A 451,848-nucleotide genomic window follows, 5' to 3' on the forward strand; every position below is an offset into this window, starting at 1 on the left:
TCACAGAAGGGGTCCATTCAATTGAACTGTTTGTAACTTGGACAGTTTGTATGCTAGGAACCGAGTATCCAGGCAGCAGAAGATCTCGGTAGCCTTGCAGCAACAAGCACATCCATTCAGCTGGTCTCCCAAGCAAGTGTATGGATTGTGCATGTTGTAGGTCAGGCATTTGAAAGCTGGGAAGGACCTACCTGTAAGTTGTGCTCACTTTTATGTGGAAATACCTGATAACCTCATGGATTTGAGGCTGGAATTCTGATATTTATGAACATAGAAGCATGAATTCGCTTAAATGTGTAGGTTTTTTAAAAAAAATTCTCAAGTAATGTTGCTTTAGAAGGTATAGGAATTAGATTTTCAGTTACATCTAAGTTTTTAGAAACTGTACAAAACACTTTGAATTCAAATCCTGGAGGAACTCAGCAGGCCAGGCAGCATCTATGGAAAAGAGATTCGGGCTGAGACCCTTCACCAGAACTGGACAAAAAAAAAATTGAAGAGTCAAATTTAAAAAGTGGCAGGAAAGGAGGAATAAGTGCAAGGTGATGGGTGAAACATGAAAGTGGGTGGGGTGAAGTAAAAAGCTGGGAAGTTGAATGGTGAAAGTGATAAAGGGATGGAGAAGGGGGAGTCTGATAGGAGAGGACAGAATGACATAGATGAAAGAAAAGGGGGAGGGGGGTGAGGGGCAGGTAAGGAGATAAGGCAAGAGGAGGAAAAGGGAATGTGGAATAGAGAGGGGGGGTATTACTAGAAGTCTGAGAAATCAATGTTAATGCCATCAGGTTGGAAGCTACTTAGATAGAATACAAGGTGGTGGTGCTCCAGCCTGAGTGTGGCCTCATCATGACAGCAGAGGAGGTTATTAACTGACATGTCGGAATGGGCATGGGAAGTGGAATTAAATGGATGGCCACTGGGAGATCCCGCTTTTTCTGGTGAAAGGAGTATAGGTGCTCAGCGAAGCAGTCTCCCAATCTACGTCGGATCTCATTGATATACTGGACGCCTTGGTGTTCTAGGGCTCCCAGAGCGGCCGCCTCTATATCTGCAGATCTTATCTTGTTTGCATCTTCATCTGTCCACTGGTTATGAGTAGACAAATTTAAAAAATTCAAGCAAAGCACCTCACATCGTGGAGAGGGGAGGATTTTTGTCATGATTTAACTGAATATAAAACAGTTATGAAACTTGGATGTCACTTGTATCTCAATATTCAAGATCTATTGGTTTTGAGAATTGGTATTACATAGCGCTTAAAATATTCTATAGTTTATCAGAGCCTTTGTTTTAAACAGTTTATGCAATTATTTATGGCATTATTGAAATTACATTGTAGCTAAGGTGCAGATTTGTTAACAGTAGTGAAAGTAACTAATGTATTTTAAATCATTATAACAATGATTGACATTGGATTAAATGTAGACAGAAACGTACTAAAAACATTTAATTACATCTAAGCTTGAATGCTTGATAACAAAATGAGATGAGATGAAGTTTATAACCCTAGACGTCATAGGACATTGTAAGAGAATGCACTATACCTGTCCCTGCCCTGGATCCTAGATTTATTGTTACAGGGACAACTCACTGTACCTTTCCATTTCAGAATTTGTACACGAAGTTATGTATGCAGACATACATAACTCCACACAAGGTATGGAATTTTAAATAATGCAAGAATGTTTTTATTTATAAATTATACTCAGATGAATTTATTACCATAGTTCATTGCACTTCATTTCCTTTCCCCCACAGTGCAACTTGTTTTGAACATCACAATACTTACCTACAGTATATTGCCTTTATCTTCACTTCATCCAGGAATTGTCAAATTTCACACAGCATCACCATACAAAGTTAATGCAGTACGTTTCCTTGGGGCAAAGATTAATTTTTCAACAGTTGTATCAGATTAATTGTACATCTTCCAGCCCTTCTACTCTCTACCTCTATATTTGAGCTTTTTCATCTCCTTTGACTTGTTTATAGCCTTTATATTTTCAGCCATGCCTTAAACTCTGAAATACACTCAAACAGGGGTTCCCAACCTTTATTATACCATGGATCCTTAACATTAATTGAGGGGTTCCTGGAAACTCCTGCTCCAGAAGAGCCTCTACCTTTTCCCCTTCTTTAGCTGCACTTCCTTTTAAATCTACCCATTTAGTTCTTTTTTAAACAAAACTGCATGTCAAGGATCATCAATGGTTTGTAGTCCTACCTAGACTAAGTGAGATATGAATAGTAATGAACAATTAAATCCATAATACAAAGTAGGGTACGAGTGCTTCCTGTTTTTATTGATGCTGACTGCCCAAAGAAAAATCTGGTATTCACAATCCCATTTAGTCCTACATGCTGAAGAGATTATCCATTTTAGCTTCCTCCTGAGATTCCCACCATCTCAGAAGATCAACTTTGCTCAAATTAATTCATTCTGCATGATGTCAAGAAACTTTTGTATCCAGTGCTCTTAGCTAAGTGTACAGGACAAGAAAATGTCTCAGCTGAAGACCTGCACTCTAGGACCAGCTCCATTTCCAAGCCATTTGTTGTAGTGCAGATACAATTTTGGAAACCACTCAACAAGGTGGAAAATGTTCCAAGTATGCCAGTAGGTCCAGTAAATCCAATGTGGCTAATTATGGCCAATCATTCTTCTCACAATGGTCAACAGTGGGCTAAAGCTGTTGTTGACATGGTATCAAATGGCACTTAATAACCTTCTCATTGATGCCCAGTTTGAATTTCATGCAGTCACTTTGTTCCAGATTTCAACATGGTGTTGGTCCAAATGTGGACTGAAGAGCTGATTCCCCAGGTGCATTCAGAGTGACACTCCTTAAGATAAAGGTAACATTTCAGAGTGTGGCACCAAGGCACTCCAGCAAAATTAAAGACAATGGACAACAAAAAGAGAAGACTAGTGGGTAATCATACCATGCAAAAAGGAAGATTTTTGCAGTTATTGGAAGGCAATTATTCCCATGCTAGGACTTCCCTACATGAGTTCCTCAGGAAGTGTGTTTGCCCAACCATCTTCATCGATGGCCTTCCTTCTGTCACTTGGTCAGAAATGGGGATGTTCCCTGATGCTGGTTCAATTTTATTAGCAACTCCTCAGAAAATGAAGGAGCACTTGACTGAAGGAGCAGGACTTGCACAACGTTCAGACATGAGGAAGTAAGTGACAAGTTCTATTTAGGCCATAAAGTGCCAGATAATGGCCATCTCCAACAAAAGACAATCCTATCATCTATATGTGACACTCAATAGCATCATAATCACTAATTCCCTCCATGTTAATATTCCTAGGAGTCCCTATTGATCAGAAACTTAAATCAATGAGGCATATACTGATCTTCCCCAGATTACCAACCCAATTTATGGATAGCCCCTCTTGTAAGGACCAATGGGATGGATGGGTATAGATTTGCCAGTTGTTGCAGAGCAACGGGCATCTTCTGTTGGGTGGACTGGAGCATTTCTGTATACCCTACCTTTCTCTTTTCCTACCAACTCCACCCACCACCAAGCCACAACAATTGTGCAGGATCGAGCCCAGCGGATCTGGGAGCACTAAGCAGACTCATTCAGAAAGGTTGGTTGGTAGCTGCTGTCCTGCCACAACTGTTTCTGTGATCCCCTCCCACATGGTTTTTGATGGTGACTCGGAACTAGACACTGGAAGCAGAATCAGTTGCTGCTGAGGAATCATAGAGGAAAAGGATGTGTGGAGTGATGTCATTGTTCAGATTTTAGAGTTAAATCAAAATTGAGGTGGGGATGAACACCTGATTAGAGTTTTTGGTTAGGAATTTCTGGGGAATTAATACAGATTAAAGGTGTAAGGATTGAAAGGAGAGTGATAGTGGCATTAAAATGGAGAAGACCAGTAAGGATTAGAAGGAACTATTTATGCCATTAGCTTTCATGCAGCTTGAAATATATTGGATGATTAGCAGTTTAACAGTAAAGCGATCATGTTGGTTGAAAAGGGTGCTTTACATGAAATAAACCAGAAAAGCCTAAAGAAATGATCAAGATGCTGGAGAAATGGAAATTGAATCAAATTCACGGCCAAGAGAGAGGGAAAATGGGGAATGTTGAGGGATCTTTCTAGTCTATAGTTCTTTGAAAGTGGCAATGGGTAGTGTAGTGCAGAAGGCATATGGCATGCTCTATAGTTCAGGTCTTAGAATATAAAAGTTTGGAAGTTATATTTCAGTTTTGCAAAGCTCTGCAGTTGGATCATGGTGTGCAGTTCTGGTTGCTGCACTGTAGGAAGAATGTAACAGTGCTGCAGAGGGCAGAGTGGAGGTTCGCCAAGATGTTGCCTGGTTTGAAAGACTTTAGTTAGGGGGAGAGATTGGATGAAGGAGGCTGCGGAATGACTCGATAATATAAAATTATAAGAGACAGAGATAGGAAATCTTTTTCCCATGGTGGGAGTAGCAAAAATAAGAACACATGGTTTTAGGGTGAGGAGAAGGAGTTTTAAAAGGGATTAAGGACTAAGTTTCTTTTTATCCAGAGTGTGGTTGATTTCTGGATGTCATTGCCACAGCACTGGTGAAGTTAAATGCAATTACTATGTTTAAGAGACAGATATGCACATAAATAGACAAAGCATACCAAGTTACAGACCTAGTGTGGTCAAGTAGATTTAGTGTAGATGGAAAAATGATCTGAATATTCATGATGGGCTGTTAGCTCTTTTTTTATACAACTATGATTTTATAATAAGAGATTTAAAGCATTTGTAGTTTTTTCCTCTTCATATAGTAATAATTCTATCTCCTTTGCACATAACTTTCATTATGATATTCATTGGTTCTTACAGCATGTTTTCTAGGAATATGTTGAGCAAAACAGGAGAAAGAATATTAGTGATGAACTCATTGCTGAAAAGATGCAGTCATTTTCAATCATGAAAATTGCACTCTTTGGCATGAATTATTTCTTAATTTCATCAATAATATGATCACTTTTGATTTTCCATTATCCATCATTCCATATCCTGTCTAAATTTTTCCCAAAGGCCTTCTAGTGCAGTAAGCTTTTTGGTATTGTAGCTGGTTTTCCCATATGTCCCATTTGTTAAAGATCTGCTTTTTTTCATTCTAAATCCTGCTGGATTAGCTGCCAAAAGCTCCTCAGTTTGAACATCATCTCTTCTATGTGAACTATAACTGCAGTTTATACACAGATGACTGATGAGGTTAATAGGCAACATTTGAATAAGAGCATAAGAATTAAACATAAGAGTAGCCTATACTGCCCATTGTGTCTGTTCTACCATTCAACAAGATCATGGCTTTTATTTCAGTGCCACTTTCCTGCCGAACCATCTAATTCCTGTATTTGAAATCTCCAAAAACCTAATTATCTGTCTTGAGTATATTCAATAGCTGAATCCGCATAACCACCAGAGATGCAGAATGTTATTGATTCTCAACCCCTCTCATCTCAAGGATTAACTCCTGTCTTTAGAGGCATTATTAGTGAACAGATCTAGCCACGTATTCAAATTTTCAATGTCCACATCTTCCGGCAAATTGCTGATGACTTCATTGCTACACATTCCCTCTTTAAGAGTTTGTAGGTGAATTTTGAACTGTAGGTGATCTTTCAACTTGGAATATTTAAGTGCTTTCCTCTACTTTATGCAGGGCTGTGATGGATATGTGAAGTTTTATTTGTGGCTCCTGTCCTTCAAGGTACTGACATTCAGATTATTTTTGACCAGTGCACATTTCTCTAAAGTATTCTCTTAGAACAACAATACTGTGCTGACTGTCAAAACATATATTATTGAAGTTTTTTATTACATAACTTGTCCTCACTCTCAATAACTTCTCCTTCAGCTCCTCCGACTTCCTTCAAACAAAAGGTGTAGTCATGTCGCTCGCATGTGTCCCAGCTAGGCCTGCCTTTTTGTCGGCTACATGGAACAGTCTATGTTCCAAGCCTACACCAGTATCATTCTCGAACTTTACCTACACATCAATAACTGGATTGGTGCTGCTTCCTGCACCCATGCGGAGCTTGTCCACTTCATCACCTTTGCCTCTAACTTCCACCCTGCCCTCAAGTATACTTGGTCCATTTCTGACTCCTCCCTCCCTTTTCATGATCTCTCTGTCTCTGGAGACAGTTTATCTGCTGATGTCTTTTATAAACCCACTGATTCTCACAGCACCCTGAACTATAACTCTTCCCACCTTGTTACTTGTAAAAATGCCATCCCATTCTCTCATTTCCTTCAGCTCTGCTGTACCTGCTTTCAGGATAAAGCTTTTCATTCCAGAACTAATGAGGCATCCTCCTCCTTCAAAGAAAGGGGCTTTCCGTCCTCCACTGTCAACACAGCCCTCACCCTCATCTCTTCCATTTCACGCTCGTCTGACTTACTCCATCCACCCACCACCCCACCAGGGATAGGGTTCGTCTTGTCCTGACCTCCCACCTGACCAGCCTCCACATGTAGTATATAATTCTCTATAACTTCCACCAGTGCCACCAAGCACGTCTTCTCCTTTCCCAACCACCCCCCCCCCCCCCCCCCGCAGCTTCAGCAGAGAATCACTCCCTACGTGATTCCCTTCTAAGTTTGTGCCTCCTGGCAAGTGGAACAAGTACCATACCTACCCCAACACCCCCTCCCTCACTACCATTCAGGGGCCCAAACAGTCCATCCAGGTGAGGCAACACTTCACCTATCAGTCTTTTGGGCTTATCTGCAGTATCCAGCGGACTTGCAGTGTCCTCCACTACATAAGTGCGAGCCGCCATAGATTGGGAGTGTCTACACTCCCAACTACCAAAAAAAGGTGGGATCACTCGGTGGCCACCTGCTTTAATTTCACGTCCCATTCCCATTCCGACATGTCAGAACATGGCCTTCTCTGCTGCCACAATGAGGCCACACTCAGGTTGGAGGAGCAACACCTTATATTCCGTCTGGGTAGCTTCCAACCTGATGGCATGAACATCGTTTTCTCAAACTTCTGGTAACTGCCACATCCCCTATTTCCATTTCCCTCTCTCTCACATCTCCTTATCTGTGTATCACCTTCCTCTAGTGCTCCTCCCCCTTCCCTTTTTATCCATGGCTTTGCTATCAGATTCAGCCTTCTCCAGCCCTTTTTCACTAATCAACTTCCCAGCATTTTACTTCACTCCTCTCCCTTTCCCAGTCTCACCTATCACCAGCCACCTTGTACTTCCTCCTCCCCTCTCCCACCTTCTTACTCTGACTTCTCATCTTTTCTCCAGTCCTGATGAAGGGTCTCAGCCCAAAACATCGACTGTTTACTTTTTTCTATAGATGCTGCCTGGTCTGCTGACTTCCTCCAGCATTTTGTGTGTGTTGCTTGGATCTCCAGCATCTGCAGATTTTCTCTTGTTTGAGGCTTCTTATTGTTGGATTTTTGTTCGAGCTTTCAGTGTTGTAAAGGGTTTTTATTGTTATGTGCCTTTCTCTTTTCTCAGTTTCCTCTAACCTATAGACAAAAAGGCAAAAAGAGAATTTTTTTTAAGTCTTGAAGCTTTAAGAACTTTTGTCTCCTTTAATTCACATCTTCCATTGCATAAATCAATCTCCTTGTTGAGTGACAAAGCTTACCTTTTCTTTCATTAATGCTCATGGGTTGCCCCTAATAGCCCTTGTAAAAGTGCCTAAACTTATTGATATTGTCCAGAATGATATTAAGTTTTAGGGGTGGAGCCTATGAGGACGATGGCACCTAACGGCAACTCCTTTGCTTGCATCTTCAGAAACAGCTGTATTTCCATCTTTAATATCTCTATTTTCCATTTCAGGGTTCTTTTGAAGACCTTGACCTGTTACACGCTAACTTTGGTTCTTTGCGGGAATGGGACCTGCTCTCGGGGTCTCACTACTGGCTGATATTCAATATACCAAGGACACAGCCTAGAAGACTAGTGCGCCTTCAGGGTTTAGGGCAGGGGTCGGCAACGTTTACCACTGAAAGAGCCAATATGGACCCATTTCCCGCAGAAAAGAAAACACTGGGAGCCACAAAACCCATTTGACATTTAAAATGAAATAACACTGCATACAACGTTTTTTTTGCCTTTATGCTATGTATAAACAAACCATAATGTGTTGCATTTATGAAATTGATGAACTCCTGCAGAGAAAACGAAATTACATTTCTGCATGCAACAAAAACATTTTGAACTCCGAAAAAAAGACGTTGGGTTGAAGGTTACTCCATAGTTAGCCTACCTTGGATGGAAGAATTAAAAGAAAGCGCGCACTGGCGGGTGTCAGGCATTGGCAGTGGTGATGTATATTAATAGCGATAAAAAACACGTTGTAGCGGTGTGCTACACGCAGCGCTAAAATAAAGACACTGCAGTCAAAGGTAACTTTATTCGAACTAAACAGCCTTGCTTTAAAGCCTCCCTCAACCCGTCCCCGTGGGCGCGGATGATCCAAAAGACACGTACTCACAAACCCCCGTAGGCTATCTCCCTTAGCCGGAACGGTGGCTAATTGTGAGCCGGTTCGGATGTGCCAGGAAATGGGGTCTCCACAACGTTTTTAGATCGTACAAGATCACCATAATCTTCAAATTTCGAATTACATTTCAAAAACTAACAAACCACGGGGAGCCGCAGCACAGAGATCAAAGAGTCGCATGCGGCTCTGGAGCCGCGGGTTGCCGACCCCTGGTTTAGGGAAATTGTGGGTCTGGAGGTGGACGGACTCGAGGTCAGTGCTGCCACCTGGTGTGTTGTGGGAGACGGAAGATCGAAAGCAGTGAGCTGGCTGCGGGCACAGAGCTCGGAAGAAGTGACCCAACAGACTTTTAACATTGTAAATCAGCAAGTTGCTTTGTTATGTCTCCCCTCCTGCTGTGAAATGGGGATACCTCTTCTTCCCTTATGGAGAGAGTGAGTCTGTGGTATGTCGAATTATTGTGTGAACGAGTAGTCTTTGGGGTACTGCAAGTCTGTGTCTTTATTGATGCTTTGTTCCACGCTTGAGTGCTCAGTGGGGGGTGCCGATGTTATTTTCACTGGTGGGTGTGGGGGGTGGTTGTTGCTTTACTACTGCTTATGTGTGGGGGGGGAGAACTGGGGGGTGCTTTGGGGTTCTAACATTTAACTATCATTCATTCTTTGGGAGCACTCCTGTGTTTTCGTGGATGGTTGTGAAGAAAAAGTATATTGTATACATTTCTCTGACATTAAATGTACCTTTGAAATGCTGTATTCTTGCCACTGATTATGGATGAAAAATCAAGACTAATTCTTCAAGTGCTTTTGTTTTCTAATACAATATTTGAGACATGCAAACTGATAACATGAGCTCTTTTACAGTTTCATGTTCACGGTCATAACACCATGTCTTGGTCACTTCCAGTGTCTGTGATGGGGTAAGCTTGTGCTTGATCCTTGTTCATGTTACTGCTGTCTTTGCTGACTTCTCCTGGTTTTCCAATACTTTCTATTTGAACTTGTCACCCTGTACTTAAATTACATTGTGTCCTCATCCTTTCTCATGGTCTGTCGATACTCCAGTCTATGACTTCCCATCACCCCATTCTCCCTTCAAAAAAAAATCATCTCATTTCCAAATGCAGCTCGCTGTGCATCCATCCTTCTACCCCACTAATAGTAACCATGCTCCGACATTTGCTTTTTAAACCTCTCTATTTCCGTCTCCTGCTCCCTTAAGATGTTTTATATTATCCAAATGTTAAATGCCTCTTTGATGCTGCATCAGTATAATGGGATGTAACAAGTGGAACACAAGACTCGGAAAATTGCAACAGGACATACAAGATTCAAGAAGCTATGATTTAAAAGCCAGAATGCTTACTATTAAAGTTATTCCAAGTCACATCATCAAACATTCAATATTCAAAGTGACAAATGGAGAATGCTGAAAAAAATAGTGTGTGGATTTAACTGTATTTCCAACCGTACCATAGTCAGGAATATGAAAAAGCTGTAAAGAAGTGCAGAGCACTTTGAAACAGTAGGTAGGATACAAAATTAAATTAATATGTGAGATAGTGCGCAAGACTATATGGATAAGTTGAAGATTAGAACAAAAGGTTACTATTTAAACATATGTTTAAAATGTTGCAGATGTTCAGAGCATCAATTGGCATTGATGCACACAGAAGTGGATTGCCAATCTTTCATCTTTACTGGAAATGTCCATCAAAGGTTTGAAGAGGTGAAGACAAATGAAGGATGTTAATATTTGAAGTCCTGTCAACAACTTGTGGCAAAGAAGTCACACTTCCCAACAAGTGTTTTTATGAAGATTGCCATCTGCCCTCATCACCTGTTGTTTCATGAAGCTGCTGCAATTAGTTTTGATAAGCCAAACGTGAGTATAAACCTGGTGAATCAGTAGCAAAAGGACACAGAATTAAACAAACATTCAAGAATCCTGAGATTAAGGAATCTGGAATCGCCCACCATAAAATGGTGAGTAGATTAAAACATTGTTTTAAGTTATGCACACAAAATGCTGGGGAAACTCGGCTGCTCAGGCAGCACCTATAGATGGATTTCCTGCATCGGCAGACTTTCTCACGTTTATTGTTTTAAGTGGCCCGCATCTTTCCTCACACTGACTGAAACCTCCGCAGTGAGTAGAGGCTACATCACCATTCACATCATTTGGCAGCCAACATTCTGCAATTTGCTGAAGCTGGGCTGGTGAGAGGGCTCTGTGGATTGGAGGACACAAAGCAGAGTATGCTTCCAGATGGATGATAAAATGCACTAACCTTATCCTTGCAGCCTTTCTTGAATCCTCTCACTGTGAAGGTCAGCATATCATTTACCACCTTAAACAAATGCTGCACCTGCATGCCCACCTTCAACGACCAGTGCACAAAGGTACTCAGTTCTCCTTGCACAATAGCCTGAAGTCCCACACTGTCTGGTTCAAGGACTGCTACTCCCTTTTCATCTGGCTCTTGAACCAACATAAATGCCTTATAATGCATTGTATCTTCCCACTGACGCAACCTGCCAAAATCAAACTGGTGTCTCTCTGCCTCTTTCTCAGGTCTTACATCCCCAGCTTTGTGTTTGCATTCACACTCTGAGATATTATGTTTGTTTCTTTCATTTAAATCATTAAATCCATATCATGAGTATCTGGGGCCCCAGCATTGATCGTTAGGAATAAGGAACCTTATTCAATATCACAAACTAAAACTTCTGTGCTTCTTCTGATGTCTGACCCTTTCAGAAGAGTTTGCCTCATTTTTGCTGCTTGTTCATTTCTAAAACATTCTTCTTTCATGCATCCATAACTACCTGTTTGGGCTCATTATGGGCAACATGGTAGTGCAGTGTTTATTGTAATACCATTACAGCACCATTGACTCGAGTTCAATTCCATCACTGTCTGTAAGGAGATTGATCATTTTCCCAAACCATGGTGATTTCCTGAAGGGGTTCTGGTTTCCACCCACATTCCAAAGATGTACAGGTTAGTAGGTTAATTGGTCGCATTGGTATAATTGGGCTGTGCAGGCTCCTTGAGCTGGAAAAATCTGATACCGTGATATATCTCTAAATCTAAATCTAAACCAGGATTTAACAATTCTCAAAGTGCAAGATTGCATCCAGTTTTTAAATCTATTTTTCTTCAGAGCTCTAAAGTCAAATTTAATCAATTTCTTTCTGGATGTTCCAACAGGGAATATTCATCACACATGTAAGCTCAAAAAATGCAATTAACCTTGTCAGGAAAAGCCTTTAACAAATTCATGCTGACCCTACTTGATTAGGTTCTTGGTTCTTGGTCCTCCAAAATATTCCGCATGGAATTTAAACAGGCGGTGGCGGAGGATGGACTTAGGAAGGAGGTTTTTGAAGAAGAAGAGCTGTCTTAAATTTAATTGGGTTTGATTTTGTGACTATGGTTGGATGAAGATTATTCCATGCTTTAATTGTGCGGGGGAAGAATGAATTGCCGTACACATCTGACTTGGTAGTTAGTATTTCAAATTGAAAAGAGTACCCTCGTCTGCTTAGGTTTGGGGTAGGATTAGTAGTCTTTGTCAAGCTGACCATTTAACATTTTGTAAAAACAGGTCAGACAGTGTGCTTCACATCTATCTTGGAGAGAGTTCCACTTTTAATGAATTCAAAAGTTGGGTAGCACTCATTTCTCTCTCTCAGGATTTGTGACAAATTGGGCTGCCTGTCTTTGGACTCGCTCAATGGAAGTAGTGTTTCTGTTTGTGTATGCAGCTGCTGCATACTCCAGCTGTGGCCCAACAAGGGTGAGGTACAACTTCTCCTTGACAGAAGTTGAACAATGATGAAAATTGCATCTCAGAAAATCTAGGACCCCTGTTGCATTCACTGTTACATGGTGCACCTGACCATTCCAACGCAGATCATTCTGGATTTTGATACCAAGGTACTTAATCTGGTTGGTTTCTTCAAGGGTGACACCCAGGATTTTATATGATGTTTTACCTGATTTTCTCCTCTTGGTGACACGCATGGTTTCAGATTTGGAAGGATTGAACTGCATGCCCCATTGTTGTGACCACTCAACCATACTATCAAGATCTTTTTGGAGAGCGCTTCATTATCAGCTGACTTAATTGGACGGTATATCAAACAGTCATCAGCAAAAAGTCTAGTGGTGCTTGTGATATTTTTGTGGATGTCATTAATGTAAAGTAAAAACAAATTTAAGATCAAGGTTAAGATTATCAATATGTTTAATCTTTATTGCTAGATTCCATTCCTATCCTCCGGTTTGGAGAAGCTGCTCAGAGCTCAGGTTCCCTGATTTCAATATCCTTCCGAAGTAGTGGATCATTATCTACAGTTTTATACTTACCTTTAAAGTGAGCTGTTGTTTATGTGTTGGTCATCAACATGGTCATTTAAACTGGTAACCATGTCCCTCCTTGACATATCTTCCACCATGGTCTGCTATCAGGTGAGATACAAAGCTGCACCTACACAAGTATAAAGCAGGCAGCAATCTGCATTGTACATCTGCTGAGCACTTCATCATGAAGGCCGTGGTTGTGAAAAGTGAACACCATTTAAAACCAACAATTATTGCTTAACAGGGAGTTACAGTGTGGCTGAAGCAGCAGCTGGCAGACATTGAACAATTAGAGATTTTCGTAGCATAGTGAGCATATCCCAATGTTTTTACATGCTGCACTTGGTGGAGGAGCTGGACAGCAGAAGAGCAGGAGATCCAGGTGCCAGGATGCCTGTGGTCCAATGACCACACCCTGTGATAGTGGAATCCTGTGTGTTATCTCTCCCATTGGTCTCCAGCTAGAGTTAATTGAATGGGATCCTATTAGTTTGAATTGAGAGTGTCAATATCTTCTCTAATGCAACAAATGAATGGAGAATGTTGAGGTTTTAGCCTCAGAACCAAATGGTTCTGGATTCATGTCCCTTTCTGGCTCTGAGGTTGAGGTAGGGCTGTGGCAGTTGGTTAATTTTGGAGAAATCATGTTGAATGAAGTGCAAATATTTGAATTGGTAAGCATCACAGAGGTTCAGGTGAATTAAGTATTTCATGAACATCTCACCAAATCTGACTTCCAGTTGAAAATCCTTGATCCTGCTTCCTCCCAGCTGTGTCCCCTGTCCTGCTTTCCACCGTTCCTATATCTGACTCCCTGTCTGGGTGTTCTGCTTGCCACTTTGTGTTGCAAGAGCGATGATGTGTGGTAATGTATGTTCCTCAGCATCTGCCTTCTAGTTCTAGAATTACAGCAACAGCAGGAATAAAATGACAAGCTTGTGGGTTGTTAATGACTAGAGAAATGTCATTGCTGCAGATTGAAGTTTTTTCACTCATGTCTGTTAAAAAGACATTAGCAGGGACATTGTTTTCCAAAATGGCTGTACTATCATCAAATCAATAATGAGGCCGATTGGCAACAGAAACTGCCAATTTCACCTTAATAATAAAAAAACTTTAAATTACAATAAGAATTGTATATATAAATTACATTAAATTCACAGTACAAAATGAAACAAAAAAAGGGGAAAAATAGCAAGGTAGTGTACATGGGTTTGTTGTCCATCCCGAAATCTGACGGTGAAGGGAAAGAAGCTGTTCCTGAAACATTGAGTGTATATTTTCTTCTTGATAGCAGCAATGAGAAGAGAGCATGTCCTGGGTGACTGGGGTCCTTAATGATCGATGCCACCTCTTTGAGCCATTGCCTTTAGAAGGTGTCTTTGATGCTAGAGAAGTTAGTGTCCATGATGGAGCTGGCTGAGTTTGTAACTTTATGCAGTTTTTCTGATCCTGTGCAGTAGCTCCACCATACCAGATAGTGATGCAACCAGTTAGAAAGCTCTCCACAGTACATCTTTAGAAATTAATGAGAATCTTTGGTGACCTACTAAGCCTCCTCAAACTCCTAATAAAATATAGCCAATGTCATGCCTTTTTTGTAATTGCATCAACATGTTCAAAGATTCAAGGACTCAAATGTTTAGTTTATTGTCAAAGTATGCATGTATAATACAAATCCAATATTTGTTTTCTCCAGATGGTCATGAAATACAGAAAAAAACATGGGTCTTGTTGAAAGAAAAGACAACAACTCCCCGCCTCCCAACCCCACATGGAAAACGGCAGCTGGAACATCAAAAACCCCAAACCCTCAACCCCTCTCTTTCACACACAAACTAATAGATCACCCACACAGAAAACCACCAACAAGAACATTAGACTTCAAATCCCCTCTGATAAAAAGTAACATATTAGAGATGTTGACACCAGGAATTTGAAACTGCTCAACCTTTCCGCTGCAGACCCCTCGATGAAGACTGGGGTGTGCGTACCCTTGACTTTCTCTTCCTGAAGAAAACAACAATTCCATAGTCTTACTGACATTGAGTACAAGGTTGATGTTGCAACACCACTCAAACATCTGATCTGTCTCACGCCTCGTCGTCACCATCTGCAATTCTGCCAACAATAGTTCTGTCATTGACAAATTTATCAATGCCTTTTGATCTCTTCATAGCCACTCAGTCATGTGTGTAGACAGAGTAGAGCACTGAATTAAGCATGCATTGCTGAGGTGTGCCAGTGTTGATTGTTAGCAAGGAGGGGAGGTTATTTCCGATCTGCAGACTGTGCTCTTCCGATGAGGAAGTCAAGAATTCAGTTTTAGAGGGAGGTTCAGAGGCCCAGGTTTTGGAGTTTGTTGATCAGAACTGAGGGTATGATTGTGTTGAATCCAGCCTCATAGTAGATAATAGTATTGTCTTGTATTAATTTGCTTGAAGACCTCAATTAGTTTCTCATTCATTCTAGACTTAGCTGCACTAGTGCCAGTCTATTGGGTCAAGTTGTGATACCTATGACCGAATTCCCATTGGAATCCCTGCATATACAAGTATGTGCCTTCTCCTTCCTCAAATAATGTTCACCTTTTTAAAAGGATGTGACTCCAGTGAAACTAGACTCATCTATGACACTTACCTTCCTCATCAAGGACTCTCGTCACAATGAGCCAATTTGGACCCAGCAGGGTATCAGTCTCACATCCATTGTGACTAGCCACAGTGAGAAGATTTCCAGGCAGAGCCTGCAGTTCCCATGTAGCCATTTGTCAACTTTCACAAGAAGGAAACTAGAGTCACTTGGGAGTGCCAGTCAATTGCTCTGCAGAGCCTGTACATCTTCTAGCCCCAGAGGCATTCAATGGTGACCCAGTCTCTTGTCATGATTTCATTATTCAATGCTCATTAATGATCAAACTCCAGCTGTTCCAGTTCCCCTTGGAGCATGGAAAGTTGGCCATCATTATCTCTCTTCTGACTGAAAGAGCCCTGGATTGGGCCACCACACATTGGGAATGATGGTCGGAGGTTTGTTTGGATTCAGAGAAATTCATGGCTGCCGTGAGGAATGTGTTCTATCACCCTGCTGGAGACAGCTGAACCTCGGACCATCTGATGAAGATTTGAAAGAGGAAACAGTCAGCAGCCAACTACACTACTGCATTTCAGACCTTAGCCCAAGAGAATGGCTGGAACAGGGAGGCCTTGGCCACTCTATACCGGCACAGACTTCGAGATAAACTGACCTCACTTTCAGAGGGCCATAGTAGGACGTAAAGGTTCTGATTGACTAATCCATTCATCTCAATAATCATCTGGCAGAGCATATGTGGAACTACATCAACAGGCTGAAGAGTGCTGGCCCAGGCTGAGCCTCAATGCATTGTAGTTTCACCCCGCCAATCTCAGACCATCACCAGCCCATCTCCCACTCAGTGTCCTGAAGAGTCCTGCAAATCGGCTGCAGAAAAATCTCCGCCGGTAAGAGCTTCTGGCAATAGGGTTGAGGTCGCTGCTATTACTGCGAGGAAGCAGATCACGTGTGGTCGAATGTCTAAAACTGCAGCCATTGGGAGAATTGTTAAGATGGTCTGGTGTTAGGAAGACTGTAATGGTAGCAGCCACTACCCCAACCTCACAAATTCTGGTGTCATGCAGAGGGTGGAGATCTCCTGGGGAACGAACTAATGAGGTGAATGTTTGTTTGGACTCTGGGCCAGCTGGAATTTTCCTGGACTTGTGGACAATCATTGACTCAACATACCACTGCAGGAGTTGAACCTCTCCTGCCCACAACTGTTTTAGTCGGCCGTCTGCTGGTTTCCCAGCAGATCCGGCAGCAGACATTGGTCTTGCAGTTGAGGATGACGGATCGCGCGAAGGACATTAGTTTGTATATCATAGAGTCTCCTCACATACCCCTGATCCACGGGCACCCATGGCTGTCCGAGCATAACCTTTCCATGAATTGGAAGCAAGAGAAGATGATTGTATGGTCCAGCAGTCACTACAAGAAGGTACATTTTCAGCTTTGTGTTCTAGCCCCCCCACCAGACTCTACCGAGACCAACGAAGCCAACAAGGGGCAGACTTCTGTTCAGGGTAACCTGGAGCTTTCAGGAAACCCAGTCCTGCCTTCAAGGGCAGAAAAGCTGGCTCCAGCCCACAGGTTGGTGCAAGTCCCAACCCTGTCCAGTCAGGGGTGTGCTGGAACTAGATCCCTAGTTCAAGAGCGACTCAAGCAGTCCGGAACTCTAGCAGCTAAGCCAAAGGGCTCCGGTTGCCAGGTCCTGTCCAAGGAAAAGGCTTCAAAACGGAGACCCTTGGAGTCTAGTCCCAGGAGAACAAGGGCCATTTGTCATGCCTTGCTGCTGAAGTCTGAGGAGACAGACAAGGATTTAGACTGTGATTTGGCGTCTGTTTTCACTAAAGACTCCTGTGAACCTATGGAAGAGAACCGCCTATGGGGTCTGCTGAATCACGCTCACTACTTAAGGAGCCTCAGGAGTCATTCTCAGAGGAATGTTTGGGGTGATTGCAGTTCCCAAGCTGGTAGAAATCCCTCTGTCTACAAGGATTTGGAAGAGATCTCAGGAAAATAAAGACCTTGACCCTACAACTGTGCAGTAGATCTACTGCCTGGTACTTGTCCTCCACAGGGTTGATTTTACACCATCTCAGGCCCGGAAAGAAGCACTATGGAGGAGTATATAAAGAATGCTCTTGCCCTGGGATTCATTTGGCCCTCCACCTCTCTAGCCGGTGCTGGCTTCTTTTTCATACAGAAAAAGGACAGGAGTCTGTGGTCATGCATTGAATATAGAGGATTGAATTGCATAATGGCCAAAAATCATTACCCACATCTGCTCATGAGCAATGCTTTTGAATTTCTCCATGGAGCAAGAGTATTCTCAAAGCTCGACTTGCAGAGTGCAAATAACTTGGTTTGCATAGAGGAGGGTGACAAGTGGAAGACGGCATTCAACACACTGACTGGACACTATGAGTATCTGGTCATGCCTTTTGGTCTTGTGAACACACCAGCCTTTTTCCAGGCCTTTATTAACTACATGCTCTGGGATGCTCTCCATAAGCACACCTTCAGCTACTTGGATGACATCCTAATTTTCTTGAAGTCCATGGAGAAACATGTTGCTCACGTTATCCTAAAGATATCCTAAGGAGGCTTCTTGATCATGGACTTTACGTCAAGCAGGAAAAGTCCAAATCTCACATAAACACTATCTCATTTTTGGCTTTCATCTTCTCTAATGGCAATCCCAAGATGTACTCTAGTAGGACGCAGGCAGGCGGAGATTAGGCACAAACATCCTGTGTGAAACAAGTCCGACTATGCCTGGGATTTAAAAATTTCAGCTCAGTGGCAGCCACACTGACAGCACCCGCCAGAGGTGAATTATGACATTGAAAATAGAGAGCTGCTTGTGGTAATGTTTGCTCCAGAGGAATGGCGTCGCCAGCTTGAGGGGGGCAAGAACCCTTTTATCAAATGGACAGACCATATTGTAAGACCAGATCTCAGCAGACATCCTCAAAACAGAAGACCCCAATGAATGAATGACAGAAAAACACTTAAGAACCCCAAAGCCCCTGCCCCTCCCACACACAAACAGCAGCAAGCAGCATCAACAATACCCCTTCCCCCTCCCCCCACTTACTCTAGCAGAAGCCATCACCATTCACACCACCCACCATTTCAAGCAATAGCAAAGCTTCAAAGAGAGACCATGATCTACAGTCCATCAGAAACTACTGTCCACCCTAACAGTTCGACATCCCTCAGGCTCTCCCTCTCACTAACAAGGGAGACAGAGAGGTATCACTCTTTCCACAGTGAGAGAGGAGAAAAACAGTTGCTGTTTCAATGTTACACCACTTTACAGATGCAAGTGAAGAGTGGCCTACCTATCGTTGTACAACGAGTGTGTCCGGTGCAGAGTGCTTTCATCATGGGAAAATCTGTCTAAGTGTGGTGTTTGTTGATGGTTACACACAGCTCCAGGATGCCAGCACATTGTAGATCTACCTCTGGACAGGGTCTCTCCAGATGAACCTCCACGTGTAGGAGTGGACTAAATTGCACCTTTTGAACTGAAGAGCAGAACGATTACAGTGAAGAGGTATTGGGTCATATTTACCTGTCTAGCTATACAATTTGTTCTTTAGATGCAGTTTCCTTTGTTAATGCTCTTCAACACTTTGTAGCAAGATGAGGACAGATTTGTGCACTGTGCTCTGAAAATGTGACAAATTTTGTTAGAGCTCTTTGAGAAGCCATTGAGAAGTCTAACCAATCACAGATCAGTGATGTCCTACTTCAGAAAGGAATTCAGTGGATTTTTAACCCCCAGGCTAATGAAAGGTCTCAGCCCGAGACGTCATTTTACTCTTTTCCATAGATTTGGCCTGGCCTGCTGAGTTCCTCCAGCATTTTTTGTGTGTTGCTTGCATTTAAATCTTGCCTGTTTTCCCCTTTGTACATTATACCAATAGAGTTCAGAAAAACATTTCCTCTTGTAATGCAATTCCCTTCCATAAGAAGTCAACAAATACTTTGACCTTGCCATTTACTTACTACCTCCATATGAACTTTCTGCGTTTTATGCAATGGGGCATGCAAATCCCTCTGAACATGAAAACTTAATGTTTCCTTAACCTTTTCAGTTTGTGGATAACTCATTTTCCTGTGGAGTTCTTGTATTTCAGTGGAATGGATTTTTTTGATAATTCTGAAATTTTTTTTCACTAAAATCAAACTATTGTTATTGTTTAAATGTTACTTCTTATATCTTTCTGATTTAGAAACTTACACAGCCTGTCATACAATTAAATAGGCTGCTCAATTCCAGTTGTTTATATATTGAGACCATGAGCAAATTACCTATTTGGCCTCAAAGGATAAGTTAGGCTTTGGGAGTTATGAATCAGGTCTGATCCAGGTCTTTTGGTACAATTAGTGGTGTAGGAGACTGTAAAATATAATGTGCTATAAAGATGAAATAATGTTAAATTATCTTTGTTCAGAAGAGAGATTTCAATAAATCACTAAGTTTATACAGAAAATTATTTCGCTATACCAAAATGGGTTTGAATATCAAGGATGAACAATTAAGAAGCTAACAGTTGGAAAGGAAATTTAATAGAGTTACTTGCAATAATAGGATTATATAGTTGTGGAAAAATTGTGTAGGATAAACTATGATGGTTACCTACATTAGAAATGTATGTTAACAAATAAAGTGGGCTGTTTATCTGGAAAAAGTCAGCAGATAAGCATTTTCCTGATCCAAAATAAAATTAATTTAAAATGCCAATTGAAGGAATCATTTCATTAGGGAAAAAAAGGTGCAGAAAGTATGAATTGGATTATTTTATGGTACCAATGATGCAACACGTCAGAATATGCAGCGTATATTGCAACCAATTACAATACTTAAACATGAAACTGTGTTCTTTCTTATCCATTAAAAATAGCTTGTTGTTTTTTTTAACATGGATGAAGTATTCAATTCAGTTGAACACGCATCTCCATACCTAGCAGAATTAAATCAGGAGGTAAATATTCTATGAACACTGCAATTTTAAACAAGGATAACTAGATGCACAGTATGTGCAGTCATGAGGGAATTTCCTAACGTGTTGTTTCTCTCTTTATTGATGTGTGCCTTTTAAACCATAACAATTACAATTGCAGCCAATTTCATTTTTAAAAACTGGGGAATTTTGGAATATTTTCTAATAGTTATTGTCTCTTAGGTGATTACAAAGGTGCCTTTGTGCCATATATCAGATTTAAAAAAGTTAATACACTTCACATCTGGATGACATTAAGACTAGGCAGCCCAAGCCAGGAAATCCTTAATGGAGGTTAAGGGTATTCTCACACAGAAGTGAGGCCAGCCGTCTATGGAACAAATTATAATTTCTAACTGTGCCTCACAGTGCATCATAATTCTGTTTATTGGTATTCACTGCTGTATGTATTCATTCCACATCCTCTACAAACCATAGGAATTTAGCTCAGATTGCTAAAAGAAACCATATGCAAAGCAGACACATGAAAATGTCATCACTGAATTGCTTATAACTCACCCTGCATTTCGGCATCTCCTTCCATGTTTTATATAACCATTGGGCCTATATCAGAGAATTAGTTTCAGGCCCCCAGTTCTTTCCAATCAGACTGAAGTTTGAGCAAAATCCTGTGGCAGCTTCAAGTTAGCTTACACAGAGCATTAAATATTTTGCTATTTAAACATCTCCGACCTGGTTGAATTTCATATTTCCAAGAACCAATGATATTAGCACTAAAAGTTCAAAGAAGCACTAAAATAAATTTATTATCAGGGTATTATTTTGAGGCCCTCCCTTGGTCATGGTCATCAATGGTTGTTGCGTTCCAGGTGCCTACTTGATGCACAAGCCAGTATGTAATCCAGGCAGTACAATATGGAGAGCAAGCTGGTGCCCTTGTAGCAGTCTTTCCCTCTCCATACGGCTGATGAATCAAAGGAATGGCAGAGAATGATACAGTTTGGCATCAGCAGTGTCGCAGGAGTTTTCAGTCAACATTGACCTCAATGTAGGACTGCATTAGGGACTCCAGCTTGGGATTTTTCCTCAGATTGTTCCCAAAGCCTTCCCCATGGAGGTTTGAGATTAGAGTCTTCCTTCTAGATGAGCTGCCAACCATGGCTGACAAGCCTCATCTGCCCAAAGCATCTGGCTTAAGGTGCCAATTACCCACCTTTGCCCCTTGTTCTGTAAGTAGAAACAGTTCCACTGGGCATAGTAGCTAAGACACGCATGGAGGCCAGGAGCTGGACGTGCTTGTCAGAAATTATTTGAGGTGTACGCCACTCGAGCATTTAATAGGTAGTAGGAGCTTATCCCCACTACTCCCCCAGCTATAACAATATTAAGGAACTCTGGGTAGAATACGTCATCATGGTCACAGGCATTCACAGTAGAACAGGGAAATACAACAGAATCAGCGATTAAGAAAGCAATGAACCTCCAGTAAAATAAACTAACCTGTTTATTTCCTCAGGTAAATATGTTAAATTTTTAACATATGTCATATATATATGCTAAAACTATTAAAGCTATGCTCTTTAAGTTAGACTGCTGACTTATAGAGTTGGCAAATAAACAAAGATATTAAGATAGAAGAAACTGATGACAAGTTGTATTTTATACCTAGCACATTGTGTTTTTCAACTAATCCACAAATTTTAGTTCTTTCATGTAAACAAATAAATGCTTCTATAAATTGAACCTTATCTAACCAGCTTTTTTTTTCCCTCTACAGGTCTCCTTCTGAACAGTAAAACATTGTCACAAAGCAGTACATACAGACTGGTAAATCACATGCTGATGTTCAATTGAAATTCCATGAAAACTACATAAATACCTCTGAATCTCAGAGCATAACGTCAACGAGATGTAAACTTCAGCTTCAAAGCAGGACTTAATATTACCAAAGGTAATGTTAAAAACACTAGAAAACTTAATGTTTAGAAGGAAAAAATATACCAGTGGCTTAAGACCCATTAGTCATAAAGGCAATAGATGTTGCAGGTGAATCATCAGCACTCTAGAACATTACTGATGAGGTTCCTCCTGGTAGCATTTCTGTGGCTTCAGCAATGACATGATATCCAGCAAAAGGTCAAGTGTACAGTAGTTTGTTGACGATTCCTCAATGGGGAATAGATGCAGTCATTCAGAATTTTGGTGCCCATGTTGTTCTGCAAGATAAAGTGGATTCTATTGAAGTTGCTAAGCATGAGAACCTTGTGTTTGGACTGGCTGTGGAAGGCAGAGGACCCCTAATGGCAAGTGTCTGTAATGAGCAGAACCGATGCTATTTCAATGATAGTTCTCAAGCTGGGAGATGCATCAGCCTTGGTCATCTTCATGCAGATCATGAATAAAGGGAGCGACATTCCATTTCTACCAAAGGGCACAAATGTTTTAAGAATCAACTCCACTAATACTGGGAAGAGAGTACGTAGTTTTTGAATATGGTGAGACCACAACCAGAGCTTGACAAGAATAAAATGATAAGATGGGGCTTCCTTCATTTGCTCTCCTTCACTGGAGTGCAACCACTTGACCATTAAAGTTCCTTTGATATTCACATTTCTATTACAACTTTCATTTACCCAGAATTCACATCAACAGGCAATACACTCGGTACACTGGTTTGAGATCTGTCTGCAGCAATGATTATCTCTGTTGTGGTGAACTACATATACCTGTCTGGACACGCCCCTCTGCTGACTGCTCCTGTGGCTCCTCCCACAGACCCCTGTATAAAGGCGATTGGAGGCACTGCTCCTCCCTCAGTCTCCAGGATGTTGTGTGGTGGGCTCTTGCAGCTAATAAAAGCCTATCGTTTGCCTCCCGTCTCCGAGAGTTATTGATGGTGCATCAAGCGTCCCTAGTAAAGAGAAAACATAAGAAAGATTCCACTCTGTACTAAGTTAATATAGGAAATGTGCTCCCTCAGTACATCTTATTAATGCCTACTCTTTGGTGTCTTCTTTGCAACTTGTCCTCAGTCTTTCAGTTCTAAAGATATGGTAACAATAAAAAGAAAAGAGCAACTTTGGTGCAGCCTTAAAGCTGATTTATACTTGTGCATACGGGCTACACAGCAGACTATGCCATAGCCCTTATTTTCACTTCTGCGTTGCTCTATGCAACGTTCTATACCGTAGTGTGTACCGAAACGCTGGTTGGCGGTGGGGTTTCTATGCCGCTGTGTTGAGTTTCTTCGTGAAGAGACATGGACGAGGAAATGCATTTCAAACATTTTCGCATGTCAGCAGGTAGATTTGACAATTTGGTTCATCTATTTCGCATCGGTGTACAGACATGGCGGAGAAGAAGCAACCAGAAATGCGTAGGAGGAAACGGTACCTATGGCGTCGAAGCAACACACAAGTATAAATCAGCCTTTAGAGATAGCATTTCAGACCTTGTTTCCTCACTGCTTGCTTTAGTCATGTCTTTACCTTGGAAAGTACTTATATGCTTATGAAGAAAGAATGTAGCTCTTCTCCACCCTAGTGCTAACTACCATGAAGGGGCATTATAATGATTCAGTCAATGTATTTTCCATTTTCTAATGATAAAACCCCCAAATAAAAATTATTGATTGTTTGGATGAATACTGAAAGCTGTATTTTTTTAAAATAACAATTCATCTAATGGGATTTTAACTGAGTTATATAAAATTATAAACAACCCTTAGTGAGTGAACAGAAAGAAACTTATTTCCCGCAGCAGGAAGGCCAGTAACTGGGAACATAAATTTAACCTCATTGGATAAGGGGAATCAAGACGCTAAGATGAGCCTAAAATTTGCTGTTTGGAAAGCTAATGGAGAAAATACCCTCAGCAAATTTATTTGGTCCCTGGGTTGACACAAGGATACTGAGAAACAGCCGGAACTCAATTGGCTACATATCCTTAACTGTGTGTTCCTAAGATTGTATCTGGGCCAATCAAAAATGTAGTCTAGGGTCTGCAAAAAGTTCAGAATCCTTAACTAAAATAGTTGTTATATAATAATAGCATGACCCATATTCTAACGTGTTCTCTTTATCCATTATTATGCACTGTGGCAGCAACTGGGATTCCTAGGACCATTTGGGATTTTAAGAATTGCTCAGAATGTTGGCTCTGCATGGTCAGATTTCTTAGCTGTGATCTTCATAGTTTTGTAATGTTTTCTTCAGTTTTAAATTTATCAATAATAACTGGATAAAGATCATAAATGTTTATGTTTGTTTTCACATACTAAGAATTAGTAAGCTCATTTGTCAGTAATTAACTTCATGTACTCATTATAAACTGGCTTATTGTCTCAATGTGAAACTTACCAAAATTATGATTAATTACACATAAACAAGACTGATATTGCTTTCCATTATATTTTACACAAAAGGCAGAACAAAAGCATTGTGGAAGTAATGTATTAAAGTTATAGAGTTCTGCCATACAAACTTCTTTTCAACCTTCCCATTTACACTAATCTTATTTGCCTGCATAAAATCTGTGCCTTACTACACCTTATCTACTTAAGGCCTGTTGAAACATAAAAACCATTTTTGACTGCAGCTCCTCCTCTAGCTGTGAGTTCTAGAATATCAACCACTTCCTCAGTAAAAAAAAATCTTGTCTTCAGACCTCCTCCTTTCTGTCATCTTAAACCTATGCCCTTTCTTTATTAATGCTCCTAATATGGGAAAACACTCTGACCATCAACTCTATCTGAGCCTCTTACAATTTTTATATACTTCCATTAGGTCACTCTTTGGCTTCCTTCACCTGACCTGTCCCATGACTAAAGTTCTCTGATCCAGGCAACATCCTGGTGTTTCTCCTGTACATTCTCTCCAATGTGACCACATCCCTCCTACAGTGTGGTGAATAGATCTACACACTACAATAATCTTAGCACAGTATAATTGGTGTTTCATAAAGTTACAAATGACTCAACCCACGAAGGCTTTCTTGATCCCTCCACTTTTCAGGGAACTACAGCCTTGAATCCTAAGACCCCTCTATTATCCTAACATTTACAGGTTTCCCCCGCTATCTGAAGGTAGAGCGTTCCTATGAAATGGTTTGTAAGCCAGAATGTCATAAAGTGAATAAGCAATTACCATTTATTAATATGGGAAAAATTTGAGAGCATTCCCAGACCCAAAAAATAACCTACCAAATCATGCCAAATAACACATAAAACCTAAAATAACAATAGCATGTAGTAAAAGCAGGAATGATATGATAAATACACAGCCTATATAAAGTAGAAATACTTATCTGCAATTATTGCAGCACTGTCTAGCTTAGCGAAAATCTCACTACGTAGCACTACTAGCATAGCGGAAGCACTCTCTCCAGTAACCTTTAAGCTATGAAGCTGCCAAATCATACCAAATAACATATAAAAATACACAGCCTATATAAAGTAGAAATAATGTATGTACTGTGTAGTTTCACTTACCGGAATTGGGAAGATAGTGAACACACCGATGATGGTGTGTTAGGTTGAGTCGTCGAAGATTGGGGTGCTCGGCAATTTTTTCCAATAAATTGTAGTTTCGTCACAGTTAAACACTTGCTTATACGAATAGCCACCTTCTGTAATTATTTTCTTCAGTTGTGCTGGGAACTTTTCAACAGCTTCAATATCAGCCGAAGCACTCTCTCCAGTAAACATTAAACTATGAAGCTGCTGAAAAGTTCCCAGCAGACTAAGAGACCACTTTGCTACGAGCAGAACCAATAGTAACATCAGCAGCTTTCACGATTCTTTCTCTCTGTGTGTAAATAGTGCGAATGGTGGATGCAGGCAAGTTCAATGCGCGGACAATGTCCTTACTTCGTTGACCATAATCAAAATGATAAATTACGTCCAGTTTTACAGTAAGCATAACACCCTTATGAGCTCTCGTAGGCTTTTCCGATAACTTAGGACACATCGTGCTAACGGATGCACAAAATAAATCGAGATAAAGCTCAGATGCTCACAGACACACGTTTAAGCTATGGCAGCTTGATGCTGATGCAGTTCCAGGGGAGGAGCTTGGCTGCTCGGGGAGCACGCTGCCTTTTCTTGTAAAAGCGAAAATTCTTTGGTTAGCAAAAACAGGTAACTAATGTAACTTTACGAGGTGTCGTAAAGTGAACATTCAGAAAATGGGAGCCACTTGTACTGTATATATCCTACCTTTCTATATCTCTCCAAAATGCACCACTTCTCACTTGTCAGGATTAAATTCCATCTACATCACCTTCTAGGCTTCGATGATCTTATTCAGTAACTAAGACCCCACCAACTTGGAGTATCATCTGCAAACTTAATTATCATACAGTCCTACGTCAGTCACACCCAAGATTCCAGTACAAATTTCTGTGGTGCACCACTATTCAGAGACTTCTGCTTAGAAAAAAATAGCATCCTTTCACCAATGTCCCCTACCTCCTATCTCAATGTTAACTTTGGATTCAATTTACCAGCTTGTCTGGATCTTGTGTGCCTTAACCTCTGGGACCAACCTACAATATGGGCCTTGTCAAGTGCTTTATTGAAGTCTATATAGATAACATCTATTGCTCTACCTTCATTGACTTCCTTTGTTACCTCCTCAAAAACTCAAATGAGTGAGACAGTATTCCCCTCTCATAAAGCCATTCTGGCTACCCCTGTCTTTTCATATCGATGCTTTAGAATTTTCTCTAGTAATTTTCCAACTGCTCACCAGTCTGTAGTTACCCGATTTCTTCCTGTTTAGATAAAAAAAAAAATCAGATATATAAAGAGTAAAAGAGAGGCGAGAGTCAATACCGGACAACTGAAAAATGACACTGGAGAGATAGTAGTGGGAGGGCAAAGAAATGGCAGATGAACTTGATAAGTATTTTGCCTCAGTCTTCACTGTGGAAGACACCAACAGAATGCCATAAAATCGAGAGTGTCAGAGGACAGAAGTGAGTGCAGGAGATCTTTGGGAAGCTGGAAGTTCTGATAAGTCACATAGACCAGTGTTCTGAAAGAGGTAGTAGTGACTTCTCAAGAGTCATTAGATTCTGGAATATTTCCACTTGAAATAAATATAAAAATTTAGGTAATATAATCATTTTGATAGTATTAATCCAACCTATCAATGACAAAGACATTGGTGACCAATTGGTAAATAAATGTTTAATCTGATCAATTAAGGGTAAAAAGTTAGCCTTAAATAAATCCTTATGTTTTTTTTGTAATTTTAACCCCTAAATATATAAAATAGTCAGTAACCAATTTAAAGGGTAGACATCCAAAAATTGCAACCTGCATATTTAGAGGAAACTGTTCGCTCTTATTAAGGTTCAGTATATAACCCAAAAAATTACTAAACTGAGCCAACAAAGATAAAACTGCGGGAATGGATTCCTCAGGATTAGAAATATACAATAATAAATCATCTGCGTATAATGATAGTTTATGTATCTCGTTCCTGCAGGTAATGCCAAAAATATTAGTTGATTCTTGAATAGCAATTGCTAAAGGTTCCAAAGCAGTATCAAATAATAATGGACTAAGAGGACAACCTTGCCTGGTGCCCCAAACTAAACAAAAAAAGGAAGATCTTTGATTATTTGTGCTAACCAAAGCTACTGGAGTATTATATATCAATTTAATCCAAGATATAAATGTCAAACTAAAATTAAATTTCTCAAGTACAGTAAATAAATATGGCCATTCAACTCTGTCAAATGCTTTCTCAGCATCTAATGAAATGACACATTCTGGAGTTCTATATGAGGGAGTGTAAACAATATTCATTAATCTCCTAATGTTAAAAGAAGAGTAATGGTTTTTAATAAATCCAGTTTGGTCCACAGATATAATTTGAGGTAATATCTTCTCCAACCTAGTCGCCAATATCTTAGAAAAAATCTTAGAATCTACATTCAACAAAGATATCGGTCAATAGGATGCACAATCAGTAGGATTGTTATTCTTTTTTAAAATTAAAGAAATAGAAGCCCTATAAAATGATTGTGGTAATTTTTATTCTGAAATCTTTTTTTGATAGTGTTGATTCTAAAATTTCTTCTTATATTTGGCAGAATAAAAATCCAAGGCTAGGGAAAAGATATTTACAGAAGTCTAAAAAGGAGGGTAGTCTGGCACTGCCAAATTTTAGATTTTATTATTGGGCAAATAATATTGGCTATTTGTAATTTATTTTTTTATTGAAGTTCATCATCAAACATTTCCATAAGATGTATTTCAGACATTGTACATATATATCATATAATCATATATATCACAAATCAAATACTTTATGAAGTATTTATCTGAGCTATACACTTATAGAAAAGAGCGGAAAGAAAAAACAAGCAAAAGAAAGAACTATGTACAAGTAGGGAGTGATTTTTTTTTTTACAACAGATTCATTGATATGTGAGAATAAAATCAGGCCTATGAGGCATTATGTAGTTAAATAATTTTTCCCAGTATGAATCAAATTGTTCCAGCTTATGGCTAACAGATGCTGTTATCTTTTCCATTTTGTAAATGTCCTTTGTAATTTCCATCCATGTATTTAAAGTTGGGCTCTCCTGTGATAACCATTTCCTAGTAAGAGTCCTTTTACCAGCCACCAAAAGTATATTCATTAAATATTTATCTTTTTTCAACCTTTCTTGAGGTATATATCCAAAATATATGGTCTTACTCTCTAAGGGTATTTCACCTTTAAAGATGTCTTGTAGGGCATTGTGTATCCCCCTCCAATAGTTTTTGATAACAGGGCAGTCCCAAAAAATATGATAATGATTTGCATTTTGATTTCCACAATTTCTCCAGCAAACAGGGAGGTTACTATCATAATGGGATTTCTGAGAGGATGTAATAAAATATCTTATCAAGTTTTTCCCACCCAAACTCCCTCCATTTCTGTGAACTGGTACACTTTCATTGATATCTCCATATTGTTGTCCATTCTTCCTCAGATATAATTATCCCTCCTTCCTTCTCCCATTTTGTTTTAATGTATGAAGTCGAATGTGTTTTAAGATTTGACAACCCCTTATATATGCTTGAAATGATTCTACTACCATTATCTGAATTATATGCTTTTCTAAAGAGCTCTATCAAGCATGTATTTGCCTTGGTTACGTTTTTAAGTGTCTTATTAACATACTGTCGCATCTGTAAATACCGATAAAAAACTTGTTTTTCTAATGAGTTTCTCTTTAAGCATTTCAAAACTGAACAGTGTTCCTTCTTTCATTATGTTGCAAAGAACTGTTATTTCTTTAGCTGTCCAGTCCTTAAATCTAACATCCAATTTATTTTGTATAAAATCCGAGTCATATGCACACCATTTAAGAATTGCAACATCTCCCTCTAGATTATATTCTTTTATAGTAGTTTTCAATATTTTAAGAGTCAATTTCACCCATGGATTATCAATAGTATTTATATACCTTTGCAGGTTGTTATCAGCCAAAATTGCTTGTATGGGGATGGGAAGTACTCGGTCCTCAATGTTTTTCCATTGAACGTCATATGATGGGTTGCACCAACATATCACAGCTCTCAACTGCGCTGCAAAGTAATAATCCCTAAGAGAAGGTAGGCCCCATCCCCCCTTTTCCTTTGTTAACTGCCAAGTTTTGAGACAAACTCTAGACCTTTTACCCTGCCAAATATACCTTGATAGCATCTTGTTCCATTCATTGAATTGATTTTGATTAATCTCTACTGGTAGGGTCTGAAAGATATATAACAGTCTGGGCAGTATATTCATTTTAATAGACTCAATCCTTGAACTGAGACTGAAAAAAGGAATCAGGTTCCATCTTGCCACATCTTCCTTAATTTTTTTTTTATATAAAGGGTGATAATTACATTCTGATAATTTTGCCAAATCTTTTTGCATAATGATGCCCAGATATTTGAAAGACTCTGTGTGCCATGCCCAGGGGTATCAACTTTCAATTTCTCTTGGTGGGCTATAGTAATATGAAAGTAATTGGGTTTTATCTATGTTGATCTTGTATCCTGATAATTGACCATATTCAAAGGATTGCATCAATTTAGGTAAAGAGTACGTTGGTTGCCCTAGGTAGATCAAAATGTCATCCGGATTACAAGCCAATTTATGCTCTGTCCCTTTAATAGTAATTCCCTGATATCTTTATTTTGTCTGATGTATTGAGCTAATGGTTCCAGATATAACGTGAAGAGTGGTGGTGACCATGCACAACCCTGTCTCGTGCCTCTTTCTAGGGTAAGACTATTTGATAAATATCCATTGATTTTAACCCTAGCAGTAGGATTGTCATACAGTGTCTGTATAGTTTTAATAATTGTGTCTTGGAAACCAAATCTATGTAAAACTCTGTAAAGAAAATTCCAATTAACCAAATCAAATGCTTTTTCAGCGTCCACGTTTATCACTATTGCTTCGATTTTATTTTTTTGTATATGATCCATAATGTGAAGTGTCCTTCGTATATTATCTTGTGTCTGGCGTTGTCATATAAAACCTTTCTGATCATTACGTATCAGTATGGGTAGAAACTCCTCTAATCATATTTTCTGCTATCTGTTTTTTCAGTTTCCATGCCAGTATTTTCCATAGATTTTGATCCACTTTCATAATGACTCTGTTTCAGAAACATTGTTTTTCCTGATTTCTTGCATAGCCAAATTATTTATTTCATTCCTAATTCTTTTAATTTCCCCTAATGTATCCTGTGCCAAATTCAATCTGTGAATTTTCTAATTCCTTCAGCCTATTTTGTAATTCCTCTGATGTTTTATTCCTTATTTTTTCTTATATGAAGATATCGCTATAATTTTCCCTCTTAAGACTGCCTTCAGAGTATCCCATAAAATGGGAGGTGAAACCTCTCCATTATCATTAAATTCTAAGTGGAAAACAATTTCTTTTTTAATTTGTTCCTTACAGATCATTGAGTAGACTTAAATTTAGTTTCCAAATAGTATTCTTTCATTGTAGGTCAAAATCAACAGATAAATATATAGGTGCATGGTCACTTACATTTATTGTCCCAATTCCACAGCTGTTTATTTTGTCTTTGTCTTTTCCAAATGTTATGAAATTGTCTATTCTTGTATATACAGAATGGGGAGCAGAATAATGAGTGTAATCCCTTCTGTCGGGGAAAAAGTCCCTCCATATACCAATTAAACCAACATCCTCAAAAAGTGTATTAACTTTCTTACGTAAAGATTTTGTTTCATAGGTTTTTCTATTGGAAGAGTCTAAGTTTGGTTGTAATTGTAAATTTAAGTCTCCCCCACATATCAGAAGACCTTCTGTTTCCATTACCATAATATCAGTAATTTTCTGAAAGAAACCAATATCACTTCCCGGGGTGCATATATATTCAATAGAGTAACTGAATTGCCATCTATATTCCCCCTTACCAGAATATATCTGCCCTCTTTATCTCCCATTTTGAATACTTTTTCAAAATTTAGTTACCTGAGATAAGAATAGCAACTCCTCTCCTATGTCCTGATTTATATGAGGAGAAAAACTGATTAGTGAAGCCCATTCTCTTTAGTTTTTTATGCTCATTATCACTTAAAAGTGTTTCCTGTAAATATACTACATAGGCTTGTTCTTTTTTCATTTTGGATAAAATTCTCTTATGTTTGATTGGATTTAATAGTCCATTTACATTAAATGAAATGAATTTTACCTTGTCCTTAGCCATCTGTATTTATCTGTCAATGTATCATTGAAATTAGAATAAAACTTAATCAATCTACTCCCTGGAAACCAAGAAGTGAAAATAATAACAAAAATGGCAATGAACATGTGATTCCAAGGCTGAGGTCTCTAGTAAATGACCCTCCGTTAAGCTAAAGGAAATGTCTAGCTGTGGGGGATAACCCCTCCTATTTGTGAGTTGAGGGCCCCCATTGCAGTATTTATAGAAGTCAGTGAACAAATCCATTACACAGAAAAGATTTCCCTGTGTACTCCTATATATATATATACACACACCTATATACATATATATATATTCTCATTTTGGTGGAGAAAAAGAAGTAAGTGAGCGAATAAAGAATAATAACTAAGTAATATAAAATTCACATTATAATAAGTATTTCTCGAGATAGGTATATCACCATGTACTTTTGCTTCCATTTAGCTTCTCAACATTTTTAAAGTTAGTCAAACCTTATGGCTCTTCTGAAGGGGGTGAGGACTGTCTTTGGGAAATTCCCGGTCTCTTCCTGATATATTTCTCTCAGCCTCCTCCCGTCTCCTGCCTTCTTGATTCTCGCATTATTTCCCAAATGGAGCAGGATAATTCCTCAGTCAGGCTTTCCCTCGTTTTGGTCATGCTGACAGGCAACCCTTTGGCCTTCATGTCTGTAGTCGCCTCTTCCACTGTCTGGTACAACGGCGTCCCGTTGTCAGAAAACACTCAAAGTTTAGCAGGGTATGGAGTTTGAAATCTAATCTTATTTTGTTTTAGTACTCGCTTTACTTCAGAGAATTCTTTGCGTTTCTGGAGGACCATGGGGGGGGGTAATCTTGGTCAAAATATATTAATTTATGCTCTAAAAACACTCTCTTCTTACCGGAGGCCCTTCGTAGAATCTCCACCTTGGTGATGTATGAAAGGAATTTTATTATTATTGAGCGTGGCTTTCTATCCTGGGTAGGTTTTGGGACCAACGCGTGGTGGGCTCTTTCGACTTCCAGCTTCATAGCTGGGGGAAGATCCAGCGCGTCCCGTAGTAACTTTCTGACAAACTCCATCATAGACAAGCCCTCTGCTCCTTCGGGAACGTTGTAGATTCTGATATTTTTCCGCCATGATCTTTCCTCCAGGTCAAGCAGTTTACCTTCTTGGTGATATATAATTTTTATTGTCTTGCTCAGTATCCGTTCCACATTTTGAAAACGATCTTCCACCTTCTCAATTTGAGTCTCTGCCACCGCTATTTTTTGATTAACGCTGGCAAGCTCTGCATTAATATCACGGAGCTGCTGCTCTATTTCTTTCCAGAACTCCCTTATCTCTTTCAGGATTTCAAACATATTTGCCGTTTCATTTGAACTAGGCCTGGCGGCCGCCTCACTCACACGCGATCGGGTCGGAGAGCCGCTCGCTGCACTCCTCTCAGATGCAGACTCCGCAGAGTTGCTTTTTTTATTTCCATTTCTTTTCCCCATTCTTGCCCCTCTTTTCAGTTCAAATATTTTTCAAAAAAATTATATTTGACAGGTTAACGGGGCTTAATACGCATTTTTCTGGAGGAGCTAGTGACTTAAGCTGCCATTCTCGACGATGACGTCACTGGAAATCCAATATCCGCTATTTGAAATTTTGGCTATTGAACTTGGATATAACTTCAAGCCCTCATTGGGTAAATGTCGAATGTAAATCTGTACAAGGGTTTTCACTGGGTTCTATTTTAGGGACTTTGCTTCCCTTTGCTCTTTCTAAATTGTATAAACAATTAGATAATCCAATAGTTAAATACACTTTACGAATATGGTTTCAATTTCAGAAATTTTTTGTGTTGAATCAATTTATTTTAGCAAATCCTATTATATCTAACTTTTTTTTCTATCCCTCTATTATGGACCAAGCCTATGTGACTTGGAAAACTAAAGGTATATTACGATTTTTGGTTTATTTTTGGATAATTGTTTCATGTCATTTGAACAATTATCTAACGAATATAATTTACCTAGATCCCATTTCTTTAGATATTTACAGGTTAGAAACTTTTTAAATACTGTCCTTCCTACTTTCCCTAATCTATACTCTATGGATAGTTTGGAAAAAATTTAGATTTAAATCCTTTTCAGAAAGGTGCAATAGGAACTATCTACAATATAATTATGACAATTCGTTTAGATGCACTTAATAAAATTAAAAATGATTGGGAAAGGGAACTTAAGCTTACTTTATCTAATGAAAAATGGGAAAAATTTCTTCAATTAGTTAACTTATCCTCTATATGTGCTAAACATTTGTTGATACAGTTCAAAGTAGTGCACAGGGCCCGTATGTCTAAGGATAAGTTAGCTCGTTATTATTCTCATGTTAGTCCAGTGAATGACGGATGTCACTCTGAGACAGCCTCTTTAACCCATATGTTTTGGTCATGTTCCTCTTTGAAAAAATATTGGGAAGATACCTTTGACATGGTTTCAACTGTTTTGAATATTGATTTACAACCTCCTCCTATTACTGCAATTTTTTGGTTTACCAATGATAGAACCACGCCACTTAACCTCTTCAGCGCGTCGGATTATTGCACTTCTTACATTAATGGCTAAAAGATCTATTTTGCTGAATTGGAAAGAGATTAATCCTCCCACCACATTTCATTGGTTCTCTCAATGTTTATGCTTAAACTTAGAAAAAATCAGAAGAGTTATATATGATCCATCCACTAAATTTGAAATGACTTGGAGGTCTTTTATTCAACACTTTCATATGATGTGATTTGATCTCTTTCCAAACCTATTCTCTTGTGTTAATATATGCAGGGAGGTTCGAAGTTGATGATGCTAATGTTCCTTTCTTTTTTTTCATGTTATAAACAGCCCATGTTCTTTTCTTTTTTTAGATTTTTGTTTATTATTGTTTATATTAGTTTTTTGGGAGGTATATTTTCTTTTATTTTCTTTTTGGATATGTTAATCCTTTTTCTTATGTATTCTACATTTGTACTTGAACATTTTTGGGAGGTTTATTACCTTTGTATTAACTGAATTTATAATTATACATGTTATTCATTAACAATGTATCCCAATAATTGTGTAGCAATATTATGTTATATCTACTATGTTGATATTAATAAAAAGATTGGAAAACAAAGATTCTTGAGTATTTCAGAGAACTGGAAAATCACAAATACGACCCCTCTCTTTAAGAAGGATGAGAGGCAAAAGATAGAAAGTTATAGGCCAGTTGGCCTAGCTTTAGTGTTGGGAAGATGTTGGAGTCCATTACTAAGGATGAGGTTTCAGCGTACTTGGAGACATATGATAAAATAAGCTGAAGTCAGCATGGTTTTCTTAAGGCGATATCTTACCTGACAAATCTGCTGGAATTCATTGAAGATATAACTGACAAGATAGACAAAGGAGAGTTTGTGGATGTTGTTCACTTGGATTTTCAGAAGGCCTTTGACATGAGGCTGCTTAACAAGATAAGAGCCCATAGTATTGCAGGAAGGATCCTAGTACGAACAGAAGATTGGCTAGAGAATATGAAGATAGGTGAAGAGACAGGTAGTCTACAGAAGGATTTAGATAGATTAGAAGAATGGGCAAAGAAGAGGTAGAGGGAGTATAGTAAAGGGAAGTGTATGATCATGCATTTTGGTAGGAGGAATAAAGGCATAGACTGTTTTCTAAGCAAAGAGAAAATTCAAAAATCTGAGCTGCAAACAAACTCATGCAGGATACCCTAAAGATTAACTTGCAGGTTGAGTCAGCGGTAAGGAGTGCAAACATAATGTTAGCATTTATTTTGAGAGAACTAGGATATAAAAATAAGGATGGAACACCTAGATATTCTTTATAAGGCATTGGTCAAACCACACTTAGAGTATCGTGAGCAGTTTTGGGCCCTGCTATCTAAGAAAGGATGTGCTGGCATTGGTGAGGGTCTGGAGGGTGGTTTATGGGAGTTAAAGGCTTAACATATGAGGAGCATTCGGTGGCTCTGGGCTAGTTCTCACTGGAATTTAGAAGAATGGGGAGGGGGGAATCTCTTTAAAGGTCTAGATAATGTGAATGTGGAGAGGATGTTTCCTGTACTAGTGCACTCTTTGTGAAAGCAGTATTAACTTTATGACTAAGAGTATCCAATCAGCTGGCTTTGTTTTGGTGGAAGAGTGGAATGTTTTGAGATTTGTTAGGACTGTATTGGGACTACAGGATTCCATCACATTATATTGTTGGAACCACTGGTATATCATTGAGGAGTCTTGGTCTAGAGAACTTGGTTTTGCTTCATTTATGAGGGAAATGATTAGTCATGAATCATCTTCACCAAAGCTGACATATCTGAGAGTCTGGCTTACAATTACAAACATCACCATTGCCCTAGACCTATCTATTTTTGCCTTCCTTTCTGACTCACTCCCTTTTCTTTGTCAATTACTTCACTCGCTCATTCATAAAATGTAAAAAAAAATTAGAATTATTACTTTTTCCACCTGTCAACATAATTCAGTGATAATTAGATATCTTGTTTGTTTACCCAAATTTAATTTGTGTCCTGATTTTATACTTCACAAGTTGTTGAGGTGGGAGAGGGGAGTGATGGGGGTGATAATTGCCAACCCTGTTTAAGATTAAAGATAAGATTAGCTTTATTTGTCACATGTGCTCTGAAACATCAAAGTATACAGGGAATTTCATCATTTGTGTTGAGAATATGCCAGAAGCAGACCACAAGTGTCACCAAAGTGCCAGCACAGCATGCTGACAACTTACTAAACGTAACTCATACGCTTGGAATTTGTGAGGAAACCAGAGCACCCGAAGGAAATCCAAGTGGTCATGGGGTGAACGTGCAAATTTCTTGCAGACAGTGGTGGGAATTGAACCCCAAGCTTACAGCTAGCACTGTAATGAATTATGCTAATTGCTATGCGATCATACCACCCCAGAATTTTAACATGTTACTTACCCTCCTGCTCCATGCTAATCTCCATACTGAGGTATGCTCCAGGGTATATGGCCAGAACTTATCCTTTGCCTTGGAGAGATAAAACTCCACCTTGATGCAACAAATGAATCAGGACATCGAATACATTATTCAGTATTTGAAGTTTACTGCCTGACAGATCAATGTTAATGAAGATGTGTGACCTGATGGGAGCAGTGGTGGTGAATTGGGTGATGTTTGTGTTGCCTTGCTAAAGGATGCCAGCCAACTACCCCAACCACCTTCATCCACCCCCAGGAACCATTCAACAAATGCCATCACTTGTGGTCTTTGGTGCTGGAATGACAACTGGACCAACATGAGATCCCCAAATAAACAACAGCAATGCTTCATCAGATGGTTTGAAGCCAATAGAGAGAATCTATACAAATTTTAGGGCAGAAGAATATGTCAGTCATGGCAACTTTTAAACAATTAATTCATTGCTCCCCTTTCTGTACAAGCCAATGAGGAGGAGATTTAATATTATCTGTTTCCTGCCGCAGCCATTCCAGACAATTTTCAAAAGTATTAAGTCAAATCAATATTATCAAGGCAATATATTGTGGCAGCTTCATGATATTTTTCACAAACATGGAAACCTTAATAATTCAAAGGTCAAAGTAAATTTGTTATCAAAGAATATATAAGATTCACTTTCTTGAAAAAAAACGCTATGTAACAAAGACTGATAAATAACCAATATGCAAAAAGAAGACAAACCATGCCCATCATAAATTTAAAAAGTAAACTGAGAGAATGAATTGTAGAGTCCTTGAAGCTGAGTCTAGAGGTTGTGTAGTCAGTTCAGTGTTGAGGTGAGTGAAGTTATCTACATTGAGTCTGGAGCCTGATGGTTGTGGGGTACTAACCATTCCTGTACCCAATAGTGTGGGATCTAAGGCTCCTGACCAATGGTAGTAACAAGAAGTGAGCATGACCTAGATGTTGGGGGGGTCCTTGATAATGGATAATGATTTCTTGTGACAGCGTTTCTTGTAAATGTGCTCAGTGATAGGGAGGGCTTTGCTGGTGATAGACTGGCATGTATCCCCCATTTTTCATAGATTTTTCTGTTCCTGGGCATTAATGTTTCCATACCAGGCTGTGATGCAACCAGTCAGGATACTCTCCACTGTACATCTATAGAGGTTTATCAAAGTTAGAGATGACATGACCAATCTACGTAAACTTCTAAAAAACATAGAGGAGCTGTCAACCCTGATATAACCATATAACAATCACAGCACGGAAACAGGCAATTTTGGCCCTCCTAGTCCGTGCCGAACCCTTAATCTCACCTAGTCCCACCTACCCGCACTCAGCCCATAACCCTCCACTCCTTTCCTGTCCATATACCTATCCAATTTTACCTTAAATGACACAACTGAACTGGCCTCTACTACTTCTACAGGAAGCTCATTCCACACAGCTATCACTCTTTGAGTAAAGAAATACCCCCTCGTGTTTCCCTTAAACTTCTGCCCCCTAACTCTCAAATCATGTCCTCTAGTTTATTTGTGATGACAATTTTGTGTTGGCCCCAGGACAGACCTTCTGATGTGGTAATACCAAGGAATTTAAAGTTAAGTTCAAACTGCACAAAAGCACACACGTGATGTTTATCCATTACCCTTCAGTAGATACCCTTCAATGTGTGAGTATCCCTTTAAGTACAATCTCATGGCTTTGAATTAACTGATTTCACTAGGCTTTACTGAAATGCAGGGAGAAATTAATATTTTTTTACAATGAGTATAGTTTTCTAAAACTTTTTATGTGGCATTTCTTGTACATTTGAGCACATCAAAGCTTCAATTGGCTACTGAAAGAAACCAAAAAATTTGGTGAGATCGGATTAACTTCCTGACCCTAAGAACTCTTACCATCTGTTAATAATTTGTTTTCTTTAGGGAAGAAAAGGATGCATTACAGACTGAAGTAAGTATTAGATGTTTTTAGGAACTACATATTGAATTAATACAAGAAACCATTACTGGTACTGCTAGGATGAATCAGTCCAATCAGTCAAAGGGCAGAAATTCAAATATTTGAAGCCTGCTATTTTAACTCTAGTTCTTCCCAACTATTTTAATTCAGATACCTTGGAATGAAAAATAATGTTCTACTATGTTGTCCCAAAGTATTCTTTTCCTTCTGCCTTGCCAAGCACTTGTTCTCTGTCTGCAATGGCCAGTTTAATTCCACTCCCCATTCCTACTTTGGCCTGCCTGCTCTTGGCCTACTCCACTGCCACAATGAGGCCGAACTCAGTCTAGAAGAACAGCACCTCATATTCTCCCTGGGCAGTCTAAACCCAACATCATGAACATCAGATTCTCCCATTTCAGGTAAGCTGCTTTATCCACCTCACTTTATCTTCTTCTGATCCACCTCCTCCCACTCTTCCCTTCTGCTCGTTGTTCCTCCCTTATTTGCTCCCAGCTTTTTCTTATTAAATTCTACAATCTACAACATTTGTTGCCTCTACCTATCAACTCCCAGCTTTTGTCACTGTAACCACCCTTCCCTCCCCAACTGATGTCTTCTGTCAATTAACCACGCCTCATCTACATCCACCTATCACTTGCCCATTTTTATTGTGTACCCTGCTTTATCCTCTTTATAATAGCTACCTCCCCTCTACTTTTTATATTCTCTACTTTTTACATTACAATCTGTAATGTTCTATGGTTCTATTTACATGAAGGACCTTGACCTAAAAGGTTGACAGTCCATTTCCCTCTACAGATGCTGCTTGTTCTGCTGAGTTCTTCCACATTTTGCTCATTGCCTTTGAATAGTTGGAACTATCAGTTTCTGATTTTCTAAACTGTCCACCTCACCTTTGCTATTTCAGTACAATGTATGGAGTACTAATGCAGTTTATTTAAAGCACAGCAAATTATTGGATCGGGATATTTAAAGTTACAAAGGAATGATTAGACTTCCAGTAGCTGAAGCAAGCTGAGTAGAACCAGAAGACATGGATATTATAGTATATGTCAGTATTGGATCAGGAGGTTGTAGATTCAAGCAACAGTTAAAGTGAGTACATACGTACACAAAGCTGGAAGAACTCAGCAGGTCAGGCAGCATCCGTGAGAAAAGAGTAGCCAACGTTTTGGGCCTTCATCAGGAATGGGGGGAAAGAGAGGGGCGAAGCCCAGTAATAGAGATAGGGGAGGGGGTAGGGCCTAGAGGCGCCAGGTGGAAAACCAATCAGAGGAAAGTTAAAGGGGGGAGGAGGAGGGGATAAGCATGAAAGAACTGTAGTGATAAAGAAGTAGAAAGTTGAAAGGGTAGAGAGGCAGAGAGGGACCTGGGATAGGGGAAGGGGGAGGAGGAGGGAATTACCAAAAATTGGAGAATTCAATGTTCATAGCACCAGGCTGGAGGCTACCCAGACGGTAGATGAGGTGTTGCTCCTCCAGCCTGAGTTTGGCCTCATCATGGCAGTAGAGGAGGCCATGTATGGACATATCTAGATGGGAATGAGAGGCAGAGTTGAAGTGGGTGAGTACATAACCTGGGCTGACACATAATGGTGTTGTTCTGAAGGAATACTGCAAAATATTTCATGGCATTTCAGACCCACCCTTTGACTTCCCTCTCAAAAGCACATATTTCTTACCTCCAACATTAGTTTGGGCTAGTATATAATTTTATTTACACATACAACCATGTTTATTAAGTTTCTCTTTATTGCTCCTGAGCTATCTCCTAAATAGGATTCTGCTCTGCATTCACTGAGCCCTCAGCATTGTCAAAGGCCTCTCCTATCCATCCACAATCTCTTTGACCTCGAACCGCCAGCAGAGGTACCACAGTATAAGAACAAGGATTGTTAGGCTGGGTAACAGCTTCTTCCCCCAGGCTGTGAGACTTCTGAACACCTTGCTACCACCCAGTACACAATACTTACAACACTGCAGGTAGCAGTATACTGTTGTATATCTAACTAAATGTCATCTATACTCTTTGTCATATTGTACATCTACAAAATACCTTTTTATCTGTAAATAATACTCAGTTATTATTTTATGTTTTCTTTCTGATATGCGTACTGTATTTTGCACCTTGGTTCCTGAGGAACATTGTTTCATTTAGCTGTATACATGCGTATGATGGAATTGCAACAAACTTAAACTTGAACTTGCATGAACTTCACTTCTTGTCTGTCATAACTCATACAACAATGAAGGCTTGGAAAAGAGCTTCTCCTCCATCCACTCTGACCCATGCACTTGTGATTTTTTATGTTTTTCTCTCAGTCCTGAGAAATGAATATTCAAGGATATACATCTTATCAAAAAGGCAGACTGACTGGCAGAGGGGGTGGGGTGGCTCTGTTGGTGAGGAATGATAGTCAGTCCCTTGAGAGGGGGGACATAGAAACAGGGGATGTAGAGTTAGTATGGATAGAACTGAGAAATTCTAAGTGTAGAAAGACCCTAATGGGAGTTATCTACAGGCTCCCAAACAGCAGTTTGGATGTAGGGAGTAAGTTGAATGAAGAGTTAAAATTGGCATGAAGCAAAGGTAATGATACAATTGTCATGGGGGATTTCAACATACAGGTAGACTGGGAGAATCAGAATGGTACTGGACCCCAAGAAAGGGAATTTGTGGAGTGCCTCTGAGATGGATTCTTAGAACAGCTTGTACTGGAAGCTACCAGGGAGAAGGCAATTCTAGATTTAGTGTTGTGCAATGAACCGGATTTGATCAGGGACCTCGAGGTAAAGGAACCATTAGGAGGTAGTGACCATAATATGATATGTTTTAACCTACAATTTGAGAAGGAGAAGGGAAAATTGGATGTGTCAGTATTACAGTTGAACAAAGGGAACTATGGAGCTATGAGGGAGGAGCTAGCCAAAGTTCAATGGAATAATGCCCTAGCAGGGAAGACAGTGGAACAACAATGGCAGGTATTTCTGGGAATAATGCTGAAGGTCCAAAGAGGAAGAAAGATCCTAAGGGGAGTAAGGGGCAGCCGTGGCTAACAAGGGAAGTAAAGGGCAGTATAAAAATAAAAGAGAAGAAGTATAACATAGCAAAGATGAGCGGAAAACCGGAGGACTGGGAAGCTTTTAAAGAGCAACAGAGGATAACAAAAAAGGCAATACGCCAAGAAAAAATGAGGTACGAAGGTAAACTAGCCAAGAATATAAAGGAGGATAGTAAAAGCTTCTTTAGGTAAGTGAATAGCAAAAAAAAATAGTTAAGACCAAAATTGGGCCATTGAAGACAGAAATGGGTGAATTTATTATCGGGAACAAGGAAATGGAAGATGAGTTGAACAGGTTCTTTGGATCTGTCTTCACTAGGGAAGACATGAACAATCTCGCAGATGTAATAGTGGCCAAAGCAACTAGGGTAAAGGATGAACTGAAGGAAATTTATATTAGGCAAGAAACGGTGTTGGATAGACTGTTGAATCTGAAGGCTGATAAGTCCCTGGGACCTGATGGTCTGCATCCCAGGGTACTTAAAGAGGTGGCTCTAGAAATCGTGGATGCATTGGTAATCATTTTCCAATGTTGTATAAATTCAGGAACAGTTCCTGCTGATTGGAGGGTGGCTAATGTTGTCCCACTTTTCAAGTAAGGAGGGAGAGAGAAAACAGGGAATTATAGACCGGTTAGCCTGATGTCAGTGGTGGGAAAGATGCTGGAGTCAATTATAAAACAGGAAATTATGACACATTTGGATAGCAGTAGAAGGATCAGTCCGAGTCAGTATGGATTTCTGAAGGGAAAATCAGGCTTGACTAATCTTCTGGAGTTTTTTGAGGATGTAACTATGAAAATAGATGAGGGAGAGCCAGTGGATGCAGTGTACCTGGACTTCCAGAAAGCTTTTGATAAGGTCCCACATAGGAGATTAGTGGGCAAAATTAGGGCACATGGTATTGGGGGCAGAGTACTGGCATGGACTGAAAATTGGCTGGCTGACAGGAAACAAAGAGTAGCGGTTAACGGGTCCCTTTCGGAATGGCAGGCTGTGACCAGTGGGGTACCGCAAGGTTTGGTGCTGGGACCGCAGCTGTTTACAATATAAATTAATGATTTAGATGAAGGGATTAAAAGTAAAAATAGCAAATTTGCCGATGACACAAAGCTGGGTGGCAGTGTGAAATGTCAGGAGGATGTTATGAGAATGCAGGGTGACTTGGACAGGTTGGGTGAGTGGGCAAATGTATGGCAGATGCAGTTTAATGTGGATAAATATGTGGTTATCCACTTTGGTGGCAAGAACAGGAAGGCAGATTACTATCTAAATGGAGTCAAGTTAGGAAAAGGGAAAGTACAACGAGATCTAGGTGTCCTTGTACATCAGTCAATAAAAGCAAGCATGCAGGTACAGCAGGCAGTGAGGAAAGCTAATGGCATGCTGGCTTTTATAACAAGAGGAATTGAGTATAGGCGTAAAGAGGTCCTTCTGCAGCTGTACAGGGTCTTGGTGAGACCCCACATGGAGTATTGTGTGCAGTTTTGGTCTCCAAATTTGAGGAAGGACATTCTTGCTATTGAGGGAGTGCAGCGTAGGTTCACAAGGTTAATTCCCGGAATGGCGGGACTGTCATATGTTGAAAGATTGGAGCGACTGGGCTTGTATACACTGGAATTTAGAAGGATGAGAGGGGATCTGATTGAAACATATAAGATTATTAAGGGATTGGACACGCTGGAGGCAGGAAGCATGTTCCTGCTGATGGGTGAGTCCAGAACTAGAGGCCACAGTTTAAGAATAAGGGGTAGGCCAATTAGAACAGAGATGCGGAAAAACTTTTTCACCCAGAGAGTGGTGGATATGTGGAATGCTCTGCCCCAGAAGGCAGTGGAGGCCAAGTCTCTGGATGCATTCAAGAGAGAGTTAGATAGAGCTCTTATAGATAGCGGGGTCAAGGGATATGGGGAGAGGGCAGGAACGGGGTACTGATTGTGTATGATCAGCCATGATCACAGTGAATGGTGGTGCTGGCTAGAAGGGCCGAATGGCCTACTCCTGCACCTACTGTCTGTTGTCTATTGTCTATTGTCCTTCATAAGTTACGTACTGCCAGGTCAAACTTATATTTATGGCATATTCATAATTGTCCTGAAATGAATGTCTTGCAAAGCCACTTCAGGAGGACAGTGGAGAGAGGAAGGGGAGACAGTTAGGAGTCAATCTCTTTATTCTGGGTCTGAAGCCATACATAGGCCATAATGTTAAAATGCCTCAAATTTCATTCCTTAACAAGAATGGTAAATTGGACAGGCTTTTACAACAAACTGCTGTTTTTTTTTTGTTTGTTCATCATTGCATTACAGATATTAGCATTCCCTCAACCCCACCATTCAAATAACCCCTTTGCTCTTCTTTGACATTTACTTGAGAGACCATAAAGGATATGTTGTATCCACATGAGGGCTCCCTCTTGTAATATATTGTCAAATAAAATTTGCACAGAGATATCTGTGTGGATTACTTGTCCAGACTCAGGGGAGCTTGAACCTCCGGTATTATGACTCAGAGATGAGAAAGCGATAGGACAAAAAAACCTGACATTTACATCTCACCCATATCTTCTGTTGGATCCTTGTGATTTGTGATCGAAAGATTCTTCAGAAGACAAGAATGAGGCATAAAATTTGTTGGGTACTGTATGGATCTATTTCTTTTAGAGCAATGACCCCCCCTCCCACCCGCGGTCATGCTACATATTGATTTGTTGTCTGCACATTTGCTGTCGTCTAAGCACGTGCATTGTCCTCGCTCTGTCATTGCAATGTGGATACACCAGTTAAAGCCATCTCCCACATACGTGTTTTTACTTAATCAATATGTAGTTGTGCACAGGCTCTACAGATTGGTGATGAGTACAAACCTGAATGTCAGAACAAGTATCAAAAACTGCATTGGAAGTTACGGGACTAAACAGCAGGGGTTAAACAACACAAGAAAGCTGTCATGGACACTAACAACTTGTGAGTACAGCAAAGTACACAATGAAAGATACGCTGAATTTAAAGTGAAAATAATGTGGTGATGGCTTCAGTCAGGAATGTTGACAAACTTGATAGTGCTAATAAAGGCTGGGAGTCATATATCAAGAGGGTGGAACTGTATTGTAACGTGAACAACATGGAGGAGTAAAAGAAAGACCCTACACTTCTTAGCTTAATGGGCCCAGAAACGTACAGTTTCTTACGTGACTTAGTAACCACTGCAAAGCCAGCATACAAGGCGTTCAATAAAATTGTCACAATTTTATAAAATCACTTGAGCCCTAAACCACTGGTAATAGCTAAGAGATTTAGATTTTACAAAAGGAACTTGTCAAAAGGATGAAAGCATTTCTGAATACATTGCAGAACTGCACAAACTTTCCCAGTACTGTGACTTTAGAGATGGACTTTCTGATGCATTAAGGCTTGTATGTGGCATGCACAGTCAAAGCACTCAAATGAAGCTACTGGCAGAATGAGACTGAACCGTAGAACAGGCACTAACCATTGCAATATCATTAGAGACTGCAGCAAAGGATACAGCAGAACTGCAGAAAAGGAGGTTAGAATATGAAATGCACTTAAACACAATTAAGAATTTGGTTTCAGTTTCATAGATATTTTGAGTTTAATAATTTTGTTCTTTCTAGTAAAATCCATCTTAATTTTTTTTAAACCATCAATTTCTGATCAGACCTTTTTAATTTGGAAAACCAAAGGAATAACAACCTTTTTAGACATCTTTATACGTGTTTAATGTCTTTCACTCAGTTAGTGGACAAATAAGGTTTATCTAATGCACATCTTTTTAGGTATTTACAAATTAGGAATTTTTTACATAGTTTACTTCCAAATTTTCTCTCTGCTTATTCACCCAATATGATAGATACTCTTTTTTTCAGGTTAAACCATTTCAAAAAGGACTGATAGCTATAATTTATAAATAGTTATTGAATTTGCGAAAGGTATCTAATGATAAAATTAAGGGTGTATGGGAATTGGAATTTCGAGACTCACTTTCAGGTAATCAATGGGATAAAATTTTTCATTTGGTAAATATTTCATCTATTTGTGCCCATCATTCCTTGATACAGTTCAAGCTAGTACATTTGACACATATGTCAAAGGATAAATTAGCCCATATCTTTCCCAGTATTAATCCTATTTGCGACAGATGTAATATTGAGGTGGCTACTTTAACTCATATGTTTTAGTCTTGTATCAAGATAGATCATTTTTGGAAAGATGACTTTAAAACTTTATCAAAAGTCTTGAATTTGGACCTACAACTGAATTTATTTACAGCAATTTTTGGGATCATTCCACTGGAAGCAGGATATATTCCTGTTTCTGCTTAATGGATGATAGCTTTTACAACTTTATAGGATAGGAGGGCCATTTTGCTTAAATGGAAGGACTCTAATCCACCTACTGTTTTTTTATTTTTTATCCATTATGTCCTGTCTAAATTTAGAGAAAATAAGAAGTCGGACATTTGATACATACTTTAAATTTGAAGAAACCTGATGACCTTTTATCCAATATTTTCATATGGTTTGATTTATTGCTCTTCCAGTTACTTTCTCAAAATTTTGGATTTGTTCAGAAAGTTTCTCCTTTTTCTTGCTTTTACTCTCAGTATGGGCTGCCTAGTCCCTTTTTTCCTCTTTTTCATTTTTTTTTTGTTTAGTGGGGTTTTTTATGTATATAAAATTATAAAAGCTTCTTTATCTTTTTTCTTCTTTCCAGGGAATGATAAGAGGAGAATTGATTATCTTATTTTTATTATATACTATTAGATTAATGCTATGTATGATCTTGATAATGCTTATTTTACCTTTCATATGAATTGCTAACGATATAGATATTTGAGATAATTCTCTTCTTGTTTATATATATATATATATGCACTTTTTGTAATTAATAAAAAGATTGATAAAGAAAGAAAGAACGTGAAATGCACAAAATGGTTCAAAAAGTTTAAAATATTGATGTGGCAAATTCTCTCATGATGCAAATAACTGTCAGTTTAAAAAAAGTCTGCAGAAAGTGTCACAGACATGGTCACATGCAGAGAATATGCAAGGCAGACAAAAAACACAACTGAGTGAAGAGTCTCAAATATAAAACTAAGCATAAAGTCAACAGATGTAAAATGGAATCAGACAACAGAGTCTGACAAAGATGAGTTGTCATGCCGAGAACTGCACAGTATATCTGAAGCATATCAAAAAATCATTGGATCACAATAGGTGTGTCTGGTGTAAAACTGAAAATGGAGCTGGATACAGGGTCAGCTTTGTCTATAAGTCCAGAGGCTGATTACAACAGACTGTTTTCTAAGATACCATTATAGAAGACCACATTGATGCTGAAGACTTACACAGGTGAAAAAGTGTCCCCCAAAGGCAAACTGAAAGTAAATGTGACGTGTGGTGGCCAAACACAACAGTTAGAGCTTTATGTATTGAAAAATGGAGGGCCAGCACTTTTCAGATGTGAATGGTTGAGAAAAATCCAACTAAACTGGCACTCTATCAAAGCTCTCAGTGTAACATCAACAGGCCACAGCAGCCCAAATGGTAGCACTAACCAAAGACTGCCACAGCTGCTTAATGCTAATCAGCAGGTGTTTGAGAAGGAAATAGATAAACACATTGAAGACTTGGCTAAAAGCTGTTCAGGATGCTTAATAGTTCAAAATGCACCTCCACAGGCACTGTTATACCTGTGGGAGTGGCCATCATCACCATGGCAAAGAGTACATATTGACTTTGCTGGGCCATTCATGGACTCCATGTTCCTGATTGTTGTGGAAGCCCATATGAAGTGGCCGGAAGTCATACCAATGAAGTCAACCACCTCAGCAAAGACTGTCTCTGCTCTGATGACTATCTTCACCAGAGATGGATCACCTGAACAAATTGTGAGTAACAATGGACTAAATATATGTCGGAAGAATTCCAATTGTTCATGAAGAAAAACAGCATCAGACATTTCAAGTCAGCATCTCACCACCCAGCAATGAATGGGTTAGCTGAAAGGTTTATCCACACCTTCAAGAAGTCCATTAAAGCTATAGACAAGGAGGACATTTCTCTACAACACAAGGCAGACAACTTAATTTTTGTTGTCGGAACTCTGATCATGCAACAACAAATCAAACTCCTGCAATGCTATTCATGAGCAGGAATCTGAGATCTTGCATAGACCTCGTGAAACCAAATCTACAGAGGGAAGTACAGAATGAGCAGTTCTGCCAGTTGCCAGGTGAATCAGCAAAGAGCTTCAAGAATTGACAGGAAGTCCTTGCGGTTGATTACCGAGAAGGCAAGCAGACACCTGGTAGGATAGCTACAAGAACTGGACCACTGATATACACAGTGGATGATGGAGATCAGACATGGAGACATCATGTGGACCAGATACTGGATGCTCAACCAAAGAATACACCTGACTCAACTTCATCCAACAGGACCGATACATTATAGCCACTAGACTTACCTCTCAGTGATGATCATGTCAATGACAGCAACATGACGCAGGAAACCAAGAACATTGTCGTAGACAAGACACCTGCCAAACCTGATGCCAGAGCACCACCCAAAAGACTGAATCTTTAGAACTATGAAATTGTTATGTACTGTTATTGTGAAAGCATGTTTATTTGGAATATGGATTCATGAAAGCAAAATTGAATGTTTTGTAAATATACAGTTTGATGTTGCATTATTCTGAAGTTGGAGGAAGTGGACTGTATGGATCTATGTATGTATGGAAAGCACGGATGCTCAAGTCCCTTATATAAAATGGTGTAGTATTTGCATATAACCTATGCACATCTTCCTGTATACTTTAAATCATCTGTAGATTGCTTATAGAACATAGAACAGTAAAGCACATTACAGGCCCTTTGGCCCACAATGTTGTGCCGACCCTCAAACCCTGCCTCCCATATAACCCCCCCATCTTAAATTCCTCCATATACCTGTCTAGTAGTCTCTTAAACTTCACTAGTATATCTGCCTCCACCACTGACTCAGGCAGTGCATTCCACACACCAACCACTCTCTGAGTGAAAAACCTTCCTCTAATATCCCCCTTGAACTTCCCTCCCTTTACCTTAAAGCCATGTCCTCTTGTATTGAGCAGTGGTACCCTGGGGAAGAGGTCTGGCTGTCCACTCTGTCTATTCCTCTTAATATCTTGTACACCTCTATCATGTCTCCACTCATCCTCCTTCTCTCCAAAGAGTAAAGCCCTAGCTCCCTTAATCTCTGATCATAATCCATACTCTCTAAACCAGGCAGCATCCTGGTAAATCTCCTCTGTACCCTTTCCAATCCTTCCACATCCTTCCTATAGTGAGGCAACCGGAACTGGACACAGTACTCCAAGTGAGGCCTAACTAGAGTTTTATAGAGCTGCATCATTACATCGCATCTCTTAAACTCTATCCCTTGACTTATGAAAGCTAACACCCCATAAGCTTTCTTAACTACCCTATCTACCTGTGAGGCAATTTTCAGGGATCTGTGGACATGTACCCCCAGATCCCTCTGCTCCTCCACACTACCAAGTATCCTGCCATTTACTTTGTACTCTGCCTTGGAGTTTGTCCTTCCAAAGTGTACCACCTCACACTTCTCCAGGTTGAACTCCATCTGCCTCTTCTCAGCCCAATATATTACATTTTACTATATATTTTATATTATATTTAATCATTATAATATCTAATACAACATAAGTGCTATGCAAATAGTTGTTATACTGTAATGTTTAGGGAATATTGACAAGAAAAATAACTGTACATGTTCCTCTCACTCACAACACAAGCAGCGAACGAATGCGACGCGAGGCAAACAATAATCAAATAATGAGTAAAACTTGTAATACCTATACAGTAGTTGTTACACTGTCTTGTTTAGGGAATAAGGAGGCTTTGGAGGAGGCTCAATAATACTAAAGTCAGGAACTGTGGAGGTTGAGGGCTGAGAATCTTCAAGCATTGAACGTCAAGACTTCAGAATTGCAGATGCTTTAGTAAAAACATTGTTATAGGAAGCCATCTCTTTTTTTTCTTTACATCATCAAATAAGTCTTGCATTGGTTATAGGCATGTTGTTATCCCTCGGGTGACACGGAGGCTTTGTTCCATCAGAGGATTGAACAACAACTGCTGGAAGAGCACTTCTGGGTTTTCTGGATTCGCGGTTGGTTGAATTCGCCCATGCGGAATTTGCGGATAAGGAGGGCCGACTGTATTTCTTTTAGACCCCCGCCCCCCCCCCCCCTTAGCACTGCCTATTGATCTGTTGTCTGTGCATACACTGTTGTCTACATGTGCACGATGCTCTTTCTCTTGTTGCAATGTGAATATACCAGTTAAAGTCATCTCCTGCATGTGTGCTTTTATTTAATCGATATGTAGTTGTGCACAGCCACAACAATTACAGCCATTTATTAAGTGTCATAAGCATAAAGAAGGAGCAAAGAAAAAAGATTGAACAAAAAAGTTGTGTTGATCTTATACTAAAACTAGTTCAGACTAGACAAATAATTTGCAAGATTGTTTAATATCATTTTCAGTACACAAGTGTCAAGGAGAACAAAATAAATGTTACTCCGGCTCAATGGAGCCCCAAAAAAACAAACACAATAAGATAAAGAACACAATAATAATTAAGAAAGCACAAGAAATATAAAGACAGTACTGTGCAAGATTCTTAGGAACATATATTAATATTCAGGGAGACTAAGATTTTTGCACAGTACTGTAGTAATTTTATGTATTGCATTGTACTGCTGCAAAAAAAAAACGAATTTCATGACATATGTTTCTGATGATAAGTCCGAATCTAATATGGGTCTCTATTAGAAACATAGAAACATAGAAAATAGGTGCAGGAGTAGGCCATTCGGCCCTTCAGCCTGCACCGCCATTCAGTATGATCATGGCTGATCATCCAACACAGAACCCTGTGTCTGCTTTCTCTCCATACCCCCGATCCCTTTAGCCACAAGGGCCATATCTAACTTCCTCTTAAATATAGCCGATGAACCGGCCTCAACTGTTTCCTGTGGCAGAGAATTCCACAGATTCACCACTCTCTGTGTGAAGAAGTTTTTCCTCATCTCGGTCCTAAAAGGCTTCCCCTTTATCCTTAAACTGTGACCCCTCATTCTGGACTTCCCCAACATCGGAAATAATCTTCCTGCATCTAGCCTGTCCAATCCCTTCAGAATTTTATACTTTTCAATAAGATCCCCCCTCAATCTTCTAAATTCCAGTGAGTATAAGCCTAGTCGATCCAGTCTTTCTTCATATGAAAGTCCTGCTATCCCAGGAATCAATCTGGTGAACCTTCTCTGTACTCCCTCTATGGCAAGAATGTCTTTCCTCAGATTAGGGGACCAAAACTGCACACAATATTCTAGGTGCGGTCTCACCAAGGCCTTGTACAAATGCAGTAGAACCTCCCTGCTCCTGTACTCAAATCCTTTTGCTAGGAATACCAATATACCATTTGCCTTTTTCACCGTCTGCTGTATCTGCATGCCCACCTTCAATAACTGGTGTACAATGACACCCAGGACTTGTTGCATCTCCCCTTTTCCTAATCGGCCACCATTCAGATAATAATCCGTTTTCCTGTTCTTGCAACCAAAGTGGATAACTTCACATTTATCCACATTAAATTGCATCCACCATGAAATTGCTCACTCACCTAACCTATCCAAGTCACCCTGCATCCTGTTAGCATCCTCCTCACAGCTAACACTGCTGCCCAGCTTCGTGTCATCCGCAAAATTGGAGATGCTGCATTTAATTCCCTCATCTAAATCATTAATATATATTATAAACAACTGGGGTCCCAGCACTGAGCCTTGCGGTACCCCACTAGTCACTGCCTGCCATTCTGAAAAGGTCCCGGTTACTCCCACTCTTTGTTTCCTGTCTGCCAACCAATTCTCTATCCACATTAATACCATACCCCCAATACCATGTGATTTAAGTTTGCACACTAATCTCCTGTGTGGGACCCTGTCAAAAGCCTTTTGAAAATCTAAATATACCACATCCACTGGCTCTCCCCTATCCACTCTACTAGTTACATCTTCAAAAAATTCTATAAGATTTGTCAGACATAATTTTCCTTTCATAAATCCATGCTGACTTTGTCCGATGATTTCACCTCTTTCCAAATGTGCTGTTATCACATCTTTGATAACCAACTCTAGCATTTTCCCCACCACTGATGTCAGACTAACCAGTCTATAATTCCCTGGTTTCTTTCTCCCTCCTTTCTTAAAAAGTGGGGTTACATTAGCCACCCTCTAATCCTCAGGAACTAATCCAGAATCTAAGGAGTTTTGAAAAATTATCACTATTGCATCCACTATTTCTTGGGCTATTTCCTTAAGCACTCTGGGATGCAGGCCATCTGGCCCTGGGGATTTATCTGCCTTTAATCCCTTCAATTAACCTAACACCACTTCCCTACTAACATGTATTTCCCTCAGTTCCTCCATCTCACTAGACCCTCAGTCCCTTACTATTTCTGGAAGATTATTTATGTGCTCCTTAGCGAAGACAGAACCAAAGTAGTTATTCAATTGGTCTGCCACATCTTTGTTTTCTATGATCAATTCACCTGTTTCTGACTGTAAAGGACCTACATTTGTCTTAACCAATCTTTTTCTTTTCACATATCTATAAAAGCTTTTACAGTCAGTTTTTATGTTCCCTGCCAGCTTTCTCTCATAATCTTTTTTCCCTTTCCTAATTAAGCCCTTTGTCCTCCTCTGCTGGTCTCTGAATTTCTCCCAGTCCTCAGGTGTGTTGGTTTTTTTTGCTAATTTATACATTTCTTCTTTGGACTTGATACTATCCCTAATTTCCCTTGTCAGCCATGGGTGCACTACCTTCCCTGGTTTATTCTTTTGCTAGACTGGGATGAACAATTGTTGTAGTAAAGATCCATGTGATCTTTAAATGCTTGCCATTGCATATCCACCGTCAACCCTTTAAGTATCATTTGCCAGTCTATCTTAGCTAATTCACGTCTCATACCTTCAAAGTTATCAGAACCTTTGTTTCTGAATTAACTATGTCACTCTCCATCTTAATGAAGAATTCCACCATATTATGGTCACTCTTACCCAAGGGGCCTCGCACGACAAGATTGCTAACTAACCCTTCCTCATTGCTCAATACCCAATCTAGAATGGCCTGCTCTCTAGTTGGTTCCTCAACATGTTGGTTCAGAAAACCATCCCGCATACATTCCAAGAAATCCTCTTCCTCAGCACCCTTACCAATTTGGTTCACCCAATCTATATGTGGATTGAAGTCACCCATTATAACTACTATTCTTTTATTGCACACATTTCTAATTTTCTGTTTAATGCCATCCCCAACCTCACTACTACTGTTAGGTGGCCTGTACACAACTTCCACCAGCGTTTTCTGCCCCTTAGTATTATGCAGCTCTCCCCATATCAATTCCACATTCTCCAGGCTAATGTCCTTCCTTTCCATTGTGTTAATCTCCTCCCTAACCAGCAATGCTACCCCACCTCCTTTTCTGTCCTGTCTATCCCTCCTGAATATTGAATATTCCTGGATGTTGAGCTCCCATTCTTGGTCACCCTGGAGCCATGTCTCTGTGATCCCAACTATATCATATTCATTAATAACTATCTGCACATTCAATTCATCCACCTTGTTACGAATGCTCCTCAAATTGACACACAAAGCCTTCAGGCTTGTTTTTAGAACACTCTCAGCCCTTATACAATTATGTTGAAAAGTATTGTGAACTGAGAGTGGGAAGGTGGACAGGGAAAAGGATGTTTGGGAAAAGGAGAAGGGAGAGGGGAGTGCGCAGAAAGCACCTAAGAGACATTCTGTAATGATCAATAAACCAGCTTGTTTGGAATCAAATGTCTGCCTGGTGTCTCAGGGCCAGATGTGTCTGCACCAACCATAGAACATTACAGCACAGAAACAGGCCTTTTGGCCCTTCTTGGCTGTGCTGAACCATTTGTCTGCCTGGTCCCACTGGCCTGCACCCGGCCCATATCCCTCCATACACCTATTATCCATGTTCCTTCTCTACCACCTATTCCACATCCCTCCTGCAGTGCTCCATCCTCACCATTCTCACCATTCTTTTGTAATGATCCCAGCCCCCTCCTTTGTGAAAATTGCAAGAGCACCCGTCGGGGGGGGGGTCAGTAGATCCAGGAAGAGAGAGAGAGAGAGCAAGAAATGTGCCGAATTGCACGCTCCACCCGGGATGCAAAATAAGACGACAGTGACTACTGTCTCATGGAGACCACGTGAAAAGCCCTCGGGCAAGGTGGGCTGGTTGAAAGAGAGATTGCATCATCCCAACCTGATTGACACCTGCGACCCCGTGAGGAAGTATAAAGGAGAGTCTCAGGGGGACGGCCCCTTCAGACACACCAAGAAGACACGAGAGTGAATCCGCAGCAGCGGGAAGCCATTCTGAAGGAAGCCACGTGCGTTAGATTCCGGGATTGGAATTTGTGGCTGGAATCACGGAAAACTGCTTTTAACTAACATCGGGGAGAGGGAACCAACGCTCCCCCAATTTCATGGAAGCTTCATCAAGACCCGGCAAGTTTTTTCTCTTCTCCCCAATCTCTCTCTCTCCGTCGCCCCACATGAAACCCAGCAATTCCCAAAAGGCTGAGGCCTGCAGACTTCTGAGTGACTTCTATATTTCCAACGGACAATCTATTAACCCCTAGACAACAGTAGAGCTCACTTCTTAATGATGATTATTACTATACCCACGCTTTAGATTGAGTATTGACGATGTGCACTATCTGAATGTTTGTATTAACCTTACTTTTGTGCCCCTTTATCAATAAAAATGTTTGAAAATAGTGACGTCAGACTTCAACGGACCTCTCTATCTTTGCTGGTAAGTTATCCAGTTACGGGATACGTAACACTTTGCTCCCGCTAGATTTAAAAATTCACTCTCCACTCCATGTTGACAAATACAGTATTGTGTAAAAGTCTTAGGCACCCTAGCTAGATATAGACTCAGAGATGGCATTACATAGTAACCTACATAAGAGATCTTATATACATGGATTGATTGTGTGTCCATTAAGTGATGCTAGATACAGGATTGTCTGTGAATAAGGTGACTCTGACAAGAAATGTCCTGGTTAGTGGCTGTAGGTGTTAATTAGCCTTACTGCTCGGGAAAAATGAAATCATTGCCACAGACAGCTGTAGAGGCCAAGTCATTGGATATATTTAAAGAGGAGGTTGATAGGTTCTTGATTTGTAAGGCTGTCGAAGGTTATGGGGAAAAGGCAGAAGAATGGGGTTGAGAGGGATAATAAATAAAAAAACAATATTAGGGAAAGTTAATCTATGAAAAGATAATAAATTTACCCTCTTATCCAATACATCTCAATTTGGAAATAGCCTAGTTATATCTACGCATTCCTTCAGTTGTTTAAATGTCACTATAAGCTCTAGCGATCTTAGAAAGTGACTGTATCTTTCCAATTATGTTATTATACTTTAGTTCACTCTACCACTTCACCTGAACCCTGCCAATTTTTGTAATGTCTCTCTTTAAGCATGGAGCAAAGTCAGTGTACAGTACCCCAACTTTCTCTGGTGTTGTAGAAACTTCAAAGCATTTTTAGTCGTTTAAAACCTATTGTTCCCTTGGGCTCATCTTGACAAGTCATGAATACACTTTGGTCTCTCAGACTGGTGGCCAGTATTCATGTTGGAGCTCTGAGAGTGGGTGTTAGTATGCCACAAGGATAAAGGTGTCTGAGAGAGCAGGTCAATTATTGTCCTTATATTTCAAACATTTTCTATTTGTGGGATTGAAGATGTGACCTTATCTGCTTGAAATTCAGATCTTTTCACAGCACAGCCTCTTTGCATATGCACATCTCCAATTCCACAAGTGGATGATCTGGCATTTACCAACATTGTATTCCATCTGCCAGACCTTGGCCCACTCACTTAACCTATCTACTGTATATCACTCTGCAGCCTCTCCACATCCTCCGTACAATTTACTTTACCACTCAATTCAGTGTCATGTGCAAATTTTGATACGCTACACTCAGTCCCCTCTTCCAAATCATTAATGTAAACAGTAAACAAATGCGGGCCCAGCACTGACCCCTGCGGCATCCCACTCATCACTGACTGCATAAGAGAAGAATTAGGCCATTTGGCCCATTGAGTCTACTCCGTCATTCCATCATGGCTGATTTATTATCCCTCTCAACTCCATTCTCCTGCCCTTTCCCATAACTTTTGATAGCCTTACTAATCAAGAACTATCAACCTCCTCTTTAAATATACCCAATGACTTGGCCTCCACAGCTGTCCATGGCAATGAATCCACTTTCACCAACAGCGCAAGAGTCTTGTTTCCTGGTTTTGTTGGTTTTATAAAGGTTTTATAACTGGTACATCTTGGTACACACAGATGGATTTCCTCCCTTCTGGAATTACACTGGCACTGAAGAAACAAATTATTCCCTCCTAGTTCATTACTTGATACCATTTTTAAAAATATCTAAAGTATTAATTGTGACTATTTTCACCTGGTACCAAGACTTAATTTGGTTATTAGGTCATGTTTTGGGCTAAAACCTTAACATAATCACTACAATACCTTTTCTCAAGTTCTGCTTTACAATAACCGTGACAAAGCTGTAAATCTCCCCAAAAATATCTCCTGAAAGAAATATTGTGCTTAACCTTCATCGCCAATTAATGTAACAGCACCATTCAGTTGGTATAGATATATCAACAAGCCAAGCCACCATCTTTTATTATTATTATCATTGTGTAGACATTTAAAAACTTTCATGGTGATATTTCAAATAAAAAGTATCATATTCCATGTTGGTGCAACAGTGTGCAAAGATTTCAGTGTCCTGAGTTTCATTGGCCGTTGTTGAGTTTGCAACAACATCTTAATTGCATTCCCAGTGTAAAAATAGTGTCAGTTAGAATTAGCAAATAATGTTTACTGTCTGGCTGGTTCCCAAAGTTTATAAATGAAACCCATATGACAATATGTTCACTCCATAATAGAGCTAATCTATTCATTAACAAGAAGCTTAAGCTTAAGGGGTCTTGAAAACAGAACATAGAACACTCCAGTGCTGGAACAAGCCCTTCAGCCCACAATGCTGTGCTGTATCTAATTAAGCTAATATCACCTGATCCTTTCTGCCTGCATCCATATCTCTGCATTCTCTACACACTTACGTGTCTATCAGAGAGCCTCTTAAACGCCTCTACGATATCTGCCTCCACCATCACTCTCAACTCACATTCCTAACACAAATCACTCTGCGTTATATTTTAAAAACTGCCTCAAACACCTTCACCACAAATGATAGTGAAAGTGTTAATTCAGCTTTTAAGAATATGTCTACTGGTTAATTTAACTAGTCCTTTAAAATTACCTCACCAGCAGCAAATTATAATTGCCATCAAGAAATTAAGTATGGTGCTGCTCTGTTTGTCAGAATTTAATCAGAATTGTCTCAAATGCTACTGAACCCTATGAAATAAAAAAATTAAACATTCTGATGCTCTTGACAGAATGGGTGCTGAGATAGCCTCCTCTGGTTAGATTTTGTCTAACGATAAAGGACGGGCATTTAAAATGAAGTTGAGGAAGGATCCCTTCTCTCAATGTGATGTGACCTTGTAGAATTCTCCACAGCAATGGAAACTTATTCAAAAGGGACATTCAGATATAGATTTTTTGGATTCAAAAGAATATGTAAATTAGTTGGCATGCAGATGATTTAGGGGATCATATATGATTTTCTGAATGCTTGGACAGATATAATGAATCTTATGGTCTTGTCTTCTCTCAGCTTTTAAAGTTCTTATGAGCAGTTAAAGTCAAGGATGAGCAAATAGCCCATTAGGAAGCTGATGTACATCCACAAAAATAGAAAATTAGCGCAATGCTATTACAGTGCCAGTGACCTGTGTTCAACTCCCACCACTGTCTATAAAGTGTTTGGACATTCCCCATAACTATATGGGATTCCTCTAGGTGCCTCATTTTCCCTCCAAATTCCAAAGACATAGAAATTGGTAGGGTCAATTGGTCACATAGTGTAATTGTAGAGCTAGAAGAGCCCGCAGAAGCAGGTATCATGTTAGCAAAAAGAGAAGCTGAATAAGAACAAACTGTAAAGCCCTGGACTGAAAGCTACGAATTAGCATTAATCTGATAAGCTCTTCATTTTTGCTGGCGAAGACATGATAGACCAAATGGTCTCTTACTGTGAGGTTATTGGCTTTGAATCAATGATTCCATGATTCATTCTTCTGTGAAGCATTCACCATTGCACCCAATGTCGGACACACCTTCATTTTTACTCACAATGTTAAGTGACCAGATGAGTATCTTAAAAGCAGAGAATCAACAAACAGCAGATACAAGAAGTCCAAATAAAAACAGAAAATGCTGGTTCTGCTTATCAGGTCCAGAGACATGGTGGAAAGAGAAACCATCTTAACAGGAAAAAATTCAAAAGGTGCGTAGCTCAGGTGGTTATGGGCAGGTTGAGTTGTTCTCTGATCTTGGCAATTTATTTGTGTAACCCTCAGGCTCGGCCAGCACATGTTCGTCGAGGGGAAAACAACTTCTGGCCCTGCCAAACTGAGAAATCTGGTTTGTGTGGCTGCATGTGATGTGTTGCCCGGTTACAAATCTGCAAGGCAAAATATCCAACAGGACACCATATGCAATTAAATGACTGAACTTTAAAAATCTTAGTCTGGATAGAGGGTTAGTAAAGAAAATAAAAAGTAGAAGGGCCCATTTTAAGGGAAAAATTTATTGCGCATCGTTGGAGCTCATTGTTCATTTGTTCCCGTCGACCTCCAAGCGTAGCAGGCCCTCGGACCCTCACTCCTCAGTCCACTCCGTCCAGTGGTCTTTCGACTCTCTCCATCCGCATCCTCTCTTTCCATCGCTTCCCGATGAAAAACCGCAAAAATCTCTCTTCCAGTCTCACAAGAAAGAACAACTTTTCTCCCATTGGATAACATACATTCCAAAGCCCCGTTATCTCTAGTCATAACCCAAACATCGCTGCTACAGAGAAGCCATTACATTAGCAGTGAAACCTTACATTAGCCTTAACAGTGAAACTTTACAGTGTGTTATATTTGCATATGTTTCATCACTATGCGAGGAAATAGTGTCAGCGTGCTATTCATCAGGGTGTGTCCTCCAAATGCTTGGCCTTTATATACTTTTCAATCAGCTGATTGGATGTCATTTTGAAAACTTAGCTGTCATGTGAGGAGTTAATTTTTTAAGTTGACAATCAAAACTGAAGAAGTGAAAAAACTATTTAGTTTAGAATGCAGAGAGTAGGGGGAAGATATGGGCAGGAGAAAAGTAAAATTACTGACATGGGGAAGACAAGGTTGCTGAGGCAGTACCAATGGGTAGAGAGTTGGCTGTTTAGTAAATTAATCAGGGTGGCAAAAGAAGGAAATAAAGAGAAGGACCATGTAAAGCAGTGTAATGTGGGATGGAGCAGTTGCTGAACATTATTAACTCTTGTTATGTTTCTCACTCCAATGAGTAGTTGGGGACTTCCAACATTCTTTTGGTTTCAGGTATCAGCAACAGCTCTGACCAGCATTTCACAGCTTTTTCATGTCCTTTTCTTTATATTTGATCTCTCTAATCAGTCTTAATCAAGCATCTCTATAAACATTGGAATCACTTTGACTAATTCAGCCTCAACTGATCAAAAAATTTCTAATGTCCTCCCCAGCCTTTCTGCATCTTAAAACTACCTTGTTTTCTCATCTTACCAGTTTTGGTGATAATTTTCAAACTAACTCACTAACATGTTTATCTTTGCCCAGATGGTGCCTGACCTTCTCCGTGTTTCTGTTATTTCAATATGTATCTTGATAGTGATATACTCTTCTGCCTTGCATTCAACATGAACTTAATTTGGTGTACACTTCAATGCAAGTTAAAATGTGTGCATACAGTAGTTATTTGCCAACCTGTCCCAATGATTTGTAGGCAATTACACAAGGCAACTATTACAATTCACTGTTATTCATAAAATATAGAAGATAGTCACAGAACAAAACAATATGACCTCTTCAGCCCATTTTCAATCTAACTCCTCTATCCTATATAGCCAAAACCCTCCATTTTTCTTAAATCTATGTGTCTCTCCAAGTGTCTCTTAAATGTCTGATTGTATCAGCCTCTACCATCACTCCTGGCAGTGCATTCCAGAAACTTATCACTCTCTGCTTAAAAGAAAACCACCTCTGCCATCTCCCCTAAACTCTCTTCTACTCAAGTGGATGTCCCCTGACTATTGTCACCCTGGGAAAATGTGCTGGCTGTCCACTCCATCTATGCCTCTCATAATCTTATACACCTCTATCAAGTCACTATAATTCCTTCTTCACTACAAAGAGGAAAGCCTGTCTTCCTCAACCTTTCCTCATAAGCCATATTCTCAAATCTAGGCAGCATCCTGGTAAGTCTTCCCTGCACCCTCGAGAAAACTTCCTCATCTTTCCTAATAAAGAGGCAACCAGAACTGACCACAATACTCCATGTAAGATCCTACCAGAGTTTTGGAGAGCAGCAACATTATCTTGTTGCTCTTAAACTCAGTCCCCCAATGAATGAAGGCCAACTCACCACAGGCCTCTTTAAACACTCTCCCAACTTGAGCAGAATTTTTGAGGGATCAATGGTCTAAGACACCAAGATCCCTCTGTTCCTCCACGCTGCCAAGAATCCTGTCACTAACGTTCTGGGCCTTCAAGTTTGATCTTCCAAAGTGTATCCTTCACATTTGCTTCAATCATTTCAGAATGAGATCCAGCTACCATTTGTCACACCAGCTCTGTATCCTGTCTATATCCCATAGTAACCTACCACACCCTTCTAAACTATCCACAACATCACCAACTTTCATATCATCTTCAAACTTATTAATACATCCTTCCACTTTATCATCCAAGTCATTTATAAAACTCACAATGAACAGGAGTCCCAGAACAGATCCTTGAGGAACACCACTAGTCACTGACCTCCAGGCAGAATATGCTCCAATTAATACCACCCTCTGTGTTCAAAGAGTGTGAATCAATGAATCAATGCAGCCAAGTTACCATGGATCTCATGCCCCATGAGTTTTTGGATGAGCCAACCACAGGGAACACTAATTTAAGAAGTAATGTGTGTGTTCAAGTGCCTTGCCGTTCGGCAAAGTTATTAAGAAGTAGTAACAAGAATTATTGCATTATCACACTTTCCTAATTAATTCCAGTGCATCCATAGCAAATCAACTGCTGCCTTGACAAACTCTTCCCATTTTATTCAATCATTATTGCTCTTTCAAAGCATAATCTGTAATTCATCTTCAAAGGTCATCTGTCTTCCTTCAGTGCTCATATCATTTATTCTGTCTAAATTCAGTAAAGGTATTGAATGTTATAACAATTGAGATACTTTTTTGGAATGTTAAATGATTTTTTACTACTTAATCCTACATTAATTATAATTAATTATCATTTATTAAGAGGTCACAGAAAGCACAAATCTCATTTGCAGCTCTCTTGTTGCTTTGTTGTTTCAAATTGACAGATTTATCAATCTGTGGTACCAGAAATTTAATACTCACTTGGAGAAAGAAAGGTTTAGATTGAGTAAGCAGAGAAAAATCGCTTCCACAGGCAACTGGCAATAATCAGAGACAAGGTACCGTATGTAAAAGCAATAGTAGGGAAATGAGAGTATTTTTCAGGCGAAGAGTTCTTGAACTCTAGGACAGAATACTTGAGAGGGTGGTGGAAGCAAAATTTCATTGGGATTTTCAAAGAAAAGACTATTTTATATAAACAAAAAGAACCAGTTTGCAAATTTATGGAAAAAAGAAGCTGGACTCTCACGCCAAATTTAGAAAGGGCCTTCAATTAATTTTCAGGAACAAAGGACCAAATGACCTCTAATGTTGCACAATTCCATAATTTAATATGCAGTCATCTAATTTGTATTATAATTCTAATGAGTTTTAGCCCCAGTAATAGTGAAGTTGCTTCATCTTCCCTCTTGAAGAAACTAAATTAGGAAGATCAATTTAATTTCTCAGGATCTGAGCAAAGTGAAATTTAGTTTTGCAAATGAAACATTTTCCATGGAAAACTTCCTGTGTAGAGGCTTCCTATTTAAGTTATTAGATGTATTTTTCCATTGTTAATGAAGTTTGGAAAAGGTTCAACTGGTGCTGAAGTCACAGAAGATACTATTGGACCATCAGTTAAGATTGGAGAGTAATGCTGCTTCATTTGGCTGTATTAATGGATATTCATATATGGTTGAATGAGAATTAAACTTGACCCTGAGTGCACAACACATAGCTGAAACTGAGAAAACAACTTCAGGAGATACATGAGGCAGAAAAGCTACATCTAAATGCAGCTTTGGAAGCATTGGTATGAGTAAGAGAGAACTTGAGTTTCAGTTTAATTATTCTGTCTCAGAGTGGTTTCCTCTGTAGTATTACTCAAGTGCAGAAATAGAAGACAGAGACTGATTGCTCTGGTTATTCACTCCATCTACAATGCTTGGTAGTTGCCAATGTCTGCACAACCTGAAATTCTGAAACATGAGACAATTTGTTTTTAAAATGCCAGAACTTAAGTTGCAGTCATACATAATTTCCATTTTTTGGGTTCAAGGTTCCTGACATTTGCACAGTTTGATGCCTTACAAGAGTTTGAGGACAACTGGGCATTTGTAAGCTTTTTATAAAACATAATGAGACTTCTCCGTGGCACAATATAAGTATATTCACAAAGTGGTTTCTGAAGGAAGTTATAATAAGTAAATGTTCTTTAGACTTCAAGTAGTTACAGTATATTGGGAGATGGATGGAGTAGAGCTCTTTTTCAAGACATCTTATGGTCTCTTAGGAACTTCCTCAATAGTTCTCCCCATGGATACAAAAAAACAAGCTGCTAGAGGAACTTAGTGGGTGAAAGATCAGTTCAAAGTAAATTTATTATCAAAGTATGTATATTTCACCATATGCTACCCTAAGATTCATTTTCTTGTGGGCATCAATAGTAAATACAAAGAAACACAATTAAATCAATGAAAAACCATACACAACAAAGACAGATAAACAACCAATGTGCAAAACAACAAATTGTGTAAATACAAAAAGAGAAAAAAATAATAAAACATAAACAGACAATGAATATTGACAACATGAGCTGCAGAGTGCTTGGAAGTAAATCTATATATTGTGAAACTACTCCAGTGTTGGGGTGAGTGAAGTTGAGTGAAGTTATTCCCTCTGGTTCATGAGTTTGATGGTTGAGAAGAAATAATTTTTCTGAAACCTGGTGGTATGGACGAGACCTGGGGCTCCTGTACCTCCTTCCTGATGGCAGCAGCAAGAAGTGAGCATGCCCTGGATTGTGGGGGTCCTTGATAATGGATGTTGCTTTCCTGTGATAGCTCAGTGTGCTCAGTGGTGGTGAGGGCTTTGTTCATAACAGACCGGGCTGTATCCATTACCTTATGTTGTTTTTTTTTCCATTCAAGGGCATTGGTGTTTCCATACCAGGCCTAATGCAACCAGTCACTATACTCTCCGCCATGCATCCATAGAAGTTTGTCAAAGTTTTAAAATCTTAGCTGAATTCTCAGGAAGTGGAGGTGTTTCCATGCCTTCTTTGTAACGGCACTTTGTCAAGCACTTTGTCACAAAGTATGATGTGGTGGATGTGAAGGCTGTAGGTGAAAGAGAAGGACAAAGAGAACTCTATATCTGCTCTGTCTGGGTGGAGAGAGGGTAAAAGCATAAGTCCAGGGAACTGAAGAAATATGAATGAGACCTCCATGGACCACAGCGGAGAGGAAATGGCCTCCTTTTTCCTGAAAAAAATGAGGATGTTTTGAATGTCTTGAAGGCGAAAGCCTCAGCTTGAGGACAGATGGAGTAGAGGTGAGAAACTGAGAAAAGGGAATGGTGCCTTTTCAGGTGAATGGGTGGGAGGAGATGTAGTGAAGCTAAACTGTTGGATTCAGTGGGTTTATAGTAAGCATTAGTGGATGGCTTGTCTCCTGTGATGGAGACAGGGAGATCCAGAAAGGGGAAAAAGACTTGTTTGAAATGTTTTGTAATCTGAAGGCAAGGCTGCAATACATTATGAAAGAGATAAAATTGATGAGTTTTACATCTTCTAAAATGGAATAGAAACATAGAAAACCTACAGCACAATACAGGCCCTTCGGTCCACAAGGCTGTGCTGAACATGTCCTTACCTTAGAACTACCTAGGCTTTACCCATAGATCTTGATAATTTTTCTAACTTTTCTAAGCTCTCAGCTCCTTCCACCTTAGGCCATGAACTTATCAATCACCCCACGCTGTGGACCACTTCTGGAGGTCCAAGACGCGGACTTCTACAAAGAAGGGATCCGTATGCTCCACGATCGCAGGACTAAGTGTGTAAATATAGGAAAAATAAATGTGCTAATTTTTCTAAAATTGACTCCTTCTACCTTGGGCCATGAACTTATCAATCACCCCTCATATATACCAATTCAGGAGTCTCTTAAAAGACCCTATCATTTCTGCCTTCACTGCTGCTTCTGGCAGCCCATTCCATGCACTCACCACTCAGTGTCAAAAAAACTTACCCCTGACATCTCCTCTGTAACTACCACCTTAAAACTATGCCCTCTCGTGCTAGTCATTTCAGCCCTGGGAAAAAGCCTCTGGCTGTCCACACGATCAAGGCCTCTCATTATCTTGTACACCTCTATCAGGTCACCTCTCATCCTCCGTTGCTCCAAGGAGAAAAGGCCGAGTTCACTCAGCCTATTCTCATAAGGCATGCTCCCCAATCCAGGCAACGTCCTTGTAAATCTCCTCTGCACCCTTTCTATGGCTTCCACATCCTTCCTGTAGTGAGGTGACCAGAACTGAGCACAGTACTCTGAGTGGGGTCTGACCAGGGTCCTCTATAGCTGCAATACTTGTCTAAATTTCAAGATAGTTTGATATTAATGCATCTATAAGTTCCCACTTTAAGATTTGTAAAGCCAACCCTAAAGAAACTGATTTCTCAATGATATGCAGTAAGTTTTAGAATAGTTTATTTTGTCATTTCATTTCCTTTTTATCTTTATTGCTTTAACTTCAGTCATGTTTTAGTCAACCTGCACTTTGTAATTTTTGTGATATTAGTTACTGGGTGGCTTTGATAATGAAATTTCAAAAGACTGAAAGTTTCTAGTAACACTATTTATTTTATATGAAAATGAGTGAACAAGAGGCCAGCAAACACAGAGACAAGAGACGTTGCCTCTTTGCTTCATATTTCGTTGCCAAGGCCTTAGACATGACTACATAAGAGGAATTCTGCCTTTGTTACCCCTAGTTCCAAAGACTGGCTGCCACAGTGCTCTGCTCGTAAACTGTACGCAGCATCTGGATACAGCAGGAAGATTTTGTGAAACTGTAAGTTTCCAAGCCACTCCAGAAGGCATCTTCCTCAGTAAGCTATCCACATTGCACGTGTACCAAAGGAAGAGACAACCTCTGTGTTTGTCAGGGATGTAACAATTATTTTTTCTGCTCAAAGGAAACAGCATTGGGACATGACTTACAGCTTTCACCAAACTGCAACCCTCCCTTAAGTGCAGAGGCACACATGGTGTACATGTGGGCACCAGTATTTAGAAATTAACCCAAAGGTCTTTCAGAGGAGAAAGGCTTGTAATGGATTAGTGCTCATGCTTATCCAGAGAACAATCACGATGATTTCATTTAATAGCAATCCAGGGTGCTGACACCATTTCAAGGCACAGCTATGTTATAGAAGATTGCTCAGAACAGAGTTTCCCTTTGTATTCATGGCTTTGTGGCTGCCCAACAAACTGTTAAAGCCTCTCAAAGGCTGCCAGCTAGTTCCAGTAACATTACAGTCGCAGTAACCAACCAGCAAGAAAATACAGTGATTGTGAAGATTGAAGTAATGCATCCAAGGGATTGCAGATGCCCATCAGTCAGGGTTGATAATGGAACATATGAAGTTTAGAAGCTCATTACTTTTGCAATTGATGTACACACACTTTCCTCATTTGCAACCATACATAAAACAGTCAGCACTAACGTCTCCACTTCAGAATGAACCTTATTGCCAATTAAGGCCACGCTCTTTTGCTGTTCCTTTTTCTCAATGTGATCCCCAGATCTTGAGCATCTGGAGAGCTGCTAGTGATTGCATGCAAATATTCATCATCACTTACAATTCATCTTTTTTTTCTCTAATATAGGCACAATATTCCCTTTATTCAGCAACTTAACAGATTACTTTATGTTTTCTATGCTTTCTGTATTTGACGTCGAATTCTGGTCTCTATGGCGCCACTAGGTGGAGCAAATGCAGTGGCATACTTCTCTGAACTGCAGTCATTATTGCCTTATGATGAAAGATCTGCCATTCAAATCGTTTGTGTAAGCATAATACCTGCATTCAAACTCAGTGAGTGTGGTAAACGTGTTATAAATATAGGCTACAAGTTTACATACATTTCACAATTAAGCATTTAAAATTGTACTAGGTATAAAATCAGTTTTGTACCTTGAGAATGTTTGTAACAGTTATTTCTTTACAATATTTGTCCATAATTATTAAGTGAATTCATCAGTATGATAATGTCTATATAGTCAGCCTGTACTGTGCTCTAATTTTCCATGTTCTATGTTCTATATTATGGAAGCAAAGGAAATAGTATTAAACATGAGGAAGAAATTAGATTTTCAATTCATTTCTTAAACATATTTTAAGAACAAAGTATGAAAAAAAGGCTTGTCGCATTTACTCAACATTTCCAGTTCAATTTAAGAAAACGATAAACTGGAGCCTTTGCAAAAAGGGCAAAATTAGCTAAAACGTATGGGAATGAATGTGGTGTGGTAGTGCATTTCGTCAATTATGCACACTCCCTTTATCAAGATGCACTTATAGGCAACAATTCTGATGTATGTTGAGATACAAGTAATGTTAGCTGGATTCAGGCCTTATAGAAGTATGTTTGTTATTGCTCACAGCAACAGATACTGTAATTAATTTTCATTTCAAATTATCAACATTTTTTACTCTAAAACCAATTTACCAAGCCATGAACATATTGAGTTGGATGCTTAGGGGCTTCTTGTGCCACACATTTGCTATTACCCCAGATCATAAGGAAAAAGTTAATTATAAAGTGCTAGTATTACGTAGTTGTGTATCATAGAGTCATAATGTCATACAGCCTGAAAGCAGGCCCTTTGGCCCATCTGGTCCATGCTGACTAAGATTTCCATCTACACTAGTGCCATTTGCCCACACTTAGTCCATATATCTCTACACCTCTCCTATCTATGTACTTGTCAATATATCTGCTTCAACCACCTCCTCTGGCAACTCATTCCATATGGAGACCACACTCCAGATGTAATAGCTGCCCCTCAAGTTCAACACTAATTTCTTCCCTCTCACCTTAAACCTATGTCATCTAGTCCTTGATTCTCCGACCCTGGAGAAAAGACAGTGCACATTCACCTCATCTATGTCCCTCATAATTTTAAACACTTTTATAAGATCACCCCTCATTCTCTATGTTCCAATGAAGAAGTCCCAAACTGCTCAATCTCTCTTATTCTGTCCCCTTGCTTTCCATCAACATTTTTATAAACCTCCTCTGCACCCTCTCCAATTCAATGGCACCTTTCCTAAAAAAGAGTGATCAAAATGGAGCACAGTTTTCAAAATGCAATCTCACTAAGGTCTTGTACAATTGCAGCATAACATCCATCTTCTGTACTCAGTCCTCTGACCAATGATAGTCAGCACGGCAAAAGCTGCCTTCACTACCCTGTTTATCTGTGACACCAATTTCAGGGATCTACAGTACTGTGCAAAAGTCTTAGGCACACATATATCACTAGAGTGCCTGAGATTTTGCACAGTACTGTATTTGTCAATATGGAGCAGAAAGCAAGTTTGTAAATCTGGCCAGAGCAAAGCATGTTGAGAAAGCTGAGGGTGGAGCACTGTGCGTACTGGAGGGGTGTGACAGGTGGCAGGGTTGGGGGTGACATCGGTGCAGACACACCCAAGCCTGAGCTATCAGGCAAGGTCGCTTGATTTCAAACAATTAGTTTACTGGCCATTACAGAATGCCTCTCTGATGCTTCCTGCTCCCTCCCTTCCCCTTTTCCCTTCACCTTCTCCCAACTAGCGATTCCCTTCTCCCTGCTCCCTTCCCACTCTCAGTCTACAACAGAGACCCATATCAGAACCAATTTCATTAGCACTCACCTATGTTTCTTTTTGCGGCAGTAGTAGAGTGCAAAATGTAAAATTACTACAATACTATGCAAAATACTAGCACACTTTTGCACAGTATTGTATGAACTATAATCATAGGACTCTCTGTTCTGCAAAACTCCTCAGGACCCTACAATTTGCTGCAAAAGTCCTACCCTCATTTGCTTCCCAAACCATTACACTTTGCACTTATCTGAATTAAAATCCATTTACCATTCTTTGACTCACTTATCCATTTTATGAAGAGTCCTCTTAAATTCCTGCCAACTGGCTTTACTGTGAGCAACACCACCTATTGTAGTGTCATCTCTAAACTTACTAACTAGGCCTTGTATACTCCCACGCCTGCGTGTAAGTGAGGTGTGTGTGTGTGTTTTGAACCTTAAGAGATGTGAAGATAGACTTGGGCAGTAGGAGAGATACAGCTGGGTGTGTTTCTAAACAGAATTAGTGAGGTCCAACTGAAAATGTTAAAGCTCTTGTCATATTTTGCAAAACTGCCCCGAGATCTGGAGGTAAACATTTCCTTGAGGTTAAATCATTCCTCACTTCCTGACACTTGCAGAATATCCCAGCTCCAGTGTGCTTCCTGGCCCACTTGGCACAGAGACCCTGGCAACCAGGCTCCTCCTCATCTATCAGGTTGTTGAGATCAGGGTTTAAAAAGTGGGGGCCACTGGAGGGCTTTCCTGTATAATACTCAGTAATGAGGTAGTTTGAAGAGTGCTGCCTTTAAGAATGAAACTGAAGAAAAGGTCTGCAACAACCCAGTTTTACACTGCTAATGAATGGGGCTACATATTTAGAGCTTAAAGGTGTGTACTACATTCAGATAGTGCTTAAACACATTCTTCAGGATCATAAACCAGTACTATATCTGATCTACACCAGCATGACTTATCTCTTCATTGCTGGCTTAGCATTTCAATTTAGGAGCAATATAAATTCAAGCAGAGTTCAGATGCAAAAAATGCAGGGTTCTGTCTCGCTGCTGGCTGCTTTCCTTGAAGAGAGAAATAAAGACAATCAGTCAGCCCTGGCAACAGGGCAGTTGTCACCTGCATCTGCACTGCTACTTGACTGAATTTAATAGAGTTCCATCTGTTCATGGAAGCAAGTCCATTTTATAGAATTTAAAGGGATTTGTCATGCTGATGGCTGTTGTAGAGCTGTTCTTTTCCTGGAAAGTTTCTGAAAGTCTGGACTCTGGGGGAGGCATATTGGTGTGACTGTGTCTGACACTGAATTATAGACAGCCAAGGAAAATTTGCACAGAACTGTCCAGGTTTTGTACGCATTGCTTTTATGTTCATGGAAGTTAGTGTTACGGCAGCTGTCACAAGGCCACCTGAAATATAAAGGCATAAACTTCTCAAGTCGTTAAAAACTAAGCAGTGAGCTCTCATAAGGTTGAAATTGCTGCCAGTAACCAACGATGAGAAATGCAACAACTAATATGAAATTAAAATTAAGTAAATGTTAGAAGATTGCTGGCAATATAGCAATGAAACTTGTAAAAAGATTAATTAAACTCTGTACAACACAAAGCAATTACAAGTGAATACTAAACAACTTGATAATATCCTGGTGAATGAAAAAGAGTTAGGAGTGTTGTAACACTAACAACCTTTTAATGCCTAAAAGGCAGTGCAGGTACAGTGACGTTAAATGAAAGGCAATGTAGGTGGAGAATTGTGTATTCTGTAAATTAGGTGAACAAGCTCAACAATATCCACGTTTCTCTGGCTGTACTGTGCTGCCCACATCTGAAATGATCAATTCCACACCATTCAAAATAATTTTTGATAAATATTCCATTGATGTTCTTGTCTTCCAAATTTCTGTACAGATGTATGGGGAGATTAGCAATTTTCCTGTATTCTCAAAGCATGTGAATTCCATACCATTTCTCCAGAGGTGCGTTCCTCATTGAATGGTAGTGCTTCCATTTCTGACCATTTCAGTTTTCCAGCATCCATGATATTTTGTATGGATAGGTATTCCTGTCCTTGGGAATGCTGTTGAGAACATATAGTCTAGTGTTCAGTACGGGGTAAACAAGTGCATGTTGATGTGCTGAAAATAGAAGCAGGATGTGGTTAGTGGAGCAATTGCCCTTTTGCTCATATTTTTAATATATTAATGTTGTACATTTTCTCTGTATCTTCCTCAATTCAGTTTGCAGCAATTAAGTTCCTTGATTAGTAGCTAAAATACTTGACTATTCATGTAGAAATCATACCATGGTAGCTGGAAAATATTATGTCTGAATAATAAGAAAAATCTGCAATTTAACAATAAAGTCTTGCTCACTGGTATTTTCAGGGAAGGAAACCTACCATTCTTACCAGCTCTGACCTGTGTGTAACACCAGACCTATCAACATGGGAGCTCCTGTCTCCTAAGCTTTAAGCAATTGTGGATGACAACAAAAGCTGACCATACCAGTGATGTCCACATTCTTGAATGAATAAATAAAAATATGGAAATGGTCAGTCATTAAATGATCCACAAAGATTTATTATTCATGTAAGAGTTTACAGCTTCCAATTCATTTATGATATGTACATGAAAACATAAAGTGAACTATGTTGTTTGCATTAACCTAAGAATATGCTGGGGGCAGCCTGCAAGAGCCAGAAACATGTTTACCATTGCTTTCATTCAGATAATATCCACATTATTTCCCTCATTGAGCCTCTTTAATGAGGTCCCCACTTTCAAGTTATGTGGTTTATTTCCATTTTAAGCCCACCCTGAAATTTGTGAATGGGTACAAATGTGATGTAATTCTGAACTACTATTTTCTTAACAATGATAAGGCAATGTAATAAAATTATTAATAGGAGGAATGTCATATGTGATAATGCAACACACCATACAAGGCAATGTGTGTGTTTTCTAACTGCATTGCTGATGATGGCACTTATATAGAATTAAAAATATATGCAGACATTCTTTTACAGATATCAGGTTATGTTTTGATACTCTGCCAAGGCAGAATACATTAATGAGGTGAGGTTTGTGAGCTCAGTAATGAAGATAATACATTGTTTTCATTAAAATGCAATCTGCATGGACTATATCTACCAACACTAGAAACTCTTCAGTTGTCATGTTTATCTAAGGAAGGGGAGCAGGCCCCTACATTTTAATCACTGGAGTTTGTCAGGAACGAAAAACAGCTAGCTTCCCACAAATCAACAGACGTGTACCCTGATAAGGAGACTGAGTTTGAAAAGCACGGCAATCACTCTATTGCAGTGCCTATTCTAGTCTGATCAAAGAGCTTTAATTTGAAGTAGATAAATGCAGTACATTAAGACTCTAAATGTCAGTAGATACTCCTAAAATTTAGAAACTCGCAAATCTGCATCAGACGTGATACATAATGTTTATGCAGAGCTGACCCATATCTAAAGTGGTTCATAAACTATCGTTATGAAAACCATGTATAGTTGTGTATTATATGCTGTTAAGCAAGAATAATTCTGTTATTAAGCAAAAACAATTACACTGTATCATGCTTATTGGCAGAATACATAGTATTTTACAATTTCAGTATTTAATTTCATCAGTTAGATATAAATTGCAGCATTAAAACGCTTGCTCATGTTTGTACTTTCAGCAACCACATTTTATCCCAATTTTATTAACTATTCTTGCAAATTTCTATGGTTCTTATAACGTAATCTACCTTTCAAGCAACACAAGAATACTTTGTCACTTTCATACTTTCACAGTAGCATTTTATTCTCACGTCTCAGAACACCCCATTTAGTTCCAACGAGAAATGTCTCTACTTCAAACAAATCTACAATCAAATTATATTTGTTATAATTAAAGTAATAATAAAATAATATATAACTATTAGGAGATTAAATTGAGAAAGGCTACACACAGATGCAGTCTATATGATCTAACGCACAGTAGCACCCAACCATCTGGGACACATTCTGTTCTCAGGCAGACTGATGATATCCTTATTTGGGTAGCCAATGGAAAAGCTGTCCAATAAATGTGTAGGACAGCAGTTTGGTTTAATTTTACTGAGTGAACCCCTTTGATTTCTTTTTTCTGAATTCAAGCATTAAATTTTGCTCATTCCCATGGCACTTTTGTGAGAAAGTGCAACTTCGCTGATGTTTTGGTTTAGATTGGTGAAAGCAGGGAATATGTAAGACTTTAGTCTCATGTGCTTTCTTCAATAGTGTGTTGGGAAGTTCTGCGAATAGTGGGAGGGCAATGGCAATACAGATTGAAGGCAGAGCAGACTTGATGGGCTGAATGGCCTAATTCTTGTCCTATGTCTTATGGTGACCTGTTGCTTTGAAGGAAACATACATATTGGAGGGTTGTAGTTAGAATTACAATTGTCAAAGTAATGACACAGTTTGTAACAAACAAAACATGCTCATCACAGCACAGGTCATTGAAATGTGCATAAATAAAATCTGCATTGAAGTGACTCAGCACACGGGACTTTAGTCGGTTTGTTTCATGATTCCAGCAGCAATTTTCTACTTTGCGAGACACCATAAGTCTAGGGTTTTTGTAGAACACACCACACACATTAAAACATGTAAACACTCCTTTTGTCCATGATGGAGGATGCAGATCAAGAGGGTGTTCACCATTTTATTAGATATGCCCTGTACCCAATAAAGTGGCCACTGAGTGCAATATCATGGTCTTCTCCTGCTGTAGCCCATCCATTTTAAAGTTTGACATGTTGTGCGTTCAGAGATGCTCTTCTGCACACCACTGTTGTAACACGTGGTTACTGTTTACGATTTACGTCAACGATTTAGATGAAGGCATTGAGAATAACATCAGCAAGTTTGCTGATGATACTAAGCTGGGTGGCAGTGTGACGTGATGAGGATGTTAGGAGAATTCAGGGTGACTTGGATAGGCTGAGTGAGTGGGCAGATACTTGGCAGATGACGTTTAATGTGAATAAGTGTGAGGTTATCCACTTTGGGAGTAAGAACAGGAAGGCAGATTATTATCTGAACGGTGTAGAGTTAGGTAAGGGAGAAATACAAAGAGATCTAGGAGTCCTGGTTCATCAGTCACTGAAGGTGAACGAGCAAGTGCTGCAGGCAGTGAAGAAGGCTAATGGAATGTTGGCTTTTATTACAAAGGGAATTGCGTACAAGAGCAAGGAAATCCTCTTGCATTTGTACAGGGCCCTGGTGAGACCACACCTGGAGTACTGTGTACAGTTTTGGTCTCCAGGGTTAAGGAAGGACATCCTGGCTGTAGAGGAAGCGCAGTGTAGATTCACAAGGTTAATTCCTGGGATGTCAGGACTGTCTGACGCAGAGAGGTTAGAGAGACTGGGCTTGTGCACGCTGGAATTAAGGAGATTGAGAGGGGATCTGATTGCAACATATAAGATTATTAAGGGATTGGACAAGATAGAGGCAGGAAATATGATCCAGATGCTGGGAGAGTCCAGTACCAGAGGGCATGGTTTGAGAATAAGGGGTAGGTCATTTAGGACAGAGTTAAGGAAAAACTTCTTCTCCCAGAGAGTTGTGGGGGTCTGGAATGCACTGCCTCGGAAGGCAGTGAAGGCCAATTCTCTGGATGCTTTCAAGAAGGAGCTAGATAGGTATCTTATGGATAGGGGAATCAAGGGATATGGGGACAAAGCAGGAACTGGGTATTGATAGTAGATGATCAGCCATGATCTCAAAATGGCGGTGCAGGCTCGAAGGGCCGAATGGTCTACTTCTACACCTATTGTCTACCTGATTTGCCATCACCTTCCTAGCAGCTTGAACTAATCTGATCATTCTCCTCGAAACTCTCTCATTAACAACGCATTTTCACCCACACAACTGTCACTCACTGAATGTTTTCTGTTTGTTTCTCACACCATTCTCTTTAAACTCTAGAGACTGTTGTGTGTTTCTGAGAAATTCAAACCATGTAGACTGGAACTAAAACTCATTCCACAGTCAAAGTCACTTAGGTCACCTATCTTGCCAATTCAGAAGTTTGGTCGAACAACAACTACTGTATGTCTTGAGTTGCTGTCACATGATTGGCTGATTGGATAACAAGCAAGTGTACAAGTGGGGTTAATAATGTGGTTCCTGAGTGTATGTTGGGCAGCAGATAGGTAGAGGTGTGACAATCATCAGTCAGGATGACTGAATGTGGGAGACGGGGATGGGATTGTAAATGGGGTGAGATAAAAAGTCAGGGTGAGGAATTAGTGGAAGGTTGACAATCAAGGGACAGTCATTGTGGAGGAGATGAGTGGGTTCTCCAAAGATGACTGGGAGTGGGATCAGAAACATGACAGAGCTGTGAAGTAGAGGTGGAAGAGTGGCAAGCTGATGATCATACCTAAGGAGGGGTTAGGAGGACAATCAAAGTGTGGGGGGTGTGGGTGAGATGATCATCTGACAGGAAATATGGATCAGTGGTTTGAGTTTCTCAGAAACGCACAACAGTCTCTACAGTGTACAGAGAATTGACATTAAAGGTGATATAGAGGGGTCCCACTGGAATGGTAAATTAAAGAAGGGTCCTAATTTGAAAAAGGATTGGCATCCCAGATTACCGAGTAATTGCCAAGGCAGCACAGGATCCTTTTACCTAATTCAGAAAATTTTGTCCATCTGGTTAAGAGTTGCTTCAGTGTTCAAGCTCACTTGTGCAGTTGAATTCCAATCCAAGAGATGTCAAGCATGCATTGTATACGGATGTCATTAAGCATGTTCTACAATGAATCTACAGTTTGTATGAATCTATGGGTGAATCTATGGTAGGCGTGCCCAAAGTGGCATGCAACATGTGCTGCTGCCCTTTAAACCCCAATCATAATAAAAAGATACATCATGATTACTCTTACTGCTAAATGATGCAGCAAATGGTTGCTTTTTACGACCTAAGAGCAGTGAGACATCTTCACAAGAAGTATTTCACACAGCTCAGCACTAGCTACATAGTTGTGAGAACACATGACACTGGATGATATGTTTTGAAATCCTTACATGTCTTCCTAGTTTTTAGAAGTAATGTTGGATTTCTTCAGACTAATTTTGATGCTGTCTTTGAAATATTTGCTTTGCCCGCCAGGGGCTCGCTGACCTTCCTTCAACTGGGAGCGAAGGATCTGTTTGAGGAGATGTTAAGCATCTCCATCTATCAGAGTTAGTGTTGCTTAGTCATGGTGGAGATACTGTTCATGTCGACCTCTTCCAGTACGCTGGTGTTAGTGCATCTGTCCTTCCAGCAGATTCACCACAGACTTCAAAGCTAAACACAATGGTGCTGCCAACATCGCTGCCTCTCTCCCAGACGAGCTAAATCTTTTTTATGCTCGGTTTGATATCATCAACACTGAGCCCCCGAGGAGAACCACTGAAGCAACCTGCCCCTTAGTCATCTTTGAGGTTGAAGTACGCAGATGTTTCCAAGGCGTGGACAGTCGCAAGGCTGCGGGACCGGATGACATCCCAGGGCGGGTACTCAGGATGTGTGTGGCACAGCTGGCAGGTGTGTTTACAGACATTTTTAATCTCTCCCTCTCGCAGTGCAGAGTGCCCTCCTGCTTCAAAACATTCACCATTGTCCCTGTACCCAAAAAGACCAAGGTAACATGTCTGAACAACTGGCATCCTGTCGCACTCACCTCAATAATATGCAAATGCTTTGAGAGACTGGTCAAGGACAACATCTGCAGCTTGCTACCTCCCAAACTGGACCTCCTACAATTCGCCTACCAACACAACCAATTGACAGATGATGCAATAGCCACACCTGGAGAAGGAGGATGCTTATCTGAGAATGCTGTTCTTAGAATACAGTTCAGCATTCAACACCATGTCTCTTCAGGCTTGACAAGTAGCATACAGACCTTGGCCTTCACTCTGTCTTGTGTACCTGGATCCTGGACTTCCTGTTAGATCGCCGACAGGTGGGAAGAGTGGGCTCCCTCACCTCTGCCCCTCTGACCCTCAACACAGGTGCCCCCCAGGGCTGTGTATTAAGCCCCTTCCTTTACTCTCTGTATACCCATGACTGTATCACCACCCACAGCTCCAATCTGCTAATTAAATTTGCCGATGATACTACATTGATTGGCCTAATCTCAAATAATAACGAGGCAGCCTGCAGAGAAGTCATCGCCCTGACACAGTGATGTCAGGAAAACAACCTCTCCTTCAATGTTGCAAAAACAAAGGAGCTGGTTGTGGACTACAGGAGGAATGGAGACAGGCTAACCCCTATTGACATCAATAGATCTGAGGTTGAGAGCGTGAACAACTTTAAGTTCCTTGGCATTCACATCACCGAGGATCTCACATGGTCTGTACATACCAGCTATGTGGTGAAAAAAGAAAAACAGTGCCTCGTTCAACTCAGATAGTTGAAGAAGTTTGGCATGAGTCCCTAAATCCTAAGGACTTTCTACAGGGACACAATTGAGAGCACTGCACCACCGAAGCCAGGACCAATAGGCTCCAGGACAGCTTCTTCCACCAGGCCATCAGACTGATTAATTCACATTGTAATTGTATTTGTATTTAATTGTATTTCTATGTTATTTTGACTGTCCTGTTGTACATACTATTTATTACAAATGACTATAAATTGCACATTGCACATTTAGATGGAAACATAACATTAAGATTTTTACTCCTCATGTTTGCGAAGGATATAAGTAATAAAGTCAATTCAATTCAATTCCTCAAAATCTTCCATCAGGGTCTTCGGAGATACCATTCCAAGGCTTTCAGGTCTCTGCTGTAGGTGGTCCATGATTCAGCTCCGTACAGTAATGTAGGAAGGACAGCTGCTCTATTAACCAAAAGAATTGGTTGGTAGATTGCAATCTTCAAAGGCTCTTTTCCTGAGGCTCCACCAGCAGTACTAAGGCAGTGTTTTATCACTGAGTCAATGCCTGCTTATAAGGAGAGCTTTCTGTGAAGGTAGGGAAAGTGGTCTATATTTCTAAAACCTTCTACAGGCAATCCCAACTGTCTGTAGAATGGAGAACAGGTTTTTCAGCCTCAACCAGTTCAAGGCCAAGAACACAGTCAGCATTGCTGCTATCATTCAGCTTCAGAATGTGGATAATAATTCCAATTCAGCATACTCTGAAGAAGATCAGCAATGTATCTTGAATGCCTTTTCCAAGGCATATAGAGCCCTGGGTCTTGTTTAGAATATTAAAAAAGCATGGGTCCCACCCACTGTCCAATCAGCCATTTTTCCGGCCCTCCGGCAAAGTTGACGATTTGCCCTTGAAAAGCTTCCCAAATCCTACTTGGTAGTAGAGATCAAAGGTTAGATAGATGGTATTGATGAATAACTGGAGTGCATTTTGGAGCCATGGTGTGCCATCGGAGGAGACAATGAATGTTTAGGTTGGTAGATAGAATGCCAATCAAGCAAGCCGTTTTGTTGACTCATTGGGCGGAATTGTCTAATACCGCTCTTATACCTGATGGCCTTATGGTCCTCGAGATTGTGTCAGACTTTTTGATGACTGTCAGCAGTGCACATCTCCAAAATTGTGGAGAGCAGGTTGATCATGCTTCTGACTTTTGTCTTGTAGATTGTAGAAAAGCTTTGGATCAAGATAGTGAGGCAACAGCATTTTTAAGAAGAAACAGAATGGGATCTTTTGAAGGAAGTGAGGTGGGTCAAGAGATGCCTCATAAATTGCAGAATCCCCAGCCACTGGCCCCTCCTGTAGCCATCATGTTTATGTGGCTGTTCCAAGTGAGTTTCTGGTCAATGGTGAATAAGATGGATCATCAACTTGGTTCTTCTGACTGAATATATCCAAAAGCTTCAGTTCTTCCTCTGACAATCACGCCTGCTAGTGCTGGTGATGGGACTATCCTTGGAGTAAGTAACCTTCTCCCATCATCTTTTTAAATAACCCTCTCCTTTTACAACTAGATACAGCAGGACTGCAGAGGTGTGAGATGACTCTGTCCCACCTAATTCTTTTGTTGCTCATGTGTTTAATCCTGTGCTGTGTCTTTGCCAGGTTGACCCCTCAAGTTCTGGTGCACCTTCGGCTGCTCCCAGTATGCCCTTCTGCACTTTTCATTTAAGTGGACAATTCCTAGCTTCATAGTAAAGGTAGTGAGAGGGATATGCCAGGCTATAAGTTAACATATTACAAGGGTTTACATTTCTACTGCTGCTGGCCCACGCATCTTATGAATGTCTCATTTTAAGCTTCTAATTTTCTTCTGAGTCAGTCTTGTTCAGCACATTTGTGGTGACACAGTCCTCAGTATAAAGGACTTTTTCTCAGAAGAACTGTGTGGTAGCAACTTCTACCAATGCCACTTTAGATGAGCGTCCATTCTACATATAGAGTGGTGAGGACAAGTTCAATTAGATCCATCTTGTTTCTTGTTAGTGGTGAGAATATTACAAAAATACTTCATTGGCAATAAAGTGCTTTGGGACATCTCAATGCCAGGAATATAGTTATTTAAATGCAAACACTTTCTTTGATAGCAGACATGCATTCAAAGAAAGACACAGCAGGGATATAAGTATAATAAAAGCATTTTGCTATTCTCCCTTATTTCATAAAGAAACAGCACTGAAGGAAGAGTAAGGAATCCATTATTTTTGGTAATTTTCATAAAAATTAGAGGTGAAGTGAGTCTCGTGCTGTTTCCCAATATAGTCCCTGGAGTGTGTTTTCTCAAATTTACGTACTTATCATCTTGTGGGACCACTCTACTTTATCCCTAATAAACCTCCTTGGGATTTGCACACGTTAATGTCACGTTCTTTGTTTTGTCCCGGTTTTTTTCATGTAGATTCTCTGCATAAAGCATGCCTAATTTTTTTCATATTGCTTCTTCACAATAACTGCTCACATGGGGGTGTCAAGGTGTTTTCTTCCCCTCAAAGCAGTGATTCGTTATTATCCAGGATTATGGCTTTTTATTGGTTCCCTTTGGGCCTGTGCTTCTTGCGAGTAAACAAATCAACTGAAAAGCTAGAGATAGTTCAAATCATGTTGAGGACAGGTACTGTAGCAGCATTTCTTTAAGTGCTTCAGGTTTTTGTTAATGGTGTATTTGTTGAAATGATTGAAATGGAAACCATTGTTGTGTGCTTAAAATTCCCCAAGTAAGTTTGTAGAAAGTAAGAATCAAAGGCAAAAGTATGTTTTTGTAAAGTTTTCCTCATATTGTTTCTGTGTGTGCTCTCTTCTGTGACATTGCTTGCAGCTGAAGACAGTCAGAGTGAAAAGTTCAATACTGTATCTAAAAGGGCATTGTAAGCAGTTCAAAATTCTGGTGCTTTCACAGTAGGAGGTGATCTATTTGTTTTAATGTGAGTTTATTGGAAATGGTCAGCCTAAATGATTCTCTGAAGCATATAATTTCACACGAGAGTAAAGCACTATTATTGGCACTTGGTCACTTTTTTCCTCTCTTTCATCGACAAATTGAAGTGATGAGCAAGAAATGATACTGGAGTTGTTTTGTTGTTTAGTTTTGATTAAGTGCAGCAAAAAAACACAGAAAAAATGAAAAAAGAGAGGCTTAACTCCTTTTTTAATAAAGACATATATTTGTAATAAGTGTTGAAGTGTAACTATAAATCTCGACATAAACACTGCATTGACAGTTCAATGTTCCAAGCTTCCAACTTGTAATAAAAATACAGCCAATAAATCAGTCAGAAACACTTTCATAAAAAACACAAATGACTTGACACTTTAATGACATTTTCAGTTGTTTCCTTCTTTTATACTTTTCAACACTGAAACTAAGTATTTCATTTTGATCACTTGATTGGCTGCAGTGGGACTCTTAGAAAATCCAGAAATATCAATAGTCTAGTAGAAATCATGTTTATCCTGTCATTTACAGTGTCTTCTGGGAATTATCTGTAGCTTTACAGAGAGAAATACTATTAAAAGTTTCAAAACTAATTGTTGCTTTTGAAGGTAATGGTTGGATATGAACTATCCGTTCATCTGTAAAGAGAGAAATATTGAGGGGTAAAATTCCACGTAGAATTTCTAAAGATGCTGGTGGCGTTTTATTACTGCTATTTATTTTTTCTATGATGTTATTAGCTCATTCGGTATTGTCTTTTTAGAACATAAGATAGCTAATATTTTCCATCTGAGATGAAACCATACTTAGAAGACTTAAATCCTAAGGAGGCAAAATTGGAACAGTGTAAGGTGGAACACATAACTCATTTTTCAGGAAGACTGGTTTAGTAATCGTACTTTCTAATAAACATGAATTGCGTGTAGCTGCAACAAAAGATTTTTACATTTGATACATATTAGAATTTTAATTTGTAATATTGTTCAGGCTGTCACTTCACAAAAAATTGAATTGTTATCTTTAGGAAATTAGATTATTAGACATAAAATTGTGACAATGGAGGTAAATTGATACAAAATAAATCTCACTCTGGATCACTGACTGAAGCATTAACACTTGATACTATAGAGTGTAAACTTTTTCTCCCAATGGGCTTCCATGGATAAATACAGTGATATTCAAAACATGAAATTACTGTGCATGTACTCCACACATAATAATTGCTTATATTTAGGACATCTACACTTGCTGTTCTTGGAAAATATCTTTGCAAATATCTGAAACCAGAAAAAACAATTCAAACCACATGTAAGATATTAACAGATACTAAGTTGGAGATTTTTTGCATAATTTTTGGGTCTTCCAACTTAGTTGCTAAAATCAGCAATAATTTAGTGACTTTGTATATTTAGGTAGTTTAGACAGAAACCAGTAACAGAAATACAATTAATTTTTAACTTTTTATCTGTTAAGAAATAGGAATGTTATGAGAATAGAACTTAGCAGAAGCTAGATATTCTTGCATGGGAAGGGAGGGAAAACTAAATTGCAAGACATTGGCAGATGACTGGGAGCAGGTCACCTACCCACCCTGAGGATTGGTACGTTGTGTGGGAGGAATTTAGCAAGGGAGTAAAATAGTTTGAGATAGTTATTTTGAATTATTAACAAGAAACTCCCTACTAGGCTCTCACAGTCATCCATCTATGTCTTATAATTGTGTCAAACTACTTTACTACTAAGAGCAGCTTGGAAAAATTGTTCATTTTTGTGAAACAAATGTGGTGCTTTGAGGAATCACAGTCATTTTTAAGTAGAATATCTTTTGAAATTCACATGACATTTAGGTAATAAAGTTGTGACTGAAGAGCAGAAATGCAGTTACAGCACAATCGACATTGCACATATATCTGTCAATGCTAAAATTCTGAAGCAAGCAATATAGAATGGATTAAATACACACAATTCCTTTTAGCTGAGGACATTGTTTTAAAAACAAAAAGAGCAAAACTTAACTCAACTAAAAAAGGAAGTTAGACATTTTTTAAAAACTATGCATATTGTAGGATATGGAAGACCATATCCCAAATGCAGGAAAAACACAGTGTATAACAGAAGCAGGAGAACATCCTTCAACCTCATGAGCTTGTTCCAGCATTCAATTAGGATCTATATCCCTTGATACATTTACCCAACAACAACCAATCAATTTCAGACTTGTAAATATTAATTGACCTAGCAACCACAGCATTTCAGAGCAGAGGTTTCCAGATTTGTACTACCCCTTGAATGGAATCATTTATCAGACAGATGTTTAATTAAAGTGGCTGGGGAAGGGGACAAATCAACAGAGTAAATAGTTCCTCACTGTGCTCTGATGGTCTATGACTTAACAAATCACCAATATAGGATGTATTATTAGGAGACTGAATCCCAGCATAGTTGGCACTATTTCTTCCAGTATTCCACTTAATACTAAGTACATGAGACGTTTATAATGTTTGCTTATTAGAACAATATTAGAATGCCTTTTATTATGATGCATTTATCGCAGTGTGCAATTATGCTTTATTAAAGCAAGTCATGCTTTGCTGCAAAATATTCCCAGGATATCTTCGGTAAAGAGCCATTGAAATGCAAAGAAATAGATTCATTAAATATCTCAAAGAAAAAAAAATAATATTTTTAAGTTAACTTCTTTTACAATTTGAAATGATTTTTTTGTCTTAGTCTACTTTTGAAGCTGTGGGGAATTGAAAGGTTGTGAACAACATCCCCTCTATTGTTTTTTACAGCTGCATGGACCAGTCATTGCTCTGAGCAGGAAATTTTTGCACAGCATGTAAAGAGTCTGACTCTTTAAATATAACATCAACATTATATAAAAGAAAATTCTAGTTGCACGGCAACGAAGGCTATGTGAGTGGGAGCATTTCAGTTACTGCATGGCAACATATCCGCGCAGCTGAGAGGGAAGACTGTTTGTGAATCCAAAATAAGTGCAGTTGCTGCACTCAACCATGTTGAGTCTGATAGTTAGTGATCAAAACAAGGCCTATCCTTGAAGGGCTGGGAGTATCCTACATGGCCTCTTGGCTGACGGTAATGTTTACTAAAAGATCCTACAAGAGTACTAGGAGAAGAACAGGGTAAATATTAAGTAAGATATTAATAAATTTACATGGGATTTGGAAATTAAATTAATGTTAAAAGATGCATTATTTTTGGTTACTCCTGCTGAAAATTGAAAATTGATAAGACATTTTGGTCCAGTTCTCTTTAGGCAGCAGCAGGTTGACAGATGTGATGCACCATCAAAAACTCTCCGAACGTGAGGCGAGATATAGGCTTTTATTGGCTGGAAGAAAGAACAAGTAGCAATTGACCACCACACTACATCCTGGAGTCTGAGGCCAGGGCTCAGGCCCCAATCGCCTTTATACCGGGGTCCGTGGGAGGAGCCACAGGAGCAGTCAGCGGGGGGGAGTGTCCAGACAGGTATATGTAGTTCACCACAAGATGCTAGATAGAAATTTCTGTTTTCATTCTTAACATGCGCTTGGAAGTTCCAACTTCAAAGTAAAATTATTATCAAAGGTACAGTATACTACCTTGAGATTCATTTTCTTGCAGGCATTTGTCGGGGAAAAAAGAAATATGATAGAATTTACAAAAAACTGTGACATAAAAAAAGACTGACAAATAAGCGATACACAAAAAAGACAAACTGTGCAAATAAAAAGAAATACTGAGAACGACTTGTAAAGAGACTGTAGGTCGTAGGCTCAGTTCAGAACAGTGGTGATTGAAGTTATTCACTCTGGTTCCGGAGCCTGATGGTCGAACTGTTCGTGAACCTGCTGATCTGGATCTAAGGCTTCTGTATCTCCTGTTTAATGATAGTAGCGAGAGGACAGCATGGCCTGGAGGGTGGGGGGGGGGGGGGGCTTTATTGATGAGTGCTGCTTTCTTGTGGTTGTGCTCCATATAAATGTAGTCAACGGCTGGGATTATCATACTAATATTAATACCCACTTTGCATTTAAATTCAGGAGCAACTTCCTCATGGAAAGACAAGCTCTGCAGTGATGACTTTATGACATCAAAGCTACATTACCTGAGATAAATATATTCAATTTTGTATTTGGTGCTAGACTCATCATGGATTCCAGCAGGGAAGCACTGGTGTGGTGGGATTGGGAGACACAGCTGTCAAATGGCATTCTGGGAATGGGCCCTCATGATTTAACACCTAAAGCCTGTTCACACTATGAAACCGACTTTGTCTTATTGACACCCGCCAGGTACAGGGGACAGCTTACCCAGGAACTCTTTAGCATGGGCCACATCTAGGATGATCTGACCTAGCCACATGCAATGTGAAATTGAAGGGCACACCTTATTATTATAACTTTTGATTATAAGTTAATGATAGGGCAGAAATTGGAGTTGGAGGATATCATGTGGTACTGCTTCAAGCACTTGTGATACATCTCTCTGATTTTACACAATTTTCACCAGTTCACTAAATATTAGTCCAGGTCTATAAGGTCATCCATTTAATGTTACCCCTTCGTGCTTCCATCTAAGGCCAATTTCTACTCTGTTATTAAGAAATGAATGAGTCGGTAACTTCTGATTCACATTATTTGCTTGTGAATAAGCAATTCCTCTGTCAGATTTTAAACTATTTAAAAACTGTGTAACCGTAGTACATACTGTGTATACATTTAAGAATATTAGTCATTCAGGTGAGCTCTTACTCAAATTCTGCTCTTTGGGCTCAGCTTGGAAACATCTGTTGTATTAGGAGTAAGCCTGAATTCAGTGCTGGCAATTAAAAAACTAGAAAATAATGCAAATACTTTTGAACACCTGGCTGTTGTGAGAAGCAGAGTGTATTTTGACATCTTTTTAATGGCATTTATATGTTATCATTCTGAAATGTTAATAGTTTTATTGATATTTATGATTTTATTCATGTCAATCATATAAAATGCAGATATACCACCTAACGTAATTAATAGACAGATTTTCTGGTGTTAAACCAGGCAAAAGTACTAGAGTACTTTCAGTGCACAAGACTCTTGTCTTAATTCTCTTTGTTCTCAGAATTACTAGAAGTGTAGTTAGATATGCTGTCAGATGATTTTATGACCTCAGTGTGATATTGTGTAAGCATGAAATACTCAGTGCTCTCACTGTTAAAGTTAAACAAGTATTCTCTTTGAAGTTCCTATGCTCTGAAATCATTATTGTAAACAGAACTATCCAGCAGTATTGGGGGTCCACCTTAGGATCCACAACAAGGTAAAAGTGGAATAGCTAAACAAAATTGTAATGAAGAAAGCTTCTAACATGGAGATTTGAAAGCTTTGGTGTTAAGTTGTTGGGGCCCCTAAACTAAAAATAAACAGAAAATCCTCATGATAATTTTTTAATGTTCTCACAGGATGCATACATTTGTATCACATGACTGGCTGTCTTTCTTTATTCATCACTCAAGTGTTGCCATTTCCTTTCCCGTCAACCTGGGAATCCGAGCTTCCCTTTTCTTTTTCCATTTAGGTTGTTTCCTCTGCATTATCCTGGGCTCAGTGGCAGTACCTGTGAATCGGAGAGTTTGCAGTCCAATCACAACTCCAAAAGCATGAGCGCATAAAAGAAGCTGTCTCAACAATGATAACCTTATCAATGTCCTTCAGAGTGAAATCTGTCATTATTGTCTGGTCTAGTTATTACGGCTGACACAAATGCCCTTTGATACAGCCTAGCAAGCCACACATAACTGCAAAGTGGAAGCAAAAATAAATAAAACCAAACAGACAACCTACCATCGACTGAGATACAAAATTTTGACACCCAGTCTGGTCGATCTTCCAGAGTTCTACACATCAACATCTAGGAACTGTTACCTAAACTGGGAGAGCTGTGCCTGATGTAGCTGTATTCACAGTATTATATTGTACAGACAGTATGTCAGATTCATTCATCACTGTCACGACCTACCAGTGAGAATATTCCAGTGATATAGAGGTAGGAAGGAACAGTCCTGGGAGTTCTCATCATTGACTCAAAGTTCCATGAAGGCTCACAGTAACAGCTCAAACATAAGACAAGGACCTCCACCTGATTATCACCTGCCATCCTCCCTCAGCTGAAAAATTCAGTGCTTCTCCATGAGAAATAACATTGAAAGAAGCACTGAAAATAACAAGTACACCTTGGGTTGGGGACTTCAGTTTAAATCAACAAGAAAGTCTTGCCCAGAAGGACGCAGCTTCCAAATGGGGTCTACTTTATCTTATTGTCACCAGTCTACCTGTAGCAGATATGCCTATCATGAATGATGATGGACAGTTAAACAATTGCTCCAAAGACATTCCCAATCACAATGGTGGTAGGCTCAGTAAGTACTGAAGATATATCTGAACATTCATATCTCTCTCTTTTCAACCAGAAACATAGAAAATAGGTGCAGGAGTAGGCCACTCGGCCCTTCAAGCCTGCACCACCATTCCGTATGATCATGGCTGATCATCCAACTCAGAACCCTGTACCTGCCTTCTCTCCATACCCCCGATCCCTTTAGCCACAAGGGCCATATCTAACTCCCTCTTAAATATAGCCAATGAACTGGCCTCAACTGTTTCCTGTGGCAGAGAATTCCACAGATTCACCACTCTCTGTGTGAAGAAGTTTCTCCTCATCTCGGTCCTAAAAGGCTTCCCCTTTATCCTTAAACTGTGACCCCCTCGTTCTGGACTTCTCCAACATCGGAAACAATCTTCCTGCATCTAGCCTTTAGAATAGGGCATGTCTTGGCTGCTATTAATGATAAATACAGCCTTTCTGAGACTTCACCAGCTTTTGAAGGTGTCCTCAGTGCTAAAAAGGCTAGTGCCCATGAGGGATCTGGCAAAGCTTACAACTTTCCGTAGCTTTTTCCAATCCTGTGCAGTAGCCCCTCCATACCAGACAATGTTGCAACCAGTTAAAATGCTCTCTACAGTATATACTTGGACCCCAGTTGACACCCAGGAATATTGTAAGTGACCCAGCACTACTCCTGTTTTACTTTGAAATGCACTAGCATATTAATTGTCTCAGCACTGATCTCCCTATCCCCCCCACTCCCCGTCCTTGTCCTTTCAAAATACTGATCTAAAGTACTCATTAAGGACCTCATCCACATCCTCTGCTTCCAAGCAAATGTTCCCCCTTGAATAATCCTACCCTCTCCCTAGTTATCCTTTTGCTCCTGATGTTCAGAATGTATAGAATGCCTTGAGATTCTCTTTAATTTTAGTTGCCAATGACTTTTCATGGTCTCTCATACCTTCCCTAATTCCCTTCTGGAATTATTCTTTATAATTTGTACATATATATATATATAAAGAGGCTTCTTTATAATCCTCCAAGGCTCCATGTGATTCTTGTCCACACTGCACCAACCGCCGCCACTGGGCTGTAAACATGCAGGAGCAGTGTGTGGTTAAGGGCCTTGCTCAAGGACACACACGTTGCCTTGGCTGAGGCTCAAACTAACAAACTTCAGCTCGCTAGCCCAAAGCCTTAACCACTTGGTCATGCACCAACACCATACTTTTTCCTTTTTCTTCTTGACTAAATTCATTATTTCCCTTGATATCCAAGGTTCTCATACCTTGCTATCCTTGTCTGTCCCTCTGACTGGAATGTACCTGCCCTGTACTCTGTGCTGTTGATCTTTAAACACTCTACATATGTCAGAAGTGGACTTGCCTAAAAGCAGCTGTTCCCAATTAACGCTCTCTACTTCCTGCTTAATGCTCTTATAATTTGCCCTGTTCCAGTTTAATACTCTCCTGCAAGTCCCATGTTTATCCATATCTATAAATATCAATAGTGTGGAGGATCAGAGGGATCTTGGAGTCCCAGTCCATAGGACACTCAAAGCTGCTGTGCAGGTTGACTCTGTGGTTAAGAAGCCATAAGGTGCATTGGCCTTCATCAATCGTGGGATTGAGTTTAGAAGGCGAGAGGTAATGTTGCAGCTATATAGGAGCCTAGCCAGACCCCACTTGGAGTACTGTGCTTAGTTCTGGTTGCCTCACTACAGGAAGGATGTGGAAACCATAGAAACCATGCAGAGGAGATTTACAAGGATGTTGCCTGGATTGGGGAGCATGCCTTATGAAAACAGGTTGAGTGAACTCGGCCTTTTCTCCTTGGAGCGACGGAGGATGAGAGGTGACCTGATACAGACCTATAAGATGATGAGTGGCATTGATCATGTGGATTGTCAGTGGGTTTTTCCCAGGGCTGAAATGGGTAGCATGAGAGGGCACAGTTTTAAAGTGCTTGGAAGTAGGTACAGTGGAGAAGTCAGGGATAAGGTTTTTACACAGAGAGAGGTGAGTGTGTGGAATGGGCTGCCGGTGGCAGTGGTGGAGGTGAAACGATAGGTGAAGACTCCTGGATAGGTACATGGAGCTTAGAAAAATAGAGGGCTATGGGTAACCCTAGGTAATTGCTGAGGTAAGGACATGTTCAGCACAGCTTTGTGGGCAGAAGGGCCTGTATTGTACCATAGCCTTTCTATGTTTCTATATTTCTATCTCAAATCGAAAGGCATTGTGTTCACTGTTCCCTAACTGCCTACCCACTGAAAGGTTGATCACCTACCCAAGCATATTACTCAACATCAAATCCTGTACAGCCCTTCCTCTTGTAGGATTATCTACCTGTGCCGCTTAAAGCTGGAGTCCGGATGAGCAAGTAAAGGGGCTCCCATCTTCATCCTCTAAGCAATGTGGAAGAAGTACTGTCTGGGGAAGCAAGAAAGAGAGACTATTGATGGGGAAGGGTCATTCTTGAAGTCCTCTCCTGCTAAGGGTTATGCCTGACCTTCACCAGCAGTGGGAATCGGGTGTGGTTAGCACCTTCCTGCCTCATTGTTTTAGGGGGAGGGTTTCATTCAATCTGTATCCCTTTTCCCTGTGAATAGAGTGTAAATGATTTGAATGCAGAGAAATATGTGAGGTGTGACCACGTGTGTGTGTGTGTGTGCGTGCGTGCGTGCGTGTGTGGACTTCCCTTTAAGAGATTAGGTGAATGTGCTTGGCCCTACCCAATTGATTTTTTTTTCTCTCTCAGGTCTTCTCTGATAAGTGTGCTATATCTCTGTCAGAAATTAACTGTTTTGAGTTTTTGCAGTTACATGCGAAGTTTTAAAAAAGCAGAGTGCAACCTTGGTGTTGACTTGTATTTATAATCTGTCACTTTGTGTTTTATGTTCTAATATGTTACTTTGTTCCCTGTTTTTAAAGTCAGTTAATTTCATTTTTTTAACTGTTATGTGTTTATTGTGTCTTAATCTGGTACCTGTTTTTCATGCAATTCGTTCTAGGGTAAAATATTTCATACTGGCCATGTGAAATTTGAGTTGATGGGGTAGAAATTTGGACAATTTTATTCTGGATATGAGATGACCATATTTGGAGCATTTGGAGAGCTATTCCAGTAGGGCTGTTGCTATTTGTTCTCTAAATACCCGGTGACTAATCAGGAGTGATGCATTACAGAATTAAAGTGGTGGATTGTGGTGGGAGATTCTGTGATACATTCCTGGAGATGCATTCAAAGTTGCACTCCAGATGAGCAGATCAGATTGCTGAATTTGATTGAGGATGTCTTACTACATCACAGAAGGGATGACACTGATGTCAATCCCTTTGAAGACAAAGAAAGACTGTTGTGACAAATTATCTGGCTTCTCAAGTTTTATCGTTCTGATTTGGGGAAGCTGGAAAGGTCTAATCCAGCCTATCTCAACCCAGAGAACGGTAACAGCCTTAAGGGACGAGCCTTAATAGCCCCTGTGCAGTAAATGCTTTAAAGGCTGGTATATCCCTACGTACCATTTGTTTAATTGGAAGGTCCAGACACTTAAAGTGATTTCCCCCCTCACAGCACATTTTGGAGTAGGTGGTATATTGAGCACAGATAGAAAGTGGCAAGGTGGATGGCAAGTGTGAGCAGGAACTGGTTCCTGGGATGGCTGTGAGTATGCCAAATGGTAAAGGTGGCCACTTGCTGGACGTGGAGTAGCACTCACTTGATATGTAATTACCATGGTGCAGCTAATGTGCTGTATGTATACACTATGACCCCTGGATGAGCACCTTGCCCATGCTGGTGTGTATAGTAAGGGTTACTAGAAAGGAAGGAAGATTTTTGAATGACAGACTTTCTCAGCATGATATGGCCAAACTGTCCCAGTATCTGATTTTGATGACCTTGGATTACCTGCTCACAAAGGAATGTGGCACTTGTACTGTTACTGATTAAGAACGCAGCACTTACATTCCGGTTGGGTTGGTGAACGTCACTCATCTGGTTGATCGCATCTGAGACTCAGTGTATAAGATTGATGCACCATCAATAACTCACTCTGAGACGTAAAAGCGAGGTATCGGCTATTATTGACTGGAAGAAGGAACAAGCAGTGAGTGACCACTATACTACATCCTGGAGACAGAGAGGCCGGGCTCAGACCTCCATCACCTTTATACAGGCATTTGTGTGAGGAGCCACAGGAGCAGTCAGCAGGGGGCATGTCCAGACAGGTATATGTAGTTCACCACAAAGATCAAGTAGGGGACCAGCTATTACAGTCTGGTTTGGCGCTCATGGCCGTTTGGGGCACAGGGAGGCTGATAAACTATTATGGTATACTAGCAGAGACTATTGGGTTCACAGTATTCAGTATTGTACTCTTGTATTTTGTATGTAACTTAGTAGGGGAGTTTGCGAGGTTCATGCTCGTCCATGGGTTGGATCATCACAGTGTCAGAGAACTTTCGAGGGGTGATGTGTCTTGTGGGAGGTATGGCTTATTATGATTGTTGAAAGTCTCTTCGGTTGTGATTAGTCAGTCTAGAAACTGCAGCTGCTTTTCTCATTGGTTACCTGCCTGGAGTCCAGTTTCAAATAGCACGTGGAAGGGGCTTGCTTTCTTTTTCTTTGTTTAAGGCAAGCGGTGCATATAACCATTGGGGGGGTGTGCTCGGCACCTGGATACCTTGTTGAATATTCAGCTTTGTAGTTTCTGTAATTTGGGGAAGATGAATGTTCAGTCAGATTTTTACTGTTTGTAAGCAAATGATTAATATACTTATTCACAGTCAGTGTCTCCTGCATCATTCGCCAGACCTGCGAACCTGACTCAAAGTTACAATACATTATACAAAATAATTCACTGCATACAGTCATGAACTTCAGTTTCTAACACTTTAATCGTGAACCAAAATCAATGCCATCAATTAATTAAAAACTTCCACCAGATCTATGAGACTAGCATGTTGAAAGCAATTCCCAGCAGCCTCTATAGCTTTTATTATTCTATTGTTTCCAAAAAGAGGGTATACAGCAAAAGTTTAAATACAGCATCTAATAGATTGACTAATAATGCACCACTTATAGTACATGAAGAGAAATAAGTGGTTAATTATAATTGAATCACACCCCAATGTTGGATTATTTCTAAGTATTGTTTTCTTGCTTCTGATTGCACTCAAAAATGTATCAAAGTAAATATTAAGTGTGGCTAATAAATGAACTTCTCAAGATCTGTTAATTGATTCCAAACTATTCAAATCTAAGTTTTCCAAGAAATATTTCATCTCTGTTCTGATAAATTATTGGTATTGCTTGTCCCTTCATTGAATGTTGTCATTTATTCAAAAAGGCACCTCCTGCTTTTGTAAGTGTCCAGTCCATGGTGATATTATTCATACTTCAATAATAAATTTACTTTGACTTTAACTTAGTTAGGCTGTGGGCATTTCCAACCAGTTTAATGAAATAAAGAGTCAAAAATTTTAAACATGAAGAAAATTCTGAATAAATCCTAAAACAATAACACATACACCACTTTTGATTGATTTTTGAAATAAATTGATACTCTTTAATATTTTGTAAGTGTTTTTCATAAATTGTTTTTAATAAGGAAGTATAAAGGTCAATATTTTTAATATACCAAATATTGTTTGAAGGTTCTCCCAAGCTCTTCAGTTTTTAATGAAAGATATCACTTTTGTGGTTGACTAGTATATTGGACAAAAATGTTGCATCCCAAGTGGTCCATTATATTGTCGTCTCACTGTGATAGATTTTTAAGGGTGCTATCTACAAGTATAAACCATTGGTTAGTGCTACTGAGATTACTATTGAAGCTTTTAAGCCTCATACAGTGAACTTCATTTTCAGAGATTTATCCAAATATAATTGTCTACCAACAACAGTAGATAAGATTAGGCAGGCAGAAGCCAGGTACAGAAACATCTGCACTTTGTCGTATGGTTATGCCAAATATATCAAACTATTCCTAAAGAAAGCCGAATGACCATTCTCTTGTTTAGTGATTGGTGTTGAATATTACTACAGACCTAAGCGCTCTAATCTATCACTTTGATCTTTGTCTCAGATGATTCAATTATACAGCATGTGTCTTTCATACTGGAATAGCATGGGAGTTATGTTTCCATGTGAAACTATTGACTGAAGTAGTTAAGAGCAGCTCAGCTAAATTATATCATCTGTCAGCTTTTCCAAAAATAAGCTCATAACGTTCATCAAACAGCAACTTTGTGTATGTATTTTTGAGTAAAATAGTGAACATCCTAAAGCCTTTCAAACTTGTTATTGATCAGTGCTTATTAGCTGGATTTATTGCATGGTAGGAAAGCATTAAAATAATGGACAGAACTTCTGTTTCAAAATAGGTAAAAGAACAAACAATCCTCTAATTATGTAGTGAGAAAAGGCAGCAATTTTATATGGTATAAATCCATAACAGCATTTTTTTGAATGTACATTTTCTATTACATTATTATTGGCAATTCTGTCACTTTAGCTGAGAAATATAAATGCAATGAACACCCGCACTGTAATGGAACTGAAATATGTTCAGGCTGGTAATGTGATTGGATCAACACAAAGTAGTTCACAAGGTTCAGTAAGGGAGTGAACTTAAATATAGGTGAGTGTGATCCATATAATCTGATCTAGAAAACAAAAGCAGTAAAGGTCTGGTCTCTTAAGTAAAAGAGCACCACGAACAGGTCCTGTTCTATCTGAATGAGTCCTTATCATAAAACAGAGAATGCATAGAATTATTGAATGTTACAGGACTCTAATAGTAGCCTCTCTCTCATTTTACATTTACTGAACTAATCACTATTTCATTCACTTAGCGGCAACAGAAAAGAATATGATGATGAGACTAACCATGAGGCAAATGGCGGATTTATACATGAGCAACTTGCTCTGTACTGTTCATTACATGATTCTAATAAACTCTAGAGTCAATTAAGGGCATGCTGATGTCCACTGTAAATCATGCATTCCCATTCATGACCAGTACCCTTAGCCATTTTTAAATTTCACCCAGTTTATGTCAAAACCCACGTCTGTTGCTCGCATTATTTCTCAAATTTTCTGACCAGTGTTAGTCAAGTAACATTTCCTATATTTTACAATGTGTGATGCAGATATGTTAACCTAATGGAGTACACGGTCATCATTCTGCAGGGCAAGTAATCTGGAGTCATGGGTTCAAATTCTTCCATGGCAGTTATGCATTAAAAATCAAGTATGGAATGAAGTGGTTAGTTCATTTGTAGTATTGTGGTTTGGACTCTGCAGTACGAGTTATGATATATTTCTAGTTTCTGGTCGCTCTTTTTTTTACTATTTTTGGTGATTTTGATTGGCGCAGTCTGCAGATAATGAACGACACAGAGCTGGATTGAAATGAACTGAGTTGAACTGAATATACCCAGACTCTTTCAATCTTGTGCTTTATGTTTTGTGCTTTTCATTTGGTTTTTTTCTTATTTTTTTTGCCATCTGCACTATTTATTTTCTGTGTGTGGGGTGTGGGGGTTTGATGTTTTACTTTGAACAAGTTCCAGGGTTTTCTTTGTTTCGTGGCTGACTGAGAGAAGATGGATCTCAGGGTTAAATACTGCATACATACTTTGATAATAAATGTACTTTGAATCTTTGAATATACATGGAATAAGCTACAAAATACCAATAAATACCCTTTTTTTCCACCAATGCCAAGTTTAGAAGGAAACCTTTTTTCAATCTGACACACACAAAATGCTGGAAGAACTCGGCAGGTCAAGCACTATTTATGGAGGGGTTATCTATTTTCCAGTCTGACCTTTGTGACGACAAAGCCAGAGCGATATGATTGACTCTTACCACGGCAACAACTTTTATGCATCAATCTGCCTCGAGAAACATGCATTGCTATTCATCTTGGCAATGGATTCAGGTCAAACAAAGTCACACCTAGCTGGAGAATTGTGCCAAAATGAGGCGAGCCTGGCATAGTCATCCTCATAACAACAGGCCATTCAGGAAGCATCCCGTATTCTACTTCCAACCCAGGGTATGTCTGTTTCCACGCCCAGAATGGAGTGCTACCTGGGAGGGGTGTACTCTTCGGAGTCTTGAACATATCTGACAACTTGGTCTTGTCGCACATGATTAGACCACCAATATAATTAAATGGCCTCATGCCCACTGACCTATTTATTCTACTTTGTAGACGCATCTGTTTATGATACCATTAATATGTGACTAATGCATAGTGATTCGATCTTACCCAATGTAGGGCACAAACTTACATAAGGCTGAATCGGAATAGATCTAGAAGCTCAGAACTGCACATCATGATCCACTTTGAGTCATCGGCAACATCAGAACTGTATGTTGTCACAATTTGCATCCTTATATCCTGGTTTATCCCTCACATCACCATCAATGTCAAGTCAGATAATCAGACTTGGTTCTACAAAAAACCATGACAGGAGCAACTTCAGTTGTACATGGAAAAAAAAGCTGCCAATGTTGTAAAACTAAACATTGAGCCTTGTGTGGGATTTCAATGGACGCTAATCGCTAAGAGATCACAAACCAAAGAATCAGACAAATGAACACCATTCATAGTACATCCACTTATGAATGGTGATCGGCAATAATACTAATAATGGCCTAATAATGGCAGATGATGGCTTTATGAACATCACCATCTTCAACACTAGCAGGGTACAGCACTCAAATGCCAAAATATAAGACTGAAGTAATCACAAAGAATCTTCACCCGAGAAATGTGTAGATGATGCATTTTAACCTCCATCTGAAGCCTCCACCAGCCACTCAGATTCATCCTGCATTATATAAGTGTACAGGATCAAGTCAAGAAATTAAAAGCTACAGGATCTAAGAACTTAGCATTTGTGACATTGAAGTCTTGTGTTCTATGTTGGCTGCAACTATACCCAAGCTGTTCCAATACAGTTACAACACTTGCATCTACAAAGTGGAAACTGATCAGATATGGATCTACCCACAAGAGGCAGTACAAATTCAATTTGGGTATTTATTTCCTATTGGTCCATCCTCAGTCACCAACAAAGATGTGATAGTGATGTCAACAATGCATCTAAAATAGCTTCCTCATTGCTATTGGTTTGGATACACCATGACCTCCTTATGGTCTTGATGCAAAGAACAAGAGTCCTAAATGCTTATGACATCTATCCTTGTAATCATAGAAGCTTTTGTCCACATGTGGTTACAGGAAGGAATGATAAAATTAAAGTTAATGAAAATCAAGGGAAATTTTCCCTATTGATTTGAATCGTATTTCATACAAAAGAAAAAGATAATAAGAGGTTTTCGCAGTCTCGTCCCTCAGACGTCATTGCCTCTGAACCAAAACTGACATAACTGACTATGGTTTTTAGTTCAACTATTAGGAATAAATTTGAAGATGTTCTGTGCAATATTATACCATAAAGAGAATTTGTACCATTTTCAAGGGGAAATCTTAATGAATTCAAAAGAAAACATTAAAATGGATAGGAAATTGGCTGTTAATAGGAAAGAATTGGTTAAAGTGGAAAGCTTGTAGCATGGGGAGATATGGGCAAGATTTTGATTGACTGAGTGAGGGAAAGGATACCAAACAAGATGGAACAGAACTTACTAAATGACCTAAGCAAGATTTGAGTAACTAAAGAATGGTGGGTAACATGCAAAATATATTCAACCAACGTAAGAAGTAATCATTAAAACAATCAGAATTTCATAACCATAATAGTATAATATTCATCGACTACTAATCAGTTATGGTTAGCTGTATGGTAATGTGATAAATTTGCATTTTAATATGGTATGTTGTTTGGCTTGCTTGAAAAATAGAGAAGGTATTCGAGTGCAAGTTGGTAGAACATTGATGTCCCATGATCATAAAGCATGAATTATGAGTATACAGAGGAGCTACCTAGATATTTCAGCCTATATAGATCAGAAAGTTTATAATGATGCATATGCATATGTAATTGGTAAAAGGTCAATTTAAAACACTGGTCTTTACTGAAATATAGGAACCAATTGGATAAAGAGCAAGGCAAACCTGTTCTTCATGCTGATTATACTTTATTGTATTATATGTAGTGGAAAGACAGGAACAGGACTTAGCCATTCATACACTTGAGCCCTTTGTCTTTTTACATGGTCATAGCTGATCTTCAATTGACCTGCTTTCATTCTATATCTTCTTATACCCTTGTCTGTCAAAAATAGCTTGATCTCAATTTAAATCACTGAGCTTTGCAGCTTTATGTAGGAAAGTACTTACCTCCAACATCTGCTGAATGGCCTTGATCCGATTTTAAACTTTTGACTTTCAAATTTCCAACGAATACAAAACTGGTTTATGTGAACTCTACTCATAATGCAGAGAGGAGTTGAGAACTGGACCTGGAGTAGATCAGCCGTGATCATATTGAATGCTGGAGCATGTTTGAGGTGCTAGGTTGCCTAATACTGCTCTCAATTCCTTGTCCTCTTGTATAAAATTCTCTATATCAGGAGAACTCACTGTTGAACACTCTGGGAAATATTGAAGAAACATTGCTACCTGATATGGAAAGAGTGAAATACAGGTAGAATTGTATGTATAGTGATCATAATTTATTTATTTATTTTTATTTATTTAAATCCTGATCAGAATTCCAGTCCCTGCTGCTTAAAAGCATCCCCACAGCATGATGCTACCTCTGTCATTCTTTGCAGTAGATATAGTGTTACCTGGCTGATGCACAGTATGAGATTTATGGCACACATAGTGTTGAAGCCAAAAAGTTCCACTTTAGTCTCATCCGATTGCAGGGCCTCCTTTCACATCTTTACAGTATCTTCTAAGTGATGCATTGCAAAGTCTTCAAGGGCGAGAATATGCTTTCTTTTTTAGCCAGGGATTCTTCTTTACCATTCTTCAATAAATTCCTTTTTGTGCAAGTTTTTAGAGATTGTGGAGCCATGAACTTCATCTCCAGTTGCAGCCACTGACTTCTGCGGCTCACTGAGAGTGACTGTTAGCATCACAGTAGTCTCTCTTACAAGTGTCATTCTCCTCTGACAACTACGTTTAGAGTGGCTGCCTGACCTAGGCAGTGTGGCTGTCGTGTCTTACTTTTTTCTACTTTTTCATGATGGACGGCACTGAGCTCTGAGGTATGTTCAATACCTTTGAGATGGTCTTGTACCCTTCCCCAGATTTGTGTTTCTCTGTGACTTCTCTCGAATGCTCTTTTGCCTTCATTTTGGTTTAGTCTGTCGGAAAACTGTCATACTGTTGGACCTTACAGAGAGCAGGTATTTATTCAAGTGATCCTCTAATTTTCTATATCAGCAAATTGGGAAGTTGGTAAGGTAATATATAGTGTTGTATCTGAGGAAAGTTAGGTACCAATTACAAAGGGGATGAATACATTTTCACCCTCACAACTTTGGCATTCAATTTTTACTAAATTGTTGACAGGTTTTGGGATTTTTCTTTTTATTTGTCATGAAGCACTATGTTTTGTAGATTAGCTCAAGAAATCCTACTTCAATAAATTTTAAATTCCGAAAATGAGACAGTAGAATGTGAAAATAGTTGAGGCGGATGAATACATTTTCAAGGCACTGTGTATGAATAACATGTCATCCAAAAATGGCACAAACACAATATTGTCTGAGTACAGCAATGACGTCTTAAATGCTTAAATGCTAGAGTTCTCAGATCCAAAACTAATAGATGAAATAGTGGCACAAATAAATAATTATGTTTTTACCATTAAGAATAGAGTTATCCTTTTAAAGCAAGTAAACTATATTTATGAATTTAGGAAGGTGGGATAGAGATATAGCTCTACCAGAGGAGGTGTAAGGTGCTCCTTCCCTCTGCTAGCCTGCAGGTCATCCTTGGGCAACTGCTTACCACCTGTCAGGGTCATATGAAGCCACGGGAGCAGGTGGTGGATGGTTGTATGAACAGCTAGTGTATATTACAAGTCCTGGTTATGCAACCACTGATGCAAAGCAGACAATCTCTGAAGAATATTGATAATGGCTGGGGTCACCAATCTTGTAAAGACACTACCCAGAAGAAGGCAAACTACTTCTGTAGAAAAATTTGCCAAGAATAACCATGATCAAGACCATGATCGCCTGCGTCATATGCCTCGTATGCTGACGATGAGGATGATATGTAGTTCAATTGTCTATTGTGCCATTCTCCAGGTTCCTATGAAGACTTCACTTGATATTCATCCCAACTGTATAATTCCACAGTTATTACCTTTCAATAGTTCTAATATTGAAAGGAAGTTTCATTTTGGGAAATGTTGTTGCATTGAAAACTTCCTAGTTTCATGGATATATTTGGAGTATATTAGATTATGAGGAGAATTTGCTATTTGATGATAACAAGCTGGATCTCAGAGTTGTGTGGACATTGAAGATAAGCATCCAAATACAGAATGGGAATGGACAAGCATATGACAGGTGGAATATGTTGTGGAAAACTGTGAACTTGTCCAATCAATTATCTTGTGTATTATACTTGTTATCAATTTAGATCACTTTGTCAAGATGTGTTTTCACTTTGATATGAATCTTTTTCTGTTGATCAGTATCAAGAAAAAGCCAAATTGAATCCACTCTGATTCAATGTTGTAAAGCAATAAAACATGAAAACTTCCAAGGAAGGTGAATACTTTTTCTAGACACTGTAAGTCAAGCTCAAAGTTACATTCAATGTATAGTAATACTCATAAGACCACAAGACATAGGACAGAATTAGGCTATTTGGCCCATCTGCTCTGCCCTGGCATTCCATCATGGCTGATTTATTATCCCTCTCAACCCCATTCTTCTGCATCTCCCTATTACCTTTGACACATGGATTAATCAAGAACCTATCAACCTGAGCTTTAAACATACCCAATGACTTTGCCTCCACTGTCATCTGTAACAATGTATTCCACAGATTCACCACCCTCTGACTAAAGAAATTCCTGCTCTTCTTTGTTTTAAATGGACATCCCTCTATTCTGAGGCTATGCCCTCTGGTCCTCAACTCACCCACTATTGAAAGCGTCCTCCCCACATCCACTTTATCTAGGCTTTTCAATTTTCAAAAGTTTTCAATGAGGCACCCCCCTCATTCTTCTAAACTCCAGCAGGTATTGGCCCAGAGCCATCAATGCTCCTTATATGTTAACCCTTTCACTCCTGGGATCATTCTTGTAAACTTCCTCTGGACTCGCTCCGATCCCAGCATACCTTTTCATAGAAAGGGACCCAGAACTGCTCACAATACTCCAAGAGTGGTCAGAACAATGCCTTATAAAGCCTCAGCATTATACCTTTGCTCTTATATTATATCTTCACAGAGACATGGCTCACTGATGGGATTTCGGACCCTGCCATCCAGCTAGACGGGCTAGCTTTGCTTCGTTCGGACAGAGATGCAGCTCTCTCCAGTAAGGTCCGCGGTGGCGGTGTCTGTGTTTATATCGACACGGAATGGTGTAAGAACTCTGTGCTGGTTTCCAGACACTGCTCATCGCTAGTGGAGTTTGTGGCAGTTCGATGCAGACCATTTTATTTGCCACGGGAATTCACCTCTGTCCTTATATTCGGTGTCTACATTCCCCCCCAGCGCTAATGCTAAGGAGGCGCTCTGTGAACTGTACAGGGCTATTAGCGAACTGCAGAACACACACCCTGATGGTCTGTTTATTGTCGCTGGTGATTTTAACCAGGCGAACCTTGAGTCAGTGCTCCCCAAATTCCATCAGTATGTGTACTTTGCAATGAGGGGGGGAGAACGCATTGGACCTGGTTTACACAAACATTCCCGACGTGTACCGGGCAGAACCCTGCCCCCACCTCGCTTACTCAGACCACATTTCTGTTATGCTAATCCTAGTGATGCACCATCAATAACTCTCTCTGTGACGTGAAGTCGAGATATCGGCTTTTATTGACTGGAAGAAAGAACAAGCAGTAGTTAACCACCATACTACATCCTGGAGAATGAGGGCCGGGCTCAGACCTCAATCGCCTTTATACAGAGGTCTGTGGGAGGAGCCACAGGAGCAGTCAGCGGGGGGCGTGTCCAGACAGGTATATGTAGTTCACCACACCCAGCATACAGACTGCTCGCCAGGCGCTCCAGACCAGTTCAGAAGCAGGTGAAAACCCGGCCAGCAGAAGCCATCTCTGCTCTTCAAGACTGCTTTGAGCACACTGACTGGCACATGTTCAGGGAGGCTGCAACCAATGGCGACTCTACCAACTTAGAGGAGTACACAGCATCAGTGACCAGCTACATCAGCAAGTGCATTGATGATATTACTCTGTCCAAGACCATCACTATACGTGCCAACCGGAAGCCATGGATGACCGCAGAGGTGCGTGCGCTACTGAGGTCCCACAATTCCACCTTCAGAGCAGGCGACAAGGCAGCCCTAACAACAACAAGGGCCAAACTGTCCTGAGCCATCAGAGGGGCAAAGCGTGCACACGCCCAGCTAATCCACAGTTACTTCCAGGACAGTGACGACATGCGGCGCATGTGGAAGGGCATCCAGGACATCACAAATTACAAGACAACATCACCTGACTGTGCAGCTGATGCCTCCCTCCCAAATGCGCTGAATAGCTCCTATACCCGGTTTGAGGTGGAAAATGACATGGCGGCAAGGAAATCCACCCCTCCTGCGAATGACCAGGTGCTGTGTCTCACCGGGGCCGACGTGAGAAGAACCCTGTGCAGAGTCAACCCATGGAAGGCTGCTGGACCAGACAACATCCCTGGTAGAGTGCTCAGAGGATGTGCAGACCAGCTAGCAGATGTTCTCACTGACATCTTCAACATCTCCCTGAGCAGCGCCACCATTCCAATGTGCTTCAAGGCTGCCACCATCGTCCCCATGCCGAAGAAGTCTTCAGTGTCCTGCCTAAATGGCTATGGTCCCATTGCACACACATCCATCATCGTGAAGTGTTTTGAGAGGCTCGTCGTGAGGCATATCAAGACCCTGCTGCCTCCCTCACTGGACCCCCTGCAGTTTGTGTACCGTCCCAACCGCTCAACAGACGATGCCATTGCCAGCACCCTTCACCTGGCCCTAACCCACCTGGACAAAAAAGACACATACATTTGGATACTGTTCATAGACTTTAGTTCAGCGTTCTACACAATCATCCCTCAGAAACTGATTGAAAAGCTGAGCCTGCTGGGCCTGAACACCTCCCTCTGCAACTAGATCCTAGACTTCCTGATTAGGAGATCTCAATCAGTCAGGATCGGGAGCAGCACCTCCAACACCATCACACTGAGCACAGGGGCTCCCCAGGGTTGCGTGCTCAGTCCACTGCTGTTCACTCTGCTGACCCACGACTGTGCTGCAACACACAGCTCGAATCACATCATCAAGTTCACCGATAACACGACCATGGTGGGTCTCATCAGCAAGAACGACAAGTCAGCTCACAGAGAGGAGGTGTAGCAGCTAACGGACTGGTGCAGAGTCAACAACCTGTATCTTAATGTGAAAAAAAACAAAAGAGACGGTTGTTGACTTCAGGAGGGCACGGAACGACCGCTCCCCGCTGAACATCGATGGCTCCTCGGTAGAGATTGTAAAGAGCACCAAATTTCTTGGTGTTCACCTGATGGAGAATCTCACCTGGTCCCTCAACACCAGCTCCATAGCAAAGAAAGCCCAGCAGCGTCTCTACTTTCTACGAAGGCTGAGAAAAGTCCATCTCCTACCCCCCCCCACCCATCCTCATCACATTCTACAGGGGTTGTATTGAGAGCATCCTGAGCAACTGCATCACTGCCTGGTTCAGAAATTGCACCATCTGGGATTGCAAGACCCTGCAGCGGATTGTGAGGTCAGCTGAGAAGATCATCGGGGTCTCTCTTCCTGCCATCATGGACATTTACACTACACGCTACATCCGCAAAGGAAACAGCATTATGAAGGAACCATGCATCCCTCATAAAATCTCTTCTCCATCCTGCCATCTGGGAAAAGCCTCCGAAGCATTTGGGCTCTTACGACCAGACTATGTAGCAGTTTCTTCCCCCCAAGCTATCAGATTCCTCAATACCCGAAGCCTGGACTGACACCTTGCCCTACTGTCCTGTTTATTATTTATTGTAAAGCTGGTACTGTTTTTGTGCACTTTATGCAGTCCAGTGTAGGTCTGTAGTCTAGTATAGCTTTCTTCGTGTTTTTTTTTATTACATAGTTCAGTCTAGTTTTTGTACTGTGTCATGTAAACCATGGTCCTGAAAAACGTTGTCTCATTTTTACTATGCACTATACCAGCAGTTATGGTCAAAATGACATTAAAAGTTGACTTGACTTGACTTGATATTCTAGACCTCTTGAAATGAATGCCAACATTGCATTTAATTTCCTTGCCACCAACTCAGCCTTCAGGGAGTCTTGTACGAGGACTCCCAAGTCCCTTTGCACCTCTGAAATTGAATCTCCTGCCAATTTAGAAAATAGTCTACTTCTTTATTCCTTCTGCCAAAGTGCATGACCATGCACTTTCCCACACTATATTCCATCTGACAGTTCTTTGCTCATTCCCCCGATCTCCCTAAGTCCTTTTGCCTACACCCTGCCTCCTCAGCACTACTTGCCCCTCCACCTATGTATTGTCCGTAAATGTGGCCTCAAAGCCAACAATTTCTTCATCCAAATTATTGACATACAAGGTGAAAAGAAGCAGTCATAACACCAACCCCTGTGGTGCACCATGAGCTACCTGTAGCCTACTAGAAAAGGCCCCCTTTATTTCTACTCGTTGCCTCCTGCCAGTCAATCTTCTATCCATGCAGGCATCTTTCCTACAAAAATATGGGTTTTTATCTTGTTTAGCAGCCTCATATGCAACACCTTGTCAAGGGCCTTCTGAAAATCCAAATAAACAACATCCACTGACTCTCCTTTGTCTATTCTGCCTGTTTATTTCCTCAAAGAAATCTCCAACAGACTTGTCAGATAAGATTTCCTCTTGAAAAAATCATGCTGCTTAAGATGGGAAAACACCTTCCTTCTTTTAACAGGATGGTTCAATCCCTTTACATTCCAGCTTATAAATTTCAGCGAACTAACCATTATCAATTATTAAAACATAAAAGGTAGTACAGGTTCAAACATTCAAATAACAGTTCTGGAGCAAAGGTATCAATCAATAAGATCAGGACAAAGAAAGTGTCCTGAATAACAAAGAACAGCAAAAAAAGCACTAAATAGTGTTGGCACTAGGGAGCCCACCCCACCCTCCAATCCCAAAGCTAGATGGCTACCCAAAAAAGCAGCTAGCTCTACAAAAAAAAGACACCCCAAAAAACAATTTCCAGTTTCTTAACATTGACATAAGCTCTTTAATTCCCTTTACTCAAATGTAATACTGATACATCTGACTTTAACTTCCCCTTCTCAAATTAAAGGGTGAATTCTATCATCTTATGATCACTGACTCCAAGGTTTCCTCTACCTTAAGGTTCCTAATCAAATCTGGGTCACTACATAACACCCGATCCAGAATTGTCATTTTCCTAGTGTGCTCAACCACGAGCTGCTCTGAAAAGCCATCTCGTGGACATTCTACAAATTCTAAATTTGACAAAGCCTGCAGATGCTGGAAATCCAAAACAACACACACAAAATACTGGTGGAACTGGTCTGACAGCATCTATGGAAATGAATAATCAGTCAGCTGGCATCCTGAAAAGGAAGGGAGAAAATGCCAGAACAAAACGGTGGGGGCAGGGGAAGGAGGCTAGCTGGAAGGTGATAGGTAAAGCCAGGTGGGTAGGAAAGGTAAAGCGCTGGAGAAGAAGGAATCTAATAGGAGAGGAGAACAGACGTAGGAGAAAGGGAAGGAGGATGGGATCCTGGGAGAAGTGATAAACAGGTGCAAAAAGGTAAGAGGCCAGAGAGGTATAAAAGTGGGGAGGGGGAGGGTTTTTTTACTGGAATGAGAGATCGATATTCATGCCATCAGATTCCCTCTATTGTGAATCCAGCACCTTCCTGATTTTCCCAATCTACCAGCATATTAAAATTCCCCATGATTATCCCAACATTGACATGTCTTTTCTATAATCCATTTTAATTTGTAGCCCACATGCTGACAGGAGGCTTGTATATAACTCCCATCAAGGTCTTTTTATCCTTATAGTTACTTAAATCTACCCACAAGGATTCTACATCTTCTGATTCTATGTCACCTCTTTCTAAGGATTTGATTTCATTTTTACCAACACAACCACTCTATCCCCTCTGCTTACCTGCTTGTCCTTTCGTTACAATGTGTATCAGAAACATAGAAAGCCTACAGCACAATACAGACCGTTCGGCCCACAAAGTCATGCCAAACATGTCCCTACCTTAGAAATTTCTAGGCTTGCCCACAGCCCTCTATTTCTCTAGGCTCCATGTACCTACGAAAGTTTCTTAAAAGACCCTATTGTATCCGCCTCCAACACCATTTCCGGCAGCCCATTCCACGCACTCACCACTCTCTGTGTAAAAAACTTACCCCTGACATCTCCTCTGTACTTATTCTCCAGCACCTTAAACCTGTGTCCTCTTGTAGCAACCATTTCAGCCCTGGGAAAAAGCCTCTGACTACACACGATCAATGCCTCTCATAATTTTTGATGTATCTTTGAATGTTAAGCTCCCAATTATGATCTTCTTTGAGCCATGACTCAGAGATGTCCGCAGTATTATATCTACCAATCTCTAACTGTGCTATGAAATAATCTACCTTATCTGTATACTGCGTGTATTCAACACTAACACCTTCAATCCTGTGTCCATCATCTTTTTTGATTTTGGTCCCCTGTTAACTTTAACTCATTCCATTGACTGCAATACTGTCTTATCATCTGCCTGTCCTTCCTCACGGTCTCATCACACACTGTATCTAATTGTATTCCAACTGCCCATCTTCTGACCTGTCTCTGGTTCAGCTGTTAATTGTTATCTGCAATTAGCAATTAGCAGTATTGCTTATATATTATTAACCACTCAGTGTAAACTTCCTGGGAACCTTAACATTTTGATGAGACATGAAAGGGCATCAAGATCCTCAGCTACTGGTTGTAGTCCAGCCCATGGAGAAGCTCCAAACATTCCTTGAAACAACCTATTATATTGTTCAGGGTGTCCTTTATCTCTCTTACAAATCAGTCACAACTCTATATAAGGCAAGATCTCTAATGTGCAATTTACTGGAAATTAGCACAGGATTCCTCAAATGGGCCTATCTGTGTAAACAAGGCCTAAAACGGACATTGAGTCAGCCATCTTGTTAATATTTTCTGCTTTTTTTTTTAAAAATTGCAATTGCAATTGTTTCACATATAACACAAACTTCCGAAGAGGAAGTGCAACAAAGATTCATCATATTGATTTCTGAGATGAGGAGATTGTCTGATGAAGAGAGATGAAGCAAACTATCTCTGCAGTCAAGTTTCAGAAAAATGAAAGGTGATCTCATTGATACATTTAACAGACTTACAAGGCTAACAGAGTGGATGAAGGCATAATGCTTCTTTTTGAAACAGATTTCACAGTCTCAAAGAAAAGTTTGTCCATTGAAATCTAAGATGAGAAGAAATGTATTCGCCCAGAGGGTAATGGATCATTAGAATTCTCTACTAAAGTAGAATATGAAAGTTCAGTCAGTAGGAATTATCAGAGTAGAGAACTCCCCAGCACGTCCTTAGGTTGTGTTGGTTGTGGATGTCAAATTATGCATTTCAAGATAAATAAATGAATCCAAATTGGAGTCTGAAGAGTTTGCTAGATCTTTTGGCTATTTAAAGAATCAAAAGATAAGGAGATATAGAATTAGAAAGTTCCACTGAAGTAAAATATTAACTCTGATTTTATTGAATATTTAAGAAACCGCAAAGACCTTAAAGGGCAGGCTCTGCTTCTATTTCTAATATCTTGTGCCTGCTTGTCAATCAAACAGTGGAATAGGCCGGAATCATTTTTGTCACTCTATGATGCAGTTGCTAAGTTCATGGGGCACACCCATTAAAGGGATATTTGACAAATTAGTCACTGCTGCAAGGTTAGGGCAGATTGTTCGCCAGGGTTTTATAAGGAACACCTTATAACTCCTTCAATTCGACTGGGTTCAGAAATGAAATCAAACCCTTATTCCTCTCTGAACACCTCCTCCTTCCTCCCCCATCACACAAACTTGTACTCCTTTGCCAGCACAGTTGATGGTCTCTACTGGGCAAGTTGTCTCAGAAGGCATGGTTGCCTTTAGTAGTTTGTGCCAATAATTCAGATAGAGCAGAGGATGTGTATTTTTATCCATCATTTGGCTTCAAGTAGTGTCACAGTATCCATAAACTAATATCAATTAGTTTTATTTATAAGTAAACTAGTATGGCTGGTTTCTTTTATTTTACGTGAGTTTTTCCCTCAAATATTATTTTTAACAGAGCTATTGCTGGCTATAACCATGTGTCATTTTGACATATCTACAAGAAACTCATTTCTCGAGAGAATATATCACAATTTAATGAGACAAATTTAGCTAAACTTTGTGTTTTTATTCTTCAACGTCCACTGATTCAACTAGTGTCCCTTCCAAACATTGCCTCCGAAGATAAATGAATAGTGGGAGCAATTAAAGTAAGAAAAAACCTACAGATTGGCTGACATGATTTAAGTTTTCTGCTGAGGCACTTTGTCATTTTGTCCACTATAGTCTCTATCAGAATTGACTACAAGAGTAAACATAAATCATTATCCTAATTTATTTCACCACAGAGTAACCCAGGAGTCAGGAAATTGGTTTTCACTGACTTCAGGGACTGAGGTAGTCACTATGAACTTTTTTCTAGTAAGGATCAATGTAATTAGTAACACTGTCTAAAAAAATATTTTGCTCTGGTGAGCAAATTGGCTGTTGAAAGTGACTTATGTCCACATTAGTTATAAGTGATCACTGGGCACAAAAAATAACAAACTCCTACTAAGAATGCTACTAGCTTATTTTGGATCGTTATTAGTACCTACACATTTTCATACTTCTATACCTTTACATCTAAAAACAATTTATTATTATCATTCAATGTTTACATTTACATTGTGCTGAACAGGTAAAATGATAGTAAAAAGAAGAATAAAATATTGCTTATTATCATTGCTGTTTATTTAGAGTAACTATTTTTATAAAGTATGAATAAGATGTAAGTTGTCCCAGAGGAACCCTAAAGACTATTTTGCTTTATTTTCTCACAGAGCATATTACAGTGTAGAGATATTAGTTTTTTTTAAAGTGAAGTTAAACTGATAAATTATACTTCATTCATTGAACAACAGTTAGAACAATTGTCCAGGGAGTCATTTGACACCTTTGAACACCCTGCTAACTTAATTGGTGATAGTTTGGGCGAGATGGAAACATTTAAGCATGTAGCAGCTCTGTGCAACGTGAAAATGGAAAAAGCATGCTTTTGCTCTCTGACAAGGGAAGTCATATATAGATTTTTGTGTCCATTGTTTTGGCTTATTTGTGTGTGCTTTACTCAGTCAATCAAATATAATTGACACCACTGGGTTCTTGTGCTTTTGTGGATGACAGGAGCTAATACAGGGAAAAATCTGCAAGTAAACTTCTCTGTGGATGCACTGAAAAGGTTCTTGCCAAGCCTGTGACATTTTTTCTCAATTGTATTAATTGACTAACTTGTATGCTCTCAATGCTATGATTGATAGTGGTCAGCTCGTCCTTTTAAGGCAATAAAAATACCTCAGCAAAATCATGATATGAATCCACAGGTAGTTGTAACAGCAAAACAAATTGATATATTACAAAATATCTCGGGGAACAACAGGGCAAATCACCAGCACCAACTGTGAACAATCTCTGCACCAAAGAAGGGAGGTCTCATTTGGGCTTCTTAAGGTTGTGGGACATCCAAGCACATTTCAAGAAACAGCATGCTTCACCTATTCTCCCATCTGCAATAGAACTATATTGCAGATAGCGACCAAACATTTTAATTCTGATTCCCACTCCTATTCTGAAATGTCGGTCCATGGCCTCTTCTTGTGCCAAGATGAGGCCACCCTCAGGGTGGAGGAGCAATACCAATACCTTATATATTGTCTGGGTAGGCTCCTACCTGATGGTGTGAATATCAATTTCTCCTTCTGCTAAAATATTTCCTTCTGCACTCCCGCCCCGACTCCCAACTCTGACCTTTTACCTCTTCTCATGTGCTTATCACTTCCTCCTGGGCCCTCACCTCCTTCCCTTTTTACCGAGGGTCCACTCCCTTTCTTATCAGATTCCTTCACCTTCAATCCTTGACTTTTCCCAACCACCTAGCTTCACCTATCCCCTTCCAGCTAGCCTCCTTCCTCTGCCCCACCTTTATACTCCAGCATCTTCCCCCTTCCTTCTCAGTCTCGACGAAGGGTCTGGGCCCAGAACATTTCCACAGATGTGGCCTGACCTGCTGAATTCCTCCAGCATTTTGTGTGTGTTGCAATATAACTAGTTGCCTTTCAGGAAGATTCATTATCATCAAGAGAGACCAGCATAACATTCCAAACCAGTGGCAGTGGAGTCATGACGTAGGACTAGGCGGACAGAGAATCACAGATACTGTCATTTTAGAAGAATCAGATTTTCAGGGTGCCTAAATATCTGGTAGGATCTATCAAATAAGTTTCACTGAGTAAGAGCTTCCCTGTTCCCCTCTTCAGCATACGGTTTTAGCTTTTGCTAAACAGTTGATGGTAGGACATAAAAAAGCAATAATACTTAACATCAATGGACCCAGCAGTTATAAGGAACCCACATGCCATCTGACTTCATATGGATCATATAGTATGTCTTGTGTATAGATATTATCTGATCAGAATGTCACATGATCAAAGTTCCAAGCAAATTTTAAAAATCCAATTAATTTTAGCAGATAAGCAACAATTTTGAATCACTACAACATCAGGACTACTTGCCAAAACAACGGCCTCCTCCCAATGACGTAGTTCTCACTAGCTCAGGAAAAGAGTCAACATGGCGAAGGTCAGCTCCCAGCCTGATCATTCTCTCTTCTCTCCTCTCTATTGTGCAGAAGATACAAAAGCTTCAGAGTGCATTCCATCAGGTTCAGTGTCAGCTTCTAACCTACTATCATCAGACTCCTGAATGGACCTCCCATACAGTTAAAGGTGACATGCCTGACGACTGGCATCCTGTCGCACTCACCTCACTAATAAGCAAATGCTTTGAGAGGCTGGTCAAGGATTACATCTGCAACTTGCTACCACCCAAACTGGATCCCCTACAATTTGCCTACCGACACAACCGATAAACAGACGACGCAATAGCCACTGCTCTACATACCATCCTTACACATCTGGAGAAGAGGATGCTTATGTGAGAATGCTGTTCTTGGACTACAGTTCAGCATTCAACACCATCATTCCATCCAGGAAGCTCAGAGACCTCGGCCTTCACCCAGCCTTGTGTAGCTGGATCCTGGACACAGATCGTCGGCAGGTGGTAAGAGTGGGCTCCCTCACCCCCACCTCTCTGACTTTCAACACAGGAGCCCCTCAGGGCTGTGTACTAAGTCCCCTCCTTTACTCCCTGTATACCCATGACTGTGTCACCACCCACAGCTCTAATCTGCTAATTAAATTTGCCAATGACACTACATTGATTGGCCTAATTTCAAACAATAACAAGGTGGCCTACAGGGAAGAATTCATCTCTCTGACACAGTGGTGTCAAGAAAACAACCTTTCCCACAATGTTGCAAAAACAAAGGAGCTGGTTGTGGATTATGGGAGAAATAGAGATGGGCTAACCCCTATTGACATCAATAGATCTGGGGTTGAGAGGCTAAACAGCTGTAAGTTCCTTGGCATCCACATCACCAAGGACCTCACGCGGTCTGTACACACCAGCTGTGTGGTGGAAAAGGCACAACAGTGTCTCCTTCACCTCAGACAGTTGAGGAAGATTGGTATGGGCCCCCAAATCCTAAGAACTTTCTACAGGGGCACAACTGAGAGCATCCTGACTGGCTGCATCACTATGGGTATGGGAACTGTACCTCTCATGATTGTAGGATTCTGCAGAGAGTGGTGCGGACAGCCAAGCGCACCTGCAGATGTGAATTCCCCATGATTCAAGACATTTACAAAGACAGGTGTGTAAGAAGGGCCCAAAGGATCACTGGGAACCTGAGTCACCCCAACCACAAACTGTTCCAATTACTATCATCCAGGAAATGGTACCGCAGCATAAAAGCCAGGACTAACAGGCTCCGGGACAGCTTCTTCCACCAGGCCATCAGTCTGATTAACTTACGATGATTTGAGTGTATTTCTATGTTACATCGACTGTTCTATTTATTATAAATTACTATGATTGCATATTGCACATTTAGACAGAGACGTAACATAAAGATTTTTACTCCTCATGTATGTGAAGTATGTAAGAAATAAAGTCAATTCAATTCAAAAAGATAAACTCTTGATCATTGCAGTTACTTAGCATCATGCTTTATCTGCAACTATGACACGATATACCTCATTTTGCTTTCCTTTTTACAACCGTGATATACTCATGTATGGAATGATTTGTCTCAGAGAATGCAAACAAAAACTTTTTAATGTATCTTGATACAGTGCGTGTTGCCAATTGACAATAATAAACCAATTCTAGTTCCCATTTAAAAATGAAATGAGGAGGAATTTCATCTCACTGGACGTTGTAGATCTTTAGAAATCTCTAACCTGAAGCGCTGTATTGGTTAAATAGCTGAACATATTCATATCCATGATTGAGAGACATTTGGATTGCAGGAAATCATAATCAAGATTACAATCACTGATATATCCCAGCTAATTTGTTGTTTTGGACAGCAGTAGAGTGCAAGCCATAAAATTAGCATAAATTACAAAATAAATAATTAGTGTGTAAAAGGTATGATTAAGAAGTAGCGTTCATGGGTTTATGAACTATTCAGAAACATGATGGTGGAAGTAAAGATGCTGTTCCTAAGTCACTGAATGTCGGTCTTCGGGTTCCTGGACCACCTACCCAATGGTAGTAATGAAAAGAAGGCGAATCCTAGATGATAAGGATCCTTAAATATGGTTGCCATCTTCTTAAGCCACTGCTTCTTGAAGATGTCCTTAACAGTGGGGTGGGCTGTGCTACTGATGAAGCTAGCTGAGTCTACAATGCTCTGCAGCTTCATTTGATCCAGTGCATGGGAGCATTCTTATCAGGCTGTGATACAACCAGTTCACTGTATCATAGAAACAGAAAACATACAGCACAATACAGGCCCTTCGGCCCACAAAGCTGTGCTGAACATGTCCCTACCTTAGAACTACCTAGGCTTTACCCATAGCCCTCAATTTTTCTAAGCTCCATGTATCCATCCAGGAGTCTCTTAAAAGACCCTATCGTTTCTGCCTCCACCACCGCCATCAGCAGCCCATTCCACACACTCACCACTCTCTGCGTAAAAAACTTACTCCTGCATCTCCTCTGTACCTTCTTCCAAGCACCTTAAAACTGTGCCCTCTCGTGCTAGCCATTTCAGCCCTGGGGAAAAGCCTCTGACTATCCATATGATCAATGTCTCTCATCATCTTATACACCTCTATCAGGTCACTTCTCATCCTCTGTCTCTCCAAGGAGAAAAGACAGAGTTCACTCAGCCTATTCTCATAAGGCATGCTCCCCAATCCAGGCAATATCCTTGTAAATCTCCTCTGCACCCTTTCTATGGTTTCCACGTCCTTCCTGTAGTGAGGTGACCAGAACTGAGCACAGTACTCCAAGTGGGGTCAGACCAGGGTCCTATACAGCTGCAACATTAACTCTCAGCTCTTAAGCTCAGTCCCATGATTGATGAAGGCCAGTACACCATATGCCTTCTTAACCACAGAGTCAACCTGCGTAGCAGCTTTGCGTGTCCTGTGGACTCAGACCCGAAGATCCTTCTGATCCTCCACACTGCCAAGAGTCTTACCATTAATGCTATATTCTGCCATTGAGAGTTATAGGATTCAGGCAGGAAAGCGAGACAGAGAGTAACTATCATGTCTGCCATTGTCTCATCGACTGGTCAGAGCAGGCTTAAGGTGCGCATTGCTTTCTCTTGCTCCTATACTTCATGTTCTTATGAAGTAGAACGTGAAGACATGAAATAATGAAATGTTATGCAGAGAAGGACAAAATGATACAATTGGATCGGAAGAAAGAGGACAGATAATATTAGCTAAGTTGTACAATTCTAGAGGTGATACTAGAACTGGCTACATATATTCATGAATCTTCAATGTTGACGGGTCTTGGTAACAGAGTGATTAATAAAGAATATAAGATTCTGAGATCATAAAAAAAGTGATCATGTCCAAACTTTAAAAAAACAATAGACTGGGTCACAACTGAAGTATAGTGCTCTGGTCAACACATTTTATAAAGCGATGGAGACCCTCAATAACATGCAGTAAATGTTTGCTAATGTTCTGTGGATAATGGATTTCAGTTTCAAACTAAAGAAGCTAGTGTTGTTCACCTTTGAGTAAGGAAGAACACGAGCAGGTACACTCACTTCTATATAGTAAATACATAGTTCTGTTTTAGAATGGGCTGCCAGAAAGCACAGTAGACAAAAATCAAATGTGGCTTTCAAAAAGGAGTTGGAGAAACATTTGAAGTTAAATGTTTGCTTGGCTATGGGAAAGGTGGAGAAAGATGGGATTGACTAGATTGCTTCACAAAACACCAGTACAGACTCGTTGAGCAAAACGGCATCACATCACATTTCTAAAATCTGTTCCACAACAGTTGACAGACTTTTAATAAATAACTTTTTATATTGACTTGGTATCAAATATTTTGATGCTTAATTTAGATGTCTATCCAAGATGCCTGAAGTTTTGGTTCCATAAATTACCAAGAGATGCAACAGTTACCTTGCATTACAAACAACATACCAGCAAAGGCTCTTCAAGGCAGCACTTCATCTTCATCTTTCTAAAGACTATTACAGAAGATCAAATGACTGTATTCATTCACAAACTGTAGGTATGAAGTGGAAAATGTCAGTAGCTTCATAACCATAAGATTTCACTAGAATAGTGAATTCAGGGTAACTTTTTAGTCCACAGACTACTTATCATGTGAAATTGTTGAGGCAACAAGCATTTGATTAAAAGGATGCTTAATAAGCACATGATGGAAGAAGGATTAGATTGTTGGTTGATGGGATTAGTTAAAATAAGATGGGGGAAAAGACTTGCTAAAATATAAATGTCGACAAGAACACAATGAACAGCCTGTTTCTGTGAGGTCAGTACAATGAGAAATAGTTAGTTTTTTGATTTTTCCTAATACTTCTTAGGAAGATGATGAAGTGCTGCCTTCAATTGCCTTTGCCGGTATGTTAAATTTGTAATGCTCTGTAACTACCACATGTCTTGATAATTCTTTTCTTATAAATTAGCCATTTTTGATAAACTCTGTAATGTTATCCAACTTGTACAAAAAGAAAAGCTATTTCAGGTTCCAATTTCAATCAGAACAATTAAACAAACCAATTTTGTTAGACCAAGCTCGTATAATGAATATAAAGTCATGATCCATTAAATTGAGCTTGATCAGAGTTTCAAAAAATAGAAATAGTTACAGTAAAAGCCCTTTCAATGTTTTAAATTTTTTTCAATTTCCTTGTTATCTCTTACTATTTAAAATAAAGAATCAACAGAATAAAAATTGAAACAATGAAAAACAAGTATAAAAGTTTTTTTGTAAACAGGGCACTTGCTGTATTAGTCTTCTTCAGTGAAAATTATGATGAGCTGAGGTTATATAGATAATTTTGGATACATGTTTTGCTTCAATTTTCTGGATTTCAAGCTTTTGCAAAACCCTGTCTCATCTGAAAACTACTGGAACTCCTTCATTATTAAGTTATTTTCATTACACCTATTTTAAAAAGTATTGGCAGTAACAAATAGTTCTTCTTATCCATTTGTCTTCAGTATGGATTAAGACTGAAACTCCTTTGGGTAAAAATACATGATTTTATTGTGCTAACTTTTTGGTAAGCTATTTTATGGAATTGTAAGAACTATAAAATAGTTTTACATATTTGTAGTCTGATTGGATTAAGTCGATGCATGGACAGAAAATGGAATGCAAATGAAACTCCAAAATAATTTCTCTAAACTATTGACCAAACTTGGTAGCTTTTTCTCCTTTTGTTTAATTGTCATCTTTCTTTTGCCTTGCAACTTATTTTATTGATCTGCGTGTGGCTCATGACTGCATATTCCTAAAGGGATTGAAATTGCTTGTTCCAGCAAGCCTCAGAGGCCTTAAGATTGACTGGCTCATTTGCACCTCAGTGGAATCCTCCTTACACCAAAGCATCATTTAGGTCTGTGTTCTTCCATCTACCTTGTTTGCTGTAAATAGCTGCTCATTATGTCAGGTCAGGCAAGCGCTGTGGCGTCATGGCTCAGCGATCGTGAGCAGCTTGCAGAATACTGCAGGGTAGCCTCTAGGGGATGATGCATGTGTCAAGCTTTGTAGTTGTCAAGGTTATAAGCGACAGTTTAGCTTGAAGGTTTAAAATGTCCTAGCAAAACCTTAACTTCGTTGGCAAATGACTTTACAAAGAGTTGACACTTGGTTTGAAATAAGACAGATGTTGGTGCAGTTTTCTTCAAGTTTGCTCTAATTCTAGAAGGTGCAATTCACCAAACTTAATCCTTTACATTGACTGAAAACTGACAGTATGAGACAGACCCATTTATTTTCTGAACACTGTGACCAAGTACTATTTACTGTAATTTGAATTCACTACTTTAATTCCAGGAAAAATAAACAAAATGTATGCATTAGTCTATTTATTTACCGGATATGGAAAACAATATGGATTTGAAAGCTAATTTGACAGTATACTATTCCACACAAGTTAGCAACAGTGCAACTACAATGAAATCAAAGGCTACTGTGTGTTATGATCTAACTCATTTACATTGCTCCTGCGATCCTGCATTAAAACTGGTGTTATCCTGAATTACACTTGAGTAATCTGGTGTATAGTGATTTGAAGTCTTCTGGAACAGAGAAAGGCAGGGCAGCCAGTAATATTGTCAGAAGATTTTGCAGTTTGATTAATTTTATGATTTTTTTTCTACATTGTTCCTTTCCTGCTGTTTGATTTGAAGTTGTTTAAAAGTCTCAACTGTGCTGTAAGTTCATTCACTATTCAATGCCAATTAAGTTTAGTTATATTTTGATATTCACCAGACATCAAGTGGAAAAGTGAATTCAGTAAGAAATGTTTTAAAGATCTTTTCCCCACAATTGTTAGCTTTTTTCTGCAAACTTCTAGTTCAATATAGTTTAACAGTCAAGATGATTGAAACTGTATATACGTAGATGACAAATAATCCCCTTGAGACATGCAGCTAGTATAGACTTTGTTTATCATTAATTATACTTCTCAAGACTTGTATGGGCATCTGATTACTGCTGTATCATATTTCTGTCTATTCTTCAGAGTTAGCTTGTAGGTTCTAAAGACTAAGTCATCTAATAATATTTTTACTAAGTCATTTCCTTACTGTAAATTCAGAAAGTATTAAAACATATGGCTAGTACTGAATTCTAATTTAGTAACAGCAACTTGCACTCTCATAATTTCAGGAAAGTGCTACTCTTTTCAGACACTGAAGGGAAAGATTAATCCTTGTGCACCACCAGCATCAAATTACAATAAACAAGTCTACAAAATTGTATGTTTGACTTGCTGCTATGGAAACAACTAAACTTTAGTTTCTAAAGCTGGTATTTCAGTCACGTTAAGTGTAAGTAATGGTGACAAGAACTGCTATGTGTTTGATCCAAATTATGTTATTGTATCAGTCTTACAAGATTACCAATTATAATGGCAAGATTGATTCAAGTCTGCAGTCTTTGGAAGTTGCACTTTGATTTATTCCTGTTGCTGTACAGCTATACTTTGAAAACCAGAATTTTACAAAATTGTTTTGGTGAGAACTACTATTAGGACATTGTTTTTTTTTCTGTAACACCCCGTCCCTTGTGGAATATGTTGACTTAAAGGATATGTCTCAGTAGGTAAGTAAATGTGTTTCATGTTGTTCTCCTATTGATTGTTTTTTCACTTGCTTACTCCCGATGACAGCATCTGTGATGTTTGTTCTTTGACGCCCACAGAAATCGTCTTTTTTGATGCAATGCATTGTTCAACTGCAATTAAGTAGGTTTTCCAAACATCTTGCTGTTGATCTACAATTTTTAAAATTCTGAAATATCTACAAAGGCTTTGTTTCCAAATCATACATCATAATGTTAAATGACTTATTATTTTGATAAGTTAAATTTTATAATATAATAATTTAAGTTATATTTTCAATTCAAATTTTACTGACTTTAGATTTAATATTATACAGTATGCACTATTTGCTGAAAGTGTCTTATATTTGATTTAATAAGTACTAAGCAAAGCTAAACAAAGTTCATATCTATTGGAAAAAGACAATAGTATATAAAAGGGTGAATCAAAAGATGATAACTTGTTAAGAAACCTTAGTGAGTGTCAATTACTCAATAATTTAGAAAACATAGCTATTTAACTTTGTCTTAAATATACTTCACTACTAAATTTCAGTTTTGCAATAATAGGAAAAAATCTCAGATTTTTTTTCATTAGAAATAAACTGAATGACAAATACAATGGAAGCATAATTAGTGTGCATTTATTAAATGCCAATTGCCTCTCCATGTTGCCTCAAGTGCAAACTATTTTTCAATGTGTAAAGTAATTGGCCTCTGTTGTTTATTTACACTGTTGCCAAGAAGTTTTTTTTCTAGTTTTCAGTGCAAGCTCTCTTTTTGCTCTGTGATATTCTGACAATTGTTGGGAATTCATAATACGAAGAACTGAATGCATAAGGTTAAGATCTCACTACTCTGCTACAATGGATTTTCCAAAAATATTCAACAGATGTAAAATCTTACGCAAAACCAAAAATTGTAGTAAACACAACATAGGCAGAAAAATATGGAAACCCCAAAACCAGGATGCTACTAAAATTGGAGTAAATAATACAAAGAAGAAAGATGATATTCAGAGTGATGGTGATAAAATTGAATATTGCTGAAGAAAGTAGTTGATGAAATTAGTGTCCATGATTTTGAGGAAGTATATTTGATTATAACTTCTAATTACTGTACTTTGTATAGGAGAAAACAGGGTGGAGTGAACAGCAATGGGACTCGCTTTCAGCTTCAAATTAAGTAGAATATAATTAGTCAAATTTTAATGCTAAGTTTCTGAAAATATCAGGAGTGCCATATGAAATTCGAAGTTCTAGAACATTGTATATGATGTATGTATTAGGGTAGGAACAACATGGATTTATTTTAGATGCTAAGTGCAGGATAAAAGAAACTGCCGATGCTGGAAATCTAAAACAGAATCAAAACTGTTGGAAATACTCAGCAGTTCAGGGAACATTTATGAGAGAGAAACCAGGTCAAAACATCAGGTGAAGGCCCTTCATTTTAAATTTCCTGTTTTTTTTTCTTCTTTTTTGTCTCTGTCACTTTCTAAAGTGTTTGTTAGACTGGTTTTTCTCCACTACTTTTTCCACCAAACTCTCAACCCTCCCCCTCCCCCAAAACTTAATTCACTTGTTTGCTTTCACTTCCAATTTTTCAGTCCTGTAATATCGACTTAATGCTTCCCAACTGAAGTTGCTTGATTTGCTGATTGATTCATCATTTTCCATTTTTGTTTCGTTAACGTTAGATTAACAGCACAAAAATAATGAGAAATAAGACCCATTTGCAGTACAAAAGATAATGAGACAATGAAACCCTATTTGGGTTCAATGCCATTTATAAGGCATTGAATAGAAACATGCTCAATATTTGTCCCTTGAATGATTAAAAATTAAATGGAGAACTGACACAGAGTATGTAGAGACAAGCTCTTAAATACACAAGAGTGACTGCAGATGCTGGAAATCTGGAGCAACATGCTGGAGAAATTCAGCAGGTTGGGCAACACATTGGGAGGGAACTGGACCTTCACCTGGGCTAGAAAGAAAGAGGGGACAGTGCAAAATGATGTAGGGGTGGTCAGGTGATAGGCAGATCCAGGTGAGGGGGATGATAGGCAGATGAGGGAAGGGAAGAGTGGGATGTTATAAGAAACTGGAAGGTGATAGGTGGAAAGGCTGAAGAAGATGGATTCTGATAGGAGAACATAATGGAGCAGGAATGAAAGAAATGAGGTGAGGAGGGGAACCAGGGGAGGAATATGTGAGTGATGAACAGATCAAGAGGGCAAGGGAGGGGAAAGAGAAGGTTCAATGGGACTCGTGTGATAAGGAACAAAAAGGGAAGATGAAGGGGAGTGGTTACCAAAAGTTAGAGAAATCAATGTTCATGCCAAGACTGCCAAGGTGGAATATTAAGTTGCTATTACTCTAATCTGGGTTTAGCCTTATTTTGGCAATAGAGATGGCTGTGAAAAGAGATGTTGGTGTGAGAATGAGAATTGGAGTTGAAATGGGTGGCCACTGGGAGATCCTGGCTGTTTTGGCAAATGGAGGGAAGGTGCTCGATGAAGTGATCCCTTGATCTGCATCAAGTCTCATGGATGTAGAGGAGGCTGCAGCAAGGGAGCTGGATGCAGTAAATGACACTGATGGATTCTCATGTGGAAGAACTGGAGAAGGAGGAGGAATAGGGACCAGTGTGAGGAGGAATAGGGACCAGTGTAACAATTAGCTCAGTTGCAGAATAAGTGTTTTGAGGGGGATTTGTCAGGAGGGACGGGGAAACAAGTGAGTCATGGCGAGCAGTCCCTACAGAAAGTGGAGAAACTAAGGGAGGGGAAGATCTGCCTAGTGGTGTGATCATATTGGAGATGGCAGAAGTTGCATAGAATGATATGCTGGAACACTTCCCTGGGATTGGGTGCTCTAGAATGTAGGAATACGTTATACACAGCATATTGACATAGATTTAAACGTAATTGATAGTGAATAAGAAGAACAGGAATTTGTATAATTAGAGGTGTATTATTATGGAAACATATTAAAAATTACTTGTAATCAGAAATATGTCAATAATCAACCAGAATGTCTATGTAAAAATTGTACAGAAGGCATTCAGGGTGCTCTGTGAGTGGGGAGCTTACCTTCACAACCTTTAGCCACCACTATGGGTTGCCCACTGATGCTGCCTGATCAGCTGAGTTCCTCCAGCGTTTTGCATGTGTTGATCAAGATTTCTGACATCTGCTGTCTCTCTTGTGTCTCCTTAATATCTTACGGATGTTATAAGGTAGGTTAAAATAAAGTATGTTGATTGAGTCCAACTTCATATAATGGAAGAATTCCATTCATAGAATAAGTATTCATAAACAAAAAGGCACCATGAGTGACTATAGTGATTAGAAAATCCTGAGAAATAATAAATACTCCAAAAATATTGCCATTCTGGAAAGTAAATGACAAAGCCTCCACATCCCATTTTCCAATAGTACCAACATCATTTACCCTGGTATTAAAAACAAAAGATTCTGAAAAGATTCAGAAGGTCAGTTAGCATCTGTAGCAAGAGAAACTGAGTGAATATTTCAGGTTGAAGATCTTCATCTTGTATATTCCAGCCTGCTGAGTGTTTCTACAATTTAATGACTTATGCATATTAATACTTAAGAGAATATCCAGATAAGTTTATGAATTAATACAAGTATGATTTCAAAGTTTAAAGTAAATTTATTATCAAAGTACATATATGTCACAATATACAACCCTGAGATTCATTTGCTTGCAGGCAGACTCTATTAATCTGATATCCATACCAGTGCAACCCTCTCACCCAGACTCGTGTACTAAATTGGCTGGTTAGCTAACTCTGCTGACAGCGATGTGACCCAGCGACTGAAAGGCCACCTTACATAAGCAAAATACATCTGGGGTTGGTATGATTTCTGGTTCAGCCAAACCAGAAGGTTGGGATGTTCCAATTAAGGAACATTAACTATAATGAATGCTGTGGAAGTACTGCCCATACACAATTATTGGTTGCCATGAGTGACAGATCATACACCAGCATAAAATTACAAAGGAATTATATTTACCAATTTTCAACTTAACCAACGATAAATAGGAAAAGGGAAAATAATTACAGTTAACCAAACTAAATGTGCATGTAAACACTGGAGGTCATTTCTGTAGTCACTGGGTGTATCACTTTGCTCAAGGTGCTGAATATCTATCATCAACCACAGGTAGAACTTCCCTTCTTGCAATCCTTTGTCTTCAAAGCACTCCTTGCATTAGGATTTCCCCTTTAGTTGGGATGCTCCAGCTGTCTTCCCTGGTGCTCTTCTCTCCACAGCTCCCACCAAAAGACCCCAAAAAGACTACTGTCTTTTTGAAATCTCATCTCACTCAGCTCTCTAGAATCTTCTCCAGGGTCCCACTGGGCAAAAGTTATAACACGTACCCAGACTGTCCTGATTGGACAACATTCCTAAGTTGGGCAACGTGGCTCCTTATGTTTAGCCGAAGCCAAAGCATTCTTACTAGCAGGACACACAGCTTTTACAGAAAACGGCTAAAATAAAAATACTTCACAGCATTGCAGTAAAAATCATACCCAGGGGATTACAATAGAATTGATAAAAGATCACATGAACAGGGAAGACAGCCAATGTGCAAAATACACTGGTAAATTTACAAGGAGGAATAAGAACTGAAATGACAAATTTTAAAAAACAGTTTGTACACTCAAATGCACTTAGATTAACGCTACCTGGCACAAAAGGAGTAAGCGGAATAACGGACATAAAAAAATTACACAACAGTCAGATAAAACTTCTAAGAATACATTTTCATCAACAAAAAAAGAATTCAGCAATCCACACAAGTATATGCAATATTGAAAAGAAGCACACATCACTAAACTTAAATGAAAGCACAGTCCAGAAAAGGAAGTAATTATCACTATTAAAGAAAAAGTTAACCAACAGAAGAGCATGCCCCTCCACGGAAGACAATCCCACGATCTGAACAGACTAGATGTCAACAAGGAAGCATCAAGTACCTAGCAAGGCATCTTCTCAGAAACTCCTTGTGGGAACTCCTTGTGGGAATACAGAATCAGGTAGTTAACACAAAAAATTATCAAAGTGCATCATAAAGTACCAACAAATTCAAGGCGATAAATGCTAAGAGAAACCAAACACAATTCAACACATATCAAGGTCCTGCAGCAGTTTACCTGAATCTGATTACTTTCAAAGGCACAATTAATAAATCAATAAGCAATAAATATTCAATAATAAACATGAGATAAAGAGTCCTGGAAAGTGATTTCATAGGTTGTGAAAACAGTTCAGTGATGGGGCAAGTGAAGTTGAATTAAGTTATCCTCTCTGGTTCAGGAGCCTGCTGGATGAGGGTTAATAATTGTCCCTGAACCTGGTGGTGTGAGTCCTGAATTTCCTGTGTATTACTCCAAATGGAAGCAGTGAGAAGAAAGAATGACCTCGTTGGTGGGGTCCCTTATTGTGAATGCTGCTTTCCTGTGACAATGCTCCTTGTCAATGTCCTCAATGGTGGGGAAGGCTTTATCTGTGGTGGACTGGACCTTATCCAATACATATTGCAGAATTTTCCATTCAAGGACATTGGTGTTTCCTCAGCAGGTTGTGTTGCAGCCAGTCAATATACTCTCAGAATCAGAATCAGGTTTATTATCACTGACATGTGTCATGAAATTTGTTAACTTAGCAGCAGCCCTACAATGCAATACATGATAATATAGAAAGAAAACAGAGTAATAAATAAATAAGTAAATCAATTACAGTAAGTATATGTATATTGAATGCATTAAAAATAGTGCAAAAACAGAAATAATATATATTTTTTAAAAGTGAGGTGGTGTTCATGGGTTCAATGTCCATTTAGGAATCGTATGGCAGAAGGGAAGTAACTGTTCCTGAATTGCTGAATGTGTGTCTTCAGGCTTCTGTACCTCCTTCCTGATGTTAACAATGAGAAGAGGGCATGCCCTGGGTGATGGGGGGCCTTAATAAAGGACGTCATGTTTCTGAGGCACCGCTCCTTGAAGATGTCTTGGATACTACAGAGGCTAGATCTTTCAGTCTTGAGCAGTAGCCAAGATCCTCAGAGATCTTGACATCCTGGGCCTTGAAATCGCTCACTCTCTCCACTTCTGATCCCTCCATGAGGATTGTGTTCCCTTGCCTTACCCTTCCTGAAGTTCCAATGAGCTCTTTCCTCTTATTGACCTTGAGTGCAAGGTTGCTGCTGTGAAACCACTCAACTAGCTGGAATATCTTCCTCCTGTACACCCTCTTATCTCCATCTGAGATTCTATCAACACTGGTTGCATCATAAGCAAATTTATAGATGGTATTTGAGCTATACCTAGCCACCCGGTCATGGGTATAGAGGGATTAGCGTGATGGGCGAAGCACACACCCTTGAGGTGTGTCAGTGAAGAAGAGATATTCTCACCAATCTGAAGCAGATCATGGTCTTCTGGTTAGGATGTTGAGAATCCAATCTCAGAAGGAGGTACAGAGTCCCAGGTTCTGTAACTTATTGATCAGGACTATGGAAATGATAGTATTAAACACTGAGCAATAGTCAACGAACAGCATCCTAACATAGGTGTTTGCATTGTCTAAGGCCATTTGAAGAGCCATTGCGATTACAACTGAGGCAGACCTGTTGTGATGATAGGCAAATTGTAGTGGGTCCGGGTCTATGCTGAGGCAGGAGTTCTTTCTAGCCATGACCAACCTCTCAAAGATTTCATCATTGTAGATGTGAGTGCTACTGGACAATAGTCATTAAGGCAGCTCACAATATTCTTCTTGGGCAATAGTATAATTATTCCCTTTTGAAGCAGGTAGGAACTTCCAACTGTAGCAGTGAGAGATTGAAAATGTCCTTGAATACTCCCACCAGTTGGTTGGCACAGGTTTTCAGAGCCTTACCAGGTACTTCATCAGGACCTTCCACCTTGCAAAGGTTCACTCTCTTTAAAGACAGCCTAATATCAGCCTCTGAGACAGAGATCACAGAGTCGTCAGGTGCAGCGAGGATATTCCCAGCTTTAGTTTTATTCTCCCTTTCAAAGCGGGCATAGAAGGCGTTAAGCTTGTCTGGTAGTGAAGCATCACTGCCATCCATGCTATTGGGTTTCGCTTTGTAGGAAGTAATATCTTGCAAACCCTGCCAGAGATGATGTGCATCTGATGTCACCTCCAACCCCACTCAGAATGTTTCCTTTGCTCTTGTACAGACCTGGGTTGCCAGAGTTGAATGCCACAGATCTAACTCTCAGCAGACTTGAAACTTCTGGTTCATTTATGGCTTTTGAGTTGGGTATGTACAGTATGTTCTTGTAGGTACACGCTCATCCACCATACCAGTCAGTAACAACTGCGACATACTCATCCAGGTTGGAAGATGAATCTCTGAATTCAGTCCAGTCCACTGATTCAAAGCAGTCCTATAAATGCTCTGTGCCTCCCTTGTCCATACCTTCCTGGTCCTCACTACTGGTGGTGCTTCAGTCTCTGCCTGTACTCTGGGAATAGAAGTTCAGCCAGATGATCAGATTTTCCAAAGTGTTGGCATAGAAAAGCACGGAAGGCATTCTTGGTGATGTTGTTTCCTCTGGTACTGCAAGTGATTTGTTGATGATAATTATTCTACCACCCATCTATAGAAGTTTGTCAAAGTTTTAGACATCATGCTGAATCTTTCATTTAATGTCAGAGAAATGAATACAATATACATCCTTAAATAATTCTTCTTCGCAAACATCCACAAAAACAGAGGATGAATGACAGTTAAATGTTAGAACCCTAAAGCACCCCCCAACTCCCCCTCCCACACACAAGCATCAGCAAGGCAACAAACCCCTCTTCCCCACCAGCAAAAAAGTTATGGCGCCCTCCAACAAGCACTCAGGTGTGCAGCAAAGCATCTATAAAGACCCAGACTTGCAGCACCCCAAAGACTACTCATTCACCTGGTATTCGACATACCACAGGCTCTCTCTCTCTCTCTCTCTCTCTCTCTCTCTCTCTCTCTCTCTGTCATAAGGGGTGCATTGGGAATGGACCCAAATGCAGGGCACAGACACTGAAGTACTAGGAACAGGACGGGACAAAACTAAAGGACGGAACGGGTCGCAGACTAGGCTAGGGAAGCAGGACCGGGATGAGGGACTGGGAACTGGGAGCCTGGACAAGGACTCCAAGCCTGAGACTGGACGAGGACCCAAAACCTGGGTCTTGACTCGGGCTCAGACCCCAAACCAGGTGAAGACGTGACTTGGAGCTTGAGGCTTGGGGTCTTGGAGCTCGAAGCTTGAGGCTTGGGGTCTTGGAGCTCAAAGCTTGTGACTTCAGGCTGAGGTCTTGGAGGCAGACTAGGAACTGTACATCAACATAGAGCCGGGACTTATCCTTCAATAAGCCAGGACTCATCTTTGACAAGACACTAACATGAGACTGGACAGTACATGGACATAGAGCCGGGACTTATCCTTCGACAAGCTGGGATTCAACTTTCACTCCACACCAAAGTGGGGCAGGACCATCCGTCAGGTAACAACAGAACGGCCTGACTTACCTGACGAAGGCAAAGACAAGACGAGACAGATTCCCCCCGCAGGGCAATGGCAGAATGGCCTGACTTACCCCACGGGGCAAGGACAGGAAGAGACAAACATCAAAGAACAACAGACAGTTCCATCTCTGCATCGGGGCTGCTCTGAGTCACGGTTACAGCCAGCAGCCTTGGCTGGCTACAGAAACAACCGGATCCCTACCTAGCTCTGGGTGGCTAATGGCCACCCAGCTGGCCCGGGAAACGGCCAAATCCATACCGCAATGGCAGCTCCGACTAATGACAGCAAGGCTCCAAGAAGCAATGGTTCTCCATCCCAGCCTAAAGATGGCAAGTGGCCATTCCGGCCTTTCGCCAGCCGTTTGCTCCCAGGGAAGTTTCACAAGATGACCCCACCACACTCAATCCCAGGGCCACTTATATTCCCAGCCCCAGGATGAGCATCAGGTGCTTATGGTTAAGTCCAACTGGAACAAGGGAAAGCCGGAGGATCCGGAGTCCACGGACCGGACCGTGAACTGAGATACAGACTTCGGACCGGACCATGACACTCTTTCCCTAATAAGGGAAAAAGAGGTGTCCCTAAATCACAGAAAGAGGGACAACACAATAAATCAACTCGCTGATTTATGGTGTTAGCCATATAATATATAACCATTTAACAATTACAGCTCGGAAATAGGTCATCTGGGCCCTTCTAGTCCATGCCAAACGCTTACTCTCACCTAGTCCCAACTACCTGCATTCAGCCTATAACCCTCCATTCCTTTCCATATACCTATCCAATTTTTTTTTAAATGACAAAATCAAACCTGCTTCTACCACTTCTACCGGAAGCTCATTCCACACAACTACCACTCTGAGTAAAGAAGTTCCCTTTCGTGTTACCCCTAAACTTTTGCCCTTTAACTCTCAACTTATGTCCTCTTGTTTGAATCTCCCCTACTCTCAATGGAAAACGTCTATCCACGTCAACTCTATCTATCCCCCTCATAATATTAAATACCTCTATCAAGTCCCCCCTCAACCTTCTACGCTCAAAAGAATAAAGATCTAACTTGTTCAACCTTTCTCTGTAACTTAGGTGCTGAAACCCAGGTAACATTCTAGTAAATCTCCTCTGTACTCCCTATTTTGTTGACATCTTTCCTAAAATTCGGTGACCAGAACTGTACACAATATTCCAAATTTGGCCTCACCAGTGCATTGTACAATTTTAACATTACATCTCAACTCCTATACTCAATGCTCTGATTTATAAAGGTCAGCATACCAAAAGCTTTCTTCACCACCCTATCCACATGAGATTCCAGCTTCAGGGAACTATGCACCATTATTTCTAGATCACTCTGTTCTACTGCATTCCTCAATGCCTTACCATTTACCATGTATGTCCTATTCAGATTAGTCCTACCAAAATGCAGCACCTCACACTTATCAGCATTAAACTCCATCTGCCAGCTTTCAGCCCACTGTTCCAACTGGCCTAAATTTCTCTGCAAGCTTTGAAAACCTACTTCATTATCCACAATGCCACCTATCTTAGTATCATACTTACTAATCCAATTTACCACCCCGTCATCCAGATCATTAATGTATATATTAAAACTCTGTTGTGTCCCTTTTTCCGAGCTCCATACCGTTGGCACACATTCGACAGCAAGCCTGCTGCTTCCGATGTTCCTTGTTCTCCCGCGACTCATCCGTCATCGGTGGCAGCACCAGCCTTGAATCAGCCCACCTCCAGAGCCACAAAAATCTGGCACCCTTAAGGTGCACTACTCTTCTAGTCCTTGGCAATATCAAAAAGCAGCCGGTCGTGAAGCCCTGAGAGCAGGTGCCACTCTCACAAAAAACCAAAGTCAGAGTGTAACTCCAGGTCAGGATCTTCAAAAAAAGCCTTGTAAGGGAAAAAAAAGATATTAAAGATAGTAATAAAGCTGTTTCCAAAGATGCAAGCAAAGGATTCACCGTTTAGCACCATCATCAGTGGGTTCCACCTTTGTGTTACCTTTGCAAATTTCTAAGGAAGTAGTACACTGCCATGCTTTCTTCATATTTGTACTTAGCGCTGTGCCCAAGACAGATCTGATAGCACTGAGAAATTTAAAGTCACTGACCCTCTTCGCCTCGGATTTCCCAATGAGGACTGGTTCACGGAACTCCGATTTCCTCCTCCTGAAGTCAATAATCAGCTTGTTGGGCTTGTTGATGTTGAGTGAGAAGTTTTTGTTGTGGCACCACTCAGCCAGGTTTTCAGTCTCCCTCTTATATGCTGATTCTTCACTAACTTTGATTTGGCCTATAGCCTAGTGTTGTCAGCAGATTTAATATGGCATTGGAGTTCTGCTTAGCCACATGGTCATAGATGTAAAACAAGCAGAGCAGGGGGCTAAACATTCAGCCTTGTGGTGCATTTGCGCAGATGGAGATCATGGAGGAGATGTTGTTTCCAATCTGAACTGACTGGGGTCTGGAATTGAGGAAATCGATGCTCCAATTGCACAAGCAGCTATTGAGGCCAAGGTCTTGAAACATTGATTAGTTTTGAGGGGATGATAGTATTGAATGCCAAGCTGTAGTCAGTAAAGAGCATCCTGATGTATGCATCTTTGCTGTATAGATATTCTAAGGTCGAGTGAAGAGCCAATGAAATGGCATCTGCTGTGGACCTGTTGTAACGGTAGGCAAATGATGACTTCTCTGACAAGAGGTGAAGTGTTTCATCACCAACCTCTCAAAGCACTTCATTACCGTGGATGTAAGTACTACTGGATGATAGTCATTGAGACAGGTTACCACATTCTTCTCAGGTACCAGTATAATTGAAGACTGCTTGAAGTATATGGGTACCTCAAACTGCCAAAGTGAGAGGTTAAAGATCTCAGTGAACACTCCAGCCAGTTGATCAGCCCAGATCTTCAGTACACAGTCAGCTACCCCATCTGGGCCAGATGCTTTCCGTGGCTTCACTCTCCTGAAGGAAACCATCACATATGCCTTAGACACTGAACTCACAAGGTCACTCAGAGGCTATAGGAGTTTGTGATGGTTCCTTCATGATATGACGGTCAAAGTGAGTATAGAAAGCTTTGTGGTCCTCTAGAACTAAAGCCCTGTTGCCACCTATGTCACTTGATTTTATTTTTTAAGAGGTAATAGAATTCAAGCCCGGCAACAACAGTTGAGCATCCTTCATTGATTTTAGTTTTGACCCAAATTACCACTTCACCCATGAGATGGATTTCCAGATATTATTCCTGGACTTCTTGTAACCTTCTTGGTCACCAGACTTCAATGCCTCTGATCTGGCCTTCTGCAGATGGTGTATCTTATGGTTCATCCAGGGCTTCTGTTTGGGGAAGATGATTCTCTGGGAAGATTCTCATCCGAGACTGTTTTAATAAAGCCCGCGACATCCGTTGTGTATTCATTCAGATTCATAGATGAGTCCCAGTTCACCTCCTCAAAGCAGTCCTGTAGCAAATCCTTCACCTCCCACGACCAACTCTTTGTTGTCCTAATCTCTGGAGCTTTGGTCTTTAGCCTCAGTTTGTGTGCAGGTAGGAGGAGGGCAGCCAAGAGATCAGATCTCCTAAAATGTAATCTGGGCATGGAATAGTAGGCATTCCTTATTTGAGTATAGCAATGTTCACGTGAGGTCCTCTGGTGCTACAGGTTATATGCTGATTGTAATTGGGCAAGGATTTCCTGATAGTAATCTCTCACTATGATATGAAATGTGTCAGGGTGATGAGGATATTGAGTCATACATAGGACAAAAACAGTCCCTTCAGTCCATCTAATCTATGCTGAACTATTATGCTGTTTAGTCCCATTGACCTGCAACCAGAGCATAGCTCTTCATGCCCCTCCCATCCATGTATTTATCCATATTGAACGTTGAAATCAAACCCTCATTCACCACTTCTGCTGTCAAATTGTTCTACACCCTCTCCCTAGAAGATCCCCCTGATGTTCCCTTAAACACTTTATCCTTCATCCTTAACTCATGAGCTTTAGTTCTAGTCACATCCACCCTCGGAGGAAAAGCCCACTTGCATTTACTCTACCTATACCCCTCATAATTTTTTATACCTCTATCAAATCTCCCTTCATTTTCTTGTGCTCCAGGCAATAAAGTCCTAACATATTCAACCTCTTCCTATAACCCAGGTTCTCAGGCCCCAGCTTACAGGGAGTTTGTCTGGATGTAGTTCTGACTAGGCTTTGCAGATGTACTGGGGCTTACTTCCAGCAAAAGACTGCTAAAGAGACTCCTAGAGGGTGATAAGCCTCCTCGGTAGTCAGTGGAAGGTATGGCTTATTCCTTAGAGGACCTCAAGACTGCACCTACTGTCAACTGCAAGCATTGGCTTCACCTAGAAGTAGCTGCTGGTTTACTTGTTCACTCTTTTCAACTGTACTAGTAGCCACATTATGGTGCTTTTCACTAAACAGAAGCATGCTCACCATTTGCCCGTTTTCCAATTACAAAATTTAGATGGGAGAATAAGCAAATTAGTGAACAGTAATTAGAGAGTTAAATTCAAGTTCAGCATAAAGTGTTGTACAGCAATTTGTAGCACAGTCTAAAGTTCATAGAGCAAATCCTCAACAACCTTCTGCGCATGTTTACATGAGAACAAATTGATATCAGCAGCATGTTTGAGGGAGTTCATAAGGTCCCTTATGCCTTTTTCTGAAACATTTTCAGACAGCTGTATAAACGACTGTCTTCAGAGTGACAGCAAGTTTTAGTCTTTCTCTCCCCAGAGTGCTCCAATATCTCAGCAAGTCAAAAACCCTTGACAAAAGCAAACAGGGGAATTTTTCTCTCTGACCTTTTAGTTGCCTGTTTCAGCAGAGGTAATGCTTCCTGATGAATCAAGAAATTTTATCTGAAGGATTTTTTTGTAATGCTTGAGTTTGCATAATGCATTCAATGGATTGTTGTTTTGTGGCTCAAGACTGCAATTTCCAATTATGTGTGACTAGTCAGTAGTTTACACCAAGCCAGATTGTTTAAGAGTCTACAGTTGAATGAGAATCTTTGAAATTTGCTCTGTGGCACAATCCCATGGGATATCATCATGTGATTATGTTACGTGTATACTTTTCAAAAGTCATGCACATATTTTGAAATTCTGCTGTCAGATCAAGTCAGTTATTTTTCTGTAGTGCTAAATAAATCAGACAGTAGATGTTGTGTTTGCCCTTTTCTGGCAGTGCTTAAGTGCACATTGCTTAACCTATCCAAGTATCACGTTATCCTCTATTGAGACCGAACAGTTATCCTGATATCAGGAAACAAAAAACAAAATAAATCCTTCCATGTTTTCCTCTTCACGTCCGGTGAAAGGCTTAAGAATATTTGGTTCCTGAAGTCTCCTTGACGTCCTTCTAATGGTTAATGTAGACTACTAATAAATGATCAGAGGTGTGAATGTGCATAGATGGTACACTAGCCTAAACCATCAGAACCATGTTTATATTTGTAATACATCACTGAGCTTCTACTATCCAGCATGGAAATTGAAGATTGAAGTTATTTTTCTGCATGTTGGTGGTTCATGGCGAATAGAGAAAAGGTTAATGCTTTTCTGAATTTTGCCACTACTTTCATTACTTGAATCTGTCAAGTATCAATCAGCACTTAATAGTAAAATCACAACTGCAACAGTCTCTTAATCAAAACAAGGTACTGAAAGGGATCAACTCCTGATACTGCTATGCCTTTATTTTGTATTTTGCTGCAGTCCTACTGAAAATGTTCCAGAAAAAAAGCATAAGGGACCTTGTGAACTCCCCCAAAAATCTTCATTTTGTAGACCTTAAATTTTAATCTGCTCATGAATTGTGACACGTTTGATGTGCTAAATGACAAAATCAGTCTGGGCTGCAAGCTTCTTGGAACTCAGTCATAATGGAGCAAATAACTTCACCACTGTTGTCTGGTTTGACACAGACCAATTAGCATAACCCCATTATCTTACGTTAATTAAACATTGACCTACAAGGCTTCACTAATTACTGGTTTGCAACAAAAAGCCAAGAAAAGAATATTGGTTAGAGGTTTAACTTTGTCACAAACAGCTCTGACTCTCTGGAAAGGTCGTACTCCTGTGCTAGAAAGCTATGGTTTACAAAAAGCTTCTCGGCCCTTGGAAAGTGAATATCCATCACAAATGCATATGCAAAGTTTCTTGCTATTAATATTAATTTGAAGAAAATTATGCATACATCCAACAGTTGTCTAATTCTTCCTGTCAGTCTCTTCTGAGTTCCCCTCAGATGATACTTTTGTGACACAGGCACAAAAGCCAAACCTTTTCCATTTTGAAACAGAGATTCTCATTCTCCAGAACTCCAATAGGCATGGTGAGATCCTGAGTACAGAGTAGACTTCAAAGGTTAAGGACAAGTGGAGTTAAAACATGGAAGATTGAATACAGTGTGGAAAAATTGTGAGTTTATTGATCTTGGTGGTCGGAACAGCAAAATAAGTATTTGATAAATGGTGAGAGAATGATACTGTTCAAAATGACATACAGCAGGAAGGAAAAGGATGAACTGCTGAAAGAACTCAGTAAGCTGACCAACATTCAGTGGAGGTAAAGGGATAGTCAATATTTCAAGGTTGAGACCTTGCTTTATTTTTGCTCCAGATTCCAGCATCTGTGGTCTATTGTGACTCCATAGGGTGTAGCAGATAATTAGGAGAGAAAAGGTATGCTAGTTGTTATTACAACAGAGGTGGATTGCAAGAGTAAGGAAATCTTTAGTATTTGTATAGGCATTCCTTGTGACTGCACAGGAGTACTGTATACAATTTTGGTCTTCTTACCTCAGGGAGAACGTATTTGCCGCAGAAGGATTGCAGCAAAGTTCCAATAGATTGGAATTGAAATTGGTTTATTATTGTCATATTTACTTGCCTTGTATACTGTTCGTACAGATCAATTCTTTACACAGTGTAGTGAGGTAGCACAAGGTAAAACAATAATAAAATGCAGAATAAAATGTAACAGCTCAAGAGAAAGTGCAGTACAGGTGGATAATGTACAAGATCATAATAAGGTAGATTGTGAGGTCAAGAGTTCATTTCATTGTACTAGGGATCTATTCACTAATCCTATAACAGTAGAGTAGAAGTTATTGGTTTCAGAGGTGTGAAGTGTGCAGACTGTGACTGTATTGTTTAGAACTTAAGGATGAGGAAGGGTCTCATTAAAACTTGCAAAATTCTTGCAGGGCTTGGCAGGTCACATGAGGACGGTGCATGTCGGACCGAGCAACAAACTTGGGATAATAAGGTGAAGGATGTCTAAGGTGAGGAGAAAGTTGTTTGTACAGAGGGTGGTAAACCTTTGGAATTATCCACCCTGAAGAGCTGTGGAGTCTTAGTCATTGTAGTTCATTGAAAAGAAACTTTATTAGAATTCTGGATACTAAGGAAATCAGTGGATCGGGGACAGTGCAGGAAAAAGGTTCTGAGATAGGAGATCAACCATGATCCTGATGAACAGTGGAGCAGGTTCAAAGGATGGTATAGCCAACTCTTGCTTCTACTTCTTACATTTTTTTTGCAAATAAGTTAAAATAATTTTTTTGGTGTTCACCTGGCAGAGAATCTCACCTGGTCCCTCAACACCAGCTCCATAGCAAAGAAAGCCCAGCAGCGTCTCCACTTTCTGCGAAGACTGAGGAAGGTCCATCTCCCACCCCCCATCCTCATCACATTCTACAGGGGTTGTATTGAGAGCACCCTGAGCAGCTGCATCACTGCCTGGTTCAGAAATTGCACCATCTCGGATCGCAAGGCCCTGCAGCGGATAGTGAGGTTAGCTGAGAAGATCATCAGGGTCTCTCTTCCCGCCATTATGGACATTTACACTACACGCTGCATCCGCAAAGCAAACAGCATTATGAAGGACCCCACGAACCCCTCATACAAACTCTTCTCCCTGCTGGCAAAAGACACCAAAGCATTAGGGCTCTCACAACCAGTCTATGCAACAGTTTCTTCCCCGAAGCTATCAGACTCCTCAATACCTAGAGCCTGGACTGACACCTTACTTCCCTATTGTCCTCTTAATTATTTATTGTAATGCCTGCACTGTTTTGTGCACTTTATGCAGTCCTGGGTAGGTCTATAGTCTAGTGTAATGGGTTTTTTTCTCCTGTTTTTTTTTACGTAATTCAGTTTAGTTTTTGTACTGTGTCATGTAACACCATGGTCTTGAAAAACGTCTCATTTTTACTATGTACTGTACCAGCAGTTATGGTCAAAATGACAATAAAAGTGACTTGACCTGACAAATGAAAATTTCTACCTCAGTCATAGTTCAAAGTACATTTATTATCGAAGTATGTATGCAGTATACAACTCTGAGATTTGTCTTCCCACAGACAGCCACGAAACAAAGAAAAGCAGTACAAAGAAAAACATCAAAAAAACAACATGCAAAAATAAAAAACTAATCATGGAAATGACAGAAGAATTAGCGAAAAGCACAAAATATAAAATATTAAACTACAAAGTTATTGAAGCAGTCCAGGAATGTTGCTCAGTATTGCTTTTAACAGAGACAGAAATGAATTTTCTAGTCTTAACTCTTAACGCAGTCATGTTTATTTAGCGGAACTGAATTTCACTTAGTGTGTAAGTTGGCAACAAATATTTTCTAACAATCTTCATGTTGTTGCAATGGTTTTTTGAGTGTACTGTTTTCAAGATTTCATCTTTTTAACCTTAAGCTGTCACAAACTTTGCAAGCATATTACTGTACTGAGGATAAAAAAAGCAAGTAGTAAAATTAGTTTCATGAATGCATAAGCAGTGAATAGATAAATTATTGTCCATGCCTCTTTAATTATTAAAGGATAATCCTGGAGGATCAGTTGTGTGTGAGGATCCAGAGATTGGAGCAGTGAACCATTGAGATCAGATGAACAGGGAGAGATGAATTCAAATTGTGACAATTCAAGAAGATTATTAGTGAATGGAGGTAATAATCATTTAAAAATAAATAGGCAACTTAATATGGTTTGTATCTAGATAATATTTATAAAAATGCTGAAAATAAAGTAACTTTGTCTGAAATAGTACTGTAAAATTTCAAAATATCTGGTAATGAAACATTTATAAGGAAATCAGTATCTTCTTAAAGACCGACTGAAATACAAAATTGTTAATATTTGATTATACTGGATCAATACTTTGGTATAGGCTTGGGCTTATGATTTTACTTGGAGTTTAGATTATTGGATTGACTTACTTTTATTAATGTTCAGTGGACGCTTTATTTGGTACCTTCTGTAAGTACGTTCGTGGTCTTCTGCTGCTATTGCCCATCCACTGCAGCGATGCACTTCTGTACATCACTGTTGTAATGCACAGTTATTTGAGTTGCTGTTGTCCTCCTGTCAACTTCAACCAGTCTGCCCATTCTCATCTGATGATTCTCATTAACAAGGCATTTTTGCCCACAGAATTGCCACTCACTGGATGATTTTTTTTTGTTGTTTTTGCACCATGCTCTGTAAACTCCAGTGAAAGTTATGAGCAAAAACCACAGGAGACCAGCCCTTTCTGAGATACTCAAACTACCCCATCTGGCACCAACAATCATTCATGGTCAAAGTCACTTAGATCATATTTCTTACGCATTCTGAAGTTTGGTCTGAGCAACTGAACCTCTTGAACATGTCTGCGTGTGTTTACGCATTGAGTTATTGCCCATTATAGGCTCATCAGATATTTGCATTAATGAGCATGTGTACTTAATAAAGTAGACACTGAGTATAAATGTGAATGAGAGAAAACACTAAATTGGTGCCAGTCATTCAATTCAGAATCTGAAATACTTTTTATAATGTTGCAATGCCAGATTGATATGTGATTTTATTACTATTGCATGTTAAAACTACCTAATGTTTATTTATTCTCTAGAACAGGGGCTCCCAGACATTTTTTATGCTATGGACCCCTACCATTAAACAGTGGGGTCTGTGGACCCAAGCTGGGAACCCCTAGTAAAAGTTTTAGTTTTTGAAATATGGTATATTAAGCATGCATTTACGTGTTTATGTCTGGCTCCATAGATTCTCTTTACAAAATAAAGGATTCCATATTCACGTGCAGTTATTTATCTGATGGATATATAGGGAAGGGATGGTAATGCTGACAATTTGTTTAATTTAAATTGTCATTATATTATGTTCTGCTATTAATTTATTGTAAGTTATAAACTACCTGATATTTAAATAATTCTCATTAAGGTCCTTGAGCTATTAAATTTTATTAATACAGATTACCACACACTTATGAAAATAAAAATATATTAGAAATTGACAATTCATAGCCTCTAGGATAATTGTCGACATCAAATGGCAGAAAGTTTAAAAAATTGCAAGTTTGAGAACATGAATGATATGCTTATTAACAGAATAGTAATATTTGCCTTGTAAGTACCTGTTCTGGGCTTTATCTTTTACCAAACATTGTTATTCAAGTGCACCTAACCAATATGGTTTCAACTCTCGCCAAGTGTATATAAATATTTAAATAAGCATATTTGCAATATATCCGTTTTTAAATGGTTGGCTGCATGATCAGAGATAAGCTACTGTCACAGTCAGGGTACTTCATCATGAGACTCATGGAATATTATGCTGACAGGGATTGCATAAAACTGCACAGGAGAAGTGTTCTTTGCAATGCCTAGACTTGCAGGTTAATAAGCAAGAAAATGGTTAGTGAATGTGGTTATGTTTCTGGGTTTAACTTTGTTTAGAAAGACACAGATTAATCAGAGACAGTCAACATGGATTTGTAAAGAGCATGTTGTGTCTGACTAACTTGATGAATTGCTGGAGTAGGTAACGAGTCAATAAGACCAGTAAATCTGATGTACTCTACAAGGCTTTTGACAAAGTCCCACATGGCAGCCTGGTAAAACAAAAGTAATAGTACATAGAATCTAAAGGAGTGTGGCAAACTGAATCCAAAATTGATTCAGAGGCAGGAAGCAAACATTAATGGCTGGATGGTTATTTGTGACTGGAGAAGTCTACCTGGTGGATAGCCACAGTCTTAAGTACCCTTTTTGCAGCATAGACTGGTGCACCATTGCAGAGTGTCAATTTCTTATTGTCCTTCTGGTCCACCAGTCCAGCCTACCACCCTGTACTTTTTAAAAGCTTCCTGCTGTGCTGGGAATCTTTTCATGGGTGCTTACCCCAGCATTGAATTAGAGAGGCTTATGAGGGTGGTTTGTGTAGACTAGGGCAAATGATGCACTTAAGTCCGTAAGTACGCAGTATAGGATCAATTCTCAGTGTGAATCATTGCTATAAATAACAATGGCTCCTTATGTTGCTAATTTCATGCATATTTTTGTTCCTGACAATGTATCCTAAGCAGCAAGTGAGATACCATGTGTATTAATATATGTTAATATTCATTTAGATGCAAGATAAAAATGTTTGCACAATATTCATCTTAACCCCGTTCTTCTGCCTTCTCACTGCAACCTTTGACACTCTGAATAAGAACCTATCAAACTACAGAGCATTTTAAATATGCCCAATGGCTAGGCCTCTACAACAGTCTGTGACAATGAATTCCACAGATTCACTATCCTGCTAAAAAAATTCCTCCTCATCTCTGTTGTAAGTGGGAGTCCCTCTATTCTGAGGCATGCCCTCTGGTCCTAGACACACCCACTACTCAAAACATCCTTTCCACATCTACTTTATCTAGACCTTTCAAAATTCAGTAGGTTTCAATGAGATCCCCCCCCTTATTTTTCTAAACCCCAGTGAGTACAAGCCCAGAGCCATCAAATGTTCTTCATACATTAGCCCTTTCATTCCTGGAATCATTCCCATGAACCACCTCTGGATCTTCTCCAGTGCCAGCACATCTCTCCTGAGATAACGGACCCAAAACTGCTCACAATACTCCAAGTGGAGACGCGCCAATGCCTCATAAAGCTTCAGAATTACACCTTTATGCTTGTATTCCTGTTGTTTCAAAATTAATTCTAATATTGCTCTTGCCTTTTCGCTACCAACTCAACCAACAAGTTGAACTTCAGGGAATCTTTCATGAGGAATCCCAAGTCCATTTGCACCTCTGATTTTTGAATTTTCTCCCCATTTCGAAAATATTCTGCCTTTATTCCTTAAGTGAACGATGATAAGCTTCTCTACTCTATGTTTCATTTGGCACTTCTTTGTCCAATCTCCCAGTTTAAGTCCTTCCACAGACTCCTCGCTTCTTTAACACCACCTGCCCCTCCACCTATCTTCATTTTGTTTGCAATCTTGACCATAAAGCCATCAATTTGGTCATCTAAATTATTGATAAGAAGCAGTCTTGACACTAACCCCTGTGGAGCAACACTAGTCACCGGCAGCATAGCAGAAAAGACCCCCTTTATTCCCACTCTTTGCCTCCTTCCTGCCAGTCAGCCAATCTTCTATCCATGCTAGGATCTTTCCTGTAATACCATGAGTTCTTAGCTTGTTAAGCAGCCTCATGTGTGGCACTTTGACAAAGGCTCTCTGAAAATCCGAGTGAACACCATGCACTGCTCCTGCTTATTATTTCCTCAAAGAATTCTAACAGATTTCTCAGGTAAGATTTCCCCTTAAGGAAGCAATGCTAACATTGGCCTATTTTGTCATGTATTTCCAAGTATTCCAAAACCTCATCCTTAATAATGGACTCCAACACCTTTTCAGCCACCAAAATCAGGCTAACTGGCCTACTATTTCCTTTCTTCTGCCCTTCTTACAGAATGGAGTGACAGTTGCAATTTTCCAGTCCTCCAGAACCAAGGAGAATCTAGTGATTCTTAAAAGATTATTTCTAATGCCTCCACCATCTCCTCAGCTATCTCTTTCAGAACCCTGGGGGTGGGAGGGGGAGTTACTCCATCTGGTCCAAGTGACTTACAATATCTACCTTTTAAAAAGTTCAGCTTCCTAAACACCTTCTCCTTAGTAATAGAAACTATTCTCACTTCTGCCCCTTGACACTCTCAAATTTCTGGTATACAGTTAGTGTCTTCCACAATGACCACTGACAGAAAATACTTCATAAACTCGTCTGCCATTTTTTGTCCTCCATTATTACCTCCAGTGTAATTTTCCAGTGGTCTGGTATCCACTTTCACCTCTCTTTTACTCTTTATATATCTGAAAAAACTTTTGGTATCCACTTTTATGCTATTGGCTAGCTTACCTTCATCTTTCATCTTTTCTCTCCTTATGACTTTTTAGTTGCCCCCTGTTGGTTTTTTAAAAACTTCCAAATCCTCTAACTTCCCACAATTCTTTGCTCTATTGTATGCCCTCTCTTTTACTTTTGTGCTCTCTTTGACTTCCTTTGTCAGCCACAGTTGCATCATCTTCCCTTTTGTATACTTCTTCATCTTTAGGATCTATCTGTCCTGTACCTGCCAATCTGTCCCCAGAAACTCCAGCCATTGCTGTTCTTCTCTCATCCCTGCTGATATCCTCTTCCAATCAGCATACGTCAGTGATAAGAACCCATTTCTGATTCAATATTTAGGTTAACTGCCTAACAGGCAAGGGTTAACACAAAACTGCACTAGGAGATACTATAATATACTTTGCACCTGGAAGTACTCCTAAAAGGTGACTGTCAGCACTGTAAACAACTGCTTTGGGTGATGCTACCACAAACAAACCCAGAAGAATGACATCAACAATTGCAGGGGAGCCAAATGTGTGTTTGAACATAACAGTGCATGTTGAAGCCTAAAGTCACTCTTCAATACTTAGCAACAATCACCTGTCGGATAATTCTTTTATGTTATCTGCCGCACAATCCAGGACTCCAACCAAAAACAGAAATGGAGAAAGAGAAACCACTCATCACTCTTCACCTGAAGTGGATTCCAAGATGAAATTTGGGCACCAGACCAGACACTTACAATGCAGCTCAGGATGCTTGAATTTACCTAATAGATCTGAAACTCAGTTTCTCAGTCACTATCTAGCAAAATAACTATCACAATCTTCTGCCCCATCAACTTAATCTTCCCAAATATATCTCCATCTCTGCAACACAGACAGAAGATGAAGATCTATTCAAACACATTCTCAGAAGTGCACGTTCTTGGTGAACTATAGTATTTTTCTTACTCTTGGCCATGTTCATACTTTGATTCTGAAGAGTAATTATCATAACCAAATAATTTCTCCCCAGCCTCTGCACATCCTCCAAATTCACTAGAAAACTAAGTGAACCAGCATTAGTGCCCTCTCCCAGGTCAACACTTCCTGCACTGATGAAGCCCAAAGAATCAACCTTTCTTTACCTCCATAGATGCTGCCTAATCTACTGAGTTCCTCCAGCATTTCCTGTGTGTTGATGTAGATTCACTTACGTTTACAGCATCGAGGCCCTAATTACTATCAATCAACTCAGTTTCACTCACGTGCCCAGCACCTGAATCCCAGAACAGAAACACTGATCCAAGCTCCAACACAGGAAATGTTTACATGTGGACAGAAGGAAACTTCTGAGTATTTTCTCAACCTTCCCTTGAATCATCACCATTGACTCTTAGAAGTCGTTGGTCAAGGGCCACTCAATGAGGGGAAGGAGCATTTGGGATGATGCTGGGAATTTCAAGTCAAGACTGTAGAATGAACACCTGTAGAGCTTGTTAGGCATTCATTTACTTCACCAGTCACCTCAGAACCACAAACACAAGAGGGAAAACAAGCTTTTCAGATTTTCATGCCATGATGCTTTTGACTGCCATCGTCTGGGCATTATCTCATTGAGGCCTGTCGAGTAACGAAGGTTAGGATTGGCCAAATAGGGACAAGGCTGCACAAGTTTGTGGAGGCAATCAATGAGGCATGGAACTGCTGGGGGGTGGGGGGGGGGCTCTCGTATTCATGGACGTTCTAACATTAACTCTTTCCTGTGAATTAGTGTGCCCACCCAATTGCTCTGGGTGGAGTAGGTTGGGGGATCTCAATGTTCATATCTGTAAACCTGTTTAAAGGAGCAGATAGGTTGACATTCACTGACCAGAAACTTTGCAATACCTTGGACGATTTGATTTTTTTTCTGTGAAGACACTTCATGGTGCTCCTGGAAGTAAAGCTCCAGGAATACGACCCAGCGATACTGAAAGACAAGTGAGTAACTGTAGTGCCTTTTAAAGTTGGTGTACACTGCAGCCTTGGCACATCAATGGTGGAGGAAAATTAATATTTAGTGCCAATAAAAGAAGCTGCTGCATTCTGAACGGAACTGAGCTTCTTGAGATTTCTAGGAATTACATTCATAAAGCAAGTGAAGAGTATTCTATTACTCTCCGAACTTGTACCTTCTAGACAGTGGGCTGTCAGGAAGTGAGACATTAACCAATGGATATCTCTCTCTGATCTGTTCCTGTGATCACATTATTTATGTGGCTGGACCAGATTCGTTTCTGGTCAGTTGTTGTTGATAATATAATCCTGATAAGCAACCAAGTTGTTGATGATGGAGTCCTGATAATGGTGAGGCCTTTGCGTATCAAGGGCAGATGATCGGACTTCCTTGAGTTGGAGATGATCATTGACTGGGACTCTTGTGGTACGTCTGTTACTTACCACGGGTGAGCCCCTGCTTCAATGTTGCTGTGTGCAGACATGGATGTCTTCATTCACTGAAGAATCATAAATGAAATTGAACTTTACACTGTCCTCAGCAAACCCCCCACTTCTGATGATATGATGGAAAGTAGGTCCATGCTGAAGAATCTGCCTACAGCACATCCGAAGGGAAGTCCAGTTGTAGTGATAGCTTATGACTCAGCTGACTAAGCTCCATCAGCTACAACCATTTACTTTTGTGTGAGGAATAACTTCAGCCATTGGAATGATTTCCCTTTGAGGCCCTCTGCCTTCAGTTTTAATAAACTCCCAGTGCTACATCCATTCAAATTCTGTCTTTGGACAGTCGCTTTCACTTCACCACTGGAATTTTAGCTCTTCGGTCAACAATCAGCCAAAGTCTATAATGAGGTCTGGAGTCGAATGATCCTGGTAAAACCCAACCAGAACACAAGCAAAAGAACATGTACATGCTGTGATAGGCAGAAGCCTGAAGATGTGCCCCAAAAGTCAGACCATTCTAGCAGAGAGATATGAGCTGAGCCAATTTTATTGATCGATAACATAAAGCAGAACTGGCCAGCTCTGATCCAAAAAGAGAAAACCAATGACCTAAAACTGTAAATTTTAACATAGCATCTGTAAGTCTACGACATGTACACAGGAAAGACAAGGTTCTGTTCAAAAGGACAGAGGAAGAAATTGTGTGTCTGGTGCAGAATCATATTGAAAGTGGCAGGAATTGTGAAGAATGTTTACTTCAATGTGGAGACTGACGCCTGGAAAGCGGCAACCAGTGGACCTCTATCCAGGAGGTGAGTGAGTGAAAGCAGAAATGTAGGAATTTGAAGAGATGTGACTAAGAATTCTGTTTTGGTGGGTGGCGAGGCCAAATCTGGGAAGAAAGAAGGCATCTCAAAGGCACTTGGCAGGAAATTTTGTCACTAGAACAGATGCAACTGAGAGAGAGGAACTGCGAGAATGGAACTGTGTCCTTACAGGAGGCAGGGTGGAAAGAAGTATAATCAAGTATCAGTAAATTACCTATTCTAATTAATTACATTTTCTGTAATATTCTAATTGTTTTTGTATTAGCAGGTTCAATTATTTAGTTTTATTAGTGTTTAATTTTATTTTTTAAACATTTTTGATCATGTGGCTTTCCTGTTGGTCAAATTTGTTCTCAGCAGTTTTGTGATTGGGTATTTTCCATATGATTTTACTATCCCTTAAAGACTCACTCAGCGGTTTTGTAGATACTATATTTTCTGACCCACCCAGATGTTCTAGTCCATTACACAGAACTCCTGACAACTGTTCAAATCCAGATTGCTGGAAAACTATAAATGTATTCAATCAAATCCAATTGAGTGAGGTCACATTTGCTTCTCGTAAAATGCTGCACCCTAACTAGTGACAAATGTTCAAGCTCAAAAATTCAAAGTCCAGAGTATATTTATTATCAAAGTACAAATACAATATGTCACCATTTACTACGTTGAAATTCAAGGTAAGTGCAGTATGTCACCGGAAAGTTGAATTGAATGCTCCCTGACTCTGGATGCAAGGCACAATTTTCCAGGGTTTAAAAGTCAAAGAATATAAAGGCAGGCAAATAACGTATTAGTGAATAGCTGTGCCTCCTAACAGAACTAGACTTTAAAAATAGTAACTCTCCCAAACGTTCTATTTTTATATAGAATCAGTGCAATGTGGTAGTGTGTGAGGGAGCATCTAATATAGTTTGAGGTAATTTAAAAAATGTTTTTCAGAATTACCTGAAATTTAAATGATTAACTCTTGTAAAGTTGAATCTTTCTCACAAGTTTTCCTCACAAATCCATACATGATGCAAATTCACTGGCTTGAAAAACAATTTGATCTGGTTTAATATACTCCTGAGGAGCTCTGAAGGGCACATCCTGTGTTTTTTTTTCAATTCTTGGAATTAATTCTTGTGCTAAATGTTCAATGTACATAATATTTCAACGTACACCTTATTAGTTCAGTTTCCTTTTGCTTTGTTTCAAAGGCAGAAAAGATTCCATTCCATTTTCGCAAACGAGGGCTGAGAAAGGAGGCCTGACTGAACTGCCTACACCAGTAAGGCCTGCAGTGCCTCACTGCAGCAGAGCTAATACCCCTGAGAGAGTTGGAGAGGTCTTTTTGGACTACTGTATTGATCTAAAGGATGAACAGACAATGGTATCAACAAGCTATCCATTTTCTGAAATCAACTGTTAAAAATCCTTTTAATCAAGTGTTTAAGGCATTACCTGATAACAGATAGGGTGGCCGTACTTTTACTGACTCGTGCGTAAAATCAGTTAAAATATCGATAACTTAAACAGCACATGCACAACTAAATGCTGGTCTAGTGGATGCACTTTTCTTCATGTCAATAATCAGTATACAGTACAAATCGTATACTTTTGTAAATTTAGTTTTATTTGATATTTTACTTAAACCTAGCAACTCAAACACATTAAAAAAATAAGACTCTTGTAAAGTTATTAATCTTATTCTGTCATTTCTTCAGACTTAATATAACAGTAATTCATATTAGGAATCTGATTGCAAGGTGTAAATTTATTTTTATTATTGTTTTAAGTAAAACTTATACTTCAGAAAACAGAACTAGATAAAGTATTATACCAAAAGTTTTACAACAACCTAGAGTAAAAAAACATCCTAACTGGAATATTTGCTATTATTTTCTGATCATCTACGTGCTTGTGAAGTAATATAATATTGTGTGGCATACAAACTGATTGAGGGCTACAAATAATTTAAATGATGGTAGGATTTTGCTTTTGATACAAATGAAATACTATTCAGCTAGATAAATAGTAGTGAATTATTTCATTAGTGAAACTATTGGATATACAGACTGGCAGACAGTGAAAAATAGCTGCTGGTTTGAATTAATGAAACCTTTTTATTGGAAAAGCCCTTTGCAGGAATGGGTTAAGTAAAGAAGAAATGTGTCAGGATTCATCATCTGTTACCCAGTGGCCTCAGTGTATTTTACTTAATTTGGATTTATCGCTGGGACTGAGAAAGGAATACCTCTGTAATTTGTAATTTCTTTTGGATTTAGTAATTCTTGTATCTGTAGACCTGACATTGTTCAATAAATACTTCTCTTATTTTACAGAATAATAATAATTCTGAAACTATAGCAGCACAGTTCGCAATATATAGAAAGGAGGTAAATTTTTACATTTTGTTACAACTGAATTAGAAGCATGCCTTTACTAATTGCAGTAACAATCAAGTGTGACTGCTAATGAAAATAGAAAGAAGCAGAATGTCTTCTACTGTCATAGTTCAGTTTATAAGGTGAAATTTACACAATTAATTCAATGATGTTTTTATGCCTATAAATTATAGACAATGCAGTTGGTCACAATAACCTTTGTTGTTTGAATGAATCTTTGCACGCTGAAAATTTTAAAAACAACCTGATGAAGGAGGTGCTGGATAGTACTCGAAGAATCTTTGTTCACCACATTTCCTCTGTGACTGATAAGCTAAACTGCAATCCACTTTGGAGGTTTTTCATTACACCCACTGGCAGCAAAAGCTTCACTAACAGAAATCCAAAGACAGCTAGATGTGCTAGAGTGGGTATATTTGACCTCTATCATGCAGTATTAAGACATTTTTTTTATGATTCCTCATATCTCACCGCACTGTAATGTGAGTTAAGTAAAGAGTGGCAGCTTCATCAGGAAAAGGAAAATCACAAGGAGAGCACTTGTATTACAAGTTATAGAGCGATTATGGCAAAGAGCAGAAATGATTTGTCTAGACCCCTCAGAAGATGCCAAACAGCATGAGAATGCCAAAAAGTTGAATGAAGAAAATAATAAATCTGCAGAAATATAATCAGAATTTTGGCATTTTACAATAAATCTTCCTGAATAGTGACCAGGTCTCCCAACTCTAGCACAATCATCTGTTTCAGTTCTAATCAGCTTACTGTCCCACAAGTGTACTATATAGGTGCTTCTCAATCTGTATGGCCTAGTTACTCATTTAAAGAACTTTCAGAGTAACCAACGATGTCAGTTCTAAAACTCTTATCTTCCACTGCACCATCACCAAGACTGCTGTGGAAGCATTATTCTTAAACTCTACTCCATTATGTGGGATGAATTAGCATAAGACAAGCACTCACATCATTTTCACTATTTAAAACTAAACTTCAAAAACTCTATTTAAGATTACAATGCCATAAGACCTATTCCATAAAATTTGCTACAAAAAATTCAAAAAATGTATATGTTCTTCATAGAACATAGAATAGTACAGCACATTACAGGCCCTTTGGCCCACTAAGTTGTGCTGACCCTCAAACCCTGCCTCCCATATAACCCCCCCCCCCCCCAGCTTAAATTCCTCCATCTACGTGTCACATATGAACATTGGCAACGCTGGCATTTATTGTCCATCTCTAATTGTCCTGGACTGAAAAAACCAACTAAGAGTCAACCAAGTTGATGGACTTAGAATGCATTATAGACCAGAATGGGTTAAATTGCCAGATCTTCTCCTGAATGCCACAAGTGAAACACTTGAGTTCTTCATGGCAATGTAGTAGTTTCCTAGCTACCAATCCTTCAATAACTCTTTTCCATTAATTTCAGATCAACTTAATTATTTGAATTTAAATTCCCAGCCGCATTTATGGGGTTTAATCCTTATATCTACATCAAAGCTGTAGTATATCCAGCAACTTAACCATTATGCAAACATAGGGTGCTTGACATTGATGTAAACTTACTACAAAATGCAGCCAAAGAGTTTACACTGGACAATTCATAATGATACATTATTTTTGAATTCATATGAATGTGTGTTCATATAGGAATACATACACATTTATTTGAATACATGGTTATAGGGAATCACAAAGCAATCAAAAACATAATGCAAATAATTTACACTAATAATAAAATATGGAATTACTAGTTATCCCCTTGTTACGTGGTGCTTTATAAAAAATCAAATTTCAGATCTCATCCCTTGTAACCATTTAACAGTTGTTTGTTTATTTACATGAGTTGTGTACTTCAAAATGTTACATTTCTTTTTATTGGTGTTAATGCTATGTAGAGATTCCAGTGCAGACAGCTGAGTTAATGTAATAGATCTGAGAGTAAGGCAGCTATGACCAAATAACATACTTTGCATTTTTTGCCATCTTTTATATTGGTTCACTATTGAATGCATCCAGTTCAAGATGTGCACAAAACTAGAAATATTCTTGTTGAAACTCCCTTAACTTCACTAATTCTGTTATATTATTCAAATTACCCTTATTTTCTTACATATACAATTCCAGGTATATTTTAAACATTTTCACATGTAAAGAACTATCAACTGACATCATAGAGCAACTATATATTTATTATATAATTCAACGTAATTTTCAAACCCATTTTTGCTTATTTTAAATCAGGTATGCCCCAAGGCTTACTTTAAATGATAAACCATTTTCAGTCAAATTCATGAAGGAAGCAAACAAGAATGGATCTCCTAATGTAATTGCACCGTTATTTACTCTGCAGCTCATGGAGGGTTTTATGTTTATGATTATGCCAATGCATTTTAGCAGAAACAATCAGCAAAATTTCAGATGCATTTTGGTACAATTTCTAAGTGCACCAAAGTTGAGATTTTCACCTCATACATGAAAGAACAATTTGACTAAAACATATTTACAGGAACTCTAGCACAGTACATTCGGACAGGTCCACTACATAGCTGTTGATTCACTTCACGAATGAACATTAGGAAGGTATGGTTGTGGTGCAGTGGTTAGGTAGCGCAACTAGTAATCCAGAACCCAAAGACATGAGTTCAAATCCCATTTCCATGGTAGAATTGAAATTCAGTTAATAGTCTAGGGAATTGTTGATCACAAGGTTGGGACCTTGGAAAATTGGAGGGACACAAACTGGACTTAGCAAGGTTAGAGGACAGAACGTCAGAAGAATACAAGCCAGTGTATGTGCACTGTTGGAGATGGGGGAGTTCTCATAGATCGAAGAACATGTGTCCCAGTCCAGGGCAGCAATATTAAAATCTCGCTGTTTCAGGAACGTCCAGTGGTTGGTGGTCCTTGAGAAATATGGTGTAATTTACCTCGTGATGTCTGGAGGAGTTTTATTCTGAGGATGATGTGAGGCACACAGGAGTGAATCATTCAGACAAATGGCCAGTCAAATTTCCAGAGCAACTTGAATAACCAAGAAGTCTTATCACATTTCTCTTTGGATAAATTCATTCTTCAATTTTATAGCGAGTTTTTAGGATTAATTTTCTTATGGTAGTGCTAGAATGTTTCTGTGTTTTTTGCACTGCTTAATATCTTTTAATTTTGTGTTTAACATGTCCCAATGTTTCTACTTAACAAAGTATTGGGTAAAAAAAAACATTTAAATAGCATTTTCCACAATCATCTTATGTCCCAAAGCACTTTGCACCGAATGACATAGTTTTGGAGTAAATGCAGAAAATGCTGGAAATACTCAGCAGGTCAGGTAGCATCAATGGAAAGAGAAACGGTTAACATTTCTTCAGAACTAGCAAAGAAAAAAAGAAACAATTTAGTGCTTAGTAACAGCAATGTTGGGGAATGGATGGGTAAAACTAAGATAAGAGGGCCAATAACATTATGCCTGGAGATAACAGGAGAACACACGCCAGTCCTCAATGAGGGGATGGTGGTGGTGGAAAGAGTGAGCAGCCTCACATCCCTGGGCATCAGCACCTCAGGCAGTTCATCCTGGGCCAACACATTAATGCAATCAGTAGGATGGGTAAACTTCCATTAGGAGCTTGACAAGATCTGGTATTTCACCAAAGACTCTAGCAAATTTCTACGGCTGTGCCGTGGAGAACACTCTGACTGGTTTCATGGCTGCCTGGTAATGGAGGCTCCAATGCACGGGATTGAAAGAGGCTGCAGAGGCTTGTAGACTCATCAACTGCATTGTTGGCACACCACTCCCCTCCCTCGAGTGCATCTTGGAAATGCGGTACCTCAGGAAGGCAACATCCAACACTAAGGACAGTCAGCATCCAGGGCATGCCCTTTTCTTATTACGGCCATCAGGAGGAAAGCACAGAAGCCAGAGTGTTTACGTTTTAGGAACAGTTTCTTACGCTCTTCCATCAGATTTCTCAACGATCCATGAAAACCTCCTCACTATTCATTTTTTAACTATTTATATTTTTATTATAACTTATAGTAATTTTTTTAATGTCTCGCAGAGGACTGCTGTTACAACACAATAGATTTCACAACATGTATCAGTAATAACAAACCTGCTTGTGATTCTGTTTCTGATAGGGTGATGTGACCATTAAATAGCGGATCATGCTCCTTTTTGTAATGTGCTGCTAATAGTAAACTGTGAGGCATGCCCAGTGAGCCCAATTATACAAATAGAAAGAAAAAGAAAAGCCTTTTGGCCTCTTTGTCCTTATGAAGGTTGCTCATCTCCAAATGAAAGAGCAGATTTCGTTCCTTGTGTTTGTGTTGGGCTTCATTTTAACAACACAGGCGGCCTCAGACAGAGAGGTCAGAGTGGGATTGAGATGCTGATTTGAAGTGGCAGCCCCCAGAAGCTCAGGGAATCTCCTCCCGACACAGTGCTCCACAAAGCAATCTCCCAGTTTGTGTTTGTGGAAGAGACCATGTTCGCAACACCGAATGCATTACGCTTGAATGGAAGGAGTGCAGGCGAATGAATCATTGTTTCAACTGGGAAGAAAGTCCGCGTCCCTAGCTAGTTGGAATGGAAGAGATGAAAGGACAGATGGTAGCTCTCCTGTGGTTGCATGGGAAATGCCTTAGGATATGGAGTGGGGATGGAAGAGCAGAGAAAGGAGTCAGAAAGGGTCCGAGACATGGTGTACATTGGAATTTGTTTCCCTTCCACAGGTGCTGTGTGACTGAACAATTTCAGCACTTTCTGCTTTAGTTTTATATTTCTTACAGCTACATTTGTTTTTTTTTAATTTCCTAGTAGATAGAAGTACAGTGTCCCTGATACTGTAGGATATGTGCAATATGTACACAACATGCATTTCAGGTGATGGGGACAAGGTTCAAAGGAAATGTGCAAGGCAACTTTTTAAACACAGAATTGAGGGTGTCTGGAATGCACTGCCTGAAGTGAAGATGGAGATAAATATGACAGAGGCATTCAGGAGGCTCTTAGATAGAATGTGCAGAAAGTGGAGGGATATGGATGTTACATAGACTGAAGGGATTAGTTTATATGGGCATTTGATTCAAAGATTCAAGATTCAAAAACTTTATTGTCATTCTAACTGTACATCAGCTCTACAGGGCAGAATGAGACAATGTTTCCCAGGAGCAGTGCAATCATACCATTAGTGCCATTACCATTTATCATACCATTACCATTTTAATTAAAGAAAGCATTCCTATTCTGTACTGTACTGTTCCATGTTCTACATTAAGATTCTAGTAACAGTAAGTAGATATTGACTAGATTATTTGTTAATTGATGGAAAGTTTAGGCTGGAGCTCATATAAAATCGTGGAATTTCTTGCATTCACCTGAGAGAGAACTAAACCTTTAATACTTTATTCAAAAATGGCTTCACCAATTATATCCAGTTATTTAATATGGCCCTAAAATTTCGGCCTGGTTATGTGCTCAAGTCTGAGCACATAACCCACACTGTCCATGATGAAATTTCAGTCGTTAAGCTGTGACTATCAGTCTTCCTCTTCCAGCCAGGTACAGGTATCGATTTTAACCAACCTTTCAATGATAAACTCAGTTAACATCAATTAAAATCGACTGTAACCGTCAGTTAAAATAGATACCTGTACCCGACTGGAAGCCCGAGAAGTATTTCTTTGTAATATAATGCACGAAAGCACTAAATACTTTTTCAGTCCTCCTCCAGCTATTACAAACCTGCTGGCTAGTTAGACTCATAATAAAATCGAGTAAATTCCTCTCAGCCGCACGAATAAGCATTTTATAATCTGTATTCTTACTTTCCTTATTGTTATTTGTTACTATTTGCACTGTTTTAGTATAGAATAGAATTTCATTTAATGCAGGTTTTGATTGGCTAATACAAAGTGCACTGAATACTCATTTGATGCACACTTTGACTGTCAGTTAATTATTATATTTCTCGGTCACAGGCTGCTGCCAAGATAGAGGAACTGCAAAGTGAAATTTCCATTATGAGAGGAAATTACAATCAAAAATTAAGATTTCTACAAGACCAGTTCAATAGGAAGATGTCAGATTGGGAAATGGTTTGTACACTCTAACCAAAGGCAAATTTAGAGTACTGATTTTCAAATGCCAAAAAGTCCATTTACAGGAATGGAAATCTAATGTTGCAAGTTAAAAGTTAAGTGTAGTTTAAACTATTTTCTTTACCCATTATTCTAAAGTGAATCTATATTTGTCATTAAATCAAGCCACTCTACTCGGTATGAATCCAGTTTATATTCATGAAATGTCGTTATTGTGTGTGTGTCAGATTTTGCACCTACCACAAAGATTATCTTGAATTTACCACATGGCTTGTTTTGGAAGTGAGTACAATTGGGCTATGGCCTTCCAGCTGATAAATAGGACAAATAGGCCATTGACTCTGCAGCTTATACTATTGTTGAGTAATGTTCCATGTTAAGAATTAATATTTGCAAATTTTAAATTTCAGTACAGCATGCAGTAGAACTTTGAACAGAACTTCAGACCTGAATTTTGAACTGAAATCAATCAGTTCTCTCAGGCTGAGTGGCCACGGAGTGGATGTTCATTGTCTTCTGCTGCTATAGCCCATCCATTTTGTATTTTGATGTGCTGTGTGTTCAGAGATGCTGTTCTGCACACCACGGTTATATGGTTATTCAAGTTACTATTGCCTTTCTATCCACTTGGACAAGGCTGGAAATTCTCCTCAAACCTCTCATATTAACAAGGAGGTTTGGCACACAGAACCGCTGCTCGCTGGATGTTTTTTTGTTTCTGCACCATTCTTTGAGAACTCCAGACTGCTGTGCATGAAAATCCCAGGAGATCAGCCATTTCTGCGATACAGTACTTGAACAACCTCAGCTGGTACCAACAAACATTCCACCAACAAAGTGTCTTAGATCACATTTCCTCCTCATTCTGATGTTTGGTCTAAACCACAACTGAACCTCTTGACCATGTCTGCAGGCTTTTATGCATTGTATTGCTGCCGCATGATTGGCTGATCAGATATTTACGTTACCGAGCAAGTATATAGGTGTACCTAATATAATGGCCACTGAGTGTGCATGACCTGGTTTCATAGTGCACTGTATATCCAAAGCAAATGCGTCAGATCGATTCTCTGTTCTCCACATAGTACGTTTCTGGATTTTGGCCGAGCCGTCTCAGGGTGCTAGTCACTCCCCTGCGAGAAGGGAAAGACTGATTGAGAAACCACCCTACTGATACTGTTCTCATTAACACCTTGAGCAAATGGTTACAGGGCAATACTCTCCAGGCCCAGTGGGAACAGCGTGACAGCCAGCACTATTGTCCAGGTAATGAACCATAGCACAAGGGAACTTAATGAGTGGGAGAAAAATGAATTGAAAATGGGAATAGGGGTTGTTTTTTCCAGATTAGTGCGGAATAATAAATAACTGAATACTTTAAAATAATCATTGCTTGAAAGGAGCTCGTGAGATCATACAAAAGGTAATTAAAAGCAGCTGCCATTAAATTATTAGTTATTGATAATACACAGCAAAGTAGGTGTAAAAGAAAAATGGCATTCCTGGGAAAATACTGAAATGTACTGTATCTTGAAACAAAATATTCTTTTGCCGGTGAGGCATAAATTGTGAGTCCTGATATAAATTACATTTTCACATTTAACAAGCTGTTCCCCTTTAACCCAAAATCTAATCGTATTTATTGTAAATAAATTAGTGGTCTGTTAATAATAGCAAAAATGCCATTTATAAAGCAAAGCTCCAATTACCCAAAATTTTCTAACTGGCTGTATCAGTGAACTAAAGGGAGAATGACTATTTAGTTATCTTTTTGATTTAGTGTAAAACCATAAGACACAGGAGCAGAATTAGAGCATTCAGCCCATCAAGTCTGCTCTGACATTCAATGATGACTGATTAATTTTCGCTCTCAGCTGAATTCTCCCGCCTTCTCCGCATGACCTTTGACACCCATAACTTAACAAAAATCTATCAGCCACCACTTTAAATATACCCAATGACTTGGCCTCCACAGCCGACTGGAGCAATGAATTCCACAGAGTCACCACCCTTGGCTACAGAAATTCTAACCTGATGGCACAAACATCAATCTCCCAAACTTCTGATATCTTCCGCACACCCCCACCCCCAATTTCCCTCTTCTTCAATTCCCTATTCTGGCTTCTTACCTATTCTCCTCACTTGCCTACCATTCCCACCCCCCCCCTCGGTGCCCTTCCTCCTTTTCCATGGTCCACTCTCCTCTCCTACCAGATTCTGTCTTTTCCAGAAGTTCCCAGCTTCTCACTTCATCCCCGCTCCTCCACCCACCACTTTCTAGCATTCTCTTTCCCCTCCCACACTTTCTTATTGTGGCATCTCCCCCCTTCATTTCCAGTCCAGACGAGGGGTCTCAGCTCAAAGTACCAACCATTTCCTTTGCAGCTGCCTGACCTGCTGAGTTCTTCCAGCATTTTCTGTTTGTCCTTCTTCATTTCTGAGATGCCATACCCTCTTGGTCCTAAACTCTCCCACTATTGAAAACTTCCCTTCAAGTCCACTCTGTCTAGGTCATTCAATATTTGCTACGTTTCAATGAGATCCTCCTTAATCTTCTAGAACTCTATTCAAATACTCATCATATGTTAACCCTTTCATTCCCAGAATAATTTTCATGGACCCTCTCCAACGCCAGCATATCCATCCTTAGATATAGGGTTCAAACTGCTCAAAATACTCCAGATGTGGTCTGACCAACAGGTTATAAAGCCTCAGTATGACATTCTTGCTTTTATATTCCAGGCCTCTCAAAATCAATGATAAAATTACATTTGCCTTCCTTAAAACTGATGCAACCTGCAAATTAACCTTTAGGGAATCCTGCACTAGAAATCCAAAGTCCCTTTGCATCTCTGATTTCAGAATTCATTCCACTTAGAAAATAATCTACATCTTTATTTCTTCTGTCAAAATGCATGACCATACATATCCCTACACTGCATTCCATCTGCCACTCCTTTGCCCATTCTCCTGATCTGTCTAGGTCCTTCTGCAGACTTGCTGCTTCCTCAAAACTACCTGACACTCCACCTATTTTTGTGTCATCTGCAAACTTGGCCACAGAGCCATAGATTCTGCCATCCAGGTCATTAACATATAACGTGAAAAATAACGGACCCAACACCAACCATTGTATGATCTCCCATCTAATTTTATTTATTTAAGTTGAAGACCTTAAATGCTGATGATTTCATTTATTGAATGATTTTTATTTAAACAGAAAATAATAAGGAAAAGCAGTTGAAATAATGGTGTCATTTGAAAAACAAAATGCTACGAGATAAAGAAAAGCACATTCCTTCCAGAAAAACAAACTCACTTTGGCAAACACTAGTGTGCACGTATCGGCATAATTTATTTTTCAACAGTGCACTTATGGCAAAACACCTCATCCCATAAGAGTGCCTATCAGAGATTTGAGCAGATACAGTATATGATTTTCCAACCTCAAAATGTTAGAAATTCAGGTACTGCTCACACTCAAATTCCCAATATGTATTCTCAATAGGCGGAGCATGTCAGAAAACACAGCCTGAAATTTCTTTAAAAAGAAATGAATTCCTTCCAGAATCGCAAGTATTTACCTCTGTAACTGTTAAGGAATCCTGTGTGCAATTGCAGTCGTCTGGAAAATCCCAAAAGCTATTCAAAGCTGTCACCTTGAAATATTGGAATGTGCTTCAAAAGTTTCCCAGCTACTTTGTAGGTAAATTGACCTGGTATCCAGTGCTAGGTTCAGACAAGCAAATGTTTGACAACTCCATTCATTGCAATGGAGAGGAATGATTGAGAGGGAGAGAGGTAAGTTTCAGATGGTTTATGGTCTAATTTTGTTGAGTAAACTTCTATACGTTTCTAAGTCTCTAAGTATTTCCCAGCTATTAGTACCTTGGTTATAATTTTAATTGTCTTAATATTTTAATTGTGTAATTAATTTTTAATATTTTGCTAGTGTTTGAATGCATTGGATGTTAAAAACATTTAAATATATACAAGCTGTTTGATTTCTATTTCTCCTTGGGGCCACAGCAGTCAGATGTTTCTATAGTTCTTAGGATCAGAAGACCATGGTAAAGGGGGTGCCAAAGGGTAGTAACTCTTTGTCTGCAACTCCAAAGGGAGTCTTGAAATATTCCCTTTTAGGACCACCGATTCTGCCTTATGATGGACATTGCCAAATAAGATCAGAGATAACTTCAATGAAGAAGTTCCCGCTTGGTAAGAACAGATTTAGCAGGTAGCCAAATGGCATGTTGCTCCAAGGAAATTCTGACAGTCCATTATATTATATTAAGCAAAAGTTTCAGTTAAAGTTTCGATCAGTATCAAAATATTTTAAAATGCAGAGGTAAAGCAATTAAATGAAATAGAAGTAAAAACAGTGGTGTTTGGTTAAAGTTTGGTTCTAAAGGGCTGGCTATGTATTAAGAACATCGAAATACGGAATAAACTCTTAACAACATAAATGAGCAACGTATGAGCAAAATCTCTTACGCATGTAGTATGTCTAGAAATCCAGGAGGTGGCAGTGTTTCCAGTGTATTTCTTTAAAGACATTGCAATTGTATTTGGAACAAGGGAAAAGATGTTTTCGGTTACTGTCATACTCTTGCAATCAAATACCACAATACAGAGAACAACGCATGGATTTATCAAGAGGGGGATGGAATATATCACTTGTAGGCAAGTTAGTAACTTGCCTTGAAATGATATTTTTCAATTGATTGAAAGTTAGGGTAACTGCCTTGGTCTAGTTATGAATAATAGACTAGACTAGATAATAGTTAAGCGTTGTGAGCACCTAGAGAACGATGACCTTAAATTGTAAGCAGAAAACTAAAGATGGTGCAGAACTAAACCTGTTGAGTCCAGACATACAGTCAGGAGAAAGGGATCGTAGGAGGGAGTTGGCAAAATGAAGGTGAAACAGCAATTGGCATGTAATGAGGAGGAAAAAATGGGAAATATCTTTAAAGAACAGTGAAGTACAAGATAAATGTGCAACTTTGCTTCATTTTGGAATGCTGTGGTTTTAAAATCTAACTGAGGTTAAGAAATAAGGGAACGGGGCCAGCAGTAATGGTAAAAATAAGGAAAACTGTAAGAGAATAAAGCCAGGCTATGTTGGATCTCTTAAGAAGAAAGGTTTCTAGATTCAAACATTCAAAGCACATTTTATAGCAGAGTATGTATGCAGTATACAATCCCGAGATTTGTCTTCCTCCCAGACAGCTATGGAACAAAGAAAACCATGTTCTGTTCATTGAAAAATATCCAACACCACCCTCCCCCCTGCAAAAAAAATTACACAAACAGCAGCAGAAAGATTGAGCAAGAAGTACAGAATATAAAATACAAAACTGACGGAGTCCAAGTATATTCAGTTCATTATCTACAGGCCACCCATATTCAAAATTACCCAAAATAGCAACAGGAAAAGGAATGACCAGAAACCAGGAACACATCACTAGAGAATACATGGAAATTGACAATAATACTTGCCCAATATATTGTCTTAGTATTGTTACATACCCCATGGGTATCTTGTGACTGTCTTATGACAATGATGTAATTGAGTATCTGGTGAGCATGATGTAATGGTCTTGTGATGGTGGGGTGATGTAATTTCCCGCCAGTGTGAGGTCACGTGATGACCTGTTCTCAACAGGTATAAAATGGGAAAGCCTGCTGTGACGCAGGAGTTTTTGAGTTGAGTCAATGTTTAGTTCATCAGATACTCCATTATGCTGTGTATTTGTCTCATGACGCAGTTTCGTTTTAAAGTGGAGTTTTACTTTCTGCTGTAAGGTACAGAATTGTTGTGGGGGCAGTTTCGCTAATCGTTACCAGTTATGCTTTATATACCTTTGATTTAATTTTAAAGTCTAAGTCTAATTTTAAAGTGAAGAATTCACCAAAGTACGGGAACCCAAAGGAGCAAGTGAAATTGGTGTCGTCGGCAATTTACTACAGGATCAACCTTATTGGACCTTTGTTCAGGAAATAGTGACCTACATCTGAGATAACCCCTGCCTGGAAGAGCAGAAAGGGTTGTGCAGTGTTCATTCACCAAGAAAAAGGTCAGTTCCTTTAAGCTGTTTTTATTTCCTTCATCGTGAATCCTTTGGACAAGGCTTACTTCAGCTGGGATCAGCAGTAACATCATGTTGTCAAGGAATTTGTTATTTCAGGAAAGTCTTGCCTAATTGACTGTATAAATCACTTGGACTTTTGTATCTACCACGCTTAAGAATGTATTCGCATTTACCACTTTAAGAACTTCCAGAGTTGCCGTATAGCAATTAACTTGCGGTAATTAGTCTTTGTTTACTTTTCATTTTTGTTGAGCAGAGCTTAAATAAATGTTCATGTGTTTATAAAAAACCTGACTCAATTCTATATTCATTGTTGCCGGTCACGTATCGTAACAGTATTTACAAAAGACTAAGTTATTCTGAAGAAGGTAAACCATACAGTAAATGAAGTGGGCTATTACAGTTTCAAAAATGCGAACTTGGTTAAAAATTGATGCAGAACTAGCCGACAAACACAAATTATTTCTTAGGTTCCAAAAGAAACTGGCAAAGAATTAAGAATGTATTTCAATATAGTAATGAAATGTGATATATGTGATATAAATAAATATAAAATTGAAAAGTTCAATAATTAATTTGTGAAAAAAGTAGACAGCTAATCTGACTAAATATTTTAGTGGCGTTGAAGGAATCTGAAATTTTTCGGTAAATCTGAACTTTTGAAGGCAGGATATCTTCTGCAAGAAGTCTGTTTATTGGACGAGATGACAAATGAGAAGGAGAGTGGAAAATACAACAGGGATAATGCACATGAGCTTTTCAAACTTCTGTGACCAGGTATCACTGTTTGAGAATTCTCAGAAAGATAAGCAGATTCGAACTGAAAATGAAGATATAAGCAAAGGAAGTGCATGAAATCAGGGCTTGATTTGGATTCTTTGACCAGCATGAACAACGAAGGCCAAATGATCTACATATGCACCCTAAATTGCTGCAATTTAATTATTTTTTATCTGCTCTCTGCTTCATGCAAACAAAAGTAACAAACTGTGGCACAACTAATCAAAAACTATGATGAGCAGAAACCTTGGTCTAAAAGAACAGATCTTAAGAGCAACACACATAAAATGCTGGAGGTACCAGCAAGTCAGGCAGTATCTACAGAGCACAATAGACCGTCAATGTCTCGGGTGAGAGCCTTCATCTATTTTCATAGATATCCAATATCTGTAGTATTTTATGAGTATTTCATCATTACTTAATAGATTTAATTTCATCATTACTTAAGTGCCTTAGCTAGGAAGTTTCAAAATGTGGATCACCTTACAGGAAATTATAGTAAATTACTGGAAATTATGTGGAATTTAACAGGAATTTGTAATGAATAATTTACCCCAGTGTCTGTAAGAGGGAAGAATAAAGTTTCACAGTATGGATGCTGATTATGAAATGAAGGGAGAAAATTGAGAAATTCTGTGCATTATCTGGAGTTGAAAGGGATTGTAGATTTTGAGAAAGATATGTAAGTGCATATAAATATGAAGAAGACAACTTTAAATGCAAGCAATGATAGAGAGGCAGTATAAATGAGAACTGACTAGATAGTGGGCAAATGAAACAAAAGGTGACTGGGATAAATGCAGCGTCGACAGCTGAAATTCAAGAGGGCCTGCGGATGCTGGAAATCTGCGGCAACATGGGAAATGCTCAGCAGGTTAGGCAGCATCTAGGGAGGGAAATGGACCATCAACATTTCAGGTTCAGATCCTTCATCGGGGCTAGAAAGAAAAAGAATGGAGATCACTCTCAGGGCAGCTCTGCGATATTCAATATTTTTATCCCATTTGAAATCAGAAATGCAGGTCCACATCATCTTAAACAATGTTTCATAAAAAAGAACACAAAAATATGTTTGCTTCCATTTATGTAGTCACGCCAAAAAGCAGTAGAATGTAGGATAAAGCAAGTTCATTGATATAAAAAACTGATATAAACTTGAGTAATGGGAATTTATCTGTTATATATTTTCCTTTCCAATGTTTGTGTCAGATATGGGTTTGCTGCTAATTTATCAAACACAAAGTTCACAGGAAGAATGTGACAGTTGCAATGTCTAACATAAATTATTAACTGTATAGATATACAAAGCAATGTGGCTTTTGATTCCACACATATCCTCATTTGACATACTTTTGAAGGAATTTGATTAAAATTATATTGCTCTTCATTTGCAGAAACCATGAGAATCTTATTTCTACCTTCATAAATTTACTTTGGGAAACAAAAATTTAAAAATAGGGTCAAATGACTGTTGTTATTTTCATGAAACTTACTGACTCCTCCCGCATAACACTATTTAATTTTGAATTCTGCATTTTACGAAGGTGCAAGCTTGGAAATATTTGGGTTTAAAATTAAGGATTGGCAGAAGTTTTCATCTTTATGTACAAGGGGTGATTGATAAGTTCATGGCCTAAGGTAGGCGGAGTCAATTTTAGAAAACCTAGCACATTTATTTTTCAACATAGTCCCCTCCTACATGTACACACTTAGTCCAGCAGTCGTGGAGCATACGGATCCCTTCTTTGTAGAAGTCGGCGTTGGAACTCCAGAAAGTGGTCCACAGCAGGGGTGATTGATAAGTTTGTGGCCTAAGGTAAAAGGAGATGAGTTATACAGCTCTCATTACATGCATATGCAGTTCAAATCTTTGAGGGATAATGCAAAAAGATTGAAGTTAATAACTCATCACCCCTCGTATCTCGTTGACTGATAAAGTTGTATGATTCAACTTTACCAAGAAGGTCAGGAATCTGCTGATTTCAGTGTTCCGGATTAAAAAAAGACAAATGATCTTCTATAAGATTACTTGTGGATCTGCAAACACTGAAAATGGATTTCATGTCAGATCTGCAGGGACTGGTGCTGAGCCCCTCGAATGGCCACTCCCGAAATGAATAATTTGGATGAGGGAATCAAGACATGATGCGTGGGGTCACGGAAACCCTTCAGCCCATTGGGTCAACAACAAACATGAAGCACCCTTTTTCACAGACCCCATTCTTATCCTTCGCTCAGTAGTGTCAATTTCTCTGCAGCTTCCACCACTCACCCGTATGCTAGGGGCAGTTTACTATGGCTTATCAACTTTACATTAGCTTCCGTGGGAAGAAATCCAAGATGGTGTAAAAACATCAAACTGGAGTTAAGAAAGCCAGATCTCTGGAGCTGTGACGCAGCAGCTCCGTTAGGATTGCCACTCTGAATTTGGATGGCAGTCACACTACAGGTGGTCAGAGATAAGTTAAATGAATGGCCGGTGAAATATTATGTAGAAAAATGTGAGGTAAAAGATCTTAGCTGAAAGAAATAGTTACAGCAAGCGGTTGTAATGTGAAACGTAGCTGGTGTCCAGCTGGGCCTGTGAATCCATGTGTATAACCTATTAAAGATAACATGCACATTCAGGAAGCAATTAGAAATTAAATGGTATACCAATCTTTATTAGAAGAGGACTTGTAAACATCATATGTCATGCTTCATACTTGTGGGGTCCTGGTGAGCTATTGTACTGTGGTGGACAATACACAGTACATGTGTATTGTGTACAATCTGTTCTTCCTGCTGGAAAAAAGGATACACTCACAACACAGGGAGTCTAGCACATTTACTGCATGGTTTCCTGGGACTGTGAGCTTCCTATGAGAGAAGAAGTAAGTTGGGTGTATGTTTGCTTGAGTTTAGAAGAACGAGAGGAGACCTCATTGACATGTATAAAATTATTATGGGGATTAACAAGGTAGAGGTGGAAAAGTCACAGTCTCTCTGGCTGGGGATTCATAGGTTCAGTGGCCATTCAGAACTCAGATCAGAATTACATCACCAGATGGTGTCAAATCTTTGGAATTCTCTCCCCAAGAGAGAACTGAAGGCCTGGTGCTGAATATTTTCAGTAGAAAAAGTTGACAGGTTTTTGGCTTTTGAGGGACTTGAGTGATGAGTGGTTGGTTCAGGAGAGGAGTGCTGAGGTAAAAGATTGACAAGCCCATTGAATAGGGAAAACGACACAAGTGTACAAATACTTTTCACCTCCTTTTGGTTTAGTGATGGTTAGGTGAGGTAGTGACTCAAAACTGGCCCAATCCTAAACTATTACCTCCCACAGTTCCTACATAGATGAAATTATCAGTGTGTTAAAATAACATTTACTGAGAAGGTCATATTGAACTACAGCTCATGCAAATTTGAAGAATGTTTGAAAAATGAAAAGCATGTGTAGTATTGTCTTTTGATAGTCACTGTAGTGAAAGCAGATGTTAAATATGAAGAGAGTTCACATACAGTCTATGAATAAGCTGCTCCCACAACACACTGATTAGTGAAATTGAGTGAAAAGACAAAGGAATTTTAGAATGTTTGGCCAACGTGAATGTACCTCATACCCACAAAGGAAACACAAACAGTCCTCATATATTTATCTAACATTTTGAATATTTGAACTGAAATGCTTCAGTTGTTTCTCAGCCTTTTTCAATATGCTGAGTAGTCCCTGAAAATGGATGTAGGCATTGCGATGGTCGATTAATCTAAACCAGTTGCTGCCTGCCTGGCAGGAAACCAAGACTTCACTCCCAGATGAGTTCAATGCCTTTTATGCTCAGTTTGACTGTCAAAACATGGGGGGCACTTTTATGAACTCCCACAGCTTCCAATAACCCAGTGATTTTGGTCTTTGAAGCTGACATGAGAGCTTCCTTCAGGAGGGCAAATCCAAGGAAATGATCTGGGCCAGATGGGGTACCTTCCCAAGTGCTAAAGACCTGTGCTAAAGAACTGGCTGGAGTGTTCACTGATATCTTTAACCTCTCGCTTATGAGGTACCCACCTGCTTCAAGCAGGCTTCAATTATACCAGTGTCTAAGAAGAATGTGGTAGCCTGGCTCAATGATTATCATGCAGTAGCACTTACATCCACAGTGATGAAGTTTGTTGAGAGGTTGGTGATGAAACACATCAATTCCTGCCTGAGAAGTGTCTTGGATCCACTCCAGTTCACATACGTGCATAACAGGTCCACAGCAGATGCCATTTCATCGGCTCTTCATTCAACCCTGGAACTGCTGGACAGCAAAGCTGCTACATGAGGATGCTATTTATTGACTACAACTCAGCTTTTACTACTATCATCCCCTTAAAACGGATCAATAATCTTCCAGACCTTTGCTTGAATACCTCCTTGTGCAATTGAATCCTGGATTTACTCACTTGCAGACCCCAGTCAGTTCAGATTGGCAACAACGTCTCCTTCAAAATCTCTATCAGCATAAGTGCACCACAAGGATGTGTGCTTAGCCCCCTGCTCTACTCGCTTTACACTTATGAGAGTGTGGCTATGCACAACTCCAATGCCATATTTAAGTTTGCTGACTGCAACACTGTCATAGGCTGAATCGAAGGTGGTAACAGCACACAGGAGGGAGATTGAAAAGCTGGCTGAGTGGTGCCACGACAACATCTCACTCAACATCCTGAAGGCAAAGGAGATGATTATTGACTTCAGGAGAAGAAAATCAGAGGTCCCTGAATTAATTCTCATTAGGGGATCAGAGATGGAAAGGGTCAGCAACTTCAAATTCCTCAGTGTTATCATTTCAGAGGACCTAGATCCAGCACTTTAACCAAGTTCTATAGAAGTGTGGTCGAAAGTGAACCGCATCACAGCCTTCGAATGGAAAAGCTTACAAAAAGAAGTAATCACGAGTGAAGCTCACCCCTTCATTTAGCACATCTACACAGAGCACTTCCACAGGAAAGCAGTGTCCATCTTCAAGCACCCCCACCATCCAGGCCATGTTCTCTTCTCGCTACTGCCAGCAGGAATAAGGTACAGGAACCTCTGGACTCACGCCACCAGGTTCGAGAACAGCTATAACCCTTCATCCAAAAGGCTATTGAACCAGAATGGATAACTTCATTTAACTTCACTCACCCCATCACTGAAATGTTTCAGCAACCTATGGAATCACTTTAAAGGACACTTCATCAATATTTATTTCTTGCTTACTTATTTTATTTTTCCAGTTTCTTTATTTATCTATCTATCTATCTATTTGTTTGTTTGTTTGTTTATTTATTTATTGATTGATTGCTCTTTTTTTTCTTCTTGTATTTACACTGTTGGTTGTTTTTTGCACATTGGTTGTTTGTCCATCCTGTTGGGGTTGGTCTTTCATTGATTCTATTGTGTTTCTTATATTTACAGTGACTGCCCACAAGAAAATGAATCTCAAGGTCATTTATGTACCTGGGCAATAAATTTACTTTTAACTTTAAACTTTGCCCTGCTTAATCTTTTACAAGAATACCACAATTAACCAGTACGAATTCTGCTGTTGATTGGTTTGTCAATGCAGCAGGTAAGCCCACAAGGTGATTGCCCAACATCAATGAATACACTATTTACAGTCAGCTAATAGTTTGAAACTGGAGTGTGTTGGTGTTGCAGCAGGAACTTTAAAACCTACTTTGACACTAGAGGCTTCTAACAACAGTGACTTGGTTTTCTAGAGCTGTACTACAATCTCTGATGAAGGAGGCAAAAAGGCAGAGAATTCTCTTGCTTCACATTTGATCACGAGGCTCTCTGGGCATGAATTGAAGAGACAGTCAATAAGAGTACAGGAAGTAGTGGATACCCTTTCACTAATTGATAGAGATTAATGATTAATCTGTGTTGGCTGTGTGCTCCCATTGGCCAATGTCTAAGATCAGATGTAAAATTAGTGAGATGCTGTACTTGAAAATATTTTGAAATTAGTGGGAAACCACTGAACATCTTGCAGTATTGTACCCAGTCCCAAAGACTCTTGACGTTGGTGATCGTGTACTGTGGGGAATTATATCCCAGCATATCCTGTCATTGTTTAGAAGTATTGCAGTGTCAATTCATTGTGGTTTTCTGCCCTTTTCCAACAATAGGCTAGTACTTGTGGATTCCATTTCAATCCTGTTTTAACAATTCCTGTATCATGCCATTAGATCAAGATTTTTGCTGTAAAGTGACCAGTAAAAGCCACCTCCATCACATGCACAGTTACATAGGACCAATGTAGTACTTACAGAAACCAAGACCCTTGCACTCTGTTTCTTTCACGGACAGGAACTTGATTTAAATTTGCCTAATGAAAATAATATCAAGGTACAAAAGGAGATGATATAACAATCTTTGAAAAGCAAAATTTGAAATACGGAACTGGCAGATTACTGAAAAGCTCTGATTATTTTTATGTTTAGATAGCATTATTGTGAAAAAAATTTCAGATTTATCAGCATTTTCAAATTTGCCAGCGTTTACTTTGTTTTACACAGAAAGGCATCAAGTAGTACAAAATGCTGTTGATGCATTTTGAAAAAAATGTGCAATAATCAGTTACCCCATCACATCTTTATTGCAAAGAACATCTTTAGCAGGATGTACCTAATGAGTTGTCCCTACCCTGCCACTGTTACGTTGCTAAAGATACAGGCAAAGCTCATTTACATGAGTAAACAGCTGTATTTTTCAAAGCATAATCCTGGGAGAGCAGAAGAGATCTAACGTATTTGCCATTTGTACAGTAAATAATGGTATATTATAGCAGTTTTTTAAAGCTCATATATAATTGAAACATTGCATTCTGTTAAAATTGAACAGAGTGGATATATTACTATAATGGATTTTTGTTTTTGCAGGACAGACAACAACTCAGTGAACTACTTGACAAAGCCTTGAAACTTCAGATATCTCCTGATCACAGCAGAATCATTCTGGATATTCAGCATTATCTGAGCCAAGGACATCATAACGTACATGGTTTAATAATTTATTTTTCTTAAGCACAACAGAGATACTGCAAAAATTATCATTCTTTTATTAATCCTTCTATAATGATACTCAGTTATGCAAAATGCTATTATTAGTATTTTGAGTGTGCTGTGTGTTAATATTCTGAATGACAAGCTTTCACAAAGGGTTAAGGTGTTTTATGCAGTTTTTGACAAGCATAGCAAAATAATAATGACAGCCAGCTTGAAACAAATCTAAACCTTAATGGCATTTGTTATTTATGATAACATAAAGTTGTGGAAATGTACATCAGGACTGAAAATGTGTTTCATTAATAGTGCCTTCTAATGCTTTTTAAATTGACTTTCTTTTTGACTTAACACAAATCAATGGTTATTCAAAATATTTATGATCATATGCTGGCACATCAGATTGTCTATGCCATCAATGATGCTACATAGAGTAATAAGTTATAGAAAATATTTCGGCACTGTCTCTCCCGGGGGGGGGGGGGGGGTGTAGCAAACCATAATTGAGTACCAGTTTGCATGATGGGCGCAGATCTCCAAAAAGGTCAAATTCTGTTCAGACTCTGTTAGTTTTTAATGAGAGTTTTAATATGTCAAGCATTTCTCTCAGAACAGTGATATCTATACTGAACTACTAAGCTATCCCAGTTAAATGATCTTTGGGGGATGGATATTTGAGCTAATTTGATCAATTACTTTGTGTTACAGAGGTTCCCAGATGAGACAGAAGCCAGTGTACACAGTTTGGCAGATGACGAATCAGTGCAGTCAACACATACTGTCAAAGTAATGAACAATCTTCTTCTTGTCATTTTTCTTCTGTCTTTTAAAGCAGAGTAGTATCCCTTTGGCCCTAGAGAGAACTTACGATGTGTTTTGATTATATGTTATGAAGTTAAATGCTGAATGGAACTGTTACATTCCCAGCAAGCTGGATAGTTAATGTTTCAGTTGCATTTGCATTGTGTTGATTGAGGCAGAATCTGGTAGTAGGATCATTGTAGTGAATAAGCACTTGCAATCCCTCCGAAGCAAAATTAGTAACACTTCTCTCTTAAAATAGGCTAATTTATTCTATAACAAAGTATTCATTGATATGCAAATCAGCAACACTTATGCCATGCAACAAAAACTACATAAACTGTCTTCTCTATGACTGCAACAAAAACCTGCTCCTTTATGCCGCCTCCCCCAACCCAATACACATTTTGTAAGATGTCATATACTCAGAGATCTTCTGCATGACATAGTTCCCATTAACAGATGGATCTGGACCGTCTAGGTTTCTTTCACCTTGTTCTGTATTTCCCCATTCTGCAAAGATTAAACATTTATCATGGGTATCCTGTCATTTAGTGTATTGTTACATCTGTTGAACTCAGTAAAAAATAGTTACAAACATTTATGGCATATGAAAACGAATACTTCAGACTACTTAAGAGGACAAGAGGAAATGGAGATGGGGAGAGATTGAAGAAGCAATCAGAGAAATGGATTTCTTGGAGACTTTTGAAGGGAGGGAGGTAGGAAGACAAAACAGTTGAATGAGAGAATTCCCAGAGGCCAAGTGAGTGATGTGGTGAAATGCAAGGTGCATTGAACTGTTACTAATCTGCAGCCAGAGGAACGTAAAGTGCAGTTAGGACTTACAGCATATGGTGACTCCTCCGGTAGAACCTGAGAATTTTTAAGTCAGTGTCAGGAGAAGGATCTTTGGCTGAAAGATATGTGTAGAATGTAAACAGCTGTGCCTTGATCTAGATTTGAGAATGTGTCTACCACATAGTCTGAGGTAAGTGCAAGACTATGATCTCTTTGATACTTCAAGTCCATATAACATGAACTGAAGAAGCAAGCAAATGACACTAAGTTGCATGACCTTTGAAGGGGAGGTTTCCTGGCTTTCAGCACACCAGTGCAGTGAAGGACCTCCCCTAGAATGAATGGCCAGCCAGGGAGGTGGAAGAGTTTCTGTAATTAGTGTAGTCCTGCCCACAGACTAATTGATCATTAAAGCCAAGTACCTTTACAATCCAATTGCTCAGGGCCAGTTCTAAATACAGAAACAATGCTAAACAACTAAAATTCTGAAAAAGGATCTAGTGCTTTTCCGGCATATATTATAAATAAACTCTTTTCGGGCTTCCGGCCTGGTACAGGTATCAATTTAACCAAGGTTTCGATGACAAATTGCCACCTTCATCGGGGATGATGCCTAGGCATGTCTAATCCAGTGGCATATATACCCCCATAGAATGTCCCTCATGGTTAGTTAGTCCTCAAGGCAGCATTCTGCTTTCCCACCTTGTTTACAATCAAATTCCAGTTCTTAGAGCGACACCTTATCTTTGCTAAAATTCTTTTCCTCTAGTTTTATTTCAATGGTTTCCTTCACCAGGTGGTCCCAAAACCTACTGGTGCAGCACAATAGTCTTATGCTGTTGAAGTCAATCCTATGGCCATTGCAAATGCTATGTCCTAGCCATGGGATTGACTTTGACAGCACAAAAACTACTGTACCACGTCAATAGGCTTTGGGATCTCCTGGTGAAAGAATCTATTGAAATAAAACTAGAAGAAAAGAATTTTAGCAATGACAAAGATCTCACTCTAAGTAAGAACTGGAATTTGATTGTAAACAAGGTGGAACAATGGAGGACTAACCAATCAGGAGGGATGGCAACGGGGGTATAAATAGTACTGGACGAGGCATGCCCAGGCATCATCCCTGATGAAGATGGCAGAGTTTATCATTGAAACATTGGTTAAAATCAATACCTATAACTAGCTTGGAGCCAAATAAGAGTTTATTTGTAATTAAAATTATATTCTGAACATTAGAAGTTAAAAGACTAAAATGCACAAATATGCGTAAAACTTAATGAAGTCAAATAAAAAGCTACACAAGACTTGCTGCCAGAAGCCAGTTGCTCCCATTACTTCCACAGGGCTCTTGTCTTTCAGCGAGTCAACATCTGGACTTGTTGAAGATGAAATTTCCAGCCAAAGAGTTGGGGAAAAGCAGAAGGTAATGCAGCTTTCAGCAAGTGCTCTGTTGTAAAGTGCCCTACTTGCCACATTTCAGGAATTGTCTGCTGATAGTCCTGCTAGCTTCAGTACATTAAAAATGTAAAGACTGTTTCTCAACTTTAAGGGTGTATGGGCACTGCCACAAAATAACAGAGTTTTATGATTGGGACATTTGTACAACGTAAGGCAAGGATTCAGGGACATTGATTTACACTGAATCAATCTTTTGTATAAATTTCCAGAGATATAATGACTGTTCACATGTTTAGATATATAGAAAGCATTCTCACCACATGTATATTTCTGTGAGCACACATTTTGTGGGTCCAGAACATTTTTGCCTCACAATTGGCCCATTCTCACCTTCTGAAGCTGGACATAGAATATCAAACATTGGAGGGTATAGCACAGGAAAAGGCCCCTTGTCCTTTGATGTTGTATGGAAATAATAAAGCTAGCAACACCCAATCCCTGTGTGCAGTACTGGTCACCAAACCATCAGAAGAACATGGTTAAATATCCAGCATCTGAAGATTTTCTCTTGTTTATGATTAAATTGTAGAGGGTTCAGTGGAGATTCATCAGAACTTGCCTCGGATGGAGATCTTTTAATTATGAAAAGAGTTGGAATTTAGAGTAGAAATTTTCAAGAGGGCTCTATTCCAAGTAAAAGTGGGAAATATTTATTAAAACATTAGGCAAATCAAAATACCAACCGAATTTACTATAACAAGACTACATTGTAAGCACAGGAGATCCTGCAGATTCTTGATCATGTAGTATTCTAATCATACCTGATTTCTTAGAGTTGCAGGTTTTTTTTCAAACGTGGGTTTGCCTTTCATTCTATTTTTAGTTTGTTCTCCCAGTTCAAGTTCAAGCTCAAGTTTATTGTCACTGGACCGTACCTTTATACGACCAAATGAAACAATGTTCTTGCCGAGTACACCCATAAAACATCTCTTTGGCCTCTGAAAATAGTTTTGAGTGGAAAACATAAATTCACCTCATTGGTCAACTGAAAGTAACTCTTCCAAAAATAGTTTTATAGTACACATATTGACCTTCATGTATAGCTTATATTTTATTTTTTCCAATGCTGAAGTCTAATGCTGTGCTGAACCCAATTGCTGAAGAACAAGCAGGATCAGTATTCGCTAATCCACGTTTGACTTTTGATAAGCAGAGAGACCCTCTACAAATAACCAATCAGAGTAAGTACTGTCTATTACCAACAGTTCCCACGGGGAATATCATATTTTGTATCTGAAAGGGGCTAATTCTGAAAACTGACTTTTGATGTGATTAATTTTGCTTCTGTATGATTTTAGATAGAAAATTTAATGTGGCGGCAAATCTAATTGTGGATTTAAGTTCTGTATAACTGCCCACAATTTGTGTGATTGCATTTCTGTTATAACATGTGGCTCTTGTAGTACATGGGAATAGGAATATAAAATAGGAAAATAGGAATTAAAGTAAATGGTAAAGAAAAAAATCTATTCATTTCATCAACTTCTTACTCTTTTTTCCTTTACAGATTTTAACATTTCAGATTAAGTTCCATCCGCATTGACTGTCATCACCATTAGTTCTTTAAAAACACACCCTGGTCCTTCTGCTCATGTTAACAGTTACTCTAACAGTAATCTTCCTTTCTTAGCCAAGAAATCTATCACATATGATTTTAGAAACTGTTGTTCCTTCAATTCCTTGATCAAACATTCCAATCACCTGTCTGCCCCTTCCAAACACCAAAAAACCTTTCACTCAGGTCTGAGTAATATTCCTTGCAATTAATTCACTATTCCTCCTTATCCACCTTTTACAAATCAGTTGACAAGCAGCACCATCCCCCCCCCCCCCGCCCCCCGTACTTCCCTCCACAGTGCAAATGCCATTTCTTAGAACAACTTTTTCTTGTTTTCATTCAGCTAGTACACCTTTAACTGTGACCTCACATTACCTCCATTCCAATATTTCTGCAGGCTCACAATGGCTGATTCATATCTGGTTCCATTTCCTCATTATTGTATATTAGATCCATAAAAAACTCTGTCCACAAGTATTTAGTCTGCGTTCAGAATGAGAATCAGGCTTAACATCACTGGCATATGTTGTGAAATTGTTGTCTCTGCAGCAGTAGTACAATGCATACATAATAATTGAAAGAAAAAATGTGATTTACAGTGGGGATAAGCTCCCACTACCTATAAATTGCTCCAAATGGCATGTGTCACTAATAGCCTCTGACAACCAAGACCAACTTTTGGCCTTCATGTGTGGCTTAGCTACTAGGCCTGGCAGAACTGTTTCTACTGACAAGAGATGGGGCAAAGGCGGACCACTGGAGCCTCATGATCAGTTGCTTCAGGCAGGTGGGGCTCGTCAGCCTTGGACAGCAGTCTGCCTAGGAGAAGGAAAACTCTGATTTTAAACCTCCACTGCCTTGCAGCCATACCCACCCATGGAAAAGGCTTCGGGAGTAAACCCAGAGGAAGAAATCCGGAACCGGGGTCCCCAAGGCGGTTTGATGTTGTTTACAACTTCACTCTGGCAACCTCTGCGACGACACTGGTGCCAAGCTGTATCGGCACTTGCCCTTCCCTTGGACTGCATCAGTGACGTGGAGAGGGGGAACCCGCTGCATGGGCAACAGCCAATTCTTCAAATCTTCCCACCCAGGCTTGCACCCTGGAGATGACACAGACCACCAGAGGCACAAACCCATGATCTCTGGGATTGACGGCTGTCTACTATATAAAATAGTTAAATAAGTAGTGCAGAAATAGAAATTAAAAAAGTAGTGAGGTAGTGTTCATGGGTTCACTATCTATTCAGAAATTGGATGGCAGAGGGAAAGCACTTATCAACAACTCACCACACTAACAGAAAAGATATATTGCATCCAACATTAAGTTTGTTCCATGTAGACAGTGGGAGACCTGAAGCTGTCTTCTTCAGTTCCCATTCTAGACGAGTCTCCATTGCTTCTGATTCCACCACCTTCTTTAGACACCTTCGAAATTTAACTGAACTATTTGCTGTCTCCAGGTTTTAATTGACTCTTGCTCAGCAGACTTTCTTTTAGAGCCTCCATGACAAAACCTTCTACCTTTGTTATATTAACTTCTTCTGCCTTAATTTCAACTTACCACCACTTTCTGGAAAACCAGGTAAGTCCAATATAAAAGTAGAATTACTAGGAAGAGAGTTAACTTTATAAAAATCAGTAATTTAGAAGTCTTTTGTCTCAACCACCCTTGCATTCATTGTTAATTTCTCTAACTTTATCAATGTTTTTGCTGTCTATCTTTCGGACTAAAATTTCTGCACGTCTCCCTTTTTAGTCACCTTTGATATCTAAGTCTTCAACCATCAAAATCCTACTGCAGCCTCCCCTGGAAGGACTGTTTGGGGACCTGAATGGAGGTGAGGGAGGAGGTGAATAGACAGGTGTTGTACTTGGGCCACTTTCAGAGATAAGTGCCAGGAGGGAGATTAGTGGGAGGGTCAAACAGACAAGGGAATCACAGAGGAAGCGATCCCTCCAGATACTGGGGTAGGAATACATTTTTCAGATTCTAAATGATATTTGAATTGGTCATTAGTACATAACAGAAATAATCTGTGTCTTATTTTAAGGATGTTGGCTACCTTTAACTGGCATTAAAGATAAGTAATTTCTGAATCTCTAATGAGTTTTTAATCTGTTAGTAGAATGGATTGCAATGTTTAATAAGCATGCCACACAAATATTACGTGTTGATTTGATTAAATTCTAGTTATTGTAAATACCAGCACACAAATGTTTGCCTTCTCCTCTTCACCAAAAATGTTGATAGCATTTTGCATTCAAGCTTTTGTTAGCATCATGCCTCATCAGAGAGATTTTTCACTTCATCAAATCTTTAGTGACAAACATCTTGAAAAGATGATTATTCTCAATACTCCAGCAATGACAGATTTATTGATTGGATCTGGCTGCAGCCTTCAAACCCAGGATCAAGGCATCTTATTAGCAATACCCTTCAACCGTGGTACAGATGTTACTCCCACTCAGTGTCACAAATTAACTCACTATAGACAATAGCACTAACTGAATTTTTGTACTTAATGACTTAAACAGTATAAGGCAGTGAATAAATGTTATTTTCTACTGTGCTCTGATATTTGGGGCTCTTTTGCTAAAGTTTATGATAGACCAACAGGAGAACACTTATAGAGATTCAATCAAAATCAGGTTTTTAATCACCAGAATGTGCAGCAAAAATTTGTTAATTTATCTAACTTCTCTAATCTATCTTCAGTTAACTGACTGCCTACTTATACTTGAAAACTATAATTTTCTTTCATGATTATGAATCTTTTCATCCATGAATTTAGTTTGTACATTTTAAATTTAGAAGCAAGAATGCTCACTCCAAGCAATTATTTGAGGTTTAGAGGGAGCTTATTGAAACATATTCTGAGGTGGCAATGCAATGTAGTAGTTAGTACAGCACTTTACAGTACAGGTGACCTGGGTTCAATTCCTGCTGCTGCTGGCTGTAAGATGTTTGTTCCTCTTCCCCGTGACCGTTGGTTTCCTCTGGGTGCTCCAGTTTCCTCCCACAGTCCAAAAACATACCGACTGATAGGTTAATTGGTAATCTTAAAGTGTCCCGTGATTAGGCTTAGATTGAATCGGGGATTGTTTGGTGGAGCTGTTTGACGAGCCAGAAGGGGTATCTCAATAAATAAAATAAATAATTTTTAAGGGATAGTGTTCCTAATGAAACATATTTTTTAAGTGAGCAAGAGAGGATAAATTTTGAACTGTTTCCAGTAGTGAAAAGGTCTGGTCTGAAACATAGCTGAAAAAAGGGTTGAAGGCATTATTGAATACTGAGGTGTGTCAGGATTTCTTGCAGAGACAGTAAATCTCTGGAATTTCCTACTTGAAGTGATATCATCACAAGTATTTAAGGTGAATGTGAATAAATTTTTCATAGATCAGGAGATTGAGGGCCTTGGGGAACTGACACAGATGAGGAATTAAGGCCTGGGACAGATCAAACACAAAAAGTGAGGAAGGATAGAAACAAGGTGGCCTAATCCTGCTTCTGTTTTCTTGTCTCAGAGACGTACAGCACTTTGGCCCATCTAGCCTATCCCAAACGATTATTCTGCCGAGTCCCATTGACCCACACCTGGACTATTGCCCTCCATGCACCTTATATCTGTGTACATATCCAAAGCTCTTAAATGCTGAAATCAAATCTGCACCAACTGGTGAATATCATAAAGAATATTGCCATGTTTTTAAGAATTCAACTAGTATGCATGGAAAGAGGCATTATGGGCTTTTGGTCCCACTCTGGTAAAGTACCAAGATTGGCTGTATTGTGAGTTAACCTTGTGTCATGGTGGTTACTGAGATGCACAGCTCAGCAGTGGGCTGTTCAGCCCATTGTGCCCATACTGATCTTCTCGTCCATCTATTTTGATTACATTGGTCCACATTAGGTTTATGTCCTTGCAGGCCAAGCCTAGTCGAGTGCCTATCTAATTGTCTCTTAAATGTATTAATGTATCAGATTCCATCACCTCCTGTCAAAGGGTTCCAGATATTAATGACCCTCTTGGTAATACCCTCACCTGTTAGCATATTAATGTTGGAGAAAACATTTATTCTTAATCTGAGTGCACTCCAATGGACTTCAGGAATCATCTGAGAAAACAGCTGTCATTTTTCCCCATGTGAGTGGAGTCCCTATGAAAAGTCACATGCTAGCTCCTAGCTCGAGTGAAACTGTTCCCAATCTTCATAATTTGGAGATTTCAGTTCTAGCTACATGGATAATGACACTCTAGGTGCATACTTGTCTTCACAAAAATGTCGGGCACGTGAATGTCAAATAAGCGTGGAAGTACTTGATTCAAATTGTTGATCATCAAGATTTCTCCTGGAAGCTATCTATTCTGTATAAAGCAAATCTTACACAACTAGTACCTAGAGCAAAAGCCGTTAGATAATCCTCCTGATTTCTATCCTTTTGATTCTTCTTCTCTCCCGATGTCGAGAATGATTGCCTCTGGACTCACTTCTCCTCTAACCTTAGCTTCTAATTTTAAAATATCAAAGTACCCCTGTGCTTCTGTGCTGACATTGATGGTGGAGGAGTTTGGGTTTTCATCACCCAAAACTTTATCATTCAGATACTGAATCATGGAAGCAGAAGGACCAGGGATTACAGACATGAACTCCAATCCCTTGAGGACCTCCTTGTGCTCCACAAATCTAATTTTCACTTCTAACTCCAAATAATCCAGGAAATAAATTCACCTGTATCTTACATTGTAAAAGATATCTGGGTAATTTTGTGTTTACTGCAGCCCTTCTCAGCATAGGTCCTACCAGCCACTAAAGTCTAAACTAAAAAAAACTTTCATCACTTGTGAGCCCCTCTTTCAATATGACAAATAATTTCCACCTTGCCCTTGGTATTTCAGTAGCTTTTTTTTCAAAATCCATGTTGTAAAAAAATGCACCCACACAGTCCTAATCTTAAGTAGTGAAAATTGTTTTGATAATTCTCAGGTTGACTCCCACTCTATGAAACGTGCAGGAATGTTGATGATATAATTGCAAAACCAGTGGAAGATTATACGCAGATTGAAGTCAGAAGAAACTTTTGTCTTGTCAACTCAATTAATTTTAGATGCAAAGTCTCAAAAGGTGTACAGTAATGTACAAGACATAATTATTTTCATTATCCAGAAGCTGATGTAGAATTCCATTTACAGATAAAATGTAAGGAGATGATAGAAATGGAAATTACAGTTTGCCAGAGTAGATCTGTGTAGTTTGTACAGCATGTGTACTCTACAGCACTGCCGCTTTTAATTCTGCTTTCTGCTTTCCTTTGTTTCATCTTTTATGTTTTTCTCTCTCAACCATCCACACCAACTCTACTCTCATTAGCCACTTTATTAGATACCTCCTGTACCTAATAAAATAGTCATTGAATGTATATTTGTGGTCTTCTGCTGCTGTAAACAATCCATTTCAAAGTTCACAAATACGAGAAAACCTGAAGATGCTGAAAATCCAAAGCAACACACACAAGATGCTGGAGAAACTCAGAAGGCTAGGTAGCATCTATGGAAAAGAATAAACAATGGACATTTTGGGCCAAGACCCTTCACCATGTGCATGAAAGTCAGTAGTTTCTCACATACTCAAACCCCACCCCCTGTCTGGCACCAACAATCATTTCACAGTCAAAATCACTTAGATCACATTTCTTCCCCACTTTGATGTTTGGTCTGATCAACAAATCAATCCCTTGACATTGTCTGAATGCTGTTGGGTATTGAGTTGCTACCACATGATTGGCTGATTAAATATTTGCGTTAACAAGCAGATGCTCAGGTCATAGACTCATAGAACACAACAACACATAAGCAAGCCCTTTGGCCCATCTAGTCCATTAATCTGCCTAGTCCCATTGACTTGTAACTGGACCATAGCCCTCCGTACCCCTCCCATCCGTGTGCCTATCCAAATTTCTCTTAATTGTTGAAATCGACCTTGCATCCACCACTTGTGCTGACAGCTTGTTCCACACTCTCACCAGTGAAGAAGCTTGTTCCAGACTCACACTACTCTCTGAGTGAAGAAGTCCCTCCTCATGTTTCCCTTAAACTTTTCATCTTCATCCTTAATCCTCTAGTTGTGGTCTCACCCAACCTCATTGGAAAAAGCCTGCTTGCATTTACCCTATCAATACTCCACATAATTTTATATACCTCTATAAAATTTCCACTCAGTCTTCTAGGTTCTAGGGAATAAAGTCCTAACCTATTAGCTCAGGTCCTCAAGAGTCTGCACTCTTTCAATCTTATTTACATCTTTCCTGTAGGTAGATGACCAAAACTGCACAAAATACTTCCAATTAGGCCTCACCAATGTCTTATATAACTTCAAGATAATCAAGTTAACAACCTAGCTCCTGTACTCAGTACATTGAATTATGAAAGCCAATGTGCCAACAGCTTTCTTTATGATAATATCTATGTGTCATACCACTTTCAAAGAATTATAGATCTGTATTCCCACATCCATCTGTTCTACCACGGTGCCCTACCACTCACCATGTGAGATCTACGCAGGTTGATCCTCCCAAAGTGCAACACCTCACACTTGTCTTCATTGTCTGTATTAGGTGTACCTGACAAAGTGGCCACTGAGTGTATACAACTTTGCACTTCTGTCAAAGTTATTCGCCAGCTTTCCAGTTAAAATTTTAATAAAAAAACTAAATGTTCTGGGGAACGAGTACCAGTCAGAGATCATCATTGATGTTTCAGTAAAAGGGCATTGGCCAAGACGCTGCTCTCCCACCTCTCTGCCCAACCCCCCAATACCAACACATATTAACTAGAAGGTTGCAATGCAGATCATGCTGTTAATCTACTAGTCAACAGAAGGCAGGAAATCATAGTTGGGTTTAATGCTGACACTTTGGATAGGTGAAGAAGTTTGCGATCATTAGCTTACTGACATCCTTCCTGGACTCAGGTTCCAGAACTGTTCACAGTATTCCAGTACAGTCTCACTAACCTCTCGTACAGCTGTAACATAATACTCCAACTCCTGTGAATGCAATGAATGCAAGCATACCAAATGACTTCTTCACCTCCCTGTCAACCTGTGTCTCTGCTTTCAGGGAACTATATATCTGTACCCAAGGTCCCTCTGTTCTACAACACTTTCTGGTACCTTATCATTTATTGCTTCAGTCGTGCCTTAACTTAGCTTACCAACGTGAAGCACATCACACTTGCCTGAGTTAAATTCCATTTGCTGTTTCCTGGTCCACTTCCTAAATTTGTCAAGATCCTTTTGTAAACTTAGATAATGCACTATCCATTGCACCACCAACTTTGGTGTTGTCCCTAAACTTACTTAGCATGTATGTAATGTCACCGAGATCTTCAATTCAGATACCAAACAACAGTGTACCCAGTACCAATCCTTGCGGTACACCAGTCCATTTTGTATCCAGTTGGCTAGCTCACATTGTATTCCATGTTTTTTAAACTTCCTGACCAAGCTGCCATGCAAGCCCTTGTCAAAAGCCTTCTTTAGTCCATGTAGGTTACATCTACCAAACTTCCCTTGTCAGTCCTCTTGGTTACCTCTTCAAAAACAATATCAAATTTCTGGGAAACAATTTACAATAAACAAAGCCATGCTGACAATTCCTAATCAGTCCTTGACTTTCCAAATGCTGTCCCTCAGAATCTTCTGCAGTAACTTTCCCACCTGGTACCTGCAATCTTATATTAAAGTTATTCAACTAATTTTGTAATGTTGCTTAGAATATTTCATAATTGGACTTCTCCTGAAAAGAATTGAAAACTCGTATTACTAGTAAACAACTGGTGATAATAGGTCACTGGCCTGTGCAGTTCCCCAATTTGTCGTTGCAGTCTTTCTTTAATAAATGTACAACTTCAGCTACCCTCTCTTCAAGTACCTCCCCTATGGATAAGAAAGATACAAATATCCCAGCTCAAGCCCCTGCACTTTCTCCCCTAGCTTCCCACAAGATCCCAGTATACATTTGTACAGGTCCCAGGAAACTGTCCACCTTAATATGTTTAAGACCATTTGCACCTTCTCTTTTGTAATGTGGATTAATTCCATCACTATTCATATCCCTTAATCCCCTAGTTTGCATGACCTTCTCTGCAGTAAATATAGAGGAGCGGTACTTATTTAAGATCTCACCCATCCTTTGTTCAGCAGTTAGTGGGATGCTTTACAGCACCAGTGATAGGGGGTGCAATTCCTGCCACTCTCCGTAGGGAGCTTCTATGTTCTCCGTGTGATCACTTGAGGTTTCCTCCATGTGCTCTGGTTTCCTCCCACATTTCAAAGACATGTGGGTTTGGGTTAGTGAGTTACAGGCATGCTACACTGGTGTTGGAAACATGATGACAATTGTGTGATGCTTCCAGCACATCCATGGATTGGGTCAGGTGTTGACGCAGAAGCTAATCTTATAACTTTGTACTCGTAAATAAATACATTCCTCCTTAAGGGGACCTATTCTCTTCTTTTGCCTTTATAGTACTTGTAGAATGTTTTAATATTCTTTCTTGCTATTTGCCTGAGCCACTTCATGGTATCTTTATGCTCTCCTGATTTCCCTCTTATGTGAACTGCTGGATCTCTTATATGCCTCAAGGGGTTATACTGGTTGTACACCTCATGGTTCCTGACTGGAGTCTCAATATTCTTCATCACCCAGGGTACAATAACCCTCTCAATTTTGCCTTTCATTCTATCAAGACCATGTTTCCTTGAAATTTCCATATCTCACTTTTAAAGGTCTCCCATGTGCAAACCATCCCTATATCTGCAAGCAACCTCTGGCAGCCAACCTTTGTAAGAGCCTGTCTAATTTCTTCAAAATCACTAAGGCATTAGATAGAGACTTGCCCCACTCTAAGACTTTAACTTGTGGATTAGTACTGTATTTTTCCATAACCAATTTAAAAACTAATAGAATCATGGTCAGTGATCCCAAAGTGCTCCTCCACTAACAGTTCAGTCACTTTGAACTTTGAAACATGTCAGAAATTGAAATAGATGCAATAGCAATGTACGTGGACAGAAGTGAACTGGCAAACTCCCAAACTCCCAAAATTTAATGAAACTTCACAGATATCTACAGGTAGGTGTGTGTGTGTGTGTGTGTGTGTGTGTGTGTGTGTGTGTGTGTGTGTGTGTGTGTGTGTGTGTGTGTGTGTGTGTGTGTGTGTGTGTGTGTGTGTGTGTGTGTGTTGTAGAATGGGGTGTACGGGCCAAATCAAAGAGATGAGGCCCAGACCCAAGAGTGAGGAACAAGCCAAGATTTGACCAATTGAAGTGCCAGGCTGAAATGGAGAGGTCGGGTATGGGCCAAGTCAAAGTAGCAGGACCCAGGTCCGAGAGCAAGAAACAGGCCAATTTAAGTGCTTGGCCAGATTGAAAAGATGAGGGTGTTGGGGCCAGAGCTGGTGTTCAGCTTGTTGCTCGGCAAGGTTTACTTGTCACTACACTGAACTGAGGCAGTGGCCTGAAACTAACAGGCTCCTGGATTGCTGCAGTGATGACTGACTTCGTGGCTATGGAATCACTTTCATGAATTTCAGATCTGAATGTTATTTGCCTACTGGTATTGCTTGCATGATTTAGTTTTTTTCCTGCACACGGGGAGTTGGATGATCTTCTTTAATGGGTTCCATTGGGTTTCTTTGTTTTTGTGGCTATCTTTAAGGAGATGAGTCTCAAGGTTGTATATACTATACATATTTTAGTAATAAATGTACTTCGAACTTTGATTACATGTCACTGTCACAAAATACAAGCTCAAAACTACGCAAGGCCATGCTGTTCATTACAGAGTCAATATTTACCCATTCGGCTCTTTCACTTTAATTTAATCGGTCAGTGTTTTAACTGAATGAATGAGAGTGAATGAATGTGTGGAAGTCGGGAATAAATAGTTCCTGTGAAAGCTCCAAACACCATTTTCATCTGTTGAGATTAATGCCAGCAGATCTCAACTCCGCCTCAAAGCATGAACAGAACAATTCAGAAGGCAGACAAGTTAAACAGTTTTTAAAATTATTCTTCTGTAAGGTAAAATAATGAAAAGATAGCAAGAAACTATTCTTGCCAAATGTTTTCAAAGCGCTGTGCTGCCATAACTCCTCTAAATGTTTAAATGTCTTCTGGTAACATATATTGCTGATTCCACTGCTAAATCCATTCTATCTTCCATAGTTCACCCCCACCTCCCCCAGCCCAACTCATGCTCAACATCTATTTTCAACCATGGCCTGTTGCACCTATTGCTACTGTTCCAGGGCCCTTTGTTTGTATACATATCTCATGACTCCTCTCAGGAAATCTCGCTCAATAGTCAAATTGTGCTATAATTTGGTCTATGGCCTAGCCCGAGCCTTCATCATTAGGATCTTGAAACAATTGCTTTAGTCGATGGGCAAATTTGGCAGTGGCTGTCCACATGGGTCACAAATAGTAAGGAGCCTTGGAAAACAGCTGAATCTTTATTATAAACACAAGAGATTCTGCAGATGCTGGAAATCCAAGATAATGGAGCAACTCAGCAGGTCAAGCACCATCTGTGGAAAGGAATAAAGAGTTAACGTTTCAAACCAAGACTCCTATTCTACCTTTTTTCCCCTTCTTTTCCAGTCCTGATGAAAGGTCTCGACCCAAGACGTCGACTCTTTATCTCTTTCTATAGATGCTGCCTGACCTGCTGTAAACCGTAACTATATGAGTTTTTATTGGAATTCGTAATGATATGTGGGCAAAGTAGACCCAAGCCACTGAGCTCTGTCTTGGCATTGTTCGGATTGCTTCAAGACCACCAATCTAACATTTCAGTAAAAGACCTAACACTTAGATGTGATAGCAAAGGGTCAATTGTGTGCAATATGACACTATGCATGCAGTAAAGTGTTTGAGTTACTGCCCTGCAAGGGTTGATTGAAGGTATAAATTATCACTTTGGCCAACAGTTCTCTTGAATAGTCTTTTTCTCTATCATGGGATACTTCATTAAGTTCTTATTGTTCAACATACTTGGGAATCCAGGTCCATGATTCATTGAAAGGGGCATTACTGGTAAATAGGGTCATAAAGAAAGCTTTTGGCACATTGGCCTTCATTGGTCAAAGTATTGAGTACAGTAGATGGGATGTTATGTTGAAGTTATATAGGACATAGGTGAGGTCTAATTTGGAGTACTGTCTGCAGTTTTTGGTCACTTACCTATAGGAAATGTGTAAATAAAGCTGAAGAAGTAATGAGAAAATTTTTAAGGATGTTGCCAAGTCTGATGGACCATGGACCTAAAAAAAAATTGAATAGATTAGGACTTTATTCCTTGGAACATGAAAGGTTGAGGGGATATTTGATAGTGGTATACAAAATTATGAGAAGTTTAGATAGTGTAAATGCAAGCTGGCTTTTTCCACTAAGGTTGGTTGAGACCACAACCAGAGGTCATGGGTTAAACATAGAACATAGCTCTACGTACAGCTCATTACAGGCCCTTCGGCCCACATTGTTGTGCTGAGCCTCAAACCCTGCTTCACATATAATCCCCCAGGTTAAGGGTGAAAGGTGAAAATTTTAAGGGGAACATGAGAGGGAAACTTCTTTACTCAGAGAGTGTGGAACAAACTGCCAGCACAAGGGGTGCATACGAGCTCGATTTCAACATCTAAGAGAAGTTTGGATAGGTACATGGATAGTAAGGGTATGGAGGGCTATGGTTCCACATGGACTAGATGGGCCGAAAAGCCTGTTTCTGTGCTGTACTTTTCTATGATTCTATACTTGGTTTCTCATTAGAAGTTGCTTTGACATGCTTGTCTGCGAAGTGGGGAATGCAAGTTGTTGCAAGCCACTCTCAGTCTCCACATGTTTCTTGATTTGCTAACTTTCTATGATTCTAAAGTTGGTAAAGAGTTAAATGTTATTTTCAATATAGCAATTTACTCATCCTTTACCTTTTAAAACAGTAATTATTATATGCATACAGGTTGCAGTGAACATAGCAGAGCAGCAAACGCTCTTGTAGAAATGGATACATCACAAACTTTGAGACCAACAAATCTTTTCACATTTAATCTATTAAAAGAAGAATACATCAAAATGTACACCATGGTCATTGAGCTTAAAGATTCCCTTATCAATTTTTTTCTTGGAAAAAGTAAGTACTGGATAATGTTTGACATTTTCCAATCAGTAGATGCACTGTCATTTATATCTAAGGGATTAAGAAGAAAAAGACTGCCGGGTGTCCCAAACCATGGCAGGAAATGAGTGCACTATAAAAAGCTGTGGTGCTGCCTATTGAGCAATGCATCATGAGAAGCTACGTGCAAGAAAATGAGATTGCCTATGCTTAGTTGTTGGATGTTTCATGTGCTCTTGTACAATCAACATGGCATCTGCACAGTGGGATACCACTTTGCTGATTAGTATGCCTAGCAAGCAGATCTAGATTAGAAGCCAGAATTGCCCATTTTGACATAGATTCTTTCTATCTTGCTCTCTCTTAATCTGACATAATAGAATACATATTCACCAACAGAAAGAAACATCCATCAGTCACGATGACTGATGAGCTGGCCAAATGGAAGCTGTGATAATGCCTTCTTTCTCCTATGGCTTACTGTGGCAGGTTGAAGACCTCTATTCATGACCTGTGCACAAGAGCAATACATTCATACTGAAACAGTACAGCTTTCTCATGAGCTGCTTTGGGCAAGCCCTATAGAAATGAGCAGAAAGATTGTCAAAATTTGTGGAAGTCTGGAGAACATCTTAAAGGCATGGTAGCCAATTGTGTAACAAGCATATGGAAGGTTTAGCTTAGACAGGCTCGCTCTGTCCATAATTTCAATAAATAGACAATAGACAATAGACAATAGGTGCAGAAGTAGACCATTTGGCCCCTCGAGTCTGCACCGCCATTCTGAGATCATGGCTGATCATTCACTATCAATACCCAGTCCCTGCCTTGTCCCCATATCCCTTGATTTGATAAAGAGCAAATCTGATTGATACACCAATAAATACCTCATTCATCAGCATGCCCATAGTCTGTTACTGAAACTCATTCACTTGGTCACAATTCTGATACAGAAGCCATCACAAACTAAACTTTCTAATCAAATGTATACATGAAATCATGCCTTATTGCTTATAAACATTCATTGCTCATCTTGTACATTCAATGCCAGACTTCCATATCCCCTTAATTTAGAAAGACTACTGCTCCCATTAGAGATCATGAAATTGGGTTAATTGTGATGAGTCAATGACCTTCTGGGACAAAGGAAAAGGAGAAGAGAATTTTATGTTAGTCCCCAGGGTGATGCATTACCAATCTGTCAGAGACACATGCATGCAAATGGGAGCAAAATGTACTGACTTTCCTACTCATTTCTTTTAAATTCTCTCTCCCTCTATGCAACCCACTGTCTCCTTGGAACTGTGATGTGCAGTAATTGTTGACTGCCCCTGCTAACTCTGAGCTCTGCACAGAACCTAAGTCTTTGTGTTGGGCTGTTCCATGGTGCTTAATGTTCAGTGCAAACTTTCTTAAAGGCTTCCTGTACATGAATCGCTTCATTGTTGATGCTAATCAAACTTCTGTAAGTTGCCCATTGAATTGCAAATGATTGAAGAAGTCCACTACAGCAATGCTCAAAAATAACCTTGGCCTCCGGTGTACCAATTGTGCAGTTTAAGTTATCCTCTTCTTGCAGGTTCCCTACTACTGGCCTGACTGTGGTTTTCAATCGTTTGCAATTTTAAAATGTTTCTGTTTCTCACCACAGATACCACTTAACTGTTGAGTGTCTCCAGCATTTTCAGTCTTCATTTTTTTGTACAGGTTTTATTTTGCTTTTTTGACTTCACATTCTGATGTACATCTGTACATTGCTGTTTTATCTTCAGGCTTTAAGTCATTTGTTGTGGCAAATCCTTAAACCAAACCTGGAGGTATATAATAGCAAATGTTATGAAAATTATACCTTTGTAAGACATCCAAACACACTGCATAAAATAATAAATATTTGGATTGATCTAAAATTTATTCTTCAAATTGAACTTCTATTACATTTCATGTATTTCTTGACTGAATTACAGACATATACTTCACTTTCTGGTATTTATCATTCTGTATTTCACTCCAAAGTGAATCTAAGTATGTTAATCCCTGAGGTATGAAATTCATTATAAATTTGATGCTTACTTTATCTGTATTGAAACATTTTTTTCTGATAAAGCTCTCAGTTAATATGTCAGTGAAAGGAGGTTGTGTAGGAGATGCTCTACTCCTGCCATGATTACAGAAAACATCAAACAAAACAATTTATAACATATCCTTTAATCATTGCAGAAATGATCCCTGCTGCTCAGGCATTTCAGGAGATTGCAGCTGTGAGATACTGCCCAGACGTGGATATCTTGGCCCAGGTTCTCCTCATGGCCAGTAGCAGTCAGTGTATCCTAAATGAAGTCCTGACAGGTAGGAGTATAGTGTGGCACAAAGCCATAGGAGCAGTGCCTAGGGGAAGAATCTGCCAAGGATACCTCCCTCTGTGCTGCTTACTGTAATCACACATCATTTATTGTCAATGAAAGCTGCTAAGATACAAGCTCAAGGGTTTGGCTTTGCAATTTGTTATATCTATGTCATTACATTCCAATAGATCAAAAAGCCAGCTTTAATTGATTTCTAACACTACAATATACCTATCCATTGAAAATAATTGCTTTTAATTGGGATGTTCAATCACTGTGGATAAAGTCATGGTTTTCAATATATCAATGAAGCTTTGAAAAATGAGCAGGTCTTTTCTGGAATTACAGTTTGAAGCATTGTTCACAACTTCTTTGAGGCAATTCGGTTTTTGACCACTTGGCAAAGCGATAATGGTGACAGAAAATTAGAAATAGATACTAAGATGTCAAAAGTCAAAATATTCCTTACCTCTGTCAAAGAGTAATTATGTTTCAACAGTCAGATATCACCTGAACAATAATTGCATGTAAACCCTTATATCCAGGATAATAATGGGGTTGACATGAACAATCTTGATGCTACGGGTTTGCAATAACTTTGCACTAAGGGGAGTCCTGACAATTGGATGTTATGTACAGATGGAAACTCATTCTACTGTGTTATGAGAACTACAGACTATTTAATGTGTTAGATATTCTCTGGGATGGTTTGTAATGAAGAGATTTTCTCACTGCAGATCTCTTCTCATTCAGATGCAGTAGCATGTGTTTTGAAATGGAGACCACAATGGCAGGTTTCTTCTGATAATCAAAGCATGTGTAGGGGGATCTCAAACGTGAGTTCAACGTGTAACGATCGTAGACATAGCTGGTCAGATTTCTGTATGCTCCTTCCACCACAGCCCCCAACCAACTTTCACTCAGACAACTTCCTTTTCCTTGTACAAGAGTGATGGAAAACTCATGATTTTCCCTTTGTGAAAGAAGATGAAGAAATATGCTGGTAGAAAAATACAAAAACTATAGCCTACTAAGTAAACCAAACAACCAAGCAACTTGCATCTCTATCTAGTCCCACTAAAATGCATAATAATAAAAAAAACCAGGAAGATATTAATTTTTGAGATCCCAAGTTCTACACACAATATTTATCTTGCCACCTCACGTGTACCCTCTTTGAGACCATACAATTCCTAGTTGGGTAATTTATTGTTGTATTTAAACATTTATATGATTGTCACATATTGCATTAACTTATTAACAGCATTGAATTATTCACGGACAACCGACCAGTCTGTAAACTAGTCAAAAGTTAGGTGTCAGATTTTCTAACATTTAGTTGATTCCTGCAAAAAAAATCCATGAATATGGCTTTCCCACACTGGGTCCATGATTTAATACTGACCTGGACAGAATCATTGTTATTTTTTGTTTACCACTTAAGAGAATGATGAGACTTAGTAGAGGACAATAGCTATTTCACATTAGGCTTTCTTTGGGAAATTAATCTTACATTTCTTTGGCTGCGGCCATTCAGATATCACCCTGCTGGACCGCTGGTTGACTGGAATTTGTGGTGGATTATTTTTTTGGCCTTCTCCAACAAGGCCAGTGGGAAAATGCATCCAGGCCTGAAGAATCCCTTTGTTCCTATATCATCTGCCTGCAGTACAGCACTTAGAGCAAAATCAGCAATATACCCGGCTAAAGAGCACTTGGGTGTTCTTCCTGGTTGTTAGGTTTAAGGTAATGGTTTGAACCTCTGATGCAAGAGATGTTTGCTATCACTAAAACAAGGACAACTTTCAATTTCTACACAAGGATGAGGGCTCAAGATTTTTCAACAAAGGGGATGAATCTTGATGCCACCCCAGTTGTGGCTCCAGGAGCCTAACAGTTCTATAAATATAGGGGAGCATCACCATTACCCCTCAAAATCTGAAAAGCTGTTAGCAGAGGTTTTCTATGTGCACATATCCATTATAATTACCAGTGTTACAGTAACATGGATCTTCAGGGCACAAAACATTTATTTGTAGGTTATGAGGAAATGCTTTAAGTTAACTATGGCCATAATGATTGACAAAGGGTTTTGTGGCTGAGTGCTAATTTTGATTCTTGTTGATATGTTCTTGACCCAAAGTCTTCAGTGCCTTATTAAATACAGATGGGGTGAATTATCCTGAATCATTCTCTGGTTGGTCATTCCGTGGGAAAGCAGCCGTCAGCATTGGAAGTGCTCTGCATAATAATCGTGGCTTGAAATCTCTTCAAGACAGTGGAAAAAATGCAAATTTCCCCATCTCAGTGAACTGTGTGAAAAGTCCAATCCAAACTGAATTTCCGAGTAAATTTCAGCCACTGTAAGTGTTTACTCTTCGATCTGAGCACAGACTTTACATTCAAATAACCACTATTGACACAAAGTGTATTCAGCTATCAGACACAAACATTTAATCATTCATTTTTCCAAAGCATTCTAATTGGACAGTCTTAATCAGTTTCAGAAATATTCAGTTTGCTGTCCGATCCCATTTTTAGTAGCACTTTTATTACAGGCTACTGCCATACATCCAGATTGATATTAAATGAATCTGAAAATATGTATTGATGTATAATTTGTATTGCGCAATGATGGTTTGTTTCATTAAAATTAGAAAGAATAGTCAAATAATACTATCTCAGTCACCCCGTCCAACTCTACAAACTCTCCTCTCTCAGAGCACTCTGTCACGCTAATTCTGACATATTATGCTTTTGTTTCTATTTTTGAAGTCCATATCTCCAGCTGCCTGGATCCAGGCTCTCCTGGATTAATATAAAAATCCTAGCCTTCCTTTTAGAAATCACTAGTAAATTGCAAATCACTGTCCATTATAGGGTGATGATGATGTTGACATTGTCTAGGCAGCATCACACACTTAATCTTATGAGTTTCATGAATTTACTCTATTCACACATTAATAGGTCATTTAACTTGCCATGGGATGTTAAAGTTGTTAAGGAAGTTGTGGCGGCTAAAACTAATTCAAAATCAAAACAATTGCCACTAGCCTGTGAGCCCCATGGGGTTCTTATATTTGCAGGACATGCCCTCAGCTCCAATGAAATGATTGTTCCAAAGAGCCGAATTCCTTATTTCAATCCTTTATTAGCAATTAGCAAACATACAATTAAGTATTATTGAGCAATCTTAAGTGATCAACCAAGATATGACTTCTGCTGGTCCCAAGCTACAAACTGCCATGAAATAAGCAGGAATACAGAGCTCATTCCCTTCGCTTTTACCACGTCCCTACTAACATGAATAGTTACAAAATAAACACACAACATAGAATACAAATCAAATAGAGAACACAACTCCTATAGAAGTAATGACATGGTATTTGTTTATGGCTCACTCTTAATTTAATAGTGTCATTTCTTCAGGTTGTGGATTTTTTCCCTCCTGTAAACCAGTCTTTGTCCCTTTATCTACTTACTACCTTAATTCCCAATTTTCCTTGTGAAGCTGCTCCCCACCCACCCACCTTTCTCCCTTACCATTGCCATTCCTTTTTATATAATCACTCTTCTGATTTAAACGATTAAAATTTATTTTCTCTGCCTTAAGGTTGAGAGAACATATCTTGTCAATTCCCCCTGTTTATTGTAAGGTTTTTTTTCTAAACCTCACTTCACCACTTATTCCTCGTGACCTAGACAATTGTGACAATGCCACAATTGAAATGGATTTGGCAAGTTGACCTACTGTGTACTGAGTATATTTTTCTCAGTGTTCAGTGCTCCCAATATCTCGTTCTCCAATGGAAAAAAATAGTACGTAGAGCTTGTAATCTAATTTGTTACGCAGGAGAGTCTGCATAACACAACTTATTTCTGTTTCAGCTTGCTGAGGCAACATGCTTGGTTAATGACATTTAATGAAACAATGTTTCTAATTAAGAATGATCCTTAGTTTCCAAAATATGTTGCATTTATTCTGCCTTACACAGACAACAATATGATGATGTTATCCAAGGCAATAACAAAGGGCAACGCCAAAACAAACAACAGATTGACAAGAAAAAAAATCATATTTCCTGTTTACAAAGAGTAAGTGTGATAAACCAAGGAATTTATTTCCAACCATCTTGGTGATTTTCTTGCATTACTTTTATCTTCAAACAATGAACTACAGTCATTCATTGCCAATTAAGTTCTGTGTACTGTTTAATTCATCTTTTCTACATGGTAAAGCACCCCAAGACTTTTCACTGTATTGTTATCATACATAATGTGACAGTGAGCCTCATGAAACTTGAAGGGAATAAAGCAGATTAATTATAAGAATTGCCTCTATAGTTAAAAGTCCCAGTGGCTGAAGTATAGTACAACTGCTGGTGGTTTAGAGACGAAAATAGGAAGAGAATATGGCCATATCTGAGGAGCATGGTTGTTAGAATTGAGCAAGTTACAGAGAGAGGGGCTTTGGGATGAAATCTGATAGTAATTCCCAAAATATAAAGGAGTCATGTCATAGGATGGCATTACCTCTAATTTAGACCTTTCAAAAGGGTTCCCATCTAGCAATCTGTTTGGAGGAACTGATCTGGAGAATATCAGGATCATTGTAATCCCTTGCTTCTGATTTTATCTGTTGGCCTGGTGGTGGGGGAGCATGAACAGAAGTTGTTGTTGAAACCCTGGGATTATTCAATCCCAGTAGACTTCCTGATTCAGTGAGATCACTTACTCCTTCTTTACATGGTCAAATTGGGTGCATCCATTGAATTCTCTGGAATATAGTCTGTGCTCTCATTATCCTAAGACGTTCACATGTTTACTGCTTTGTGAAGAATACAGATTCTACCAGCAATAATTTTGGGCAAAATTACTCTGTTTTTCAAAACAATTTTAATTCAGGTGCCTAAGAAGAATAATGTGAGCTGCCTTAATGACTATCACCCGGTAGCATTCACATCAACAATAATTAAATGCTTTGAGAGGTTGGTCATGACTAAACTGAACTCCTGCCTCAGCAAGGACCTGGACCCATTGCAATTTGCCTATCACTATAATAGGCAATCTCAATGGCTCTCCACACGGCTTTAGACAACCTGGACAACACAAACACCTGTGTCAGGATGCTGTTCTTTGACTATAGCATCATTCCCACAATCCTGATTGAGAAGTTGCATAATCTGGGCCTCTGTACCTCCCTCTGCAATTGGATCATTGACTTCCAAACTGGAATACACAATCTGGATTGGTGATAACGTATCCTCCTGCTGACAATCAACACTGGCTCACCTCAGGGGTGAGTGCTTAACCCACTGCTCTACTCTCTATATACACATGACTTTGTAGATAGGCATAGCTCAAATACCATTTATCAATGGCTGATAAAATACAACCATTGTTGGTAGAATCTCAGGTGGTGTCAAGAGGGCATACAGGAGCGACCAACTAGTGGAGTGGTACTGCAGCAACAACCTGGCACTCAACGTCAGAAAGACAAAAGAGCTGATTGTGGACTTCAGGAAGGGTAAGACAAAGAAACACATACCAATCCTCATCGAGTGATCAGAAGAGGAGAGAGTGAGTTCCTGGGTATCAAGATCTCTGAGAACCTAATGTGGTCCCAACATGTCGATGTAGTTATAAAGAAGGGAAGGCAGCGGCTATACTTTATTAGGAGTTTGAAGAGATTTGGCATGTCAATAAATACACTCAAAAACTTCTATAGTTGCACCATGGAGAGCATTCTGACAGGCTGCATCACTGTCTGGTATGGAGGGGCTTCTGCACAGGACCAAGTGAAGATGCAGAGGGTTGTAAATCCAGTCAGTTCCATCTTGAGTACTAGCCTACAAAGTACCCAGGACATCTTCAAGGAGCAGTGTCTTAGGAATGCAGCGTCCATTATTAAGGACATCCAGCACCCAAGGCATGCCCTTTCCTCACTGTTACCATCAGGTAGGAGGTAGAGAAGCCTGAAGGCACACACTCAGCAATTCAGGAACAGCTTCTTCCCCTTTGTTATCCGATTCCTAAATGGACATTGAACCCTTGGACACTACCTCACTTTTTTTAATATACAGTATTTCTGTTTTTTGCGTGTTTTTGATCTATTCAATATACATATACTGTAATTGATTTACTTATTTATTATTATTATTTTTTTACTTTTTTTCTCTCTCTTCTATATTATGCATTGCATTGAACTGCCGTTGCTAAGTTACCAAATTTCACATCACGTGCAGGTGATAACAAGCCTAATTCTGATTCTGATTCTCGTACATGGTAAATTCAAATTTATAAACCAGGAAAACCTCAGAAACTTTGGATATGTTCTTAATTTGTCCTCAGTTTTGTCACTGTTTTGTATACTTATTGTAAAGGAGCTGAACACAGTCCATCATCTAAATATATCACAATGCACAAGAGGACACGTGAAGTTTGAAAAGAAACAGGATCCTGATGCCATCCTGCTTTTCACAAGAACAGATGTGAATCATAATACCAGAGTTTTAACAAAAGGTGTCAACAATAACATAATTTCCAAAGAAAACTACAAGGTAAGTGATACAAAATACAATCTTAGGCCAAATGTCACAGAAGACTCTAAGCAAACTGAATGATCAGAAAGACTGTTTTAGCATTGTTTTGTAATATATTTTGTGTGGTTTTAATTCAACTGTGTGGCACAATTTCAAATCACTTGCCCAAGGACTTTTAAAATGGCACATCCAGTAAATTATATGCAACTTACACAAAATGCTGGAGGAACTCAGCAGGCCAGGCAGCATTTGTGGAAAAGAGTACAGTTGACATTTTGGGCCGAGACCCTTCAGCAGGACCCAATTATATGAATGTGTTAACGAGTGAGTGGAAAACTGCACTCACACAGTATTAAGCACGCCTGAAAAAAATGTACAATTAGCAGATTCATAAGCCTAGCAACAAGATTGGTGGGACTTACCAAAACATAAGGGAGATATGTCATAGCAGATCTCAAATTGTACATTACATTCTTTTCAGAGACACCCTCCCCTTAAAGATGAATCCAATGGGAGCATGGAATTGGAAGCACCATTGGTCTCCACATATTTGTTATATAACTGCCTCATACTTTCCCTGGAGGATGGGTTTCAACCACCCATGAGAGTAAAGAGGTCCTCGAAGAACTTATTAGAATAGACACCTGCTCTACTCTTTTCTCATGAGTTAGTCACAAATACAGTGGAAAGTATGTTCCCTCATTGCTTCATTGAATTTAAACGCACCTAACCGTGCTGAGAGAATGTTTATGAAAACGACTGCTACAACTATCTCTTTTTATTCAAAATATGATTCTGATTTGAACCCAAGAAGCAAATGTAGTGGAGGGATTGGAGTCTAGTGAAGTGGAAAGTTTGGTGTTTGGGGGGAGCAGGGGTTATGTGTCTATTTTGTGGTACAAAAACTTGAAAAAAAATATTTCCAGAGATGGGGAGATGATGATAGTTGTGGAGAGAGGAGGAAGTGACGAATGGTGTTTGGACTCAAACTGTGAGGATTGTGTGTGGATAGTTTACTGGCTAGGTTTTGTAGGCCAGCGTATTCTTACACTTACTGTTTTATTTTGGATATTGCTGTTGGTGATGTAGATTAGATCAATAACTGCTATTTTTAAAAATATTTTCCATTAGAATCTCAAAACAAATGGAAGACAAGCAAAACTGAGATAAGCAGAATTTTCATCATTAAGATTCCTTAAGGTAGTTTTAGCCCAGTGTGGTAATGGGGACAACCTTCCACTATCTATTAAATGTTCCCAATGGCATGCACCTCAAATAGCCTCTGGCAACGAAATCCGCCTTTGGCCTTCACGTGTGATTTAGCTACTAAGCCCATTTCTGCTGACAGGATGTATTTGCTTGGTCATCGAGTACGTTTAAGATAAAGTTCAATATACTTTTGGATATAAAGGGAATTAAGAGATAGGAAAATGGTGCTGGGATAAAAGTTTAGCTGTGATCTTGCTGATTGACAGTACCAACACAAGTAACCAAAAAAGCTATCTCTACTATCTCTTACGTTATAGCAACTTTAGTGGTTATACTAAAGTTTTGTGGTTAGTGTGCATCTTTGGTGCACAGCAGAACATTTAATTATATCCAGCAGAAGCTTTGTGAACTGAGAAGGAGGCTAAGTACAGTTGAACTAAGAGAAAAATATTTTGAGTTTCTCTGAAGGGGAAAATGTCTTTGCAGAAGGTTAATGATGACTACTGAAGATGCTTTGAGAGGAATAAGGTGTACTAAGTTACTTGAATAGGTACAAGTTCTTTTCTCAAGAATATTGATATGACAATCTCCCTTCTGGAATGCATTCATTGTGGCTGCAGTTTGGTTGTGTAGCTTAATAAAGAAGGTAGCATTTACAAGGAATAAATGCATTTTTAATTTGTTGTATTTGGACTAGTTATCAGTTACATCATTTTTACCTTTCCACCCTTGATAAAGTTCTTCTTTGCCTCATTTTACTCTGTACGGCCATCTATACTAGACGTTAAATCATGTAATGATGTTTTGATTATTGCAGATCATTTCTCGTATGATGGGTTCAGTGGCAGATGAACACCTACAGTGCATTAATCAGATACACATGACTGATAGCTGCAATACATGTCCCATGTATTCTGCTGAAGTGGACTTTTATAATTAAGTCAGTTGATTAGATAAGACATTATGTTTTTGACTTCAGTATCTTAAGAAAGTATGGGTTTTGAGAAGATCCATCAAGCAGAGTATTTCCTCTCATCAAAAGCAATTAAGCAAACAGTAAAATATTCAGTCATTCATGCATGACCATTTGCTTTTTATGGCATGACATTTCCTTGGCTCATTCGTTGCAAGAAATTGAAAAAAAATCTGTTTAACCTCTGAATAAATGGCACAACTTTAACTGCTATTGATGGAAGTTAATTCCATGTACCCAATATTGTGCATTGGACAATAATTAAACTAGGCCAAATAGGGAGAACATTCAAAATCACCCATTATCCGGCAAGCACATGGGGACATCCCAGTAATATACCCCTTTGTATCCTGTTTGAAGTTGCTCATTTATGAGTATCTAAATTATATAATTTCAGTCTCTCAGTACACTTTTTGGTACAATGATAGCTTTCAGAAGAAAAATCATTAAAATTCAGCTTTTTGTTTAACCGGCGGTGAGTTCAGTCGATTTTTGCTTACGTTGCAGAATGCAGTTCGAACTATGGAAAAATATATTGACTTACAAAAGGAGAGATTCTTCCAGCTGGTAAAGCAATACTCTCAGCATGTCACATTAAAAGAGGCAGAAAAATGCATCACACATCAAGTTGGTACATCAAAGCCCATCTCAGAAGCCTTCAAAAAGATGAAAGAACTGTACTTAAAGGTAATTTATCATAACCAATTTAACATGAATTGTTCACACCTGTTACAATCTATGTTGTTGAAAGGTTTGCAGATGATGTATGCTTTCTACACATAAGCTTTAATTCATTTCTTTTCAATTTTTAGTGAAATGAATTTAATAGAAACTGAGTGTTTAAACAACTCTCGCAAAATGCTGGAGGAACTCAACAGGCCGGGCAGCATCTATGGAAAAAAGTACGGTCAACATTTCAGGCTGAGAAACTTCATCAGGACTGGAGAGAAGAAGATGAGAAGTCAGAGGTGGTGGTGGTGGTGGGGGGGTCTTTTTTTACTCCAGTCCTTATTAAGGGTCTCAGCCAAAACTTCGACTGTACTCTTTTCTGTAGATGCTGCCTGACCTGTTGAGATCCTCCAGCATTTTGTATGTGTTGCTTGGATGTCCAGCATCTGCAGATTTTCTTTCGTTTGTGATTTAAGCAACTCTAAAGGCAACTTCTAATGTCCGCTTGCTTCATGCAGGTTATCAAAGTACAAATCTAAATTTTATTATCAAGTACATATATGTCACCATATACAACTCTAAGGTTCATTTTCCTGTGGGCATACTCAGCAAATCTCTAGAATAGTAGCTATGACAGGATCAATGAATGATCAAATAGAGTACAGAAGACAATAAACTGCAAATATAAATAAATAATAATAAATAATGAGAACATGAAATAACAAGATAAAGAGTCCTTAAATGATGTAATTGATTGTGAGAACACTTCAATGGATGGGCAAGTGAATGTAATTATCTCAAGAGCATGATGGTTGAGGGATAGTAACTGTTCTTGAGCCTGGTGGTGTGAGTCCTGACATTCTTGTACCTTCTACTTGATGGCAGCAGTGAGAAAAGAGCATGATCTGAGTGGAGAGGACCTCAGATGATGGATGCTGCTTTCCTACGACAGGGTTTCATGTAGACGTGTTCAACAGTTGGGAGGGCTTTACTTGTGATGTACTGGGCGGAATCCACTACTTTTTGTAGAATTTTCTGTTCAAAGACATTGGTATTTCCTTATCAGGCTGTGATGCAGCCAGTTAATACATATCTGTACAAGTTTATCAAAGTTTTAGATGACATGCCAAATCTCCATAGACTCTGGAGGAAGTCGACTTGCCAGTTATTTGAAAAGAAATCTTTTCACTGGTTTTGATTGAAGACCTTTTTTTGAATTTAGATGAACAATTGTATCTCCTGTATTTGAAACTTAATATAAGTTTCATCATGTTCATGGCAGAGCACTTCAAGGAAGTGTGCTCCCTGAAAACAGGAGTTGAATTATATTCCAGGAATGATACATGCTTGCCCATGTTCAAATAACTTTAAATTGTGCAGCTCTCAACAACTTTAAACTGCTCCTTATGCTATTCATTTATTTCTTCTTCACTTACCATTCTGAATTGAACATTTTTTAATGATTTGCACAATATGGGTTTCCAGTAGGATAGTTAATGGTTTTTTTTCCTTTTGGGGAAAAAGAAGTGTTCATATGCTGGCTCCTTGAACCTCTGTAGCTCATCTGCTGAAAGAAATTCCCTCAGTCCTGCTTGTAGAACACCAGGAAATCTGCAGATGCTGGAAATTCAAACAACAACACACACAAAATGCTGGTGGAACACAGCAGGCCAGGCAGCATCTATAGGGAGAAGCGCTGTCGACGTTTCGGGCCGAGACCCTTCGTCAGGACTAACCAAAAGGAAAGATAGTAAGAGATTTGAAAGTAGTGGGGGGAGGGGGAAATGTGAAATGATAGGAGAAGACCGGAGGGGGTGGGATGAAGCTAAGAGCTGGAAAGGTGATTGGCGAAAGTGATACAGAGCTGGAGAAGGGTAAGGATCATGGGACAGGAGGCCTCAGGAGAAAGAAAGGAGGGTGGGGGGGAAGCACCAGAGGGAGATGGAGAACAGGCAAACAACTAAATATGTCAGGGATGGGGTAAGAAGGGGAGGAGGGATATTAACAGAAGTTAGAGGTCAATGTTCATGCCATCAGGTTGGAGGCTACCCAGCCGATATACAAGGTGTCGTTCCTCCAACCTGAGTTTGGATTCATTTTGACAATAGAGGAGGCCAGGAATAGACATATCAGAAAGAAACATCGACAGCGCTTCTCCCTATAGATGCTGCCTGGCCTGCTGAGTTCCACCAGCATTTTGTGTGTGTTGTTGTAGAACACTGATGGTGAAAAATAAGTCCACCCTTACTCTTCCCTCTCATTCCTTCTGTCACATTTATACTAAATACATTTTCCCTCTCCTTCCAGCTGCATCTACCCAGATACTCAGCATAACTGTATTACCCATTCCCCATCCTTTCTGCCTGACTAGCACACTCTCATTTGTAACCTTACTCAACCAATGTACAAAATCCCACGAGTTCTCTCGAGGCACAGCCCATTTAATGGATTGTGCAAGTGTGATCGATGGGAGATCATGAGACCAGACAAGCAACCCCTATTTATTCCCTTGAAGGCAAGGAGTCTCATTCAAAGCAATAAATCTCTCAATTTTATTGAATTCAATAATTAAGGCTACAAATGAGAGTCAAAAAGTTTCTAGTACTATGGTATCAATAAGTCTTGCCTAATAACATGTTGTGGTACAGGAAACTTGAATTCTTTTTTCAATAAATAAAAAAGAGTTTACTAATTTATTTCATGGCAAGAGACTTGTCATTCCTGATTGGTTTGTTAATATACATGTTGCTTGTTCTGCAATATATGGTTGATTGCTAATTACTTTTGAAGTGATTCAGCTAGTGTTATTGCCACTATCCAAATGATTTTCTTTCTTCCCTTTTTATATCCTATCCACCTCAGATCAGTTTGCTTGCATTAGGATTGTTGCCTTCCCCATCAGAACTCAAAATGAGAGAGAAAAGTGTTATGCAAGTATAAAGAGTAGCAGTAAAGCAAAGTTATTTGAAAAGATCTGGTGATACCATGCATTCGAAACTTTTTGATATTCATTACTTTGAGAGTAGCCATTGAAAATGCATCATCAACGATGACTCCATCAGCACGGACTAGAAGAGCCAAGATGGCCTATTTCCGTGCTGTAATTGTTATATGGTTATATGGTTACAACGTAGTTTGTTTAATCTTGACCTATATATGGATGTATGTATGTACTGGGCAATGCCAATTCCACAGAAAATCTTAGGAATGATTATAATCAGCAAGGAGCCTGAGTAAATGGTGCCATGGTAGCGTAGATGTAAGCGCAATACTATTACAGCTTGGGACATCAGAGTTTGGAGTTCAATTCTGGTGCCGTCTGTAAGGAATGTCTACTTTCTCCCTTTCACTGCATGGGCTTCCTTTGGGTGTTCCAATTTCTTCCCACAGTCTAAGGACATAATGGTTAGTAAGTTAACTGGTCATTGCAAATTGTCCTGTGATTAGACGAGTGTTAAATAGATGGGTTGCTAGGTGGCACAGCTCATTGGGCCTGTTCTGTACTGCGTCTCTAAATAAATAAATAAACCCAAATAAATGAAGTTGTCCTATGCACAACAGCACCCAGAATTGGGTGAAAGTGTGCATTCTGCTTAATAAATATGGTTGACATGTTTAGAATTTCAATGTTAATGAATGAAGATGTCTTAATCTCTCAGTAGCTGACAGGAAATATTCATTTACTTCTCTATATGATCTATTTAAAATATTTTAAGAGAAAAAGTGGATGGAATGAAGAAGCCTTGAAATTTACAAAGCAAAGGATCACACTTGCAAATGCGTTGGTGAATACCTTGGAAAATATTGAGGAAGAATCTGGTTTGTTTTTAATAAAGCCAACCCAGTCATGGAAAAGAAGGTAAAATAGTTCCTGTTTAAAATTCTGCTTTTAAATAATGGTATGAAATATGTTTCTCATAGGTAAGCATCTGCTGTTCTATGAAGGTCTATCAAGATATGACCTTCTCCAATAATTCAGTTAAATACTATTGGATCAAGTCACATGTGCTTTCCAAGAATTATTTCAACATGGCCTCTGGTATTCCATGACAATTTGGGTGGAAGCAATTAAAAATCTAATCCATAAATTGTACCTTGTCACCTTGTGCACTATGGATGTTAGGAACTAAACAATCCATTGTGTACTACATGATAGACTGTTAGTTTAAAATTAATTGCTAATCCTACTTCTGTGTGCATGCAGCAGTCTTGGGAAATAGTTCAAAGTCCTAATGCATATGGTATATTTGCACACAAAAACTGCTGGGTGCACAGAAGGGCTTTTGAGCGATATGTAACATATAATCAACGGCACTGTTGCAACACTGTAGTCTAAGTATATGATTTGTAAGCAATGCAGGCCTTGAACATTGGAGCTGGCCTCAGTCGAAGGATGAAAGCAAGCTCCTACATTTGTCTCCAACTAATTCTGGCAAAAAGGTTGTAACTTGATTCATCTGGGATAGTTGCAAGATGGTTCTTCTGAAAGAAAATTACTCAGAACTTTATTACAAGAGGCGCCCAGTCACAGAGTTGTACAGCAAAGAATTGGGCCCTTCAGCTCACCACATCTGTGAAAACCATTCCTGGTAACCCCATTAGCCCACCTCTTCTACACCTTGCCTATCAAGTGGTTCTCTCGTAATCATAGCATTTAACTTGATTCCAGCACCTTCACTAGCAGTAACTTCAAAAATACTTCCCCTCAAATTGTGTTTAAAACTCCTTTTTCTCACCGTAAACCTATGCACTCTTATTTTTAATTCACTTACCATGAAAAAAAATGACAATCCACCCTATCCATGCCCTTATTTTTATATTCCTCTATCAGGTCACCCCTCAGTCTCGTTCATTTTAGGGAAAACAAGCCCATCCAATATCCTCACATAACTAATTCAGGCAGCATCCTGCTGAAACTTCTCTTGTCAGGTAACCATGATCCCTGACCCACGCATCCTCCTCCAATACCATGGTGACATTTCAGCCAATGGAAGCAATTTCTGCTTCAAAGACCAACCCCTGCCCTAATGCAGTTCCACTGGTTTGAGAATGGGATCTCCTACCTTGAGAGTTCCCACCAGATCAGCAGCAAAAATGCCCATTTCTTGTGCTATTAGGCCTGCAGTAGAAGTAATTATATGGAAAATAATTAAATGGGATCCAAGATTCAAATGTGCATAAAGCATCAGGTTCTATTTTATTAGACTATCACTTAGCACAAAACTGGTGCAGGTTTTTCACTCAGTGCTGACTAGGTGCACAGCTTACACCTCGAACTATTCTTGGGTCAATGGTTTGTAGTTGCTGAGGCAATATGGATCAGAAGAATCAATTTTCCTGCATTATCCTGCCTTTTCATTGTTCTGATTCAGATCAAGCCTTATCCAAAGCAGCAATAAAATCTGAGCCCTTGGAATCGCTGATAACGTAGTGTAACAGTTCAAGTTACATGTCCTACCCTATACTTTCAAAAGATAGCTTTCCTTTCTGTAAAACACAGGAGTACCCAGAGAAATTTAAATTTGCTAACCTGTCTCTTTAATGTCATGGGACAAATGTTTGTCTGTAGATCCAAAATTGTAAGTTTTCAATACCTTTTAGATGATTATACGGCAAGGTGGATCCACACTCTTGCATCATAGTCATGCCCTACGACCATCATACATTGACACCATTAACTTCAATTTATTTCCAATCTAATTTTTTTTCTACCTGCTTTAACCAGATTCCATAAGCATGACCTGGTAGCTAACCAGTTCTCCATATCAGCCAAATATATGTTTTTTTTAAATTAACCTGAATTTTCTCCCCCTTTTATTTCTTCCCTCCTGAATGCAGTGACAAAATGCTCGATTCTGATTCTGTAGACGATGGCAAATTTCCAGTACCTCATCTAAATGGTCATTTGTCAGATATGAGAATGGGGAGTCTTTGCCAACTTCCACACCTGGACAGTTTCAGGGAGAGACTGGTTCAAAGTAATTGAATTTGGCGAACATTTTGTTTCTTTGTGCACAGTTGTCAAGAGCCTTTGTAGTTATGATCAGATATCTCAAGGTGCAGCAGTGCTTGAACTTGGCCTAGAAATTAGATCATGTTGTATTTCTTCCAGAACTGTGAAGCTGAAAGCTTAATTACCACATAGTGATAATTATCATTTTGTGTCATTCCCTGTGCAATTCTCACACTGAATATTAGACTATATTAACCAGGGAGCAAATAGCATTGGGAATTACTGGACACAGCTCTAATTTCAGAACTTCCCATCTAAATAAACTACCCTCTCTGATCTGTTCAAGCATCAACTACTGCCTTTCCATTAAGCCCAGGCCTCTATCTAATCCACATTCAGTCTGTTCACCACCAACCCAGGCCATGATCTCTTTCCTGCACCTCATGCCAAACTTTCATTTTCCTAATCCACTAAGCAACCCAGGACTGTTGGTGCAAATATGAATCTCTTCTAGCCACTTAACCGATCATTGATTACCTGTAGGCCATTCTCTACACCAGGGGTTCTCAACCTGGGGTCTGCAATCTACTTGCTTAATGGTATTTGTCTATTAACTCCTGTTCTACACCATAACATTGACAACAGCCACCCTTTCCATCTTTTTGGCATTTACTGGTAACTGCCCCAACACTACCTGTGATGGCTGAATCTCTTCTTTCATGAATTCTAGGCCTGGCTGTCATACTTTTACTTTCAAACACCCATTCAATTGTTCCAAGATAACTGAGTGATGAAATTGTATCTGGGTTAAGCAATGCCTTGAATTTAAATTTAACCTTGCTCTCTGATTCCTGTATATCACTAACCCTGTTTAAAACACCAATCTCTTCAATCTCTTTTAGCCTCTGAGATATCCTCCTGCTCTGTTTCAGGTATTTTGGACATGCTGAAATCTAATTGCTTCAACACTGGCTTCTGTGTTTTCAGGAGTTCTGGAATTCCCTTCTGAAACCTCCCTGAAATGCTCTGCCTCGATTTCCTTCCTCCTGAGGTTTCAAATCCCTGGTCTGCATACCACTTCATGTGGTTCAGTGTTCAAATATTTGTATTCTGATCATTTAAAAATTAAATGTAAGAATATCATTTCTGTTCTTGTTGAGAAATCTTATATGTTGTACACCAAGAGAACGAATTTTTAAAAATAATTTTATAACCTTGATTTTAGGCCTGCTTCCAAGAAAATTAAGGCTAAAGTAAGCGTTCATCAGAGAATGCCAATAAAAACAGACCAACCGCTTCACGTACCTGTGCCTTCCTTCAGAGCTTCCAAACAAATGGTCACATCATCAGACACCAGTTTCTCAACGCCGGTACACACTTCCATTTTTTAAACAAATCACACATGGTATAATTGTGTTTAAGAAAACAACATGTAGCTTTTTCAGTGATTTCTGGATGGAAGTGTTTTGGACCAGTTGAATACACAAGAAGAAAACATGCATCCGTTTTATGGAAACAAAGATCACTCAAATAGCATTGAAATAAATAAATAAGCAAGTCAACTGGTTTAGATGATGAACATTTGCTAGGATATGGAGAAATTGACCTGCTCCTCATTCAATACTGCTATGGTAGTTTTTTACATCCACGTATGAAAGAAGTGATGAAAAAGTTATCGCAGCATGAAAATAATTTTACGGTTACACATTTTACTCTGAAATTTATTTCCATGAAGGCCCAATCAGTATGGTTTACACTTCCATGGGGATAAACTTTGACACAAGTACTTCTCTTCAGAACTACTACACCCCTTCAACTCTGCTAGAGTGTCAGATTAAAACACCCTGAAGCACAATCACCTAATGCTATCTGGAGAAATAAAAGAACAATTACTACTTAAAGGCTTACACGCACATAGATTTATTAACAAAACAACCTATTTCCAGTCAATCAACTGACAGATAGGATGCATGTCAGCAGTTCAGACAAGGGGCAGTGAAGTGCTGATGAAAGATGAAAATGAACTGATCTTGGTTTCAGTGTGGAGCTAGGAGGTGGATGACAGCTTGCAGAGACCTCTTATGGCCTAACACTGTTTTTGGGGCAATAATTTTTGTTTAAAGATCAAACAGCAGAGAGACCCCCACACCCCCACCACCATCTGAACGGAGATCCTTAACCCTAATTAAGCTTTGGCCTCCATATGCCTTTATACCAATATATATACCAATATGACAAGTGTCACAGACCCAACCATTAATGAATATGTGCTTCCCAATGGCTAGCCTGAAAGCTTAGCAGGTGAAAAATAGAGCAACATTCTTACAGCTCGATTTTAAAAGAGTGGTTGAAATATCATTCAAATTATAAATTTGCCATTGAAAATTGTTATGCAATAATTCCTTTATAGTTGAATAGTAACATCAGAAGAAATGCCCTCACAGTTTTTTTTTAAATTTAGCCACATTAATTTAATCCTTTCATGCAAATAATTTATTAATTCTTCCTTTTTTTTTCATGGCCTACATCAATTTATATCAAAAGTTCAGCCTTGTGATTTTTCTGTTTTAGTTGTCCATGGAACGTAGTCATTACTTGTAATTTGTGGAGGTATTAGGAAAGACAAATGTGATTAATGGCAATGGGAGGTTTGACTGATGGTTAATCTGCTCCTAATGACTGCAGTGTAAGCAGCATTCCAACTTTCTGTTCTTTGCTGATTTCATGATATCATTCAGTGAATGTTAACTGTGCAGTGGATTGGCTGGGAGAGTTAGCAGGAGTTCAACTTGTGAGAGGTTATCTCCACTTAAAGCAAGGCTGCATTAGTTAATGCTAGCTTTTTAAAGAGAAGAGACAATGGCTTCAGGAAGTGATCAAACTTGAGAAACATTGAAAAATGATGCATACTAAAGATTTTATGACAAAAAGATGGTCCAGAAGATCACACAAGATAGGAAGGCAATGGTAGCAGGTAGCCATGACTATTAATTCCAGCAGGTAAGCAACAAAGGCCTGTATGTTGTGCTACAAGAAACTAAATGATTTTACATGAGTGATCAAGTGAGTTCATTCCTCCAACTACAATATCTTCATTCTTTTAACTACAATACTAGGTTCTATTCTTGCTCAGTTCAGCACACCCCTGACTCACTAGCAACTTCATTAGACATACTCATTTGCACTAACACTTCTTACAATCTAGCTCAGTTGCAAATCTCACATCTACATCTGACAATGTTTACAAGCCACCAGATATTCAATCACATTCCCACCCTAACACGTCTGTCTTCAGTCTCCTCAACTGCTGAGCAGAGGCTAAACACAAATTAGATGTTCCATCTGTGTCGTCTCCAACATAAACACTGATATCTCCAGCTTCTGGTAGCCTCTTCCCCTCTGGCCTTTTCTTCTCTCTCATTCATATCACCTGGCCCAAATTATCATATATCTTCTCCTTCCCAACTCTCTCCATCTGCCCATCACTCACCCATTCTTCCCATTGGTTCCCTTCAATACTTCCCTCTCCTTATTGCATATTCCATCTTCCTCTCTTATCAGATCAGAATCAGAATCGGGTTTATTATCACCGGCAGGTGATGTGAAATTTGTTAACTTAGCAACAGCAGTTCAATGCAATCCATAATATAGAAGAAAAAAAATACAAAATAAAATAATAATAATAATAATAATAATAATAATAATAATAATAAATAAATAGATCAATTATAGTACATGTATATTGAATAGATTTTAAAAAGTCCAAAAAACAGAATACTGCATATTAAAAAAAGTGAGGTAGTGTCCAAGGGTTCAGTGTCCATTTAGGAATCGGATATCAGAGGGGAAGAAGCTGTTCCTGAATCGCTGAGTGTGTGGCTTCAGGTTTCTATATCTCCTACCTGATGGTAACAGTGAAAAAAGGACATGATCTGAGTGCTGGATTCCATCATTTCAGCCCTTTAGCACTTCCATCTATCATCTTCCAGTTTCTGATGCCATTCCCACTTTCTCCCTCCCTCATCTGCCTAACATCCCCTCACCTGAATCAACCTATCATGTGCCAGCTCTTTCTCTCCACCCTTTATACTGGCTATCTCCCTTAATCTTTCGCTCTGAATGAAGGGTCTCCACTTGAAATGGCCACTGTCCATTTCCTTCTATTTACTATTGATGCACCATCAGTAACTCTCGGAGACGTGAGGCGAGATATAGGCTTTTATTGGCTAGAAGAAAGAACAAGCAGCAAATGATTACCACACTACATCCTGGAGACTGAGGCCAGGGCTGTGTCTCCAATCACCTTTATACCGGGGTCCGTGGGAGGAGCCACAGGAGCAGTCAGCAGGGGGGGGGGGGGGGCAGGGGCGTGTCCAGACAGGTATATGTAGTTCACCACAACTATATGCTGCCTGACCTGCGGAGTTTCTCCAACAGTTTGTGTGTTACAACAAAACTTACAACATATGACTTTGTTCCAAGAACAGTCTTGACATTTGTCTTTGTTATCTTTCAGTTAAGTTTGTTTTTAAACTATGCAATAGTTTTGTCTTGGAATTTGCCAAATTATCTGATATAACTGAGAAAACAATCAACTGAGGAATCAGCTTTTCCAGCTTTTGACTGATTCCACAATTCGGTAATTTCTATATCTAACAGAAAAAAATAATTTTCTTGCTATATGGTGGGTGCAAAAATATTTCTCTAATACATTATAGCATGCTATCTAATATCTATGAATGTTTTATTTCAAGCAAATAGTAAGTCTTACTAGAACCTACAATGAAAAATTACAAGAACTTAGTTCACGCTATGATAAAAACCCAGCGTCTATTGAGAACTATATTAAGGGCTTATGGAAGAAGCAGATTGATAGCCCAGATTCTGCAACATTGAACAGAACAATACTCTTCACCACACCAAGACTTCTGGAAATGGAATTTAAAAGAAATGGAATTGTTCAGCGAAATGTCAGGTAAACTATTGTGATGAGGTTATTTTTCATAACATTATTTTTATTGTGAATCTTTTGTTTTTATGTTTGGAATAAAATGAGGGATATAAAGATGACCTCAAGTTCCAATTCAAATGCAAAATAAGAAGAATGTCTAAGAATAATGGATTCCACTGCGAATTTTGGTTATTAAGTTGGGTTTGTGCCTTCAGCAACTCCCTTTAAAAAGTATAATTATCTCCTACTTCATGAAAGACAACTCCCTTGAACATGAATCATATTACTTGGTAGCTGGAGTTGGGGTTTTATAAAGAAACTCCCTGGTAATCTAGTCCAGGTATCTGTCTTCAGTATGTGAAATACCATTATCTTTCTGAAGGCAGACTAAGTTACCATAAGATAAGTTGGACTGGCTTATTGGCCGTTTTGTTCCATTGTAGGCAGAACCTACATAACGATGAATATGCTGGAAGTTACTTGTTAGTAACTTATTAGTAACCTATTCAAAATAAATACCTCAGTTAGCAGATGGCTTAACATAGGAAGACATTTACAGGACAGCTGTAATGCACCCATTAGGTTGTGCCTGTAAAACACCCGTGTATGGCACTAATGAGCTGTTGGATTGTTGATTCACTGCATTGAATCGCAGTTGCTTTGAGGCCCAGATTGGGCACTGCTTACTTTCTTGGGTAGAGGTATGCCAACCATTTCTTCCCACCTGAGGCCAAACCTGGCAACTTGGTGACCAGGCCTGTAAATTGTGAAGAGGGCATAAAGGTGTTTTGGTCAAATGTAGGCAGACTGAATGAATAGGTGAGAGTGAGGAAGATGGAATATACATAATGTAGAAAAGTGTGAGATCATCCCCTTTGGTAGGAAAAATAGAAGAAGGTAGTAATTGACAGGTGTTGTGTTGACAAGGACTTGGTGAAAGGAGCAAAAATTGTACGTTAGCCTTCAACAGGATCTAAGCTCAAAAGCAAAGATGCCATGCCACAGTTTTGTTCTCCCTTGGTGAGGATGCTTCTGGAATATTCTGTTCATTCTGACCTCTATGTAAACCTAGAAATGTATTAAAACTTATAATCTACTGTCTAAATATATGACAATCCTGATAGTTTGGCATTGGGATCACTATGTGGTGAGACCCTTTATAACACTGGGTTATTGATTCTCATACTCCCTTTCACACACTGTGGTTGCGGTCCCCCTACTCCCTTGTTATTTACTGGGGCCTTGTTTTCTGGGCTCTTGATAAACCTATCAAATTAATCAGAAAATAGATTATTCTACTGCACATCTTAAAGAACACGTGCATTAATAGTATCGGGTATTATTTATAATGCCATTCAGTACCCTGGAAAATCTCCTGGTCTGGCACCGCCAAAGTCTCGAGTATTTTGGATTAACAGAGATTTACTGTACATGATTTTTGGAAAGAAGGAATTAAATGAAGTGAGATTCAGCTGAATAGCTTTAGCATTTGGAAGAATAAAAGATGGTCACATTGAAATATACAAACATTTTAAGTGAGTTGAAAGGATAAGGGCAGTAATTCATGTTTCTTCCGGAGGGAACATCTAGAACAAGGAATCACGTTATTCATGTGAGGGTTTGGCGAATCAAAAGAGAGATAAGAAAATTCATCATTCAGTGGATAGTGTACTGAATCTTTGTAATTCCTTACTCAAGAGTAACAAATGTTCATTCATTCGGTAGAAAGCAATCTTTAGATTTTTGATCTTATGGGATTCTGAGGACGTGATAATGCAGGAAAGTGGTACAGATGTAAAAATAAAAAAACAGTCATGATCTCATTGAGTACCAGAATAAGGTGTTGCACTTTGGGAGATCTGATGTGATTTTTCTATAGAAGTGGTTTTCCATTGCCTTCTTCTGGGCAGTGTCTTTACAGGCTACGTTACCCCAGCCATTATCAAGACTCTTCAGAGATTGTCTGTTTGCCATCAGTGGCCGCGTAACCGGGATTTGTGATGTGCACCAGCTGCTCAAATGACCATCCGCCACCTTCATGTGACCCTGTTCCGGGGGGGCTAAGCAGATGCTACACCTTGCTCAAGGGTGACCTGCAGGCTAGCAGAGGGAAAGAGCGCCACACACCTCCTTTGCCTCTCTACCCCACCACCCACATAATGATGATGACTGTGGAAAGGCAAGACTATTGATATACAGAAGGATGTTGGGGTCCTGGGGTCCACCTTGAAAGTGGCTGCACAAGTTTATAAGGTGGTAAAGAAGCATAGGACATGCTTGCCTTTATTAGTCGAGACATTGAGTTCAAGATTCAGGAGGTTAGGTGGCAGCTTTATAAAACTCCAGTCAGGCTGCATTTGGAGTATTGCATTCAATTATGATTGCCCTAATACAGGTAGAAAATAGGAAGCTTTAGAGAGGTTGCAGAAGAGTTATACTAGGATACTACCTGAATTTTAGGGCATATGCTATAAGGAGAAATTGGCCAAACTTGGGTTGTTTTCTCTGGAACAGCAGAGGCTGAGGAGAGATCTGATAAAGGTTTATAAGATTATGAGAGGCCTAGATAGAGCAAACAGGCGGAAGCTTTTGTCCAGGGTTGAAATGTCTAATACCAGGAGGCGTGTATTCAAGCTGAGGAAGTAAATTAAAGAGAAGTGCAGGGCAAGTTTTTTTTACACAATGTGGTGGGTGCCAAGATTTCACAGCCTAGGTGATGGTGGAGGCAAATATGATAGAGGCATTTAGGAAGTTCTGAGATAAGCACATGATTGTGCAACAAATGGAAGGATATGAACACTGTGTAGGCAGAAGGGAACAGGTTAGTTAGGCATTTGATTACTAGTTTAATCATAGGCTGAAGTACCTATTCTTATACTGTACTATTCTTTGATTAGTTCCTCTTTTTTTGAAATTGGTCATCATCTGGAACTTCTGTGGTATAAATATTTGTTGTCACTTACCAGTCCATGTCTGTATGTTGTCCAATTCCTGCTGCTTGCAGATATGAACTGCTTCATTTGCTGAGAAGTTCTGAGTGGAACCAAACCTTGTGGCAACGATCAATGAGCCCCCTCATTTCTGAGTATCCTTGATTCTGGATGGTTAGCACAACGTTTTACCGTGCCAACAATCACTTACAGGGGTTCTGTAATTTCATTCTGCCTGTGAATGCATGGGTTTACCTGGGGTATTTCAGTTTCCTCCCACATTCCAAAGACATATGGTTAGGGTTAGTGAGCCATAGGCATGCTATGTTGGCACCTGAAGTGTGGCGACACCTGCGGACTGCCCCCAGTACAATCCTCGGACTGTGCTGGTGGCTGGCACAAAGTAACATAATTCACTGTATTTCTCAATGTACATGTGACAAATAAAGCTAATCGATCAATTAATCTATGGATTTAATAACGGAAGGAAGTTCATTAATGAAGGTGATTAGGCTGAGGAACACCAGCATCGTTATCCTGGTGCTGTGTCGATTGACCTGCAACACCCAAAACAACCCCCCTTTGCACAAGGTGTGATTCCGCCCAATGAAATGCTTTTTCCTTGTTATCCATTGATTTTTCATTTTACTCGGGTGCTTGACTCCACGTTTGGTCAAGTGCTGCCTTGATGTCAATGCAGTCACTCACTTCGCCTCTGGAATTTAGATCATTTCCCTCCCTGGGATGTTCTCCGATCCGATACCTTTTGCTGTACCCTATGTTCTCTGTACTTTCTTGATCTCATATGGAGTGAATTGAATTTAATGGCTTCCGTGTCAGTGAGGATCAAGTGGAGGGTGAGTTGCCAGTGTGATCCTTTACGTGCTGCTGCTGAAGAAAGCAACAGATTCTGAGACAGAGCAGAATTCTACTAGTCTGAAAGTCCTCAGAAATGAAACTTCCTTGATGAAAACAAGGTACCAGACCGCTCTCCATAACCAGTCAAATCTATAGCTTTAACTCCAATAATAACAAGATCAATATGTGAGCAGCTAAATGGTGTAAAGCTTGTGTGAAAGTTACAGCACATTATGTGGTTTCTAGAAGGTGTCTAACCAGCATGAAAGCACTTTGATGTCCTCAGTGTACCTCTTTAAGTAGACAAGAATAGACTAAACCAGAAAATATCCCTTTTTGAACTTGGTGTAAACAACAAAAGGACTTCTAATGTTGCATTGATATTTTATTCATGCCATTAATGAAGGAAATGTGCTTATTAATAATGTCATATATAATTGTATAACATCCAAAAGAAAAAAATGTGTGTATGCATATTCTGCATCATCATATTTTTACTGATTTTCCATATGAGTTGGTCGACTTATATGCATCAAACCATGGTGTTGCTGTGGGAGGGGGTGAGTAAGTGTTGTGTATCTTATTACATGATTGTGATCTTGTGTGTGCTTACTGTGTGTGACTGTTGGTAATGTGTCTTTGCACCTTGGGTCTTGTTTGGGTGTAATCATGAGTATTCATGTCTGGTTAAATGACAATTAAACTTGAATTTTGTTGAATTAAATTGAGAACAGAATATCACACATATCTCTAATTTTCATGATGAAGTCTACCACTAAATATTATTTTGTTCTTGATTAATGCCCATTATCTCATATTATTCACAATATGAAATACGTAGTAAGTTACTAAACAAATACTATATTATAATTGAAGTTGTAGGTTGCCACAGTTAACACTCCAAAATAATGGAAAGAAGGAATTAGCGTATAATAAGCTCCAAAACATTTTTATAGAGAAGAACTCATCGCCATTACATGTGGTTTTACAAAAGGCCGTCCAAGAAAATAAAGGTAAGCAATTTTATTGCATGGATGCTTGAACATAATACCGCAATGGTAGCAAAAACCTTTTACTGAAGATACCACACAGGTGCCATGGACTTTTAGCTTATTTGACAATAAATTTGTTCAAGTCTAATCTCCAAACCTGAATTTGAAAATCAGCATTAAAAAGACACTAGGGACGCAAGAAGGCAAGGAGCTGAAGGGATTCAGCCTTAAATCTCGACTGTTTATTCATTTCCATAGTGATGACCTGGGCTGCTAAGCATTTAGAAGAGTTGTAATTAAAATAGAATTTGGTAATTTCACATAAATGTAGAAATATACATTATGTTATAAACATCCAAAAGAAATGTGCTTACTCCCCACATGGAGCCTACCCAGTAAGATATTGTGTTGGGAATTGACGGCCTGCTTTTCAGCATTTTCCTGTGTCTATGATGAAGCATGAGCCAGAGCTACAGCCATTATATGCAGCACGTTCATGTTTTGTTTCTTGAGATTGAATGAAGCAACTTTTTTAAAGATGTAGGGGGTTATTTCCCCAAAGATATTGACCAGATTTTGCTGTGAATATAACAATATTAAATGTCCATGCGGCAGTCAGCAAATAAACAGCCCAAATACTTATTACAAAGGAGAGTTGCATAGTTTTGTTGTAATAGGAGTGGTTGACTTGCTGGGTTGTTATGGTGAAGTCCCATATCTTTAACCAGTGGACTACCAAGTGCAGAGATGACCAGAGATGAGGATGGATTTGAACAAAGATTCATTATTTGTTCATTGGTTTGTAGAGGAAACAGGCCAGGACTCAAGAATCACTACTTAGAGGGTAGGCAAGCCAAGACTAAGAAAATATGAACAAAACAGAGGGAACTTTAATAGACAAACAAAACAACACACAGCTGCCTGATGACTGAAACAAGACATTGGTGAAAATAATCAACTAGTAATCAGGAGAGGAGGAGTGTCAAAGCTGGAGGACTCTAGTATGCCCAGGTGGTCTGACTGACTGAAACGTGACTGCATTTTTTTAATTGACTCATGGAAACTCATTTCACTAGTGAGGATGGATTTATGCTCTATTCATATCTACTCTGAGAAGATGTTAGGCAGTTTACAGGCAGCCTCTTTAAGTAGTTTGTAATAGTATAGTACTAAGAAGCAACTAAATTAAGTTAGTTCAAAGGTGGCACTGAGATATAAGATCAGCCATGATGTTAATGAATGGCATAGGAGTTACATGGAGCTTAATCTCCAATTCCTGTTACTATTTCTTAAGCTAGGTTCTTAATTTCAATCATTTTACTGTAGATCTGAAGTCACATGTAATGGATAAAGACAGCAGGTTTCTTTATCTCAGGAATGTTAATGGACCAGATGGGCTTTTATAATAACCTGGAAACATCAGGATCACAAATACAGAAACCAGCTTTTAACTTCAGACACGAGGAAACCTGCAGATGCTGGAAATTCAAGCAACACACAAAAATGCTGGTGGAACGCAGCAGGCCAGGCAGCACCTACAGGAAGAAGTACAGTCGACTTTTCAGGCCGAGACCCTTCATCAGGACTGACCTGACGAAGGGTCTTGGCCCGAAAAGTCGACTGTACTTCTTCCTATAGATGCTGCCTGGCCTGCTGCGTTCCACCAGCATTTTGTTTTAACTTCAGATTTATTTAATCAACTGATTTTAATGCTCTATCCCTTCCCCAAACTGCTTTGGTAAGATTTGAACTCATGCTTTCTCATCATAAGACCTCTCTGAATAACAATTCCAATAACATTATGTCATCATTTTCATCAGCAGCGGGAAATATCACAAATAATTTTTCCATTAGTCACTACCACTCCTACCCACTACGTTCAACATCACCCCCTCAAGTTGTTGACCTCTCCATGATTTTCAAGAACTTGCATTTATGTTATTAAAATTAACTATAAGTGATTCAGAATACTAAATGGAATATTTCATGGTGCATAAACTATTTTATTGACAATACTTTGTTGCTGCTACACTTCTTGATCTTAAAAACAAAGTAGGGAAATACACGCAGCTGTGGAAAACTCACTCCCAATTAGTTTGTTCAGCTCCTTTCAGTTTTTTCAGTTTTGTAGAGCATGGTGGTTTCTCTACAGTATTTTAAGGTTCCTGAAGGGGGTATAGAAACATAGAAAATATACAGCACAATACATGCCCTTCAGCCCACAAAGTTGTGCCGAACATGTCCCTACCTTAGAAATTACTAGTCTTACCTATAGCCCTCTATTTTTCTAAGCTCCATGTACCTATCCAAAAGTCTCTTAAAAGACCCTATCATATCCGCCTCCACCACTGTTGCTGGCAGCCCATTCCACGCACTCACCACTCTCTGTGTAAAAAACTTACCCCTGACATCTCCTCTGCGCCTACTCCTCAGCATCTTAAACCTGTGTCCTCTTGTGGCAACCATTTCAACCCTGGGGAAAAAGCCTCTGACTATCCACACAATCAATGCCTCTCATCATCTGATACACCTCTGTCAGGTCACCTCTCATCCTCCGTCACTCCAGGAGAAAAGGCCAAGTTCACTCAAACTGTTCTTATAAGGCATGCTCCCCAATACAGGCAACTTCTTTGTAAGTCTCCTCCGTACCCTTTCAATAGCTTCCACATTCATTTCATGCTTCAGAAGCTTACATAAGGACAATGATTATCATTACCCACTGGACCAAGAACTTTGATTTGGGTTTGAGATCTTGATCTAGAAGCACTCCTTTCCTCAGGCAAAGGAAGATGCTGAATTTTGCTATCATGGCTGTAGGATATGGATCTATGCTCTTCAGAGTCTGTTTGTAAACTACTAATGTAAGATGGTGGTGTTCAGCAACAGAATTGGGAAGGGCTGACAGATTGGGAGAAGGCCTTTGTTTTGAGGACATCCAGTTGAAGGTTCAATGTTTTGGGTGCTTCAGTAAATAAGTTGGGAATAATCTTGTGAGCCATCTGTCAGCAAGGGCAGCTACCAATGGCAACATTCACCAGCATCCTCAGTCCACCAACACATTGTTGGGTGTATCTTGATGGAATGGGGAGGTGGAGGGAACTAAAATGGGTGATAACAGGCTGGAGGAGGGTTATGGGGAGGATAATGAAATAGGGAGGACTGGAGGAGGATCAGAAGAAGAGAGAGAGAGTGTGTGTTTATGTGGGAGTGGGGGATGGCGGGAGTGAAGACTGGAGATGAAGATAACTTGTAACTGGAAAATTCAGTGTTCCTGCCATTGAGTCGTACACTACCCAGATGGAATATGAGATGTTTTCTTTTTGGTTTACAATGGGCCTCTTTCTGGTGGCCAAAAAGGCCAAGGATGGACAAGTCAGTGTGGGAATGGGAAGGGGAAGTGAAATGGCATGCAGCTGGGAGCTCGGGATACCACTGCGGACATAGCATGTTTTTCTTTCTTCAACATTTGCACCGTTCATCTCTATGTGTCAGGGGAAAAAGTACCGGGAGGAATTCCTAAAAGAAACCATGTCAATCATGAGATATTAAGTAAAGGAATTATTCAGTTAATTAATCAGATCAGGTAATATTATTTCCAGAACAGTTAGGAACAATCCCAAAGGAATACAAATGGAAAAGCAGCTACTGGTCTTTTGATTAATTGCTGCTACAGAATTTTTTAATAAGCAAAGTAGGTGGCTGTTTGACTACAGAAAAATAGTCATAGCACGGAGTGGCCTTGTTGCCTTCTAGGAGCTGATTGGGCAGTCTAATACACAACTTCCAGCAGACTTTGCTGTGTGTTCTGCATCTGATTATTTGTTTCTTTTTTTTTTGTTTAATAAAACTGAGCACTAATACAGAATGGTAAATCTTAAAATAATGTTGGAACAATCCTGTAGACATTGATTTACTGTTGAATGTACTACAATGAATATGTCCAAAACCCAGATCTTTAATAAAAGTGGCAATATATTTGGTTGATATGAGGAAAAGAAACATAGTGTTTCATTGCCTTATAGAATTATCATCATGCACATTTCAATATATGTTTTTTAGAGTTAGTTATGCATGGATTTCTACGTATACGAGATCCATTCAAAACTAACCTTAGACCATAAACCAGGAAAGTCATATTCATTAAGCATTGGAGAAAAAAAGCTGAATATTTACAAAATTGAAAGCTTTAATTTTCCTGTGTCAGGAAGCTAGAATAATCTCAGTGGGCAAGGAAGGACAATTAAATAGGAAGCTTTCCTGCCAGATAAGAGCCCTAAAGCTGGAAATGTGAATTTGTCAATTGTGGTGTCAGCACAAAAAATCACCATCGCTTGGAAAAAGGCTCTTCAGTGGCCTTAAAAAGGAAAGACTAATAGAATTCTTTTGTTTTCCTAATTTACATCCCATATACATGGACTTCCTGTTTGTCACATTGTGCCTCTCAAAAAGCTGATGGTGCAGCCGGCGCCTTGTATTACCAGACACAAGGAGACTAATATCCTCTATAGGCATTTCATTTCTCGTGCAGGGCAATGAGTTTGCCACAGAATTGCTGAGTGCATTTCATTTAGTTGAGGGTTAATGCACAAATTGTGGGTTGGTCACCATTGCCTACAATGACTGATGGGGCAAGAGATATTTGGTCTTAATAGAAAGATTCTGCCGAGTGGACTATCTACCGTCTGGCTTATGAGTTGTTTGACCCATCAAAAGTAATTGAAAATGGGTATGTTCCTGTGCTGCCCAGCACATTAGTGTGCCATACAATCAAATTTTAGAAACAAAAACTGATTTTTTTATACCTGAGAAATTTATATTGGCTTTCCATGAACACATGAACTGATGAGAACAGTAATTTACAGCAGTGAAAAACATGCTTGACACTAATTGCACATGAGATCCACAAAAACCTACTTTTTTTGTGGTTTTTGTGGAAAAATTGAAGCCTGTTTTGGCATAAGGCATAATATTATGGTTGTCACAGTCATGGGAGGTAGTGGGGATAAGCTGCCACTACCTATTAAATTCTCCCAATGCCATGCACCTCAAATAGCCTCTGACAACCAAGTTTAGCTCTTCGCCTTCACATGTGGCTTAGCTACAAAGCCCAACAGCACCATTTCTACTGACAGGAGAAGGGGTAAAGGTGGGTTTACTGCTGCGTTAGAACCAATTGCTTTGAACAGATGGGGCTCATCAGCCATAGTTGGCAGCTCAGCTACGAGAAGGAAAACTCTGATCTCAAACCTCCGCTGCCTTGCGACTATGTCTACTTATGGAGAAGGTTTTGGGAGTAAATTCCAGAGCTAGAGTTCCTACATTGAATTCAACACTGACTGGCAATTCCTACAACACCAATGGTGTCTAACTGTATTGGTCTTTGGATGCATCAGGTGCCTGGGCAGCAGTTTGTTCTCCATTTCGTAGTGCCCTGGCTTGTGTATCACATAGACAACTAGGACACAACATCCATGGTCGACCCTGACCAATGGAGAGTCTCATTTCTTTAATGACTGGCTCCTTTGTGACAGCAGCAAAGCTAAGTGACAGCAGCTGCAAGATCTTGAATTAGCCGAAGAAAGCAGAACTGAACTGAAAAGCTGAAATGAACTGAAACTAACAAAACATGATGTTTTGAGGAACCCAAACAACGCTTTGCTGGAAATCTTCCTATTAGACATTGTGACTTTTATGTGAATTAGGGTAACAGCATTAACACAATACACAGGACAGTTGTTAATGTTATTAAATAATAAAGCATATTCTAAGGTATTTTAATGACTGGTGAAATATTTTTAAAAATATTCCTGAACCAAAAGAAAATGAAAAGGTAGCAAACATGCCTTTGTTTAATTTTTAACAACAAGTTGAAAGTTAGGTACTATAGAGCATGACTCAAAGGAAACAAAGGCAAAGTCAAAAAATAAAAATACTTTAAAGATGAGAAGAAATGGACAAGAGAGCAACTTCTCCCCATTAGTGCATGTACTTGTTATCTTTGGACTTGTTTCATTTAGTATATCTAAGCTTAGGCTCTCTTGTTCAATTTCTCTGCTACTCCTATACTGACTTACGGTAAGTCCTACTCACTTAATTCACTTCCTGCTGAAAGACATTGATTCCCCATTAGTCCAACTTCAATTTTAAAGCAATTATCCCTGTTTTCCTATCCTTGCATGCTCCCAATACTCCCTGTCTCTTTAATGTACTTCAGTCCTATTGTGCTCTAGGACTTCTGCACTCCTCCAATTTCAACCAACTGTGCTTCCCCAACTTTATAACTATTCCCAACTAATGTTATACCTTTTAACATAGAACAAATGTTACAAGATGACTTTTGCTACAAGATGACTTCCCTCCCAAAACCACTAAACTATAGCCAACTTCCCTGAATACACTTTAACTTGTACATCACAAAATTTCCTTGTAATGTTCAGTGTAAATGTTTCTTGGTAGTTTGAGGCCCTCCATTGTTGGGGGCCGACCATGGATATTGTATGATATGGTGAGCAAGCTTCTGCCCATGTTGCAGGCTTCCCTTCTCCACGCAGCCAATGAATTGAGAGAAACAGCAGAAACCGATGCAGTTTGGCACTGGCAGTGTCACATGAGCTGCCAGTTAGTGTTGACTTGACGTAGGACTGCTCCAGATTTATCCTGAGGGTTCACTCCTGAAGACTTTCCCATCAGTTGGTATGGCTGCAAGGCAGTGGAAGTTTGAGATGTTCCTTCTCCTAGATGAACTGCTAACTCCGCCTGACAAGCCCCAACAGTCTGAGGCAACCCAGCTTTGCCTCTTCTTTCAGTAGAAACAGTTCTGCTGGGCTTAGTAGCTAAACCACAGATGAAGATCAGATGTTGGACTTGGTTGTGAGAGGCTATTTGAAGCACACACCATTGAGAGCATTTAATAGGTAGCAGGACCTTAATACCACAATACCTCCCCTGGCTATGGCAACTTTAAGGAATCTCTTAGTAAATGGTGTGCATATATAGTATCTGATGATGTTTGTTTTGCGTATAAAAATATGATTGTTGTTGCTTCTGTTCTGAATGTCTCTCCATTTCTGAAAATATGTATGATGTACAGATGACAATTAGAATCTATTTTGGGAATTTTGGTAATGAATGAGAAGCCATAGAAATTGGAACTGATATTAGTTTATTATTGTCAAATGTACTAAAATACAGTGAAAAGCTTGCTGTTCCTACCAATCAAATTACATTGAGGTAGAATAAGGTAGAGCAGTAACAGAATGCAGAATGAAGTGTAACAGGTACAGAGAAGTGCAGAGGAGGCACACAATAAGGTGCAAAATCTTAACAAGGTAGATTGTGAGGTCAACAGTCCACCTTGCAATCCCAGGATAAACATTCAATAGTCTTACAAAAGCAGGATAGAAGCCGTCCTTGAACCTGGTTGTCTGTACATTCAGGCTTCTGTATCTTCTGCCTGATGGGAGAGGAGAGAAGAAAGAATATCCAGAGCGGGTGGGGATTACACTGGCTGCTTTACTGAGACAGTAAGAGGTGGAGACAGAGATTTCTGTGATGTTCTGAGCTGTGTCCGTCACTCTCCGCAGTTTCTTATGGTCACGTGCAAAGCAATTGTCTTACCAAGACGTTATGCATCATGATAGGTTGCTTTCCCTAGACCATTAATAAAAATTGGTAAGGGTCAAAGGGGACATGCCAGGTTTAATCAGCATTCTTAGGATGTAGATGTGCTAATGAGTTTTCTTGGCAGTGACGTCTATATGTTTGGACCAGGAAAGCCTATTGGTGATGTTCACGCCAAGGAACTTGAAGTTCCCAACCTCAGCACCGGTGATGTTGATCACAGCATGTGCACTACCTCCCACCCCCCACACCCCAAAGTTAATGAGCAGCTCTTTTCTTTTGCTGAAATTGAGGGAAAGGTTGTTGCATGACAGTGTATTACTAAATCAAAACTCCGTAGTAGCATAGCGGGTAGCATGACACTGTTACATTGGACAAGTAGCATTGGAGTTTGGAGTTCGATTCCAGCATCTTCTGTAAGGAGTCTCTGTATGTGCTCCTCATGAAATGCATGTGTTTTCCCTGGGTGCTCCAGTTTCTTCACATGTACTATCCAAAGATATACCAGTTTTGTTAATTGGTCATTACAAATTTGTCCCGTGATTTGGTTAGGGTTAAATCAGGGTTGCTGAGAGTTGTTGGGATGGCTTGAAAGGCAGGTAGGGCCAACTCCACATTGCATCACTAAACAAATAAATGTTCTTCATGTACTTCGTCATTCTTAGAGAAATAGCCCACTACAGTGGTATTATCTGCAAATATATAAATGGGGTTAGAGCAGAATCTGGCTATGAGTGTACAGGGAGAAGAGTAGAGTCTGAAGGTACAACCTTGTGGCATGCCATTGTTTAGAATAATTATGGCAGAGGTGTTGCAGCCTATCCTTACCGATTATGATCTGTTTGTCAGGAAATAGAGTGTTCAATTACAGAAGGAGGTGTTGACTCCGAGGGTCCAGAGTTTGGTGATAAGTTTGCTTGAAATAATAGTATTGAAGGTGGAGCTGTAGGCAATGGAAAATCAGCTAATGTAGGTGCCTTTACTATCTAGATGCTCCAGAGGTGAGTGTAAGGCCAGGGAGATGACATCCACTGTTTTGGCAATAGGTGAATTGCAGTGAGTCAAGGTGGTCTGGAAGGCTGGAGTTACATATATTGGTGAACCATAAAAGACTGGTATGAAACAATTAGCTCAAATTGTCTCTTCTTTATTGTAAATTTTGTTAATTCTTTACAATTCTAATCAACCTTCTGGCAGAATAAATATTAACTTTTACCTCTAATTATCCACCTTTTATATCCCCACCATACGGTTTTGTTTGATATCAAAATGATCTGATACTACTTATCCAGAATTGCTGCATCTCTGTCTAATTAATTCTATTGTTTGAACACCTAGCATCAGTCTATTACAGATTGTTATTTTTTTATATCAGGAACAGAATGTGCCTATTCACAATCAGCTAGCTTTCTGATCTGATCCCGACTTTATAACAATGAGCTGTCTCTGCTTAATTACAGGAATGCTTGAAGCTGTTAATGACTAAAAAAAATCCTCAATTCACTACTGAGCATTGTGACCCTTCCAGCAACATTGTCAATCTGCTACACTGAAATCAGAAGAGAACTGGACATACAGTATCTCAATTACTTTTGTGTTTAGAAGGAAAATAAAACGAGAAGTGTGGAGGTGAAAATGTGTTTATTACTGAACATTACCATTTGTCCAATAGATTTTTGAAATGCATTAATTATATCAATAATAAGTAGTTATTGTAAATAAATTACAGTGAAGAATATTCATCATTATACATGTTGAATATTCATGTTGATGATAATTTTAAACTTAACTCCAACTTCTAACTTTTAGTTATATCACAGGGATATCTGAAAGTCTCTCTGCCTGGAACTGAATCACTAAGAAGTGAAAAGACACAAAGGAGCAGAGAGTGATTGTACGACATAGATATTACTGAGTGTTCAAATCCTTTCCATATACAAGGGGTTCAACACCCCATAATAGACATGATGTGGTTAACATATACAGCCAGAGCAAAATGTACCTACAAATCTTATTGGATCATCAATCCCTACTTAAAATAAGCCTCCCGAATTCCATTACACAACTGGTATATCTCAAATCATAAAATACTTCTTTCAAGGGCTTCGCAGAACATCCTTCCATAGATGCAATATTGTTTGGGCCTTAAAAGTCATCCTATTGAAGAAATTGTGGTTCTGGTTTTCAAGTGCTAACACTTGAAGCCAATTCTGAAGCCTTCAGTGCCATTGCCTACTAATTAAAATCTTCATTTTGGAAGGTCAAAATGCTGCTGAGCTTGATGTCCATCAATGTTGTGGCTCAGACTTAATTGTTTTTTTAAGGTTTGTAGTGATGATTTTGGGAAAAGTGCTGAGAGTTGAGCATTAGATTAGGATTTGGAGATAGGGATAAGGGAGAATTGAATTGAATTGACTATTACTTACATCCTTCACATACATGAAGAGTAAAAATCTTTATCTTATGTTTCCATCTAAATGTGCAATGTGCAATTTATACTAATTTGTAATAAATAGTATGTACAACAGGACAGTCAGTATCGCCTAGAAATAAAATTAATCAGTCTGTTGGCCTGGTGGAGGTAGCTGTCCCGAAGCCTATGGTCCTGGCTTTTATACTACTGTACCTTTTCCCGGATGGTAGCAGCTGGAACAGTTTGTGCTTTGGGTGACTTGGGTCCCCAATGATCTTTTGGGCCCTCTTTATGCCCCTGTCTCTGTGAATGTCCTTAATAGTGGGAAGTTCACGTCTGCTTTGGGCTGTCTGCAGCACTCCCTGCAGAGTCCTGCGATTGAGTGAAGTACAGTTCCCATACCAGGCAGTGATGCAGCCAGTCTGGATGCTCTCAATTGTGCCCCTGTAGAAAGTCCTTATGAGTTCGGGACCCATACCAAACTTCTTCAACCGTCTGAGGTGAAAGAGGTGCTGTTGTGCTTTTTTCACCACACAGCCAGTATGTACTGACCACGTGAGATCCTCAGTGATGTGTATGCCAAGGAACAAAGCTGTTCACCCTCTCAGTCCCAGATCCATTGATGTCAATAGGGGTTATCCTGTCTCCATTCCTTCTGTAGTCCACAACAGGCTCCTTTGTTTTGCGATGTGGAAGGAGAGGTTGTTTTCTTGACACCACTGTGTCAGGGTAATGACTTCTTCTCTGTAGGCTGCCTTGTTAGTATTTGAGATAAGGCCAATCAATGTAGTATCGTCAGCAGATTTAATTAGCAGATTGGAGCTGTGGAGACACAATCATGGGTATACAGAGAGTAAAGAATGAAAAGTCAGGGGCAGGCGCCTGTGTTCAGAGTCCTGTTTGGAATGCTCTGCGGTCGAAAGTCAGCAATTCTGAAGGTTGGGTCAAGGGGCACGGAGGAGGCCAGCAATCTCCAGGTCGGTGAGTCCGAGCCAGAGATTAGTATGGGCAGGAGATACAAGGGCCTGTGACCACCCCAGGTCATCTGGGTTGAAGCTCCATGCAGATATGGAAGTTGAGGCCTAAAATTCAAACCTATGACTGGTGAGTCCTGGGGTCAATACCCAGAGTTCGGCGAAGTTTGGAGAGCAAAGCCGAATGCCGATGTCCAGAGCTTGCTGAGTGCAGAGGTAGGGCCCTGAAGGCCGAGTGTCCAAGTTCAACCAGGGACTGGAGTTTGGAGGCTTGTTGCCTGTGAATCTGAGGGTCAGGGGTCAAGGACCAGAAGCCATGGCAATGATCTGCCACTTTTTCAAACAAGAGAATATTAGGAGAATAATTTTCAACCTGTGAAGGCTTTTCTGCTTTCCTGAGGAAACAAAACAGTTCTGATATAGAAGGTGTTCAGCCAGCCTCAACGATATCATTGTGTTCATAAGCTTTTTTTTGTATTAGTGATCACTGAGACAAATAACAGAGATATAATCATTACTGTAGGTAATTGACTTTCAAACGATAGTATCGATTTGCAGAATAATGCTTCAAAAGTTATTCCATTTATATATAGCTGAAGGCACAATCAGGAACTATTCATGTTTTAGGATTGGTGTCTCACTGGAAGAGCCGATGTTTATTATACATGCCAGATTGCCTTTAGGAAGATGACAGTACACATCTTTTTGAGCTGTGATTTTTGCCATTGAAAGTTGGTGAGAAATAAGCAGTGTGATCATTCAGAACTATTTCGCTCACTGTGGTTTCAAGCATTCAGGATTGGAGATGTCAGAAACAGCAGACTCAGAGTATGGAGTCATCAATAGCATTGTATGAAGGCACTCCCTTACCTGCCCTACAAGTCTGCGCTGATTTTGTTCATTTACTGTCAATCAAAAGAACATAGCAGTGTACACTGTAAAATTCAAAGTACATTAATGTCACCATGTACAACCCTGAGATTCACTTTCTTATAGGCAATCACAGTGAATACAAGGAACACAACAGACTCAATGAAAGATTACTCAAAACAGAGTGGACACAACCTAAAGAAGACCAACAAACCGTGCAAATACTAAAACAAAGAAAAGAAAATAATAATAATAAATAAGCAATAAATATTTAGAAAATGAGAAGAGTCCATGAAAGTGAGTCTATATGTTGTTGGAACAGCTCATTGATGGAGCAAGTGAAGTTGAGTGCAGTTATTCCCTCTGGTTCAAGAACCTGATAGTTGAGGGTAATAACTGTTCATGAACCTGGTGGTGAGGATCTTGAGGTTCCTGTACCTTCTTACTGATGGCAGCAGCAAGAAAAGAGCATTGCCTGGATGATGGGAGTTCATGATGATGGATGCTGTTTTCCTGCCACAACATTCAATTGTAGGAATAGCTCTACCCATGATGGACTGGGCTATATCCTCCATTGATAACTATTCATAACAGTAATGCCCCGGTTAAGATTTTTACAGCTGTGTTGTAGGGTATTTCATTTTGTAGCTTTTTGTAGAAGCAGTGTGTCCTGTTGATAGCAAGTTTGGGTTTTTGGCTAAAGATAAAGGGCTATGATGTACAACTTAGGAATGTTGTGTCAGCCAATCAGGATGGTGGAACTGGGAGAAGGTTCTAGAGAAAGCTGGGTGGAGTGAGATTTGTGATGGACACTGGTGGGGTTTGTGGTCTTTTTGGTGGGAGCTGTGAAGAGGACAGGAGGGCAGATGGCTGAGGATGACATGGGAAGCAGCGTTCCGCTACATAATGTGCTTTGTGCAGGTGAATTGCTCCAAGGAGGAGGGGCCAGTACACCCGAAAGAGTGAGCCTGTTTGTCCAAGATGGATGTTGAGTGAAGTTCAGAATGTGGAATGCATTTTCACACAGACCATGGATCCGGCGTGTGAATAAAAACACAACTTTAAGATGAGCTCCAGCAGTGTGCACATTTAGACTGGTTTACTGTAACGGGCCCTTTTATATCTATTTCCCCTTTTCCTTTTCCTACTGACTGTTTGATAAAGCTCCGGTTTGTAAATATACTTTGTTTATAATTTTTTGTGATGTACGATTTGTTATTTCCTGCCAACCGACAATTGTGCATGGCAGTACTTACACAACAGTCACTCAAATCAAGGTTTCTTTAATCGGATCATCACAATGTTCCTGTTTGGTTGAACCCCAAATCATATTGACCCTAGATGCTTATTGTTCCTGAAAGGTGGCTTCTCTGCTGAGTCCTGTAGCTGTTAGCAGGGCTGGCTAACGAGCCAAGTTTCGATACGAGCCTGGTGAGGGTACTTCAGAACGAAAACACATTGTATAGTACTGTAACAGTATTGATAATGTTCTAATTTGTTCTGTATTTCATTTAACTTCATAATTAGTTACTCAGTTAAACAGTAGTTTGTCTTTTTTATACATTTTAACTATTTCCATGAAACTGGCTAATTGGGACAGCGGATTAGTTGGGCCTGATGCTGGTCCCGAAGCGTCCCAATTAACTGGAATCCACTGCAATTAGATGAATCTTTATTCCTCTAAAACCAATATATAGAGAATATCCTTAACCTATTTATCTTCTCATAGAACAAATGCTTCATCACATTAATCACCCTGATAAAGCTTCTGATGATTGATGAGGATTTGATGAAGACCATTACCCCTACTGGAGCAGAGGCCACTGACAGCGGCTCGTCAAGAGTCCTCTGCCTTGCCCGGTCTTTCCTCCTCTATCAGGCCCCATGCCCAACCCTCCTCCCTTTTGCATCCGGGTTTGAAATAGTCCATGGCTGAGATTTAGTTGAATTTCCTCAATTTAATTTAGGTAGGGAGATCAGATGGCAAATGATGGGATAGAAGCTATATGTACGTAATGCAACTTTGGTTAATAATTATCCATACATTAGCATCTTTTCTAGACATTTTAGTGATGCTGAGGAAATGTTGCTGGAAAACATTATACACTCAGTGGCCACTTTATTAGGTATGCCTGATATCTGCTGGATAATGCAAATATATAATCAGTCAATCATATGGCAGCAACTCAATGTATAAAAGCCTGCAGACATGGTCAAGAGGATTGGTTCTGTTCAGACCAACCATCAGAATGAGGATTAAAAGTGACCTTGACTCTGGAATGATTTTTGGTGCCAGACCAGGGGTGGATTGAGTATCACATAAACTGCTAATTTCTTGGGATTTTCATGCAGAAGCATCTGGAATTTACAGAGAATGGTGCAAGAAACAAAAAAAAACCACATACAACAAGCTGGAGGAACTCAGCAGGTCGGGCAGCATACGTGGAAACGAGCAGTCAATGTTTCGGGCCAAGACCCTTCATCAGGACTCTGGCGGACAGACCTTTACCTCACTGAGCCCAAGTGGCAGCTCTCTGACACTTCCTCTTACTCACCCCTGGAACAGGACCCCACCAAAAAACATCAAACCATTGTCTCCTGTACCATCACCACCCTTATCAACTCTGGAGACGTACCATCCTCAGCCAAAAAACTCATAATTCCCACATCCCGCACTGCTCGGTTTTACCTCCTCCCCAAGATCCACAAGCCTGACTGTCCCAGTCCTGATGAAGGGTCTTGGCCTGAAACGTTGACTGCTCATTTCCATGGATGCTGCTCGACCTGCTGAGTTCCTCCAGCTTGTTGTGCATGTTGCTTTGACCCCAGCATCTGCAGTGCACTTTGTGTTTACAAAAAAAAAACATCCAGTGAGCAGCAGTTCTGTAGGCAAAAACGATTTGTTAATGTAAGAGGCTGAACTAAATGAAACTGACAGGAAGGTGACAGTAACTCAAATTGCATAGGTTAGGACTTTATTCCCCAGAGCGTAGAAGAATGAGGGGAGATTTGATACAGGTATATAGAATTACGTTGGGTATAGATAGAGTGAATGCAAGCAGGCTTTTTCCACTGAGGCTAGGGGGAGAAAAAAACCAGAGGACATGGGTTCAGGGTGAAGGAGGAAAAGTTTAAAGGGAACATTAGGGGGGACTTCTTCACACAGAGAGTGGTGGGAGTGTGGAGTGAGCTGCCAAATGAAGTTGTGAATGCAGGCTCACTTTTAACATTTAAGAAAAATTTGGACAGGCACATGGATGAGAGGTGTATGGAAGGATATGATCCAGGTGCAGGTCAGTGGGACTAGGCAGAAAAATGGTTCAGCACAGCCAAGAAGGGCCAAAAGGCCTGTTTCTGTACTGTAATGTTCTATGGTTCTAACTAATGATACAATAGCGGTGTGGAGAAGAGCATCTCTGAATGCACAGCATGCCAAACCTTGAAGTGGGTGGGTTACAGCAGCAGAAGGCCACACCAAGTTCCACTCCTGTACTGAGTGTGTATTTTAAGGGATATAATTGCAAAATTATATAATATTTTTAGAGCATAGAAAAGGACAGCTTAGGCACAGACCTTTTGGCCCACCATGTCTGCACTGTCCATGATTCATTCTAAATTATTCATATTTGCCTGCATATGGTCCATATCCCTTTGTTTACTGCCTGTTTACGTGCGTGTGCCTAAATGTCTCCGAAACGTTGCTCATGCAATCTGCTTCTACCACTTCCTCCAATATTATGTTCAGACACCTCCCGTTGTGCTGTTGTGAGTCAGGTTCCCCTTCCTCCTTTAGCCTCTGATGCTCTGAGAAAATAAATCCAACTTTGTCCAATCTCTCCTTATTGCTAATACACTAGAGTGGAAGCAACATTCTGGTGAACAACTTGTGCACCCTCTCCTCCCTCTGGTCCAACCATCTTTTTATGCCCTTTATTGATACAGCACTGAAAGTACTCAGGTCAGGCAGCAGAATTTGTGTTTCACGTCAACAGATTTTCAATGGTTGTTACAATTTAGTGTTGCGTATAGTTTGTGACATTAAAAATAGTTTTATGGATAAAGTTAACATGAGGCATTAAAAGAGAGATTTAGATATTGCAGAACCCAACATGAAAAACCAATTTTGCCGTTGTTCACAGGGGTCTGACCGGCTCTAGCCTGTTGAATTACAGCTTTTCAAAGTTCAAACTAAATTTATTATCAAAGTACATATATGTCACTATCAACAACCCTGAGATTAATTTTTTGCAGGTATACACAATAAATCCATAACAGAATAATAACAATTATAGATTCAATGAAAGACTGCACCAACTTGGGTGTTCAATCAGTGTGCAAAGACAAAAAGAAAGAAAAGATTAAATTATTAAATAAGTAAGCAATAAACATTGAGAACGTGAGAAGAAGAGTTCTTGAAAGTGAGTCCATAGGTTGTGGAAACATTTCAGTGATGGGACAAGTGAAGTTATTCCCTTTGGTTCAAGAGACTGAAGGTTGAAGGGTAATAACTGTTCCTGAACCTGGTGATATGAGGCTCCTCTACCTTCTTCCTGATTGCACCAACAAGAAGAGAGCATGTCCTGGATGCGGGGGGGGGGGGGGGGGGGGGGGCTGATGATGGATGCTGCTTTCCCGCGGCAACACTTTGTATCGATGTGCTCAATAGTGGGGAGGTCTTTACCCATGATGGATTGGGTCAAATCCATACTTTTTGTATGATTTTTCATTCAATGGCATTGGTGCTTCCATACCAAGCTGTGATGCAGCCAGTCAATATATTCTCCACCACACATCTACTGTATAGAAGTTTGTCAAAAGTTTTAGATATCATGCTGAATCTTCCCAAACTCCCAAGGAAGTAGAGGTACTGCTATGCTTTTTTTTAGCAATGCACTTATGTGTTAGGCTGAGGTCAGGTCCTCCAAAATAATACACCAAAGATTTCAAAGTTGCTGCCCCTCTTTATCTCTGATCCTCTGAAGAGGACTGATTCATGGACCTCTGGTTTCCTCCTGAAGTGAATAATCAGCTCCTTGTTCTTGCTGACAGTGAGTCAGATGTTGTTGTTATGACACCATCTAGCCAGATTTTCAATCTCCCACCTTCATGCTGATATGTCACCACCTTTGGTTTAGCCAACAACAGTGGTGTCAACAAACTTGAATATGGTATTGGAGCTGCGCTTGGCCACACAGTCGTAAGTGTAAAGCAAGCAGAGCGGAGGGGGCGGGCTAGGCACAGAGCCCTGTGGCGCACCTGTGCCGATAGATTGCGGAGGAGGTGTTGTTGCCAACCCAGACGGGGGTCCGCAGGTGAGGGAATCGGGGATCCGAGTGCAAAAGGATGCCAACGCCTTGAAGCTTATTGGTTAGTTTGGAGGGGATGATGATATTGAACGCGGAACTGTGGTGGATGAGGAGCATCCTCTGGGAAACAGTGATTGATTAAAGAAAACATCCACCCAGGTCGGCATTTGTTTCGCTGGTTGCGATGCCGGCCACAACGGGGCGGAGTCACGGTCGCCAAGCCGCCGCCGCCGCCGCCACCACCGCCGCCTCAGCGACTCATCGCGCGAAGCGGCGGCGGCTGAACGAACGCGCGGCGTGATGTCAGGCTGGGCCGGCCACGTCGTGCGCGCGCGCCAAGAGGGTGGGGCGGTCGCGGGTCACGGGGGGGGAGGGGTGGGCTGGTCATATGACTCGTCGGTGCGATCGTGACAGAGAAGATGGCGGCCGAGAGAGAACCTCCGCCGTTTGGAGATGGGGACCTGGAGGAAGAGGATGCCGAGTTCAGAGAGGTGGAGGGCAGCGAGGATCTCTTCGTCAGCACCACCAGCACCTTGGAGGTGAATGCTGGCGCGGGGGCGGTGGGCAGGGTCGAGGGAAGTGCCATGGCTTGGCCCGCTGTGTATTTTTTTCATTTTTCTCTCTCGGGGATTCGCCTATGTTTCACAAAGTCTCGCTGGACTTGACTCCTCTTGTGTTGTATGTTTTTGATGATGTGTCGTTGTGGAAGGCACAGCACTGCTGAGCGGAAGCGGGTTGTTAATCGCGCCGCTTCCATTAGATTATCCACAAAAAAATACACCCTTTTCCAAAAAAAAGTGAACGTAATGAAGTTATCCTGAGCAAATTGCGCATGACGGATGGTCCAGGGTTTTTGCCAAAGAGGAAGAGAAATCTCTAATCACTTACTAAAGACAGCAGTTCATGTAAAACTAAGCACTATTAATTCATTAGATTGAAATGTTACGTGATTTAATTGAAAAATGATGCGTTCACATACCATGTGGTGTATTCCTGCAATTTGCTGTAAATCGACAACACATTAGATGGTGTCCATCAAAAATCCTTTGAATACAATTTTGATATGAAATCCTGTGAAATTGTATGTCCAAAGAAATTGCCAGCTTAAGAAACTTAAATGTTCTGAGGGGATGTGGGAAACATGTCAAGTTAAAAAGTAATTTGTCACCATTTCAAAGTTCACTGTTTTGTTTGAAGTTTTTAAGTAGCCATGTTGCAAAATTGAAATTTCAATCTGATCCAGGCTAGTGGATTGATCAGGGCTCATTTCTAAGGCAGTCCTGTCTCTTGCAACTTATGTGTTTTAAGTTTTGGACAGAACTGAATTTTGGAAGCATACTTGAGGTTTATGTATATATTTATTGAGATAGAATGCCCTTCTGGCCCTTTAAAGGGCACTGTCCTGCAATCCCCCAATTTAATCCCAGCCTAATCACAGGACAATTTACAATGACCCCAACCTACTAACCAGTACGTCTTTGGTTTGTGGGAGGAAACCAGAGCACCCTGAGGAAACCCACGAGGTCACGGGGAGAATGTACAATAAATTTGTTACGGGCCGCGGCAGAAATTAGATGTAATATATGGAGATCACTGGTGTGTGTTGAGCATGAAGCTTAGAATGAAGAGCTAATGAAATGGAAATGCTGAAACTGCCCATGGAATCTACTGTTCCTTTGTGGGGTTTTGTGACATTAAAACCCATTAAAATGTTAACAAATTAATGTTGTTCTCCATCCTAAGTACTTGTAAACATTGTGAAATTTTCCTGCACACCTCTATTTGAATTATTTCTGAGGCGGTAAAAGCCGTTAAGCAAACAAGACAGTATTGTGCATTTAATACTTTTTTTTAGCAAGAATACTAAATTTAAAATGTATAAAAGACTTTTTTCAAGTGTTTCACACATTGTTCTATATAACAATATACCAGGAAAGATAATGGTAATATGAATAAACCATAATTGGCTGACTACCTTTGTACTCATCCAATGAAGGCTTGTCTTAATGAAGTCTTTAACCTGATTTGCTTAACTGAAGTCTTCATTTCTAGTTAACAGACTAAACGTGCTTATTTGCTTTTCTTTCAGTCTAGTCCTTCTTCACCTGATCCTGCTAGTCTTCCAACTGAAGATATAAGTGTGAAGTCAAATGGGCCCAAATCTGATGCTTTACTGGATGATGACCATGAAGACCTGTTTGCTGGTAAGAATGCTGCAACTTTTTAAACATTGATTTTAGGCAAGTCTACTGGTTTTTTTTCCTGTTCTTGTTCCAGTTTGGGTGCAGCTTCCTCCTCAGGTTATTGTTGAAGTCCTGAGGTATAGAATTTAATTGACTTGTCATGAGTATCTACAAATATCACGTTGGGTGCAAAAATTATATTTGTAGTGCCTCTCAGCTTTGGACCAAGAGCAAAAGATATGTTCCAGATTAGTCATGTTGGGAGAGTTGTGTTTGAGGGGGGTAGTTTTTAGAGATGTAAAGTTACATAGCCAGTCATTGTGAGGCTGTTACACATGAATTGGAGGAACATAATGAGAATTGTAGCCTTAATATTGGAAAGGGTGGAACCAAATGTGATTTTTTTTTTTTTGTAAAGCAGATTTGAGGTTTTGCTTTATTAGGAACTAGAGGAGTCAGTAGGGATGGTAGTTAATAAGTGGCTTCATGGGTTAGGACATGAGAAATTGTATAGCCTTCAGGTTTATCAAGGGCGGTAGGATATTGGCTGAGGATGCACAGAATAGTTTCTAAAGGAATTGGGTTGTGTAAAACTTTAGTAATGGTTAACCACTGTTCAGACTTGACTCCAAATGTTGAGGATTTTGGCCTGAACATCACTTTATAACTGATTTCACAGTTCATAATCACTTTATTGTCAGTATGTGAAAAATACTGGAACTGCTTGTGGTTCAGTGTCAAGCATGAAACACAGGACAATGCCATAACAGACAACATGATAGCAACTAGCAGTTTACCAGGTGTAACAGCCATGCAAATCAACAATAGCAGAAGGGTCGAATGTGCATATGACCAATAACCAAACTTAAATCATTAATTATCAACAGAACTAGGAGAGCAGGGAAGACCATTTGATGGATGTTGAGTAGGGACGGTCAGGGTATTACACCTGATGAGTGCGGTTGAGAAGATGGATAGCTACAGGAAAGAAGCTTTGGAGATATTGTGTAGTTTTGGTTGGTGGTGATGGACATGTAGCGTCTTCCTGATGGGCAGTGTGGTGAATTGGTCACTGCTAGGGTCAGTGTAGTCAGCAGTAATTTTTTCAGCTCTCTGCTCTGATGATGTACCAGTCTTTTAATGTCATTAGCTGACAGCCAATAATTTTCTTTGCTTAATGGGCCACTTACTGCAACCTGGACTTGGAGAAGGAGGAGGTGGTGGGAAACCAGAGGTGCTAGAGCTGGTCAACCCTGTCAATGATGGATGAGTACAAATTCATCAGGATATGCCTTGAAATGTTAAGCTTTAAAAGCTGGCGTAGAAAGTGCAATCTCTGCTGGGCTTTCCTAGTGATGAGCATAAAGTGCTTGTCCTACTTGAATGTATTGGTAATGGTAGTCCCCAGGAATTTGAATGACTTGACCACAGACACTGCCTGACTATTAATCTCCAAGGAGGGAGGGCAGGTAGGGGATTGTCGGTGGAAGTCAATCCTCATTTCCATTGTCATGATAGCAGTAAGTGCCACGTTGTTACAAGCACACCATACTGCAAGATGGTCGACCTCTTTTGATAGCAGGTCACATCATTATTAGAGATGAGACCAACTATAGTCATGTTATCCATGAACTTTAGGATTTATCTGTGGAATTAGTCATTTGTATAAGGTGAGAACAGGAGGAGGAATGACCGCAGCCCTGGGGAGAGCCTGTGCTTATAGAAATTGGATCTGAAAAGTAGGAGCCCTGCTTACATTTTGCTTCCTTCCTGTCCGGAAGTTCATAGTCCATCGGCAGATACTATAGGATACAGCTGGCTGGGTTAACTTTCTGTGGAGCAACTCTGGGACAGTAGTGTTGAAGGTGGAGCTAACATCCACAAACACGATCCTCACTAAGTGTTGGGGAAGTCCAAATGTTGAAGAATGTAATGAAGACAAGTTGACTGCTTCCTCAATTGAGCAATTTGCCTATATACAAACTATGGTGGGCCAAGAAGATGGTCAGTGATGAACTTTACATAGGCCAATATCAGCCATTCAAGGGTTTTTGTACTACTGAAGTCAGAGTGACTAGCCTATAAACATTAAGTCCAGTGATCTTGTCTTTCTTGGGAACTGGAATAATTGTAGCAACTTTGAAGCAGTCAGGACCAGGTGAGACACCCTCAGGGCTTGCAGCTTTCCTAGTGTTCTGTTTTACCAAATTTCTTCACAGAAACTGCAGGGTGGGATGTATGGAGGGGGAAGAAGGTGAATGGAACTGAAGTGAAATGGAGTGGTAGTGAAAGGGGGAGGTGGGTAGGGGCTTAGAATATTAATATCAGGAAGTTAAGAAGTAAATGTTTTATTCCTACATATCAGTAGTTTGGTAAGTTTTTATTTATTTTGGATGCTGTTAACAGTATTTGGTGGTGATTTAGTGGGATACGACAGTAGTGATTTTATGATGTTTCAGGAACTCATTGTATTACGAAACTTGGCAGTATAGGCTCAGCAGACTATGAATCTCTACTTCCATTTCCTATTTTATGCTTCGGGTAATCAAATTATAGAAGGAACATTTCAGTTGTTAGTGTAAATCTATTTGTGACCTTTTTAAATTATAGAAAAGTAATATACCCACTCACTGGCTGGTTGTATTAACTGCTATTCCATATGAGCATCTTGTAAATTGAATTGACAATCACCTTTGAGTTGCCTTGACAATCACCTTTGAGTTGCCTTGGTTTTACTAAGTACAAAATCAGTTTATATATCTTATTCAGTTAATAATTTAATATAAGATTACTCTCAAAGTTGTAGGTTTTCATGTGGACTATTGCTAATCAACTAAGGAAATCGTTTTTGGAAGCCCACTGCGTTCTCATGCAGAAATAGAATTCAGACATAAACGACATTTACACACATTCAGATACAGTGGATTCCTGTTAACTGGGACACATCAGGTCCAGTACATTTTGGCCTAATTAAGTGGCTGCCCTAATGAGACTGGCTAATAGGAATAGATTTTAAAAAAGACAAACTACTCTTTAACTGAGCAACAAATTATGTATTTAAATGAAATACAGAACAAATTAGAGCACTACAGTGCTACTACAGTACAGTAAAACTATTAGGAGCTAAGATACATCAACAGAGGAATTCATCCAATTTACAGGATGTCCAGGGAGGTGTAGCACATGTAGTGAAGGGCTTGTGTCCATCCTGGGGCAGCTCACTCACCTTTGATCCCTACCGAGCACTCAACTCTCACCTGCTGCTCCAAGTAGCTGTTTGCACGCAACAGTGACCATACCTTGTTACACTGCTTCGACAGGCTGGCTAAACCAGGTGAGGGTAGCGGGTGGGCCTCACGCCCTGGTGAAATAGGGACATGCCTGTGCTAGCTCCAGCAGACTGGGCAGATGAGATCAGCGCTAAGATCCACTGACCAGGAAGGCAGTTCCGCAGTGCTTCACAGCGAATGAAGGGCATGATAAGGCAGAGAAGAAATCATGGTTATTCATTGCAACCAAGGAAGACCCCAGTTTGTGACAACTGTACCTCTAGACTCAGACTTCTGAGATTGACAGAGTGCAACTCCACTTTAAAAGCTCTCCTGCACAGGTTTCATTGTCGTCTTTGAATGTGATGGGAAACCAACGTGCTGCCATGTTCTGTGACTAACTGTAATTAGACAACATTGGCACAGGTACCTAGTGCAGATAATGAACCACCTTCATACAATGCTTTAGATGATTACATTTTCTAAATCTTCATTTTTGTTATATTCAAGATGATTGTCAATGCCTTTTAAATTCTTCATATTTCCTAATTTGTTGAAGCAGTGTCATTTTCATTTTCAATCCTGGCTGCTTCTGGCATCTCGAAGCCTGAATGCTTGAAACTGCAGTGAGCAAAACAATTCTAAATTGTCCTATCATGTATTTCTTGCTTGCTGGCAGTGACAAAAATCGCTGCCATTTGAAAACAAACACGTGCAACTGATGCTATTTTAAAAACCTGTTTGCTTTAAGCATGGTATAGTGACTAATGGCTACACAAGTTCATACAACTGACTTTAGTTAGAAACTGTTCAGGAACAGTCTCCTGTCCCCAATTAAGCATCTTATGTCTCAGATAAATAAAGGGAATCCTGACTATTTTCTTGATCAGTTTTTCTTCTTTAAGAGTTGTCCCAAGTAAGTGGCTGCCTCAGTTAACCAATGGACGATTCCACTGTGTATAGTACTGTACTTTGAGGAATATTTGGTGATTGAACAGTCAAATACAACTTTAAATGATCGGTGTAGAAATCTAAATGCTATTTTATTGATTTTTAATGCAAAGAGTTATTAAATGGAAGTTGTCCATGGAAATTTAATATGATAGTTATTGCAGATTTTGTTTTTTAGATTGACAGAACAAATGTGAATATTCTGCAGTCTACTGGTTTAGTACAATCAAGGTTAACTTGATTTCAAGCTCAAAAGTTGGAATTTTTGGATATAAGCAATATCAGATATAAATTTGTGTAAAATACTCTTTGTGTATTTCCACCAGCTACCAATTTGTACATGCTTTATGCTCAGTGCATCCACACTACATTGCTTATTTCCTTAAAATTACACTTGAATCTCGATGACCTATTTGACCATGGCTTGTTAAGTTTTGCATGCTGGATACTTTTATTAACTTTTATTTCTTGTACACTAAAAATGGACCTCCAAGTAAAATTATTTGAACTGAAACTGGATTGCTCAAGAGTCTAGAGATGGATGTGGCTATCTTTTTTAATGTGCTTTTAATACTGTATATAATTCTACTGTGATAGCACAAATAATTCACCAAATTTTTACTATTGTTTCAATTTAGTCTATGCAGATATTAATTGGGGTGAGTTTTAGTGTAGACCTCTATTTTGCAATTGTTTATGAATTGGACTTTATTGAAACTGTGCTTTAGGAAAGGGCTATGGATATTTTTAGTCGATTATGTAGACAGTGATATTTGCAATAAGTTTTTCCTTTTTCTGTATTGCTTTCCAGAAGCTACAGAAGAGGTTTCACTTGACAGTCCTGAAAAGGATTACCTGCTTTCTCCAGAACCAACTCCTGCTATTACCCCCGTATCTCCAACGCTCATTGAACCACGAGCTGAACTAAAGATACCTAATCCAAAGATGTTTGAAAGATCCAAGGAGGAGGTGTGTATATATTTCTTAACATAAGTATGGAGGTTGTGAAGCAAATTTTAATATAAGATTTTAATCTATCTTCATTATCAGCACACTTTATACTCTATTAATGTGCTGATGTTGCAGTAACAATTTTTTGACTGCAGTAGAACAGCTTGTAAGATTAAACCATTTTCCTAGTTATAAATTTAAGTATTGGCAAGAGAACAATGAGAGCTTTGTCTGGGTTTAAACTGTTGTAGGGTGTCTAATCTTAACATTGTGTTGCCTTTAACCATATAACCATATAACAATTACAGCACGGAATTGCCAGTACGATTGGAAGGTTAGACATAAACAGTTTCATTACTTACATTATCAGTTGTATCTTGTTTTGCTTCCATGCAGGTGACTTTGTTATCAATAGTAATTAGATTTGACAGAAAAATATAATGGCTGAAGTTAGAGTTGTGAAACTATTCTTGGATTAGAGCATTGGTTTTCAGCTTTTCAGCACCATGCAAAGTTTTACTTTTCTTTGGAAAGGTTTTATCAAGCTCAACAATGTCTCATTTAAGTTGTAGCAATGGAGTTAATACTTAAGAATGGACCACCAGGCAGGGTAATTAACAAGCAGTATTTTGAGTACAGGTGTTTATTGTAAGAGACCGAGATTTGTTTCTTGCATGGTTTATTATCCAATATCTAGTTAAACATTTTCCATTAGAAAATGCAATCTAGGGTTTTAATCTTTTTTTTTTGTTTGATACAGATTTTGTTTAGATTAACTTGGAAATGGCTTTCATATTTTCATGTTTTGCATACAAATTGCACTTTATTGCAGCTTGAGATTCGTACTGCAGACTTCTCTGAGAAGGGTTCCTTACCCCAACTGATAATCTTTTCTGTCTTCAGCCACCCAGTTCTGGCAAAGCGAAAAGGATCTAGTGCTTTCCTGGCATATATGATGAATAAGCACTTGGACTTTCAGTACAGATATCAATTATAACCGATGTGTCAATGACAAACTCCCCATCTCCATTCCGGATAATGCCTATATATGTCTAATCCTGTTGCCCGTCCTTCCTGATTGCTCGGTCCTTATCCAAACACAAACAAGAAAATCTCCAGATCCTGGAAATCCCAACCCCACGCACAAAATGTTGGGAAGCCTCAATAGGCCAGGTAGCATTCATGGGGGAAAAAGGATAGCTGATGCCTCAGTCTAAGACCCTTCCTCAAGACTCCTCCTTATCTGATCAGATTTCCGTTCTCTCGCCTTGTTTACAATCAAGTCTAGTTCTTTCTTGGGGCAAGACTGTCATCTTTTTAAAAAAATCTTTTCCTCTAGTTTTATTTCAATGGGTTTTGGGACTACCTGATAAGGGAAGCCAGTGAACTACAACTCTAAGAATTTTTTTTAGCAAAGATGAAAGTCTCACTCTAAGTAAGAAGTGGAATTTGATTGTAAATAAGATAGGAGAGTGGAAACCTGATTGGTTAGTCCGTACCCAATCAGGAGGGACAGACTATGGGAATATAAATACCACCAGACTAGACATGCCCAGACATCATCCCCGATGAACATGGCAGAGTTTGTCATTGAAACGTGGATTATAATCAATACCTGTACCTGGCTGAGAGCCCGAGAAGTGTTCATTCATCGCCCTGCTCTGACCTTCTGCCTGCTTTGGATCTTTTCATCTCTATCTGCTGACAAGACATCAGCCATCATGACTTCATTCCCCTTGCCTGTTCTAACCACTGCCCTTCACTCTTGCCACGCCAGTCCCAACCTCACGTCAAGCCCGCAGACAAGGTAGTGCTGTTATATTCTGGCGGACTAACCTCTACCTTGCTGAGGCCAGCTGGCAGCTCTTAGACCCCTTCTCCTTACAGGACTCACTGTGGAACACTAGGCCATTGTCTGAGCACTATCACTAGCCTCATTGACTCTGGTGATCTCCCAGCCACTACCACTAACCTAAGTGTCCCAGCAGGCTCATTGTTTCAACCTGCTCCTGCCCCACTGCATACCATGACTTCATCTTGTCCCTCCCTGGTTCAGTCTTTTCCTACCTACATCCATGGCACTTCACATGCTTTTCATCACTTCAATAAAGTTCAGTTCCCTGGCTTGGTTTGCTTTATTTTCACTCTGGATGTATACTTCCTATTTACTAAAATCTCTATCAGGTAGGCCTCAAAGCTCTCTAATTTCTGGATAACAGATCTAACAGCTCCCCTTCACCAATACCACCCCCTCTAGCAGAACTGTTTGTTCTCAACAGTTTCTCTTCTGGATCCTCCAACTTTCTCCAAACCATGGGCACTTGGCAGAAAAGGAGGCCATGGACAGACATATCAGAATGGTAATTGGGATGGGTAGGTGCTTAATAACAGTGCCCGAATTTGTATCAGGTCTCACCATGTAGAGGAAGCTGCACCAGGAGCATCAGGTACAGTAGATGGCCCTAACAGGCAAGGTATTGTCCCACCAGGAAGGACTCTTTCAGCCCTTAATGGTGCTGAGATATAGAGGCAAGTGCCAGTAAGAAGATCAGTGGCAAGTTCATGGCTGCCTCTACTGCAATGATGAGGCCAAAATGAGATTGGGGGAACAATACCTCCTTATTTCATCAGGGTAGTCTCCAAATTGATTGTATGAACATGGATTTCTCTAGCTTCTAGTAATTTCCTTCTTTCTCCCCCTCCACCCCCCCCCCTTCCATTTCACCATTCTGATGATTCTCTCACTCCTCTTCCCTGCCCATCACTTCTCTAAAGCAATAGAATACTACTGCATGGAAACAGGCCCTTCAGTTTACCTAGTCCATGCCAAACTATTGTTCTCCCTCATCCCATTGAACTGCACCTGTCCTTAGCCCTCCATATCCCTCCCATCCATATACCAATCTGAATTTCTTTGAAATGTTGAAATTGAACTCTCATCCACCAGTCCACTGGCAGCTTGCTCCACACTCTCACCACCCTCCGAGTAAAGAAGTCCCGCTTCATGATTCCCTTAAGCATTTTACCTTTTACCCTTAACCCATGACATCTAGTTCTAGTCTCACCTATCCTTAGTGGCCTGCTTGCATTTACCCTATCTATACCCCTCATAATTTTGTATTCTTTCTCAAATCTCTCCCCTTTCTTCTATGCTCCAGGGAATAAAATCCTAATTTATTCAACCTTTCTGTATATAACTCAGGTCCTCAAACATGGCAACATCCTTGCAAATTTTTTCTATGCTCTTCTTTGCTGTAGGTTGATGAACAGGATGGCACACAATGCTCTAAGTTGGGACTCGGAAATTTCTTATATAACTTCAATATAACATTCCAACTCCTGTACTCAATACTTTATACAAAGGTCAATGTGCCAGAAGCTCGTTTTGACCCTATCCACCTGTGACACTACTTTCACAGAATTATGGACCTGTATTCCCAGATACCTTGTCCCCCACACTTCTAAGTGCCTTACTGCCCACCATGCAAGTCCTACCCTGATTTACCCTCCCAAAGTACACCACATCACACTTGTCTGCATTAACTTCCATCTGCCATTTTTCATTCTTGTTTTTCCAGCTGGCCCTGACCCTTCTGCAAGCTTTGACAGACTTCCTTGCTGTCCACTACACCCTCAATCTTGGTGTCATTAGCAAATTTGCTGATCCAGTTTACCACATAGTCATCCAGATTGTTGGATTATAGATGACAAATAACAAACCCAGCACTAATCCCTGCAGCACACCATTAGCCGCAGGCCTATTGGCAGTCAACCATCCACTACCACTTTGTGGCTTTTTCTGCAAAGTCAATGTCTAGTTCAATTTAGTATCTCATCCTAAATGCCAAGCGACTGAACCTTCTTGACCAACCTTCCATGCAGGACCTTGTCAGTTCTTGCTAAAGTCCATGTAGAGGCCATCCAATGCCTTTTCTTCATCAATCTTGCTAACTTCCTTGAAAAACTTAAGATTGGTTAGACATGACCTACCATGCACAAAGCCATGTTGACTATTCATAATCTGTCCCTGTCTATCCAAGTATGAATATACTATATCTCATCTGTTAGAATATGGCTAAGAATGCATTAATTATTCTAGGGTTATTCCCTGCAACTTCTGCACAAGCTTCCAAATAAGTTCAAGGGGACACCTTGTCAGGCCCCTGTGGAATAATTTGCCTCAATATAGCAAGCACCTCTTCTGTAATTCATATTCAGTCCATTGTTCTTTCCTACTAGATTCCTTCTTTAGCCCCTTGGCCCTTTACCTCATTCACCTATCCCCTCGCAATTACTTATTTCATCTGCTTCTCCCAAATACCCATCTTCCACTCACCTATCGCCTGCCAGCTTGTACTGCTTCTTTTTTCCCCACTTTATTCTGGCTTCTGCCCCCTTTCTTTCAAGCCCTGATGTAAAGTGCCCTGGTCCAAAATGTTGATTATTCTCCTGACATGTAGCATTGTATTTTACTGCGGATGATTTTTTATGAAGGACCAGGTTTCCAGTTATTTTATCAAAAAGAGTGAAATAAGATCTGACTAGTACCACCCAGTTGAACTGAAAGTTAAAAAGACTGGAATTCATAGACAAATTGAATTCTTAGATCCACCAACTCCTGACCATTTCTTTAGCTGATAGTGATGCTGACTGTATTAAATGTGGTCTAAAAATCTACACTTCTGGTATATAATTTACTAGTTGTTACCTTTTGACTCTATTGATCTTACTGGTACACTTTTTGTTTTGCATTTCAATTAAGATTTTGAATTGAATTCTCACTTGATTTTGTGCTTAACAGTTCTAGAAAAAAAATGTTAAATTGTCACTTTTTTTTTGCTTTTATTGTAGCTTGAGGAAGAGGCAAACGGAGATGCGTTTGACATTCAAGTGTCAGTTTCTGACCCTGAGAAAGTTGGTAAGGTTTTTAAATGGCTAACATTATGAAAATGTGTTTTGAGTATTGCTGAGGCTCACACTGGCCCTTTTGTAGACTTGAACTTTTTTGACTAGCTCCATGCTTAAACTTTCAGTTCTCCTTCTGAGGCAACGCTCCTCACGATAATTGTTTTGCATATTACTACCGTTTGATTTGCAGTAGTTTGCTCTGCTTTTACTCACTTCAAAAGAAAAATTGAATTTATTAGCCACTTAATGAAATTTGACTGTATAGTTTCTTCAGACCCAAGTCTTCTCAGCTTATTTTTCTGTAATTTTATTTTGAAACCCATACTATTGTAATCCAAATTTATAGTTTGCTTTTAACAGTTCTCATTGCAATGAATCTAATTGTGTTTTATCACTTAGGTGATGGTATGAATGCCTACATGGCTTACAGTGTGTCAACTAAGGTAATGGTTTAATAGCATTGTGGTTCTGGTGGGGAGGGCAAATGAATGGACAGTGTCCAAAGTGGTGTGGTGACTTTGGTGAAGTTGGGTTGCATTATTTTTGTAGTCAGTTATTCCTATTATAATTAAACCACGTAATCAGCATGTAAACAGAACAAGACCAATGGGCTTGCCATCATTTAGGTATATCACCAAAATTGATACTTGAGCTCTGATATCTAGGAGACGTGTCGCTTCTAGGGATACTCATGCCATCGGTTCAAGGTGATCACTGGTCTTGTGTAACATTGATTGAAATTAATTGCAGTAGCAAGAGTAACAAACCTGGGTCAGTAGTTTTAATTGATTGATCACTATAATTAACATTAAATCCTTGTATAGCTTTGTACTCCATGATCTGGGCCAAATGTGATGCACATCCTAAATTGTTGAACATTTACCATATTGACCCATTACGTTGCCAGTTATGTGTTTGGGGACTATTGGTTAATGGTCTTGTTAAACTGCCGCAAGAATAACTTGTACAATGTATGTCTGTAATTCAAGATTTTTGCTATTTCTCTTTGTCATGGTTCATCAGTGTTTGGGTAGAAATTTTGGGCTGGGGAGGAGGGAAAAAACCTCAGGCCAGACACCCAATTTTGGGTCAGTACTCATGGTGGTTGCATGTCAACTTTTAGACAATAATTGAACCTGATGGGCTTCTAAGATGTAAATTAGGAAACTTTTAAGGCATAGAAATCAAATGGTGCAATTGAAGTTCTGCAGAATAATTGAAATTATTGAAGTATGGGTGCACCATGTAGGTGTAGAGAACAGGCTTTTCCAAGTACACACATAATAGCATCAACAGTACCAATTTGTCTACTACAGGAGGATATAGTAATTCTGAATATTCTTTCATTATGCAGACTACTTTATCCATGTTCAGCAGCAAAGACTTTACAGTCAAAAGGAGATTTAGTGACTTTCTGGGTCTGCATAGCAAATTAGCTTCAAAGTATATGCATGTGGGCTACATTGTACCTCCTGCACCAGAAAAGAGCCTTGTAGGTAAGGTCATTTATTCAATTGACAACATAATACCCTCATTTAAGTGGTACTTTTGTTTTTTATGTTTCTCTCACCAGTATCTTTTCCCCCACAACTTTAGTAATACAAGCTACAATATACTAAGTTCAGTCAATTCTGCTTCGTATTGTTTCTTAGTTTCGTACAGTTGGTAGTATTGAGTTTTCTCGTGGAAATGATTAGCTTAAACCTTTGTTCATCTATGTTGTTGGTGACTTAATGAAGCTAGAATATAAAGCTTTCTGCTTTTGTAAGCAAACTAGATTTGTAATAAATCTAAAAATTGAGAACAAGTAGTCTTAAATTGTATTAGCATCAAATAAGAACCAATACAAATTGAAAGGAAATTGACAGCTATTTTGCATCTATCCGTTCCTTGGGCCTTGTTGAAGATAGTTACTCTTGAGCTATGTTTTCACATGCATTTAGGTTGACAGCTCATTCTAGTGGTTTTATTTCTATTGTTTGAGTATGAGCGGAACACTTATTTTGGTTATGGGAGTGGAAGGGCCGAAGCCCTTTTTGTTAATACCGTATTGCAATTTTGCTTTGGCTTTAATACTTAAAGGGCAATCAAGTTGTGACTATCTTATTAACCAAATTTTTTGAAGTTTTCTTTTTAATTTATTTAATTTTTAAAAATTATAGAGGGTTTGAGGTTAAGAGTCTATACAAGTTCTTATCATAGGTCTTTAGTGGTGGGGTGTTAAGGGAGAAATATGACTCAGTTCAGGAAGAATACAAGGCCATCGTCTACTGTAATGAAAACTTCTTTTTATCAGCAACTTCTGACACGTGCATGGTTAGTGGAATAGCAAGTCCTGAAGTTGATATTAGCAACTTTTTTTTTTCCTTTGCGGTGTGTGTTTTCTGGCTGTTAGTAGTATTCAGTCATTTCCTGGCTGTTTTCAAAGTCATTGGCTGAAGTCAATAAATAGATTTAACTTTGAAACAAGTAGCTTGCAGTGTTAACCATGCTGAATGAAGCATAATTGATTTTTTGAATGCTCTATTAAATGAATTACTGCACTTTCTGATCTTAAGCTGTGAGATGGGAGGGAATGAGTGTACAACTTCTGTGCATTTTAAATTAAAATTTTGGTGTCTATCAACTTCCAGCATTGACAATATTTCTGTGTCAACTGTAAACTTGATCTTCACTCTTTAGCAGAAAATACAACACACTGGTTTGCTCTCAAGGGGATTTGTTGTCAACCAGCTAGATAACCTCACTGTGTGGCAGTTTTACTTGATTACAAATATCAGTGGGGATGAAAGTCTTTGATTTCAGCAAATACTGGAAATCTGGAATAAAAACAAAATATTGATGCTTTGTGTCTGATATCCTTCAGGACATGAAATTTTGCTTTATCGTGTAATAGTAAAGTCTATCCAAATGCAATTTGACTTGGTTAGCTGTCTTCTCAAAAGGCATACTTAATATTCCTTTTAGAAAGATTGGTTCCTCTCTTTTGAGTGGTGTATTTCATTGTAAACTATTGTTTCTGACTCTTACACAATTCTTTTTGAATTTGATTATAGACCAAAATACTGAACAGGAAATCTAAAGTTCTAAATCTAGTTGTCTTTGAGCTTTGCAGAGAAAAGTATCAATTAGAGTCACTCTTTATCCTTCTAACTTGGTAATTATCAGAATTATCCTTAACTAAATTAACACCTTTTCTGTCATATTACCACAGTAGGGCAAATTGAATTAATTGTCTTTGACAAGTGTTCTCTAAAATGGGATCACCATTTAATGGTACATCGTTTTGAAATTGGAATTTTTTTTCTATTCTGAAAGGTATGACCAAAGTCAAAGTTGGAAAAGAAGATCCATCATCAGCTGATTTTGTGGAAAAGAGGAGGGCATCATTGGAAAGGTAAATTGCTTTGGAACAAATCTGTAAATTTTTAAGAATTCCAAAGGTGGCTCAAATTTGAAGGCTGACATACTTGACATTCTGACTATAGAATTTAACCATTTTGTCATCACTACTCTATCTGCCCTTCCATAGCATTGTTAAGAGGCTTGATCTTTGATTAGCACAATGGATTTTACACTGAATCTATAGAAGTGAGGCAAAATATCAATGAGGTCATGGGCCATATACAAATTACAGAGGAACAGCTGTTTGTTGAGCCAAATTAGGGTGAATGAATCCCCAGAGCCTGACAAGGTGTTTCATGAGACCTTATGGGAGGCTAATGAAGAAATTGCTGGGGCCTTGGCGGAAATATTTGTAAACATCCTTGACAATGGGTGAGGAGCCAAAGGATTGGAGAATAGCTGAGGTTGTCCCTTTGTTTAAGAAAGGCTCTTAAGGATAAGCCAGGAATTTTTAGGCTGGTGAGCCCAACATCAATAGTGGGAAAAGTTATTGAAAGGTATTCTAAAGAACCAGATATCCAAGGATTTGGATAGACAGGGACTGATGAGGTATAGTCAACACAGCTTTACGTTTGATAGGTTATGCTAAGATCGGTTAGTCGACTTTTTCGAGGAAGTTACCAGGAAGGTTGATGAAGGAAAGGGAGTGGATGTTGTCAGTGTTGACTTTAGCAAGGCTTTTGACAAGATCCCATGAGAAGCTGTTCAAGAAGGTTCAATTGCTTGGCATTCTGGATGAGGTATTAAATTGGATTAGTCATTGCCTACGCGGGAGAAGCTAGAGAGTGGTAGTAGATGGATGCCTCACTGACAGGTGGCCTGTGACGTGATGTGCTGCAGGGATTGGTATGAGTCGGTTGTTTGTCATCTATATCAGCGATCTGGATGATTGTGTAGTAAACTGGATCCGCAAATTTGCAGATGGCTGTGAGGAAGGCTATCAAAGCTTGGAGCAGAATCTGGACCACCTGGAAAAAATGGGCTGAAAAATGGCAGATGGAATTTAATGCAGACAAGTGTTGTACTTTGGGAGGACAAGCCAGAGAGGATTTGCACAGTGGACAGTAGGGCACTGAAGAGTGCAGTAGAACAGAGGGATCTTGGAATTCAGATCCATAATTCCTTGAAAGTAATGTCATGGGTAGATAGTTGTGAAGAGTCTTGACACATTGGTCTTCATAAATCAATGTATTGAGTATAGGCATTGAGAATTTATGTTGAAGTTGAATGAAATATTGATGAGGACTAGTGTGGAGAAATGTTTGCAGTATTGGTCACCTATCTACAGGAAAGACTTCAAGAAGACAGAAGAAGTGCAGAGAAAATTTATAAGGATATCGCCAGGATTTGAAGACCTGAGTTACAGGGAAAGATTGAATTGGTTTGGATTCTATTCCCTGGAGCATGGTGAATGAGAGGAGATTTGATAGTGGTATATAAAATTATGAGCAGTATAGACAGGCGAAATGTTTTGTTTCCACTGAGATTGTGTGAGACTAGAACTAGAGATCATCACTTAAGGGTGAAAGGTGCAATGTTGAAGGGGAACATGATCAACTTATTCACTGAGAGGGCAGTGGTAGTAAGGCAAGCACTACTAGTGGAAGTGATGGATTTGGATTTCATTTTAACATTTAAGAGAAATTTCAATAGCTACATGGATGGAGGGCTGTGGTTGGGGTGCAGGTTCATGGATAGGCAGATTAAGAGTTGGGACTAGATGGACCATAGGGCCTGTTTCTGTCCTGTAGTGTTCTATGCCTCTATGATACAGAAGTTAATTAGCAAGCATGGGATTTTGTCAAGTGAGGCAGGCCAAGTTAAATTTGCAGACAGATACGCTGAAAATTAATTCATGTGCTCACTGATGTTGAATGTCATTAGGTGCAGAGGTCAGTCCAGACATATCTAGAATTAAAGTTAACAATTACTGGCTTTCAGAAATCTAGCAAAGTATCACAGAACTTTATCTGTCCTGTGCATTCACTTGCAATTGTTGCTTTTTAAAATAAATAATTGAGTGATTTATAATTGGAAATATTGCATAAGTTCATCAACTAAATAAACCTGGAAATTTAACCTTGGTTAATTCTTGGTGTTATCTGACATCTACTGGAATATCTGAAGTTAGAACAGTGGAATAACCATTGCAAGATCCCCCAAATTAAACTTTGATCTATGGTACTATTTGCTATTTCTATCTATATTGTGCATTACAGTGCACTAGAAAAGTGAATGTGGCAATGAAATTCAACTCTTGGTAAAATACAAATTCTTAGATTGGAGCTGCAGATCAGGTGCCATTTGCTTTCAAGTGAACTGATTCTGGTGAATCAAACGAAGGAATCCTCTAACTTTGAACACATTCCTGTACTAACTTATTGGTTGTTTAACTGATTGGTTGTTTTAGCTGAATAACAGTTGCATTTTATGGAGAATTTGGTGATGTAATTTTGATAAACTATGTGGGATAATGGGCAGATTGTTAATTTCAGGATCATTTTGAGTAGTCGATCGTGGACTTTACAGGATTAATCCCTTGAGAGACATTCCTCTTCGATACCTTTATAGGCCACCTAGTATTTTTAATGTATTCAATTTTTGTGACTGGCAAGGCCAGCATTTTTAACATTCATCTGTAATAGCATTTGATGTTTGAACTATTGTGTTAGATTGTATAGTGAAAGTACTTCATGGAATTCTAGTATCTGGAAATATTTTAAAATTTGAGATGATACTACTTTTGGGTACTTGCTGTCCTTCAGTTTTTAAGGTGATTACGCACATCAGAAGTCACAGAAGACTTTAGATGATGCCTTTAGGTATATCATCAACTTGTGTGGAGGGAGTAAGGTTTAACATCATGGTTGTACATTTGGAGTTGCACTCAACCCCTGGAGTATTTTGTCATATTGCTGACGTACATTTTGAATTGGAGAAAAACTTTGAAGTTAGTGAATCTTTAACCTTATTAACTGTGACTTGTTTGCTGTCTGAGTCTCCCAAGGGAAATTATCAAAGAACCTTAATTTCGGTGGAAAAGTCAGGACTGATAAACCGTCTCCCCATTTTCTTGAAGCGTGAAACAAAACATGGTGGTAATAGTCAACCTGTTGAGACATGTTGGTGAAGGGAAAAATACTCAAATATTTGTGTTATGTCATTGACCTGAACTTGTTCTGATTTTATCTCCTGAAGCTTCTCTTAAACCTTCTTTCCCTTTTTGATATTTAAAAAAAAAACTACCCAACTCAATATTACAGATTTTTACTGAATATCTGTTTTATATATCTGCCAAATTGAATTGCAGTTGCTGTTATTCTGGGGGGGGGGGGGGGGGGGAAACTGCTACTTAACAGTTTTGGTTGTTTCTATCTACTAACTTTAGTATAGTTCATTCTGTTCCTTTGACTTCTGTTTTTCATCTACTTCACTTGTAAAGGGCCAGGAATAAGTGAAAATTAAATGTTTTCATGATTCTGAAGTAATTGTGATGAACTTTTAATTTTCAAATATATTCTTGATGCTCAGAAACTTGCAGCGTCCAAACATTTTAATTTGCAAAGAGCACCTATAGTTATTTTTGAATTAGACATGTAAGTTGAGTTTAGAAAAGGTTATTGCTGGTGGAATTTACCAGATATTTTTTGAAGTCGTGGAAGTGATTTGAGGAAACTTCTGTTAATAAATCCTGAAGATTTGTGACAAGACCCATAAAATTACATGCTATAAGGGAGAAACAATAAAAAGATTTAAAATAGACGAAGCTGTATTTTAAGAATGCTATTTGGCTTTCATGTATTTTCTATTTGCACTTTCTTATTGATGAAGGTATTTTAAATAACAAAGCCAGCTAGTGCTGTAAACCGCCATGAAGTCTAGGTTTCTTTGGACTTAATAGCTGGGCTTATTGTGCAATGTATAAGTGAGGGTCATGTGTGCCCAGGCTGATGCAACTTTGCACCCTCTTGCTGTAGCTGTATACCGATATCTGGAGAGAGGTGGAACTTTTGCAAAAGGTTATTCTGGAAGATGTCTGAAAACCTTTCTAAGCATATTTAAGAAGGGTATCAGACTTTGAATAATAGCATTGTTATTAAGGGCAAAGCAGTCAAGTTCTTTGAAAGGTAGATGGATTCAATTTTTAAACTAAAATACTCAGTGCTTTTAAAAGCTTACATTTCTATAGTGTAAATGATTTTGAGGCTGAGACCATGTAAACAAGGTTTTATTGGAGTGGGGTTGATGTGTTAGGAGTATTCAGATTGCATATGTGGGATCTACAGTTTGGCACTTGAGTTTGTAGGTAAGAGGTACCGTCATTGTTTAGTGAAGGTTTAATTTTCACTTAAATTTGAGCTTCTAGTTTTCTAGTTTTGAGTTAGTTTTATGAGGTAAATATCAGAATGCAGTTGTATTGGTTTGCAAACTGGAAATAAGGTTTTGGGATTTAGAATAGCACTAAGTACTTTTCCCTAGATGGAACCAGATTAAAATTTCTTTGAGCATGATTAATTTTGGCTCATCTTAATGTAATTGAGCTGCAGAACTTTGTAGTCTAGATATGAGACCTGTCTGGTATTTATCTTGACATGCTTTGATGTATGATATTTTGTGCACCTTGATGCACAGAATAAAAATTCCATTTCAGAAGAGTCTTGACATTTCTCTGCCCTTTTTTAAACTTGTTGATGTATCGAAAGGTCAGAGTCATTAATGCCTTTGTATTGTTGGCATCAAATGGAAGGTCTTGCATGAAAATCTAATCCATGGTTTATATGAAGAATTGACATTCAAAATACAGGAACTGTCTTAAGCACTAATTATGGATATTTGGACTCTGGACAAAGTATTATTAATTTTATATTGCAGGTATCTACAACGCACAATAAAACATCCAACCCTGTTGCAAGATCCTGACTTGCGGCACTTTTTGGAAAGTAGTGAGGTAAGTTTTAAGACCATTATTGTTGAGAGAACTTACTATGACTAGTGTTTCACCCTAGTTAAATAGATGCAACATTGCATTGTTCCAGAGGCCCGTTATCTTTGAAACGCTATCTGAACTTGGTCAGATGTGAAAAGTTGGAAATCAGTTGATAGGGTATGGTATACTCTTCAAGGTGGGAATAATTTTGTGCAGTATTCCAGTACTTGGGCTTCTACAGACAAGTTTTGACATTGGGGCAACAGACAATATGCTGGAGGAACTCAGCAGGTTAGGCAGCATCTATGTGTGGTGGGAGTAATAGTAGACATTTTGATCAAGAATCTGTATTAGGACTCGTACTACTGGGATAAGTGCAAATTTTTAAAAGTAAACATACCAAGGCTGACCTATTTACATCCAAGAATAGCTTCCCTCTACATGAGCAACTCTTCCTTCCCCACTAAAATGGAAATGTACTAGGGAGAAGACCAAAGTATAAAATTTAACTTTAATTGCCAAATGCTAATCTTCCATCAAACATTGACCCCTACGTCCAAGTAAATGTTGGTTCATGGAATTCAACATTTCATGGTAATCCTTTTATGTCCACTTGCAGATCAGCATCCTTTAGTATTGGGGCCCTGAGTATACTTTCAACTCCATTGGGCAACAATAATGTCAGACTTTCAAAACTTGTTTGTTTTTTTTTTCAAAATCCATTTGGAATAGACTTACCAGGTAGATAGAAAGTAAGTTCAAAGATGTCCTGCCAAAGAGTTTCAGCCCGAAATATCGACTGTACTTTTTTTTTCCCCAAAGATGCTGCCTGGCCTGCAGAGTTCCTCCAGCATTTTGTGTGTGTTGCTCAAAGATGTGCTTAAAGTTTGCTTGGGAAAAGTATTTTGGACTTAATAACTCCTGTGGCAATTCACTGGAGGAGCAGTGCTTTTGATAGTATTAAGTACTTTCTTGAAGCACTGTAGCAGAGAACCTCGGTATTACCTGCTTATCCCATCAAACGCTTGATTCATTTGTGATTTCCATGTTGACCTCAATCCCCAAACTTTGAAGTCCACCATCGTTGATTAGAATTGCCTGAGGAATTGTCCAATCCAGACAAGATGGGACTAGCAAATTCTCCATGACCTGTTTATTAGCAATCTGGGGTTCTGAAAATAGTCATGCGATCACTGATTGAATAAAGTGTTCTTTTAAGGAGTTGTCTATTGGTGGGTCCTCAAGTGGCTGCTAAAGGCCAATCTGGGATCCATGTTCTGGTACATTGTGGATTTGTTTAAGTGGTGAATATTAGAGTTTGGGTCTTTTGTTTGTTCATTCTCCTTTCACAGCTGCCACTAGTTCTCTGTGGCACAGCAGAGATTGGTTTTGTGTAACACAGCTCCCTCTTGAGCAGATTTCCCCTAGTTGCATCTATTGAGTGTTACGTCTTCCCAGGTTTTAGGTGTAATGTTGGATGACTTCAGGCTGATTTTACTGTTATTTTTGAAGCATTTCATTTGTCACCAGGGACTCTCTGATGTTTCAACTGAGCGTAAAGGATCTGTTTGGGGAGACATGAGTTGGGCATCTGAATGACAAGATCTATCCATTGGAGTTGTTTTGCCACGGTGGAAATGCTGTCCATGTTGCCCCTCTCCAGTATGCTGGTGTTAGTGCATCTGTCCTTCTAGGTGATCCTCAAAATCTTTGGTGGAATTGGTCCAGCACTTTCGGGTTTCGATTGTAGGTGGTCCGTTACTCAGCTGAATTATGGACCTGGGTTTTGAAAATGTCAGAGGATGATGCACTGGTTTTTGTCGTAAGATTCCATGGTAATTTCGAGACCAACTTCCACAGATCAGAATGGATTAGTACCATGCACCTCTTTAAGGAAAATGAAAGACACACAATTCTGCTGATTCTGGCAACCTTGAGTAACACATACAATGCTGGGGAACATGATGGGTCAGGCAGCATCTATAGAAGGAATTAAACAGCCAATGTTTTGGGGTGAGACCCTTCATCAGTCCCTATGAAGGACTTGTTTACTGTTTATTTCTCTCCATAAATACTGCCTGACCTGCTGAGTTCCTCCAGTATTTTGTGTGTGTTTAAGGAACTGAATTCTAGACCAATTATACTGACATCAGTGAGGAAAATGCTGGAATCTAGTTGGTAACAAGGCACACAAATAAAATTGGGTGAAGCTGACATTAAAGGGAAACATTTGGTATAATTATGAAATTTTGAGAGACTAGAAGGGAGGAGCGTCAACAAGTGTGGTGTACTTGGACTTCCATATAGATGTCACATGACATAATTAAACAGTCAGAACACTTTTTAGGAGCAATATCCTGTGCAGGTTAACCAGTCTTAACATTAAGAATTGACAAATAATATTTGGATTGGAGGCTGTGACAAGTAGGATGTGGAGATGTTACTATGAGCCCCAGCTGCCCAATCTATCAGTTTCTGGGAGTAATACATAGGTTTGTAAAATAGCCAAGTTTGCAGATAGACAATAGGTGCAGGAGTAGGCCATTTGGCCCTTCTAGCCAGCACCACCATTCACTGTGATCATGGCTGATCATACACAATCAATACCCTGTTCCTGCTCTCTCCCCATATCCCTTGACCCTGCTATCTATAAGAGCTCTATCTAACTCTCTCTTGAATGCATCCAAAGACTCTGCCTCCACTGCCTTCTGGGGCAGAGCATTCCACATATCCACCACTTTCTGGGTGAAAAAGTTCTTCCGCATCTCTGTTCTAAATGGCCTACTCCTTATTCTTAAACTGTGGCCTCTAGTTCTGGACTCACCCATCAGCGGGAACATGCTTCCTGCCTCTAGTGTGTCCAATCCCTTAATACTCTTTTATGTTTCAATCAGATCCCCTCTCATCCTTCTAAATTCCAGTGTATACAAGCCCAGTCGCTGCAATCTTTCAACATATGACAGTTCCACCATTCCAGGAATTAACCTTGTGAACCTACGCTGCACTCCCTCAATAGCAAGAATGTCTTTCCTCTAATTTGGAGACCAAAACTGCACATAATACTCCAGGTGGGGTCTCACTCTTTACTCCTATACTCAATTCCTCTTGTTATAAAAGCCAGCATGCCATTAGCTTTCTTCACTGCCTGCTGTACCTGCATGCTTGCTTTCATTGACTGGTGTACAAGAACACCTAGATCTTGTTGTGCTTCCCCTTTTCCTAACTTGACTCCATTTAGATAGTAATCTGCCTTCCTGTTCTTGTCACCAAAGTGGATAACCACATATTTATCCACATTAAACTGCATCTGCCATACATTTGCCCACTCACCCAACCTGTCCAAGTCACCCTGCATTCTCATAACATCCTCCTGACATTTCACACTGCCACCCAGCTTTGTGTCATCAGCAAATTTGCTGACGTTACTGTTAATCCCTTCATCTAAATCATTAATGTATATTGTAAACAACTGCGGTCCCAACACCGAACCTTGCGGTACCCCACTGGTCACAGCCTGCCATTCCGAAAGGGACCTGTTAATCGCTACTCTTTGTTTCCTGTCAACCAGCCAATTTTCAATCCATGTCAGTACTCTGCCGCCAATACCATGTGCCCTAATTTTGCCCACTAATCTCCTATGTGGGACTTTATCAAAAGCTTTCTGGAAGTCCAGGTACACTACATCCACTGGCTCTCCCTTGTCCATTTTCATAGAACTAGGTAGTGTTGAATTTGAGAAAAGTGCAGAGCCTTCTGTAATATAAATGGGCGGTGGGGGGGGGGGGGGGGAAGGCAGTATCTGTAGATGGTTTAAATGTCATATGGTAGGTCATGCGTCAGAAGAACGGATTGAATGATGTTCAGTGTCCATGTAGACTTTGGTTAATATGTATGCAAATACAGCTGACAATTAGAAAGGCAAATGGTATATTACAGAGGATATTAATGTTTTGCTTGAATTAGAACCTTGAGTGCTTCTGGTTTCTCAACTCAAGAAAGCATTCAAGAATTGGAAAATGAAGGTTTTCCATAGTTGTGGAAGGAGGAGGGAGTTGTTAAACAATCTAAGCCAATACACAGAATGAAAGGTGATCTAGATGTGTAAAAGTTCTTGTTGGAGAATTGGATTGAGAGTGATAATAAATCAGCCATGAATGAATGGCAGAGCAGTCTAGATGCTCCAAAGAAGCAGAATTGGGTCATATGTCTTAGGGTGTTATATCTAGATCATGATTAAGCTTCAAGTGTGGTACTATTTTGTATTCTCTACCCAAAAGAATTGTGGAGGTTTGATCGCTGAGTACATTCAGACAGAGCTATATGTTTTTTAGGGATTAATGGAGCAGAGAGCTATGGGCTGAAAGCATGGAAGTGGCACTGAGGTATGTGATCTTATGTTGTGAATGGAGCAGATACAAGGAGTAGAATTGACAACTTCTCGTTACGTTGTGTGGAGGCCGGATTGAAGAGCGTTGGCATATTGATACTGAAGTTGAGGTGTTGTCTAGTCTCAAAATACCAACAACACGTCGGCCAGGCAACATTTATAAAGCAACAATCAGCTCCCTAGGTTAATGTTTAGGCATACTACAGCCTTTTGGACTTGACGTTGAATTAACTATTTTGGATGACCTTTCCATTTTGTCAAGCAGGCTATTTCTGAACTTGGAGCAGTGTGTGCTGGGGTGATTGTCAAGTCAGTGGTATTTGAGCGGCTGGTTGGATTTAATAGGCAGGGTTATTGTTTCTGAGTGACCTTTAATGAGGGCTGTTTGTCATTTTGGCTGTTCCCTTCATGGATGCTGCTTACTTGCTGAGTTTTCCTGGCATTTTCTTTCTGATTTCTGGCAAAGGAACTTTAGAATTTCTGGTTAGTGCTGCAACTTGGACAAATTCCAAGCTCATGTCCAAACAATAAGACATAGGACCCGGCACGCCCCTCTGCAACTGGCTCGTGACTTCTTGTGATTAACAGATCACAATCAGTAGGCAACAACATCGACACTACAATTATTCTCCATGCTGATGCCATGCAAGATTGCATCCTCAGCCCTCTACTCCCTATATGGTCAGCTTCTGCTCTACTTCTTTGAATGACATCACTGGAGCGGGCCAGATCGCGAACAATAACAAGATACTAGAGGAAGGAGATAGAGAACCAAGTGGCATGGGATTGAGCCAGCTAAGTCTTCAGTGTCAACAAAAGAGCTGGTCCATTGATTTCAGAACACCTCAGTGTGAGCCTTTGCCTGTATCGTTGGTGCTGAAATGGGGATTGTTGAGAGCTTTTAAGTTTCAAGGTATGAGTATTGCCAACAGTTTGTTCTAGTCCAGCCTCATGGACGCTATGGCCAGTAAAGCACACCAGTGCCTCTACTTAGAAGGATAAGGAAATTTATATTCCTTAGTTATTTCCTTGGTTATTTATATTATTCATCGATGGGCCCTTCTGGCCCTTTGAGTCGAGCCACGCCACCCCAGCAACCCCCGACAGCCCTGATTAACCCTAACCTAATCACAGGACAATTTACAATGACCCATTAACCTACCCGTTACAGCTTTGGACTGTGGGAGGAAACTGGAGCACTTTAGGAAAAACCCATGCATTCCACAGGGAGGTCACGCAGAGACATACGGATGGCACCAGAATTGAGCTCCATACTCCGCTCTGAACTGTAATAGCATTGCACTATCCTTTACACACCATGGTGCCCATATGTCCCTCACCATATTGCAGATAGACCATAGAAAGCATCCTTTCAAAATTCATCAGATCTTGGTACAGCAGCGGTGCTGCCCAAGACCACAAAGAATTGCGGAGTTGTGAACGCAGTCTAATCTATCACTAAAACAAGCTTCCTCCATTAACTCTTGTTTTCATTTCTAACTGCCTTGTGAAAGCAGCCAAGATAATGAAGAACTTACACAGTGGTCAATTCTTTCTTCTTCCTCCTTCCCAATATGCAGAAAATACAAAAACATATCCACCAAGTTCAACGTGAGGAAATCTGCAGATGCTGGAAATTCAAGCAACACACACAAAATGCTGGTGGAACACAGCAGGCCAGGCAGCATAGATAGGGAGAAGCACTGTCAACGCTTCGGGCCAAGACATCGACAGTGCTGCTTATAGATGTTGCCTGTCCTGCTGTGTTCCACCAGCATTTTGTGTGTGTTATCCACGAAGTTCAATGTCAGATTCTGCCCTTTTATAAACATGAGATTGGACCTCTTGAACCACAAAAAGATGAACTCATGATTTTGCAGACCACCTTATTGTGGTGCATGCAATTTGCTTAACTGCATTGCACTTTCTCTAACTGCAACTAAATTTTTTTAATATTTTTCCATTTTTTTGTATTACTGTGATGCATGTGGAATGTCAGATGGCATGCAAACAAGAGCTTTTCATAGAATCAGTACCTGTCAATAATAAACCAATTACCAATTAGGCTTCACTCAGTTAGACGTTCCTTCTATTTCCCACCCTCTGCCTTATGTAATTTGAAATTTGTCTAGTTTTTGAATTTTCCTTGCTTTGAAGAGATTAATGGTTTCACTCCAAAGATGCTTCATGAACTCCTAAAAATTGTCTGTTTTTTTAAAGTATATTGAGACATCAATTTTTTTGCTACTTCAGAAAGGTTTCATCAGTATTGTAAAAATGGTCAGGAGTTAATATTATTTACCTCTGGTGAATCAAGTTGTTCACTTGAGGAAAAGTAAATTACCCTTTTTCATCCAGCATTTGCTTTGAGTAACAATCATTTCTTGTAGTTGCAATTATAAATATCAGACTTACTCGTCTGTGATGCATAGCTCTAGATACATTTTTGTCTCATTAGTTATTTTCCATTCTTGGCATACTTGTCAGTTTGCTTCAAATCACAACTTTTGGTGGGGGAGGGGAAGCTACAATTAGCACATCCAGCAACATAAGCCAGTTTTGTAAATCTAAATGTTCCAGTGTAAATCTAACAGCATCACATACCTCTCCAGCAAAATCTTGCCCATGTAATGAGAACATCTCAGTGTGCAGTCAACTTAACCATGAAATTACTTTCCATCCAGTCAAATCAAGTTCAAGTTTATTGTCACTTGAATATACATGTACAACGAAATGAAACAGTGTTCTAGACCATGGTGCATCCTAAAAGCCTATGGAAAAATAGCACTTGAAACAAAATATAATTCAAAATGTATGCAGCACAAGCAAGCAGTACTGTATAGAGTAAAACATGCTGACCATATATAACCATATAACAATTACAGCATGGAAACAGGCCATCTCGGCCCTTCTAGTCCGTGCGGAACGCTTACTCTCACCTAATCCCACTGACCCGCACTCAGCCCATAACCCTCCATTTCTTTCCTGTGCATATACATATCCAATTTTACTTTAAATGACAATACCGAACCTGCCTCTACCACTTCTACTGGAAGCTCATTACACAGTTACCACTTTGTGAGTAAAGAAATTTCCCCTCATGTTACCCTTAAACTTTTGTCTCCCAAGTCTCAACTCATGTCCTTTTGTTTGAATCTCCCCTACTCTCAATGGAAAAAGCCTATCCACGTCAACTCTATCTATCCCCCTCATAATTTTAAGTACCTCTATCAAGTCCCCCCTCAACCTTCTATGCTCCAAAGAATAAAGGCCTAACTTGTTCAATCTTTCCCTGTAACTTAGGTGCTGAAACCCAGGTAACATTCTAGTAAATCTTTTCTGTACTTCCTCTTATTTTGTTGACATCTTTCCTATAATTCGGTGACCAGAACTGTACACGATACTCCAAGTTCGGCCTTACCAATGCCTTGTACAATTTTAACATTACATCACTGCGACCACCAAGTGACAAGACCTGGATGGTTGCAGGGTATTCATTAGTCTCACCGTCTTGAGGGGAGAATCTGTTTCACGGCCTGGCAGTCTTGGTCCTGATGCTCTGCACCGCCTTCTAGGTGGTGGTGGGCTCTTCGTCTGCAACACTCCCAGTAAGAGTCACAGATAGGGGGAAGGGAGACTCTGGTGATACGCTTGGAGGTTTTTACTCTGTAGGGTTTTGTGGTATGATGCCTTGTAGTCTCCATACCACACCTAGCTCCTGTAGAAGGCTGTTAGAATCTGGGTGGGGAGCCTTGCACACCTCAATATCTTCAGAAAATGTAGTCTCTGCTGTGCTTTTTGACTAGTGACGAAGTGTTATGGGTTCAGCTTGGATCATCCCTTACGTGCACACCAAGGAACTTTGTACTCTTCACTCTTTCTATAGCAAAACAATGATGTGCAATGGAGAATGGTTAACCTGTACTTTCCTGAAGTCCACAATCATTTCTTTTGCCTTGTGCACATTGAGACTTGGGTTGTTGTTGTCACACCATTTGACAATCCTCTCAACCACCTCCTCTGTAATGCAGCTCATCATTGTTGCCTATGAGGCCAACCACTATAGTATCATCACTGTACTCAATGCGATTTGAGTGGAATCTGGCAGTGCGGTCATGAGTCATAGGTGAGCTGAGCACACAGTCCATGGGGGTGAGGGAAGTGCTCAGTGTGATGGAGCTTGAGATGTCTCTGCCAATTCAGACTGACAGCGGTTGTTCAGTTCAGAAGTCTGAGATCCAGTTACAGAGAGATGTTTTATCCCACCAAGAACAGTTCATCCACCAGGCTTTGATGGATGATTGTGTTAAACACAGAGCTGAAGTTGGTGAACAGCATCCTGCTGTATGAGGCATTGTTTTCGAGCTGAAACAGGGCACTGGAGGGCGGAGGCTACGGCATCATCAGTGCACTGATTTGAACGGCAGGTGAACTGGAAAGGTTCCATTGTAGCTGGAAGATGGGATTTTATATGATCCATTACCAGCTGCTCAAAACGCTTCAGGTTTGTTGAAGTCAGGACCGTTTACGCTGGTTACCATTGCTCTCATGAACACTGGCGTGATGGTGACTACGCTGTGGTCTGCAGGAATGATAGACTGTTTCAAAGAGATGTTAACAATGTCTGTTCACACCTCTGTTAGCTGATCTGCACCAACCAGATACGTTGGCCGGCCCAGCGGCTAGAATCCTCCTCACCCCGGCTGTGGCCAGAGAGGGCGCTCATTCCTTGGGGAGAAGGGGCTCCCCTCAATGTCACATTGTTTAATCCATCAAATCGTTCATAGGCTCAATGCTTTCATGCCTTCTATCAGGAAGGGAGGTGTCACTGCCATTGAGGTACAGGGTGGTCTTGTAATCTGCTTTGGTTTGAATACCCTGCCGCATGTGCCACGTGTCCCTGTTGTCACAAAGGTGTTTGTGAATTTTCTGTGCATTGTTGTGTTCTCCCTTCCAGATGGCATGGGAGAGCGTAGCTCTTGCTGACCCTAGAGATGTCCTGTCCCCCAATCTGAAGGCAATGTCCTGAACCCTAAGCAGTGCATAATTATCTACAGTCAGCCATGGTGTCAGGTTCGCCCTGGCACTGTAGTGTTTAATCGTGGTAAAGTTCTCAGCGCATTTTCCTATGTAGCCAGTCACTGATCCCACATATTCATCAATGCTGATGTGATGATTGTAGGTATCTGCCTCCCTGAATATGCTCCAGTCCGTGCATTTGAAACAGTCCTGCAAAGCTGAAGTGCACCATTTGGCCAGGTCCTGATCTTCCCATAAACTGGTTTGATTCTTTTAAACAGTGGTTAACATGCAGGGATTAGCAAAATGGATATGTAGTCTGAGTATCCGAGGTGAAGGTGAGGGACAGCCTTGTAGGCTCCATTAATGTCGGTATAAACCAGGTCTAATATATCATCTCCTCTGGTTGTGAAATTTGATGGTAATTAATAGATTAATACTGAAAGCAGGTTTAATGTTTTGAGTTGATACTGCTAAATGGGATTGAACTGTCTGTTTATAAATGGCAATATGCTATTTGGGTTTTATGAAGGTTAATGGGACATTTTGGTAAGCTACCATAAGAGTGTTGAATTTTGTATACAGACATGCCTGAGAGAAGAAAATGGTATTGGCCTTGTACTTTAACTATATATCTCCAATGCTTTTCACAGGATAGCTCACCCTTATTTGTCATTCAATTCTAGCTGCCTCGTGCGGTTAACACCCAGGCTCTAAGTGGTGCAGGCATACTGAGGATGGTGAACAAGGCTGCTGATGCTGTCAACAAAATGACAATCAAGATGAATGAATCGGATGCAGTAAGAGCTGATATTTGAACCTGATTAATGAGTTGAATTAATGAGATTTTCCAGTTTCTTTCTAAGGGTAAAAAGACAGTGGGATGGATAACTATTTGCTTATTTTGTCTCTGATTCAGTCAAATTGTGTAAACTATGACCACAGTTAATTTGTTTTCCCTTAAAAGTGATTTACTGATAGTAACATAATTTGTAATGATTTGCTCTTGGTAAATTAACTCCATTCTTCATCTGACAGTGGTTTGAGGAAAAGCAGCAGCAATTTGAAAACCTCGACCAGCAGTTAAGAAAACTACAAAACAGTGTTGATCTCCTGGTCTGCCACAGAAAAGGTGTGTACATTCTGAGTCTTAGATTCTTCCTCAATAGATTTAGCCTGTTAAATTTATTGCACATCTTGCATATCTAACTTTCAATTATCTTCTACAAACTTCACTTAAAATTAGGAAAAGGTTACTGCAGTTATTTTTTTGCAAGTGATCATCGGCTATAGAAATTTCATAATAGTTAAGTGTCAAAGTGGCACCTAGAAAAATTGAATTCTGCTAAATTGTAGAGTTTAAAAGTCATTATATTTTTGTAATTATGAAATCACTAGATTGTTCTCTAATCCAGTCATTAGTTCTACTAATGACTATACCTGGTTTGACTTGATTTCAGATCTACACACCAGCAACACACAATAAACCTAACAAGTCTCTTGGTTCAAAGCTTGTTGAAGATGCAATTAGTCATTTTGAAAAGAGACTTCTATTGCACTGTAAATGATTACAGGACAGCAAAGTTAACTGTAGTTACCCTATCTGATTTGATGTCTAGATAATGCCTTGTTCATGTTCTTTTGTAACACAAAATGGTCAGGCAGCATCTATGGATATGAATAGGGAAATCAGATTCTGATGGAGGGGTCTTGACCCAAAATGTTGACTCTTTATTCTACTTCATAAATGCTGCTTGACCTGCAATGTTCCTCCAGCATTTTTTGGGTGTTACTGTGGATTTGCAGCATCTGTAGAATCGCTTGTATTCACGTTCTCTTGCATTTAGTTTCTTTTCCTGTATTATCACTATTAATCAAAGTGGAAGTGAGGTTTGACCGTAAAATCATAAGATACAGGAGCAGAATTAGGCCATTTGCCCCATCAAGTTTGTCAGCCATTTCATCATGGCTGATGCATTTTCCCTCTCCACCCCAATCTGCTACCTTTCCCCCTTATCCCTTCATGCCCTGACAAATCAAGAATCAACCTCTACCTTGCATATCTCTGTTCTAAATAGACCTCCCTCTATTATGAGACTGCGTCCTCTGGTCTTAGACTCTCCCACCATAGGAAATATCCTCTCCATGTTCACTCTTATCAAGGCCTTTCAACATCCAATAAGTTTCAATAAGACCCCCTCCCACCACCATTCTTCTGAATTCCAGAGTGTGTGGGCCCAGAGCCATCAAATGCTGCTCATATGATAAGCCTTTTAATCCAAGAATTATTTTCATGAGCTTCCTTTGAACCTGTCCAATGTCAGCTCATCCTTTCTTAGAAAAGAATAACTGTTCACAATACTTCAAGTGAGGCCCAGTCAGTGCCTTATAAAGCCTGAACATTGCATCCTTTCAATGACATTGTGAAATAGTACAGTGGTAGGCTATTTGTGTCTGCAGAGTATCTAGAGTGGACAACACTCTTCCATTTTGAGGTGAACTAGTTTTGTATTGAAATTGTGCTTCTAAATTTGGTATAACTGTTGCAATGTTGTCCTTTTCTGCCATTTTCAGATTTTTGACCACAGTCAAAAGTCTGTAGTCTTTCTTCTCCACCTCAATGGTACCATTTTGAAAGGCCTAAAACACATCATTAAATTCTAGCCAAATGTGAATGGCTTGTCTTATGAAGTAAATGGGGACTTAAAGTGTGGCTAACAGGAATGCAAGAGGAAAAAATTTTCAAGTATAATACTGAATTTAAATAGTTGTATGTTAATGAAAAGCCCTTTGCCAGCTTGGTCTGGGTTGAATATTCTACCCAACTGTTTTCTTCCTATTCTCTTACTGCTCTATTTCATGGGCTTTATTTTGAATGTTAATGGGGGATTTCATGGATGGCTTGGATCTTGTATTCAGAGCATGGTCATTGGATGTTAAGCATTCGCACTCATTTTGCCATTACTTTTATTTGCTCCCAAACAGCTGCTGGAAATTTTCTCACCAGTTAAGTTGTCTTATAGTACTAAGTTTATCCTTTCAAATGTAACATTTGCAATCTCTGTCAATACAGCTGGCAGCTCTACAAGTTTGCACTTCAGCAATACCAAATGAACTTTCCCTGTACTGGGTCTTTGATAGCATATAGTTTATCAGTGGTTGGCATAGTTTTCTCTTGGCAACACTAATGCAAAACGTACTTCAGTACCATTGGCATGTGTGGATCTTTTGACTAATTCTACCTGACATTTATATAATCAAACCAAAATGATGTTCAGCCATCAAATGATCAAGAGTACTCCAGAGAAGTAAAATGGTTTGACCCATATTGGAAGAATAATAGTTGCTTTGCAAGTTTTAGCCTAATTTTAAATTGGTTTAATGCTTGATGGTATATGCAAATCACCTTTTGTCTAGAACTCTCAGTCAACACAGCTGCTTTTGCCAAGAGTGCAGCCATGCTGGGTAACTCGGAAGATCACACTGCTCTGTCACGAGCCCTATCACAGTTAGCAGAAGTTGAGGAGAAAATAGACCAGCTTCACCAAGAACAAGCAAACGCTGACTTCTACTTATTTGCAGAGCTTCTAAGCGATTATGTTCGACTCATCACTTCTGTAAAGGTAAACTGTTTGCAGATTTTGAATTCTAGTGGTTTTTCACCAGCTAGATCCATGAGATATTAAGTGACTCATATAGTTTCATATAATTTTTAACTTGAATAATACAGTTAAATTGACCTCTACACTACAACCAGAACAATAGTCATAAATTCATCATGAACAAAAGAACTACACTTGAGATTCTCTGAATAATTAGAATGCTGTGAAATCTGTTTGCATAATGTTATGTTGGTTAGTACAGATTTTATCTTGGATGCTGCACTTGGATGTTGGTGTTCATGTTCTGATTTCAAAATATAGAAGTTTCAATTCCAGAACACTTTCATGATTATGTGGGAAAATCATCCGCAAATATTATGTTCAATTGACTTTTGGAGGCTTCTTTGGAAACTGCAGTTGTTAAATGGGATAAGCTAATAGCAGAGGGGACATTGCAAAATTATCCTTGCATGTTTTCAACTTGCATAAGGTTTCATAAAATTTTAATCAATTCAGCAAATCACCAGGATAGAAAATTGGTTAATTCAAAAAATGAGGTTATGTTCAAATTTCTGGAGCTTTCAGTGACTTAATCTAGTTGTGCAAGATGTAATTTTGCTGCATTCCCTTTTAAAAATATGGATTTCTGAGTGGCTGCATAATCTCAGATACCCCGTACAGTCTTTAATGCATTCTAATTTCATTTTTAACATGAGCGAACATCAGCAGATTGAGATGAAGTTCACAGTAGTACCAAAAAGTGCAGGATGTGAATAAATTCAAAAATGATATTGCTGAAAATATTTTTAGCTGAATACTAATGGATCCAATAATGTATGTTGTGACCAGTCAAATTACTGGTGTGTCTGCTCAAGTGGATGGATCTTTAGAACCTTGAGTTGATTGTCAGGACTACACAAGCTCAGTATAGATAGTTGATGTGCACATTCTGACTGCACCTTGTGCTTCACTAGGTAGGTCTCATAACAGCTTTATCGGTGTCCATGCGTTCAACTTGCTGTAATTCAGTACCAATGAGAACTGCCTAGCAATAAGAATAATGTGATTCATTCGGTGGATAGAGTGTGCAGGTGCAAATGCATATTCTGGGAAGGATAATGGCTGTTTCTGTGATGACATGGATAGTTAAGATTTTAATTTAAATTTGATGTGTTCAAAAAATGGGAATAAGGTTGAATTAGAATTGAGATTATTTTCCTTGTTAAGGTTGATGCATGGGCAATTAGCCTTTTAAGGAAAATTTGATATTGGAATAGACATAATACAAAGCTATAGGTAAAGGAATTGGTTTTGTTCCTGGTTATTTCTTATCCCTTCTGGGCAGCTAAGTATCATAAGTGACAAAGGTAACTAGTTCTTTGCTCCTATATTAGCTGTTTGAAAGGACTGTCCTTTTAGTCCATTTTGAGGTTGTTTTACTGTTTCAGCATTACTGGTTAAGATTTTATCCTTCATTTATTTTCTGATCTCTTGTTCATTTGCCAGTCACCTTAAATACATTCAGGTTCATCTTTATCCTTATTCCATTTGTGTCTATTTAAACATCAAATCTCTACCTTTTTAACGTGAGAACAGCTTCCAGCTTTGTTTCTCTACCCAGCTGCTTCTTTACGTCTTCCCTCTAACATACTTCTACCCGAATTGTACAGTGGAGCTGACAAGTTGTAAAGTTTAATGTAACATGTTGTTTCAGCCGTCTTCTCGACTTGTGTGTCAGCTTTAGATTTGTCCACTGTTCCCACATTTCCTTTTAAAATAGCATTATTTGCTTGCAGTGGCCTTTCTCAGTCTCATTGTCTCTGCACATCCTTAATCAGTGTGATGAGACTAACGTACAATTGCTGGATTTATAAAATTGGCTTTCAAAGGTAAACTTGTTCAACAAGTTGCATTAAGGATTTTTTTGCTATAGGGTGTGTTTGATTATCGAATGAAGTGCTGGCAGAAATGGCAAGATGCACAGGCCACACTGCAAAAGAAAAGGGAAGCTGATGCTAAACTTCAGTATGCGAATAAACCTGACAAATTACAGCAAGCGAAAGAAGAGATAAGAGAAGTAAGTATTTTTTCTACCTGACTATTCTTAGCAAAATAATGCACTTTTTAAAAGGGAAATGTATAAAATGCAATATTATATTTACAATGCACTTCCTGAAACTTAGACAATTCTCTTCCAGGCACCCAAAAATCCACAGTTAATGAGTAAGAATGCTGTTCCATCTGCTTGTTCTCTTGTCTAGCTGCCCAGTTGTTAAACAAGAATTGCAAAGTACAATGCCTGGTATGAGATGTGTAGAGAATGGCCAAAGTAAACATTGTTCCCAGCTGAGAAATCAATTGGAATATAGAAATTGCAAAGACATTAAAGTTGCTGTTTACAGCAAAAGTCAAAACATGCCAAAAAAAGGACAAGAAGCATGGAGAAACTGTTGCTATAAAGAAATTGAGTTAGACAAATGGGACTTAGTCTAACAAGTCTAGTGGACCTGCTAGAACGGTCCAGTAAAAGATGTCTGCAAAATGTGAATGGTTTTGTTGTGATCTAATCACAAATTGGAATTTGGCAAATAGAAAATGAACTTCCTTCAGCAAATGTTGGTCGGCTTTTAACTGAATGAAGATTAAATTGTGCTGCTGATGCATTGGCCAGAAAGCAAGGTGATAGAATGGTTTGCAGGTGATTGGATGCACCCTAGTTTGAGTTGGCTATTAATGAAATGTGTGCGGAAACATGGGTGGCGCATGAGGACTTGAGCATGGATGTTACATCCTTTCTCTCAGATAAAAGGATAAAACACAACTTGTACAGGCCAATCACTGCAACCTTAAATGTTTTAATAATCTTCAGGATTGAAGAACATTCATGTGGAACAGAAATGCGGAGAAATTATTTTAGGCAGGATGTGGTAGAACTGTGGAATTTGTTGCCTCGACCAGCTGTGGAGGCCAAGTCACTGTGTACATTTAAGGCAGAGATAGATAGGTTCTTGATTAGCCAGGGCATCAACGGATTTGGGGAGAAGGCAGGGGAGTGGGGATGACTGGAAGAATTGGATCAGCCCATGATTGACCGAACAGACTTGATGGGCCAACTTCTCCTGTATCTTATGGTCAGTGACAAAACAAGCAGTCACTTGAGCAAATGTGAATGCATTTGGGGGGAAGCCAGTGTAGAAATGATAGGCAAGTAGTGTAAAGCTAGAGCTTTTTGAGACTTTTTTAAACTTGGATTTTCAAAGGGCATTTGAGGTGCTGTCTAGTAGACCATGCATCAGTACTTCAGCTTGTGGAATAAAAGGATTTGAAGCAGCATGGATAGAAAATTAGTTAAATAAACAGTGGAAATAAGTGTTTATTTTGGACTAGATCAGTGCACAGCTATGCCTTTCCATGATCTGTATGAAAACTATAGCTTACATTGACTGCAATATGGTACTGTGCACAATTTCTAAATTAGCAGATGCCACCTTTAAAGCATGAGTTGAAGTAATGGAGGATAATTCCTATCAGGTTGAATGGGAAGCTATGAACTTGAAATTTTAAGTAGATAAATGATTGCATGCAAGTAAAGCTAAGAAGGCAAATTGAATGTTGGCCAACATTACTTGAAACCATAGTTGGAATATTGTTTTCAGATTTACTCTGAGATATGATGGGTTGAGGTAATGTAGAATAGTTTGATCAAATTGATTCCCAAGTTGTGGTGAGGAGATGCTTATTGTCCCTATTATGTGATCTCGAAACAGATTGCTTAAGGTAAATACTGAACATGTGCTTCAAGTTGTAGAGAAGTGGAAAAACAAAGAAAATGAAAAGAACATACAAGGTAGTGCCTGAAACAGGAGAGTATTAGTGCCAGCTGAATGTGATGAAGGCTTATGTGCAGCTGATTCTTCTGGAGGGGATGTAAATGGGGAATGTGTGGTAAGGCATATAGAAATCAATTAGAACTTGGATACTTAATGCTTAACCCATAAGAAGTGAACATTTGCAGTCACGATGGAAGCTCGGCTTTTCCCTTTCCACAGTTGGTGTTTGACCAGAATATTTCCAACATTTTCTATTTTGATTTCCAGCATCTGCAGTTTTTGCTTTTCAGATGTGAATGTTTCTCAGTGTTAGGGGCTAAAACCAGGGAGCATTTTCTTGGGATAAGGAGCTAATCCTCTGAGAAGGAATTTGTCCGAGGAAAATGTAATTTGTAAGAGGAATTTGTAATTCACTGACTGAAATGTGGATAAAAAGTAATGAAATATTCAAGGTTGAGTTTTGGATTGTAGCAGATATAAAGTTTGGGGAATAGGCAAAACATGGAAAATTGGATTGGCTGTAATACTGCCTTATGAAGCAACATGCATAAAATGTCATCTGCTTCAGTTTTGTTTTACTTTGTGTGTTTTCATCTTTAAACCATTTGTCCACATTTAACCAAGTTCAAATGAAATATTGCTTGAAATGGTAAAATTCAGTTTGTCTACTATTTACACCATTACTTGTAATTGAACACAGGATTAACTTGCCAATGTGCTTATTCAAAATCAATTCTCATTACATGATTAAATCTAACATTTAAACTCTTCATTTTCCATAAAGTGTACCAATGGCTTGCAATCTAGCTGCCATTTAAACTCAAGTTACAGCCTTGTGTTTAATCTGTTTTCTAATCAGCTTTTCCACCTTTCTGGGAGCATCACTCCCTCTTTATTTACAGCTGCACGGACCAACCATTACTCTGAGCAGGAGATTTTATTAATGACCTGAAAATTGCATGGAACTTTAAATGTTTATTTTTGTAATATGCATACTATGTATATTTAGAATGAAAATTGAAAATATCATACTTGATTTTATTTATTAATTGAAGGGTGTAATTAAATGCAATGTAACAAAGAAAATCTTTAACATTTTTAAAACTACTTGTCTGTTATATTACAATCCATTGACTGTAAACACTGTCCAGATTGATTTTGCGTCCAGCTGAAAGATATTTTAGTACTCATTAGATCATCCAAATGTTCCACTTTTGATTGAGTTCATAAGATTGAATCCACATTCATAGTCAGCACAAGAAGCTTCAAATGTTCTAATGGTGCCAACAAGAATTGACAGTTCTTCAAATTCTCTTGTTTCTAAGCATATGGTTCAATATTTCAGTGAACATCTTAATTGAACCAGTCTTCACTTTCTCAAAAATGACAAACTTGAAATTACAGTATTGCTGCGATATTTTTGCTGCGAGCATTCTCTTTTCCAAATTCAAAATTGGTTGCGTTTGCAATAGCAACGGGGTCAAAAGCTTGTATTCTCTCAACTCATCGTCAGGAAATCGACTTAGAATACTTGTGTATCATATTCATCAACACAAGTAATTACGGGGTATTTTACAATTATTTTACATAGATTTCAAAACTATAATTGCATTATATAATAGAGAATTCCAGCTGTACGTGAACAAAGGCTACGTGCTCAGGAGGATTGAAGTTGCCGCGTGGCCATGAAGCTGCGCAGCTTAGAGGAAGCACTGCTTGGGAGTGAAATCCTTGTACATTTTGCTGCTTTTGTAATCCATGCACACTTTAAATCAGTGGTTCCCAAATGGGGTGATATTGCCCTCTCTACCCTGGGGGCAGTGGGGAGGGGGGGTGCTTGGTAGCAAGAACGGCAGCTGAGGGATTAGAGTCTTAATTTAAGAAATAAATTACTTTAAGAGTTTGATCCTCAATGTCTCATAATTGATTATAATTACGCAATCATCATCTCTTGCTAACTCACCATTCTCTTGGCATGCTTGAAACGTATTATAGTTGAAAAGCAATGTGACACTTCTGCATTTGGTATATCATGACAAATCTGGACTGAAGAAATTGTTATTTCCAGTTTATTACTTAGTCACTGTCCGTTATGCCACTGGCACTTAAGGCGGCAATGAAGGTTCACCATTCCTGGTGGTCAGAGCCTCTTTCATTGTGTCAGCAGCTTTCTGTTTTTACTATTGTCAAGTCATGCAAGTCCCAGGTGGAATACCGTCACAGTCATATGTAGAAGGAATCTTCACTACTGTTTACGCAACAGTGTTGTTTTACCAGTCAGGGTTGCTGGCCCTAAGCTGAACCCCTGAACCTGGAAGACTGCTGGACCCCTCTTAGCCTGGCCTCTGCCCTTTGACCTCTTTACTAAGAGCCAAAGCATAAGCCCTGACTCCAGCCAACATAGTTCTCCAGGTCACTGAGGCACGCAAGCATCCAAACCATGACAAGATTGTGGTCCTCTTGGAGGATTTCAGGGCCAGGCCTGGCATTATGTCGTTCACTACTGTAATAGTGTCAGTATGATTCCCATATTCTAGTCATGCAGAGATACAAATCCTCTGAATTAGGGAATAGCATTCAATGGCGTGAATTCAGAATCTGCCCTTTTGAATGGTCTTAACTGTGTTTCTCTAGCCTCTGGCCCCACCAAGATATTGCTGACCCACTTTGTGTACCTTCGGACAGAGAATCGGGGTTTGCCTGAGCTATGATCACATTATAACTTTCCTCTTAATGAATCACAATGCTTCAGGTTAGACTAGAATGATAGGTGATTCGTGGTCGACATTAATCCATACAAAATGGCAGAAGCAGTCAAATGAAAAAGTGTAGACAGTATAGCGTGGAGTATCTGAAATAAGGTTTTATATAATCACTACGCAGTCAACATGCCTATTGTGTGGTAAAGTTCTCTCAAATGAGGCAATGCAACTATCCAGGCTCCTTGAACATTTTAAGAGAATACACTGTAATCAAGCAAACAAGAACTTGGCTTATTTTCAGTCACTTCAAGAAAACTTTCAGAAACAGAAATCATTTCAAAATATGTTTCACAGCACTTCAGAACAAAACAGTGATGGTGTGTGTGCTCTTTGCTAAATCTGGAAAGCCCCGTACAATTGGAGAAGAACTGATTCTGCAGCAGCAAAAAAGATCCTGAGTACTGTTTTGCGTAAGTCACCAGACCAAATAACTAAAGCAGTTCTGCTCAGCAGCAACTCTGTTCAAAGACAAATAGATGAAATGTCTAACAATTTGGAAGACACACTGTGCAGCTTACTTAGGACAACAGAATTTGCTTTGCGTTTGGATGAGTCAACTTTGCCAGGCAACAAATCTTTGCTTCTTGGTTATATTCATTTCATAAAAGATGACTGCATGGTTCAAGAGTTGGTATTTGCAAGGGGACTAGAAACATATGAAGAGTGAGTCATTATTTTGGGTTGTTGAGCAATTTTTCAAAGAGGAACATTCTACTCACCAACATTCTTGCTTGTGCAACAGATGGGGCACCATCAGTGACAGGACACCACTGTGGAGATTACTTTCTTGTACAGAGCTGTACCTAACACTTAATATTCGCTGTGTAATTCACAGACAACATATTTTTGCAAAAAACCACAGTGATCGGCTGCACAAATCAGTGAGTACTGTTAGCATAGCAGTAAATAAAATCAGTCATACGCTCTTAATTCTTGACTATTTTGTGAGCTTTGTATTAAGAATGAGCAGTTTAAATATTTGTTGTTGCACACAAGTCAGATGGCTCTCAAAATGAAACATTTTGAGATGTTTTAATATACTTTTTATATTTTTCTTGGAAGTCCAATGCTTCATTCAGTAATCAACTCAAGTATTATGCATTACATTGCCTATTTGTCAGAATTATTTGCAAAGTTGAATGAAATCAATCTTGCAAGGAAATTTGAATTTTATCAAAGTCAAATTGGTCATCTCCACATTTGTGTTCAAGTTAACCCTATTCAAGTGCAACATTGACCATCTTGACTTTTGAGTTTCTGAGCCTCTGAATTAGAAGAGAAAGGACGCCAGATGGTGTGCCCACCTAGCTGAGCTGCATAAAGACATGTCAGTAAGAATTCAGGATCTTTTCAAAGTAAAACTTCTTGTCAGAATACATGTCACCACATGCAACTCTGTGATCCTTATTCTGCAGGCATACTCAGCAAATTTATAGAACAGGAAATGTAAACAAACTGTGCAAATGCAGAAATGAATAAATAGCAATAAATAACAAGCATGAAATAATGAGTCCTTAAGTGTGTAGCTATTCCCTTTTGTTTAAGAGCCTGATGGTTGAGGGGTAATGACTATTCTTGAACCTGGTGGTGCCAGTCCTGAAGCACCTTCCAGCTTCTCACAGTAGTGAGGGGAAAAGCATGGTGGTGACAATCTTTGCTGCCTTTCTAAAGCAATGTTTCATGTAGATGTGTTCAATGGTGGGGAAGGTTTTACCCATGATGTACTGGGCCAAATCCACTACCTTTTGTAGGATTTTCCATTCAAAGGCATTAGTGTTCCCATACAAGGCCATAATGCGGCTAGTCAAGCACACTTCCCACCACCCAGCTATAGAAGTTTGCCAAGATTTCTGATGTATCCATCATTGCTGTCCAGATGTTCCAGGGTTGTGTGACGAGCCAATGAGATAGCATCTGCTGTAGACCTCTTGATCCAAATTCCAGACTGGGCAATAAACCCAATCTTGAACACTTCTAGTAAGGAATTAACAGGAAGGATGAAAAAAACTTATTTTTGCTACAAAATAACTTAGAGCTGAAGCTGAGGTTTAAAAATTCATATCAAGGCCTCTGGTTGCAGAAGAAGTCTATCCTGCAGTATGGAAAAAGGTCAGGATGTTGAGCAGGCAATAAGTAACATCGTTATTTAGTGGAGTGTGGTTTCAGTGCAGTCACCCAAATTCTTTGAAAGCAATGAAGCAGACTGCAAATTGAATGTGGGGATCTGAGACCCCTGAGTGACATTCAGCCTGATGTTGAGAAGCTGATAGCACGGTATCAAGCCCATCCTTCTCATTGAAAGGTGAAAAAGCAATGAAGTAGTGAGCAGTTGGACTGCTAATGCTCTAAAATTGTTCATAATTTGTTTTTATTAGACTTAAAATATTTGTAGCTTTAAATAGATTTGAAAAATTGCAATTATTTGTCATTATTTTGAATTTGCAGTTATTTTCTTTCGCTTTACATCGTAAATCAAAATTTGTTATTTTTTTCTATCTAATAGCTGGAAAGGGAGAGGGGGATGCTGGGGATATTTCTGGGAGCCTTGGGAGCAATAACACAAGTTTGGGAACCACTGCTTTAGATCATCATGTAACAATTTCAGTGTACACATTTAGTATCACATCCATTAATTATATAACTGGATTTTTAAGCAATTTGGTTGCATTAATTAGATTTTTTTTATCAACATAAGTTTACAATGAACCATCTCAAAAGGGCTGATTTTTAAAGTGTCCTGTCGATTTGGGATTGTACCTAATGCTTATTGATTGTAGTTTAGTTTTGGTGAAAATTTTAAAGTTTGAAGTCCGATGCCAGTGAATTTAAAATTGACTAAGTTGCACATTGCAATTTATGAAAATGTGTTGCTGTATTATTAAGCTTTGCATCTGGTGACCTATTTAGTGTGAAATTCAATTGGATCGTAATCCACCAGTATGTTTTGGTCGTGCTCCTTGTGGTTAAACTAATGATGCAAAAAGATGTATAACATTGCTGGCTTCCTCAAATTAGCTACTTTATCCCACTTCCACAATGTTTTGTCTTCTGTTGTATTCAAACATTTTTGTTTTGTAGCTGCTATTTATAGTCATACTTGCACAGCAGTGAAATGGGTTCTTCTGCCCCACTTGTGCATGTTATCCAAGTTGCCTGCCCAAACTTGTCCCATTTACCTGTGTTTGGCCCATATTCCTGGAAACTTGTATCCGTGTACCTGTCTAAATGCTATTTAGTACATTTCAAATCCTGTCCACTACAGCATGCACTTTTGTTGCTGCTTTTGAATAGTCAAACTACACCCTCTTGAACTGAAATCCAAACCTATTGTGTTTGTCCTAGTGTTGAAAAGCTTTTGATACTGTACAGAAAAATAAAGAAAATATTGTCACTGACTGCTTTTAGTAACTAAATATGCTTTGAACTTTAGGACTGTTTGGCTAGGGAAAACAATGTTATGCTTAAGTTCATAAAACTTGTTTCTTAGCAATGTAGGAGCCAAAAATCCAAGGTAAAAATCTCAAGTACTGATCATAAATACTGCTGGTATGCTTAAACTCAATATAAATACTAGAAGCAGAATTCCAATGTTAAACTATTTTCAGGAGAGTGCAGTTTAAGTAAAATTAAGCGGTAGGTAGATGAGCTGTTAAATGGTCTTAACTTGTATAATTTTTGTTTTACTCTGCTTCACAAGGAGATTGAGGAGGTAGGAAGAATTTTAAACTGGTTTGAGTGACTGCTACAGCTTGTGTCAAATTGCATTAGTGGCAATGTACTCTTAACTTTACTGAATTTCACTAAAGCCGCTTGTGATCAGTTCTGGTTGATATATTCATAGATAACAATGGTCCAATACCAAACCCCAAGCTGCTATTTTTTCCACTTCAATTTTTTTTTATATTTGAATTTGTATGTAGTGTATTTCCACCTTGCCTTCCCTGAAGCACAGTCCTTCTTGGGCTTGGTTCCACTGGTGGCACTACTTCATTATTTTGCCCAAGCTATTATTGAAAGGACTGTATTTCCATGCTGAAATTGATCTGCGCCCTTGTGCCCTACCACTGTGACCTGGTTAGCATTTGTGTACTTAGTGCAGAATAGAAGGAAACAGCTTCAACTTGTGCTTGGAATTAACTTGTTCAATCTTTGCCGGAGCACATTTTGGAATTTATCCAAAAACTTATTTGAATTACTTGATCCAAGTGGGTGCAAATGGATTGGCTTAACTAGCTTTCTAAAAATTTGAGGTGTGGAACTTCAGCCATTGGCTGCTTTTCAGCAATCTCGCTGTGATAAGCAGTCATAAAAATGTTACATTGGTGAAATAGTTTCTAACTCAAGTACATCCTTGCGGTTTGTCTAATAGGAAACAATACTATACCTAAAGTCACTGCACTTAATTTTCTAGGTGGATTGATACTACATGAGGATATGCAAATTTCTCTTGACTGGTTTGAAAGTATTTGCCAATGATATTGCATGTTTTGGTCAGTGGTGGGTCTTTTATGAATATTTAATCTTTGGTCTTTAATGTGCTTTTAAAGCTGAGTTTACCAAGGAGTTGCACAAGATTGATAATCAATTGTCTGTCTGATCATTGAGTATCATTGTTCTTTGTGCAAGATGAATTGGAATAAATACTTCAGGCTAATTTTATCCAACACGAAAGCAGATGGTGCTACCTGCATTTGTACACTTTACAGAGGTTAAGCATTTCTTGTCAACAGATCAGTACCTTTAAAAGTGAAATTGTGCCACTGGAATGTCCATTAGAACGGAAATTGAGGATCTTTTGCAATCACTGGTTGTGCTCAGACAACAGCTATATGTAATATGTAATGGATGAGGCATGTGGGGACATGAATATTAAACTGAAAATGCAAAAAAAACTGTAGATGCTGTAATAAAACAATGCTGGAAATCGAGTTGTACACATTGTTCTGTGCATAAATTAGGTAGCTCCCTCCCCCCCCCCCCCAACAAGTTTGTCAGTTGCTCTTCAGATAGTTTCTAGCACCCAATCAGTAAGGTAAAGTTAAAAGGCAATTATAAAAGCTGACCTGAAATTTTCATTCATTGTTTTCTAATGCCACTTGGTTTGTATCACCAATGTACCTGCTACCATAATTTTGAAACTCTTTCCACTTTGCAGTTGATTGGATAACTGGTTAAGTTTAGGTTTGTATACGGCCTTGTGAAATCAAGGAGCAACGCAATATTGGAGGAAGTCAGCATCTGTGCAGTGGACATTTCAGGTTGAGACCCTTCACTTGGACTGAAAGTGGGGGAGAGAGCCAGTATAAAAAGGTGAAAAGAAGGGGTAGGACAAGAGCTCACGCCAATAGGTAGATCCAGGTGAGTAGGAGTGGTAGGCGACTGATGAGTGGATCCAGCTGGGGGTGGGGGGGGGGTTATTTGTGTAATTAAAGCCTGGATATACCAAGAAGGCTAAGGGCAGGGCAGTAGACATGTTTTATAAGGACTTCAGTAATGCCTTTAAGATTGTGCATGGTAGACTGCTGTGGAAGGTGAGATCACACAGAATCCAGGGAGAGCTGGCTAATTGGATGCACAGTTGACTTGATGGTAGAAAGCAGATGGTTGATGGTAGGAAATTGTTTTGCTATTTGGAGGCCCGTAACTAGTGGTGCACCTTGGGGATTGGTACTGGACAGTTGTTTATTGGTGTATGTGTATGGTATGAAGGTATCAAAAATTACAAGGGGATCTTGATCAGTTCCCCTACAGTCAGAGCATTAAATATAAAAGCATGGAGGTTAGGGTTAGTTGTATGGGACTCTGAGGGCAGACTTGTATTGTATTCAGTTTTGGTCACTCTGATAGGAAAGATGTGCAGAAAAGATTTTCAAGATGTTGGCAAGACTTGAGGGACTGAATTATGGGGAGAGGTTGAACAGGCTAGGACTTTATTCCTTGGAATGTGGGAAACTGAGAGGTGATCTTATAGAGGTGTATAAAATCTTTAGGGGTGTAGGTAAGGAGAATGCACTCCTTTCCCCCAAAGTTGGGATATCAAGAACTAGAGGACATAGGGTTAAGATGAGGGGGGAAAGAGTTCAGAGAAGGGGTAGGCAACCTTAAGCACAAATGATTTTCTAGCATGCATTGTTCATTAATTTGAGGCAGAACATAACTATATGTATTTAAATGGATAATTCCCATATTTCAAGTTTTTTATGGCATTTATCTAGCCCACTGTCTGCTCCCCAGAGGCAAAAAGTTTGCCGACCCCTGGTTTAGAGGAACTTGTGCAACTTTTTTTTTAAAAGCACTGGAATCCGCTGCTAGACCATGGTGAGGCAAGTACAGTAGCTTTTTAAGACAGTTGGACAGTACTTGGACTTTAAAAATTGAGAAGGTGGTGGGCCTGTTTCTTGGCAAATGGGACAAGCTTGGATGGGATGTCTTGGCTGGTATGGATCAGATAGGCTGTTCTGTTTCTGTACTGTGTGACTACATAGGTATGCAATTCTAGTAAATAGATTTGGATTTGGGAATTGCGGCGAAAAAAAACTTAAAATTCCATACTTCTGTGCTTTTCCTCTGGTAGTCACTTCCATTTGTTAAATGGAACATGCAGCCATTCTTGAATTGGGAATGTTTCTGAAACTGACATGTTTTACCGTGTAGCTATTAGGAATGTCAGAACGCAGTTCAATGCTTTCAATAATTAAATTTTACTGCAAGCCTTTCATCTGTAGGAGCACATTTACTGTAATTAAATTGATATTTCAGAACATTCTTTGGGATACTCTGTGATTTTGGACATTAAAATGGAAACCAATGCTTTTGAGTTGTTGCAAAGAGCCTCTGTTTTAGATCTGACCATGTGAGCTGGATCAAATTTGGATGGAATTATCAGGGAAGTGTTTAAGTGGGTGTTTAGGGAGTATCAAGCGTTGTTATTAAAACCTGAAGAATAAGGAATGTCTTATTAGTATGGAATGAACTAATAGATTTTGGACTGTAGACAGCTGCAAAATTTGAAGCAGCCAGTTTTTTTTGCAGCTGAATGAAATCCAATGGAGCCTTGCTAAGATCAATGTAAAACGGTGAAATAGTGTGACAAAGTTAGATATAAAGTTGGAATAAGTTGTACATTCCGAAGATTGGGAGATGGAATTGACTGCCAGCTTTATTCATTCCAGATTAGTTATAGTTTTGACATTTCCATGCAGTTTTAATTTTAAACCACAGTGTATTATTGTCAACTATTAGAAGATCATGAACAGGCTTTTGAACAACTCTGAAACATACTGGTTTTGAGAATTGAATCAGTGTGTGTCTAAGGATTAGTGTGTTGAATTGCCTAGTCTTTCCCACATTTAATACTCTTGGAATTTTCATAAACCGAATTTGTGGCTGAAAATTTGAGGACTGTTAGGATTTATTTTAAAAATAGTTCATTTGAAATTGTACTTGGCTAGCTGTGCAAATGAGCAAATTTCAAAGATCATAGCGTAATAGAACATTGTTTTTAATGCTTAAAGTGATTCAGTAAATGTATTTCCCACTTTAAATTTGCATACTAAACTGAATCCTGAACATGGGGGTATCAAATTTTAATTAGCATGAAATTCAACTAGCTTTGCTTTAAGCTTTTGGTGATAATTTTGAATGCTTAGCAACATGATTACAGATCTAACAATTGATTTCCTTTCATTTACAGTGGGAGGCAAGAGTTCAACAAGGGGAAAGGGATTTCGAGCAAATCTCAAAAACTATCCGCAAGGAAGTGGGCAGATTTGAGGTGGGTAGAATAGCCTTTTTGTAAATCTAGCTCTGTAAAGCACATTGAGCTGTTTTTAATCTTGTTTCTCTTTTCTTTATAGAAAGAGAGGGTAAAGGATTTCAAATCTGTTATAATCAAGTACCTTGAATCTTTAGTGCACACGCAGCAACAAGTAAGTTGATAACCACCTGGAGATTCTGTTAGTTACAAATAGTCTGTTGGCCATGGATGTAGATTAGATATTAGTATATTGATATTGTTTGATTTTTTTGGGGCTGTATCTGTTTTAAATGTCAGCTTGTGGACCTTGTTTGAATTATGATTTTATGCTGACCTGATTTTTCTGGAAAACCTGTCCTTTCAGCAAAGTAAAGTACAAATGGATTTTCAAATATTGGCAGTCAGTGTGGAGTCATAACTAACATATCTGCCAGGTGGATATAGTCCAGTAATATAAGGATTTTTAAAATTTTGCAGTAGTAGCCAAGCAGTATTTTGGGCATACATCTGAATTTGGAGTGGTAGAAAGTGCAAGGAAAAAGATGAGAGACTAGACTTGGCATCTCCAGGGAAGACCAAAATAGTATTTTGTGTATGTATATGCCTTAATATAATCCAAACTATGGAGATGCACTTAAGACATTTTGGGTACGACATGCCCTCTTGAATGCAGGGAGTACTTCAGTAAGATGTATAGCTCTTGAGTTATATCATGAGAGGTGCAATATTCAAAGTAATTGATTATCTGAATGTTTCTATTTCTAAATCTTGATTCTAATCTTTTTCAGTTAATTAAATACTGGGAGGCATTCCTGCCAGAAGCCAAAGCAATAGCATGAAGTTCCAATAAGATGAAACGTGGCCTGTCTCTTGTTTACAACTGGTTCCATACTAGGCACTGACCACAGATTTCCAATATAACCACTACATATATTTTAAATTGTAATACTGCATTGCAGAAGTGGTTTAATAAATTTCTTGCATTTTGTCAACCAACTGCATGGCCTAATCCAGTCAGAATGAACTGGGTTGTGGAATGAAATTCTGCAGTAGTTGCTGAATTGAACACCACTGTGCAGCTTAAGTTTTTTGCAGTGAAGTGCATTGTCAGTGCTGGAACTGAGATTTTGCTGTAATGACACTTGTTTCATTGAGAGATCTATTACTGAATTTTCATATAACTAATTGTAAATTGTGAAACAAATTCAACATTCCTGTATAGAAATCATGAATTTTGATCTTTGTTACTATAATAAAGAGATATACTTCACCACTTTTCTAGTAGTTTTTTTTTTGTTACTCTGGTTTTTTTCATGCATTTTTGGGATTCCACAATCTTAAAATACTTTGAATCATTGAAGTATTTGCCTTGCAGATGCACAATAATATGAGTTCTTCTGAAGATGACTGCTGGCCCCTCAGTTCCAGTCTTGGGACATTGTTGCAGCAGTTCCTTGGAACAGTGCAATAACATTCTCTCATGCTCTCACTGGCTTGGTCTAAATCTTCTTGCCCACTAATCTTGTAGGAATCCTTTTAAATCACTAGTGATTCATGGAGGCTCATAATTTTTAGCGCTATTTGGGGAGGCCTAATTTACATGTCAGCAAAATTCATATCCTGTACATAAAGGATATCTTGGTATCAAGGCTGCTGATGTAAATCTTTCTACGGACAAATTTTATTGGGATTTTATGAATAGCAGTCTGGTGCTGTGAAAACTGCAGTGTTTCAATGAAATATAAATGCATTAAAATTTTGGTGTTGCAATCCTTGACTTGCTGTTTAACATCTTGAGTGGAGGTTTCAAGGTATGGAAACACCAATGCCCTTGTACGGGATAACCTACAAAAAGTGATTACCTGTTCAGTCCATCATGGGTAAAGCCTTCCCCATCATTGAGCACATCTACACAGAGTGCTGTCGCATGAAAGCAATATCTAGCATCCAGGACCCCCAGCAGGAGGAAGGTAAGGAGCCCCAAGACCTGCAGCACCAGTTTCAGGAAGAGTTACTACTGCTCAACTATCAGGCTCTTGAATCAAAGGGGATAACTTCTCTTGCTCCAGCACTGGACTGTATCCACTGAACTCTTTCAAGGACTCCTCATGTTCTCTTTATTGCTTATTAATAGTATTTTTTCCCTTTTTGTATTTGCAGTCTTTTTTGCATTTTGGTTATTGTTGGGTGTGGTATTCCATTGGTGCATTTTGTTTCTTATATTTACTGTGCCTGCAAGAAGAGGAATCTCACGGTTGTATACAGTGACATTTGCTGTGATAATAAATTTACTTTGAACTTTGTAAACTTTCAAAATACTAAGTTGAAATGTTACGATTTTCAAGGTTTAACTGATTACCCTCCTTGTAGCTTATCCAAATCACTGGATACATTCCATAATTGTGGGTTGTATGTTAAATGTGTACTGGAAATGAGGAGGTTGTACTAAATCAGTTCATGAAGACATGGTGCTTCCCACTGCAAGAGTTCAGCAGAAGGGTTGTTGCATGTTCTCAAACAAGGGCAAGCAGCTGAAGTGGATGGTGGGAGTGAAAATCAGGCAATGAATTGAAAGTTTGAGGTATGTGCTGAGATGCACGTCTGGAATATGTCCTTAAACCAAAGTCCTGTAGGGGGAAAAGAGTATTTCTTAAAAACAAGACTTCTCAGAAGTAGTAGTTTTAAATTGTACAAACACCCTGCTCCAAAGGAATAAATTGTCAGGTCTACAAAACCTGAAGATGTGGATTTTTTTTGGTGCATAGTATTTGTATTTTGTAAGTCACAGTAATTGTGTCTGTCTTAACAATTTTATTTGTATGATTCTCAATGAACACAAAAGCAGGCACAAGCCAATTGGCCACTCAAGCCTGTCCAGCCATTCAGTATGATCGTGGCTGATCTATGCTGGCCCCAACTCTTCAACAACAGTTCCAATAATTTTTTTTTTCAAATTTATCTCCATCTTATTTCTACTTATCTGGCTTTGCACACATGGACAAGATTCACTATCCTCAATTTTCGACAAACTTCAGTTTTAAATGAGCCCCTTGTATCTCCAGGCTTGTATGTTATACACTACTAGGTACACCTATATACCTCAATCAACCACTCATGGCAGCAACTCAGTGCATAAAAGCATGCAGATATAGTTAAGAGGTTTAATTGTTATTCAGACCAAACATCAGAAGAAATGACTTTGGCCATGGAATGATTGATGCCAGATAGGGTTCAAACAGTTGATTGAGAATTTTGCTGAAATCCCTAGAAGTTTAAAGAGAATGATGTGAAATTTATTAATGAGCAGCAGTTCTGTTAGCAAACACTCCTTGTTAAGGAGAAGTCAGAGTGGGCAAACTAGTTCAAATCGATGGGAAGACAACAGTAACAAATAACCACGCAATACAACGGTATGCAGAGGACCTACCCTTTGAAAAGGAAAACTCGCAGACAAAATGTGTGCTCTCATAGTGTGGTGGGCTGCCCTCTACCTTGTTGAGGCAAGGCAGCAAATCTCAGATACTATCTCATATTTACCTGTTAAAGAGAACCCCACTCCAGACCCACAGAAAACTGTCTCCAGCACCATTACCGACCTCATCAGCTCCAGAGAACTCCCATCTACTGCCACCAAACTCATAGTTCCCTTAACCCACATTGCTCACTTGTACCTCCTACCAAGATCCACAAACCTGACTGCTGGGGTAGGCCTATTGTCTCTTCCTAATCCTGCCCTAATGAACTTGTGTCCTCATACCTTAACTCCATTTTATCTCCCTTAGTTCCATCCCTTCCCACCTACATCAGCAACACCTCATTCCCCTGATCTGTTCACTAACTTTTAATTCATTATTCCTAATTGCCTTAATTTCACCATGGATGTCCAGTCCCTATACCAGACATGGGCAAACTACGGCCCGGGGGCCATATGCGGCCCGTTAAGCTTTTTAATCCGGCCCGCAGAACTTGATGAAATTATATTAATAAACCTTGTTAACGTTTTTTCCCCGCAATTCTGGCGTTTTCCCAATAGATGACGCACTCTATATACATTGACCTTTGTTGAGGTGCAGCGTATTACTCCACATTTGCGCTTTACTCTTCGTTCGGCTCGACCTATTTGTGTGAACAGGCGTTCAGCGTCATGAACATCAACAAAGCCAGCCACAGATCCAAGTTAACTGACCAACACCTCAGATCCATCCTGAGAATCGCCACATCAAAACTAAATCCAGACTTTGATGCGCTGGCTAAAAAGGGAGACCAACAACACTGTTCCCACTGAAATTAAAAATAAGTTTCTTCGTTGTGTTATGTAAAAAATGCATTTGAAAATATTTTTTTCAATAAGCCTTACATGTTACATGTCATTTCTGTTAAGTGATGGACATGAGTAGTGCGCAGGTGCACGTACGTTCTCAAAATAAAAAATGCGCTCCAGATCAAATAACGCGCTTTGCATACTGGCGCGCTGTCACTGTTCTGTCCTTGTGCTGGTTGTTGTTGAGTTTTGGCACGGGGACAATTGAATAAGAAGGAGCAGGACAAGTAGACCTGCATCTCCTACTGTTTTTGAAATAAAGACAGGAGGAGAGTGATGATGATAATATCTTGAAGGATAACAGAATTTTCAGTGTTTTAAAAGTCATTTCAATAAATAGCTAAATACCATGGGACTTCAAAGACAGATATTTTGTTGTAATGCATTTGTTCATTTTCAATTGAAATTAAAGCACATGTTTTCTACATATCCCATGATATTTTATTTTCTCTTATGAGGTGTATTACCAAAACACTCCGTCCATCTGCTCCTGGTCCAGCCCCCCTGTCAAATTTTAGAACCCTTTGTGGCCCACAAGTCAAAAAGTTTGCCCACCCCTGCCCTATACATTTCTATACTCCATCAAGAAGGCCTTGAAGCTCTCAGCTTCTTAATCAAAGAAACAACTAGTTCCCCTCCACCACACCCTCCTTTGCCTGGCAGAACAGGCCTTTACCCTCAACAGATTTTCCTTTGGCTCCTCCCACTTCCTCTAGACTTGAGGGGTAGCCATGGGCACCTGCACAGGCCGTAGCTATGCCTGCCTTTTTGTTGGCTACATAAAACAGTCCATGGTCCAAGCATTCCTCAGTTCCCAACTCTTCCTCCGCTATACTGAGGACTGCTTTGGTGCTGCTTCATACACCCATGTTGAGTTCGTCAACTTCCAACCTGTCCTTAAATTCACTCGGTCCATTTCTGACACTTCCCTTCCCTTTCTCGATCTTTCTGACTTTATCTCTGAAGAAAAAATGTTGACTTCCTCTTTTATAAACCCACTGATTCCTACAGTTATCTTGACTATACCTCTTCTCACCCAGTCTCCTGTAAAAATGTTATTCCCTTTTCTCGGTTCCTTCATCTCTGCCATATCTGTTCCTCATATGTGGCTTTCCTTTCCAAGTTATCACAGACATTCTCCTCCTTCAAAGAACAGGGTTTCCCTTCCTCCACCATTGACCTCCATTTCTCAAATACCCACATTCACACCATCTTCCTGCTGCTTCCACGTGTCTTTACCTACTACCCTATGAGCCTCTGCATACGACACATCGTTCTCCCCAACTTCTGGTATCTCCAAAGGGATGCTATCAACAAACATACCTTTACCTTCCCCCCTCCCCCCCTGCTTTCCACAGTAATCACTCCCACCATACTAATCTCCCTCCCAGTACTTATTCCTACAAGCGCCCAAGGTGTTCAGTCTGTCCATTCACCTGTTCAGGGCCTCCAACAGTCCTTTCCGGTGAGAAAATAAATAAATTGGGGTATTCAGCCCATCAGGTCTGCACCGCCATTCCGTCACGGCTGATTTATTATCCCTCTCAACCCCATTCTCATTCCTCCTCCCCATAACCTTTAATGTCCTTATTAATCAAGATCCTATCAACTTACACTTTAAATATACCCAATCACATGGCCTCCGTCGTCGCCTGGGGTAATGAATTTCACAGATTCACCGCACTCTGGCTAGACATTCCTCCTCGTCTCTCTCTGACCATGTATGATATAATTGATTTGAAATGAAGTGAAGAGCGATTAAAAGGGTGGTGTGTGTGTGTATAAATATATATATATATATATATATAATGTACATCCTGTCCTTTGCACACTACATATACACACTCGGAGCTGCCGTTGAACTCGGAGGGGGTTGCAACATTCCAGTCCAAGAGTCACGTGATACGGACGACATTCCAATTCCTGGGTCTCGTGACACAGCAGCGCTCACGTGGCCGGTTTTCACTTTGCAAATGGCTTTTGTCCGCTGAATCGATCCAAGCAGGAAGAGCTTTGTAGTACGAAGGTGGTATTACATTAGTTCCTCTCGCCTTAGGTGTGGAAAGAGGAGGAAGAAGTTGCGACTGAGACATAACGCTTCTGATCCAGTGATTGTAATTGCACTGTCGGAAGGTCCTGTGCACCATGTACCACACCATCGAAGTGTCAATCCCGTCCTTCCGATATGAGGAGAGCGATCTGGAGAGAGGATACACGGTAAGCCGAGATCCACATGCCTCCGAGGCCGCTGCGTGCTTGTCCACATTACTGGGTGATAGTAACTGCAATTCTTTCCGCTGTTTTCACCTTGTCCCTGCTACTCATTCATACACGTCTGACGTTCAGAGGTCGGATCCAGAGGGATCCGGGTTAGGATGGCATCCTGGGATTGGTCGGCGGCGTGCAACCTACAAGTCCTGCGCTTTCAGATCGCTACTGAATAAGCGCTTTTCGCTTGTTACGTAAAAGCAGATTTGCTTCCAGATCTTACTAAAGCGGCCAAGTATAATCTTGCATATATTTTTACTCCGGTGGCATAGTCACTGAAGCACTTTTAATTTTACATGTTCAAGCGACAGTCAATATGATGCACATAGAAGTGAGTTGTTTGTGAAATTCTATTCTCTCCGTAATTCACATTACTTGACATTATCAATGAAAATCATTAGGTAAATATTTGATGCTGGAGTCTAAATCGCTATATTCCTAACCTGACGTAGACTTTTAAGTTCCGGTCTTTTTCTCTTTTTATTATGTTTGAACTTAAGTGTAAGTGCTCGCTGGGGTTTAATGCAAAGTTCAAATTAAATTTATTATCAAAGTACGTGTAGGTCTCCAGATACAACCCTGAGATTCATTTTCTTGTTAAATACACCAGTATCCATTGCGTAAAGTGTCTGTTGAAGTTAAACATTTTTAAAGAAGATTTTGACATGACGTGAATTTGCGCTTATAATTCAAAGCGAAAGGGCAGTCCTTCCGGTAGAATTGAATGAAAACGTTTTACATTTCATACACACAATTCCAAGTAAACTGCACATATCACCACATAATTTTAATAGCAACGAAATTTCAAGCATAATGATAAGATCAAGCTCTAGGGAATTCGGTTCATTATTGTCACGTGTTCCAAGATGCCGTGAAAAACTTCACTTGCATACTGTTCATATAGACCAGTTCATTACAACAGAGCATTGAAATAAAATAAGGTAAAGCAATAACAAAGTGCAGAATAAAGAGTTATAGAGAAGGTACAGTAGATGTAGACAATAAACCTCAAGGTCATAAGAGTTAGATTGATTTGCATATTACAGCTTATTTTGTTTAAAACCGATTCAGTTACCAGTGAGATTTTTATGTCTATTGATACAGTTTACAGCATGGGGATAGATATTGGACAAGAAAACTCAGTATGCCTTTCTAATACTTGGTCTGTTTTGGTACTTTGTTTTAATTCAATCTTTGCTAAAATTGAATTTCTGTGAAGATAAATAGAAATTGGATTGGCTATGCAGTTTTGTCTGCAGGTTCACTGTGTGGAGGATATACTTTATTGTCTTTAATCCAGACTGCAGATAATGTCACTTTCTGAAGTTTTTACCTCATCACTTGACAACTCCAGAAACTTTGGCTGCTGATGGCAACGGATAATAAATGGCACAATTTTAACAGAAGAGAAATACACTTCTGATATGTTCTGATATGTTGAGAGTTGGTTTTTGATGAGCTGATATTTTGCTTCAGATATGAGACTAACAACTTTCTTTGCTGTCATCCGTACAGAAGAGGGAGAATGTCAAAACAATTTAATTTGACCCGTTTTCCAATTATGCAAACTTGGTAACCATTGTAAATCCCAAAAGTAGTCTTACGAAAAGGAGACTTCCTTTGAGACAGAAAGGCTTCAAGTTCATGTTGCCTTAGTACTCTACCATGGGACAGGCATTCCATTGTGTCAGTCAATAATTCTTCATCCTTAGCAATAATTATATGAGAATGACAACAAATGGTTTTACAAAATTATAATGAATGTGTGGTAAACAGTGGCCATTTGGTTGCTGATATTTGAATATGAAAACATGTTCAGTTTGGGTCAATTCTCTTCATGTTGTAATAAGCTTTCTATGTGTGTCGGAGTATTTTCTGCTAAAGAAAAAAGTTCAATGTCTTTAACAAATTTTCTTCTTTTTCATCTTATTATACATTCCATGCCTGATTTCTGTAACTGTTTACACCCTTTTTACTTCCAAACAAATGCACCAACTATACTTGCTTTGAAGCACTGTTTGGGCAAATGAAAATGCTTAATTAATGTGCTGCTCTGGATTCTCTTAATTTCATTTGAAAGGCATGCACAGACAATTGTAAATGCAAGAACCAAAAATGAAATGAGTTCAGAAGGTTAGCTTATAATGAGCTCTTCAGGATTTCGTGAAATTCAGTTCAGCCCAAAAATCATACAAGTCTGCGTTATTCATTTAAAACAGTTTATATGCACTTTGTTTAAATAATCTAAGAGCTGCAAAGATGCCGCTGCAGGCTGAGATTGATCCATTGACCAATTGTTGAAAAACATTAGATTAGGCCATAGTAAACAGATAGTGTTTGTCCTTCTAATTCAGAGCATTCAGGGCTCCACTATGTGAAGGGAACCAAATGTAAATTGGGCAAATGTCCAGTCTGCTTTTGGCTGTCTGTGTGTGTGTCTATCTGTGTATGTGTCTGCTTTTGCCTTCCATCTGCTTTGTTTTTATCCTACTTCCATTTTAGCTTTTATCATTGACCTCCTGATCCGTTCCAACAAAGCTGAACATGAGCTATCATCTTCTGACCAGGCATGGTACCAATCTTCAAAAATCAACATTGAATACAACTGCTTAAGATGACCAGCCTTTACAGTTTGTATCAGGTTCTGGTGATGATGATGATCAGCCTTGTTACACTGATCAGTATTCTTCATTGATAGACACTGCCTGACCTGCTAAATATTTCCATCATCGTCTGTTTTATTTCAGATCTCCAGCATCTGCAGTGTTCCGTAAATCATTTTATATCTGATCCATTCTTATTCACCTCTTTGTAATTGCACCCTCCAATCCAGGGATTCCCAGCCTGGAATCCATGGATCCCTCAGTTAATGGTAAGGCACCATGGCTTAAAAAAGGTTGGGAACCTCTGCTCCAAACAGATCAGTTATGGTTTGCCTCCTTCACTATTAGCAGGTACCAGTATCTGTCCTGTGGGGGGCGAGCCTTATTCTGATAGTTGAAAGTTGCTTCCATTGTGATTGGTTAGTTTAGAAGCTGTAGCTGATTTTCCCATTGGATATCTTGGTATATAAAATAGCAAGTGGAAGGGGCCTGCTCTCTTGTTTAAGGTGAGACCATTGGGAAGGTATACCCTGTGTGCACTTTTAATTATGCTTGTTGAGTAGTCAGCTTTGTAGTGCCAGTAACTTGGGGAACATGATTGGTTGAATTTTTACTGTTTGTAAATAAATTATTAATATACCTATTTGAAGTCAGTGCAATTCCTGTCTTACTTGCCAAACCCACAAACCTGACTCAATATTACAGCATTTTTTTTTATTAAATGCCTTCCAGTTTCCACTCTTTCTCAAGCCACCTTTTCCTCTGCTCTGTACATGTTATGCAACTTAAAATATCTGCTTAAAACTTTAAACTTTTCTTGCTTGTGATGTAAAGGTATTGACTCAAAGTATCAGCTCATTTTCTCTCACCAATACTGCTCATCTGTTGAGTATTTTTAACATACTGTTTTTTTCTGCTTTTGATTACCTGAATCAAGTTACCCTGTTGAAAAGCCATTTCTTTCTTTCATTCAGAATCTTATCCAAATGTCTTATATTATTAAACCTGTTAGCAAATTATATTTATAATACATAGCATATCTTTTATAAAGTCATGACTGTAAACTAAGTACTGTTGGTTATTGAACTTCTTATTTGGGTAAAGGGCTGTAATGACAAAAGAAGTATCTTGCAAGAACTTGTAGAATTATTAGTTATCTTCAGAAAAACACTGAGGTATTTTCATAAAATGCCCCTCAAACTGTGGAAAATAACTTCTAATTAGTTTTCACCCTTCCAAAAGTGATTCAACCTCAGTGGAAAAAGCCTACCTGCATTTACCCCCTCTATACCTCTCAATTGTGTATACCTCTGTCAATTGTCTCCTCATTCTCATGTACACAAGAGATTCTGCAGATGCTAGAAATCCAGAGCAAAACACACACACAAAATGCTGGAGTAACTCAATAGGTCAGGTTGCATCTATGGAAATGAGTAATCAGATACACCCATGTCTATGGAAATGAGTATGTTTCGGGCCGAGATCCTACATCAACACTAGAAAGGAAAGGAGGAAAATCCCAGAATAAGAATGTGGGGGAGGGGAAGGAATACAAGCTGAAGGGTGTTAGGTGAAGCCAAATGTTTGGGGAAGGGAATGAAGTAAGAAGCTACGAGAAGAAGGAGTGAAGAATAGACTCTGGGAACCAAGGAGAGGAGGTATAGAAGCGAGAGGTGATAGGCAGGTAAGGAGAAGAGAGGAGGTAATGGGGGCTAGAATGGAGAATTGAAGGTGGGGGTGTGATTACTGAAAGCTGGAGAAATCATTGTTAATGCAATCAAGTTGGATGCTAATTAAATGGATTATGAGGTGTTGCTCCTCCAACCTGAGAGTGGCCTCATCAGACCAGTATCATTAATCTATGTTCAGTTTCACTGGTGTGGAGAAGGGCTCAACGAGAGCGTTGGTTGCAGTAGATGACCCCAAAAGATCCGCAGGCGAGGTGTTACTTCATCTGGAAGGACTGTTGGGGACCGTTAATGGAGGTGAGGGAGGAGGCAAATGGGCAGGGCTAGCACTTTTCCCACTCGCAGGATAGAGACTGTGGGGAGGGACGCATTGACAGCGGGAGCAATCCCTGTGGAAAGTGGGGTGATGTGGCCTCCTCTACATTAGTGAGACCCGATGTAGATTAGGGGACTGCTTTGTTGAGCACCTTCGACCTATCCACAGAAAGCAGTTTTCCCCAGTGGCCAACCATTTTAATTCCAATCCCCATTCCCATTCTGATATGTTGGCCTTTGGCTGCTTCTGCCATGCTGAGGCCACTTCAGGTTGGAGGAGAAATACCTCATATTCCGTCTGGGTAGCCTCCAACCTGATGGCTTGAACATGGATTTCTCCATGTTCCAGTAATTTTTACACTCCCCCCACCCCCTTCTTCCTCACTCTGGCCTGCCTCTTACCACTTCTCTTCGCCTCATCTCTATCACTCATGCACCCCTCCTCCTTCCCTTTCTGCCATGGTCCACTCTCCTCTCCAGTTAGATTCCCTCTTCTCTAGCCCTTTTCTACACATCTCCTCTACCTTACTTCATCCTTCTTCTGCCACACACCATGGCTTCATCAATCGCTTTCTGCCTTGTACTCCTTACCCCGCCCCCCCCCCCACCTCTTACTTTGGCTTCTTACCCTTTTCCAGTCCTGATGACAACTCTTTATTCTTTTCTGTAGATGCTGCCTGGCCTGCTAAGTTTCTTCAGCATTTTGTGGGTGTCATTTTCATACACTCCACAGGAAAATGTCCTAATGTGTTCAACTTTTCCCAATCGCTCAAGTCCTGGCAAAATCTTTGTAAATATTTTTCTTGTCCTTTGAGTTCTGCACCCTTTCAATCTTATTGATATCTTCCTGTAGGTAGGCAATCAAAACTTCACACAGTACACCAAATTTGGCCTAATCGGTATTTTGTACAACTTCAACATAACTGGAAGAAACAGAATTGAAAGGCCTATATAAAGTAGATGTGGAGAGGATGTTTTCAATAGTGAGAGAGTCTAGGATCACAGGGCACAGCTTCTGAATACAGGATGGCCCTTTAGAACAGATATGAGGAGGAATTTCTTTAGCTAAGGATGGTAAATCTGTGGAATTCATTGCCACAGATGGTTGTGAAGGCCAAGTTATTGGGTACATTTAAAGGTTGATAGATTCTTGATTAGTCTTGCCATTAGCCGAACCTAGAGTTACATAAGGATGTCAAAGGTTATGGGGCAAAACTGGGAGAATGGGGTCGAAAGGAAAATTGATCTCCCCTGATCAAATGGCTGTATGGATTTGTAAATTTATCAGTGGGTTTACAAATCTCGTACGATAACAGCACAATTTCACAAGCCAGAAGAAAGTTTTGTTCTTATTTCCCCCTTTCTGGACAGTAAGCACGGTGTTGGAAAGCAGAAAATACATAAATGGGCATCTGTCAGCGGTTATACTTCATTAGGATTTTAAGGAGATTTGCTATGTCACCAAAGACTCTAGCACATTTCTACAGGTGTGCTGCGGTCAGCATTCTGACTGGAAGCATCACTGGTTGGTGTGGAGCTGTCATGGCATAGGATCGAAGGAAGATGGAGAGGGTTGTGGACTTGGCTCCATCATGGGCAAAGCCTGACCACCATCGAGGACATCTTCAAAACGATGATACCTCAGGAAGGTGACATCCATGAAGGGTCTCCACATGCCTCTTCTCATTACTACCATCAGGGAGGAGGTACAGGAGCCTGAAGACACACACCCAACATTTTAGGAACAGCTTCTTCCTCTCTACCATCAGATTTCTGAATGGTCCATGAACAATACTTTTCTGTTTATCTTTTGTACTATTCATTTATTTATTCTTTATATAGTAACTTCCAGAAACAACAAATTTCACAACATATGTCAGTGATAATAAACTAGATTCTGATTCTTATGTATTGATCAGTTAAGACTCAAGGGCTGAATGGTTTAAAAACACATGATTAATTTCAACAGATTGTTCCTTAGCTTACTTCAGTCCGACCTGTTTTAATATTTACTACAATCTTGCATTGTACAGTTTGTTATATCTGTCAAAGAGCACCTTAGAGAAAACACTTGGAATACCATGTATTTGCATGGAAGAAGTTCAAAGGAGACCTCCTTGATTTATTCTTATGAATAATTGAAGAATGAATTCCTATGAAGAATGATAAAGCACATTGGACCTGTTGTCAATGGAGTTTAGAAGAATGGCAGCTTATCGTGTATAGGTGTAATGTGAGGTGACTTGATAGAATTAATGCTTGGGAAAGCTTTCCTCCTGTGGGGGGATACCGAGCTAGAGGGTCTCCATAAAGATTCTACCACTTAAGAGTGAGAGGAGGTGAAATCTTTAAGCAGCTCATAAATATTTTGAATATGACACCCCTGACTTGTGGGTTAAGTAAACAAATATATTCAAAGCTGAGACCGATATCTATAGGGAAGCAAAGGTTAGAAAATTGGGCAAAGAAATGAAGTTGAAGCCAAACTTAAGATAAACATCTTGTAGAAGAGGCAAGATTAAGGAGCCATGTGACTGCTTCGGCTTTCTACATTATATTAAGGTAAGTTATCAAATTTATTGAGGAGTAGGTTTCAAGGTACATCTTAAAGGTAAAAAAAGGTCTTCAGGAAGGAATTCCAGAAATTAGGGCCTTGTGAACCAGAGAGAAAACTGCAAAAGTTTGATTACATTTGGGGATTAGGAGGCTGAAATTGAAAGAATGCAGAAAGGAGTCTCACAGAGACTGAAAGGCATAAGGTTATGGTTGGATTTTGGTGATTTTAAAAATGAATTTAACTAATTTAAAACTAAAATCAACTTCTGTGAGCTTTATGATATACTTTAAAGGTTAATAAATATAAAGGAAATTTAGTATTTCTCGCTTAGTTACAGTGGCAAAAATTCGATAATATTTCATGTTAATCTGAGCAATCGGCACAGTGCAAACTAAGCATAATGAAATTACCAACATTAATCCAATTCTAGATATGTAAACAGATGTGATTTCATACAGAAACAAAGAAATGGCTGATAAGTTGCTCTTTCATTGGGTGATCAGGAATGGGCAGTAAGTGTCAACAATACCTCAGTGTTGCACCATCAAGTGAGTGAATAGGTTTTAAAAGAGATTATGAAGCATCTAAAACATTAGCTAGCACACAACTAAAGTAAGACAACAGCCATGAAAACCAACAACATTGTTTCAGCAGGGATGATTAAGTTCAAGTTTATTGTCTTAAACATATAAATGCCACAAAAATTAGCTATTTGCAGAAACAGCTCACTATATTGCAAACATAAATTAACATATGGATTATGACTTGCATGACAAAGCAATATGATGACATTCGTGCATTCCAGAATGACAAGCATATGTTTATGGAGTATCACACAATCTACTGGAAGAACTCAATGGGTCGAGCAGCATCAGGCGGAAACTCTGCATCAGGACTGCGTGAAGGGTTGAGATGGCCAGCATGGAGAAGGAGCATATGTTTCATCTGAGCATTGCTTACAAACTGTGTTGCACTGACATCTGATATAGCTCAAGTACTTACTCAAATAGGATGAGCAAAAAGAATGAAAAAAGAACAAAATCAAGAGTTTTTTTTAATATTATGAGAAATGGAAGTAAAGATCCATGATAAGTGTGGGGTATATCAACTTTATCTTGAATATCCTGAGAAGGAATCTGATTAGATAAACATAGTACACTTAACATAGAACAGGACCCAGTTTTTCATCCTGCGATGTTTGTTCTATTCAAGATGCCAGTCAGAAATAATCCCATCTGTCTGCACAAGGTCCAATTCCCTCTTCTCTGCCTGTTTGCGTGTGTCTAAATGTTTCTTAAAATTTGCTATTTTCTCGGTTTCTACCCTTGCCTTCCAGCCTATGTGTAAAAAAAAAAAAAAAAAAATTGTGCCTTTAAACCTTCCCCCATTCACCGTTAAACCATACACTCTTCTTTGACATTTCTAGCCTGGTAAAATAGACTTTGACTATCTGCTCTATCTATGACTTTCATAATTTTATTTATTAACAGACATCATCTCAATGATTCTAAATGGCATTTCAAAATCTTCAATGTTTATCTGTTTCTCTAGATTTCATATTTCCTTGCAATTTCAAAATTTCAGACCCACTGCAAGAGATTTGCATGGGCTGAACTGTATATCTTCCCCCAAGGTGGGTTAATAAATTGGAGAAAGACAGACTTTTATTAAGGAAACACACCCATCTCTAGTGATAGTAACTTCATTACTTCTAATTAATGAAATTAATTTAAATTCTTCAGTTGAAGTGGGGGTCCAGACCTAATAAACTGGGAAGGATGTATCTCCGTTAAAGAGAGATGTCAACTATATGAAAACATGGGGAAGGAGATGTTCACGTGTGTAGAATAGTTTATGCATCTAGTGAATGACGGGAAATTGGTTCCATGTTCAGAGGGGGATGGAGAAACAACGATTGATTGAAAGAGTTGGGTGGGGACAGAGTTGAGTTTGTGGGTTGAATTGTGGTCAAAGGATTCCGAGATGTTGTTTCTCTCAATATCCTCAGGTTAATGAACAAAGATTAGTCTACAAATAAGAAAATTGGATTGAGTGCTTCAGAAATGTCCATTAGCTATTCCAGAAAAAATGGAGACTTTGAATTAAGCCTGCATTCCTGATGGTGATCATATATTTTGGCTGTGCATTTGGCATGCCTTGTGTAGGATGTCCTGAGGTCTGGGACATTCATTGAAAAGATGTGCTGTAAGTTTATTGTTATTTTGTTCTGCTGTATGTTTTTTGCCCCATTACATTTTTTCCTGGAAGACTGACAAGTTCACTTCTGTATTTAGAAGTTTACTTGGTATGAATTTTTGAACGTCCCCAGAGTTTATGATTTATAATATAATAACTAATATCATCTTTGTGAACAGATGTATGACTTTCTTTGCTTCCTAATTTGATGAGAGTAGGTACTCTTGGGATTCCACACACAATGTGTTCGAACAAAGGAGGAAGTGCAGTAGAACTTTGTTATGGTTGTCAATTTATAAACACCAATAATTCTGAAAATATAACTATATAAAAAAGGCAGGTGAAAAGATCACTGATATATGTATTAAGTAACTTGTTGGCAAGAGTGTGTACCATGTTTGGTGGTGTGACCCTCTAAAGTTACAAGCAAAGATGATGAATCCAACACTTCGAATTCTCGTTATTGCATAACTTGTGTCAAACATTCTGACTGAGCTTACAAATGCCCTTGGTACAGCAATTTTGTGTACAAAGTTATTTGTGCAAAGTATCTAATATAACTACACACTCTCCCCAATTATAATCCATATATTAAAATTGATGGAATTTGGGGAATCTTCTTGTGCTCACCTTGTTGTACAATCTGATAGCTCGTGGTATCATGTGTGGTAATGAACAGGCAAATTAAATGACCAGCCTTCAAATAATATATAAGCACAGATCAAAAATGTTGATTAACTTGTGAAGTAATCAATGACTTCTGGAGAGTATTTATTGATTATATGGAATGCTTGTTGTGTGAAAAGTGATCAGACAATTTTTCACCTGACTTTGCTGCCAGTGTGCCATATTGACAGTGAGATTGTGCAACAGCATCATATACTGTAGAAATACATTAAATCGCGAGTGCGTTATAGAAAGTATTTGCTGAGATTATAGGCTTTGTAGAATTATGAAGGAAAGAAAGAAACAGCATAAGGGCTGGAATGCAAGATCTAATTCTATGTACATATAACATGAGTTGAAGGTTCATATCCCACCATATCAAGTTTATGCTGAATTTTTCATATTTGGAACTGAATTTTATAAACTGCGGTTATTGGAATCTGGAACTTAAAGAGACTGCATGAGTCTCACACTGGGTTGGCAGTATCCTTGGAGGGGAATTAGATGGTCAATGTTTTTGGTTGCGATCGTTCCAGTCCAGATGAAGGGTCTTGACCCAAAATGTTCTCAATCCATTTCCCTCCACAGATGCAGCCTGAATTGCTGAGTTTCTCCAGCATTCTGTGTTTTGCTAAAATAAATAGTTTTATTTTGTCAGACAGTAATACTGCAACAATGTGTTGGATGTCATCCTGTTCACTAGAACCTTTTTAAGGCAAGTGAGTTTATGGTGTTTAATTGGTCTGGTCTAGGTGTGATGGAATTGACTGCAAAGGAAGCGTCTGCATTTGCCTTTTGTCCTTCTTTACAAAGGGGTAATGACGCAGATGCAGCCTTTGGCATGAAAAGACGAGAAATGAAAAGGTGGAAGAAAGAAAACACAGCAACCAATTTCAGGAGGCCATTTCCAGCTGGGCCTTCTATGATTTAATGAGAATGATGCTTCAATAAACAGAATTTCAGTTCTGGGTTCTCTTGTAGCCCCCATCTTACCTTTCCCTTGATTATTAATTATTTTGGTATCAACTTGACCACAATGACAGAACGTAAGAGCAAATCGACATACCAGAATTTATCAGAACAATAACCACTGAAATGTCAATTAGTCATCTGGTGCCCTGCTTTGACTCTTCTGCATGTGATTACCGACTGTCTTCCTCCTGCCATTGCCTATACTCAGTGAATGGCACCCGTCTCTTGCTTATCTTTATGGCATAAGCACAGAAGCCTCAGTTCATCTTTTGCAGAAGCGTGAAGTTTGTTGGAGTTGTGACAGCTTGGTCAAATGTCTCTTGTGCAACAAATATTAACTGTAAGATCCTCATGTTGAAATGATGCAATTGTGCTCATGGTGATGACACTGACTTTCTGAATGAGATCAGAGTGTACCAGAAACACCAGGAATAGAATAAAAGATACTGTGCATATTATGCAAATGGAATAAATACATTAGTAAATTTTAGTACTGAGGAGTATAATACAGCTAAAATATCATCAATTTGTAAAAAAAAAATAATGGAATTCAGAAGGCATCCATTCAGCCCACTGGATCCATGTCACAGTCTGGTAAAGCAATCCCATTGGTTCAATTTCTTTCTCCTCTTTTCCCTATACCCCTTTGCAGTTTATTCTCTGTCACATATACACATTAATTCCGCAATTGTTTTTGCCAATGCCCCTCTCTAAGGAGTAATCTGTAATAGTCAATTAAACTGCCATCATGTGGTTGGGCTGAGGGAGGAATATAGAGAGAGCATCTTGGCGAAGCTGTCACACACATGGAGGGAATGCGCTAGTTGCACTCAAACAGTGCTGGAGGCTGGGATTGAACCTGTGTGCCTTGAGCAACGAGACAAGAGCACTAACGGCTGTGCTAACGTGTTGTCCAATTGCTCTAACCGCTGTGTGAAAGTACTGTCCTATTACAGGCTTATTTTAACTGGTAAAGTGATGAGTTTTCTCATTTTATTAGAATGAAAGTATTTTCATTTTTTTTTTTGTGTCACAATGATATGGCCTGATGATGGGAACATGAAAATCTTTGAAGGCCTTGCTGACAGGAGACAGATTCCAATCACATTTCTTAGCACAACAGAGTAATGAGTCCACTGCAGTTCATTTTAAAAGCTGAACTGTGAAGAACCAAATGCTGAGCCATGTTTTATCTGCTTATAGCTAGGAAGTTAACACTCCATTTGTCAAAAGAGTTTTTGCAATAACTTGATAATGTTATCGCGCCATGAGTGAATGGTGTTTGGTCTGACCTCGGGCGTTGCTAGGTTACCAACAATACATAGAATAATTTTGACCATTAAAATAAAACTTTTTAAAAAAAAACCTTGGAAAACATGCTTTTTTTTCTCATCTGCACAACCTTATTTATTTATCATACAAAAATGAACAATATTTTACTATGTTTTGGTCAGACTGTTTGACCTTGTATCATCACCAGTATCCAAAAGCCCAGATAAGAACAGGAAAATAATAAGGGTACAAGGGAAACGGCAAACTGTAATTATTTGTAGCTTGTCAAGTAAAACCCTTAGGCCATTGACTCAAATCTGAGAAATCTGCACATTTCTACAGACTAACCTTGGCTAACATCAAACAGATATCGCCCATGTTCTCCGACAGTACTGAAATTGCATCAGTTTGTCATGCACTCCACATGCAGCCTCCGAACAATATCATTTGCTTGCAAATAGGTCCTGGTGAGAAGCCCCTAGACGCTTTCTCTGGTATCTGACTTGTGCCTTGTGATTTGTCATGTCTCTTTTGCTATCAATGTACAGTAATTTTAATAGAATCTGATGTTTTGCTTGTGGGATAGAGGAATGTAGATTGTGTCAGCTTATGCTATATATATATTGTGCTAAGTCTTCAACACTGATGAAAGCCCAGCTGATCAGAGTGGAGGAGGTTTTCATTCAGATTGTAAAACTTTTTATGAACTGATAGCAACCTATTTAGTAGAGTTAAAGGGACATTAATGAATGAACTGTGAGCATTTACTTTAATCTTTTGAAGTATGCCTTTTGATAGACAGTTTTATCTGTTTCACAGTCACTCAGAGCAGCTTACTCTCTTTAAAACTTTTCCTGAATCTTGCTCGTATTTTAGTTTAGTTTTTACTTTGCTTTACTTTTTAATCTACAGTAGGAGCAGTGGTCTGAGGCAGTTCAGTAGCACAAATTTGGATGCTGAGTGATACCAAACAAAGATATTCAGTAATCACCTATTGCTTTTCAGTGCTTTGCCCAGGTTATAATTCTTTAATGGGTCACTTATGCAAAATTATCCACCAGAAATTTTGACGAAAACAAAATAAAAGCTTTTGTAAAACGATACAAGAATCGCCTTTTTTATTACGGCCTGGACATTTGAAGTGCATCTGAAGCTGAAGACAAACAAGGCACCAAGCCAAAGGTCTTGAGTGGGCCTGATGATGAGCTGAACACTGGGTCTAGTGAATCCGATCGAGAGCCAGTGTTAGACTTCAGAGCTGCATTTTTTTGGGTAGAGAATAGTACCATGGATTTGATGCCCGAGTCCAAGCTGTGGTCTCTGTAGGAGATACAACAGCTGATATACAGCTTTAAAACAATTTGGCTGTTTTTGTTGAAACTGCAAATTTTAAGATGGTGTTAACTGTTTTAAACACAAAACAGAATTTTAGGCACTAGATAATCAGTCTTTAAAAGTATTTTGAGGAGAAGTGGTGATGTGGATTGCAAATAAAACTACTGAGAAGTTTACATAAATGGAAATTCTGTCAAGTTGAAATGCTTGCACTCTATTTTTAGATTCTAGCCCTCATGTCCGGAACTTAAATCTCAGGATCGCTTGTTGTATTTGGGAGAACAGCTAGAAATTAGACAATTTAACACCACAGAACACTAGTTAACTTTTTACTGTATGTGCCCCTTTCATCAGTTTTCACAACCATTGTGGCTTTTAGACACCAAGTGCTAGAAGAGCATGATTCTTTTGGCTGAGCACTGCTGAGAATCAGCTCACCCTGTGAACACTCTTCAGAAACTTCGGGCTTTGGAGTTGATTTGTTCTGTCCCAACTGCTCAAGTTCAAGGGGGAAATAGCTTGTTGCAGTCCACAAACAATATGCAAATGGGGTAGTAATTATTGCCCCAAAATGTTTATTTGTTGGTAGTTATCAGAATATATTGCAAGTTGTGAATTTCAGAGGTTCATTTATTATCAAAGTATACAACTCTGAAATTCTTCCTCTCCAGATAGCCATGAAACCCAAGAAAGCAAAGAATGGCAGCACAATCATCAAACCCCTCCTCCCACACAAAGTAAAACAGAAATGGAACAGGCATATTGACCCTCAAATTCCTCTGCCCTGCACACAAAAAACGAGAAAGATCGGGCAAAAAAACACAGAATTTTTTTTTTAAACTCTATAGACCAAGTCCATATCCAAAACGCAGAAAATCTGGGTAATGTTCTCTGATAGCAGAGCACAGCGATCTCACCATGAGGTTCACCTATGTTGTCTCTGTCTCCCAGAATCCTCTTGGAGACTGCAGACAGCTGAAACACCCAAATGATCTCCAAACTGCAAATCATAGGCTCCAACCATTCCAGACTCCCATTCAAGACGGAAAACAAATGTGAAATATATAAAAGAAGTGAAATGTATCATTTTATGACTTATCTAGAAGATGTCTGCCAAAGGAGCATTGTACACAGGTGACATCTTGACCGGAATATTGACATAAGTATACATGTCCGTGGTATAAGTGCCTTGAAGATTAGCTTTTTGCATCAGCAGTACAGTACTTTACGATATACTGTATCTAGTTCGAGGATTAGGGTCATAACGATGCTGTGGATCATTTGGGCTGATTTGAGTGCAAGTATCTCTTCACCGTTTTTGATCAATGACCTGTTGCATCTGAAATATTTTCCTACAGAAATGTCATTGGTTTCAATGACAATTTCAGTTCAGCATCCTCCCAGATGCTGCTTGAGCTGCTGAATATTTCAAGCTGTCTAGCCTTTCCAGCATCTGTTTTAGATTTTGAGTGTAAGTGGGAGTAAGGATAGTAGTAAAGCTGGCGAAGCTTACCCAGTGATGCACTAAAATCTCAGCACTTTCCAATGAACGTACAAGTAAAATGGCTAGGTTTGGCAACTGTGGGACTTTGTTGCCAGACTAGCAGATCTGCGGATCTATTGCATATTATATGAATTAATGGACCAGGAACCTTTAAATTTGTTTTTATTAAAAGTGTTACAGAGTGTTATAAATTTTCTTACAAACCTGCGAGGTTTAAAAAGAGACTGCAGATTTGGGCTCCAGTGAGTGTCAAGGCAGTATGGGTTACGGAACCAAGTTAAAATTTTATGGAAATGCAAGAACAAGTGCCATGATCGCATCTGGAGCCCTGATGTGTTAAAGAGAGCATAGCAACCAGAGCCCCTTTGTTTTATTGGAAGTTTAGAGATGAAGACATTGGTGTGGGCAAGAATCGGCACCCAGTAATAAATAATGGATCACTGGGGTTTCCGAACAATCAGATCATGGACTACCAGATTTCATGTATTTGGAAAGCATAACAGTCATATTACTAACACTCAGTTGTTCTTTAAGTGTCTACAAAATGGGAAGAGTGTGAGCAAGTATTTTTTAATACTGAGTGCCCCTGGGAGTTGGCATTATTTATCTTTCCACGCTTAAATAGACTTGGGTAAAGATTGTAAAATATCAAAGTTTTGATAAAAGATGTGGTAATTTAGATAAATAATTATTAAGCCCAGACTTAAAATCTATATGCATGGGGGTTGGTAATATACATAAAAGGTTTAGTTTAAAGTAGAAAAGTATATGTTATTCCCATCTGCCCTGTAGTTACCTTTGTCGTATAGTTTATTATCACTTTGGGGTGCAACCTTTTAAGGTTTTGTGCGCTCGTAATGCTGAACATTTGCATTATGTATTTTTTTAAACCAAAATGCATTGTCCATAGTAACAGCGGGAAAAAAAAAGTTTTGATGTGGTTTATTCCTGGAAGGAGAGTGTGCAGTCATACTTGGTGGTCAGGGGTCGAATGGTGGAGTGCAGATGTTGGTGAAGGACTGAGATGAATGGGCTTTACGTCAAGATACAGAAGTAAAACAGTGTGGATTGTTTCTTTATGGAGAGCTAATGGCATTTAGTCTAGTGGGAATGTTGGATGTGACCTGGAAGAGTGTCATCCCAGTCAAGAGCGAGGCTGATTAATTGTTGTTCTCCAGGGCCTGGCTGGCTGACTACAGTGGTCAGATTGGTTAGAGGCCACATCTATTGTATCATTCGGCTTAATTACCTGCTGGAAAGCAGGATTGAATTTGATTTGCTGTATATCTAATTGGGTTCATTTAATAGATATTTTTGATTCCAGAAGATCAATTTCGTTAATAGGATGATTGAGCAAGAAATCAAATTGAAGCAGAACTTGCCTGAACTGAACAAGCTACCTAAGGATGATGATGCTGTGCCATTTCTTTCGCTTTGTAGACCGACTGGTGGCAAATTTGGAAGATTTTATCTTATTTCATTTGCGAATTTGCTATGGTTATTGCACTTGTTATCATCTGAATGAGGGAGTTTGGAGAGTGGGCTGTGTGGGAGGTATTTTGTGGCTTTCACTTTGTGGTGTGATTATTTTACAAGGAGACTTTGTCCAGCAGGTGGCAGCAGTCTCAAGTCCTTTTTATTGTTTTGTATGTGTAGGTTGTATGAGTTTCATTTTCCTAGTGGATCTTTCCCCTGTAATTGTAATTTTGTAAGTGTAGTTCAGTTTTAAGTGAACTGTGCTGTCAATTAATTATAGCTATCAATTTTTTTTAGCAAATTTGGAATATTGTTATCAATATCTACAGCACTGTGCAAAAGTTTTAGGCACAATATATACATATAACTAGAGTGCCCAAGACTTTGGCACAGTACTGTATCTGTCAATGTGGAGTGGAGAGCGAATCTGTAAATCTGGGGGTGGCAAAGGATGTTGGGAGTAGTGAGGGTGGAGCACTGAGGGAGGGGTGTGGGACAGGTGACAGAGAAGGAGTGTTTGGGGCAGGGTTGGCCTGGGTTTAGACACGCCTAGCCCTGAGACGCCAGGCAAGGTCATTTGATTCCAAACAATTAGTTTATTGATCATTACAGAATGTCTCCCTGGTGCTCCCCGCTCCCTTCCCCTTTTTTCCTCTTCCTGCTCCCTTCCCACTCTCAGTCCGCAATAGAAACCTATATCTGAATCAGGTTTATCATCACTCACCTATGTCATAACATTTGTTTATTTTTGCAGCAATGCATAAAATTACTACAGAACTGTGCAAAAGTCTTAGGCAACCGAGACTTATCTATAAGCGTGTGTGTGTGATAAAAAATAATTTTGCACAGTATTGTATTTGACATGGTGGTTTATCATTGTGTTTAAATGAAATACCATGGAAGTTGTGAGACCCAGCTGTGATCAGAGACCATAGCTGCAACCATAGCTGCATAACTTTTTAAATACAGTGTATTCAAGAACAGGGGAGATAGGCTGTTCATAATACCATGATCAAAGCATGTGTGAAATCTCTCTTAATCCTGAATTGCTTACCACGATTATGGTGGCTATCGCTTTGGAATTGTATTGGTCATGTTATTCTACTTGGCTTATTTAATGGGCTTGAAAACATTTTTTTTTAAGAACTCTTGTGAAAGCTGATGTTGTTTCATTTCTTGCCTGTGGTAGAATAATTCAGAATTCTCTTCTCAACGTAAAGGCTTGTTTAGCTTATAGCAGATCTGGCAAACTAGATATCCTTCTGTGTTACTGGATCTCAGCATAATACTCGATAAAAGTAAATGTTTTTATATAATCTTATCCAGTGGAAAAATTATTGAAGATTTCCTCACTTTCAGTGCACAGTGCATGTGATTGTTTTCATTATTAATGAATATTGGTGCCAATGTGTTACAGAATAGTAAAAATGAAAGAAGTGTATACTCAGGTTAATGTCCAGAATTTTTTCTCTCTCTCTCTTCCCTGCTATTGGTAATGTGGTGCCTTTCTGACTACAAGTCCTGATTCTGCATTCTCCAGCATCAAGTGCAAGTTCATTGACTGGACCTCAGGAATACTACTTGCTGTTTGCCTTCTGTTTCTATGCTTCCTATCAAAATGGGTTACTGGCCTCTGAAGTAGCAGCTCAAGCACGATACAGTGTAAAATAAATAAGCACCACCCTCCACCTGGCCCTCACCCACCTGGACAAAAAAGACTGCTGTTCGAAAGCTGTTCATAGACCTCAGTTCAGCATTCAATGCTATCATTCCTCAGCACCTGATAGGAAAGCTGAAACTGCTGGGCCTGAACACCTCTCTCTGCAACTGGATCCTAGACTTCCTGACTGGGAGACCTCAGTCAATCCGGATCAGAGGCAGCATCTCCAACACCATCACACTGAGCACGGGGGCTCCCCAGGGCTGTGTGCTCAGTCCACTGCTGTTCACTATGCTGACCCACGACTGTGCAGCAATACAAAGCTCAAATCACATCATCAAGTTCGCTGATGACACGACCATGGTGGGTCTCATCAGCAAGAACGACAAGTCAGCTTACAGAGAGGAGGTGCAGTGGCTAATGGACTGGTGCAGAGCCAATGACCTGTCTCTTAATGTGAACAAGACAAAAGAGATGGTTGTTGACTTCAGAAGAGCACGAAGCGACCACTCTTCGCTGAACATAGGTGGCTCCTCAGTAGAGATCGTTAAGAGCACCAGATTTCTCGATGTTCACCTGGAGCAGAATCTCAGCTGGTCCCTCAACACCAGCTCCATAGCAAGGAAAGCCCAACAGTGTCTCTACTTTCTGCGAAGGCTGAGGAAAGTCCATCTCCCAACCCCCATCCTCATCACATTCTACAGGGGTTGTATTGAGAGCATCCTGAGCAGCTGCATCACTCCCTGGTTCGGGAATTACACCGTCTCAGATCATAAGACCCTGCAGCGGATAGTGAGGTTAGCTGAGAAGATCATCAGGGTCTGTCTTCCCGCTATTACAGACATTTACACCACATGCTGTACCCGCAAAGCAAACAGCATTGTGAAGGACCCCACCACCCCTCACACAAACTCTTCTCCCTCCTGCCATCTGGCAAAAGGTACAGAAGCATTCGGACTGTCATGACCAGACTGTGCAACAGTTCCTTCACCCAAGCAATTGGACTCCTCATTACTCAGAATCTAGACTGACATTGTAATTTTTCCTCCACTGTGCCTATTGTCTTGTTTATTAATTATTCTACTGCCCTGCACTGTTTTGTGCACTTTATGTAGTCCTGTGCAGGTCTGTAGTCTAGTGTAGTTTTTATGTTGTTTTACGTAGTCTAGTGTAGCCTTGTGCTGTCTCACGTAGTCTAGTATAGTTTTGTGTTGTTTCGTGTAGCACCAGGGTCCTGGAGGAGCGTTGTTTTGTTTTTACTGTGTACTGTACTAGCAGTTTATGGTTGAAATGACAATAAAAGCAACTTGAACTTGAACAATTAAAAATATATCATTATTTGAATGGCATATTGGTTTTCTAGTTACTCTCTTGAAAGATAATTTACTGAACATTTAAGTTCCTTGGCATTACTTCGGATGTTTGAGTTTCTTCATAGTTATTGTGTGTGTATAACCTTTCTAAAGTCAATATTAACTGATAAAAATGGATGCAGTACAAATACCAACAGCAAATGTTCAGTAGTTAGAAATACACAGTGCTGTGTATTAGAAATACAAGGACTGTGGGAAGGGAGCAGGGAGCAGGGAGAGGGGAATCATGGTCCAGAAAAGGGGAAGGGAGAGGGAAGCACCAGAGAGACATTCTGTAATGATAAATCAATTGTTTGAAATCAAGTGGCCTTGCCTGGTGTCTCAGGGCTGGGTGTGTCAGCACTCCTCCTTTGCCTCCCGTCCCAGACCCCTCCTCTGGCCCTCCATCCTCACTATTCCCAGCATCCTTTGCTCCTGCCTTAGTCACAAACTCACTGTCCACTCCACATTGACAAATACAGTATTGTGCAAGTATATGTAGTATGTATGACTTTTGCACACTGCTGTATGCTTTTTTGAAAATGATTATGGTGTTCTATACTGCACAAACAAAAAAGATTACAACATGTCACAAACAAGCAAAAATTCGCAGATGCTGGAAACCCAAGCAAAACACACAAAACGCTGGAGGAACTCAGCAGACCCGGCAGCATCAATGGAAAAGAGTAAACCATCGACGTTTCGGGCCAAGACCCTTCAGCATGTTATTTCTGATGTGCTTTTGTATTGGGTAAAAACTGGCGAGTTTATCAACCGAGGTCAGTCCTCTTAGTCTTTAATTTGTTATTGCATTCGGTAGCACCTACCATGTACTTGCTATCCCCTATTCATCTTGTCAGTTTAGATATCAAATATTATTGGGTTCCATAAGCTAATTGTGTTGGTTTGAGTTGGTTATAGTGGCATTTCAACATGACTAAAAGTTGTAATTTAGCCGAATAAGAATGTGCAATTTTATTTTTCTGGTTACTATTTTGAAAGATGATATAAGCTGAAGTGCTCAGTCCAATGTTTTGAGATATGTCTATTTCAATGCGAAGAGTATCATGAATAGAGTATGGATCAGCACTTGGAGCTATGATGTTGTGGCCATTGCAGAGACTTAGATGGTTCAGGGGCAAGAATGGCTACTTCAAGTGCCAGGCTTTAGATGTTTCAGAAAGGATAAGAAAGGAGGCAAAAGAGGTGGGGGTGTGGCACTGTTGATCAGAGATAGTGTCATGCTGCAGAAAAGGAGGTCATGGAGGGATTGTCTACGGAGTCTCTGGGTGGGAGTTAGGAATAGGAAGGGGTCAATAACTCTACTGGGTGTTTTTTTATAAACCACCCAATCATAACAGGGACATCGAGGAGCAGAGAGGGAGATAGATTCTGGAAAGGAGAAATAATAACAGAGTTGTTGTGGTTGGAGCTTTTAATTTCCCAAATATTGATTGGCATCTCCCTAGAGTGAGGGGTTTAGATAAGGTGGAGTTTGTTAGGTGTGTTCAGGAAGGTTTCTTATATATGTAAAGCCTACAAGAGGAGAGGCTGTACTTGATCTGGTATTGGGAAATTAACCTGGTCAGGTGTCAGGTCTCTCAGTGGGAGAGCATTTTGGAGATAATGACCACAATTCTATCTCCTTTACCATAGCATTGGAGAGGGATAGGAACAGACAAGTTAGGGAAATGTTTGATTAGAGTAAGGGGAGCTATAGGGCTATTAGGCAGGAACTTGGAAGCATAAATTAGAAAGAGATGTTCTCAGGGAAACATACGGAAGAAATGTCACAAATGTTCAGGGGATATTTGTGTGGGGTTCTGAGTAGGTACATTCCAATGAGACACGGAAAGGATGGTAGGGTACAAGATCCATGGTGCACAAAGGTTGTTGTAAATCTAGTCAAGAAGAAGAGCATATGAAAGGTTCAAAAAAAGAGGTAATGATATGAATCTAGAAGATTATAAGGCTAGCAGGAAGGAACTTAAGAATGACATTAAGAGAGCCAGAAGGGGCCGTGAAAAGGCCTTGGGGGACAGGATGAAGGAAAACCCCAAGGAATTCCACGTATGTTAAGAGCAAGAAGTAAGATGAGAGAGAATAGGACCAATCAAGTGCGACAATGGAAGTGTGTATGGAACCGGAGGAAATAGCAGAGGTACTTAATGAATACTTTGCTTCATTATTCACTACGGAAAAGGATCTTGGCGATTGTAGGGATGACTTGCAGTGGACTGAAAAGATTGAGACTGTAGATATTAAGAAAAAGGATGTGCTCGAGCTTTTGGAAAGCATCAAGTTGGATAAGTCACCGGGACCAGACAGGATGTACCCTAGGCTACTGTGGGAGGTGAGGGAGGAGATTGCTGAGCCTCAGGTGATGAACTTTGCATCATCAGTGGGGACAGGAGAGGTTCCAGAGGATTGGAGAGTTGCGGATGTTGTTCCCTTATTCAAGAAAGGGAGTAGGGATAGCCCAGGAAATTACATGCCATTGAGTCTTACTTCAATGATTGGCCAGTTGATGGAGAAGATCCAGAGAGGAAGGATTTATGAACATTTGGAGAGGTATAATATGATTAGGAATAGTCTGCATGGCTTTGTCAAGGGCAAGTCGTGCCTTACGAGCCTGATTGAATTTTTTGAGGATGTGACTAAGCACATCGATGAAGGTAGAGCAGTAGATGTAGTGTATATGGATTTTAGCAAAGCATTTGATAAGGTACCCCATGCAAGGCTTATTGAGAAAGTAAGGAGGCATGGGATCCAAGGGGGCATTGCTTCCTGGATCCAGAACTGGCTTGCCCATAGAAGGCAAAGAGTGGTTGTAGATGGGTTATATTCTGCATGGAGGCCGGTGCCTCTGTGTGCCTCAGGGATCTGTTCTGGGACCCCTACTCTTTGTGATTTTTATAAATGACCTGGATGAGGAAGTGGAGGGATGGGTTAGTAAATTTGCTGATGACACAAAGGTTGGGTGTGTTGTGGACAGTGTGGAGGGCTGTTGGAGGTTACAATAGGACATTGATAGGATGCAAAACTGGGCTGTGAAGTGGTAGATGGCGTTCAACCTAGATAAGTGTGAAGTGGTTCATTTTAGTATGTCAAGTATGATGGAAGAATGGTAAGACTCTTGGCAGTGTGGAGGATCAGAGGGATCTTGGGGTCCAAGTCAATAGGACGCTCAAAGCAGCTGCTACGCAGGGTGACTCTGTGGTTAAGAAGGCATACGGTGCATTGGCCTTCATCAATCATGGGTTTGAGTTTAAGAGCCAAGAGGTAATGTTGCAGCTATAGAGGACCCTGGTCAGACCCCACTTGGAGTACTGTGCTCAATTTTGATCACCTTACTATAGGAAGAACGTGGAAACCATAGAAAGGGTGCAGAGGAGATTTACAAGGATGTTGCCTGGATTGGGGTGCATGCCTTATGAGAATAGACTGAGTGAACTCTGCCTTTTCTCCTTGGAGCAACAGAGGATAAGAGGTGACCTGATAGAGGTGTACAAGATAATGAGAGGCATTGGTCGTGTAGATAGCCAGAGGCTGTTCCCCAGGGCTGAAATGGTTAGCACGAGAGGGCATAGTTTTAAGGTGCTTGGAAGTAGGTACAGAAGAGGTGTCAGGGATAAGTTTTTTACACAGAGAGTGGTGAGTTCGTGGAATGGGCTGCCGACGGCGGTGATGGAAGGAGAAATGATAGGGTCTTTTAAGAGACTCCTGAATGGCTACATGGAGCTTAGAAGAATATAGAGCTATGGGTAAAGTGTAGGTTGTTCTAAAGTAGGGACATGTTCGGCACAGCTTTGTGAGCCGAAGGGCATGTATTGTGCTGTATGTTATGTTTCTAGAAAGTGTGATCAAATCTGAGCTATTTTCAGGCTGGACTTGCATCGATCAGGATGTGAGCTTGTCTTGTGCTGCAATTATTTGAGTTTTATTATATTGTGGAATGTATGCTTTAGAGTGGATATTTTGGCCTTTTATTATGTATTAATATTTCTACCTTTGCAGTATATCAGCATTGGAGATTATTCAACTAACACACATACAGATAAGGTTTTGCTGTCACCTCAATTGAAAGTCTCCATGAAGAAATGAGTTTCTGCCTGATTGGATGACATTCTTTTTCATTATGAGCTTTTTTTTTAGATCAAGCAATTAATAAAAATAACCCACTCACTCCTCTGCTACATCTGGAGGCTCCTTTTTATTACACTAAGTTAGCATAGCAGTTAAGACAAAACTATTACAGCTCAGGGCATCGGAATTCAGTGTTCAATTCCAGCGCTGTTTGTAAGCAGTTTGTATGTTTTCCCCTGAACTGAGTGGATTTCCTCCGGCTGCTCCAGTTATCTCTCGCAGTCCAAAGTTGTACCGGTAGATTGGTTCATCGGTCATTGTAAATTGTCCTCCAATTAGGCTTGGGTAAGTATAGGTGGGTTGCTGGGTGGTGTGCCTGTTGGCCCAGAAGTATCTTTCGCACTCTATCTCTGAATAAATAAAACAACATCAAACTGTGATGTTATTTCACTCCAAACCAACTTTGAATGATCCAGCGTACGCCCATATGAATAATGCCTTGTCAGTAGCTTCAGTTCTCTCTTCTCTGACCATTGAGAATAAATGAGGAAATCAAGAATCATAAACTTTTTTGTAAGTGTGTAAGCATTTGACTCTTTCTCCTTGTGTACCAATCTTGTTTCTTTCCGTACGGGGGACTGAGCATTAATTTTTTTAAAAGTACTCTTTTTGAAAGGAAAATGCTGGTTCTTTCATATCTTTAAAGACTTCTTAAAATGATGAGATTTTGTTGGGCATCTAGTATTAGTTGATATCATTAAACAGCAGGAAATTAGCAGAACTGACCAAATCTTTGTACGGAGAAGCAAATTCTGAAAATTTTCATAACTTTTGGGAGTTGGGTTTCTGTTATCGGCTAGTCTGGGGATTGATTCTGAAGGGCATAGCCTGAAGGTTGATTGGAAGGTGAGAAGTTGAAACCCAGTGGCTGAAGACTGGAGACAGGACGCTTGTCCTGCAGGTAGGTAGGTGTAGGTGTGGGTGTGTGTGTGTAGGTGTGGGTGTGTGTGTGTGTGTGTGTGTGTGTGTGTGTGTGTGGAGGAAGGGGGCTTGTTTTGCTTTTCTTTTTCTTGTAGTGTTCCCTGTTTCCCAGGCTGCATCTATAAGGAGAAGCACTGTATAAGGAGAGATTACTTTCACTCTATAAGGAGGTATTACTTTCAAATCTCTTAGTATCTTTCATTTCAGTCAGTCCTGACGAAGGGTCTCGGCCCGAAACGTTGACAGCGCTTCTCCCTATAGATGCTGCCTGGCCTGCTGTGTTCCACCAGTATTTTGTGTGTGTTGCTTGAATTTCCAGCATCTGCAGATTTCCTCATGTTTTCTGTTTTGTGTGTTTCTGTTTTTGTGCCATACTTTATGGACATGCAGATGTCCCCCCCCCCCCTTTACAAAGGTAGAGCGTTCCTGTGAAAACTTTCTTAAGCAGAAATGGCATGAAGCAAAGAACCATTAATTTATATGGGAAAATTTTTCGTAAAAGCGAAAATCCTCTTTGTAATGTGAAAACAGGTTACTAATGTAGGCCTTTTGTGAAGGTGAAGTGGCGTAAAGCAAGCATTCGTAAAACGGTGGTCACCTGTACAGTGTTGGCACCAGAGTGTGCAGTGACACTTGAGGGCCACCCAGTGCATCCTGAGGTTGATGTACGTAAATCTAAATCTGAATCTAGATAGAAGTGAAAAATGTAGCCTGGATAAATGAAAAAGGAACACAGAGTATGGAAATAATATTGCAAGATTCAAAGGCAATTAACACCTAACAGTGGCATTTTACTAAAATTAAATCTGATATTCATATTGGCAATATTAGATGCTCACTATGGGAATAAAATGAGGTCTATTACCATACTTGGTTATTCCTTCATGCTGTTGAATTGGGTGATAATATGAAGCTAATACGTATGTGATTGTTTTCTTTCACCCCTAATATTCTAATGTACAGAAAGAATATGTGCAATAACTTTGGAGCACTGTAATCTTATGATTATTTTCTTTTCAAAATATTATTTTCTTATATTTTGTATCTCAGTGTACTACTTGTGAACAAAAGCTATATGTAATTATCTTGTCTTGTTTTGGTGTACAATAAATTATCTGCTTTTTAAAAATAAAAGTAAAGGATGCCTTATCATAACAAGTTTGACTGTGCAATGCTATCTTTCAGATTTAACCTTCTAAAGATCTCAAAGAAGCTTATCAGTTTTGGGCAACTTTCACAAGATAGCAACAGTTAAAGAGGGTAATGGAAGAAATCCATTACTTGGAATCCAAGCTTGCTTGTTAATTAAAAGCCAACTGTACTGAATGGAGAAATTGATTACCAGGTGGTGAAGGGATATTGAATCATGATTTGTCAAAGTTGGGAAATCTTGCTGGTGAAGCAGTTCTAAGATGATTATTAAGATATTTGATATTACAGATACTCTTTTGTTTCTTTTCTTCCATATCCCCAAATTACACAGTTGTCTGTTTAACTTGCTTACCATTTACCAATGGTCACCAGGCATACGTTAGAGTTTGGATAGTTTTTTTATAGACATAACAAGCAGAATTGAGCCAGTTTACTAAACATTAATGCACTTTACCAACAAAACTTTGCATCTGTTAGGCTTTTCATATGTCTGCTTTGCTAACCAATACCAAGGTCAGCAAATCGATATACTGCTGTTTTAAAATGGGTTCTTTAAGCTGCCCATAAGATTGCGTGATTCTAATTGAGGATGGGGAAAGAGCAGTACACATCGTTTAAAAATCAAAACATTAGTGTAAAATCATCGTCTCTTTGTATTTTAGTCAGAAAAAATCTTGCGTATTGATTAGGCTTTGAGTCTTGATCTGGAGAGGGGACATAATTTTTAATTTATTTTAGTCTGCTATCCTCAAATAAGCTCCAGTGTACAGCTCGTAGAATTTTATAATGGGAAGTTATTCAATAATATAGAAGTTCACCGTTTTGCTTTTAAAGGAATCATTTGGCTAATCTAGTTGTACATTGCATAAATTCTATCATGTTTTTTAACCTGCCTCAGTACAGTGTGCACCTGAAATTCAAGTGAAACTTACTCCCTTCCTCTGCCATGCACATATAGCATATATATAGCATCTGTTTTGCTATGCTATATATGGGATGTGTGCTATATTTGTGTTTCAGTGGAAATATGAATATGGCCCCTGAGGTTTAGCACATTCTGCTTAGATGTCAGAGGTCAGACTTGAGAGGGCCAAGACAAATTAGCTCTCTGTTGCAAATAGAATGCATGTTTCATGCTTTTCTTATTGTTTTCAGTTTTTGGAATATATTTTACAATCGCAAAGCTAAAGTTCTTGGTCAATTTTATTTCTGAATTGTTACCTTCAAAAAATTGCATTAGTATTCAGTAGAATTTTATACTTCAGCCGAGAGAATTTGATTTTAGGTGGCTGAGGTTTGTAAACGTACTGAAGAGGACTGACTGTACTCAGCACTATACATGCAGAATGATCAAGAGATTTTTCAAGTGATTCAAAAACTAGAGACATGGGATAATGAAGTTGTGTTCCATTAAACTCTTGTGTACAGCCAAGCATAATGTCATCACCCTTTCTGTCATGGTATCCCTATCATATCACCTCGTCTGCAGGCTCAAATAGTTTTTTTTCTAATCAATAAGCAGTTTCTGTGGCCTTTCACTGCTGCCAGATGTCATTGAATGATGTAAATGGACGTTAGAATAGCAGCTTGACAGCTTGCCTTTCCGTAGGAAAAAAAATCACTATAGATGATGCCATTGACAGCTTGCATCTATAATAAATTTGATGTTGCTTTTCGAAATTATATAGATTTTTTCCTCCTATGTTAGAAGCAGAGGTAGCAGTTAGGTTCTTGTTAGAATACATTGCAAGCCTCATTTTAAGCTTGGCTGTCGATAAATAGAAATCTTGAATTTTCTTCACCTCAGTTTCTGCGGGTCATTTTTTTTTAAAGCTTAGATGTTAGTTTGTTGTGTATGAACTCATGTTTTTACAGTTTGTTGCTGTATAGATTCTTCACAAGGAAGATTCTGTAGCTTTTCCATAAACGTTTTGGATGGTGGTTGGTTGGATGGCCAGTTGCAACAGAAGCTTTTGTTCTCTATTTTTTCTCATTTTTCCCCCTGCTTATTTCCCAGATCGAAGACGATGGGACCAATTCTGGCACCCCCAAACACATGTATCCCAGTACGAAAACAGAAATACAATTTGAATACACAATCTGTTTATATAGCTATTGAGCTAATAAGACTCCAAGATCATGATGGAGCAAACTGAATGCTTAAGGAAGGAGGGTCAAATAGTATAATCTTGTGTATAGTAGATATTAAAGAAATAAACTGCTTATCTATTTAAGAAGGGAATACATGTCATTTTAAGTTAAAGTACATACTGTACTAAAATTTTTTAACAGACAACCAGATTTACTAAATAAAAGTATAGGAGGCCTACGTAAGATTAAAATTTATATACTAAACAATGCTGCACTAGAACTTTGAACAACCTGGTTATTTTTATAATCACTTTGAAATTGTTGTTGGGTGGACTAAGATCCTTATTAACATTCTGTAGAAGCTCCTAAGTTTGTATCGTTTGCTGGTGACCTGCTTTTCTCCATTTATAGGAACAGTGTGGGCCAGAAAGTTGGTAACACACCTGTAGAATCTGAAGGTGTGAACCTCTTGTTTACATCTGAAAATTGCATCCATGATCAGTTTGAGAGGTCAAAGTTTAATGGTGGGAAAAGTGAAAAACGTGAGCAAAGCTTCAGATAATATTTGGGGTTTGGGGTATACTCGGTAATAAATTTCATTGAAGGTCAAATTGTTATAAAGTGGCTGTTAAAAGTAGATTATATATAAGGAATAAAAGAGTTAATAAACTGGTTCTTTCACAGTTCATTTAAAATATGTGTATGCAAACAAGAATGCAGAATGTACCATCCTGAACCAACTTTTTTTTCTTACTTTGGCACAGCCTCTGGAAATTTTCATTTGAAAATAGAATCTTTCTTAGTTGGCAGTTACAAATTTTCTTTTTAACAAATTCGGTGAGCTTTTGCATTATTTTAGCAAATACTTCATTTTAATGTAAGCTTTTATCATTATGTTCTGGAACAAGATTGTGTAAAAAAATAAGTCATTAAAAGTTGTCCAAAATATTACCTGGATTGTGAAAGTTGTAGTAAAAAGTGCTCCAAAATACATTTATGTAAGGTTCTGCCTGTAAATTTTATTTTTGGTCAATTTCAAATTAAGTACTTTGTTTTAAAGTGGTTCGTAAGTAAACCATGCCAATGGAGAATGTTTTTATCTGAGGGCCTCATTTTGGGATCTTTGGCATTAGTGTTTACTATCCAGTGAAATGAAAATCTATTGACTTGGTCACATTTAATTCAAGAGTGCACGTTTTGCAAAGAGCAGTTAACAGCTTGGCTCAGGTTTGGCACTCTGTGCACGTCAACAGAATTTTGTGCTGATCAGCATCCCAACTACTGACATGAAACTGGTGTGGCTGCCCATGCTCGGTTTTGCTGTTCTTGAGTCTGGCATTTGTCACCAGCTCACTCCCAGCATCTGGCCCAGATCTTTGAAAACTGGACAAAGGAAGGCAGTGTCGGAGGAGGGAAAGAATGCAATGGGAAGGCCAAATAGAGGGAACTGCAAGGGGGTGGTATAGGAATGTTTGAGAAGAATAAACAGGGACTGAATGTGACTGATGGAACCAGAGTGACTTCTGGGTGTGTTTGCACATAAATGAACAGTATAATGGAAGTGTTGACTGTTTATCTGGGTGATATAAATGTGATACATATTTCTTCATATATTGATGAAGGCAAATACGGCTGTGTTGAATTGTTTCCTGATCTTGGCAATTTACTTGTAAACATTTCATCAACATTATGAGGAGACATCATCAGTGCACTATCCATTGTAGTGTGTCCTCTGAATGCTTGGCCTTTATATACTTAACACTCAGCTAGAAACTCCCCAGTCAAGGCACAAGTGAACACATGGCATGCAAGGAAATTCCTGAAAGTTTGGTTTTCCTTGAGCAATTCTGTCAACAAACATGGAGACCTCAATCCTATTTATGAGCCAATGCAGGCAAAGTCCAGACCATAATGCATGGAGTTCTCCACACAACCAATTAGCAACGAGATTTCCCACCCAGATCACAACTGAATTACCAAAATGGCTGCCAGTCAGCTGATTAAGTATATAAAGGCCAAGCATTCGGAGGACACAACACAATGGATAGCGCACTGATGATGTCTCCTCATATGGTGACGAAATGTTTGTGAGTAAACTGCCAAGATGAGAGAAGAACTCAAACCGACCATCGACCACCTGAGCTACACGTTTTCTGAATTATTTCCGTAGGCAAGTATATTTGTAGTGGCAATGTATAATGTCAGAATGGGTCATGTGAAGAAGCAAATGAAAAAAGGAAGTTGGTGGTAAGGAACAAGGAAGTAAAAGAAGGAAAGAAGAGAGCAGAGGCTAAGTGGTATTCTGTGGTTTTCATGGGGTTGGGAGTGAAGAACCAAAGTGCGACATAGTTTGCTATGGTGACGCAATGTGAGTACGTACTTGCACTTGGAAAGAGTGGGTCAAGCACTAACATAAGCTGGAGTGAGTCACGTGAACTTTTAAAGAGAGGGGGTATTGCCATCTTAAGCAAATGTGAGCTTAACTAGATTCCATTTATGAGGGGTTGATGAGGAAGGAGTGTAAATACTAATTTGAGAGAGTTGCATATGGAAGCCTTGGAAAAGGGGAGTCATTGGTTGTGATATACTGCCCCTTTAAATGTGGTCTCTACCTACTCCTGCCCCACAGAACTCATATCCACATACATCGACTCCATTCTGTCCCCTTTATTCAGTCCCTTCCCACCTACATCTGCAACACTTCACATGTTCTCAATCTCCTCAACAACTTTCAATTCCTTGGCACTGACTATTTCAATTTCACCATACAATGTCAGTCCCCATACACTTCTATCCCCCATCAAGAAAGTCTTAAAGCTTTCAGCTTCTTTCTCAACAAAAGACCCAGCCAGTTCCCCTCCACCACCACCGTCCTACGTCCTCACCCTCAACAATTTCTCCTTCAGCTCTTCCGACTTCGTCCAAACTCAACAGGTATTCATGGGCCCCAGTTCTGCTGGTTTTTTTGTTGGCTATACAGAACAATCCATGTTCCAAGCCTTCCCTGATAATGCTCCCAAACAGTTCCTGCACTACATTGACGGTTACATTGGTGCTGCTTCATGGTGCTCGTCAACTTCACCAACTTTGTTTCCAACTTACACCCTGCCCTTAAGTTTACTTGGTCCATTTCTGATAACTCTCCCTCCTTTCTTGATCTCTCCATCTCCATTTCTGGAGATACACTGTTTACCAGCATCTTCTATAAACCTGCTGATTCGCACGACTATCTTGACTATAGCTCTCCACATCTATAACATTCAAGCCAGGGGAAAAATAAATTGGTTTATTGAAAGGATAAAAGTAATTGCTCATGAAAATGTGATCCGTAATTAGTGAAAATATGCCCGCAAATGCATAATGAAATTATGTGCGAGATAGCATAAGTATGCCAATTTTCTAACAAAAAAATTGTTAGTTGTTAATGTCTGAAAGTGATATATAGAAAGACATCATGACCAGATATAATGGATTTCTGATCAGTTGAGATCTTACATGCTTGGAGTGCTTAGAATTTACACCACAACTGATCTGGTAATACTGGTACCTAAACTGTGACTAGGATGAAATAGATGTGCAAATTCAAAATCAGAGTAGTTTGTCATCACTGCACATGAGATTACGATCTCCAACAGAAGAATGGAAATGATCTCAGTACAGATAGCGTTTTCAACACTTTGAAACCTGTAAATAGAATAATGAATTGGTACACGTTCACTTTTAAAGTGCATCATTACATGGCTCACAAAAGAAAATAGTTATGCAGATGTAATTGAAATTTAAAGTACTGGAAAAAGAAATGAAACTCAGAAAGTTGATGTGATGGTTCAATGAGTCCCACAATTAAATAGAGTGGCATTAGGGGGAAATTCAAAACTGGAGTGCACAGGGTCACATGAGGTAAATCAGTTGCGTAGATAATAGGATTCTTTACCCCCATGGCAGATACCCAAAACTAAGTTGTATAGGTTTGGAGTAAAGGGGGAAGAAGTTTAGAGGGGGTGGGAAAAGGAATTTTTTTTTGCATTGGAAGAGTAAATGGAAGTCGGACTGGAATTTGATGGGGTGGTAGAAGCAGGTATCCTCACAACACTAAACAATAATCTGTATTAGCACTTCAGTCACCAGTGCATTGAAGGTCAAGTGCTGGTAAATGGGATTGATATAGCTAAGTACTAGATGATCATTGTGGACATGGTGGAGCAGAGCTTCTATTTCAGTAGCATATGACTGTGTCAAACCTGAATGTGCTCCTTCTTGGAGATGAGAAGAAAGGGCATTGTAGGAGGGCAGTCAGGTTTCTGTATCTTCGATAGGAAGTTGAAATGACTGGGTTTGGTGGCAGTGGATGGGAGTTCTCCAGAGTTGATAAGGAAAACCCTGGTAAATGTATATGGCAAATAATGTTGATCCTTGATTCTTTAGGAGTTAGCACCGAGTAAGTGAACACATGAAGACTTGAAGAAAAGCGGGGATCAGTGTGAGTTTCCAATGATGGGGATTCAAGAGCAGTTTTGACATGAGTAAGGTTGAGGTGGATGAATTGAAATTAGAACAAGATTGAGGGAGCAGGCCAAAGAAATTGGATGCAAAAACTAGAAAAAGTGTGTGTGTGTGTGTGTGTGTGTGTGTGTGTCTTTCTTTCTTTTAAGGCTAAGACTAAGCTTCTAAAAGGGACAGAGCAGTTGGTGTTTTCATAGGGTAACCGCTAAATAAGATACTGAAGGGCGGGTGTGAGGATGTTTAAATGAAGGACAGGGAGGAAGTATAAAACAGATCTGTGTAGCGATGAGGTGTAGTTGTGCTGTTACTTCCACCAGAAGTAACTGAGTAACAAGGAACGTGAGTTAAGTTTGAGAGCACAGGTTTTCAGATTTTTCCGGTAGCTAATTTGATAGTAATCCTTTCATCGGGAATTTGGAGTTACGGTTTTGTGTTTGTAGTTTAGTCCAGGACCACAATTTTCTTTTGCCATGAAGAGATGATAGTTGAAGAGGAGACATAATTTGAGAGGCTAACCAGGAACCACTCTGGTTTGTTCCTATAGTCACCCTGGTGTCCATGACAAGAAGATGAAATTTTAAAGTTGTGGAAGATACATTTGCAGCTCCTAAAAAAGGCTGTTGAACCACATGTGGATTAATGGGGCCACGCTTCAGGATGGATATATTGGATTAAATGTATTTAGTACTGATTTACTAGAAAGGTAGAGCTCGTCAGCCTGGGAAGGTAGTCCATCTAAGAGAGGGAAAACTCTGATTTCAAACCTCCACTGCCTAGCGGCCACACCCACTCATGGAAAGGCTTCGGGAGTAAACCCTGAGGACAAATCTGGAGCTGGAGTCCCTAAGACAGTCGGATGTTGTCTTCAACCTCGTTCTGGCAACTCCTGCGGTGACACTAGCGCCAAGCTGTATCGGCCCTTGCCCTTCCCTTGGACAACATTGGTGATGTGGAGAGGGGAGACTTGCAGCATGGGCAACAGCCGGTCTTCCATATAACCTTGCCCAGGCCTGCGCCCTGGAGGAAGACTTTCCAGGCACAGATCCATAGTCTTGCAAGACTATTGGATGCCGTACTAGAAAGGTACAAAGAATCTGAGGAATGTTTTCATAAACGGGCTTGTATTCTCTTCAGTGCAAAACATTAAAGGGCCTGTCTGAGTAATGTGTTTTAGGATGAATATAGATACTTTGTAGATTGCATATGTGTAAGAATCCAGGAGGAGACAACCAGACTTTAAAATTAGAGTAAAATGTTTTGAAGGTGATATTGAATTGCACTTAAAAGTAGTCATTTGATATGGTCTCCACACACCAGTTGACCCACTCCACATAAAAAGCAACTAAGCAAAGATCAACTGAGTATTTCAAAACTGCATTTGTTATGCCTAAAAGTTACAGAACTAACACAAATGGATGAAGTTAAAGCACAAATCTGCCTTCCAAGATGGTTCTGGTGAACTATGGTGACGTGTTATGGGCTGCTTACAAAACTTCTAAATATACAGTACTTTTCTGAATTACTATCACTGCAATCCCTGTAATTTCCCTTCAGGTAACATATTTCTGCACCATTTTAAAGATCTAGCGATTTCATGATCTTCTGAAGGACTTGGACCTAAACTCTCAAGCATGCAGATACAGCACCTTTTAAGTGGAAGAAGGTACATTGACGTAAGGGAGGAGGAAAGAATTGTGAGCCAAATTGAAATGCTGAGGAATGGAACTCCCTCTACTCAGCATCTTGTTAGTTGCTGGAGAACAAGACTGATTGGCAAGATTAAGAGCAAGATTGCAGTATTGGAGGGAAATGAGAAATTGCTGTGTTCTGTTTCATGGAGATGCGGCCAATTCTGGACTTGCAAGATACATTGGTAAGACTTGAGGTCTTGTCAATACAACAAACAGACCAGACTGCTGATATGGAGGAGGCAAAAGATGGGGGCCTGTGTTTCATGATAACCTCTTTGTAGTGCTTAGATACAGTGGTCTGTCACAATCTTGTTCCCCTGACCTAGAACATCTGATGATATGCCGAACATCCTACTTATCAAGAGAGTTCTTCATTGTGATCCTGACTGCAGTTTACATATCGCCAAAGACAGATTGTCAGCAAGCGTTCAATGTATTGATTGTCACGATTAGCAAACAAGAAATAGTCTACCCAGATGCCTTTTAAATAATTGTTGGGAACTTAAATCAGGCTTGTTTGGAAAAAAAACTCTGCCCAGTTATCATCGACATATCACTTGCAGCACCTGGCATACCAACAGACTCAACCATTGTTACGCTATGATTAGGAATTCCCGCAATTCCATCCCTAAACCACATTTCAGGAATTCTTGACCATTTGATTTTCCTTCTCCTCCTTGCATACAGGCAGAAGCTAACAAACAAGGCTCCAGAGATAAGGACAATGAAGAGTTGGTTGTGAGAGGCTGAGGAGTGGCTGCAGGATTGCTTCGAATTGGTAGACTGGGCCGTACTCAAGTATTCATCACACGATCTAATCGAGTACTCCACAGCTGTCATGGACTTTATTAAAACAGTTGTAGACGAGTGTGTCCCCACAAAATCATTCAGTCTTCCCCACCCAGAAGTCCTGGATGAACCATGAGATATGCAATCTGCTGAGGGCCAGGTCAATGTCAGCAAGACCAAGGAGATGATTATTAACTTCAGGAAGAGGAAGTTGGAGGTCCTCATCGGGGGATCAGAGTCAAAGAGGTTCAGCAATTTTCAATTCCTCTGTGTTACCATTTCAGAGGATCTGTCCTCAGCCCACCTCTTAAGTGCCATTACGAAGAAAGCAATTGAAGTACCGAGGAAATCTGAAATCATTGAGGTGAGTGAGGAAGGTGATGGGGTGAACTGCACTGTCTAACAGCCCCTAGCTTGCTGCTGCTGAAGGGAAGTGTCTGCACGTGATGGTCTCTCTCCCCCTTGTTGGAGGATAGTACCAGAGTCCTGGGTCTTAGTCAAGCTTGTGGACTGGTTCACGTTACGATGTCTTTCTGGTTGCTCCTTTTTTTCTGTTGTTATTTTTGGCGATTTTGAATCAGGGCAGTGTGCAGGTAACGAATGCTGAGCTGAATTTTCCTGGACTCTTCCAATTCTTGTGTTTTATTTCCTGTGCTTTTCACTTTTATTTTTGTTGCCATTTATGCGATTTGTGCTTGTTTGCATGTGGGTGGGGGCTGTTGGTGGATTATTTTCTTTTTTGAATGGGTTCCATATTTTGTTTCGTGACTGTCTGAGGGGAAGGTGAATCTCAGGGTTGTATATTGTATACGTACTTATGTAATAAATGTACTTCAAATCTTTTTGAATGTTGAAAGAGTAGTTATAATGGCCCAATCCATCATGGGTAAAACCCTCCCCACCATCCCTATCGTTCAACACATCTACATGGAACACTATTGCAGGAAAGCAGCACTCATCATCAGGGAAACCCACCATCCAGACCATGATCTCTGCTCTCTGCTGCCGTCAGGAAGAAGGTCCAGGAGTACCAGAACCTGCAGCACCAGGTTCAGGACCAGTTATCACCCCTCAACCATCGGGCCATTGAACCTAAGGGGATAACTTCACTCAACTTCTCTGAACTGTTCCCTCAACCTATAGATTAATTTTCAAGGGCTCTTCATTTCCTGTTCTTAATATTTTTTGCTTATTTATTTATTATTATTATTTCTCTCTTTTTGTATTTGCACAGTTCTCCTTTTGCATATTGATTGCCCATTCTCTTTGGTGTGGTCTTTCAGTGATTCTACTGTGTTTCTTGTACTTACTGTGATTGCCTGCGAGAAAATGAACCTCAGGGTTTTATATGGTGGTGTATGTGTACTTTGATGATAAATTTGCTTTGAACTAGTATGTGGAGCCGAATAGGCTGCTGCAGCTTCTATTAATGCTCCATCGCATAGGACTACTTCCCAATGCAGCGTACAACTGCTGGAGCAGACAAGATGCGCACATGAGAAATGTTGTGCTTTATAAGCTTGGCTTTTGTGGAAGGAAAAATGGAAAAAGAAATATCTGCAGACTTGATGTAGTAGGAAAGAATGAATATAGTTGAATGAGATGACATACTGTCTTAAATTCAAAGATGTTTAAATTTAGTAGTTAATGTGCAAATGTACCATGATAATTCCATCATATTAATGGATTTATGTGTCTTGAAAAGTCTCATATTTTGGCATAGTTCAAATTTTGCTGCCTGAACCAAAGAAAAGCATGCATGTTTTAAACTAACTTTTAATGGTGAAGTTGTGTTTTAAACACCAAATCTCCTTTCATTTCAAGATTGTGTCTGTCTAATTCTTTTTTTTTGAGAAAGTGTGGCAACTAACATATCAGTTTCAAAGTACTATTCATTCAGTTTCTAAACGAACCTTATGCCTGTCCTCCTCCGGGTTGTCTCAGAGCAACTTTTTGCTGCTTATTAAGACCTCGAAGATACAAACCAGTAGCTTAGTAATTGCTTTCTTGAATCTGCCTTTAATAATTACACCTAGTAAAGCTGTACTGAAAATTAGAAAGGCAGAGACTAATGGAAAACTAGATTTTTCACTGAATTAGAAAGCTGGACAATCTATATATTGACAACATTTCAAGTTGATAGAGATCAGGAAAACTGCTTTGGACTGTCCATGCGAGGAAGGAAACAGAGGCTTGATGTACAATGGCATGTACATTTTATGGAGCTGGAAATGCTGTAACAGACTTCATAGAAAAGATGGCCTTAGCAAGATTGGTCCAAATGATAGCTGATAGAATGTAGCCCTGTCATAGACAAGAAACAATATATGACCAGCACATCTAGCTGAAATGTTTGTATGCAAAAACTAAACTAGGATTATTAGTGCAGTTCAAAATATAAAAAGACGGCCTGTCTTAAGTCAACTACATTTTCATTTGATTGCTGAAAAACATGTTCATTAAGCCTTTAGCATCATAATGATCTTTAGAGGTGATGATCAGAGGTTTAATTTGTGTAATTTTCTTCTTTAATAGATGCAAGGTGTACAATATAACACTCTGTTCATTCTGTAAACTGATTTTTTTTGTTCAGCAGATCAAATCCAGATCTGCCTAATTTTAAAAAAATACTGGTCTCTGAGGGAATTATATTTTTAATGCACGGTTTTTCTCACTTCTGCACCTTCGTTTGCAGCATTGTTTCTGTTTAATACAGCTCTTTCAGAAGACTTAACTGAAAAAGAAAAATCAGCCAAAATTCACAGAAATTTATTGCTGTTTTAAACTTCGAATGTGGACTAAAGTTTTGCCTTGGTTAAACATAATTTCCATGATAATGCAATATCTTTCAGGAAAAAAAGAGGCCCTTCAAAGTAAATTATAAATTAAAAATGTGTCTGTACCCTTACAGATTACAGCTGTTCAAGTGGTGACTCAGGTACTTTGCTAATGCAGAAACTGGAAAAAGAAGTCTTTAACTCCCCTATAATCCTTCGTTCAGTTACATTAGAACTCTGATCATTTGGGACTTTGGCGGTGCCGGACTGATGGATTTTTCTGGACTGTTTTAAAGGAAATGCAGTAACGATGTATGGGAGCTGGGACCCTGAGGAATTGGAAAGGAGCCTTGGAGCGAGGCCCTGATTGGCAAGAGAGGGCATAGGAACAGGGGCTCTGGCGAGTGCAGGGTAATATGGGAATAGAGGCCCAGGTGAATTGAAGAGGAGAGCAGAAAGTATCACCTGGAGTTTCCAACTTGTCAAATGGTGTTTAATTTTTTTATAAATCTGTTCTCTGGTGTTTGTCCTCTTCACTAAAGAAGAGACTCCAATCTAATCAGGTAGGTGTCTCTCCAGAACATGCAGCTTCAATGTAGATCTCCTTTGTGTCCTGCCTAATGGTGTCAGAAGCTCCTGGTATGGTGGAAACCAGTCTACGGTTTACACAGTAGATTAGCTGAGGATGACTGGGGTTCCAGACATGAAAGATGTTGGGGTGAGTTCTTGTATTGTTTTGATGTCATGACACACTAACGGGTCTATGAATTTAAAAAAAAATTTGGATAGAGATTCTCCAAGCAATGTGGCCTCCCAGAACTTCTGTCCCTACCTAGGACCATGTGGTAAAAGCATGAGAAAAATTAGCAGAAGATGACTGTTCTCCCTCTTGAGCCTGCTGTACCAATGAACAAGTGCATGACTGAGCTGATCTTGGCATCAGCTCAATGTTGGCCAGTTCTCTATTAACCTCTACTCTCCTACAGAACAAAGATATGTCAGTCTGCCGAACCCTCAGCTGTGGATAATCAACAATTCCATTGACACAGCTCTCTGGAGGAGAGATTCTGAGGAATCATGACTCTCAAATAGCACTTGTTGTGAAAGTGTTCCCCAATCCATTCTGGATTTTCCTCTCCAGTGACAGAAGGCATCTTCTTGGCAGCTATCTTGTTAAACACCCTCAGTATATTAAATGTATCAATAAGACCACCTTTCATTCTCAGCAGTGAGAACAGGCTTAACCAACTCAATCTTTCCTCCTGGGACAACTCCTTTACCCCTGGAATAATCCTGGTTAATTTTCTCAGTACTGCCTGTAATACAGTTGTATTCCCCCTTAAGGAGGGAGATCAAAATGGCACACAGTTCCCCAGCTGTGGTCTTGCCACCAATCTACGTAGTTGTAGCAATAGTTTTTTTTGTTTTTGCATTATGTCCGTTTTGCAGTAAAGGTCAGCATTCCAATTTCCTGCCTAATTACTTTCTTTATCTGCACCTAACTATGTGGTTCATAAACAAAGATGTCCAAACCCTCCTGTACAGCAGCACTTCGTATTCTCCTCCTGCTTTTCTCTTCTTCCTGACAAATGGTCTGTTCCACTGGCAGTGGTTGTGTGTGTGTGTTTTTTTTTGTATATAATGATATATTTGAGTAATGAATCATAATTTTGTGAAATAAATAGGTTAGTAATCCTTTCATGATAAAAACATTATAAATAAGTTTTTGGATGTGGTGCAGCCAAGTACTATAAATTACTGATTTAAGATATTGATAATATGATGTAGGGCCTTGAATTGAAACTTAGAACAATTTAATTACTATTTAATCTTTGCAACAAGGGTGATATGAAGATTGAATAGGAATTTGCAACCATGATGTTCACTGTAAAATGTTCATTAGGGAGGTTTACCTGTTTTTTGGTCATGGTATTCTTTAACCTTTGATTCGTGGATTTATCCTCGTTGAGTTAATATAAAGAGCCTGAGCAATCTATCTTGTCTAACCATGGGGCATCATAAAATTATTATTATGAATTACTGGATCTAATTCTCACCTTGCAGGCTACAGAAATATTGATGGAAAAGTTTTTAGAAAGTTATTTCAGTGGCTGAAATGAGAAGACTTGCATTATTTTTCTTCAGCACTCAAGCAAAATAAAACATATCGGAATGAATTGTGTAATCTGTTAACCTGTGGAAAATAAGTTTTTGCTAGTCTGATTTCAATTGGTCTGCACTCTACAAGAGGGTGATTTATTATTTTGAAAAACCAAAGCCACAATTCATTGGTTTTATTACCATCTGATTTTGTAATTTGAAGTTCTGCTGAACATTCTTAAAAGCTATGATTAGGACTGAGGGATTATGCTCCCTTGCTAATAAATAACTCAAGAGTTCCACAAATTTCATATTGTATTTCCAGCAACCCATGAACTAAATTAGTCATTCTCACAAATTAAGTATTAGATCAATGAAGAGACTTGACCTGCAATCATGTGCTGACACTATTCATGAAGAGAGATAATATTCTAGGTTTTTATTATTATAAAACATTAAAATAGCGTGAAATTTAACAATTCTTATAGAGAATTCAGAAACACATTGGAAATTGAAATGTTCACAGATAAGGGGTTGCAATGTAGTACCATGAAGATTCTTTCTCAACTGCATTAATAACCTTAATCTAAATTCTGTCAATATATATCTTGTTTCGAAGAACCCAGCTAGATGGTGACCAGACCAATTCATTGACAAATTGCAAATCTGATTGTTGCAACAACAATTTAAATGATTAATATCTAATAAGTTGAAAGCAAATACGTGCGTGGGGTGCTTAGTTTCAATCCGGGAGTGTACTTGCCATTTGGAAGTATATGATGGGCTCTTGACTCATCTAAAAATCAAATTAAAAACATAAAAATTTAAATGAAACTATTTGCAAAATCTATCTGAGCCACAGCAATTGGTTCAATGTTTCAGAGCTGCAATATAATTGGTTGATGAAAATCAAAAAGCTGCAGATGCTGGAAATCTGAAACCAATGTTCAGCAGGTCAAGCAGTAGTTGATGAAAGGCCGTTGATCTGAAACTAATTCTGTTTTAATGTCCACAAATGCTGCAAATACCTTCTGAATGTTTTCAACAGATAATATTTTAATTGTATATTTAGTTTAACAACTTGTGTATATTCTTTAATTCCTCTACTTTTTAAAAGAATATTGATTCAGTTCTTACTTCATTCTAAAAGTTATTCAACTAATCTTCCTGAATGGAGTGAAGATTAAGTTTTTTTTCTAGCAACATCAACTCTTTATCCCTTCTTCCTTCCTCCTTTCCTGCAGCCTTCTGTTGTTTTTTTCTTTTTAAGGTGACATTAATCTTTTTCACAAGTACCAATATCAGGACTCATTATCTTAACCAATCATTCTTTATTTTTAAGTTTGCATTGAGTCAATTAATCCTCATGTCTAGGATAGCTGTAAATTACATTGGCATCTCACTCTGCACTCTGCTAGTTCATAGTGCTGCATTTCCTACTGTGTTACTTCACAATATTCCCATCAGCTTTCTGATGAGGTCTAGGGGCAGAATTAAGCCATTTGGCCCTTGAGTCTGCTCCTCCATTTCGTAATTTGGTCTCTTCTACAAGTGCCAACAATTCCTTGGAATGTTATCCTTTATTTTTAGGAAGGTAAATGGACTTAGTTAAGATTTGAATATCTTTTGAACGAGGCATTTTCCAGTGGCTTTTAGTTATTTTAAAAATGGTAACATTGATATCTGCCACCATCCTCCTGGACAAAACAAGAGATTTCGATAATAATCTGAATGAAGAATTATATCAGTTTTGGATACAGAAATCACTTCTCCATTTTGTCTATTTCAAATTCTGCGCTTTTTGCAATTTCATATTGTCATTGCTTATCCTCTGTTTGATTATGATCAGTACTGAATTAGGCAAGGCTTTGTGGGGTTCGCTATTCTGTTTGAAAGTAGTAAAATTATATTTGGTAATAATTATAAATGTACCTATATGATTATAAAATCAGCTGCTTCCCCTTTGCCAACAGATTTCTGAACGGTCCAGGAGCTCTAGCTTACTATTCCCTTTTGCACTGTTTATTTATTATATTTTGTAACTTGAAGTTTGTTTTGTTTTGCACTGCAACAAAAACAAATTTTGTGACATGTGTCAGTAGTAATAAATGTGATTTTTAATTCTGGTATTCAAATACTGCTCCATTAGTAGGAGAGTCTGGGAACTGAATGTGCAGCCTCAGAATAAAAGAATGAAACTGAAATGGAGAGGAATTTCTTCAGCCGGGGGTGGAGAATCTGTGGAATTCCTAGCCACAGAAGGTGATGGAGACCACATTATTGGGTATACTTAAGGCAGAGATCAATAGGTTCTTCATTCGTAAGGGGTTAAGAATTACAGTGATTCAGTGGTAAAATGGGGTTGAAAAATAAATCGGCCGTCTTTGAATTGTGAAGCAGACTCAAAGGGCTAAGTGGCTCAGTTCTGCTCCCATGACTTTTGCTCCTATGGCTTCGAAATGAAATCTGCTTCTTTGATTTAAAATATTTCATAGTGTTCACCTTGGGCAATCAGGAACTTCAATCAGTTTGTGAGAAGTGAGAGATAAAAGAAAGTACGGTATTTATCTACAAAGATAAATTATCTTTATTATTTCATCATTTTATTTGCAATATACTGCATTCAGGGTATAGAACACCATAAACTGACTATGACAATGACAGGATACTTAAATCAAATATAACTATATTATATACCTTTCTTTGTCTGTGCATTTGGCGTATGAGCTTTGGCGGTAGTTGGATTTTTGTTTGCTGTAGCCCTTTCCTCGACATTACGCCTGGAGGCTTTCTATCTCTAATTCTATTTAAATTTTTAAAAACACAGATGACATCTGGTGGCTACAGTGGGTAACGTTATAATTGTTCAGCAATTTATTCTGTTCTTTGCAATGCTTTCAAAGAAGGAAGGCAGCACATTTTCACTGCACTCTGCTTGGATTTTGCATGGTGTGTGCAGTACTTTAGGCCCTTTAGCCTTTACTGAACCCTCTTCCTGGCGACACATCACAACTGCAGTACCTGAAATGAAGAATGGCTGATGGAAAGCTGGGACAGGGCAATGTGGATCCACTTGCTCTGCATTATTGATGATAACGTCGATGTTTGGAAGGCAAAACCTAAAACGGGAGGCCAGTAGGGTGTTCCTGGTGGGTCAGGAGCAACCTTCATAAGCTGTAACCAAGACAGTAAGTGGAAGTGATGCTTTCCACTACAAGTGAGAATCATCTCAGTACTGAATAACATTGGATAAAAGTATCATGACCTCACAAGTTAACTCAAAAATGAGAACACTAAGCCTTCAAGTGGCATTGTTCAGGAATGTAGACATTCTCTCTCCCAGCCAGAATAGGATAAGACAGTCTACTGTAACGCAATCCTGTGTTACTGCTTTCCTCCCATTACACTGTCATTATCCCAAAGAAGGATGCCATATTTTAGAGGTAAAATGGTTCACAAACTTCATTGTTCCATTTATTTTGTTTTGAACTATTCAGTGCCGAGAAGGTTTCTTGTCCATTGAGAAGAAAGATCTGCGGAATTCCATGCTGTTGGAACTGTGGAGTGAGATATTCATGAAAATCATGGGACAGTTAAATGGTCCTGGACACCACCTACTCAAGTCAGGCCAGAGCCAGCACAACCACCATTACTGGTGCAATCATCACCGGCACTGGTGCAATCACCACCGGTGCTACGAAGATCGCAGCGACAGACTCGACCGCCTGATAGACTTAACCTGGAAATATACTTGTAAGAAACTTCGCCCTGTGGGGACTCTCTTTTAAAACAAAATGGGGGGTGAATGTGGTGAACTACACGTACCTGTCTGGACACCCCCCCCCCCCCCCCCGCTGACTGCTCCTGTGGCTCCTCCCACAGGCCCCTGTATAAAGGCGATTGGAGGCACTGCTCCCCCCTCAGTCTCCAGGATGTTGTATGGTGGTCTCTTGCTGCTGACTGCTCTCTTCCAGCGAATAAAAGCCTATTTCTCGCCTCACATCTCCGAGAGTTATTGCTGGTGCATCATTGGTCATCAACAGAAATGCTTTATGAGATTTGACCTCAGCAAGGTGTGAAAGTTTGTAGCTGTATAGTCATCATCACATTTAAATGGAAGGAAGTTAACATCTTGGATGGAATGAGTGATTAAATGGATCACTGTTTAATGAAGCATAGTGGGAGAGGGTCATCATTGAACATGCATTGGAGCAACTGTTCAAAAGCTCAATTCTGTATCAGTTTGCTTCTTTTAAAAGTAATTGGACTGACCACATATTGAGTTTCATCTGGTTTCCCTTCCTGAAGATATGTGGAATTCATCGTCACAGACGGCTGTGGAGGCCAAGTTATTTTGGTATATTTAAAGTGGTGGGGGATGAGTTCTTGATTAGTAAGAGCATCAAAAGTTACGGGGAGAAGGCATGAGAACAGGGTTAAGAGGGAAAATAAATCAACTGTGATCGAATGGCAGAGCAGACTTGATCTAATTCTGCCCTCATGTTTTGTGGTCTTGTGATCTCTTAAACCATGAATTTTTAACTGTTTAAGTCCAGGGTTCTCAACATTTATATGCCACGGAGCAATACCATTAAGGAAGAGGTCCATGAACCCCAGGTTGGGAACCATTGGTTTAAATTGTAATTTCCCAGCAGTTTAATTTTGATTCTCTGGTTTTTAATGTGCTAAAGTACAATTGCTGTTACGCATCATAGAATAAAAAATTGGCATCCAATTTAATTCATCAGAATTTGTAAATAAAACTATGTAAAGGAACTTGCATTATGTAAATAAGGCTGCCAGCTTCCTTCGTTACAGCAGTAACTAAAATTCAAACTTAGTTCATTGTAGTGAAGGGCTTTGGGGATTCTTAATGTCATTGAAAAGCAAGGAATTGGGGGGAAAACTGGCAAAATACTTAATGGCTGGTCCTGGCCAAAGCTCAACCGTAAACTTTACGATTGACTGTGCGTTTGTTACTCATATAAAGCAGTTCTTCCACAATCCTGCAAAACGTATTTCTCCAATGCTTATTGCAAGTTTGTGCCATGAATGGGAACTTGTAATAAAGCTAAATAGCACCGTCCTAATGGATGAAAATTTTGTACTGCTCAGTACAGCTATCAAAGGCACACTCTGATTATAGATGGGGTTGTCAGTTTAGTAGCCATGTTTATCAAAGTACGTATACTTACGTACATTTTACTTTACATATGTACGTTTATTATTAAAGTATGTATACTTGCCTTGCCGGCAGCCCAATGCAACGCATTAAGAAAGAAATCTGTCAAACACCCAGTGTGCAAAAAAAAAGCACAAACTGTGCAAACAATGAAAAATAAGCAAATAACATTCAGAACTAAAGTTCACAACAACAGTGCCAGTCATTACTGTAGCCAGTCCAGCGGAATGGGTTTGGAGTCGTGATAGATGCAGAGATCAGCAACAGAATTGCCAAAGCCAGTGCCGCCTTTGGGAGACTCCGTGAGAATGTATGGGAGCGGAGAGGACTCAGCCTTACCACCAAGCTGAAGGTCTACCGAGCAGTGGTTCTCACCACCCTCCTCTATGCCAGCCAGACCTGGACTGTCTACAGCAGACACGCTAAACAGCTCAACCACTTCCACTTGAGCTGCCTCCGCAGATTTCTCCACGTACGATGGCAGGACAAAGTGCCAGACACGGAGGTCCTGGAGCGGGCTAACAACCGCAGTGTCTACACCCTCCTACAGAAAGCCCAGGCCAGATGGACTGGCCATGTCATCAGGATGTCTGACAGTCGACTACCAAAACAGCTGCTGTATGGAGAGCTGAGCCAGGGCAAGCGCTCAGTTGGAGGGCAGAAGAAACGTTTCAAAGACTGCCTCAAAGTGTCCCTCAAAGACCTCAACATCAATCCCAGTAGCTGGGAATCGCTTGCTCTGGACCGCCCAACCTGGTGGAGCAGGACCACTAAAGGAGCGTAGGCAGCAGAAATCAGACACACGGCAGAGGCTCAGAGGAAACGCGTCGCGCGCAAGGCTCGAGCTACCTCCACTTCCACTGCAGCACCTACCCTCATGTGTCCCACATGTGGGCGAGCTTTCAGGGCCCGGATTGGCCTCACCAGTCACCTCCAGACCCACAGTCACAAACCCTCCACCTGACAGAAGTCATGGTCGTCTTCGACTCCGAAGGATGAACAACAACAACAGTCCAGGACCCCATCAGTTGCAGTCCACAGCCTCGGTTCAGCACAGAGACAAGTAAAGCTCAGCAAACAGTGAACTGAACACTGGCCCGTCTCTTGCCTCCCGCCCTGACACCCTGATCTTTGCAGTCTGGCCTGGAGTTTAAAGCGGCCAAACCTCATGTGGTCTTGCTCTTGATCCCGGACCCTGCCAGTTGGAGATGCTCTCGGTGCCTGGGGCCTGGGGCCTGCTGCCTCAATTCGGCCCGTCTCATGTGTCATGTGAAGTATTACTAGATGGTGAAATGCATGACAGGTTATTCAGTGGGCTGATTTGTGAGGAATATTCTATGGTGTGGCTTTAGGATAAAAGGCCAATTTAACTGATAATAAGGCTTGGTTTCTAAAGTATGAATCTGGTAGCAACACAGTTCATGGGTAGCATCTGCTCTACTTACAGACACTGTACTACAAGGCTCATTCACCTCCACTTAAGCTGTCAGAAAAAGGCCACAAAAGTTCCACTGTGGCATACAATTCACTGAAATTTTCAGGTAAGTAATTATGCCAATTATTATTTAATGATGATAAGTGCACAGCTAATGTTGTGACTCCAGCTCCACTCTTAGGCAGAACCTAAGAATTAATGTGACTTGTTTCTAGTCCATGTTTATGGGTTCTGAGGTGGCGAATGAAGCCAATGTGGAGACCGCAGATTTTTCACAGGTGGCATCTTTGAGTTGTATCGTACAGAATCAGATCCTGCAGACCACTGTGGCCATATGGACTTTTGCTGATGTATGTAGATGTGTATAACCCATCAGTTTTCTTCCATGCCATGCTGATACGTAATCATCTAAATGTCTCTTAAACATAGTGATAGTATCTAATTCTGCATCTCCTGTGGCAGCAAGTTCCAGACCTCAAGCACATGTGTGTTTTTTTTTAAAAAAAACACTTCTCAATTCCTCTTCAAAATGCCTTCCTACCATGGGAAAAAGATTTTGACTTTCTGGTAAATTAGTTTATTATTGTCGTATGTAGCAATGTACAGTGAAAAAAATTGCATGCCGTCCTCACAGATCCTTTCAGCACAACAGTGCATCAAGTTAGTACCAGGTAAAGCAACAACAATGTGCAGCGAATGCATTAAAGAAGGAATGCTTTGATTAATGTTTTTAATGGAATCAGTGTTCTTATTTTCTCTGTTCTCTCCCCATTGATAATGTACTGTGTATTGAGTGTGAGGAGTATTATGCAGTAAAGCAAAACAGCATCATGTGAGGGGCTGTGGAAATAATTTTTCAATTACTGAATATCAAGAGGACTTTATGTAAACAGCACCATGTGGTCAAAAATATCGGCATTTTTTTTCTATAATTTTCTGAAATTGCAAAGGGAATGGATTTCAGAATTAGAATCATGTTTATTAACACCGGCATGTGATGTGAAATTTGTTAAATTTGTTATGACTGAGGATCATAGGAAGTCATTCCTGCCTGTGGCCATCAAACTTTACAACTCCTCCATCAGACACTCTGAGCCAATAGGCTGGTCCTGGACTTATTTCCACTTGGCATAATTTACTTATTATTATTTAATTATTTCTGGTTTTATTTTGCTGTATTTCTACACTATTCTTGGTTGGTGCAACTGTAACGAAACCCAATTTCCCTCAGGATCAATAAAGTATGTCCGTCTGTCTGTCTTAGCAGCAGCAGTTCAATGCAATACATAATCTAGGAGAGGAAAAAATAAAATAATAATAATCAATAAACAAATAAATTAATTATGTATATTGTCTAGATTTTAAAAAGTGCAAAATACAGAAATACTATATTTTTTTTAAAAAGTGAGATAGTGTCCATTTAGGAATTGGATGGCAGAGGGGAAGAAGCTGTTCCTGAATCGCTGAGTGTGTGCCTTCAGGCTTCTGTACCTCCTACCTGACGGTAACAGTGAGAAAAGGGCACGCCCTGGGTGTTGGAGGTCCTTAATAATGGATGCTGCCTTTCTGACACACCACTCCCTGAAGATGTCCTGGGTACTTTGTAGGCTAGACCCCAAGATGGAGCTGACTAGATTTACAACCCTCTGCAGCTTCTTTTGGTCCTGTGCAGTAGCCACCCCCCACCCCCCATACCAGACAGTGATGCAGCCTGTTGGAACGCACTCCACGGTACAACTATAGAAGTTTTAGAGTGTACTTGTTGACATGCCAAATCTCTTCAAGCTCCTAATAAAGTATAGCCGCTGTAGCCTTCTTTAGTATAACCTTCTTTATAGCTGCATCGATATATTGGGACCAGGTTAGATCCTCAGAGATCTTGACACCCAGGAACTTGAAGTTGCTCACTCTCTCCACTTCTGATCCCTCTGAGGATTGGTATTTCTGTGTTCATCAAATAAAAGTAAACTTAGTTTAAAGCTGTTGAACAGCCACTGTAATTTTTTTTTTGACGTTTGATCATGCAATTAGCACTTCCTTTTTGGATATGGGGGGAACTGCTTGTCTTGTCCATGTGCCTAACATATCAGGATGGTTCTTGCTCTTGTCACGGCCTGAACTACACACCACAGCAAATTCCTCATGCATGTATATGATGGATGAAGTTGCTCTGTGATCGTACTGCTATTAGCTGTGCTTCCTGCGGCTTTGTTAGTAAAACACAATTGCATCATTATGGAAATATTAGTTCAGTATCAATGTTAAAACATTGTAGAAGTCAACGACAAAAATGAATCTCTACAAATTTTCCAGCTATATCAAAAAAGTTCATGAAATTTTAAACCTATTTTTATGTGAGGCTGTGTTCCTTTGATTGTGTACACTGAACTTTAAGTGATCGCTGTCTAGGGTAACAAGTACAAAGGAGCTTCGTAGAATTTCTGACCATATAGAAACATCCACTTTAAGAGAGTCATGTAGCCATCCAAAGAGATGTGGAGACAGCAGCTTACCTGGGATCTAACAGGAGGTATTGAGACCATAAGACATAGGAACGGAATTGGGCCATCTGGCCTATTGAGTCAGCTCCACCATCCAATAATGGCTGATTCATTTCCCTCTGAACCACATCCTCTTCCCTCCTCCCTGTAATGTTTGATACCCCTACGAATGGGGGAGACTGAAGGGTCCAGGAAGCCTGTCAAAACATTTAAACGGGTATTCAAACTCTGAGCAGTAGGTGCACTCATCTCGCCTGCCAGGATTCAGTCTTGAGCCCCTACAATGCTGTGTTGAGCAGCTGCAGCTCGTAGCCCCACTCCACAACACCAGGCCTCGGGCGTAGCTTCTCCACGTCAAGCTGTGGGGAATTGGGGCAGTGGAAAAGCACCAGAAGTGTGCAGGAATTTATGACAGTGAACAATCCAAGTAGGTGTCTTTTTAAAAGTGTGGTTGGGTATACACCTGTGTATGTTTGGACTGGAGGACCAAGAGTGCCATCACAAGCCATTTCTAATCATGGTACTTGTATAAAATCCCTAGAGTGTAGATTACTTTGTAAAGGGATTTGTGACACTGTGAATTTATTATTAAATAATAGTTTCTTTTATAGAGGAATCTAAATAAATTAGTTGCATTATGATGTGTTATTGAGTATATCTTGTGTCAAAATGGTAGAGCTAGTTTTCAGAATACATAGTCCATTAAAGCCTAGTTGGTATTAAATAGTTTTGGGGGAAAAAAACCGGTGTGATTTACTGGTTACTGGAAGTGTCCCTGCAGCATGAGCATGGAAAATCACTAAAAATGAAATCAAGGTTTCTCTAATAATTCACTCCAAAACATTTCAGTTAAAGTGTGTGTGTGTGTGTGTGTGTGTGTGTGTGTCCCCTATTGTATGTATATCTGAAAGTGCCATTAGCTACTGAACACTCCAGTCAGTCATTTATGAGGTTCTGCTTTAAAAATTATTTATGGTATGTTTTGAAATACTTTGACTGCTATATTTGTGTAACAAACAGTTGGATATTTCATATTTATCTGTAGTGTGACATCGCTCAAGTCTGCTTGTATTGTATGGGGGAGTGTTGGAAGAAATGGCCTTGCATAGTATTATTGTTTGGATCCTAAAAATAGTTCCAACTTTCACTTGATTCTGATCATATCCTTACAAAGCCAATGACTGTGACATTTTAGGAACAGCTTCTTCCCTTCTGCCATCAAATTTCTGAATGAATCCATGCACCCTCAGTCTTTGCACTACTTAATTTTAATGTATTTCTTATTGTAACTTGTCATGTTTTATGTAATGCACTGTGCTGCAAGAACAAATTTCATTGTATGTCAGTGTTAACAAACTTGATTCTATGTCATTATAATTCGTTTTATAAAAGAAAATTGCAATGCAATTCTGGCAGATTTCCAGCCTCCAGTGATCACTGGTAATTATTTTCCTCCATATCCTTATTAACAAAACCTTTGCTTCAAAGTATTTTCCTCCAGATTACTGGAGTTGGCTTCTCTTACTGTACTGTTCCTACCCACCACCACCTCTTACAATCTGAACTTTTTCCATAATCTCCCAATTTTCCAAACCTGCTTAACCTTGCATATATTTAGAACATTGCCCTATATACTTAGAAAATTTATTGTGATTCCATAGATATTTTATTGATGTTATCAGTGGAATATTTTCAACTGTGCTGTTTGAATTTATACTAGCATAATACTGTTATATGCTGGCAAATAAACTTTGTGCTCTTAAAAATGTAAAATTTTGCCCTATTTTTGGTTAATTTAACTTGTGTGGCATAACACCTGTTTCTGCTGGGGGGGGGGGGGCAAAAGAAAGCAAAAAAAAAAAATCCGTAAGAATGAAATACTGCTGGGCTGCTATAGGAGGGGTGATTGATAAGTTCATGGCCTAAGGTAGAAGGAGTCAATTTTAGAAAACCCAGCACATTTATTTTTCAACATAGTCCCCTCCTACATTTACACACTTCGTCCCACGGTCATGGAGCATACGGATCTTGGACCTCCAGAAAGTGTCCACAGCATGGGGTTTGTGGCCTAAGGTAGAAGGAGATGAGTTATACAGCTCTCGTTACATGCACATACAGTTCAACTCTGAGTGATTATGCAGAAGGTTTGAAGTTAATAACTCATCAGGGTTGACTGATGTTTGTGGCCTAATGTAGAAGGAGATGAGTTACTAACTCATCTTTGTATCAAACAATACAAAGCAGCTGCTTTATTCGACAAAACCAGTCTCCATATGGAGACGCTTTCAGTGGAAAGGTCTGTTGGCGCAACGTGGGGCTCGATATTTTATATGCAAACATCAGAGAACATCTCCATATTTACAATGCCTGGACAATGCTTTCTCCAAAACTGCATTAAAACCTTCACACCTCCTGATTCATATCCACACACAGACATCCAAATGAGTTTTAATCAGCATTGTCTGGACTGCGACTCACAGCTTTTAGGGACCCATTGTTCAGAGCTGCACTCCAAATTAAATGCACAATACATTTTCAGATGTGAAGACGGGTAGCCAAGGTCAGTTGCTAAACATATATACCCTAAACCCAAAAATCACTCTAGCAGTGGCACCACTTGAGGTCAGAATTAAACTGCAGTTGATTGATCAAGGTTGTTTATCCATACTGAAAATGGCAGAAGCAGATGAAACGAAAAAGAAGTGCAGACAGTATGTTGTTGTTTAGCGTGAGTCACCAGACCAAATAATTAAAGTGATTCCATTCAGCGACAACTCTGTTCAAAGACGAATAAATGAAATACCTCAAAATGTGGAAGACACAGTGTGCAACGTACTTGGGACAACAGAATTTGCTCTGTGGTTGGATGAGTGAACTTTGCCAGGCAACAAACCTTTGTTTCTTGGTTATGTTTGCTTCATAGAGGATGACAGCATAATTCAAGAGTTGTTTTTTGCAAAGGGACTAGAAACATAAGAAGGGGGAGTCAACATTTTGGATTGTTGAGCATTCCTTTCAAAGAGAAGGACGTTCCACTCGCTAGTGTTCTTGCTTGAGCAATAGATGGGGCACCAACAATGACAGGATGCCACCATAGGGTTATTCTTGAATAAAAGTTGCACCTAACATATTACTGTTCACAATGCAATTCACAGACAATATCTTGTCACAAAAAGCCTAAGTGATGGGCTGCAATCATAAGCCCATAAAATATAAGAGCAGAAGTGGGCCATTCGGCCCATTGAGTCTGCTCTGCCATTCAGTCGTGGGCTGATCCAATTCTTCCAGTCATCCCCACTCCCCTGCCTTCACCCCATACCCTCTGATGCCCTGGCTAATCAAGAACCTATCTGTCTCTGCCTTAAATACACCTAATGCTCATGGCAACAAATTCCACAGATTTACCACCCTCTGATTAAGGTAATTTCTCTGCATATCAGCTCTAAACGGACATCCTTCAATCCTGAAGTCGTGCCCTCTTGTCCTAGAATAATTATTGAATACTTGAGTCACAGTGATAAATTCAAGTCCCATGCTCTTAATTGTCAACTATTTCAAGAACTTTGTGTTGAGAATGATGAACGGTTTGAACACTTATTGTGCATAGAAGTCAGATGGCTTACAAAAGGAAACTGCTTGAGATGCTTTAATGCATTTTGTGAAACTGATAAAATTCTTTGAAGCCTCAAAAGCTTCATTCAGTCATCAACTCGATAATAGTAGGCATTACAATGCTTATTTGTCAGAATTATTCGCCAAATTTAATGAAATCAATCTTCACATGCAAGGAAATGATGTGAATCTTATTAAAGTCAAATCGGCTCCATATTTCTGTCCAAGTTAACCCTATTTAAGTGTAACCGTGGCCGTTTGCGACCTTTTCCAATTTGCAAGCCTCCCTGAGTTGGAAGAGAAAGAAAGAAAGAATGCCAGATGATGATCTTCCAGTGTACAGTGCCCACCAGGGCGAGCATGCCAGGGAGATTTCAGCATCTTCTCTCGCTCCAAATTCCCAGACTGGGTAATCCATTCCTGAACACTTGTAATGAGGAATTAACGGAAAGAATGAAGAAGAGCTAATTTCACTACAAAGTAACTGAGCTGAAGCTGAGGTTCAAAAATTCACATCAGGACTTTTGCAGAAAGAAATCTCTGAACTCTATTGTGCATTGTGGGGAAAAAGATCAAAGGTGTTCTTTGTTGCCTTTCCAGCATCTTAATTAGTGGAGCGCAGTGTCAGTGCAGTTGCCCAACTTCTTTCAAAACAACAAAACAGACATCAGATTACTGAATGTTGGGATATGAAACTACTTATGAGTGACATACAGTCTGACGTTGAGATGCTGATATCACTGTACCAAGCCTATCCATCTTATTGAAAGGTGAAAAAGACAATGAAGGAGTGAGCAGCCGGGCGACTAATGTACACTCTAAAATTGTTGATGACTTTTTTTTTACTGAAATTAAGTAAAGAAATAATTTTATTTGTAGCTTCAAATAGATTTGAATAATTTTTGCAATGATTTGTTTCTGCTTTGAATTTTCAGTGCCCTATTTTCTTGAACCGTGCATTGTAAATCAAAGTTCTTTATCGTTTTTATGTAATGGCTTGAAAGGGAGAGGGAGATGCTTTGGGAGCCAAGTGGGTGGTAACTCGAAGTTTGGGAACCACTGATCGAGACTGATGAAATCAAATGAAGAGATGAGATTTCAACCCAGCACATCAACTGTCTGTTTTCTGTCCACTAATGGTTTTATGTTTGATTTGCACAAGAAAATACAGGTGTATTTTCAGTTTCTTGGTAAATATATTTCATGAAATTATTTCTTTGTATGGCTTTAGACAAGCAAACACTATACACTTTTCTCCTCACCACGTTTGATACTTAAGTAGTTTTATCGAGCTGTTTACCGTGTAGCTATATAAACTATTGTCTGCATTTGTGAGAAGACACTTAATTTAAAATTTGCTTTTTATTCTGATACAGATACTCTGACCCTTTCATTTGTCTTCACAGTTGAGTACAAAAAATAATATCTAATCCCTCATTGTTGAAGACTTGTATTGCAATTATTTTGGATTTTTAGTTGATTGTTATCACTATTATTTATTTCACTTTGATTCTATTTAATCCTGTTATAAAATCCTTCATTTTGTTCTGTCTGTTTCTTTGAACATAATGGTGGATATCTGAATGTCCATTAACATAAACTGACCAATGAGACAAAAAAGCCTGTACAATAGTTTTCATAAATTGGTTGGTGGAAGATGGTGGCAGTGGGTGTTTTTGTTGTTGAGTAATGTTGGTGTTAGGAATAAATTCATCTATGGCGGAGAATTATTTTTGGCAAGATTCAAATGATCGGAGATTCCATTACTGCTTCGGCATTGCTTTAGTTATACAATATCTTCCAGTTGCAATGTATTTTAGATTTGTTTTACTGTCTCATTCAGGCAGTCTTTCTATTTAATTGGATTTTCTTAGCACTGTTTAGGATGTCTCTGTATGTTCGGTCAAGATCCTATTGATTTTTGATTGGAAGTGTAAATTTTCTTTAAACCAGATACGGTACAGTAAGGCCAATTCACTTTTGAGAGCACATTGCTTCTAATTATGTACAACCCTAGAAGTGGGTGTGGGAGGCAGGAGATCAACACTGATTAATTAGAATATTCTGTTGTGCTGTAACATATTGCACAATAATAGCTCCAACAAAAAAAAACTGACATATGATCCTTTCAGGAAAGGTTTTTCTGTTTTTGTTAAAATCCTCCAACTGAAAAATTCTGCACTTTTTTGCAAGTCAACATATTTTTTTTTGAGCATGGTATTCTTCAGCTGTTGAAACACTTGTACAAATTACCTGATTATGATGTATCATGTAACCAGAGAAAGTCTCTTTGTTCAGAAAAAAAAATCAATACTAAACCTCTTGTAACAGCTTTTTTGTTCCCCCTTTTTGGATGCCCACGAAGAAGAGGTTTGGAACTGCTGATTGTACATTTTAGAGCGACAGTGATTCATACTGGGTTGCTGTCCATTCTGGTCTCTAACTTACACCTGAGGGCCATCGTCTGACATTTCATGCATGACATTGGATAAGGTTAAGGAATCTTGGGCTCTGGTTGTAGGCAGTGAACAAATAGGGATATACCATCAATGTACAGTAGGACAATGAAAGTGTATCCCCACTGTGTATCAATGTGTCTGTAATGGCACTGTATAAATGGATTTATTAATTTTGCAATGTGTAAAAGTACTAGGAAATAGTTTTTAAAAACCACAGAAATCAAATGATGACTTGGTAATAGCCAACTTCCCAGATCTATTTTATGTTACTTTTGCTTTTCTTTGGATGCTATCTGAGCCATGTTTGGTTGAACTGGCTAAATAAATATGATGGAGATTAATACTGGACGCCACGTCTACACAACCTGCATTTGGAGGATTTATTTACATTTCCCAGTAACCACAAGCACTGAAATCTGGCTCCTAAATCTAAGTAAAACAAACGATGAAGGGATAAGATGTTAAGCTGGCAACGGTGTTTTAGGAAACAGCATCAAAAAGTATGACAGTAGACAAGAAGCAGCTAACACTTCAAGAATTAACATTGAAAGATTACAAGTACATTTTCTTTTAAGGTACGTACTTAAAGCATGTAGGAAAAATGTCCTAACATCACAGGGAAAAATAACTTAAGCAGGGAATTGATTAAAGGAAGAGTGATTATAATAAAAGAAAAGAGAAGGTGGCTATACTTTATTAGGAGTTTGAAGAGATTTGGTGTGTCAACAAATACACTCAAAAACTTCTATTGATGTACCATGGAGAGCATTCTGACAGGCTGCATCACTGTCTGGCATGTTGGGGGGGTGGGGGGGGGGTGCTACTGCACAGGACCGAAAGAAGCTACCGAGGGTTGTAAATTTAGTTGGCTCCATCTTGGGTACTAGCCTACAAAGTACCCAGGACATCTTCAAGGAGCGGTGTCTCACGTCCACAAATGAATGGATTGTTCCCTACCCCCATCGGGGAACGGTTTTTGCCAATGTCATGGGCACTTGCCGGTGTTTGGGCCAATCGTCTTAATCACTCATAGCAGTTTGCTTGCGATCTTAATTTAGTCGACAGAATAGTGACAACGGGGATGTGAAGCAGAATTGGGTTAGTATAGGGTTAGGGTTTTTTTTTATAATAGGTGTCATTATTAAGGACCTCCAGCACCCAGGGCGTGCCCTTTTCTCACTGTTACCATCAGGAGGTACAGAAGCCTGAAATCACACACTCAGCGATTTAGGAACAGCTTCTTCCCCTCTGCCATCCGATTCCTAAATGGACAGTGAATCCTTGGACACTACCTCACTTTTTTTTAATATATGGTATTTCTGTTTTTTTGCACAATTTTTAACCTATTCAATATACATTTACTGAATAAAGTGCTGAATAAGATTTATTTATTATTGTTGTTGTTATTATATTATTTGTTTTCTTCTATATTATGTATTGCATTGAACTGCTGCTATACTAAGTTAACAAATTTCACGTCACATGCCGGTGATAATAAACTTGATTCTGATTGTGATCACCAAAAGACCAGTAAGCCTGACAGTTTCATGATTCGGTAAAGGAGATAATGAGGAAAGAGAAAGCAGAATCTGAGTAATTCAGCAATAAACTTAAAGACAGATTGGAAAGGCTTCTATGGATGAGTAAAAAGAAAAGGATTATTAAAAGTTAATGTGTGTCCTTTATAAAAGGAGAGATGAGAAATTATATTGGGGAAAAGGGGAATAGCAAAGAAATAAATATTTCAGGTCTGCTTTCACAGAAGATTATATTAAGAAAAACCTGGAGAAAGTGGAAAACAACTGGTCACAAAAAATGAGGAGCTGAAAGAAACTAGCTTTGATATGAAAGGAATTGTATCAGAGAAATTAAAATATAAAGTAAATTTAATTATCAAGTATGAATGTTATTCTTAGACCAAGGAAATACAATACAATTCATTGAAAATCTACACACAAAGACTGACAAATAACCGATATGCAAAAGAAGACAAACTGTGCAAATGCAAAAACAAATAATAATAAACAAATAATTATAATAATAATGAATGTATATAAATAATACTGAGAACATGAGCTGTAGAGTCCCGTAGGTTGTGGAATCAGTTCTGTGTTGAAGTGAATGAAGTTATCCATGCTGGTTCAGGAGCTTGATGGTTGAAGGTTGAACTGTTCCTGAAGCTGGTGGTGTGGAGCCTAAGGCTGTAACTCAATAAATATCTAAGGGTTCTTCTGCATCTGAAGAATTAAAAAAAAACAGCTTTGGAGTTGGTAATAAATAGTTTGCGTTGAAAAATTTCATTGATTCGGGTGGAAAATAGTAAATTTTGTAATACTTTTTATGAAAGGAGTGAGAGAGAAAACAGGGAAGTATAGACCAATTATTCTGACGTTAGCAGTAGAGGAAATGGTAGAATTTATTACAGTATTATGGAAATGATATAAATGCACCTAAAATCATGATAGGGTGGAAGCAGCACGGTGTCATGAAAGGGAAGTTATACTTGGCACCCTTGTTATCTTTTTTTTGAGGTTACAACAAGCACAATAATGAAGTGTGAATTGGTGGATGTGGTATGTTTGTATTTTCAGGAAGCCTTCGATAACATGCTTCAGAAGAGTTCATTATACCAAATTGAAGCCTGTGAGACTGGAAGTGATGAGTAATCTAGTGGTGGAAACTGGTTAGCAAACACCAAGCAGACAGTTGGAATAATGGATCATTCTTGGATTGGGAGGCTCCAACTAGTGTTGTGCTGTAGGGAATCATGCTTGGATCCAGCTTTGCTGAACCTAAACCATCCATCTGGATGAAGGGGTCAAGATTGCTGGTGGTACCAATCTGGATTAGATTTGAATGCAGAGCTGCTTTGAGTGAATGAGTAATGAAATGGCATTTAGAATATGATCTTGTAAAGATATCCACCTGTGGGAAAAAATAGAAATGTAAAGTATTTTTTAAGCAATAACTAAAGAGTTTCTGTTCAGAAGGAGTAAATGTGCAAATTCACAGGTAATTAAGAAGACAAGTGTTTTGCTTTCTAAGCTTATAAGGCAGTTTGAGCAGAAGCAGTAATGACATTAAATTTAAAAGGTGTCTGGTGTTAGTGCATGTGCAAAGGGTCTGACATCCCTAGGGGATCACCACCTTTTTTATGCCATGGACCCCTTCCATTGACCCAGGGATCCATGGACTAGGTAGGGAACCCCTGCAAGGAAGATTATATATGCAATTGAGGGAGGATAACAAAGAATCAATGGATTGGATTCCTGGGAATAATTAAACAATATAGGTCTATACTGTTGATAGCGTAGAATTCTGGGAATTGATCTTTGGAGACTTGAAAGGGTAGATGCTCTGATGATGTTCCCCTTGGCAGGGAATCAAGAATTGGGTGGGGGGGGGGGTCATATTTTCAAAATAAAGGGCCAGCCTTTCAGGACTGATTTGAGAACAGGTTTCTTCATCCAGGTTGAAGGAGCAACACCGTATATTCTGTCTGGGTAGCCTCCAATCTGATGGCATGAGCATCGATTTCTTGAACTTGTGGTAATTGCCCCCCCCATCCCCTTCAAAATTCCCAATTCCTGTTTTCCTCTCTTACCTTATCTCTTACCTGCCTGTTACCTCCCTCTGGTGCTCTTCTCCCTTCCCTTTCCTCCATGGTCTTCCATCCTCTGCTATCAGATACCCCCTTCTCCAGCCTTTTATCTCTTACACCAATCAATTTTCCAGCACTTTACTTCACCCCTCCCACTCTCCCAGTTTCACTTACCACTTACCACTTTGTACTTATTTTTCCCCATCCCCCACCTTCTCACTCTGGCTTCTCCCCCTCCTTTCCAGCCCTGAAGAAGGGTCTTGGCCTGAAATGTCAACGATTTCCTCTCTTCCATAGATGCTGCCTGGCTGGCTGAGTTTCTCCGGCATTTTGCGTGTGTTGCTGTCCGTAAGAAGTTGGTGCCCTCTCCCCGTGACCACATGGGTTTCCTCCAGGTCCTCCAGTTTCTTCCCACAGTCCAAAGACGTGCCAGTTGATAGGTTAATTGGTCGTTGTAAGTTGTCCCGTGATTAGGCTGGGGTTAGTTCGGGGATTGCTGACCGGTGCAGCTCGAAGGGCTGGAGGGGCCTGCTCCACACTCCATCTTAATGCATTACCCTTGAGCTTCTTGTGTCCTTTGGTAATTGTGGAAGGTCGTTTATTTTAACAGTAGGATAAGCATTGCTGCGTTAAGTTGGCAAGTAACTAACCCAGAGTTCGCCCAATAAGAGCTGCTGTTCAGACCTATTAGAGAGTTGGTATTGGCTTAGAGATCTGGCACGGTCATCACTCTTTATCTCAGAATTAGTTTCTTAATTTTTGGTTACTTCTCTGGATAGTTAAACAAGTGTTTGGATAGTAACACTGTTCTTTCTCCTGTGGTTCAACATTCAGTTTTAACACATGGAATAGACTTACCCGATTGGTTTTCATTTAATTAATCTGAAATTGCACCATCTCGGACCGCAAGACCCTGCAGTGGATTGTGAGGTCAGCTGAGAAGATCATCGAGGTCTCTCTTCCCACCATTTACACTACACACTGTATCTGCAAGGCAAATAGCATTATGAAGGACCCCACGCACCCCTCATACAGACTCTTCTCCCTCCTGCCATCTGGGAAAAGGCACCAGAGCATTCGGGCTCTCACGACCAGACTATGTAACAGTTTCTTCTCCCAAACTATCAGACTACTCAATACCCAGAGACTGGACTGACAGTAACTTACTGCCCTCAACTGTGCCTATTGTCTTGCTTATTATTTATTGTAATGCCTGCACTGTTTTGTGCACTTTATGCAGTCCTGGGTAGGTCTGTAGTCTGGTGTAGTTTTTTTTTCTGTGTTGTTTTCACGTAGTTCAGTGGAGTTTTTGTACTGTTTCATGTAGCACCATGGTCCAGAAAAAAGTCTCGTTTTTACTGTGTACTGTACCAGCAGTTATGGTCGAAATGACAAAAAGTGACGACTTGAAATTCATGACATTGTTTTAGTTGGATGCAGAAGCATTGCAGAATATTGCCCGCCTATAATGGAACTATAAACTGCTCTGTTTTCTTGGGCCGCATAAGAAATTGTGTAAGGAAATATTTTTTTTAATTGTATTATATTTTTGTGCAACTTTGGGTCAAGCTATATTGCAATGTAGAATTAAGGGAGAAGTTAAAATTGTTTTTGGCTCCTTACTAATTTATCAGGATGTCATGTTAGGAAAGAGCCTCTTTGTGTTTTTTTCTGCATTTGTATTCCCTTGATGAGATGGAATGCAACAATATTGTCGAGAAGTCTTTTAAAAATCTGCCAACTAGTGGGGTCATGCACATTTTTGCTGCCTGTGCTCTAATTCGTACAGAGTCCTGTTGAGGAATACCGTGAGTCCGACTCTTTGGTTCATAAGTGAGATTGATGGGATTGGAGGGGACTGTGTTTCCTTGGTTGTGGCAGTGGTTTAATTATTGGGTTTTGGGTTTCTGATCCTCACGTCAACACGGCACGGTGGAGAGCGCACTCGGGAGCGGTCTGTCACTGGATCGAACTGGAGCCCGGCACTGAAACATACATTCTTAAATGTTTTGTATGCATAGAAAGGTAAATTATATACTGTATACTAAGACAAACGCTTGGCTAACTGACACTAAATAATTTACCTGTTCCAACTTACTTAGTAAGAGAACTTCTGATTTTTTCGATCCCGATCCACGATAACCTACGCACATCCTCCCGTATACTATACCTAATACAATGTAAATGCTGTGTAAAATAGTTGCTATACTGTATTGTTTAGGGAATAATGACAAGAAAAAAAATCTGTGCATGCTCGAACAAGAAGTGCTGGAAGAGCACTTCCAGGTTTTTGTGATTTGCGGTTGGTTGAATTTGTGCATGCGGAATTCGTGGATAAGGAGGGCTGGCTGTATTATGTGAATTTTTGGTCTCCTTCGTTGAAGAAAGATTTACTGCACTGGAGGCAGTGCAGAGGAGATTCATCAAGCTAATACTGAAAATTATGGAGTTAGCCAATGAGGGTTTCAGCTGCCTGGGACTATGCGTGTGCTGGAATTCAGAAGAATGAGAGGGATTTTACAGAAGTGTATAAAATTGTGAAAGGGATAGATAAGATAGAGGCAGGAAAATGCTTCCACTGATGAGAGAAGCTAGAACCAGGGGACCTAGTCTCAAGTTTGAGGGAAATAGATTTAGGATGGAAATAAGGAGAAACTGCTTTTCCCAGAGAATAGTGAATCTGTGGAATTCTTTGCCCAAGGAAGCAGTAGCGGTTACCTCATTAAATATACTTAAGACAAGTTAAATAGGTTTTTTTGCATCGTAGGGGAGTTCTAGGTTATGTGGAAAAAGCAGTTACATGGAGCTGAGTCCACAACAGGATCAGCCATAATTTTATTGAATGGTGAAGCAGGCTCAATGAGTCAGCTACCCTACCCCTTCTCCTATTTCTTATGTCCTTCTTGTTAAAATGTCGCTGATATATTGGAGTAATTTAGAAGTGAGTGCTAAAGATGTTTTTAAATTCTGTTATTCTAGGTAAGCTAAACTGTGATCTGAATTCTAACTCTGAATCAGTTGGAGGCAAGTGAGAATGGGGCAAATGCCGAGCTTGTTTGCTGGTATAGCTTGAAGCATCACAAGAACATCAGTGCAGAATAAAGCCCTACGGCTTTTCGGGTCTTCTCTGCCAGTCAATAAATGATTGGTGATCTGATCTTGGTCTCAACTCCTGATCTTCGCAGCACTTGATTATCCTAGTAGAGAGATACCAAAAATCTGTTTTAGAATATGCATAACAGCTGTTTTGTGTGGAGAATTCAGAGCATTTCAACTCTCAGAGCTGGAAAAAAGAGAGCTCGTCTTCATTTCCATCACAAGCGGGCAATTCCTTGTTCTGGAACTAAGTGTCCTTCTAATTAGGGAAAACACCTTCTCAACCATATAAAGTCCACACGTCCTGCCCCCAGAATCTCTCATTTCAACGAGATCACCTCTCATTCTTCTGAATTTCCAGGTGGCATAGGACCAACTTGTTCAGTTATACCTTTAAATGTAATGCTTGAGGGTGTTGGGAATGAACAACTCTCCAGAGGCTTAGTTCAAGAGGGTATGTGATTCACCACTTTTACATGTTTTCTACTGCTGTTATCTTTTATTCCTAAAGTATGCATTGTTATATGCTAGCAAATCTGAAATTCTCTAATGATTGCCTCGAAAAACTGGTGGGGCGGGGGGGTGAAAAGAGACTTTGTCTCCTCACCAGTGGAAGTAAGAATTCCAAAGTGGTTCATTCTGGGGCCTGCAGAGTTGTTGCTAAGGTAGTGAATCCAAGACGTGTGCAAGAAATGGTTTAATGACCAGAGGAAAATAACAAGGGTAAGTAGGGGTATTCATTTACTCATCTCAAACCATTAGGTAATAATGCTCTATACTCAGAACCCCAAAGGTGTATCATTCTCTTCCCTGTATCAGTGGCAAATGACACCTCCCCATAAGCTCAGTACACTGATCACATTCGCTTTTTGCCGTCATAGAATGGCTACTGTGAAACAAGGAATTCCCCTGGTGCTTTACTGCCTTCTCACCCTGGTCCCTTGCGTTCCTTTCAAAGCCTGCTGAAGAAAGAAAGTATTTGCAGTTATACGCTATTTTTCATGGTCTGCAAAGACCTTTACAGCCAGTACTGAAATTCAACCATTTTTGTTGCAAATATGGCAGTTAATGTGCAATCTGATTCTACAAAATGCAATGACATGAATGAATAAAAAGCCAAAAAGAGCTGGAGGAACACGGCGGGTCGAGCGACATCTACAATGGTGGCAGGGTTGAGGGGTTGTTATGTGGAATTATCAATGACTGGCTCGAGCCCTGCTTTGGTCCTGATGTTCCTCAATCTGTAGACTTCCTGCACAGTTTGTTTTTTTAATTCTCGGTTCCAGCATCTGCAGTCTAAATGAAGAAGTTAGGTGATCTAAGCCTTGGATATTCTGTAAACAGTTGTTGTCAATGTACGTTCTCTCAAAAAAAATGAGTCCCCTCAACTTTCTCTACATTTTCAACTCTAAGCTTTCTGCAGCAAAAAAATGACACATAGCACAAGGGAGGGCATGTAAGGCCAGGGGAAGCAATACAACATTATAGCTGCCAACATTACTAACCCCTCTAGAGCAGTCTGTAATGGAGAATTGAATTGGTACTTATCTGAAGAGGATGTTTCCTAGAGTACCTTGTAGCAGATTTGGCTAGCTTATGAACATTTTGATCTGGTATGAGCTGTTGCCCACTACTGTGCAGCCTGTTCCTGACATCCCAGCTTTGGCCCCAGAAACCTTCCACAGAAGAATGTATGGTGGAGAAGGCAAATCCTTTGGAGGGGGCATCATCAGCTCCTTAGATCATTCTAAACACCAGATGGAGATTGGTTACAGCACCTGAACAGAAGGGATTAGTGAATAAAGGTAGGTGATTACTGACGTCATCCTCTCCTAACTTGCAGAACAGAAATGCAGACTTTGGGAATTAAATGATTTTTTTTTTAAAAAAATGTTTTTCTCATCCAAGTTAATAATAGATATTGGAGGCCTCATGAATTTTGCCCCAAAATTGTAAACCCAGCTGCTTTCCTCCTCAAAGAGGTGGCATTCATCATTGAGGACCCCAATCACCCAGGACATGCCTTATTCTCATTGCTGTCAGAAAAGCACACACCCAGTGATTCAGGAACAGCTTCTTCCCCTCTGCCATCCAATTTCTGAATGGATATTGAACCCATGAACACTACCTCACTACTTTTATTTTCATTTTTGCACTACTTATTTAATTTAGCTAGTTTAAACATGCATGTACTGTAATTTGCATTCTTTTCTATATCATTAAGTACTGCTGCTGCAAAGAAAACGAATTACATGACTAATGCCAGTTATATTTCAACCTGCTGTCACAAGGCATGGATCCTCGCTTTTGAACAGATCTCGTAGCCTAATTCAAATGGTGTTCGACAGAGCAGGGGCTTGCATTGATTTGTTGAAATTTAACTATCAGCTGTCCAGATATTGTCAGTGCTTTGAAAAGACTAATGAACCAAATAGATAGGAATTTGCAAGATATTGCTCGTCTACTGCATTCCACTTCTCCACTGATCAGTGGGGCTGCTGTGTCTCACCTCGAAACAGGATCAAAAGTTATGCCGATGTGCTATTTCTCACAACGTGTAGGCTGGATACAATCTAACTGAGCAGATTACAAATGTTCTATGTATTGTTTTCAGATATTTTAAATTACCATAAACTTTGCACAGAATGCTGATGATCTCATCTTGAGTATCTAGCAAATGGCTTATGATTTTTTTTAATTACTAGCTGAAGTACTCATTTTGTGTTTCAGCAACAATTCTCCAGGAGTAATTTGCTGAAACTTTTAGCAGGGTGTTACATTTAATAATTGTTGTATTCTCTAAGTTGGACTTTGTTAGATTCTAAACTAAATGTGCAGGTGGCTCATGGCACTCTTAAAAATATTCAAAGGTCTGTATTTATTTTTGGGGATTTAAATTTAGACCATGACTAAATGTAATTAAACCACAAGTTTACAAATAGCATTAGAAGTAAATGGAAAGCCATTATATTTAAAATATTTCAGCATTTTATTATTTTAAATCCATTGAATATTTCTTCAGCTAATTTTGTATTTGTAATGAAGTGTTCAACATCTATTTGTTATTTCGGTATTTTCACACTTGTCCAGACTTTATTGAAATGTAATGATTGTTATTCTTATAAAACATTAATCAAAACGATTGCTGTTGTGTACAAAATAATGTAGATCAAGTAATCCATGTGCATAAAATGTTTTCCCATGCTCTCTAAATGTTTTCTTGCTGATAAACAAAAATACTTGAATCCTATTTCTAAGAGTTTTCTTTCAAAATAAAGATGTATGCTATTCATTTTGCAGCTCCAGTACTGGATACCTGAGTTTTGATGGCTGCTTTCCCCTGATGTTCTTTATCATCCATTTTCCAGACGAATTCAGTGACCCTAGATTCAGGCAGTGACACTGTGCAGGGTATTAATTAGCACACCCAGAGGCTTGATATTCTGGCCTTTCGACCTTCCACAGGCCAATGAAAGCAATAGAGCCTGTCATATTTGTCTTGTAATGAAAGTGAACTTTTGCTATCCTTCATTGTGCTACAACAGACTGAAAATGTCCAGCTGATATTTTTTTAAATGAATATATGTGTAGGTTGGAGGGAAATTAGCTTGCAGCAGGAGTGGTTTCACACCTCTGCAATACTTGTAAGGTCTTAATGGTTTCTGTTATCTTAATGGTATCTGTGTTTTTCTGCTGAAAATCACAAAATTGTAAATCTGTGTCTTATCAACTTTGTAAACTAATTTGATGGGAACTATTATGTAAATGTTAGAAATCTCAAATATACAAATAATTTGCTCTTGCACTGCAGGTTGATGAAGATTGAACAAATGTTTCAATGACAAAGTAAACAAGTCTTTCTTCTAAATTCACATCTAACCTTTTCTATGTAAGGTTCGTTAACAGGTTTAATTCTGAGCTAATTTTGTAAGGTTGCTGTAATATTTTCACTGACTTGTCAGCATGCCAAAACTGGCAGTTTTTAAAAAAAATGAATAAAGCTACAATTGCTGTAAAATAAAGTTAGTAAGTGAGCATTTATCAATGTTACCATGAGTTAGTGTTTCAGTTATATGATTGTTCAGTTTTGTTGAAAATATTTTTTCTTTTTGTAGGTATTTAAAATTGAAGTACTCATGAGTGGAAGGAAGCATTTTGTAGAGAAACGATACAGTGAATTTCATGCACTCCATAAAAAGGTAATTTCTTTCATTACTCTAATCCCACAGCTTTCATTCCCCACCCCCCACCCCCACTCAACCTCTGCCCAACCCACTGTTGGTTAGTTCTATACGTCTACGGAACAAGTGGGATTGTTAATCATCGACTGAAGGGACATCCTTGGAGTATTTACCTAGTAAGCAGTCAGGTTTTGCTGGAAACTTGAATTATCTTGGATTTGCCTCCATTCATCTGAGGAGTTCATTACTCACCTGGCAGTGCTATCATGGAAGGAAGCAGCTGCGATGATGACTCCTTGACCGCTGTTGATGGAAGGATTCCGCAACAAAATATTGTTCACAAATGCTGTTTTCTGAGCTGATGCTGAGTACCACATTTGTAACACTTTGGTTGGCCACAGTCCCAATTAATCACTGCACAATGCAGCCGGTTGTACACGATGCTGCACAGAAACCCATATTTTTTGAAATTCTTTTATCTCTGCTGCCTTGTTAAAGGCAGTCAGATTTACTCATTGCTCAGCAGGGACAGAAACCACCGTGCAGTGGAAAGTATTTTACACAGTTTTGTCAGTTGGTAGTACTGTATAATCAGAGTTAGCTTAAATTTATTCCTTAGAGGTATTCTGTACTTTAATTTTTCTCCCTCCTAGCCGCAGTGAGCCTAGATAGAACCTTTGAAATAGTCAAATAAACTGCTTACAGGGGAGTATTTCCTCTTCAAAACCCCAGCAGTCTGTGTCTTAACCACAACCTCAGCTGAGAACCCATTACCACATCTTTATAAATTCGTCCTACATTATCAAAGCTTATGATGTACTGTTTGTGTCAAATTGTGGTTAATTTTGTTGTGTGAACCTTTCCCACTAGGAATTGTATAAATTCTGTTGGGCCTACATAGCTGGCCAAAACAAAAATGCAATTTCATTCTACTCATCAGGGCTGGATTTGAACCCTGGTGTCAAAGGTGAAAGACGTGCACGACTCAGTCCCCAGTGGGCTACTCTTTGTTTTTGAGGCAACGGTTCCAGAATTTCTTCTCTCTTAAGGACGTGTGCTGCTTAAAGAATTGTGAATAGAAATTTGAGGAGAAAAAGGTGGATGGCATATAACACACTCTTGCATCTTTTTGCAGCACACTTCAAGTGAAGTAAAAAGGAAGGAATTGTCCATTTTATCAGCCAAAAATTGCAGAGCAATTTGCTGGATTATTGGGCAGGGATGACTGAGAGAAAGAAGGCCACAACTTTATTATTGCACTTGCACACCACATTTCTGTGTGCCTCTTTTATTTCAGTTTCAACCTTCTCAGGTGTCCTTAATGACAAAATGGATCACTTAGTATTTCTTTACAGAATATTCATCATTTTTTTTTGTATTATTTTGTGAATTGTAAATGTTGTACGTTAACCTTTCTAATTTGGTGCTTGTAGCACTCATTAATACTCTTCCCCTTCATTTTCCAAAATCACTACGGTTTACATTCGTGAAACAAGAGGCCAACTTGTGAAATGCCATTCGTTGCATTTTGCCGGTCTGAAAATCTTCACCATACCCCCACCTGTATGGTTTCAATGCTACAACCATATTTCTGCTGATATCACAAATTCTCCTTATTTTATTTATTCTTTATGTCATGCTTCATTCGATTTCGTGGCAACTTTATAAAAGCATTTTGAACAATAATCTAAACCATCTGCTTTGTTTCTGGCTTGTCTTCTGTCTGTTTTTGATAGGACATTTCAAAGTTATCAAACTAGTTTAAATCTAAGCATGACATGTAAAATGGCAGATAACATGGAAGCTGGCCAGAACTTTAGTCAAAGTAAGTAACTTTTTTTTTCGCTCTTGAGGCTGATCTAGAAAGATCTACCTACACTTAACTCCCTATATTGCTGTGAAAAAAAATCTTCTATTAGATAGTTTGCTTATGTTATTCTGAAAAGCCTATTTACTAAGTAAGAAGAAGTGTATTAGGCTAGCATGTTGGCAGGATTTTTGTTAATTGTAACTCAATTTCTTCTGAAAAGCTGAAGAAAAGCATCAAAACGCCAGAAATGCCTTCAAAGCACGTGAGGAACTGGGTGCCTAAAGTCTTAGAACAGCGAAGACATGGGTTGGAAGCCTACCTCCAGGTACATTTACAGAATGTTTTTCTTTGAGGAAGCATCTTGCCTCATAAATCAAGGTTGCGTAAATGTGTTCTGCAATGGGAGTTCCTTTCTATCGTGTGTAAATGAGCTTTTTTACGCTGAGTTGCCCTCAACGATATTTAGCCTGTTAAATACATCATAGGTTTCAACCCTCAATACATATTTCAGCTTTATTCTGTCATACTGTCACACACCTTTTGAATTCCGCTATGAAATATCGATTTATCAGATCACAGGGCACTTCACATCGCAGAGAGTTGATGCCAAGAATTCTGACATACAGACTACACAAAGATAATGGCCCATTTCTGTCACTGTCATAGCAGAAAGAGATTGTGGGTCCACTTAGACTTGCAATGTACACTGTTTTTTTTAGAAATAAGTGTTCCTTTCTGATCTGTTAGAAACATTATTATTATTATTACATGATGCTTTTATTCTCATACAGTTATTTTTGGGACAGCTCACTGGTGATCAGTTTTTGCATGTATTTTGCAAGTATGAAAGGCAGATAAAACCTTGATCTTGTAAGTTTTGTCCTTTTAATTTTAAGAATTCAGATGAATTAAAGTTTCAGATGTGGAGGTTTAAATCAGTCAGAGATGTAAAGACCTATCTGAGAACAGTCTGAAGTAAAAAGAGCTCTGTAACTAGTCCATATGAAGCTCTTTTTATTCATGGCCTCTGTAGTGTTTCATGCTGGTAGACAGGTCAGTATGTTGCCATAAGAATATTTCACTATTTAATTGTCCGTGGTTGGTGTTATCATGATTTATCTCAAGCAGGAGAGTATAGTTTATTTCATACTCAGATTTTTATTTGGCTAAATATTGACTCAGTCAAGAAAAAATCTGCATGATATGTACTGCAGAAGGGAATAACAGCTATGGCTTCTTTAATAATGTCTAGATTTTTTTACTGAGACATGCTTTACTCCAAACACACTGGATTCAGCAATCAGACCTGAAGATTTCTCGATGGACCAGATTGCTGATTCAGGAAAGTCAGAAGGTGAGGGGTGTGTTTTCCATGATAACCTCTCTGTGGTGCTCTGATGTGGCGGTTTTGTCTTACTCGTGTTCCCCCAACCTGGAACATCTGATGATCAAGTGCCGATCATTCTATTTACCAAGAGAGTTCACCTCCATGATGCTGATCGCAGTTTACATGCCACTGTCGGCTGGCTGTAGTCAGTCACTTGAGGCACGGCATGCTGCCTTCACCAAACAAGGAACAGTCCACCCCGACACATTTTAAATCATTGTCAGGGACTTCAGTCAGGCTTGTTTGAAGAAATCTCTGCCCGCTTATCATCAGCATATAACCTGTAGCACCAAGGGTCCCAACACAGTAGACCATTGCTATTCTAAGATGAAGACTGCCTACCGTTCCATGCCTAGATGGAATTTCGGGGTATCTGAGCAGCTGGCTGTCCGTCTCCTACCTGATAACAGGCTAAAAAGCAAGGCGCCAAAAATACAGACAACAAAGGTAGTTGCAGGAGGCAGAGGAGTTACAATGGGATTGTTTTGACTCGGTGGACTGGGTTTTGTTCAAGGACTCATCAGAGGATCTGAATTAATATAGCATGGTTGTCACGGACTTTATAAAAACAGTCATAAATGAGTGTGTCCCCACAAACCATTAAGTCTTCTCTAACCAGAAGCCCTGGATGAACCGTGAGATCTGCAGTCTGCTGAGGGCCAGATCTGGCGACCAGGTAAGATACAAGAGATTCGGGTGCAATATCTGGAAAGCACCTCACGGGCAACGTGGCAATTCCAGACTAAACTGGAATTACTGAAGGATGCACAACAGTGGTGGCAGGGGTTGAATGCTATTACCTCTTACAGAATGAAATCAGGTGACAACAAGGCTGCACTTCCAGTTCAATGCCTTCTGTGCTCGCTTTGACTGTAAGAACAAGGAGGAACTATCGCAAACTCCCACAATCCCCAAAGACCCTGTGATTTCAGTCTCTGAGGCCAACGTGCGAGCAGCCTTCAGGGGGATGAACCCACAGAAAGCATGCAGCCCAGATGGGGTCCCTGGCCAAGTACTAAAGACCTTTGCTGATCAACTGGCTGGAGTGTTCACCCACGTCTTTAACCTCTCACTTTAGCAGTCTGAGGTACCCACTTGCTTCAAGCAAGTTTCAATTATACAGTGCCTAAGAAGAATATGGTAACCTGCCTCAATGACTATCGTCCAGTAACACTTATTTTAACTTTGATGAAGTGTTTTGAGAGGTTGATGCTGAAGCACATCAATTCCTGCCTGAGAAACAACTTGGATCGGGTCCAATTTGTCTATTGTCAGAACAGATCCACAGCAGGTGCCATTTCATTGGCTCTTCACTCGACCCTGGGACATCTGGCAGCAAGGGTGCATGCATCAGAATGCTCTTTATTGACTGTAGTTTAGCATTCAATACTGTCATCCCTCAAAACTAGTCAATAAGCTTCAAGATCTTGACTCAATTCCTCCTTGAACAATTGGATCCTCAATTTTCTCACTTGCATTCCTCAGTTTGGATTGGCAACAATATCTCCATCACCACAAGGCTTTGTGCTTGGCCCTTTTGCTGGAAAGAAGCATCCACCATGAAGAACTCCCATTACGCAGATCTCACTCTTCTTGGTGCTGCCATCAGGAAGAAGATACAGGAGCCTCACGACCCGCACGACAAGGTTTAGGAACTGTTTTTGCCCCTCAACAATCTGGCTCTTGAACCGAATGGGATGTCTTCATCCTCCTTCACTTGCCCCATCACTGAATTGTTCCCACAACCTATGGACTCAAATTCAAGGACTCCTCATCTCGTGTTCTTGATATTTATTAATATTATTATTATTATTATTATTTCTTTTTTTCCCTTTTGTATTTGCACGTTGGTTGTTTGCTGTCCTGCTGGCTGTGATTCTGTTATGGTTTGTGGAGATACTGGGTATGCCTGCAAGTAAGCACATCTCTGGTTTGTATATGGTGACTTATATGTACTTTGAAAATAAATTAACTTTAAACTTGAACTTTGACAATTATAAAATACCTCCTGGGCGACCTGTATTTATATTATACTCTTACACTGACGACTGTGATGAGGCTGAGTTGTAAGGTAATTGACTAAAAACTTCAACCTTAAAATAATAAGCAATCGACTGATAAGTTCAAATTCTTTTAAAGAAAATGTATTCACAAAATGTGTACATCCATGGCAACATGAGGATTCATTGTACGTCATTAATTACCCCGTCTGGTTATTACTCTATTATGGATTTATTGAGTATGCCTGCAAGAAAATGAATCTCAGGGTTGTGTATGGTGACATTTCTGCATTTTGATAATAAATTTACTTTGAACTTAAAGAGGTAATTGACAGCCAACCTCATGGGTGTTTCTAAAATCACATGAAGCCCAATCCAGCTTTGAACTGAAGACTTCCTTCCCTGAAGTAATGATATTGGTGAATCAGTTGATTTTCCATGGCAGTCAGGTGGTTTTCAGTGGTGATTACTGCTGATAGCAGTACTTTCTTTCCAGATTCGTTATGGGACTTTAGTTTCCCAGTTGCTGTCCCATTTTGCTTGCAATTTTTCCCCTCTACATATTGGTTTTTCGACAGTTTTTTTAATATATGGTTTCTTGTAGAACACAGAAATCTACAGCACATTACAGACCCCTCAACGCACAATGCTGTGCCAACCATGTAAGCTAGTCCAGAAGCTGTCTAGAATTTCCCTACTGCAGAGCCCTCTTTATTTTCTTTTTATAGGCATGATTTTTTTTTTCTCTCTGCACATGGGATGTTCAACATTTCTTTAATATGGGTTCTTCTGGGTTTTTGTATTATGACTGCCTGTTTGGAGATGAATCTCAAGGCTGTATAACATAGACATACTTCGATACTAGATGCACTTTGAACTTTGCAGATTGATGATTCTAACCTCAGGACATGGGTCAAGTACCGACCTGCTACCAAACCCTGCATTTTTCATAATTAGCCCATTCAGCACCCTACAGAAATACCTTATTTCCTCAAATTTTTTGGAATAACAGTTTGGATCAGTCATTCTTTTTTCTACTTCTGTTTGAAGAAATTATTTCTGGCACAAGGGCTGTGCAGTGGAGCAAGAACTTGCATTTAATGCACCACTTTAACATCGAAAGCACCAGAAGTATTTCAAAATCAGATTTGTATATCACATGTACGTCAAAACAAACAGTGAAATGTGTCATTTGCATTAACAGCCAACGCACTTAAGGATGTGCTGGTGGGAGCATGCAAGTGTCGCCCCATAGTCTGACGGCAACACAGCATGCCCACAATTCTCGGCACAACATAGTACACATCAAAACAGAACAGACCAAGCGACAAAGCAACAACAGCAAAACGAGCCCTGTTCATGAGGGCATAATGAAAATAAAATCACACTGAATAAATAAGGAGATATTAATGGACATTATTGGAAAGGGAGGGCTTTTGAGGGTGTATTAAAGGAAAGGGAACAGCAGGGAGGATTTGTGAAGGCGTCCTTTGGTTGAGCAGGCAGATGTATCACCAATGGTAGAGCAACTAAAATCAGTAATGCATAGAAGGTTAGAACTGGAGGAGATAAAGACCTGAGCTTGTAGGAGACTACAAATGTAGGAATGGGCAAGGCCATGAGTAAACTCAAACTTGAAATAATTGTTGATACTCTAGTAACTATCTAGTGCGCCGGGCTTCTTATGTGCTGGTTATGTTTCATTAAAAAAAAAATCACTTGCTGATGATAATGCAGTAAGCATTTTAATGGCATAAAGCTTTGATTGAAATTTGTTGTCATTAAGCAGGAGGGTGATGTGGCAACAATGGAGTAAAGGCAAACTTACAGGCAAAGTTTAGACTTCCATCAAGCCGATGAGTAAAATTAAGTTTTAATTTTTTTTAAATAAAGCACTTGAGAATATAATATCATATTAAACAAAATAAAGAGTCTGCCTTTAATTGGAAGAGGCCAGGTGTGGCCTAGCACAAAATATGGGAATTTTAGGGAATTTCACAGAGGCAAATCAAGAAATAAAACATGACCTGGTGTGGCTGCATCTCTCACTCCTAGACTTGCCTGGGTCTACCTACAGTAGGTCTGGGATGTAATTCATTGTGAATGGCTGTACACTAGCAGTTCCCTTTGGAACCTCAAGCCAAAACATTTTAGTCCAATCTGTCTTTTTTTGTGGAGGGAATGTAAATATGAGAATATATACTCAGTGGCCACTTTATTAGGTACACCTGCTCATAAATGCAAATATCTAATCAGTCAATCTTGTGACAGCGACTTAATGCATAAAAGCATGCAGACATGGTCAAGAGGTTCAGTGCTGTTTAGACCAAACATCAGAATGGGGAAGAAATGGGATCTCAGTGGCTTTGACTGTGAAAATGATTGTTGGTGCCAGACGGGGTGGTTTGAGTATCTTAGAAACTACTAATCTCCTGAGAATTTCATGCATAGCATTCCCAAGAGTTTACAGAGAATGGTTCAAAAACATAAAAACATCTAGTGAGAGGCAGTTCTTGGGCTATATGCCTTGTTAATGAGAGAGGTCAGAGGAGAAATGGCCAGATTAAATCAAGCTGACAGGAAGGCCACAGTAACCCAACCACGTGTTACAACAGTTGTGTGCAGAAGAGCATCTCTGAATGCACAATGTGTCACGCCTTGAAGTGTTTGGGCTACAGCAGCTGAAGAGCATGAGCTCATTGAAGGCTCCTTGTATAACTCTTCTGAATCCTTGCTGGTAACAGTTTCGGTCGCGTACAATTCTTAAAAGTGGCAGATGTCTACTTGCAGACTCAGAAGGTCAAAGACTTGATCACTTTGCTTTTCTGCAGCAATTTGAAGAAAAAAATGACTGAATGTGGTCTTTTCAGTATTTTAAATCCTTTTAATTGATTATGTATTTTCATCAAAAAGTTGTAAAAGCGATGCATGAAAATAAGTGGTGTGTTGAATATTTCCGTAAGTTTAATTTAAGTTCTTGAATCGAGCTGAAGTTGTTTCATTTTAAAGCAATGTGTAAAGCCACATTTTTAACACTCAAAAAATACTTTGTCGTTAGCAATTGTGTCTAATTCAACAGTAATCGTTCTAAATTGAAGTCATTACCATAGTATTTACAAACCTATTACAAAGACAAAAGCGTTGAAAGGTAAAAAGTGCTTAAAATCGCTCTTCCTCTGATTGTCGACTTAGTACTGTTAAACAATATTAATGACTGGGACTGTCAGCATGTAACTGTGCTTTCCGTGGTACAAGTGATTTTATTGATCGATACGGATGCAGCCTACAGTCAGATTACTCTGATTTTATCTGGGCATTAACTAAGTTTATTAGTACCAGAAGTATCTTTAGGTAGATCTAGATGATGATGTAGATTAAGAAAAGCAGAATACCATCCATCATTTTCCTTTGTGCTAATAACTTAAATCCATCATTGTTTCTATCTGCTGGTTTCAGATCCCATTGTGTCTTCTGGCTTTTGGTAATGGCCTAAGTGAACCCCAGCAATTTTCCCTCCAGTGGCAAAACTCTCCACTCAATTGTCATAGTGTCGTTTTAATTTGAATTCAGAAGTGTAGGTGGTAGGAGCTACTTCAGTTCTTTCATCTCCAGACACATCTTTCTTTATCTGTCATGCATGGTGGTAAAACCATATATTTTTTTTGAAAGTGACATAGTTTTGAAAAATAGCCTCTGAACCCCCAGCTCAGCAATCATTTTATATATAACACATTGCTGAATTCACAGATTTATGAGTTAGATAGTTTGCTTTACCTGTGGTATATCGACTGTAATCCATTTTTGCAACATATAAAGATAAATTGTTGGAGAGATTCATAATTATTATTGTAGAACTACAATAGTTTTTTTTTCTTTTTTTAATTCTTCTTCTAATTCTTTTTTTGGAATATATTGTCAGCTTCCCAAGCAAATTTTATGCTTCAAAGAAGTGCGTCTAAAATAAGATATTTCAATATGTGCCTCATTGCAAAATGCCCCATTTCAATGGGTCTGTCAGATTTGATTCATTCACCAGAGTTTCTTGGAATTAATTCGGATTCAACATATCTGATGTATGATCCATGTGAAGCAATCTGCGATAGGTTCGGTAATTTTAGTAATTTGCAACAAATACATAGAACAAATTTTATTCTTGGCTAAAACTACTGAATATTTCAGATGCTTCAAGTAAGTTAATAGTTATTTTTCAGAGGGTATCTGGGCTTCTCTCACACAGTATTGAATGTTGAACACATCATTTCTGGTTATATTTAAATCTGTTTCATTTTATCTGTATTTTGTTTGATTCCCTGACTGAGAAGGTTGAACAGAGTGGCCCCCACGCTTCTCCACAGCCATGGCGCTGTTGTGACATGATGGTGAATTAAATCCAGACTTAGTGCACCCAATTTAACGTTGTCAAGAATGTAGTTCTCCAGCTGTTTACAGTTTCTGAATTGGTGTATTAATAAAACTAAGCAGCCTCAATGCTCATGGCCGACACTGACGAGAAAACTGGGAGAATTTGAGCAGTTTTAAACGGCAGGCAAGCCCTATAAAATCTGCACACGCCATGCATGCTCCGATTGTAAACTGGCCCTTTATCACAATCATTTTTCACATGTTTATCTCCTTCTGTTATCAGCTTTAAATTAAAATTGGTGTGAGACTCAGGACGGAGGAAAATTTAGGAAAGTTCTTGCTGGGTGTGCAAAACCTTGAGATTACAGATCAATGCTGCTTTTTGCTGTGTCGCTCTACCTCCATCCAGGATAAACAGAAGCAATGTAGGACACCGGAGAGTGATGTAGAGCACAAGATCAATGTTTCAATTTGAAAATATTTTGCCTTTACATTAAAAATGTTATGAATTACCATTTTTAAGCCAGTGCAAAGCCAGGATGTTAGGGATGTTAGGGTGGGGTTGGGTTGGAAATGGGATCAGACAGAAGGAGGAACAAAGGAAAACAGCAATACTGAACTCAAAGAAATAATGGGTGCAAGGTAAAGTTCTGCTTGTAGAAGGAACAGTTGATCAGGGGTTCCGAACTGGGGGGGGGGGGGTCCAAGAACCCCTCAGTTAATGGTAGGGATCCATGGCATTAAAAAGATTGTAAACCCCTGTTCTAGAGGAAGATTCCTATTTGTTTTATTTAGAGATACAGCACAGTAACAGGCCCTTCTGGCCCAATGAGCCTATGCCACCGAATTATGGCCATATGAACAATTAATCTACCTAACCTGCACATCTTTGGAATGCGGGAGGAAATCGGAGTACCCGGAGGAAACCACGCAGTCGTGGGGAAAGCTTACAAGCTCATTACAGATAGCGGCGGAATTGTACCCCGGTCTTGCCACTAGCGCTGTAGCAAAATAGGTGGGACTCTGGAAGAGGAAGATGTAGTGTACACCTGGGTTGCTGAGCATTATATGGGGCCTGAACAAATAGGGGAATCTTGCATCCAAGTTGTAATCCATGCTTCTTCCATTCCCAGAGATTTTCACACCCTCCTTAATCAGCAAAAGAAGCTTTTTTTGACAATTTTGGTCACCAATTTGAAGATGTTGGATTCTGTCATGCTGGGAGTTCTATTTTAAACAAGTGAAGGTGTTTGAATGTTGGGAGAAGCAGGGACAGTGACCAGCAATGATGAAATAAAGAATCTGCTGCAAATATGTTCAGAAAGGTGCCACGGTAGCATAGAGATTAGCGCGATGCCATTACGGCTCGGGTTGTCAGAGTTAGTTCAATTCCAACACCCTCTGTAAGAAGTCGATACTCCCTCCCCATGGAATGCATGGGTTTTCTCCGGGTGCTCTGGAGTCTTCCCACAGTCCAGAGATGTACCAGTTAGAAGGTTAATTGGTCATTGTAAATTGTCCTGTGATTAGGTTAGGGTTAAATCGGGGTTGCTGGGCAACGGGGCTCGAAGGGCCAGAAGCCCCTATTCCACACTGTATCTCAATAAATAAGACAGAGAGGATTAGTAATTTCAAGGTATGAATAAATTCTAGGTGGTTGGAATCGTGTGCTAAAGAAATTGAGTAATGATAACACAATTGAAAGTGAGTTCTAATATGAATCAAACCCACTAGTATAAAACCATTAATTCTGATAGTGACCTTGTACTTAGATCACACCTAAAGCCCACTCACTGCTCCCTTTCCAAAAATAAATCAATAGTGACTGTTCAGTTTCCTATTAAGAAAGTTACTGCAATATTCAACAGCTCCTGGAGCTTAAGGTAGTATGCCAGGAATGTTGTCAGTACCAGTAGCATGGGATGGTGAGGTGCAGGGCAGCAGATAGGGGTATTGACAACTTGGGGATCTTGGTAAGACAAGTGTTAGTGGGGATGCTGTTTTGATTCTCTGCTAAGGACTGTATGATGTGGTGGGAGATTTGAATTCTTTGTGCCCTATTATGGTGAAGGACCCAATTTTTCTTCATAAGCTTTGTCAATCTCTTAATAATCTTAAGCAATTTTATTTTTTTTAACATTTTAAAATTGCAAAGGCAACTGGACAGATTCATTGCTTGGGGAGATGTGTATCAAATGCAAGCACTTGGGATGTGCTTGGAAAGGCACCGTGGACAGCCCGAGTAAGTTGGGCTGAAGGGCCTATTTCTCTGCTATATAACTATAGTTAATTTTGCTTGACTTTGTACGTTCTCAAGGACAGTAATTTCCTTATGATTTGCAGTCTATACGCAGTACGCCCAATGTAGTATGATTAAACTACTTGAACAGCAGCATTATTGATTTTGTACTCTACTTTTCATCTGCTAATACAAACCGGTACCTCAAATGTATTTTTTACTGCGAGTAAGTATTTGGAAAATAGATATCTCCTTTTTTTCTTTTTGTGGCCAGTATTCGTACATCAATTATTTAAAACTGGTTATCATTAATTTTTTTTTTTCTAGACCAAAAAAGTATGCAAATCATTCTGTAAATGTTTCAGCATTTCATTTTGTTTGCTATCTAATGATCTCTCTTCAGAAATGGGAAGTTTGTTATTAAGTTCTTTTTGGGTTCTGTATGAAAATGTGAATTCTTATCTTCACCTCCTTTTATCCCCATACTAGTTGTAACATTTTCCTTGCAAAATTAAAATCAGTTTTTGCAACATACTTTTTCTGTATTTTCAAACTTACCACCGATTCACTTTCCAAGGAAAAGAAATCAAATGAATAGAGTTTAGTGTATAGTATTTGCTTTTCATACCTGTCCTATTATGTAATTGTCTAATTTTCTTTGGATATCACTGTGCCAACAAGTAAACTGCAAAATCAGTGATTATGTAAATCAACAGCAAACAAGCTGACAACTAATGAAAACAAACATCAAAATCTGCTTATAGTCGTATGTGAATGATATGTACATTAAGAGATCAATTTCAAGACTTTTTAGTAGTTCTGATGTTTTGTTTAAAAAAATACATTTCACAACTAAAATATAAACAGGACAGAGTTGGACAGAACTGTCAGAAAACAAGTAATGTAGACTGGGGAACAGTGCATATGAAGCCATTTGTATCATAGAACAATAGCAAAATGTAGATTTCTGCCTCCATTGTTAAGAATGATGTCCGAAGTGGCACCTTGCATCACTTGAGGAGACTAGTTGATGATTCATCATGATTGGTCCATTCTTGTTTCGTCATGACTTTTCTGCTGTTCCCCATACCTTTGACTTCTTTTCAGTTCAATTGTACGCCAGTCTGCTCCTTGAATATATTGCGTAACTTCACCTTCGCAGCTCTTTACAATGAGAGGATTTCAAAGATTCCCAACCCTCTGAGAGTAGAAACTCCATCTTAAATGGGCAAGAGCATATTTTGAGGCTTTCTTCCTCAGTTTTAGAGTTTCCCCTCTAGATCAGAGATTCCCAACCTTCTTTATGGAACGGGCCAATACCATTAAGTGAGGGGCCTGTGGACCCCAGGTTGGGAACCACTACTCTGGAGAAAACATCTGCTCAGCATCGACCTTATCAACCTCTCAGAATCCTAAATGTTTCACCGTATATACAAGTTTGCAAAATAACAAAATTTTTACTAAATAACAAAGCTGACAGCTAAAAGTAGTACTTGGTATCAGAGGCAGGAACAGATCGAGCATTTTAACAAACATAATTATTCACCTCTTTGGTGAAAGAGTTAATTGACGATACCAGTCATTGGTATTCATAGAGACAGAGACATGGAACAGCAGAACAAAGAAAGAAGACTAAGTAAAAGAAGTTGTGGTTGTCTCATACTTAGATTAGCATAAGATGTAACTGGTGAAATAGCCAAATTTCACCTGTTGCAGAAAAAAAACTGAGAAGCCTCTAAAAAATGCAGATCAACTATTCTAGGACCCAGTCAGCAATCTGTCCTAGTGGAGGCCACGGGGGTAATGACAACAGTGTTTGGCAGTCACTCAGTGTATCAGCAGTGTTTGGCAGTCACTGTCCAACGGAAGGACTGAGTTTGTGCATCTGCTCTCCTTGCATGCTGACGAAAAGATGTTTTTGATATTCTGAGATTTATGCCATTGTTGGGCTGTACTTTATATTGGACTCCTTCAGTTTTTTTTTGGTGTTTTCTTTCTTGGCAGGTGGGTGATCTGTTAATTTTTTTGTGTGTAAGGGGAAGGTTGGGGGTGTTGATGCTCCTGTCACTGTTCTGTGAGTGAGGGGGTCAGGGATTGCTATTGTCACTGATTTTTTTTCCTGCAGGGGAGGGGTGTGGGATTTGATGCTATTGTTGATGTTTTTTCTGTGGGCAGGGGGTGGGGGATTTTGAGGTTTGTGAGTTTTGTTTCTCTTTCTGGAGGCGGGCGGGGGGGGGGGTTGATGTCTCTTCTTTCAGCAACTCCCATGGTCTGTCTGTATTTACTGGCTATCTGGAGAAGATGAATATCAGAGTTGTATTGTACATGCATACTTTGACAATAAGATAAGCCTTTAGACTACAATTACTGGAATACCTACTGAACAATTGGATGATTATAAGCAAGTACAGAAAAGTGAAACTACAAAACAAAATCAAGAGAATTTCCCCACCCTAATCCAACATTATCAACCAATTTTCACTCGGCACAATTCAACTTGTAATGACACCTTTATGTCCAGCTGAGGGACTAAGTGAGGCCTTGGTTTAAAGTCTTATCTGAAAACTGCACCTCCGACTATGATAATTCTGACTCAGAGGTAAGAATAGTAACAGATGACACATAGCTGATGAAAGAAAATGAGGTAAATTTATGTGGAGGGGGGTGAGTGGATTGAACAAGCTTTTATGGAGGGAATGTAAACTGAACAACTGAGAACCATCAGCCTTCGTTGGCCCAAACCATGGCTTCTGCATTCTATCTTGCCTCCATTTTCTGGTGTGGGAAAGACGGCAAGGTGACAATCCCAGTTTTTAGGGATGATAGACCAATGATATTGGCACACTGCTGAACTGTGATGCAAATAAACTGATTATAGCTCAGGGGTGGATCTTCTGCCTATCTTGGAAGCAATATCACTGGTTCATCATGAAATGTAATTTCTCCAAGGTACTAATCCATTCTGTCCTCACAGTCGTTAACTGCTGTAAATACCTTTTAATCAAATTATTAAATATTTTTAGGCATATGTACAAAGGGGTGTTGTTCTGCAGCTAGGTTGGTCATTGATATATAGAAATGAACTAAAATACTTTAGAAGTGAGTTAGATGGTTTGGGCAAGAAAGGAAAGATGGATTTTTTTAGGGAAAGAAAGAAAAGGGGATATGCAAACACGAGGAAATCTGCAGATGCTGGGAATTCAAGCAACACACAAAATGCTGGTGGAATGCAGCAGGCCAGGCAGCATCTACAGGAAGAAGTACAGTCGAAGTTTCGGACCAAGACCCTTCATCAGGCGGATATGGCTGGGATAAACAACTGGGCAAGTACTGTAGTTGACAAATTAAATATAATGTGGGAAAAATCAGAAGGTCTCTATTGGAGAAAAGATTGAAAAGGCAAATTATTGTTTAAGTGGATTGAAACTACAAAATGTTGTGACGCGGGGATCTTCACAAGCATATACTTCAAAAAGTTAACATGCAGTTGCTGAAACCAGTTAGGAAAAGTAATCGGATGGTGGACTTAATTGAAAGGAGAATGGAATGAGATATAAAATGAAGATTGTTTTGATCTAACTTTAGAGGGTACTGCTGAGACAACACTTCATCCTGTTGATTTGTTGTTATTTAGGGGATGAGGTACTTGCATTAGAGACAGTGCAGAGAAGGTTCACTAGGTTGATTTCAGGATGAAAGTGTTGACACATGATCCCCAACCCTAAGCCTAAACTCATTCACTTGTAGAATGATAAAAAAAAGATGCCCCGCACGCACGAGCGCGCGCGCACACACACACACACACGCGCGCACACACACACACACACACACACACACACACACACACACACACACACACACACACACACACACACACACACACACACACACACACACACACACACACACACACACACACACACACACACTTTACACTCAGACCCCGCTTAATGCTGAGGGTGTGTTTCTCAGAGGTTGAGCTCTATGTAAATCAGCACAATGCGGAGTCATTATAAGATTACGGAAGATGGATGCCTGTGCCTGATTTTAAAAAATCAAACCCAGGATATTTGATATTTTATGTATACACAGTAATTGGTGGAGTAACAAACATGTAAATAGGCCTAACCTGTACTTCAGCGGTGCAGCAACACATCGAGGCAGCAACGGGTGGCGGTTACATCTTCGAGGAGGGACAAGGCTCTAACTTTGGTTGCTTCTTCCAGTAGGCGTCGAGATTTGACTGTCTTTCCTTAAGTTTGCTCTCGTGAAGCAGTTCTCGGTAGCAGGAAATCATGTCGAGAAGACCTCTCTTTGTCTTATAGCTTCACTCCCAGTCAGGGTCACTCTCGGTGAACTGGTCCATGATCTGTGTGATCGTGGTGATGCTAGTGCTGAGGAATTTTGTTGTTAACCAGTCCTTTGCAGCTTTGAACCCAGATACACGTTTCTCTTCTCGGGAGATGAAAGTACGAGAAAACATTCCTTAACAAAATAGACCCGCCTCATCCACATTGAAAGCAAGCTCGGGAGTATAATCGTCCTTTTTGATTATGGCCTTCGGTGTTGCAGGAAAATCTTGGGCTGCCTTGATGTCTGCACCAGCTGCTTCACCAGAGATATGTATATAATGGAGGTCACTGGGCTGTTTAAATCTTATCAAACCAACCTCTGCAGGCTGAGAATGTTACCGATGTATCTTCTTGAATATGATTGAAGATGCTTCTTGCCTTTTCCAGGCTTAGGGACATGTTTCATTGTGTTTGGTCATCCACCTATATATTTAATCTGTTTTCCATTTTTTCAAGCAAATGGCTCCTTGAATGAGTCGCCTTCATTGATGATAACTTTGAGATAATCATTACAGAAGCTTTTTATCTTGTCTGCGTTTTTTATAATTAGACAATAGACAATAGGTGCAGAAGTAGACCATTCGGCCCCTCGAGTCTGCATTCTGAGATCATGGCTGATCATTCACTATCAATACCCAGTCCCTGCCTTGTCCTCATATCCCTTGATTCCCCTATCCATCAGATATCTATCTAGCTTGTTCTGATCGTCAGTGTAGCCAATTTCAGAGAGGTGCCGACATCAACCTGACACTCACCAACTTCCAAACACCATATCACTCTTAGTTTCGCATCCATGCTAATACTTTTCCTCAACACCTTGGTTGTACTACACTCACTAGAAGTTGCAGGCCATTTTCGAGACATTATGGGTGGAAAAAAATGGAATAAATTGGCAAAGGACCAAGAACATTTACACATGTGGGGGAGGCAGAGCGTGAACTAATACGTGACTGGCTGTGATTGGCTCAGAGCACATGTGAAGCATTCTCAATGGCTGATTGAATGTTTATTGTAATGCTGGCCGCTATTGAGAAGTTTTAACTGTTGTTCAGAATGAACCTTTGCCATTTTTAAAAGTCAAAGGGCATGATATGGTGAGAAAATTGCAATTCTGCAATGGAATATAGATAGATTGAGTCATTGGGTGAAAAACTGGGCAATTGATTTTAACGAGGGGAAGTGTAAGTTCATGCACTTCAGTAGGATGAACAAAATTATCTAAATAAAGGAAAATTGCAATTAAGTGAAGTTCAGCAGTGTCTAGTCAGGAGTTCTCAACCTTTCTTATTCCATGCACCCCTACCATTTACTGAAGGGTCTGTGGACCCCAGGTTGGAAGTCCCTGGTCTAGATGTTTTAGTGCATAAATCATAAAAAGTTACCAAGCAGGTCCAACAACTAGCAAAGAAGACAAACAACATGTTGGCCTTTATTATAAAGGGGTTGGACAAGGTGTAGCTGAGATCGTACCTGAAATACTGTGTGCAATATTTATCCTCCTTACTTAAAAAATGATACAGTGGCATTGAAGCTAGTCAAGAGGACAGTCACCAGGTCCTGGGATGAGAACATTGGTCTGACAAGAAGGCTAAACAGTTTAGATATGGATTCCTTGGACTTCAGACAAATGAGGGGATCCAACATGGATTAGATGGGCCGAAGGACCTATTTCTATTTCTGTACTGTACTTTTCTATGACTCTAAATGTTCAGATGTCTTCACTAGTGGAACAGTTCCAAACAAGGGGACGTGGCTGCAAAATAAAGGGCTGATCATTTAAAACTGTGGTGTGTTGTAATTTCTTCTTCCAGAAGGTGGTGAACCTTTGGTATTCCTGCTTGGGTATAAGTAAGATTATATAAATATAGAAAGAGAGAAAGAGATAGATAAATATTTGAAATATTGAGAAATTGAGGGTTACGGAGAACTGGCACAGTAGAAGAGTTAAAGCAAGTATAGACCATCAAGTATAGATATTGAATGGCAGTGCGGGACTGGCCTGGTGCCTGATCCCTGTTCCTATCTGCTTGTGTTCTTCTGACATCCCTCAGGAAATAAAACTAAAGGACATTAGTTTCAGAGTATGGAATTGCCTCATTAACGTGGTGGAGACAAGGAATTTCTATGCACATAAGGTCATGAATCTTTGAAATTCATTTCCACAGCAAACTATAGAGGCAGAGTCTTTGAATATGTTCAAGATGATTAGTAGGCCTTTCAAACAAGGGAACTAATAGCCATTGGGGAGGAGAGTGGGGAAACTGGTATTTATTTATCTATTTATCAAGGTACAGCATGGAGAAGGCCTTTCTGGCCTTTTAAGCCAAGCCATCCTGCAATCCCAGTGACCAATAAACCTACCAACCGGTGCGTCTTTGTGCTGTGGGAAGAAACCAGAGCACCCAGCGGAAACCACACGGTCACAAGGAAACTGCTTACATGGTCAGCATACAAACTCCTTGCAGGCAGTGGCAGGAATTGAACCAATGTTGCCTGTACTGTAAAGTGTTGTGCTAATCACTACACTATTGTGCTGCCCTTGAGGCCAAGATTGGGTCAGTCACACTTATTGAATGGCAGAACAGACTTGAGTGGCCAATTGACCTTCTTGTTTCTCATGTTCATAGTGATGGCCCGTGTAATTTAAGATCAGAGAGTTGGAAATACTTAACGAGGGATAAATTTTTTTTAAAAGCTTTAAAACTTTCTGTATTTTGCAGTGTTTGATCAGCTGGTCAGAAGTGAGGCTGACAGTGAAGTCAGCAAGGTTGGCAGAATAAGGTGTAGCAAGAAGGCTTAAGATATCATTATTTGTTTATCTTGTATACCGATTTGACTTGTCGTTCAGCCTGTATTGGTTTTTATTGAGAAATACGGTTGTGAGTTGCTGGAGCACCATATCAGCAAACCATTTGATCTGAGGCCTTTTCATTAGCTGCATGTTCTTTGTAATTCTAGCAGCAGCTAACCAAACTGTTAGTAGAATCAACACACATGCTCTCTCAAGCCTCTGTGGCCACTCATTATTCTATATATACTCGCCTCAGTCAAGTTTGGAGTTCATTGTGCAGTTTCTATTCTATTTGCATTTGTTATTGTTGAGCTTCATTTGACCTTCAGTTATTCTACAATTAATTGAATGCAATTAATCTGTTTCACCATTTGATTGCTTGCTTATCAGATCAGTGATATGTGGACTAATAGCTCTCAGTAGAAAGGAGGTTCCTTTTAATTGGAGGCATCACAGCATTTACCACTGCCTGTGCTCTTGCAATTAAGAACAATTTAGAAATTTTTTTTTGTTGTCTCCTTGATTAGATTTGTGAACTATCAGATATTACAAATGACAGTACCGCACAACATTATCAGTCAGAATTAAAAACATCCAACAGCCGAATTACTTGCTGTGAGAAATGTTAACAGACTCATCAATTTTCCAAAAAAATTTTTTGTATCTGTTTCACATGTGTTGAAGATACAATCCAGCTAAAAAGCAATTGCACTTACAAAATGCGTCTCAGTACTTTTACTTTCTGCAATTATAGTCGGGTCGAGTCACCACGCCAACACTGGAAGGAATTATTTTTCTTGATTAAGCGCCTTCGGTCCTCCAGAGATGAAACAAAGCAAACAATTAATCTTTTTGTATTTGTCCTCTGAAGCAACCACAGAACTCAAATGCAAGATAGCAGAGTTACCTGTTAGAAGGCAGGCGGCAGTAATTAGACTTGGACTGAAAATGAATGGGCTCCAGTCAAAACCTTTAATCTGCTGAGGGTTTCTGGCAGAGGCAGGGTCATTGTGGTAATGGACCCTGCGGTGGAATTACATTTTTTTTAAATGGCTAAATAGCTGCAAAATAATTAACAAGGTCTGGGAATTAATATGAACCGGAGGATAGAGGATTAGTGAGAGAATCAAGCCAGAGAAACAGCATTACTCTCTAGAGTTTACTGGTTACAAATTATTTAATGAAATTAAATTTGCAATTCTTTAATGAAATTAAATTTGCAATTCTTTATTCTGCTGACAGAAACTGAACATTAGTTAATTTAGCTACTTGTCCATGCTAGGGTAGAGAGAAACTTTCTTTGGTTGGGCACACTGAATCATTTAAAATAAATAAATAATATGAACTGACAATCTGAGAAAATGCAAATCAAAAATTAAAACATTATTCCTTAGAATTTAGAAGATCGAGGGGAGATCTAATAGAGGTATACAAAATTATGAGGGGTATGGATAGGGTAAATGGAAGCAGGCTGTTTCCTTTGGGGTTGATTGAAACAACAATCAGAGGTCATGGGTTCAGGCTGAAAGGTGAAATGTTTAAGGGAAGATGAGGGAGAACTTCTTCACTCAGAGAGTGCTGAGAGTGTGGAACGAGCTGCCAACACAAGTGGTGGTTGTAGGGTCAACTTCAATATTTCAGAGAATTTTGGATAAGTATGTGGATGGGAAAAGTATGGAGGGCTATGGTCCAGGTGCAGTCAATCAGACTAGGCAGATTAATAATTTGGAACAAACTAGATGGGCCCAAGGTCCTGTTCCTATGCTGTTATGTTCCATGACTCCAAAGAGAAGTAAATCTCCTTGTGCTTCTATGGTCAGTACTGTAAAGTCTTGCAAAGTGTTAAAAATCCTCTTATGATTGAAACAACTAATCATAATTGTTCCTTGATCCTTATTCTGATAGTAAAGAACATATAATTTTCTGTGTAGATGGTTGTACATTATTCCTCTCTGGTCTTGAGGTAACAGCAAAAGAAAAATGTTCTAATTCTGCGTTAAATTGGCAATCTCTGAGAAGCAAGAGTACAGAGCAAAAATATATATATATATCCCTAATGCATTAGTGGTTACTCTGAGAAGGTTGAAGTGAAGCCAAAGCAGAGGGAATTCAACTCTGTAGGCATGTTTGCCTTGAGAATAGTTGATGCTGGCATTGAGTGGCTAAGGCTAAGGACGAAAGCTACCACAGTTCTGAGATTCAAATCTTAGTTTCAGTGGCTCATTTCTCAGCATCAATGTTCTTCCTAAAAAAAAAACCCAAAAAAACAATGGTTCCCTGCTGCATGTTCCTTTTTAATATAAAAATATTTCAATATCCATCTTAAAATGCCTTTTGAAGGCCGCTTAGTAACATTTGAGAAGTAAGCTAGCAATATCATTAATCTAAATGAAATGTACTTAAGAACATAACAGTAGCACCAATAGGCCACTCAGCCCCTCAAGTCTGGTCTGCCTTTCAGTGTGATCATACTTGATCTGCCCCAGGCCTCATCTCTTCCATACCAGTTCAGCACAGAGGTCAATTCCCTGATCTTTCAAATTCCCATGCACTTTTTCATTAACTACATTAATCTCCACATCCCTATGGGGTAAATTTTCTCCCATCTCCATTCCTGCTAATAACAGACAAATTGTCTCATTTTGCAATACCATTAGTGATATTAATTTTAATAAATGGGAACTGAATAGAAGGATACAGCTCCTTCCCCTCTGCTGTCAGATTTCTGAACAGTCCATGAATAATAGCTCATTATTCCTTTGTTTCTTTTTGCACCCTTTGTTTATTTAGTAACTTGTAGCAAATTCATTGGCTGGCGGGTTGGAGATGCATCTCTACAAAAGGAGGTGTAAGGCGTTCTTTCCCTCAGGGTCACATGGGAGAAGGTGATGTATATCACAAGTGCTGGTTATGTGACCACTGACGCCAGGCAGACAATCTCTGAAGAGTATTGATAATGGTTGGGGTCCCCCCCCCCCACCTTGTAAAGACACTGCTCAGAGAAGGCAATGGTTAAGCACTTCAGTAGAAAAATTTGTTGGAAGAACAATCATTGTCATGGACCATGATCGCCTTCATCATATGACGAGGCACAACATTGTTCTGCTGCCACGGAATAACAAGCTTCATGTCTTGTTGCAAACTTTATCATAACCTGGACCCTGATTCTGAATGGGAAGCGTGATCTTCATCTGTTCATCAAAGGTATCCTTGGGCAGCATGGTTGCGCTAACTAGCGCACTTCACAGCACCAGCTGACAGTTCAGGGTTCAATTCTCACTGCCGTCAGTAAAAAGTTTGTGCGATCTCCCGTAACCATGTGGGTTTCCTCCACGTGCTCCGGTTTCCTCCCACATTCCAAAAATCGTACAAGTTAGGCTTAGTCAGTTGTGGGCATGCAATAGGCATGGCAACACTTGTGGGTTGCCCCCTTGCGTTATTCGGACTGTGGTAATTGACACGAACAACGCATTTTACTGTATGTTTCGATGTACATGTGAAAAAATAAAGCTAACCCTTAAAATCTTTATATTTTGTCATTCATCTTCTCATTTTACTGAGTATTGTAATGGCAAATTTCAGATTTATTTATCCTGAGTATTTGAGGATGGGTTTTAAAATATTTGATATGGTCCAGTTATTTCCAAGGAAGGCAGCTTTTTAAAGAGGAACTATCATCATCGTTATTTGATTACTAAAGGACGATTTTCTTTTGTTCATTGGGAAATATTAACATGTGGGAACTTTAGGAACTCATCCCTTTTTCCCAATTAAATAATGCCAGCTCAGTGCAAGTATGTGTTCTTTTTTTTAAAGATGCTTATAATTTCCTTTATAAGGAAATGTATTTCTATACTCCACCAGAGGTGCTCCATAAATCTAATCTTTTCTGGCTGTTAGAACCAGCAGCAGAACCATAATACAAAAATATTATGTATCCCATGCCACTGCACATGTCAAAAGGAAGAAAGATTTCCTTATGGCCTGCTGGTCTGGCTGCTTTCTTTTGGCCCTGGAGGTAACAGTAAACTTGGATGTAGTTTATTTGATTTGGTCTGAATAGATATTCAAATTGTTTGACAAATTTGAAAGTCTGAGACTGAGTAAAGTTAAAAGCTCTTGCAACTCCGTGGAAAAGATCAAAATTAGATTCAAAAGTGGTTCAGCTTTATAGTATTACAATATTGAGAAAGCTACAAGCACGTTGTCTTACTTGTCCGATCCCTAACAGTTTAAAATGTATCAATGATATGGGCTTGATGGTAGGAATCACAGTGATAAAATTCAACAGCACAGAACTGGATCCTTCAGCTCAACGCATCCATGCAAACCTTTTATCCTTCTGCATTAATCCCATTTGCCACATAAGGTCCACATCTTTGCCTATTTAAATGCCTGTCTGTATGCTTCTTAAACTCCATGATTGTATCTGACTCCACTACCACCTCTGGCAGTGAATTCCAGATATCAACTATTCTCCATCTGAATAGGGAGGAAACTTTCTCCTCAAATCCCCCTTGAAACTCCTTCCTCTAATCTTTAAGCTTATGCCCTCTTGTTTCTATATTATCTACGCTCCATTATCAGGTCACCTCTCAACTTTCTTACCTCCAGGAAAAACAAGCCCAGTCTATTCACACTCTCCCTTAACTAAAGTCCTTCAAGCACCACGAGATACCAGAGGAACTCATCGGGTCATGTAGCATCTTTTCTCTCTTTATCAATCTTTTTATTAGCTAAATAAAAGAGTGAGTGAGTGTGTGTGTGTGTATAAAACATAATTATCTCAAATATCTATATCAATAACAATTCAAATAAAAGGAAAAAAACATTATCAAGATCGTACATAGTATCAATCTAATAGTATATAATAAAGAAAAAGATAATTGATTCTCCTCTTATCCGTAAAAGGAAGAAAAAAGATAAAGTAACTTTTATAATTGAAATGTACAGAAAAAAACCATGTAGCATCAATGGAGGGAAATGGGCAATCAACATTTTGGACTGAGACCCTTCATCTGGTCCATCTTCATCCTTGCAATAATGTGACCAGAACTGCATACAGTATTCCAAGTGCAATCTAACCTGTGTTTTGTAGAGTTGGGACATAATATCTCAACTTTTATATTCTACACCCGGGCCTGTGAAAGCAAGCATGCTATATCCCTTACTTAACACCCAATCTACTTGTTTTGCCGCTTTCAAGTAACTATGGACTTGAACCCCAAAGTTCCTTTGTTCATCAGCCTTTTCAAGTGCCTACCATTTACAGTATATGTCCAACCCATATTTGACTTCATAAAGTGTATGGCCTACCACTTGTCAGGATCAAATTGCATCTGCCTTCACTCCATCCAACTTTGCATCTAATTTATATCTCACTGTAGCCTTACTCAACCTTCTTAGTTATTCATACACCACTAGCTTCTATGCCATCTGCATACTGCTTAGTTGTGTCTCTTGGGTTCCCATACAAACATTCATATATATCAGAAACTAGCTCTGATCACTGTGGCATAGTACTAGTCGAGGGCATCCAATCAATTTAGCACCCTTCCACCATCTCTCCAACACTCCAGTCTCTATATCCCTTTCCTCTGCTGCTGCCTCTTATGTCTTTTCCCACGATTTTTCTTCATCCAGTTCTGCTGTCTTTACTTGATTGCTGATAAGGGATGCCAATGCATGAAATATTGATGAAAGCAGAATCTGAGCTGTGGCTTATGTGAAAAATGTAGCTCTCAGTAGCTTCCTTCCTCTACCTTCCACGTCCATTTCTACTGGCCATATACGCTGATATATTGCTTCTGCTTTCACTCAGTTGCCTCCTGTCTTTCACGTGATGACAGCTCCGTCTCCCTCCAAGAGTTCTGCTTCTTCCACCCTTTCGGACTACAATTCTAGATACTTTCTACTCTCTGGATGAAAAAATTTACCTCATCTCCCTACTAATCTTTCTACTTTAAATCTATGCCCCCTGGCTTTAACCCTCTGCAAAAGTTCTTCCAGTTTATCCCTATAAAGGCCTGCATAGCTTTATACACATTTTGTCCAACACCTGGGAAACTGCTAAACACACATATTATAGTAGATGAGTGGATACAATAAGAAGCTAGGAGAACAAGAACAATTCTTCCCTGTACCTTTAGCGGTAAAGACTTTATTCTTCTTGCCCAACAGTCTCCCTAATACTTATCTTCTTGCATTTCCCCTTAATGATAGATTTTTTGATTAAAGCTTTTGGCTCTTCCAAATCCCAGCAAAAGCAAGTACTCTTTTTCTTGTCTTGAAAGCTCCTTGGAGATTAACCCCCCCACCCCCCACACACACACCCAGTTTCACAAGAACTACTCAGCTTCACACTTCAGTAAAATAGGGACGTGAGCTGAATTCCAGAGATGAGTTAAAATAAATTCCTTTAGCATTGTGGTAGCAATTCATTGAGTGTGGCACCAAAGGGCCCTTGTAAATGTGAAGTAACTGGGGACCCTGAAGTAAAAATAAACATCATGTGCCTGGAATTGTAGCGGAATATAGAAAATATTTGGGAATCAATCTCCTCAGCTGCAGGTCTTTGCTGCATACAATCTTCAAGGCAGCGTGTGAAATCACTGATGGGGCAAAGCAAAGGAATAATCACAATGTGCTGGAGGAACTCAGTAAGTCGGGCAGTATCAGCGATGGAAATAAAGCGTCGACGATGAAAGGCCTCAGCCCAAAATGTTGACTGTTTATACCCATCCATAGATGCTGCCTGACTTGCTGAACTCCTCCAGCACATTGTATGAACTACACTAGATTTCCAGCATCTGCAATCCCTCTTGTGCCAAAGGAATAATCAATTTGCTCTGTTGATTACAAAATATTCCAAGAGCACAATCTGGTGCAGTTTTAATTTGGTTATTAATAAAGCTGAAAAAATGGTCTTATCGCCTGTGTTAAGGGCTTTAGTTAAATTTGTATCCAAGCTTAAAAATGTTCTATATATTTATTCTGTGGTATTTTTCTATTTCCACTTTATACCAGAATGAATGCACTACGAGATGGAGAATCTCGTGTCGGATGGCAGTGATGAATACAGTCTTGAACTCAGATCATGCTCATTTGTCATTGGCATGAAAAAGGTTAATCAGTGCTCAGCAAGCAAGTTTGATTATTTATTTACAATAATTGTAATGTTTGGTGTCTTCATCAAAGCACATCTCTGGGTGCTCTGCGTATCTGTTAACAAAGACAAAATGAAGTACTCAAGGTTGAACACAGATTGTATTTTTTCACCTCTTCTAGTAAAAATTTGTCAGGTCCCTGTGTAAGTAAATGCCTGGGGTGCATAAAACATGTAACGGGACAACCCCAGTAAGAAAAAATCAATTGTAATTCATATTTCATAAGACTATAATTGCTTCTGAAAGTGTGACGGCAGTTTGTTTACAGGGCTGCTTATGTTTCGACTTTCCTGCCAGCTGTTCTGAATGACAGCAAATGGGAGCGCATATAAGGTTTACTTCAATTTTCTCCCTGTGTCTGGTAGTTTAAAGGTGTGGGAGCAGTAACTCGTAGAAAAACAAGACACTCTATGCATAAATCTGTGGCTTTCTGCCTTAGCGCTATTACATGTTTTGTTTGACAAGAGTTCATCATCTGTGAAGTTATCGATTTGCCAGCGTTTTAACCATCAAACTGGATTCATTTCAGTGACTGCAGATTCTTAAACAATCCTTCAGACATGCATGGGATCCAAACAAGTAGCTGTTTTTTTTTTGACAGCTGTTCAGAAACCGCTTACCAACCGAGAAGGCTCGAACTTCATACCCTTCTTTAGACGGGGCTGTCACAAGGCTGCCGAAATGCTGCTTGTTTTATGGATTGCGATTTGATCAACAAAACTTTGGCAGCATTGATTAACTTGACATTGAATTCAGCAGTACATTTATCACTTATGGCTGAGGTGCAGAAAATCTAATAAGAGGCAAGAAAATCCCTCCAGATTTGTACCCGAATCAGTACAGCCAGCTGCACATGCAATAAAAAAATTCTGATTTTACAAATATTGGGTCTCAGTAGTATATTTTTTTCAAGTCCACTAGTTAAACCATGTATCCCATGACTGAGGGTAAAATAAATGTACTCAATTTAAAGAATTGACTAAATAAATATTTGTATCCATTCACAACAACTAAAAAATAAATATGCAGAATATGGTGCTTTTGCTTTACAGTTGTAAAATAAATCCTAATACTTATTGATCAAATGCAAAATGAAATTTATTTTGCTTCAGGAGCCCAACCTGGTTTTTACCAAGGGCACTTTGAAGTTTAATGAGTTAGTTTAAAGCTAAAATACTATTTTCTAATTGATGTTGAGGTACAGTAATCATCTCTATGGGACGTTAATAAAGTACTTGTGAATAGTCTCTAACTTCCTCTGAAATTTTACTTAAACTGATAGGTTTCCCAAGTTTTGAGAAATTTACCAGGGAAACAGAGTTGAGTTTGTTCAGAAATTCAGACTAGTACTGTCCCATTGGAATAGAAGTCTGCTTACTACAGCTGGTGTCTTGAGAGAGCTTGTCAGATTGGATGTCCTCCAACACTTATTATTGTCTCTAAGGCCTTGATGAAAACAGTAAGGATTTGCTTCCATCATGGCAAAAGTTATCTCTTTAATCAAAGAATTTCATTATTCAGTCTTCAGTGAAGGAATATGACAAAGGTTTTTTTATATTTTCTCATCAGCAGCCTGTGAATGTCCTAATTTTTCATTTTAAAATGAGAGAGATGTCATCTATCCTTCAGTCATCTTTCTCTACTATTTAGCTGTACTATTATCTGTGTAGCTGTACTATTTGCGGCCTTTTCCTCTTCTTTGTGGTCTGCAAGTTCTGCTACAGGAGCCACAAAAATTAGTGACCAAAAGGAAGATTTTTAACAGGATACAGTGCTTCCTCTGAAGGTGACTGAGATATTTGAATTGTTTTGCATCATAGTGGGGTGACAATTGATGGGTTAGTGGAAAGATGATGAAATGTTTAGAAATTGACAAAGAACGAGGCTGGAAAGTGAATAGTGGAGAAGACTTATAAAGACTGACTGAGAAGCTTAAATAGCATGCAATATAATTATTTCTTTGTCAGAATCAGGTTTATTATCACTGATGTATCATGAAATTTGTTAACTTAGCAGTTCAATGCAATGCAGGATAATATAGAAAGAAAAAAATTAAGAATGTAAATTACAGTATACATCTATAGTAAATAGTTAGATTTAACTATTGGCTGGCTGCATCACAGTGTGGTATGGAAACACCAATGCCCTTGAATGGAAAAAAAGGTAGTGGATATGGTCCAGTCCATCACAGGTAAAACACTTCCCATCCTGCATTTACTTTTCTTGACCAAGCAATGCTGTCTTTTCTATATTGCATCCATTTACCAGAACACAGCATTACTGCTGTTGGTTTTCTCAATGACAGCAGCTAATTTCAAAGTTCAAAGTAAACTTATTGACAAAGTACATATGTCCCCATATACAACCCTGAGGCTCATTTGTTGCAAGCATACTCAATAAATCCATAATAGAATTATAACCCAAGTCGAATCAGTGGAAGACCACATCAACCTGGATGTTCAGCCAGTGTGCAAGAGACGATAAATGTGCAAATACAGAAGGAAAACTAATAATAATAAAGAAATATGCAATAAATATCAAGAACATGAGATGAACTGTCCTTGAGCGTGAGTACATAAGTTGTAGAAACATTTCAAGTGAAGTTGAGTGAAGTTATCCACTCTGGTTCAAAAGCCTGATGGTTGAGGGACAGTAGCTGTCCCTGATTTCTGGTGGTGTGGGTCCTGAGGCTCCTGTAGATTCTTCTTGATGGCAGCAGTGAGAAAAGAGCATGCCCTTTGGGTGTTGGGGATCCCTGATGTCAACACTGTTCCTGTGACAATGCTTCATGCAGATATGCGTAATGGTGGGGAATGGTACCTGTGATGTACTGGGCCGTGCCCACTACTTCTTGTAGGAATTTCCATTCAAGGGCATTGGTGTTTCCGTATCAGGCCATGATTCAGCCAGTCAGTATACTCTTCACTCCTCTTCTTCCTCCCACCGTAGTGAAAAACATAAACCTCCTCTTTCTCCTCCTCTTCATGTGTATGCAAAAACTTCAGCATTGCATGATTAAACCTGGAGCTCTCCTTGTTCCAGAGCTGCTATTCTCTCTGAACTGCAGCATTCATTTGTGAAACATCTAAGTTAAGCTGACTTTGCATTATATCACTATGGATAATGTTGCCACACAGCAATGTGTAGACAAAAATACTGGAAGAGAAAAGTAATTGATTCACTGATGTTCTGACTGCAGATGCCATCCAGCTCCACTGATGTGTTTTCTGGTTAAGTGCCACCTCAAAATTAACATCCAGGCCATTGATATGGAAGGAACTTTGGCTCTACAACACAACAAACTTAAATGTATAAATCTAAAATGTTTAGCCATTGTTTATAAAGATATCAAATCACTGCATGGGAATAAGATAACACATATAAAATGCTGGAAGATCTCAACAGGCCAGGTTGTATCTATGGTGAAGAATGAACAGTTGACATTTCAAGCCGAGATCCATTAAGTATTACTGCCCAGCTTTCTGCCCTTGGTCCCCAACCTACTGTATATGGGAGCTAGTTTATTGTTGTCACACGTATTGAGATGCAACGAAAAGCTGGTCTTGTACACTGTCCATATAAATCAAATCATTACACAATGCATTGAGGAAGCATAAGGTAAAAGTGTAGCATAAAGTGTAACAGCTATAGAAAAAGAACAGTGCAGATCAACAATGAGGTGCAAGATCATAACGGGGTAGATTGTGGGGTCAAGAGTCCAATTTGTACTAGGAAGCCATTCAATAGTCTTATCACAGTGGAGTAGAAGCTATCTTTGAGCCTGGTGGTACATGCATTTGGGCTTTTGTATCTTCAGCCTGATGGAAGAGAGGAGAGGAGAGAATGTCTGGGGTGGGTGAGGTTTTTGATGAGGCTGGTTACTTTACTGAAGCAGTGAGAAGTATAGACAAAGTCCATGGAGGAGAGGTATTTTTTCCCACTATGCGCTGAGCTGTGTCCTCACCCCTCTGCAGTTTCTTGCGGTCACATGCAGAGCAGTTCCCTTTCCAAGCTTTGATGCATCCAGATAGGTTCTTCTGGTCAGAGTCCTGTCCCGAGCCTTTGTGGCTCATCAGGCCGGTGCTTATGCCGGTTTCTGTGGCATGAGGTTCTTCTGGTAGTGAATCAATAAAAGTTGGTAAGGATCAGCAAGGTCATGTCAAATTCTTTGAGATTCCTGAGGAAGTAGAGGCATTGGTGAGTTGTACATAGTGTCTATGTTTAGAACAGGACAAGTTATTGGTGAAGTTCTTAGACTGAAAAGCTTGAGCATGTAGATATTAAGAAAGAGGATGTGCTGGAGCTTTTAGAAAGCATCAAGTTGGATAAGTTGCCGGGACCAGATGAGATGTACCCCAGGCTACTGTGATTGTTGAGATTGTTGAGCCTCTGGCGATGATCTTTGCATCATCAGTGGGGATGGGAGAGGTTCCAGAGGATTGGAATGTTGTTCCTTTATTCAAGAAAGGGAGTAGAGATAGCCCAGGAAATTATAGACCAGTGAGTCTTACCTCAGTGGTTGGGAAGTTGATGCAGAAGATCCTGAGAGGCAGGATTTATGAGCATTTGGAGAGGTATAATATGATTAGCGATAGTCAGCATGGCTTTGTCAAGGGCAGGTCGTGCCTTATGAGCCTGATTGAATTTTTTGAGGTTGTGACTAAACACATTGATGAAGGAAGAGCAGTAGATGTAGTGTATATGGGTTTCAGCAAGGCAATTGATAAGGTAGCCCATGCAAGGCTTATTGAGAAAGTAAGGAGGCATGGGATACAAGGGGACTTTGCTTTGTGGATCCAGAACTGGCTTGCCCACAGAAGGCAAAGAGTGGTTGTAGGCGGGTTATATTCTGCATGGAGGTTGGTCACCAGTGGAGTGCCTCAGGGATCTGTTCTGGGACCCTTACTCTTTGTGATTTTTATAAATGATCTGGATGAGGAAGTCGAGGGATGGATTAGTAAGTTTGCTGATGACACTAAGGTTGGAGGTGTTGTGGATAGTGTGGAGGGCTGTCAGAGGTTACAACAGGACAGTGACAGGATACAAAACTGGGCTAAGAAGTGGCAGATGGAATTCAACACAGATAAGTGTGAAGTGGTTCATTTTGGTAGGTCAAATATGATGGCAGAATATAGTATTAATTGTAAGACCCTTGGCAGTGTGGAGGATCAGAGGGATCTTGGGGTCCAAGTCCATAGGACGCTCAAAGCAGCTGCACAGGTTGACTCTGTGGTTAAGAAGGCGTACGGTGTGTTGGCCTTCATCAATCGTGGAATTGAATTTTGGAGCCGAGAGGTAATGTTGCAGCTATATAAGACCCTGGTCAGACTCCACTTGGAGTACTGTGCTCAATTCTGGTCACCTCTCTACAGGAAGGATGTGGAAGCCATAGAAAGGGTGCAGAGGAGATTTACAAGGATGTTGCCTGGATTGGGGAGCATGCCTTAGGAGAATAGGTTGAGTGAACTCGGCCTTTTCTTCTTGGAGAGACGGAGCATGAGAGGTGACCTGATAGAGGTGTATAAGATGATGAGAGGCATTGATTGTGTGGATAGTCAGAGGCTTTTTCCCAGGGCTGAAATGGTTGCCTCAAGAGGACACATGTTTAAGGTGCTGGGGAGTAGGTACAGAGGAGATGTCAGGGGTAAGTTTTTTACTCAGAGAGTGGTGAGTGCATGGAATGGGCAGCCAGCAACGGTGGTGGAGATGGATACAATAGGGTGTTTTAAGAGACTTTTAGATAGGTACATGGAGCTTAGTAAAATAAAGGGCTATAGGTAAGCTTAGTAATCTCTAAGGTAGGGACATGCTCGGCCTGTATTTCATGTAGGTTTTCTATGTTTTTTTCCTGGGAACTTAAAGTTTCTAATCCTCTCAACCTCAGCACCATTGTTATAGACTGGAGCATGTGCAGTGCATCTCTTCCTGAAGTCACTGACCAGTTGTTTTGGTGATATTGTAGGAAAGGCTATTGTCATGACACCATCTCCTTTCTGTACTCATTGTTATTTGAGATGCAGCCCACTCAGCTGGCTTCATCATGTAGATGGAGTTAGAGCAGAATCTATCCACACAGTATCGGAAGCTAAGAGCTTGTGAAGCACCAGTGCTCAGAATATTCACATCAGAGGGTTGCTGCCTATTCTTACTGATTGCTATGAACTTGTAAGAAGCACTGTTTTGGACAGTAATTAGTACACATTTTTAAATCTAAAAATATTCCAAGCCATTCTTTTCATCTTTTAAAGATCTCTGTAATAACCACTTGATGCCTATGTATCATTCGGAGTATGTATGTATGCATGGCTCATTCTGCCTCAACATTATAATTGTACATTAGAACTATCCTCTACAAATCTGTTCTCTGTTCCAGTTAATTACCGCTAAATGACTGATCCCTTTTAGCTCTGCAATTTCTTTGAATAAATTGCAGTCTTCAAAGTTTTAGCTAATTTTCTCTAGAATGACTTGCTGAGCTCGTTGGGGCTGTCACAATGCTAGAGGTTCAAAGGCTCATTTATTATCAATGTATGCAACTCTGAAATTCTTCAATTCCCCGGGTAGCCATGAAACCAAGAAAGAAAAGAAAGGCAGCACGATCATCAAGCCCCAAATCCCACCTCCCCGCACAAAAAAATTGAACAAAAAATGGAGCAGGCACATCAACTCCCAAATCCCTCTTCCTGCACAAAATCTAGCAAAATGGATGAGGCACATCGACACCCCCCCCCCCCACACTTTCCTCTTCCTGCACAAAAAAAATTAACAAAATAGATCGGGCACATTGACCCCCAAATCTCCAAACAGCAAAACACGGGCTCCAACAGTTCCAGAATCACATTCAAGACAAGAAACAAATGTAAAAGATATAAAAGAAATGAAAAAAGATGATCTATCCAGAAGATGTCGACCAAAGGAGCATTGTACGCAGATGCCATCTTGACTGGAAGACTGATTTCTCCTTGTTCTGTTTAATCTTTCTACGGCTGTTGACGTGATTCTCCAACTGAATTGGGTCATGCCTACCTGCTTCCATTTTACAATATTCATTTGTGTTCAAAGAATCATCGATGATGGAATTCTTCTTCTGCATATACACCATTATCTTGGGTGCTCTTAAAGAACTGCCACTGGCCACCTACTTTCTTTCATCTGTGTGCTATCCCTTGACATTGTTATCTGAAAACCCACAGCTTTATTTCGTCACCAGTTTTCTCAACCCTTCCACAGCCTTCACATTGTCACTCCGCTTATCTAATATTATTGGACCAGAAATGCCCTAAAGATAGGGAATGCCAAAACCATTGTATATTCCCCACCACAAACCCATACCCTCGTTGGCAATTCCATCCTATTCTTGGTCAATTGAACTGCCTGAAACCAAACTAGATGACTTGCAACAGTGACAGTGAATCTATGGAGTACAAACTTGTTAAATTACAGGGCTACATGCATATCGTATTTGACACAACCCTACTGTTTTGTTTATGCAGTCAGTCAGTATCCATATGACTGAGCAAAATCTGAATAATAGAAATAGTTGTGTTTCAAGTTTCCCTGCTATTTTATTCAGCATTTATATTGCTACAGAATTTTGTTATTGCCTTTGATTTCAGATTTGCATTTCATTTTATGTCTTTTCCAATATGATTTGGCATAAGCCTCTAGTTTGATGTGCACACCCAGAATATCTAAATGGTATGATGGAGCCAAATGCAAATCTGTTTCAAAGCATTGTTAGCTATGTTTTCAAGTTCCACTAATTTTATTGCACCAGCATCTTTATAATAGTCTTGATTGTCCCATATGAGTCGCCTATCTTGGAGATTAAAATCTCACCGAAGTTGGGAGGAAACACATTTTATATTGCAGATGGGTAGAAACCTCGCTGAGGTACTGAGAGAAAAGTAGGAATTTTAATAATATTAGCAAATTAGTTTGCATACACTCCATGGGATGGAGTGGAAGAGAGTTTCTTAATTTGTAACTGCATAATTTTGCACTGTGGAATGACTCTGCCAGAATATTGGAATACAAGAAGTTGTTCAAAATTCAAAGTATATTTATTATCGATGTAAACATTATACAACCCTGCGATTCGTCTCCTTACAAACAGCCAAAAGCACCCATTTTTAAAAAAAGACCGACACATATCCAATGTGCAGAGAGAGAAAAAAAATCAAGTCATGGAAACAATAAAAGTAAGCAACAGCATCTAGAAGAATAGTGAGTCCTCGGACAGGAAGCCTGGAGCAGCTGGAACAGGCCTCAGCCTCAGTTCAGACTTTAGCAGCGTAAACATTATAGAGCCTGCAGACACGAAGCCCAGAGCAGGCCTCAGCCTCAGCCTCCGCCTCCATGCAGAGCAGAGTAAACGTCACGGAGCGCTGAGCAGAGCTGGCCCAACCCTCACCTCTGGTTCCGACACCCTGCCTTTTCAATCCAACTGTCCCGGCATTTGAATCGTCTAAATGTTGGTTTGCCTTCAGCTGTGACACCACTGAGGAGGACTTACTGTCCTCAGGTGGAAGCAAAAGGAAAATTACAGGGTATGTCTGGGAAAAGTTCCCATTCATACATAACCAGAATGGCTCGAACCTCTTTATTTGATGACTCTGCATATGCAGTGTTAAAAGACAGGCAGTTCTGGGAAATTGAAATACCATTCAGTTGCTGTTAACCTTGGGTTTGCTATGTGTTATAGAGCCAGCCAAACTTAATACAGATGAAAACTTTAAAAACTGCATTCCGAAATGGTGGAAGTCAGAACTTGGCTAAAATAAATGTTAGATCTCTATACTTTGGAGTTTGGAAAAATGTGGAAAGACCTTATTGAAAAGTTAAAGGCACCTGACAGGGTAGATGAGATATTTTCATTGGTAGAAGAGTCATAAAAAAAGGGGACTGTTATTACAAAATACAGACAGTCTTTTAAAATTGAGATTCATGGGAATTTCTTCTAAGTGGAGCAGTGGGTCTCTGGAATTCTATAACTTGATGGCTTGGTGAGGCTAGATCACTGAAGATATTGAAACCATAAGCATATAAAGGTTTAAAAGTTTGGGAATTAGGACTATTAGGAAATGGCACAAAAGAACTGAGGCTACAGACAAGTTAGTATGATCATCGTGAAGGGTAGGGCTTGAAGGGTCTGTTTCTTACTCTTAGCAACCCACCTGAAATGTGTGCTGGCATTCTATTGTCCTCACCTATTGACTCTTTTTCATGTACAGGGACTTCAAAAATCTTTTGTACTTCAACTTTGCTGTTTTTCTCTGCTTAAATAATACAAAGAATATGTTAAAGTGATGGAAACAAAGATATTCCACTGATAGTAATATATTTCTGGTAAGGAACACTGCAATGTGACCTCAGAGTGGATGGGATCATGGGAAGAACATAAATTCCACAAAGTACTACCAGAACCTGGACAGATAACAGATAAAAGGAGTCTAGTATATCAGCATATTCCCACCTGTTATATGTTAATCCTATTTTATGCTGTATATTCAGAACTAATTATCTCCAGAGTAAAATTATGCAAAAAAAAAATTTGTGAATATCTCTTCTGCTAAGCAACGGATTTTTGAATGCTTAATCAAATGTACTTCATTTTTCTGATAGCTGTTCAAAGTTTGGTTTGAAATGTGTTGATACCAGCTCAATCAAGTTTTTGATTAAACACAAATTTACGGCACAAATACATTGTAATGCAGCACTAAATCTTAAATTTCATTGAGAACACTATTGAATAAATATCAGAAAGAGAAATATTGTCTGCTTCCAAGAAATAGTGTTCAGTTTCATTTTAAATTAAAGAGTGGATGTGTTTATGTATGTTTGTTGGCAAGTACAAACAAAGGAATCACTATTTGCTTGCAATAAATCAGCATCTTCCAAAAGTTTTTGCTCTAAGTCAAAAGTTACTTCTTAAGCTGTACAAATTACTCTCACTTTCCAGTGGAGAGGGGCAGGCGTGGTTTATATTCCGAGAAAACAGGCTGCACCATGATTTTCCATGATGTGGAGCGTGTGTCAAGGAAGAGATGAAAAGGGAAATTTTGTGTTTATTTACTTACTTGCTCGATTTCATTCGTTATCTCAAATTTTTGGGTAGCGATTTGAGAATTCTGTAAGATAATTTTCTGTTTCCTGAACGGCCATAACGCAGGGCTTACCTCTGGTTGTTTGAAGTCAGCGTTTAAAGCATCTTTTTTATCATCAAATACTCTGCGTGCATTTGTCTTCGTATTGATTAGGATGTCTGTTGTTTTCTCCCCCTCAGTTTTATCATGCAAACCCATCCATTACTCTACATTTCGGGCTACCCCAGGAAAGCAGCCAACATAATCAAAGACCGCCCTGCCCCACCCACCCCAGTGATTCACTCTTCTGTCCTTTCGATCAGGTAGAAGGTAGAAGAGTTTGAAACCACGTACAACTGAACTCGATCACAGCTTTTATATCACTGTAAGACTGTTCAACAGATCTCTTATATGATAGAGAGAAACTCTTGATCTCTCATTCTGCATTGTCGTGACCTTGATCTCTCATTCTACTTTGCACTGCACTTTCTCTGTTACTGCAACAGAGTATTTTGCATTTTGTTATTGGGTTTTTTCCTTTTTGTACTACCTCAACAAACTTGTATTTGGAAGGATCCGTCTGGATGGCATACAAAGCAAAACTTTTCTTTGTACCTTTTCCAATAATAAACCAATTACCCTGTTGGTTTCAGTCTACTCATTTTGATGATATTGTAGCTAATTAGGTAGCTTTATAATCCCTGCTGAAACAAGCTCATTTGCCTTTTTCTGTAGCTTTCCATGCTCCCTCTGATTTGTTAACTCGTGCAAGTAGCTAATATTCAAAAATTATTTATTAATATCCTCTGAAGTTAGGCATGTTTCTCATAATCCATTGAGGTGATGTTACCTGTTGTCACAAAAGATTACGAGTCCGATATCTGATAATTCAAGGGAATGCATTTTAATGTAGATTAACCATCTCTTGTGGCTTTTTATGCCTTGGTCTCTCAGTTTCCATAATTTATTCCTTGTTCACTCTTTTGAGGCCCTGCTTCCTCTCTGGTTGCCTGACAAATACATCAGCACTGTTGGGGGTGCATTCATTTAAGTGAGTTGTGGTTGCTGCCTGCTTGCAGAACTTTCTCAGTTTATGCTGTTGGTTCCAATTTAAAACTACTTCTGTATTCTCCATGAAGAACTGTGGACATCCCTGAATCAGCAAGAAAAATGCTTAGCAACTTGAAAGTGTGCAGAGAAGCTTAAATGCTAATAGAGAAAAGATCCAAAGGGAATTTTTAGGAGTATGTGTGATATCTATGCCCAAGTGTGTTGAGCGAGCATTTGGTTAACATAAGAGGAGTGTTTGATAGCCGTGGGTCCGAACTAGCTGGATCTTATTACAACCTATTAAATATGGAAAGGTCTGGATAAAGTGGATGTGGAGAGGATGTTTTCTATAGTGGTGGAGTCTAGGACCAGAGGGCACAGTCTCAGAATTGAGGGCTGTCCATTCAGAACAGATGAGCCAACTGGTGGTGTCGTGGGATCTGCAAGTGGTCCTGGGTTAAAATCTCACCAGCTCCTTGCACCCTGTCCAACCGCACTGGATTGAGCATTGAGTCAGGAACTCGGCCTCATAAAAAAGCAGGCAAAATGCTAAGGAAGCAGCAAGGTTTCCACTCAATGCACCACAAGGCATGGAGAGGAGCAACAACAACATTTAGAACAGAGTTGAGGAGGAATTTCTTTAGCCAGAGGATAGCGAATCTGTGGAATTCATTGCCACAGCGGCTGTGCCGGCCAAGTCAATGAGTATATTTAAGGGTACAGGGAGAAGGCAGGAGAATGAGGTTGAGTGGAATAATAAATCAGCCGTGATGAAACGGTGGAGCGGACTCAATGGGCTGATTCTGTTGTTTAGTCTTATGGTGAACAGAGGGAAAAGTATAGGAATCCTTGGAGATGTATTCGTTTTCTTATCTTAGAATGGCAAAACTGAAATATGACCCAGGTTTTTTTTAAAAGAAAGTTTGGGGGTTGTACTGTGGCACGATGAGACTTAATTTGTTCTTTTTCTAGTTAATAGCTTTTATGGTTGCCGAATGGCTTCCAATCCATGATGACATAGGAAGGTCAATTTTTGTTTGAAAATGTTTTAGTAAGAAGTGGTTTTGAAATTTATGATGATGTGAGAGATAAAGCTGGAGAGAATAATCCATTGGAGATTATTTATAGTGTGTTTATGCTGCAATAAGATCAGTAAAATTTACTTATAAACAGAGTTTTTGAGTTAGAATCATGAATGCAAAGCCCGGGGAGCAGTGGATCTAACTCACTGTCTTTTGTGGTCAATAACATGAAATTGTCCTCTTTTCGGCTTTTCATAGTGTCCAAGTTATGATAGAAAATTGTGTATCTCCCTGCAGAAAACCTTGCTGGATTCCCGAAGGTCCAGCATAGAAATAACAGAGAGAGAGAAATCTGAGCACAATGTGAAGGAAGGACCATTGTTAAATCTAGAACGCTGATTAGATTCTTTAGTTTTCAATCTCAATAAAGTATCTAAATGAGCAAATTACATCCTACAGCTAGCTAGGTTTCCTGTTTGCTTCCTTTAAAACCAGAAGTGGATGAGTGTGAAGTAGTTTGGGTTCAAGAGTTTCAATAGTTTCACATCTCAACTTACCACTTGATTTAAAACTGCCTGTTTTTGATGCTGAAGATGGACACTACCATGTGGTACCCCCAGGAGACTCTGTAAATCACCCTCCACATTTCCCAAACCACACACACTTTGCTGGAGGAGCTCAGCAATTCAGGCAGCATCTATGAAGGAGAATAAACTGTCAAAATTTCGGGCCAAAACCCTTCATCATAATCTGATGAAGAGTCACAGCCTAAAACATCCACTGCTTATTCCCCTCCTTAGATGCTGCCTCACTTGCTGTTTCCCTCCAGCATTTTGTGTGTGTTGCTCAAGATTTCCAGCATCTGCAGAACCTCATGTCCATATTTCACACTTGGCCTGCTTCTAGGTGCTGAGTGGCAGTGGCTGGATTCTTTGATATTTTGCAGATTTGAGCTACAGGCTCTATAAACATTGCTTCCTCATATGGACGTATGTTTCTATCCTAAAGGATCCTAAATCCTAAAGGATTTGTTTAGGTTTAAGAACAGAAGCAATAGGAGCAGGAGTAGGCCATTTGGCCTGTTGAGCCTGTTCTGCCATTCAATAAGATCATGGCTGATCTGGCCACGGACTCATCTCTACCTACCTGCCTTTTCCCCATAACCCTTAATTCCCCTACTATGCAAAAATCTATCCAATCTTGTCTTAAATATATTTACTGAGGTAGCCCCCATTGCTTCATTGGGCAGAGAATCCCACAGATTCACCACTCTCTGGGAAAAGGAGTTCCTCCTCATCTCCGTCCTAAATTACTCCCCTGAATCTTTATTATCTACTGTTGCAACGTGTACCGAGATACTGTGAGAAACTTGACCTAGTGAACCATCCATACAGATAATTTCAAGAGCATAAGTACTTTGAAATGGTACAAGAGAAAAACAGTAATGGAATGCAAAGGTGCAGTGCGGGTGGACAGCAAGTTGTACGAGCCATGATAAGGTAGCAAGAGTTCATCTTCAGCATACAAGAAGTGCATTCAAGAGTCATATGACAGTACTTTAGAAGCTCTCCTTTCTGTTTTTGTGATTTATGCTTTCAAATCAGCAAAATTTAAAATTGTAGATACAAAACTGAACTGGAACATAGAATAGTACAGGAACAGGCCAGTAGGCTCAGGACATCTATGCCAAATATGATGCAAAATAAACTGAATTATCTTTTCCCGCAGAAGATCCATTTTCTTCTACTTGCTGAATTTTCATAAGACCATTGATATTGGAGAATAATTAGGCCATTCAGTCCATCACATCTGCTCTGCCATTTAATCATGGCTGTTTTCTTTTCAAACCCATTTTCCCACCTTTTCCCCTTAAACCTCTTACCAATCTCAATGACTTGGCCCATACAGGCCTCCGTGGCTATGAGTTCTATAGATACGACACCCTTTAGCTAAAGGAGTTCCCCCCATCTCAGTTTTAAACAGTCATCCCACTATTCTGAGGCTGTGCCCTTGGATTCTAGACTGTTCAGCTAATGCAAACATCCTCTCCCCTTCTGCCCTATACAGGCCTCTCAGTATCTGGTATGTCGCCCCCCCCCCCCCACCCCTGATTCTTCTGACCTCCACCAAGTTCAGGCCCAGCAGAGACAGCAGATGTTCTTTATATGTGAAGCCTATTATTGCTGGAATCATTCTTGAGAAACACTCTGGACCCTCTCCAGGCCCAAGCACTTCCTTTTTTAGATACAGGGAATTAGCCGCACGGAACAAGATCATTACAATTATGATCTATTTTAAAAGGCAATTTGGATTCTTTTTGCCTGGTCTGCAGTAACTACTTTTGAGCCAGAGAGCAGCAGATAGCCATACATACACCTGGAGATCTGTAGGTGCTGAAAACTGGAGAAACACACTGCTGGAGGAACTCCCACTAGTCGGACAGCATCTGTGGAGACAATGGGATTGTCGTAATTTTGGGGGGAAAACCTTGCCTGCAGACTGAGAAGGCACACTCTCAATCCTGACACAGGGTCCAGATCCAAAATTCATCTGTCCCTTTGCCTCCACAGAGGCTGCCAGACATGCGGAATTCCAACAGCAGCTTGTATTTTTTTTTCTCCAAACCCCACAACAATTGGGATAATGGAATCACAAAAAAAAAGGTAGAAAAATGTCTTCAAGCGACTGTGAATGAATTCAAAGCTGCTCACTGTGCCTTTTACATTCCAAGAAGGAGAATCAATGGTTCTGCAGATTATTAATGGGATTTATGGACACAGCAAATAACTTTCCTTCTCCTTTACTCCAAGCAAATAAAAAGTAAATTGAGGAGAAAAAATGCTCGCTGCCACAAACGTTTTTCAGGGATATCACCCCATATTTTAGTGAAGACGTTAAGGTGTATTTATTTAAATGTGTTACTGAAATATTTTGAAACTCTGGAACTGTTTCAACATAATATTTCAGATTCAAGTCCTGTTTAATAGCACCTTGATTTCTCAAAATCAAAAATGTATCTTGCTGAGCGACTGAGCAAGGACATTGATTAACAATCACTTTGGCATCAGGACCACTCTCTAAATTCATTTTTTCCCTTGTTTTGCATATTTTATTGATTTTAAACTGGTAAATGAGCATCATGTGGATGAAGTGAGGTTGAACTGTTTACACACACAAAAAAACCTTTCAATAAGAAAAGATGCATGGGTCATTCTCTCAGTACTGTTTTGCTGCCCCAAGCAGATGGCATTCAGCTGGTATTGATTTCTTCCTGTAGTCACGGAGCAGCTCACAGCTGGGCATGTTCACTGCAAATTTTTTTTCTTCTGTTTGTAAGGGAGAGTCAAGTATCTTGCTTCTCACCTTATGTTTGCAAACCTTCGCATCCAGTTGTAGCAATTCTTTAAAGAGGGCTCGATGACCTATCCCCAATTGAACAGACTGTATAATAATGACTGCTATGTCAACATTTTTGCAAGGATTGTTTAAATCAGCTAAATCACTGATTTGATCGAATGCTACTCCATTTAGGTTGAAGAAATTCATAGTGTCAGTCTGATGCTTTAGAAGTACACCAGCTATTTTTTCTATGTCTGGAAGAAACAATGACAGGATGTGTATTTTAGACCAAAAGATTTAGGAGCAGAATTAGACCATTTGGCCTACCTAGTCTGCTCCGCCATCTCATCATGGCTGGTCCATTTTCACTCAGCCTCAATCTCCTGCCTTCTCCCCATATCCCTTCATGCCCTGGCCAATTAAAAACCTACTGACCTCTGACTTAATTATGTAAAACCCTAAATCTGTGAGTTTTAATAAATATACTTTCACTTGTGTGTGGAAAGAAGGAACTTGCATGCAAAGTGCCTTAAATCCCATTATATTTAATAATGAATTGTTTTTGCTTTCTTGCTGGTCACTTAAACATGGCTTCCGAGTTGCACACAGCAACTTCCCACTTGCAGCACCAGTGTACACTCAACTGGCACCTCCTGTACCTAATAAAGTGGCCACTTTATTATGTTCATGGCGCTCTGCTGCTGTAGCCCATCCACTTCGAGGTTTGATGTATTGTGTGTTCAGTGATGGTCACCACTGTTCTGACGCGTGATTATTTCAGTTACTGTTGCCTCCCTTGAGCCAGTCTGGCCATTCTCCTCTGACCTTTCTCATTAATAATGTGTTTTTGCCCAGAGAACTGCTGCTCACTGGATTTTTGTTTCTCGTTTTTCGACCATTCTCTGTAAACTCTAGAGACTGTTGGGTGTGAAAATTGCAGGAAGTCAGCAGTTTCTGAGATACTCAAGCCATCCCGTCTGGCACCAATACTTGTTTCAGAGTCATATTTTTCCCCCATACTGATGTAAGGATACGTCCTGGGTGATGGCAGTCCTCAATGATGGATGCTGCCCTTTTGAGGCATTACCTTTTGAAGATGTCCTTAATGGTGGATAGGCTGTTGCCCATGATGGTGCTGGCTGAGTTTACAATTCTCTGCAACTTTTTCCATTCCTGAGCCGTGGCCCCTCCATACCAGACAGTGATGCAACCAGTTAAAATGCTCTCTGCAGTACAACTGTAGAAATCTGTTACACTCTTTGATGATGTACCAAATCTTACCAAACTCCTAATGATCTATAGCTGCTGGCATGCCTTCTTTATAATTGCATCAATATGTTGGGCCCAATATAGATGTTGACACCTAGAAACTAGAAATAATTGTACATGTGGCTCAGTACGGTGGGAGTAAGAGAGAATCAGGTCAGGTCAGTATCTCTGTTCAGATTTTTCCAAGATATAGCAGCCTATATCATTAGTCCTTCTTCAATACTTCCGGTCACCAGGCTACAGATAGACAGACTCAGTGGCTTTCCTAACATCATGAAACCTGGATCTATTCGAACTTCATTGAGAAAATCCTGTCCTAGACGCCTCAGGATAAGTTAGTAGTCACAGAGAATTTATTTCGGGGAGAAGGCTGGGAATGTTCTGAGTACCAGCTTGGACACAATAGGCTGAAAGATCGCCTTCAATGTCAATGTCTGAAGGTCAAGAAGCCTGGAGATGGGCCATGAACCCATGATCGACTCCATGTCTCGCTGATTAAAGTGCTGAGGAAGACTGAAATCATGGAGGCGAGGGGGTGCTCAGCGCTAACAGCCTCTCACTCGCTGCTGCTGGAGGAAAGTGTCTGCGTGTGACCGTCTCTCTCTCTCCCTCTCGCTTGCTGCTCCCGGATTCGAATGGTCTCTCTCCCTTAATGCTGTTGGAGGATGGTGCCAGATTTCTGGGTCTTGGGCAAGGTTTAATCGACGTGGTTTGTGCATTGGACTCTGTAGTTCACATTATGGTGTGTTTCTGATTTCTGGTTGTGCTCCTTTTTCATTTGTTGCTATTTTGGGCGATTTCGATCAGGGCAACCAGCAGAAAGTAAACTGAGCTGAACTGATTTAGTGTTTTATTTTCTCTGTTTATCGCTCATTGTTTTTTGTTGCTGTTTGCACGATTTGGTTTTTTTACATGTGGGGGAAGGGTTGGTGATGCTTTTCTTTGAATTGATTCCATGGTTATTCTTTGTCTGGTGGCTATTTTTTGAGAAGTCAAATCTCAGAGTTGTATACTGCATACATACTTTGATAATTAATGTATCTTTGAATAAGGAAACATGTCTCAAAGGGAAGATATTCCCTCTACCGAATATAATGTGTCCATCAGTGGGATAAATTACACAGTATCACAGTGGCAATTCAAGCCTACAGATCTCGTACACTAATCACATTAGTCCATCCATCGGTACGACTACTTTGGAGGTAATGCGGAACATTCACATCTGATTCCTTGTATCCTAAAAGTGAGGACAAAATAGCAGTATTCTGTTTATTATGTACTTGCTGGACAAGTCTTGGCAGGATCTCCCATTTTCGGGAGAGCTGTTTGGTGATCAGTGTGAAGGTCTTGTCAAGGCCTGTCTGGTGTTTGCAAGTCTGTAAACAGGTTGATAGGGTAAGTGTATTAATAGAGAACTTACAAGTGGGTCCTGTGTCAATGTACAGTATATTGAATGATCCAGCCAGTTTGGCTTTAATGTACTTCCACATATTTCATTCAGTTGTTCTTGAGCTTGCTGCCCAGTGCAAACAAACTTCATCTCTTCACACCCTGCAACATTTAGGAGATATTCAATAGAGATATATTTTAAAATTGCATTTTGTTTTAATGTCACAATGAGTTGTGTTGGCTTTTCCCCTCAAAAGCATTTTTAGGTAGTTAATTTTTCTGTGATGTTTAATTATATGGTATTATTTGTATTCAAATCAATTTTAAGCAACTGGTTAAGTTAGCACTGGGTGGTATCTGCCAACAGAAAACTTCTCTTTTGCAAATGATGTAATTAGTATACTTCTGGACTTCAAAGATTGAAGAAAGCAGCACAGTAACAAGTGCATTAACCCCAAGAACATTGAAATCCCCATGCCAGCTACAGTATTCGGTTCTGACTTGGACAAGGCACCTGATGTTTAAAGTAATTAGTTTCAATGGGAATGTCAGCAGTAATCTCAGGAGCTTTCTCTGATCCCTTGTTTTTGATGTGAAGAAAATATCACTAAGACAAAAATCGTGGAAACTTATTGCGTAGTTGAACAATCTCACCGTGGGCAATGATTTTGCAGTGACAGAAATGATGATGGGAAACAATGCATTAACTTAACCTATGGATGAGGCATCCCTTTAGGTGTTCTGCTTTCTTTTATATCTGATGGATTTTAGTTGTTCGGCAGTCTGGATGCTGTGTTTTAACAATAAAGGGAAAATGGCTTCTGTCTATCTCATTGTATTGTGTGGGTGTATATTTATGTTTATAACCGTAGATTCCATCTCCCATGTATACTGAAAGCAATCCGCTGGGAATTTGCACTACTTTTCCTTATTTGTCTACTAACTTGTATTTGTCATACTATTTATCTGCATCCAATTTTATTGAGCAGAGATCTCTTGCGGTAGACCAAGCCCATTGTTTGTCAGCCATAATCATGAACTCAGCTCCCTGTCCATCATTCCTATCCTAGGAAATTATGTGGAGCTGAGCCAGGTGGAGTATAATCTGTCACAGAATTGAATGATTAACCACTTAGCCACTACCAGCCATTTTCGCCTTTGTTTTGCTTCAGCCTGAAAAGCTCCTTTCTCAACACACCGGACTTTGAAGCCCTCGTCCATCCAAGATCTGACTGTTTCAGTGCTTTCCTGTGTACTCAACCCCCACACCCCTCCAAAACCACAGCCACATTTTAACTTACCAGAAGTCTCATCATACTTCTGGTCAATTATCTTCACTGGTTCACGTTTCAGAAGTACTTCAGTTTTAAAATCATCCTTTTAATTGTTCTGTGACTGTCACATTTCCTCTAAACCTCCTTCCATTATCCTCATCTCTGCAAGTTATCTTGGTCCCACATTGATGATTTCCTGCCTAAACCTTACCAAATCATTATCTTTCTCTCCTCCTTTAAGATTATTAAAACCTTCCGCTTTGGTCAGGCTTTCGGTAATCAGTTCTGATATTGATGGTGTTATTGATGCAGTTAGTGCAACACTATTACAGCACGATTGACCTGGATTCAATTCCTGCTGCTGTCTGATATGAGTTTGTACATTCTCCCTGTGCCTGTGTGGATTTCCTCCTGGTGCTCTGGTTTTCTCCCACATCTGAAAGATGTACAGGTTAGTATGGTTTGCATAGGTGCGGGCTCATTGGGCCAGAAGGGCCTGTTTCCAAGCTGCATTTCTTTCTGTGGTTTGGCACAAATTCTTTGTTAAAGGTTTGTTTGGTAGCATTTACATTAAGTGTCTTGGGACATTTCCTTATGTTAGAGCAAGTATATAAAATAAAGCTTTTGTTATGGCTGTTGACTGGCGTGCTTCTCTAGGTTGTTCTGGGTAGTTGGATCATAAATAACTCTTGAAAGATTTCTTGAATAGAATTTTAAAAGTTTTAAATGTAAATATTGACTCTCTATTTTGCCCCAATCGACGAACTCTCTGAAAGTTCCCTCCAATCTAAAATGTTATTGATGTTAGCTTGTTGGATAAATAAGATTCTGTGCTGTGAATATTTTCCAGCGAGTCTTACTGGAAGCTGCTGTATATGTTTACATAATGTTCCTGGGAACTGCTCAATTCTGTATCCCATACTACAGTTCCCAATTAATATGTATTTAAGTATTCATAGAAGCTTTAGTGATGAAATATTTCAAATGTAGTGGGTGAACTACAGCTTCCAAATTTAATGGAAGCATTATCTTACCTGGTCACAAGTGATATTTACACCTTGAGTTGCTACATTTCTACAACGTGGGAAGATTTGTGTGATGATAGATGGATATTGTTACTCCAGATATTAAAAATTGTTTCACATCAAAGTTTTAATCCCAAAGTGCTGATGTTTGCTTTATCCTCAGAAGGTTAGCGGAGTTATCCTGTCCAAGTTTTCAGTGAGATGTTTGGTGGTATAATTGGCTCATGTAAAGGCCTGATCCTAAATATAATGCCAGCATTCGATTTCCCAGTGTCGTCGGTGCAGATCTGTCACCATTTATGTTGACTTTAGTGACAATTCTCTTGCAGTGAAACTCGAGGGAAATCATTACAGTGTTTATGCCTCTGCCTTGTCGGACAGAGTTATCCTGTGATATTTTAACGTATTTTCTCCGGCATGATGGCATCTAGCTGAGGTTAAGTCAGAACAAGTCGCGCTGTAATATGGTGACTGCATTTTACTCACTGAAACAGAAAAGAAATCTGACAATTAGATGCACAGAATGTCAGGGATGGGACATGTGCAAGTGATCAGGGACTTCCACAGCGAGAGGAGAGTTAAGAGGATGATTCTTAAAAAATTGAGGCTTTCAGGGTAACTGTACAGGAAAAAAAAGATCAATATGACAAAATTAAGGCTATTGTGGGGAGAGGAACAGGGATCAATATTCTTTGCTTGTACCCTTGTATCTCTTTCGCTTTCTTAGATATCTATTTTTAAGACATCTTGTGTGCACTTAAATGTTTTTTGAAGATTATAGATGAAATATTTTTCCTAATGTTTTTAAATATAATTCATGTTTTATAAGATTCTCTCTGCATTATGGTGTGAGGTTTCATCGGTAAAAGGTGATTTTCTTCACTCTCTTTTATTTTCTGAGAAATTACGCTTTCTAAAGATTGTTCCACATCTAGCTGTTTGGATGACACTGATTAACCATTGAAGTTTAATTTATTTCTTGTTTCACGACCTCTGTATTACTTCAGTCCCTGATCCTGCCTCACTACCACCAACATTTACTTCTAAAATTTTCAGACTGTACACAAGGTGTAACATTGCACATCTGAACAGATTTGAACCCTTGAAATGCTTAACTACTGAGATTTCACTTACTTTTTATTCTGAAGTTCAGAACACTGCAAAACTACCTGTAACGATTTTACAGAATTTCCTGCAAGGAGTGGCCGTCCTATTAGTAAATACTTGCTCTGAATACTTCCATTGTGATTCTCCTGATCAGCCACTGTAACTACAGAAAAGCAGTGGGAGCCCCAGATTGATGCTTAAACGGGTTTACTGCTGATCTTCTGAATTTACAGCAGTTGATTCAACCCTGGAGATAAGTCCCTCCAGCTTGGTCATTTTTAAAAATAATGATACAACATTTGTAGATTTAGTTCTTTTTAACCCAGAATATCTTTGAATGTACGAATAGGAGTCTTACAGTTGTATTACTAACAAGGAATACAGAATCCTTAGAGAATGCATTTTCCATAGTATGAGTGACTGAAGCGACAATCATGGAAATGTTTTTGATTTCTTGCTTTTTTTTTGCATTTGGATAATATGGCTGATTGGAGGACTGTACTAAAATGAGGCTGATGTAAAACTTACTTCAGGAACACATCCATGTTAAGCTATTTCTGTATGTTCATCTGTAGAGGAGATGGTGACTATATGACTGAAATAGTCATTCACTTTTACTGCTACTATGGCATGAGTATTTGATGGAAAAATTATGTCAGTGCGCAACAATATTAATGAAAGTTGAGCACCGAGGGTAGGAGGAGGCCCTTCTGTCCCTTCGAGCCATGCTGCCCCAGCAACCTCCAATAAACCCCTTTAGCCTTAACCTAATCACAGGACAATTTACAATGTCCAATTAACCTGTCCAGTACGCCTTTAGACCAGGGGGAAGAAACTGGAGTACCCAGGGAAAGCCCGTGCATTCCGCGAGGAGGTCAAACAGGCCCCTTATAGTTGGCGCCAGAATTGAACTCCGAACTCCGGAAAGCTCCGAGCTGCAATAGCGTTGTGCTAACTGCTACGCTACCATGGTGCCCACGGCAGTTTGTTAAAATGTATTAAACATAATACCTGTACATACTAAACACCTATTTCACACTTCAAGTATGCAAATGAGAGTGGTGGTTTCATTGACAAGTTCTTTTTTACTTTGTTTTGGGCAGGAGACGACAATTCTTAGACCAGCTCAGTGTCATTGAAGTACAGATGGAGTATGTGACCAGTGCATTGTAAACTAATCTGTCAAGTTTAACAAACAGCCCACCTTGTTAACATTCCTTAAATCCCGCATTAATGACCCAAAGTAAATCCCTGAACACTCACTGGCTACACTTTATCTTTGTTGCCATGATGAATGAGGTCACATTTCAGAAAATAAAATAACAAACCATTATCAAATAAAAAGAGTGAAAAGAAATGTAGGTTTTCGTGCTGTAACTTTTTGATCATCTCCATACATGAAAAACAGCTACCATTTATGCGATGTATGTGATTCTTACTGAGGGTAAAGTAGATTGAAGTATACTTTAGAGAAAATCAAACTTAATATTTTAAAATTCATTTTTCAAGATCTGGAGATTGCTGGCAAAAATAACGTTTATTGTGGTCTCAAGCTGCGATTGAGAAAGTAGTAGTGAGCTTAATCCATTCTTAATCCTTCTGTTGAAGGTTCTTCCACAGTGCTGTTGGCTAGAGTGCTCCAGGATATAAATAGAGTGATGATAAAGAAATGTGATGTACTTCCCAATCAGGTCAGTGTTGACCTTCTGGTCCTTCCTGGAGGTAGAGCTTAAAAGTTTAGGAAGTGCTACTCCTCTGTCCAAGTCTTATTTCAAGTGTTTATACACTGGCTCAGCAGTTAAACCAAGGCTGTAAAAGAAGTTTGAAGAATCAGCCAATAACCCACCAAGTATTCTGAATAAGATTGGCTTATTGAATGATCTTTATTTTTCATGTCTACGTTGAGGCACCCAAACATACAGTGAAATGTACAACACAGTCCGAGAATTAGCCCGCAAGTGTCAACGCGCTTCCAGCACAACTATAGAATATTTATATTCTAGGTTAAGCTAACTGTACATTTTGGTGGAAACCCACACAGTCACAGTGAGAATGTTACAGATAGCGACAGGAATTGAGCATTGATCGTTGGTTATTGTTGTTCCTTTTTGCAGCTTGTAGTGCATCAGGCAGCATCTTTGCCATTTTCAGAGCATTTACGAGGCCGAGTTGCTAGCCCGATGCTCAACGCAGCACGGATAGAAAGCCGGACGGATTTGAACTCAGAACCCTACGCCTCAAAGCCTGGTGCCGGTGCCACTACCCCACCAGCCAGCTAAGTGATCGCTGGTGTTGTTTAGCAATTGTCCTAACTGCTACGTTACCGTGCCGACCTAAGTTTGATGCCATGTCGGTATTAGGATGGCCTTTCTCAGCTTAAGCTTTCAGTACAGATACTCTGATCCATAGATCTAGTATTCAGAAGATCATGCTACTTTAAAAATTCAAAGTAAGTTCATTATTAAAGTACATATATCTCACCATATACAACCCTGAGATTCCTTTCCTTGCATACTTATTAAATCCTCCTCTACAGTCCAGAGAGGTCTTGTGAGAAGTGGTCTTCATGGGAGAGTTGCTGCCAAATGGCCATTCGTCCAAGGTGGAAACAAAGCTCAGAGACTCAGCAACACACAAAGACTGAGGTGCTGAGCAATGGCAGCAAGTCCTCTGGACTAATGAGTCTAACCAGGAGGCAGTTTGTCCATGGAGGGTGCTGCATGGATGAGTGTCTTCAGCCAACAGTGAGGCACAGCCGAGGTTCCTTGCAGGTTGAGACTGCATTTCTGCAAATAGAATTGATGATCTGGTTAGAATGAAAGTCCTCAATGCTGAAACCTTTGAAACTCATGGACGTATTTTGCCAGTGAACTTCAGCAGGCTATTTAATAATTGATCTTGCACCAGAACCCCATTTGATGCCCTTCTCACTTGCCCATCACCTCCTTCTGGTGTCCTTCCTTCCCCTTCTCCCATGATCCAGTCTCATCTCCTATCACATTCCTTCTTCAGCTTTTTTCCTTTCCCACCTATCACCTCCCAGCTTCTCACGTCCTATCTGCTCCCCCAACCACCTACCCTCCTGCTCACCTGAATTCACCTATCACCTGCCAGCTCGTACTCCTTCCCCTCTCCCCAACCTTCTTATTCTGGCTTCTTCCCCCTTTCTTTTCAGTCTGAAAGAAAGGTCTCAGACCAAAACATCAACTGTTTATTCCTCTCCAGAGATGCTAACTGACCTGCTGAGTTCCTGCAGCATTTTGTGTGTGTTTCCATAGAATGTGCTCTCAACTTTACAGACTCTCAAATACCTTCACTTAGAAAGTCAGAGGCAACGGATGCATGGCTACACCAGCAGCTACAGTTTCACATCCCAGTGACACATCATCTTGTCCTGGAAATATATGAGCATTCCTTCATTATCATGGGATTCAAATCCTGGAATTCCTTACACAACAGCACCAGAAGTACTTTTACCATAAAGAATGCAGTGGCTTGCAACCATTTTCTCAAGGGTAGTTGTTTGGGCAATTCAGGCAGGATTTTCAGCAACATTTGCATCCCTAAAGCCAGAGAGTGGTGAATCTATGGAATTTGTTACCACACCCAGCCCTGAGACACCACCCAAAGTCATATAGTTCCAAACAATTGGTTTATTGATTACTACAGAATGTCTCTCTGGTGCTTTCTCCCTCCATCCCCTCTCCCTTCCCCTCTTCCCAACCATGATTCCCTTCTCCCTGCCCACTTCCCACTCTCGGTCCACAATAGAGACCCATATCAGAATCAGGTTCATCATCACTCACATTTGTTTTTTTTGTGTGTGGCAGCAGTACAGTGCAGTACAGAAAATGACTACAGAACCCTAGCTAGCTGTATATATATGTATTCAAGACTTTTGCACAGTATGACATATTCCAGTGCCTCATAGTTGAAGTCTGAGTCACTTCTGCCATTTGAGGCAGAGGTTTATTTATTTATTTACTCAAACTGTGGTCAAATTTTATTTTTAATATTTCCTGTTAGTTAATTTTATTTGAAGATAGTTGACAGTGAGTCATTTATACAGGAGATCAGTGCTGGAATACGTTAGGCTTCTTTCTGTCCTCTCTCACGTTCTCTCCTGTCCACAGACGTTATTACTGAGGACAATTTCCACTAGGGTCTGAAACAGTGGGACTCTCCATGTTGCTCCACACAAGCCTTTTTTTATGTCACAGAAAGGCAGGAGCTGCAGGACGTCCCACTATTCACACTTTTGGTAGTGAATTCAGAAAAATGCTGGGGTCCAGAGACAGACTTTAGAGCCTGAAACAGTTGGAGAAACCATAATTTTAATTGAACCTCAGCAAAGGTTTTCAGTTGCCTTTCATTTCAACTGGTTTCAAGTCACTGCTTTTACCTCTGCAGTTTTACCCTTCATTACCCCAAATCCCTGTTCCAAGCAGGTGCCAGGGACAAACTGGAATTACCTAAATTAGATGCTCTAAGTAATTCCTCAGCAAGTTTACAGTGGAACTCGTGTGGTATTTCTGCTCTGCACACTTGAGTGCTAGAACTCCCGTCTCTGCTACTTTGAAGTATAGGAGCCCCGGGTTACAAATGGCCTGACATGTGGAAATATGACTTCACACAAATTCTCCTCTATATTTTTTGAAGCATTGTTCAAACAATAACAAAATGTTTAATTACTAACTGGATACAGGTATGTATTCTGTTAGTTTAATATGGATAGCATTAGGTGGATTATTCAGTGAAATGAAAAAAAAAGCTACAGCAAGTGTATGTTGGGTGACACAGCGGACATAGAAAGCATTTCTGGCTTATGGAGAGATCGTCTTATGGACAATTCTCAGGAATGGAGCTCTTGCATAACCCAAGGACTGCTTGCATTTTGTACCTGATACAATCCAACAATCCTTTTCTCCATTACCAACTATCCATCCTCTGCAAATACATGAGATTCCAGCCAATATTTTGTTGTTCCAGTCGCGGTATTGGGACTTTGTCAAGGTTGTGCAGAACCAGCAGCTAGTCTCAAACTAAGGGAGAGAGTTAGGAAAGAACTCTCTTACTTGTCCAAAATCAGATTATCATATAAATTCCATGCTCATTTATGAATCCTTGCCTTACTACAAGTAGAACTGCACTAACTCATAAGAAAGACACAGTGATAGATCTCTCTGCGAACTATCTGAGTTTAGAAAAGAAGATATACCAGTACATAAAAGCTAATAGGTCCTATATGTAACTCCATCCTTAATGTTTGTTAAGCATAGGCATTGCAACTCATTATTGAGGTCAAGCTCCTGAGTTGGATCCTGTGTTTCCCCAGTCAGTAAGCTCACTGCATCCAGTATTCCCAAGTGGCTTCCCATCCAAATACACGCCTGGTAATGTCAACGAGTCTCTCTCAGGAAACACAAGAATGTTGATGCATTGCTCTTCAAATGTATCCAGGGTACTCCAGCTCACACAATGACCTGTTACGACTACCTCAGGGTAGTCAGGGATAAGCCAAAATACCTGCCTTGCTAATGAAGTCCACACCTCAAGAATGAATTGTATAAACTATTCTATGGAGCAGCTACTTGGTTTTAAACCGTGCATTTCAAATTCTCTTTCCTCTGTTTGGCCAAATCACTTGTGTAAAATGGCACACTTCTGTTTGTATCTTGATGCACATAACAATAAATCAATAGCGGTGGTGTAGAGGCATCAGCACTGGGCTTCGAGGCAGATGGTCTTGAGTTCGAATCCAGCTGGGTCCCAACCAAGGAAGCAGCAGTATCTGTGCGGAAGAAAGGCCTGGCAATCTACTTCTGTATCTTACCACCAAAACACTATCCATAGTGTTGCCATGAGTGATGGCGCTCAACAACAACCAAGTTTTCATACACGTTCTACTAGTAGATGTAGATCTACTTCAGTATGTTGTTAATGTGTGCGTCTTTTTACAGACAATTCTGATTGAAAATGAAGAACTGCCCAAGATATTCTTGGATTTCCTTAATATTCGTCATCTTCCTTCTCTGCCAAAAATTGAAAGTTGTGGGTGAGTTGAAGACTTACGTTAAAATGGCGATCTCTGACAGCACGGGCAAGATGTTCTTTATTTAATTGCAGTGTAGAAGTCAGCAATATGCTGAGGACAGGTATCAGCACATCAAACTTCCTACTCCACTGCTCGGCTCAGCAGAAGCTCAGTCATGCCGAGCAGTGGAGTGGAGTAGGAAGTTCGAGGTGCTGATACCTTTCCTCAGCATATTGCTGTATCTGGTCCCTCAACTTATTTAAATGGTGTCAGCTGGCTGGATTGGTAAGTATTTTAATTTATTGAATCGGCATGTCCTTGTTGAATTTCTGTCACAAATATATTTTAAGAATATATTATTAATGTATTAATTGGAATCTATTTCAACTTGGAATTGAGTTTATGTTGCAGCGCTACGAAACTCTGGAGTATTGTGTCCAGTTGTGGTCATCTCATTATCGGAAGGATACAGAAGCTTTAGAGAGAGTGCAGAGGTTTACCAGGGTGCTGCGTGCATTAGAGAGCATGTCTTAGGGCAAGTTGAGCAAGCTAGAGCCTTTCCCTTTGGAGTGAAGGAGCATGAGAGGTGAATTGATAAATGTGTATGAGGCATTGATGAGTGGGCAGTCGGTTCCTCTTTCACGGGGTAGAAATGGCTAATACTTGAGGGCATTATTTTAAGATGACTTGAAGAAAGTATAGGGAGAATGTCAGTGGTAGTGTTTTTCCAAAATAGTAGGTGCATGAAACGCATGCCAGGGGTGGTAATAGAGGCAGATACGTTAGGGGCATTTAAGAGACTTTTAGATAGGCATATGCTTGACAGAAAAATAGAAGGCTATGTAGGAAGGAATGTTAAATTGATCTTAAAGTAGGTTTAACGTTGTGGGCTGAAAGGTCTGCACTATGCTCTACTGTTCTATGTTAAATGGAAACACACTTCGGCCCATATGTCCATGCTGATTATCAAGAGTCCACTTGCAGTAATCCTTCAGATGTCTGTTTTTATTCTCCCCCAAGATTCTACACATCACCCTTCTGTTATTCATTCAAGGAATGTGGGCTTTGCAGTCTGATCTGGTATTTAAATTTGAAAATTCAAGTTACATTTATTACCCAAGTATGTATACCATATACAACCTCAAGATTCGTCTGCTTACAGGCAGCCGCAAAGCAAAGAAACCCAATAAAACACGTTTGAGATCAAGACTGTCAGACATCCAGAACAATAAAACAAGTCGTACAAACAAGGAAAGTAAGCAAGTAACATTCAGAACTGAACTTCACAAAAGTGTGCTCACAGCCAGGAACCCAAACCTTGGGTCGTTCCTCGCTTTCAGACCCGGGCTCTGCCACTTCGGTATACTCTCAGTCCCAGGCCCCAATGTCTTGATTCGGCCCATACCCGACCTTTCCAATTCGATTCTGCACTTAAATCAGGCAAACCTCGGGTCTTTCCTCACTCTCGGGCTGGGCCCGGGCCTCGTTGTTTTGATTCAGCCCATACGTGCCACGCCGCAAGCATCATGCACCTTTGAGACTTCGGTTCACACCACAAAAATGCAGGTTGTACTGGGAGTTCAGAAGCTCAGCTTCAAAAGGGAAGTTGCAGCCCATTGATCGCAGTGATTTATAGTTTTGTTTTGCTTGCTAGCAATAAGCCATCGCTGTGCTTCACTGGAGCCATCTTAAACTGGAATTGCCCATTCCTAATTGACCTTGAAGGTGGTGAACTGCCTTCTTGAACCACTGCAGTCCTTGGAGTGTGGGTATTCCCATCATCCTGGTAGGGAGGGAATTCCAGATGCTGGTAAGGAGAACCGTAGAGGGTTGACAGGGCAGTTTCTGCCATTGGCATTTGAATGCTTGGGTCAATTCCAACTAATCTGTCAGGTTTTATTTCCTTAGCCTTTCTGGTGGCTTAGAACTTTACTGAATGGTTTGCAAGGCAATTTCACAGGGCAGCTAAGAGTTAACTTCATTGTTACATGTAGGCCAGACGAAGATGGTAGATATACTCCCCAACAGGACAGTGGTGAACTAGATGGGTCTTTACAACAATCAAAAATGTAAAGACCCATCATCGGAACTTTTAATAATCAGAATTTGAGTTTGTCATGGTGGGATTTGAACCCGGGTCAGGATTCACAAGCAAGAGAAAATCTGCAGATGCTGGAAATCAAAGCAACACACACAAATGCTGAAGGAACTCAGCAGGCTGGGCACCCTCTATGGAAAATGAGTAAACAATCATTATAATTATCATTATACTTTATTGTCACCAAACAATTGTTACTAGAGCGTACAATCATCACAGTGATATTTGTTTCTGCGCTTCGCTGTTTCAAGCCGAGACCCTTCGTCGGGACTTGCCTATGTGTTCTCCCTGTGACCCCCGTGGGTTTCCTCTTGAGTGCTCAGGATTCCTCCCACGTTCCAAAATGATATGGATGAGGTTAGTAAGCTGTGGGCATGCTATGTTGGCACTGGAAACATGGCAGCACTTGTGGGCTGCCCCCAGCACATCCTCAGACTGTGTTGGTCATTGACGCAAACAAAACGTTTCACTGCATGTTGCAGTCTATGTGTGACAAATGAAGCTAAAACAGGAAAACCGTACCAGTGAGATTAAGGTGGATCCATCTCACAAAAAGATGGGTCTGGGAAGAATTTCCTCTTGGGTTGAGGCTGAGGGTTGGACTCTGCATCTTCACCTCTATCTTCCCTTCCCACTTTTACTGCCTTCTAATATTCATGCCTCTTTCTTTGTTGCCAGTCACCTAGATTTGGCCTCATCTGCATGTGATGTTTTCACAGCTGTATTATCAGGTCAGATGGCAGAGGCCTTAGGTTAACACAGGCAATGTTGTTTTTTCTGATTAAGTTGCAGTTCCAGTTAAGCTAACAATAGGCTTCCTGAGCATGGCAGCTCTGTTTCTCAAGAGGATGGCTAGCTAATACTAGTTAGAAATCAACAATGGACTTCTAGAACCCTGAACGGTTTCTTCTGCTGTGCTAAAATGTTGAGTTGATCAAAAAGCCTCCTGACCCTGTGATGCACCATCAATTACTCACTCTGAGACGTAAGGTGAGATATCGGCTTTTATTGTCTGGATGAAGGAACAAGCAGTGAGTGACCACCATACTACATCCTGGAGACTGAGAGGCCGGGCTCAGGCCTCGATCACCTTTATACAGGGGTCTGTGGGAGGAGCCACAGGAGCAGTCAGCAGGGGGCGTGTCCAGACAGGTATATGTAGTTCACCACACCCTGGGTTGCGGATATCCATCACAGCTGAAACCCGGACTTGCAACTTTACAAAACAAGATGATCACTTATGATCTGTGCACCATTCTGTATGGAAAGTCTGCAGTTTTCCACCAGCCATACAACAGTGATAAGGACACAGCACGGACAAGGAGCAGCATGATTGGTAAAGGTAGGGAGTAGTTGGGCATAAAAACATTCAGCATGTAATTTTTCATGTGGCCGCCCAACCCACACGTGGGCGAGTTGTGTATCAGAGTGGAGATCTAAATCACCAGCAGGTAGATTATACCACCCTTTGTTTTCAGGGTGGCTTAAGATAAGATGAGTCAACAGACTTAGCACTGAATAAGGATTTCCTGCTATACGTGCCCTGTGCAGTGTGTGATTTTTGGTTCTGTGTTTTGCACCTTGGTCCTGCAGGAACGCTGTTTGATTTGGCTGTATTCATGGTATTCATGTATGTTTCAGTGATAATTAAACTTGAACTTGAACTTCATATTGGTTTATGAAGTACCATAGTACAGTGAATAGTTCGCTTTACCTACTATTTATTCAGATTAAATCATTAAACAGTGCATTTAGTTATAATAGTTAGAATAGTAGCAATGCAGAATAAAATGTAAAAGCTACCAAAAAAAGTGCAGTGCAGATAAACCATAATTTTTTAAGGCCGTGGCAAGATAGGTTGTGAGGCCAAGGGTCCAATTTACTCTACAAGAGTCTGGTAACAGTGAGATAGAAGCTGTCCTTGCTTTCAAGCTTTTGTATCATCTACCTGATGGCAGAGGAGAGGAGTGAGAATGTCTGGGGTAGATATACACCCTCGTGATGCGCTACATGTAGCCTTCACCAGCTGGACCTTGATGGAGTGAAACCACTTCTGGTACCTGCAAAAGTACAATGCACATAAACAATGGCACACAGTTCCAGTGATCATTCTGAAGCAATGTGTATATTCTGCCACCTCTGTGGCTGCCGGGCAGGAAGTGTATTCTGTTCACTCAGTATCCTCTCTTATGTCTAGCTCCAGCCTTGGAAGTAGCTCGAAACATACAAAAACAAAACATCAGTGGTGTTAATGCCTTGCATTAAAGTTTCCCTGGCTGGTATATTTCATTGCAGACTGACTTATTGAAGCACCAACAACTCGTACATAATTTGTCGTTGAGGTTTTAGAGGGAGAATTGCTCAGTTAACATCCTGAGTGCACAGAGCTTCTTCTGAGAGCTTATCTCCCTATTCTTCCCTTTCCTTATAGAAACATAGAAAACACACAGCACAATACAGGCCCTTCGGCCCACAGAGCTGTGCCAAACATATCCCTACCTTAGAACTACCTAGGCTTTACCCATAGCCCTCTATTAATTTGGCACCTGTACACCTAAACAATATGTGCTATCGTACTAACTATTATGTGCTAGATTTCCAAGAAACAAGTTTGAAATCTCTTGAGTTAACTTAGTTAATTAAATAATTCATTTGTTTAGTTTTTGCTAGACCACTTATTAAAGTCCACTAGATGTACTCAACAACTTACATTATATCCCGTAAGATCAGCTGACTTGAATGTGACAACAGTAAATGTTTACAGTGGATAAATAGTTTTATTGCTAGAGCAATAAAAAAGAATAACTTCATTGGCATGTCATTCCTTCTTTGTCTTGTGCCTCTTTTTACTTCAGATAATTTCCCCTTAATCTTTCCCCACCATCTTTCCAGTCCACTTTTTCAGATTCAGCTTTTCAGACACTACTGTTCTGGCACTGAAGTTCTGTGAACTTCAGATTACCTGTGTTATTTTACAAAGTCCCCACCCACCCACCCATAAATCCTCTCAAAACCCAAAGCACTGTCATTTTAAAACTCCAGTGCATGAGGTGTAATTGGCTGAAAGTTCAGCAACCAGCAGTGGTTGAAGCGAATGGGCTACCTCTTTTGGAGTCTGAAAGATTGAGGCAGAAACTTTCAGTGCACTGACAGGAATCTTCTACACATATTTAAAAAACCATAATGTATAAGAACATGGGTGAGAGCTGTAACGTAGCATATGTTGCCATAGCTCATTCTCAAGCAGCATGAACATGGGATGGGAACTCCCCAAGATTATAATCCCTTGTTTTCTATGGAATTCAGTAATTTTCGACATGGAATCAATAGGAAGGTATTTTGACTTGAGATATCAGATCATTCTTGCAGGTCAATGACTTGGATGATGGCTTTGTGTCCAAGTTTACAGATGATACAAAGATAGGTGGAGGGGCAGGTGGTTTTGAGAAGATAGAGAGGCTGTGGAAGGAATTAGAGAAGTTAGGAAAATGGGCAAAGAAGTGGCTGATGGAATACAGTGTTGGGAAGAGTATGGTCATGCACTTTGGTAGAATAAATAAAAGGGCAGACTGTTTTCCAAATAGTAAGTTCAAAAATGTGCAAAGAGACTTGGGAGTCCTCGTGCAGGATTCCCTAAAGGTTAATTTGTAGGTTGAGTTCGTGGCGAAGAATGCAAGTGCAATGTTATCATTCATTTCAAAAGGACTGAAATGTAAAAGCAAGGATGTAATGTTGAGGCTTTATAAAACATTGGTGAGGCCTCACTTGGAGTATGGTAAGCAGGTTTGGGCCCATTTATCTAAGAAAAGATCTACCGACATTGAAGAGGGTTCAAAGGAGGTTCACGAAAATGATTCTATGATTGAAAGGCTTGTCATATGTGGAGCGTTTGGTGGCTCCGGGCCTGTACTCACTGGAATTCAGAAGAATGGGGGGGTGGGGGGATCTCATTGAAGCCTATCAAAAGTTGTCAGGGCTCGTTAGAGTGGATTTGGGGAGAATGTTTGCTCTGGTGGGTGAGACTATCAGAGGACACAGCCTCAGAATAGAGGGGTGACCTTTTAGAATGGTGATGATGAGGAATTTCTCTAGCCAGAGTGTGGTGAATCTGTGGAATTCATTATCACTGGCAGCTGTGGAGGCCAGGTCATTGGGTATATTTAAGGCAGAGATTGATAGATTCTTGATTAGCCAGACAATGAAGGGATATGGGGGAAGGCAGGGGAACGGGGTTGAGAGGGAAGTGCATTGGCCAAGATAAAATGGCTGAGCAGACTCAATGAGCCAACTGGCCCAATTCTGCTCCTATAGAAATGTGGTCCTACTGAAATGTTACGTTACGTAAGATCTCTAACATACTGTAGATTCTGCACAAATGCAATGTAGGATGCTAATGTATCTTTTTTTTAATTTTAGTTCCATTGAAGACTATGAATCTGAGGAATGCAGGTAGGTCCTCTGTCAATTGTATAGAGATGCAAACTATCTGAAAGAGTGGCTTAGAATTTACAGTTAGTGGCAAGATAATGGCATATTGCTGACCACTAGATCAAAACATCAAAATTCTTTTGATCAAAAGATTAATAATGAATTGCCTCTAGTTTGTTACTGGAGATTTGGCAGTGTGGCATCATTGAGTTTTCATTCTCTTACATTTGCTCAAAGTAAGGTTTTCACTAATCTTTATTTCAGACCTTACGGAATGGGAAGGGCAAGGGTTGTGGTTGATCCTCCTGGATTTGCCAGCAGTCTAAGTGGTTTCCCACTTAATGCCTTTGTCATTTAAAGCAATTCTATTCAATTACTGTTCAAGAAATAGGAACCATTTTTAAACAAGTGTTATCCATGTCCCTTCTCTGAGATTTGCTCTGAACTCCAGATTGCTGTTAAAAGAATTTAAAATTGACAAGGATAAGAGCGCTTGCTCTCCCCAATCTCATTTGGGGTATTCCTAATGCATTTAATTTTATTGATACTTACGTCTCTTTATTGGAGTCATTTTGCCATTTTTCTTAAATTATGTCTCACATATTTAAATATTTTAAGTGTTTTTCTTTAAGGATATAGAGTACAGTACTGGCCCAACGAGCCAATACAGCCCAATTACTCCCACATGACCGATTAACCTACTAACCCATGTATATTTGGAATATGTGATCAAACCTGAGCATCCAGAGGAAACCTGCACAATCTCGGGGAAAACCTACAAGCTCCTTACAGCAACAGAATTGAACCCGAGTCTCTGGTGCTGTACGCTAATTGATATGCTACTGTATGCTGCCACAATATGTGCACTTCGATCCTACTGGCTTTATTTACTTTGAAGTAATATTCTGGATTCAACTCATGTGCTATTTCATATATATTAGAGGTTCCCTATTGAAAATCGCTCAAGACTGTGATTATTGGCAAAAGCAAATCTATCTAAAAACTACTTATTTTATTTTCATTGTAAACTTGAGAGTTGTTCTTATAACAAATCTCTCATTGACCTTATCAGGTTCCAGAAAATATCCATTGGATAAACATTGAACGGGCCTGAGGGATAGGGAAAGGATGAATGGAGATGAGTCGGGACTTAACTCTGGCTCCTTTGTTGACCAAGTGCAAGAAGATCAGCCACTATTTGTACTGACCCTGACCATTCTATGGAGTTAATTATTCAAAGATTATTACAATACTAGACAAAATCCTGCCATGCCTTTAAGCATTGTCAATCAGAAATTAATTTCACAGCTTGGTCTAATTGAATCCTAATGGACAATATTTTGCAGATTTTTTTAAGGAAAATTTAATTGTTAGATTAATTTCCAAGAGCCAGTTGATTCAACATATGTTAATTTCTGTAAAAGTAATTACATTGGCCATTGCAATCTGGCAAATGTTATCTGCACTTAACACTACAAAATGAACATGTTTACAAAATTACTTACAGTGAATTTTAATGATCTGTTCCTGACTGTTTTTTATTCTTTCACAGTTCATTATATTGTGACTTGAAAACAATTTGGTATATATTGTACATTACTTAATGTTTGCAGCTCCACGATACTGATATTCTTGTCCTTGACCTTTCTAGCAAACTATCCCACCAGCCAGTGCTGCTTTTCCTGAGGGATCCATACATCTTGCCCACAGCCACCGGTAATCAAGCCTGTCATCTGTTAACAGCTCTTTACTGTTTCAGCCGTTAACCCTGTAAATTTTGTGAAAATGAAACTGAAATCTTGCATCAACCCACTAGATTACACTGTGTTTAGAAGCATTATTTTGATATTCTCCTGTTCCACCATGCTGTTGAGTAGGATACCTGGCCTCGAATATTCTTAAGTTGCTAAGAAGCTCTGACAAATTTCCTGGCCTTGTCATCACTGAGAAGTGAAATAATGCAAATTTGATTTGGCTTTATCATACAAGCCTATTACTGAAACAAAATGTTCCTACTGCATGAGAAGGAAGAAACATATTTCATTACCTTAACATCAATCTACAAAAAAAAGCTATTGTCAGTCTGTTAGGTGGAGGACATTATCACAATTTCATTCCTTCAAGAAACTTTAATTTTTCCTGTTGGACAACATGAATTCCCCCTTTTTTTTCGGATTGACATTAATTGTACCCTTTTTTGCAATTGATTGCTATTTAATAAATCAAATAGATCATTCTCTGAAGCAATCTTTTAATTTGAAGAAGAAATTCCTAAGAAGTTCCTTCATCTGCAACTTTGTTGTGGTTTTGATGGAAAAATTCACCAACTTATTGTCTTTTATTAATTGTAAGACCTGGAAATCTTATTAGTGGTGAAGTACTGAGGTAAGATTGTAATTATGGAAATCGTTCTGTTGTGGCGACCCATTTCCTGGCACATCCGAACAGGCTCACAATTAGATAGCCTACGGGGGTTTGTGAGCACAGAGCTTTGGAGCCTCTGCTCCACGGGGGGCAGGTTGAGGGAGGCTTAAAAGTGAGGCTGAGGATTTCAAATAAAGTTTTTTCCTTCGACTGCAGTTACCGACTCCGTGTCGTAATTTTAGCGCTGCATGTAGCACACCCCTACAATTGGTGACCCTGACGGTCCAAACGATTTTTGGACCAGAAATGACCGACGCCGCCTCTGTTCATGCGGTTTTGTTGAAACTGCCGGGTTTCTGGACACAGCGACCGAACCTATGGTTCCAGCAAGCCAAAGCCCAATTCCACGTTCGCCAGATCACCTCAGAAGACACCCTCTACTACTACGTGGTGAGCTCTCTCGACCAGGACACAGCGGCCCAGATCGCGGAGTTCGTACAGTCGCCCCCGGCAGACGGCAAGTACACGGAATTCAAAGCCCTGCTCCTCAGGACTTTTGGACTCTCACGGCGCGAGCGGGCTGCCCGTTTACTGCACCTGGATGGCTTGGGCGACAGACCTCCATCGGCTTTAATGAATGAGATGTTCTCTCTAGCCGACGGACACACACCCTGCCTCATGTTTGAGCAGGCATTCCTGGAGCAGCTGCCCGAGGACATACGCCTGCTGCTGTCTGACGCGGATTTCAGTGACCCCCGGAAGGTGGCAGCCCGGGCGGACTTGCTGTGGAACGCCAAAAAGGTGAGCGGGGCGTCCATCGCACAGATCTCCCAGCCACGCTCCCAGCAGCAAACCAGTCCAGGCCCGGCCGCAGAGCCCGCCAACCGCCGGCCCAAGGAACACTGATGCTTCTACCACCAGTGGTGGGGCGCCGAAGCCCGCCGTTGTCGCCCGCCCTGCAAGTTCCCGGGAAACGCCAGGACCAGCCGCCGCTGATGGCTACGGAGGCTGGCCATCGGGATAGCCTCCTGTATGTGTGGGACAGAAGGTCGGGACGCCGGTTTTTGGTCGACACTGGTGCCGAGATCAGCGTTTTACCTCCGACGAGTTACGACACCCGCAGCAGGGCACCGGGGCCCCCCCTGAGGGCCGTGAACGGCAGCACAGTAAGGACCTATGGCACCCGTCAGGTGCAGCTACAGTTCGGCTCCAGACAGTTTACGTGGGACTTTACACTGGCCGCCGTAGCCCAACCGCTTCTGGGTGCGGATTTTTTGCGGGCTCACAGCCTACTGGTCGACCTGCCCAGGAAAAGACTGGTCCACGCCGAGACCTTTCAGTCGTTCTCCCTGGGTGCAGCCCAGTTGCCAGTCCCTCACCTCGGCTCCATCACGCTGTCCGACAACGACTTCACCAGGGTCCTGGCGGATTTCCCATCGGTTCTGGCACCGCAGTTCACAGCGGCCATGCCCCGACACGGCATACAGCACCACATCCCGACCCAGGGACCACCCCCTCCTGACTATCGTGGACCGGTTCACAAGATGGCCAGAGGCGGTCCCGCTCACTGACACCACCTCCGAATCTTGCGCCCAAGCCCTGATCACCACCTGGATATCTCGCTTTGGTGTACCGGCCCACATTACCTCCGACAGAGGCGCCCAGTTCACCTCCAGCCTGTGGTCAGCTATGGCCAGCCTTTTGGGGACTCAGCTGCACCACACAACTGCCTACCACCCACAGTCGAACGGGCTAGTGGAGCGTTTCCACCGTCACCTGAAGTCGGCCCTCATGGCCTGCCTGCGAGGAGCCAACTGGGCGGACGAGCTTCCCTGGGTCCTACTCGGCATCCGCACAGCGCCCAAGGACGACCTGCACGCCTCGTCGGCCGAGTTGGTATACGGCGCGCCCCTGGTCATCCCCGGGGAGTTCCTACCAGCCCCACGGGGGCAAGAGGAAGATCCCGCAGCAGTCCTGGGCAGACTACGCGAGAAGCTCGGTAACCTGGCCCCCATACCCACTTCACAGCACGGGCGGAACCCAACCTGCGTACCCAAAGACCTGCAGAACTGTAAGTTTGTGTTTGTACGAAGGGGCGGGCATCGGCCACCGCTGCAGCGGCCATACGAGGGGCCGTTTATGGTGCTCCGGAACAACAGGTCCACGTTCGTGCTGGATGTTGGGGGGAAAGAGGAGGTTTTCACGGTGGACCGCCTCAAACCGGCCCATGTGGACCTGGCGCAACCGGCCGAGTTTCCGGCACCTCGGCGCAGAGGCCGACCTCCCAAGCAGGTTCCGGCCCAGACTGCCAGACTGTGGACATTGGGGGGGTGTATCACCGGTTCTGGGGGGGGGGGGGGTTATGTGGCGACCCATTTCCTGGCACATCCGAACCGGCTCACAATTAGATAGCCTATGGGGGTTTGCGAGCACAGAGCTTTGGAGCCTCTGCGCCACGGGGGGTGCAGGTTGAGGGAGGCTTAAAAGTGAGGCTGAGGATTTCGAATAAAGTTTTTTCCTTCGACTGCAGTTACCGACTCCGTGTTGTAATTTTAGCGCTGCGTGTAGCACACCGCTACACTGTAATGTTTTTAAAATTGTAAAACATTTTATGTCATTTCTTCTCCCTATCCCTATTTTGTTTGCAAAGCCTCCGAGCTGATTTTACTGCTGAAGGTATGCTACTTCAATGCATTCATCCCTGGAAATGCAGCCCTTGTCATAGTCAATGAAATAAATGCATTCCCTGACAATTTATAGCAATTGAAACCATTTGTAAATCTGTCCATCCTATCCTATTTTAAAAATTAAAATCCCATAAATTTCCAGTTTGGTAAATGTTTTTGATGGGGGTGATCTCAAGCGTAAATTGCTATTGCAATATAGGTTAGTTACTCGCCAGCTTTTCTGTAAGTTTTGCCAGATCAGTGTGTTAACAGTTTTGTGACATTTTGTCAGTATGGGACCATTTATGACTATATCCCACTGTACATCTGGCACCAAAAACTAAATAGCATCCTCCCCATAACTTTTTCTGTTATTCATTTTGTGCTCTGTTACAAACATCTTACCTCATTGGTCTCAAAATAATTCAACTGATTAAGGGTATCTTTATTGAAGGACAGAGTACTGATCTGGTGGCATTTTAATACGTTTGCGAATACTGTATAAAATTTTAAGAGATGGAGAGTGCAAAACAATTTCATTGTGTAACTTGTGATACTGAATGGCTAAATATAAAAAAAATCCTTCTAAAACTTTTATCTTTATTTCCTGTTACACACTTCCAACTATTATACCACAGCAGTTAAAAAGATTTGGTGTGTTGGGGTCATTTTAGGAAGTCAGGTGTCCTGTTGGCAAAGAAAAATCAAGGTATGGGAATAATCTGAGCTGTTTTTGGACATCCATACTGTAGAAAATATGTGAACAGTGAAGAGGCTACTTTTGACCATAGGTTAAATGTTGACATTTTTTGGTAGATTGTACATGCTCTGCTTGTTTGCAACTGTGAGCGGTCTAATCATCCATCTTTCAAGACCATGACGTACAGTACCTCCACAAAAAATGTTGACTCGCCACTGGACAGTTTGTTTCCTCAACAGTCCTGTCCTCATGCTACATTCTTACAGGATTTAACCTAATAACCCCGGGCCTTTTAATCTGCAGCAGATTCAGAGGTTGTAGCATATAGGCTTCATTCACATCAGGCTGAACCAGATATATAGATTTGGACCTTCTTAAGTCTCGTATTACACTAGTTAACAAAAAGCCTGTTCACCCCAATTGTGCCTTGTGTTGACTGTTTGTTTGTAATCACTGATCATTATCACACATTTTTCTCTTGCCTACCTCAATTAGTCAACTTAAGAATGCTTGTAATGACCCATCATTATTTTATTGGCCATTTAATTACCAAGTTCTACTTAACTTACATCTGTTATTGTCAGTATTGTAAATTGTTATCACTTTGGCTCTTAGCAAAGATGGCATTTCTCAATGAAGTTTAATTGGCTCCCTATATTACGCTTGCATATAGCCATATCTCACGATTACATATGGTATAATCTTGTAAAAATCTGAACCCAGCCATTAATAACTAATGAAGTAAAGAATGTGATAGAATCCTTTGGGGAAGTTACAAGTTGATTAGGCAAAGGAGAGGCAGAGGATGTTACTTCGATTTCCGTAAGGAATTTGACAGGATGCTAAACATGGTAAGAGCCCAGGTTATAAGGGCAAGGTACTAATATGGATAGGAGATTAGCTGACAGACAGAAATCAAGCTGTGGGGATAAAGGAATATTATAAGCAATTTTGGGCCCCGTATCTAAGGAAAGATGTGATGGCCCTGGAGAGGGTCCAGGAGTGTTTGATAAAGGAACGTCCCTTTAAAGCTGAGATGAGGATTCCCTTCAGCAAAATGGTGGTGAATCTGTGGGATTTGTTGCCACAGAGGGGTGTGGAGGTCAGGTCATTGAGTGTATTTAAGGCAGATTGGGAAAGGGGTTAAGGGTTACTGGAGAAGGCAGGAGAATTAAATTAGGAAAACAAAATCAACCATGATTTACAGGAAGAGCAAACTCAAGTGGCCCAAATAGCCTAATTCTGCTCTTACATCTATAGTCACTATTTTTTTTTAATTTCAGAAGAAATGTGTTTAAATATTGTGGAATTCTTACCCATTCTTGTTTATCTTCATGAATAATTTCCTTCATTGTTTATTTAAGTATTATTTTCTATACCTCTCTCTCCTCCCCCATTGAGTTTATAGTATGCTAATCTGACTACTCATTGTGGGTTTAGAAGACACTTAAGTTATTATAGGGACCAGGAAATATTAAACAAATTAAGGCTGAATTTTTTGAAATCATGGATGCTTAAGGGACACTTAACTGAGCTCCTTAAAATTAAGAGGGACACAAATAGATTCTACAGTATTCCCTGTAGTTGAGGAGTCAAAAACCAGGGGTCCTTGATTTAAAAATAATTAGTCATGGGACTTGGGATTGATGAAAATAAGTATCACACAGAGTATTAGAGTTCAGGAGCTCTCTGCCTGAAAGGGTATGATTCTCTTTCCTAAGCAGGGAATACAAATTGTGTTCTTTAAACTTAACATGAACAAGAATGAAAACTATTTCAGTACATAGATATTATCAAAAACAAATGAAGATTCTTCTTGAAAATAAAGATAGTTTCCTACAATGAAAGTACTGTCCCTTGCTGAGCATTTCTCCAATTAAAACTTCTCAAAGTAGAGATGTATTATACTTCCACATCCATAAAGACTTTTTTTAAAAGGTCTTTTAAAAATATTGTGGATACCAAAATGGATAACCCCCTCCCTATATGGATGCATGATTATATAAGAACTATTAATCTACACCATTTCACCATTTGTGAATTCTATGCTACTTGCTTACTCTGTAAAAAGCAACTAGCTCTTATTACAATTCCATTGTGTCTGTGGCCAGTTCTAGGTAATACCAAACCTCAGCTGAAAGCATCTTAGTTGGGAGAGTCGCATGAGCACATCATAAAACATCCTCCTGTCTAGTGTGTGCAGTTCTACCAGAATCCAAACAAACCGCGGTGGGAGGGGTGTGGGACAAGTGACAGTGAAGGTGGAGGGTGGGGGTGGGTGGCTCAGGTACCAACACACCTAGTCCTGAGACACCAGGCAAGGTCCTTTAATTCCAAGCAGTTAGTTTATTGATCATTACAGAATATTTTGCTGGTACTTCTCGGTCCCTCTCCTCCCCTTTTCCCAACCGTGATTCCCCTCTCCCTGTCCCCTTCCCAGTCTCAGTCCACAATAGAGACCCATACCAGAATCAGGTTTATCATCACTCACGTCATGAAATTTGTTTTCTTTTGTGTGGCACAAGTACAGTGCAGTACATAAAAGTTCTACAGTACTGTACAAAATTCTTGGGTACCCTTGCTATATACATGGCCCTAAGACTTTTGCATGATACTGTATGTTTGCAAGATCATGTTGCAGCTACAAATAAGCTATCATTGTTCAAAGGGAGAGACTATTGTAAATGAGTGAAGATGCTGTCCAACAATCTGACCTCCAATACAGTGGCTGGGTTTGATGAGGCACTTTCCAAGGTTGCAACTGTGAAACCATTAGATACTATACTCTGCTGCCCTTCGAGATGGCAGCATTTTTGTATCTACCACTTCCGTTCTGCTTGCTCTAAGACTCTTTGCCCCTTGCACTACTTCACTTCAGCCCAAAGCAGCTTGAACTCATCTTTCAAACCCATCACTGCCTCTTCCATTAAACAGATGAAGAATGGTGTTAGAAGCATAATAATAAATGTGATAGTAGAAGTCAATAGGCATGTATTATCAACAGGGTGGCTTATTTCCAGGTGCCTATAAATTCATTCCGTAAGACCATAAGACATAGGAACAGAATTATGCCATTTGGCCCTTCAAGTGTGCTTTGTTTTTTATAAATAATTATTATCGTTTGTTTATTTCATTTTTATTTATTTAAATTTTCATTATTGTTGGTTAGCAGAACCAAACACAGCGTTTATAAGTAACTGTGCAATCTATCCAGCTTTCAATTTTTTTTCCTTTGATTTCAGTCACTACAATGCATTTAGCACAATGAGAATGAGGTTCAAGTACTTGCACTTGCGACTACAACAGAAATTTGAATTTAGGATACCACAGCTTCACCATGACAGTCTCAGACTTGTATTTTGACAGGGTGACTTAAAACGCTTAATTAGTCAGTTACTCAGGCTATGGCCAAGAACATTTGACACTCAACCTCACCAATCTTAGTAAATTTGCAGCTCAAGCATTGCTTTGTTTCTACTGATATGAGGGTAATTGAAGACTATAAACCTGTCTTTTTTGTGATTCCTTAGATGACTTCCCAAACGTAGTTATTGAAGGTGTTCTGCATGGTACATACTACCCGTACCTTCAAATAAGGTAGAGTGGATTCTACACGAAAGGCATCTCTGAGCATCCAGTCACAAAAGTAACAGTTAGTGGATATGTTTTTATGAGAAACTGTTCGCTCTCAATGTTCTTCCTTGATGGGAAGTATATTTTAAAATTATTATACCATTTAAATTTAACTTTTACATTATTCACTTAATTAACTTATATGAGTATATAGCAAGTTTCAATGTAAATCATTATAAATAAATGTGTGATGTTTCAACGTAAATTGTGAGTATGGAACTAATTAATACAATGTGGAAACATTTTTGTGTAATTTTAAAGTAAAATGTACTACTTCATTATTAAGTAGAGAATGTTTTTGTTTTATGACTTACTTGTAATTTCCAGTTTGGAAAGAAAAACTCTAATTAAATTAGACAATGAAAGAATGTTTGTTGCATTTAAATATGTGGAAATGAAAGCAATATTTATCACTAAATCACATTACTGTGTAATCTTATTAAATGCAGGGATCTGTTCTGGGATCCCTGTTCTTTGAGATTTTTATAAATGACTTGTATGGGAAGTGAAAGGGTGGATTAATAAGTTTGCAGATGACCCAAATTTAATGGAGTTGTGCTGGTGTGGGGTTTTGTTGTAAATTGCCATGTAACCTTAACAAAATGCAGAGCTGGGCTGAGAAGTGGCAGATAGAGTTCAACCTGGGAAAGTGTGAAGTGATTCATTTTCAAGGGTCGAATTTGAAGGCAGAAAACAGAGTTAATTGCAGGATTCTTGGTAGTGTAGAGGAACAGGGGCATCTTGGGGTCCATGACCATAGATTCCCTCAAAGTTGCCACACAAGTTGATAGGATTATTAAGGTGGTGTATCTGTGTGGACGTCCATTATCTGGGGGATTGAGTTCAAGAAGCGCGAGATATTGTTGCAGCCCTATAAAACCCTAGTTATACCACACTTGGAATATTGTGTTCCATTCTGGCCATCTCAGTATAGGAAAGATGTGGAAGCTTTAGAGAGGTTGCAGAGGAGATTTACCAGGATGCTGCGTGGAATCAAGGGTGTGTCTATTGAAGGTAGGTTGAGCAAGTTGGGAGTCTTCATTTTGGAGCGAAAGAAGATGAGGGGTGACTTGATCGAAGTGTACAAGATGATAAGAGGCATAGATCAAGTGGATAACCAGAATTTTCCCAGGACAGAAATGGCCAGTACAAGGCAGAATCATTTTAAGGTGATTGGAGACAAGTATAGGGGGACGTCAAGGTAGGTTCTTTACACAGTGTGTGGTGGGTGCGTGGAATGCCCTGCCAGGGATGGTGGTAGAGGATAGAATCATTAGGAGCATTCAAGAAACTCAGATGGCAACATGGATGTTAGAGAAATGGAGGGTAAGTGTTTGAGGGAAGAGATAGATCGATCTTAGAGTAGGTTAACAGGTCAGCACGACATCATGGACCCAAGGGTCTGTACTGAGCTGAAATGTTCTATGAATTAGTAAAATATTTCTTTATTCGAATCCATTGTTATATGTAATAAATTCAATCATCACTGAACAGCATGAATGATTTGTGTTCCATTAATTTTTTTTGAGGGTGAACTTTGATTAAGTTTGGTCAAGGGTATGCGAATCAGCTCCAGAGACTTGAGTTCATTGCTTTCAGTTTCTACTCACAGCTGTACAACTTGTTACTTCAAACATCTAATCAGCCAATCATGTGGCAGTTACTCAACGCAGACGTGGTCAAGATACCCATTTGCTGTTCAGGCCAAGCAGCAGAACGGGGAAGAAATGTGATCTGACTGACTTTGACTGTGGAATGATTGTTGGTACAGGATGGGCTGGTTTAGTTTCTCAGAAACCGCTGTTCTCTTGGGACAGTCCCTAGAGTTTATATAGGATGGTGCACAAAACAAAAAAACATAAAACATCCAGTGAGCAGCAGTCCCATGGACAAAATCGCCTTGTTACTGAAAGACATTAAAGGAGAATTGCCAGACTGGTTCAAGCTGACAGGATGGTGACAGTAACTCAAATAACCACACATTACAGCCGTGGTGTTGAGAAGAACGTGTCTGAACACACAGTACACTGAAGCTTGAAGTGGGTGGACTACAGGAACAGAAGACCATGAATGTACATGCAGTGGCCATTTTACTAGGTACAAGAGGTATCAAATAAAGTGGCCACTGAATGTACATGTCCAATGGCTTATCACAATCAATACAATTTGCCTTTGTACTTTTGGAATTTTCCGTTAGACTATTTAAATTTATGGATGTAATTCAACATTTTCATCCTGTATTCAAAACTATTCATGGGCTTGCCACTCCCTTTGTTTCCAAGTCTACAACTCTCAAATCTCTTCATTATTTCCAATTTCCAGCAGTGTGTACTATCTACAAGATGCATTGCAACAACATACCAAAGTTCCTAAGGCAGCACCTTCCAGGCCCACGACCACTACCATCTAGAAGGACGAGAACAGCAGATGCCTGGGACCACCACCACTTTGGAAGTCCCCCTCCAAGTCACTCACCATGCTGACTTTGAGACATTTGGCCTTCCTTCACTGTTGGGTCGAGATCATGGAATTCCCTCCCTAACAGCACTGTGGGTGTACCTACACCTCAGGGACTGCAGCGGTCCAAGAAGGCAGCTCATCACCACCTTCTGAAGGGCAACTAGGGATGGGCAATAAATGCTGGCTTGCTGGTGATGCCCACATCCTATAAATGAATACATTTCTAAAAATTCCATCCTTCTGTCTTTTCCAAATTTTCTTTACTTTGGCATTGGCAGCCAAACAGAAATGGTAATATCATGCATTTTGTGCATTGCCTGCACAAAGTCAAGCAGGTCAGAATTGGTCACTCAACACAACTTCTGTGTTCATCTTCCATCGCCGTACAGTTTACCTCCTCTGCTATCAGTGTTCAACAAGGACTGAAGGCACTTCTTCCCTTGGTGCAGGAAAAAACATATTAACTCACTGTTTTGATCCCTTGTTCCATAGTGTGATTCCCTGATGCCATGGGCAACATAATCCATGAAAAGCATAGTGGTAAAGCATAAATATTTAATAAAATAGTTTTTCTCTACGGTTTGCTTTCCTTGTAATGTTAAATGATTAGAGTTACAAACACATATCTCAGGATCACAGTCAGGAATAAATACAGTAAATATGGACCATTTAGAAAAACTTCAATCCAATTTCACCAGGTAAATTCATAGCAATCTAAAGGCAATCTTTAATTATATTCTTACTTGTAAACAAATGATCTAGTGCTTTCCCAGCGTATATGACAAATAAACTCTTCTTGGGCTTCCAGCTACATACAGGTATCGATGTTAACTGACACTTCAATGATGAATTCCGCCGTCTTCATCAAGAATAATCCCTGGGCATTTCTAGTCGGTGGTATTTATACCCACATTTATACCCTCCTGATTAGTTAGCCCTCATCCAATCAGGTTTCCACTGTCCCACCTTGTTCACAATCTTACATGTATGTAGTAGATCACAACTTGCTATTGAAGATCAACGTGCAGTATAAATTTGATACGTTTGCCCTCTGTTAATTTTAAATCCAACTGTTAATCACTTTTGCAATTACTTTAATTTCAATGCTTCGTTGAGAACATTTTCCATTCTGAAACATCTTTTTTACAAATAAATAATATTTTGAAGAAGCAGACTTTCTGGGAAGCTTTGGAAAGGTTAAGTACATGAAGTGAAGAATATTGCACCAAACGTTTAAAAAAAAACACAGAATATACCCTCCTTTTTTTTTGGAGACGAGACTATCGATGCTAGAATTTGGTGCAACAAAAGAAATCTGAGGGGGAAGGGAGAAGGAATTGTCGACTCTGTCTTGATGCAGGATTTCAATCAAAATCCCGCCACTCCACAAATGCTGCTCTATCAGAAAGATGGTAAGATGGTGGCGGGGTTGGGTGCAGAGTTCTCTCGGGGGCGGGGGCAACCAAAGGTGTTTTTGTCTTTTTTAAACATTTTTACAATTTTAAGACAATGCTGGACTTTAAGAACTTCGGGGTGCTGCAGGTTTACCCCATCAGTGAGCTGCTGTTGGTGCAAGAGCTGGAACAGCTGGTCTTGCTATGACTCATGTTGCTGCCTCCTGCAGGAAGACATCGGGGTTGTTGCGTGAAGTGTAACGGAACACTGATATGCAAGGTGCCACAGACCCATTTCTCGTTTGTCGGAGCGGCAGATAGCGGCCTTGGTTGTAGCGAGGACCAGGTGTCAAGCTGCAGTCCAGGAGAGGAAAGCCAGAGGCGGCATTGCATGGCGTCCGTGCTCGACTGGAGGCTGGTGATGCTCTCTAGTGCTCAGTCAGTGAAATAACAAGCTGGATTGCGTGTGTATGCGCTTGCAAGCGTTCGTCTGTGGAATGCTGGGAACTGCCATTCCTTGCCAATGGCAACTATGCATCAATTTGCAGCACACGTCACTGCAGGACTTGGGCTATATTTATCTATTCTTGCGTGACTGTTAGCTTGCTATCTTGTATGCGCTGTGTACATTTTGCACCTCGGACCCAAAGTGACTTTGTTTGGCTGCATTCGTGTATGGTTGAGTGGTAATCAAACGTCAACTTGAACTTGAAAAGCCCATTTTGCCCTTTCCTAAAAGGTGGCACTCAAGATTCTGTTCCTGGTGCAGCCAACTGATGAGGACATCCTGCTAGCAAAAAGGACACTGATAAGGATGCATTGGCTAATACAACATCGGCCCCTGGTTTAATGGATCAAGCCCAGAGAACAACGTCAGTAAAGACTGGATACTACTGATTGCTTTAAGGACAGTAAAAGAAGCAGTTCAGTCTCTCCCATCTTTACATTCAGGTAGGTCACTTATCCTGCACCATTAAATTTCTGGGGACCAACATCATAAATGTACTATATCATCTTTAGCTCAGGTATAAAGAGGGAAAATTTTTTGGTATATCACAATAAAAATTTGATCAATGGAAGCAGAAGTGTCAATTGTGCCTTTCATCTGTTATTTCTAAGAGATACCGAGTCCTTTCCTGTTAGTCGTCGTCATTGACTTCAACCACAAAAGGTTCTTTGACATCTATCTTGCCACTATTTACTATCACGCAGTCTTGGAGAGGTTGATTATCGCTGTTTGTATCCTGGAGTTCTATCATATGCACCACAGGCTAGAAACACAATAAGAACAAGTGTTAGTAATAGTGTGGGAGATTTATTAAATTTACATTTCAACTGTTGGGTTTACTGCCAGAATTCTAAATGCAACAGCTATGAATCATTTGCTGATCACCAGCAAAGTTCAGCTAGAGGTTACTTTTGCAATCTTGTGAAAAGTAATGAATGTACTGTATATCAGTGGTTTGTGTTATAGATGGCATACACTTAATAAGAACAACAGTTCTTAAACTATGTTATCTATGGTTAGACTATTGTAAGGACCAGCTCTGGTGCTTTTTTTTTAAAGGGTCAGCTAACAAGATTTTTTTTTAGGGTAAAAACAAATTTTAATTTTTTAGAATAGTTTTCATTATTGCCCAGATTTTAAATTTGAAAATACTTAGTTTTCATTAGTACTTTTTTTTCCAGACCAAACTATTCTTTGGTATGGGGATTATTTCTACTAATTTGATCAATTATGAAAATAGGATTATTTCAACTCATTAGGTCCTTAGGGATGTGCCAAAATCTACCTGTAGCTCCCTGGATCAGAAACATCTTGTAAACAAGGATGAAGGTGATCAACTACAACATGAGGGCAAATAATTTGGGTAAGTGGGGGAATAAATTTCTCTTCAGTAGTTGCTATAGGTTTGCTGGGCTGAGCAATCATCTGCGCTGTAATCATTCTATGAATTCTTGTTGAATTATTACAGCCCAGATGGTCATTCAGCCCATCAAATCTTTTGCTTTCTCAATATATCCAAAATATATACTGACTATTGCCCGGTTCTTTCTAATTCAATTCCTCTACTGTGATCTTTACAGAAATAATCATAGTTATTAACAAAAGATTAGCACAAAACTATTCTCTAGAGAACCATATCATTGAAAAGGAAATAGTTACCATTCCAGAAATAACTTTGCCAAACACCACATGTTTTCCATCCAGCCACTTTGGTTTTGTTAATGAAATAAAAAATTGTGAAGTATTTGTATCTGGTCCTGAATTGGCCATGCTAACCCACCCAATTCCGTAGTGTTTCAGCTTGAAGTTCTCATCCGGGAACACCTTTCCATAAATGCTCATTCCTGGAATGTGAAAGAGATGGTTGTTTGGTGCAGGGGCTAATGTACATTAATCTATCTCTGCTTTAATGCAGATGTAGAAAGTTATTAGGACATCTTTCCAACCACAAGTGCTAAATTTACAGATTATCACTAGATAAATCAAACTAAACGTTAAGCAGATACAGTAGTTGAAATAGATGAAGGAAATTTTTAAAAAACAGGGTTGATTAAGAATACTGCTAATAATTTCATTAAAACACTGGTTGGTCTTGAAGTCCCATAAAGGTACAATTTTAATCATGAAATTCTAGAAACAGTACTGCTCCCTGAAAGGTTAATTCTTGAAATATGTGAATTCTATGTTTGGGGGGAGTCTGCAAATTTTGAAAATCCCCACATTCACTCTGCCTGCTTTTCCAGGTTAAAGAAAAAGTAGGTGACATCTGATTTCCTTGGGACCTCCATCGTGCAGTATATGTAGCACAGTGTGAGATAGAGCACAGATCAATGACAACAAAATGTCATGATCCTGTGTTAATGAAGCTTACCTTGGCATTCATGGGCAATGCAATTTAGGCCCATAAGGATACAGAACTCAAGAATTTCTTGGTGAAGCCTCACCTGTGTAGACACAAGCATGGGTCCCTGTAAGTTCTTGGTTTTGAGCTTTCAAATGCCTTACGGGTCTTCTGTGCTTACAGTCTATCTCCATGCCATGGATCAGAAGAGTGGTGTGCCCCATAAATCCCCATGGAACAAAGATTTGATTGCCAAAAAAAATAGGTTGAAGATGGCAGGAAGACTCAGTCTTATGCGAGCAGTGCACTGAATAAGCAGCAAAGCCATGGAGAATTGTGGCTCACCCTGGCAGACAGTGCAGTCGGTGTGCTCTCCCTTTAAAAATCAGTTTGAAGGGCATAGATTCAGTTTTTTAAAAAGTTGGTTGTTCAGTGAGGCTGAAAATCACTGAAGGAATGAATTTTGAGCATTTTATCACCTCAGGAACATTTATACTGGAAAGATATTTCTAGAGTGCTAAAGAGAATCCTATTGAAAACTGAGAGATTAAGTTTCTGTCCAGTCACTAAGTGGCCCTGGTATAGGAAAAGTCTGTTTTGAACAGCATAGCACCTTTTACCTTTGGCACCATGAGAAAGAATTTCTATACTGTTATGTCTTTTGTTCTAAAAATTTCTAAAATAATTCAAACAAAAAAGTTATCAAAAATGACAACTATAATCAGCTGTCTTACCATGAAGTTTCATTATCGTAAAGCATTACCCCCACAACCAAAGAGGAGATAAACTGAAAACAATTAGCGTCTTTTACTATAAAGTACTAATGATTGAAGAGTTACTACCTCCACTCCCATCTCCTGAAGTAAAATCTCCGCCCTGTATTAAGAAATCCTTGATGACACGGTGAAATCTGCTGCCTTTATAACCATAACCTTTCTGCAAAAATAAAACATGAAATTATTATCGACTCCTTTAATCAGTTTTCTAAATTCAGGTCTTACCCAAGTACATTTAAGGGAGTTTGAACATTTTGGGCAGGAGTTCCCAACTGCAGTCCGCAGACCCCTCGGTCAATGGTAGGGGACAATGGTATAAAAAAGGTGGGGGGGGGGGGACACGTCATGTGATGACATAGGATCGAGATGTGGAAATCCAGCTCTCCCGTAAAAAACAAATAATGTTTAAGTGAAGAAAAGTTAGTAAATATTTTCTAAAAACTACATCTAAACTACTCAGGATTTTCCTTAGATATGCCTCCTAAACAGACAAAGAAGAAAACTTCTACTTTGAAGACAATACAAGCTGGGCCGGCCACCATGAAGAAGCCTCGGACTCAAGTGCATCTTACCTCCGGCAACACAGAACAGGAATCGGAGGCAACATCAACAGTCTCCAAGAAGGAACAACAGGAACTGCGCGTGCACGCAGGAAAGGGCATACACAAACATGAACAATTTGAACTACAAATCACAGCTACGATTGGAAGTGGAAGTGAAAATGAACCCGAGGTGTACTCGGATTCTCTGGAACATACAGATGAAGATGAGGAGGTAAAAGAAGAACGACAGGAAGAGATGGGAGGTGGAAGATATTCTGGAGACATAAGAGAAGCTTTGGCGCAAATAATGCATGAATTAAAAGAATTAAAAACATTAAAAATAATAAAAGAAGGTACTAAAAATATGAAGATGATAAAATGGTGAAAAAACAGGAGAAAATGGACAAGAAAGTTAAAAAACTGGAAGAAATAATGGGATAATTGATAGAGTGAATAAAATGGAAGATAATATTCTTGCCTGGACATCAGAAAGAAAATGACTGTTGGAAAAAATAAATGAGCTTGAAAATTTTAGTAGATGAAATAATATTAAAATTGTTGCTCTTAAAGAAGGGATAGAGGGAGAGGGTCCAATAAATTTTTTTCAAAAATGGATCCAGGAAAATTTGGAAAGGGAAGAGGGAACCCAGTTGATTGAAATTGAAAGGGTCCACAGAGCCTTAAGACCAAAACCTTAACAAAACCCACAACCAATCTTAATAAAATGCTTAAGATATCAAGATAAAGAAAAGATCCTGAAGGCGGCTGCCGAATGCGCCAGAAAGAGAAATGAGCCATTGATGATAGAAGGGAAAGTAGCTCTTTTCTATCCTGATATAAGTTATGACCTTTTGAAGAGAAAGAAGGAATTTAACCCAGCGAAAAAAGTTTTATGGGAAAAGGGTTATAAATTTATATTGGGCCACCCGGCAAGACTGATAATTTTTTTGGATGACGGAAAAAGAAGATTTTTTACTGATCATCGAGATGCAGAGGAGTTTGCACAAGATCTCCCAAATATTCGCTAGACACAGTAAAGATTTAAAAGTGAAACATTAAAGATGGAGACGGGGACACTGAAGTGAGTTGATGGACATTAAGGACAAGAATATTTAAATATACTTTTAATTATATGATACAGGGGAGAAAGGTAAAAATTTCAGAAATATCGGATAGAATTAGACAAGAATGGGAAAAAGAACTTCGATGTAATATATCAACAGATAAATGGGAAAAAATTTTACAAATGGTTAATTCCTCCTCTATTTGTGCTAAACATGCTTTAATACAATTTAAAATTGTACATAGAGCTTATATGTCTAAAGATAAGCTTGCCCGATTTTATTCGCATATTAATCCTCAATGTGACAGATGTCACTTAGAAGTGGCTTCATTGACTCACATGTTTTGGACATGTCCCACTTTACATAACTATTGGAAGGACATTTTTGATGTCATTTCCTCAGTATGGAATATCGATTTACAACCCCATTTTATTACTGCAATTTTCGGTATACCAAATGAAGATGGCAATCAGCTTTCCCCTTCAATCAGACGAATGATTGCCTTTGTAACATTAATGGCCAGAAGGTCTATATTACAAAACTGGAAAGAAGTAAATCCTCCTACTACATTTCAGTGGTTCTCCCAAACTATTTCTTATTTGAGTTTGGAAAAAATCAGAAGCACTATCTTTGATTCTTCAATTAAATTTGAAGAAACCTGGGGACCATTTATTCGACACTTTCATATGAATTAATTTGGCCTATTTCAGATCCTTTTCTCTACTTATCCTTGTTCAGGTATGGAGTTCCGGAGTTCTTTTCTTGACACCTTCATATATTTATAAAGTACTATTATTGCCCATGTTAGTTATAGTTTAGTATTTTTTTTTCAATATATATTTTTTCTCATATATAATCTCAATTTTTTTTTCTTTTTTTGATGATTATTTTTGTTTTTTTTTCATATATATTTATATAGACTTGATTGATTTATGTACCTTTTGTTGATGGATGTTTTAATAGGATATTATTATCCTATTACTAATGTAATCTCAAGTTTATTGAATCTGTAATCTATTCATTATTATGTGTTGTTTTTTTTTATATATGAAATTTAATAAAAAGATTGAAAAAAAGAAAGAGAAAGGTAAAAATTTGAGAAATATTAATTGAGAGTAGTGATTATATTTTTTCTTCTCTTATATATACTTTTTTCATTTTACAGGGGAGCTGGGGGAACTTCAGATCGATCGCTACTGGATTCACGTGTGTAATCATGGCATTTGCCATGACCCGCACAACGAAGGGGGGTAATGTGTTTTTTCTCATTCACAACATTAGCGGGGGGGGGGTTGTTTTTTTTCTTTATAATCTGTTTTTATTTTATCTTTCTTTCTTTGCCTGGATGATCGGAGGGGAGACATATAACAACATGAAGAACTTTAAAATAATTCCCCAAGGTACTATGAGAGTTGAAATATTATGTATTATTATAGACTGGAGTAACCCCGTTTAAAAATAATGACTAATTTACTGAACTTTTTAAGTTTTAATGTTAATGGGCTTAATGGACCGGTGAAAAGAAAAAGAATTTTAACATACATTAAAAAACATGAAAATAGATATAGCTTTTATACAAGAAGCACATCAGAACATCAGAAATTAAAGAGAGATTGGGTCAGAAATGTTATAGCAGCTTCATTTAATTCAAAAGCGAGGGGAGTTGCAATTTTGGTCAACAAAACTTTACCAATTAAAATACAAAATGTATTAATTGATTCTGCGGGCAGATATGTAATTATACATTGTCAAATCTTTTCAGAACTATGGACTCTTACGAATATTAATGCGCCAAATGAAAACGATGTAAAATTTGTACAAGAGGCTTTTTTGAATTTGGCTGACGCACACGATAAAATATTAATAGGTGGAGACTTTAACTTTTGTCTAGACCCAGTTTTAGATAGGTCAACAAAGGTTGTTACAAAACCAAAAGTAGCAAAATTAACTTTATCATTGATGAAAGATTTAAATTTGATTGATATATGGAGAAGAATTAACCCAAAAGAAAGAGATTATTCATTTTATTCAAATAGACATAAAACTTATCCAAGGATAGATTTTTTCCTACTATCAGCGAATATTCAAGACAGAGTGAAAAATATGGAATATAAAACAAGAATATTGTCAGATCATTCTCCCTTGATAATGACAATGATAATGATGGATAAGGAGGAATCAATTTACAGATGGAAATTTAATTCAATATTATTAAAACGTCAAGATTTTTGTGATTTTATGAAAAAACAGATTTTTTTTAGATACAAACTTACATTCAGTTGATGATAAATTTATATTATGGGAAGCGATGAAGGCATATTTGAGAGGCCAGATAATAAGTTATACTTCTAAAATTAAGAAGGAATATATGGTAGAAATAGATCAATTGGAAAAAGAGATTACAAAATTAGAAAAAGAATCTGAAAGATATATGACAGAAGAAAAACAAAGACAACTTGTTAATAAGAAGCTACAATATAATACACTTCATACAAACCAAACAGAAGAAGCAATTATGAGAACTAAACAGAGATATTATGAACTAGGTGAAAGATCACACAAGATTCTTGCTTGGCAATTAAAAACAGACCAGGCTTCCAAAACGATAAATGCAATTAGAACAAGTGTAAATAAAGTTACTTATAAACCTTTAGAAATCAATGAAACTTTTAAAAAATTTTATTCTGAACTGTATCAATCAGAATCACAAAATGATATTGTTGAGATAGAAAGGTTTTTATCACAAATAACTCCTCCAAAATTGAATTCGGAAGAACAGAAGGGATTAGATGTTCCTTTTACATTAAAAGAGGTTGAAGAAGCTCTAGGATCACTTCAGAGTAATAAATCTCTAGGAGAAGATGGTTTTCCGCCTGAATTTTACAAAAAGTTTAAAGATTTATTAATTCCTCCTTTTATGGAGCTAATACACCAAGCGGAAAGAACGCATGAACTTCCAGAATCTTTTTCGACAGTTATTTTAATAGTATTGCCGAAAAAAGCCAACATCATATAGACCTATCTCTTTGTTGAACATGGACTATAAAATAATAGCAAAGATTTTATCTAATAGATTATCTAAATACTTACCAAAATTAATACACATGGACCAAACAGGATTTATTAAAGATAGACAATCAGCCGATAATGTAACTCGGTTACTTAGCATAGTTCATTTGGCACAAAAGAGGGAAGAAATGAGTGTGGCAGTTGCTTTGGATGCAGAAAAAGCATTTGATAGATTAGAATGGGATTTTTTTATTTCAGGTATTGGAAAAATATGGATTAGGAGTATCTTTTATAACATGGATTAAAACCTTAAATACTAACCCCAAAGCTAAAGTGGTGACAAATGGCCAAATTTCAACATCATTTCAGTTAACAAGGTCAACTAGACAAGGTTGTCCATTATCACCTGCTTTATTTGTGTTGGCGATAGAACTATTGGCTGAAGTAATTAGAACTGACTCAGATATTATGGGTTTCAGAGTTAATCAAGAGGAATATAAGATTAACTTATTTGCTGATGATGTTCTGATTTATCTAACTAACCCATTCGTTGCGTAAGTTATCTTCTAGATTGGAAGAATATGGGAAAATATCAGGGTACAAAATAAATTGGGATAAAAGTGAAATTCTACCCCTTACTAAAGGAGATTATAGTCAATGTCGATTAATAACTCAATTTAGATGGCCGATAAATGGTATAAAGTATTTAGGTATAAGAGTTGATAATGATATAAAGAATTTACACAAATTAAATTATTTGCCATTATTGAAAAAAATTCAAGGGGATCTTCATAAATGGATGATGTTACCAATAACATTAATAGGTAGAGTCAATGCTGTAAAAATGAATATTTTCCCTAGATTACAATATTTATTTCAAACACTACCAATACAATTACTGCAGAAATTTTTTCAAGAGTTAAATAAATGTGTGAGGAAATTCCTTTGGAAAGGTAAGATGTCAAGAATATTGTTGGAAAAATTGACATGGAAATTTGACCTAGGAGGGTTACAATTACCAAATTTTAAGAATTATTACAAAGCAAATCAACTTAGATTTATTGCATCTTTTTTTGATGAAGATAAACCGGCATGGATTAGAATAGAATTAGACAAAATAGGAGAAAGTATACCAGAAGATTATATATATAAATGGGAATCTAAATGGATACGGGAAAAGAAAGAATCTCCTATATTAAAACATTTGATTGATTTATGGGATAAGATAAATGTTGATGATGAGATAAAGAAATCTTTATTAGCAAAGAGACCTTTAATTCAAAATAAACTTATCCCTTTTACAATGGATAATCAACTTTTATATAACTGGTTTCACAAAGGGATTAGATATATAGGAGACTGTTTTGAAGGAGGTATATTAATGTCATTTGACCAATTAAGGGTTTATTTAAGAGATAAACTGGGTCAAACAATGTTATTGCCAAAACCTAATGAAATAGGAACTTTAATTCATAAAGGAAAAATTATTTCTGGTATGTATAATTTGATTCAAAAACAGGCAATTAAACAAGGAATTCATAAGTCAAGACAAAAATGGGAAACTGATTTGAAAAATAAAATTGATTAAACAAGTTGGTCAAGATTATGTCTTGTCCGTATGACAAATACAATAAATGTTCGACTAAGATTAGTACAATATAACTTTTTACATCAAATATATATTACACCACAAAAAATAAAAAGATTAAACAAATTTATCTGATCAATGTTTCCGATGTAATCAAGAAATTGGTACTTTTTTACACTCTACTTGGTCTTGTTTTAAAATTCAACCTTTTTGGACAAATTTAAGAGTTTTACTGGAAAAAATTATTGGAATACAACTTCCACATAATCCAACATTATTTTTACTAGGCGATATTGAAGGGATAAAATCAAAATCCAAATTGAATAAATATCAGAAAGAATTCATAAAAATTGCATTGGCAGTAGCCAAAAAGGCTATTGCAGTTACTTGGAAATCAGATTCATACTTAAGTATAAATCATTGGGAGAATGACATTTTTAGCTGCATTCCACTTGAAAAAATTACTTATAATTTAAGAGATAAATAAAATATTTCTGAAAATTTGGCACCCTTATTTACAAAAAATAGGATTAAATATATAGGTGCTCCGAAGATAAAGTTATTGCTTATCTGGGGAAAGAAATAAATATACATATTAAAGCTATTATGAACTCCATGGAGCATGTGGCGATCTTCCGATATCCAGGCATTCTTTCTTTCTTTCTTTTTTCTTCTCTTTTTTTTCTATAGGGATATGTTGGGGGGAGGGGGGAAGGGTTGATAATTTTTTTTCTTTCTGTAACCTATTTGAAAATTCAATTAATTTTTTTGTTAAAAAGGTGGTGAACTCCCGATTTAGTGTCCAAAATCTTAAATAAGAGCTTCAATATATACAGTATACTTTTTCTTTACAATTAAAATTCCATGGAAAATTAATACATATAGCTAAATGCGATCGGTTGCCAATTGTCAGAAGAATATAATGAACAAATACAAAACCATTATCTAAATTTCTCCCTGACAGAAAATAACATGGAACCTGAAGTCAAGAATTACATTTGGGGAAATAAAGAAAAAGAAACTATTTTTTAAAAACCTGGATTATGTTTCCTGAGTGATCAGTCCCATGTGCTCTTTCAAGTAGATATGAAATGTCTCATGGCGTAACTCCAAGATGATCAGAGAAATTCTCTCAAATCAGTGCCATGAGTGAGTATCAGGAAGAATGGATCATCCAGTCATTTGTCTCCTTGCTGTTAGCAAGGTTTTGCTATAAGGAAATTAAGCCCAGTATTTCTCTGCATTAAAACGGGTTAAAATGACAGGTGGTGTAGAAGTGCACTAAACAAAGGAGTGTAAGACCGTGTCGTACTAACAACATGAATGAGAAGTTTGGTAGCTTTGACTGGCTGCTTGTTTGTAAGGTTATTTGCCGAGCCTGGAGGTTAGGCTGCAAGGTTTTGTCACCAGTCAAGTTTTCATCATCGGTGTGAATTGCGCACTGATGTCGCCTCACCTGGTGACGAAACATTTGCAACTGAAACTCCAGGTTCTACAAACAACAACATTAACAACCACCTCTGGAATGTTACTAACCTTAAACGTATAAAAATTAAATTGCACTTTTATGAAAATAGCTGGTGTGCTGAAGCTGATAAAATGTGCAAAGTCTTTAATCGACCTTCTGTATTAAATGGTTTTCTAAAACTGACACAAACAAATCTTCAATTACTGCAAATTGTACCAAATGAACCACATGATATCCAGATTAGAGCCAGGTATTTGATTTATAGCATATGAGGCAAATTCTAACAAATTGTATTAATAGCAGAACTTATTGGCAATTGACACAAATTTATCAGTTTTAGGTGTTAAACAATTAAAGTAAATTATTTTTGTATGTTCCTGAAAACATATGCAGATGGTCAGGATGAAAGGAGATGGAAAAATGGAATATATAAACATGGGGAGGTCTCAAGCACATTAGTTAGCATGTCATTTAACAAGTCCTGAAGTTAAAAAAAATCATAATAAAAGGTTACTTCCTCATAATGGAAGTTATGTTATGAAGTGGAACAGAATGGAAGAATAAAAATAAGTATTAAATAGTGTTAGGACACAAATTTTCACAATTTCTTACAGTTTCTTCGACAGTCTCAGCTATGCCATTACGGGATTAACGGTGAGAAGGCTTGGTATGTTATCACAGAGAGGGAATGAGGAACAACATCCCAATCATCCCACCATATTTTCTTGCGCATTGTTGTAACATGGGAGAGCACCCTGTTCTCAGGTGGAATTTTATGTTCTATGAGAAATACATCTAAATCAGTACATACAGTTCAAATAATGAAAAAAAAATTTCAGAAGCATAAAGCAATAATTGACTGCAACCTATATCCTTTTTTAGAAATCTAAAGCTAGGTTAGTTTAATTGCAACCCTCTATAAAACTTTAGGCTTCAGTTTGAAAACAACTGTGATACTAATACTTCAGGGTGTCCATGAGATCACCTCAAGGTCCTAGATGCTGCTCCCATATTGAGCCAGAACTGCCCAGAGCCTTAGTGTCACCACCCCTCCCCCCCCTCACATATACACACACACACACACACACACACACGCACACGCACACTCTGCAGCTGCTCTGACATTTTGTGGCCACAGTCCTCTTGACCTTCGGACTTAATTTCAGCAACCACATTGCAAAAACGCAGGAGGCTCTAAGTGCTGAGTCAGTGTCTTAGACAGCCACGAAGCAATGCATCCTTAGACTCTGTTGAGGATGGGAAACAATTGAGAAATCAGTTTTTAAAATAATTTGACTTTTGCTGATTGAATAAAAGACTAATATCCAATCAAACATAGACAACTGAAGCAAAAAAAAACAAACTTTCCATCTTAATTAACATTCCACTATGGCTGACTCAAATATGAGGGGTTAAATATGAAATCAATCCTGCTCCTGTAAATCTCAGAATTTACAGAATATTCCTGAACTCAAGGGCAATGCAAGGAGACAGAAATTCCCAATATCAGTGCGGTACCATGGAAGTGTGCAACAAGGTAGTATAAATACTGATACTCACCTACTGGCTAGCCATCAATTTGCCCTAAGCCCAATGATTTTACCACATCTTCCACAATATAACAGTACAAGATGTACTGAAGAAAGTTTCCTTCCTGTTAACCAATTAACTTTTGAATTATATTGTACAATGGTACAACAGACTTTACAATATTAAAGTTATCTTCATTTATTGCACAATCCTACACTAATAAGATCAAATCCTTTGGCATTTTAAGAAGTATCATATTTTACACACAAAATCATGCAATATTACCAAGGCAAAAACAAACCAGAAATAAAGACTATCAGAGAATATGATGCACAAAGTAGGAAAAGTGACAAATATTACAGAAATAACTGGTAGTTTGTTTAATAAATTATGGTTGTGATTTAAGGTAGCATTCTCTTACCTGTCCTGTTGCTAGAGTGATAAAGTTTTCCACAGTCTTTGGAACAACTTTACCAAATAAACCAATGACAATCCTTCCCACATCCTTGCCACCAACTTGAATATCGAAGAATACCTAAAAATCATACAAAATCTTCATCAGTCTTACATTATAAATAAATATGGCCTGAATTATAACATTTCAATCGCATGAAGTTTTGATCAAAAGCTATTTTGCTTGAAGTAATACATGTTAAATCATTTTAAATATACCAGCACAAATTATATCGATATCCATAACAATTAAAAATCAAGATTTTTACAAAACATATACATCAAGATCTATGGTTTGTGATGATCTCTTTCTACCATAGAGGTCAGGAAAACAGTGGGGGATACACTTCATGAATTTTTCTTGCTTCAAGTAAAACCCAGGTCAATGGTACCCTCAAATTTCACCTTATCAAAGAAAATACCAGGTTAGGGAGCAAGTCATGGATTATCCATCCATTAAAGCAAAGGAATTTTATCCCAAACACGAGGAAATCTGCAGATGCTGGAATGCAGCAGGCCAGGCAGCATCTATAGGAAGAAGTACAGTCGACGTTTCGGACCGAGACCCTTCGTCAGGACTAACTGAAAGAAAAGATAGTAAGAGATATGAAAGTGGGAGGGAGGGGAAAATCCGAAATGATAGGAGAAAACAGGAGGGGGAGGGACAAAGCTAAGAGCTGTAAAGTTGATTGGCAAAAGGGATACAGACCTGGAGAAGGGAAAGGATCATGGGACAGGAGGCCTAGGGAGAAAGAAAAGGGGAGGGGAGCACCAAAGGGAAATGGAGAACAGGCAAGGAGTGATTGTGAGAGGGGCGGGGGGGGGGGGGGGGGGGAAGGATAAATAAATAAATAAGGGGTGGGGTAAGAAGGGGAGGAGGGGCATTAAAGGAAGTTAGGGAAATCAATGTGTCCCCAGTGGCCACACATTTTAATTCCACATCCCATTCCCATTCTGATATGTCTATCCATGGCCTCATCTACTGTCAAGATGAAGCCACACTCAGGTTGGAGGAATACCACCTTACATTCCCTCTAGGTAGCCTCCAACCTGATGGCATGAACACTGATTTCTCTAACTTCCATTAATGCCCCTCCTCCCCTTACTCCATCCCTTATTTATTTATTCCCCCCCCCCCACACACACACTTTTTTTCTCTCTCTGCTCCTCTCACAATCACTCCTTGCCCGTTCTCCATTTCCCTCTGGTGTTCCCCTCCCCTTTTCTTTCTCCCTAGGCCCCCTGTCCCATGATCCTTTCCCTTCTCCAGCTATGTATCCCTTTTGCCAATCACCTTTCCAGCTCTCAGCTTTATCCCACCCCCTCCTGTCTTATCATTTCTGATTTCCCCCTCCCACTTTCATATCTCTTACTATCTTTTCTTTCAGTTAGTCCTGACGAAGGGTCTCGGTCCGAAATGTCGATTGTACTTCTTCCTACAGATGCTGCCTGGCCTGCTGCATTCCACCAGCATTTTGTATGTGTTGCTGGAATTTCATCCCAGTCCACTTTCTATGTAACTCCGTGTTTCAAATACTTTTGGTTATACTCATGTCTTTGATTAGTCAGTGTTTTAATGTGCTTTACTAATTTTCTGCTGAACATCCTTGTTGATTAATCATTTAAATTCTGGAAAGTCTTGTGGATTACAATAAAGTTTGAGACTGGAATATCAAAATTCCAAATGAATTATTAATTGAATAACTATAAGTTTTTCCCCCACAGATTTCAATGATACGGGCAGATGCATTAGATCATAAATGATATTCAATATATTCTCCCTAGCCTGTTGGTAACCTTTCCAGCTTCCTTTAACAACCTCTTCATGGTATGACCATGAATATATTATAACAAATTAACTCTGCGCTGTTGACCCTGACTTACTTTTTTAAATTATTACTTTTGATGTCTGCTATGCTCTATCTCCAAAACCACTCTTTCCTCCCTCCCCAGTACCGTATCATTCCTCCCTTCCCCACTCCTTCAACTAGCCTCATGCTAAATCAAACTCAGGACCTTTTGCTACCTCTCCCAACTGTCATCAGCTTCATACTTCATTCCTGTATCAGTAGTAATTTCAAAATGTTGTAAAACTCTGCTCCTTTACTTTTCCTTCACCCACCATGTCACTTCTGTGTAGATTCCAATTTAAAGCAAATGCAAAAAATGATAGCGCATACATTGATGCACAAAATCATTGACAGACAATTTGGTTTAGATGCCTGCATGGGACTCCCATCTCCCCCGTTACTGTGGCAGAATGCCAGAGAAACCGTAGACAGCGGCTGTACCATTTCTCTAGTATTTCTCCTACACTTCTGTCAAGTTTACTGCAGAGAATTTTAAACATCAACTTCTGCAAACCTGCAATAAACTGCCTTCAAGTATATAAAAAAAGGATCCTGTCTAACTGAAGCCAAGCCTATGATGAACAGCTCTCAAAAGAATATTCTGATGCAATCTTTACTCTGTATTAACATGACAATCAAATACAAAATGGTAGATTATTTTAAGAAATATTTCATTATAATTTTCTAGCAATGGTAGTAAAATAAATCAGCATATTCCTGTCTGAGCTAAAATAATGAATTGGAACACGTTACAGAACTCCAAACAAGAGAAAATCTGCAGATGCTGGAAATCCAAATCAACACACACAAAATGCTGGAGGAATTCAGTGAGCCAGGCAGCCCTATGGAAAATAGTAGCAGTCAACATTTCGGGCCAAGACCCTTCTGAATCATCGACTGCTTACTCTTTTCCATAAATACTGCCTGGCCTGTTGAGTTCCTTGGGATTTTGAGTGTGCTGCCATGTAATGGAGCTCTTTGTTATTGCTCTCTGAAGCAAAATATAGATTCTAAAGGTAGGAACCTTAGACCATGTTCCAGGATTCAATAAAAAGTAAGCATAACTGAAAAATCTGGGCTCTTCATGAGAGGACAACAAAACACATGATTTTCATTTTGTATATTAGTGTGTTTGATTTACCAAATCCTATTTGGTAAGACATTTTTTTTTGCCAGAGATTTGCAATGTAGCAAACATTTTCAATATATACCTGATTGCTGCTTTGGTGATTTCTCAACATCCACACAATTGCAGGCCACAAATGGCAAACAGGCTTCCATACTGCCATGACGCTTGCCTCAGTGTTATTTTAAGGGATCTCACTGGGCAGGGCACACCATGAACCCTTTTCACAAAGATCCAAATTTACCCACCTCTTTCCCTGAGGTTATTCAACCATCTTCCATCCATTCCAAACTCCTCACCACCAACAAATTAACACACAGTCGAATGTAACAAACTTCTGTTAGCACCTGATACAGTACTGTGTAAAAATCATAAGGGTGTGTGTGTATATGTACAGTCAACCCCCCCCGCGGATGCTCAAGTCGGTGGACTTAAGGACCCGACGGAGTACAGGACCTTATTTAACCTGTCACAGTACGGTGGACTTTAGGACCCGGTGGAGCTCGAGACCCGCCGCCCGCAGTGTTTCTGTTCCGGAGAACAATCACGATTGAAATAAGGTGGAAATAATAAAGTGATCGGAAAGAGGTAAAACGCCGTCAGTCATTGGAAAAGCGTTAGGCTACAGTCGGTCAATGATCTGAACTATTTTAAAGGATATAGTGAGAATAATGGGGCATGTGAAGGCCCTGCCCTAATGAAAGCTACAATTATTACTAAGCAACAGTGTGGTTTAATTATTGAAATAGATACATTTCTTAAGTGTTTTATATGCATAGAAAGGTTTAGTATATACTATATACTAAGACTAACTGACGCTAAATAATACCGGATGTACCTGTTCCGACTTAGAGAACTTACGTTTTTTTTTCCAATTCCCGATCTGCGGTAACCTATGCACGTCCTCCCGTATACGTTAAATCATCTCTAGATTACTTATAATACCTAATACAATGTAAATAGTTGTTGTACTGTATTGTTTAGGGAATAATGTCAAGAAAAATAGTCTTTACATGCTCAAACAACAAATGCTGGAGAGAGAACTTCCGGGTTTTCCCAATCCGTGGTTGGTTGAATTCACGCAAGTGGAACCCGCGGATAAGGAGGGCCGAATGTATGTATATATAACTTCTGCACAGTACTGTAGTTGTCAATGTGGAGTGGAGAGCGAGTTTGTAAATCTGGTGGGAGCAAAGGATGTTGGGAATGGTGAAGATGGAGCTCCGCTGGAAGGGTACTGGATCGGTAGCAGAGGAGGTGTTCCAGGGGGTGGGGTGCAGGTGCAGGCACACCAGCCCAGAAACATCAAGCAGGGTAATTTTATCCCAAATAATTGGTTCATTACAGAATGTCTCTCTGGTGCTTCTTGCTCCCTTCCCCTTTTCCCAATTATAATTCCCCTCTCAATGCCTCCTTCCCACACCAGGCTCTGAGACAGCAGGCGAGGACATTTGATTCCCAACAACTGGTTTATTGATCATTACAGAATGTCTCTCTGGTGTTTTCTGTTCCCTCGCCTCTCCCTTCCTCTTTTCCCAACCATGATTCTCCTCTCCCTGCCCCCTTTCCAATCTCAGTCCACAATACAGACCTGTATCAGAATCAGATTTATCATCACTCACATTTGTCACTGAAATTTGTTTTTTTATGTGTGGCAGCAGTGTAGTGCAATGCATAAAGTTACTACAGCACTATGCAAAAGTTAGCTATATGTGTGCCCAGGACTTTTGCACAGTACTGTAGAACAACCAGCAAACTTCATGTCTAACTACTTGCCTATTTCTCCAATTTGCTTCTCATTGCCAATTTATGAGACCTATGCTCTAACTTCTGACCACATTTACTAATTCCACCTGTGAATACAACCCTCCCACATGTCCTGATGCAGGATCTTGGCCAGAAACATAACAATATGCTTCCCTGTTTGGCCCACTGAGATCCTTCAGCAATTTTTTTGCTCCAGATTCCAACGTCTGCAATAACCGCATAATTATAATTAAGATTTTACTCAATTTATGAAAAAATGCAAATTTTAGAAAAATTCTGAAATTAACTAAAGAAATTGCACCTTGTGTCAATCAATTTAGTTTATCAAGACCAAAAGGTTTACTCAAAGCCGTTAATAAGTCATCCAAAGCACTCACTATAACACCAGTAAAACATGACGCCAGTTTAGGTGACTGGGAGGTGAACCACCAAAACCATCGAAAGGTTTTGTTTTTAAAAATTTCTTAAAAGAAAACAATGTAGCACCTAGGCCAGAGATCTACAACTTGTACCTTTGGTAACTTATGGCCCAGTCCCAAATGAAAATTAAAACTCAGTATTTTATTATGTTCACTTTTTCACTTAAAATATAATGCATATTTAGCTGAAGTTAACATAAATTGGCTCATCATGCCAGGCTGTACAAGTGTATCACTGACGGCTACTTGGTTTTCTTTTCTGACCACACCGTCATACCATATCGGTCTTTAAGTTTTACAAGTACGTCCCAGTACTACCCAAACTCAACTCGTGCCTTTCAGCACGATGTAAAATCGAATCACTATGGTATACCGATGCTGATTGGAGGACTTTTGAAGGGTTGGTGTTTCATAGGACCGATCAGCCGTCAATCGGACCAACAGCTAGTGGGCATAGCGAGAGACCCTACCCTCTTCGTGCCTATGCCGCGTCGGGCCATTCTTTCACCAACACGATTTGCACCCACCTTGGCTGTTACCTTAGGACCTCGCTTCGCCGCTGTTAAGCCTCTGCTTCTACCCAGAAGAAACAGGGCGAGGAAAAGCAAAACCAACTGCGATTTCATCCTGTTGGAAGTAAACTTTAGCCTGGCTCTCACATCGTCGCTGACCAACACACGCAGGAACGTGGCTCCACCTCCAACTGGGAGAAGCCAACCGCAGCAGCGACGTGGAAAAGAGCGTCCTGCTCTTTCCGGGACTGCTGGGTACAGTGAGCGGAAAAAATCCACCTTCAAATCACGCATCTATTTAATTTTTTCCCCAATATCCGTACTTTCTCCTTCAAACACCACAGACAGGGAAGTTCAAAGTATTTCCCTGCTTTAGTTGTTTCTCTTTTTCCAAAGAATCCACTCATCTTCTGTGGAAGTGTTCTTTTATCACGGGAACAATTTGACGGTAATAATATTGCACCCAGTCTGCTAATTACAAACTAAATTATTACCACGGACACAATAGAAAAAACTGTTATAGCAACTTCGCTTTATAATGACCATATAATATGATAGTGGAAGATGTTATATTAAATCAGCGAAGAAGACATCAGTCCGCTGGGCCAAAGATCACTTCACTCGGTACTGCCGGGGCTGCGCAGGGTCGTCATTAGCTTCCTGAATGCGTATGCATTGTGTTTAGATGTATTCAGAGAATCTAATAGTACCTTTTTTTGTTTTCAAAGTGGTTGTCGAAGCAAATATCCCAATCACCAGGGGGACGGAAATCTTGAATATAGAAATGAAACGGAAGTGTATTTTGAAACTCCAAACTGACATATACTGTACGTACGTGACTGCGTTCATGTTCTCGATTGCAGTCTTCTACAAGAATTTAGTAGAGTTAAATTCGCTTTAGATTTTTTTTTATCGTTCCTGGCACCCTTACGTACTTGGGTAGTAAATTGTCATTTCGGGCAACTAAACCGTAATCGTCAATAATAACTTAAATTTATGGGTCTTGAAGGTAGTAAAAGGCCCCACCAAAATAACTGGTTCATTTTAAACAAAGAGCACACTGAGTAAATCATAGACTTTATATCATTCAAGTTCTTAGGTGTCTTTCCAGGTCATTTGGAACATAAACGTGCCGTATAATATTCAGATCTTTTTTAGAAATATACTGTAATATAAAATTTAGATTCAATGCAATTGTTGAAATGCCCTATTGGAAGTACTGGAGCAACAAATCGCTGGCAGTTACTTTTATAGTTTTGTATTCTAAATGTTTGATTATTATAATTTTCATTGGCATTCCCAGAACTACGGCCATATCTTCACTTCCAAAGATCACCGAGAATATCGGCCGACCTACTGCCGAAGTTGCTGAGGGAAACCAGAAGAATTTTAGCGAGCATTTTCCTTGGGGGACAAAACATCCATCATTGTATCGGAATTTTAATGAGTATTAATGATACCAGATGAAGATAATAGATAGGTAGCAGGTAACGACGCGTGTTTTGAGGAAATAAGGAACAGATTAATAATCTATTAATATGATATTCAGAAAATTATGCTGAAAAATGTGTGCGTATTGTATGCTGTAAATTGTTACTAACTGTGAAATAAAATACTCTTCACTTTCCTTTGCCAGCGCCACTTTTATGGAGCTCTGTCTATTCTACATACACATGCCGTTACAGATTACCTTTCCTCCCGCCTTTCGGGTTCTTTCAGCGAACTGGCATTCTGGTGCGCAAAACAGAAGTGTCAATGCATAATTAGATACAAGCCTATGAGTATTAGCTGTTAATCATCAGTTCTAATCAGCTTCTGACATTAATCTATCGATGCAGATAGGCTGACTACCGGCGTTATTATTTGAAATAAAACAGAAATTGTAAGGTGCAATATAGTTATTGAGAGTGAGTGTGACGCAATGTGAAGGCACTTTTTAAACTATTCTATCAGCATTTTTTTGCACTTTGCATTGGTCCACTTGTGGATAATATTTAGTTATGTCATCAAGCCACAAAATTATTCCCGACTGACTGAATACTTCCCTATTTCACAATAGTGATCAAATGCAAATTAAATTTACCTCAGCCATCTGGGCAATTTAAAATAAATTTCAAATGTATTCATCCATTTCCTTGCCTTTCTGTATTTCTGTAAGATCTCCTTCCAGATAAGCTAGGAATTTTTAGATGGTCCCACTCATATGATGGTATTTCAGTTAAGTTTGCAAGTCATGGGAAAACGGCATGAGTACAACGTGGTGATCGTTCGGGGTGGGGGGGGGCGGTCTGTGCAAGATTCTGTTGTTAAGTCCTTGTTTTTTGTACTACACTTACACAATATTTTACAGAGAAAAAAAGATTCAACATGATTGCTATGATGTCTATCTGTTTCTACTTATTTAGTTTAATTTTCTTGACTTTGGGTGCTGCTGTGGAGCTAATGAGCATGATGACGGAAAGCTCCTAGTTCTCTCTAGTTTTCCGGGAGATTACAAAATCAAACATGTCAGCTGTTTTAATTCTTTGAAAATCACTTTATCTGTTTTAAATTTAACATCATTAATTGTATTTGTAACTCTTTGACCCAATCAAATATTTTGACAATTTTGTTCCAAAGGTTTTCACCTGCTTCTTTCAGCTGTAAAAGTGAAATAAAACTGTAAATTCTTGAAATCTGAAATAATCATAAAATGCTGGAGATTCTCAACAGTATCTGTGGAGAGAGAAATAGGGTTAACACTTCAGGTCAATGGACTCTCTGTTTGTGATTTACCTGAATCATAATTTCATTTCTCTTCCAATTCTAGTTTGAAACCATTTCCATATTTGCCAGATTTATATCAGTATTGAGATTTAACAGAACATACGTTCATATGATGTAGAAAAAAGTACTAGGCCCAATAATGAGCCTTGGAAACCACATTATGTTGACATGAAACGTTTTTTTTAAAATGTCAGTCAATCCATGCCCAAGATTTACACAGAATTCTCAAAGTTTTCAGCTATGTAAAATGTTATTTAACCTTTGTAGAGGTCTGTCTACTCCCATTTCATGGATTTCCACAGAACTTTAGGGTTGTAATTTTCTCATCAGATTGGTTGGATGAGCTACTGTCCTCCTGGCTCTGTGTTAATGTATGCTTACTACATTAAAATTCAACAGACTATCCACCTGTCTACTTCTGTTTCTATTATTTCACTAGAATTGAAATGAAACTAATATAGTGTATCTGATTTTTCATCCTTTCTTAGTATGGACAAATGGACTTCTCTGTGATCAAACTCTAGTTTCCAGTGATTCCTTCTAATTTCCAGCTGCTCATACATTTCCTCTCCAAACCATTCCTCATTACTTTAATATGTATTTTTAAATCCATCTCGAGGAGAGGACTTGGTTTGAGAGATTTCAATAATCTATAACTCCCATTTTTTATCTCAACTTAATTGGTTGCATTCTGATTGTCCATGCTTGCAGAAGGCATGGTGCTCACATCAGTATCTGCACACTTTATTTAGATACTTCCATGGTAACCGGAGATGGTATCTCAATTTATGCCACTTCTGAAATTCATTAATACATTAAATATTAATGTTTGCTTGTAACACGTTTCACCCATTGGTTAATGTTTTGCTACTCGTTTTGCATTTTTCATGGCTTCTCTTCTCAACCTCCATAATTTTGGAGATGCTAGTCCATATATGATTATTATCATCTTTGGGAATTGGAAGAGTTTGAAACCCTATAGAGAAGTCCCATTGGACGAAATGAAATGCATTTAACATGGTCTATTAAAAAATACTGTTATCCGGTGGCAGACAATAATCTGATATTTGAGCCAATGTTCTGGATCATTCTTTTTATTGAATCCAACTTCCAACATACTCTCATTCCAAAACCTGATCCTGGCTTCCTGGGTCATGTTCTTATTTTCCCTGCGTGCAATGTATTAAAGGTCAGATGGGTACAAAATCTTCAGTTCCAGCACATTCTTCTCCAAATAGTGGAAATCTTTACATTTTCCTCCTTTCTTCAGTCTAAAAAAATTCGGGCAAAGTTGCAACACATACGATACTGAAGGAACTGAACAATTTTGCGTGCTGCGTGAGATTACAGCGTATCCAGCCTTCAATTGCTGGCTGCTTTACTTAACAAGTTTTACTTTATTTGCGCGATGCTATCTGTCACCACCGCTTTGGCTTCCCGATATGACTTGAGGAAAATGCAACTTGTTGGAATGAAAAATCGCCAGTAGCACAATAATAACACGCAATGATCCCAATAAAGTGAATGGAATTACTGAGAGAATGTGGTATTTGTAAATGCAATTTGTATCTATTACATCTGCGGTCAGTAAAGTGAGATAGATTATCAGCTAGAGCGAGAATGACCATATTTACGCACGTTTAGATGCAAGTTAAACATAAATTTATACTCAACGTAGACATATTTAATCTAGAGTGCGTGTGGGTTTGTGTCCCTGATGGATGCTGCTTTCCTGCAACAAAGCTTCGTGTAGATGCTCAGTGGTTTGTGATGGACTGGGCCATATCCATTACTCTTTGTCGGATTTTCATTCAAGGCCATTGGTGTTTCCATACAAGGCTGTGACGCAGCCAGTCAATATACTCTCCACTGTCAGAGTTTATATACTATAGAACTTCGTCGGAGTTTTAGTTGTTGTGCCGAATCTACGCGGACTCTTAGGAAGTGGAGCCTTCTTCGTAATTGTTGGGCTAAGGACAGATCTTCGGAAATACGTAACACCGGGGAATTTAAAGTGTCTGACCCTCTCCACCTCTGATCCTCCGATGAGGACTGCCTCATGGATCTCTGGTTTCCTCCTCCCAGAGCCAATAATTAGCTCCCTGGTCTTGCTGACATTGAGTGAGAGGTTGTTGTCGCAGCACCACTGAGTCATTTTTTTTAATGTAACCACTTCCCTTTCGCCGACGTTTTGTAAGTAATGCCAACGGCTAAATTGTGCGAAGTTGATTTTCTCCTCTGATATTGCTGTTACCACGGTGTCATTGGCAAATTTCTTAGCGCAAATTCCACTGACTTCACATCCTGTTGATGCTCTTAATAACGGAGCATGCTGTATTCCACCACGCGTATTCGCTTAATGCGTTTGGTCTTTAAAATTAAATTAAACATTAAAATTCTGCATTTATTGCAATATTTTCCACAGAATAAATAATACATCGTGATACGGGAGAATCGTGTAAATTGTTGGAGTGAATATTTCCTGCATAGTAGGGAATACACTCATTCCGCAACCATCACAGCACCCCAACCCGCACCCCAGCCAACTCCAGTCACAGCACCACAAGCACGGCAAAATGACATTTCAAGTCAAGTAACTATTTACCAGTATCCTATTTACAGTTATCCTAGAAAACAACGCGTGAGGTCGATAAGCAACATTTCCTGCTCATAATCAATGTAGTATCTGATCGAATTCTAGATTGACTTCTTGTGAACCAGAAATTATATTTAAAAAGTTACAGCTACTTTCGCTCTCCCTTGAATGATTTGTGATTGTGGGTCAATTAAATCCCGTCAATGTTTGAACCGCCTGCCCAAATCTTAATTAGTCTCTAACTTTGTTAATTTCTCCCAGCTTTGTGATAGAATAGAATGGCGATAAGAAAAGATAGTTTTAATATCAAAAGTCTTTACATTCAATTAAAATATAGCCATTCTCTTTTAAAAACTTCAGGTGTCATCAGCCAGTGAAGCATTAAGGCGTTTCGAATTACCGCGCGTTCTCTCTGTGTGTCGGCTGACTCCTGACTCCCGCAATATGGCTCTATTTGCTAAAACTGACTACTTATAGCGTATTTGTAGAATAATTCCGTCCCTCCAACGTTAGTACTGAACCCAGGATTGTAATTAGACCCATTTACCTCCAAAATATTATTCAAATGTAAACATCACATATTCTTGATAGTCAGAAAATTATGTTTATAATTACTCATTCGTGGCGTAAAGAGTGAGAATCTACGTGCTGTTGCATCTTCATTGTACCTGTACCACACCGTGCTTGTGCTTATGACGACAGCTCCTCTCACCAGAAGCCCTGGCTGAACGCAGAGGTGCACTCCCTGCTAAAAGCCCGGGGGCTTCCTTCACTTTCTGGTGACAGGACACCTGTCAGAGCAGTCAGGCATCAAGAGGGCAAAGACTGCAAGCGCACACGAAAAAAAATCAGGAACGCCTGTATGATAAAGATCGTCGGTTTATGTAGCTGGGCATGAAGGGCATTACTGGCTAAGCAACGGCGGGGTGGGGGGGGGAAACATCGACTGTACCAGTGATATCGCCTTCCCAGACACTCTCAGCAACTTTTGGGTACGCTTGAGCCCATGAACGCTAAGCCCTCACAAGGTGAGCAGCCAGTGATGTAACATTAAGTAGGACTCTGGAGAGTCAACCCCCGCAAGACGGCTGAGCCAGAGAACACCCCAGGCCGAGAACTCGGAATGTGCACGCCAGCTCACTGACATCTTCACGGGCATCTTCAACACTCATTCACGACGTTGTCCACACATGCTTCAAATCAGCCAACGTCATCCCTGCACCGAAAAACTCCACACCTTCAGAACTAAACGATTACCGCCCGGAGACACTGACGCCAATCACCATGAAGTGCTTTGAAACTAATAATGACAGATACAAAAAAAAAACTTAATTCCTGCTACACATTGGACAACCACCAACATGCTTACGGACAGAACCACTCTACGACAGATGTCATATCATCTATATTGCAACTGGTCCTGGCACACCTAGGAAACAAGGGCACTTAAGTAAGATTGCGTTTCTGAATTTCCACCGGCATTCAACATTATTATCCCATAGATCCTGGTGAATAAACTCCTACTCCTGGGTCTAAATACAGCACTGTGCAACGTTGGGATTCCTAAGGAACAGACCTCAGATATTCAGGATGCATAACCGCTTCTCCCTTCCCATCATCCTTAAGACTGGTGCCCATCGCTGTACAATCTGCGGCCGGACGCCCGAGCAATCACATCAAGTTCGCCAATGACACGACAATGGTCGGGCTCATCACAAACACTAATGAGACGGCCTACAGAGAAGTGGTGGGAGAGGTCGAGGCCTGGCGCCAGGTAAATGATCTCTTCCTTCGTGCACTCAAGACAAAGGCGACTCACACACTTCTTTGCATCGATGGCACAGCAGTGGGAACCGCAAGCAGTTTCAAACTCCTGAGAGCGCACATCAGACACAGCCCGCCAAGGTCCCAGAAGGAAGTTTCCCAACACCTCTACTGTCTGAGGAGGCTGAAGAGGGCTGGACTTTGACGCCATTCTCCAGGTGTGCAGTAAAGAGCATAAAAAGCTGCATAACGGTGTGGTACAGTAGTCCCACTAGCCCACCTGCCGTCAAGGACATATATACGGAAAGCTGCCATGAAAGGGCAGGTAGCATCATGAAAGATCCCATAGACCCTACTCATGGGCTGTTTCCCCACTCCCATCAGGGAGGAGGCTACGTATCGACCACGCCAAAACCAGCAGACTCAAAACAGTTACATTCCCAAAGCAGGCTAATCAACAAACACCTCCATCCTCTCACTCCGTCACTACTTTATTATTTCCCGTCAGACATCCTACGTACAGCCTAGCGTCATATTTGGGCATACAATCTCTGTATATAAGCTATCTTATGTATTTGTATTAATTGTATGTTATTATTGTGTTCTTTATCTTTCGTGTGTTTTTGTGCTGCATCTGATCCGGATTAACAACTATTTCGTTCTCCTTTCACTTGTGTATCGGAAATGACATTAAACAATCTTGAATCTTGACCTGACTTCATCAGTTGTTTAACTTACGGATTTATGCTTATCATCAAAATAAGGTACGAATAAGAGACCCTTTCTCTTTTGGCCCATTTCTAAATATAATAAGTACTGCGCAAACGGTTATCGGTTATGGATATAGTTGTGGGATGAGTTTGCTATCTCCCCAAAACAGGTCGGGTCAGTTTAGCCAATGTTCTGAATATAAATCGTCATTCCTACTAGATCCCCCAAAAGGTCCCGTGGACATCAATTGTGAACCAGCGCAGAAATGTCCATTTCAATTGTTGTTTTGTCTGAAGCAGTCGGGGAATTTGGGCCAAGCAATTCTGAATAGTTCTTTGGACGTATAAACGTTCTTGTTGCCTGTTCTTAAACTGCATTTGTATCCGTGAAGCAAGGTTAGCATTTCCAATGAAGTATACAAAATGTATAGCCTCAAAGATCTACATAGCTACATAACAGCAGGGTATGGCGAACTTGGATGCACTAGGAAAAATGCGAAGTCGTCACAGGCTGAAGAAATTCTGCGAATGCTAATTTAAGCACCTACACAAAATGCTGAAGGAACTCAGCAAGTCAGGCAGTACCTACGGAGAGGAATAAACAGTCAACGTTTCGGGCCAAGACCCTTCATCGGGACACATCGATATTCACAGTATCAATTTACTGTTAATAATACACTAATCAGTGAAACAATTTAACCATTATAGTTTCCAGCAAAGCATACACGTGGCAGATGGACGTTGCTCTGAATCTCCGAGATTACCACACCAGCCCTAATCTGAGCGAAAACAAAAAGAAACTTCTTGTGTGAATGCAGAGCCCAATTCAGTGGCCCAACGAAAAGACTTCGGAATCGTCCGTTTTGTCAAAGTAAACCGACACACAAACGGAGTCGTGGAAAACTCTGATCAAGTGACCCTATCTGCGGGTTTAAAGCAGTATGGGGCTGCCATGAGCGAAGGCTGTTGCTGTCCCTTTAAACTGCCGACCGGGCTAAAATCCGAAAGCGTGAGGAGTTGCGCCCTCTTGGGTCCGTGAAGATTACTGGTGAAAATCGCCGAACTTCACCTCAATGCTTGTCGAAGAACGGTTCTTTCCAACTGTGGTATTATCCAACCCTGAAATTTGTTAAAAGATTTGCTAAATACTGTATTTGTAATTGGATTGTTGTGCTGTACAGTCTAATTGACCGAAAGAGTTTACAGTCCGATGTGTTTTACATATATACTATAGTGGGTGACGCTCTCTGAAATGTGTAATAAATGGCGTGATATGAAAGTCACAGAACACACTGAGGGAGTCACACACGATAATTATGATTCCATATATACTTGATATTGTTGCACGTGAAAAGCTTATCAATTCCATGGTGACAAATTACTCCATTGTCGTTATTGATCGTGCTTCCACGATAACACATCATTCAGAGGCAGTGGAGTTTTGCAGTGTTTTACCATAAATTCTGAGCGCTCTGTGTGATCAGAAGGCCGCGAATTTTTTAATATATTTACCAAATATGAGAAAGCCACAAGTCGCTGCTTTGTTTTAAAATGAAACCCCAGATGGCATGGGAAACATGTGCGTACCTGAAAGGTAGTTAGTTTAGTGCAAGGTGTTTAAGGTTACGGCTCATATCATGTTACAGTTTAGCTGGTTATGTAGAGATTAGACTGAAATGTAACCGATGGGAAAGCCTTTTTAACAATGACGATACAGTATGTTCGCATTCTTTGGTTGTCGTCATTAAGACGAGAAAGGATAAGTTCAAAGGAGATGTGCAGAACAAGTTTTTTACAAAAAGAGAATTCGCGGCCAGGTGTGGTAGTAGAGGCAGTAAGATAGATACATTCAAGAGGCTCTTCGGCATGTGAATGTGCAGAGAATGGAGGGTATGGTCCTTGTGCAGGTAGAAAGTTTTAGTTTAGTTAAATTAGGTGTTTAATTACTAGTTTATTAGCGCAACCACCGTTAGCCGAAGGACCTGTCCCTGTGCTGATATACGTTCTTTGTTTTATCGCATTTTGCCACATACCTGTACCTGGATAGAAGACCATAATGCGAAAATAATAATTTTCCTGTAACAAATTTCACATAGATACCCTTATTTTGGGGCTATTTTTGTTTTCGTCTTATAAACGTCTGGTGTCGCACAGTTTCTTATTTCGAGTGTTTCAATCTGGCATTGAACTGTGCATCGACTAAGAATAAAAAGTTTAAAACACTAAGCGTGAAGAGAGCTCAAGTGGTTGAGAATTATGCAAAGCACGCTTCCAGAAAGCCAAACTGTCCCTGATACAAGACAGCACCAAGCCCAGCCCAGCACTTCAACTAAAGTGCCATCAATAATCTCGCCGTAGTAACTTTTATGTACATTAAAGTACACACAAAACAGTAAGATGAATTATTCCTGTAGGTACCCTAAACAGAACGTTAAAGATCATCGATGCAAAGTTTTAGTATTCAGTAATAACAAGCCCTTACCCACTACCCGACTCTCCTGCTTTCGTCATAACGCACCCCATCCACTCGAAGCGCACACCCAACGTTCTCCGTTTATTAAGATTGGGAAGTTTGTGGAAAGTGTTGATTCAAACCATGAAGTTCACAAGATCAGCACAGTTTTAAAGTTTCGTGTAATGAAAAGAATGGTTGAATGTAAAATAGTTTTCAAATCCGTTCGCTCTTTGGGTTGGATAGTAACAGCGAGCTGATTTGTAATAGACTGCAATTTTAATCCCGAACCATCAACCTGCAAGTTTACAGTGTGTTAGAATTTCTCTTTCTCTTCTATATCCCAAATAAGTCCAGATGATGCAACAAAGTACGATCTTCATTACTCCCGTCTGAATAAACGTCTGTATTAATGAATTATAAACCCATGAAGCCGTGACCTTAAAACTATAATCAGGAGACACCCCGGCGAAGAAACGCTGTTGAATTCTTTATCGGACTCCTGTCAAAATGAACCCTCTATTTGTCTTGCCCGATCAAGAGAATTAATTAACAAGAAATGCAAACTTTTAATTGGGTGTCAAATGGAATCAGATTTTCTAATAACCAGCAATCCAGATCGAACCTTGCCTCGCTTCTACCTTGTGGGACATGTCAAAAAATTGTGTCTTGCTCTGGATATTTTACGCGAGAAAATGATGAATTTCGGTAGTTAATTTATCGATCGCAGCTCCCATTCCCGCATGTTTTATTTTAGAAGCCATTAATCAATGAAGAAAAACATGAGTGCGCTCTCTGCATTTAATACAGTGCGCCTTATTTCAGTCCAACAAATTTGCTTGGAATATCCACATCGATTGTTGAATCAGATTTTTTTACACACACAATGCATACAGATACACAGAACTGATCATCTAATTGTGTTGTAGGATGTGATTATTTTGAAAACCTAGTCTGTTTTTGACCCTTTAGCAGAGATCATAATGCGTAACACTGTGAGAAATGTTGCTTTCCCTTCGTTGCACGGCGGTTTACACAAAGCAGCCAGGTACAATAAACGAAATATAAGCTGAATATTAATTTCAAGTTGTTATCAGATCGGTTAAACACATCGCCTACGAGCAGAATTCATCAATCAAGTAAATGTCAGCGTGTTCCTAAACGCGAGGAATACGATGTATTGCAGCAATTAGACTTTGCTTAAATAAATTTACATTTTTTTGCTATAATCGACAGAATGCATTAACGAACTGACCTGGCTGCTGTTGGACACTTTGACAAACAGACGGACATGTAAGACTTTGCAATTTCTCCCAGAGGACTCTTCTTAATCAGACAGCTAGTGAGCTCCCTTATTGCTCTCTGCCTCCCAAGTTCAAAAATTCCCTAGTGCAAAGAGCTTTTATTTCCCTCCCCACTATATAGTTCTTTTATTTTCTTTAATTGAAATCAGATTTATAAAGGTGGCAAAACTGAACGTTATGGGCAGCAGACTGACAATAGAATTTACAACTTTAACATTGAAAGATCTTCAGTTTTTGCTTGATGCTCTTTCTCCATGTGTGAGTTATTGAAATGATAATTGTGTTGTGTAGCTCGAACATTCCTCGAAATGAAGTCAACACGCTGCTTCTATAAGTATGGTATGATACGGTATGATATTACACGCGAATGATTGCCTATGCATTTTAGTACAGAGATTAACAGTCGATATCCAAATCAATGGCAAATGATGTAACTAGTAAGAGACTACAACACAACCGGTATCCATAGCGTTTCATGGTGATTCCGTCTGTTCTGATTCTTCTAATAATCTGGATTCCCATACAGAATGAACTTGAGAATATAATATGACAGGTATTTATCTAGTTTTATCTGTTTTATCTTTGATCGGCATTTGTTTCTAGCGCCGTATAATACGAATGAAAAGTAAATCGCATAAAGTAGTCTCAAACATCTGTTCACAGTGAACCGCCAATACGGTCACGACCGTAATATTACTAGAGTCTAGCACAGTGTATTATTAGTACAGTACGCACCATCAGTCGTTGCTTTAGAAATCTTAAGTTCAGAGTTCACACTATTTTGAAAACACATTGGCATTATGCATTCTTTTTAACTGAAGCAAATGTTTCATCGTCAACTTTATTTCGCACCAAAATTCCTCTCCGGTGATTGTGTTTGCTTTATCACTGTGTGTTATCAATCTATAGACTAGATGACGGACGACCTTGTCAAAATGACGCCAGTCAAAACATTTCCAGCGCTGCCCCACTGGAGTTAGTGGAATATGCGCCGCTTTAGATAGAGATGCAATCCAAAACAGCGCAGCTAGTTTCTCAGGACTTGCTCGCATTCAAAGGGGGTTTGCGGGGGGAATGCGGGGAATTGATTAAAGGATCGGCCTCTGAATCTCAAACCTGGATATTCCAATTGCACGTTAAACTGGTGAATAAAAAGTGTTAGGAAAAGGACAATGAAAGCTGGACCAGGAAAGAAAAAAAGTTAGTGATGAAAGAAACGGAGCATACACATACATGCTCGTGATTGAAAAGGATAGAGGCCTGACGTTAGAAGCAGGAACAGCGGTGACAGTAAAGCGTTAATGCCCAGAAAGAATTGAAATATTCAAAGTTTAGGATAAAACTCTGCCAGTTAAAATCTGGTCATGGGTATTTAAACCCTATTATAATATACACTTACCTGGCTCGCCCAAATTACTTAATCGCACTCTTCTATTATTGTGATCACTGGAACAGATAGAACTTGTGTAAGTCTCACCAACACTTCAGGGAATAGATCACATATGCACATTATTAGAATACATTATACAGACTGCAAAACTCAAGTTGTACAATAAGAAGTACAGCATAATGCAAATACAGACATTCCTGTTTATGACTGCCGTGCTGCAAGTTTCGTCATATCTTTGTGGAAATATGATATTGTATGGTGGTCAGGGGTGGAAATCGCATATAGTGAGCGGGGTGTGGTTGCTTTTTCGTTTTGATCAATGTTATATTACTGACTACCACACACCGCCACCCCTCTCCTTCCCCCCCCCCCCCCGACGACTCTAATCTGTGCTGTCGTAAAAACCACGTGTCCAGCTCCAAGTCCGCTTGTAAACGGTCTAGGAACCTCATAGATGAGAAGGATTCTGTGGCTCAGATCTAACACGCGCCGACCTCTCAGACAAGAAACATGCTTTTCGGACAAATAAGTAGCGAAACATAAAGATAGCAAGAATTTTATTTTCTTTAAATCTGCATCCAGAGTGAAATAACATCGTGGGTAAGTACAGCCTAAACTACGTTATTTGGTACCGTAATTTTCTCAGACGGACGGAAGCTCCAAGTTGGCAGCTGATCCAGAGAGTTCTGCAAGTTCTGAATATCACTTTATGAATTTACTTCTGTGA

General features: G+C 39.5%; 4 protein-coding genes across 7 annotated transcripts; 3 read left to right on the forward strand and 1 right to left on the reverse strand.

The window, feature by feature from the left end:
• The first annotated feature begins 116,259 nt into the window (after positions 1–116,259).
• Positions 116,260–221,418, forward strand: LOC132394024 (uncharacterized). Of its 2 annotated transcripts, none has more exons than XM_059969654.1 (19): positions 116,260–116,519; positions 133,984–134,109; positions 142,785–142,957; positions 143,910–143,963; positions 149,958–150,074; positions 163,844–163,957; positions 164,675–164,752; positions 168,102–168,210; positions 180,613–180,783; positions 182,986–183,114; positions 185,254–185,473; positions 187,106–187,205; positions 189,494–189,670; positions 192,342–192,521; positions 196,220–196,362; positions 199,682–199,826; positions 203,211–203,431; positions 208,072–208,208; positions 217,268–221,418. In XM_059969654.1, the coding sequence occupies exons 2-19, from the start codon at positions 134,064–134,066 to the stop codon at positions 217,291–217,293; spliced, it is 2,340 nt and encodes a 779-aa protein (XP_059825637.1). In that variant the 5' UTR covers positions 116,260–116,519; positions 133,984–134,063; the 3' UTR covers positions 217,294–221,418. The 2 variants fall into 2 exon arrangements, with proteins under 2 accessions (XP_059825637.1, XP_059825638.1); XM_059969655.1 differs by lacking the exon at positions 116,260–116,519 and adding an exon at positions 132,369–132,430.
• Positions 221,419–225,750: 4,332 nt separating this feature from the next.
• snx2 (sorting nexin 2) lies at positions 225,751–274,590 on the forward strand. The gene is made up of 15 exons (XM_059969657.1): positions 225,751–225,909; positions 227,460–227,574; positions 232,585–232,742; positions 237,576–237,642; positions 238,032–238,075; positions 238,987–239,128; positions 240,951–241,029; positions 245,910–245,985; positions 256,057–256,170; positions 256,409–256,502; positions 258,788–258,993; positions 260,906–261,049; positions 273,258–273,338; positions 273,421–273,492; positions 274,109–274,590. Exons 1-15 carry the CDS (start codon positions 225,790–225,792, stop codon positions 274,157–274,159), a joined length of 1,563 nt encoding a protein of 520 aa, XP_059825640.1. The 5' UTR covers positions 225,751–225,789; the 3' UTR covers positions 274,160–274,590.
• A 4,886-nt stretch (positions 274,591–279,476) lies between these two features.
• LOC132394028 (sorting nexin-24-like) lies at positions 279,477–418,187 on the forward strand. Of its 3 annotated transcripts, none has more exons than XM_059969661.1 (7): positions 279,477–279,858; positions 345,677–345,760; positions 347,773–347,877; positions 399,370–399,464; positions 405,958–405,990; positions 407,621–407,685; positions 415,230–418,187. In XM_059969661.1, exons 1-7 carry the CDS (start codon positions 279,787–279,789, stop codon positions 415,298–415,300), a joined length of 525 nt encoding a protein of 174 aa, XP_059825644.1. In that variant the 5' UTR covers positions 279,477–279,786; the 3' UTR covers positions 415,301–418,187. The 3 variants fall into 3 exon arrangements, with proteins under 3 accessions (XP_059825644.1, XP_059825645.1, XP_059825643.1); XM_059969662.1 differs by lacking the exon at positions 279,477–279,858 and adding an exon at positions 280,054–280,240; XM_059969660.1 differs by lacking the exon at positions 279,477–279,858 and adding an exon at positions 314,722–315,162.
• A 682-nt stretch (positions 418,188–418,869) lies between these two features.
• Positions 418,870–438,568, reverse strand: LOC132394027 (peptidyl-prolyl cis-trans isomerase C-like). Its single transcript, XM_059969659.1, has 5 exons — positions 438,155–438,568; positions 432,434–432,547; positions 422,878–422,971; positions 421,354–421,538; positions 418,870–420,457 (listed from the first exon to the last, which is right to left on the reverse strand). Exons 1-5 carry the CDS (start codon positions 438,431–438,433, stop codon positions 420,326–420,328), a joined length of 804 nt encoding a protein of 267 aa, XP_059825642.1. The 5' UTR covers positions 438,434–438,568; the 3' UTR covers positions 418,870–420,325.
• Positions 438,569–451,848: the final 13,280 nt, after the last annotated feature.

Source organism: Hypanus sabinus, chromosome 5 (genome assembly GCF_030144855.1).
Source record: "Hypanus sabinus isolate sHypSab1 chromosome 5, sHypSab1.hap1, whole genome shotgun sequence".
Lineage (NCBI taxonomy): Eukaryota > Metazoa > Chordata > Chondrichthyes > Myliobatiformes > Dasyatidae > Hypanus > Hypanus sabinus.

Coding starts and splice junctions, on each gene's coding strand:
- LOC132394024 (XM_059969654.1), top strand. CDS start 134,064: ATGAATTCAAATTGTGACAATTCAAGAAGATTATTAGTGAATGGAG. Junction 183,115..185,253: donor CCTAAATGAAGTCCTGACAG/GTAGGAGTATAG, acceptor CTTGACCCAAAG/TCTTCAGTGCCTTATTAAAT. Junction 208,209..217,267: donor GGCCGTCCAAGAAAATAAAG/GTAAGCAATTTT, acceptor GCTTAATTACAG/GAATGCTTGAAGCTGTTAAT.
- snx2 (XM_059969657.1), top strand. CDS start 225,790: ATGGCGGCCGAGAGAGAACCTCCGCCGTTTGGAGATGGGGACCTGGAG. Junction 241,030..245,909: donor AGGAGGGCATCATTGGAAAG/GTAAATTGCTTT, acceptor TTTATATTGCAG/GTATCTACAACGCACAATAA. Junction 258,994..260,905: donor GACTCATCACTTCTGTAAAG/GTAAACTGTTTG, acceptor TTTTTGCTATAG/GGTGTGTTTGATTATCGAAT.
- LOC132394028 (XM_059969660.1), top strand. CDS start 314,938: ATGCAATCTGCTGAGGGCCAGGTCAATGTCAGCAAGACCAAGGAGATG. Junction 345,761..347,772: donor TTCATGCACTCCATAAAAAG/GTAATTTCTTTC, acceptor TCTTCTGAAAAG/CTGAAGAAAAGCATCAAAAC. Junction 405,991..407,620: donor TATGAATCTGAGGAATGCAG/GTAGGTCCTCTG, acceptor TGACCTTTCTAG/CAAACTATCCCACCAGCCAG.
- LOC132394027 (XM_059969659.1), bottom strand. CDS start 438,433: ATGCGTGATTTGAAGGTGGATTTTTTCCGCTCACTGTACCCAGCAGTC. Junction 432,548..438,154: donor GTCCTAAGGTAACAGCCAAG/GTGGGTGCAAAT, acceptor TATGATTTTTAG/GTATTCTTCGATATTCAAGT. Junction 420,458..421,353: donor GCAAAGTTATTTCTGGAATG/GTAACTATTTCC, acceptor TTGTGTTTCTAG/CCTGTGGTGCATATGATAGA.